General features: G+C 43.3%; 7 protein-coding genes, 2 long non-coding RNA genes and 3 pseudogenes across 20 annotated transcripts; 3 read left to right on the top strand and 9 right to left on the bottom strand.

Annotated features, from left to right (window-relative positions):
- Nucleotides 1-1,660: 1,660 nt before the first annotated feature.
- LOC135550746 (BTB/POZ domain-containing protein KCTD7) lies at nt 1,661-8,348 on the bottom strand. The gene is made up of 4 exons (XM_064981833.1): nt 7,772-8,348; nt 6,814-6,983; nt 6,442-6,620; nt 1,661-6,224 (listed from the first exon to the last, which is right to left on the bottom strand). The coding sequence occupies exons 1-4, from the start codon at nt 8,072-8,074 to the stop codon at nt 5,848-5,850; spliced, it is 1,029 nt and encodes a 342-aa protein (XP_064837905.1). The 5' UTR covers nt 8,075-8,348; the 3' UTR covers nt 1,661-5,847.
- A 9,960-nt stretch (nt 8,349-18,308) lies between these two features.
- Nucleotides 18,309-47,046, bottom strand: LOC135549209 (syntaxin-1A-like; annotated as a pseudogene).
- Nucleotides 47,047-54,746: 7,700 nt separating this feature from the next.
- LOC135550745 (exonuclease V-like) lies at nt 54,747-66,083 on the bottom strand. Its single transcript, XM_064981832.1, has 6 exons — nt 65,510-66,083; nt 58,717-58,819; nt 58,364-58,596; nt 57,960-58,067; nt 57,510-57,682; nt 54,747-57,247 (listed from the first exon to the last, which is right to left on the bottom strand). The coding sequence occupies exons 1-6, from the start codon at nt 65,598-65,600 to the stop codon at nt 56,708-56,710; spliced, it is 1,248 nt and encodes a 415-aa protein (XP_064837904.1). The 5' UTR covers nt 65,601-66,083; the 3' UTR covers nt 54,747-56,707.
- Nucleotides 66,084-72,082: 5,999 nt separating this feature from the next.
- Nucleotides 72,083-83,543, bottom strand: LOC135549208 (SH2B adapter protein 2-like; annotated as a pseudogene).
- Nucleotides 83,544-98,812: 15,269 nt separating this feature from the next.
- Nucleotides 98,813-311,126, bottom strand: LOC135550744 (homeobox protein cut-like 1). Of its 5 annotated transcripts, XM_064981831.1 has the most exons (25): nt 310,940-311,126; nt 257,668-257,778; nt 215,678-215,725; nt 205,177-205,255; nt 198,488-198,625; nt 196,960-197,104; nt 194,866-194,942; nt 192,722-192,768; nt 192,589-192,611; nt 162,581-162,629; nt 158,188-158,481; nt 156,886-156,944; nt 155,462-155,510; nt 155,273-155,363; nt 151,608-152,387; nt 145,876-145,956; nt 144,251-144,352; nt 143,702-143,791; nt 142,843-143,376; nt 137,469-137,854; nt 136,427-136,586; nt 121,433-121,735; nt 118,074-118,262; nt 108,757-109,060; nt 98,813-108,602 (listed from the first exon to the last, which is right to left on the bottom strand). In XM_064981831.1, the coding sequence occupies exons 1-25, from the start codon at nt 311,000-311,002 to the stop codon at nt 108,146-108,148; spliced, it is 4,659 nt and encodes a 1,552-aa protein (XP_064837903.1). In that variant the 5' UTR covers nt 311,003-311,126; the 3' UTR covers nt 98,813-108,145. The 5 variants fall into 5 exon arrangements, with proteins under 5 accessions (XP_064837903.1, XP_064837899.1, XP_064837898.1 ...); XM_064981827.1 differs by lacking the exon at nt 137,469-137,854 and having other exon boundaries at nt 142,853-143,376; nt 192,589-192,615; nt 192,729-192,768; XM_064981826.1 differs by lacking the exons at nt 137,469-137,854; nt 310,940-311,126 and adding an exon at nt 267,449-268,560 and having other exon boundaries at nt 142,853-143,376; nt 192,589-192,615; nt 192,729-192,768.
- LOC135549207 (uncharacterized) lies at nt 113,178-116,086 on the top strand. The gene is made up of 3 exons (XR_010456961.1): nt 113,178-113,263; nt 113,605-113,657; nt 113,786-116,086. It is a non-coding gene; the product is annotated as an uncharacterized LOC135549207 (long non-coding RNA).
- An 11,064-nt stretch (nt 311,127-322,190) lies between the features above and the next one.
- LOC135549206 (myosin regulatory light chain 2, ventricular/cardiac muscle isoform-like) lies at nt 322,191-330,328 on the top strand. Its single transcript, XM_064979241.1, has 6 exons — nt 322,191-322,224; nt 322,962-323,127; nt 325,594-325,698; nt 325,933-326,011; nt 328,243-328,291; nt 330,180-330,328. The coding sequence occupies exons 1-6, from the start codon at nt 322,222-322,224 to the stop codon at nt 330,282-330,284; spliced, it is 507 nt and encodes a 168-aa protein (XP_064835313.1). The 5' UTR covers nt 322,191-322,221; the 3' UTR covers nt 330,285-330,328.
- A 705-nt stretch (nt 330,329-331,033) lies between these two features.
- Nucleotides 331,034-401,731, bottom strand: LOC135549205 (collagen alpha-1(XXVI) chain-like). The gene is made up of 14 exons (XM_064979239.1): nt 401,351-401,731; nt 400,368-400,490; nt 398,923-399,026; nt 345,987-346,048; nt 345,717-345,849; nt 345,416-345,523; nt 344,924-345,046; nt 337,535-337,618; nt 337,300-337,352; nt 333,123-333,185; nt 332,967-333,002; nt 332,816-332,860; nt 332,498-332,582; nt 331,034-332,286 (listed from the first exon to the last, which is right to left on the bottom strand). The coding sequence occupies exons 1-14, from the start codon at nt 401,662-401,664 to the stop codon at nt 332,141-332,143; spliced, it is 1,479 nt and encodes a 492-aa protein (XP_064835311.1). The 5' UTR covers nt 401,665-401,731; the 3' UTR covers nt 331,034-332,140.
- Nucleotides 401,732-406,015: 4,284 nt separating this feature from the next.
- Nucleotides 406,016-424,896, bottom strand: LOC135549390 (matrix metalloproteinase-28-like; annotated as a pseudogene).
- Nucleotides 424,897-431,884: 6,988 nt separating this feature from the next.
- Nucleotides 431,885-448,437, top strand: LOC135550743 (mitochondrial fission factor-like). Of its 3 annotated transcripts, none has more exons than XM_064981823.1 (8): nt 431,885-431,928; nt 432,979-433,206; nt 433,456-433,589; nt 433,827-433,918; nt 435,983-436,165; nt 436,941-437,015; nt 437,156-437,234; nt 446,034-448,437. In XM_064981823.1, exons 2-8 carry the CDS (start codon nt 432,996-432,998, stop codon nt 446,163-446,165), a joined length of 906 nt encoding a protein of 301 aa, XP_064837895.1. In that variant the 5' UTR covers nt 431,885-431,928; nt 432,979-432,995; the 3' UTR covers nt 446,166-448,437. The 3 variants fall into 3 exon arrangements, with proteins under 3 accessions (XP_064837895.1, XP_064837896.1, XP_064837897.1); XM_064981824.1 differs by lacking the exon at nt 446,034-448,437 and adding an exon at nt 437,647-440,307; XM_064981825.1 differs by lacking the exon at nt 435,983-436,165.
- Nucleotides 448,438-450,607: 2,170 nt separating this feature from the next.
- On the bottom strand, nt 450,608-518,731 carry LOC135550742 (angiomotin-like). 5 transcript variants are annotated; one of them, XM_064981820.1, is made up of 14 exons: nt 518,636-518,731; nt 491,432-491,641; nt 490,779-490,847; nt 490,586-490,646; nt 488,335-489,349; nt 477,709-478,294; nt 466,146-466,290; nt 464,310-464,402; nt 462,901-463,046; nt 460,860-461,009; nt 458,167-458,495; nt 457,615-457,850; nt 456,657-456,911; nt 450,608-453,353 (listed from the first exon to the last, which is right to left on the bottom strand). In XM_064981820.1, the coding sequence occupies exons 4-14, from the start codon at nt 490,644-490,646 to the stop codon at nt 453,235-453,237; spliced, it is 3,135 nt and encodes a 1,044-aa protein (XP_064837892.1). In that variant the 5' UTR covers nt 490,779-490,847; nt 491,432-491,641; nt 518,636-518,731; the 3' UTR covers nt 450,608-453,234. The 5 variants fall into 5 exon arrangements, with proteins under 5 accessions (XP_064837892.1, XP_064837889.1, XP_064837890.1 ...); XM_064981817.1 differs by lacking the exon at nt 518,636-518,731 and adding an exon at nt 511,282-511,612; XM_064981818.1 differs by lacking the exon at nt 518,636-518,731 and adding an exon at nt 494,561-494,740.
- LOC135549204 (uncharacterized) lies at nt 515,777-516,803 on the bottom strand. Of its 2 annotated transcripts, XR_010456959.1 has the most exons (4): nt 516,717-516,803; nt 516,337-516,423; nt 516,139-516,201; nt 515,777-516,012 (listed from the first exon to the last, which is right to left on the bottom strand). It is a non-coding gene; the product is annotated as an uncharacterized LOC135549204 (long non-coding RNA). The 2 variants fall into 2 exon arrangements; XR_010456960.1 differs by lacking the exon at nt 516,337-516,423.
- Nucleotides 518,732-538,420: the final 19,689 nt, after the last annotated feature.

Raw genomic sequence — 538,420 nt, 5'->3', positions numbered from 1 at the left:
CATTCGTTCCCATTCACTCCCATTGTAGAAGCCCCAATTTCGCCGTCGATTTTTAGTTACACAGACATAACAAAACATGCCGGAAAATTACTGTTGTTTAATTTACATGTAACCTAATCAAAAATCAGGACATATGCATCGCAAAGCGTCCGAGTGGCGCAGCGGTCTAAGCACTGCATCTCAGTGCTAGATGCGTCACTACAGACACCCTGGTTCGAATCGGTCGTGTTTGGAAGTCCCATAGGGTGGCACACAATTGACCCAGCGTCGTCCGGGTTTCTCTGGTGTAGGCTGTCATTGTAAATAATAATTTGTTCATAACTGACTTACCTTGTTAAATAAGTCTAAAAAATATTAATAAATGTAGTGAAATAGAGCCTGGGACAAGAGCTATGTGGCTTCAGGCTATTATAGTATCCAGTAGGCTACAAGTAGTGTAAAGCATTTAATCAGAATTAGCTAAGACATATAACTTGTTTAGTGTAGTCCATTTGTATCTCCACCAACTACTTGTAGTTGTATATTCCATGTGTTTGTGTTGTTGGTCTCTTGGCTAGATAATTTGTTTGGGTTGGTAGCTAACGCTCACCCACATGGCTGCTAGCACCATCATGAAAAGGGGCATGAAGGAAGCCCTATTACATTTTCCGAAGTAGTATGAATGCTCTGGGGTAGGTAATGTTTAAAAGGAATCTTTAGACATGTTGACTTAAACAAGCAGTCAACAAGAAAATTGCGTTTGAAAGTCAATGGGGGTAACCACATGTTACCCTGACCCTAAATGCCTTCAACCATTATAATTCCTCAGTCAGTATAGGCGTTCTAATACCGACTGGGACGACTGGAATGGTGGAGTGCAGTAACATTCATGTAATTCATTGTTTATTTTTACCCTGACCCTAAATGCCTTCAACCATTATAATTCCTCAGTCAGTATAGGCGTTCTAATACCGACTGGGACGACTGGAATGGTGGAGTGCAGTAACATTCATGTAATTCATTGTTTATTTTTACCCTGACCCTAAATTCCTTCAACCATTATAATTCCTCAGTCAGCATACCAACTATGTGGAATATTTTGTTATATACGAGAGCTGCATATTGAAGCTATATATTATTAGGCTTATGATTAATAAGACACAGATCAATGCCAAGAAGTGGAGGGAGAGATGGAATCCTGGTAAAGAATAAGAAGGCCTGCACACTATTAAAGAGTCACAAAATGTTAAAGCTCCCAATTCACCTCTTTATTGACAACATTTTGATCCAAAACAGATCTTTAACAGTGTGCAGGCCTTCTTGTTCTTTACTACTATTCTTTATTAGCTCAGCACCTATTTTTGTAAGGATGTGCGTAAGACAACAAACTTCTAGAGATTATACCCTGCCCATAATATGGTCAATCAAAAAAAATGTCTAGTTGTGCTGGTGCCAAATTGTTGCACTGATGAATTTGACAAATGAGCCTGGTTTCAATGATAAATCAGCAATTTATCCCAGGTCTCCATTCACATGTTTTCAATTGAGGAAACTGGAGTTATTTGGTAGGTTGCTTGGTTAATTTCATGGAAGTACTGTACTTGGCAACTTGAACCATCGGCACATTGCATGCATAACATTATCCAGCCGGGGAAGAAGAAAACACGACTACAGAGACTGATCATTTTATACAGACTAAGGCAAACTGTATTTGTACCTTGTTATAAAAACAAAAAATATGACTTAGTATTAGCACAATAGCGCATACCCTTACAACAAATAATGCAATATGTAAGTTAAAGCAAGATATTATTCTTGAAAAATTAGGCCACTGGTCAAGCTGTGCATTGTTTTTCCAACTTTCCCATGCCACGAGCAGTCTAGACATGGGCCAGCTATGGAATCTGCAAAAGACATTCACCAGCCAAGGGAGAAACTTCAATAAGGTGCAAGGAATGTTCCTCAAGTCTAAGTTGCCTAAAATACTGAAATAAATAAATACAAATGTATTCTAACCCCCAAACCATCCCTGCAATTATATTTTAAAAGATTAAAGGCTCTATCTGTGACAGGCTTCATAAAAATCAACAAAATCCAATCAATTGACACCCAACAGTAAGAAAGTGGCAACCATTAACACTTGTTGTCAATCACTCAGCCCAGTATCATAGAGTTAAACAGAAGGAAAATAAAGTCACGTTATCCAAGCCAAACTTAGAGACCTGTGTAACATGACATCAATAGCACAAAACAAGTAAAAAATACTATCCACCTTGATCCACCTGACTGACACCCAGTAATAACATACTGTATTGTTTGGTCTGTTATAAAGCATTAATAGGCCTATACCGGAACAACCAAGCTGTCTGGACATACACTAATGTGTTATTTGTTCTCTTATAAAGCATTAATAGGCCTATACCGGAACAACCAAGCTGTCTGGACATACACTAATGTGTTATTTGTTCTCTTATAAAGCATTAATAGGCCTATACCGGAACAACCAAGCTGTCTGGACATACACTAATGTGTAATTTGTAAGTCGCTCTGGATAAGAGCGTCTGCTAAATGACTTAAATGTTATTTGTTCTGTTATCAAACATTAATAGGCCTATACCGGAACAACCAAGCTGTCTGGACATACACTAATGTGTTATTTGTTCTGTTGTAAAGCATTAATAGGCCTATACTGGAACAACCAAGCTGTCTGGACATACACTAATGTGTTATTTGTTCTCTTATAAAACATTAATGGGCCTATAATGGAACAACCAAGCTGCCTGGACATACAGTAATGTGTTGTCTGTTCTGTTATAAAGCATTAATGGGCCTATAATGGAAAAACCAAGCTGCCTGGACATACAGTAATGTTTTGTCTGTTCTGTTATAAAGCATTAATTGGCCTATAATGGAAAAACCAAGCTGGACATACATTTACAACACTACATTACTGTATTTCATTCTGAAAACCAAGTCATGGATTCACAAACATTGCACATAATCATTTAGATCCTGAGCCCTCTAAAACAAGAACTTGTAGCCTACTCTATGAAAAGGTAATTGAATGGACATATCAATATGACATCTGTATAAATCTAATATTAATTAACTAAACAACACGGGGAACAAAAAAGAAAACAGAACTAACCCACGGGGGAGGTGACAATAGTGTCACTGCAGTTGTCCTTGATTAGAAAAAAATATTGTGTGGTTTCCTGGTTTAAGCTCCATGTAAGTGAAACAGTTGCCCTTAGGAAAAGGCACTTAAGCTGAATTTATTTAATCCGTAGAAATACCATGTCATATAAAATGATCATATGAAATTTGAATGACTAATCTATGTCATGCTGCAAAAGAAGATGGAATTGTTGAAGCACATGTCAATATAATGGCAAATATACAGTATGATCAAAAATCTGCTAAATTCTCAACTCGAGACCTTGGGACTATAAGGTTTATCTGCAAAAACACAATTGAGATAATTGGTATTTAAAATACCACAATTCATGTTGTTAATTTCGAAAGAATACAAGATAAAATTGCTGATACCATTTAAACCAATGAGAGTTCGGAACTTTGAGTACTATATAGGTAGAGAACATTGAACAAGGCTATGTCAAAAACTCAATTTAGACAAAAATGCAGATAGAAGCAGTTTGAGCTATAAAGTTCTAACGCCAGAGACCCAAAGATGGATGTCACCACATACATGGCAAAAGTATATGGACACCTGCTCGTCAAACACCTCATTCCAAAATCATGGGCATTAACATGCAGTTGGGAGTTGGTCCCACCTTTGCTGCTATAACAGCCTCCACTCTTCTAGAAAGGCTTTCCACTAGATGTTGGAACATTGCTGCGGGGACTTGCTTCCATTCAGCAACAAAAGCATTAGTGAGGACGGGCACTGATGTTGGGCAATTAGGCCTGGCTCGATGTCGGCGTTCCAATTTATCCCAAAGGTGTTCGATAGGGTTGAGGTCAGGGCTCTGTGCAGGCCAAGGTATTCCACACCAATCTCGACAAACCATTTCTGTATAGACCTTGCTTTGTGCAGGGGGCATTGTCATGCTGAAACAGGAATGGGCCGTCCCCAAACTGTTGCCACAAAGTTGGAAGCACAGAATTTTCTAGAATGTCATTGTATGCTATACATTAACATTTCCCCTTCACTGGAACTAAGGGGCTTAGCCCGAACCATGAAAAACAGCCCCAGACCATTATTCCTCCTCCACCAAACTTTACAGTTGGCACTATGCATTGCGGCAGGTAGCGTTCTACTGGCATCCGCCCAACCCATATTCATCCTTTAGACTGCCTGATGGTGAAGTGTGATTCATCCCTCCAGAGAACACGTTTCCACTGCTCCAGAGTCCAATGGTGGCGAGCTTTACACCACTCCAGCCAACGCTTGGCATTGCGCATGGTGATGATCTTAGGCTTGTGTGTGGCAACTCGGCCATGGAAACCCATTTCATGAAGCTCCTAACGAACAGGTCTTGTGCTAACGTTGAGGAGGAAGTCCAGAGGAAGTTTGGAACTCGGTAGCGAGTGTTGCAACTGAGGACAGACGATTTTTACACGCTTCAGCATTCGGTGGTCCCGTTCTATGAGCTTGTGTGGCCTACCACTTGTTTCCACTTCACAATAACAGCACTTACAGTTGACCGGGGCATCTCTAGCAGGGCAGACATTTGACAAAGTGACTTATTGGAAAGGTGGCATCCTATGATGGTTACGTTGAAAGTCACTGAGCTCTTCAGTACGTGCCATTCTACTGCCAATGTTGGTCTATAGCGATTGCATGTTTGTGTGCTCGATTTTATACACCTGTCAGCAACGGGTGTGGCTGAAATGGCAGAATACACTAATTTGAAAGTGTGTCCAAATACTTTTGTCGTGTTCTTAGTTTTTTAAGTGTAAATTACTTTTAGCAGCACATAAAAAACGTTCCTTCATCTATAGAAACCCCTTCAGAGAGAAATTCTGGGGCAGTAAGATTTTACTTACAGGAAGCACATGCACCATTTTCAACTGCCAGATAAACATGTCCAGTTAAAAGAACATATGGGATCCATCAAGAGGAAACTGAAGTAAAATAACTTTGACCATGCCCCTTTAATCTATTTGATTTTCAACTCTCTAATTTCCTTTGGGTCTCTAAAACTGTAATGGTAAAAAAATAATGACTTTCCAAAGCCATGCTGATCACAGACTGTTTAGCAAAGATCGACACATACTGGTGTCTCTAATCTAGGACTTCTAAATCTTTACGTGGAGAGTAAGTGACAGAAAATATAATGTATAAATCAAAGACCAGTATTAGTAACAAAATATACATTTACATGTAGCTATATACAGTACTTTAACAATATTTCCCCAGCTTGCATAATTGCATCCAGTTTCTCTCGCGACCAACAAAGTGGTTACCACAGAAACGCACAACGTAGAATGCATAACAGCACAAGTAGGAATGAAGACAAAGGGACAGACAACACTGGAATCACAATATGAGATTAACTTGACCCTTTTCTGAAAAACCTTGGCCGATCTACAAGGTTGGATGAGAACAAAAACTCCCAGAGTTTAACAAGTAAAAAATAAGAAGCAGCCAATGAGACCCTAGGTAAATACTGTTAAAAAAATTCAACACAAAGGAAACATTGGTCACAGCTATTGAGTTAGGAAACAGAAGCACAAAAGCCAGACTCCCTCCTTTCTATAAACTCAGCACTTCATATGTTTCAGTTCTTGAAAAGGGAGAATAACACTGACTACCCCTATTCTCGCTCATCCTGAGGGACCAGGAAGGAGATCGGTTGGCATAACACGACAGGAGTCCGCCTCACAACTCAGACAGCAAGATCTTTACCACCATGTGATCTTGAACTCGTAGATGGGCCTCTTGCAATAGTAGTGGTTGATGAGATGTTTGTCACAGACACCGATGCATTGCTGGTCGGCGGTGATGCCACGCTCCGCCAGGTCACTGACGATGCAGTGGAGCAGGTCGTAAACGTCCGCCACCGCCTCCCAGGGTCCGAACGACACGTCCACCTCACAGTGGTGCTCGAACAGCTTGGCCTCACTCTCCGTGCGCTCAAAGCGCAACGAATTGAAGAGCGGCCGCTCGTACGGCGTGATGGGCATCTCCTCCTTGTACACGCAAATCTTCAGCTTGGCGAAGCGAGCCTTCCTCTGCATGGCCCGCAGTTTGGCAATCTCCACGATGCGCTCCAGATTATCTGGAAACAAAACAGGGGATAACTAACTTCACTCCAGTTCTAACTTTTCTAAAGGAGTTAATTGACACATTTCTACTTTATTGAAGTATAAACTTTGAATATAGAAATAACTTCAATAGTCAATGTCACATAAACTTAAGCATGTTGTTGCGGCATTACTATCTGTAATAAGGTTGACCCAGTTAGATTCAGTGTGTGAGATTATTGTGTTGGTTACCCTTGTAGTAGGGCAGGAGGTCGAGGAAGGCCTGGCGGACTTTCTCTCCTGTGAGTGGCTGAGTGTCCTCCAGGCTGTCCAACAGGGGACCAATAGCATAGTACTGGGCCTCCCTGTGTACCGACCTCACACGATCCCTCTGAGGTAGTTCACCCTCGCGCAGGAAGTTCAGGATGTCCCTATACAAGGGACATGCAAACACACAAACTCACATGTTGTTTTTTGTTAAAATTGCATCCACTATCCTCAATCTGTTCATTCAATGGCGGTTTCATGTCAAAAGTGTTGTAGAATAAGGGACAGGCATGCTCATTCACTATTATTAGCATGTAATAAGCATTTTTTGCTGCTGGCTATTTAAAGAGAGCTCACCCGAAATATGCCCCATCCCGGTCAATGAAGAAGCGACCTTCAGCATCACGTGGGATGTGATGGCGTCCACTAAACATGGCGGCGAGCATGGTGTCCTCATAGCGCCGTAAAGTGGACAGGCGGGTGGTGAAGTAGGTCCCACCCACGTTGAGAGAAATAACCTCAGGAAACTACAGGTGATTGGGTAAAAATCAGGAAAAAGTGCATTATCCAATTTGGAAAATCTGTGCATAAAATACAGTACATGTATTTTTGTAAAAAAAGGTGTATATATTTCATTCTTGACACCATAATCATATTATTTTATATTACTTTTGTATAGCATTAGAGCAATATTCCTGTGACATGTACAATAAATAATTATAGTGTCATTGTCTTTTGTTTCCCTCTAATCTTCCTCTGCAGTTGCTCCACAGTAACATAATAACACCAGCAATAACAGGATGGGATTACTGAGGATAATATACTAATCACAGGGCAGATCTTGACAGGACACATTGGGCCCAACAACACAAGTGACGGTCACTGGACATGACACTGTAGGCAAGGGTTTCCCTCCACACGAGTAAAGAAGGTCAATCCCAGCGAGGGACTGTGACAGATAATAACAGCCATGTGATAAGAGCCAATTGGGACAAGGAGCCAGCCTTCTGTGTGGGTGGTGAACCAATCAGGGAAAAGATCACACTGGAAGAAGAACTGCATGGTTTATGCATCTCTTGCCTATGGAGATTGATCCATGGCATATAATTTACAGAGGTGGGACGCGTGGGAAAGAAACGGTCGAAATAATGCTGAAATTCATAGACTAGGTGCAAAGATAAAGAGGAGATTCTCAGCGATAGCGAGGTTTGACAGTTCATATATCCATGGCCACCACTGCACTCACATCCTAAACCCATTTAATCCCCACAACGTTCCTAGAATAAACAACAACAAACGCCCATTTCGTCCTTACCTCTGGAGATGGAGATTCGTTAAAGGTGGTACGAAGAGACTTGCCTAGATTTAGGTTCGGTGCGGGGGTGGCTGGCTTTCGGAAATCATCCTCCGCGGAGTCCGAACTCGACATTGCATCGCCTGGTTTATCAATCTCATTTGCGGCCGAGAATACCACCATCACTCTCGGCTGAGGGAGCGCTCGCCTCTCCTGAGCGAACCTCCTTACCCGTGAAGGAGCCACGGGTAACGGGCTGGAGTTGTTGAAAGAGAGCGGCGGTCGTTCTCCGTTAGAAGCCTCGTCGGATCCATAATGCTGCATGCACACACACCAGGTCTGCGAGTGTGAGTCAGGTGAACTCAAACCAATCCAATCGCCAAGGATAAAGCACAATCCACGTTTTCTTGTGAGGGGACAACACTGTCATCAACCTAGGGTGGGACCTGTCAGTTGATAGGGACGTACACTTACAATATGGTATGAGCTAGTCTACCTTATCTACTTTTCTTGAACTCCTACTAACGCTCTCTGACATATTGCAATACGGTAGCTTGGAGAAGCCCACGTTGCGCACAGCGAGAACCTCAAACTGCTACGCCCACGGAACGTCTGTTCTGTGGGCTACTCTATCCTACAGTGGGTTGCTTAGCCTACGTTAAATTCGTTGCGTATATCCTTTCAAGGATTCATAAAATCCGTAAATTACGGTGTACACAGAGACTAACCAATGGCAAACGTGATTTTATACAGAAAACAACACAAACCGTAAAAAAAAATATTTGATATAGCCTACGAATAATATTAGCCCAACAAGAAATGTGTGTAGTTCAAATGTTCCAGTCTCCAGATAGCTCGACAAATTATAAAATGCTGCTACAATGTAAACCTCATAATATTCACAGTTCATATTGGCCTTGCATCACTAGGTTTCTTAGCTATAGGTCTATTGTTACTTTTTGCTTAGGCCTACATTAGAGGCGCGGTCTTGGCATTAGACTTTACGTCTCAGATGGGTTGGACATTGCACCCGGTCTTTTAAATCGTGTATTTTATTTTTTATTGTGCATTTACGATTAAGCAATACTTTGCTTTATTCAGGCTATAAAACTAGGCTAGATGTTCTTCTGCATTTTGCTAAATGTGTTAGATAGCCCTGTATTTTTTTAAATGTCAATAAGCCTACAGCTCCGCATAAGCCAACTCTCCCTTGATTCTGTAGTGACAAGATGCACATTAGAAATGCAAATTCTGCATTTTTATCTGGCTTGTGTATTATTTAGCGGTCAGCTGTGTAGCCCACTTTCAGTTTCACATTCACTTGGCTTTTGCGCAAGTGTGTGCGCAAAATCATGAAATATGTACGGTCACTGTATGTAGGTCTTTGTGCGGTGCCGAAGGTTGCTGTCAGAAAAGTCTGTTTATTTTCTCAGCTTTAAATATTATAGTTATAGTATACAGGATACACTGATCTGCAATACACCTACGGATAAGGAACAATACAGTTTGCAGCCAGTATAGGCTACACGAGCGTGAAGATAATAAGGAAAGTTACATAATACTTCTGTTCTACCTCTGCTGAGTGATGGCAGGTAAAAATACCGTGAAATAGTGTATCCGTGTCACATTGGATTGTCATAGGCCAGCAGAGCAGATGGTATTGTATCATGAGCAAGTTTGTTATTCTTCCTAACTCATTTCAAGAGAGCCCCTTTACTACAATGTATAAAGGCTATATGCGTTTACAAATATAGTATATATATTTATTTACCGGTTGAAAGGTGTGAGAACTGGGCCATAATAAATCTGCAAAACACCATGTACTCTCATTACCCTCGTTTTATTCAGCCTCTGCACAATTCTGTGTGTGTATTTGTGTTTTAAGTGGCATTTTGATGGCACAGAAATGACCAGGCATTTACAAAATATATGTTAAATGGTAATTATACAAGAGCCTATTAATTAATTTTTTTGTTGAGATAAATTAAAATAAGCATCACTACGCACAGTTGATGTAATTGAAAGTAGGTCTACCCATTGCTATAGTGTCATATATATAGTGCATTCAGAAAGTAGTCAGACCTCTTGACTTTAAAAATAACGTTACAGCCTTATTCTAAAATGGATTAAATAAAACATTTTCCTCATCTACACACAATACCATATACTGACGAAGTGAAAACAGGATTTTAGAAAATGTTGCAAACATATAAATTAAAAACAGAAATAACTTATATACACAAGTATTCAGACCCTTTGCTAGGAGACTCAAAAATGAGCTCAGGTGCATCCTATTTCCATTGATCCTCCTTGAGATGTTTCTACAACTTGATTGGAGTCCACCTGTGGTAAATTCAATTGATTTGACATGATTTGGAAAGGCACATACCCATTTACATAAGGTCCCACAGTTGACAGTGCATATCAGAGTAAAAACCAAGCCATGAGGTTGAAGGAATTGTCCATAGAGCTCCGAGACTGGATTGTGTCGAGGCACAGATCTGGGAAAGGGGACCAAAACATTTCTGCAGCATTGAAGGTTTCCAAGAACACAGTGGCCTCCATCATTCTGAAATGGAAGAAGTTTGGAACCACCAAAACTCTTCCTAGAGCTGGACCGCCTGGCCAAACTGAGCAATCGGGGCTTTGGTCAGGGAGTTGACCAAGACCACTCTGACAGAGCTCCAGAGTACTTCTGTGGAGATTGGAGAACCTTCCAGAAGAACAAACATCTCTGAAACACTCCACCAATCAGGCCTTTATGGTAAAGTGGCCAGACGGAAGCCACTCCTCAGTAAAGGCACATGACAGCCCGCTTGGAGTTTGCCAAAAGGCACCTAATGGACTCTGGCCATGAGAAACAAGATTGGTCTGATGAAACCAGGATTGAGCTCTTTGGCCTGAATGCCAAGTGTCACATCTGGAGGAAACCTGGCACCATCCCTATAGTGAAGCATAGTGGTGGCAGCATCATGCTGTGGGGATATTTTTCAGTGGCAGGGACTGGGAGACTTGACAGGATTGAGGGAAAGATGAACAGAGCAAAGTACAGAGAGCTCCTTGACGAAAACCTGCTCCAGAGTGCTCAGGACCTCAGACTGGGGCGAAGGTTTACCTTTCAACAGAACAACGACCCTAAGCACACAGCCAAGACAATGCAGGAGTAGTTTCGGGACAAGTCTCTGAATGTCATTAAGTGGTTGAACCCTATCTAACATTTCTGTAGAGACCTAAAAATAGCTGCACATCGATGCTCTCCATCCAACCTGACAGAGCTTGAGAGGATCTACAGACAATGGGAAAAACTCCCAAAATACAGGTGTGCCAAGCTTTTAGTGTCATACCCAAGAAGACTCGAAGCTGTAATCGCTGCCAAAGGTGCTTCAACAAAGTACTGAGTAAAGGGTCTGAGTACTTATCTAAATGTGACAAAATCCGCCCCCCCAAAAGTTATTTTGCTTTGTCATTATGCTGTATTGTATGTAGATTGATAAGGATCATTTTTTAAATCCATTTTAGAATAAGGCTGTAAAAAAGTCAAGGGGGCTGAATACTTCCCGAATGCACTGTACATGCTAGCTGGAGCCCCAGACATGTCTGATTACAACGTCAGATCTACTCCTTGGATCTTTAAGGAAACAGAGGAAACATTCTCCAGTCTTACTGATGAATGATGCTCATTAATGCAGAACCATTAGGCTAGAAGTAGACAGTATGAGGGAAGCCACGCGAACAAAGAACTTCCCCTGCTTCCCCTCACTCCTATTCATAATTGACACAAACATGCTTTTTGCAGAGGAAAAACATAATTCAGCCTTAGAACCCAGATTCTCCTGGCTAGTGGAATTGATTGAATAGCATCATCAGCGTGTGCAGTGAAGTTGGTTGAGGCTGATCCCGCCAGAGGACTGCTGGGTGCAGTACAGTGACGATGCACTGGTGGATTCCCCACCAAGGCCTTCTGTTTTTTTGTTGACCTAATTATTCAGTGCATCTCTATTGCAAGGAAATGTTCCCCTGTGTTCCCCTGTGTTCCTAGCCAGATGGAACATCATGTTTTTAAAGAGGTGACAGGAAGTGTATCAAAATATGGAACAGAAATGAAATAATTAACACTTTAGTAAAAATTATATACCAGTGGTGCCCGAAATTGACACTCCTGATAAAGATGAGCAAAAATGTCTGTGTAAAATAAACAATTCAAATACTGAGCTATATTGTACGTGGCCAACGAGCTCTATTTTTCTGTAATCTGACCATAGCACTGGTTCCAATCCAAGTACCAATGCTGTTTAGAGAACTCCAGGCGTTTACATTTGTTGTATGATATGAAAATAGAGCTCTTTGGCAGCCTTTGGGCCCTGCAAACCAGTGGTGGGTTTGACGTAGAAATAAGAACAGATAAACTGAAAAGAATCCCATACATACTGTAAATATGGTGGTGGACCTTTGATGTTATGGGGCTATTTTGCTTTCACTGGTCCCTAGCCCTCACCCTCTGATCCAACAGGTCCCAGACGTGCTCAATGGGATTGAGATCCGGGCTCTTCGCTGGCCATGGCAGGACACTGAACACTGGCATTCCTGTCTTGCAGGAAATCATCTACAGAACGAGTAGTATGGCTGGTGCCATTCTCATGTTAGGATGAGCCTGCAGGAAGGGTACCACATGACGGAGGAGGATGTCTTCCCTGTAACGCACAGTGTTGAGATTGCCAGCGATGACAACAAGTTCAGTTTGATGATGCTGTGACACACCGCCCCAGTACTGGCCTCGGTGTAACTCTCATTCCATCGACGATGAACGAGAATCCGACCATCACCCCTGGTGAGACAAAACCGTGCGAGGACTGTCAGCTGTCCGTCCAATCTCCCTGTAGCTCTGTCTTTGGCATCTCACAGTACGAACATTGCAATTTATTGCCCTGGCCACATCTGCAGCCCTCATGCCTCCTTGCAGCATGCCTAAGGCACACTCACGCAGATAAGCAGGGACCCTGGACATCTTTCTTTTGGTGTTTTTCAGAGTCAGTAGAAAGGACACTAAAGAGGCCTAAGTTTTCATAACTATGACCTTAATTGCCTCCCATCTGTAAGCTGTTAGTGTCTTAATAACAGTTCCATGTTCATTAATTGTTTATGGTTCATTAAACAAGCATGAGAAACAGTGTTCAAAGCCTTTACAATGTAGATTTGTGAAGTTACTTTGATTTTTACAAATTATCTTTGAATGACAGGGTCCTGAAAAAGGGGTGTTTATGTTTTTGCTGCGTTTTTGATATAAGTGCATTGTAACGTAAAATATGACCAACACAAATGACTTTTTAGCTTTATGCATTAACATGTGAATTTAACTGAATTTGTTTTTAAATCATCTTTAATCGCAAATATGATTCCCTTTTGAATTTTAAGGGGAACCCTTTTAATCTTTGAATCAGATAATAAAAGCCCTCATGTTTCACATAACATACTGGTAGCATACATGCACAGTGATTAATGTGAACACCACAGTGTCAGTTCACAGCATGCCCTAATGAAAAATGTTAACTTCAAAGACAGTGTTAACACCCTAGAAAAATAATTCCTCTATGGTTGACAAACAGTGACAAAACAGGTCTGACTCGAATGCTGCTTTCTATTTTCTCATCTAATTGCACCTTGTGAACAGCAACAGACAAATGATTTTCAGGCAAGTCATTACTCTGTCAGCTATTATCTTCACTAGCATATAAACAAATGCAATCTTCTTGTCAAGGCCTACTACTGTTATTAGCCTACTCATGGCCCTAAAGGCCACATTTACTGAGTGATTTTTTTCAGTTAAGGATAACAGACAAAAGACAAAAGCTAAAACATGCCTTCATTTACAATTACAATAATAACCTATTGCTTCAAAACTATTGCTAAAATAAGCTACCTGCTGCCTTTGGGGAGGCAGTTAGCCTAGCGGTTAGAGAGTCCAAATCCTGGGTCAGACGGGAAAAATCTGTCAGGAAGTAAGATCTCATTGCCTGCCGTTGTGCCCCTTGAGCAAGATACTTAACCCTCCACAACTACAGCTCCCCAGGCGCCCAGTGTGGCAGCCCCCCACACCTCTCCAAAACCTGTATGTGTATGTGTGTCTTTCGGAGGGGTTGGATTAAAATGGAAGCTCAATTTCGGTTGGACCTTGTGTGTAATTGATCAATTAAAAGTGATCTTAATTTAAATCACTTAAAAATCTATTATGAATGTTCTACTTTGTGTGTTATTCCTTCTGATGCAAACATTGCACCTACTATATCAGTAGTCAATGACAACTACAGCATCTTTTCACAGTTTCTCTCCCAACCCTGTACCAGGGTACCTTTTCCCTTACAATTGCAGTGGCAGTGCTATATAAAGACTAGCTGAACACAAGGAAGATATCCAGTGTGTTACAGAGGGAGAAAAATAACAAACAGGTCACACTGAGTTATTCCCACTGTTCCCATGGCTGCCGGGAGCGGAACTGAGGAGTGATAGCACAATGACAACCAAGTGGTGTCAGTGACAGTTATAGTGTGTGTGTGTGCCCCCCCCACACACACACACGACCACACGACCAAATCAGAGTGCAGGCTTATGATGATGTAATTATGAAGAGACCATCAGAGATGTCATCGTGAAGGAACCAGTCAGAGAGCAGAGTTAAGACGATTTCACATCCATAAATACTTCCAAGACGAGCAAGCACACACTTTCTTTAGAAAATGTCATTTTTTAGTTATAGATAGATACAGTGCCTTGCGAAAGTATTCGGCCCCCTTGAACTTTGCGACCTTTTGCCACATTTCAGGCTTCAAACATAAAGATATAAAACTGTCTTTTTTTGTGAAGAATCAACAGCAAGTGGGACACAATCATGAAGTGGAATGACATTTATTGGATATTTCAAACTTTTTTAACAAAACAAAAACTGAAAAATTGGGCGTGCAAAATTATTCAGCCCCTTTACTTTCAGTGCAGCAAACTCTCTCCAGAAGTTCAGTGAGGATCTCTGAATGATCCAATGTTGACCTAAATGACTAATGATGATAAATACAATCCACCTGTGTGTAATCAAGTCTCCGTATAAATGCACCTGCACTGTGATAGTCTCAGAGGTCCGTTAAAAGCGCAGAGAGCATCATGAAGAACAAGGAACACACCAGGCAGGTCCGAGATACTGTTATGAAGAAGTTTAAAGCCGGATTTGGATACAAAAAGATTTCCCAAGCTTTAAACATCTCAAGGAGCACTGTGCAAGCGATAATATTGAAATGGAAGGAGTATCAGACCACTGCAAATCTACCAAGACCTGGCCGTTCCTCTAAACTTTCAGCTCATACAAGGAGAAGACTGATCAGAGATGCAGCCAAGAGGCCCATGATCACTCTGGATGAACTGCAGAGATCTACAGCTGAGGTGGGAGACTCTGTCCATAGGACAACAATCAGTCATATATTGCACAAATCTGGCCTTTATGGAAGAGTGGCAAGACGAAAGCCATTTGTTAAAGATATCCATAAAAAGTGACGTTTAAAGTTTGCCACAAGCCACCTGGGAGACACACCAAACATGTGGAAGAAGGTGCTCTGGTCAGATGAAACCAAAATTGAACTTTTTGGCAACAATGCAAAACGTTATGTTTGGCGTAAAAGCAACACAGCTCTTCACCCTGACCACACCATCCCCACTGTCAAACATGGTGGTGGCAGCATCATGGTTTGGGCCTGCTTTTCTTCAGCAGGGACAGGGAAGATGGTTAAAATTGATGGCAAGATGGATGGAGCCAAATACAGGACCATTCTGTAAGAAAACCTGATGGAGTCTGCAAAAGACCTGAGACTGGGACGGAGATTTGTCTTCCAACAAGACAATGATCCAAAACATAAAGCAAAATCTACAATGGAATGGTTCAAAAATAAACATATCCAGGTGTTAGAATGGCCAAGTCAAAGTCCAGACCTGAATCCAATCGAGAATTTGTGGAAAGAACTGAAAACTGCTGTTCACAAATGCTCTCCATCCAACCTCACTGAGCTCGAGCTGTTTTGCAAGGAGGAATGGGAAAAAATTCAGTCTCTCGATGTGCAAAACTGATAGAGACATACCCCAAGCGACTTACAGCTGTAATCGCAGCAAAAAGTGGCGCTACAAAGTATTAACTTAAGGGGGCTGAATAATTTTGAACGCCCAATTTGTATATATATATATGTGTGTCTGAGGGTGTTTGTGTGTGTGTATATATACAGTGGGGCAAAAAAGTATTTAGTCAGCCACCAATTGTGCAAGTTCTCCAACTTAAAAAGATGAGAGAGGCCTGTAATTTTCATCATAGGTACACTTCAACTATGACAGACAAAATGAGAAGAAAATAAAATCCAGAAATCACATTGTAGGATTTTTAATGAATTTATTTGCAAATTATGATGGAAAATAAGTATTTGGTCAACAACAAAAGTTTATCTCAATACTTTGTTATATACCCTTTGTTGGCAATGACAGAGGTCAAACGTTTTCTGTAAGTCTTCAACAAGGTTTTCACACACTGTTGCTGGTATTTTGGCCCATTCCTCCATGCAGGTATCCTCTAGAGCAGTGAAGTTTTGGGGCTGTTGCTGGGCAACACGGACTTTCAACTCCCTCCAAAGATTTTCTATGGGGTTGAGATCTGGAGACTGGCTAGGCCACTCCAGGACCTTGAAATGCTTCTTACGAAGCCACTCCTTCGTTGTCCGGGCGGTGTGTTTGGGATCATTGTCATGCTAAAAGACCCAGCCACGTTTCATCTTCAATGCCCTTGCTGATGGAAGGAGGTTTTCACTCAAAATCTCACGATGCATGGCCCCATTCATTCTTTCCTTTACACGGATCAGTCGTCCTGGTCCCTTTGCAGAAAAACAGCCCCAAAGCGTGATGTTTCCACCCCCATGCTTCACAGTAGGTATAGTGTTCTTTGGATGCAACTCAGCATTCTTTATCCTCCAAACACGACGATTTGAGTTTTTACCAAAAAGTTCTATTTTGGTTTTGTCTGACCATATGACATTCTCCCAATCTTCTTCTGGATCATCCAAATGCTCTCTAGCAAACTTCAGACGGGCCTGGACATGTACTGGCTTAAACAGGGGGACACGTCTGGCACTGCAGGATTTGAGTACCTGGCGGCGTAGTGTGTTGCTGATGGTAGGCTTTGTTACTTTGGTCCCAGCTCTCTGCAGGTCATTCACTAGGTCCCCCCGTGTGGTTCTGGGATTTTTGCTCACCGTTCTTGTGATCATTTTGACCCCACGGGGTGAGATCTTGCGTGGAGCCTCAGATCGAGGGAAATTATCTTGTATGTATTCCATTTCCTAACAATTGCTCCCACAGTTGATTTCTTCAAACCAAGCTGCTTACCTATTGCAGATTCAGTCTTCCCAGCCTGGGGCAGGTCTACAATTTTGTTTCTGGTGTCCTTTGACAGCTCTTTGGTCTTGGCCATAGTGGAGTTTGGAGTGTGACTGTTTGAGGTTGTGGACAGGTGTCTTTTATACTGATAACAAGTTCAAACAGGTGCCATTAATACAGGTAATGAGTGGTGGACAGAGGAGCCTCTTAAAGAAGAAGTTACAGGTCTGTGAGAGCCAGAAATCTTGCTTGTTTGTAGGTGACCAAATACTTATTTTCCACCATAATTTGCAAATAAATTCATTAAAAATCCTACAATGTGATTTTCTGGATTTTTTTTCTTCACATTTTGTCTGTCATAGTTGAAGTGTACGTATGATGAAAATTACAGGCCTCTCATCTTTTTAAGTGGGAGAACTTGCACAATTAGTGGCTGACTAAATACTTTTTTGCCCCACTGTATGTGTCTGAGGGTGTTTGTGTGTGTGTTTATATATATGTGTCTGAGGGTGTTTGTGTGTGTGCGCACATGTGTCTGAGGGTGTTTGTGTGTTGTCTGAGGGTGTTTGTGTGTTGTCTGAGGGTGTTTGTGTGTTGTGTGAGGGTGTTTGTGTGTTGTCTGAGGGTGTTTGTGTGTTGTCTGAGGGTGTTTGTGTGTTGTCTGAGGGTGTTTGTGTGTTGTCTGTGTCTGAGGGTGTTTGTCACGACTCCGACCGAAGGTGGCTCCCCTTCCCTTTCGGGTGGCGCTCGGCGGTCGTCTTCGCCGGCCTACTAGCTGCCACTGATTATTTCCTCCCCCTCCTTATGTGTTTATTGAGTGCACCTGTTTTGAGTTGGGTATAATTAGTGAGGCTTTATTAGTCAGCCGGTCCGCCTGGTTCCTTGTGCGGGATTAATTATTGTGACCTTCTGTTTTGTGTAACTTGTGTGCACGTCTGTGGGTTACGTGTTTTCCCATTTCTTGGGTTTTGCTGGACAGTTTAAGTCCCCCTGTTTGGGGCGTTTGTTTTGTTATACGCCCTGTGTTTTCGTGGGGTTGGCTTATGTTCGCCGTTTTGGTGCATTAAAGTAGCACTCCCTTGAACTCTCTGCTTCCTGCGCCTGACTTCTCACCCACTACACTCAGAACGTTACAGTGTTTGTCTATATGTGTGTAATATGTCATCTATGCTAAACTACCACCTACACTGAAGGCAATAACAATACCAAGCACCACACAACATATAATAATCATTATTTTCTTCTGCATGACCATTATTGTATTACGTCAATAGAAATAAAACAAGGATTTCAGGCAGCATGAAAGGGTAGAGGGGAAATATTTGAAAGTATTGGAATAGGGTTTTATTCCCTATATGTGAGCTCTGTATTGGAGTCATTCTTTAACTGCCTGTTTAAATTGGGACTTCTCTCAATCTTGACTTGTAGTATTTCATCTGACCAAGTGGTGGCAATATTGTACAATGTACAGGCTGTCATTCAGGAAGGGGTCTGATGAAGAGTGTAAGCTGATCCTAGACCTGCACCTATGTAGATGTAGCCCAGCAAAGAGCAGTAGGCTTGATGCATGCTGTTCTGTCACAGCAGCAATGATGAAGGTAGATAGATACATATAGAGGGCCTCAATGAGAGCAGGTCACATAAGGTCATGCATGATTTGCCTGGGTTGAAAATGCAAGTAAACATAGTTTTTGTGACAGTTTAATTTACCCACCTATAACACTACATATGTATTTTTTTTGCTACTGGAGATAAACAAAACAGAAAAGGTGAAATGAATTAGTCACTTTTTCCACAGAGGTCTCTAGAGATTAATTGACGTCAATACATGACATATTCACTTTGACCGTGCGTTTATGAGTCCAATGTTTAGTCTGGTTTGGAGCTGGAAGAGGGCTGACCAGTATGAAGAGACAGGCACGGCTCCCCATCGCACAGACAACTGTAAAAGCATTACTTCTGTGTGAGTTGGGTCTTCCATCCCATCCTGTACTGTGGCTGTTCAGACACAAGGGGGTGTATTATACATCTAAAATGTTATGTATGCTTTGCATACAGACTGATCACTAGAAAAAGACAGCGATTTCGGATGTTTGAAAAGGTCCAGAGAACAACGATTTATGCCTTCCTCTGCTCTCACCAACAACAAAAAATGAAAAGGATTACCCAGTACAGGGAGTGAACTCGTGATGTTCGGTTCCAGAACACACTACCTAGACCACTAGGCTACGAAAGTGCTCTAGTAAGCCTTGAGAATATTGATCCTTCATGGTAATAGGGGTGGCAGGGTAGCCTAGTGGTTAGAGTGTTGGACTAGTAACCGGAAGGTTGCAAGTTCAAACCCTCGAGATGACAAGGTACAAATCTGTCATTCTGCCCCTGAACAGGCAGTTAACCCACGGTTCCTAGGACATCATTGAAAATGAGAATTTGTTCTTAATTAACTGACTTGCCTAGTTAAATAAAGGTTAAAAAAAACATTGTTTTGAATTATTTTGTTTTAACCCTTCCCCAAACCACAGCCTTAACCACGCGGAACGAACCCTGTAACCACGCGGAATTAACGCTTTAAAAAAAAATTGACGTTCATCCAAAATAGGTCGAATTTTGAAGGGAAATTATGACATCTTTTTAATGTGTGACACAATCTTCTCATTGAACCACTGAAGGGAGAAAGGGGGACCCTATGGGCCTGAGTCACATACCTGTCACCCTATCTTTACATTGGGAATGACATTCACATCAGACCATGACACCTCCCATCAACTTACCTCACATCAACATCATGCAACATGAAGCCACGTCATGCAACGTTACATCTAATGACACAATAGTCACATAAGGTCACATTGAGAGTTAGTATTTGACTTACCCTCCTTGCTTTACTCTGGTACTTTACTGCCTTCTTGGTGTCAGACACGGCCCTCTCTACATAGTCCACGTTGTACTCTGTACGATCTATCATCTCCCCGTGGTGGTGAGTGAGTGAGTGAGTGAGTGAGTGAAGAGAGAAGGTTGTTGTAGGTTGTTGGATTCTAGGTTAAACTTGGAACATTGCTATCCTAGAGACATTATACATCAGAAGTAAAACTATAGTATCTGAGACTGGTTTTTACATCAGAAGTTAATGGTTATCTGTAGGAGCCAGATGGCTTTGGAATGTGCTGGGTAGACAGGAGGCAGGGACAGGATTGTTATAGGTGATACAGGTGGAGATCTTTGGATTAGACATCAAGGGGGTTGAGGTCAGGTCAGAACCTCTTGAGACTAGGGGGCAGTATTTTGATGTTTGAATGAAAAACGTACCCAAATATAATTGTCAGATTAGGATAGAAAACACTCTAAAGTTTTCAAAACTGTCAAAATATGGTCTGTGAGTACAACAGAATTGATATTGCAAGGCGAAAACCTGAGGAAAATCCAACCAGTACTGTTTTTCTGAAACCTCTCTGTTCCATTACATGCCTTCCCTCCATTTAAAGGCATATCAACTAGATTCCTTTCCCTATGGTTTACACATGGTGTGAACAGTCTTTAGAAATAGTTTCAGGCTTTTATTCTGAAATATTAGTGAGAAAGATCACATCGCTTCAGTGGATAGCTGGGTGTCCTTAGATTTTTGCATGCGCGAGCAGCTTGGAGCAGACCTTTTCTCTCTCTCTCCTATTGAAAAAGCTACCGTCCGGTTGAAATATTTTCTATTATTTATTGTAAAAACAACCTGAGGATTGATTATAAAAAACGTTTGGCATGTTTCTACGAACTTTACGGATACTATTTGGAATTTTCGTCTGCCATTTGTGACCTGCACGAGCCTGTGGATTACTGAACAAAACACGCCAACCAAATGGAGGTTTTTGGATATAAAAATAATCTTTATCGAACAAAACTAACATTTATTGTGTAACTAGGAGTCTCGTGAGTGCAAACATCCGAAGATCATCAAAGGGATTAATTTTATTGCTTTTCTGACTTTCGTGACCAATCTACTTTGCTGCTAGCTGTTTGTAATGTTTTGTCTGCTGAGAGAGCTGTCCCAACATAAATGCTTGGTTTGCTTTCGCTGTAAAGATTTTTTTTATCTGACATGCCAGGTGGATTAACAACAAGCTAAACTGTGTTTTGGTATATTGCACTTGTGATTTCATGAAAATTAAATATTTTTAGAAATTTGAATTAGAATTTTTTTATTTGAATTTAGCGCTCTGCAATTCAGCGGATGTTGACGAAAATGATCCCGCTAAAGGAATGGATGCGCCAAGAAGTTAAGGGAGAAACAATGGTTTATCACCCTATTACTTCGTCTTCCTGTCGAACCATAAAATATGTAAGGATTGGAGAGAAGGAGGAGTGCCTAAATTGGAGTATATATACACATTTGTGGTGGTGGAAACATGTTTTGTCTCAACGCAGCTGTATTGACCCTCTGGGGAAAACTAAACTTGGTTAAGCTTTCATAATGTCCGTTGAGTTTTCTACTCTCAGAATTAGATCCTAACAGGGTTTTCTAATTGGTATGTGTGTAGTCTTCATTTTCGTGGGTTAGCCAGTCAGTGTACCTGGCTCTCCACCAGCATGGCCATATCCATGAACATGTCATGAAGTTCTCTGATGCTATTCTCCAGCTTGATGATCTCAGTGTGTCTCGTCTCAATCTCATTCAAGGCCTGCTGGGTGATGTTGGAGTCCATGATGATCTAGAAGAGACACAGTTTGTGTGTCATCACACACTCATACCCACTCACAAGTTCTCCCCCTTGTAGGTGTGGCATACTAAGTTGGAATGCCACACCTCGCCAACAGAGTCTTATCTTCTAGATATCTGGTCTTCTATTGTGTATGATTTTTTCAGAAAATTGTATGTAATTGGCTGTTGCATTGGCTCGTTGCGTGTGTGTGTAGTCACTCACCCCTGATGTGAAGATGGCAGGATTGTCACTCTCCAGCATGCTCTCTAGTTCCTCATTAGTTGTGTTCCTACCAGCTACAATAACAAACACAATCCATGGAATTGGTCTCCAACAACAACCAACCTGTAACCAAAAGCAATTGGGTATAAGTAGCACAATAGAAGACTATACATTTTGAAACAGCAACACATCTCAAAGTGATCCAACTGGGAATGGCCAACGATAATTGAGAAAGAAACACCGAATATATTTTAGCTAACTAAGTAAAATGTTAAACATGTTGGCCACCCAACACAGACACACACACCCACACAATTTAACGAACACACACATCCCCCAACACAGTGTTATATCTCATTTTCCTTCTCCCAAGACATGTCGATGGGCTGCCTACAAGGTGGCATGGGCCTGTCATTGTGACAGGCAAAAGGAGCCTTCTCAGGGCTGCTGTGTGCGTGCGCGCGCTCTCTCGCCACTAATCACAATGGCAGAGAGTGGGCGCCCACAACACCATCAAGGCAAATGGGCTGGGGAGGTGAGGTGCAGATAGAAAGAGAGCAAGAGAGAGAAAGAGGAGTCAGTGTAGGATTAATCACAGGCTAGTCTCTCATCTGCCTGTTTCTATCTCTGCCTTTTTCCATCTCTGCCGAACCCAGTCCCTGATGGGAGAGCCACGCAGCCTGTTCCAATGGCAGTATGTCACAGATTTCCTGTTTGAAAAAGCTAAGATGGGACTGAAAAATGATATAATAGTTTATGAACTACCTTGGCGTAATGAGTTTATGGTGCCTCCTATTACCTATAACATTTGCTATAATATAATAAAAAATTGTATATTATATATTCCTAATAGAATAGGACTTTGTCCATTGGTTAGAATGGAAATTTTCCTTTTCCTTTCCCAAAACACACACACGTTGAGAGGCAGAAGGTCAGCAGCAGTGCAGCATCCCTAGATGGAGAGGAATTGTGTGCAAAAAGTGCCTTACTCAAGGGCACAACGGCAGGAAATGATACATGGAATTAGAGACGAGCAGCCTTCCAGCTGCCAATTCAGTTCCATTCCTATATTTGTGTTGCCTGGGTCTTGTGTGCAATTAAGTGGCTTGCTCAAGGTCCACCTCTCTAACCTCTAGGCTACTGCCACCCAAATGCATTACACATACCTTTTGATGAATACGGTATGGGCTTTTTAGTTTCACTCAGTAAATGTGTCTTAGTGATTGAATTCATCCAAACAGGAATCCAGGGGAACCTGTTGTAGAGTTCTAAAATAGTTGTATTACTGACAGATTAAGTTAACAGCATCACTATTTGAAATAAAGTATGCACACGTAACATTGCTTCCCTGTCGTTCCACAGATTTCCTATGCCTGCTAGCAAGAAGCAGAAATGTGTTCGGGATATATTGTGCATTTGTTGGCAATCGGGGGGCCTAATCCACTCTTCCTTCCAGGGGAAAATGTATATTTCAAGTCTCTAACCTTAGTGACCAACCCTATGATTCAATTGCTGTCTGAGTGCTGTGGCAGATAAATGGTGAAGCTTTACAGTGGGGTGATCATCTGCTGGCAGCTAGTGACAACAATTCATCAGAGTGCTGGAAAAAGGCCACACCATGCGATGGCCACACAGATGCGTACAAAGACACACACACTTGTGCTGGCACGCATACACACATACAGACATAAGGCCTGAAATAAGACCCCTGCCTCCCTCCCAGTGTCCTTCTGTCCTCCCACTTTTGAATCCATCAAACCTCAGCCATTGCCATACCCAATAACAGTGGCTCTCTCTTTCCACTGCGTATTCGGACCATGTGCAGCACTTCTTCAAGAAAGCCTGAACAACTCACGTCGCCGGTTTGGCAAATTTGTCAATTTATAAACCTAGATGTTTAGGAGGGTGCGAGTAGTGACATTATTATATTTTTTCCAACATGTTAATCTGCAAGTCCTAACCTCTTGGTCTGGCTAAGTTATGAGTGCACCCTTTCACTAATTGCCATTGGGGGTAGTGAATGTCATGAATGACTCATTCCTGATTGGCAAGGACAAAGTAACACATTCCATGGCAAGCCAGCATCCAATCAAATCAAACTTTACTTTCCACATGCGCCGAATACAACAAGTGTAGACTTTACCGTGAAATGCTTAATTACAAGCCCTTAACGAACAGTGCAGTTCAAGAAGAAATGATTTACCGAGTAGGCTAAAAATAAAAAGTGATAATAAAAAGTAACACAACATTAACGAGGCTACATACATTGTCCGTAGGCAATTTTTATGAATTGTTCAGCAGTCTAATGGCAAAGGGGTAGAAGCTGTTGAGGAGCCATTTGGTCCTAGACTTGCCAATCAGAACACAGCCAGTGTATATACAGTGGGGCAAAAAAGTATTTAGTCAGCCACCAATTGTGCAAGTTCTCCCACTTCACTTTGTGAAGACTTACAGAAAACGTTTGACCTCTGTCATTGCCAACAAAGGGTATATAACAAAGTATTGAGATAAACTTTTGTTATTGACCAAATGCTTATTTTCCACCATAATTTGCAAATAAATTCCTTAAAAATCCTACAATGTGATTTTCTGGATTTTTTTTCTCATTTTGTCTGTCATAGTTGAAGTGTGCCTATGATGAAAATTACAGGCCTCTATCATCTTTTTAAGTGGGAGAACTTGCACAATTAGTGGCTGACTAAATACTTTTTGCCCCACTGTGTGTGTGTGTGTATGTGTGTGTATATGTGTATGTGTGTGTGTGTGTGTGTGTGTGTGTGTGTGTGTATATATATATATATATATGTGTGTGTGTGTGTGTGTGTGTGTGTGTGTGTGTGTGTGTGTGTGTGTGCGCATGCATGCACGCACATATGTGTCCATATGTTTATGAGTGTGCACACACACTTCCACTATGGATCTGTTTACTCCTCTATTCCCAGGTGACCCCCAAGGCTAGCTCTTGTGTATAACAATATATAGCCTATGCTTAAAACACTATGGTTGTACAAACATGTAACTTATTTTACCAGGATGTCTCTCTCAATTTTTGGAAAGAGACCTTTGAGATGTGTACAATGCTTTATGACTTTGTATATCACTCTATAGCTATGTCTGTGTTATGGCTGCGTATGACTGTGCAGTGTGTGTGGATGTTCAGTTGTAGGGTTTCCGTTTACTGCTCTGCCTGGTTCAATATTGACTCAGCGCCGCAAGCACTTCCTGGCTGCAGCACAGCTGCGGCTCACCTGGGAGCCATGAACACACTTGAAACACAGGCTAGCAATTGCATATCTTCTTGAGACAAACAAACACATTTGGTCAGTTTGATTCATATGAAGTTGTAAATATCATAGCGGTCTAAGGTACTGCATCTCAGTGCAAGAAGCGTCACTCCTATCCCTGGTTCAAATCCAGGCTGTATCACATCTGGCCGTGATTGAGAGTCGCATAGGGCGGCGCACAATTGGCCCAGCGTGCCTAGTTAAATAAAGGTTACATCAAAATAAATAATCCATAACAACATGATGTGACTAAGAGTTTAAGGTGAAGGACCAAGGCCCAATATTTTTTTATTTATTTGACCGCAAGAGTTGGAGAACCCAAGAGGAGCTTGTCTCTACATCTCTAATAATTTAATTCAATATCTCCCCATTCTGCTTCACGTCATTTGCTATGGGTGTCATCTCCTCACTACCGTATCTGGAGCTGGAATTACAGGGCGAAACACACACACCTCCAGAGAGTACCGAAAACATTTTTACTCAAAACACTAGATTTGACTATAAATAAACTCAGCAAAAAAAGAAACTTCCTCTCACTGTCAACTGCGTTTATTTTCAGCAAACTTAACATGTGTAAATATTTGTATGAACACAAGATTCAACAGACATAAACTGAACAAGTTCCACAGACATGTGACTAACAGAAATCGAATAATTAGTCCCTGAACAAGGGGGGGGGGTCAAAATCAAAAGAACACTGACATTCCTATCTTGCAGGAAATCACGCACAGAACGAGCAGTATGGCTGTTGGCATTGTCTTGCTGGAGGGTCATTTCAGGATGAGCCTGCAGGAAGGGTACTACATGAGGGAGGAGGATGTCTTCCCTGTAACACACAGCGATGAGATTGCTTGCAATGACAGCAAGCTCAGTCCAATGATGCTGTGACACTCCACCCCAGGCCATGACGGACCCTTCACCTCCAAATCAATCCCGTTCCAGAGTACAGGCCTCGGTGTAACTCTCATTCCTTCGACGATAAACACGAATCCGACCATCACCCCTGGTGAGACAAAACCGTGAAACCGTGTCCCTCCGGTCTCCCTGTAGCGCTGTCTTAGGCGTCTCACAGTACGGACATGGCAATTTATTGCCCTGGTCACATCTGCAGTCCTCATGCCTCCTTGCAGCATGCCTAAGGCACATTCACGCAGATGAGCAAGAACTCTGGGCATCTTTCTTTTGGTATTTTTCAGAGTCAGTAGAAAGGCCTCTTTAGTGTCCTAATTTTTCATAACTGTGATCTTAATTGCCTACCGTCTGTAAACTGTTAGTGTCTTAAAGACTGTTCCACAGGTGCATGTTCATTAATTGTATATGGTTCATTGAACAAGCATGGGAAACAGTGTCTAAACCCTTTACAATGAGGATCTGTGAAGTTATTTGGATTTTCACGAATTATCTTTGAAAGACAGGTTTCTTTTTTTGCAGAGTTTACATTAGTTGGGGGAACAGTAGACAAATAAATAGGCAAACAAAACTGGGCAAATAAAACCAAAACATATCAACCCATTCATGCGGTGTGTAACTATGTAGTCTGTAATGTTATCATGCACAATACCGTATCACAATTTCTGATAAGAGAATATCAGGAACACACAAACACTCACAGAGCACACTCACAGAGCACACTCACAGATCTCCAGTTGTCTCTGGATGCGGCCCTTGCAGCGTTCCCGGTAGTTCGACTGCGTGGTGTTGTATGCCGACATCACCTCCACAAACTTCCAAGACAACGTGGAATGCTGACAGAGAATTATGCAGGATGTTACATTGTCCATCAAGAGTTAATGCTTTCCAATAATAACTAGACTTAAACATACAGTCCAACAGGGATGGCAACTCCGATCCTGAAAACTCCAGGCTCAGTTTTGAAATTCCCTGCTATATACACATCATAACCCACCTGTGTTTTAAGTATGCTCAGTTTAAAGCCTCCTCATGCTCTATGGACTAACCAATGCCTGTAGGGAATGGAGAGAGAGAAGAAAAATCAATCTACCAGTACCACTACCATTTATTCAGATGGTCTAATTAATGAAGAACCAGGTTTAGTTCGGTTTCTCTGTTTTTCTCTCCCCTCTCTATACTAAATAATGCATTTGCCTGAATATTCTACCTTTAAATGTGACATAAGCTTCAGCCAGATTCTATAAGCAGTGGTTGTGCTTTCAACATACTTTTTAACTTGGAGCGCACTTTGTTCGCAAACTTCTTTATGTCTGTCATCAGCTGTTCCAACTCTGCCTTCTTTTCTGTTGAGAGAAACAGTAAAAACATCTGAATAATTGATTTATTCATGAAAATCCTGTTTCACATTTGTCCTATTCAGGTCAACCCGATTGCAACATACGGGTTTCTGTTTTTCCCAACATAGCCATGACGTCCTCTTAAAAGGTCCAATGCAGCAATTTTTATCTCATTATCAAGTCATTTTTAAAAGTGATGTAACAATTCACTGATATGCATTGGCACCGATTCAAATGTTTAAGTTACAAGTGAATCGGTCCCCGGACTCCAAACCATTTCAAACGTAGCATTCATCAGGAAATGGATTCAAATGTTCTCTAAAATGTTTTGCTCATATTACATTCTTCATACTTTCCTGAAAATTTGTCTCATCTTTTGTGACAACTGATACATTCAGTTCGATACTGAAGAAGAGGACGTAACTGTGTTGACAACCCCAGGCAATATCACTACTCAAAGTGAGCACTGTGCCTAGATTCGGGCACTAACCAACCTGCTCATGTGGCTATACCTGCTCATTTGGCTATATTGGGCTTACAATATATAAAACATTTTATTGTTCAGGTTTACAGTCAGCAATAGTTTTGATTTAAACAATCAGTGCATATGGTAATTTTTTTATATACAGGGTAAAGTAGATAATTTCATAAAGAGGACAGAAGTCACTTGTGCGAGGAAAACTGCATGATTGTAACCATTTAAAACAAAGAAACAAAAATAGCTTCTTAGCAAAGAGCAATTTCTCAAGCAATACTTTTGCTAGGACTGTGGGAGTAGTCTGACTGGGGAGGCTAAAACTGAAAACAAGCTGCTATTGGCAGAGAGGTTTGAAAATCTCATTTTTATTGGTCTATTTACTACACTGAACAAAAATATAAAATGCAACAATTTTACTGAGTTACAGTTCATAAGGAAATCAGTAAATTAAAATGTATTCATTATGCCCTAATCTATGGATTTCACATGACTAGGAATACAGATATGCATCTGTTGGTCACAGATTTTAAATGTAACCTTAATTTAACTAGGCAAGTCAGTTAGGAACAAATTGTTATTTACAATGACGGCCTACACTGGCCAAACCCGGACGAAGCTGGGCCAACTGTGAGCCGCCCTATGGTACTCTAAATCACGACCGGTTGTAATACTGCCTGGAATCGAACTAGTGTGTCTGTAGTGACGCCTCAACCACTGAGATGCAGCGGCTTAGACCGCTGCGCCACTTGGGAGCCACAAAAGATACCTCAAAAAAAAGAAAGGCACGTGGATCATAAAACCAGTCAGTATCTGGTGTGACCTCCATTTGCCTCACGCAGCATGACACCTCCTTTTGTATAGAGTTGATCAGGCTGTTGATTGTGGCATGTGGAATGTTGTCCCACTCCTCTTCAATGGCTGTGAGAAGTTGCTGGATATTAGCAAGAACCGGATCACACTGTTATACACTTTGATCCAGAACATCCCAAACATGCTCAATTGGTGACATATCTAGTGCGTATGCAGGCCACGGAGGAACTGGGACATTTTCAGCTTCCAGGAATTGTGTACAGATTCTTGGCTGGATGTGGAGGTCCTGGGCTGGAGTGGTCACACGTGGTCTGCGGTAGTGAGGTCAGTTGGATGTACTACCAAATTCTCATTTCTGCAATCAGCATGCTAATTGGACGTTCCCTAAAAACTTTAGACATCTGTGGCATTTTAGAGTTACCTTTTTTTGTCCCCAGCACAAGGTACACCTGTGTAATGATCATTGTTGAATCATCTTCTTAATTTGCCACACGTGTCAGGTGGATGGGTTATCTTGAAAAATTTGAGAGAAATAAGCTTTTTGTGCGCATGGACAATTTTAAACATGGGACCAACACTTTACATGTTGCGTTTATATTTTTGTTCAGTATAATTTTACGAGTATTACTGTAATGAAAATTCCTGATTGTCTGCATAATTGAATAACATTCAGCTCAGACACTCATATATTACCCACAAGACATGCCACCAGGGGTCTCTTCACAGTCTCCAAGTCCAAAACAAATTCACGGCAACTCACAGTATTATACAGAGCCATTATCGTATGGAACTCCCTTCCATCACCAATTACTCAAGCAAACTGCAAAATTACCTTTAAAAAAAGATTAAACAAAATTTCATGGAACAGTGGGGACCATGAGGGGACATTTTTTTTGTATTTTTTTATATCGTTGTTTGAAATTTGTGTGACTGTCCTTCAGTGTATCATCGTACCAGTGTTTTGTTTGTAATGTTTTGTGCTTTTTTGTGGACCCCAGGAAGAATAGCTGCTGCCTCTGCAAAAGCAAATGGAGATCCAAATAAACAAATAAACTCCAAACACATTTTTGCTGAGAGCAGCTGTTTAGCTTGTTAAACAAAGGTTAGCCATGTCAAGAAACCTTGCCAGCGTTACTTGCCACACTGGTAGCCCATTCGTGGGTGCTTTTTCAAAGCATACAGTTGAAGTCGGAAGTTTACATACACCTTAGCCAAATACATTTAAACTCAGTTTTTCACAATTCCTGACATTTAATCTTAGTAAAAATTCCCTGTCTTAGGTGAGTTAGGATCACCACTTTATTTTAAGAATGTGAAATGTCAGAATAGAGAGAATTATTTCTTTCATCACATTCGCAGTGGGTCAAATCAAATCAAATTTATTTATATAGCCCTTCGTACATCAGCTGATATCTCAAAGTGCTGTACAGAAACCCAGCCTAAAACCCCAAACAGCAAGCAATGCAGGTGTAGAAGCACGGTGGTTAGGAAAAACTCCCTAGAAAGGCCAAAACCTAGGAAGAAACCTAGAGAGGAACCAGGCTATGTGGGGTGGCCAGTCCTCTTCTGGCTGTGCCGAGAAGAGATTATAACAGAACATGGCCAAGATGTTCAAATGTTCATAAATGACCAGCATGGTCGAATAATAATAAGGCAGAACAGTTGAAACTGGAGCAGTAGCACGGCCAGGTGGACTGGGGACAGCAAGGAGTCATCATATCAGGTAGTCCTGGGGCATGGTCCTAGGGCTCAGGTCCTCCGAGAGAGAGAAGGAGAGAATTAGAGAAAGCACACTAAGATTCACACAGGACACCAAATTGGACAGGAGAAGTACTCCAGATATAACAAACTGACCCCACCCCACCCGACACAAACTACTGCAGCATAAATACTGGAGGCTGAGACAGGAAGGGTCAGGAGACACTGTGGCCCCATCCGAGGACACCCCCGGACAGGGCCAAACAGGAAGGATATAACCCCACCCACTTTGCCAAAGCACAGCCCCCACACCACTAGAGGGATATCTTCAACCACCAACTTACCCTCCTGAGACAAAGCTGAGTATAGCCCGCAAAGATCTCCGCCATGGCACAACCCAAGGGGGGGGGTGGCAACCCAGACAGGATGACCACATCAGTGAATCAACCCACTCAGGTGACGCACCCCTTCCAGGGATGGCATGAGAGAGCCCCAGTAAGCCAGTGACTCAGCCCCTGTAATAGGGTTAGAGGCAGAGAATCCCAGTGGAAAGAGGGGAACCGGCCAGGCAGAGACAGCAAGGGTGGTTCGTTGCTCCAGAGCCTTTCCGTTCACCTTCCCACTCCTGGGCCAGACTACACTCAATCATATGACCCACTGAAGAGATGAGTCTTCAATAAAGACTTAAAGGTTGAGACCGAGTTTGCGTCTCTGACATGGGTAGGCAGACCGTTCCATAAAAATTGAGCTCTATAGGAGAAAGCCCTGCCTCCAGCTGTTTGCTTAGAAATTCTAGGGACAATTAGGAGGCCTGCGTCTTGTGACCGTAGCGTACGTGTAGGTATGTACGGCAGGACCAAATCAGAGAGATAGGTAGGAGCAAGCCCATGTAATGCTTTGTAGGTTAGCAGTAAAACCTTGAAATCAGCCCTTGCTTTGACAGGAAGCCAGTGTAGGGAGGCTAGCACTGGAGTAATATGATCAAATTTTTGGGTTCTAGTCAGGATTCTAGCAGCCGTATTTAGCACTAACTGAAGTTTATTTAGTGCTTTATCCGGGTAGCCGGAAAGTAGAGCATTGCAGTAGTCTAACCTAGAAGTGACAAAAGCATGGATTAATTTTTCTGTATCATTTTTGGACAGAAAGTTTCTTATTTTTGCAATGTTACGTAGATGGAAAAAAGCTGTCCTTGAAATGGTCTTGATATGTTCTTCAAAAGAGAGATCAGGGTCCAGAGTAACGCCGAGGTCCTTCACAGTTTTATTTGAGATGACTGTACAACCATTAAGATTAATTGTCAGATTCAGCAGAAGATCTCTTTGTTTCTTGGGACCTAGAACAAGCATCTCTGTTTTGTCCGAGTTTAAAAGTAGAAAGTTTGCAGCCATCCATTTCCTTATGTCTGAAACACATGCTTCTAGCAAGGGCAATTTTAGGGCTTCACCATGTTTCAATGAAATGTACAGCTGTGTGTCATCCACATAGCAGTGAAAGTTAACATTATGTTTTCGAATAACATCCCCAAGAGGTAAAATATATAGTGAAAACAATAGTGGTCCTAAAACTGAACCTTGAGGAACACCGAAATTTACAGTTGATTTGTCAGAGGACAAACCATTCACAGAGACAAACTGATATTTTTCCGACAGATAAGATCTAAACCAGGCCAGAACTTGTCCGTGTAGACCAATTTGGGTTTCCAATCTCTCCAAAAGAATGTGGTTATCGATGGTTTCAAAAGCAGCACTAAGGTCTAGGAGCACGAGGACAGATGCAGAGCCTCGGTCCGATGCCATTAAAATGTCATTTACCACCTTCACAAGTGCCGTCTCAGTGCTATAATGGGGTCTAAAACCAGACTGAAGCATTTCGTATACATTGTTTGTCTTCAGGAAGGCAGTGAGTTGCTGCGCAACAGCCTTTTCTAAGATTTTTGAGAGGAATGGAAGATTCGATATAGGCCGATAGTTTTTTATATTTTCTGGGTCAAGGTTTGGCTTTTTCAAGAGGCTTTATTACTGCCACTTTTAGTGAGTTTGGTACACATCCGGTGGATAGAGAGCCATTTATTATGTTCAACATAGGAGCACAGGAAGCAGCTCTTTCAGTAGTTTAGTTGGAATAGGGTCCAGTATGCAGCTTGAAGGTTTAGAGGCCATGATTATTTTCTTCACTGTGTCAAGAGATATAGTACTAAAACACTTGAGTGTCTCTCTTGATCCTAGGTCCAGGCAGAGTTGTGCAGACTCAGGACAACTGAGCTTTGAAGGAATACGCAGATTTAAAGAGGAGTCTGTAATTTGCTTTCTAATAATCATAATTTTTTCCTCAAAGAAGTTCATGAATTTATCACTGCTAAAGTGAAAGTCATCCTCTCTTGGGGAATGCATCTTTTTAGTTAGCTTTGCGACAGTATCAAAAAGGAATTTCGGATTGTTCTTATTTTCCTCAATTAAGTTAAAAAAATAGGATGATCGAGCAGCAGTAAGGCCTCTTCGGTACCGCACGGTACTGTCTTTCCAAGCTAGACGGAAGACTTCCAGTTTGCTGTGGCGCCATTTCCGTTCCAATTTTCTGGAAGCTTGCTTCAGAGCTCGGGTATTTTCTGTGTACCAGGGAGCTAGTTTCTTATGAGAAATGTTTTTAGTTTTTAGGGGTGCAACTGCATCTAGGGTATTGCGCAAGGTTAAATTGAGTTCCTCAGTTAGGTGGTTAACTGATTTTTGTCCTCTGGTGTCATTGGGTAGACAGAGGGAATCTGGAAGGACATCAAGGAATCTTTGTGTTGTCTGTGAATTTATAGCACGACTTTTGATGTTCCTTGGTTGGGGTCTGAGCAGATTATTTGTTGCAATTGCAAACGTAATAAAATGGTGGTCCGATAGTCCAGGATTATGAGGAAAAACATTAAGATCCACAACATTTATTCCATGGGACAAAACTAGGTCCAGCGTATGACTGTGACAGTGAGTGGGTCCAGAGACATGTTGGACAAAACCCACTGAGTCGATGATGGCTCCGAAAGCCTTTTGGAGTGGGTCTGTGGACTTTTCCATGTGAATATTAAAGTCACCAAAGATTAGAATATTATCTGCTATGACTACAAGGTCCGATAGGAATTCAGAGAACTCAGTGAGGAACGCTGTATATGGCCCAGGAGGCCTGTAAACAGGAGCTATAAAAAGTGATTGAGTAGGCTGCATAGATTTCATGACTAGAAGCTCAAAAGACGAAAACGTCATTAATTTTTTTGTAAATTGAAATTTGCTATTGTAAATGTTAGCAACACCTCCGCCTTTGCAGGATGCATGGGGGATATGGTCACTAGTGTAGCCAGGAGGTGAGGCCTCATTTAACACAGTAAATTCATCAGGCTTAAGCCATGTTTCAGTCAGGCCAATCACATCAAGATTATGATCAGTGATTAGTTCATTGACTATAATTGCCTTTGAAGTAAGGGATCTAACATTAAGTAGCCCTATTTTGAGATGTGAGGTATCATGATCTCTTTCAATAATGACAGGAATGGAGGTGGTCTTTATCCTAGTGAGATTGCTTAGGCGAACACCGTCATGTTTAGTTTTGCCCAAACTAGGTCGAGGCACAGACACGGTCTCAATGGTGATAGCTGAGCTGACTACACTGACTGTGCTAGTGGCAGACTCCACTATGCTGGCAGGCTGGCTAACAGTCTGCTGCCTGGCCTGCACCCTATTTCATTGTGGAGCTAGAGCCCTGTCTATGTTGGTAGATAAGATGAGAGCACCCCTCCAGCTTGGATGGAGTCCGTCACTCCTCAGCAGGTCAGGCTTGGTCCTGTTTGTGGGTGAGTCCCAGAAAGAGGGCCAATTATCTACAAATTCTAACTTTTGGGAGGGGCAGAAAACAGTTTTCAACCAGCGATTGAGTTGTGAGACTGCTGTAGAGCTCATCACTCCCCCTAACTGGGAGGGGTCCAGAGACAATTACTCGATGCCGACACATCTTTCTAGCTGATTTACACGCAGAAGCTATGTTGCGCTTGGTGATCTCTGACTGTTTCATCCTAACATCGTTGGTGCCGACGTGGATAACAATATCTCTATACTCTCTACACTCGCCAGTTTTAGCTTTAGCCAGCACCATCTTCAGATTAGCCTTAACGTCGGTAGCCCTGCCCCCCGGTAAACAGTGTATGATCGCTGGATGATTCGTTTTAAGTCTAATACTGCGGGTAATGGAGTCGCCAATGACTAGAGTTTTGAATTTGTCAGAGCTAATGGTGGGAAGCTTTGGCGTCTCAGACCCCGTAACGGGAGGAGTAGAGACCAGAGAAGGCTCGGCCTCTGACTCCGACTCGCTGCTTAATGGGGAAAACCGGTTGAAAGTTTCTGTCGGCTGAATGAGCGACACCGGTTGAGCGTTCCTACAGCATTTCCTTCCAGAAACCGTGAGAAAGTTGTCCAGCTGCGGGGACTGTGCCAGGGGATTTATACTACTATCTGTACTTACTGGTGGCACAGACGCTGTTTCATCCTTTCCTACACTGAAATTACCCTTGCGTCTGAAGCCGGGCTTGTAGCACAGCTATCCTCGCCGTAAGGCGAATACAGCGACTGCAATTAGAAGGCATCATGTCAATGTTACCACTTAGCTTCGGATGTTGGTCCTGACGTGATGTTACTACTTAGCTTCGGATGTAGGTCCTGACGAATCGTGACCAGATAAAGCGTCCGGAGTGAAAAAGTTGGGGGGGGGGGAATATATATATAACAGTAATTAAAAAGTAAAAATCATAAAGTTGTCAGGTAGCAAAATAGGTTGGCAACAAAACGCACAGCACAGCAAATCGAAAACAAGTCTGCAAGTTGTCACAGTCAGAAGTTTATATACACTAGCATTAGGTAGCATTGCCTCAAATTGATTGATTTGGGTCAAACGAGTCGGGTAGCCTCCCACAAGCTTCCCACAATAAGTTGGGTGAATTTTGGCCCATTCCTCCTGACAGAGCTGGTGTAACTGAGTCAGGTTTGTAAGCCTCCTTGATCGCACACGATTTTTCAGATCTGCCCACACATTTTCTATAGGGTTGAGGTCAGGGCTCTGTGATGGCCACTCCAATACCTTGACTTTGTTGTCCTTAAGCCATTTTGCACAACTTTGGAAGTATGCTTGGGGTCATTGTCCATTTGGAAGACCCATTTGCGACCAAGCTTTAACTTCCTGACTGATGTCTTGAGATGTTGCTTCAATATATCCACATAATTGTCCTGCCTCATGATGCCATCTATTTTGTGAAGTGCACCAGTCCTTCCTGCAGCAAAGCACTCCCACAACATGATGCTGCCACTCCCGTGCTTCACGGTTGGGATGGTGTTTTCAGTTTGCAAGCCTCCCCCTTTTTCCTCCAAACATAACGATGGTCATTATGGCCAAACAGTTCTATTTGTTTCATCAGACCAGAGGACATTTCTCCAAAAAGTACAATCTTTGTCCCCATGTGCAGTTGCAAACCGTAGTCTGGCTTTTTATTTTATGGCGGTTTGGAGCAGTGGCTTCTTCCTTGCTGAGCGGCCTTTCAGGTTATGTCAATATAGGACTCGTTTTACTGTGTATATAGATACTTTTGTACCGGTTTCCTACAGCATCTTCACAAGGTCCTTTGCTGTTGTTCTGGGATTGATTTGCACTTTTCGCACCAAAGCACAAGCATCTCTAGGAGACAGAACGCGACTCCTTCTTGAGTGGTATGATGGCTGCGTGGTCCCATGGTGTTTATACTTGTGTACTATTGTTTGTACAGATGAACATGGTACCTTCAGGCATTTGGAAATTGCTCCCAAGGATGAACAAGACTTGTGGAGGTCTGGTCACATCCTGACCTTAGTTCCTTTTTATGTCTCTATTTTTGGTTTGGTCAGGGCGTGAGTTGGGGTGGGCATTCTATATTTTGTATTTCTGTGTTTGGCCTGGTATGGTTCCCAATCAGAGGCAGCTGTCTATTGTTGTCTCTGATTGAGAACCATACTTAGGTAGCCTGTTCCCACCTGTGTTTGTGGGTAGTTGTTTTCACCTTACAGAACTGTTTTGTTTTCTCTCTTTGTTTTTTTGTTGTTGTTGGTTATTGCAGTGTTCAGTTTATTTATTAAAATTAACATGGACACTTACCACACTGCGTTTTGGTCTGATCCTTCCAATTCCTCATCCGAGGAGGACAACGATCGTTACAGGTCTACAATTTGTTTTCTGAGGTCTTGGCTGATTTCTTTGGATTTCCCCATGATGTCAAGCAAAGAGGCAATGAGTTTGAAGGTAGGCCTTGAAATACATCCACAGGTACACCTCCAATTGATTCAAATGACATCAATTAGCCTATCAGAAGCTTCTAAAGCTATGACATAATTTTCTGGAATTTTCCAAGCTGTTTAAAGGCATAGTCAACTTAGTGTATGTAAACCTCTGACCCACTGGAGTTGTGATACAGTGAATTATAAATGAAATAATCTGTCTGTAAACAATTGTTGGAAAAATTACTTACACAAAGTAGATGTCCGAACTGATTTCCCAAAACTGAGAAATAAAGTTTAAAATCATTGGAAAGATGTTCTCCTATTTTATACTGTACTGTAGGGATGTAATGCATTTTTAAAATGTATTCTGTTGTTGCTAGTGATATTCTGAAAAACATGGGGGAGGAAAAGTAATCTATTGTACAGACCCCCTGCAGTACTGCCGCAGACCCAAGGTTGAATACCCCTGCTTTAACACCCTTTCCCTCCCTCCCAATTGATTGAAAAGGCCCTCCTGTTAACATAAAAAAGCACTTCATTTTTAAAACAACAGCCATATCACCAAAGCTTTTAACTACTTATACATCTTCCTAAGAGGGGTAAAAGATTTCTAAATAAACCATCAAATGGAAGATCAGCATTGCTTAGGTAGTGATGACCCTGTTCCTGTCCCACCCACCCAGCCAGCTCCCAGCATCAGTCATCTTCTCAGTGGGCTGCACAGACCACACCACCCACACAGAGATATGGTAATTTCACCCTACTTCTAAACCCCACATATTGCTTTGGGCTAGATCTCCATAGACAAAGTGAATTCCTGTCCTTTTCTCCTTACTCTAAATTGATCTTGAATGACTGGTTAGGTGAAAGTAATGTGTGGGTTTATGTTCCTACATCTATCCTATGTTTTCAGTTCTGTATGTGTAAAGGAAACAAAGAGAGGAAGCTGGTTTAGACTATTGAGGTGCACCCTTGGCATTTAATTCCTCTCCTTTTCTGTTTTTATCTCATCCTAAAATGGAAGTCTGGTGTCGGTGGATAGCCCACATTACAGCCACTCAAATTATGAATAGTAGAATAATAGCCCCAAAACCACCATTAGATCCCACAATAGCTTGTTAGTGTTCTGTCTATACACTCCTTGTCGTCCTCCTAATTTCCCGAAATCAGACTCAACAGGCATTGGGAGATTTTATTATCTCTTCCAGAGGCTGAGAGAAGAGATATTCACACAAGAGGCTCCATGTGGCTCCAAGACAGCGCTGTCTTCAGTGGGTGTCAGTGCGTGCATATGTGTTTGTATATAATTGCCATTTTTGGGAGTGTGCATATGTGTGTGTGTGTGTGTGTGTAAAATGGATGGTAGGAATACGGAACATCAACCCTAACCCTGGCTCTTCTTGTTAATCACGCATCTGATCAAAATGTGGTTGCCATCTCATTTTAGCCCCGACACAGACAACTAATTTCTGCCTGCCGTGGCCCTGAAAATGAGGGTAGCTTGAGTGTGTGACCCCGCTAAAACACGGAGGTCAAGTTCATCTGTCACCGACTATGATGAAGTTGTGTGTGTCAATGCCCCCATTGAAATGTTACTGACAATGGTCTTCTCTAACCTGCAATAAAGATGCAGGATTCTTCTCCTGCTATGACAGGGACCTCAGAGCACATAGACGTGTTGAGGCTTAGACACAGTACCAGTCAAAAGTTTGGACACACCTCGTCATTCAAGGGTTTTTCTTAATTTTTACAATTTTCGACCTCGTAGAATTAAAGAAGACATAAACTATGAAATAACACCTATGGAAGCATGTTATAACCAAAATAAGTGTTAAACAAAGCATAATATATTTGAGATTCTTCAAAGTAGCCACCCTTTGCCTTGATGACAGCCATGCACGCTCTAGGCATCCTCTCAACCAGCTTCATGAGGAATGCTTTTCCAACAGTCTTGAATGAGTTCTCACATATGCTGAGCACTTGTTGGCTGCTTTTCCTTCACTCTGTAGTCCAACTCATCCCAAACCATTTCAATTGGGTTGAGGTAGGGTGATTGTGGAGGCCAGGTCATATGATACAGCACTCATCACCCTCCTTGGTCAAATAGCCCTTACACAGCCTGGAGGTGGGTTGGGTCATTGTCCTGTTGAAAAACAAATGAAAGTGGGATTAAGCCCAAACCAGATGGGATGGCGTATCACTGCAGAATGGCGTGGTAGCCATGCTGGTTAAGTGTGACTTGAATTCTAAATAAATCAGACAGTGTCACCAGAAAAGCAAACCCACATCCATGCTTCACGGTGAGAACCACATGCGGAGATCATCCATTCACCTACTCTGAGTCTCACAAAGACACGGCCAGATTCACACAGTCTCCTCTGAACAGTTGATGTTGAGATGTGTCTGTTACTTGAACTCTGAAGCATTTATTTGGGCTGCAATTTCTGAGACTGGTAACTAATGAACTTATCCTCTGCAGCAGAGGTAACTCTGGGTCTTCCTTTCCTGTGGTGGTCCTCATGAGAGCCAGTTTCATCATAGCGTTTGATGGTTTTTGCAACTGCACTTGAAGAAACGTTATGTTCTTGACATTTTCAGGATTGACTGACCTTCATGTCGTAAAGTAATGATGGACTGTTGTTTCTCTTTGCTTATTTGAGCGGTCCTTACTATAATATGTACTTGGTATTTTACCAAATAGGGCTATCCTCTGTATACCCCCCATACCTTGTCACAACATAACTGATTGTCTCAAACGCATTAAGGAAAGAATAACTTAACAAGACACACCTGTTAATTGAAATGCATGACTACCTCATGAAGCTGGTTGAGAGAATGCAAAGAGTATGCAAAGTTGTCATCAAGGCAAAGGGTGGCTACTTTGAAGAATCACATAACATTGATTTTGATTTGTTTAACACTTTTTCGTTACTACATGATTACATGTGTTATTTCATAGTTTTCATGTCTTCACTAGTCAAAATAAACTCAAATGAGCAGGCATGTCCAAACTTTTGATTGATACTGTACACCCAGATGACATGTTGAGACAATATGATGATTTAGGCAAGATTTCTTCCAACCTATCATCAAATAACATGTCCCATGCTTCTCTCTCTGTGTAGCGCTAGGCTTGTACAAACTGCCCTTTCGATTAGGGCAGGATGTCAAACTCATTTTGCCCTGCGGACTGCATTCGATCTTCTTGAAAATAGGTTGAACAAAATCCCTGCATCTTAGTGACTGCTGCCCTATGTACATAATCATTGAACACTGGTCAATTTAATAATGTTTGCGTACTGTTTTATACACTTCATATGTATATACTATATTCTAGTCAAGGCTCATCCTATAACTACTGCAGTACACACCTTTTATATTAATATATTGTCCATAATGTCTATACACACCATCATATAAATATATATTTATATTATGGACTATGACATTGCTCGTTCTTATATTTATATTTTTCTTAATTCCTTTCTATTAGATTTTGGGATTTGCATGCATTGTTAGGTATTAATGCACAGTTTGAGCTAGAAACAAAAGCATTTCACTGCACCTGCGATAACATATGTATAAAACCAAAAACATGTATTTGATAGTCATTAAGACTTATCAGCCTTATCAAATGACATCTATTTTCTGCAATGCAATTTAAATTACTTAAATTATATTTAAAGGGTATTTAAACACTACTTCAAATGTAGTTGTGGCACACTGAAAGTAAGTATGGTAAGTAATCCTTCTCACCACCCCCCCTTAATGATTTAGATGCACTATTGTAAAGTGGCTGTTCCACTGGATGTCAGAAGGTGAATTCACCAATTTGTAAGTCGCTCTGGATAAGAGCGTCTGCTAAATTACTTAAATGTAATGTAAATGTAATATGGTGTGAATTCAATCCCACCCTTGGGGTCATAGACTGTATTTTTCAGTGAACAAGGATGAGATGAGGGTCCCACACCACACATCTTTACAGGGAGCGAGTCCATCCATAAATAGCGTGAGCAAGACACCACTCCACACCAGCAAGACACCACTCCACACCAGCAAGACACCACTCCACACCAGCAAGACACCACTCCACACCAGCAAGACACCACTCCACACCAGCAAGACACCACTCCACACCAGCAAGACACCACTCCACACCAGCAAGACACCACTCCACACCAGCAAGACACCACTCCACACCAGCAAGACACCACACCAGCCACACCACACCAGCAAGACACCACTCCACACCAGCAAGACACCACTCCACACCAGCAAGACACCACTCCACACCAGCAAGACACCACTCCACACCAGCAAGACACCACTCCACACCAGCAAGACACCACTCCACACCAGCAAGACACCACTCCACACCAGCAAGACACCACTCCACACCAGCAAGACACCACTCCACACCAGCAAGACACCACTCCACACCAACAACACCCAAGTAATCATGCCACTGCTGGAGTCGATGCATTTCAACTCCATTCACATAATGGGCAACTCTCCACTTCAATTCAACAAGTAAATTATCCAATTCCTGAACAGAGTTTGAGGTTGGAAGAACTATTGTTCCAGAGTCTCATCTCCTTTTCACACACTGCCTGTGCTGCTATCACTGATTTAAAAAAACTGTAGGGGTGTGAATATTTATGATGAGGCTGTAATGAGAAAGGGAGGTTCAGAGGTGGTCTGCACTACCTCTGACTGTTTGTGTGTGTCGGAGGCAGATAGGGGTGATAACCGTTCACAAAAGTTTCTCCCAACTCTATGGTGTCCAATCAAAACCATCTTTGACCAATGGGTAAAATTATATAATAAACATGTTAATTGTGTAGATAATCTGTCAAGAGAACAAATTGTCCAAACCACAAAAAAAATGTAACAACCTTTATTTACCTAGGCAAGTCAGTTAAGAACAAATTCTTATTTACAATGACGGCCTACTCCGGCCTAACCCGGACAACGCTGGGCCTATTGTGAGCCACCCTATGGGACTCCCAATCACAGCTGCACGTGATACAGCCTAGATTTGAACCAGATACTATAGTGACGCCTCTTGCACTGAAATGCAATGCCTTAGACCGCTGTGCCACTCAGGAGCCCAAGTCTCTATCATAATCTGTTCAAAAGTGAGTTTTTACCCTTGTAAGATGGCCATAATTAGCGTTACTAAATCAAGAATCTGGAAAATTGCATTGCGTTATCTAGGCTGGGTCAATGCCTGTATTCTGTGCAGGAATTAAGGCTAATGGCTACCTGACAGGCACATTTTCCTGTTAGTCACCATCTTTCTTCTGGAATCCGCAGGACATAAAACAATATAGAAGTAAGATAGATATTGATTTTGAGACGTGACATAGTATTTTCATATTTTAGTATACACTTTTCACATTAATTCAAAATTCCTGTTATTTTTCGAAGATTTATCACAAAAACAAGCATATCTCTGTGTACAGTCAATGGAGCACTGAGAGTATACCAAGCTTTTTATTTTCAAAGACTTACATTTAATTCAACTCGTGTTTAGCTTTTTGTGACCCGCGGAAACAACTTTAAAGACGACTACAAAATGTAAAATCCTCAACAGTTGTTACGAGAAACCTGGACCGCTATGTCAGAGTCTGGTGCTTATTATCAGATGTATTAGGAAACTAAATCCGACTTTTCGGATATACTGTAATGATATGTTTGAGAGACCCCACTAAACGATTCTGAATATGAATAATCATATGTCTTGGTTAAATGTATTTTATAACATAAGGAAGTGACATTTCATAGTCAAAGTGCATTTTCACCCACTCCGGGCAGAGTGGGTTGACACCCTACCAACTAATTTCATGACCTGCGGAGGTTACCACCCACCCTCTCCCTTGTTCTCCCTCTTATCCTTTCATCCAGGGAGAAAGAGTAGAGGAGAAGAGTAACTTACTTTTGTCAGGATTCGGGGAGGCCAAGATGGCTCGGTGTTGTCTCTTTACCTCCTTCACCTTCGCTGAGAGCTCCTCGATAAAGCTTCGGATCTCCTCCACCTGGTAGAGCAGAGAGGGAGACTATATACAACAAGCCCCCATATGACACCCCTCACCACTTCATAAGCAATGAGAATACAAAATATATGTTCATTCAAAATGAGTTGGTCCGAGTCCTAGAATACACAAACACCTTAAGGAGGCCTTCCACAATCAGACCAGGAAATGATGTAGGACACAGAAAGATTAAAATAAATAAATAAATAAAATCATGAAATCTATACTTCATATGATTTGTTTGAAAATGTATCATGTAGCTGTGGGTACAAATGTGTTATATCTTCACTCGGATTTGGGGAGCCAAACATCTGTTAGCACGTTAGATGCCAATTGCCTAATTTTAAACGGTGAAGCTAAAAATCAAGCTTTTTATCAGACATGGCCTGTGTGTACAGCCACTTCTGTATGCTGCTTAGAAGCCCAATATTAATTGTCATACACCGAGTGTACAAAATACTGCTATTTGACTGACCAGGTGAATCCAGCTGAAAGCTAGGATCCCTTATTGATGTCACCTGTTAAATCCACTTCAATCAGTGTAGATGAAGAGGACACTGGTTAAAGAAGGATTTTTAAGCCTCCAGACATGGATTGTGTATTTGTGCCATTCAGAGGGTGAATGGGCAAGACAAAAGATTAAGTGCCTTTGAACAGGGTATGGTAGTAGGTGCCAGGCATACTGCCCAAACAGATCCACAGACAATGCAATCTCTATTGCACTCCACACTGCCCTTTCTCATCTGGACAAAAGGAACACCTAGTTGAGAATGCTGTTCATTGACTACAGCTCAGTGTTCAACACCATAGTGCCCTCAAAGCTCATTACTAAGCTAAGGACCCTGGGACTAGTTCCGACAATGCAGTAATAACCAACGAGTAATCTAACCTAACAATTCCAAAACTACTACCTTATACACAAGTGTAAAGGGATAAAGAATATGCACATAAATATATATGAATGAGTGATGGTACAGAACGGCATAGGCAAGATGCAGTAGATGGTATCGAGTACAGTATAAACATATGAGATGAGTATGTAAACAAAGTGGCATAGTTAAAGTGGCTAGTGATACATGTATTACATAAAGATGCAGTAGATATAGAGTACAGTATTTACGTATACATATGAGATTAATAATGTAGGGTATGTAAACATTATATTAGGTAGCATTGTTTAAAGTGGCTCGTGATATATTTTACATTTCCGATCAATTCCCATTATTAATGTGGCTGGAGTTGAGTCAGTGTGTTGGCAGCAGCCACTCAATGTTAGTGGTTGCTGTTTAACAGTCTGATGGCCTTGAGATAGAAGCTGTTTTTCAGTCTCTCGGTCCCAGCTTTGATGCACCTGTACTGACCTCGCCTTCTGGATGATAGCGGGGTGAACAGGCAGTGGCTCGGGTGGTTGTTGTCCTTGATGATCTTTATGGCCTTCCTGTGACATCGGGTGGTGTAGATGTCCTGGAGGGCAGGTAGTTTGCCCCCGGTGATGCGTTGTGCAGACCTCACTACCCTCTGGAGAGCCTTACGGTTGTGAGCGAAGCAGTTGCCGTACCAGGCGGTGATACAGCCCGACAGGATGCTCTCGATTGTGAATATGTAGAAGTTTGTGTGTTTTAAGGACAAGCCGAATTTCTTTAGCCTCATGAGGTTGAAGAGGCGCTGATGCGGTGGGTGCTGTGCTAGGGCCCTTCAAAGTCCTGAGGAGAATAAACGATGTGTCGATTACAACTCCCTTCCTATTATCGTATTAACCCCTCGTTTCATGTGTCTCTCTTCAGGCCGGTGGTAGCTGGTCCCCTGCAGGACGGTGAGGTGCCGGAGGTCTCTCCTCCCCCTCTGGACATTGAGGGGTCCCCGGCGTACACGATACGGGCCATTCTGGACTTGAGACGCCGGGTGAGGGGCCTGCAGTACCTCGTGGACTGGGAGGGGTACGGTCCCGAGGAAAGGTGCTGGGTACCGGTGGGGGTACCGTCAATGTTGAGTGATTTCCATCGCCCCCATCCGGATCGCCCTGCGCCTCGTCCTCCGGGTCAACCTTGAGGCCAGTGTCGGCGCGCTGCGGGAGCAGCGCATCAGGGGGGGTACTGTCACGACTCCGACCAAAGGTGGCTCCCATTCGGGTGGCGCTCGGCGGTCATCGTCGCCGGCCTACTAGCTGCCACTGATTCTTTTTCTCCCCCTCCTTATGTGTTTATTGATTACACCTGTTTTGAGTTTGTTGTAATTAGTTGTGCTTTATTAGTCAGCCAGCCCGCCCGTTTCTTTGTGCGGGACTGATTATTGTAACCATGGTGTTTGATACAGAATAACGTGTTGGTTTATGTTCGTGTATAGCGCTGGACTGTTTTCGTTCCCTGTGTCTGGGACATTTTGTTTTGAGCACCCAGTGTTTAGTGGGGTGGCCGTGGTTCACCGTGTGTGCATTAAAAGAGCACTATATTGAACTCTGTTTTCCTGCACTTGGAAAGTCTTCCAACAAGACAATGATCCAAAACATAAAGCAAAATCTACAATGGAATGGTTCAAAAATAAACATATCCAGGTGTTAGAATGGCCAAGTCAAAGTCCAGACCTGAATCCAATCGAGAATCTGTGGAAAGAACTGAAAACTCCTGTTCACAAATGCTCTCCATCCAACCTCACTGAGCTCTGAGCAATGTGCAAAACTGATAGACATACCCCAAGCGACTTACAGCTGTAATCGCAGCAAAAGGTGGCGCTACAAAGTATTAACTTAAGGGGGCTGAATAATTTTGCACGCCCAATTCTTCAGTTTTTGATTTGTTAAAAGTTTGAAATATCCAATAAATGTCATTCCACTTCATGATTGTGTCCCACTTGTTGTTGATTCTTCACAAAAAATACAGTTTTATATCTTTGTTTGAAGCCTGAAATGTGGCAAAAGGTCGCAAAGTTCAAGGGGGCCAAATACTTTCGCAAGGCACTGTAGTTATCTGTTTTAGAAATATATACCCAAAATATTGAACCTTCTTTATACCAAACATATCATGACATTAGGGAGTGTCAAAATCTGTTACATTTGTTAACATCTAAATGAACATTTGGGCCATTTAAACAGTGTGTGTCCCTCATTTAGACAAGGAGAGAAGGGCTACTTTGCCGTTCTGAGCATATGCAATGTGTCTGCCACCAACGTAAAACAAATGTTTGACTTCCACACAAATGTACTTATTTTAGGTTTAATAAGGAAGTGTCTACGTTGCATTATTTATCGTGGAGCTATGAAAGTTATGTATTGAGATCTGCCTGTTCGAGACAAAGTCAGCGATTGCTTTGCCATGTCTGTGCTGTGAAGCAGTCAAGCAGGATAAATGTTTTTCTAAGGAGCGCCCGCCCCTTTGTAATGTTGCGAATAAACAATAAACATTTATTCGACAGAGGACATCGTCCTAGAAAGGTATGGATGGCTATCTTCTGACTTATAAAACATAGGGAAAATAAGTAATGTAAACATTCATTTAAAAAAAAAGCAATTCTAGTGCCGATTTTGGGGACTGTCAGCTTAAGAGTAGCTAGTGGGTCAACTCCATGACAGGATTCTAGATGCCAGATGTTCACCATGAAAAAGCCAGACCTGCCCAGCAAGGTGGATGCATGAGGCTCACATTCCATACCAAAAATGGCCAGGCAACTACGGGAACTTATAATAGGGCCACATACCTCAAGTCAGAGCTTGCCCATATGACACAAGTTGCTGTGCCGACACGGAGCCATACATGTGCCACCAAACAACCAGATCTGGCCCACAGTCGTCAACTGTCTAGGTTAGGATTAAAACTGGGTGAAAGAGTGGGAGGGGAAGGTGGGAGGGGAAGGCAAGCCAAACATTGCTTCAACACTTTGTTATCTAACCTCCAACCTGTTAGTAACTTTACAGATATGAAGTTAATGGGAGCTCTTAGCTAAAAGAAAAGGATTTCCGCAGAGATATGAAAAGGTTGATATGAACAATGTTTTGAATAATTTATTGGACCTCTGAAATTCTGATTTAGTTGTGCAGTGCCTGTGCAGACTTTGCGTTCATCTCAAGGGTGTACATACAGAGAGCACTCGTCGCTCACATAGCATGCACACACACTAAGACAGAAATCTGGGGCTTACCTGTACAAAGAACTCATCCATAAATCAATATTTTTCCATGTCACCTTCCTCTGAAGGTACAGAGACAAGGAAATATTAACATAACAGAAATTAATGCTTTTTCAATATCCACATTTGAAAATGTATCTAGAACGTATCGGCGACCATCAGCAAATTGCCTGAAAAACAAATTAAACATGTTTTATTGGCAACTTCCACATTTGACATGCCTACCAGCTAATCTTGTCAACAACAAAGCAAATAAAATCTTCACAGCCAGTGAAAAAGATGTCTGTGATGATCCAATTGATCCTCAAAAAGAAGGGGGGGGGGGCTCTCTCTGGGAGAATCGTGAAGAAAGGGCTATCATTATCACAGAGGCCTTGGCAGCTGGAGGTGGATGCAATGAGTCCTAAAAAGCATTACTTTTTAATTCCTCTCCTAGAGAGGATCCTTGGGGAGGTTCAGGATGTGGGCACAGGGTCAGGGTTCAAAGTTCACCTCCCCTGTATGCTGTCATATCATTGTTTGAATTCATGGGGCATATGGAAGATTTGACAACGGTTCATTAATGCCACTGGAACAATAAAGGGGAGGGGAAAGGTTGCTGTTTAATTTAACAGCTTTACTGACTAATAATGGGGACCTGGATCCATGGAGAGGGCTGCTGCTGTCAAATTAAGTATGATAAATCATAAAAATACCATAGTACGCGGAAGATAGGCTAATTGCTCCTGATGGGAAGAATAAAATATTACTAAATATTTGGACTTTAAAAGTATGGACAAAAAAACGTGTTCACTTAATGCCGATGGTCGATTACCAAAGTGTTGTTGTATGACAGCTGTCCATAAATATCATAAATCTACATTGTATGAGACAAGATCTAAACCTGATTATAAATCAGGACCTAAATACAATTCACTCAGACAGACCCTTGTGATTGAAGTCACACGGATCAATGACGACGTTTGTATACATAGATGGGAAATGCTAATTATTGAGATAAGCGCCTTTGCTGTCATACAGCTTGAATCAGTCCATACATCATTCCACCCATACAGATGTCCACTCATCTCCAATTCCCACTTACCTAAATAATGCTGTTGAGAAGCATTAGCCAGCTGCAGAATTATATTATCCTTCATGAACATCACCTTAAAACTAGCCTGGCATGCCTTTAATGGCATCAAGACATCAAGGCTAGTGAACGAGCAGGAAAGCAGCATAAGGTAGATCAAATGATATCATTCCAAAGACATCCAGCAAATAGGAGCAAAACACAATTTCCAGAGAAAGGCTATTGATGCCATTGTAAACCCTGCTTATCTAGAACTACCAGCATGTTGGATTTAGAATGTACTAATGTAACAAACAAATAATTATAATTTAACTATTTGCATTAACAGAATAATTTGAGTTTGAGATTTTCTCAAGGTATGTATTTTATAATAAAATCTTAAAAATGTAATCAAGATCTGAGTACTAGTAAGGCACATACGTGATTCTTTGTTCCATGAAAAAAAAATGTACAGGCCACTTGAGAGTTGACCAAAGAGGTATCAATTTTCATAAGGGAGGTGGAGGATGATGAATCTAATAGTCCCCATGGAAATAGTGGGTTAGTGTTCACCATGGCACACTCATCCTGCTCCTACACATGGGCTTTGGGAGGGCAGAGGGAAGGCAGTCAATGCGCCTCCATGCTGCTACACCATAGTCATTACAGCCATCAGCCCACACTGTCACCACATTATCTCCATTCGCCTACACGACCTCGACACACAAATATACACTCCACACACACAGAGAGAGGGAGAGACAGAAAGAGGGGGCGCCAATACAGCACCCTCTAGTGAGGGGGGACATGCCTTCTCACAACCCGCCATTCTGCCGACTCCAATACCTCCCCTCTAGTGAGGGAGGACATGCCTTCTCACAGTCCGCCATTCTGCCGACTCCAATACCTCCCCTCTAGTGAGGGAGGACATGCCTTCTCACAGTCCGCCATTCTGCCGACTCCAATACCTCCCCTCTAGTGAGGGAGGACATGCCTTCTCACAGTCCGCCATTCTGCCGACTCCAATACCTCCCCTCTAGTGAGGGAGGACATGCCTTCTCACAGTCCGCCACTCTGCCGACTCCAATACCTCCCCTCTAGTGAGGGAGGACATGCCTTCTCACAGCCCGCCATTCTTCTGCCGACTCCAATACCTCCCCTCTGGTGAGGGAGGACATGCCTTCTCACAGCCCGCCATTCTGCCGACTCCAATACCTCCGCTCTGGTGAGGGAGGACATGCCTTCTCACAGCCCGCCATTCTGCCGACTCCAATACCTCCCCTCTGGTGAGGGAGGACATGCCTTCTCACAGCCCGCCATTCTGCCGACTCCAATACCTCCCCTCTGGTGAGGGAGGACATGCCTTCTCACAGCCCGCCATTCTGCCGACTCCAATACCTCCCCTCTGGTGAGGGAGGACATGCCTTCTCACAGCCCGCCATTCTACCGACTCCAATACCTCCCCTCTGGTGAGGGAGGACATGCCTTCTCACAGTCCGCCATTCTGCCGACTCACTCTTTAACTCCAGCTCCATCTGCATTAGCAACACACTCATCACACTCAGAGAGAGAGCCATCAATGCTGGCAATGGCAAGTGTTACATAATATGTCAAGTGGTCAAATGGAATCTTCAACAATCACTGAAAATGTAATAGCTGACTGAAAAGTAGGCTTACGGATATTATCCAGACAACATGGAAGCATTATATTCTAACCAAGTACTGGTCATGGCCAGTCTGACCACCATAAAAGTGCACACTACAAACTGGATCATCTCATTACTTTATACTGTGGCTGTTCTACCATCTACGAGAGACCCTCAAGAAGTATCTAGAGGTTTTCAGACTGGGCAGGGCACCAATTGCCTAAGCCAATGGTCATGATACATCTCAAACAACTGATAGGACTTGTGTGGCACTATAATGTACAATCAGTGCAGTGTTTTATGTCCACCCACGCTAGTACGCTTTTTGAGTCAAATGTCTGTGTGATGATTCAACTCCACTAAAAGGGTTTTTCTCAAACCCCGTCACCAGTCAGATGCATGCAGCACATGGCCCAGGTGTTCAATAATGCATAGCCCCCTTGGCGGGCTACAGGATCTGAATAAACAATACCATCTCTGCCCAAGTCCATTGGCTCCCTTTGGTCTCAAAAACAGCTAATTCAATGTGTAATGGTCATTGCCAGAATCCACGCACACAGAGCCACAGCATGTCTTCCTACACTGAACAACTCAGTACCAGCATTGTGTGAAGATAAAATTAGACTGCCTAATTCGGGAAGAAAAAAACTGGGTAGTGCATTCATTTGGGATTAACGTGTAGCTAGATCACACAACAGGTGGCTTGGGGCATGGATTCACCTCACAATAAGACTACTATAGATGTCAGAAAATCATCTATTGGTGACTTTGCCACATGTAGAATGCCTAATATAAATAAAATCAATGTAGTTCATATTTCAGTGCCATGGACAGTGACAGAATCGCACAATTTTGAAGTGCAGCACCACAAGAGTTGACAGCGACTGCAACTATGCTTTGCAATGAATATGAGAGAAAATATCACCATCCAGGCACACCATGCTGCTTGTCGTCCTGTAGTGTTTAACAGCCACAGCAGCATGATGTTCAATTGTGAAATGGTTTTTTTAATAGCAGCAATCTGTAGAGCCTGAAATGGATGTGAACTGAATGCAGATGTTTAAATAATGACTGGGCAGTCACGTTTAGCACAGAACAGGTGTTGAGACTGCAGAGAATGACTGGGGAAGGAAAGAATCGCGATACTGTAGTAGGTCCAGTGGCATTACTTAAAGACAATAACATAACTTTGACATGGAATTTGCTAGGCCTTATATGTAACAAATTGGCCCATCTATAAGAATACACATTTACTGTACATCTATTCTCTGTGAAAGAATTCCTAAATGACATATGGAATGTCACTCATGTGAGGTGATTTCTAATGTGTGAGGTTAGTTCGATAGTAAGATGTGGATGGACTCAAAATGTCTAATAAACAATAGGAATATAGCCTATCTGAAAAGACAGCTACACTATATGAACAAAAGTATGTGGACAGCTACTCGTCAAACATCAGCATTAATATGGAGTTGGTCGCCCCTTTGCTGCAATAACAGCCTCCCTTCTTCTGGGAAGGCTTAACACTAGATGTTAGAACATTGCTACAGGGACTTGATTCTACTCAGCCACAAGAGCATTAGTGAGGTCGGGCACTGATTTTGGGCGATTAGGCGTGGCTCGCAGTCTGCGTTACAATTCAACCCAAAGGTGTTTGATGAGGTTGAGGTCAGGGCACTGTGCAGGCCAGTCAAGTTCTTCCAAACTGATCTTGACAAACCATTTTTGTATGGACCTCACTTTGTGCACAGGGGCATTGTCATGCTGAAACAGGAAAGGGCCTTCCCCAAACTGTTGCCATAAAGTTGGAAACACATAATTGTCTAGAATATCATTGTATTCTGTAGCATTAACATTTCCCCTTCACTGGAACTAACAGTCCCAGACCATTATTCCTCCTCCACCAAACTTTAAAGTTGGCCCTATGCATTGGGGCATCCACCAAACCCAGATTCGCCCGGCAGCCTGCCAGGTGGTGAAGCTTGATTAATCACTCATGAGAACGCATTTCCACTGCTCCAGAGGCAGTTTGGAACTAGGTAGTGAGTGTTGCAACCTAGGACAGACGATTGTTTTATGCACCAGCACTTGGTGGTCCCGTTCTGTGAGCTCGTTTGGCATACCACTTCACAGCTAAACCGATGCTAGATGTTTCCACTTCACAATAAACAGCACTTACAGTTGACCAGGGCAGCTCTAGCAGGGCAGAAATTTGACAAAATGACTTGTTGAAAAGGTGGCATCCTATAACGGTGCCACATTGAAAGTCACTGAGCTCTTCAGTAAGGCCATTCGACTGCCAATGTTTGTCTATGGAGATCGCATGGCTGTGTGCTCGACTTTATACATGGGGCTGAAATATCCAAATCCACTCATTTGAATGGTGTCCACATACATTATATATTCAAATGTATGTGGAATATATAGTGTCATTTAATGTGGAAAATAAAAGCATTACATATAGTGATAGACTTCTGACTTTTTGTATGAATTAACTTGTTTTTCAACCACTTCACAAATTTCTTGTTAACAAACTATTGTTTTGGCAAGTCGGTTAGGACATCTACTTTGTGCATGACACAAGTCATTTTTCCAACAATTGTTTACAGACAGATTATTTCACTTCTAATTCACTGTACCACAATTCCAGTGGGTCAGACGTTCACATAGACTAAGTTGACTGTGCCTTTAAACAGCTTGGAAAATTCCAGAAAATGATGTCATAACTTCTGACAGGCAAATTGACATAATTTCGGTCAATTGGAGGTGTACCTGTGGATGTATTTCAAGGACTAACTTCAAACTCAGTGCCTCTGCTTGACATCATGGGAAAATCAAGAGAAATCAACCAAGAACTCAAGGGAAAATAATTGTGGACCTCCACAAGTCTGGTTCATCCTTGGGAGCAATTTTCAAATCCCTGAATGTTTCAAGTTAATCTGTACAAACAATAGTACACAAGTATAAACACCATGGGACCACGTAGCCATCATACCGCTCAGGAAGGAGAGGTCTTCTGTCTCCTAGAGATGAACGTACTTTGGTGTGAAAAGTGCAAATCAATCCCAAAACAACAGCAAAGGACCTTGTGAAGATGCTGGAGGAAACAGGTACAAAAGTATCTACATCCACAATAAAACGAGTAATATATCGACACAATCTGAAAGGCCGCTCAGCAAGGAAGAAGCCACTGCTCCAAACCACCATAAAAAACAGACTATGGTTTGCAACTGCACACGGGGATAAAGATCATATTTTTGGAGAAATGTCATCTGGTCTGATGAAACAAATAGAACTGTTTGGCCATAATGACCATCGTTATGTTTGGAGGAAAAAGGGGGAGGCTTGCAAGCCGCAGAACACCATCCCAACCGTGAAGCTTAGGGGTGGCAGCATCATGTTGTAGGGATGCTTTGTGCAGGAGGGACTGATGCACTTCACAAAATAGATGGCATCATGAGGAAGGACAATAATGTGGATATATTGAAGCAACATCTCAAGACATCAGTCAGGAAGTTAAAGCTTGGTCGCAAATGGGTCTTCCAAATGGACAATGACCCCAAGCACACTCCCAAAGTTGTGGCAAAATGGCTTAAGGACAACAAAGTCAAGGTATTGGAGTGGCCATCAAAGCCCTGAGCTCAATCCTATAGGAAATGTGTGGGCAGATCTGAAAAAGCTTGTCCGAGCAAGGATTCCTACAAACCTTCCTTGGTTACTCCAGCTCTGTCAGGAGGATTGGGCCAAAATTCACCCAACTTATTGTGGGAAGCGTGTGGAAGGCTACCCAAAACATTTGACCCAAGTTAAACAATTTAAAGGCAATGCTACCAAATACTAATTGAGTGTATGTAAACTTCTGACCCACTGGGAATGTGATGAAAGAAATAAATGCTGATAAATAATTATCTACTATTATTCTGACATTTCACATTCTTAAAATAAAGTGGTGATCCTTACCTGACCTAAAACAGGGAACTTTTACTAGGATTAAATGTCAGGAATTGTGAAAAACTGAGTTTAAATGTGTTTGGCTAAAGTGTATGTAAACTTCCGACTTCAACTGTACATAGTATTTCTATAGGGTTGAAACTAGAAGCAAATTCATTCATCAATCACATTGGAAAAAGTGTTTCACGTGCTTATGAACCATTTAGAGTCAACTATGCTACTAATGGACAACTGGAGAGCGACACTTGTCTGGTGCCAATGATATCACCCTCCTCTCACCCGTTGCGTTTCCATATAGAAGTGTGAAATAAGTTTTACTTTGAGAAACAAAACTGATACACAAATGTACAGCGCATTGTTATAAAAAAAATTACTGTAAATTATAAAACATGAATAATGTAAAACATTGAGTTTGTTCTACTCTAAAAAAGATGCTCGCCACCTCCCAAAAAAGGAAGTGAGGCGCACCTACCGCTCCACCCCAACCCTCAAATGCAGTAGGCTATTGTTAAAAATGTATTTCATTTACCAGCCTAAACTCGTGTGTACGGTCCTTCATCGTGAATTCACGACTTTCCCACCTGTTTCTCAAACACTTTACATACCAATAGGTAGATAGATGCTCCTTACCCGTATCCTAATCTTGACTGAATGATTTTAATTGCATTTTCCGACATGATGAGGTGCGGGCTCGCGCAAGGGGTGTAATATCAGTCGAGAGCGTGCGATAATCTCGAGGTACAAAATCGAATGCATTTCCTTGTCATTTAGAATTGTGTAACTACTTTACTTTTTTAAAACTAATTTGCAGAGATTCATTTCAGGATACTTGCTTTCAGGATTAAAATACACAAATTGCATACTACAGGCTACAATATGGCAGACAAATCTTAAATATGCCTACTTTCCAGATTAGGAAAAATAAAAACTGGCATTCAAAATAAGTGTTTTGGGAACAGTTCATATATTATAAGATTTATGATGGATTTTTAAAGTTATGTTTTACACACTAGCGCTACCAGGTGGAGGCAACAGCAGTTCATGCTTGGTTTTATTCTGTGCTTCCTTGAAAATATCTCAAACTAAATTACACTCATTCATCCTTTAAATTTATTGCATTGCATTTCATGGCATTCAAAATATTTTTCCCAGTATAAAAAAAGTGTACAAAAAGTGAACATATATATTTCGATAGTTATAAAAAGGAATATACACTTATAAGTAGTTACAGTGCCTTCAGAAAGCATTCACACCCCTAGACTTTTTCCACAAGTAACAAAGTGAGATTAAAACAGATTTAATAGTATTTTTTTGCAAACGATCTACACAACATACTCTTGATTTTTCACTCTCTCCACTGACATTTTACTTTTTTATTTAATGGAAACCCAGAGTCAATACATGCTAGAATCGCCTTTGGCAGCAATTACAGAGGTGAGTCTTTCTGGGTAAGTCTCTAAGAGTTTTGTACACCTGGATTGTACAATATTTGCACATTCTTTTTTATTTTTTATTCTTCAAGCTCATAAACTGGTTGTTGATAATTTCTAAACAGCCATTTTCAAGTCTTTCAATAGCTTTTCAAGCCAATTTAAGTCAAAACTGTAACTAGGCCACTCAGGAACATGTAATGTTGTCTTGGTAAGCAACTCCAGTGTATATTTGTCCTTGTGTTTTAGGCAATTGTCCTGCTGAAAGGTGTCTGTTGGAAAGCAGACAACCACATTTTCCTCTAGTATTTTGCCTGTGCTTAGCTCTATTCCATTTAGTTAAAAAAAACTCCTTAGTCCTTGCTAATGACAAGCATACCAATAACATGATGCAGCCACCAACATGCTTGAACATATGAAGAGTGTTACTCAGTGATGTGTTGGATTTGCCCCAAACATAGCACTTTGTATTCTGGACAAAAAGTTCATTTCTTTGCCACATTTCTTGCAGTATTACTTTAGTGCCTTATTGCAAACAGGGTGCATGTTTTGGAATATTTTAAATCTGTACAGGCTTCCTTCTTTTCAGTCTGTCATTTAGGTTTGTATTGTGGTGTAACTACAATGTTGTTGATCCATCCTCAGTTAACTCCTATCACAGTCATTAAACTCTAACTGTTTTAAAGTCACCATTGGCCTTATGGTGAAATCCCTGAGCGGTTTCCTTCCTCTACGGCAACTGCGTTGGGAAGGGCGCCTGCAGCTTTGAGGTGACTGGGTGTATTGATTCACCATCCAAAGTGTAATTAATAACCTCACCATGCTCAAATGGATATTCAATGCATGCTCTTCTTTTTTACCAATCTACCAATAGGCCCACTTCTTTGCGAACTATTAGAAAACCTCCCTGGTTGTTGTGGTTGAATCTGTGCTTGAAATTCACTGCTCGACTGAGGGACCTTACAGGTATTTGTATGCGGGGTGTACAGCAGTGGTTCCAAATCTTTTTCGGGTTACTGTACCACCAACTAAATTTTGCTCTGCCCGGAGTACCCCTGAAGTACCCCCTCATGTGCATTTTTTACCAGTAAGCCTATGGTCTCAGGTGTGTCTTCTCAAGTACGCCCTGTGGATCGGCCAAGTACCCCCAGGGGTCATAGTACCTCTGGTTGGGAATCACTGGTGTACAGAGATGGGATAATAATTTTAAAATCATGTTAAACACTATTGTACACAGAGTGAGTCCATGCAATTTCTGTAACATATTAAGCACATGTTTACTCCTGAATTTATCTAGGCTTGCCATAAAAAGGGTTGAATACTTATTGACTCAAGACATTTCAGCTTTTCATTTTTGGCATTATGGGGTATTGTGTATAGATCAGTGACACAATATCTCAATTTAATCCATTTAAAATTCAGGCTGTAACAACAGAATGTGGAACAAGTCGAGGGTGTGTACTTTCTGAAGGCACTTTAGCTCTAAACAAACATGACTTTAATATTGCTTAATAGGCTTACACCTTCAATTATACATCGATAGAACCTTCCTGAACTTCACACTACACCCAGAAAATCATTACAGGAGACATGCCTGGGGTTTTGTATGTTTAGGGCTATTTAATTCAGGAGAACTACCGGTATTCGACTCCCAATTTCAACCCATTCAAATTCGAACCGTTCGCCTTGGAATCATCTGACTTAGGACACTCCAACTTGGCTCTCTTATTCACCATCATTAGCCTTTGTGATCTATCCCTCCTCCAGTCACAGGTCTCCTCATACGGACACATCCTGCACTTCCAGGCCTCCTCCACTTCCACTCCCTGGGGCACCCTCTCGCCCCTCCAGTAAGCCAGGTAGCCCCTGATATTAGTCCTAAGCTGGGCTTCCTCAAACGCTACCTCCCTGGTGCCAATGAGCTTTCCGGAGCTCTGGTGGCTATACTCCAGGCGTAGCTTGTCGATAGCATGGAGGTTAGAACAAGTAAGGACGACCAGTAGGTGGTCAAGGAGCTCTCTGAATGTGACTGCCTGGAGGCCCAGTGACTGGGTGTGGATCTGGAGGTCTGATCCAAGGACCCGATTAGGATCCAGCTGAAGGTTGTGGAGGAGATGGTCCCTCTTCAAAGAACCCTTTACCATGGAATCAAACAAGAGCTTGTACATACCCACCTGAGAGAGAGAGAGAGTGAGAGACAGAGAGGCAGAGGTACAGCTCATAGAGAGATAGATCATATAGGGGTGAGACTCCACACAGAGAAATAAAGGAGACCAGAGAGAGGGCTCAGAGAGAGGTCAAAGCCAGATAGAGGTCAGAGAACACAGATAGAGGGACCAGAGAGAGAGAGAGAGAGGTTACAGAGAAATGTCAGAGACCAGAAAGTGAGGGGAGGTCAGAGAGAAATATAAGAGTGTTTGACTGTCTGTAGTGTACCTGTAGAGCGTGTCCCTTGGTCTGGGCTGGGCGGGGCAGAGAGTTGTGACTGCGGGTCTTCAGTTCACTCAGGACCAGTTCCCCAGAGTCACTACGATACAGCTCATCAGCCACACCCATGAAGAACATCCCTTCCAACACACCGAACACTGGGAACTCCCGCACAAGCTGGCCTGGGACACACACATGCAACTCTGTGACAGCCGTCTCCTGTGGTAATGTTATTTTACATTTCCCTCTTCAGAGGGCTCAAGATTGGACAGATTGTCAGGATTCAGGCATTCTGAAAAAACATGGATATGCAATGTAACCTAATCATCCCAAGCTTCATTCATCCCCCTCCTTTCCCCTGTAACTATTCCCCAGGTTGTTGCTGTAAATGAGAATGTGTTCCGTCAACTTACTTGGTAAAATAAGGGTTCAATAAATACAAGTAATGTACCACCATACCTGCCTCTAAAGCTGGGACCATCTGTAGCATGTTGATTAGCTTCAGAGCCTCCCTGTCCTCCCTGGTGACAGCAGCCACAGTCACAACATTTGGTTTCACCTCCAGTTCTGGACACAGAGATACAAGGTCAGGACATGGGTTATAACTAGTTTCCTCCATAACATTTATATGGAAAGCAAAGATCAACAATAGCATAAATCCCTGTGGATGCATGTGTAGGTTACAAAATTACTAAGATGAAAGTATTCTATGTGCCAATGCTCTTCTCTAACTCAGCATTGGCTTATGAGGTGGGCCTAGTTTAGAATGGTTATGGTAATATAACCTTATTTTCTAATATAGGGCACAACAGTCGTATGGGAAGAGATATGGAATCACATCATAAGCGCAACGTGCTGCTTACCTCTGACGAGATGAATACTGGCCCCAGTTGTCACTTCTGTCTTTTGCATCTCTAGCATCCTTACTTTAGGCTTAATGAACCCATAGACCATTTTGATCTCACACCAAGACTGCTCACATAGCTGTGTAACGCTGAGGTGACGTTTAAAAAATCTCTCCATTGGGCTCTGGTTAGGAACAGACAAGGCAGCGCTCCGGTTCTTCACCCTCTCAAACAGGGGAGCGAGGTTAGGCCTGATACACACACACACACACACACACACACAATGCTTTGTTGCTGATCAAAAGCATAGACTGACAGGGAAAATGTTGACTGTTTTCTGGGTTGAATTGTGTATGCTTGAATGGGTTTACCATTTTTTAATAAGGTAATCAATCCTCTTCTCTGTTGTTTCTAGGGACTGACCATCATCACCAACATTCCCACCGAGAGTCGGACTGGACCGGTCAGGAGGGGCTAGAGGTGGTCACATGAAAGAGTTGTAGAAACTGCACCCTTGTGAAGTAAGAAGTGCTAAAAGGCCCAGTGCAGTAAAAATTCTGTTTTGTATCATATTGTACAACAGCTGATGAAACGAACACTGTGAAAGTGTGAAAAAATGTGATGTGATAGTTGCTGGTTGAAAATACAAATCTACATAGGAGCTTCTAATCAGCCTTTTTGTGTAGACGGGTGTTTCGACTTGGCTGGTGACATCACCAGGCGGTAAATTGGGTAATAGACCAATAGAGTTCCATGTGACAGGCAAAATGTATGTATTATGTATATTATGGGGGAGGAGTTGTTGCTGTGGGTAGGGCTGTTAATGTGACCGCATTACCACCACACCATCTGTCACGTGACGGTTTAGTCATGGTAATTAGGCTTCTCCAAGCTCTGATGCTGCTGATGGTCATTGGTAGCCTACCAAACTTATAAACTGCCTGGTACTCAGCACTCCATTGACCCTCAAATTTCTCTGACATCAGCGTAAATGTCATCTAAAATCGAATCTAACACTTCATGAGAGCTTGAGTTCACGTTACACAATATTTCTATAGGCAATGCAACTGCGTGAGAAAACAGAGTGATGGCCTCCATTAAAAAGAGGAACCCATCAGCTTTCTAAGACTAGGCCTACTATATTTATTTCTCAACTTTCCTAATATTAAACACACTTCTTCTCTTTACAACATGAGTACAGCATACCTGGCTGGCATGAAAATGAACCACGGGAAAAACCTCCTCCATTCGCTATTTAAGTGCAAAGACATGTATTTTTTCCCACTGCCCCTGTAACGAGACAGGTGCATGATAACGGTCCATTCTAAATCAAAACAAATGTCACACATCCATTACCAGTCAAATGTTTGGACATGCCTACTCATTCCAGGGTATTTAAAAAAACAACTATTTTCAACATTGTAAATAGAGAAGACATCAACATTATGAAATAACACACATGAAATCATGTAGTAAACAAAAAATATATTTATATATTTGAGATTCTTCAAATTAGCCACCCTTGATGACAGCTTTGCACACTCTTGGCATTCTCTCAACCAGCTTCATGAGCACTTCACCTGGAATGCTTTTCCAACAGGCTTGAAGGGGTTCCCACATAGGCTGAGCACTGCTTTTTCTTCACTCTGCCATCAAACTCATCCCAAACCATCTCAATTGGGTTGAGGTAGGGTGATTGTGTAGGCCAGGTCATCCGATGCAGCACTCCATCATTCTTCTTCTTGGTCAAATAGCCCTTACACAGCCTGGAGGTGTGTTGGGTCATTTTCCTGTTGAGAAACAAATTAAAGTGGGACTAAGCGCAAACCAGATGGAATGGCGTATCGCTGCAGAATGCTGTAGCAGCCATGCTGATTAAGTGTGCCTTGAATTCTAAATAAATCACAGACAGTGTCACCAGCAAAGCACCCCCACACCACCTCCTCCATGCTTCACGGTGGAAACCACACATACGGAGATCATCCGTTCACCTACTCTGCATCTCACAAAGACTCAGCATTTGGAACCAAAAATCTCAAATTGTGACAAATCAGACCAAAGGACATATTTCCACCAGTCTAATAATGTACATTGCTTGTTTTTCTTAGCTCAAGCAAGTCTTTTCATCTTATTGGTGTCCTTTAGTAGTGCTTTCTTTGCAGCAATCGACCATGAAGGCCTGATTCACGCAGTCTCCTATGAACAGTTGATGTTGAGATATGTCTGTTACTTGAACTCTGTGAGGTGCAATCTGAGGTGCAGTTAATTGCAGATTTCTGAGGCTGGTAACTCTGAACTTGTCCACTGCAGCAGAGGTAACTCTGGGTCTTCCTTTCATGTGGCGGTCCGTATGAGAGCCAGTTTCATCAAAGCCCTTGATGGTTTTTGCGACTGCACTTGAAGAAACCTTTAAAGTTCTTGAAATTTTCCGGATTGACTGACCTTCATGTCGTAAAGTAATGATGGACTGTTGTTTCTCTTTGCTTATTTGAGCTGTTCTAGCCATAATATGGACTTGGTCTTTAACCAAATAGGGCTACCTTCTGTATACCACCCCTACTTTGTCACAACATAACTGATTGGCTCAAACCCATTGAGGAAATAAATTCCACAAATGACCTTTTAACAAGGCACACCTGTTAATTGAAATGCATTCCAGGTGACTACCTCATGAAGCTGGTTGAGAGAATGCCAAGCGTGTGCAAAGCTGTCATCAAGGCAAAGGGTGGCTACTTTGAAGAATCTCAAATATAAAACATTGATTTGTTTTAACACTTTTGGTTACTACATGAGTCCATGTGTTATTTCAAAGTTGAGTTCTTCACTATTATTATACAATGTAGAAAATAGTAAAAATAAAGAAAAACCTTTGAATGAGTGTGTGTTCAAACATTTGACTGACAATATTTCGATGGCGCCAACTAAACTAACTTTTTGGGATATAAAGAATGATTTGATCAAAACAAAACAAAACACAAAACAAAACGACCATTCATGTTGTAGCTGGGATCCTTGGGATTGCAAGCAGAGGAGGATCTTCAAAAGTAAGTGATTTATATAATTGCTATTTGTGATTTTATGAAGCCTGTGCTGGTTGAAAAATATGTTGATGTGGGGCACCGTCCTCACACAATCGCATGGTATGCTTTCGCCGTAAAGCTTATAGTATCGGACAACGCAGTTAGATTAACAAGAATCCAAGCTTTTAAATGATATAATATACTTGCATGTTCATGGATGTTTAATATTATTTGAATTGCGCGCCCTCCAATTTCACCTGATGTTGTCGGCTGGTGTAATTTGTCCCTGACCAAGGGGGGGGGGGGTCAAAATCAAAAGTAACAGTCAGTATCTGGTGAGGCCACCAGCTGCATTATGTACTGCAGTGCATCTCCTCTTCATGGACTGCACCAGATTTGCTGCACCAGAGATGTTGCCCAACTCTTCCACCAAGGCACCTGCAAGTTCTTGGACATTTCTGGGGGAATGGCCCTAGCCCTCACACTCCGATCCAACAGGTCACAGACGTGCTCAATGGGATTGAGATCCGGGCTCTTCGCTGGCCATGGCAGAATACTGACGTTCCTGTCTTGCAGGAAATCACGCACAGAACGAGCAGTATGGCTGGTGGAATTGTCATGTTGGAGGCTCATGTCAGGATCAGCCTGCAGGAAGGGTACCACATGAGAGAGGAGGATGTCTTCCCTGTAACGCACAGTGTTGAGATTGCCTGCAATGACAACAAGCTCAGTCCGATGATGCTGTGACACACCACCCCAGACCATGACAGACCCTCAATCTCCAAATCGATCCTGCTCCAGAGTACAGGCCTCGGTGTAACTGTCATTCCTTCGATGATGAATGCGAATCCGACCATCACCCCTGGTGAGACAAAACCGCGACTCGTCAGTGAAGAGCACTTTTGGCCAGTCCTGTCTGGTCCAATGACGGTGGGGTTGTGCCCATAGGCAACGTTGTTGCCGGTGATGTAAGGCAGGTCCTCACCAGACAACAGGCCTACAAGCCCTCAGTCCAGCCTCTCTTAGCCTATTGCGGACAGCCCGAGCACTGACCGAGGGATTGTGCATTCCTTGTGTAACTCGGGCAGTTGTTGTTGCCATCCTGTACCTGTCCCGCAGGTGTGATGTTCGAATGTACTGATCCTGTGCAGGTGTTGTTACATACATTGTTTCATAACTGTGACCTTAATTCCCTACCGTCTGTAAGCTGTTAGTGTCTTAACGACCGTTCCACAGGTGAATGTTTATTAATTGTTTAAGGTTCATTGAACAAGCATGGGAAACAGTGTTTAAACCTTTTACAATGAAGATCCGTAAAGGTACTTGGATTTTCACGAATTATCTTTGAATGACAGGGTCCTGAAAAATGGTTGTTTCATTTTTTGCTGAGTTTACATGTGGACAGTTCTTCCATTATGCGCCTCGGAAATGGACAACGACGCACGTCCTTGCGTCCCTGATGTGTCGGTCTTCACTTGTAGCCTGTGAGAAAGACCCGCTCACGTGAGTGAGAGGTGTGTCGGCACACAGCCAGGAGAGGGGAATAATAATAATTATATTTAGCCCAAGGGCACAATGGCCACAAAAGGCATGGATTTTTTTTAGGGGGCATTATGGCCACACAAAGGGGATGCAGCAGGGAAATTTGAGGCAATATCAAGTTCTTGTCAAATTGTGAATGAGAGACTGATGAAATGTGTACAGCGTGCACAAAAAAACTAAGCAAAGCTCATGTCTTTCATGCCTTTAAAAAAAAAAATCATCATTAGTCACATCATGCAGCCTTAGAATGTATGAAAAATCTAAACATATAGCCCAACATTTGTATCACAACTGAAGTTACATAAATCATTCTAAATTAAGCATATAAGATCAAATCAAATACAACAGGCAATATAGGCCAACACATATGCTTCTGTTCTTCACTGCACCAATTCCTACGTTAGACCATTTCCATTTGAACAAAGTAAATATTTTCTAATGAACAATAAGAAACACACATGGTACACTGCGGTCTTGTGATGGTGGAACAGCTCAACCTAATGCACCAGTAATCCCTATCATCAGCACCTATTACAGTATCATTAACCTTTCACCTCTATATTCTTAGGTTAAGCAGCTTTCATTAGCACACCTGGATCCAGCAGGAAAGGAAGTGGAAACTGTGAGAGCCAGAAATCTTGCTTGTTTGTAGGTGACCAAATACTTATTTTCCACCATAATTTGCAAATAAATTCATTAAAAATCCTACAATGTGATTTTCTGGATTTTATTTTCTCATTTTGTCTGTCATAGTTGAAGTGTACCTATGATGAAAATGACAGGCCTCATCTTTTTAAGTGGGAGAACTTGCACAATTGGTGGCTGACTAAATACTCCCCCCCCCACTGTATGGACTTTGAAATGAACAAGGGAGAGGTTAAACGTAGGCCAAGTCTGGCATAAGCTTATTCCCCACACTCCACAATAACTCCGTTGCAGTGGTTTTAGGTAGTCTGCATATAGGCTATTCCCGCCATAGTCATTATACCCTAATGTAGACCTATTTGCCTACTAGCCAAATAAAGTGCAGAACATGCATGCAACTCATCATTCCAACATAGGAAAATTAAATTAATCCATTCAGTTCAGTATGCCATCCATTCTGTAATTCATCTGAGTTGCAATAGGAACTAAATCAAAGAGAATAGAAATCCATGTGTGTATTCAAAATTATCTAAATTCAAGTTCTTTAGCCTATAACATTAATAATTCAATGTTTAATTTAGGCCTGTCCAAATAAAAAAGATAGCCTAAATTGTAATGCCTACAAGTTGAAGGCCTATCATTTTGGGTCCTGGTGTCTTGTGGAATAATTTTAGAACTCTATTTGTGTTTATAGGCCTCCCCTTAAATATAGCCTCTAAATACATTTTTAACAAAATAGTTGAAAAAGCACATGAAGTGGCTGATAGGGAAAACAAACCTGGCAATAAGAATAGGCTATAGATAGTCTTGACCATTTGGGACCCCTTGGCTATTTAGCCCAGGACAGGTTATAACCAAGACTAAATTAAAATAAATGTTTGTCTCATTTATTGATATGGATATAGCCTCTGTGTTATGGGGTTGTGCAACGCAAATGGCAATAACAAGCCTACATACAGAATGGAATTCTCAAATTCAACAGTCAAAATGACTAATATAAGGCCTACAGTCTGTGTCCCCAAATACTGGAACATTTATGATTCATTTAGGCTACATGATTACAAAAGTAGCCCCACGTGGCTTTAAAAATATATTCTAAAATTACATGGACATTAAATAACGGCAAGGCATATTTAGATATTTGAATCAGCCTAAATAATTTACTTTCCATTTTGCAGCTCAGACGGGTCTTTCAAGACAAGGCTCTTCTGTGTCTTTATAGTATTATTCTCACATAAGTCATTTGCTTAAGGCCCAAGCCTACACTACGCCATCTACTGGTAAAATGTTGTTATGAATTGACGTTCTAAAACAAGCTATAGACTTTTATTTTGGAAATGCAACCAGAAGCTGCAAAGCAAATAACATCTGGCCTAGAGTTGTTTGATTGACTAGCTAACTTCAACTTGCTACGTTCGGTTCTTGTCCTTTGTAGATGCCACATTCCTGACAAAGGTTGGTACATATATAAACAATTGTAACAGAGTTAAGGGAGATGTAAAGTAAGAATTTAACATGCTAATGTTCAAGTAGTGGTTAGAGCATTGGACTAGTAACCAAAAGGTTGCAAGATCGAATCCCCAAGCTGACAAGGTAAAAATCTGTCGTTCTGCCCCTGAACAAGGCAGTTAACCCACTGTTCCTAGACCGTCATTGAAAATAATAATTTGTTCTTAACTGACTTGCCTAGTTATAAGTAATTTTTTAAATAATTCATAGTCGTAACATACGTTTACAGATCTAAGTTAATGGTTGTGTTTCACACATTGCTTGTCTTATGATCCTGACAATTAACATATGGATTTTCTTACGATCCTAACGATATGTAAATTCAACCTTATGGCAGCTATCTGGCTCCATAGTCGGGCTCTTTAACAAAACTTCCCCATGCAGAAAACGCCTTGGTCCAATGACTTATGTGTAATAGAACTGAGAACCATGATCAGGGGTTACTCACCGAGATGCCCTGACTGTACATCGAGTAGTTCTGCATCACTTATGTCACCCCAGTCGTCCGATGGTTCCGTTGACGTTATGTTGGAATTCATTGCAAAATTATTCCTGTAAAGGTGACCGCATGCGTCCTCATCCAAATATTCGTCTTCTTCTTCGGTGGGGTTTATCAGCGGTTAGCATCCAACGTAATGGTGCATTACCTCCACTTACTGTACTGGAGAGTGGAGAAACTAAACCCTACCTGCCAACACCACTTCCGTAGCTTTCCAGCACCGTTGCTGGCAGGTAGGGTTTATATATAAAATTCTACTCAATATACTCTTTAAACGGATGTCCTGTATCCCCGTCATACTAGAACGCAGTCTTGCTCTGTCCCTCTCGCACTGTAGCAATACATGCGCAATGGTTTCAGTTTGCTGGTAATAGGAAAGTGTGATTATCACATTTAAGGACTTATTAGCCTAGCCTCCTCTCCTGTCCCTTCATGTCGTCCTCCCTGACTTTCCTCAGTACTTCAAATAAATGCCTCCCCTTTGAATCTCGATTCCACTGTTCCTGCCATCTCTGAACCATCACTGTCCATATCAGGCTTTTTGCCTATGACGACATTTTGTGACGTTTTTGTTCGTTTCGGACTTCGTCGGTGATTGGTCAACAGTAGGGACTCTTCAATAAAGTCTGTTGTCATTCAACGGGAATCGAGTCGTTTTCATGCAATTTCTTTAATTGACAGATACTGCACCAAACATTAGTTAGATGTAAAATTGCGAGACTAAGATCTCCTCTGCAAAAAAACGTCAATTTGTGACAGATTTCCTTAGTTAGATTAATTTTGTCTATTTTGAGTACTTATATACTTATTTTTTAATAGTTTTTCAAGTTTGGCGAGCTGAGTTCAAGTACGCAATCATTAGCCAGAACGGCCTCCTGAGATAGCAGACCCATGTTTTGAAAGTCTTCCTATGGATATTTTGTTTCAAATTCCACCTGAAACACATGTTGCGTATTACCATGACGTAATGCACTGCTGCTCAAACTGTTTGTTATATTTGATTGGCCACTTCCGTAGCTTTCCAAATACCGGCCTGTTACAGAGTAACCAGAAATGTTGTTCTTTGCAAACATGGCGGAGGTCAGTCTGAGAATTGGTAATGGAGCATACAGAATTATTTTTTTTAAATCATATAAACAGTCGCCTCTGGGGATTGAGGGCAACCAAGCTTGCTGACAGAATCTCGGTCTGGCGAAGCTCAAAATGACATAACGCTTCGAACATACTGACAGTGTTTTTGCATTTAATAAATCAGCGTTACATTAATTTCCAATGAAACGCTGAGTTTGCCTTGCAGAGGCAGGTGCTGTGTGTTCGGTGTGGTGCATAATTGGATTTATCGAATGTATGCGTCATCCTGTATGCGTAGAAGACAGTACTGTATACTATTTTGCGAAAAACACTCTCGGTGTATTAAAGCGTCATTGTGCACAGTGGTATGCATCATCTGCATATGTATGCAACAAAAGCTTAACATTTACCTTCTGCTACCATTTCTGTCAAGTCGTCTATGCATAGTTTGAGGCATACTTGAGATAAATCCAACCTATGCACCACACCTAACACGCTGCAAGGCGCTTCATTGGAAATGAATGTAATTCTGGTGTACCAAAATGCAATGATGCTCTAGGTGTGATCGAAGTGTAATGAGCGTTTAGAAACTGAGAACTCGAGGTCCCTCAGCAGACTCACCGACAGTGGATTTGATGTTGTATTTTGCCATAAACTTATCAAAATGCGATGAGGGGGAATTACAGTTTGGATCTGTGTGGATGAATAACTTGTCTGACAGTGAGGATATAAAACCACTCAATAAACATGGCTTCCAGGTGGTTTTTATAGAAGTTCACCTCACTGACCCACAGGTCCATGTTATTGCCTCACGCTGGAGAAGAAACAGTCTTGTGTCTGCCACCACAACCCAAACCAGGCGCAAGCAGAAACGATCTCTGCGCAGTGAGATTTTCAAAAAAAACAGTCAAGCCTTATTTTGCAACTGTTGAGGCATTATGATTGAGGCATTACTTACAAGCTCCTCATCTCAGCCAACGGGGGAGGCACGCCAATCTTCCGCCTTGGGGATTGACAGCAAGAACATCTTCGGCAACTTCATCAAACCCCAGCTCCTGAGAGAGGAGGAGCTGCGCATCAGAAAGGAGGAGATAAGGAAGGAAGAGGCCATCAATTACCTCCACGAACCGGTGCCCCCTGCACATTGACTCTGTACCGGTACCCCTGTATATGGCCTCACTATTGTTATTTTACTGCTGCTGTTCAATTACTTGTTACTTCTATTTTCTATTTTTTTACTTAACTTTTTTTTTCTTAACTTAGAGCATTGATGGAGATAGCCGTTGGTGGCAGTGTCTATTCTGATCAACTTGAAACGGGGAGGAAATGGATTTATCAAAATGACACTAAAGAGGCATAGGAGGGCATTCTATTAACCCAACATATAGGATTCATATGGGAAGACTGAATGCAATGATATGGGATGATTGTGACCTTAACACACCTGTTGATTGGTTTCCACTTCCTTTCTTGCTGGATCCAGGTGTGCTAATGAAAGCTGCTTAACCTAAGAATATAGAGGTGAAAGGTTAATGATACTGTAATAGGTGCTGCTGATAGGGATTACTGGTGCATTAGATTGAGCTGTTCCACCATCACAAGACCGCTGTGTACCATGTGTATTTCTTATTGTTCACTTAGAAAATATTTACTTTGTTCAAATGGAAATGGTCTAATGTAGGAATTGGTGCAGTGAAGAACAGAAGCATATGTGTTGGCCTATATTGCAGTAAAAAAAAAACTCTGGTTGTTTTTGTCGCACTGCTTTGCTTTATCTTGGCCAGGTCGCAGTTGTAAATGAGAACGGCAACATTTACAGGTGAAGTTGGAAGTTTACATAAACTCAGTTTAAATGTATTTGGCTAAGGTGTTTCACAATTCCTGACATTTAACCCTAGTAAAAATTCCCTGTCTTAGGTCAGTTAGGATCACCACTTTATTTTAAGAATGTGAAATGTCAGAATAATAGTTGAGAGAATTATTTTTTTCAGCTTTTATTTCTCTCATCACATTCCCAGTGGGTCCAAAGTTTACATACACTCAATTAGTATTTGGTAGCATTGCCTTTAAATGGTTTAACTTGGGAAAAATGTTTAGGGTAGCCTTCCACAAGCTTCCGACAAGAAATTGGGTGATTTTTGGCCCATTCCTCCTGACAGAGCTGGTGTAACTGAGTCAGGTTTGTAGGCCTCCTTGCTCGCACAAGGTTTTTCAGTTCTGCCCACACATTTTCTACAGGATTGAGGTCAGGGCTTTGTGATGGCCACTCCAATACCTTGACTTTGTTGTCCTTAAGCCATTTTGCCACAATTTTCGAAGTATGCTTCTGGTCATTGTGCATTTGGAAGTCCCGTTTGCGACCAAGCTTTAACTTCCTGACTGATGTCTTGATATTGCTTCAATATATCCATATAATTGTCCTACCTCATGATGCCATCTATTTTGTGAAGTGCACCAGTCCTTCCTACAGCAAAGCACCCCCACAACGTGATGCTGCCACCCCCGTGCTTCACCATTGGGATGGTGTATTTCGGCTTGCAAGCCTCCCCCTTTTTCCTCCAAACATAACGATTGTCATAATGGCCAAACAGTTCTATTTTTGTTTCATCAGACCAGAGGACATTTCTCCAAATAGTACGATCTTTGCCCCCATGTGCAGTTGCAAACCGTAGTCTGGCTTTTTTATGATGGTTTTGGAGTAGTGGCTTCTTCCTTGCTGAGCGACCTTTCAGGTTATGTTGATATAGGACTCATTTCACTGTGGATTTAGATACTTTTGTACCTGTTTCCTCCAGCATCTTCACAAGGTCCTTTACTGTTGTTCTGCGATTGATTTGCACTTTTCGCACCGAAGTACGTTCATCTCTAGGAGACAGAACGCGTCTCTTTTCGGCTGCGTAATCCCATGGTGTTTATACTTGTGTACTATTGTTTGTACAGATGAACAGGCATTTGGAAATTTATCCCAAGGATGAACCAGACTTGTGGAGGTCTACATTTTTTTTCTGAGGTCTTGGCTGATTTCTTTTGATTTTCCCATGATGTCAAGCAGAGGCAAAGTTTGAAGGTAGGCCTTGAAATACATCCACAGGTACACCTCCAATTGACTCAAATGATGTGAAGTAGCCTATCAGAAGCTTCTAAAGCCATGACACCATTTTCTGGAATTTTCCAAGCTGTTTAGAGGCAGTCAACTTAGTGTATGTAAACTTTTGACCCACTGGAATTGTGACAGTTAATTATAAGTGAAATAATCTGTCTGTAAACAATTGTTGGAAAAAGGACTTGTGTCATGCACAAGGTAGCATGACCTAACCGACTTGCCAAACTATAGTTTGTTAACACTACATTTGTGGAGTGGTTGATAAAGGACTTTTAATGACTACAACCTAAGTGTATGTAAACTTCTGACTTCAACTGTAAATATACTGTGTGTTGATTTGATTCTGCAGTGTTCAATGAATTGCAGAATAGTGCCATGGTTGATAGGCTAACGTTCAATATGGCGCTAAAGCGGCAGGTAGCCTAGCGGGTAACGGTTGGGCCAGTAACCGAAAGGTCTCTGGTTTGAAGCCAGCAAGGTGGAAAAGTCTGCCTTTCTTCTGCCCTTGGGCAAGGCAGTTAACCCCAAACAGGTGCCAATGACGTAGATTCAGGCAGCCCCCCATACCTCTCTGTTTCAGAGGGGTTGGGTTAAATGCTGAAGACACATGTAGGTTAAATGCATTTCAGTTGTGCAACTGACTAGGTATTCCCTTTCCCTATGATTCAACTTGGCTTTTAAAGTTGGGGGTTAATTATTTTTTTGGGCAGCCAAATTATAATTTTCACTATTTTGTGGAAAAATGATCAGAATTGGGCTGCCTGTGTAAACGCAGCCATAGGGGTCTAGGCCTTGCTCTTACACAGAAAGAATAAAATGTAACATTGTGTACAGTAAATTAATTGAAATGTGCCTTCATGGTATTGGATGTAAGAAAATGCATGACCAATCCCATGTAATTTGTGCTGCTTCAACAGGTTTAATGTATTTAAGAGAAATCTATTATTTAAAAAGGCACATGAGAATTGAATGTCACTTGAGTTGTTATTAGCATGTATCAGCATTAATACAATACTGAATACAAAGGGAGTTAATCATAAGGCTTACAGCAGCATAGCAGCTTATAGTTGTTTTACTGTAAAAAATTTGGTATACTACACAGTTCAGAATAAGTTACGTTTATTTGCTGTCAGACATTCAGATATTAATGTAGTCCTATTCATGTTTGATAACCTCATCTAGTCCACTTTTGAGGTCTGAAAACATCAGGCTAACTTTAATTCTAGAGTGAACTCACTTTTATATATAATAAGTTTTAAAAAATTGCAAATTTACAGCGGCAGTAGAGTTGTAATTATCCCCATATAATTGCCTTGATGTGCTTGTAAGTATATATTATATTGTACCAAATTTGAAAAGCTGGTGAATATTAAAGTGTTGTCAGTGTAGTACATTTTCACCACCATATGTCTAAGGAATCATGATTGAAATAGAGGGGACAGTGTGACAAATTATTTTTACATTAGGCTATACACTGAATACAATTTGTTAAGTATATGTACACCTTACATGTCATAGTAGCAAGCAGACCTGAGTTCAAATACATGTGTATTTAGTTATTCATTTAAATATTTTAAAGTATTTTCAAATAATGTGTCCAAAATTAACTACTTCTATTGGAAGTATTTTCAAATAAATTCATATAAATAGCCTACTATGTGAAGATATTTTCAAAACATTATTTCAAATACTCCTAGGACATGGGTTGGAATGCATGGGAGTATTTAAATATTTGTACTTAAATACACTTGTCTGTGTATTTGAGTATTTGCAAATACATTTCCAATACTTCAGTGTATTTGCAAATACAATCCAATATTCTTTGAGAATACAAGTAGTTGAATATCTGAATACTTTGAAATGTATGAGAAAAAATATGAAATTACTGAAATTGTATTTGAACCAAGGTCTGGTAGCAAGCACAGTAACATATTAGTGAACATGTTTTTATGTTGACTAATGGTAATATTCCGTGGAGCCAAGAGATTTATGAAACTCAGAGAATCAATGTGGTACAGACATGGGGTCACATTGTCTTTTGATCAAAGGGGATCACAGAGGATCTCCTTCACTACATCTGGGAGGAATAAAGTTTGAACAGTTCCATCCACTGGGGTGTATATAATCCTCCCCTTCTTTGTCATGTCTTAGCACTGACATTTTAAGTCGTTCACTGCATGTACCCATCCATTCCTTCTCCCTTAGTGGGATTCAGTTGTGTTCTAGTCAGGGGATAAATGTGGGGAATTCCACCTTGTAGGTTTGAGGTATGGCATACAATGAGCACCGAAAAGATATTACATTTTATCACAAAAAAACTATGCAGGAGAATGTTCCACCACCTCTATTATGGCAGCAGTTCCAGTTTTGACAAAACCGATATGTGATTCTGATGCAGTCAGTCATAGATTACTTCAAGGTTCCTCAGTAGACAGAGTACTGGTTCTCCACTGCTCGTGTCCTTTGTGTGCCCTCACTCTCCTGCTGTTCATCAGCAAAGCCACCAGAGGGCGGCAGCAGGTGCTCTGTGCTGCCACTGCGACTCCGTAATCCCCCAGCACTACCATCCTCAAGTCTGGGGAAGGGAGGCGGGATGCGGGGAAGGGAGGCGGGATGCGGGGCAGAGCAGGGGAGCTGGGGGGAGAGTCCACAGATGCGCCATCCACCTGCAAAGCTCGGGGAAATAAGTGTGCCGATTGGTGGAGGCAGTTCCGACGGCCAGGCTCTCTGGTATGGGTGAGTTCCGAGACGCTCTGAGCTCTGCAAAGAGAAACACAGCAGACAAGCGACATGTTTGAAACACACACACACACACACACACACACACATTATGCACCATAGATCTAGCTTGAAACCAAATTCTATCTATTAACTTGAAAATGGACAGAGTAGGAATCTTTTGAATTGCATTTATGTGCTGTATTCAATTTTTCAGGGTTTAAAGGAACAAAAGAACATGTTTAGGTAAAAAAAAAGACTGGTTTTAGAAATCCATTAGGAAGGCTTTGAGGATATTTCAGTTGGAATCAAAACAGAGGAGACCAAATAGATTTAGCATGAGAAAGGCTGACACTAAGTGGTTACACACAGTGGAGTGAGACAAGTGGACACAATTGGACCAGCGGAGGGAAGAGGGAGCTTCAGTGTGAAGAACACATTCCACAGAGAATAACTATTTAGACTCCTGTCCCTTGTGGCCAAACTCAAAAAGACAGCCTGGAAGAGTGATCCTCAATTCCGTATGGTTGCCTAGTCCAGTGGATCTCTCCTAAAAGGCTAATTTATTGGCTTGAAACTACTTGGGTTTTTTTTGTTTGTTTTTTTAAACGACTTTCCTGCTGGGTAACATTTTTTAATAATCCGATGTAAAAGCTTGAGTGAACAAATTTAAGATGAGAGGTTATATATTGGTAAGCAGTTGAAGAATGCAGGGATTGTTTTTGGGCACTAGAAATGATGGATAAGACGTCAAACACTCATTATATTTTGTCACTAAAATATAAATCCTATTAATAGCCTATATTTGACACAAAAACATCTCAAGCAGTAGCCATGTGTCACCTGGGTGGCTGCTGTGTCTCTGGACGTAGCACCGCAGCATGATGTCTGCAGCCCCACGGGACTCCAGGGGGATGGGATGGCAGTGGAAGTGCTGCAGCATGTCCCCCACGCTCTGGAACCAAAGGTGGTGCACATGGCTCTGGAACCTGAGAGTCCACAGACAGACGCAGGTGCTGCTTACAGGGAGGTAGAGGCATGGCATGCTGTTAGGTCTTCCTACCATTCCCATTGTTTTGCATTCAATGCTGCTTAGTACGTGGACGGAAATCTTGTGTCGTGACCTGGATACTTTCCATTTGTCCATATAATGAGGTAAATTTGTAAACTGGGTAGCAGGATAGTTCGATAGCGATGGGGACAAAAGGGTAGCAGGGTAGTTTGATAGAGATGGGGAAGGGGGGGGGGGTGTAGAAGGGTAGTTGAGGGAGGGGGGGGGAATCAATACAGTTACATATCACAATATTATTTTGGACGATATTGGCCGGTCAGCCAGCTGAGAGTGTTGGTGGTTCTAAGCTTCTTCCGTTTAAGAATGATGGAGGCCACTGTGTTCTTGGGGAACTTCAATGCTGTAGAAATGTTTTGGTACCCTGAACACAATCCTGTCTCGGAGCTCTACGGACAATTCCTTCAACCTCATGGCTTGGTTTTTGCTCTGAAATGTACTGTCAACTGTGGGACAAGTTGGTGTGTCCCTTTAGAAATCATATCCAATCAATTGAATTTACCACAGGTGGACTCAAATAAAGTTATAGAAACATCTCAGGGATGATCAATGGAAACAGGATGCACCTGAGCTCAATTGAGACCTCATAGCAAAGGGTCTGAATCCTTATGTAAATGTGAGATTTTTTTGGAAATACATTTGCAAAAATGTCTAAAAACCTGTTTTTGCTTTGTCATTATGGGGTATTATGTGTAGATTGATGAGGAAAAAAAACTAAAATCAATTTTAGAATAAGGCTGTAACGTAACAAAATGTGGAACAAGGGAAGGAATCTGAATACTTTCCGAATGCACTGTAGCTTATTCTATGTTTTCTTTTTGGCCTCCCGAGTGGGACAGCGGATGAATCAGGACTACATATCCTGGTCCGATCCCAGGCTGTTTTGCAGCCGGCCGCGACCGGGAGACCCATGAGGCGGCGCACAATTGTCCCAGCGTCGTCCGGGTTAGTGGAGGGTTTGGCCGCCGTGTTGTCCTTGTCTAATCGTGCTCTAGCGACTCCTGTGGCGGGCCGGGCACAGTGCACACTGACATAACACCGTACACCTGGCGACTTTCTCTGACACATTGGTGCGGCTGGCTTCCAGGTAAAGCAAGCATTGTGTCAAGAAGCAGTGCCGCTTGGTGGGGTTGTGTTTTGGGGGACACATGGTTCTAGACCTTCGCCTCTCCCGAGTCTGTACGGGAGTTGCAGAAATGAAACAAGACTGTAACTACCAATTGAATATCATGAAAAAGGGGTAAAAATAGTTTTTTTAAAGTACATAATTTTCTTTAGGAATGTAGTGAAGTAAAAGTAAAAAGTAAAATAAAGTACAGATAGCCCTCAAAATTACCTAAGTAGTACTTTGAAGTGTTTTTACTGAAGTACTTTGGGCTCCCGAGTGGCACAGCGGTCTAATGCACTGCATCTCAGTGCAAGAGGTGCTTTTGGGGGTATCTGTCCCTGGGTCGAATCCAGGCTGTATCACATCCGGCCGTGATTGGGAGTCCCATTGGGCGGCATACAATTGGCCCAGCGTTGTCTGGGTTTGGCCGGGGTAGGTCGTCATTGTAAATAAGAATTTCTTCTTAACTGACTTGACTAATCAAATAAAGGTTCAATAAAAAAAGTAACATTTTGCCCTTGTGACGCAATGGGGAATCTTGTGAATGGGCAGCCAGCCAGATAAAAAGACTCGTCTGGGATCACGGTTTGTGTCCGGGCATACTTTGGCTTTGCCCTGGAAGTTGAATGTAAGGACGTATTCTCCCAGCCGCGTTTCGCTCTGGCGAATCACAAAGAGCCCGTGGCTCCAGGCTCCGCCCACCAACACCAGCTACGCAGCTTGCACTTGAGACAGTGTACCGTGGAACCATTGATAGCAGGTCAGAGAGGTGTCCGTCTCAGAGTGTGGCGATTCACCTACAGGTGAAAAGTACAACTTAAACACCTAGTCACTGTATGGGTTTAGCAAAAAAAGCAAAAAGCCATCCTTCCACATACAGAGAGCTGGCCATTACCTGCTCCAGGCCTGTTGGACTCCAGTGACTGGAGGAAGCGTTCTAGAGGGATGTGGGTGGGGTGCAAAGGAAAGGCCAACAGGGTCTGACAGTGGGGCCCTGAGGGGCCAGCACGGTGCTGAGGGGTCTTGTGTATGTCTGTGTGGACAGAGAGAGCATGGAGTGAAAGTTACTCCACACAGTCAGATGAGGAGATCCCAGCTAGCACATTTGGTTCCTTGGAAGATGTGGGAATGTATGTTTTTGATTTCGTATTGGATCTGGGAATGACCGGTAATGTTTTTTTAACCTTCTGAGAATGGAAGTGAACATTTTGCTGGTTCTGGGAACGTTAATTTTTAGGTTGCAGGGAGGTTCTGAGAACTAGAGGTCTTCACGGAGCCACCTGTACCCGAATACCGAGACCCGATTCGGGACCCGAGCAGGTTGGGATCAAGAACTCTAAATAATGTCACGGGTCTGGGTCGAATATGACTGTCTTGGGTATATGTCATTTTAACTGACTTGTCCGGAAGGGCCCCTACAGATCCAAACGCAACTGCAAGAGTAGAGAGAGACAGAGAGGAGATAAATGTTTTCATTTATGCTGCTGCTCATGCCTTTAACAAAAGTGGAGTGTAGCTTGTTGTTGTTGGCCAATCATAAGTCATCAAATCGGGAATAGGCTACGGTCATAGAGCCTCTGTGTGGCAAAAGTTAGGAGACATGTAATCAATGGAATATGAAATTAAAATGACATAATTAAAAGTTAAAGGAGAAGGATAGGCTACCACGGCCAAGAGCCAACCGGTAGGCTGCTAATTAATATTCTGAATGGACTTTAATTGTAACTGTAGAATGAGGAAGTACATGCACTGTAGCTTCAATTAGTCTAGTTAGCTAACGTTAGCTAGCTTCTCCTGATTTGATGATAAATAACCTATCATAGCCATTAGTCTACTAGAGCGTGAGACCGCTTGGATGTTTGCTATCTCTCCCTCTCTCCCTATGTCACTCACAGTACGGCCCCTCCCCCGTCTGCTAGAGCGGCACCTCTCTCTCTCTCTCCTCTTTTCTGCTGCTTCACTCACTTCGATCAGACCGGGTCTGGATCAAACCAGGTCTATACAGAACGGGTCTAGTTTAGAATAGGTCTCTATATTAAAACATATTTTTATGCATATCGGTCGGGGTGGGAAAGACCCAGGTCCATTTCGGGAAAAGAGTTCAACTTTTTGGACCCGTGAAGAAGACGACTGTGAACGTTTTACTATGGTTCCCTGAATGTTTTCCTGAGAGGTTTTATTAACGCTCTGAGAACATGTTTCAATAAAACCTTTATAAACAATGCTAGCTTTGGTTAACTGTTTTGAATTCCAAGCACAGACAGGACACATGGACATGTATTTGCTTATGCATTATTCATGCCAACACATGTATTTGTTATTGTGTCAGTGAGAACCTATGATCTTCTGTTCTCTATCCAAGGAATTAGTCCACTGCTCCACCAGGATGGAGCTAGCATGCCATGTTTTTATTTTTTTAAGAGGTTCATTTTAGCCTATTCAAACAGACCCAATTTCAAAGGAAAAAAAGCACTCATGAAGATCAGGTATGACAATTAGTGGGCGCGGCCAACACACCTGAACACACTTAACAAGATCGAGGATAGAGAAAGTTTTGTTGATGAGAACGGAATGTATACATTTATAAATAACATTCTTAGAACGTTCTCTGAATGTTAAAGTTCTTGTTTTTTTATGGAACGTTTTCTTAACCTTCTTGGAACATTTGGAGAACATGACTTTAAATAGAACCATGTGGAAACGTTATGCTGAAGTACTGAAATTCCCACAGAAGAACATTGTTTCCGTAACATCCTCTGAACAATTTGAGAACATTCCCAATGTCAAACCAGTTGGACAAGGTTCCTAGAACATTACCAATGAAATAAAACCATGTTTGAACTTTTAGGAAATGTTCTGTTAAAGTAATGAAATACCAAGAAAATGATGTTCCTTAAATGTGCTGAGAATGTTCCAAAGCCAATCAACTATCCTGCACCATTCACAGAAAGTTGTGGGAAGGTTGTATGCAAAATAACCATAGGACAACCACGATCTCACCAAGAAGAAACATATGGTTGTCAGAATGTTATGTGCTAGCTGGGATACCATTACCAATTTAAGTGAATAAGTACTCACTAGATGTGAGCTCACAGCTACAGGTGGACACCGAGGGGGACTGGCCGTGAGGACAAGACGTCAGCTCAATGTCATCTCCACTGTCCCTGTCACACAGAATACAAACAAATTCATTGAGACAGGGGAAGAGAAGGAACTGGTTTGAGTGATGCTGCTTAAAATCATCTATATGGGGGTGCATCTCAATAGTCTGAAGGGAAATCCTTTTCCATCTTCTGTCAATCTGAAAACACAGTGTTGAAAGCAATATGGTGGATGTACACTGGGATTTTGCTTTCACTTCTCCTTCACGTCAGTGCAGGAACAGAGAAAAGGGAAGGAATCTAATTTAACTTTAAACTAAATTGAAATGCACCTCTAGATCACAGAGAAGTGAGTGTGGTGGTCTTTTCTTTACCCCGGGTCTATGCAATCCTGAATGTCAGCCACCCAGGAGTGTTTCTGAAGGGAGTCTAAAGTCTCCAGGATGTATTCTCCTCCATTCTCCACCTGCAATACAAGCATTGGATTAGGCACAATATGTGAACATTCAAAATCAACTAGGCACTGGTGTAGACATGAGAGTATTGGATAGGTGTATGAAGAAACAAAATAAAAAAGTAATTGAAGAACATTAGAGCATATAAATGTATACAGTATATACAGAACAAAAATAAACGCAACATGTAAAGTGTTGGTCCCATGTTTTATGAGCAGAAACAAAAAATCCCGAAATGTTCCATATGCATTAAAAGCTTATTTCTTTAAAATGTTATGCACAAATTTGTTTACATCCCTGTTTGTGAGCATTTCTCCTTTGCCAAGATAATCTATCCACCTGACAGATGTGGCATATCAAGAAGTTGATTAAACAGCATGATCATTAGAGGTGCACCTTGTGCTGGGGACAATAAAAGGCGACTGTAAAATGTGCAGTTGTATCACACAACACAGTGCCACAGACGTCTCAAGTTGAGGGACCGTGCAATTGGCATGTCAAATGCATATATATCAACCAGAGCTGTTGCCAGAGAATGGAATATACATTTTTCTACCATAAGCTGCCTCCAACCTCATTTTAGAGAATTTGGTAATACATCCAACCGGCATCACAACCACAGATGACGTGTAACCACGTCAGCCCAGGACCTCCACATCCGGCTTCTTCACCTGCGGGATCGTCGAGACCAGCTCTCCGGAAAGCAGATGAAACTGTGGGTTTGAACAACCAAAGGTTTTCTGCAAAAACTGCCAGAAACAATCTAAGGGAAGCTCATCTGCATGCTCGTAATCCTCACCAGGGTCTTGACCTGACTACAGTTCGGCGTAGTAAATGACTTCAGTGGGGAAATGCTCACCTTCGATGGCCACAGGCACGCTGGAGAATTCTGCTCTTCATGGATGAATCCCGGTTTCAACTGTACTGGGCAGATGGCAGACCGAAATGCTGCTGTCAACACTGTGAACAGAGTGCCCCATAGTGGTGGTGGGGTAATGGTATGGATAGGTATAAGCTACGGACAACAAACACAATTGCATTTTATTAATGGCTATTTGAATGCACAGAGATACCATGACGAGATCCTGAGGCCCATTGTCATACCATTCATCCACCGCCATCACCTCATGTTTCAGCATGATAATGCACACAAGGATCTGTACACAATTCCTGAAAGCTGAAAATGTCCCAGTTCTTCCATGGCCTGCATCCTCACCAAAAATTACATAATTGAGCATGTTTGGAATGCTCTGGATCGGTGTGTATGACAGCGTGTTCAAGTCCCCGCCAATATTGGCCACTGACGTTGGGTGATTAGGCCTGGCTCGTAGTCAAAGTTCCAACTCATCCCATATGTGTTCGTTGGGGTTGAGGTCAGAGCTCTGTGCAGGCCAGTCAAGTTATTCCACACCGATTTCAACAAACCGTTTCTGTATGGACCTCGCTTTGTGCACTGGGGCATTGTCATGCTGAAACAGGAAAAGGCCGTCCCCAAACTGTTGCCACAAAGTTGAAAGCACAGAATCGTCTAGAGTGTCATTGTAAGATGTAGCGTTAAGATTTCCCCTTCACTGTAACTAAGGGGCCTAGCCGGAACCTCCTCCAAACTTTACAGTTGGTACTATGCATTAGCGTTCTCCTGGCCAAACCCAAATTTGTCCGTAGGACGGCCAGATGGTGAAATGTTTCCCCTGCTCCAGAGTCCAATGGCGGCGAGCTTTAGACCACTCCAGCCGACGCTTGACATTGCGCATGGTGATCTTAGGCTTGTGTGCGGCTGCTTGGCAATGGAAACCCATTTCATGAAGCTCCCGACAAACAGTTCCTGTGCTGACGTTTCTTCCAGAGGCAGTTTGGAACTCGGTAGTGAGTGTTGCAACCGAGGACAGACGATTCTTACATGCTTCAGCACACAGTGGTCCTGTTCTGTGAGCTTGTGTGGCCTACCTCTTTGTGGCTGAGCCATTGTTTCTCCTAGATGTTTCCACTTCACAATAACAGCACTTACAGTTGACCAGGCAGCTCAAGCAGGGCAGAAATTTGACAAACTGACTTGTTGGAAAGGTGGTATCTATGACGGTGCCACATTGAAAGTCACTGAGCTCTTCAGTAAGGGCATTCTACTGCCAATGTTTGTTTATGGAGATTGCATGGCTGTGTGCTCAATTTTATAAACCTGTCAGCAACAGGTGTGGCTGAAATAGCCAAATCCCCTCATTTGAAGGAGTGTCCACATACTTTTGCATATATAGTGTACAGTTGAAGTTGGAAGTTTACATACACCTTCGCCAAAAACATTTAAACTCAGTTTTTCACAATTCCTGACATTTAATCCTGGTAAGAATTCCCTGTCTTAAGTCAATTAGGCTCACCACTTTATTTTAAGAATGTCAGAATAATAGTAGAGAGAATTTATTTCAGCTTTTATTTCTTTCATCACATTCCCAGTGGGTCAGAAGTTTACATACACTCAATTAGTATTTGGTAGCATTGCCTTTAAATTGTTTCACTTGGGTCCAATGTTTTGGGTAGCCTTCCACAAGCTTCCCACAATAAGTTGGGTGAATTTTGGCCCAATCCTCCTGACAGAGGTAGTGTCAGGTTTGTGGGATCCTTGCTCGCACAAGCTTTTTCAGTTCTGCCCACAAAGTTTCTATAGGATTGAGGTCAGGGCTTTTGATGGCCACTCCAATACCTTGACTTTGTTGTCCTTAAGCCATCTTGCTACAACTTTGGAAGTATGCTTGTCCAGTTGGAAGACCCATTTGCGACCAAGCTTTAACTTCCTGACTGATGTCTTGATATTGCTTCAATATATCCATATAATTGTCCTACCTCATGATGCCATCTATTTTGTGAAGTGCACCAGTCCCTCCTGCAGCAAAGCACCCCCACAACAGGATGCTGCCACCCCCGTGCTTCACGGTTGGGATGGTGTTCATCAGCTTGCAAGCCTCCCCCTTTTTCCTCCAAACATGACGATGGTCATAATGGCCAAACAGTTCTATTTTTGTTTCATCAGACCAGAAGACATTTCTCCAAAAAGTAGTCTGGCTTTTTTATGGCGATTTTGGAGCAGTGGCTTCTTCATTGCTGAGCAGCCTTTCAGGTTATGTCGATATAGGACTCGTTTTACTTTGGATATACACTTTTGTACCCGTTTCCTCCAGCATCTTCACAAGGTCCTTTGCAGTTGTTCTGGGAATGATTAGCACTTTTCACACCAAAGTACGTTCATCTCTAGGAGACAGAACGCGTCTCCTTCCTGAGCGGTATGACGGCTGCGTGGTCCCATGGTGTTTATACTTGCATACTATTGTTTATACAGATAAACGTGGTACCTTCAGGCGTTTGGAAATTGCTCCCAAGAATGAACCAGACTTGTGGAGGTCAAATTTTTTTTTCCTGAGGTCTTGGCTGATTTCTTTTGATTTTCCCATGATGTCAAGCAAAGAGGCACTGAGTTTGAAGGTAGGCCTTGAAATACATCCACAGGTACACCACTCCAATTGACTCAAATGATGTCAATTAGCCTATCAGAAGCTTCTAAAGCCATGACATAATTTTCTGGAATTTTCCAAGCTGTTTAAAAGCACAGTCAACTTAGTGCATGTAAACTTCTGGCCCACTGGAATTTTTATACAGTGAATAATCAGTGAAATAATCTGTCTGTAAGCCTCCATCCAACCTCACTGAGCTCGAGCTGTTTTGCAAGGAGGAATGGGAAAAAATTTCAGTCTCTCGATGTGCAAAACTGATAGAGACATACCCCAAGCGACTTACAGCTGTAATCGCAGCAAAAGGTGGCGCTACAAAGTATTAACTTAAGGGGGCTGAATAATTTTGCACGCCCAATTTTTCAGTTTTTGATTTGTTAAAAAAGTTTGAAATATCCAATAAATGTCGTTCCACTTCATGATTGTGTCCCACTTGTTGTTGATTCTTCACAAAAAAATACAGTTTTATATCTTTATGTTTGAAGCCTGAAATGTGGCAAAAGGTCGCAAAGTTCAAGGGGGCCGAATACTTTCGCAAGGCACTGTATATGTGACCAATCAACTGTCTATTCCCAGTCATGTGAAATCCATAGATTAGGGCCTAATGAATTCATTAAATTAACGGTATGTAGTGGAAAATACATTGATGTGTAAGGTATCATATTCGTAGCCTGTTTTAGCCTACTGAGATAAGATATATTGAACAAATATGGTCTGCGGTTTTCACTGTTTGGTTCATTATGCAAATCTGCAGCATACAGAGCATTTGGTACTACTTGAATGTTATGTCATAATGCCTACATACATGTGTGATATAATGTCCTGACATTACAAGTAAAGCTTACCTTGAGGACAAAGGTGTTGTCCGTGTCTGGCATTTCCAGGGGCATGGTGGTCCGCACCTCCACAACAGCTGTCAGAGGAACTCACTTTGGGCTTGGATGACTGGGCCAGAGAGAGGACAGATGAGACACCAGAGATACCGCAAACAACACTAATAAAATATATCTAATTTTCAGTGTCAGATTGTATCAGGTCAGCAATACAGGAGCCCTATGTAATCCTATAGCGTTGACTACATTTTAAAAATACAGGTATGTGATTTTTTTCTACCAAATCCATGTAAAACACAGGAAGTGACCACGAGACCCACCTTGGGCGGCACATAGAACTCCAGGAGGAAGCCCCCCTCCCCCTCAGTAGCGGCCCCTCGTCCTCCTGAGCAGCAAACAACACTTCTGCCACTGAGTGCTGCAGCCCATGCTATGCGAGTCGCCTCCACCATATAGCGCAGGGCCCCTTCCCTCTGCACCTCGGCTGGTGGGGCCCTGAGGGTGGCAGAGCGGGGCCGTCGGGGCAGGCACAGCAGATGGGGGCTCCAGTGGCCCCCTGTGTCCCCTTTGAACCTGCAGTGGGGTTCTGGGGAGGCCCCCGGTTCCTCTGGAGCATTTCCCGGACCCGTCCACCATACACAGGCTGATGTTACGCAGGGAGAAACCCTTCCTTAAGTTGGCTCTGGGGAGGCCCCTCAGACAGGTCCTCTGTGCTGCAGGACTGGCCCAGAGTCAGATTGGAGTGGCCCCTGGGTTTGGGCTGTTGTTGGAGGCTGGGATTCTGCTTCAATGGGCTGCCCTCCATCAGAGACCAGGGAAAGGTTGGAGAGCCTAGTAGATCAGATTAATATGTAGGTAGTAGGCAGATCTAATGGCCCCCTCCCACCAGAACAGCAGTCTTCTTCTGGTTTAGCTTGGCACATTCCAAAAGCACTCCCAATAATCCTGAGTACAGAACTGAGAAACAGAGAGAGTTGCTCCTCACACAATCCTGCTTCAAGTCCTCATTAGTGCATTTGGCTGGTGAAATCTGTGGATAGAGAAGGTCAGAAGAGATGAGGGAGCTGAGTTGTATTTGAGGCTACCCTCCTTATTTCATAGTGGATACTCTGGTGTGCCGTTATGGAAACAACTCCAGTTTACATCCCTTCTTACCTGATTTGATGGCCTATCCTAAAAACATGAGACAGGGAGTTCATGTCACATGTGGGAGACTAACATGATACTCATTAATGCCCTACAAGAGACTAATTGCAATCAATACAAGACGTTATACAGGTCTGATATCACTTTCAATGAATAGGTTTTTGTTCAATTTTAAAGTCTGCCATTTTGGGAGAAGCAAATTGCAAGTACATCTTATCTGGTTCCTCCAATGAGCATGTATCTTTGAACAGAGAAAAAACAAAATGATAGGAAAGGCGATAGGAGGTCCAAGTAGGAGGGAGGCCAAAGCAGGACTACTGCTTAACCCTGCTGTTATACTAGCATTTGAGAACTGACTTTCTCCAGAAAGAAAATGACCTCTTTGCTATTTCGCATTGTATTCGATGGAAGTCCAAGTCTGAGCATGCTGTGTTCCCTTGTCTGCAGCCTTGCAGATAAAGTTCCAAAATGTGACAGGGCTCAGAAGATTATTCCTGAGGTTTCTCTCAGGCACAATGGCAGACGGTTATCACCTTGCACTGAATAGCCCTCCTTTGAAATAGGGGCTTAGAAGGAGAGAAAGACAGATATTAACTTATCTTAAAACGATACATAAATATTAAAGAAGAGGTCCAATTGATGTTATCAGTGCCTAGGCTAGACGATCAGCCTGGGTAGCTGATCGCCTCACAGTGAATCAATGTCACTAATGATTGCCCTTTTACGCCCAGCATAGGGAGATTTCAACCTAATTATCTTATAATGACTGTGCCTGTCATGACAAGTTTGTCATTCTTTTTGTGAAAAGTGACAAATGCAAGTGAAGGGCCCTATAATTCCCCACTGTTACTTCCATCCTTGCACAAAATGACAGCTACCACTGGATGTCTGTTAGCAGTTTTATTGTCATCCTGGCAGAGGTACAGTAATTCACAGGATGTGTGGTGTCACTGCAGTATGATGAGTCTGGAGATTTCCCTGTTTTTCAAGGACAAAGGATGCTTTTGAATAGGAGGTAGAGCTGCAGTCTGACATATTTTATGTAATTTAAATGTATGATTTAAAATCAAATTTACCGTTTTTGATTGGGTTCATTCCCCCAACACATAGCCCAGTGGCTGATTGGACACTGCTTCAGTAGCTACATCTCTTCATTAACTGAAACTTGAAAACATCTGTAGAGACAGCTGGATGTGTGTGCCATATTGTTACAGCAAACATCTGTCATTATGAGCCTGAGGTATGCGTTGGGTTTTATCTGCTTCTATGCAGTGGTGGAAAAGGTACCCAATTGTCATAGAGTAAGATCAAATGAATTAAGGATGACCAGGGATGCTCTCTTGAGAAGTGGGTGAATGGGACCATTTTCTTGTCCTGCTTACATTCAAAGTGTAACGAGTACTTTTGAATGTCCGGGAAAATGCATGGAGTAAAAAGAGCATTATTTTCTTTAGGAATGTAGTGAAGTAAAAGTTTAAAAATAAATAGTAAAGTACAGATTTTTTTTAAAACTACTTAAGAAGCACTTTAAATTATTTTTACTAAAGTACTTTACACCACTGCTTCTATGCTGGTTACTACAGTGCATTTAGAAAGTATTTAGACCCTCCCTTTTCCACATTACAGCCTTATTCTAAAATTGATTAAATAGGTGAGGGGGGAAAACTACACAGAATGACCCACAATGAAAGAGCAAAAACACAGTAAAAAAAAAAAAGTGTATTACAAAAACTGAAATATCACATTTACATAAGTATTCAAAGCCTTTACTCAGTACTTTGTTGAAACACCTATGGCAGCGATTACAGCCTCAAATCTTTTTGGGTATGACGCTACACAAGCTTGGCACACCTGTACTTGGGGAGTTTCTCCCATTTTTCTCTGCAGATCCTCTCAAGCTCTGTTAGGTTGGATGGGGAGTGTCGCTGCACAGCTATTTCCAGGTCTCTCCAGAGACGTTGGATTGTGTTCAAGTCTGTTCTCTGGCTGGGCCACTCAAGGACATTCAGAGACATGTCCCGAAGCCACTCCTGCGTTTTCCTGGCTGTGTACTTATTGTCCTGTTGGAAGGTGAACCATGAACCCAGTCTGAGGTCCTGAGGGCTCTGGAGCAGGTTTTCATCAAGGATATCTGTACTTGGCTCTGTTCATCTTTCTCTCGATCCTGACGAGTCTCCCAGTCCCTGCCACTGAAAAACATCCTCACAGCACGATGTTGCTACCATCATGATTGCTCCGGACCTCTGGCAGTCTCTATGGGAGTGCCACAGGGTTCAATTCTTGGACCGACTCTTCTCTGTATACATCAATGAGGTCGCTCTTGCTGCTGGTGAGTCTCTGATCCAGCTCTACGCAGACGACACCATTCTGTATACTTCTGGCCCTTCTTTGGACACTGTGTTAACAACTCTCCAGGCAAGCTTCAATGCCATACAACTCTCCTTCCGTGGCCTCCAATTGCTCTTAAATACAAGTAAAACTAAATGCATGCTCTTCAACCGATCGCTACCCGCACCTGCCCGCCTGTCCAACATCACTACTCTGGACGGCTCTGACTTAGAATACGTGGACAACTACAAATACCTAGGTGTCTGTAAACTGAAATATCTCCAATCCAAAGTTAAATCTAGAATTGGCTTCCTATTTCACAACAAAGCATCCTTCACTCATGCTGCCAAACATACCCTTGTAAAACTGACCATCCTACCAATCCTCGACTTTGGCGATGTCATTTACAAAATAGCCTCCAATACCCTACTCAACAAATTGGATGCAGTCTCACAGTGCAATCCGTTTTGTCACCAAAGCCCCATATACTACCCACCATTGCGACCTGTACGCTGTCGTTGGCTGGCCCTCGCTTCATACTCGTCGCCAAACCCACTGGCTCCATGTCATCTACAAGACCCTGCTAGGTAAAGTCCCCCCTTATCTCAGCTCGCTGGTCACCATAGCCCACCTTTAGCACACGCTCCAGCAGGTATATCTCTCTAGTCACCCCCAAACAACTACTTTGGCTCTTTCCTCAGCTGCCAATGACTGGAACGAACTACAAAAAGCACTGAAGTGTTTCCAGTTTATCTCCCTCACTAGCTTTAAGCACCAACTGTCAGAGCAGCTCACAGATTACTGCACTTGTACATAGCCCACCTTATTTTAGCCCAAACAACTACCTCTTTCCCTACTGTATTTAATTTATTTATTTATTTTGCTCCTTTATTTTTATTTCTACTTTGCACATTCTTCCATTGCAAATCTACCATTCCAGTTTTTTACTGCTATATTGTATTTACTTTGCCACCATGGCCTTTTTTTTGCCTTTACCTCCCTTATCTCACCTCATTTACTCACATCGTATATAGACTTGTTTATACTGTATTATTGACTGTATGTTTGTCTTACTCCATGTGTAACTCTGTGTCGTTGTATGTGTCGAACTGCTTTGCTTTATCCTGGCCAGGTTGCAATTGTAAATGAGAACTTGTTCTCAACTTGCCTACCTGGTTAAATAAAGGTGAAATAAATAAATAAATGCTTCACCGTAGCAATGCTGCCAGACTTCCTCAAGGTGTAATGCTTGCCATTCAAGCAAAATCTTGGTTTCTTCAGACCAGAGAAACTTTTTTCTCATAGTCTGACAGTCCTTTAGTTGGCTTTTGGCAAACTCCAAGCGGGCTGACATGTGCATGTTACTGAGGAGTGGCTTCTGTCTGGAAATTCTACCATAAAGCTGTAGTGTTGCCGGTCGGGAGTAGGGTGGGTGAAGGGCGAGCGGGCGGGCGGTGTGAGGAAAACGGCATGTGAATGGCAGGAGCATGGCTGCCGCTTGTAATGAGGCCAATGGGCAAAAAATGTGTTACATGGCGCTAGATCACTCTGGAGGGACGCTGGCCTCCTGAGAGCTCATCACAAACTGGGTACATTTACAGCCATCACTTACAGAAGGAGACAGTTTGAACTGCCAGGTCCTAACTACAATATGAGTGAAAATTGGAATTGGGACCTAGGAAAGAGGCAACATGCATAAGGAAATAAATATATACATATATAACGGTTTCTACCTTTTCAAAATTTTAAAAAGCACAAACACTCCAGCGATGAAGTCCAAAGCAGATTCTCTTACCAGGTGTTATTATTTCCGCCCCAAAATTCAAAGATCACAGCAACCATTGGTGCACATTCCAGACACTATCTCTGACCTGAGTTCAGTTGGCATGTTACAAATAAAGATACCACACAGCTTACTGAATATGTACTCATAAGACCTCCGGACAAAAATAGAAGAATTGTTATTCAAACTAATAAGCAAATGACATTTTCACTTCACAGCAGGAGTCTATAGAGTCTAGACTAGAGAGTCGAATCTCTTTTAGATTATAAACTGGGTGCTTAATATCCACCCAGATATGAATAGCTCAGTTAATACAACTTTCCCTTCCTCTGTTTGAGGAACTTCAAAAAAGGAGAGGGAATATTGAGCCATTGTCACACAAATTCATTAGAGCACATCCAACATATCTCAAATTTCAATTTAAGTTGTGCAAGAGAGAGGATATAGGGGCCCTAAGGAACATTGAGTACATGCCTCTAACTTCATTAGTTAGTATGGAGAAATCCAAAAGGGCCCCTCAGCATTACAGACCATGGACATGCTCCAATTTGGCATCAGTGACTTCTGCCCTTAAATTGCCTGCTCATTTCTAGATACATATAGTGCTCTTTCTGATATATTTTCAGTGACATTTCAGGCAGTGAGTCAAAGGATTTTTTTTATTTCTTTAATAGCAATTCATATGACAGTCCTCCATTTCTTATTCATTTCTGGTTGGGAAAAATATAATAAATTGATCATATGGAGCAGATGATTTTCATGCCTGCAGCACTGTTTGTGTGTGTGTGTGTGTGTGTGTGTGTGTGTGTGTGTGTGTGTGTGTGTGTGTGTGTGTGTGTGTGTGTGTCTTTATTGAGAGGAGAAACATGCTCCTGACCAGCATCCCCTTTCTTATACAAGGAAGTAATTGTAAGTAGCTCAGATCTGACACTACACCACCCACACACAGAAATGCAGCTGGCCAAACACACACAAAATGTAAATACCCATACAAATAAGTGACCATAACCAAACACACGCGTGTAATTTCATTATGCAAACTAAAACTCCTTCACACACACATACACAAAACACGTACACACAATCATAAACATCAGGTAACTGCATCACCAAAACACACACAGGGAAATAGAACTAAGAGATTATATCAGGGGAAATATTACATGGCCAATGTGGCTTTGAGGCAGATTCCAAATCCAATTCATGAATGTACCATAGGTAAACATTTGGCCTGAATGAAGAAAAAACATTTGTCTCTGATCAAGGAGACAAGGCTTGGCAAAGCATACCAGATGTGTATTGAATGGTAGAAGAAGTTCTCATGCATAATATAACAGTAGAGATACGGGACGTTATGGCTTAACTGTCTCTCAAATCTAATTATTATGTCTGACATTTGTGTGTTTGGAGTTATGAAAAACAAAGGGAAGGAGGGAAATTTTGCAAATTTGGGGGTTGAACCAGCGATTCTTAATTCAAAACAACCACACTACCTCATGTGGCATAAACATCCAGACACATGTTTGATTTTTCCATACTTTGTATGACTTTTATTTATGAAGCATTTAAACCGTCGTGCTTATGAAGACTTGTCAATAGCCTTTATAAGTAGTGTGACAACAACGACATATGTAAGTAAGCTATGTAGCGTCATGGATGGATGCACTATTTCACATTTAGGTGACTTCACCTTTAAAATAAAAACCTAGGCTATATGATTTTTCTGTCATATGTCCCACAGTTGAACACTCGAGTGATTAATATTAATGCGTCAATAGACGCTTCAGAGCGAGTTCAATTCCGGGACAAATCAAATTTATTTATATAACCCTTCGTACATCAGCTGATATCTCAAAGTGCTGTACAGAAACCCAGCCTAAAACCCCAAACAGCAAGCAATGCAGGTGTAGAAACAAACTCGCAATATGAGCGGGACTTCAAAACCCGTAGGCCTACATACACATCCATTGCATTTTCATCGCGAGCTCTGGGACAAAACGGACACATAATAAAAATGAACTCACTCACGCTTTAATCACTGGCTCACTACTGTAGGCTATAGTCCCACGGTTAATTAACTCAGATGGTAAATTATAAATCGATATCAATGAATCCTAACCTTATTATGTTGTTTGTCTGGTTCCTCTAATTGAACCCATTAAGATGTTGGGAAATAGCTTTTTAGCAGAAAATAGCGTGTCCCCACACTGCACAGAAAGTGAACAGCTCCCACCCAACGCGCGCTGCACAGCATGGGTTGTCTGATCTATTCCGATTAGTTTAAAGGAGACCCGATATGGTTGTGACTAGTCTACATGGTTGGACAAAACCAACGTTTGCAACCTGGACTCAGGGGTAGATGTAACATAGTAAACATAAATTTGTGACACTTCAATTAGTATGATATGTTACCTTTCCTTTGGTAATTTGTGGATGTCCATCATCTATTTCACATGATATGTTACAAAATTACAATACATTATGATATGTTACGAATTGCAATTCGTACAATAAGTGTAATGTTGGCCAGGTGGCTAACATCAGCTAGGCTAGGGGTTAAGGTTAGGAGTTTAGGTTGGGGCGGCAGGTAGCCTAGTGGTTAGAGTGTTGGACTAGTGATTGAAAGGTTGCTAGATCGAATCCCCAAGCTGACAAGGTAAAAATATGTCGTTCTGCCCCTGAACACTGTTCCAAGGCCATCATTGAAAATAAGAATTTGTTCTTAACTGACTTGCCAAGGTAAAATAAAAAAGGGTTAATATTAGGGTTTGGTTATAGGTTAGCTAACATGCTACGCAGGCTAAGTTATAATACCAGGAAGCAAATGGGGCCATTGATATCAATGTTGCTTGCCACCACCTAACTAGGGGATGCATCCATTCCATTCTCACCTGAATCAGTTGAGCTATGTCATTGCAAAGTAGCTAAAAAGTAGTAGTTGCAAAGTTGCTAATTAGCTAAAATTGTGCGTGATGAGATTGTTGCTAGACGTTCATCCACCCCACCCACCCTACAGTTTTATGTAACATACTGTATCATACTAATTTGAGTATCACGGATTTACTTTTACTATGTTACATCTATTCTATGAGCAGCGGCTGGAGTTTTAGCCTCTACACATTAATTTTTCCAGATTGTATGTATGTTTTTGAAACTACTTACATGACATTGAGACAATTCCTTAGGCTAGTTAAGCACATCTGTAGCCTATAAGACAGAGCTAATAGCCTTCTTTACAAGTTTCAGTAAACATAGTGGTAGACTACTCTGGTCTTCCATGAAACACTTAATTCACAAGTCATTAACTCTATTATATTCTCTATTTGTATGTTCAATCAACATAGGATAAAAACAGTATTGGCATGACTAAGTAATATCATGTGAAAGAAAGCACACACACAGGGGATCAGCTGGCTAGGGAAGCATGCCATCTCACCGTTGGATAAACAGCATCTCATCCCGTGAGTAATGTTAAGGGGTGTAGAGGGTAGAGAAGCAGGTCATTTAGCCTCTTAGTGAAGGATGCTCCTCTGTCCCACTCCCAACGGGTCAGCACCGCTTCCTTGTCTAATGTCACAGTGACTTCCGTGAGCTTTGGACTCTTCTACACAGTTGAGCACGGACTTGTGTGCTCTGAGCTCTCCACAGAGTAATATCTTGACCTCAGAGATCTCAGTAACAGGGTGGATATTCATTTGACATCCAACAGCAATGCTCAGTCAGCAGTGACACCGATTACACTAGCTATTTTTATCCACGCAAGGCAGAACAAATCATATCATATATTACTCAAGGAATGGAAACCCACAAAACTGCAGTATACAGGGTAGACTATTGGGATTTAGAGCAATGATCTCTGCTAAGATCATGTGTTATTCAAAACAAATAATTAATTCAAAGACAATCGATTGCAGAGATCAATTTGGTCTATTTGAATGAGAACCAGCAGCCAAATTAATTTCCACTTTATTGGATAATGAACACACCCAATTTTTCAGTTTTTAATTTGTTAAAAAAGTTTGAAATATCCAATAAATGTCGTTCCACTTCATGATTGTGTCCCACTTGTTGTTGATTCTTCACAAAAAAATACAGTTTTATATCTTTATGTTTGAAGCCTGAAATGTGGCAAAAGGGGGCCGAATACTTTCGCAAGGCACTGTACATATGAGATGAGTAATGCAAGATATGTAAACATTATTAAAGTGACATTATTAAAGTGACTCGTGATCCATTTATTAAAGTGGCCAATGATTTCAAATCTGTATGAAGGCAGCAGCCTCTCTGTGTTGGTGATGGCTATTTAACAGTCTGGTGGCCTTGAGATTGAAAAACAGCTTGTCTCTCTGTCCCAGCTTTGATGCACATGTACTGACCTCCCCTTCTGGATGGTGGCGGGGTGAACAGGCAGTGACTCAGGTGGTTGTTGACCTTGATTATCTTTTTGGCCTTGCTGTGACATCGGTTGGTGGAGGGCAGGTAGTTTTCCCCGACTGATGTGTTGTGCAGACCGCACCACCCTCTGGAGAGCCCTGCGGTTGTGGGTGGTGCAGTTGCCGTACCAGGCTGTGATACAGCTCAACAGGATGCTTTCAATTGTGCCCATGTAAAAGTTTGTGAGGGTTTTAGGTGATAAGCCACATTTCTTCAGCCTCCTGAGGTTGAAGAGGCACTGATGCGCCTTCTTCACCACACTCTCTGTGCGGGTGGGCAATTTCAGTTTGTTCGTGATGTGTACAGAGAGGAACTTAAAACTTTCCACCTTCCCCACTGCTGTCCCGTCGATGTGGATAGGGGGTGCTCCCTCTGCTGTTTCCTGAAGTCCACGATCATCTCCTTTGTTTCGTTGACGTTGAGTGAGAGGTTGTTTTCCTGACACCACACTCCGAGAGCCCTCACCTCCTCCCTGTAGGCTGTCTCGTCGTCGTTGGTAATCAAGCCTACTATGGTTGTGTCGTCTGCAAACTTGATGATTGAGTTGGAGGTGTCCATCGCCACGCAGTCATGGCTGAACAGGGAGTACAGGAGGGGGCTGAGCACGCACCATTGTGTGGCCCCAGTGTTGAGGATCAGCGAAGTGGAGATGGTGTTTCGGCGTGGAGATGTTGGGCGGCCCGTCAGGAAGTCCAGAACCCAATTGCACAGGACGGGGTTGAGACCCAGGGCCTCAAACTTAATGATGAGCTTGGAGGGTATTATGGTGTTGAATGCTGAGCTAGTCAATGAACATCATTCTTACATAGGTATTCCTCTTGTCCAGATGGGATAGGGCAGTGAGCAGTATGATGGCGATTGCATCGTCTGTGGACCCTATTGGGAGGGTAAGCAAATTGAAGTGGGTCTATGGTGACCGGTATGGTGGAGGTGATATGATCCTTGACTAGTTTCTCAAAGCACTTCATGATGACAGAAGTGAGTGCTACGGGGCCGATAGTCATTTAGTTCAGTTGCCTTTGCATTCTTGGGTACAGGAACAATGGTGGTCATCTAGAAGAATGTGGGGACAGCAGACTGGGATAGGGAGAGATTGAATATGTCCGTAAACATTCCAGCCAGCTGGTCTGCCCATGCTCTGAGGACGCGGTTAGGGATGCCGTCTGGGCCAGCAGCCTTGCAAGGGTTAATGTTTAAATGTCTACCTGACGTAGTCGGCCACAGAGAAGGAGAGCCGCGTCGGTGGCACTGTATTATCCTCAAAGCTGGCACAGATAGTTTCTGTGGAGAGATGTGCAGTATTACTGTTACATGTATTTGAAATACATATTTAAATTACTTTGGAGTATTTTGCATTTCACTGGCCTGAATTTTGTAATAATATACTTTTGACAGCTGTAATTTGTATTTTCAAAGTACTTTTCTGCATTGGTATCAGAAGAATGATAAGACAGCTGCTAAATGACCACAATGAAATTGTTAATGTAAAAATGAACACTTGCAAAGCCTGCTGGGTATTATTCTAATATTATTATTATTACTATTCTAACAAGGCCAATAATAATACCCAGTGCTTTACAATTGTTCATTTTTACATTTACATGTAGGTCATTTAGCAGACACTTATCTGAAGTGGCTTACAGTCAGTGCATTCAACTGATGTAGATAAAAATAAACAGCAGTCTTAGCAAGTAAAACATTTCTGTAACCATTACAATGTTGTTGTAGTTAATTAGTCAACTTGCAAAGTATTTTGTATTTTTGTTTGATACATTGGTCTTTAGAGTATCTTGTAAGTGTAACAATATACATTATGTTTTGCCTATCTCTGTTTCTGTGTGTATTTGAGGGGAGAGGGCTGCTGTTGGTGAAGTCACAAACAAGTCAACAACATACACTGAGGCCTGACATTGTGCCGCCCCATCTTCACACACCACCCATCATTGTTTGTTCAGACATGGCTACAACACCGTCAAGGGAATGAAGTTGATTGTGTGGCCCTTCTCACACGATATGGCCGTAGCCAACCTGTCTTGATGAGGAATCAGGGTAGTGTGTTCTATAGACGTCATTGGTGAGTTCTCATTTTCACATTGTACTGTTCCCATGGACACTACAAAGTATGCGTCAACAGGGCGTGCTGTGACCAAGTGTGTGTATTCTGGGAAGCAGAGGTGACGCTATGAATCTTGGCAACAGAAAAGAAGAGGATTGTCATGTTATAATTCAATTTGAAGAATTTGAACATCATTACAATATACCGTATATCCACCTCAGAAAAACACTGGTGCAACAAACAGAATAGAAAATGATTGTCATGTTAGAACTGAATTGGAACTCTTTGAACATAAGAAACCAAAATCTGCACCTCAGATAAATAGTGCAACAGACATGGCGAGCATTGGAGAGAAAGACATGACAGGCCACTGAATGAAAGAAGAATGAAGAAGAATGAAAGAAGTTTCAAACATGTGTGACTGTAATGCAGACATGAAATGTTCCACACAGCACAAGCAATCACATCTGAGTGATATCCTCAAATGTATTCAAGAGAGATTAATATCGATGTAATAATTGAATCAATGTCGTGCAGAAGCTCAACAGAAAGTTGACCCTGGATTTCTTTGTCTGTATTTGCCTAGGGACCTAACGTGGCCAAGATGAGGGAAGCTGCTATTTTGACCTCTTATGGGAAAACTGGGGGAGATTCAATTGGTTTGTTAATGCTAATGTAAATATGTTCAGGATTCATTCAAACAAAACAGAGTCCAATTTGGACAAATAACCATGGTAAGATATTACAATATATACAGCCTCAAAAGATTAGTATTAAATAGGAGCACCTTCGAAGAGTTCCATTGTAGTATTTTGGCTCTAGAACCCTAAAACTCAACTCTGGACCTCAAAGCCAGTCCTACTGTTTTTTAATTTTTTTTTAGAACTGGGACACCAGGTGTGTGCAATTAATTATCAAGTAGAACAGGAAACCAGCAGGCTCCGAATCTCATACAGTAGGGTAGGAGTTGAATACCTCTGCTCTAGAAGTTTAAGTGTATGCATCTTAGAACTATGTAAGCATGAGAAGAATCATGAAATGGGACTACAGTGCTCTCTGCTAGCTGCACATTGAAATATCAAGCCAGCTCCACCTCAGCCTTCACTTATATATTGTTTTTAATAGTGGTGGGTGACATTAATGCTTTTACTTCCTGTTGCCTTTCAATTAACCCAATGATTCCCAGTGACAAAATACATGTTATTAGGACAGCTTATATAGCCTACTTTATACAGTTAAATTCAGTACAATGAAACACAACTGTTTCTTTGTAGAGGAATAAATAGACACCACCATACCGTTTTGAACGTGTGTGGTAGGACATAAACCTTTGCCAGCTGATTGGAGGACAGTTTTCTCTCTGATAGCAGTGTAACCCTAGAGTCCGGATGTTGCACAGCCTAGTCCCACGCAGAGGACCATTCACAGCACGGAAATCAGAGGTCTCCTCCATCCATGAGGAGGAAACCAGATCTGTCTGTGGCAGGGCAGGTTGCCTGTTTTGCATGTTATTTTGGCATTAATACTTGTCACATATCAGTTTGGAATCAATGTAATAAAAATAACATTAATAAAGCCTTCATACAAACATGGTCTCTTTTTTGCTTTCTTGAGTAAGGCAGCTCCAAAATGCCGAGCTCAGTGCTTTCTGTGGTGGTGAGGCAGCCAGCGGAAAATACAGAGTGAAGGGGTTGGTAAAGTTCTCTAGTTGTGCCGTGATTAGCTCAGTGTTCTGTCACTCATGGGGACACAACATCACTGCCAACTCTAAGGGTAGAGCTTGAAAATACAAGCCCCTTGGGTGCTACCATAGAGTTACATTAGAAGTGCCCATCGAAGAAGGCTCAAGGTCAATGGCCACAGATAAAATGACATCAAATCACATTATATCTACAGTAGCTTTCATCATCTACTGGCAAATATTGTTAAATCCTTGTCATATGAACAGAAATAATGAAGAGACATTGAAAAAACGTATCCTTGCTCATCGACCACTGGACATAAACATTACACAACAAGTTGGAAATCACAAACTCAGTGGCTAACTGCAAGCATTCCCAAGCAATCACTAGCCTGCTATTCAGTGGAGTGGGTGTGTGGTCCCAATTCCTGGTTTAAGGGTCTCTTTTCCAAGCTTAAAATGACAAACATTCAACATTGGCCATGCTGTCAATCCAGCATGATTTCTGCCCCACTCAAAACAACTTAACTCACAACTGTGAAATCTGACTTCAGTGAGTTCAAAACAACTGGGAACTCAGGAAAAAACTAGCTCCAACTGGGAAAATACGTTTTGAACGGTCATCCAACTTGGAATTGCAAGTCGGGAACTCAGGCCTCTTTCTAGAGCTACGACCTGAAGTTCACTGACCTCATCATGATTCAGCCTTGTTTTTTTTCCCGTGTTCCCAGTTGTTTTGAAAGTACCGTAAATCCAGAGAATGCCAGAATTTGATGACAAAGTTCGACAAAATGTGCCCAAGGACACCTTCCTGTCCAAGTGAGCACAGCACAACAAGGTGAGTCCAAAAATGTATTGTATGCTGCTGCATAAATTATGTAATATGCCAGGGAGATATGTATATTGTAGCTAAGAAAGTAATACTAAATGTATGTGGTGTAGTAAACTGTTGGTAGCCCATGTGCCTCACGCTAATAATTTGGTGTACTTTCCCCTCTTAATTTTGACCACAGTTCTCACTTGGTGGTGCACATATAGCCTATAACCTGTTTTAGATAAATGTAATAATCGAATATTGTAAGAGCTTTCATTGTCTGCTTATATGCCCCCTTTATTTATCTCACTGTTCTGACTTGGTGTACAGGGATGTCGCTGTTGTTGGGGAATAATCAGAATTAGTTGGTAACATAGGTAAGATGTTTTATATTCATCAGATGTTTGTAAGTTACTTCTAATCAGAATACGTTTTTATAATACTGTGGCGGGTTTGCAGTATCTGTTCTCTGTCAAGGCTAAGTTATTTGGGCCGGAGAGAGGGGAGAAGTCAAGCGTGTATCTCTTGGCTCCACAATGTCTGTGTGCCAGTAAATGTGTCTCTGTGATCTTGTCAAGATAGGATGGATTTGATATATGCCTGTTGATATGGAGGATTGGTTTATGAGTTTGAGAAAAGAACATAGTTTAAGAGACAAAGCTGAACGATAAATTATGCCGATGCTGTCTGTCTATGTGTGTCTTTGCTATAAAGGATCTCAGTTACAATGTGCAAGGGACTCTCAGAGAATTTATTGATAGACACTGAATTGATCTGAGAGTCACAGGGTTGTAATGGAGCTCATATAATTAAAGATGGACATTGTGATAACTAACTCTGACTTGTGTGTGGTTTGCTCTCATGATTTGGTAAATACAGGACATTTCCACGACACTGTACATTTCAAAAGAGCTGAACAAAGTTATATTGACTATGTCCATCCTAGCTCGCTTATTAATGTCTTAATCTAAATTACGTATTGCCGCTTGTCTTCCCCTTATGCCATAGTCTGCACATCTCAATTGTCAGTAGAAACTACATTTGTTTAGGCAACGCAGCAATATCAGCTATTACTTTTTTTAAGGAAGTAAATGAGGCTGAATGAATTGTTTCGCTGCCAGACAAGGCTCCGCTGATAGCCAGGTGTAGCAGTGGTAAAGTGTTGGGACTACTATTGGGACACCTTTATGTAGGCCCTAACAGTTTGTGGGCACCGTTTGTCACTGTTATAGTGCAATTAATGTATTGTTTAGTGTTGTGTAGTGGCTTTTCTGGCATGCATCCCCCCAGTAAAGTTTTTGTTAGCTCCACCAAGGATGGGAATCCATACAGCTGCAGCAGTGCTGGAGGTTATTGGACCAAGTTATGCAAACAAACATGTATTAACTAAAAGATTACTACCATATTGATACTGGTTTAATTTGTACCTCCTATGTGACTTAACAATGGAAGTTGTGAGTGGGACACATTTAACTTTTAGTAATTTTGCAGGCACTCTTATCCATGGCGACTTAAAGTAGACCTACTAGGACAAGAGTACTGCTATAATTTTATAGATTGATGGGAAGTGCTAGCTATAGTTGAAGGGTCTTCAAAAGAGGCTCTATAAATAATCCAGCAGGACCACTTCCTGTCTATGGAGCCCGTCATGACCATCTCCTGTCATCTAGAGACCCACAGGACCAGGAGAGTGGGAAGAGGTCAAGGGTCACCAAGGATCATTAAGCACATCACAGATACTACTTCCTAGGAAACCGTATGTTATTAGAAAACAGGTGTTTTAGTTACAATTGAAGGAATATGCACCATTAGTGACCTATGGGCAACATACAGTACTCAGTAACGTGTGCTGTGTAATAGGCTGAGGCAACGGTCAGTTGTATTGAGAGTGTAGTTTCTAGGGTGTAAAGCTGTGGTGTTTTTAGGACTGCGAAGATGCCAAGTAGACTATTCGGAAACACCTTAGGCCACTTCAGTCAAACCCCTCACATGGCATTACATACATTGCAAATGTTTATACCTTTTAATAACATGCAAAAAAAGACACCACCCAACTTTGTGTTTGTATAAAAGATATTTACTTCAATTATCACACCTAGGGTGCTAGTGAATAATAATAATAATAACAATAATAATAACAATAATACATTGTGAGTTTCATACAGTGATATTGCTTCTCCATATTGTATAGGGACTGTCTTACAGTGCTGGGAACAGACTACATGACTTAAATGACCAAATAAAAAAGGAACCAAACGAGAGAACAAACTGAAACTGGAAGAAGATTATTTTTTTTCCCGTGAAGGTGGAGTCCACCTTTCATTGCCAATCATGAGGCCTAGAATTGCTTCATAGAAAAATAAATCAGCCGACAGCAACTAACTACACCTCTCTCTGGACTGAAGATGAAGGGGGAGAACTGTTTTTGCCAGTGACAGTGACACAAGGACTCTGCTAAAAGTAGTTTCCACCTGAGCTTTGAGAGACAAAATTAGACCAGCTGAGATGGTGGGAGGGTTCCTCACTTCAAAAGCAGCCAGTAAAAAAAAGAGAGGACACAAACTAAAAGGAATAAGGAAACTGCTTCACATAACTGCATAGGAGCTGCTCAACACTCCACACACACGCCATGTCATATGAATGCCAAAATGTTTTGCCCCACGTCAAGCTATAATTCATAAGTGAAGTGTTGGAGGAAAAGTGAATTGCGCTGAAACTCTTCAGTTGGAAGTACCAATTCTTCGTTGAGAATTACACTTTTTTGGTTGAAGGGATTTTTTTTATTTTGTAAGATTATGGTAACTAACTTCAATGTGAAGTTTGGTTTAAAAAAACAAATCACATAACCTTCATAAGAAATTAAATTGCACAAATCAATTTCTATGGAAGCGATATCTGTACATCTCCAATAACACTCGCATTTGCCAAAACAAGTGCTAAGCAATAAACCTTTCATTCAAGGTACTAAAAGGTCTCCTTAGCAGTGGAAAAAGAATGAAACAATATTTGGTATAAAATCTTGATCTTCTTTCACCCATTTACAAAGCAAAAAGACTAAAACATGTTAGTCTCACTTATCTCAGAAAATCTACAGTGTCTATTGAAACAGGCATTCTCAAGTTCTGTAATTGAACGACATTTGACCAACAACGTGACCTATGCGTAATCAGAGAGTATATACACGGAATTGAAAGTCTACTGACACAGCAACTTGACATTACAGTAGATAAACTGATAGTGAGATGGCTGCCTGACCAAACATCAGAAAGTTGGAGACCTCTGGCACTTTAAAGGTTGAGAGTTGGCCAAATTGACACCATCCAACACCTAACTCATACACTCAGACTTATTTCCATGCTTGATAAAAGTAGTGTCCTAGTTTCAAAATGATCAGCTGAAAAATAGACCTTTAAGGAAGGTTGCTTATAAACCTGGTAGGGTAGTAGTAAAGGGGAGGAGCAAAAAACCATTGGTGAGTATAGCTAGCTTTGTTCTTAACACAATTAAGCCTTGTTCAGACTGCAGGCCTTAAAACTCAAATCAGTTTTGCTTTTCAAATCCATTTTGGAATACTGACTGTCCAAACAGCAAGTTACAAATGACCAAATTGGAAATGTGTATTCAGACAGCAGTCATTTGCTGACATGGCTACACTAGTAATGACGGGCGTGCACTGTGTTGCAGGCTAATTGGTGGCGGTGCTCCTGCTGCCTATCACTCAGAAGTAATGTAGCAGGCTAAGGTGACAACCTTCAAGTTGCTTTGAATGTTAAAAATAATTTTGTAAGAACACTTATAAAGCCTCAAAGGATAAGATGATCCAACTTTTAGTCACTTAGCTAGGTAGCTGTTTAGCTTTCTAGCACATTCACTAACAATGAACAAGCTATTTTGCAACCACATGTTCTTGTCAAACTGGAACTAGCTAGCAAGCAACAAGATAAAAACCATTTGAGGGCGAATAAATCAGATTTGACTGTTCAGACACAAGTTGCATGGCCAGGAATCATATTTGTATCAGACTTCAAAGGTGGTTTGAAATGTGGATTGAAATATTTGATTCCCATGTACTTTTTGGCTGTTGAGACTGCAGGAAAAAGACCACATTCGAATTGGATATGCAAAATAAATGTGATTTGAGTCAACTTCCAATGTGAACAAGGCTATAGTCAATGAGAATCGGATTATACGACAACATGAAAACAACGATCTTAGACTTAGATATAGCACATGGCCAAACAAAGGTGAACTGGACACAAACAAATTTGATGACTTCAGCAGGGATTTGTCCAGTTACAAATTCATACAGTCAGTTGAGGCCTTGGGAGCATGTCAATGTGAGTATGGAGACATAGAGCTGAACTGAGGGAGGGGACTCCATAGACACTCAGCTTATACGTCCGCCACCACAACATCCTCTCATATGAATAGAAAGCAAACAAGGTAGCAGCAAAGGACTGTGGGTGATGTAGTTCTATCATGCTTCCTTCACTAAAGCTCTAAAAACACAGCTTTCAAAAAACACAATATTGGATGTCACTCTAAAGGGAGCAAAATGAGTTGTCCATTTGGAGTTGCCCCGACAAAGGCCCAAAACTACTGTAACGCAACCAACCGTTAATCGATGTCAACATTTATTATATAGTTTTTCATCGTAACTTGTATGCAAACTACCACTGAGTGTTGGATGCAAAATGTCAATCAGCAGTCAATCAGTAATGCATAAAGTAATGTGTGACCACACTTAGATAATCCAAATTCAGACTGAATATGACATTATTAATGCCGCCATTGTTGACCACTATTTTAGTCTCCATTTCCAATGTCACTGGCATCACAACTCTATTAACATGTCGACTTCTGACTCTTCTCACAATCACAAGACTACTGTCCCTGGCTGACTTCTGAGACTTAACACAAGCAAAAAGATGAGCAAAAAATAAATGCATTAATGTTCAAATCAAATCTCATCTGAAAACGGGAAGGCAAATCAAAAGTAAATCATTCCAGATTTCATCACACTTTTAGCAAACATCGTCAAAAACCTTTTGTCACTACCAGTGTCTGTTGACATTGAATAAGGAGAATCTAACAAAGCCTAAGGAGTGTATATACTTTAAATAAAAGCAAGTATAGATTGGGGCTAGTGATGTGCAATGACATATGGTTCTGTTATGTATATGCTTCAATGAGAATCAAGGCATTGGTCTTCATGTTTACTGGGTTAACGTTTGTCTCACAAATAACATAAGGTTATGAAATAATTGGAGGGTCATAAGAGAAATGTGAATCCATGATACACAAACACCATGAGATTAGCTCTGGCTAATGCTAATACATATGCAATGATCCTTGAAGTCGATCTTACAGTGTGAGGTTTTCGTAGTCCTGATATGGGGGGAAAACACTAAGCTATGGACACATCAACCCTATAGAGAGAACTACCAATACTTTGACAGTAATAACAAAAAACAAACCCATAGTAATTCTTAACAACTTGCTATAAGGATATATATCTGTACAACTTTATATGACAGTGTATATAATATTGATAGCAATCTACTTTAGTTCTATAGAAAAATATTTGCAAAGGGCAAATTCCTGAAATTCATCCAAAATAATCATATGGTTTCTGCAACAATGTAACAACCAATGTTTTTCTTAACAACAGAAAAAGAACATGAAAACACAGAAGGGAACTGTAGCACAAAGAAACTGAACAAACACATGCAAAATGCCCTTTGTAATAAACCAGTGTTGCTTTGGGTGCTTCCTCCAGGGTTCCACTGTCAAATCCAGTCCCCTAATTCTTCATGATACTCAGAATCTTACCCGTTCATTCAGAAAGCTACAGACAACTCTGTGTCTACAAATCTAACCAACACTTTAAGAAAACCTTTCCCTGTCAATAACAGAAGTATACACATGAATAGGAGCAGAGAAAAGAGGACCGACCTCTCGTTCTTGGACACCCAGTGCCTACAACATAAACACTGTATTAACTGAGACTGATAAACATAGCCTGTTCTTTATGATGTCTATATGAACATCTGCTAGACAATAACTCTGAAAGGTAATCAAGCCTGATTTGGTCCTCTTTCAATTGTATTGTTCATGTATTGGTGTGTGATATCTGTCCTTGTCTATGTTCTGTGCCGTTCTAGTCAGCATTATGACTGTGGCCTCAAGGAGAATCATGTCCTTGAATACTAAGGGTGCAATCTCTTGTTCGAGAAGGAGAGTCTGACAAAGCAATGTCATGTGAACGTAACCTATAGCACGAGGAAAAAGAGGTGTGGTACACGTTAACAAGAAGCAATGACGTTCAGACGGTTTGAAAATAGGGAAAAGTTCAAAACTAATTCCACCACAGAATGACTTCCATTAGCTCAGAGTGCACAACCCCCCTTTAAAAGATTACGATTAAAAAATAATCCAAAACACATTGATCTATGAATTAATAGGGATAAAATCAAATACAAGTTAATGATCAATAACCTTTCCCTCTGGGCCAAAGGGCAAAACTACATGCAATGTTCCAAAATGGCTGACAGCAGAACATGATTTGGGGAGAAAAGTGAGAGAACTCGTGTCGAAATCTTGCATTAGCATCAAATGAGAAATAGAAAAATAAAAACAAATCCACAGAAATGTAACTCCAAGTCAAAAAGCACTGCCTGTCAGCTATCGCTATTGTGGCCTGTACTAACAGGGTATAGCTGGGAACAGTTGACATCATGATCGCACAACTTGACATGTTGGTAATAATATCAAACTGAAATCCCTCTGGGAGACTTACATACTGTTGATGAAATCCCTCTTGGAGACTCACATACTGTTGATGAAATCCCTTTCACTAGTGCCTCTACCAGACACTCAAGGCTGCATCATTGTTAATGAGAGCCATACCGACTATCTGCATATGGATCTTTGATTGTGTACCTCCTACAGATCTGTGGCCTACAAGTCTGTGTTGGCATCACCTCTGGAGGAGCCAGCCCAGGTCTGCAGACAGTCACAGAACTGGACCCCTTTTGTTCAACAGCAGTGGAGCATTTCCAGACAAAACAACTTTGCTACAGACGTCAACAGCTGTTTTGAGGACACAGCATGTGGGAGACAAATCAAAATTATTGCTTGTTTCCATGTGGTGCCTGCACAAGACTTGGAGATCAGTGATGAAAAGTCTCATGAGAATGATGATGGGATGGGGGAGCAAGACTTCAGACTAAGAGACTGGGCCAGCTTACTGCATTCATTTATGAGCAATCCTTAAAACAATATCAACACTTCGGTCACTTTAAGGCAAAGGCACTCCTATGAACTTAAGATAGTCTGGAGGAAAAGACTCGCAGAGGGTAAGTGCTAAGCGAAGATGTCTCTTTAATAGTGCTAAAACATCAACTCCTATTTTGAAAGGGAATGTTTTTGGGTATGATCAATTTAAGCTTTACTTGCAGCCATTAAATGGAACGACAATTATTTTAAACTTGTCGCAGTACTTGTGCTTTTATTCGACGTTCAGTTGAACAATATGACCAGCTGATAGGGACTGCTGTAATTGGCCAGACTGCCAGTGTGGCACTTGAGGGAGCGTAGTTTGGAACCAGCCAGGACGCAGGGCTTCTGAACAGTGTGCTAACTTCACTGCCCTCCAAAGGTGATCTAATCACCACCAGCTTTGCTGTAGGAGAGCCAGGGTAGGGCGCAAGGATCAGACAGCCATATTTTAAGTCCAATGTATTGTGCTCCAAATGTGCACAATTTGAAAAGTTGACAATAATCTCTTTCTTTGTTGATAATGTGATGTCTTTAAAGAGTAAGCTTACTGTAAAGTCAGAATAGGATATAACATTTTTAACAGCATGCAATTCAACTTCTAAGGTAAATTGTGACAGTTTAATTGCCTTCCGCCCTTTTTAGAGGTTGTTTGTCAGTAGTGCGTGTGCTTTACACACCTGTTTGTGTTATTGTTACGTATAAAAATGTAATTTGATACGTTTTGTTTTAAGGAACTAAACCTATATTTAGCAAATAATAACTGCGGAAATAAACATCTTCTGAATAGTCTGTGTACGTAGTACTAAGAGCTTCACAAACGTTTTAGATGTCAGCAAGTGCATCACAGTTTATAGTTCACTCCAGTTTTCTGATCCCTAGCCTTGTGCAGGGCCACATGTTGGTTAGGTTGTAGAGACAGGAAACCTCCCGGTCCAATAAACAGGAAATGCCAGTCACACTCTCTTGCTAGATCTAAGCCCATATATAGCGATCCTATCAGTACCTCAGTTTATTAATCTCAAATAAAGCTGGAACATTTCAGAAATAAAATGCCAGATTCAGAGGTAATGCCAAAGGACTGCAGTTCTAGACATTCAGATGCTATTGGTTCTCGAACCCCACCACAACTTCTGTCCTGTGCTGGGTTCAGTGATTCACGGAAAATGTACAAAATAGAATGAGTCAACCTGATTTCAATTATGCTTGCTGAGGTGATCTATCTTCATGGAAAAACATACAAGTTACAAATAAGAAAAGAAAACTGCACAGACACTTCACAAAAGGTGAATGCACCATAATGCTATCGATGACATCATCTCTCAATTGAGTTCAAACCATATAAATGACACTGTCAAAACATATTCAAATTTCACTAATATACATGTATGACAACTACATATCGTACGTATAACCCAATACTGCCGGCAGTCTATCAGTCTAATTATTATTATTTTTTTGTATTTTTTTCTTTACATGACCCCTTATAGTCCCACACGATAATAACAATAATAATAATAATAATAATAATAATGTAAAACAAAAATCAAATAAGACATTAAAATGTAAAGTACAGCCCCTATAAATAAGTAGAACAAAAAAAATTGACAAAAAAAACTTTGTTGAAGTGATCTACTGTGAGTCGTTAATATATGGCAATAAAGGAGACCTACTGTATTTGTGAGTCTGCTATGCAGTAAGCGATAACTTGGAAAACAGCTTAGAAGAAAGAAAGGGTGGCAGTTGTGCACTCTGTGTGCAGGCATGTACAAATTAAAGACGTATAAAACACGCACAGAGCCATACACACTTAGGGGTGTGTATGGCAGAGCAGGGCAGCTAGTCCTCTCTAACACCCTTACACCCCTTTCCTACAGTACGTGCATACAACATCACACAAGCACACGTCTACTTGCGTACACGTACGTGTGCTCTCACACACTCAAACACAGAGGGAGAGGCAGTGGGCGGGCAGGCACTGTGAGCTTGTGGCATAGGAGGAACGGGAGGCGGGAGAAGGTTGTGATCAGTGTGTGCGAAGGGGTTTCTACTGTTCTACCATGTCTGGGAGAGGGAGGATGGGTTGAGGGTTGAGTATAAAATGAATGTCTTTGTTTCTTCCATTGACCCGTGTCAAGTGATCTTAACCTCTGAGATATATTCACGAGGCAAGCCAAGAGTTTCAGCTGAAGATAAGAGGACTTGTTGAGACCAGTGGAGAATGGAGATGCTACATAACAGTCCTGAATTGATCATAAAACTGTTCATATAAGGAAGAGAGCGCATTAAGACTGGTGGAAGAATCAAGCTCGACTTTGAAACAGAGACGACCAAATTGGATGGGGGATGTCACATCAACAGTACTTTGGATAGAACTTTTGGTATTGGTTATTAAATAAGTAAAAATGTACCTTGAAATATCTCTACTAAGTACGGGTACATTTGGCCTCTTGACCTCTGAGCAAACCAACATGACAGCCTGTGGAGCATATTTCTCAGAGGGGTTTAAAGGAGGGACGTATGACAGGTCGACCATGACTAGATCAGTCCTGAAGCTCGTCGGTATGGGAATACACAAGCAGAGGAGAGTCAATCTATTCCACCGACTCAGCGCACCGCATGCAACAGGAACAGGGGTTTCTTGTCTTTCTTTTTCTGTCTTTTGTTTTGACAATGTACATATATACATACAACCATAGGTAAAGAGTTGAGAGCAAAAGAGCCTGAACCTTGGAATATACAGTAAAGTGAGCTGTGCATCTCCTGGCTTTTTCACCCAATGAAACGCAAGCCTCCCCGTCCTAGGGCCAGCCTGTGAAGTACAGCGGCCATCGGCTCCACTGCCCGCCCCGGTTCTGAGGTCTCAATAGTGTGGTTTTTGTGGTTAAAAAGCAGGTTCGTAACTTTTTGTTTTCAAAAATATCTAGACGGAAATATTTTTCTCTCCATTAACTTGTATACATTTCATTATTTTTTGTTTGTTTGTTTTCTTAATTTTCAAACCTGATTTTGGCCTAAAATTGAGTGTATTAAACAAACGCTCCCAGTGCCACCAAAATGGCAACCCCGAAAGTCAGTTAAAGCTATGAAAGAAATGTGCACTACTTATCAAAAAGTTTCTAGATCACTCAAGAGAAAGAACACTAAAAGTCAGCTACCACAAAATGTTTTCAGATTTTTCCTTACATAACTTTTGCATTTTATGTTGTACGTTGAAAAAATGTGAATTAAAGTGAATCTTTTTTCATCATTCCTTTCAACAACTGATAAATCGTATGTTCACTTATCATTTTATCCTTCCCAAGTATTTAGGAATCGAAACTAGCATTGTTTAGAGTCGACCGACTGTGCAATCTCTTAGTGGCAACCAAATTGCTAAATACTTTTTTTCTTTCTCAGAGGAGAAAAATAATTATATAAAAATGTTGATTTCTTTCTCAATGGAGTCCATAGCATATTAAGAGTTCCAAAGCCATTACATGGCAACTTTTGGGGCACAGAGAAGAAGGTTGCTTGGGAAAGGATCACTTCATGGTCCTTCTCTCCTGCAGACAGAAATGTTTTAAATGCTTGGCTTTCCGTTTGACGATCCTTACAGATACCAAACAGCTGCATTGGAGTTACTAGGAGGAACCTCTTAGAAAACAGAGAAAAGATTGTAACATTTAGTCTGTTAGATGTGAGAATTCACTGAGCGAAAAAGGTTAGAAAAACTTTGAGGTGGCGAATAAATCTCTCAAAGGGAAACACACACACACACACGCACGCGCACAAATAAAACACAGAATTGCTTCTCGTGACAGTTTCTTCCTGTGGAGTGAAGCTCCTTTGTGAGTAGCGCAAGTTTTTTGTCTCTTTCGCACCTTTGGCCGGTGGAGTTGGGGCCCTTTGGCCAGCTGGGCTGTTAAGTGCTTTATCTACAAAGAAAATCAGGTTGTTGCTGTCGTTTCGCTTCTCAAAAAAATCTCTAAACCCTCTTTGATATGAAAACTCGTAAAAGACACCAGTTCTTCTCTGGCAGTACTGCTCCAGGCTTTGCCTTGGGACTGTGCAGTTAGGGCTCTAGAAAAATAGGAACTTTCCCTGGTAGCGTGAGCAGGGGGGACCATATTAGAACTCCCACTCATGGGGCTCGTCTTTACTTGCGGCCTTCTCCAGACGGTGGATGATATTATTGAGGTTGGCGGCTTTCTTCTTGCGCAGGCTGTTGTCGCGGGGGTTGCGGGCAGCGGCGGTAGCAGCCACGGACACAGAGGAAACATGGCTGATCTCGGGGAAGCTGAACAGGCTGTCCAAGGCACCGCCCTTGTGGTGGCTGCTGGTACCTGCAGCGGTGCTGCCGGTGGCCAAGGAGGTTCCCTCGTCCCTGTGGTCGGACCCCCACTCACCCTCTGAGGCTGGGTGGTGCTCGTGGCCGGGGCGAGTGCCCTCCACCGTGCCATCCGACTCGGTGCCGTCGCAGCTTTCGCCCTCGCTGGCCTTGCCCGCTCTGGTGGACGGGGAGACACCCTCACCGCCCTCACCTCGCTGGATTTCCTCAATGAACAGCTCCCGTCGGATACGAGACCTGGAGGTTTGAGAGAGAGAACCCCAACAGTCAGACACAGACACACAGCTGGGAGTCTCTCACGTCAACACAGAAAAAAGCAAGAGTGACAAAAAAATATTTGGACCCAGGTCTGCATCCATTTCCAGACTTCTCCCAGTTCCTCTCCACCCACCTATAGTTGTGGAACCAGTTGATGACGGTGCTGGTCTTGAGGTTGAGCTGTGACGCCAGCTCCTCGATGGTCTTGGGCGAGGGGTAGGGCTTCTGCTGATAGGCCCTCTTCAGGGCCTCCTTCTCCTCGGGGGCCAGCACCACACGAGCCTTCTTCAGGTGCTGCTGGGGGGGCTGTTGCTGGTGCAGGTGGTGGCCGAGGCCGTGTTGGGGGCTGCCCCCCTGGCTGAAGTCTCCCCCTGACAAGCCCCCACTGTCCGCAGTCTGGCTCTCGCTCACCGAGCTGTGGCGCCGCTTCATGTAGGCTGGCGGGGAGAGGAGAGACGGGAGGGGAAAGGGTTAAAAGTGTGTGAGTCCTCTATAAAGAGACGGAAGGGTTAACTAAATCATGAGGATGCCATGTAGACTTGCCTGACAGGGCTGCACACAGGCCTGACAAATGAAAATATGTTATCTTTAATTCTGCTTTAAATTCATACAAGCAACATGACAGTGAAATTTTATCTGTCCACAGCAATTGAAATATAACAGCATTCCATTTCAACATACAACACATGTCGATGTGATCTTTTATAAGGCTCACAGGCAGATGCCATAGCTAAATACACCAATACAAGAAACACAAAAATCAAATGCATATATTACCACCAGGGGGCATTGTTACCACATAAATACTCAGGAGACGCTAACTCACTCACAAGACAACATGGGTGGTAAGGTTACCATAGAACCTGCACCTCTAACAACCCATATTTTCTCGTACTTGATATGTTTAAACATGTTTACATGGCATGTGTGACACGGAAGTCACACAAGTCACATTATGGACCAAAAATAGAAACATGTTTTATTATATGGGTCATTCTTGAATTATGTGGCATTTGTATGGAGGACCAAACCTGCTATAATTACAATTAAATTAATACATAAATATACATAAATAAATGAGCAAGGAAATACAAAAATGCTGACCAGAATTCATAAATGTTTCTTTACATACAGTCAGGTCCATAATTATTGGCACCCTTGAAAAATGATGAGGAAAAAATAAATAAATAAATAATACAAATTCTGAACTATATTGTATGCTTCAATGTTTTTTTTAAATGAAATTATTTTATATGTATACAATTTTTCAGAGAAAGAGATTTTGTTTAACAACAAAATAAATATAGGGGTAAAAATGATTGGCATCCCTGTTATCAATACTTTTTTCCTAAACTGTTTTATGAGATTGGAGAACACGTTGGGAAGGATATTGGACCATTTCTCTGTAGAGAATCTTTCCAGATCTAATGGACTGCCCTCTTCAATTCAAACCACAAGTTTTCAATGAGGTTCAAGTCTGGAAACTGAGATGGCCATTGCAAAATGTTGATTTTGTGGTAAACTAACTATTTTTGTGGATTTTGATTAGTGCTTGGGGTTATTGTCTTGAGGAAGATCCACTTGTAGCCAAGTGTCAGCCTCCTTGCAGAGGCAAGCAGGTTTTTGGCTAAAATGTCCTGGTACTTAGTCAAGTTCATGATGACGTTGACCTTAACAAGGGCCCCAGGACCAGTGTAAGCAAATTAGCCCCATAACATCAAAGATCCACCACCATATTTTACTGTAGGTTAGGGCTGGGAGATATATCAAATTCATTTGAAGGTATGTTTGTGCGCAATATTCCAAATACCTGTATCGCAATGTCTTTTTTAACATTTTTTTTTATGACCGTTTATATCTGCTTGTTCTCATGTTGTCTTTTTGGTATTGTGTCCTTCGCTCCTTCTGTGCTATATGCACCTTCCTGTTTACACCAGAGAACTGTATATAATGACAAGATGCATGTCTCCGCCCTAACAATGGGAGATGTTGTTCCAAAGGCAGGCAGGCAGGGGAAAAGCTTAGGTCCAAAATAAGCCCATAGAGACGCATTGGGATTATTTTGGACAGTTTTTAGCGCTTCACATCTTCCTCTATGGTTTACACACACACACACACACACACACACACACACACACACACACACACACACACACACACACACACACACACACACACACACACACACACACACACACACACACGCACACACACACACACACGCACACACATACACGGGTTTGGTCCAGCAGAATGGTCATATGGACACCGAAACACATTGAGACGTTATTTTACTGTAATAGAGGAGATGTTAACCTTCTAATGATACCCTTTTTATGCCTCAACACAACAAATTGTACACAGAGCAGACACTACTAAAACAGGAGTATCAATGACCATTGATTCTGGAAAATGAATGCTAAGTTTGTTGAGCGCGGCATTGCGGTACCAAGTACCGCTAGCAGCATTTTAGCCAAAGACTGTTATACTAGCTGTTTAGTCTGTGTTTTATAAATGTGAAATCATCATAAAACACAATTACATAAGGAATTGGCAACTCGCTCTCGTTCTGAAAAATAAGGTAGGCCACTTGATTTCAACATCTGAACAAAGTGGACAGGCTAACATACTGTTTAAACAGTTGAGATGGATAGAAGGGTGTGTTCATAACAATTCAACTGTTCTACCTTGTTAGCCAGCAAATAGATCCAAGTTGGCTAAACTTGAAATATAAAGATTAGCTGGCTACTCACTAGCATGTGTGCTTGCGTGTGAGAGATTATTTATGAGACCTGTGTTCATTTTCTATAATGCCTTCTACAAGTAGTTAGTCATTATTAGGTTCGGGTTCATGGTTTGGGTTCAATTTCTAACAAAAAAGGGCATTTTCATAGACATACTTGAAAGACAGATCAGTGATTGCAAAAAAAGCAGGTTAAACTATTTTGATAATATATTTACATTTTTAGTGTGTCTGGTGGAAGGCTTATATTTGGCCTACGTATAATTTCACAAGACCTGAATTTATTAAATTATTGCTGACCATTTGAAATGCAGTGTATATGACCTTTAATTCTAAAACAAAGCTTACTTAGAGAAAACGTTTTTATTTTTTATCAACATAGCAATTTGACAAAAAATATTTTCAGACCATACCGCCCAGCCCTACCACATATGCTTCTGTTTTTCCAACGCCAAACCCACCACTGGTGTGCGTGGCCAAAGAGTTATATTTTCATGTCATCTGACATAGCACCACCTGGAGTTTGATAAACGGCATTGGCATCATGAACTTTACTAAGTACCAGGACATTATAACCAAAACCCTGGTTGCATCTGAAGAAATAAAAAAAATGTATAAAATAAATGAAAGTGAGATTAATTACTTAAATAATGATTTATCTATTTATGTGTATTTATTTATATTTTTGTATGCGCATTTATTTATTTATGTGTGCATTTATTAATGAGTGAATGAATGAATGAATTCATTTAATTATGTTTGGTCCTCCATACATTTTAGAAAAAATGTACACGATTTTCTGAGGTAGAGGCCACAAACGCTCAAATCATCATTACTTTAAAAATAATTTACTAAAGTGAATATGATTAATCATTTTTCTCACAACGTTATTTCGCTTAATTTACATTGAGTAACACCAAGTGACACTAGATGTAGACACACCACACTATCAATGGAATCCTCAAATATATGACATACTAAAAGGTTGTGATTAGTTTATCATTTTATTTAATATAGACCCCTCCCCGATAACAGTTTGCCCTTTGAGAGAATGATCAAGGTTCTTGTATATCCTATATCCTGATTTTCAAGGCAGTAACGCTAATTAAATAAAACTGAGGGACACACATTATACTAGTAAAAAAAGTTATTTAAAATGGTCTTTATTTTTATTGTATGAAATATTTCTTTATTTACAATGTATTAAATACTTTTGTTCACTTTCTAGCCTTCAAGATAATAGATATCTTTAAATCCCCAAAACATGTCAGTACACCTCTGGCTTGTACCAGTAGTGATGTGTAACGTGCTTTAAACAACACATAAACAACGTTTTGCAGTATAAAGGACTTGCATTATGTTTTATCATTAAAAAAACAGTTCAATATAAACAAAATTGTGTAACTATTTGTAATTTTCATGTGTTTTTTATGTGTTTTTCATGGTTGCAAAGGCACGGAATGCAAATGCCACCACAATTCAAGAAAGACCCATATGACCCACAATTCACCCACAATTCAAGAAAGACCCATATGTCTTCATATATATATATAGCATAGACAGTCCCCGTTTTTGGTGGCCTGTCCCCGGGTGGATCTGTCCAAGGAAATGTCCCCATTTTTAACTGTGCGTAAAAAACGGACCGCAAAGTGAAATAATATTTTACATTCTAAGAAAGACCGGGGCAGCAGAGCCTAGCAGTTGACGTCTCAATCGTGTTGTGCTTGTTTTGGCCAACAGAGGGGGCTGCTCGCTATAGCAGCTTCATTCACTCTTCTTCTTCTACTAACTACTTGCTCGCGCTAGTTTTAGAGAAAACTGCAGTGCAAAACTCAGCCAGAAGCTAGCAAGTGTCAAGTGAATCCACAGCATCACCACAAACTTATTTTCAAACCAGGTAAGTTACAATCGTTTGAGATACTAGCTAGTGATGTTATAATGTCACAATTTATTGTATAGATAGATTACCTGCTCTATAAGGTTATGCTAGCTAAAGTTAGCTATGTAGACTAAGTTAGCTAGCTACTGTCATGGTAGCTAGGTTAAAAAGAAATCACATGTAAACGTGCAGTGGATGGGCTATTTGGAAAATATGACTTTGTATTAAATGAATGCAAAATTAATTATGATAATATTTATTTGTAGATTACAATTCTAATAGTTTGGCATTATAATAAGTAGTGTGAAAATATAATGACATTTTCATGGATAACATTAGAATAATGTTTTCTGTTATAGAGTGGAGAGGAGGAAGACTGGATAGGAAGAGTGAAAGAGATAGAGGAGGAAAGGTAAAGATATGATTACAGAGCCTGACAATTTATTATTCCAAACAATGTTGAGATAAAATACAAAAATGAGGCAAGCAATAGGAATCTGTCAAGTATTTTATCTAATAGTGTACTATTTATTATTAAAGATTGGAGAGGAAGGAGAAGAATGAGGAAGATGAGTGAAGAAGAGGAGAAAGATTGGAGGAGAAGAAAAAGTTAAGAGACTAAGAAGAGTGACGAAGAGCAGAGTGGAAACGGAAATGCCATTTTAATGACAACATGAGAGAATTTCCATTTATACGCTCAGGTCAAGACGATTGAATGGTTCACGGCACCCTTTGTAATTCCTATTTTTCAATTGGCAGCAGGGGGAAGAACGGCAGTGGTAGAACATCAACAGACAAAAAAGCATAAAGCCTCTGATTGCCCGTGTTGGTATGCCCTCTGTCACCACATTCTTCAAGAAGGTAGAGCCTTTCCAAGAAGAATATGATTTAGCTGTGCAGGAGGGTCTTTGCATACCACACTATGCAACACAATCATAGTTACAGATCTATGGACTGCACAGCACAACTGACACAGAAGCTTTATGAGCCAAAGCTTACATGTCCTAGGACAAAATGTGACACCATAGTGAGTAATGTGTTAGCACCATGGGTAACTACTTTGGTAACACAGGACCTAGACCAGGTTGAATGTGTCCCTGTCCATTGATGCGTCCAATCATGGACATGTAAAGCTGCTGCCAATAGTAGTCAGATATTGTAAGATATAATGGCAGCATCTGTGGAAACAAAACTGCTTGATTTTGTTGAATTGAAAGGAGAAACAGCAGAGGAAATTGCAGCTGAGGTCCTGGGGGTCATCCAAAATTTTTACCTGGAAAACAAAGTCGTGGCATTCTCTACCGACAACACAAATACCAACTTTGGAGGACTGAATAGGCTGGGGAGGGTCAATGTCCATACTAAAGTTAAAAATGCTCTGCAGCGGGAGGTGATTGGCTTAGGTTGTCCTGCCCACATCATTAATAAGATGGCCAGAACAGCCTTGGATATGATTCCCCTTGATGTTGAGTACCTGCTTACAAAGATATTTGGATATTTTCACCGTCAGAGTAGAAAGACTGAAGAGCTTTTGTGAGTTTGTTGGCCAGGAGTATCATAACATTTCAGGACACAGCAATGTTCTCTGGCTGTCCATGCTCCCTGCTCTAGAAAGAGTGCTGAAAATGTGCCATTGAAATCCTTTTTTCTTTCACCTTCAAATGCTCTGTTGTCCTGCGAACAATGTTCGAAGATCCACTGACTGAACTTTGGCTGGCCTTTGTCCATGGAAACCGGACTGTATTCTGTGACACGATCAAGATGCTTGAAGGCCAGGACCGCTGTGCTGTGGAGTCAGCTGCAATTCTGTGAAACGTTGAGGCAAAATTGACTGCAAGACGTGATGACAACTTCATTCCAGTTTTGGTCAGAGGACTTCTGAGAGAGCAATGTTTAAAGAGAGCTTTCTCAAAACATCCCAATCATTCTTTACTACGGCTGTGAACTACTTGCAAGAATGGGGAAAGCACACAGATAATCTAAAAGATTTCCATTGCATTTTTAAAATGAGACAAGCTCAGCGTGAAGAGATCCAGAAGGCAGTAGCCACACTGCAGGAAATATTCCCCAATGTGACCATCAATGAGGATGCATTGTTTGACGAGGTTACTGGCCTGCAAGAAATCCTAAAGGGGGGATCGCTTGAAGAATGGAAAACATCTGAGACACCGCTTTGTCAGAGATTGAGCACGGTGGTTACCCACTTCAAAGAGAATGACATCCCACACACTAACCTGGCTAGATTAGCTTCTGTTGTCATGTGCTTACCTGGAAGTAATGCACCAGTCGAGAGAGTGTTCTCCCAAATGAAGGATAAATGGACATCAAAAAGAAATAGGTTCACTGTTCCTACCATTAATGCTTACTGTGAAGACAAACTTCAACCTCCCCTGCCAGGAGTTCATGGCCAAAGACAGAGCAATCCTGAAGAAAATACATTCTTCTGAAGAAATATACAGATTAGGTTGGTATACAGTGGATTTGAGTCCCTGGCAGCGTAGCGTGTTACTGATGGTAGGCTTTGTTACTTTGGTCCCAGCTCTCTGCAGGTCATTTCAAGGTCCTGGAGTGGCCTAGCCAGTCTCCAGATCTCAACCCCATAGAAGATCTTTGGAGGCAGTTGAAAGTCCGTGTTGCCCAGCAACAGCCCCAAAACATCACTGCTCTAGAGGAGATCTGCATGGAGGAATGGGCCAAAATACCAGCAACAGTCTGTGGATACCTTGTGAAGACTTACAGAAAACGTTTGACCTCTGTCACTGCCAACAAAGGGTATAACCGTATTGAGTATTGAGATAAACTTTTGTTTATTGACCAAATACTTATTTTCCACCATAATTTGCAAATAAATTCATTAAAAATCCTACAATGTGATTTTCTGGATTTTTTTCTCATTTTGTCTGTCATAGTTGAAGTGTACCTATGATGAAAATTACAGGCCTCTCATCTTTTTAAGTGGGAGAACTTGCACAATTGGTGGCTGACTAAATACTTTTTTGCCCCACTGTAAGTATATTATGTAGTTACCCATCTCATCATAATCTTATTTCTTTATTATGTTGTTAAGTATTTCACATATACTATTGTCTATGTTTTTTTACATTTTGCTGCTCTTCTGCTCTTATTCTAGCAGGACCACTGAATGGCTGTTCAGATTGGACAGTTCTGTCTTGTCTGTAATATAGTTGTTTTCTCTATCACAGTGTGCCTGTTAGACTAAATACATGAAACCGGAATTGTCCCTCTTATTTATTTCATAGATAATGACATTAGATATTTTAATGACATATGGACCGCCAAAATCACACGGAGAGACGCCATCAACGGCCTCAAAATTTGCACAAAACTACCTGCACTAAACAGTTATGTCAGCTTACAAACATTAGAGTTGTAGCTAGTACACCCAAGCAGTTTATAAAGAATTTAGCTAGTCCCATTTGACTACATAACAGTATTCTCTCTTGAAATCGGGGTTCCTCGAGTTTCCCAGCCGTAGCCTGCCTAGGCTGTATGCCAATGGTCGAAAATCAACACAGGTAGGCTGCATATTTTAAAACAATTGCAGCCTATCTGACTGATAAACCTTAGCTTACAGCCCAACACATTTTAAACTACATATTTAGTCTACTTAGCATATGGAAGATCAAAACAATTCCTCTTTTCTACAAATGAACCATTCAATTTATCTGCTTATTTTACCAACATTGATCCGCGTAAACTTGAGAAATTTACACACTATGACGCCGTTGATGCTCACAGCCCGTCAGCTTTCTCCTGCTCACTCCTGTGCTTTCTATTTCAAGCGTGTACACGTGCGTAAAAACAACCACACTTTTCATTTGATTTGGTCTTGAGGCAGGGAAAATAACTTCCAGGCCCTAGCATTAGCTGGCTGATGATGAGGCTCCCAGAGGTTAGCCTCCATGCTACGCTAACCCACACATACCCCTGCAGGCTGGGCATTGACTCATAAGTAGCCTAGCGTCAGCCCCAGCCCCAAAGAAGGACCAGTAATGATGATACCCTGGGAGAAGTGTTAAATAGGCCTAATCACTCCAAGAATGTTCACTTAGCTTTCAGAGAGTGGGAAGTCGGTGGAAGGGGAGAAAAGAGGGCTCTGATGAGTGCATTGGACTTTGAATAAGTGTACCCCGGAGAGATTGGGGCCTGTCATGTCTGATGAGAGCGTTGACGTCTCACACCCAGATCGATCTCGACAGCATTGAGAAACACATACCCCCCCCCACCCCCCGCTCTTCCGACACACACACATCTCCCCTTTTTCTTTTTAACCAGAAGCTCTGGGCATGGGCTGTTTGACACGGCAGCCCAGAGACACATCTGGGCTATTAGAGGAAGAAAAAGAGCAATCACTATTCCTCTTCCTTTCTCTTGTTGGCTAGATTGCTCTCTTGCTCCATCTCATTTTACAGTATTCTTTACTTCCGTTTACGAGGGTAGCATGGCGGCCTTGAGGATATGGCACGATCCTGGGGGACGACGACGACGACTGATGTTGGTGGGTAAAAATATGGCCTATGGAGGTAGCTATCCAGGAGCTAGATCAGTGTACAAAGACTGTTCTTTCTATCCTAGTATCTGTCTAAGTTACAAGGACAGGACATAGGACACACTAATGCCCAACTCCAAATCCTATCCAAGGAAAATGAGGCACAAATTCTGCCTAAACTGTCAGAGCACAAGGCGGGGCAAATGGCACACTGTCGTATGGGCGAGGTTAGGGGGTGATGTAGAACTGGTTACAGAGTTGAGGTAGGACGGGAGGTAAAGAACACTAAAAATAGAGAGGGGAGGAAAGAAGGATTACCTTTCTTCTCCATGCGTTTCATGTCCATGAGTTTCTCCACATTGCGTGGATCCTGAAGCCAGAGCTGCATGCGGACGAAGGGCTCACGTCCCTTCAGACTGAGCTTGTGCCAGGGCTTGGGCCTCGCCAGCAGGTCAGACACTGAGCCCTGGGTCAGACCCAAGATGGTCTCCCCAAACAGACGCTGACCTGGGGAGAGAGGAGGGGTTATATCCACACTGAGAGAGGGATAGAGAAGGTAGTCACTAGAAGGCCAGTAGAATCAGGAATACATTGTATGATTGACATGTTGTAGGTTAATATGAATCAAGGTTACACTTTTTTTTTTTACAAAAAACTAAAACTGTAAACCAGCTGAAGCATGGACAGAGCAATACTCAGAAGAAAAACACGTGTTCAACTTAAACAGTACCTGAAAATCTATTTGAAAAGGATTAGAATTAGGACATGTACTACTGTCAACATTTAAAAGCCTTTTTTTCACTTTGCTTGCTATTGGAATAAACTTGAATTCCTTGCATGAACACGCATCAACGCTACACATTCTTTAAGTTTCCGAGGTACGGGGGAGGGCGGCATTGAAAACTTGCCATCAGAAGTTGGCAGCATTTTGTCTGCTGCAACTGTGGCTGACTTCACTCAGAGAAGAAACAGTTTAAATAGTCTTTGACTGGCGTTTGAGCGCCTGAGTTGTTTTAAAGGCATAAAAAAAGGTCTGGATTCACATAAATAAATAAAAAACAAGCACCAAGGTCTCCCTCTCTGTTCGCAGCATAAACATTCACCACAGCAGAATCCCAGGTTCTTGAAAGGCTTCAAAGCTTGCGAGCTCTCACGCAGAGCGCTGCGGAGCTCTATTTCCCCCCACTATATCCCAGGGGACCCCTCAAACATGCCTTTGGCAGCAAGGAGGGGGGTTGTGTTGCTCTACCCTGTGCTTCTCACACTGTTTTTTATGCAGGTGAGCTGAATGTCGGGCGGCTGAACAAACGCAGGCAGGCAGGCAGCGTAGCGGAGAGAAAGAGAGAGAGGCTAAGATGTGAAGCGCTACTGAAAGGCGCTGGGATTTGGGGAGCAGTTCCTCTAAAGAGAAGAGAAGTGGATGAGTAGACAGCATGGGGCTGGGAGACGGAACAGGTGACGCCAGTCCCGCTGAGAGAATCTCTTGGGTGTGAGATGGAAGGGCTGCTTTACAGTTTCCTCCTCTCACTGACTCCTACAGAGCTTTGTTTGTGCGCTGAACACATACATTCTCTCTCACTTATATTACACATGGAAATGTTACAAATACGCACACAGCTCCAACTGCATTCTTATCGCATTCAATTGGATGCCGTGATGCACACAGCAGCCCTGTGGATCTCAGTCTATGTATTAAAGTAAAGTAAAGTACAAGGGTGAACTTGTTCATCTATTCTAAATAACCCATGTGGGTCTAAATCATATCACACAATTCCATTGTCATAAATCACAGCACATTAGAAAAGACATATTGTGGACCACCACATAATAGAATGTACCATTGAAAATTATTAGATGTAGGTGCAATCAGCAGGGGTAAACATGTTCATTGAGAGGCACCCTTTGTGCCCATATTTCCTAAACTGTGTGAAACAAAATAACATTGAGTCATGTAAGAAATCTGATTTGGTTGTGTGCGTCATCTGTGTCAGTGTGAATCTAACATTTTTTGTTGCCTTACCGATATTAAGGATAGTGGCTAGTTGTTTTGGTGAACATGGGAGTATTTGGTCCAATCTCAGTGCAGTTTGCCTAATATTGTCCCAATATGCCTGGGCTATATCAGGTAGAAGACAGACTAGGCTAGTAGGCTAAACATATTACTATTTGTATTACCTTTAGTTATCCAGGGGAGCTAGTGAAAACACATTGTATTTTAGAACAACCTGGCCAAGAGGGTGCAGTGCTACAGTAAGGCTACTGTAGCTGACAGACATGGAAGTGATTTGGCCCGATCTCTGTGAGTTTGGCTGAAGGGAGCTGCTAAACGACACCATCCATCACTGGTCCTGGCCACCTCACAGTAGGGGGGAGTGGGGGGGGGATTGAGCTGCGGCCAGGTCTAGGAAACAGTGATGGGAGGGAGGGAGACAATTCTCTGTGGGGCTAATTGAGCAGTCAGAGCGTGATGCGGAGAGCAGTCCTATGGCAACCAGGCTTTAGCCCAATACTCTAAAATTGCTTGTGTTCCTCATCTCCTTTCCTAAGGAATTAAGGCCAGCCATAGGTGAAAGGACTGGATAAGTCTCCACTATGCTGCTTGAGCCTGTTTCACTGGTAATGTACCAACCAAACTGTAACTATTAAAGCTAGAATCCTTAGTTGAAACAATACCAAAGCCTGCCTCTGTTTTGGTGAAAGCTGAGGGATGGGCCTGGAGAAATGTAACCATTCTCAAATTCCTAGCAGAGGTATAGAAGCAAGGACTGGCCATCCCATAAATCAAAAGTATAGTTTGAACCATGTTTTAAGGCTATACAGGGTTTGTATATATTTACATCGTTTACAAACATTGGAGTAAAAAAATGTGTTTGTAGCAACTAAAGATTATACCTTTAACCATAATAAACAGATAAGTGACTCATTAAATCCAACTGGCTCAGAGGCTAACCAGGAAAAACTCAGGCTTAAAGCTGGGCCACATCCCAATTGTGCCGCTACTCTGGCTGTGATAGTAGCTAGCTCCATCTTTGGGTCTTCCCAGGACAGTGTGTAAACTATGCTCTCTGTTCCTTTGTTGTTGAAGTTGATAGCTGGGCTGGTTAATTTTAGCTGAGGGGATGGCTAATGAGCAAGCTGGCCAGCTTGTGGAACATGGAAACTGGCTAAATCTTTCTGCCTTGGCAGCACTGTGTGACGCTGGTGGGGTAAAGAGCATATCCCCGTTCTGGAGCGGAGCTAATGTGTACAATGATGACACGCTCCGAACCCGGCGCATCATTAATCGTTTGAAGTGTTGCAACTCTCAGCCAGGGCTTTTTAGAAATAATTGGAACAAATTATTATCAGTGAGGAAAGAATGCTTGTTGTGAGATTGTGCTGCTTGGTGGACACTGATTGTAGCTTTGGACCAATGTGCAATCCCTCCTCACCCCTCTACTGCCAGTGTGTGGTCAATGGTGACTGCCCTGGTACAAAATGGCTCATGGCATCACTCAGGTGCTACAGGTCTCATTAGTAGTGGATGAGGTTTGTTGTAGCCGTTGTTGTACACTTCAGGGAGAATAAGGGATACATTGATTTGGGTTTGTCTTCATTGTGCTGGTCAAAGCAAAAATACAGAGTTGTAGAAGTGACTGCTGAAAGAAAGAGTGGCATATTCCACCACTCCAACTCACCGAGGTTGTTATCAGTCAGCACTTCCTTGACCTTCTTGGTGATGACGTAGGTGTCCAGCTCCGGGGACATGGCCACCATCTCCTGGATGCTGAGACCTGAGTGACCGGGGACGGGCAGCGGTGTGCCGGGCTGGGACTCAGAGGGCTCGCTGGGCTCCCTGAGGGGAAACTGGGACAACCCTCCTCCACCCCCACATCCCTCTCCTCCCACCTGCTCCCCCAAGCTCTTCACTGACTCCTCGGCTGAGCTGAGGGGTGACTCCGGTGCTGGGCTGCAGCTGGCTGAGGTCTTTGGGGTGTTCTCTGTGGAAACGGGAGAGAGAGAACCAAGGGTCAGAGACAAAGACATGTGATGGACCAGCCACTGCACAGACATGGTTAAAGGTGAGATGGCAACACGACCACTGTAGGACAGCCACATGATCAAAACATGTCAAGCTGTGCAGTTTCCTTGTAATTGATTGATATTGGACCGAAATGTATTCTCTGATTACAAGTAACCCTTTCACAAGAGCCCTGTTACTGCGTTTCCACCAACTCTAGCCCCCATGCTGCATTAGCCCCCACACTGTCTGTCTATATCAGCTAGTCTCTAGCTAACTATATGGGCTACAGGTACTCCGCTCCAATGCTCCATCGACCAGGCAGTCATTCCAGCATGCACACACAGAGAGAATGATTGGCGCTAACGTGTCACTGTGATTCTGTCATCTCCACCAGCACCCCCTCTACCCAATGGCTGTGTGATGGCCCATTGCACGGCCAAAAAATTATCCTCCTGAGACAGCAGTCTGTCAGAGATGAGCAGAGGGAGAGAAAGCGAGAGAATGCAGAGAGGAGTAGAAAATCACCACACGTGTATTTTCTTCCTCTCTGCGCATCTGTAAGAAAAGTGCACGTTGAGTTGCATTGACGGGAAAGCGCCTGTCAGTAGATCAGATAAGTGTGTGTGTGTGAGTATGCTGGCTGTATATGTTTTATGAGTAAATGAACTTGAACACAAAACCTCTGACTTGAACATTAAAATGGAATTGTTTGTCACATTTCAGAGCACTACCAAGTTGATGATGTCCAACACACTGGTCTTGGCACTCCTAGGCCAGTGACTACCAAAAGTAAGGATGTTGTGTACCTCTGCGTGTAACTATATCTACAGTGCATTCAGAAAGTATTCAAACCCTTTAACTTTTTCCACATTTTGTTACATTACAGCCTTATTCTAAAATGGATTAAATAAAATACATTCCTCAATCTACACACAATAGCCCATAATGACAAAACGAAAAGGTTTTTTCGAAAAAACAACAACATTATTTACATAAGTATTCAGACCCTTTGCTATGAGACTCGAAATTGAGCTCAGGTGCATCCTATGGTAAATTCAATTGATTGGACATGATTTGATTTGGAAAGGCACACACCTGTCTATATAAGGTCCCACAGTTGAAAGCGCATGTGAGAGCAAAAACCAAGCCATGAAGTTGAAGGAATTGTCCGTAGAGCTCCGAGACAGGATTGGTTTGAGGTAGAGATCTGGGTACCAAAAATGTCTGCAGCATTGAAAAGTCCCAAGAACACAGTGGCCTCCATCATTCTTAAATGGAAGAAGTTTGGAACCACCAAGACTCTTCCTAGAGCTGGCCGCCCAGCCATATGGAGCAATCGTGGGAAAAGGGCCTTGGTCAGGGAGGTGACCAAGAACCTGATGGGCCCTCTGACAGAGCTCCAGAGTTCATCTGTGGAGATGGGAGAACCTTCCAGAAGGACAACCATCTCTGCAGCATTCCACCAATCAGGATATTATGGTAGAGTGACCCGAAGGAAGCCACTCCTCAGTAAAAGGCACATGACAGCCTGCTTGGAGCGTGCCAAAATGCACATAAAGGACTCTCAGACCATGAGAAACAAGATTCTCTGGTCTGATGAAAGCAAGATTGAACTCTTTGGCCTGAATGCCAAGTGTCACGTATGGAGGAAACCTGGCACCATCCCTATGGTGAAGCATGGTGGTGGCGGCGTCATGCTGTGGGGATGTTTTTCAGCGGCAGGGACTGGGAGACTAGTCAGGATCGATTAAATGATCAACGGAGCAAAGTACAGAGAGATCCTTGATGAAAACATTCTCCAGAGCGCTCAGGACCCCAGACTGGGGCGAAGGTTCAACTTCCAACAGGACAATGACACTAAGCACACAGCCAAGACAACGCAGGAGTGGCTTCGGTACAAGTCTCTGAATGACCAAGCCAGAACCCGGAATTGAACCTGATCGAATATCTCTGGGGAGAACTGAAAATAGCTGTGCAGCAAATCTCCCCATCCAACCTGACATAGCTTGAGAGGATCTGCAAAGAAGAATGGGAGAAACTCCCCAAATACAGGTGTGCCAAGCTTGTAGCGTCATACCCAAGAAGACTTGAGGCTGTAATTGTGCAAGTTCTCCCACTTAAAAAGATGAGAGGCCTGTAATTTTCATCATAGGTACACTTCAACTATGACAGACAAAATGAGAAACAAAATCCAGAAAATCATATTGTAGGATTTTTTATTAATTTATTTGCAAATTATGGTGGAAAATAAGTATTTGGTCAATAACAAAAGTTTATCTCAATACTTTGTTATATACCCTTTGTTGGCAATGACAGAGGTCAAACGTTTTCTGTAAGTCTTCACGAGGTTTTCACACACTGTTGCTGGTATTTTGGCCCATTCCTCCATGCAGATCTCCTCTAGAGCAGTGATGTTTTGGAGCTATTGATGGGCAACACGGACTTTCAACTCTCTCCAAAGATGTTCTATGGGTTGAGATCTGGAGACTGGCTAGGCCACTCCAGGACCTTGAAATGCTTCTTACGAAGCCACTCCTTCGCTGCCCGGGCGGTGTGTTTGGGATCATTGTCATGCTGAAAGACCCAGCCACGTTTTATCTTCAATGCCCTTGCTGATGGAAGGAGGTTTTCACTCAAAATCTCACGATACATGGCCCCATTCACTCTTTCCTTTACACGGATCAGTCGTCCTGGTCCCTTTGCAGAAAAACAGCCCCAAAGTATGATGTTTTCACCCCCATGCTTCACAGTAGGTTTGGTATTCTTTGGATGCAACTCAGCATTCTTTGTCCTCCAAACACGACGAGTTGAGTTTTTACCAAAAAGTTCTATTTTGGTTTCATCTGACCATCTGACATTCTCCCAATCTTCTTCTGGATCATCCAAATGTTCTCTAGCAAACTTCAGACGGGCCTGGACACGTACTGGCTTAAGCAGGGGGACACGTCTGGCACTGCAGCATTTGAGTCCCTGGCGGCGTAGTGTGTTACTGATGGTAGGTTTTGTTACTTTGGTCCCAGCTCTCTGCAGGTCATTCACCAGGTCCCCCCGTGTGGTTCTGGGATTTTTGCTCACCGTTCTTGTGATCATTTTGACCCCACAGGGTGAGATCTTGCGTGGAGCCCCAGATCGAGGGAGATCATCAGTGGTCTTGTATGTCTTCCATTTCCTAATAATTGCTCCCACAGTTGATTTCTACAAACCAAGCTGCTTACCTATTGCAGATTCAGTCTTCCCAGCCTGGTGCAGGTCTACAATTTTGTTTCTAGTGTCCTTTGACAGCTCTTTGGTCTTGGCCATAGTGGAGTTTGGAGTGTGACTGTTTGAGGTTGTGGACAGGTGTCTTTTATACTGATAACAAGTTCAAACAGGTGCCATTAATACAGGTAACGAGTGGAGGACAGAGGAGCCTCTTAAAGAAGAAGTTACAGGTCTGTGAGAGCCAGAAATCTTGCTTGTTTGTAGGTGACCAAATACTTATTTTCCACCATAATTTGCAAATAAATTCATTAAAAATCCTACAATGTGATTTTCTTTCTCATTTTGTCTGTCATAGTTGAAGTGTACCTATGATGAAAATTACAGGCCTCTCTCATCTTTTTAAGTGGGAGAACTTGCACAATTGGTGGCTGACCAAATACTTGTTTGCCCCACTGTATGTTAATTTCATATTTCAGTTTTTTTTTTTTTTTACACATTTGCAAATGAACAGTTTTTGCTTTGTCGTTATGGGTTATTGTGTGTAGATTGATGAGAAGGGGAAAAAACTATTTATAACATTTTAGAATAAGGTTGTAATGTAACAAAATGTGGAAAGTCAAGGGGTCTGAATATTTTACGAATGCACTGTGTGTGTGCGTGTGCATAGCTACAGTGCCCTCAGAAAGTTTTCACACCCCTTTTCCACATTTTGTTGTGGTAAGCTCAGAATTTAAAATGAGATTTTGTGTCACTGGCCTACACACAATACCCCATAATGTCAAAATGTAATTATGTTTTTAGAAATTAATAGAAAATAAAAATCTGAAATGTCTTGAGTCAATAAGAATTGATTGCTTGGTTTCCAGCATTTTGCTGTATGGGAAAAATTAAGTGAATGTTGCTTGTTATTTATACTGAGTGTTTTCCATGGGCTGAAGTTTACTTGTTACGGCAAGCCTAAATATGTTCAGTAGTAAAATGTTGCTTAAAAAGTCACATAAGTTGCAAGGACTCTCTGTGTGCAATAATAGTGCTGAACATTATTTTTGAATGACTACCTCATATCTGTACCCCACACATACAAATAATTGTAAGGTCCCTCAGTCAAGCAGTGAATTTCAAACACAGATTCAACCACAAAGACCAGGGAGGTTTAACAATGCCTTGCAAAGGGCAACTACTGGTAAATGGGTAAAAAATACAAACGGATTTTTGAATATCCCTTTGAGCATGGTGAAGTTATTAATTACACTTTGGATGGTGTATGAATACACCCAGTCACTACAAAGATACAGTTGTCCTTTCTAACTCAGTTGACGAAAACCGCTCCGGGATTTCACCATGAGGCCAATGGTGACTTATAGACAGTTATAGTTTAATGGCTGTGATAGGAGAAAACTGAGGATGGATCAACAACATTGCAGTTACTCCACAATACAAACCTAATTGATAGAGTGAAACTATGGAATCCTGTACATAATAAAAATATTCCAAAACATGCATCCTTGTTGTAAAGTAATACTGCAAAAAATGTGTTTTGTTTGGGGCAAATCCAATACAACACATTACTGAGTACCACTCTACAAATTTTTAAGCAGCATCATGTTATGGGTATGCTAGTAATCGTTAAGGATTGGAGAGTTTTTCACATAAAAAAAACAATTGACAGAGTGAAAAGAATGAATAAGGCACTAAAGTAAAACTGCAAAAATCTGGCAAAGAAATTAACTTATGTCCTGAATACAAAGTGTCAAGTTTGGGGCAAATTCAACACTAAGTACCACTCTTCATATTTTCTAACATGGTGGTGGCTGCATGATGTTATGGGTATAATTGTCATCAGCAAGGACTAGGACGTTTTTATTAGAATAAAAAGAAACGTAAGCGATAAACACAGGCAAAATCCTAGAGGAAAACCTGGTCCAGGCTGCTTTCCAACAGATACGGGAGATAAATTCACCTTTCAGCAAGACAATAACCTAAAACCCAAGGCCAAATATACACTTATACATGACAAAACTACACATATTAAGAGTGACCTTTGATTGTCCCCAGCATAAGGTGCACCTGTGTAACCAGGCAAGTCAGTTAAGAACAAATTCTTATTTTCAATGACGGCCTAGGAACAGTGGGTTAACTGCCTGTTTAGGGACAGAACGACAGATTTGTACCTTGTCAGCTCGGGGACATGAACTTGCAACCTTTCGGTTACTAGTCCAAATCTCTAACGACTAGGCTACCCTGCCGCCCCGCACCTGTGTAATGATCATGTTGAATCAGCTTCTTGATATGCCGCACCTGTCAGGTGGATGGATTATCTTGGCAAAGGAAAAATGCTCACTAACAGGGATGTAAATACATTTGTGCACAAAATGTAAGAGACATAAGCTTTTGTGCATATGGAACATTTCTGGGATATTTTATTTCAGCAACATTTGATCAACACTTTACATGTTGCGTTTATATTTTTGTTCCATGTGTATCTGTGTATGTGGTGGTTGGACGTTCTCCTGTCCTGCTCTGTGGAGTGGGTAGCGAGTAGAAGTAGAGATGTAGTCCTACATCTGAGAGGGTGTTCCATGGTGCCTGGCTGCCAGCAGAGGAGGGCCAACTCATCAGTCTTCCCCAGCCGAGGCCAGGAGGAAGGCCAGCATGGAAGGAAGGGGGGCTGATGGAGTCCAAGGTCTCTCCATCACTACAGATCTGGCCATGGGAGGGTGTATGTGTTTGAGGGAAGGGAAAAGGAAAGGGGGATACCTAGTCAGTTGTATAACTGAATGCATTCAACTGAAATGAGTCTTCCGTATTTAACCTAATCCCTCTGAATCAGGAGGGGGAGAGAGTGTGTGTGGTGTACAAGGATGGAACAGAGAAGGGGGTTATGTGTGAGGGACAGTTGCGGGACAAGACATGGTGTGTGTGTGTGTGTGTGAAGGACAGATGGGACATTGGAGGTGGAATGGTGTGTGTATGTTTGTAAGTCTGTGTGGGACAGGGGAGTGATGGTGTTTGTGTAACGTGCATTGTTTGAAGGAGACCAAGGCTCAGCGTAATTTGTGGTCATCAAATTTATTTAAATGAGAACCAGCAACAAAATAACAAAGTGAAACCAAAACGACCGTACCGTTCCGTAGGCTACAAGAGCTGTACAAAAACACGACCCCACAACATAGGTGGGAAAAAAGGCTACCTAAGTATGATTCCCAATCAGAGACAACGATAGACAGCTGCCTCTGATTGGGAACCAAACTCGGCCAAACACAAAGAAATACAAAACATAGAATGCCCACCCCACATCACACCTCACGGCTCTCTAAGGTCAGGGCAGACAGTTTGTGTGTTGAACAGTGTTGAAATACTCATACCTTCAACTTTGACAGATATATAATGGCCAAACTGCAACTGACATGCAGCTCTTAAAAACCTAATCTAATATGACCAAAAGAGTAAATACCCAACACAGAACGACCCTGTCCATTCTCAACACTGTATAACTACAGACAGTGTCTTCAGTTTTTTGCTAAAATGATTTCTGGAAAAACAAGTCACTTGTTTTGATGAGTCCCTATGACATTAAGCAGTCAGAGGCTCCAGATGAAGCTCCTGCTCTCTCTCTCCCTCCACTATCCCTCCTTCCCTCTCTCTGCCAACCCTGTGTGTGCATGTGTGTGAGTGTGTTTGAGGCTTTGTGCATGAGTTGTGTATTTTTCTGTGTGTGTGTGTGTGTGTGTGGCTGGCTGCGGCCTTAAAGTGAGCAGCCGAGGGGAGCCGTCACTAGTGATCACCTCCCTGCCGTGCTGGGGGAAACAGCTGAGGGGGAGTGTGTGTGTGTGTGCAGGGGGGAGGCAGTCAGCTTGCATCTCCTGCCCGGCTCGCTCACCCGACTGGTGACATTTTAACTGGCGGCATGGCGCGAGGGGGGCAGGGGAGGGAGGGGTGAGTTGGAGACGAAAAAAGGGTGGGGTTCTCCACATGAGAGGTTGTCCTGTGACATGGTTCCAGCAACCCACAGCCCAGCCATGTCACCGGCCCAGAGGGACATTGCACTGAGGAAAGGAAGGAGAAAATGAGGGATGAAGAGAGGAGATGAAAGAGGAAGGAGGCAAAGTTTCGTGTTTTCCTTGCAGGGCACTCTGTTTTGCTTGACGCCAGAGGACAGAGAGAGACAGAGAGTGCGCTGCATCTGGATGTACAGCTGCTTGCTTTAACTCTGACAGCGGTGACACTAAAAGGGTCTAAAACAGCTTTCACTGGCCTTTAGACAAATACTACTCCAAGACTGGCCCAGTTCAACTGGGTCAGGGTGTGACTTCAAGGCTTTTCAATAAATACTACTCCAAGACTGGCCCAGTTCAACTGGGTCAGGGCTTGACTTCAAGGCTTTTAGATAAATACTACTCCAAGACTGGCCCAGTTCAACTGGGTCAGGGTGTGACTTCAAGGCTTTTAGCTTTTAAATACCAAGACTGATAAATACTACTTTGCCAAGACTGGCCCAGTTCAACTGGGTCAGGGCGTGACTTCAAGGATTTTAGATAAATACTACTCCAAGACTGGCCCAGTTCAACTGGGTCAGGGCTTGACTTCAAGGCTTTTAGATAAATACTACTCCAAGACTGGCCCAGTTCAACTGGGTCAGGGCTTGACTTCAAGGCTTTTAGATAAATACTACTCCAAGACTGGCCCAGTTCAACTGGGTCAGGGTGTGACTTCAAGGATTTTTGTTCCAAAAATACAGCGGCACCAATTTAAATACCAATGTATGTCTACACTAGATATACATATATATACATTTGCAAATGTGGCATTCAATTTCACCCAAAACTAACACTCAACATTCTGATATACAGATGAAGCATTTGGGAAGAAAGCCTTGACGCTGAACATGCAGCATGTTAGTCATATGGCCCTTGGTTAATCTGTGTGTTAAAGCTGGCATCGGTATACTCCATATTTCCCATCCGATTGTATCCGTGTTCCTAACGGAGAGGGCATGTTAGCACTGAGGGGAAAGGATGAGCTGAGACAGAGGGAGCAGGGAACACTCTTCACATGCACACGCACATTCTGAGAGGCACATGGAGGGTGTGTACTCTGTATGTAGCTTCCACAGACATCCCTGGGGAGCGTTACTTATAGCAGGGCTAACTGTTGTGTGTTCTAATGAGGGGCAGTGAGGACGTTATACTGTGCTGGGTGAAGAGCATACAGTGACACATATGAACATGTCTCCTACAATGAGGCACAAATTAACACAATGTGGCCTTGTGTTGGTTTTGAAAGCTTTTGATCACTTTTCACAGCTTTTAGTTGGGGGCTTTTACATTATTTTCAGTCCATTCCATTTGCATTCCTGAGAAGACTTTTGGATTACGAAAACAAACACTGGCTGAAGCGGTCTCTCTTTCCATCACTTTTTCTTCCGTCCATCTGGGCTGTCCTATTTCACAGGGCCGTGTGGTCTCCCCTCAGCCAGGGCACAGAAACACAGATTGGGACAATGTCATGTGAGCTTCTAAAGCCTGGTCCATTACACCGGCTATTCATATAATCCACCAAATGGACCTTTTTAAACACACTTTGGCCCCTGCTGCCGTGACTGCCTAAAAGTGTGCGTGTGTATTTGTGTGTGAGATAGAAAGATAGACCAAATATGCGTGTTCATGTGCGAGTGTGAGTAAGAATGTGATTGATGTGTGTGTATCTGTTGGTGAGAGTGTGTGTGACAGAATCACATCAGTGTATATGTGTGTGTGCATGTTTCAAGAAAGCCCCCTGTCTGTCTGTCTGCCTGCCCTGCTCCATATCTAACAAGTGTCCCATTAAACCCCATCCCAAGAACATCATGTACTTTTAAATTCTGTGGCCAGCCCTGGATTAAGCAGACAGGCAAGCTGACGTTTACATTTCTTTCTAAGCTACGGCCCATTTTAAAAGCCATTCATTTTTGATCCTCTTTCTCTCTCACTCACCCAGTGTTCCCGATCTCCCTCTTTGGTTCGAAAGTCGTGTCTGTAATCTATACATTGCCGTGGCTAATTTACAGTGAAAATGATGGAGAGATGGCTGTCTTAATGTAAGACAGCCAGTAAATGTAATTCATCATGGCTCTGCTCCCCAACCAGGCCCTGCTCCTATTTAGCATACCATCGGCTGATTATTTGCATATTAATTATCCAAAGGAGTGTGTGTGTGTGTGTGTGTGTGTGTATATGTGTAAGAGGTGGGGGGTGATGTGGCCCAGCAAAGCAGAGGGGCTGTGTATGTGTAGGTGTGTGTGTGCACAAGTGTATGAATGTGTATGAGTGTGTCTGCGAGAGGGAGGGGGCTGTCTGGGAGGAGGAGAGTGTAGATGAGGGAGGGGAGGGGGGCTTTCTCATAGTAATTATCATATATCAGTGTTCTGACGCTGTAATTGATTACAACAGCTCCGGGAGGCCCCCGGGAGAGAGAGCGCCACAACCCCACCCCCACCTTATCTCCCACTGCCCCCCCTGGCCTGTGTGTTATCGAGGATCCTCCCCTCTTCTAGAAGGTGTGACAGCTCTGTAAACAGGGCATGGCGCTCCCTCACATTAGATGCTCATTAAGAAGCGAGGCTGACTATCCTCTGGTGCCACTTCATCATCACAGCAAATGAGCTGGCACCAGGTTAGCTAGCACTGCCGAGGACCAGCTCTATAAAAGATCAACCTTTACCAGATTCAGCATGTATACAGTGTGTACATGCTAGTGGTGCATAGTAGATTAACATCCATCCATGCTGTGCATCTATAGATGTATCAGTGTGAGGTATGGTTTCTGTATATTGGTGGTGGTGAGTATTGCATCTTTTTTTAAAGATGGGTGCAAATTAAGTCAGGTTTAGTCCGACGAGCATAAAGACCATTTGCCGTCGATTGTCAATGTGACTATGATGTGTTTTTCCACAGAAAGTGACCAGACACACTCACACAATACAAACACAAGGCGTGCTAAGTTCGTGACATGTCCGTGTTGCCTTTGCTCTCCGTCATGTGGAGTGGGTCACTGTGTGGCTCAGCAGAAAGCTGCCATGACGACTCCAGATCCACTCTGACACAATGGGTACTGCAGCATTCTGGGATAGTAGTCTCACTGTCTCTACTAGTTGTCTGGAAGATTGCCTGAGGTAACCGGCCACACAAAACAGCAACAGTCGAGAAAATGTTCAACAGAGGCTTGGATATTGAATGGGAAGGGTTTTCAAATGCAGACATTTCGAATGAAGGAAAGGGGTTGACACAAATTAGTGATATCTTCAAATACAACATCCTTTATGAGGGGAACTTTGCCCACTACACTGAATCCTGAATGTTTTATCAGCAAAAATATCAGTTTCCCATCTTAACTAGAGGTCGACCAATTAATCGGAATGTTTTTTTTATACCTTCATTTAACTAGGCAAGTCAGTTAAGAAGACATTCAATGACGGCCTAGGAACAGTGGGTTAACTGCCTTGTTCAGGGGCAGAACAACACATTTTTACCTTGTCAGCTCAGGGATTCAATCTTGCAACCTTACGGTTAACTAGTCCACCACTCTAACCACCTGCCTCAAGAGGAGCCTGCCTGTTACGCGAATGCAGTAAGAAGCCAAGGTAAGTTGCTAGCTAGCATTAAACTTATCTTATAAAAAACAATCAATCTATCAATCATAATCACTAGTTAACTACACATGGTTGATGATATTACTAGTTTATCTAGTGTGTCCTGCGTTGCATATAATCGGTGCGGTGCGCATTTGCGAAAAAGGACTGTCGTTGCTCCAACGTGTCCCTAACCATAAACATCCATGCCTTTCTTAAAATCAATACACAGAAGTAAATATTTTTAAACCTGCATATTTAGCTAAAAGAAATCCAGGCTAGCAGGCAATTATTAACCAGGTGAAATTGTGTCACTTCTCTTGCGTTCATTGCACGCAGAGTCAGGTTATATACAACAGTTTGGACCGCCTGGCTCATTGCGAACTAATTTGCCAGAATTTTACGTAATTATGACATAACATTGAAGGTTGTGCAATGTAACAGCAATATTTAGACTTAGGGATGCCACCCATTAGATAAAATACGGAATGGTTCCGTATTTCACTGAAAGAATAAACGTTTAGTTTTCGAAATGATAGTTTCCGGATGCGACCATATTACTTACCTAAGGCTCGTATTTCTGTGTGTTATTATGTTATAATCAAGTCTATGATTTGATAGAGCAGTCTGACTGAGCGATGGTAGGCACCAGCAGGCTCGTAAGCAGTCATTCAAACAGCACTTTCGTGCTGAGCAAGGAACTTAAACGTTAGCTTTCTTACGTGGCACATATTGCACTTTTACTTTCTTCTCCAACACTTTGTTTTTGCATTATTTAAACCAAATTGAACATGTTTCATTATTTATTTGAGGCTAAATTGATTTTATTGATGTATTATATTAAGTTAAAAGAAGTGTTCATTTTGTAATTGTCATTATTACAAATAAAACAATAAAATTGTCCGATTAATCGGCATCGGCTTTTTTGGTCCTCCAATAATCGGTATCGGCGTTGAAAAATCATAATCGGTCAACCTCTAATCTTAACCAACACTTACAACACATTTGCTTAATTGTCTCCTAACCCAGTTCTAAGGCCACTTCGAACCAAAACGTATTTGCATTAAAAAAAAACTCATTATCTTCTTTAAAAACCCTGCCATTTTAATTGATCTTCCTCGGGCCAGGCACAAATGAGGCCCCAAATTTGATTAGCCTGTATCTTAATTCACGACAACATCAACAAGCAGGCAACAACAATGTCCTTGGGTCTTCCTGGATGTCTTTCTGCAGTCATCACCTCCCTAGCGCCTGGTCTTTAATTAGCTATCCATAATTAGCATCCCTGCAGTAGCTTCGGCTCCGACCAGTCTGCACATGCTCAGATAGGGTAGATTGCGGGACGGCGTGGAGGTGTTAACCATAAACCCCCTTACCCTGGCGTGTACCTTATCACGCTTTGGCTAATGAGAAATGAGTGGAGGCCACGGGCCTTTGATTTCAATGGTGTTGCTAAGCACTTGTGCTAAGCATAAATCTGTTGTTCTGCCCCTGAACAAGGCAGTTAACCCACTGTTCCTAGGCCATCATTGAAAATAAGAAGTTGTTCTTAACTGACTTGCCTAGTTAAATAAAGGTAAAATAATAAATAAATAATAAATAAACTAGCCCTTTCAATATTGTATCAAATGAGACGGTTTATTGAATCTACCTGAAATTATTTATTGCGTTTTAAAAATATGCTGTGTTTTCGGCTTGTTTGAGAGAGTGAGTAAGAGGCATCTTTCCTGAAAAATAGCCTTGGGATCAGCTATTACTGACCCAGTCCAAACCTTAAAGGTGCTACACCGAGAACTTCTGATTTCCACTAGATAACAAAGCCACAAAGTGAAAGCTTTCCCATTTTGACTACAGATGCCGCAATAGTTTGATTACCACAGCCAACTACAAAACTGGCAGGTAAGCTACATTGTGAAACACTATCATTCCACTATTACTGCAGATATATTATGGAAATTGAAAATAATAATATGTGTTAGCAGTTTTAACCATTGTGGACTAAATCAGATAACGGCTCCTGGGACAGTTGATCGCGTAGCAATTGAGACTGGGAACAAGGACAGATTAAGAGTTAGAAAGGCAACAGAGTGTTCAGAGAGGATCTGGTATACTATGTGTGTGGTGTGTGTTCACAGTATATGTGTGTGCTTGGGTGTACTTGTTGTCCTACCGTATCAGGACCTCAATGTCCTAAAAAAAAATAATTTTTTTTACTGTAGTTTATTTAGTAAATATTTTCTTAAAATTCATTGGTTAAGGGCTTATAAGTAAGTATTCGGCGCATGTGACAAATAAAATTAGATTTTGATTTGAATTCACCCGAATTTCCTGATAAGGTAGGAAAACAATAACTTTTTTGAAAAGTCAGTACTTTTTTCATGTCCTGAATTTGTTCAAATGCTATTTTAAGCTTAAGGGTTATGTTTAGTGGATTGAGTTAAGGTTAACATTAGGGTAAGGGTTAGAGAAAATAGGATTTTTAATGGTCAAACATTCTTACTCTCCAAAAAGTCCTGAAATTACATGAAAATAAAGCTGTGTGTGTGTGTGTGTGTGTGTGTGTGCAGTATGTGTGTGTGATGGTGGAGTCAGGAGGCAGACGCAGATGGAGGACTGTGGGAGAGACCTGACGGACAGGTTCACACACACCACTGGCCCAACTCTCGAGAAACGGAATAAAAACCTGGAAAATGTTTCATTTCAATACAAGGACTGTAGCCGGGGACAATTTAATCCCTGGGCAAGGACAGAGGCTCTACCTGTTCTCAGTGGCCATCAATCAGATCACACACTGGGACATGGATACACACACACTTGTAGGTGGATGTATGTATGAGCGCATGAATGCAGACACACACATGCATGGAAGCATATACTCACTGTCAATGAAAAGGACAATGCTCAGTCTATGTTCCTTTGTGGTCAAAACATTATTCCTTTCTGAGAAGGATTTGATCAGCGATATTGTGTGTGTGAGGCTATAGTATCCAGTCCTCCATTACTAGATATCTGGTTGGCCCTGTAAGCAGCATGTTCTGTTTGTGTTTGTGGATGTGTGTGTAAGTGCTGAGCGTTTAGTGATTTTTGAGGTCGTTTCGGGTAGATCATTAAAAAATAAACATGGTTTTCGATTTTGATATAAAAATGAAAACATTAATGCACTGCGCGGGTTGAATGCTGTAACACAGAAGAAAACAATTAATAAAAGTCCCATGATGGTAGTGACTGCCCGTTACTGCTTATCAACTATCATTTATTCACATTACTTTAATAAAATATTTCAGTCGTTGTGTATATTACATTTGTTTTATTTTATGACTTTTATTTCATTCCAAGTCATCATCTCATCTCTATAGAGCTGCTGCCAATGCTGTCTGACAAAATCACTATTTTAATAGTTCTTCAAAGTAAATAAGGCATACTTTTATGACTGCTGAATACCAACTATCAATCACTTAGATCATGTATTTTTAGGTAGAGCCAACTCAAAGTAACTGCTCTCTTTCCCTCTTGATCACGCATTCTTCTGTCTCTTCTCTCCTTGTCTGCCCCACACAAACCAAAAAAGTAGGTACACGCTAAACTATGTAGAATATTGGCCTGTTAAACTACAAATCCCTACTACATCACACAGTTAGGGCTTGATCTGATTTATCTCAATAGAAACTGCGCATTGAGGTCACAGATTGTTTTTTAAACGAAATTAAATTAAAATAATTGAACCAACATCGGTCAATTAGTTGTTTAAAAAAACATTTTGGTTATTCGCTCAGCAATAGTGTGCATTTGTTTCTGTGTGTGTGTACTTGTACATTGTGGCTGGTAATGAAGGTGCAGTACTTTCTATCAGTGTGTGTTTACCTTGTGGCTGGCCCTGTAAGGGCAGGACGTTCTGGCCCAGCTCTCCATTGAGCCACAGCTGCATACGGATAAAGGGCTCCCGGCCCTTCTGGGTCAGCTTACTCCAGGGCTTGGGCCTGGACAGCATGTCGCTAACACTACCCTGAGACAGGCCCAGCACCTGTAACACGTACACACGCATTGACAAACAGACATGCACACACACGCACAGAACACAGACACATCAGCCAATAAATAATTAAATATACCTGAGGTCAATCACAGTAAAATAACATTCCAATGTATAATTACACTGCACAGAATGCATGCCAGCATGAAGCCTGATATTAGCTACTGTAAGCAAACAAAAACAATAGTCCATACTGTACAGTATGGACAAGTACAAGACATAGACAAGTACAAACACACATGCAAATACACAGAGATCATGCAGTTTTTCCTTCAAACCCCTGAGATCTGTAGAGTACATCACTACACCGTCTGCTTTAGTTTGTACCAAAGAGGGTGTGTAACAGTTTTTGTTGGTGGAATCCTGGTTGGTGGCCCAATGCTACATCACTGTGTGATACCATTAACTAGCTGACTGCTAAGAGAGAAAGGCTTAGATGTGTCTAAATGGATGTGACAACTGCTGGCCAGTGTAGGATCGGGGGCCCTCTGTACTGTACTGAAGCTTAGAGGATCACATATATTGTGTGATGTTAATAGTGACCGCTTCACACAAATCATTTTACATGTGTATGAATGGATTCATTCAAGAAACACACTCCAACGGAGGGGCTGAGTTAGCATAGTACACACAGTTTTGAACTGTGCTGACCGAGGGTGGAGGGCAGTTGGGTGACTCAGCGTAGATTACTGGAAGGGAGAGAGGGAAGGGGAGCAGTATTACAGGGGGGATGTGAGTTGACACTACACTGGCGCAGGATGGGTATATCAGGCAGTATAAGGACACGGGTATGGGACGGTACGGCGTAGGGTGGTATGGGACGATTGGGCATAGGGTGGTATGGGATGGTAGTGCGTAGGGTGTCTTGCACACCTTCTCTCCAAAGATGCGCTGGCAGATGCCGTTCTTGGCCAGCTTGTCCTTGACCTGCTGGGTGAGCTCGGCCGTGTCCACCTCCTGGTACATGTAGACCTCGTACTGCTCAGGCGTGAGCGGCGCCACCACCGGCTTGACTGGTTTGGCTGCGGGGGTCAACAGGGAACCCAGGGACCCCAGGCTCAAGGACAGGGGAGAGGGGCTGCTCTGGGGGGTGTCAGCGCGGCTGGGCCCCTGGGTGTTGGTGCCTCCACCGGGCTCGGAGCCGGCCTGGGAGTATGGGGACTCGGCCCGGGGCCAGTCCTTCCAGCAGTCCGGGGAGGAGATGGAGACGGAGGAGGAGAAGGGGGCCAGCGCCGAGGACGAGCCGGCTAGCCGGGAGGCTTCTGGCGGAGACACAGAAAGGCACAGTCAGTTGGGGTGGTGGGGGAGTGGGGATGGGGCCTGCCACTAAAGGCTAACGGCTAATTGCAAACGGCACAGTCACTGTGGAGGGAGGGCGCTAACCACTAACGCTAACGTCAAGCTATCGGCCAGCTATGAATACATAGGTGGTTCCTCGTCCCCTATAAAGGATTAGGACACACCCACTGTCATTGGATGGATCCAGAGTGGGTATGTGGAGCAAAGAAACTTAGCTCCCATAAGTTGCTGGGTTCGGCATTGTTCTGCCTTAGAAAGTTGATCGTTTGCCATATCTGATGGAGACACCTAGCAGATTGTCTCCGCCGCGTTGCTAAACCGGTTTGCGGTGTCGACACAAACCTCACACACGGAGCATTTCGTCCCGAGTGGAGCAGCTGCATGTTACAGATGAGCAAAGACAATGGCCCTCTGTTTTGTGTGGTCTATTACAACACGGTCTTCCAATATCACCTTCCAAATACATCCAAATTACAGTTGCACAAGGGCTGTGTACAGAAGCTGACTTGAGTGATGGCCACCAACAAAAACTACAATAGTGAGTAACAAATCTCAGCAGTTTGAGAAGTAGCTAACAACAGACAAACAGCATATACTGTAGATGTTCCATCAGAGGGTATTAGCCATGAGTTTAGAAATGTGTGATATAGTGATATGACCAATGTTCGCTCTAAGCTGCGTGCACGTGCAGAAATATCAGCTCACAGAGAGAAATGCATGAGATTGAACTTCACTCAACTTTCTAGAGTAGTGTTCACCAACCGGTCAATTGCGATCGACAGGTCGATCTCCAAGGCATTCCTAGTCGATCATCAAACATTTATTTAAAAAAAATTATAAGGCATTGTGTTCCTATTTTTTATTTATTTAAATTTGTCTCGGGCTGTTGGCGGTAGGTGCGCACGGTTCAGCTGCCCTGTGCGCCGGGTCGGAGAACTGTTGCCATTTTGAACCATTTCGTGTGTCTGAAGGTACAAGGAGAAGGGGTACAAACTCTTCCTTCCAGGCTGGCCCAGAGAGCAAATCAAGTGCACTATAGGCCTACCGCTGGCCAATCGAATGGCTCAGATGACCGTCTCTACAGTAACATAGCAGGCATAAAAGAAAGCTACAGCAAAGTTGATACTGTGAGATTTCAAAACCATGACTAGAGAGAATGTCAATGAATACAGCAAAGAGCTGCTGTTTTTATGAGTAAGTTCATGTTTAAATTCTTACTCAGCACTGTCAACACTTTGTGTTCAACACTTTTATAAGCCATAAAATGTGCGTTTTTCCTATTTCCACTCAGTGCTACAACAAACACTGCAGCAGTAATGAATGACTAGCAAAGTGTATCTATAGCCTTGCGTTGTTATTATTATTAGCAGCTTAGGTCTTTTTTAATATCGAGGAATATTTAACTTTCTCTGTTCATAGAAGTAACAACACGAATTTGTGCATGAAGCAGAAATAATGTGGCGCGACACGAGTTTCGCCATCATCTGGAAGACTGTGTCCCTTTACGGTCAGTGTCAGTGGAGGAAAGGGAGAGCGGAGGGATGTTGAGAGGCGGACCCTCAGTCTGCTGCTCTCTCCCTATGCTGAGACTGACCATCAGTCCAATTAAATAGAATAAAAATCTAATTATTTAAATGTATGCTCACTCAGCTGTGCTTCACAAGTAATACAATAATGGATCTATTACAGGTGTGATCATTTTGCTTACCTCAATTTTTTTAAATACAATTTAAAAAAAATGGCTGAACAATACATTGGCAGGCCAATTCAAGCAAAGCCAATATGCATTGATAATATATTGGGCCTATAGCTTACTGCACAAACATAACTGCTACAGTACTGTTTTTAATTGGTTAATGTTGCATAGGCTTACGTTTTTCAAGTTATGTAAAAAACAATCTGAGCGGTAGATCTCGGCTTGCATTTTGAATCAATCTGATCTTGACTCAGAAACGGTTGGTGACCACTGTTCTAGAATTTTCTCTGTTAACACCATCAACGTTTCCCTTTACTGTGGAAATTGTGATCGAATCAACGCAATATTAGCCACCTTCAATGCAACATGCCAAAACAAAATTAACTATGCAAGAGATGTTGTTGTAGGCAGAACACATCGGCATAGGATTCTATTGCTTTGACACGCACTACTCAGCCTGTACTCTACACAAACCAGTGCGGGATAAACAATCAGAGCTGCAGTAGACCTATATGCAAATAGACCTTTGCCATTTACTTTGAACTGGACTGTGTTTACAGCATGAGCGGTTGTGAGTAGATACACTTGTTAGGAGGTCAAAGCAAGAGCTACATGTAGCCACATGTGCACATTTTGTTCAAATCCTTTGCTAGTTAGTGAATTATTAGCCCAGTTATAGATCATTTTTAGTCAGCAATAGGGGAATGATTGCTTCCTACAAGAGTACAAGATTTATACATTTCTAGACATCTCTGAAAAGCGAGTCAGGTAAAGAGCTATTTTTGTCTTAAAGGTTGTTGTATTTTGAGATTGTATATTGGCTACATAGGTTTGAATAAACTGAGGGTAGCATAAGTGGTCTGATTCTCTGTAATAATGGTATGGCAATAACAGTGCATTTTGTTTTATAAAGTGGTTTCTTGCATCAAACAACACAACAACATTTTCAGTCACCTTGTCTGAATGACAAGTGGATAAACAGGTTAATGTCAAGCCCTGCATGTTTTTTCCCCAAAAGTATCATGGACTGTAGGCCTACATTGAACACCACACATTGGCAGCAACTGTAGGCTGAATGATAGAACAGCTGTAAAATATTATGGGACGAATATTCTCCATTTTTTTTATGGTAGGCCTACAGTACATTATGATCAAATAGCTACAGTAGCCTACATGGCCACTGTTAAAACTAAGTTAAAGCGGGTACAGCCTCCGTGTTCACAGTAAATGCGTGCTGGAAGTTGCACAGAATTAGAGGGAACATTGGATATGACACATTCTCAGAACATTTTGCACATTGTGGCTGTGGCCAGTAACTGTCATGCAAATAACTGCCGGTCCGTTAATGAACAAAAACACATTTAGCATCTCCGGCCTTCCACGCATAGCCTACAAGCCACTGAAATCAAATCAAATTTTATTGGTCACATACACATGGTTAGCAGATGTTAATGCGAGTGTAGTGAAATGCTTATGCTTCTAGTTCCGACCATGCAGTAATATCTATCAAGTAATCTAACCATTTCACAACAACAAAGGAATGAATAACAATATGTACATATAAATATATGGATGAGCGATGGCCGTTCGCCATCTTGCCCATGCGGACCTTTGGAACGTCTACATTGAAAAAAGTATAATAAATCAATTTAATATAGCCTACACCGTCACAATAAATCCATTATTTATTTTAGACAGGTCTAAAGAAACATTATGATATGAAGAAAATGAAGCCTATTTCAGGAGAACAGAATAGCATATTCTGAGTCATCCTTATGTTAGGCCCTGATCTGGCTATGCCATATGGCTGTGGGCTACACTTGTTCAATTTGCAGACAATATTTGCTTAGAACTCTGTGGCATTATTTTATGCTAAGAAGAATATAATTGAACATACAGTGGCTGAATAAAATAGAAAGGATATGATGAGTGTGCACATGCGGCTATTCTGTGTTGAGTGGTTATTTGAAACAGGTCCTCCTATATGCTTAATTGAGTTATTTATGCAACTTTTTTCGTTAGAATGTATTAGAAATCAAAACATTTAGCCTAAGGCTGCATTTTGCGACAAATGTATGTTTCTTGCACAGGCTGCACACACTTCATCAGTCTCTCACTCGCAATTTGACAAGCACTTGATCGCAATTTGACAAGCACTTGATAATACTCTCACCCATCAGATTATTCTCAATGTAATGTGGTCTTTACATATAGCCTACTAATATATGTGTGGAAATATTTGAGGATTTACTATAGAATGGCCCACAAAAAAATATGTCATCCATAGCCTGCACTCAAATAGCGAACGGGGGAAGCACTTACTGCGGTTATGTTTTTAATATGCCAGGTAAGCTACACCGGTTGTAAAGCGGATTAATGACCTTAATAATTTAAAAAAATGCAATAAATATAGTTGCACCAGAAAGATGGGATCATCTTTTAAATAGTGGCAGGTCAAAACTCTGTTTTCACAAGCCATTGTGCAATGACTGGTCTTATAAGAACATGCGTTTCACTTGGCTCTGTGGGCTATGGGCTCTCCAACCCTGTTCCAGGGGTCCTAAACCTACAGGCTATGGGCTCTCCAACCCTGTTCCAGGGGTCCTAACCCTACAGGCTGGGGGATCTCCAACCCTGTTCCAGGGGTCCTAACCCTACAGGCTGTGGGATCTCCAACCCTGTTCCAGGGGTCCTAGGCCTACAGACTATGGTCTCTTCAACCCTGTTCCAGGAGCCCTAGGCCTACAGGCTATGTGCTCTCCAACCCTGTTCCAGGGGTCCTAGGCCTACGCTTAAGATTTATTTGCCCACTTTAGTTGCGATACAAACCCTATCAAAACATACAGGTCTATAGGCTAGGCTACATGTGCATGCAACTATGATTTTAAAAAGTCGCAAAGAAATGATTGCACTGTTTGCATAGAAATCTCGTGCAACATGGGCTTATAGGAACACATTTCATTTCATGAATTAACCAGAAATGAGGAGCTGGCACTCACTGTGCAACAGGTGATCCTATTCCACTCAAACTCTGAATGCCAGGGCTCTCATTAAGTGTTTGATTATATTTTAGATTGCATTTGGATTGATGTCAGAGTGATTAGAGGGACAATAGAGTACGAGGCCATTAGTGACTGGCTGTTAGCAAATTTGGTAGGCTACTAAGGACCATCAGCAACATCCCTAACTGTGGCCTGACCACCATGGCTCAGAGGTGAGAGGTCATGAAGGCAGAGTGTGTGAGGTATTAACGGTACTGTACCTCCTTACTGTCCTCCTGACTCCGCGCGTCGTCGTTCATGCTAGACGTGACTCCCCGCCCCCCGGGGTGCATACTATTCCACCATTGGTCCCTCCAGGAGCCCCGCCCCTGCTTGGTCCCTCCGTCCATTAGAGACGCTCCTCCTACCCCGCCTTCTCCCACCACCACCTCTCCTGCCTCCTTCACCATGGCAGAGTGGAAGTCCAGGAGGGAGGAGGGCGAGGAGGATGGGGGGATGGAGGGCTTCTTGAGGGAGAGGGCCAGGGGTGAGTAGGAGGCCGGGAGAGTGGAAGCGCCCAGGAGTTTGGGAGAAAGCAGGGCCAGGTCAGAGGGGCCCATGGAGGACGGCTTGAGGATGGGCTCCAGGGCGGCCTGCTGGGCCTCCATCTCCCTCCTTGCCTGCTCTAGGATGGAGCGGATGGTCTCGTCTGAGCTGGAGGATCCACCTGAGCCGATACTACCACCACCACCACCAATGCTGGACGAGGGAGGGGTCTGAGACAAGTCCACTGCAGGGAGAGAGACTGACAGAGAGGATACACAGTCATCAGACAACACTACAAATGTCATCAACACTCAACTTCAGATGATGCTTCATGGCCCACATATACAGTGCTAGGATAAGTGGAGGATAATTCTGGATTTTCTGTTTGATACCTGAAGTTCTACACAAAAGGAAAATAAATGCTACATAGTAGAACCATATCTCTTAGATTTAAGACATGGTCAAGGAAATGTTATCTACATCCCTTACAGAAACAGAAGGCACAACAGTCTTGTAGTCTGTATTTGGTTTGTATATTCTCGGTGTGGGGCCACACATTGTTTAAGGTTAAATCCATTCCTCACCGAGTCTGAGACTTTGTGCATATTTTGCGAAATAGTTGCCCATGCCTCGGGGGTAACCTGTCTGTCGTCGCTGTCTGTTGTCCACCCCATCTGTAGTGGGTGGCATGGCGTCAAAAGGGGGTTAGCACGAGGGACATCTCTTAGACATTCTAATGGCGGTGTATGGGGTAGTCACTAGCACTGCTTGACATTAGTTATGGCATTGGCAATTTAGGGATAAATGTCGGACCCATTAGATACAATTGTGAAATCTTGATCCAACCACATCACATCCTACTGTATGTTCCTCCACTTTACTTCACTTTTGTATGAGGTCAACACACTAGGAAGTTCCTTCATCCCTTCAATACCCACCATCCCTATAATTTACTTATAAAGGGGCATGCAGTGTGGTATGAGGGTTGGGGGTCAGACGAGAAGCTTCAACAGCAGGGTTGAGGTCAATTTATTTTTAGCTCTGTCAATACAGTAAATCAATTGGAAATTCATACCAGACCCTGGTGTAGAGTAGTTTCCATCAGACACAGAGCAAAGAGAGGAGTCACTCACCAGCCTTCTGGACCTGCAGCTCTCTCTTGGCCTGCTCCAGGATGGACTTGATGGCCTCGTCTGACCCACTCTCCGGAGTGCGGATCCGCGTGGTGATGTTACCTAGGAATGGGCAACAAAGGTCAGTGGTCAATGGACTGTACCAAAGCGAGGGACGGCGGGAATCAATGGGGGTGATAGAAAGTTGGGGTAATTAATAAATGTTGCTAGTATTTGACTTCAATATGTCACAGGTGCACAGTCATAGGATACCCGAAATATAGCTGAATGTTTTGAGTTTGAGAAAAGTGCTAATTTTCCTATAAATATCCAGTAAAACAGTAAATTCAGACAAGCTGTGAGACAGTGAAGTTTGAGTCTACCCACTGTCTCCTGTCTAAAAGGAACCCAAGGAGACGTTGCTCCTAGCCTTCTCCTTCATTTGCGTTCTGACAAACTGCCATGGCCCCCCTGGACTGCAGTACTCCCCATGGGTCTCCCTTTACAACACAGCTCATTCCTGTTAACACAAGTGGCCAAGACTACACATGTTCCTCATGAGCGCTGAACAGAACAGAACACTTCCAGCAGCCAGCCAGCTACTCTCTCTCCGCAACAATGGGAACCAGACTTTGGACAAGCTCCATAAGAAACATAAGACCTGGTGTTTTGGACGGGCTTCAGAAGGGAAGGCTAATTGCTGTTTGGAGTTAAACATGGAGGGGCCAGACTAACGTGGCTCCCAACTTTCGGCTTCCTCTCCTCTCTCTCTCTCATTTGTCCTGAGTGAGTGGTCGGAGTAATTGGGCAAGGTCGTGCTCGCTCATGTGTGTGAGTGATGCGGGGAGCAGCTGGCTACATGGGGGGTGAACTGCAAGTAATTCATAACAAAAAAGGGGTCTGACCAAGGGCAGGTGACTGTAAGTGCTCCCCCTGGAGTGGAGACATGGTGGCCTACCAGTGACACCAGTAAGACCCAGCACTCTCACTCATACACAGACACACACACGCACAGTCATGGTGGTGTTTGGGCACAGCTGCCGGGTCATGGGCACGTGATGTAAACTCTGTTTCACAGTTTTGTTGAGGCCACCACCGCCTGTAAAAATAAAAAGGTTTGAAAATGTTTGTGTTTGTGGCCTACCGAAGTGCCAAACAGCATGTAAGCACCACAGATTTTCAGAAGGCATGAAAAACTGCATGGTTTTGGGGAAAGTACATAGTACAGCATATAAAGGAGCTTTTTAAAGGCTAAATTATATGTATGAGGTTTTGCCCTGATTTCAGACTGGGAGAGAGATTGCGTGGGCTGGTTGGGACTGGATGTTTAGACTACGTTTTACGGCGCACCCTATGGGTTGAAAGGGTGCCTTTATAAACCCCTCCCTGCCTTATCCTGCCCCTGGGTTTTCGCCTGAGGTAGAAGTTGCCCTTAGCCACCAATCTAGGACCAGATAAAAAACAACCCTTAACAAGGAAGAAACATATCTGACCCTGTATCAGCCTCATCCCTGTATTTTGAACCAGACTCCAGGCCAGAAGTGGTAGAGTGACTTTGACAATGGCTAACTGACACAACAAATTGGACAACATAAAAGCCGACCAAAACACTAAACCAACCACGATAGGGAAGGCAAAGAACAGACCTGCCCTCGAGGAGCCTTCGGAGCCGGTTCTTCGCTTCGGAACCTCCTGAAACACTCTGTTCAGGTTCTGGCCTGGGTTCTCTGTTGGAAAACAAGCGGCGACAGATAAGATAAGTGTCAGACCACTGGACTGCCACATGGATGAGGGGAGACACTGACCTAGGCACAGGTCTAGGATCAGCTTACCCTCCCCAAATTCGAACCTTAAACATTAGGCGGGAAAACTCAAAACGGACACTAGATCAGTGTCTAGGAGCAGTTTTATTCTACACAAATGGATATAGTGGTGGTAGTCAGGGCATTTGCTATATAGAGCTATAGATCTACAGTTACTAGACTACCTCAACATCTAGACATCTGAGCAAAAACCCTATCATTTGGGCAAAATCAATTCAACTTATTTAACATGGACGAAACCCATAAGTGATTTACTAAAGAAGACAGCTCTGCTACCCGACCCGAGCCCGACAGGCCCCGACATTATACATTGGGTTAGAGCCGGCGAGGGCCTGTTTTTTCATCAATAACTAGGGTACGGGCTGGACATCACCAAATTGATTACTAACATTTTGAAGCTAAGCCATTTGCTTGTGCTGCGCAGTACTGTCATATCTTACTAAGATCATGGCGTCAGAAGTGCTTCAACCTTGTCAAATTGTCTGATTCGACAGAAGAGATTATTTCACCGAAAATAATAATGTTCCTTGAGTTGTCGTAGTTTAGAGTGACGAAAAGTAGGTAGCCAACTGCTCTCTCATGCCTCATCATTGAGCAGAGAAGTCCCAAAGAAGCAGTTGCTATGGTACCTCACATGCAGAGTCATGAACAGAGCGCATGCAGCGCTGTGAGGGAGTGGGGAACAGCAAAATGCATCATACCGGCTTTATTTCAAATCAAATCGCATATGTCACATACACGTGTTAAACAGATGTTATTGTGGGTGTCTCAAAATGCTTGAGTTTCCAGCTCGAACAGCGCAGTAATATCTAACAATACACACAGTCTAAAGTAAAGGAATGGAACTAAGAATATATAAATATTTGGACGAGCAATGTCAGAGCGGCATAGACTAAGACACAATAGAATAGGATAGAATACAGTATATACGTATGAGATGAGTAAAGCAAAATATGTAAACATTATTAAAGTGACTAGTGTTCCATTGGCCAGTGATTTCAAGTCTATGTATATAGAGCAGAAGCTTCTAATGTGCTAGTGATGGCTATTTAAGATGGTCTTGAGATTGAAGCTGTTTTTCAGTCTCTGGGTCCCAGCTTTGATGCACCTGTATTTCTTTATTTTGAAAGTTATATAGCTTAACTTGTTATTCTAACTTCCGTGACGCATGTAAAGCCATCCCCCGTCCTCCTTTCGGAAAATCTGACCACGGCTCCATTTTGTTGCTCCCAGCCTATAGACAGAAACTAGAACAGGAAACGCTTGTGCTCAGGGCTGTTCAACGCTGGTTCGACCAATCTGATTCCACGCTTCAAGATTACGTCGATCACGTGGACTGGGATATGTTCCGCATAGCGTCGGACAATAACATTGATGAATACGCTGATTCGGTGAGCGAGTTTATTAGCAAGTGCATCAGTGATGTTGTACCCACAGCGTCTATTAAAACATTCCCCAACCAGAAACCGTGGATTGATGGCAGCATTCGCGCAAAACTGAAAGCGCGAACCACTGCTTTTAATCAGGGCAAGGCGACCGGAAACATGACCGAATACAAACAGTGCAGATATTCCCGCCGCAAGGCAATCAAACAAGTTAAGCGTCAGTATAGAGACAAAGTAGAGTCGCAATTCAAAGGCTCAGACACGAGAGGTATGTGGCAGGGTCGACAGTCAATCACGGACTAATGAAGGAAAACCAGCACCATCGCAGACCACAATGTTTTGCTCCCTGACAAACTAAACAACTTCTTTGGTCGCTTTGAGGACAATACAGTGCCACTGACACGGCTTGCTACCAAAACCTGTGGGCTCTCCTTCACTGCAGCCAACGTGAGTAAAGCATTTAAACGTGTTAACCCTCGCAAAGCTGCCGGCTCAGACGGTATCCTCAGCCACGTCCTCAGAGCATGCGCAGACCAGCTGGCTGGTGTGTTTACGGACATATTCAATCAATCCTTATCCCAGTCTGCTGTTCCCACATGCTTCAAGAGGGCCACCATTGTTCCTGTTCCCAACAAAGCTAAGGTAACTGAGCTAAATGACTATCGCCCCGTAGCACTCACTTCCATCATCATGAAGTGCTTTGAGAGACTAGTCAAGGACCATATCACCACGACCCTACCTGACACCATAGACCCACTCCAATTTGCTTACCGCCCCAATAGGTCCACAGACAACGCAATCACACTGCACACTGCCCTAACCCATCTGGACAAGAGGAATACCTATGTAATAATTCTGTTCATTACAGCTCAGCATTTACCACCATAGACCCTGGGTCTCGACCCCACCCTGTGTAACTGGGTCCTGGACTTCCTGACGGGCCGTCCCCAGGTGGTGGGGGTAGGTAACAACATCTCCACCCTGCTGATCCTCAACTCTGGGGCCCCACAAGGGTGCGTGCCCAGCCCTCTCCTGTACTCCCTGTTCACCCATGACTGTGTGGCCATGCACACCTCCAACTCAATCATCAAGTTAGCAGACAACACTACAGTGGTAGGATTGATTACCAGCAGCCCCCTATCCATATCGACGGGACAGTAGTGGAGAAGGTGGAAAGTTTTAAGTTCCTCGGCGTACACATCACGGACAAACTGAAATGGTCCACCCACACAGACAGCGTGGTGAAGAAGGCGCAGTAGCGCCTCTTCAACCTCAGGAGGCTGAAGAAATTCGGCTCGTCACCAAACACACTCACAACCTTTTACAGATGCACAATCGAGAGCATCCTGTCGGGCTGTATCACCGCCGGGTACGGCAACTGCTCCGCCCACAACTGTAAGGCTCACCAGATGCACAACGCATCACTGGGGGCAAACTACCTGCCCTCCAGGACACCTACACCACCTGATGTCACAGGAAGGCCAAAAATATCATCAAGGACAACAACCACCCGAGCCACTGCCTGTTCACCCCGCTATCATCCAGAAGGTGAGGTCAGTACAGGTGCATCAAAGTGGGGACCGAGAGACTGAAAAACAGCTTCTATCTCAAGGCCATCAGACTGTTAAACAGCCATCACTAACATTGAGTGGCTGCTGCCAACATACTGACTCATCTCTAGCCACTTTAATAATGGAAAATTTATGTAATAAATGTTTCACTAGCCACTTTAAACAATGCCACTTTATATAATGTTTACATACCCTACATTACTCATCTCATATGTATATACTGTACTCTATACCATCATATATTTTTATGTACATATTCTTATTAATTCCTTTACACTTGTGTGTATAAGGCAGGTGTTGTGAAATTGTTAACTTAGATTACTTGTTTGATATTACTGCATGGTCGAAACTAGAAGCACAAGCATTTCACTACACTCACATTAACATCTGCTAACCATGTGTACGTGACAAATAAATTTCACTTGAAATTATAGTTTTAGGGTGGAGTTTTCCTTTAAATTTGGCAGAAGCAATTGGGCATGGGTAGGGTAGGGCCTGAACATTGCAGGCATGGGTAGGGTAGGGCCTGAACATTGCAGGCATGGATAGGGCTTGGGCTTAAAATTCATGTCTGTGCATGGCTCTAGTATGTTACAATGCTTGTAAAAACACTTTGGCCATAGTAATACGCACAGTAGAAGGCAACAGTCAATTATTGTCAAACAGCCAGAAACAAAGAAAGTGTATGTTAGACCACTCCACACAGTCTTAAACCACCCTCTGAGAACCCTTGAGTCAATCCAAATGTTCTACCATTCAAACCACATATCAAACTCTTCACATATACAAGAAGGGACATTGATGGTGATTTAGTTATTGAAAACATAAATGATTGAAACAGAAGAGAACTAGTAGCTACGGCACATAAGAACCACATTACATTTCTCCCCAACATGATTCTATTAAACTTCTGTTAAACTTCTCCCCTGGGCAGACAGGTTTGGGGCTTGCTGCCAGACCAATTCCTTGAAATCTGTCCAAACAAGCACAATAGACAAGAGTGCAGAGCTACAGTGTGCACATTCATCTATACTCACTACTCTGCTTTAACACAGAGGAGAACTAAAGCTCAAACTTTTACATCATCCCTGCCCTGACTGCCAAGTGTGCCCTTGCTGTGAAATGCGGAGAAACCAGACTGCGGACGCATTTCCTAAACTGCATGTCTCGCCTCGCTCTCGTCCCGGGCTTCTTGCCGACCGCAGCAGCTCTCGTCTTGCCTTGTGACACTACTGACTGAGCACCAAGCTCCAAACTTATCAGTTCCTCACTCAGAGACAGAAAGAGAGAAAGAGCAGAGAGAGACAGACACAGCGAAAGAGTGGGATGGATATGAAGAGGGGGATAGATATATTTAGAGAGGGAGAGAGATCGTGGGGGAGGGGAGAAAGAGAAAGAGAGCAAAGAGGGGAAATAGGAAGTAATTTAATAGGAACACAATGTATGCGTTTTGTAATCTGTCTCAAATTCGACATAATTGCTTGTAAAAGTGTCTGCATTAGTTATCAGCAGTTTGGGGTGAAGAATGAGGACTTTGCAGCAGGGGGGGTGCAGCTTCAGTCTTTAATTGACCTCAACACACACACCTGTCCAGACTTGCATGTTATTGACTGTCGTTTGAGCACTGATGTGCCCATTCAGACAGATCAGGAAAATGTCCCCCTGTAATCTGATGGGATCAGCTTGCCTCCCACTCACTGACTCAACAGTACAGGCTGCGTTCCCCAGCAGCACACAGCAATGTGCCATTTAAGACGGTTACAAAATCAATAGGAAAAGGCAGTGGGCCGACAGCGATAAGTGCTGGAAAACTGAGTGGTGCATGCGAAGATGACATTTTGATAGACCCACTTCTAAATGCTCCATCCCTCTACCGGGTTGATTCGTGGGACGGTTGCTACAATGACAGGCGACAGGCGATAACGACAGGAAAGGGAACATGTCTGCAAGGTTAATCTGGACGTCTTAGCGGGCGACATGACTGGTGACGATGATAAGGATCACTGTCCATTCATCAGGGCCCGGGCTATGGCTACACTGCTGAAGGGTGGGGTTGGACATCTGGTGTTAAAGAGACAGTGCTATCACCAGTTACCAAAATGCAAGGGTTTGTCAAGTCAAAGGTTAAAGGTTAGGGCCATGCTCTGACTGAGGGTCAAATATTGAACATAGACTGCTGAAGTTTGTCTTTTGCTAATCTGAATCGTGTGTCTGCCAAAATTCAATGTACCATTCAGCACCCCTTTTCCTGTTGAGTTGAGTACAGAGTTTTGTGGGAGAGCATAGCAGGACCCCACTGAAGCTACTGTAACACAGAAGCAGAACACCAGCCTGAACCTGAGGCCTTTCTACTATATGCTTCAGAAATACAGCTGTCAAATTTTTCACCTGGAACTTTGTGTGATGCAAAGCATCTGGAGGCAGAGACATCAATAAAATATGTATGTATATGTGACGTGCTCAGCTAAGTGTGCATGTGAGAAAACAGTGATACAAGCTCAGATATGTGTATGTACTGTAAGTTTCTGTATGTCTCGGTGAGAGCAGTTAATGTGTCCTGTGTGAAGTGTGTGTGTGAATACATTTCTGTCAGTCTCACCTCTCTGCCTCCCCTGGATGCTGCGCAGTGCCAAGATGTTCTGCTCGTCAGATAGGAACTGCCTCATCTTGTGGAAAGGCTCCTTGCCCCTGATGGTCAGCTTGCTCCAGGGCTTGGGCCTAGCCAGTATCTCACTGACCGAGCCCTGGGACAACCCCAGCACGTAGTGGCCGAAGATCCTCTGCCCAATGTTGTGCTTGATCAGCTGCTCCTTGACCTGACGCGCTATCTCAGACGTGTCCATGTCTTCACCTTCCGAGACACTCCCTGCACCCTCTGACTGGCTGGGCGAGGGGGCTAGGCCATTAACGTCTGGGCTGCCCGTCGACAGGTGCTGGGATTGCGACTGCAAAGACTGATGGGGTGGCAGAGGGCTGGCTGAGAGTGAGTTAGGGGTTGGGTAGTGGGCGGGGGAGAAGAGCAGGGCCTGGCCAGACACTGAGTCCTGCAGGGCTTTGGAGTAGAAGGTCTGCATGAGCTGGCGCTGCAGCAGGGAATTGAGCGACACTTTGCCCGCAAGGGGGAAAGCGGTGCCTGACGACACCAGCGAGGAGGGGCTGAAGAAGTCCTGCCCACCCAGCCCGCCGCCCGTGGGCGAGAAGTGGTGCGTGCCATTGGCGGTGGTGACAGGGGTGGTGTCGGAGGAACCACCTGAGCCAGTGCGCAAGAGGAGTTGAGAGGAGGGAGGGGGAGGGGAGCCCTGCAAGTTGGTGCCCATGGGCGTGGCAGGAAGACGCTGTTGACCCTCTGATGAGTCTTTGACCTTTCGCTCCCTCACACCTGTGAGACCAGACAAAACATGACACAGATCAATACATCAAGTGACATCAACAAAATGAGTTCAAAATAAACAAAATATCTAGACAAAACACCATCTAACTACAAGTTTCATCACACCCATTAAGTGAGAGATGATGGGGGTACAGTGAACTCCAGTTGAGTAGCATAACCTTAGAGTGGAGATGCACTGATGCATTGTGCGAATTTGCCAGTAGGACTTCTGGCTGTGGAGAGGGACACTGAACAGTAGTGAAGAGAAGCGTCTGGCAGGCATGTCACAGGATATGGACACAGGCAGAGAGCTGCCTAGGTTACCTGCTGTGTGGTGTATGCCCTGCCTAACCTTCTTGCCCCTGCCCCTGCATATCACCATCTCCAGGTCACCACTCACTCAAGGTAGCTTAGGGATGCCCTTATTTCAGGGTGGATTAACATCAGTGGTATGTGTGTGTGACTGTGGTATATGCATCAGAGTGCGGGAACAGTAGCAAAACTTACGCATGTACTATACAGCAAAGATAAACAATGGCAGCCAAGCAATATTTGCTCTTTATACATACTTTCCTTGTGAGATTTGATTAATGTTAGGTATAGCCATAGGCTCAAAAACATTGCAAAAGAGGCCATGGTATACAGATCATCAGGCATACAAAATGTAGTTATCATAAAACTGATAACACTGTATAAATGTACAATCATTAACATTTATTCATCAAAAATCACATTGGGAAGTAACTAAGTAGAACACCCGTCCAACCTGTAGCCAAACAGCGCCTTTGGTTTCGCATCAACATGATCCGGTTGGACAGCGAGGGGTCCCATTAGGAATACAAATGAAAAGCTTAATTTTCGAGGACAGGGGAGGGAGGGGGGAGACCCGAAGCCAAATGGGATGACATTTCCGGAGCGACCAAGTGCACTGAGTGATAAAGGGCATACTGGGAGGAGAGACTAACGGGGCTTCATTAGCATACTGGATCACTCCATGTCCTCCAGCCTCTGACCTCCCTTGGCCCCCCTCTCCTCCTCGCCTAGGGTGGGCTGCACTGTGCCCCTCCACTACCCCCACCCTTCCGACACATAACTGCAAACTGTGTGGGCGCAGATGCGCTACCAAAAAAGCCATGGAAAGTTTTTTTTAAACTGACCTTAACCCGTAAAGATGAAATGTAGCCTCCAAACACTAGCCGTGGTCAGTACCTGTTTGTGTAGTTATAGTCCCCTAGCCTGTGGTGTGGTTAGGTACTTTTTTGGAGAGGTCATATTGTTGAGTTTAGGGTAGAATCTACTTTAAGGAGGCATTTTTAAACTTAGAACAGAAAGCTAAAGCTCTCAAAAGTAGAAGACGCGTATTGTTCTTCAACTGGAAAAAAGGCAGACTGAACACCAGTAGGTGTTAGACCAGGACCAAAAGGTCTCCAATCTTTTCATCCACAGTCTGAGTAGATCTTCAGGTAGCAGATGTAAAGTCTAGGACTTTATATAAAATGGAGATATAACAAGAAACCTCAAGCAGTGATCCTTTGAAATGTAGCACAGAGAATGTTACACTACCTCTCAAATCGCCGTGCTTAAAGGGCTGATTCTCTGAATGAGATAAATCGAGGATCCAGACAAGACGAGTGCCGCTCTGAGAAAGCAGCAGCACTTCAGTCTTAATGGTGTGAGCCGACTGTCAGCTTCGAACCCTTCAATTCAACTCCATTATACATTTACAGAGCCAGAATGTTTTTTATTTGTATCAAACGCTGTATCATGCCAATGGAAACAGTTGACACATTGTTTAGGAGTGTGTCTATATTTGTAGAAAAGAAAAAGCTCCTTGAGATATAACATTATTTCCTTTGAGTCAAACAGTCTCTTCTTCTGCTGGCAGAGATAGCTGGAGCTGCATCCTGTTTGACTACTTTACTTCCTGTCTATAACCCCTCTAGGCGACTGACAGAGTAAAGAAACAAAAGGACTGTGTGTCCTTTTAAGTTGGAAGCACCCTGGCACACACACAGAGCCACAGGCCCATGCTCTGATGAAGGCTAATGATGAGGGACTTATACTCCATATTACATTCTGGTCTGGGGTAACTTCCGCTCAGACAATGTCCACATTTTCAAAAAGCTCTTCATGACAGATATCCTTGAGTCTCAGGATTTTAGATATGGAGACAGACGAAAAGCCATGAATGGGTCTGTGTAAGGCAGCTGAATGTGGGGTATGCAATTGAAAGAGCTGGCATGTTGTGACAAGAGAAGGCGATAAGGCCTCAGAGATCAATGGTGGAATGATAGGGCTCTGTGCATCACTGAATTAGGCTCCATGAGTTCAACCAAACATCAACCCCCTCTTTGGAAACAACCCTATCAGTGCTTATGAAGCCTGTTCAGTTCCAGCCCATGAATTAGACCTTGACGGGGGCAGTTCACACCAGGAGTTGACCTTGTGGTCGTGTCTACATGCATATCACAAAAAAACTCTGCCGATAACACATTGGCTGCTTTGATACTGGTTAAAGTTGAAATCAAACACAGTTTTTCCCCCTCTGACATCAATGCACGCACAATAGAACAGCAGAGTATGTATTATGACTGCTTTTTACCACAGCGCTGGCGCTCCTCTTCTCCGTTTAATAAACAAAACAAAAACGGGAAGCCATATATTTCCCCTAATGCGGAGCTCAGCTTTAAGGAAATTTAAACAAATAAAAATGGTGAAAACTAATGTTCAACTTGGTCAGTTGGCAAGTTCAAGATGGCAAACAAACACTACATAGTCCACAGTAGATGTCTGATTGATAAGTCACCTTAATAAATAATGTGTGCGTGTGTGTGTACGTGTGTCTAGTTATGTATGTGTGTGTATGTGTGAGTGAGAGCGCTTGAAGGACTCACCACTCTGTTCACTGCTGTTTAGGCGCAGGGAGGAGCTCTCAGACTGCAGGCCTCGACTCTTCAACAACAACTCCAGAGGCTTCTTAGAGTCCTGACACAGAGATAGGAAATTGTTAAACCTTGTTTGATAAGATACATTGTCTAAATATTGTTCCAATAAAACTCAAATGCAATATTCAGCCTCCTTACCTGTGCTGAGGAGAAGTTTGAAGAGCCAAACTCCATTGACTTTAGGATACTGTGAAGTAAACAAGGAGAAATGGACCACTTTATTACTGCACCCACTGCAAAAAGGAGATCACAAATACACACAGCACCACAGGACTGACATTTATCTGCTATCAGCCCCCACAGAACATCTACATCAGCGACAGGCAGTCCTTCACTCTGCTCCGACCATCAAAATCTGATAATGCAATGAAATCCTTAGAGCCAATCACAGTAATTAAAATGGATTATTCAATCATGTGCTGGGTGCCAATTGGATTTCAGGCGATATTATCTATAAAGGAAAAAGCGTCTATGAAAAGGTTGGGAGGCAAATAAAGACACTTTAGTCTATTAGGAGAGGAATGCTTCCCTTTGGGACCACAGACGGGCTATCAATACAAATTCCCACAAATAGCTCTTTGGCTGACCATCATAGTGGTGCTGAAAACTCTCACAAACAGAGCCATTCACTGATACTACCTTTAGGACTTCTTCCAATTGGGAATATTATGCCTGAAAATCCAGTTACCAAATTAATGTTCAGACGGCCCTGCCGTCCAGACGAGTGAAGATGGTTAAATCCTGGTAAGAAACCACCCGAGTACCCTAAACATGGGCAGTGCCGTCCAATTATCTTATCTGCAAATCTTAACTTAGTTAGCCTTCTTGTTACTGACTTGGACTGAGATAACATGCAGCACAACACCAAAAAAACTGAAGCCACTGTTCACCGTCATCTTGGGATCCCATACCAGAAATGATAGAGCTTATATAAGCCAATGTCATAGAAAACTGAAAATGGCGCAATTAAGTTCATGACGTGTGTGTTGTTAATGAGTAAAGATTAAAAATGCCATTTATCATAACAGATGTCCTTGGTTGAATGACAGATCTATAGCGCACATTTCTATGTGAATTTGGTCAGGTCGCCCAAGAAGTTATATATTGCAGCTTTAAAAGAAGCGAAAAGATTAGAAGAGCATGACACTAAACCCACATTTGGGGAGAAACATCCAAGTACATACCCCTTTAATGAGTGTACAGCACAGCCATTTTAGCTTCCCATCTCCAGACCCCAAACATTCTGATCAGATAAGAAAGCAGTGGCAAACAGAGGTTGAACGCAAAGTCCTACTGTCCAATCAAACTAACATTTCTGATAGGCACTACCAGTGCCAATAATACTCAGACTCAGCGAGTCCACATTCAAGGGCTAAATCTAAAGGTTAATGATAGTCTTGAGGGTGGTTTGGCAGGGTGTCCGAATCGCACAGACTTGCACTCAGTGGCATCACAAGTATAGGCTTGGAGGCAGGAATTAATTTGACCTGGTTAATGTGTATGGTGTTTTGATGCCTGTGGCTGAGGGGAGGGAAGGCAGACTGAGGGGGAAAGTGAATTACCTGAGCTCTTTCTTGATGGCTTCGTAGTCTGCCTGCTCACGCAGTTTCTCCTCCAGTTGCTGTGTGGAAAGAGAGACACTTAGTTACTCTCTTAAGATGGGGTACTAAAGGAGTGCTTAAGCAAGTGTACACTTGGGGAATGTACTCTTGGGAGAAGCGTAAAAGTAAGTGTATAATCAAGTGGGCTCAGTGCGTGGGGAAAGAGCATACTTTAGCTATTTCAAGGCATGGGAAAATTAAGGAAAGTATACACTTTAGAGACAACTCTGTATAAATAGGGGTGGTTTTACAGTGATCGCAATGAGGACCAATGAATTGGGAAGGAAATATTTGGAGAGTCACAGTATAGAATATGTTTTCTTAAGGAGTCCCAGTGCATTAGCATGTGTACATTTGAGATGGCTCAGTGCACTGAGAAGAGTTCATAATAATTCTGCTCCTTTCTCTTTTGTGCAATCTTTACACATTACCATGTAGTGACACCATATCACGACAACTTCCGATAGAGAAGCACTTCAGTCTCTGTGCATAAAGCTCACTGGATATGACATGTCTGTTCAGTCGTCACAGATACAAAGACTTGTCAGTCAAGTCCTAAATGCAGAGCCGTAGGAGAGGTGCCCAGCAGAGTTCAGTAAAACCACTGTAATGTTTATGGATAGAGGGTTTCGGGCTACGCATTAGTCAACTGAAATGTTTCAGTTGTGAAATACTGTTTTTCTCAGTTAAAGCTGAAAGGTAGTGCTTACAGTAGGAGTCAAGAACTGAAACCACCAATTGTTTATACAATATTTGACCAGAGGCCTTGCTGATGACCAGACTAGCCTACCTACGGAGGAGAAGCTGTGACTATCGAAGATGATGAGGTGCCCAATGAAGAGCTCCGTGGCCTGTCTGTCTATACCCCCCTGCCTGGCTGTACCATCTATGCTCCCTCCTCTCAAGATATTACATTTCTGAACTGCCTATCATCTAAAGCTGTGGGAAGTGCCAGAGCCTTAATTTTATTTTGTTCAAATGTTTTATGTTTATTTTGCTTTTAAAGAGACTGAGATATTACTTGTAATGATAGCGTTATGGCACTGACCAGGGCCCCCATAGCGTTACTGCACTGACCAGGGCCCCCATAGCGTTACGGCACTGACCAGGGCCCCCATAGCGTTACGGCACTGACCAGGGCCCCCATAGTGTTACGGCACTGACCAGGGCCCTCATAGCGTTACGGCACTGACCAGGGCCCTCATAGCATTACGGCACTGACCAGGGCCCTCAGTGTTACTGTGGTGGTGTGACGGGGCTAACCTTGAGTAAGCTCTCCTTGGTGCTGAGCTGCTGCTCCAGCTGGCTTATCTGCGAGGCAGAATTCTCCCGGATGTTGGCCAAACTAGCCTGCAGTCTCTGTACGTCCTCGGCCAGCTGCAGCACCTCCCGCTCCTTGGCGCTCAGCTCCACCTCCAGACTGGAGCGCGACAGAACCTCCAGGGCCTGCTCCATGTCAGGGGCCTTTTGGATCTGTGTGGCAAGCTGGAGGGACTTGTTGGCGGACGACAGCTGTTCCCGAAGAGCCTCTGCTTCTCTCTCCGCTACCTCAGCTCTCTGTGAAGGAGAGAGAGACAAGTCAAGTTTCCCCACTATCCCACCCTTCGCTGTCATGTTGTCTACAGATAACTATAAGATAAATCACTGTAGGTCTCAAGTCTATACACAGCCATTTTTCAAGGCCCAAATCTAAACTTAAGATTTGCTAATATAACCTAAATGTTTGTCTAATAGACATTTATTTTACGTTGAAGTTTGAATTGCACACATGCATCTTTAGTTCCAAAATAGAACAGTGAGTACAGAATTTAGACCCACAGCGATTTCACTCTCATGGATTTGTATATTCATGCATATCCTCCTGCATCAGATCATGACTGAACCACATCAGAAAACAAGTGGGGGAAGAACACAAGGCATCCTAATGACTCATTACATGTTGAAGGTGCTTAAACATTCAACCTTTAGATATATCAGGAGCTAAAGCCTTCATCTTTATGGAATTATGGAAATGCTACATTTTTCAGGCGGTTAAGTTATTCCAAAAGTTTGGGTAATGAGGGCACTATTTCATATAATGCCAAATAATTGTTTTGGGTGATTCTATTATAAATTGTAATCAGTGGGCTCCCTTTAATTATGCCGTAGCCAGAGAAAAACAAGGTAAGCAGATGCACAGGAAAACCTTTAGTGAGATATTACTCCCAAGGGCTAACGTATATTGAAGTGTGATGAAAACAGATACCCACACATTATAAATATTCTTCTAAAGAGTACCATGAACAATGTGCCCTACAGAAGAAAAGAAAATCCTCCTCCCTTGTCTCTCACATTATTATTACACAGCTAAATGTGACCATGATTGGAAGTGAATGTACCATCATTTATAAAGTGATGGAATGACACTGCAACTTGCCCAGTCATTGGGAGTGGGGAAAATTAAGTGTCGTCTAGAGAAGGCTGACACCAATGATTCTCACTCAACGCCCCTATCTAAACCCTCTGTCGCTTTGCTAGCAGATCTGAGGAGTGTGTGTGTAGTGTGCGTCTGCCTGCGCAGTCAGATAAGACAGGTGATTACAGGAACTAAGTGACAGTGTGGCGCACACAACATACACATACACACACACACACACACAGACACACACACTTCACCTGACAACTAATCACCTCACCAACTGAGCTTATTGATCAACTTCAGTGATTGTTTAATTTCAACTACCTGGTCTCTAGGCTTGGGCGGTATACCCTGGTATGGATATTTTAATATTTTAGATACTTACCTGCAGTCAACTTGTGCAATACGTTAGGACAGGGGTACCTAACTCTTACACTATGAGGTCTGTAGCATGCTGGTTTTCTGTCCTACCTGAGAATTAATTGCACACACACCTGGTGTCCCAGGTCTAAATCAGTCCCAAAATAGACGGGAACAATAACAAAAATTCAGTGGAACTGGCTTAGAGGTCCAGAGTTGAGTTTGAGGGCGTTAAGAGATAAAGCAGATTGCGTTCTTCATTTCACTTGTCACACTATTTTACATTGTGAAGTTTACCGTAGTTCCCCAGAACAGTTTAGCCAGTTAATTGTTTGTTTGTAAAAGAGAGAGGAAGTCCAGCTCTGTATTGACAGGGGTCGCATTTTATATGCAAATGTAATGTTTTTTTGCTTCACTAGAATGATCAAGGACGTGCAACTGTAGTTTTACTTAACAGAAAATACATAAGTGCAACACATTCTGCAAGAGAAAATGCTTAATTTTCATCAGAAGTGCAACGCTATTTGGCTGGCAGCCACATCAGTAAATGAGCTTACAATGAAAAATGTACTTTTTTTTGAAAACGATGCATGTTTCAAACTTCTATCATAGAAAGAATACAGCCAGCTACATTTCCGAATGTTTTGCTTAAAGTTAATCTAAGTAGCTACACATCAGTAAGAGCGCTGTTTGTGGAAGATGAGAATTCACAAACTGGCATTCTAAGTGGAGAAGTAAAACTGAAGCACAAAATTTGTCTGATACCGAGTAGAAATTCCAAGAAGCATTTTAGATCTGTGTATAATGTATATTTTTTTCCTGTGTGAAAAACACAGAATTCTGCATTAGCACGACCCCTATGTTTAACTTGCAAGTTATCTAAGCATATCAAACCCCACCCGTAGCATATGCTCCAGCAGCTATATTGCACTGGTCATCCCCAAAGTCAACACTTCCTTTGGCCGCCATTCCTTCCAGTTCTCTGCTGCCAATGACTGGAACGAATTGCAAAAATCTTTGAAGCTGGAGTCTTATATCTCCCTCACTAACTTTAAGCATCAGCTGTCAGAGCAGCTTAACAATCACTGTACCACTACACAGCCAATCTGAAAATAGCACACCCGACTACCTCATCACCATATTATTACTTACCCTCTTGCACCCCCAGTATCTCTACTTGCACATCTATCACTTCAGTATTAATGCTAAATTGTAATTATTTTCACCTCTTGGGCCTATGTATTGCCTACCTCCCTACTCTTCTACATTTGCACAAACTGTAGATAGATTTTTCTATTCTTCTTTTCTTTTGTGCTCGCTGTCCGCAATAGGCTGAGAGAGGCTGACTGAGGGGTTGTAGGCCTGTTGTAAGGCTGGTCCTCACCAGACATCACCGGCAACAACGTTGTCTATGGGCACAAACCCACTGTTGCTGGACCAGACAGGACTGGCAAAAAGTGCTCTTCACTGATGAGTCGCGGTTTTGTCTCACCAGGGGTGATGGTCGGATTCGCGTTTATCATTGAAGGAATGAGAGTTACACCGAGGCCTGTACTCTGGAGCGGGATCGATTTGGAAGTGGAGGGTCCGTCATGGTCTGGGGCGGTGTGTCACAGGATCATCGGACTGAGCTTGTTGTCATTGCAGGCAATCTCAACACTGTGCGTTACAGGGAAGACATCCTCCTCCCTCATGTGGTACCCATCCTGACATGACCCTCCACCATGACAATGCCACCAGCCATATTGCTCGTTCTGTGCATGATTTCCTGCAAGACAGGAATGTCAATGTTCTGCCATGGCCAGCGAAGAGCCCAGATCTCAATCCAATTGAGCACCTCTGGGACCTGTTGGATCAGAGGGTGAAGGCTAGGGCCATTCCCCCCAGAAATGTCCGGGAGCTTGCAGGTGCCTTGGTGGAAGAGTGGGGTAAGAATGGGCAAATCTGGTGCAGTCCATGAGGAGGAGATGCACTGCAGTACTTAATGCAGCTGGTGGCCACACCAGATACTGACTGTTACTTTTGACCCCCCCCCCTTGTTTAGGGACACATTATTCCATTTCTGCAATATTATTATTCCATTTCTGTTAGTCACATGTCTGTGGAACTTTATATCTCAGTTGTTGAATCTAGTTATGTTCATACAAATATTTACACGTTATGTTTGCTGAAAATAAACACAGTTGACAGTGAGAGGACGTTTCTTTTTTGCTGAGTTTACATGCGACTCTGGATGACACCATAATGATGTTTTTTTCAAAATTAGGGCTGTTTTTCGAAATAAGTCAAATCTGCTTCGTGTTTTGTTTCCTTGCCACAATACTGACGTGTATAGAGAAACTGGTATCATCCCGGCCCTAATTCACAGTCTAACAAACTAGATATAAACAAGATCCCATGGTAAAGACGGCATTGATGAACCTCACAAAAAAATATTTTTCAACTCCAGACCCAAAGCCCATAGAGAGTAATTACACTGCTGCTCATTATCTTGGCTTATATTCTCGGCAGATATCAAAGGGTCGTCTCAGTGTAAATAATGCCTAATCACCGCTATGATGTTTCTGGGCAGAAAAAATGGAAAAATACATTAAAGGGGGCCAAAGATGGAGAGGCAACGCCAGATTAGTCACACTCTAATAGGATAGCCTATGTGTCTGTGTTGTTCTTTAAGAGGCTAGTTTCACCTTTTCTTTTTGGAATTTTCCATGTTTCATATTTTCTGGAACACAATTTTGAACATATTTGAAACAGAGCAACTCCTGTATCAAGCTTCTTAAAAATACACACTGACACTAAGGCCAAAGGGTGTATATGAGTAGTATGTATCTTTGCATATTCATAACACACTTTGATAGGATGGTTGTGATGAGGGGTTAAAAACAGCCAGGGACTGACCTGATTGACTCTCTTCAGGTCTGACATCACCACTTCAATCTCATCGCCCCTGTAGAAAGAACAGGGCATGTAATCAACAAGGAGGCAAACAAAAAGCTTGGCACACAAGCAACAGGATGGAACACAGTATAAAATAGCGTACATTTGTAGAGTGATAGATAACTGTGTGTTCACATGAGTGGGACTGAGCGTTAACATGCACTGTAATGTTCTGTGCGTGCATTTGCACACAACTCTGTATACATCTATACAATATATATTTATAACTGTATATACAGACTGGATTCCTACTGTATACAGAAACCTGACAATACGTTCCTTCTGTATGTGTTTGTGTGTTTGACAGTGAGAGCTTCGTCCTCTAGAGTTGGCTTGCTGCATGTCTCGTCCCTGCCCATGCCCATTAAGACCCTCTCAGTTACACCCTAATCCTTCCGTCTCCCTGCCACTCTGTCCCTTCCTGAGTCATGAGGACAAGCCCTGCCGTAAAACAGAAGGATTACACTAATGTCGTTTTTAGGCCTCCCCCTTAATACATACTAATCTCATATCATATTTTTCCATTCTGTTTAGTGGCCGGGCTCAAGCCCACAAATGGCATTCGACTTAGGAGTTTATTCACATCTCTCCATGCTTAACCCCAGGGTTAAAAGGTATGCTTCGCTGGTTAGTATTATCCCACACTTTGTGCTCCTCCGTCAGCTACTGGACAATTGTTCAGTGACTCAATAGGATTTACTACACTGGAGTTGGAACTGAACGTGCGTTTGAAAATGTGATATTTGACATTTAATTTGATATTCACTTATCGTGGTAGAGGAACAGGTGTTAAATCCATTCCAGCAAATAGAAACACTATCGGGTTTTGTGTCATGCAACCAATTGCGAGTGTGTGTGTGTGTGTGTGTGTGTGTGTGTGTGTGTGTGTGTGTGTGTGTGTGTGTGTGTGTGTGTGTGTGTGTGTGTGTGTGCGTGCGTGCGTGCGTGCGTGCGTGCGTGCGTGTGCGTGCATTGGGTTGATGTGGTACTTCTACCCTTGGTTTTTTAATTACCCAGCCAGTCAGAATTGCAGGGCTCAGATAACGGTTTCTTCTCAGTGGGCCCCTTCCATTTATGCAGGCTCAGGCTGTGGCAACGCTCACACACTGAGTGGAGCCAAATGTGGCCATGCTTAATTTAATGGCAACATCTAATTATAGATAATAACTTTGAATGCTTTAAATTATGTTAATTGGGTTTCGTGTCACATTTTAAGTGCACGGCATATTTGTAATGAGCAGGGATTATCATTGAGATGCATTGTTATTCATAATAAACTGTAGATCAACTGCTTCTATTAAAGATTGCAATATGATACCGGTACTGCTGATTGAGACACAGCCACAAACAAATAGTGTTGTGGATGGAAACAACACACATGGGGCCAATACAACCCTCTGGCTGCAGTCCAAATCATATGACATTAAATCTCCTCTACTGTTAAAAGCATTCTGTGTTTGGACAACACAATCCAATTGTAAAAGCTTCTGGAGAGAGAGACGAGGAAAAGCTTTCCCAACCAGTTAGTGTTGTGATTTTAACAAGATACCCAGGCATTAACAATGTGTGCTGCTCTTGATACTAATGCAACCCAAATAGCATTGGAATTTGATAGTTCAATCAAGGTACAGATGCAAAGTATTATTAAATACCTTTGGATTTGCCTGGATTTGGGAATTAGGGAAAGGAAATACTGCTGTAATGCTGAGAGGAGGATCAGCGATTAGGTTTGGGAATAAAATGTATTAACAGTGTGCGATCTGTGGTCATGGCACCGATGCCCAATCCCCCACTCACCCCCATCCCCTCACCCAGCCGTGCTACAGCACAACCCAGTTTCACTGGGACAAGGACAATACACTGTCACATCACAACAATACTGTTCTATTGGAGGGATACAAGGCAAGCTAAGGGAAATGATTTGTTGTGTGATTCTCCAGACATCTGTTATGAAGCATACATATAGAAATAGTCAATGCATGGAAATCACTTCCCCAAAAATGCAATTGAATTCATGCAGAATGTCGGTAAATGTGGAATCTAAGCCGGAGACTCTGGGATTAAGACCAGAGCAGGCAGCACTTTCTGCGGAATATGTCTTGGTTGTCTAGGTCTGGGCACCCACAAAACCCCCACACAGTCAGTCACAGTGGTCGCTAACTGACTGCGTAAAACCAAATTCAGACCAGTGAGAGTGAACAAACATCTCCCTCCGGGTGTACAGTGAACCATATTCACACAGTACAGACCCTGACTCCAGAGGACCGGAGGTGTTTGCCCTGCGCCTCATCGGGATCAGTGTCCCTTCCACGGGACGGCTGAGCTAACGTAGGCTAATGCGATTAGCATGAGGTTGTAAGTAACAAGAAAATTTCGGTGCAGTTATAAACAAGACTCCCAGAGACTTTGGGAACAGTGCAGTTATAAACAGGACTCCCAGAGACTTTGGGAACAGTGCAGTTATAAACAAGACTCCCAGAGACTTTGGGAACAGTGCAGTTATAAACAAGACTCCCAGAGACTTTGGGAACAGTGCAGTTATAAACAAGACTCCCAGAGACTTTGGGAACAGTGCAGTTATAAACAGGACTCCCAGAGACTTTGGGAACAGTGCAGTTATAAACAAGACTCCCAGAGACTTTGGGAACAGTGCAGTTATAAACAAGACTCCCAGAGACTTTGGGAACAGTGCAGTTATAAACAGGACTCCCAGAGACTTTGGGAACAAGTTATAAACAAGACAGGACTCCCAGAGACTTTGGGAACAGTGCAGTTATAAACAAGACTCCCAGAGACTTTGGGAACAGTGCAGTTATAAACAAGACTCCCAGAGAGACTTTGGGAACAGTGCAGTTATAAACAAGACTCCCAGAGACTTTGGGAACAGTGCAGTTATAAACAAGACTCCCAGAGAGAGACTTTGGGAACAGTGCAGTTATAAACAAGACTCCCAGAGACTTTGGGAACAGTGCAGTTATAAACAAGACTCCCAGAGACTTTGGGAACAGTGCAGTTATAAACAAGACTCCCAGAGAGAGACTTTGGGAACAGTGCAGTTATAAACAAGACTCCCAGAGACTTTGGGAACAGTGCAGTAGGTTAAGGTGTTGGGGCTCCACAATTATTCTACCACTCATCCAGAATGCTTAATCATAAATACTGAAAATGTGGTGAATATGATGTAGTCTGTTGAGCTCACCCTGGATGCATTTTGAACCCCGATACCTGACATTAAAACGACACCACCTCAGATGACTTGAACTAGAGTGAACCGAAGGTGTGCAAATGGCCCCTGTAGTGGTGCTGATGGTGTGTGTTGGGGTTTTCTGGTCAAAACCAGGGGCCGGGGCCCTCTTCTCTCGGCCGCCCTGACCTTTCCATCGCCGCCTGTTGGAAATGAGCCGTTAACTCCTCTGGTCGGGCTCTGTGGCCGGGACGAGTCCGGAACGCTACGATACGCCTCTGGTAATCCATTCCTCTTCACCATTCTATCCCTCTCTCTCTTTTCCCTTCATATCCTGTGCCCCCTTACTCCCAGCCCAATCCCCCTGGGCCAGCACGACATTTCACAGATTTAGCCCATTAGATTTTCATTTTCCTCCCGTTCTCTTTCAGCACAGCCAATGTCGCCTTGGAGATTGTTCGCTTTCCTCCTTTGTCTTTTTTTCCCCTCACTTACTCGCTCCCTCTTTCTCTCTTCTGGTGTAGTTGCTTAACCTTTCTGCGGCTGGAGAGGCAAAATGGCCCCCGGGGTTTGGCTCTTCTCGCTGTGTGTGTGTGTGTGTCGGAGGAGGAGAATGGAAGGCCATGTTAACATGGCCATTCTTCACACTGATGTGGCCGGGCTGCTCGTCACAATATTGTTATCCACTTTTATTAGAGTTTCCACCCACAACAACCACACAGACCCAAGAGACAATGATACTGCTGGACCCATAACACTCATCCACCTAGCTAGCACAGCCTATTCAGGAAATACACAAAGTCACATTTAGTAGAGCACCATGAACCAGTATTTTATGTGCCTGGTAACAAAGTCCAGGGAAAATGAAAAGGGTGGGGATATCATTCATACAACACTCCACATATGATACCATTCTTCCCAACATACAAAATATGTCCCCAGAGGGAAGAAATAGCATTGTGCTGATAGTGTTGTTGCCCCGTTGCTGCGCTCGCCCAAAATAGCGCTAAAGCTAACATCTGCAGTGAAATGTTCCAGTTATGTCCTACAACACACACAGTCACACACATATTGTATTATGCTACCAGGCCTGGCATGCCCTGCTGCTAAATCTCTCTATCAATCCAGAGCTGTGTTTATATTGCTCGGGCCATGGAGCTCTGCTTACAGTGTCACTGTGGGGGTTTGCAATAATATTGTGGAGGTCTGCCTGTGATGTCATTTGTAGCACTGGAGAACACTATAAATAGGCTCTTTTGGGATGGCTCACCAGTCATAATATAATAACTTAGAGGAAGACGCCTCTGTGAAAAAAGAAAGTGGGTTTTAAGGGGTTCTGGTGATGAAAATAGGAGGTATGTTCGTGTGTGTGGGATGTGTATCAGCCAGTCCTATATTCTGCAGAAGAATAAATCTCAACTGACAGCAAGGGGTGTGATGGTGATGAGTGAAGGGACATTGGCTGTGGCATATCATAAACAGAGATAGAGAGAGAGAGAGAGAGAGAGAGAGAGAGAGAGAGAGAGAGAGAGAGAGAGAAAGAAAAGGAGAAAGAAAAGGAGAGAGAGAGAAAGAGAGAAGGAGAGAGAAAGAGAGAGAGAGAGAGAGAAGGCTCATTCCAGCCCGATGCCAAATCACAACACATCAGGGCACCGGGGAGGGAAACGGAGCTCCGACCGAGCAGAAACGCCACCGTCAAAAAAGCCCACCGCCAGCGTGCCCGAGACCATGTCATAGCACCGTGCCGGTGTCTGGGACACACACACACAACCCGCGACGGGTTGGGGGGAGAGGCGTGAACAAACTTGACATTTATCTCTTGGTGGAGCGAGTGGCTGAGGAAATCAGACTGCCATCCGGGTTTAAGGCTGCTCATTTGAGCGCCTGTCCACATGCGTCCCGTACGTGCAGGCCAACTCAAATAAATCAACACAGATTGCCCAGATACGGAGAAACAGACACTCGCACAAATTACATGGATGTGTACACACACACACGCACACTTCTCCAAACAGATATACGCTCTAACAAACACACACAAACACACACCCCACATCCATCTCTCTCCCCTCCTATAATTTCCTTTCCCTTCTTCCTCTTCTCATCTATCCTCTTTCTCCTTGTTCTCTCACCTCCCCTCCTCCCAACTCTGCCTGCCTCCCTCCTCACCCCTCCCTCCCTCTCTCACCTCTGCCTCTCACTCTCCCCTCCCTCCCGCTCGCTCTGTGGGCCTGTCATGTGCTAGGCTGATGTTATTAATGTGCACAGCTCTGGCGAGGCTAAGGCCCTGCCTGCACCAGCTCAACTGGCTCTTGGCTCTGTGGGCACACATACCAACGCACACACGCATGCACACACATCCAGTCTATCTGCTCCACTAAAGACAGAGACTGGGAAAGAGTGGGCGTGAGAGAGAGTGAGAGAATGGGCTCTCCATGGAACAGATTGAGAGATTATGTGTGTATCGGTGTGTGTGTGCACTATATGTGAGGGACTCTACGTCACTACTTCACAGGAGAGGCATTTGAACGTAAACATTTATTTTTTATTCGAATACATTTTTGGGCAGAAATGCTTTCTGGAACGTGAACTTTCATATGCTTCAAACTTTTATGCTATCTGAAATTACAAATTTCTATTGTTAAATTACGAGCCTAGTTGGTTTAGACACAATCTTCCTGCTAGCCATGATTGGCTGAGATAATGGATGGGCTGAAGCGAGAGGAGAAAGGATTGGTCTGCCATGTAGCGTGCTTCTGTCTATAACATGAGCTGCTCAGTATGTGCAGGTAATCCTTTCTACCTCAGCTTTTTTGAGAGATATCACAAAAACGACAAAAGTGTTGCTAATGCTCTCCACTTTCTGGAGGACGATTGTGCCATGCTGACTCTGACTCTGAAAACGAATCCCTGATTTGGTAAAAACATACTAATTGAACCAGACATTGTTAGAGTCTTCTGAACCAGCATTCAACAGTGGAAAAAAATCTGTGAAATGCCCAGTGGAAGCAGAGTATGATAGCTAAGGAGATGGAGACAATTCTGCCGTTTGATTGAAAATATGTGTAGGGAGTCGAAAAGAGAACACACAGAAGGCAGCGCCGACAGAGATGGCCACCTCGCTTCGTGTTCCTAGGAAACTATGCAGTATTTTGTTTTTTTTACGTGTTATTTCTTACATTGGTACCCCAGGTAATCTTAGGTTTCATTACATGCAGTCGGGAGGAACTACTGAATATAAGAGCAACGTCAACTCACCATCATTACGACCAGGTATACGACTTTCCCGAAGTTCCTCTGTTTTGCCCAACACCCAGGACAATGAATCGGATCCCAGCCGGCGAACCAAAACAACGTCGCCGTAAAAGGGGCAAACGAAGCTGTCTTCTGGTTAGGTTCTGGAGACGGGCACATCACGCACCACTCCCTAGCATACTACTCGCCAATGTCCAGTCTCTTGACAACAAGGTTGAGACAGAGACTAACGTTCTTTGCTTCACGGAAATAAGGCTCACTCGAGACACGCTATCGGAGTCGTTACAGCCAGCTGGTTTCTTTACGCATCACGCAGACAGAAACAAGCATCTTTCTGGTAAGAAGAGGGGCGGGCCTTATGACTAACGAGACGTGGTGTGATCACAAAAACATACAGGAACTCAGGTCCTTCTATTCACCTGACCTAGAATTCCTCACAATCAAATGTTGAATGCATTATCTACAAAGATAATTATCTTCGATAAGAATCACAGTCGTATATATTTCCCCCCAAGCAGACACATCAACTTTATTTGACTCTATGTAAACTGGAAACCACATATCCTGAGGCTGCATTCATTGTAGCTGAGGATTTTAACAAGGCTAATCTGAAAACAAGACTCCCTAAATTCTATCAGCATATCGATTGTGCAACCAGGGCTGGTAAAACCCTGGATCATTGTTATTCTATCTTCCGCGACGCATATAAGGCCCTCCTTTCGGAAAAGCTGACTGCTTCGATCACGTGGATTGGGATATGTTCCGCATTGTGTCCAACAACAACATTGATGAATACGCTGATTCGGTGAGCGAGTTCATTCGCAAGTGCATCAGCGATGTCGTACCCACAGCAACTTTGAAAACATTCCCAAACCAGAAACCGTGGATTGATGGCAGCATTTGTGACTTCTCATGAAGCTGGTTGAGAGAATGCCAAGAGTGTGCAACGCTGTCATCAAGGCAGAGGATGGCTACTTTGAAGAATCAAGCATATTTTGATTTGTTTAACACTTTTTTGGTTACTACATGATTCCATATGTGTTATTTCATAGTTTTGATGTCTTTACTATTATTCTACAATGTAGAAAAAGGTAAAAATAAACAAAAACCCTTGAATGAGTGTGTACTGGTACTGTACATAGATGAATGCTTCTCCCTCTCACGATGCCATGTTAACGTTGAGTTTGGATTTATCTTGTTTTTTACCCTTATTTAACTAGGCAAGTCAGTTAAGAACAAATTCTTATTTTCGAAAAAGGCCTAGGAACAGTGAGTTAACTGCCTTTTTCAGTGGCAGAACGACAGATTTTTACCTTGTCAGCTCGGGGAGATGATCTTGCTTTGATCTTTATTTGATATAGTGTATGTTTTATATAGTGTATGTTTATCAGAGACGGTAATGTGAAGAACAACATGTCCTGCACCAAAGTCAAATTAGGATATAACGTTAGGCCAAACGAGACCGTATCCAAACTCTAAATTCTCCAGTAGAATGCACTGCTTTTATTTCGTCACACCATTTTCTGTAATTAGCTCACCATTAACTTGTAAATAGTGATCTGGATGTAAGTTTATTTCCCTGTAATAATTAATAAAAACTAGCTAAAGTTAAGACTTTGTCATAGAATAGAATAGAATGCTCATGATATAACTGTGACAACTGTCTACAGACGTAGTATAAACCAGCCTTTAGTCTTGACATCTTTGGTTGTTTAGTGCACTACTGTACTCACTCTGTTTAGCACATGGCCTCACATGTGAATCCTTCAAGAAATGGATGGGGCTAAAGCTTAAGAGGGTGTCAACAATGCTGAATGGGTGTAGACAAAGAAGAGCTCTCCGGCAGGTGTACCAAAACATTCAATGGCCATTTTCTCAAATGTGGGGTTACAAGTTTATTCCAAGCAGAATTACTTTCCCAATATTCCTCAACTGTAGTGTATGATATACCATTTTCTATTTTTATCCAATGTAAAAAACAATTTCAAATTTTGCTACATAAAACTGAATTGAGCTGGTGGGTCACATGTGTTTGTGAATGAGTTAGCGAGCGTGGGGGCCCTCTGTGGAAAGCACCAGAGCTGCTGTTTGCAAAGCCTTCTCGATCAATAGGACATTAATCTTTAAAGGAAACAGAAACACAGGCAGGCGCGCTCAAAGAGCCCAGCTCTTCATGATCTAAGACCTCTCCCATCCAATTTGGGCTGAGGAGAAGCAAGAGACTGCTGTTTTCTTAACCGCACGCCCACCTGCAATGAGGTCACGCAAAGTGTGTTCAGTCAGCCTCTACTCTGCACAGTGGGCCTGACACTAGAGTCACTAGCTATATGGGGTGCAGTCAATCCCTAGGGTGAGAAGATTGGACGTACCTGGCCTAAAGCATTGGAAGACTGATTCATTCTCTGTTCAAACACTGTATTTTACAGGAACCTGGTGTAATATGGGGCGTAGCACCCAGACAGAGGTAAAGTGCCCTGACAGCTGGAGCTACCTGGGCAACCGCGTGTGTGTGTGTGTGTGTGTGTGTGTGTGTGTGTGTGTGTGTGTGTGTGTGTGTGTGTGTGTGGTGTGTGTATATGAGCATGTGAGTGCATAGCATGTGTATGTGCTTGTGTGTTACTGTGTGTGGGTCCCTCACCTTAGGCCTCCTCCAGGCACCTGACCATGGACAAACATCCACTTGCATCTGTGCACACACCTCCCCAGGTGTTCAGTCAGCCTCTACCCTTCACAGTGGGCCTGACACTGTAGTCGCTAGCTATTCTACCCACTGGCCTACTTTCTCGCTCCTTTCTCTCCCTCTCTGCAGTCTCTCTTTCTCTCTACCCCTCTTTCTCTACCTCACTCAATGGGGCTGAGGATGCACAAATAACAAATATATACAGTCACGCAAGCACAGACAATGAATACTAATCTACACACAAACAAGCACGCATGTACAGTACTACACATAGAATGAATAGAACAGACGAATCCTTGTATTTCTATGCATTTAATCCTATCGGCAAAATCCAGATTACTTCAGAAAAACTGGGCCCTGGAGGTACCACAGAGGCAGGAGAGATGGGGAAGACGCACACACAAAATCATCAGTCCACATAGCCCAGAAGCGTGCGATGGCTCTGGTCTGTACATCAAAGTGCAGTTGGGTGTTTGGGAATTTTCTAAAACGGGCTCCACTGGAGCGATACACACGGTGGTGTGCTGAGAGCCAGGTGTACTGGAGCCCTCAGCCCCCTGGCAATGCTAGCTACCTTACATACATGAACAAACACCCACGTGCAAACACACATACCAAAACACCTCACTCCATCTAGATGGCAGTCTTCTAAATGATAGATCGTATTTGCCTCCATGGAGTTCTTAAAAGCACTTTAGTCAGTCCAAAGGTTAAGATGAATTCAAATTGGGCTTTCAGCAGTCCCCCAAAAGACTACAAGCTAACTATAGTTTGAACATACTAAACAACAGAACACTTCAGTCTACCTCAATACCTCTAGATTTCTGCCTAAATAGACATACCCAAAAGTAACTGCTAGTCATGTGTAATTACATGATTCTGACATGCCAAAACGTGGTATATTTGGATAGACGACATCTGGGCGATTATGAGGAAATGATCAGAAGATAGGAGTTACATAGTTCAGAATACACAAGATCAAGCACACACAAAATAAAAACAAATAGTTTTTTTTATTTTGAAAGTAATCTTTTATTGACAAGCTATGAGTGAATTATTAATGCCCAGAGCTGGAAACACATCAGATGGCTTCCACAAAATGTGAACAATATTAGAAAAAATGGGATTAATAGACCTAACAGCTAGAAATGGGCAGATGTTTTAGTAAGTAGCGTCAGGTGTCCCTAAACCTCTCCAAAGTGGCATATGTCTGTAAATGAGATCATTCCAGTGCTATTACATATTTCCAATCCCTAAATGCTATTTGTTCAGTATAAAAACACAATTTGTACCATATCAACCTCACACATTTTGTGGTGGTGTTTATGGGGTATTCAAGGTACATTCACATGTCCTTTCAACCTCTCCAAAGTGTCCAAATGTGGTAATTGTTTTCGCACACTGGATGTGCCTAAAAGTTATTGTTCATTATAAGAATTACATTTGTACCACACCAACCTCTCGCACACATTGTGGTGGTGTCGGGGGACATACAGGGGATATCCACGTGTTTTTTCAACCTCCCCAAAGTGCCTAAACATTTAGCCTAGGCATATCCAAAGTATTGGTCCCACATTCTAATGAATGATTTGCAAAAACAATATAAAAGCAACAGATAAACATTTAAAAAAATATATAAAATGTATTATCAAACACAAACTTGGTTACACAAACTTGGTTACACCCGTGTCCTTCACTAAAATAGAAATAAGATGAACGATTACAATCCAGGTGTCGATTATTAGATTTCACTTTCACCATTGTTTGTGCATGTATTGATAGTCTTTGAAGCAGGAAACAAAAAGCCAACTGACATTGCGGACAGAAGATCTGACATTTCACCCTTTTCCACACCTGTGTTTTGTGCAAACTTACAGTTCTTCCTTTTGGCATGTGTGTTTGATAGTGGCACTCACCTTGAGTGGGGGGTCTTGTGATGGTTGTGAGGTTGCTTTGGGCCTCCAATTCAGCCATTTCGAACACCAGCTGCTCTCGGAAAGCCAACTGGGAGAGAGGGATTTGACCTTTTGCTTTGGCCATCTGCTTGTGGAGAATAAAGCATTTACTGTAGCAATGTCCACAAAGTGGTCCAAAAAAGTCTTATACCACTTCCTGGTCTTGTGGAGGCCCTGGTAGTAGCCTATCAGAGCATCAGATAGGTCGACACCCCCCATGTTGGCATTGTAGTCCTTCACAGAAACTTGGAAATTCTTCCCTTTTCACCCTCCTTGAGACATGGTTGTTATTGAATGCCTTATCCTCTGTGGTAAGCATAGTTACTTCCCTAGTGTCCTTCCGTTTCACAAAAAGCAGCTTGTTAGTCCTGATCCGACATATGGTCCCCCTCTCCACTGTCTTTGTCATGTTGTTTACCTTAGTCTTGGGGAACCCGATTATGTTAGGACGAATGGTGCCACAAACCCTTATTTTCTTTTTCAAGAGATCTGTGAAAAGTGGATATAGAACCATCAGATGGGGTGACAACCTTGTCCGGAAAGGGGTTGCTTGCCGGGGAGGGGTGGCTCCCAAATGTCATCATCCAAATCGACTGCATCCTCCACTCTGTGGTGAATAAAATAAAGGGATGTATTGTTGTAAGACAGAATTACAGTTGACTAAATTTACCAAATGACATTACTGTGAAGTAAAAACACCAAGCCTACACTTTATCTGTACAGAGATTCGCATAGAAGGTGTGAAGCACACACACACACACACACACACTTTGGAGACAAAGGCAGAGGTGAGAACCACAAATAAACAATGGCCATGAGAGATTAGTGGCCTCTCTAAAGGGTGAAATTTAGAACAGAAAACAGTGACCTAATATGACAATAACCACTTTGAAATTATATAACATTGAAATGACTTGTTACATAGGCCTATGTAAACTAAATCCAAAGCACAAAAAGCAGACAACTTAAAAAAAAAATATACATATACTCAATTAGCTATATAGTCATGAAAATAATGTACTTACAGATCTAAAAGTGGATCCAATCCTTCTTGAAAGCAATCTTTGTCGGCCGAGTCAAAATCCTCATCCAAATCGCTCCCCTAATCAGAGTCCGGCTCCAGTATTTTATTCAAAGCTTCTGTGTCGGTATGCTTATTCATAGCTGTCTTTTCTTTTTAGCTTCCTGTTCCATATTCTTTGTTTTTACTTTTTGAGAAGCCATCTTTAATGCTAAAGCGATTAAATTACAGCGGTGAAATCTGTTTACAAAGTAATGTATTGTGCTCGGTGTGTCTCGTCTCTGAGCCAGGTAACAATAGTTCGCATTTAGCCTAAAAGGTTCAAGGCCTTGTCAACTGCATATCCCTGGAAAACTTATCTCATTGGCTACAAGACTGTCAATGTGCCATAGTAGCTATTCCCTGTGTAATGGATGCCGGAAACATATTTTTCATGCGCAAATATATAGTCACTCAGTGGACATTCGATGTTGCCATTAAGTCATACATTATCAGATAATACTGGCAATAGGCTAGAATCGTTCCTATCAACCTAAGGATTCATTTCTTATCCCCCATTTAGCTATAGCTCAAACATAGACCACATTTAAGCTTACTTTGTAAGATGTTTGCTGTTTGGTGACAACCTTGTGTAAAATAAACATTTTCACTCTCGGGGCTGGTGATCAATAACGGTAGGTCACAAGGAGACAAATAAGACATCCTCGTGATCTGTGTTGTCCCGGCTTTTGGTGTGAATCGTATTCTGTGTTTATTTTGTGTATGCTTCACAACACTAACCGGATTGTAGGTAGCAGCCATCTTGAAATTAGGTCATCGGCTCGGCCTGCCCTTATACATTCGTATGCCCACATATGGTAGTAAGTCACACCAAAGATTTTAAGGCACAGATCAATAGCCAAGATACACAGCTTTCCGCAGACACCCTGCTTTTGCAGATAGGAACTATTCTCTCATACCAGACTGAATTGAATTTAAAAAAATAAAAAAATATGGGGACTTTATATTTATGAGGTTAATACCTGTATATATTTAATACACAAGTGATGAAATCTGGCTAAAACGACAGCAAAGGCAAAAAGGTCAAACATGCCAAACGTCTTTGTTACATGCAAAAAACACATTTACAATTCGCACATGCATATTAATACCCACTTGCACATGTGTGAAATAGGACAAATGAGCACCCAGCAAATTATGATTGTCAGCAAAAAGCCAAAGTCAACCGTAAATAGCCAGTACAATGCATTTTGCTGTGTGAGGATAGCATTAATTTATACAGAAAGTGTCACGACTACTGCCGAAGTCGTTGCCTCTCCTTGTTCGGGCGGTGCTCGGCGTTCGACGTCACCGGTCTTCTAGCCATCATTGATCCATTTTTCATTTTCCATTGGTTTTGTCTTGTCTTCCCACACACCTGTTTTCAATCCCATTCATTACCTGTTGTGTATTTAACCCTCTGTTTCCCCTCATGTCTTTGTCAGAGATTGTTTATCGTCAGTGTAGTGTTTTTGTATAGGTGCGCGACGGGTCTTCGTACCCATATTTATTTATTATTCATTTGTCTATTTAGTGTTATGGAGCATGTTACTTGGACTTTATTAAAAGACTCCATTTTACACTCCGTTTGACTCTCCTGCGCCTGACTTCCCTGCCACCTATACACATATGCCTGACAGAAAGTGATACCAGGTAAGCCATTTATATCTGCTGTGTATGTTGCAGGGTAAAGGTGTTTTTATCTATACTGTCCTCTAGCCCACCGCTAGGAGGAGCATCCACTGTACTGTACACACACGGTCATACCTCCAGCTGGACTATTATCAATGCAAAATGAGAGACACACAGAGACGAACACAGACACACCAAACGACCTAATACTCGTGTTTCGCTCTCACAAACACACAGGGCATACATGAAAATAAAAGCAAACCAACTCCTCTAGGTAAGCAGGTGTGAGTGTGCGTGCCTTTGAGTGGAGGAGGAATAAGTCAGTCAGTCCACGCCTGATCCGGGGCCTGTGTCTGTGTTTGCGTGTGTGCCTGGGCGGGCGCGCTGCTCAGCCGAGCAGTAAATGGGGAAGGCTCAGGGGAGACCGAGCTAGCAGCCGCCGCGCTGATAATGTGTGTGTGTAGGGAGGTCTGTGTTGTAAAGCAGTGCATTAAAATTTCAGATCGTGGCACGCTAAACACTGAGGCCCGGGCTTCTGTCTGCATCAATGGAGAGCCCCAGGCATGACGTGGGGGGGATGGGGATGGAGGAAGCGGGGGGACGATAGACACCTTGAGGGCCTGGGCCTAAACAGTGACATTCCTCCACAGAATCATGAAAAAGGGAGGAGGAAAGGGGGAGGGGAAGAGGAAAGGGGGGTAGAAAGATGAATGGTTAGAGGAGATTTAGGAGGGTGGGTCGTACCCAAACGGCGGAGTGAATTGATGCATTCCATTATTGCGCTTCAGCGGTTCTCTCCTTCTCAAACACTCCTACTGTACACACTAACTTCTTTACAACAGAACGGAGGGACAGAGAAAGAGAGAATGTGTGTGTATAAAAGAAACAAGGGAGAGAAATAAATATAGTGAGGGAGTATAAAGAGTATGAGAGAGAAGGAGTATGAAAGGGAAGAATGAGAGAGTGAAATGAGTAAGGAGCAAAAAAGGAAACAGAAAGAACAAGGTGGCTAAAGGAGAGGAGTAGCGAGTGAAGAATGAAGGAAGAGGGGAAAAAAGTGGGGAAAAGCAGTCTTGTGAAGACCAAAGAACTAGAGTACACTACACACATATAACCTCATCAAGGCAGAAACCCAATTGAGAAGTCAGACATGCTCAGGTCTAAATTCAAAATCAATAGCACAGACGGGGCTTTGGCTGCTCTCCCCCAGCAGAGTCCAGTTTAACGGACATGAAGACAGCAAGTCACAGCTGTTCTGAGGACATCAAACAGAGCTGTTTCTGAGAGCGAGTGGTCTTTATCCTTCTAGAACTCCAGAGTTACAATATAGAGACAACACATTTACAGAGCAGTCGTTTGCCACAATTCCACAAGCATTTATCTACCAAAGATTTCAAAGCAAATCGGAATCTATAAATAAAAAACTAGGTAACTTAATGTAATGCATAGACCTTATGCAAAAAAACCATGTTTATTAACACACATCATATGGCCTTGATGTAGATTATCTCTATAACTGCATATGGACAGAGTATAAGGCGTTGGGTAGAGAGAGTGTGGCAGAGGGAGTCGTCTCTGTGGGGTTGTGGGATTGAGGGGGGCCTCAGATCAAAGCACTATGGCTGGGGCCCCCGAGGACTCACGCCCGTCTCCTCCTTTCTTTCCTGCTCATTACCATGTGACACACACACACTTATTTAACATACTAACATACGCGCCGCCTAGCCCCCGTTGAGACAAGTTGGCAAGAACCCGCTGCTCTCTCATATACAGCTCAACGTTCCCTCCATACATGAACACACACACACACACACACACACACACACACACACACACACACACACACACACACACACACACACACACACACACACACACACACCCTGAGAGAGGTGAAAGAGACGGCCACAGGCAGACACACAGAGGGGCCAGGCGGAAGGAGAGTGTGTGTGTATGTGAGTGAGAAAGAAGATTCACTAGCCCTGCATGGATTACATAATCTACTGTAGTGAGATGGACACCAGGAGCAGAGCAATCCACATAAAAACATAGAAACTGTGTGTGAGTGAGAACATGGGTTTGGCTTCCAGCTGTGACCATTACTGCACCTGCACCCAGACCACAGTACCACCAGTCCTACAAGAAACATGGCATAGAGCAGATGGACCCACTGGTTGCCCTTTAGGTTACAGAGAACTGGTCCCATCCACCAAACTATCAGGAGTATAACAGGAAGATGACTTTGGGTATGTTCATTTGGTATAGATCAGACATAACCCACTATTAAATTAATCATAACAGGAGCATTTCACATCTGGTTAGAAATTAATAGGGACATTCTCTCAACAGAGAAAAATTTAATTCTGTGTGCTACCTATATCCTCCCAATACTTTAATGATGACAGCTTCTCCATCATAGTGGGGAAGAAAAAACATTTCCAGGACCAGGGACATGTACGAATCTGTTGTGACCTAAATGCCAGAACTGGACAAGAACCTGACACTCTCAGCACACATGGGGACAACACCTACCTGGAGGTGACAGCTCTCCAATATGCCCCCTACACACAACTATGACAAAACTACAGGTCACAACTCCTGCAGCTCTGTCGCCTGCTGGGTCTGTACATAGTCAATGGTAGGGTTTGAGGGGACTCATACAGTCGGTACACTTATAGCTCATCTCTTGGCAGTAGTACTGTAGACTTCTTTATCACCGACCTCAACCCAGAGTCTCTCTGAGCGTTCACAGTCAGCCAAATGACATCCCTATCAGACCACAGCAAAATTACAATCCACTAGAACAGAACAATACTCAACCATGATGAGACATTGAAGCCGAAGAAATTGAATGCTATAAAGAAATGCTATACAGTTGAAGTTGGAAATTTACATACACTTAGGTTGGAGTCATTATAACTCGTTTTTCAACCACTCCACAAATTTCTCGTTAACAAACTATAGTTTTGGCAAGTCACAAGAAATTTTTCCAACAATTGTTAACACACAGATTATTTCACTTATAATTCAGTGTATCACAATTCCAGTGGGTCAGAAGTTTAAATACACTAAGTTGACTGTGCCTTTAAACAGCTGTGAAAATTCCAGAAAATTATGTCAAGGCTTTAGAAGCTTCTGAATAGGCTAATTGACATAATTTGAGTCAATTGGAGGTGTACCTGTGGATGTATTTCAAGGCCTACCTTCAAACTCAGTGCCTCTTCGCTTGACATCATGGGAAAATCAAAAGAAATCAGCCAAGACCTCAGAAAAAAATTGTAGACCCCCACAAGTTTGGTTCGTCCTTGGGAGCAATTTCCAAACGCCTGAAGGTACCATGCTCATCTGTACAAACAAACACCATGGGACCACACAGCCGTCATACCGCTCAGGAAGGAGACGCGTTCTGTCTCCTAGAGATGAAAGTACTTTGGTGTGAAAAGCGCAAATCAATCCCAGAACAACAGGAAAGGACCTTGGGAAGATGCTGGAGGAAACAGGTACAAAAGTAGCTATATCCACAGTAAATCGAGTCCTATATCGACATAACCTGAAAGGCTGCTCAGCAAGGAAGAAGACACTGCTCCAAAACCGCCATAAAAAAGACAGACTATGGTTTGCAACTACACACGGGGACAAAGATCGTACTTTTTGGAGAAATGTCCTAAATATAGAACTGTTTGGCCATAATGACCATCGTTTTGTTTGGAGGAAAAAGGGGGAGGCTTGCAAGCCGAAGAACACCATCCCAACTGTGAAGCACGGGGGTGGCAGCATCATGTTGTGTGGGTGCATTGCTGCAGGAAAGACTGCTGCACTTCATAAAATAGATGGCATCATGAGGTAGGAAAATGATGTGGATATATTGAAGCAACATCTCAAGACATCAGTCAGGAAGTTAAAGCTTGGTCGCAAATGGGTCTTCCAAATGGACAATGACCCCAAGCATACCTCGAAAGTTGTGGCAAAATAGCTTAAGGACAACAAATTAAAGGTATTGGAGTGGTCTTCACAAAGCCCTGACCTCAATCCTATAGGAAATTTGTGGACAGAACTGAAAAAGCGTGTGCAAGCATGGAGACCTACAAACCTGACTCAGTTACACCAGCTCTGTCAGGAGGAATGGGCCAAAATTCACCCAACTTATTGTGGAAGGCTACCCGAAACGTTTGGCCCAGGTTAAACAATTTAAAGGCAACGCTACCAAATACTAATTGAGTGTATGTAAATCTCTGACCCACTGGAAATGTGATGAAAGAAATAAAAGCTGAAATAAATCACACTACTATTATTCTGACATTTCACATTCCTAAAATGGTGATCCTAACTGACCTAAGGGTAATTTTTAACTCGGATTAAATGTCAGGAATTGTGAAACTGAGTTTAAATGTTTTTGGCTAAGGTGTATGTAAACTTCCGACTTCAACCGTACATAGAATCACTGGTCACTTTAATAATGGTACAATAGTAACTTTAATAAATGTTTACATACTGCTTTACTCATTTAATGTGTATATAGTGTATTATATAATCTACTGTATTTTAGTCAATGCCACTCCGACATTGCTCATCCTAATTTTTTATATATTTCTTAATTCCATTATTTTACATTTAGATTTGTGTGTATTGTTGTGAGTTGTTAGATATTACTGCACTGTTGGAGCTAGGAACACAAGCATTTCATTACACCCGCAATAACATCTGCTAAATATGTGTATGTGACCAATAGAATATGATTTGATTATACAATACATAGCCTACCACATATTAAGTGTGACAGAAAACCTCCCAAAAATATTTGAGATGTCTTTTTCTTCTTCAATAATGGTCTAGCCTATAATCCACAATTAAACACATTCAGAAATGCCCTTCAATTATAGTGAATTTGAATTTGATTATGAAGAGCAAAATAATATGTTTTTAAAATATATGTTCCTTATTAATAGTATGACACATTACCTTTAGTTACAGAATATCTCACCACTGTGCGTTTCCATCTCCTCCACTCTCTCCTTCATTCCTTTCTCCAGCATGCAGAGAGGGGCTGTCAACAGTTGAATTAAATATGTTTTGATGTGAAAACATGTTAGGCTACTATCGATGTTCCTGAACAGATTTCACTTGGTTTCCCAAATGAAGCACTGGATTGCTGTGGGAACAGGGTTGGAGAGCCCATGGCATACAAAGTCGCGAAGCAAGAGACTGCATGCTCCTCAAACAGTGGTTGATGTGTGGAGTGAAATAACCGGAGTAGCCTACCCAGCTTGAGTTAGAATCGAACAGGCGGGAAAATGGCCTCCATTCACTATTCGAGTGCATAGAGATGACATACATTTTCCCCTGACCATTTGATAATGGACCATTCTAAATCAAAACAAATTTGACATATTAGTAAAGACAAGATTAACTTGAGAATAATCTGATGGGTGAAAATATGATCACTTGATGTAATAACAATCTGTGCAGCCTGAGGCAAGAAACAGAGGGTAACCTTTTTTTGCGACTTTCTCAAATCATCAATAGCAGATAGTCACATCTTGCAGCCCATATGTTTTGATTCCTAAAACATTCTAAGGTTTGCATCATTAACAACTAAAGTTACCAAATAACTCTAAATCTAGTGTATAGGACCTGTTTCAAATGATCACTTTTACGTTCAACATAGCCACTTCATACATGCACTCTCTCTGGAATGGTAAAAATATCCTTCTATTATTCAGCTAGTTCAATTATATTATTCTTACTATAAAATCATAATATAAAATAATGGCATGGGACTTATAAGCCTATCTTGTCTGTTAAATTAACAAGCTACAACCTATGGCATGACGCATAGCCAGATAACATACAGTAGGCAAAGTAATATTGTTCTTCTGAAAAAAAATGTCTTCATATCATAATGTTTCTTTAGACCTGCCTAAAAGAAATAAAGGATGTATTGTGGTGTATATTCATTGATTTATTATAGATGTTGCAAGAGCCTGCATCAGCTGCTTGTATGCGGCTTTACTGTATGTGTGGAGGCCTGGAGATGCTAAAAGGGTTTATGTTCATTAACGGTCAATTATGAGTCTTTTGCATGACAAACAAATGTCTGACAAAATTTCATGACTGCCACAGCTCTAACGGTGCCCACACATTCCACCACAAAGCCCTCGCCTACAGAGAAATTAAACTAGAGAAGAGTCCCCTCAGCCAGCTGGTTCTGGGTCTCTGTTCACAAACACAGACCGCACAGAGCCCAAGAACAGCAACACAATTAGACCCAACCAAATGATGAGAAAGCAAAATAACTATGACACACTAGAAAGAAACAACCAAAAATGTAGCACATTTCAATGCTATTTGGCCCTAAAAAGAGAGTACACAGTGGCAGAATACCTGACCACTGTGACTGACCCAAAATTAAGAAAATCCTTGACTATGCACAGACTCAGTAAGCATTGTTATTGTGAAAGGTCACCATAGGCAAACATGGCTCTCAAGAGAAGACAGGATGTGTTCACTGCCGATAAAATGTGGTGGGAACAGTGCTGAACGTTCTAAACTCCTGCCAAATGTATGACCACATTAGTGACACACATTTCCCACAAATCACACAGACCCAAAGAGACCCATTTGAAAACAAATCAAACATTGATAAACACCTATAGCTGTTCGGCAAAATACCACAGCAGCAAGATTTGTGGCCCATTGCCATACAACCACAAACAACATTGGAAATATCACCAATATTTATCTGTTTATTTATCTTCCCCCACTATTCGTACTACAACTATTGGCACATTGCTAAAATACTGTACATAGCTGATAATATAACACTTGAAATGTCTATCTTTTTAAAACATTTTTGAGTGCAATGTTTAGTGTTAATTTCTAATAGTTTTTTGGTCTAACAGTTTCTAATAGTTTTTTGGTCTAACATTTGTTTCTTCTCACTTTTCCTTATTTCACTTGGTTTGGCAATGTAAACATATGTTTCACATGCCAATAAAACTTCTCTGAATGTGTGTGTGAGTGAGATATATACGCTGCTCAAAAAAATAAAGGGAACACTTAAACAACACAATGTAACTCCAAGTCAATCACACTTCTGTGAAATCAAACTGTCCACTTAGGAAGCAACACTGATTGACAATAAATGTCACATGCTGTTGTGCAAATGGAATATACAACAGGTGGAAATTATAGGCAATTAGCAAGACACCCCCAATAAAGGAGTGGTTCTGCAGGTGGTGACCACAGACCACTTCTCAGTTCATTCCTGTTTTGGTCACTTTTGAATGCTGGCGGTGCTTTCACTCTAGTGGTAGCATGAGATGGAGTCTACAACCCACACAAGTGGCTCAGGTAGTGCAGCTCATCCAGGATGGCACATCAATGCGAGCTGTGGCAAGAAGGTTTGCTGTGTCTGTCAGCGTAGTGTCCAGAGCATGGAGGCGCTACCAGGAGACAGGCCAGTACATCAGGAGATGTGGAGGAGGGCAACAACCCCGCAGCAGGACCACTACCTCCGCCTTTGTGCAAGGAGGAGCAGGAGGAGCACTGCCAGAGCCCTGCAAAATGACCCCCAGCAGGCCACAAATGTGCATGTGTTTGCTCAAATGGTCAGAAACAGACTCCATGAGGGTGGTATGAGTGCCCGACGTCCACAGGTGGGGGTTGTGCTTACAGCCAAACACCGTGCAGGACGTTTGGCATTTGCCAGAGAACACCAAGATTGGCAAATTGGCCACTGGCGCCCTGTGCTCTTCACAGATGAAAGCAGGTTCACACTGAGCACATGTGACAGACGTGACAGTCTGGAGACACCGTGGAGAACGTTCTGCTGCCTGCAACATCCTCCAGCATGACCGGTTTGGCGGTGGGTCAGTCATGGTGTGGGGTGGCATTTCTTTAGGGGGCCGCACAGCCCTCCATGTGCTTGCCAGAGGTAGCCTGACTGCCATTAGGTACCGAGATGAGATCCTCAGACCCCTTGTGAGACCATATGCTGGTGCGGTTGGCCCTGGGTTACTCCTAATGCAAGACCTCATGTGGCTGGAGTGTGTCAGCAGTTCCTGATAGAGGAAGGCATTGATGCTATGGACTGGCCCGCCCGTTCCCCAGACCTGAATCCAATTGAGCACATCTGGGACATCATGTCTCGCTCCATCCACCAACGCCACGTTGCACCACAGACTGTCCAGGAGTTGGCGGATGCGTTAGTCCAGGTCTGGGAGGAGATCCCTCAGGAGACCATCCGCCACCTCATCAGGAGCATGCCCAGGCATTGTAGGGAGGTCATACAGGCACGTGGAGGCCACACACACTACTGAGCCTCATTTTGACTTAAGGACATTACATCAAAGTTGGATCAGCCTGTAGTGTGGTTTTCCACTTTAATGTTGAGTGTGACACCAAATCCAGACCTCCATGGGTTGATAAATTTGATTTCCATTGATCATTTTTGTGTGATTTTGTTGTCAGCACATTCAACTATGTAAATAAAAAAGTATTTAATAAGAATATTTCATTCATTCAGATCTAGGATGTGTTATTTTAGTGTTCACTTTATTTTTTTGAGCAGTGTATATTATATATATATATGAATGAATATATACCGTATATAGATGTATATTTAGATAGTTGGTAAGTAAACAGGCTACCCAGAGGAAGTGGGTACCTGCAGTATACAAGAGCTCTGGGCAAGGAAGCTTGCTATCTGGAGCATGCTAACAGGGGTCCCATCACTCCCATTGTTTTCACGCAAATACTTTTATGCTAAACTTTAGATGAGAAAACAAAGCTAAATATTTTATATGTATATTTTATATTATACTTTCTCCAACTTCACCTAGGACCGAGATACTAAGCTTTATGGGTGAATGTGTGCTGTCTCGTAGAATATGAGATGGAGAGAAAAGGCTAAAAAAGCAGGATAGTGCATTTATTGAGAGGAATAAGAGAAAAAATAGATACTGAAGAAGTGACGTGAGGGAAGAGAGGAGGATGGCCCTGCCAGAGAGGAAGAGAGGGAGGAGGGGAGGATGGCCCTGCCATAGAGGAAGATAGGGAGGAGGGGAGGATGGCCCTGCCAGAGAGGAAGATAGGGAGGAGGGAAGGATGGCCCTGCCAGAGAGGAACAGAGGGAGGAGGGGAGGATGGCCCTGCCAGAGAGGAACAGAGGGAGGAGGGGAGGATGGCCCTGCCAGAGAGGAAGTTAGGGAGGAGGGGAGGATGGCCCTGCCAGAGAGGAAGTTAGGGATGATGACCCTGCCAGAGAGGGAGGAGGTGAGGATGGCCCTGCCAGAGAGGAACAGAGGGAGGAGGGGAGGATGGCCCTGCCAGAGAGGAACAGAGGGAGGAGGGGAGGATGGCCCTGCCAGAGAGGAAGTTAGGGAGGAGGGGAGGATGGCCTTGCCAGAGAGGAAGATAGGGATGATGACCCTGCCAGAGAGGGAGGAGGGGAGGATGGCCCTGCCAGAGATGAAGTTAGGGAGGAGGGGAGGATGGCCTTGCCAGAGAGGAAGATAGGGATGATGACCCTGCCAGAGAGGAAGTTGGGGAGGATGGCCCTGCCAGAGAGGAAGTGTGGGAGGGGGATTGGCCTTGCAAGAGAGGAAGGATGAAGAAATGCATGTTGTTGGGAAAAGACCCTGTCGAAAGATTGGGAAAAGACCCAGTCTTTTCAGAGTGCTGTCTGGGACTGTGGCAGTGGGGTACTGTTTTCCAGGGCGCGCTCGAAGTGGGGGAATGTTTTCCAGGGTGCGCTCTCAGCTCCAATGTAATTAGCCCTCAGAGACTGAACAAGGAGCCATTGATAAGGTACAAGGCCTTCTGTCTGAGCACTGAGACAGAGTGTGTGTACACTCAATGTGGGTGATCTGTCTGTGCTGCTGTAGGAAGTGTGATTGTGTGTGTATGTAGGAATTCTGTCAATGTGAAGTTTGTGTGTGTGTGTGTGCGCATCAGCCTCCCAGAGTGTATAATAATGAGGGGGATCTCCACAGAGCTTCAGTAAACCATATCCATCCCTCCCTTTTCCCCTCCCTCTCCTTCTTTCTCTCTACGGGGCCCTCCATCCCACTCGCTCTCTTCTCTGCCTCCATCAATGAATGAAAGACTATTAACAGAAATATTTGTTCCCCCAATGTGATTAGTGCTACATTATAATTAGATGGATACTTAAGCCTTGTACTAAATTGCTAAACCCTTGTTTGGGGCAGGTGGGTGGGGCCTATAATGCTTGTTTGTGTTTAAATCCTACATTTTCAAACATTATGCTGCCAATATTTGTACATTTGTTGACCCTACATCTGTCTTGGAAGTCAATATGTTAGGTCAGATATTATATCCAGGTTAGTTATGCTAATCAACCTGGATAAATACTGGTTAGATAAACAAATAATGATGATGTCAGTTAGAGGTAGCCCAGTCTTGACAGTGTGTGTGTGTGTGTGTTGCCAGATAAATGGTCTCTACCTCAGAGAATGTAATTCCCCCCTTGTCAATCACGACGTCCTGTTTGTGAAATGACTTCATTGCAGTCACTCAGTCAGATTGACACACACAAAATAGAGCTTTGTGTTTCAAAAAACGAACAGGAAGTCCCCTCTGCAACTTTCAAGCGACAGAATTTCATTAAGTAATTTGAGAAGACATATTGAGAGTTACATTCAACTGTTATAAGTTCTACAGTGCCTTCAAAAAGTATTCACACCCTTCAAACTTTTCCACATTTTGTTGTGTAACAAAGTGGGATTAAAATGGATCTACACAAAAAAAGTGGAACATTTTTTATTAATAAATAAATGAAGCACTAATTTATCTTGATTGGATAAGTATTCAATTCCCTGAGTAAATAGTTAGAATCACCTTTACAATCAGTCTTTCTGGGTAAGTCCCTAAGAGCTTTGCTCACCTGGATTGTACAATATTCGCACATTATTTATTTTTTAATTCTTCAAGCTCTTTCAAGTTGGTTGTTGATCATCGCTAGACAACCATTTTCAAGTCTTACCATATATTTTTAAGCCGATTTAAGTCCAAACTGAAACTAAGCCACTCAGGAACATTCAATGTTGTCTTGGTAAGCAACAGTGTATATTTGGCCTTGTGTTTTAGGTTATGTGTCCTGCTGAAAGGTGAATTTGTCTCCCAGTGTCTGTTGCAGATTGAACAGCAGACTAGCAGACTGAACCAAGTCTTCATCTAGGAGTTTGCCTGTGCTTGGCCCTATTCCATTACTTTTATCAGAAAAAAACTCCCTAGTCTTTGCCGATGACGAGCATAACAAGCGTATTATGATGCAGCCACCCCCATGCTTGAACATATGAAGTGGGTCTCAGTGATGTGTTGTGTTGGATTTGCCCCAAACATAATGATTTGTATTCAGGACAAAGTTAATTTCTTTGCCACATTGTTTGCAGTTTTAATGTAATGCCTTGCAAACAGAATGCATGTTGGTATTATGAACAGGCGTCTTTCTTTTCACTCTGTCAATTCAGTTAGTACTGTGGAGTAACTGCAATGTTGATGATCCATCCTCCGTTTTCTATTACAGCCATTAAACACTGTCATTGTTTTAAAGTCACCATTGGCCTCATGGTGAAATTCTTGAGTGGTTTCTTTCCTGTCCGGCAACTAAGTAGGAAGGACAACTGTATCTTCGTAGTGACTGGGTGTATTGATACAATGATCTGTAATAACACTTTGGATGGTGTATGTGTGGAGTACAGAGATGAGGTACTCATTCAAAAATCATGTTAAACACTATTATTACACACAGACACAGAGTCCATGTAACTTATTATGTGACTTGTTAAGCACATTTTTACTCCTGAAATTATTTAGGCTTGCCATAATAAAGTGGTTGAATATTTATTAAATCAAGACATTTCAGATTTTCATTTTTAATTATACTGAACAAAAATAAATGCATGTAAAGTGATGGTTCCATGTTCCATGAGCTGAAATAAAATATGCCAGAAATGTTTCTATACACACAAAACACTTATTTCTCAAAAATGTTGCACACAAATTTGCTTACATCCCTGTTAGTGAGCAGTTTCCTTTGCCAAGATCCATCTACCTAACAGGTGTTGCATATCAAGATCTGATTAAACAGCACGATCATTACACAGGGGCACCTTGTGCTGGGGGACAATAAAAAGCCACACTAAAATGTGCAGTTTTATCACAACAATGCCACAGATGTTGAGGGAGCATGCAATTGGCCAGCAGAGCTGTTGCCAGAGTATTGAATGTTCATTTCTCTACCATAAGCCGCCTCCGTAATTTTAGAGAATTTGGCAGTATGTCCAACCTGCCTCACAACCACAGAGCACGTGTAACCGCGCGAGCCCATATCTGGCTTCTCCACCTGCAGGATCGTCTGGGACCAGCCACCTGGACAGCTGATGAAAATGAGGAATATTTCTGTCTGTAATAAAGTACTTTTGTGGGGAAAAACTCATTCTGATTGGCTGCGCCTGTCTCCCCAGTGGGTGGCCCCTCCCCCCAGGCATGTGAAATCCATAGATTAGGGCCTAATGAATTTATTTCAATTGGCTGATTTCCTAATATGAACTGTAACTCAGTAAAAATATTGAAATTGTTGCATGTTGTGTTGATATTATTGTTTAGTATAATTTGTAAAAATGTTGAATAACATAATTCCACTGACATTATGGGGCATTGTGTGCAAGCTAATGACAAAAAAAATCAAAACATAATCCATTTAAAAATCAGGCTGTAACACAAAATGTGGAAAAAGTTCAGGGGTGCGAAAACTTTCTGAAGGCACATAATGCTCAAGTACACCACAATAACAACGCCAACGGAACTCTACCAGGATTAGGGAGGGACAGAAAAACACTAGACACCAAGGCCCAGTTGCCCCCAAATTGAAGCATTGGTTTTTGAGTGGTCGTCAGGGATGAGGAACCATAGAAGACTAAACGACCATCTTATATACTACAGACCTCATTGTACAGACCATAGTTTACATTACCAGACTACAGACCAACATGAGACTACCCAGAACACTGCCTAGATTCTAGACCACATGAGATGTCACTGTAACAAACAATAGGGAACTCCAGCTTGAGCCCTGTCAGCGTCTAGGTAAAATGCCAACGTCTGCCAGGCATATCTACACAGAGACAATCTGCCCAGACCAGTAGAGCTGTCACAGAGTGCCACTCTAAACACTGACTCCAGACCAGTAGCCAGAGAGGATTTAATGGCGGGTAGGACAACAATACGATTTAATTGCCACTTCAGGACAACAATACGGTGGCCCAGATTAGGCTACATGGTAAAATAAAGAGGGGCCAGCGAGTGAGACAGACAGCGAGAGAAAGACACACAGAGAGAATGAGAAAGAGCTTTCTGCAGCTCAGAGAGAAGACGCAGTCGTGTGTGCGTGTGAGATAGGGAGAGAGAGCAACAGACAAGAGGATAGGGAGAGAGAGCAACAGACAAGAGGATAAAAAGAGAGCAAGAGCACTAGCTGCAGCAATAACCTGTCACTCAAATGTGGAGTGTGAGAGAAGGGAAACTTGTTCTGTTCCTCTGAAACAAAGGAGCGCTGGTGTTTAGTTTTAAGAGGAGACAGGGTTCACTAGTTCTGAGAGACAATCAGGGTGACACACACTTACCCTGACAGCACAGTCTGCCAGACAGAAAGCACTGCACTCTAGGATCACATTCTTGGTATGCAAAGCATGCCAAATACACACAGTCACACACATAGATATACAGACAGAAACAAAGACACAGACAAACCCATTCTGTGACCGAAGGACTCGAGCAAGCACAACCATAAATACCATACACCTCTTTCCCTGAGTGCTGTGTCTCTCTTTACTGACTAAACTCACAAGGCCTCATCCAGTCCCTACACCACAGGGAGGCCTCACAAGGCTATGGGTGTGTGAGATAATGTGGGTGTGTGACTGACACCGCAGCCCTGGCCAATAACATGGGGACTTGGATCATTTCAAACGCGACCCGGGTATGAGTATGTGTGTCTGCGTAGATGGCCTGGCAGTGGCAAAAGCAGCTTTCTTTCTTTTAGTACTGCTTTAATTAAGAAAATCACAGGAGCCTAGCTGGGTGGCATACAAAAGTGGTGTACAGTATGTGTGTGTGTGTGTGGCCGGGAGCAGCAACAGGCAGCATTTCACTGTGATAGGCCGACACACAAATGACCGCCTGCGCACTGCCTGACCCGAGACCACAGGCCGTGCCACAGATATGACACGGTCAGAGAATGAGAATTACCCCTCTGACATGTTTGTTTGTACTGTATACTGTATGGGCATAGGCTAATCGCCATGGAGACACATACAGTAGCTATGAAAATATGCGTGCCGTGAACACACACTCACACCGTGGTATAGAGTACACCTTGTACATACAGTACCAGTTAAAAGTTTGGACATACCTAGTCATTCAAGAGTTTCTTTATTTTTACTATTTTCTACATTGTAGAATAATAGTGAAGACATCAAAACTAAGAAATAACTCATATGGAATCATGTATTAACCAAGTTTTATTTTAGATTCTTCAAAGTACCCACCCTTTGCCTTGATGGCAGCTTTTCCAACAGTCTTGAAGGAGTTCCCACATATGCTGAGCACTTGTTGGCTGCTTTTCCTTCACTCTGCGGTCCAACTCATCCCAAACCTTTTCTATTGGGTTGAGTTCGGGTGATTGTGGAGGCCAGGTCATCTGATGCAGAACTCCATCACTCTTCTTCTTGGTCAAATAGCCCTTACACAGCCTGGAGGTGTGTTGGGTCATTGTCCTGTTGAAAAACAAATTATAGTCCCACTAAGCGCAAACCAGATGGGATGGCGAATTGCTGCAGAATGCTGTGGTAGCCATGCTGGTTAAGTGTGCCTTGATAAATTTGGACTTATCAGACCAAAGTACAGATTTCCACCAGTCTAATATCCATTGCTCGTGTTTCTTGGCCCAAGCAAGTCTCTTATTCTTATTGGTTTCTTTTAGTAGTGGTTTCTTTGCAACAATTTGACCATGAAGGCCTGATTCCCACAGTTGATGTTGAGATGGGTCTGTTACTTGAACTCTGTGAAGCATTTATTTGGGCTGCAATTTCTGAGGCTGGTAACTCTAATGAACTTATCCTCTGAAGCAGAGGTAACTCTGGGTCTTCCTTTCCTCTGGCGGTTCTAATGAGATTCAGCTTCATCATAGCACTTGATGGTTTTTGAAACCACACTTGAAGTAACATTCTTCAAGGGCTATCTTCTGTATACCACCCCTACCTTGTCACAACACAACTGATTGTCTCAAATGCATTAAGGAAATACATTCCAAAAATGAACTTTTAACAAGGCACACCTGTGACTACCTCAAGAAGCGTGCTGAGATAATTCCAAGAGTGTGAAAAGCTGTCATCAAGGCAAAGGTTGGGTACTTTAACACTTTTATGGTTACTACATGATTCCATATGTGTCATTTCATAGTTTTGATCTCTTCACTATTACTCTACAATGTAGAAAATAGGAAAAATAAAGAAAAACCCTTGAATGAGTAAGTGTGTCCAAACTTTTGACTGGTACTGTACATATACCCACAGTGTATGTATTAGACACACACACAAACAACCTTGCAACGAACCATGTTCTACATATCCCAGACTACTCCATCCTCCACCTCACAACAACAATCCTTCTAACACATTCAGGTTGAACAGAGCTGAAAAGCCTCCATGTCACTCATAAATACTTTGATATGAATCATGAAGCCACACAATGATTAATGCTTGGGTACTACTTTGTACTCGGCATCGTTATGGTGAGCAATTATAGACATTGTATTCCATTCATTTCAAGTCAGACAGGTCTGGATGGCTTACAGTACACATCTAGGATCAGATGAGAGAATATGACTGAGTATAAAGGGGTAATGTGATATATGATTATAGAATGAGGTGGGTTATTACAGGGGATCAGATTTTCCATAGATTCAGGTGCAATTACGGCAGATGGCAACCACAGGGGTTTTATCTCCTAATCAAAGCCGCACAGCAACCAAGACGCCTCTGGGGATTTCTTGAGAGAGTGTGTGTGTGTGTGTGTGTGTGTGTGTGTGTGTGTGTGTGTGTGTGTGTGTGTGTGTGTGTGTGTGTGTATGCTCGCGTATGTAGCACACAAGCAAAAGTGTGAAGCAAAGAAACTGGGACCTACTTTGCTGTCGACTCTTCGTCATACTTGTGTTCCAAAGTTGGAAGTGCTGGAAACAACCCAGCGGTATGGAAGAAGTACCATCATACTAAGGCCTTTCTGCATTCAATTATATGAGGTGAGGCTTCTAGAAAACCCCATTGCTCTTCAGTTCCAAAAGCTCTGCCTGAGTTGCTTCAAGTGCTGAAAATACAAATCAAGCATTTTGAATGGAGACCAGCGGTGGTTGGATGGAAGAAGTACATCTGCTAGGCCCTAACATACTGCCCTCTATAGATTCCTGTAAGGACTGACTAAGGCCTTTCTGCATTCAATTATATGAGGTGAGGCTTCTAGAAAAACCCCATCTTAGGTTTCACAACCGAAGACAACTTTGGTAACTTTAATTTACTGTCCTATTACAGCTGCTATTTTCAAATAAATGACATACTAGCAGTTGATACTTTTCTGGTAAACCTACTTCTTCTATAATACCCAATAAAACAATAAAAACTATGTTTCAAAGGGTAGATATTATTAGGCAACAATAACTTAACTAAGCTGGTGCGTAAAAAAACGGACCATCTACTGCCTGGTTGCCCAACCTGGCCACCAATTTCACCAATTGGTGATAAAGTTATATGTTAAGCATAAAGATATTATCTGAAGCAGGTACTAGAGTGAGTGGCTGGGCCTGAATCCTACTAGAGTGAGTGGCTGGGCCTGAATCCTACTAGAGTGAGTGGCTGGGCCTGAATCCTACTAGAGTGAGTGGCTGGGCCTGAGTGAGTGGCCCTGAATCCTACTAGAGTGAGTGGCTGGGCCCTATCCTACTAGAGTGAGTGGCTGGGCCCGAATCCTACTAGAGTGAATCCTACTAGAGTGAGCTGGGCCCGAATCCTACTAGAGTGAGTGGCTGGGCCCGAATCCTACTAGAGTGAGTGGCTGGGCCTGAGTGAGTGGCTCCTAATCCTACTAGAGTGAGTGGCTGGGTGAGTGGCTGGGCCCGAATAATACTAGAGTGAGTGGCTGGGCCCGAATAATACTAGAGTGAGTGGCTGGGCCTGAATCCTACTAGAGTGAGTGGCTGGGCCTGAATCCTACTAGAGTGAGTGGCTGGGCCTGAATCCTACTAGAGTGAGTGGCTGGGCCCGAATCCTACTAGAGTGAGTGGCTGGGCCCGAATCCTACTAGAGTGAGTGGCTGGGCCCGAATCCTACTAGAGTGAGTGGCCTGAATCCTACTAGAGTGAGTGGCTGGGCCCGAATCCTACTAGAGTGAGTGGCTGGGCCCGAATCCTACTAGAGTGAGTGGCTGGGCCTGAATCCTACTAGAGTGAGTGGCTGGGCCCGAATCCTACTAGAGTGAGTGGCTGGGCCCGAATCCTACTAGAGTGAGTGGCTGGGCCCGAATCCTACTAGAGTGAGTGGCTGGGCCCGAATCTAGAGTGAGTGGCTGGGCCCGAATCCTACTAGAGTGACTAGAGTGAGTGGCTGGGCCTGAGTGAGTGGCTGGGCCCGAATACTAGAGTGAGTGGCTGGGCCTGAATCCTACTAGAGTGAGTGGCTGGGCCCGAATCCTACTAGAGTGAGTGGCTGGGCCCGAATCCTACTAGAGTGAGTGGCTGGGCCCGAATCCTACTAGAGTGAGTGGCTGGGCCCGAATCCTACTAGAGTGAGTGGCTGGGCCCGAATCCTACTAGAGTGAGTGGCTGGGCCTGAATCCTACTAGAGTGAGTGGCTGGGCCTGAATCCTACTAGAGTGAGTGGCTGGGCCCGAATCATACTAGAGTGAGTGGCTGGGCCCGAATAATACTAGAGTGAGTGGCTGGGCCCGAATCATACAAAAGTGAGTGGCTGGGCCCGAATCATACAAGAGTGAGTGGCAGGGCCTAAATAATACTAGAGTGAATGGCTGGGCTTAAATAATACTAGAGGTAGTGGCTGGGTCTGGACTCTGGAGCTGATGTGCTGTGACAGCAGACTGTCAGTTCTACAGCAGCAAGCAGGCTGCATGGGGCTGGGACAGTGTTGACAGGCCTAGATTTGTCACTCACTGGGCAGCCGCCAGCCAGCCAGAAAGAGAGAGAGAGACAGAGGAATCCAACATCTGACACTGACTTCTGGGTCAACATAAAGACATACTGCCAGCAGAGGAGTGTGTTGACACCAAGCTAGCCTTAGCTTGCTGTGTGACGTTGGGGGATTTATGCAAAAGTTTGTTAAAGTATACCAATGAAACTCAAGTTAGGGTTGGGCCTGTGGGACTATAACTGGGTGTAGAAGGTGAGCTACTGATTACCTGTCTGTAGGGACTGGGCCTTACGGTTTGCCTCCTCCAGCTTTGACACCACAGACTCCTGGTTCTCCTGTTGTTGACTGTGTGGACAGAGGGACAGATACAAGTTAGCTTAGCATCACCTCAGTAAGAAACAACATTGTATCTAATGAGCATTTCAAGAGGCTAATGTTGCATCACAGGGGTCAAGTTTGCCTGCTAGCATCACCACAAAACAGAGCGAACAGGTTAAAAAGTATCAACTTTAAAGATAAAAAAGACTTATAGCATCAAGAGGATACAGGTAAGCTAAGAGATTTATCATCACTCAACGTGAAGGGACATTTTCAGCCTATTAGCACTTTAGAAAAAATAAGACCGGTTACCATAGCACCCGCTCAAATGAACAAGCACTCGCTCTGATTCCAGTTGAAGTGGTACACTGCAAGTGGAGAGGACATTTAAGTGTTGTATTTTTTGCCAACAGCGGCTAGGCTGTTCTGCTCTGTCATGTCTGCTCATGTAATTGAATGCAGAAAGGCCTTAGTCAGTCCTTACAGGAATCTATAGAGGGCAGTATGTTAGGGCCTAGCAGTATCATCAATACTGAAACACCTGGGCCAACCATCATGCCACCAACCCTCCTGCACTGGCAGACGACTCATCAATTTACCGCAGCGCTAAAGAGGAGGAGAACATGCAAAACGCTTAAGAATTAATGTCAACTCCTGACTGGCTAGCTATTACTGGGGACGAGATGAGAGGGGACGAGATGAGAGGGGTTGAGAGCCCATTTCTCCTTGGGAGTTGGTTCATTATAAGGACAAACTGTCAGTTTCCAAAGGGAAAAGCTATAAAGGTTGGGAGTAGTTAGTTATCAATGATATCACTGTTTATAGTATGTATGGCTAGTCGCCAGATAATGATAATGAAGACAGGTTTTACAATCTGGGCTATCTATTTTCTGTCTGTATTTAGGTTTCATAGAGTCTGAGATATCACCAGATATCACATACTCTGGCAAGGTCTAGGGTGTGTGGCCTAAATGGAGTTTTGGTGAGATACATTGGTCAAAATCTCCACAACACCAAGAATCACCATTCTCACCAGAGAACCTCTCAACCTCAAATGCATTAAAAAAAACGAGGAAGTGCCTCAGTCAAAGCAAGGGAGACAAACCTCACTGACACATTGGTTCTGACTGCCCGGCAGTTCCTGCCTCTGTGGATGACTGCACCCCTGTTGTGCCTCTACTCATCCCCATGTCACTGTACTGTACCTCTGTTCTCTCCCTCTCCTCCCTCCCAGGTGCTATTTTTGGGTGACTAGGAAACATTAATATAATTCAAGGTAGCAGAATGGGGTCTATGGTGGCGTCTTTGTAATAAGGGTGAGAGCGGTGACAATAGGTTACAATGGGGCCTTATTGTTACCCTCTGACATAACAGATAACAGAGCCGAACTGTGTCCCTGTCCGGTGAGTGACAGTCTGGCAGCAGCGATGATCAGGAGGCTCAGTGCGGTATTACCATCCTTACGGGGGGGGGGTTAGGAGTAAACAAACAGCGGCCAATGAAAAGGTATTACAGTGCAATGGGATTACAGTTAGGGTGGGTTGGTCCCAATAAAAGCCTTGTGTAACGGCCGCATATGCCTCCATCAGGACAAACTGATGGGATCATATAATAGTGTGTGACACTATCAGTGTATAGTGTTCGAGTTCAAATTGAGATATCGGCCATGATTAGGAGCAAGTTCAATGGGAATATGGTGGGTTAAAACAATGCAAAAAATGAATGAGTGCCGGTTATCTCCCGTTCCTGATTCAATATTTGCTCAGCTCAAGTGCTGAGTGAAAGTGTAAATGACAACGTGATAGGGAGTCCGTGCCCTTCACAACAACCCTGATGCATCTGATAAACTACCGCCAATCCTCACTGGAAGGTTAACTAAACTTGGTCACCCACTTATCTACAATACAAACATGTATGAAACTAACCATCGTTCATTCTGGGCCTAACCTTCGCTCATACTTAGACACTAGCTGCAGCCAGTAGTTGCTGCCCGTTGGTAAACACTAGCTAGCCTATCCTCCACAGCTAGTCCTTACTAACTTACCTCTCCTCCTCTGCATGGTTGTTGTGAAGCTGCCCTTCCTCCTCCCATCTCTCTCTCCTCTCCTTCTGGCCCAGCTCCTTGGCCTGTTTCTTCAGGGTCTCTTCATACTCCTCTATCTTCTCCTTAAGTGCTTTAATTGTGACCTCTGTGAGAAAGAGAGAGAGCGCAAGAGGGAGATATACACAGCGAGAGAGAGAGGGAGGGCAGGAGAGAGAAAACACAAAAAGTCAGTAAGTGATACGATAACCGGAAAGAAATAAACCAGAGTACCAACACGATATTAGGTACCACATAAGGATCCTGCACATCATCCTTCTAAGTCTGGATTGTAAGTTACACTGAGAGGGATTCTCCAAGTAAGATGGAGTAGGAGGAACAGGGCTCCACTCCACTGTGTGCATTGGCACAGCCCACTTGTATTACTGACTGAGAGCTCTCAGGTTTCCCCCACTTCTTACTTGTCTTGTCTTCTTTTTTTTCTCTCGCTCACTCACTGATGCCCTCGCTCTCTCCTCCTCCTCTGCGGTGATTTAAACTCCAACATTTCAGCCCTGACACATAATCAATGGCGATGAGTCCCCTCTGAGCCCTTTTCCCGCTTAACTATTAAATTGAACTTTAAACATTTAGGTTGCAGGGGATCAATGGCCTTGGCTGGCCGGGATGAGAGAGAGAGAGGAAGGAAGAGCGGGAAGGAGGAGAGAGAATGAGAGAGAGGGGGATTCTCCTCTCCTCCGTCGCTGAGGTAGAAGATCTGCAGCTTAGCCGCGGCACGGTGGGGAGGGGAGAAAGAGAGGAAAAATCAATGGCAAAATAAAATATTGCCGCTATTGAGCTGGGTCAATTAGCTCTTGGTGGGAGGGGAATTCCAAAGACAGAGAGGGAAGGCCCCCCTACCCTCCTCCTCCCTCTATCCCCTCTTCTCCTCCCCTTCTTTTCCCTGCCTTTCTGAGAAGAGAAAAAGCAGTGAGGGCTTTAGAGGCCTATACAATGGGATTCATCTGAAAAGACTGCCCAGGGGATACTTTCTCATAAAGATGGCTATGGAGGAGGAGAGCCTTTATTAAAAAATGATCTATATTTCGGGGTTATGGAATGACTTTGGGCTGACTCCGCTGCTCCCCTAATTTGATGTTAGATGTTAGCTATTTTACAGCGTTTGATGTAACTCCACGGACATCGGCTCTTGAAACGGTATCCACATGACAGATGAAATCTTCTTACAACTGCTAACATTGCACATATACTTTTACTATACTTTCAACCAGACCGTTTCATCCCTTTTAAAGATGGCTAAGCATTGATGAATCTCCCAATGGGAGTCTTAGCCCAGCTCTCTGTGGTGGTGTAGTGGAAGCGTTTCAGTGGATGAGGTTGTCTGGGACCTGAACACTTGTGTTAGCACCCTGAGCTAATACCTAGGGCTTTAGCTCCGCAAGCCAACAATTTCTTGTGGCCTATAGGTTCAAACTGGGTCGATCACACTGGTCCAGGATAGGTTCAGAAAGAGCATGTGTCTCAGCCTCACCGTGGTTCTTGACCTCAGCGATCTCCTGGGTGTAGCCCTCCAGCGTCTCGCGGAGCTTCTGGTTCTCCGTTTCGATGTCGTGCATCCTCTGGACCTTCAGCTGTAACTGCTGGGCAGCCTCCAGGGCCGACACAGGGTCTGATAGGAGGGGACAAGGAAAGGGCACTACTTGTTACTAATCACCAGACATCACTAATTACTATAGACTAATTACTTATCACAGAATTTTTCTCTGCACATATATACAGTGGGGCAAAAAAGTATTTAGTCAGCCACCAATTGTGTAAATTCTCCCACTTAAAAAGATGAGAGAGGCCTGTAATTTTCATCATAGGTAAACTTCAACTATGACAAACATAATGAGGGAAAAAAATCCAGAAAAATCACATTGTAGGATTTTTAATTAATTTATTTGCAAATTATGGTGGAAAATAAGTATTTGGTCAATAACAAAAGTTTATCTCAATACTTTGTTATATACCCTTTGTTGGCAATGACTGTATGTCCTCACAAGGTTTTCACACACTGTTGCTGGTATTTTGGCCCATTCCTCCATGCAGATCTCCTCTAGAGCAGTGATGTTTTGGGGCTGTTGCTGGGCAACACAGACTTTTCAACTCCCTCCAAAAATGTTCTATGGGGTTGAGATCTGGAGACTGGCTAGGCCACTCCAGGACCTTGAAATGCTTCTTACGAAGCCACTCCTTCGTTGCCCGGGCGGTGTGTTTGGGATCATTGTCATGCTGAAAGACCCAGCCACGTTTCATCTTCAATGCCCTTGCTGATGGAAGGAGGTTTTCACTCAAAATCTCACGATACATGGCCTCATTCATTATTTCCTATACACGGATCAGTCGTCCTGGTCCTTTTGCAGAAAAACAGCCCCAAAGCATGATGTTTCCACCCCCATGCTTCACAGTAGGTATGGTGTTCTTTGGATGCAACTCAGCATTCTTTGTCCTCCAAACACGACGAGTTGAGTTTTTACCAAAATGTTATATTTTGTTTTGATCTGACCATATGACATTCTCGCAATCTTCTTCTGGATCATCCAAATGCTCTCTAGCAAACTTCAGACGGGCCTGGACATGTACTGGCTAAAACAGGGGAACACGTCTGGCACTGCAGCATTTGAGTCCCTGGCAGCATAGTGTGTTACTGATGGTAGGCTTTGTTACTTTGGTCCCAGCTCTCTGCAGGTCATTCACTAGGTCCCCCCGTGTGGTTCTGGGATTTTTGCTCACCGTTCTTGTGATCATTTTGACCCCACGGGGTGAGATCTTGCGTGGAGCCCCAGATCGAGGGAGATCATCAGTGGTCTTGTATGTCTTCCATTTCCTAATAATTGCTCCCACAGTTGATTTCTTCAAACCAAGCTGCTTACCTATTGCAGATTCAGTCTTCCCAGATTGGTGCACATCTACAATTTTGTTTCTGGTGTCCTTTGACAGCTCTTTGGTCTTGGCCATAGTGGAGTTTGGAGTGTGACTGGGGTTGTGGACAGGTGTCTTTTATACCTATAACAAGTTCAAACAGGTGCTATTAATACAGGTAATGAGTGGAGGACAGAGGAGCCTCTTAAAGAAGAAGTTACAGGTCTGTGTGAGCCAGAAATCCTGCTTGTTTGTAGGTGACCAAATACTTATTTTCCACCATAATTTGGAAATAAATTCATTAAAAATCCTACAATGTGATTTTCTGGATTTTTTTTCTCATTTTGTCTGTCATAGTTGAAGTGTACCCATGATGAAAATTACAGGCCTCTATCATATTTTTAAGTGGGATAACTTGCACAATTGGTGACTGACTAAATACTTTTTTGCACCACTGTATTACCAAGCATGTCTAACATCAGAACAGATCTTCAAAGTTCAACAGCTTGATGTGTATGTAGCTAGTAGTGTAACATGTTTTGAAGATCGGTTCACTGAGGAGATCACACCCATCCAGTCAGTCTCTAACCTCTACCCCTCACTCCATTCCAACATACTTCCATGCACTGCAACAGTAAGGTCTAGAGTGGGGTTTTGTGTCTCTGTGCCTGGTTGTGACTGAGTGGCCAGGGCGAGTCACGCGAGGCTGACTGATGACTTCTGTGTGTGTGTGTGTGTGTGTGTGTGTGTGTGTGTGTGTGTGTGTGTGTGTGTGTGTGTGTGTGTGTGTGTGTGTGTGTGTGTTGGGTGCCAGAGCAGCAGAGCTATGTATAGCTGCCCCCATTCGCACAGAGCAAAGCTGGAGAGCTGAGACAGCGCTGCTGTTGCCACCACACACACAGCCCAGACAAAGGAGGGGAAGAGAGGAAGAGAGTAAGAGGGAGAGGAAAAGCAAAAGGGCATGAGAGAGAGAGAGAGGCAGGGACAATGAATGAGAGAGGAAAAGAGAGATAGGAAGAGGGGAGCTACCTAGGTTTCTGGACAATGATGATGACTTATCTTATCTTAGGGACAGAAAAACCCATGGGACAACAATACATTCCTGCAAACAGACTGTACAGTATCTATCTAATAGTAGTACAGCATAGACACAACCCACAGTGGTGAAAACTATAGATGTATAGATGTATTGATGTACATATTGAATCATTTAATTAATCAAAAACAGTAAAACACATTACAGATGACAGGAAAAAGTCTATGACTGATTGTGGTCCTCTTGAGTCAAGGTCAGAGATTGTGATGATGGTAATGAGTAAGGGATGGATAGGGAGGGGTTGGGATGTGGAGACTGGCAGGGTGTTCTAACACTGAGTCCTCCCCACCCTCCACATTGGGCGCTGCCAGTCTTGCCAGCCCTGGCCTCATCAGTGCCCGGCATTGACACGGTCACTAATTGGCGTATGACTAATTATGCCCCAATTCCAGTTGATTTTCTTTAATGAGACAGCTGGGTTAATTATATAATCATATGATTACATTAGACCCCCTGGCCCCGAGAGAAAGAGAATAGGAGGAGGAAGCTAGGGGGAAGGGGGAGGAAGAGGAGGGATATGAAAAGTGATAGAGACTAGAGAGGGAAAGAAAGAGGGAGATAAGAAAAGAGACGAAGAGGGCGAGGGTGAGTAGACTAAGTAAACAATACATTTGGAACACCTGCTCTTTCCATGACAGTCTGAACGGGATATGATGGTAGATGAGCACCGGTTTGTGTCAAGAACTGAAACGCTGCTGGTTTCCGTGTGTATCAAGAATGGTCCACCACGCAAAGGACATCGCAAAGGACATAACTTGACACAACTGTGGAACACTTTCGAGTTCATGTCCTGACAAATTGAGGCTGTTCTGAGGGCAAAGGGGGGTGCAACTCAATATTTGGAAGGTGTTCTTAATGTTTTGTTCCGTCAGTGTACAAGCGTATGAGAGCATATTTAAGGCAGTCTGGAAACAGCAGAAGAGAGGGAGGGGGAAGAGGTCTGATCTTAGAGATGAAAGACATCCAGTGCCTCTATTCTCCTCTGAGTACACACACCACACACACACACACACACCACACACACACACACACACACGTCCTTGGAGGGAGAAGCGATACATTCTCCAACACCAGACAAGCCATTGAGGACACAACAGCATTATCAAAGGCCCATTATGTCAACTTTGTTGTCCTGAGTTCTGACACCCTGCGTCATACACAGTGTAATCTAATATTCTGAAAGATCTAGCCTTGGACAGCCTGTTCCCATGTTACGTTTCTCATAAATCACTATTTGATTGTGAAACACATACACTCTCCTGCACTGACTCTAAACACACACACACTGAACTCTACCCAGACTCCACATACTGACACCCCGACACATACACACAACATGAGCACACATGTGTACTGATGCCACACACACACACAACTGTCTATTACCTATCCTATTGCCTAGTCACTTCACACCTACCTATATGTACATACACTATCTACCTCAATTACCTCGTACCCCTGCACATTGACTCGCTGCTGATACTCCCTGTATATACACCCAGGTTATTTCTATTTTTTATTTGCTTGTTTATCTTTAACTCTGTTGGAAAATCTCTTAATTAATTTTTTATTTAAAATGTACTTTAATTTCTTGTCAATAAAAAGTAACACTAGACAAACATCCTTGAAGGGTTATAATGGATCTCATCTTTCAGTCCCATTAAATTTTTTATTATATTAGGATGATACTCACTTGTTATGTGTGCTTTGAATACCCCATATGATTAAACAAACTGACAGGAGAGAAGGTTATACTGTGACATTAGGGTGATGATGACTGCTGTACAGTACTGGACTGTACAACATAGCCTGTCTCTGTGGGCCTAGTCCCAGGTCCTACCACTCTACTGCTGCTCTCTCCAGAACAGATGAACTACAGTGTGTGTCACATGGAATCTTTCTCTCCATGTCCTCCCTGGACTTCTAACCAGGAGGTTGTCCCTTCACTAGACAGGCGGTGGCACCAGCCCTGTCTGGATGGGCATGTGTGTGTGTTCTAAGCAGAAGGAGTGAGACAGTGCCAACTGGTCAGTGCAGTCAGTCCAGCCTGCTGCAGAACACTAGGCTGTCTGTGAGAACAGTGTGAATATTTCCAAAGGTTGCATGAGAAGGCTAGAGGGCAGACGGGTGGAGACACCTGTCAACTTTGACATTCTATTGCATAGTGTCATCAGGATGAGAGTGAGGTAAGGTGCGTGTATTTTCCTTGGTGTGTTCAAAAGAGCTCAAAAGGGTGGACACACTGACGCTAGGTCTGTGTGATCACAAACACATCTGTGAGATAATCAGTGGAGTAGTGATCTCTCATCCTCAGACATGGAGACAAGAATGGACAGGATGCAGATTACAATGATAATACAGACATTCCTAGATTTTCCCACACAGGCAGACAACACACACACCACGTAAGAGAGCCAAGGCAAAGAGGTCTCTAGGTGCTGCTCCTCTGTCTTGGCAGGCTTTGAGCTGTGTGTGTGTGTGTGTGTGTGTGTGTGTGTGTGTGTGTGTGTGTGTCTGGGATCTCCAAAACACAAAAGCAGTAATTTACGCATGTACTACGTGGTTCCCCAGGCCAGCATGCTTGCTCCTACAAGCCTCTGTGTGTGTCTGTTCGCGTGTGTGTGTCCATAAGGTTCACCAAGGAGGAAATGTGTTTCAGACAGACAGCAAGCTGCACACACACAGCTACACACACAAGAAGACACACACACACAGCCACACACACACAGGATCGAGTCAGCTCAAAAAGCTCAGTCGGTCACAGACAAACACACACTCCAGTCCAGTCCAGTCGACCTCCACTGCTGACTGTCTGTTTCCACTATTAGTCAGCCTATCCAAGTCCTCTAGTGCTTCAGTTAGATGGAAAAAACATTGGCCAGGAGATCTCCATGGACAACAACACTGGTGTTAGCAGTGACTGTGTGTCTGTCAGTGTGTTGAAATCATCAATGTACTCTCCATCAGGACCTAAAACGAACAACCGCCACCTGCAGGTAGGTTTTGGCGGGTAAGATGTGTATTTCACCAGCCACATTGGAGGTTGGTCAGGGCTCCATAGTGCACGCATTTCACTCGCATTTGTGTTGATAAAAAATAGTCAAATAGTCATTTATAGTCAAATAAAAGCTGCAGTAGCTGTTTTCAAAGTATTTCCGCCATTTTGCTTCATAGGTGGTAAATGAAACGCAACAAAATCAAAGAACTATGAATCCTATATAGCCTATTCCACCTTGCGCTGCAACAATGCCTGGCTGGGTGCTGTGCACACGTGAAGAGCTAAGTAAAAGATTCATTTTTAGAAGTAATGTGCACAGGCATAAAAGTTTATCTAATTTACTTTAAACGAAAGTCTACTGAAGTGAGACGTTGTCCTTGTGTTTCTTGGCTATTTACATTGTTTTGTTCACAAGATATGTTGTTTGTCTATGTTCGAGTTTCAAATGCTAGGGAAGAGAAGACAACGCTTCTACTAGTCAGACTCAATCTAACAGGCACAGACATGACTGAGTCCTGATACCACGGTAACCTCCTGCCCTTAAAGGGGAAGGTGAAATTTGTCTAATGTGTTATTTTGGTGATAGCAGGTCACAAAAACATAATTATTCAACTGGGTGGTTTGAGCTCTGAATGCTGATTGGCTGACAGCCGTGGTATATCAGACTGTATACCACAGATATGACAAACTTACATTTTTACTTCTCTAATCACTTTGGTAACCTCGGGGGTTTGTGATATATGGCCAATATACCTGTGTCCAGGCACTCCACGTTGCGCTGTGCATAAGAACAGCCCTTAGCAGTGGTAAATTGGTCATTTACCACACCCTATCTGGCCTTATTGCATAAATATACCACATTAGTTACTTCTTACTAGTAACGCACGCTATGTTCTAGAAACATTGCAAAGCATGCTCATCCGTTTTTAAATGTTTTGTTGGTGTAAATTCTATTCCCCCAAAATATTTTTGGCTGGTAAGAAATCTGTGTGGCTCGTAGATGTTTAAATCACAGTTTATGCCCTGCTCCCCATCGATTCCCAATTTCCCTACCGCTCGGCACTCACAGGGCTCCTGGACGCACATTGTCTCAGGAACACCAAGAAAAGTCATCAGGAACGTGTCTGTGTAGGCACATATATGTGGCGCCAGAGACATGTGCCTCATAAACATGACAGATGTGTTTACGGTGCCTCGCATACACAGTTGTGATGAGACTTACCTGGGACATCGATGAATCTCTTGTACACGTTTAGGAAGGCAGCCTCTGACTCCTTACTTCTTTTACTCACTGCGTCGATCTGAAAGGAGAGATGGAGAGAATGGTTAAGAAAAAAGAGAGATAGTCAAGATGATACATTTTTTTCAGACAACACCCCAACAATCATAAATCACATTTTCCGGCTTATAAAGGCTTTTATACTTTGGCATCATCTTCCCTATACTATTCATTCCATCAGGATTAATCTAGTTTTATAGGACAAATAGTCACATATCCAATGTAGTTCAACATGAATCTGGTTTATATAAAAATGTATTCATTTTAAACATTTTCAGATCTATTAGTGCTACAATATCCACACAGATCTATTGACCACAGAATTTCAGTCTTAAAAACACATGAATAGTAATTTCATTAATGTAATTTAGTAACAACCTGCTAAAAGAGATTGAGCTTCCAACCCTCTCAGTTAATCATGGGTACTGAGTGCTTCACTGCTGTGCGCTGGGCAGACAGAGCTCTCCTAAAACTGGAAAGCACCAATGCAGCTAACCAATGAGTCATGAAGAAGGTGACGTGATTTGGGGTTGGGCCAAGAGGCACCACAGACCTTGCTTGAAGTTCCTCAACAATCAAGTACAGGAGTATAGAGCTGTGGAAGAGGTCTTCTTCTATAGTCATGACATTTCTGTAGTACGCAGGTGAGGTTTCAAAAATGGTTATTTTTAGCTCCAAACCAACACTATACATCACAAATACCCGCCCATAAAACTAAACATTATAGATGTTGCAAAAGTACTTCATGAATCAGGATAGAACACAACAGCAACAGTCTGTGTGGCTCAACATCCATTCCAGATTGCCTCTCAAATACCGTCTAAAAGAAAGAAAACACACTTTGGACATACAGTCAAATACTGTACCATATTCATCCTTGGCCCTTGGAGATATAGGGAGAGGAGGAAAAATGCAGGCCACAGATGACTCTTCCCTGAACCCTCTCTCGCCCTCAGTACCACACTGGGCAACAGCTGGCGAGGCTTTTGTCCAAGCCTTTTTAAATTGCGTGGTTGGTTGGTGGATGTTTGGTGGAGGGTTGGTTAAACACCATCTTTGGGTCATGTGACAGACGTAATGCATCGGCCCTCTCACACTATTATAACCCCCCACGCGTTGATGCATTTTGGATCAGCTTTCAGTCACATGGAAGGAACTATATTAATGGTGAGTACTCTATGTCCACCATCACACACACGTTTTATATGATCTAACACACACACATAAGCATGCTAAACCCTTAAAGCCAGAGCTGTGCTCTATACATTACACCACCTCGCAATCATGCACTGTAAATACAATCCTTTCCTAATGTATAGATGGCCAATGTAAGTCATTTGGATATAATACCACTCTTCAGAGAAAAATAATACAGTATAACCTTTATTCAACAAGATAAAGATGTATTGGTCGTCAAAATGACCAACTGTACTGTTCTTCCTTTTCAAGATACTCACCATTTGGCCTAGCTAAACTACCATAGTAAACTACCATAGTAAAGTACTTTTTTAATCCACTTGCAGACTTCTACCTGCAGTGTATAAGAGTAAGAAAGGTGTCTCATTGGCCAAGCTACATGAGCTAATGATAGACAGTGGGCCCGCCCACTGTGGGGTTCAGAGTCTTCATGTGTGTGGCTGTTGTTGAGGTTGCACCGAGCAGCCCAGAGGTAGCGTGTGCGTGTGTGTTGTGTGTGTCTGTGGTGTCTCCTGAGAGCCCAGTACAGGCCTGACTGTGCGTTCCTCCACTGCTCTGGGAGTGTGAGCAGCCAGCCAGCCAGTCCTGGCATCGCCTCTGAACTGGGCCAAAGCCAGCTAACTGGGTCATCCCTGGGTAGAGGAGGGGAGGGAGGGAGAGAGGGAGGGGGAAGCAGGGGAGAGCTACTGTACCACACTGCTAGTGTCAGTCAGCCAGGATCTACTTCAAGTGTTTTTTGGACTAAAAGCACACACACTTAGACCAACCGAAGAGGAAAGGAGTTCTATTTGTCCCATCCACCTCCCCCCAACACACACGCATACATACCACCTCCCCCAACATTTACAATTTCCTTCCCAACCCATAGGGTGGCAGTGTTTGCTCAAATTCACAAAAAGATGTGGCTCAGTAACTGCAACTGCAAGTCAGCAACTTACACACAAAGTTAAAAGTGTCCAGAACTACAGTGTTTACAGACACCAAACAGTGGGTTCCTAAAGGAGAAATCAAATAAAAACAACGTTTTGGACGTCTCCTGCCCAGACTCTGTTAGAGGTTTTGATTTATGGAGCGAGGCAGGCAGTTGCCACTGACAAACGCCAGTGAGCCCCAGTCACTCTTTGCTCCTATGGGAGAGAGAAATGAAACATGTTCAAATGGGCTTTTGCTGGAAAACATCTGGATCCAAACTGGGCAGCGCCAAGTTCCCAAGTTCCCCCACCCTCCCTCTCTCGCTCTCCCCGCTTTCTCTCCTTCTCTCTATCGCAGATGGAGCAATTAATGTTCCCTGCTTACTGGGCAAAGGGATCCACCAGACATCTTGTCAGGAAAAGGCTGCTTCCCTCTCTGGCTTTCCATTGAAAGTGAAGAGAAAGGGGGTGGAGTGGGATAGATAGTGACTGGGGGGGTTGAGGAGGGAGAGAGAGGTAAGGTAATGGGATGGATGGCACCTGGAGTGTGTGTGTGTGTGTGTGTGTGTGTGTGTGTGTGTGTGTGTGTGTGTGTGTGTGTGTGTGTGTGTGTGTGTGTGTGTGTGTGTGTGTGTGTGTGTGTGTGTGCGCCAAGGTCCTGCGTGACTGTGCGGCGATGGCTCAGTGCAGATTATCTGCCTCTCTCTCCAATGCAGTCCCATACACATTCTGACAGGGGAGGGCATCTGGCAACGCCGGCCATGCTGCCTTCTGAATGATCTGACCAGCTCTGACCAGCTCACAGGTATAGCATAACACACATCCAATGAACCATCTGGACTCTTTAGGGGTGCGGGAACAACTTAAAAATAGACGTGGTTGCTAGCCTAATGACACTAGCGGGAGCTAGATGAAACACAAGGAAGGCTTTGGCATCGGCTTAGGGGCCAGGGGAAACCGTTGGCCTGCTTGTCTCTGTCTGTGACCTGGCCTAACCCCTTAATTGCAGAGCAGGTTTTAAGCTGTGGATAACTGATCCGGAGTGGTGTGCGTGTGCGGGGGAGAGAGAGTATATGTGTGTGTGTGTTTGAGTGTGCTTCTTTTTGGGTTGGGTAGGAGGGATTACTGGCTTTGCAGCTTTCTTTTAAGCGGGGAATTATAGTCTGAGAGGACGGTGACTTAGAGCATCCTCTGGGCTTCCTAGGGAAACAGGAAACAGCTAGCTAGCTCCCTCTCTTCATCTCGGTGTCACCTGGGGTTGTCATATGGCGGGCCTAACACACTAGGCCTACTTGAAGGCAGCTACCGTAGTATGGATATATAGTTCTACTAATTTTCCTCATTGCTGTAGCCTTACATTAGAAGTAGGTTGATGTTCCTCTAACCACTGGTCCAGGGTCAGATGTTTTCTAATCCCCCTAATGGTGGTGAGGATTGGAAATTTGGTAATCTGATCCAAGATCTGTGATTACAGCCAACGTTTACCTCGTACAACATTAAAGATCTCATCATAAGAGTGGAGCTGGGATAGGATGGAGGAGCGAAACGGCGTCACACATTGATGGTCTGTGATGGCTGACACATTGCTCCTCTGGGGCAGATCGGGTGTCGCCTGGAATCAGCGTCAGTGCCATAGGGAAATCAGAGAACGAGCACCACCCTGTGCCATCATCACAGTCACCCCCTCTCTTTGTGTGCCATCAGGGCGGGAGGTGCTGGAGAGAGCGTAGCTTAATCATATACAGAAGGAGGAACATCTGACTCAAGGATACGGTAGAGAGGAGTGTGTTTGAGAACAGGGGCAGGTATGTCTTTACACAATCACACACATTTTTTAAATGTAACCTTTATTTAACTAAGCAAGTCAGTTAAGAACAAATTCCTATTTGCGATGACGGCCTACCGAGGAACATTGGGTTAACTGCTTTGTTCAGGGTCAGAACAACGGTCCTGACGGGCCACCCCCAGGTGGTGAGGGTAGGAAACAACATCTCCACCCCGCTGATCCTCAACACTGGTGCCCCACAAGGGTGCGTTCTCAGCCCTCTCCTGTACTCCCTGTTCACCCATGACTGCGTGGCCATGCACGCCTCCAACTCAATCATCAAGTTAGCAGACGACACGGCAACTGCTCCGCCCACAACTGTAAGGCTCTCCAGAGGGTAATGAGGTCTGCACAACGCATCACTGGGGGCAAACTACCTGCCCTCCAGGACACCTACACCACCCGATGCCACAGGAAGGCCAAAAAGATCATCAAGGACAACAAAAACCCGAGCTACTGCCTGTTCGCCCCGCTATCATCCAGAAGGTGAGGTCAGTACAGGTGCATCAAAGTGGGGACCGAGAGACTGAAAAACAGCTATCTCAAGGCCATCAGACTGTTAAACAGCCATCACTAACATTGAGATTATGTACATATTCTTATTAATTCCTTTACAGTTGTGTGTATAAGGTAGCTGTTGTGAAATTGTTAGGTTAGATTACTTGTTGGATATTACTGCATGGTCGGAACTAGAAGCACAAGCATTTCACTTCACTCGCATTAACATCTGCTAACCATGTGTATGTGACAAACAAAATTTGATTTGAACAGATTTTTACCTTGTCAGCTAAGGGATTTGAGCTAGCAACCTTTTCAGTTACTGTCCCAATGCTCTAACCACCAGGCTACCTGCCGCCCAATTCACACAGAATCCTTTTGAAAACATACTTTTAATAACCTGATACAAGTTGAAGCCCATCCCAGTCTCCCCTTTTTACTGTATGCCTATGCTAACACACACACACACACACACACACACACACACACACACATGCACACACACACGCACACACACGCACACACACGCACGCACACACACTGTCTGAGAATTGAGCTAATCACAGCGCTGTGCGAGCTGCCAACTTAACTTTCACAGCCTTCTCCCTGGGCTCCCGGTGCCCTTACGACGAGACAGACATCCAAAATTACACCGCAATTATGCAAAATCAGTAGTGACTTCCTGCATTTGTCCCACTCCTATGCCACTTTGTACGTGTCTCTCTCTGCCACAGCCATCACGTCTCCTGAAGGTCTCTCTGTAGCATTCGGTTGCCCGACTAGGCTTTATGGGGTTTGGAAGTGGCACACTGATTCGGTGTGCCCTCAAATAAAATAAGCCTACACTGCGTACTAACAATTTACTCACATTTAAATCTCATTCCTTATCAGGGTTGGGGAGTAACAGATTACATGTAAGGGATTACAAAAAAACTAACTGTAATCTGTTACTTTACCAACAAAAATATTGTCATCAGATTACAGATACTTTTTTTTTAAAAACTCCCATTTCCGTTTAAGAAACGTTTTCAAACAGAATCAGCCTAACGAATCCGCTCCCAGTGGACAGCCAGTGAAAACGCGCTCTTAGAGCAGATCCCAGTCTATGGAATAAAAGTTTGAGTTCCTCCTTCTAAAGTCCCCTGTGGTATTGTACTCCATACTGTCAAAACAAGTTTCATTTAAGAAGACCACAAGTGATGATAGCATCTAGTTTTCCACATACAAATAGCATTTTTCGCTAGTGCTCAAAGCATGCCATTTCAATAGCACCATTTATTTTTCAGCTTGAACCAATGAGCCCCAATAAGTCCTCCATGACAACAAAATCATAAACAGAGTAGGATAATTAGTTCTTCATTTTTGGGTTATGCTCAGGTAAAACAATTAGGCTAATCTATATTTCCAAGTCCTATTCCTGAAGATCAAGGGGTATTAAATTAATTGGAATGACTGGGACTCTGACAGACAGTTTTTTTAATGTAAAGATACAGACTAATCATATTATTATCTGAAGTAGAAAGCAATGGGTTGGAAGAAGCCTACATAACCAACACAAAGTAAAATGCAACATCCATTTATGGTTGGCTATGTAAACTCTAACATTGATTTATCCTGTAAGAGGTCATTCAATTGGTAATATTCATTTTTTCCCTCTTTTAATGCCTCTTGACGTTTATTGGGATGAGTCTTCTCCTTATGGTAGAACTGATCAATTTCATCTAGATGGACCATTTCATCTAGATGGACCAGAATTGGCTACATTGTAAAAACCTTGAACTTTTTTGGTAACTTTTTGGTCTTAATTTAAGGTTAGGGTTACACATGGTTAGCAGTGTGGTTAGGGTTATGTTTAAATCAGACTTTATGACTTTGTGGCTGTTCCAACTACTAACCTGCACCTCTTAATGGGAAAGTAAATCAGATGACATTACTGAGTTTGGGTAATCCAAAAGTTCTTAATATTTTGGGACAAGTAACTATTAACCGTAATGGAGTACATTTAGAAAGTAACCAACACAACCCTGTTCCTTAGCGACTGATTTCTTTACACGCCACTGACTGACTCGATGCTGGTTCCTCCCTCTTCATTTACAGTGCCAGTTCGTCATCAAGCTACAGTTGCTGTGGCTGTAAAATGCATCTGGGATAGACTCTGAGTGGTGTCTTGGAGAAGCAGAGATGGTCCGGGGAGAGACGGAGAACCCCCCGGTGGCGTCACACACCACATTCACACATCACACTTCATGCAAGGATGGATTCCCTCCGAGGCTTTGGCGACAGTAGGGACAGCATCAAGGGAGATCAGGAAAGAATTTGTTTACATGCATGCATGTATAAGTGTGTGTGAGTAGGTGGGGGAGGCTACAGTTGCAGTGGGGGGTGGTATGGTAGAAAGGTTCCCCCCCCCTCTCCCCTCTCCCCAAGAGGGGGTGCCATTGAGCTCTCCTGCCCTCCTTCTCTCCCGTCAACCCTCCCCCTGCTGTGGCGTGTGTCCACATGGGCCTGTGGGTGCCGAGTGCTGAGCTCTGCTCCCCATTGTGTTCTCATTTCCTGACAGGAAAAGAAGCGCTCGCTCATTTCACAAATAAAATGTAAAAAACTGAAACAGTAAGAAAGAAGGGGAAACAACCCAAACAGATCTAGCTGCCTGGCTCCTCTCCCTAACCCTTGAGGCCTTCCAGGAGTCTTCCAGAGCATCTCATATATTCTAATGCGCCGCACTTCATGCTCTGCCTTGTGTATAAGGAACAGAGGGAGCAGAAAATTTGACTTTTTCCCTCTCCTTCCCCCTATGGGGAGAGCTGAAATGTTTGTGTACTGTGTCTCTGTATCTGACAATCTGTACTTTGAATCTCACCATGTCTCCATTTAGTCATTTGTTTTGCTCCCTAATAAAGCAGTCAACACTACTGCTTTCACATGAGGAGCCATTTCTGAGATCTGGAACACCGTTATCTCTCAGCCAGCTGATGCTCATGGAAAACCAAGTGGAAGCACCAAATTCCTGAGATGATAAGTTGGGCCTTCGAAGGTCAGGGACTTCTCCTGTCCTTGCCAATCGCCCTATTCATCCACAGAGGAGATAAATTAAAATGGCTGCAGGAGTCTCAGGCTGGTGCCTGTGAGCCGGGCCCGTGTGATGTGGGGGGAGTAGTGGGTATTTTTAAACCTGGGGTGATTTAAACAGGGGCGATTAACTCTGTCAATAATAGGCCTGGGGGCCCTCACAAATTGCTCGCTCCAACCACAATGAACGCTAATGGGCCAGACAGGCTGCGGTGCGGTTCCGCCCTGCCTGAGAGAGGTGTACAGGGAGCCGTCTTTCCAGACCCTTTAACTTCATGAAATTTATATGGCACTCCTTGCTGCTGAATTATAAAGAAGTGCTTTTAGTCGCTGAAGCAGCGTCTTTATTGGTAGGCGTCGGCGATAGACATTTTGAGGGTTCGAGGGTGACAGACATTTGAAGCAAGGCAAATCTTTAAAATAGCCAGCATTACTGTACTTTCTTTCCATTCTGTCTTCTTTTCTTAAATCGCACCATCTACACTCTGTTTCATATTAGGGATTTCCTGTCCAAGGGTCTATATATAGGCCTATATAGCAAGGCAGAGCCGGGCTGATAGCAGCCACTGACCAATTACTGAGTCATGGCACGCAGTAGCAGCTAGGAGTTTTATTTAGCAGCCATTTAGAGGGCAGCCAAATTCTTGGGCCTCTCAGTGAGAGAGTGGGCTTTGTTTTAGGAGATCCAGAGCACTTAACAAAATAATACTTTAAGAGCCGACAGGAATAGGAATATAATTAAGTGGTGACTAATTACTGTCAGGGATAAGAAGCTGACTGGGGTGCTGGGTGTAACATGGCAACACAATGGTGCTCATAGAAAGCATTGTGGAGCGTTGGGAGACATGTGATCATCAAAGTGATCAAAACGACAGTTTGATTTCAAGGCGCACGCCTAAGACTACAATGTACAGTTTCCGTTTCCCTGAAGGGACTTCTAAAATAATCAAATATCTCAGTACAGTGGAATTAACTTAATAATACCCATTAGATGAATTGAAAGTAATAGAATATCTTTGAGCATGAGAGAAATTTGTTGTAAACACAAATGAGGGAGAAAAAACAACCAATCAAAATAAAGGTGTACCACATGGCTTCTTTTTCTAACAATGTATTTAATTGTTGCACTAAGTAACGCTGCATAGTACTGGTAAATCCTCCTGGAACAGGAAAACCAGAAACAGGACCATGACTCATGGGTCAGACGACTAGTGATGTTCTAGTATCATTTCTGTCTTAAGTAACCTACTGTCTTTTTCTGGAATTGAAAGGCACTGTATGCAAAATAGTGTACTGCACATGAAAAAATACACTGGTTTGTGTCCATGAGAAGGCAGAGAACTCCAAACATAACATATAAAGGGAGTAGCAGGCCTTTTAATTATGTTCAGACTAAACTCAAAACATTTTATATCATGAATTAGTCAGGTACTCACAAATGCATGCTCCGAATTAAAAATGCAATCTGACAGTGGCAAAATGTTACAGTCCTCCATCATTACCACATTAAATATGCACTAAGCAAGACAGAGGACAAATTTGCAGTCGACAAACACTTATCATGCATCTGTCCCCTAAAATAGTTGACAGATTTATGGATGTCACTTTGTTTGGATGAGACATTGCTGCCTGTCAAGAATGAAAGTGCCTCAAGCAAACATAAACACCAGTGTGACCACATCAGTGCCTATTCTAAAAATGTATTCTAATTGATTCATAGGATTGAATTGAAATCCTTTCCTGATTTGACAAAGATTAAAAGTGAATTGACTGTAGTAATTCAGGCAGTGCCTCCAGCTGAGGCAGGCCCCAGCAGTAGCAGTATAGCAGCGGAGGCCCTCGGAGGAGTCAGAGGAGTCAGGCTGGGCCTGTTCAGATGCTCTCCATAAAGCCCTCACATCGCTAAGCCCTTATTTACTGCAGGAGTGGCACTTGAGGAGGAATTAAGAGCTGGCGCCAGAAACACAGCTCTCACTCCCACACCCCTCCTCCCTGCCTCAAGACTCACAGCTCACATTATTATCATTAAAGTCCCCTAAATCAATTCTGAAGTTACCATACTTTCAGAGCAGTGCAAGGGGCGCTCTCAGGACAAAGTGTTAAATCGTCAGGGCCGCTCTTCCCTGTGGCTGGCCTAGGCTGTCAGGGCGCATTGTCAGGGTCAGGGATTTAAACCCGCCGCGGTCATAGCGCCCCCACCCTGCACACCCTCCAGAATAGAGGGTTAAAGCGCTATTGCCATCAGCCGCCCGCAACCTCACCCCCCCTGTCCACCCGCGAATCAGCCCTTGGTGTAAACTGGCTCATTTACTCTCATCCACACCCCCGTGCTCACATTTCTGAGGCAATGATACTACAATATCTCACACACAGACACACAAAGTCAGAGATTCAGTACAAGAGACAATTGGCAACATGTTTCTCCCATTGGCAAATCATTATTCAGGAGGCCAATTGCATTCATTTTAGCAGATATCAAAAGGAGTTTTACATCAGACGATGTGACACATAGCCATACAGGGGAGGTGGGGGGTTATGAAACAGAGAAAGGCATGTCTGCCTGGAGTTTAAGACTGAAGCTCTGATCAGGAGCAGTTTGGCTGGAATATTTTAAGGGGATGCAATTTAAACATGGCTGGGAGCTAGAGAGCCTCATAAAAGGACACAAATAATGGACTCCCCTGGCGAGGGCTCCACTGGGGAAGGGAAGGCTCCTCCAGCAGGAGAGCAGAGCAGCCAGCCAGCAGAAGTCTAGCCAGGCAGAGACAGCACATGTCAGCCTTTATGGAGTGTGTCAGGGGGCCACTGTCTCCCCGTAAAAACAAAATGTCCACCATCCCTCACAACATACACGATGTACAGTAGGCTACACACAAACACACATCCTTAAATCGATAAAGGAAAGCTAGGTATTAAATGTTCTAGAGTTTTAAATAGCACTCACCTCTGCTTGGAAGCCCTTTAGCAATGGAGCTACCTGCTTTCGCAGATCCTGCAAGACAAAAAAAGAAGGAAAAGTATTAGCATCGCATAACAATGCTACCTTGTGGGAGAGCAAAAGACAATATATTATCATACGGTGAAAATGGCCACATTCTCTGTTTCCACAGTCTTTAACACCTTGGTCATTGACTTTCATCCCTACAGTATTGAGCAGAAACCTCTTACAAACTAACCATATGTTTAGTTTAGCAAAGCCAGGCCCCATTTTCACTACATTCTCTCTGCGAGGCAAAATCCCTACTGTCAACTCTGATGGATGAGGGAGAGTGTTGCCTTTTGTTCCCAGATACGGAGCATAGAAACACATTAAACATATGGAAATGGGGATCCTGATTTGTCCAAACCCTCCCAGAGGGAAGGTTTGTTCTCTGGGAAAAGGAGGAAGAAAAACAAAACAGAGTATCACCTTGTGCTGCCCTTGAATGAGAGCAGAGGACGCTGTGCTTAAAGGAAAAGCGTGTGGCATACATTTACTCTCCCTCTCTCGCCATGACTCAGTTGTTTCTGGTTAAATTACCATTCAAGCAAAAACAGAAAAACGTAGAGTCGCTACATGCAAATGTGGACTCTGTTCATTAATTCACTTCTAAAAGTAATGTTAGGCCTGAAAAATTGTCCAACTTCAACAGCCGACTATTTCTGTAGAGTTATTTGTCTGTTTAACTTGGGAGAAACTGGGTTGAGTCTCGAATCTGTGGCGGATGAAAATAAAAGTCCCAAAAACAAGTGAATTTACAAAGTCTCCAATCAAAACAAACGTTGTTCCGACCTTACTCAAGCAATGATGAATCTTACCTTGGGCAACCTACAGTGGAGCGATGCGACACCTCGACATTAAAGTATATCTGATTATGGCCAAATTCAATGTCTCTTTTCATTTGAACAGAGCAAGCGTGTTTGATCATAAAATGTAATTAAATGCGCCCCTGAATAAATCTCAGCTGGGCACAAAAAGGCCTTACATGAGGCCTCCCTATAGGAATGCACAGCATGCTCCAAAACAGAACTGACCACTGAAACCGAGTTAGCAGCAGCCAGTTAGTGGAATGCAATGCATTTACACACATGCACACACACCAAGTACACTCCTAAAAGACTGGCCCACATTAGCCAAGTGGACATTTTGGTCACCCTCAGGATACAGTATAGGTGTACTCTGACACTTGCAGAACACATGCACAGCACATGGGGGGTCCTGTGACACAGTATAACCTCTGTAACCTATTACTGAAACCGTGTGTCAATTGTGAAATGTACAAAATGCATGAAGGGCCATATATTTTAAGCTGACCAACCATAACTTGCAGGGTAGACATTACAACTGTGTGAAATGTAGAGCTCTTAAATGCCTATGGGTTTCTGTTGTATCCTCTTCCCCATCTCTCCTCTCGTTTTACTTTCTCTCCCTCCACATTGATGTGTGTAAGTGTGCCTCCTATGACTGACTGATGTTTACACCAGTCTCCCCCCGCTCTTCCCTCCCTCCCTCCCTTCCTTCCTTCCTTCCCCTTCAACTAGGGAGCCTCTATGGAAGACTCTGGGGACTGGCTGACCCAGACCATACCATGCTGTGCTATGCTAACATTAGCGCGATGCTAGGAAGGTACCTAGTGTGCTGGACTTTTCCCAGTCCCCTGGAGGGATCAGCTGAGCCCGCTGATCTCCCGTCGCCACCGGCTACCGTACAGATCACCTTTATGAAGGGGCCACGTGACAAAAAGGAAACGTCGCTCAACATCTGGTTTCAACATAACACTCCTGCCCCGGCCAAGAGAACTCCAAAGTCTTTCTGGATCTCGACAGGGAAACACACGCACACACGCACACACACACACACACTGCTCGAGATCTGCAAATGCAATTGCCCCAAATTTGATATACAGAGAGCCCCACTGCATAAAAATGATCTTTACTCTGACGGATAAAAAGGCTTGACCAAGTGACCAATAAAAGCTAGCCCAGTAAACACTGATCTTCAGGACACACATTACATGGTTCACAAGGGGTTCAGATGGAGGGAGCAGGTCCATGAAAACCACATGGAAATGCAATTTGTACCTATACATACATATACTGAACCAAAAATATAACCGAACATGCACCAATTTCAAAGATTTTACTGAGTTACAGTTCATATAAGGAAATCAGTCAATTGATATAAATTCATTAGGCCCTAATCTATGGATTTCACATGACTGGGAATACAGATATGCATCTGACTGGGCAGGGGTGTAGACATGGGTGGGCTGTGCCCAGTCAGATGCATAACTGTATTCCCAGTCATGTGAAATCCATAGATTAGGGCCAATCATAATTCATTTTCCCCCACAAAGGGGCTTTATTACAGACAGAAATACTCCTCAGCACCCCCCCTCCCCATCAGACAATCTCACAGGGGAAGAAGCCGGGTGTGGAGGTCCTATGCTGCCATAGTTACATATGGTCTGGGGTTGTGAGGCCGGTTAGACGTACTGCCAAATTCTTTAAAACAGTGGTTCCCAAACGTTTATAGTCCCGTACCCCTTCAAACAATCAACCTCCAGCTGCGTACCCCCTCTATAACCAGGGTCAGCACACTCTCAAATGTTGTTTTTTGCCATCATTGTAAGCCTGCCACACACACTATACAATATGTTTAATAAACATAAGAATTACTTTTTGTCACAAGCTGGCTCGTGGGAAGTGAAAATGAGCTCTTATAGGACCAGGGCACATATAATAATATACTAATAATAATCAATCATTTTGCTCTTTATTTAACCAGCTTACATATTAAACCTTATTTGTTAATCGAAAATTGTGAATAACTCACCACAGGTTAATGAGAAGGGTGTGCTTGAAAGGATGCACATAACTCTGCAATGGTGGGTTGTATTGGAGAGAGTCTCAGACTTAAATCATTTTCATTTTAGTTTTCATGCTAGTGAGGGCTGAGAATGCACTCTCACACAGGTACGTGGTTGCAAAGGGCATCAGTGTCTTAACAGTGCAATTTGCCAAGGCAGGATACTCTGAGCACAGCCCAATCCAGAAATCTGGCATTGGCTTCTGATGCATTTGTGGCTTGAATGGGAGCAAGTTCCTGCAGCAGTGTTCCAACATCTAGTGGAAAGCCTTCCCAGAAGAGTGGAGGCTGTTGCAGCAGCAAAGGTGGAACCAACTCCATATTAATGCCCATGATTTTGGAATGAGATGTTAAACGAGCAGGTCTCCACATACTTTTGGTCATGTAGTGTACATCACCTCTCAAACTAAAAGGGATTGTTATGGTGATTGCATGTCTTTTTAACTCTCCACCACCAGGGAGCTCCCTGTCTTGGAAACCGGCCCAGATCTCCAGGGAGGCAAGACTGCAGGTTCATAACACCAACACACACGCACTACAATCACAAGGTATACTCAGAGAGCTGGAGGGAGCAGTGGGAGAGAGAATGTGAGAAGGGGGAAAAGGAGGGGAGAGAAAGAGGGTGAGAAGTGTAAGAAGGTAGGAGAAGAGGACAAGAGTCTGATACCACAATGAGTTTACAAGCTTTACTTCAGACATGGCCTTCCTCAGGGATCCCTCCACTGGATGCCTGACACTACTTAACCAATTACCTTCTTAGCACAATGGCTACATTAACACAATTTCTTCTAGGCCAGACTTTCTTTACCCCAGTGACGGTCAGGGACATAGACAATGGCTTCTTTTCATTTTCAGCTTTTAAGTAACCCTCGCTCCCCTTTTAATGGTCGACCCACTGAGTGGCCCTCGCTTTGTGTTTGAGTGCATTGGACCTGTGTGGTCATTGTTCAATGAAATAAGCAGCGTACAGTGGAGACCCGGAGGGTGTACTACTCGGGCCTATGAGCTCTCATCTCTATAGTGGAGAGCAGTGATGCGTGGAGAGAGAAAGGGCTACAGCATTAGTCTATGTCATGAAATTGAGAGAGAAAGTGCCTGGGTTTGGTAATATTGCAGCATTTGTGTAATTTAAGGTTTTTTGTCCTGAGTTGAGTGTTTCAAGCGAGGGCACTTGGTCTTTAGAGGGCAGAACATAGCATGTCTAGTCATTGAGGGTGGAGAGCTGCTCTCCCTCCATTTGTTCCTATGGTTTCTTTCTCTGTCCCTGCCATTGGGTTAGCACAGTAGACGGATTTCTCGCGCTCTTACATTCTCTCCACACCTACCTCTCCCCTCCTTTGCCACTGGGTTACTGTAGCACAATGGCAGTTCTCTCTCTTTTGACCGGTCTCTGCCACTGGGTCTGTGAGCCAAGCGGCTGCTTGCCAAGCCTCACACTGGCTGTGGCCTGGCCTGGCCGAGCACAGGCAGGGGAGCCTAACCCCTGTGTCTGGTCTGAGGCTGGCTACAGGCTGGCTACAGGAAGAGATGAGTCGGCGGTCAGGGGCAAGGGAGCTTGTGACTCAGCCACTGCCCAGTACATCAACACCCGCGAGAGGGAGACCCGCTGGCCCAGACATGACAGAGGGCAAGTAGAGGAAACACAAGAGGATGAGCCAGCGAATCAAAGAGGGAGGTAGGGAGTGAGAGAAACAGAGATTGAGATAGACTGAAGAATAAGATCAATCGTTTCGGGAGAATATGAATGAGTATACACTGATGGAGTTTGACTAAACATCACGTCTCTTATAGAGATATTGGAGAGACAGACGGGAGATATTTTTTACCAGATCATCCAGAAGAACTGGGCCATGCCTTTCCGCGAAAACATTCCCCAGTCCCGGCCAGCCCCCCGACCCAACACACACAAACCGCTCGATGCATCTTTAATCCAGGGCCGTGAATGGAGGAGGGCTGCGTCTGACGCTCTAGGCCTCTGTTCCTACTACCACTGGGGTTCTGTCTCTTTCTTTTCCCTACCCTCACTGTCTCTGTCTTTCACTTTCATTTTCTCCCTCTCTCTTCGATGATTGCCTTGCGCTGGCAAAGGAGCTCTTCATGTAGGCTGTGTTACGGAGAGAAAGGAAACCGGGGTCCTGATGCCGAGCAACTGAGCTGCCCGTGTTGCTGCCTGCCTGCCGCAGTGTGTGTCTGCTGAACCGTGTGAGTGTGAGGGCGGTACATCATCACCAGTGAGCACATACACACATCAAACTGCAGCCTCACTGTTATGTTATGCCTATGCTAATGTCTACCTTTTATAGATAAGTGGATAAATGTTATACACTAAGGTATTGTAACATTTACAATATACTCAATACTTGCAAATCCATGTATGAAGGACTTATCAAAGTCTAAACTGCGCAATTAAATTGATTGTAACTAGCATCTTGGCTAAGAGGGAAGGAAAATGACATGTAAATGTATTTCCTTCCCCAGGTAACTTCTGATGGACTGACATGAATACAGTGATCTCAGACATATTCACCTACCCAACAGGAGAGCATTATATAGTCCCAGGGAGAACAGGAACGTGTAAACAGGAGAAGGTCAGATGTAGGGTTATGAAACTTTCTGTTCCTGCACTAACGTCTCCACTCCCATTGCATCGAAGGCTAAAAACACCACGGGTTCTCTCACTCCATCTCTCTCTCTGAGGGTTAAGTAGTGGGTAAAATCTCCACCTCCATGGTTTGATGGAGACAGGCTGACCCTTGCTTGTCACTCCCTGAAGATTGGTTGCACAGAGCCCATCTGACAAAGACAGAAGACATTACCCTGCTTATTATTCCAAGGGGCCCGGGCAGGCCAGGCTGGGCGCCACACAGCTAGGCTACCCCTCATACACCTCGGCAGCACAAAGAGGGAGCAGAGAGCGGGAAGCAATGATGAATGAGAGAAGACCCCAATGATAAGAGAAACGCTGTCCGCGCTCCACCACTATAGGAAATAGAATCGCGCCACTTCTAGGAGAGCGGCAATTATGGAGCTCACCCCCCCCCCCCCCCGGCGGCCATTCACCCCCCTGATAGCAGACACTTTACAAGTGGTTTTACAAAAGACGTTTTACACACAACCTTGGATGTCAAACATTTTACGGGTTATTTTACTAATGGTGTCTCAAGTAGCAGGCACTTGACGGAGTAAACTAGGCCTATTCTACAAACCCCATCACAATTCCAGGTTGTTGTTCAACTTACAGACACAGTCACTTTATGAGTTGTGGTTAGACAGACAACATTCTACAGAATATCTGAAACCATTATTATTTTACAAACATTGGCCCAACAGCAGACGCTTTACAAACACTATCCTGATACTAGACTCTAGACCCCCAGACACAGACTCAATCAGTTTACAATCAATAGACAGAGACCCCCCCCCCCTCCCCCACTGCTCTGCAAACACCGTCCACCGTTCCCCATCTGGAGGAGGCCAGATCCACTCACAATTAAGGGCCAGGCTTTTTGACCTCCCTTCATTGCCCTCCTGCCAAAGGCCAACAACCATTAGAGCAGACAGGGGGGAAAGAGCCTGGTGTGGGAAACTCCGGACATTATGTATACCGCTCCTATCCTTGTCACAGAAAATGACCAACTGTGGCTAAATCTGTATTTGATAACATGTGAGACCAAAAAGAGAGAAACATGAGGAGTTTAAGGATGAATCCAACTCACTACTGTGGTTGTAAATTGATACGTAACGAACAGGAGGGTTGAGGGTGTGGGGAAGTCTCAGGGTCAAGTGGAATGGGAAGGGGGTACGTGAGAGCCGGCCAAAGACACATACACACCCACCCCCTGTCCCCCTGCTACCCTCTCCTGCCCCTGACGCTTGTCTGGGAATGAGGTCATGACTCTCCCATAGTCCCTCACACAAAAGGCTGCAGTGTCGGTGTTGCCCCGTCGGTACCCAGAGCCAGCCAGCCTCATGGCCAGCCTCTTTTCCACACAGACGTTACACTGGGCTGGGCCACCATCCGCCTCAAAGCTCCACACAATACCATTGATCACCGCCGCTCCCAATAAAGAGACACCCATCCTCATTCCCTGCCCCCACAACACAACACAAACAAAACAAAAGCTGTCCAATTCTCAAGATAGGTTTTTGAATGGCAGGGTTCTTCTGATATAGGAGTATAGGGTTTCATTGTCCTCTGGGATTGGAGTGGAATTCCAACTGAAACCAGACCAGGGAGGGACAACTGTGCTTTTCACACCTTTACCAGGTTCTATTGTGGGCCCTTGGCTTGCCCTTCTTGGATGACTGAGCATGATAGCCACTGAAATAATTTGACTTAACAGGGGTTCTGTTAAGAGTCAACTGAAGTAAAATAACAGAAGTGCTCCAAAGACAAATTATAGTGGATCCACCATTTTTCAGACATCGCCTGACGACTCATACTGAATATAATTTCACTGACATATATAGCAGAACGACAGATTTTCACCTTGTCAGCTCGGGGGATCCAATCTTGCACCCTTAGAGTTAACTAGTCCAACGCTATAACGACCTGCCTCTCTCTAGTTGCACTCCACAAGGAGACTGCCTGTTACGCGAATGCAGTAAGCCAAGGTAAGTTGCTAGCTAGCATGAAACTTATCTTATAAAAAACAATCAATCATAATCACTAGTTAACTACACATGGTTGATGATATTACTAGATATTATCTAGCGTGTCCTGAGTTGCATATAATCTGACTGAGCATACAAGCATACAAGTATCTAAGTATCTGACTGAGCGATGGTAGGCAGAAGCAGGTGCGTAAACATTCATTCAAACAGCACTTTCGTGCGTTTTGCCAGCAGCTCTTCATTGTGCGTCAAGCATTGCGCTGTTTATGACTTCAAGCTTATCAACTCCAGAGATGAGGCCGGTGTAACCGAAGTGAAATGGCTAGCTAGTGAGCGCAGTAATAACATCCAATAGTCAAAGGCTAATAAAATACAAATGGTATAGAGGGAAATAGTCCTATAATTCCTATAATAACTACAACCTAAAACTTCTTACCTGGGAATATTGAAGACTCATGTTAAAAGGAACCACCAGCTTTCATTTGTTCTCAACTTAAACGTTAGCTTTCTTACATAGCACATATTGCACTTTTACTTTCTTCTCCAACCCTTTGTTTTTGCATTATTTAAACCAAATTGAACATGTTTCATTATTTACTTGAGGCTAAATAGATTTTATTGATGCATTATATTAAGTTAAAATAAGTGTTCATTCAGTATTGTTGTAATTGTCATTATTACAAATAAATACATTTTTAAAAATCGTCCGATTAATCGGTAACGGCTTTTTTGGTCCTCCAATAATCGGTATCGGCATTGAAAAATCATATTCGGTCGACCTCTAGTCTGAACCCCGCCCTGTGCAACTGGACTTCCTGATGGCCCACCCCCAGGTGGTGAAGGTAAGAAACAACACCTCCACTTCATTGATCCTCAACATAGGGCCCCACAAGGGTGCGTGCTCAGCCCACTCCTGTACTCCCTGTTCACCCATGACTGCGTGGCCACACACGCCTCCAACTCAATCATCAAGTTTGCAGACAACACAACCATACTACTATGGTTGTGTTGTCTGCAAACTTGATGATTGAGTTGATTACCTGATTACCAATAATAGCCTGATTACCAATAATAGCCTGATTACCAATAATGATGAGACAGCCTACAGTTGAGGAGGTGAGGGCCAGGAATATAACCTCTCCCTCAACAAAACAAAGAAGCTGATCGTGTACTTCAGGAAACAGCAGAGGGAGCAGGCCCCTATCCACATTTACGGGAGAGCAGTGGAGAAGGTGGAAAGCCTCAAGTTCCTCTGTGTACACATAACTGACGATCTGAAATGGTCCACCCACACAGACAGTGTAATGAAGAAGGCGCAACAGCGACTCTTCAACCTCAGGAGGCTGAAGAAATTTGGCTCTGTCCCTAAGACCCTCACAAACTTTTACAGATGCACAATTGAGAGCATCCTGTTGGGCTGTATCACTGCCTCGTACGGCAACTGCACCAACCTCAACCGCAGGCTCTCCAGGCCCTCTAGGGCACCAAACTCAACCGCAGGGCTCTCCAGGCCCTCCAGGACACCTACAGCACCCGATGTCACAGGAAGGCCAAAAAGATCACCAAGGACATTAACCACCAGAGCCACGGCCTGTTCACCCCACTATCATCCAGAAGGCGAGGTCAGTACAGGTGCATCAAAGCAGGGACCGAGAGAATGAAAAACAGCTTCTATCTCAAGGCCATCAGACTGTTAAATAGCCATCAATAGCCGGCTACCACCCGGTTACTCATCCCTGCACTTTTGAGGCTGCTGCCCCATATAACAGACATGGAATCACTGGTCACTTTAATAATGGAACACTAGTCACCTTAATAATGTTTACATATTACTTTACTCATTTCATATGTATATCCTGTGTTCTATTCTACTATATTCTAGTCAATGCCACTCCGACATTGCTTATGCTAATATTTATATATTTCTTAATTCCATTATTCTACTTTTTTGTGTGTATTGTTGTGAGTTGTTAGATATTACTGCACTGTTGGAGCTAGGAACACAAGCATTTCGCTACACCCGCAATAACATGACCAATACAATAAGATTTGATTCGATCATTATCGTATCAATTCAGGCAATTTATTGAGATACGGGTTTTTGTCCATATTGCCTTGCTCTAGTGTTCGCATTCGAGAAGTCGTTAGGGAGGAGATAAAATACAGACTGGTGGAGAAGAAACGTCAGTGGATGTGGCGTTTGGCCGGAACGATGTGGATGGGTAGCCTGGCAATTACAATTACAGACACTAGTGGGGGAAAATATAGGTCTGAACATTTGTGTTTGGTCTGCAGTGAATAAAGAGAGGATATTCTATTCAGAGTAAACAAAAGCTAAGGATGGCAAAAGGGGAAAAGGAGTGGGGGGGGAACTTTTCTGTTGCAATTAGTTCTGATGAGCAGGTCTGCTTGGCAGCCCGCTATTGAGAGGCTATTTTTAGCCATAGCTTCAGGAGAAAAACCTGTGATGCAGCCATGCAAATCAGAATGAGGGGAAGAGTAGGAGAAACCATGCCCCTCTGCTGCTGCATGGTGTGTGTGTGTGTCAGTGCAGTCGGCACCTTGCTACATGGAGGGCACTCACGTAACAAAAGGGGCAGGCACCACCTCTATGCACCATGCAGTAGAGCAAAAATCCATACCACGATGAACTGAACGATACATTTATGAAATGAATAAGCATTTATGAATAAGTACTCCTACTACTGTTATTAGCAGACAGGCCTATTTCATTGCAATCTTCACATTCCTGGAATAAAGGCTACTTAATGTTATTATCGTTATCAGTAAAACGTCCTCGATAAATGGTTGGTTTCGTAGGTGTCGATACATTTTGGTTTATCGTCCCGGCTCTAACCTTTAGCCTATCTCCCTCACGCATACATGTCCCACTCTATTCCTCTGTAAATGTCTGCCTCTTTCCTTCCATCTCTCTCTTTCCCCTGTTCAAGGCAGCAGCTGGTCAGGCTGAGATGCTGTGACTGAAGTGCCTCAACTTCCCAAAGTCATTAACAGATCAGGCCGAAATGTTCAGTCGCTTTCTTCGACACACCCACCCACACACACACACACACGTATTTATTTACCTATCAACAGCTGGGGAGGTCGAAGGACCAAGTGTCAGAAAGGGGAACATGTGGGAACGATCTGTGCGAGGTACCTACTACAACATACTGAGCTAACAGAGAGGGGGGTCTTCACAATTAAGGGGGATGCATAATTGTTAGCAGTCACTTCAAAAAGGTTACCCAGTGGAAACAAGCCCCAGTCCTCTTGAAACCTTCAAACACTATTTAATTTTACAAGATGATCATCGGCTGCCCTGTAATTCAGTCAGGAAGCGGTAGCTCAGGCGGCCATTACACAATGGCAGACACCAACATTACCTCAGCCTAAGCATAAATAATCGCAAATAGTCCTCACACTGAGGATAGCCATTCTACTGTCCTAGTAGAGAAAGACCGGGAGAGAGAGTGGCTACATCGAGGAGGAGGAGGGGTAACTCTCTTTGGGATGCGCTGAGTAAATGCTCCGAGCAGACAGTGAAGAGATGATGGGGGAGTGGACGTAGAAAAGTCAGGGAGAAACATTTACAGAGAAACTAACATGGAACACCTCTGAAATATTTAGGGACAGAGAGCGCTATGACTCCAGAAGGAGAAAAACACACACACACACATACACACACACGGAGAGATCGACAGAGACGGATTAAAAAAAAGAGGGTTACACCTAACAGTGTGGGGCATTCGCCCTGAGGCATGTCTTAACAAGAGGTGCCAGCTTTTTGTGGGCTAATCTAAGAGCACCATCGCGCTCTCCCAAAAGTTTGTTTGTTGCTTGAAACTCGTAAATTCAGAAAACCAACAAAAAAGTGTGATGGGTCTTTTTGTGGGCTGAAATCTTACTCTGGGAGAGGAGGCCGATTATGTCGGAGTCGGCTTTTAGGGTATATACTAGAGGTCGACCGATTATGATTTTTCAACGCCGATAACGATACCGATTATTGGAGGACCAAAAAGCCGACTCCGATCAATCGGCCGTTTTTTCAAATTGATTTGTAATAATGACAATTACAACAATACTGAATGAACACTTATTTTAACTTAATAAATCAATAAAATCAATTTAGCCTCAAATAAATAATGTAACATGTTCAATTTGGTTTAAATAATGCAAAAACAAAGTGTCGGAGAAGAAAGTAAAAGTGCAATATGTGCCATGTAAGAAAGCTGACGTTTAAGTTCCTTGTTCAGAACATGAGAACATATGAAAGCGAGGAGACTGCCTGTTACACGAATGCAGTAAGCCAAGGTAAGTTGCTAGCTAGCATTAAACTTATCTTATAAAAAAAACAATCAATCATAATCACTAGTTAAATACACATGGTTGATATTACTAGACATTATCTAGCGTGTCCTGAGTTGCATATAATCTGACTGAGCATACATGCATACAAGTATCTAAGTATCTGACTGAGCGATGGTAGGCAGAAGCAGGCGCATAAACATTCATTCAAAAAGCACTTTTGTGCGTTTTGCCAGCAGCTCTTCATTGTGCGTCAAGCATTGCGCTGTTTATGACTTCAAGCCTATCAACTCCCGAGATGAGGCTGGTGTAACCGAAGTGAAATGACTAGCTAGTTAGCGCGCTAATAGCGTTTCAAACGTCACTCGCTCTGAGCCTTCTAGTACAGTGCCTTGCGAAAGTATTCGGCCCCCTTGAACTTTGCGACCTTTTGCCACATTTCAGGCTTCAAACATAAAGATATAAAACTGTATTTTTTTGTGAAGAATCAACAACAAGTGGGACACAATCATGAAGTGGAACGACATTTATTGGATATTTCAAACTTTTTTAACAAATCAAAAACTGAAAAATTGGGCGTGCAAAATTATTCAGCCCCTTTACTTTCAGTGCAGCAAACTCTCCAGAAGTCCAGTGAGGATCTCTGAATGATCCAATGTTGACCTAAATGACTAATGATGATAAATACAATCCACCTGTGTGTAATCAAGTCTCCGTATAAATGCACCTGCACTGTGATAGTCTCAGAGGTCCGTTAAAAGCGCAGAGAGCATCATGAAGAACAAGGAACACACCAGGCAGGTCCGAGATACTGTTGTGAAAAAGTTTAAAGCCGGATTTGGATACAAAAAGATTTAAAGGAGCACTGTGCAAGCGATAATATTGAAATGGAAGGAGTATCAGACCACTGCAAATCTACCAAGACCTGGCCGTCCCTCTAAACTTTCAGCTCATACAAGGAGAAGACTGATCAGAGATGCAGCCAAGAGGCCCATGATCACTCTGGATGAACTGCAGATATCTAAAGCTGAGGTGGGAGACTCTTTCCATAGGACAACAATCAGTCGTATATTGCACAAATCTGGCCTTTATGGAAGAGTGGCAAGAAGAAAGCCATTTCTTAAAGATATCCATAAAAAGTGTTGTTTAAAGTTTGCCATACGCCACCTGGGAGACACACCAAACATGTGGAAGAAGGTGCTCTGGTCAGATGAAACCAAAATTGAACTTTTTGGCAACAATGCAAAACGTTATGTTTGGCGTAAAAGCAACACAGCTCATCACGCTGAACACACCATCCCCACTGTCAAACATGGTGGTGGCAGCATCATGGTTTGGGCCTGCTTTTCTTCAGCAGGGACAGGGAAGATGGTTAAAATTAATGGGAAGATGGATGGAGCCAAATACAGGACCTTTCTGGAAGAAAACCTGATGGAGTCTGCAAAAGACCTGAGACTGGGACGGAGATTTGTCTTCCAACAAGACAATGATCCAAAACATAAAGCAAAATCTACAATGGAATGGTTAAAAAATAAACATATCCAGGTGTTAGAATGGCCAAGTCAAAGTCCAGACCTGAATCCAATCGAGAATCTGCGGAAAGAACTGAAAACTGCTGTTCACAAATGCTCTCCATTCAACCTCACTGAGCTCGAGCTGTTTTGCAAGGAGGAATGGGAAAAAATTTCAGTCTCTCAATGTGCAAAACTGATAGAGACATACCCCAAGCGACTTACCCCAAGCGACTTACAGGTGTAATCGCAGCAAAAGGTGGCGCTACAAAGTATTAACTTAAGGGGGCTGAATAATTTTGCACGCCCAATTTTTCAGTTTTTGATTTGTTAAAAAAGTTTGAAATATCCAATAAATGTCGTTCCACTTCATGATTGTGTCCCACTTGTTGTTGATTCTTCACAAAAAAAATACAGTTTTATATCTTTATGTTTGAAGCCTGAAATGTGGCAAAAGGTCGCAAAGTTCAAGGGGGCCGAATACTTTCGCAAGGCACTGTAGTTGTTCCCCTTGCTCTGCATGGGTAACGCTGCTTCGATGGTGGCTGTTGTCGTTGTGTTGCTGGTTCGAGCCCAGGGAGGAGCGAGGAGAGGGACGGAAGCTATACTGTTACACTGGCAATACGAAAGTGTCTATAAGAACATCCAATAGTCAAAGGTTAATGAAATACAAATGGAATAGAGGGAAACAGTCCTATAATTCCTATAATAACTACAACCTAAAACTGCTTACCTGGAAATATTGAAGACGCATGTTAAAAGGAACCACCAATTATGCTGCAAGAATGGCGGGGATCTATGTATTTCAGAACTACACTGTACGTTCCATGTGTGGAAGCTAACCTCTTGGTTTAAACTGAGCTTTTTTGTTTAATTTCTGTTTGTAAGTTTGTTTAAAATGTATGTATTGAGAGACGCAAAGATGGGGATGGGGTGAGAGAAGCACCAAGCCGGAAGAGGAAAATGGTGTACGTATGTGTGTGTGTGTGTGTGTGTGTGTGTGTGTGTATGTATGTATGTATGTATGTATGTATGTATGTATATATACGTAGGTATGTGTAAGTGAGTGCTGTTTTTTTGTTGCTTTGTCTCTGTTGTTTTATCTCTTAATATGGGTGAAAAACGTGAAATTCCAATAAAAAAAATACTGTTACAAAAAAAAAAAGGAACCACCAGCTTTCATATGTTCTCATGTCCTGAGCAAGGAACTGAAACGTTAGCTTTCTTACATAGCACATATTGCACTTTTACTTTCTTCTCCAACACTTTGTTTTTGCATTATTTAAACCAAATTGAATACGCTTCATTATTTATTTGAGGCTAAATTTATTTTATTGATGTATTATATTAAGTTAAAATAAGTGTTCATTCAGTATTGTTGTAATTGTCATTATTACAATTGTTTATTTATTTTTATAAAATCGTCCGATTAATCGGTATCGGCTTTTTTGGTCCTCCAATAATCAGTATCGGTATCGGCGTTGAAAAATCATAGTCGGTCGACCTCTAATATGTGTGTGTATACACATCTTCGTACCGCCATTCTCAGAGGGTGAATTACATGCAGAGCTCAACATAAAACATAAATTTGAGCTATCAGGTATTCATAACTTAAAATCAGTAATGAGCACTGGGGCATTGCCGGCAGGCAGCGCAACAGACGTCCTAGCGACCGGGGGGACAGAAGGGAGGGAAATAAACACACAACCTGCCGTTGTTGGGCGGCGAAAACCACAACCGCCCAAAGTCCTATACAATTATTGTAATAAGCCTTCGATGATGTCAGCAGTGTATAATTGTTTCAATCACGGGGGCAATTACAAAGGGAGAGCGTGTATGAATGTCAAATATTAATCGAGGAAAGACAATTGGCTGTGAAAATTGACTGCTTGGTAAGAAAGTCTCTCGCTTCAGTCGGTAAGTAAATAGTGAAGTAATTGTCAAGCAATTGCTTTTCCCCCCATGGTAACAAGATGTTCACTTCTGGGGTTTTCAAACCATCAAAACCATAAAAAGGGCTATTGCTAGTGGAACACTTTTCAGTCAATCTTTCACCTCCACCTCAGATAGCTCCCGACTCACATCTTTGTGGGGTTTGACTTAGAGGGCTTCCTATGTGTCCCTTGGCAACCAGAAGTTAAACCATTTGTTGCCAAGTTCTTTCAACCAAGGATAAATTTATGCACTCTTGAGGTCAGGAGGGGGGCCAGCAGCAGTTGGGGCTTATTCTTGGCACAGGGGTCTGACCTTGTGTGTATCTTTGGAGAGAAAGAGTATGTCTTTCAACCTCCCCACTCCTCCCTCCCTTCCCAAGTTTACCAGTAACTCTGGAGCGTTGCTGCACCTTGACACCTGCCTAATAGGTGAGCTAGTGAGAGCCGCTGAGCTTCGTTTCTGCACCGGCTGCACTTTCCCCCTGCAAAGTCTTTTCTTTATTTGTCGACAAAGTAAGTGGTCAGGGGTGTGTCTTGAAAACCAAGAGACATCTCAAAAAATGTCAGAGGATTCCTCTAAATTGGGCAAAGTCCAAAGAGAGAGAAGAGAGGAGAGATACCAGGATGGCATAATCATTTTGGCTTTTCATCTCATAGAATTCGCTGCACACTACTGAGGAATAGAATATTATTTTGAGACCTACGTGTGCCTGACAACAGGTGATAATCACCTTAGGGGACGTGCTGTACCAAAATGAACAAATGGCGGGAATCAACGCAATGGCGCATTAGATGACACATTCTCAGTAGGGGGAGCCTAGTGTGTTGATATTTGTTGCTCACTGCATTCATTTTTTACAGTACATTCTAAATAGTATGTAGTATGATTCGTACACAGTGTGCAGTTTAAGTAAGTAGTAGGCAAGCCAGATTTCGGACACGGCCAGAGAGAGGGAGAGAAACTTAATAAGAGGGAAGGGGCCAAGGCCGGGACTGGAGCCCTGGACTCCATTAGAGGGTCACGGCGGCATGCTGTAAAGACACAGAACAAACACAGAGTAAACACATTAACGTCACTCTTCGCCTCCATGGATGGCTGCATTCACAGACACTGACTCATCAGCACAGTAATGAGAAACGGAGGAGGAGGCTGGGCCGGGCTGGCAACCCCGCCACACACACACAGTACAGTGCTCACTCACACACACATTAATACGATCACGTTTGCCTTGTGTTCATGCATGCGCACTAATACTGTACTCAAGAGTATTACACATGTTTGCCTTGCACACAAACACATGTGCGTTAACACAGACGTACACATTGTCACACTTTAATGTCTCAAATACCACCCACATAAACACACACGCACACACATGTAAAGACATTAACACACACCATAATAGCAGAAATAATTTCCCTAACCTACTTAGAATAGGTTTAGAATAGAAACCTAGTTTGTTTTATGACCGACCTTACAGATTATGGAATCATATACAGAATATGACAGAGTGGGTTACATTTGGGTAGCTAATACCACACGCACACACATACTGTACAACTTTGTTCTTTCTGTTGAGCTGTGTCAGTAAAATAAAGCTGAAACAACACTAGGCATATAAAAACAACATGGGGTGATACAACAGCAGAACGAAAGCCACATCAATGATCAGTGGCCATTTTGTTTGCAAAAGTGCTACCTCTCATATTTTGCCTTTATATTAGTGTTTGTGTGAAACGCCTAACACCCGTATGTATCCAAACAAACCCGCAGCAGGTGGATAATCATAGCTGCGGTTCTGTGTAAAATGTAAATGCTCTTTTTCCCATATCGAGAAACAATATCATCACTCATAATAATGGAGTTACTGTATTCGGCAAAGAGCAAAATTCCATTACATCCACAAACAAACAGGGATGGCAATGAGTCATGCGTTTCGGGCTGGAAAGAAAATACTGCGTTGTTCCTTGCTAAAAGCCTGTGGCCATGCCACCTCAGAGGAAGAGGGGATGGCAGATGGCACTATGCTTTTTGGATACAGAGGGTTGTGGGTTGGGGCTAGATGGTGGCTGGAGGAGGGGGGGGGGGCATTGATGGACGGTCCAGTAGGCATGACCAGTCATCAACAATGTGGGATGAATAAAACACACATACACCTAAACCTCCTACTCGCACAAGATGCACGGACACACACACGTACCACAACATCCCTGAAGTCTAAACTGACCCAGTCTTCTGTGAATTGTCGAGTTCAGGCACCTCAAAGCAGCCAACTGCCTTGAAGTTGTTTCCAAATGTGCTTACACACTGGACCTAGACAGCTAGCTAGTGCTATTTTAGCAGAAACACAATCTCTATCCAAACAAAATGGAGAATTATAACTTTAAAAAACTCATGCGAAGCGTTTAATTTGAACTGCTAACCATGTGTCCTTCGAAAAGTCCAACATTCTGAAGTTCACAGTGACTTTGAGAAAGTACCGGCAGGTTTTTACACATTCTCTCCTCCGAGGTAGAGCGCTTGTGACTTTTCGGGCGGCCCACCCGAGGGGCCGTTTAACTGCCTGTGTTTCATGCTAATGGATTCTGAAGAGTCTTCCCAAAAGAGACACTGCATTTAGCACTGTAATAATCACTGCGACCTTGAACTCTGTGACGCACAGATTTCATTCAGAGGAGCCAGAAGGATTTATGCACCTCCTCTGTGTGAGTGTATACAGTGGGGCAAAAAAGTATTTAGTCAGCCACCAATTGTGCAAGTTCTCCCACTTAAAAAGATGAGAGAGGCCTGTAATTTTCATCATAGGTACACTTCAACTATTGACAGACAAAATGAGAAACAAAATCCAGAAAATCACATTGTAGGATTTTTAATTAATTAATTTGCAAATTATGGTGGAAAATAAACTTTTGTTATTGACCAAATACTTATCTCAATACTCAATAGTGTTATATACCCTTTGTTGGCAATGACAGAGGTCAAACGTTTTCTGTAAGTCTTCACAAGGTTTTCACACACTGTTGCTGGTATTTTGGCCCATTCCTCCATGCAGATCTCCTCTAGAGCAGTGATGTTTTGGGGCTGTTGCTGGGCAACACGGACTTTCAACTCCCTCCAAAGATTTTCTATGGGGTTGAGATCTGAAGACTGGCTAGGCCACTCCAGCACCTTGAAATGCTTCTTACAAAGCCACTTCTTCGTTGCCCGGGCGGTGTGTTTGGGATCATTGTCATCCTGAAAGACCCAGCCACGTTTCATCTTCAATGCCCTTGCTGATGGAAGGAGGTTTTCATCAATCTCACGATACATGGCCCCATTCATTCTTTCCTATACACGGATCAGTCGTCCTGGTCCTTTTGCAGAAAAACAGCCCCAAAGCATGATGTTTCCACCCCCATGCTTCACAGTAGGTATGGTGTTCTTTGGATGCAACTCAGCATTCTTTGTCCTCCAAACACGACGAGTTGAGTTTTTACCAAAAAGTTATATTTTGGTTTCATCTGACATTCTCCCAATCTTCTTCTGGATCATCCAAATGCTCTCTAACAAACTTCAGATGGGCCTGGACATGTACTGGCTTAAGCAGGGGGACACGTCTGGCACTGCAGCATTTGAGTCCCTGGCGGCGTAGTGTGTTACTGATGGTAGGCTTTGTTACTTTGGTCCCAGCTCTCTGCAGGTCATTCACTAGGTCCCCCCGTGTGGTTCTGGGATATTTGCTCACAGTTCTTGTGATCATTTTGACCCCACGGGGTGAGATCTTGCGTGGAGCCCCAGATCGAGGGAGATTATCAGTGGTCTTGTATGTCTTCCATTTCCTAATAATTGCTCCCACAGTTGATTTCTTCAAACCAAGCTGCTTACCTATTGCAGATTCAGTCTTCCCAGCCTGGTGCAGGTCTACAATTTTGTTTCTAGTGTCCTTTGACAGCTCTTTGGTCTTGGCCATAGTGGAGTTTGGAGTGTGACTGTTTGAGGTTGTGGACAGGTGTCTTTTATACTGATAACAAGTTCAAACAGGTGCCATTAATACAGGTAACGAGTGGAGGACAGAGGAGCCTCTTAAAGAAGAAGTTACAGGTCTGTGAGAGCCAGAATTCTTGCTTGTTTGTAGGTGACCAAATACTTATTTTCCACCATAATTTGCAAATAAATTCATAAAAAATCCTACAATGTGATTTTCTGGATTTTTTTTTTCATTTTGTCTGTCATAGTTGAAGTGTACCAATGAGGAGAATAACAGGACTCACTCATCTTTTTAAGTGGGAGAACTTGCACAATTGGTGGCTTACTAAATACTTTTTTGCCCCACTGTATGAGTATGAAAATACACACACACACACACACACACACACACACACACACACACACACACACACACACACACACACACACACTGCTCAAAAAAATAAAGGGAACACTTAAACAACACAATGTAACTCCAAGTCAATCACACTTCTGTGAAATCAAACTGTCCACTTAGGAAGCAACACTGATTGACAATAAATTTCACAAATGGAATAGACAACAGGTGGAAATTATAGGCAATTAGCAAGACACCCCCAGTAAAGGAGTGGTTCTGTAGGTGGGGACCACAGACCACTTCTCAGTTCCTATTGTTCCTGGCTGATGTTTTGGTCACTTTTGATTGCTGGCGGTGCTTTCACTCTGGTGGTAGCATGAGACGGAGTCTACAACCCACACAAGTGGCTCAGGTAGTGCAGCTCATCCAGGATGGCACATCAATGCGAGCTGTGGCAAGAAGGTTTGCTGTGTCTGTCAGCGTAGTGTCCAGAGCATGGAGGCGCTACCAAGAGATAGGCCAGTACATCAGGAGACGTGGAGGAGGCCGTAGGAGGGCAACAACTCAGCAGCAAGACCACTACCTCCGCCTTTGTGCAAGGAGGAGCACTGCCAGAGCCTTGCAAAATGACCTCCAGCAGGCCACAAATGTGCATGTGTCTGCTCAAACGGTTAGAAACAGACTCCATGAGGGTGGTATGAGGACCCGACGTCCACAGGTGGGGGTTGTGCTTACAGCCCAACACCGTGCAGGACGTTTGGCATTTGCCAGAGAATACCAAGATTGGCAAATTTGCCACTGGCGCCCTGTTCTCTTCAAAGATGAAAGCAGGTTCACACTGAGCACGTGACAGACGTGACAGAGTCTTGAGACGCCATGGAGAACGTTCTGCTGACTGCAACATCCTCCAGCATGACCGGTTTGGCGGTGGGTCAGTCATGGTGTGGGGTGGCATTTCTTTGGGGGGCCGCACAGCCCTCCATGTGCTCGCCAGAGGTAGCCTGACTGCCATTAGGTACCGAGATGAGATCCTCAGACCCCTTGTGAGACCATATGCTGGTGGTCATTTTGTGGCTGGAGGTGCTTTCTGCAAGAGGAAGGCATTGATGCTCTGGCTCCTGACCTCCATCCTTGGGACACAATCCAGGCGGAGGAGTTGGCGGATGCTTTAGGGTCTCCTGCCATCCGATCATCATGTGCTCGTTAGCCTGACTGCCATTAGGTACCGAGATGAGATCCTCAGACCCCTTGTGAGACCATATGCTGGTGGTCATTTTGCAGGGCTCTGGCAGTGCTCCTCCTGCTCCTCCTGATGTACTGGCCTGTCCTCCTCTCCTGATGTACTGGCCTGTCTCCTCCATGCTCTGGACACTACGCTGACAGACACAGCAAACCATCTTGCCACAGCTCGCATTGATGTGCCATCCTGGATGAGCTGCACTACCTGAGCCACTTGTGTGGGTTGTAGACTCCGTCTCATGCTACCACTAGAGTGAAAGCACCGCCAGCATTCAAAAGTGACCAAAACATCAGCCAGGAAACATAGGAACTGAGAAGTGGTCTGTGGTCACCACCTGCAGAACCACTCCTTTATTGGGGGCGTCTTGCTAATTGCCTATAATTTCCACCTGTTGTCTATTCCATTTGCAAAACAGGTTGTGAAATGTATTGTCAATCAGGGTTGCTTCCTAAGTGGACAGTTTGATTTCACAGAAGTGTCATTGACGTGGAGTTACATTGTGTTGTTTCAGTGTTCCCTTTATTTTTTTGAGCAGTATATATATATTATATATACACACACACACACACACACACACACACACACACACACACACACACACACACACACACATATTCATATACACACAGGATAGGCTTTATTACCTGGAACAGTACACCTCTGGTCAGCCCAAGGATCTGGTACGTAGTTTTCTGCATATGAAAGCCAGAAGAGGCTATGCAGAGGCTAAGAGGTTGTTAAAGGAACACTTTGGCAATGAAATCAAAGTCAACACTGCTTACATGGAAAAAGTTTGGAACTGGACAAACATCAAACCGGATAATGGAAAGGGACTGGGTGGCTATACACTCTATCTAGAGGTTGCTGTAACGCTATGCAAGACCTACAGAACATGGAAGAGCTTAATCTTCCCTCCAACATAAAGTTGATCATGTCAAAACTTCCCTACAAAGTAAAGGAAAAATGGAGGTCTACAGCATGCGATATTTTAGAGAGAAGCCACCTGAGGGCCCAGTTCAGTGACCTTGTGACGTTCATGGAAAAACAGTCCAAAATACTGCAGGTTCCGTTGATTGCCCAACAAAAAGTTTTTAGAAACCAAAACAGAAGCCGACTTTAAACAGCAGTCCAAGAGTAGGGGAAGCAGCTTTACCACTGCAGTAACTGTTGTGGCCGATTGTGACTCTGAAAAACCTCTAAAAAAACAAACATTCAAAGTAAAGAGACCAGGAACCTACAATTCTGATGCTTCCAGTATCTCATGTGTATTTTGTGCTGGTGAGCATTTATTGGTCGACTGCCAACAAGTGAAGACACAGCCACACGAATCCAAGGTTGAGTTTCTGCGACCAAGAGGCCTTTGTTTTGGCTGTTTGATGAGAGGACACTTAAGCAGAGAATGTAAAAGAAGGATGACCTGTCAGAGCTGTCAAAGAAAGCACCCCACTATCCTGCACATTGAAGGAAGAGAAAGATTTAGATATCAAAAGGCAGATACGAGGGGTGTAGCAGTAAAGCGGGAGGAGACTGTCAGCAGTGCTCTTGTTTCACTGGAAGCTGATGAAGATACCGGGGCCGGTACAGATTGTGCACATGCAATTGTGCCAGCTCAAGTAAAGGTGGCAAATGGAAGCAAGTCTGTGTTAACCTATGCGTTTCTCGATTTTGGTAGCTCAGCAACATTTTGTACGGAGAGACTCATGAGGCAGCTGAAAGCTAAAGGCAGTGAGACTGAAATTCTGCTACACACAATGGGGCAGGAGAGTCCTACCAAGAGCTTTGAGATATCTGGATTAGAGATTGGCAACGTGGAAGGCAACACATTTCTTGCATTACCAAAGGTCTACACCCAGAATAAAATCCCAGTGACAAGAGAGAACATTCCCACTCAGAAAGATCTCAGAAGGTGGCCATACCTGAAAAAGGTTCAGTTGAAGGAGATTGATGCCAACGTCGAACTCCTGATTGGCGTAAATACTCCAAAGGCAATGGGACCCTAGCAAATCAAAAATAGCCAAGGCAACGGACCGTATGCAGTGAAAACCCTCTTCGGATGGGTGATGAATGGTCCTCTTAACAATTGTGCCATGGCAGAGGAATCTGGGCGTCCTTCAGTGATGGCCAATCGTATCTCAATGGCCGACCTGGGGGTTCTTCTGGTAAATCAGTACAACCATGACTTCCCTGAGAGAGAGAGTATGAAGAGAAAAGTGAGATGTCAGCTGAGGATCGATATTTTTTGAGGGTTATGGAGCTTGATACTGTCACTACTACTTATCGTTGCCATTTGCAACAAAGATGAAGTCCTGCCAAACAACCGTGACATGGCAAAGCATTGGGCTCTAAATATTATCAAGAAGTTCAAGAAGTGCAAAGGTTACGCTGCAGAGTAAAGGCTTCATTGAAGAGATGATAAAAGGTTACGCCGAGAAGGTATCACAAGAACAGCATCTCAGAGAGAAAGGAAAGGTATGGTACATACCACACCATGGCGTTCACCATAAGCGCAAAGGAACAATACGAGTGGTGTTTGACTGTTCATCATCCTATAAAAGGCACATCTCTCAACAGTGAACTCCTTCAAGGCCCTGACCTGGCAAATTCGATTATAGGAGTCTTGCTAAGATTTCGGCAAGAGCACATTGCCATGATGGCAGACATTGAAGGAATGTTCCATCAAGTACGTGTCCATGAAGATGAGATACCTATGGTGGCCGGACGGTGATACTAACAAAACATTGGAGGAGTACAGAATGACGGTACATCTTTTCAGTGCAATAACCTCTCCAAGTTGTGCAAAAGACTGTGAGAGGTACGATAAAGAGGTGATTCAAACAGTCAAGTCCAACTTCTATGTTGATGACTGCCTCAAGTCAATGGCCACAGAAGAACAAGCCATAGCTCTCACAAAAAGCCTCAGGGATGTGTGCTCTCAGGGTGGGTTCAAATTGACCAAGTGGGTCAGCAACAACCGTGCTGTGCTGGCTTCTATCCCTGATGAACATAAAGCCAAGCAGATAAAAGAACTGGACCTGGACAGAGAAAAGCTGCTTGTTGAAAGAGCACTTGGAATCCGATGGAACATTGAAAGTGATGCGTTTACCTTCCGAGTCACTGTCAAGAACAGACCCTTACAAGAAGAGGTATTCTTTCAACATTCAGCTCTATTGATGATCCATTAGGTTTCCTCGCCCCATTCGTATTAAAGGCAAAGCAAATTCTTCAAGTGCTCTGCAAGCTCAAGTGTGGATGGGATGAAGTCATCCCTGAAGAACACTCTATTTCATGGAAGAGATGGCTCTCAGAGCTGGACCAGCTGTCCAGATTCCAGATTGACAGGTGTATGATGCCTGAGAACTTTGGTCAGGACAAGACCGCACAGCTGCATCACTTCGGTGACGCAAGTGAACAAGGTTACGGCACGGCAAGCTACTTATGGTCCACATCTCATTCATACTGGGGAAATCAAGGGTGACTCCACTCAAGCAGATGACAATCCCCAGACTGGAACTTGCCGCAGCAACATTGGCAGTGCGAGTGGACAGGATGTTAAGGTTGGAGCTCCAGATTGAACTTGAGGAGTCAACTTTCTGGACAGACAGCCAGTCTGTGCTAAAATACATCCGCAACGATACCAAGAGATTCCATACCTTTGTGGCTAATAGGGTTGCTATGATCCTTGACCTATCGAAAGCAAAATAGTGGAGGTATTTGAACTCCAAACACAACCCAGCCGATGATGCCACAAGAGGATTACATGTTGAAACTTTCCTGAACTCAAAAAGATGACGCCAAGGACCAGAATTCCTGGAAAAAAACAGAAACACAATGGCCGAAAGTCGCCAAGGAGCTTGGCTCCCTCCCTCCGGATGATCCAGAGGTGAGAAAAGACGTCATCGTAAACAGTACAAGTGTGGAAGAAAAGAGTCCAATCAGCAAAATTATTTTTGTACTATTCAACATGGAACAGCTTGAAGAAAACAGTTGCCTGGATGCTGAAACTGAAGAGACTTCTTCTACAGTTCAGCAAGAAAAGGAAACTTCTCACACAAACTGATCCAGGATCAGATCAGAGTCTAACAAACTCCCGAAGGAACAAATTGACAAGTTCAAACTAACGTTTGGAAAAGAAAGTGTCTGTGGATGACCTAGATGAAGCAGAAAATGTCAACATTCGATTTGAGTAACGACAGCACTTTAAACAAGAAATTGCACAAGTTGTGAAAGGAAAACAATATGCCAAGAGAAGCGTCTCAATCTGTAAGCTTGATCCAATTGTTGACAATGGCATTCAGAGTGGGAGGAAGGTTAAGCAACGCTGCTATGCCTACCGGAACTAAAGAATCCTATCATCCTGCCCAAAGACTCCTACAACTCCAGACTGATCTTACTCCACATCCATGAGCACGTTGGCCACTCTGGGAGAGGTCACATGCTTTCTAGACTTCGCCAGTGATATTGGATACCCTGTGCCAAATCCTTAGCAAAGAAGATCCTTAAGAGCTGTGTCTTCTGCAGACGGATGCAAGCTAGAGCTGGAGAACAGAAGCTGGCCAACCTTCCACAAGATCGGGTGTCACCTGATTTGCCGCCTTTCACCCATGTGGGCATAGATTTCTTTGGCCCCATAGAGGTTAAGCAAGCCTGCATTCATGTGAAGCAGTATGATGTGATCTTTACTTGCCTTGTGAGTCTAGCTGTCCATCTAGAAGTTGCTTGTTATCTGGATACTGATTCCTGCATCAATGCCCTGTGCAGGTTTATCTGTCGAAGGGGCCCAGTATCAAGTATCAGAACAAACAATGGCACCAACTTTGTTGGAACACACAGAGAGCTAGGAGAAGCTCTGAAAGAGCTGGATCACAACAAGATTCAAAACAAATTACTGAAGGAAGGAGTGACATGGTCATTCAACCATCCCTCTGGAGCCCACCATGGGGGGGGGGGGTATGGGAGAGGTCGATCTATTCAAAATATCCTCTAATCAGTCCTTAAAGAGCAAGTACTGGATGATGAGGCTTTGCAGACAGCCTTGTGTGAAGTTGAGGCGATTATGAACGACAGACCAATCACAACTAACAAATGACCCTAATGATCTAGAACCCCTGACGACAAACCATCTGCTTCATCTGAAATCAAAGCCAGTCCTGCCACCAGGAAAATTCCAGAGAAGCGACATATACTCACAAAGGAGATGGAAGCAAGTACAATATATTTATTTATTTTTTATTTCACCTTTATTTAACCAGGTAGGCAAGTTGAGAACAAGTTCTCATTTACAATTGCGACCTGGCCAAGATAAAGCAAAGCAGTTAGACACATACAACGACACATGGAGTAAAACAAACATACAGTCAATAATACAGTATAAACAAGTCTATATACGATGTGAGCAAATGAGGTGAGATAAGGGAAGTAAAGGCAAAAAAAGGCCATGGTGGCAAAGTAAATACAATATAGCAAGTAAAACACTGGAATGGTAGATTTGCAATGGAAGAATGTGCAAAGTGTAAATAAAAATAATGGGGTGCAAAGGAGCAAAATAAATAAATAAATAAAATACAGTAGGGAAAGAGGTAGTTGTTTGGGCTAAATTATAGGTGGGCTATGTACAGGTGCAGTAATCTGTGAGCTGCTCTGACAGTATCACTGACCTATTCTGGAAGAGATGGATCAGGGAGTATCTTCCACTTATGCAGGAGTGGAACAAGTGGAACAAAACTAAGGGAAACTTCAGTCCTGGTGAACTTGTTGTAATCGTCGATGACACCACCCCAAGGATCTCTTGGCGAATGGGTTGTGTGGTTGAGGCTTTGCAAGGGGCCAATGGTCTTGTCCGGAGCGTCATGGTTAAGACCAAGACCAATATCTTACAGAGACCTATCAATAAACTGTCTGCTCCTGGAGGCGGCAGAGTGAGAAACACACAAACACAGCTCCATCTTTGAATCATGTGCACCTCTGATTCGCTGATGTCGTACTCTTACATTCTTTGATGTCGTAGTCATACATTTTTGGACGAAACCTTTTGACATTTTTTGGAAGTTGAACACCTGAACACTTCAACTCAGACTGAGATCTATGGACTCTTTTCCTATATGGGACCTTGTATATAGCTATGAACTGTAATAGTGTTCTGGTAACATTCTGGAATGTTTTGTGAATTGGCTCTACGTTTGAATATTAAGTCATTGTTGTGCATTCAGAGCAGTTCACATTTCGGGGCCGGTATATTAGAGCCGACTTGGACATATTTGTATAAAAGACAGAACTTACAGAGCTCCATGTACGTTTGTGTAAATATATTAATGTATATGATGAAATATTAGGTACGTACTTTTAGGATATCAGACAGACAGACAGACTGACAGACAGACAGATAGACAGACATCTCAAAAAAATTAGAGGGAACACTAAAATAACACATCCTAGATCTTGAATGAATGAAATATTCTTATGAAATACTTTTTTCTTTACATAGTTGAATGTGCTGACAACAAAATCACACAAAAATTATGAATGGAAATCAAATTTATCAACCCATGGAGGTCTGGATTTGGAGTCACACTCAAAATTAAAGTGGAAAACCACACGACAGGCTGATCCAACTTTGATGTAATGTCCTTAAAACAAGTGAAAATGAGGCTCAGAAGTGTGTGTGGCCTCCACGTGCCTGTATGACCTCCCTACACTGCCTGGGCATGCTCCTGATGAGGTGGCGGATGGTCTCCTGAGGGATCTCCTCCCAGACCTGGACTAAAGCATCCGCCAACTCCTGGACAGTCTGTGGTGCAACGTGACGTTGGTGGATGGATCGAGACATGATGTCCCAGATGTGCTCAAATGGATTCAGGTCTGGGGAACGGGCGGGCCAGTCCATAGCAGCAATGCCTTCCTCTTGCAGGAACTGCTGACACACTCCAGCCACATGAGGTCTAGCATTGTCTTGCATTAGGAGGAACCCAGGGCCAACCGCACCAGCATATGGTCTCACAAGGGGTCTGAGGATCTCATCTCGGTACCTAATGGCAGTCAGGCTACCTCTGGCGAGCACATGGAGGGCTGTGCGGCCCCCCAAAGAAATGCCACCCCACACCATGACTGACCCACTGCCAAACCGGTCATGCTGGAGGATGTTGCAGACAGCAGAACGTTCTCCATGGCGTCTCAAGACTCTGTCACGTCTGTCACATGTGCTCAGTGTGAACCTGCTTTCATCTGTGAAGAGAACAGGGCGCCAGTGGCGAATTTGCCAATCTTGGTGTTCTCTGGCAAATGCCAAACGTCCTGCACGGTGTTGGGCTGTAAGCACAACCCCCACCTGTGGACGTCGGACCCTCATACCACCCTCATGGAGTCTGTTTCTGACCGTTTGAGCAGACACATGCACATTTGTGGCCTGCTGGAGGTCATTTTGCAAGGCTCTGGCAGTGCTCCTCCTTGCACAAAGGCGGAGGTAGTGGTACTGCTGCTGAGTTGTTGCCCTCCTACGGCCTCCTCCACGTCTCCTGATGTACTGGCCTGTCTCCTGGTAGCGCCTCCATGCTCTGGACACTACGCTGACAGACACCGCAAACCTTCTTGCCACAGCTCGCATTGATGTGCCATCCTGGATGAGCTGCACTACCTCAGCCACTTGTGTGGGTTGTAGACTCCGTCTTATGCTACCACCAGAGTGAATGCACCGCCAGCATTCAAAAGTGACCAAAACATCAGCCAGGAAGCATAGGAACTGAGAAGTGGTCTGTGGTCACCACCTGCAGAACCACTCCTTTATTGGGGGTGTCTTTCTAATTGCCTATAATTTCCACCTGTTGTCTATTCCATTTGCACAACAGCATGTGAAATTTATTGTCAATTAGTGTTGCTTCCTAAGTGGACAGTTAGTTTGATTTCACAGAAGTGTGATTGACTTGGAGTTACATTGTGTTGTTTAAGTGTTCTCTTTATTTTTTTGAGCAGTATATACACACACACACACACACACACACACACACACACACACAGTCAAAAGTTTAGACACACCTACCTTTGTAAGGGTTTTTCTTTATTTTCTTTATGAAATAGTTGAGAGAATACCAAAGCGGTCATCATGGCAAACGGTGGTTATTTCGAAGAATCTCAAATATAAAATATATTTTGATTTGTGTAACACTTGTTTGGTTACGACATTATTCCATATGTGTTATTTCATAGCTTTGATGTCTTCACTATTATTCTACAATGTAGAAAATAGTAAAAAAGAAAAACCCTGGAATGAGAAGGTGTCCAAACTTTTGACTGGTACTGTATAGAAAACGCACCAAACAGAGCTCAGCCATACAGTCTGAGAAAAAGGAGTGGATAAATAATTAATGGACATTGAACATCAAACCTCTTCCAAAGGCAATTTCACCGGATGTGCTACCTTGCGCTCTCTCTCTCTCTGAATGCTTGGCTATGTAAAGGCGGCAGGGTAGCCTAGAGATTAGAGTGTTGGACTAGTAACCGAAAGGTTGCAAGTTCAAATCCCCGAGCTGACAAGGTACAAATCTGTCGTTCTGCCCCTGAACAGGCAGTTAACCCACTGTTCCTAGGCCGTCATTGAAAATAAGAATGTGTTCTTATTAACTGTCTAGTAAAATAAAGGTTAAAAAAAACACACAAAAACCTGACATTTACTCCTGAGGTACTGACCTGTTCCACCCTCTACAACCACTGTGAATATTATTTGAAACTGTTGGTCATCTATGAACATTTGAACATCTTGAAGAACAATCTGGCCTTAATGGCCATGTACTCTTATAATCTCCACCCAGCACAGCCAGAGGAGGACTGGTCAACCCTCAGAGCCTGGTTCCTCTCTAGGTTCCTGCCTTTCTAGGGAGTTGTTCCTAGCCACCATGCATCTGCATTGCTTGCTGTTTGGGGTTTTAGGCTGGATTTCTGTATAGCACTTTGTGACATGTGTCTTTATAAATACATTTGATTGAAAATATGATTGATTTCTGTATGCATCTTTAGGTTTGATACAATATAGAGTTTTGTCTTTAGCTAGCCTGAAAAACTTTTCTGGGGCCAACCTTAAAGTGTTTAATGAGAGACATGGGGTTAGTGGGTGCACTGCAGTCGCAGCAGCACCCTGTAACATGAGGCCGGGGAGCATTAGGGCCAGACACCTAATCCTGACCACTGATTGACTGACTGGAGCATGGAAGAAAGGGAGCGAGAAGAGAAAACAAATAACTGAGACATATACTGAACAAAAATATACATGCAACAATTTCAAAGAACAGTCTATTGAAATCAATTCAGTAGGCCCTAATCTATAGATTTCACATTCCTTTAAAAAGAAAAGTTAGGGGCGTGGATGAGAAAATTAGTCAGTATATGGTGTGACCAGTCATGTAATGTGACATCTCCTTCGCATAGAGTTGATCAGGCTGTTGATTGTGGCCTGTGGAATGTTGTCCCAGTCCTCTTCAATGGCTGTGGGAAGTTGCTGGATATTGGCGGGAACTGGAACATGCTGTCATACACGTCGATCCAGAGCATCTGAAACATGTTCAATGGGTGACATGTCTGGTGAATATGCAGGCCATTGCAGAACTGGGACATTTTTAGCTTCCAGGAATTGTGTACAGATCCTTGTGACTTGGGGTCATACATTATCATGCTGAAACATGAGGGGATGGTGGCGGATGAGCGGCACGACAATGGGCCTCAGGATCCCGTCACAGGAACCAAATGGTGTATATGGGCAGTACCAACCATCCTCTCATATAGCCTACTTTTCTGAGGCCAACCTTAAAGTGTTTAATGAGAGACATGGAGTTAGTGGGTGCATTCAAATTGCATAGATAAAATGCAATTGTTTTCATTGTTATAGCTTATGCCTTCCCATACCATAAACCCACCACCACCCCATGGGGCGCGCTGTTCACAACGTTGACATCAGCAAACCACTAGCCCACACAACGCCATACACGTGGTCTGTGGTTGTGAGGCCGGTTGGACAAATTCTCTAAAATGACGTTGAGGCAGCTTATGGTAGAACAAATTAACATTAAATTCTCTGGCAACAGCTCTGGTGGACATTCCTGCAGTCAGCATGCCAATTGCACGCTCCTTCAAAACTTGAGACATCTGTGGCATTGTCGTGTGACAAAACTGCACATTTTAGAATGGCCTTTATCTTCCCCAGCACAACGTGCACCTGTAGTGATCATGCTGTTTAATAAGCTACTTGACATTGCCAAGATAATCCATCCACCTGACAGGCAAAGGAGAGATGCTCACTAACAGGGATGTAAACAAATTTGTGCACAAAATCTGAGAGAAATAAGCTTTTTGTGCGTATGGAACATTTCTGGGATGTTTTATTTAAGCTCATGAAACATGGGACCAACACTTTACATGTTGCATTTCTATTTTAATTCAGCGTAGATATAAGGAAGAGACACAGGGAGAGACAAAAAGAAAGGGGGTTGCAGTTGTGTGTGTGAGAGAGAGAAGGAACAACAAAGACAGAATGAAAGAAAAAGGATAGAGAGACAGACAGAGAGGTCGTCAGTGAGTGGGGACACATGGGGGCCAGAGTGGGTCTGCGGTGGACTGGTGATGAAAAGCACAGGAAAGGCAAGCACACCGTTGACTGGCTGTAAGAGGAGCCTGTGTAAATAGATCCCGGGCCGGGGGAGTGCAGTGGTGACGCGGGGTGTGTGTAGTGCGTGTGCCTGTGTGCGTGTCTGTAGCGTATGAGTGGAGGGAGGGACGGCCCTGACAGAGCTCTGAGCTTCCTCTGAGTGACAGAAGCCAGCCTCCCTCCCACCCGCCTTGAAACTCGATCTCTGGGCAAGCCTGCGCCTCGCGCCCGTCGACCACCCACAGAGGGAAACGCAGCACAACGAAGCAAAGGGGAAGGAGGGGGTGAGGATGTGACCACACACACGCACGCACACACACGCAGGCACGCACGCACGCACGACCCAGACAAAGGAACACACTTCCAAAAGCAGACATACAAAGAAACAGACACTGCCAGACACATATAAAGACATACAAATGCAAAACAAACAAACAATTCATTAAAAAGATAAATGATAGCCTTGGTAACTTGAAATGGCATATTTAAAAAAGACAAGCACAGACTCTAAGACACACTCCCAAGGGGTTTCGAGTAGTGCCTTCTTTTTCACACCCACAAATATGGATAAACGTCTTGGTTGCTATGTATGTGAAGTGTTAAGAATTCAAGGTAAACAAACAAACACCAAGGCACACAAAATCATGTCTCTCCTAGAACGACAAAACAAACAAATCTCACCTCAAATGATGGTCAAATTTGATCACAAATCTTGAGGAAAGTAATTGTGTGTGCGTGTATGGGTACAAACTGCGTGTGCATACGCGCACAATTAATCAAATTCACATCGAAATCATAATAATGACATGTGCGATATTCATCACACAAACAGTTCGGTTCCTCCTCCCCACTGTTAGTTTTACTATAAGTTTGCAGGCTGTTCTGTTAGGTCAAATGAAGCCACCAGATTGTTCCAAACAAAAACTATGCTGCTTTCCACTTTGCTTCTTATTAATATAAATCATTGTATTTCAATGATTCCAACAGTTCACCCAAGTGTTTTGATCTATACCGCAATTAGATTTTTTGCCCAAATTGTGCAGTCCTTATATGCCCATGCAGCATGTGTGCTTGAGTATATTATGAGCTCCTTCATCTAATACTGAACAGCATCCTGCTGAATTAGTGGATATCCAGGGTCTTACCTGTTGGAATGGGGGGGGGGGAGTAGTAGTGACAGATCTGATGTCATAGGAAGACGGATGGCCAGGCTCCCTCTGCATGCTGGGATAGGGGGCCGGGGAGAGTGGCTTAATTCCAGAGGGAGAGGCCTATTCCCAGTTGCTGTCTGTCTAATGGCCTTGTGCTCTGCAATCATTCCCCCCCCCCCCGCACTGGGGGGCTAGCCGGGGCCTAGCGGGACCATATCCAATTTCCCCCTACTCTAATCGCCTGATCTACTCAGGCCCCCTCCTCTTCATTTGGACTCAAAGCTCCCCAGTCGCCCCCCTCTATCTAGTGTGGTGATGGGCTGCTTTAATTTAAAGTGGGTGCCACGTTGTTATTGTCTGTCAGTGGGTGGATTTTTCATTTACGCAAGGGCATGGAGAGGTTACCACAAGGTTCTCATGTAATACCAACCTTCCTTGCATACGAGTGGGGGGGAAATGCCATGTGTCTGGCTTTGGAACACAATAATAACTAACGATCTGTTTTATGTAGAGGGAAAGCAATTAAACCAAGATATGTTGAATGGGAGTTAAATGATCTCATTTGAGATGCCAGTAATGCCACATATGTACATGTAGCTGCTAGCATAAAGAGGCCCCACACCTTAGTTTGTAATGTAAGCACTCGGAGACCACCCTCATGTGGAACAATGATTGCTACCATTGTTGATTTACTGCCATCAGAGTACATGATACAACGGGCAAAACCACCAAGGGAAACTGGAGCCAAAATAGATGCTTTCATAGGAACCAAAATGGAGAGAACCTTCATTTAGCCTCATCCAGTAGTAGGATGGCATGATGACTAGGCTGGCGTCCAGGGTCTTGTACTGAATGCTATCAGAGAGCGAGGATGCAGTGAGGGATGCCCCATGCCCATCTGTCTCCCCACGGTCCTCCAAACCCAACAAGCAATCCTCTTTCTGTCCCAGAGAGCCTGTGGAAAGCAGCTAGCTAATCACAGATCCCCAGAGGTGATGAGATGGCATGTGCTCAACTCCTGTCAGTTCCACTCTTCCATCAACCCCAGCATTAGCTGACCAGATGGACCAAATCCTTGAGGCAGATATGCAATGTACCAGTGCATTAAACAAGTGAGCTTAAAAAAAAGAGGGAGAGACTTCAAATGAGTTTGGGCATTTGATGGCAAACGCATCAGCAGTCCACAAGTTCCTGTGTTTTATTGTAGGCACACTGGGACATGCGCTTGGTGCATTTGGCACAAAATGGCCGCTCCTGATAGAAGATGAAGGGAGTGCTGTGGGAAACACCATAGACTCACCTGCGACTGACTCCCCCAGTTGCATGTGCTCCACACCTTTGGGGGCAAAGGGCTCTAAGCCCATCACTGCTAAGAGCTGCTTCCCATCATCGGACTATGCAAAATAAGGTACAACTCGCCTGCACAGAATCAATAACCGAGATTAGATCATCTTGCATAATCTTTCAATGCATCGTGGCATATTGTGAAATTAATTTAGGTATATAGTTACATTAAGTGGCTTTCAAACAGTACACTGTATTCTGTGAGCACAGTGCTCAGAGTAATTGTAATAATTAATGATGAATTAAAAGTGAATGGGGCTTAATGAGGGTAAGCAGATTCTTTGCGTGGGAAAGTTCCATAGGGATTAGTTATATTGTTGGGACCATTTCCATTCCTTTTGGGGTCTTTGAGAGAAGCTGGAATTCAGATTTACAGCCGGGTGTAGAAGGGGTGGAGGAGGCCCCTCTTTTCACAGAGTCTCCCAGAGACAGGGGCTCATGGAGAGAGAAAGGGTCAGAGAAATGGGTAATTCGCTGGTGTGATGGTGTGCGTCACTGACGCCGTGGCTCTCTGATGAACCCCTCACACATTAACAAACGACCCTCACTCACATTTACGCCCGGGCAACGGATAATGTTCCCTCAATGAATACATCTCTGTAATACTCAGTTAGTGTTCGCTCACCCACTCATTTAGCATGCATCTAAAACACAAATAATTTAGGGGGAGTTGGTTGACCTTTGTAGGGGGAGTGGGTTGATTTAGGCAGACTGCTGCCCTACAGAGCACAGTACATGATACAGGCAGACTGCTGCCCTACAGAGCACAGTACATGATACAGGCAGACTGCTGCCCTACAGAGTACAGTACATGATGCAGGCAGACGGCTGCCCTACAGAGTACAGTCCATGATGCAGGCAGACTGCTGCCCTACAGAGTACAGTATATGATGCAGGCAAACTGCTGCCCTACAGAGTACAGTACATGCCCTACAGATACAGTGCATGATGCAGGCAGACTGCTGCCCTACAGAGTACAGTGCATGATGCAGGCATACTGCTGCCCTACAGAGTACAGTACATGATGCAGGCATACTGCTGCCCTACAGAGTACAGTACATGATGCAGGCAGACTGCTGCCCTACAGAGTACAGTACATGATGCAGGCAGACTGCTGCCCTACAGAGGACAGTACATGATGCAGGCAGACTGCTGCCCTACAGAGTACAGTACATGATGCAGGCAGACTGCTGCCCTACAGAGTACAGTACATGATGCAGGCAGACTGCTGCCCTACAGAGTACAGTACATGATGCAGGCAGACTGCTGCCCTACAGAGTACAGTACATGATGCAGGCAGACTGCTGCCCTACAGAGTACAGTACATGATGCAGGCTGCTGCCCTAGACTGCTGCCCTACAGAGTACAGTACATGATGCAGGCAGACTGCTGCCCTACAGAGTACAGTACATGATGCAGGCAGACTGCTGCCCTACAGAGTACAGTACATGATGCAGGCAGACTGCTGCCCTACAGAGTACAGTACATGATGCAGGCAGACTGCTGCCCTACAGAGTACAGTACATGATGCAGGCAGACTGCTGCCCTACAGAGTACAGTACATGATGCAGGCATACTGCTGCCCTACAGAGTACAGTACATGATGCAGGCAGACTGCTGCCCTACAGAGTACAGTACGTCCGGCTAAAAATCATTAAGGAGAAGTCCCCTTGGCGTACATCATCACCACCCCTGCCGAGCTGTGTGGTAGACTGGGAGAGCCAGTCAGTCAGACCTCCCCCTCCCGTCCTCCTTCCATCCTCCCACCAAATTCCTCAGTCAGGCTGGATTACCAGGCCCGCCTCTGAACTCAATAGGCAGGTTTGAGGGCAAAAAAGGGGAGGCGTCGGTGGCTGAAGCTCTCGCTCTTCTGTCGTTGGTTGGTTCACGGGCTGTCTGGCTGGTAAATATCCCTGCGTCGTGTTAAACAGGAGGGCTATAATTAACTGTGGGAGACGCCAGTCAGTCAGGGTTGGGCGCCATGCCAACGGATCAGCCCTAATTACTATATTCACTTTGTCAGGGAAGCTCACTTTGCTGCTCCCTCTGATAGGCCCTGGCAGCCTCAGAAATCCCCCGGCACTGCACAGCACATTCTCAGGGAGGCAGACGGGGCCGACTGGCAGGCAGGAGGGCCGGGAAGGCTAGCAGTTGCTGGGTGATGGAAGGCTGGGTGGGTGTAGGGCTGAGCGACTGCAGCAGAAGACACCACCCAATGGCCCCGCTAAGCTCAGGGCCCAAACAAACACAGGGGCCACCAGACTGAGCAAAAATAATCCTGTACACAGTAATGCTGCTCCCAGACGCCCTGACTGATTTTCACATTGATTGGATCTTGTACATATGTTCTTTTTACAGGTAGCACAAGACTGTGCCTTAAACCTGATCTGAGGCTCCATGTTTAGTCAACTCTGATTTCAGATTAAGATAAACACCAGTTTAAAAACAGACATTTCTGCCTCCTGCAGTGTCTCCATGAACAGCTTCAGTGCTATTTTGTGATGTCCAACATGCTCAATTTATTGATGTTGTTGAGAAGAGAAGACACATTTTTCACACGGTTTATAAACACCCTTTTAATATGCATGGGGTTTGGCTAAAATGAAATGCTCAGAATTGAGTTGCTATCAAAAGGCTGGTGGAGGTATTTACATTATTTGTATATATATATATATAATTTATATATTTTTAGACGTGGCCTGCTATCAATGCTTCATTACTGAACTGGAAATATGTCAACTCCACAGGCGGGGGATGAATATGGCTTTATTTAAATAGTTTGACTGTGGAAGCAGCTCAGACAACCATTTCAGGGCAGTTTATCACACTAAAGCCTCTTTCACACTGCCGGCCCAAACTGTCCACATACGGGCAAATCCCACTCCAAAGCCTGTTTCAACACAGCCACAGCCAGAGAGGGATAACGATCACTAGCATACGTGGGAGCCTTCATGGGGCACCACGGAGAGAAGCTGATAGTAGAGATATAATTACGTACAGTATGCACAAGCAGAGTCATCGACAGCCCTCTTGCCAAATGCAGGGCATTCATTCTGATGAGCTTTATATCCGAGTACTATGGGCACCGGACAAGTGGTCTGACTGAGAGACTGAAAATAAAACTTAATTTGAGGTAAAGACATACTGAGTGACATTCATTAGAATATGGACTATACAACTCCAATGCAATACAATTTAGATTCAAACATGCGCCCATGTTCGGTTAGACTACTTCAGGATTCAAAACAAACAGAGACGACAATGATTAAATTAATCCCTCTTCTGACACAAGTCAGACAACTCAGCTCAGTCCTCACACTCTCTGGAGGTCACTTCTTACCATGGAAAACAGTAGGTCAACCTGACGAGCACAGTAGGTCTTCTCATGATTCTGGTGATGTCACACAGTTAGACTCCTACTCAGATAATAAAAAAGGCTGTCTTATGTCATAAGGTAAATCTCAAACTCAAATATCATCTGACAAAGTGGGAAATTGCAGAGACAGAATCCCTGAATTCTGTCAGAATCAGATGAACCTCTTCCACGCAGACATGTCTGGAATGATTTAACCTACTGAATGTCCTTGTATCTTATTCACAAAGTGTGTCCCGGAATTCAGTCCTTTTCTCTCGGATGGCAACAAAACCATATTGAACAAGAGAAGAAACAGGCTGTATAATTGAATTATTGGAAAACAAATGCAACTTCCAGCAGAAAGGAAGGATGTCTCTCTTTAAGGGGAAGCGTAAGGTGGACATATCAGGCCTCTATCAGACAGAGGTAAATTGCAACACCGTACAGCTGTGAGGTCAAGCAGTGATAACACAGCTAGAAATCCCCTTGTTCATTAAACTACCTGTTCCATCTTATCATTCCACTTGACATAATAAAGGACCGGGACCGCTCATGCATTACAAAGAACAGTAGTATATAAAGTGGTGTAGAAATCACCCTCTTTTCAATTTAATACCAGACAACTCCTTGAGAAGTTATCGGGTGGAATCTGTAACTAAAAACGAAAGTAATCAATACCCTCTTTTACTGTCTTCAGACATAAATAAGTTTGAGAGAGATGTCACATGCAACACTAGCATGGTCTGCACTCTGAGCCAAAATGGAGGTGAACCGAACAACCCAAAAATATCCTCACCAGGAGTCCAGAGGAAGACACTCAGCACTTTGAAAGGGTGTCCATCACTCCCCTTCTCAGAGAGACGAGACGAAACACTTTGAAAGGGTGTCCATAACTCCCCTTCTCAGAGAGACGAGACGAAACACTTTGAAAGGGTGTCCATAACTCCCCTTCTCAGAGAGACGAGACGAAACACTTTGAAAGGGTGTCCATAACTCCCCTTCTCAGAGAGACGAGATGAAACACTTTGAAAGGGTGTCCATGTCCCCTTCTCAGAGAGACGAGATGAAACACTTTGAAAGGGTGTCCAACTCCCCTTCTCAGAGAGACGAGACGAAACACTATGAAAGGGTGTCCATAACTCCCCTTCTCAGAGAGACGAGATGAAACACTTTGAAAGGGTGTCCATAACTCCCCTTCTCAGAGAGACGAGACGAAACACTTTGAAAGGGTGTCCATAACTCCCCTTCTCAGAGAGACGAGATGAAACACTTTGAAAGGGTTGAAACACTACATTGAAACACTACATTGAGTTAGCAACTCTGAGCCCCTCTGAACAGAGCAGTAATTAAGGTAGCTTTCCAGCTCCAAGCGACAGAGGGATGAAATTTCCACCCCTCTGCCGGAACCCCTTGATGTTTTGTACCTTGGGTTCTGGGCCCATTCTGGCAACTAGAGCAGTTATTTTTTCCCTTTTCCTTTTTTCCCTCTCTTACAGAGTTCACAGAATCCCCGAGAACACAACCTCCCAGCCAAAACCCCAGCACGATTAATTTAGTAACGGGTTATTAAGCTCAAACATAAATTGCAGCCCTGGACGGTTTATATGGAAAAGAAGCCTGATTTATTAGAGACCCAGAGACAAAACAGGTTTTTATTTTCCATTTATTCATCAACACTCGTTGGGAGTGGTAACTCGGAAGGAATTTTCAGACAAAAAAGGAGAGGGGAAAAGGGAAGAAGTGGGGAGGGGGTGGGGCAGCAACAATGGCTGCCGTGATCAAATTGCTGGGGAGAGGAGCACAATGGCCATGACATTCTTATCCAAGCTCTTCCCTGGACAACACTATATTTGTTTGGCGGAGCACTGCATCAGCTGAACATATATATCAATAGTGTTTGCTATCGCACTGTATCCTTGTATCTGTTCTTGACTTTCAGTAGATATTTCATCAAGGCTGGCTAACGGCCTCCTCTGAGCAATCGGAAACACTCCTGGGTTCGTCTAAAGTCCGAAAATAAAGTTCTCAAGCCATATCTGAGGCTGGGAAGACTGACAGAACTGACAACGTCACTCTTAATGAAAGAGACATTTTCATTATGTCATCAGTCATTTCAACTCACATCAGTGTGATCTCCTCATGGAGGCCCAGGTCTACATAATGATCCTTTGAGGTTCAGTGGATTATTATTATTTATCTATTTTTTACAGAATTTCTGACAAACTGAAACTAAGGAGTTCACGGTTACATAAACTTGACCATTATGCTGAAAGTGACTAAGCCTCTTTGTCCCCTCTCTTCCTTAGTAGACTGAGCGGTTTATGACTTTGGGGACGTACTCCTCTGACTAAGAAAGGGGCCTCTGGGGTAGTGAGCCAACGATTGTGCCAAACATTGACAGTGTACCCTCAATATGTCTGCTGTATAAGGACTGCCTCTAGTCACCAGAGAAACCACCTGCCAATGGGCCCACAACTCAGCTGTATACCATCTTATACCATGGATCACAACCTGTCCATTCCAGAGACGTCATACAAACAGACAAAATCAAACACACAACACACCAATAGGTTATTATATCTCATAATGGTGTGCAGACCTCTGCATAGAAGGGATATGAATGAGTGGAATGAAAGCTGGATCTCAGTCCTGTTGAGGTGATGTTCTCCTGTTCTAAAAGCCACCCGATTCCTGACCCCTGTGTCTACTGTGCATTAGGTCTGCCTCTGTGTGCCAGAGCACCATGGGTCATCAGGGCCCTGAATGAAGCATGGCACGGCTGCTGCTGACACAGCACATAGCACTGCTGTGCTGCGTTGCTCTGTGTGTGTGTGTGTGTGTGTGTGGGGGGGGGGGGGGGCAGACAGAGAAGGGCAGCACTGCCCTGAGCAATGACAATGACCTGGCCGGCAGCTTACTTACAGTGGAGGGGCTTACTGTAAATCACCAAACAGACTAATGGGCCCTGAGGATGAGCTGACTCAGGTGGGCCCAGACCTAAAACACCAAGCCGTCGTCTAAGACTGTGTGTGGGTGCAATAGTACATTCAGTACATATTATCTGATGAGTAGTTTTTGTTATCCATTTTACATTCAATATTGTTTGAACGGATGAATATCTGTTTCAGCTACAGTAAGTAAATTAAGCTACTCGTCTGTCCTCCCACCTGCAGTCTGTTTGTTCTTCTCGCTCTTTCGTTCTCTTTATATTTCACATTGCTCTCTCCTGCGCTCTCTTTTGTTTGAGGAGAGGAGAGCCATGGCGACGGAGGAACCTCACAAAAGGGTCACATGACGTGGAGCCGAGGCGGGCGGGTGGACACAATGGCCGCACCACTTCGCACAGCTGGAGTGTCACGCATTCCTGGTGTTTACAAGATTTAGGTGGAAAACAAATCCACCCCCCTGAGGAACTCTGCGGTGCAAAATGGACTCATTTTCTGTCTGAATAGAGGGTTTATGTCATCAGCATCGATGCATTTTAGGATCATGAGAAAATGGCAACCTGTGAAAACGATGGTGGTGGTGCTAGGAGGGTAGAATAACTGACAAGGCAGAGGAGGATAGGCTAGGTAGTGGTCACTCTTCAATGGGAACAGTTGACGGAGCTAAGGGCAGGAGGGACAAGAGTCATGAGTAATTTAAAATAATATTTCAAAAATCTAACATCTGTTCTACAATCTTCAATTCTGGGTCTCTAATTCGGTTGCCATTTTGAGAATCACAGTGTTGTCATCAAAGACCAGAATCAAAAGAGCCACTTTCTTATGCCGAAATATATTGACGTAACGATAATTGAAGCCTCTGTTGGACTTGTTCCTTCATTACCAAGGCATTGCCAGCATACCTAAGCCTTGGCAGCTTAAATCAGATCCACAGCAGAGTTTTCTTTAAATAAAGAACCGCTCACCCCTTAAAACTCTTCACGCGCGTCGCTAGTTTTTACCAACTCAAGACATGACTTCACAGAAAAGCAGCAGGGCCGATCAAAACTGTCCAGAACAAGGAATAAAGGAATATTCCTTAAAAGGTGGTCATAGTAATAGAGTTCAGTTTGAGGGGGTGGCTGTGGACTGGTGGTTTCGGACTACTGACTACTAAGGTCATCCTTTGATTCCCAGAGGGTTTCAGACTGTACTGACAAACCTGGTTTGAGTTGGAGCTTACAAGAGGGAGGAGCATTGAGTAGTCTATGTAATGACATGTAATGAATGGTGTTTTAAAAAACTATGCTAGCATGGGCTAATGTAAGGATGGGCTAACTGGATCGCATGGGAAGTGGAATCCAAATGAGGAGCTCAGCCATTTGAGAGGAAGAGACACTGTCCAAAAGGTAGATAAAAACACACAAAACGCCAGTGGAAGCAGCTGAAAGAAGGGTGGGGGGCGGAGGGCCAGTGAACAATAAGAGGACATTGTCTCCTCCACTTGACTGGGCACCATTTCCCTGACCTCACCCCTGACCCCGCCCCCAACAAAGGGGACGGGTGATGTGTCCCTGTCGGATGACAATAGAGGCATTGATGACGAGGGTCTACACACACGTCTGTTCGGCCATGATGCTGCATGTCCGTTAGACCAACACAGACGCACATCCTGTCTGTCGTGCCTCTACTACTGTGGTGTGTGTGTGTGTGTGTGTATGTGTGTGTGTGTATGTGTGTGTAAGTAGGGACAGGCAGAAGCAGAGCAGACACTCACCTCTGGTGTGTTTTTCTTGAACTCGCGGCTCTGGTCGATGAGCTTTTTCCTGGACTGCTCGCTCTCATCTTGTCTGTTGGCCAGGGCTGTGGCTGTGGCATTCAGTTCTCTCTGTGAGACCAAGAGGGGAGGAGGAGAAAACACTAAATGATTACACAGGGCTCTGTGGGGGGTGACCGTCATTTACATCAGCAGACAAACAAGAAAACCCCTCTTCTTTTAACTCTCTTTTCCCCCCTGTAGTCTGGCACCACTAGCCCTTCACTGGGAGAGGGGGAGCGTGAGAGAGAAGAGAAAGACAGAATCAGCCTCATCTTCTCTCCTCTCCCTCCAGACAGACAGACAGACAGACCTAGATATGACACTAGCACAGGCACCATGACTACTTACATGCTGGCATCACACACACCCCACTGTACAGTACACACACTGTACAGTGTACACACACATAAAATGTACACATACACACACACTCCCTTCTTCCCCCCTTTCTTTCAGCACATCTTCCATCTTTAACTACAGACAGAAGTATAGAAAAAGAAGTACAACTACTTGGATCCAGGCAGCATTTCCACTAAAAAATGTATTCAAGAGAGATAGGAAAATAGCTTTTCTCACAGGCAGAAATTCACCAGCAGCCTTTATGGTCTCCAGGAATGTAAATGTCATAGGGCAGATCCCAGATCATCAATATTGGGAGAGGTACCCAGAGGAGATATAAACACTGACTCTAGATCAGCATGGACAAGTCAGGCTAGGAGGAGACTGTACTGTAGGCTAATAGTACTATTCAGAGGCCTCTGCAGCCAAGCTACTAGCCTAAGCTTTAGAATATCCACACAGAGGATGAAGCCCCCTACACAATGGTATGTCTGACTCTGAACCTGTCATAATGTAATCCACAAGTATCTATAGTTATTCTGATGATATAACTCCCCATTGGACTGGGACGTGTGAAGTGACTTACTGACAAGCAGTGTCAAGATGGGCCTTCGCCGACGCTGTGTATGTGTTTGCGTGTGTCGTCTCTGCTCTGAGAGAGAGAGCAAGAGAGAAAAGAGAAAAAGGGAGAGGCAGAGAGAGGGGGGGGCAGAGAAAGAGGCAGAGAGAGAGAGGGAGGCAGAGAGAGAGGGGGGGGGGGGGCAGAGAGAGAGAGGGAGGCAGAGAGAGAGAGAGAGAGGGGCTGTTGAGGCTGACATCTGGCAGCCAGATGCAGGGAACAAATCACCTTAATTAGGCTGGAACTGAGCAAGCCAGATTGCAGCCTCCACTTTAATCCACACAGCCACCACCACCACAACTACCCACTCGCCACCACCCCACTACCAACCACCACCACTACTACCAACCACCACCACTACTACCACTACTACTAACCACCACCAACAACCACCACCACTACTACCACTACTACTACTAACCACCACCACTACTACTAACCACCACCACCACTACTACCCACCACCACTACTAACCACCACCACTACTACTAACCACCACCACCACCAACCACCACCACCCAAACACTACCAACCACCCCACTACTATCAACCACCAGCCTCCACTTTAATCCACACAACCACCACCACCACCACAACTACCCACCACCCCACTACTACCAACCACCACTACTACCAACCACCACCACCACCACCACTACTACTACCACTACTACTAACCACCACCACTACTATTAACCACCACCACTACTATTAACCACCACCACTACCACCAACCACCACCACTACCACCAACCACCACCACCAACCACCCCACTACTACCAACCACCACCACTACCCACCACCCCACTACTACCAACCACCACCACCCACCACTACCCACCACCACCCACCACTACCACTACTACCAACCACCACCACTGCTACCCACCACTACCACCACCACTACCCACCACTACCCAAAACCCACCACCACCAGTACTACCCACCACCACAACTACTACCAACCACCACCACTACCAACCACCACCACCACTACTACCAACCACCACCACTACCAACCACCACCACCACTACTAACCACCACTACTACCAACCACCGCCACCACTACTACCAACCACCGCCACTACTACTACCAACCACCGCCACTACTACCAACCACCACCACTACTACCCACCACCACCACTACCCACCACTACTACCCACCACCACTACCAACCACCACCACTACCAACCACCACCACCACTACTAACCACCACTACTACCAACCACCACCACCACCAACCACCACCGCCACTACTACCAACCACCGCCACTACTAACAACCACCACCACTACTAACAACCACCGCCACTACTAACAACCACCGCCACTACTACCAACCACCGCCACTACTACCAACCACCGCCACTACTACCCACCACTACCAACCACCACCATCACTACCCACTACCCACCACCACCACTACTACCAACCACCACAACAACCCACCACCACCACCCACCAACACAACTACCACTATCCAACACCACCACTAATACCAACCACCACCACCACCACTACTACTACCTACCACCACTACTACCTACCACCACTACTACCAACGACCACCACCACCACCACCAGCACTGCCAACCACCACCACCACTACCAACCACCACCACCACTACCAACCACCACCACCACCACCACCACCACCAACCACCACCACCACCACTACTACTACTCACCACCAACCAACCACCAGCACTACCAACCACCACCACCACCAACCAACCACCACCACCAACCACCACCACCAACCAACCACCACCACCACCACCACCACTACTACCAACCACCACCACTACGACCAACCACCACCACTACGACCAACCACCACCACTACTACCAACCACCACCACCACCACTACTACCAACCAACACCACCACCACTACTACCAACAACCACCACCACCACTACTACCAACTACCACCACCACTACCAACCACCACCACCACCACTACTACCAACCACCACCACCACCACTACTACCAACCACCACCACCACCACCACTACTACCAACCACCACATCTGGAGGGGCCAGCTAGAGCACACAGTACAACTCTCTCAGTCTCGCTCTCCCAATTTTATCTGCTTCCAGATCCTCTTCAAGTCTGCTATAAGAGCTGTTTCACTGAGGAGGACAATCTAGGAAATAGAGCCTTTTGGGAACGTCAGCAGATGGGTCACCCTAGACGCACCTCCTACTTTGGCCCCAAACCTAAAATAATTTGGGTACAATAAAAAATGTTGGTGTCTTTTTAAGGCCATGTGTGTGCATCATATTTCAAGACGTCAACCTTCGCCCACAATCCCTGTGGTGCCACCTCTGCCGCGGTGGGCATGCTAATTGCAGCTCTGTGGAGTGGGCGCTAGGGGGAACTGTTCCCAGGTCATAGTAGAGGGGTTGGTGGGCCTGGCACTGCCACTCTACCCTGCTGGCAACACTGACCCAGAGTCTGGGAGAGGCCCGCTGCACATTACCTCCACCCTGCTGTCTCTGGCCCGAGGGGCCCATATGACAGAAAAGCTGTAGAAACCAGGGTTTGCCACAGGGACACTGAGCAGAGTGGAAGACAAGCTAATAGAAAGGTTATAGAGTTAGCTAGCCCTGGGAGCTAACGCATTAGCACTGGCTAGCTGTACTGTAGCTCTCAGCAACTGTATTCCCACACTCACTCTCCTGCTGTATCTAGACGAGAGCGTAATGGATAAGTGAGCAAGGGAAGAAGGAGGGAGGTTTGGAGAAGTGGAAAGGAGGAACGCCACATTCCCCCAAAAGCTACACTCTTGAGACTGATTAGCAGATGCTGCTGTTAAGCCCATTATGCAAACGATTTGGCTAATCAACTCAAATTGATTAGCACTAGGCTTCCTAACCCATGTCCTAATGTGCCGGTGCTGAGCCCGTCCGCGGGAAAGGGGGAATGGGGTGGGGTTGGGCCCATGGAGCTGGGGGGGTAATTATGTTTTTATCAACAGGACGAGTCAGCCCAACCCCAGCCCCCTGTCTTCATCCACCCACGTAGCTCACCAGTGGTGATTAGAACATGAAAATACTGGTGGAACAAACTCAATTAAAAAAGCTCATATGAAACCACTAAACACACAAACGCTATAATTCTGATCAGTTGACTTCAAATTCAGCATGAGTCTACAATTTTGCTACATTGTTCGAGTATTGGGATGCAGGCAAAACACCATTCTGAGTGCGTCTGCCTGCCTGTTACCAAGATTGTGCAGTTAAGATTAAAGCAAGTCCCTCTCTTCATCTATTGCCTAGTTACTGTTATACCCACGGAACTGGACCACATCAAACGTTAAAGCTGCGATATGTCACTTTTTGGGCCACCTGACCAAATACTTTGCTAGGAGTCAACATGATTCTATAGAACTTTTCAGCTAGCTAGAAGACGCGGTAAACAATGAAGTAAACACATATCAGTCCAATCAAAGTTACCGGAAAAAAGACTTATCTGTGTCCAATGACCTTGAGCCTTGTTGGACAGGCACTGTCAATGTCACTCTATGGCAGCACGCAGGGGGAAGAAGCTGCCTGGCCCTCAGTGGTCTCTCCCAGAAAAGTGAATGTGTCCAGGCTACATGAGGCCTTGGTGTATAGAAACTGGCATTTTAGTTCAGAATCTGTGTAAGAATAACGTAGGCTATATGATTCATTTAGTGTATGGCATAGCTGTAGGAGCTATGGCATAGACTAGTGAGAATGATAGGGTAACACACAGACCACTACTTATACTACTTCAAAATTAACCGTCACAAATGCTGACTATTCCATCATAGGGTGGCGTGACCAACTTCACCAACACAAGGAGGACAGATGTGGCCAAACCCCTCTCACACGTCCTACCCCTACCCCCCTCAGTGTGTCCCACCCTACCCTATCTCCAAGCTCCATAGCGTCGGCCCTCTCAGCCTTTCTGCCTACATCGGGCCCTGCCGCCTCTCACAGCAGCCATGCTTAAATAAAGGACCAAATTGTGCTCTATAATGGCTTTATAATTTTTGTAATGGAAGAATTTTGCTGGCTCAGGCAGTGGTGCTTGTCTTAGTTAATTTGTTCAGTAGTAAACGCTGATGGAACAGATTACCACGCTCCCTCGAGAGCTTGACTGTGCCAGATGCTATCAGCTGCATGAGCTGAAGGGAATCTCTCTCTCTCTGGGTCTCTCTCCCTGTGTCCCCCTCTCCCTCTGTGTGTCTCCCTCCCTCTGTGTCTCACACTCTCTCTGTGTCTCCCCCTCGGTGTCCCTCACTCTCTCTGTGTGCGTCTCTCTCATGTGTGTGTGTCTCTCTCTCTTTCTGTGTGTGTGTGTGTCTCTCTCTCTCTTTCTGTGTGTGTGTGTCTCACTCTGTTCCTCTGTGTGCCTCCCTGTTCCTCTGTGTGTCTCCCTATTCCTCTGTGTGTCTCCCTCGGTGTCCCTCTCTCGTGTGTGTGTGTGTGTCTCTCTCGCTCTCTCTCTTTCTGTGTGTGTCTCTCCATGTGTGTGTCTCCCTGTTCCCCTCTGTGTCTCCCTGTTCCCCTCTGTGTCTCCCTGTTCCCCTCTGTCTCTCCCTGTTCCCCTCTGTCTCTCCCTGTTCCCCTCTGTCTCTCCCTGTTCCCCTCTGTCTCTCCCTGTTCCCCTCTGTCTCTCCCTGTTCCCCTCTGTCTCTCCCTGTTCCCCTCTGCGTCTCCCTCCCTCTGTGTCTCCCTCCCTCTGTGTCTCCCTCCCTCTGTGTCTCCCTCCCTCTGTGTCTCCCTCCCTCTGTGTCTCTGTGTGTCTCACACTCTCCCTGTGTGTTTCCCTCACTCTCTCTGTGTGTGTGTGTGTCTCTCCCTCTCTGTGTGTGTCTCTCCCTGTGTGTGTGTGTGTCTCTCGCTCTGTTCCTCTGTGTGTCTCCCTGTTCCTCTGTCCGTTTCCCTCCCTCTCTGCGTCTCTGTCCGTCTCCCTCTCGGCGTCCCTGTCTCACTCCCTGCCTACTCCAACCAAGCTCCCCTCAAAACAGACCAGATCACAAATTCAATCTCAAGATCATTAAGGGTAGTTGAGGGAGGGGGGTTGGGTAGGGGCAATGGAACAATTTACTCTGATTGAAACCAATAAAAGGCAGAGGGCATTTTCTGAAGATGGTATTGTTGTGGAGAACTGCTGACCAACTTCAGATTTGTGCAAAAAGCTTTTCAAGATGCAGCTTTGAATCTTTCCAAATAGATTATCATGATAGGCTGACAGTCATAAAAGTTAATTGGGTAACAACAGACAAAACAAAGTTGATCTACGCATCAGCTGACCCCATTTCTTGAGTATAAGCAGGTGCAGGTTTTCAAAAAGTTAACTTCATCAACAGCTGGCGACGGGTTTAAAAACGGCATCAATTTATCCACCCTTAAATAGGCGCAGTGCAGAAAAAGGCATTATCTAGCCCTTCTGTATGTGGAACAAAACGAAGGTGGAACAGATATTGCCGCTACACTGCTGGAGCCGATTTCTTCCCAGAGTCTCTCTGTGTCTTTTATCTACTAGGACATCTGTATAATGGAGGTTGGAACACGCCACACTGCCACGAATGAAACAACTCTTCTGTTCAGGTGCACTTACTGAGTGACAACATCACCAATGACTGCCCTTCTGCAATCTGACCTCACCTCTGTGCCTCACACACTACAGTCTGGCAATGTACAGTACAACTGTAAAGGCCAGAAAAACAGCACGAAGCAAAACCAAGGTTTAATGAGGTGCAACTCATTTCCAGAATTACACTTATGAAAGTGGTCGTCCTGATAATCTCCATTTGATTTGAATATATGTGGACAGGCATTCTATTCTTTTCTCCAGCCATGTTCACAGATATGAGTCAGAGACTGCAACGCTGTATGATTGTGTGTGTACTGTATAGTATTGAGTGTTTCCGTTAGTACGTCAGCATACAAGGCCTTCACAGTACATTGACAGCTTTACTAGAAAGACAGCCCATGCTAACTAGACTAGAGCATTGGGCTATTATCAAAACATTTGGAGAGGGAGGGAGGGGGAGGGAGGGAGGTAGGGAGGGAGGGAGGGAGGGAGGGAGGGAGGGAGAGGGGAGGGAGGGAGGGAGGGAGGGGAGGGAGGGAGGGGAGGGAGGGAGGGGAGGGAGGTGTCTAGCTCTCGGTACCACTTCAAAGGAGCTTTAGGCAAATAGCAAATACAAGTGTCTGCTCTGTCCTGGCTGCTCCAACAGCTGCTGTTAACATTAAGAGCAGGGCTAATCTATTTGCATTGTAGTGAGGCGGCACACTAAAACCTTTATCAAAGCCTCATGTTTTGTTTTCGCTAACACTACCAGTTAAAACAGACCAGGCTTTGTGGCCACGCTAGGCTTTCATACTCGTTGACACAGTCTCAAAAGCTAGGCGGTCGTTTACACAAGATCTCAGAACAGGTCTTGGAACAAGGAGGTCCGATTAGAACCCATCGACAATACGGATTTGGCAATGCAGGTTAAAATGTCACCTTGACGTGTGTATGTATGTGTCTTGGAGATAACTTAACCTTCAGTCCTAATCCGTTGACTTGAAGCGAGGGGTAATGCATACTAAAGCTCCCCTAATGGTCTGGTCAGAGTGAAGTGTGCCTTAAGCCGAATAAACTGGAGCCATAAATTGGAGTGTCAGTTTAACCTACATGGAGAAGGGGAATCACATTAACATTGGTTTCTAATAAACGTCCCAGTGTTCAAACTGCGCCCTGGTAACAGATTTGTGACGGATGTTTTAATAGGCTGTGAATCATATATCTGCAGGAGGAGACTGACAGTGTGATGTGGTGGTCGTGACGTAGTATGGAACATACAGTTGAAATCAGAAGTCATTAAAACATGTTTTTCAACCACTCCACAAATTTCTTGTTAACAAACTATATAGTTTGGCATGACACAAGTAATTATTCCAACAATTGTTTACAGACAGATTATTCCACTGGGTCAGAAGTTTACAAACACTAAATTGGCTGTGTCTTTACTCCTCAAATTCCAGAAAATGATGTCATGGCTTTAGAAGCTTCTGATAGGCAAATTGACATCATTTGAGACAATTGGAGGTGTACATGTGGATGTATTTCAAGGCCTACCTCCAAACTCAGTACCTCTTTGCTTGACATCATGGGAAAATTAAAAGAAATCAGCCAAGACCTCAGAAAAATAATTGCAGACCTCCACAAGTCTGGTTCATCCTTGCAAGCAATTTCCAAACGCCTGAAGATACCACGTTCATCTGTACAAACAATAGTACGCAAGTATAAACACCATGGGACCACGCAGCCGTCATACCGCTCGGGAAGGAGAGTGCAAAAAAGTGCAAAAGTACAAATCAATCCCAGAACAACAGCAACGGACCTTGTGAAGATGCTGGAGGAAACCGGTACAAAAGTATCTATATCCACAGTAAAATGAGTCCTATATCGACATAACCTGAAAGGCCACTCAGCAAGGAAGAAGCCGCTGCTCCAAAACCGCCAGTAAGATCGTACTTTTTGGGTGAAATGTCCTCTGGTCTGATGAAACAGAAATAGAACTGTTTGGCCATACTCACCATCGTTATGTTTGGAGGAAAAAGAGGGAGGCTTGCAAGCTGATGAACACCATCCCAACCATGAAGCATGGAGGTGGCAGCATCATGTGGTGGGGGTGCTTTGCTGCAGGAGGGACTGGTGCACTTCACAAAATGGATGGCATCATGAGGGAGGGAAATTATGTGGATATATTGAGGCAACAAGCATACTTCCAAAGTTGTGGCAAAATGGCTTAAGGACAACAAAGTCAAGGTATTGGAGTGGCCATCACAAAGCCCTGACCTCAATCCTATAGAAAATTTGTGGGCGGAACTGAAAAAGCGTGTGCGAGCAAGGAGGCCTACAAACCTGACTCAGTTACACCAGCTCTGTCAGGAGGAATGGGCCAAAATTCACCCAACTTATTGTGGGAAGCTTGTGGAAGGCTACCCAAAATGTTTGACCCAAGTTAAACAATTTAAAGGCAATGCTACCAAATACTAATTGAGTGTATGTAAACTTCTGACCCACTGGGAATGTGATGAAAAAAATAAAAGCTGAAATAAATCATTCTCTCTACTATTATTCGGACATTTCACATTCTTAAAATAAAGTGGTGATCCTAACAGATCTAAGACAGGGAATTTTTACTAGGATTAAATGTCAGGAATTGTGAAAAACTGAGTTTAAATGTATTTTTATTTTTTAAATTGTACCTTTATTTAACTAGGCAAGTCAGTTAAGAACAGATTCTTATTTTCAATGACGGCCTAGGAACAGTGGGTTAACTGCCTGTTCAGGGGCAGAACGACAGATTTGTACCTTGTCAGCTCGGGGGTTTGAACTTGCAACCTTCCGGTTACTAGTCCAACGCTCTTAACCACTAGGCAACCCTGCCACCGTATTTGGCTAAGGTGTATGTAAACTTCCGACTTCAACTGTATATCAGTGGGAGGAGACTGATAGTGTGCTGTGGTGGGACGTAGTATGGAACAAATGTCCCCACAAGGAAGGAACACACTGTCCTCATAATTCACAGTCCTTCTAGAGACCGTCCTTAACAGCATCTTTAAAGTTATTTTTATTTACTCCATAATAAACTCATATGTATTCTTATCTAGGGGTTTTATATTTTTTATTAGCACAGTGACCTAGGAGCGTGTGTTTTAATTGAATTCCCCCACCATGAGGACCTCACCTACCCGAGCGTGCCCACAATGGAATCATTGTGCTGGTACAGTTCTCACCTTCGCTATGACCTTCCTCCTGCCTGATTGACTGCCAGATCGACCAATCAAAACCAGCCAATTCACTGGGAGGGGGCCTCTGGAGGGCATGGTGCTCATGTAAGAGAAGGGGAGGAGAATATATTATCTGAGAGTTGTAGCAGCCATGCCTCATAACCAAGAGGACTGTTCTTTGAAAAACTGCAGTGGTCATTGAAATGTCATTGGCCTCTTTGGTAACAACAACTCCCACACAGTTTCTCAGAATGGGTGCTGGTTCTCACAGAGTGGACTACCTCTGAGAAGAAAAAAAACTTAACTACTCCATCCAATTAAGCGAAATGCTGGCTATTATCATACATTTGTATGCTAATTCCCAGCATGTAGCTTTATGGTAAGAACAATAAGGTGGTTGTTGACCAATGAAAAACACTCCTTCACTCTGGATAGAGGTACAGGGGTTTATGGTACTACATTCTAACCGATCGCTGCAGCTGTACATAGAATGGGTGGGCTATTTAGACTATCTACCTCATCCCCATACTGTTTTTTTTATTTACTTTTCTGCTCTTTTGCACACCAGTATCTCTACTTGCACATCATCATCTGCTCATTCATCACTCCAGTGTTAATCTGCTAAATTGTAATTATTCGCTCCTATGGCCTATTTATTGCCTACCTCTTCATGCCTTTTAATGGACACAGCCTACACCGCTGTGATTTAGACGAGCAGAAACAGAAAAATGGGTCGTCCCCATTCAACGTGCCCAATTTGCAAACATTGTTTGATCTCACAATCTAACTGCTCTATAAATCAGGCCTATGGTTAGATGTTCTCTCCATTTCAAATTGATAGCCAATCAAAGACCACATGCTTAGGGGCTCGTAAGTAAGCATTTCACTGTAAGGTCTACAACTACACCTGTTGTATTTGGCGCAAGTGACTAATACAATTTGATTTGATTTAATGCTTGACAGCAGACCAACACCCCCCCCCACCACTGTTGCTATGTAAGCGTAAAAACTTTGATTAGTCTGAGGGGGCGGGGTTGCCTTCTGCTGGTGCTACTGATGTTGTAACATCTGCCTTACGAGAGGCTTGTTTACATGCAAGCATTATGTATTCACTATAATCAGTCTATAATCACAAGCATTATGGAGAGCTCTTCAGTTGAAGGATTTGGTGATTATGAGAACGAACCGGGAGAGGTAGAAGGGGGAGGGGGGTTGTTAGGATCAGAACCTTTATTAGTGTGAATTAAATACAGTGCTGCTGCACAGATTGTGGCGCTCTGCTCTGCCAGGGTCTATGGGCGGATCAATCCTGGAGGGTTCTCAGTGATATGAAACGCGCTCCAGCCCCGTAATGATTGGGGACTGATTCGCTCGCTCTGACAATTCTCCCAATCTCTCTTCACCCTCTGATTTATTATGCAACAAGAGGGCTGTGATTCGCTTCAAAAGGCCCCCATTCAGCTTCATAAGGAGGCCCAGAGAGAGAGAGAGAGATGAGCTCCACAGAAAAGTGGTGGATATGGCAGTCATCTAGGTTCAAGATCTGCCAGCTGATGTTTAGGCTGCTTCTAACATGCTAATCACACCGCTCGCGTTGCAAAATAAATGTGCAAATGCATGTTATTCAATCATTTCATCTAAACTGCTCGCGCACATCAACGATCGTCTGCGTAGACAGGTGCTATTTTTTTCTCTCCAAGTTGGTTCTATTTTTGACACTTGATGCGCTGCAAGTACCACCTCTCCCATCTCCTCAGTAGATGAAGTTCCACACTCCTGTCCAGTTGGTGGTGGTAATGCACCTTAAAGTTGGTAGCCAACTGACATATAAAGTCCACAGAAGAAGAGAACTGGAGGAGAGATTACTATATACTAACTAGGATTCCCCTTTAATCTGTGGATTAAATGTCGGTGTAGAAAACACATGATTTTGTGTGACTCAAAATTCCAGAAAAAAAGGACCTTATGCATTTCAGGTAAAATAACAACCCAATGTTAATATCCCACTACAAATTAGCCAGCAACAGCAAGCTAACTAGCTAAATGTCCATGAATTTTTCACGTGTTTCGACCTGTCCCCAAATTAATAGAGTTGGTTCAGAGTTCCTTCTGTTATTTGAACCTGTGTGTCTGGATCGCATTTGGCGTGGACGTACAAAATCAACCTGCATGGCGGATGCACGCGCGTGCCGGTCTAGACCGCATGTAATGGCGCAAATACCAGAGTTCTGGTGACGCAGTGAGAGTGGGCATAATGAAGTCCTCTGACTGGAGAAGCAAGGCCATTTCCTCAAGACCTTTACCTTCCCCACAATGTATCCGCTGACCAGACAATGAACATGGTAAACCAATTAAGATTCCTGGACTTGACACTTGTGGCACGGAGGAGAAGAGAAGGCCAATGACAGACATGCTGTGAGCGGGGAGTGGGTGATTTAGTGTTTGACTGGTTGGTTGGTTGGACACTATAAAGGGTTAACAGTGAGAGAGGAGACTGAGGAGGAAAACAAAACTCCAAGTTTTAACGTCTCCCTCAATTACAATGCAGAGATAAGCCAACACTGCTAAAGGACAGGATGTGGTGGGGGGAGGGGAGGGGAGTGGGGGTCAGACGTTTTTAGCTCATCTATATTTACAATTGGGTGTAATGGTGCGCACACACACGTAGGCCTCGCACGCGCACCCTCCCCTGCGCACACAAACACACACACTGGTATAGGGAGCTGGTGGTAGCCTCCACCCACATCAATCCACATTCCGCAAATACTTTCCAAGCTTTACAGCGACTAATTAGATAAATTATACAGCTTGCTAAGAGGAGAGTTTAACTGGACCTCTTTGAGAAAGGGGGGAGTTCAGTTTTAGTGACTACCAGGCTAACATTGACCAAGTCCTTGAGGTAGTTTAGTGACTACCAGGATAGTGACTACCAGGATAGTTTCTCCAATAAAGTTGGAGAAACAAATAACCACCAAGCCAAGCAGCAAGCACACAGTGTTCTGAGACAAATATTCACTCCAGGTAACTGTTTTGAGTGCATACATCATGTCTAACTCCTAAAAGAAAGAGCGCAGATTTCAGATGGCATAAGACAGCACAATGGAACAAAGAAAGCAGGAAGGAGGATAACAATTGCCTGTCCTTCATTTCCTCTCAGTGGGAATAGGCTGAGCAACAGGAGAACTATAGAAAACTTGTACAGTGGATTGAGTGCAGTCTCTGCCTCCCTCCATCTCTACCATTGTTTACTCACACCTGAGTGCCACATACACAACCCTTGCTCTGCTCCAAGACAAAACAACTCACTGTCACACCGAGCCCCACAGTGCTGTGTACTCCTCACAACGCCTGGTAAGAGCCCGCACGCTCCCGCCATCTTTCCATCTATTACCCTGCAAAGAGAATGAAGCCCTTCACTGTGAGAGACAGACAACACTTCTCTATTGAAAGGGAGAAGAGAAAAAAAACAACTGTGCCGTCGTGTGATGTCATTATTAAGAGACGGTTTCTTTGCATAATGAAGCCTCTTTATCACAGAGGCCTTGCTGTTCTATGACACCCGCAGCCATGGTATGAGAGTCGGACTAGGGCTGATGTGACGGATCTCTCCTAGACCCAGTGTTGCTGAAACACAGTTTAAGATTTGATTCAGTTACAGTTCATATAAGGAAAATCAGTCAATTGAAATAAATTCATTAGGACCTAATATATGGATTTCACATGACTGGGCAGGGGTGCAGCTATGCATGGGCCTGGGAGGGCATATGCCCACCCACTTGGCAGCCAGGCCCAGCCAATCAGAATGAGTTTTTCCCCACAGAAGGGCTTTAACACAGACAGAAATACTCCTCAGCACCAACCCCTCCCAACCCTTCCTCAAGACGTTCCCGCAGGTGAAGACGTACTGCCAAATTCTCTAAAATGACGTTGGAGGCAACTCATGGTAGAAATTAACATTAAATTCTCTGGCAACAGCTCTGGTGGACATTCCTGCAGTCAGCATACCAATTGCACACTCCCTCAAAACTTGAGACATCTGTGGCTTTGTGTGACAAAACTGCACATTTTAAAGTGGCCTTTTGTCCCCAGCACAATGTGCACCTGTGTAATGATTATGTTGTTTAATCAGCTTCTTGATATGCCACACATGTCAGTGGATGGAAAAGCTCACTAATATGGATGTAAACAAATTTGAGCATAACATTTGAGAGAAATAAGCTTTTTGTCCGTATGTAACATTTCTGGGATTTTTTATTTCAGCTCATGAAACATGGGACCAACACTTTACATGTTGCATATATATTTTTCTTCAGTGTATATTTTTATGACTAATGCTCAGGGTTAAAAGTCCCATCCCCTGTCAGTAGTGTTTTCTTGGAGCATGTGATCGCGGCTAGACAGCCTTAAATTCCTGTCAGGAAGCTAACTGAAGCCGATTACAAAATCAATAGCAACACATTGGAAGAGCCGGGTCCTTGTGCAGGGAAGAGGAACCCTTCAGATGGAGCCTGTGAAATACAGCCTAAAAAAATTCTAAATAAATAAAGGGAACATGGTTACACTGAGTTGATGTAGTGTTATAGTTACTTATACTGAGGTGGCTGTGTTTAATGCCACACCCAAAGGCTTATTTAAATTCAGCACTAGACAAGTACATTGATTAGAGATTATACCAATATATTTGAATGCAAGCCTGTAACTCCTGAAAAACTCTGCCTGCAATGATCTGTCAATCTCATCTGTGTGCTGATCTTGCCAATATAGTTTTTGTTTTACGGCAGAATAAATGACTTTGAAGTAATTTTATCTAGTTGTAGTTACTGTATGCAGAAGGGGAAAATACAGTATTTTTTTATACTGGTGATTGACTGTAGACAGTGCTTGCCCCTAATCTTTTGCCTTGGTAGTGTTGCCTGGTGGCCATAAGGCCTTATTTCCCTCCATAACGGTACTTGGCCAACAGAAAGACCAATGTATTCTCATCATGCATGGTGACAAAATTACACAGGACCACTATAAGACCTTCAAATTATAAAATAAAAAGTGACTGAAACAAAACAGTCACCTGCCACTAGTAAACTTCATTAGCAGTTGGGAGCCTACATTCTGGCTACAAGTTTTGCCTCTGCCTAGTGGGGATCAAGGTCTCCACAAAAGTCTGGATTCAAAGCGAGGTACAGTACACAAGGGAACAAGTGCTGCATTATATCAAGGAATATTCCGATGGTATCTCATTCACAGGCTTTGCTGCTCTGCCCCTTCCATGCATTAGCATTTTAACACTGGGTGGGGAGGAATGTGTTTACTCTGATGGCTGGGGCTACGAGCTGCATTAATTATGATGCAGAATTATAATTTAATATTAGCATAGCCACAGCGCACAATGAATGAACAGAGGAGGAGAGAGCTGGGCTGGCTGGGCTGGCTTGTTTACGGCGGAGCAGAGGAGACGACAAGTGGGTGATTGTTGCCAGAGCGGAGGAGACGCAGACGAGAAGCAGACGGGATGCAGTGGGTTGGCTGTGACCTTGATTGTGATGTGTGTGCCGTAGTAGTGGCAGTCGGGGAACTGGGTAGTGAAGGCCCTGCTTTAACCTTGGCACAGCACCCTCAGAGTCACAGCCTCCGCTTTCTCACAGTTGTGTACTGTAAACAGGAAACGCTCTGGCAAACAGAGACATACGAAAAAACTATTGTGCCGGAAACTATCACCGCTACAGTAGTGAAATGTGGAGAAGTAGTAAAAAGTACTACAAGTAGTAGAGGTGGCTCGTCGCTCTCTTTCCTGGAGACGGCGCTTCCTGCTCGGCTGCTCTGAGAGGGGAGACAAGCCTGCCGTGAGCTGTGGTCTGCGGTCGGAGTCAGAGTTAGGTTTCCTTTTCTGCGTTACAACAGGGCCTGTGAAACGCAGCCTTTGTTTGGGTTTGTGTTGGTTCTCACAAGCACAATTCTCAGACACCACTGTCACGCACTCCACTTTAAGGCCTGCTTGGACTTATTAGTTCTCTTATTAGGGTTCCTCACCTGGCACTGGAGAGTAATGAGACATCAGAGGAACAGGAATGTTCAGCATAACTAGCCTATCTACAACATCTGAGGTATAGATTCAGAGGTAGGCTATACATATAATTCCTGAGATCATCTAGCTTCCCTCAACTGAGAATATAGACCCACATTATAGAAATTAACATATAGGATTACACACTAAGCCAACAATCATGACACAAACGCTTCACCTCTGAAGTTTAAGTTTATAAGGAACAAACGTATCGCTCGGTAGGCCGGTTGCTCCTCGAGTTGTTTTATTTATCGACACAGCTCAGGTATTTTCAGTAAACTGCTGGAATCTGCCTGGGATGTTTTGATTTGGGTTCCTTGATCCAACGTTAGCGTCTGACCTTCCTGAATGAACCCTTTCTAGGGCCACTCTTTTCTCTGAAGCGAAACTGAGTGAGGCAGACATCTCCCTAGAACCCAGCATGGGAGAGACACTATAAGGAGAATAGACAAATAAACCAATTGAGTAGAGTGGAGATTGCAGCTACTACAAGAGGTACCAGGCTAGTAAGTGACAGTAGCGGTATTGGCCAAACATTTGATTTGAATTTAATTAGACATTGAGAGGATGAGAGGAGGATAGGGAGGGAGGTTTACACAACAAACAACCCCTATGAGGATTTAACGTTACTTACCGGAGGTGGTGGAGACATTGAGAACGGGAGATAGGATCTGGGACTAGCAAACTGTTTCAGGAATGATAAGAGCTCAACTTTCTACATGAGCAACAACAGAATGAAGACACTACTAAGGAGTATAATACAACAATAAATGGTTCCACTAAGCTCATCTGAATGTTCCGTCATTAAACTCCAGTTAAAAAAGATCAATTAAAAAGCACAGGGAGAGAAAAGAAACATAAGATTCTAGAAAGCACTGAAGCAGTCAAGATTAATTGCATCCAGAAAATGCCTAGGGGGGAAAAAACACCAAGGGGTCAAGTCATTCCGAAGTCAACGAAACTGCTCAACCAGTCATTGTCAAGTTCATCTCACCCTGACTTAGACTAAGAGAATACAAATTAGAGAATTAAAATGGCAAAACAAAATGGAAAATGCATTAGCTTTCGACTGGGGCTTCTCTTCTCACGACATCCATTTTGGAAAAAACATTCATTTGTGGGGCTGGAGACGAGCACTCAGCTGGCTAATTATCATTCGGGGCCTGGACCAGATTAGTGGGCTTAAACCTCTCTCTTTGCTCTGTCCACCAGAAGTTGAAGTGTTATTCCGGCTGACTGGCTGAGATGAGCCCTTATCGCTGTGTGGAGCTCCCTGAGAGGCCGAGGAGCTGGGTCGCTGCACTAAGAGATGAATTAGGGACCAGGACCAGCACCATCAGATAAGACCTGATAATAACCTAGGGCTGCACGATATGGGCAAACAATGTAATTGCAATTTTCTTTGACCAAATATTATCCATGCGATTATACATCAAAACACCTGGGTAAACTGTTAGATTCCTAGAAATAGAATGATAGTTCTGATGTTATGCTTGGAATACAGTGGCCACTTGTTTTTTGTTGAATGCAGTTTGTTTGGCATGACAACGAATGAAAATGTGTTGGTTAGTGTTTCCAATGGGACCCTAATTTGATCTAAGATCAGTACATTCAAAGAGTTTTGAATATTCTTTGCTTTTCCTAGTGTTGCACGGTATACTGACACTTCTGTACGTTTTTCATACCACAACATGAAAAAGGCTTAGGTACTAGAATTTGTTACTTTCGGTACTTCTGTCAAATGTGTCTCACATCATATACGTATTGAGAGGATCAAGTCTGTCTTGTAATTTGTCTGAATCTTCTCAAGGGGGCTATAGTAATTTATCCAGGCAACTTGACACAGCGCAAGCCACTTTTGAGAAGGAAGGGAGAGAAGACAAAATGCAGATAGCATGGCTTCTTCTAACAAAAACGTCATACCTCCATCCCGCCACCTTGTTGACAAAACTGGCTCCAGATGTAAACTATGGGAATACTCTGCTTACGGAGCAGATGAGGTAGCCTATGCAGCCAACAGTGCATGGGTGCTAGATCTGCACAATAGTCTAGGCTTGAGGTGCATTTCAGGTAACACTTGTGTTCACCATGGAACGGCTCATACGTAAAGAATTCTTCATTCAGGCTGCAAAGGGATTATTTTCCTCCTTAACTAGGTTTAATGGTGGGAAGGCGGAAAGAAACAGGAAAATATGTGTGCATTCTTTATGAAACACCATTTTCCACCACCATGCTAGAGTGGCTAATGCCACGTTTTGATGTTGCGCCCCTCGTTCAGCCAGGGGTAAAAAAATAGACTGCTGCAACCTGATTGGCTGAATGCAATACGCAACATCCGGGACTAGAAATCCTAGGCATTAGGATTTTTTGCCATGGTATAATTTCAGTATCGAGTATCGTTTTGGTATTGATTATTGCAATACTAAAGTCAAAATTCTGGTATCGTGACAACACTACCTTTCCCTCTCTGATTAAGAACAAGCTGTTGCACAAACAATTCTGATATACTCCACTACTGGTACCGGCCTGTATTAGAGCAAAAGTTTACTAGCTAGATTTGCCATACCTCAGTGGATTTAGCTAGCTAGCCAGCCACTAGCAATTAGTATTAGGGGCTAACAAATTATTTGGGCACATTTGCAGCTTTCTAATACCAACTAATTAGCGTTTTGCACAGAGAGAAAGTTACACAATCAAATTGTATAATATAGAAAACTTGGATTTTTATTAAGAAACAAAAGTGGAAAGTTGCTTCATTCTTGTTTGGAAAATCTGTTGACTGCATGTTGTTGTTTGGTCAATGCATGCAGAGTGAATCTCAAGCACGAGGAACTGTCTGCTAGAGAGAAAGGGGATGGGGATTGGGAAACTGCCAGAAGAGAACAGACAGAGAGAAAACTAAATTATCACAATAAATAAAACGTTTTTTAAAAATGTGTGTTACAGATGGCTAAGTGTTTAGAAATATTGCAGCCTCCTGCGATATGGATACAATTTTGATTAAACTCGTTCAGCCCGAGGATAGCCACAAATGTCCCCCCTCCCACTACGAACAGCAATAGCTTCCCCCATGCCACCTTCCAACCACCCACCCTCAGCTCCTCTCCAGCCATACATTGTTGCCTGAACACCTTTCAGGCCTTCACTGAACACCTCTCCTCACCGTTCCTTCCTCTCTTCTCTCCACAGTCGCCTGGCGCTGCCTGCTGCTGCGATTCATAACCAAGAGATGAGAAGACGAGGGGGAGAAAGAGAGAGAGGAGGAAAAGGATGAGGGGAGAACATAAGGACGATGCATCCTGGCTGTAGATTTGTTGTGTTGGAAAGGCAGCACTGGGAGTGTTTCACAACAGCCCTGAGCAGCCAATAATAACACGGTACTCCAGTAGTCAATGATGTAAGAAAACTTTTACTGGAGGCTCAGACTGTCACTCAAAGTGCAGACTGTTTTATGAATGGCCATACTTGCTACGGTACGAGCGGTCAAACAGATCGCAATTTGGGATTAGACGCGACAGAGTGAAATTTTCACATATCAGTTCATCTAAGAACGGGCAGCCATTTTAAAAGGCTATACAATCGAGTTCCAACTACTATCAACCCTGCAATTCCAAGCGTGCACTCGACCAAATCTAAACCCAATAGTGCAGGTGTGATTCCTGATTTGTTTGGGTTGTCTGTTTGTTTGCCTGGGATTGTGTTATGGGGCTACTGTGGTGCGTGTAAGGAGTGGAGAGCTGTCGAGCAGTAGCAAATGGATTTGGAAGTGCCCTGGCGGCGGGAGCAGATAGGGTGGATAGGGGAACTGTTAGCTACAGCGCACATCTCCAGTTGCCACGGAAATCGAAACCAACAAGTAATCAATCAGCCAATGTGCTGCCTCCTCTTAGCCCTCTCATAGGCAATGGCGGGGGCGGTAGGACAAACTCTGGAATTCATCTGGGGGATCCAGAGGAGACCAGGCTGTAGCTGTAGGCCTAGCATATAGTATGCAAGCACACACACACAGGCTGTATCTAAATTAGGCCTATACTTGCTATCGACGCTAGTTTTCTATCCTGAACTTATGCTAGCAGCAACTGTATGGCACGCTACAACCCAGAAACTGAGTCTCACAAAGACTTGAATGGACTTTTAAATATTTCTTTAATCTTTCATTCACAGTGTGGAGAAAGAAAATGAATTGTGTGTGGACATGCCTGTGTGTGTGTGTGTGTGTGTGTGTGTGTGTGTGTGTGTGTGTGTGTGTGACGCTACATGTCTGTCTCTCTGCCTACCTCTGACCCCTCACTCTAAACCCCTGGTTAGGGCCTTCTTTCCCAGACCCAAGCTTCCAATCCACTTGTCAGCAAATCTCCAGCCCTCCCTGAAATTACCTCAATCGCTAATCATAATACACTGGGACACCAATTTACCACCACCACATTCTCAACCAAAGGCCAAATTCACACTAAAAAGGGAAAAGTACAGACGAGGGGCAGAAGAAAATAAGGGAAAAAAAGAAAAAGCATGTCAGCAAAATGCATTCCCGATCCCGTGTGGAAAACGTCGGCATGCTGATTCAGGCCTTGCGCACGCTTCTAATTTTAGGTCCACAAACCCCCATCCGTACCCACACTCACTCTGCACACTCATGTGATTTGGCTGTGTTTTGCGTTCGGAATTCTCTCTCCCCCAGTGCAGATTAGTGAAGTCCCTTTAAACATGCTGACGTGAGTTTTCACACGATCAAACGGTTAGAATCCCACAGCCAGACCCGTTTGAGAGAGGAAAAAACGCAAACATAAGGTGCCCCATTGAAATATGAAACGATGTGCGGGTTCTCTCTCAGATGCTTACCAAAGTCTTACACAGAATAAGAGGGAGAGAAACTTGAGCTGGTCCAGGAAATCTATAGGCACTCTGCAGTTTTTGATTAAGTGTGGAGGTGTGTGCCTACAACAGTAAAAAATGGATTCTATAATATTGAATAGAGATACATATTCACAGACACACATATTAATTAATGGCCTTGCGTCAGAGAAGAGCCAGGAGCCTCATTTGAAATATCAAAGCAGAGAGATCTTTTGTCTTCTGCTTTTAGCGGTGGAGATAGAGATAGGAAAAGAAAGAGAGAAGAGCCCAGAAACACAGCTCTCATTGGCTTAATAATGCATGAAATGTGCAAGCGCAGTCTGGAGGCTCCAGCGCAAGTGTTTTAACTATTTATCATTGAACAGGATGCTAGTGCGGCCATTTTAACCAAGCCTATCCCCCCTCGACCCAGCCCTTTTCATTTGGGTTAGTTAATTATTCAAATGACATGCCGATCTTTGGAGCAATAACTGACTGACTAAATAACTATTCCCACCTCACCCCCTCTGTCCTTTCTCCACGTAAGACATTTTCGAGACATCAGCCAAGGGGATATAAGGTCATCCCACTTGGGCAACCTCTGTGAGACACAACCTATAGAAGAGGTTTTAGAACAGTAGGTCTAAATAAGCTGCCTGAATGGCTGTCCGTCGTTTCAAACGGGTGAAAAGTGAGGCCAGATGCCGACGGACACCATGTTGGCAGAGTTGAGCTGTGGGGAAGAAGAACCTATCCAGTCTTTCTCTGGATAGACTCCACTTTACGCTTAGCCTAAGCACAGATCTAGGATCGGCTAACCCAACCTGCACCATAAAGAGGTAGGCTTCACAGCAAAACTGACTTAAGATCTGCGCTTAAGAACAACTTAAAGTTGTAAAACTAAACTAGACTTCTATGGCACCACAGTGCAGAGCAGGCAGTACAGTCAAACCTCTGATGTAGTGGCATTCTGAGGTAGAACCTCTTAGCGGTTCTGACTAAAAAAGAGAGAACAGCTGGGGAACCTGCCGGTCAGCAGACCTCACTCCACTTGGCTGGGGGGAACAAGGGGAGAAACATGGGGTTCATTTTCAAGAATTTGTATTTCCCTTAACATGCAGGTTTGCCGTTTCACCAGCCGTCTGTCTTAATAAAGGCAGACGCGGCCCAGCCAGTAGAATGGGAAGGGAGGGAGAGCGGTGGAGAGGGGGGTTTCCCCTTCGCCTTGGGCAGGCTCCAGTGAAAACTGGTTGGAACATGGGAAACATGTTGTCAGACCAGAGGAGAAGAAAGAGCACGTCTGGCTTGCGGTTTCCCCCGAGCACGTTCCGTCGTGACAGTGCTCTCGCCGCCCGTTCCAGGGGCTCCCCTTTCACTACAATGCCCCCCAGGGCACCGCGCCGCTGCCAAACCCACACACAAATACACACATCCAACAAATACATACACGCACACATTCTCACATGCTGGCTCCAACCGCACTTCCAAAGCCTACTCTGCCACAATGGCAGTCAGATTACTCAGCAAAAATACACACTTGCTCTCATCAAACCTATTTCCTGTAGCTGGTGGTAGCGATTGGCTGAACCTTCAAAGAACCCCATAATAGGCGGAGCTAGCACATCACATGTTTCGAGTGGAATAGGAATGTAAACTAACTTTTTTCTGCGAGAGCACTGTAAATCATCAAGACGGAAATAGAATGCCTAATATACAGCTTGTCTCGATGCCATGTCTCACTCAATAACAGAGTAGCTTGATTTAAAACTGACCCAGATACAGCCAGGATTACAGAGGCCGGTTGGATACAGTAGTAGTCATTGCTAGGTGAATCCCATCGACAGTTGTAGAGTACAGCGTGGCTGTTTTAGCTCTTTATCTGGGGTCTCTATGAGAGAGCTTGATAAATCCTAGTGTGGCGGAGAACAGGCCTTCCTAACAACCAGGGAGAGAAGACTACAGCCTGAGGATGCCTTTGGTACTGCCTTGTATGTATTACAGCCCTTACCTCGTAACCACTGGTTTTTTATTCAATAATCCAGGGCAGGGAGGGGGAGCAATTACAGGCCTCTGGCCAGACTCCTTATCGCTGGGGTGGAGTCTTCATGATGCCAGTGATAAAGGACTACTAGGCAGTTGAATGAGGTTCAAATGGGTTTCTCTAAGGGGATGCAAGGTAGCAGTGACCTGGGCAGAATACACTAGGGCTTTCTCTCATGGCTGGCTCCCCAGGAGGCCAGGCCAGTTTCCACTGGCCTCAGCCATTCTGGTAGGGGATATTGACTATTTTAATCAAGTTACATAGAAAAATCAGTCAGATAAAAACCGAGTTTGTAAGAAAAACCCTAATACATTGGCTTTAAAACTGAGCTAAGCCAATGCTAAAAAGGTACACAGGGGATTCTCTCAAAATGTATTAAAATGTAGCAAATTTTCTGCATCATCAATGAGGTGAACTCCCTGGCCCCGAAAAAGCAGGTGCAATGGGGAGAGATTTAACATTACATTCCAATATAATGCATCAGGGATCTAAACATAATGGATGTTCCTGGATGCATTTACACCATAATAATCTGGGTCCTGAGTCTGACTAGGGGGGCCTAACAGAGTCTGACTAGGGGGGCCTAACAGAGTCTGACTAGGGGGCCTAACAGAGTCTGACTAGGGGGGCCTAACAGAGTCTGACTAGGGGGGCCTAACAGAGTCTGACTAGGGGGCCTAACAGAGTCTGACTAGGGGGCCTAACAGAGTCTGACTAGGGGGCCTAACAGTTTGACCAGGGGGTGGGCTAACAGTCTGACTAGGGGGGCCTAACAGTCTGACTAGGGGGCCTAACAGTCTGACTAGGGGGGGCCTAACAGTCTGACTAGGGGGGGGGGCCTAACTGAGTCTGACTAGGGGGGGCCTAACTGAGTCTGACTAGGGGGGGCCTAACTGAGTCTGACTAGGGTTGGCCTAACTGAGTCTGACTAGGGTTGGCCTAACTGAGTCTGACTAGGGGGCCTAACTGAGTCTGACTAGGGGGCCTAACTGAGTGAACACACAGAGAGAGCACATAGACCTGTGCTGTGTAAGTAACGCTCTGGATTAAAACTTAATCTGAAACGTCTGATTATCCCCCAAAAATGCTTTAATGAAGGATTGCAATGGTTTAGATGAGCTGATTTTAAAATCGCATTATACTCACTTTTGGTTTGCGTTGGCATTATTCTGTGGTTTTTATGTAACGGGGTGAGAGACATGAATTGGTGAGAGAAAAATGGGGGTTTACGCGCTTTAGAATGGGGGTTCATCTACAAGAGAAACTGCATTTACAGTTTTGCATGTTCAAACACAGGTTAGGATTAGCACAAGACCAGTGTTTTGTCTGGCTGGTAGGACTTTATTAATACTATTTTACGTGGATTCTGAACGTGGTCTCAAACAAAGCCATTCAAGTCACCCTGGATAAGGTCAAAGAACAAAATCAAATTTAGATCAATGGATCTCTTTTCCAACCGTCTCCTTTCATGCATCCATATCAGAGGACAACCTATCACAGTTCAAATGGAGAGTGAGCCCTTTGAATAGGCCTACATGGCACCGCTGAAGAAACAGTATACGTCTCTTATCTACAACTCTAATGCTGCAGGTAGAGGCTCTGACTAAGGAGTAGGCTCTTAAAAGGGGTAGTGTTTAAAATATGCATTGGCCGCCAGCCAATTAGCCGCCAGCTCCAGATATAGGCCTGCCAAGAGATCCAGTCAGAAGAGGAGGCAAACGCCTCAAAAGTAACAGTACCAGTCCTACTGTAGTCTACCACAGAGTCAGAGCTCACTTTTACACAGACTGAAAGTGTTAAAGTGGATGTGTCCCAATACTCTGAGAGGGCCTCCTTTCCTTGTCTCTTCTCCTTCATGGCCCCTGATAAATGAAAGGCTAAGAGACAAGGATCCAGTGTAATCTCAGTCATATTGACAGTCAGGAGGATATGGTAAGACCTCTACTGTACGTAAACTCCAACCTGGCTGCCAATGACTAATATTTGTGTGATGATCAGATTTCTGCTTCTGAAAAAGACTAATGAAGGTTACTTACAGCTGTAATTTGTTGAGGGGTAACAAAGATAATGGTCTATTCACAGGAGCATTTGAAATGGAATGTGGTGGAAACAAGGGATAGTGAGAGAACCTGAAAAACCCACTACCATAGGGTCACATTTGCAGTGGCACAACCACCTTCCTTTGCTGACATGGCACTTTAGTTCAAAGGTTTAAATCATGACCAATGCAGCCTTTGTCAAGAGTTGTTCATCACTGTTCTAGACATAAAATAATATCCTATGAAAGGGTGGCTATTTTAAGGGGGTGAGGGGTATATGGTTGTGCACAATTATCCTCCCAGCGCTAGGCTCGGCTAATGCTTTGTGTGGAGAAAGGCCTCCCTGTCTTCTTGTTCCCCAGCCTGCCTGCCTGGTAGGCTAATGAGGACACAAGTGTATAGAGGCATTGCACAGGGCTGGTTACTTCCCAGCAGCCCCCCAGGCTTCCCTGCCTGCACACACACACACAGACCCCCAACCTGCACAGGCAGGGGCTTCTCAAAATAATTGCCCCTTTTTAGAGGTACACTGTTAAAAGAGACCTTGGACATCAACAAAGCGAGGAGGGCAAAAGACACTCAAAACAAAGGGGTCCTCGTTACGAGGGAGAGCCCGGTTTATTAGACTTAACCTGGGAGAAAGTGGTGACAGGGACGACCTATTTTCCCAACGGTTTGGCCTGCTCTCCTCTGCCATTAGGGCGCTGGTGGTGAACACTAAGTGGCAGAGTGACTGTCTGGAGTCCTGGGTTGACTAGCATTAGAAAAAAACTGAAGAAAATACCAGCACAGGCAGAGTGACCACAAATATATCCAAAGAGGTGACTAATACAAAAGAACAATGAGGCTATGCAAGGACAAAGAACTGTGGTTTACCTGCTGAGGACAAGGCAAGGGCAAATATTTCCAGAGATGCTGACTCAGAAGAATAGGTAGAAGGGCTTGAACTCAAAACCTACAGATTCCTCAACACACGCTCTGTCTCTAACAGTAGCGAACTCGTAAAGTTTCAGAAGGAGAATAGAAGTCTTCATCAGTGGAGTACATAAGGCAGTGTAGTACCACAGGAGAGGTGGCCTTCCAGTAGCCGCAAGGCGGCCCCAGGCTGTGGCTGCTGATGTGGAAACCGCAGGGAGAGGAAAACGTGCCCCTGGCCAAGAGACCCTGGTCCCCCTCTAGCCAGGGCTGCGCTTCCATCCCCGAGACGGAAAACACCAGGCCCTCTCTCTCGCTCTTTCTTTCTCCCCATTCAAAAAGGCATAATATCATTTTCTAGTCACTAACGGCATCTGGCTTTCATTTACAGGACTCCTGGAGGTTTTCAGGTCACTAATAATAACTATTTCAGGCAAAGGCAAGAGTTCAGCCAGAGTCTACCTCCATGCCAGAGAGATGTGAGTTACACCATTGACGGGGCCAATGAAGAAGGGGATGAGCCCCCTGTGCCCCCAGAGGCCCCCCTCAGGGAGCTGGTTTTGTTTTGGTATGTAACAGCAGAGCCTGTCTGATGGATGTCTGTCTGGGGACTGGGGGGGAGGGGCAGCAGGGAGTCGAAAGTTCCTCTCCCAGTCTGCCAGCAGCCCTGTGGGAACAGTTACTTCCAGCGCTGGGGGAGGACTGAGGCTCTGGAGGTCCCCTCTGACAACACTTAGTAATGCTGATGAAGCCTACTTCTTTCTTTCTTTCTCTCTCTCTCTCTCTCTCTCTTTCCATCCCTCAATCTTTCTCAGACACACACAGAAGGCTGGAAATGAGGGGAGAGCATGGCCGGGGTCTTAATGCCCTGTGCTGCAGTTAAAATTCAGGTTTAGCAGAGGCTTATGTGGCAGTCTCGACCTTCCCCTCAGACTAATGTGACAGGTTTAGAGGGCCAGGAGTCACTGGGCTAACCCGAATAGAGGTGGTGGTCAACTCAAGTCAATGTCTGTCAATGGTCACTGAGACAAGTCATGTCTCCTATGACTGCCACCTAACCGGGCAATGGAGGGAGTTAAAGTTTGAAGCACTTGGGTTCAAATCCAAATGTGAGAATACACCATACTCTCATCAGTGCATGATTTAGGCTTGCATCGAGTCCAAGTTAGGTGCTCTTATCTCAAGTTAGGATTCGGGCCTATGGGACTGTGTAGCATTTCAACCTAATTGGACTCTACTTTTTCAGTCTGTGTCCATAAATAAACTGGTGTGCTGAATAGTCGCAGCTGCCACTTGTTATTGTAACACCTTGATCCAGTGCATGGGAAAAGCAGTTATGTGCCTCAGAGATACAGGACCCCATTACTCACACAAGTGTATGATTACAAAAGCTCTAAATGTAACACTGTTACAATTTCTCTCCAATTTTAATGTACTAAACATCTGGGCCTGTACTTGGTCAGGTCAAGAATAGAAATATAATTTTCTCCACACACGCACACACGACTTTCCATTTCTCCAGTCCAGTTTTCTCTTGTTAGCCAGACTTCTGAGCAGAAAGACAAAGGAAACCAGGAGGTTCTCAGAAGACACAGGGACATCACCCACAGCTCTTCTAATTTCTCAGCCCAATTTGGATCAGTTTTATCCCAGTTTGTCTTCGTGACAAGCAGAAACCCGGCTAAATCCACTTTATCCTCCACTCTCAGGTTACGGCTAAGGATGAGTTGAACTGTCAGCCATGGGGAAGGTCTACGAGTTGATACGAAACATATATTTTTTTTTAAAACACCATGAGCCAAATCAGCAGACGATAACTCATCAGCGGCATAACAGGGCAGTCTATTAGAATTCAAATCAGCTGTACTTTCAAGCACAAAATCCACTTCCATTTACTGTAGAATGGCCAATTAACTGTAAAACGGGCCATTAATGCGCTTCTAAAGTGAGAGCTTAGACAATCTCTCACTTTGACAGTCTGGGTTGCTGACAGTACATAAACTGCATTACCTCAGAAAGTGCGTCAGACAAGACGTGAGCATCTGTGTGAGAGCGTACAGTTGTGCTGATAAATCAACTCTGAGGGATAAACAACACTGTTTCACTTCACCAACGGAGAAATGTTAAACTAGGCTACGTCATTGGGAACTAGCTTCACTTCCAACACATTTATGACCAAGTCTATAAAATGATCCAATCAGTTAAGGTTGTGCATTTTACTTAACTTATTTGATTGAGTAAAAAAGGAAAAAAACGACATACCGGTAGCCAGACCTTACTGTGAAATACTTACAAGCCCTAAACCAACAGTGCAGTTCAAGGAAGAGTTAAGAAAATATTTAGCAAATAAACTAAAGTAAAAAATAATAAATTAACACAAAATAACAATAACGAGGCTATATACAGGGGGTGCCGGTATTGAGTCAATGTGCGGGGGTACAGGTTAGTCGAGGTAATTTGTACATGTAGGTAAGGGTAAAATGACTATGCATATATAATAAACAGCGAGTAGCAGCAATGTAAAAACAAATGGGGGGGGTGGTCAATGTAAATAATCCAGGTGGCAATTTGATTAATTGTTCAGCAGTCTAATAGCTTGGGGGTAGAAGCTGTTAAGGAGCCTTTTGGTCCTAGGTGCTCCAGGACCGCTTGAAAAGATATTGGGCTTTCCTCTGACACTGCCTATTATATAGGTCCTGAATGGCAGGAAGCTTGGCTCCGGTTATGTAATGGCCCGTACACACTACCCTCTGTAGTGCCTTACGGTCAGATGCCGAGCAGTTACCATACCAGGCGGTGATGCAACTGGTCAGGATGCTCTTGTTGGTGCAGCTGTAGAACTTTTTGAGGATCTGAGGACCTGAGGAGGAAAGGGTGTTGTCGTGCCCTCTTCACGACTGTCTAGGTATGTTTGCACCATGATAGTTTGTTGGTGATGTGGACACCAAGGAACTTGAAACTCTTGGCCCGCTCCACTACAGCCCCGTCAATGTTGTGATGGGGGCCTGTTCGGCCCGCCTTTTCCTGTGGTCCACGATCAGCTCCGTTGTCTTGCTCACATTGAGGGAGAGGTTATTGTCCTGGCACCACACTGCCAGGTCTCTGACCTCCTCTGACATCATCTCATTGTTGTCAGCAAACTTAATGATGGTGTTGGAGTCATGTTTGGCCACGATGTCGTGGGTGAACAAGGAGTACAGGAGGGGACTAAGCACACACGCCTGAGGGCCCCCAGTGTTGAAGAACAGCGTAGGAGACGTGTTGTTGCCTACCCTTACCACCTGGGGGCGGCCCATCAGAAAGATATGTGTTGCTTACTTGTATTGATCAGCATTGGTGTAGGCTACTATAAAAAAAAGTATATAACAAAAGGCCCCTGTATCTGTAGCATAGACAGTAAAGGTGCATGTCAGTGAGCCTGTCATGTAACACATTCAGTATAGACACACCAGCACTCATCAGACGCTCATCAATTCAGGCAGGTTAATAATTCATGAAGCAGGGAGGAAAAAAATGTATAATGTTAGCTGGACACCGGTGGCAGTTCAGGCTGGGGGCAGGGAACGGTGGAGGGAGCGAAGAGAGGAGTGGAGAAAGGAGGAGGTGGCAGTCAGGGACACAGCGCTGAGGCAGTCAACTATACTGAATAGCACACCACAGCACTCTCTGCACTTCCAAATTGAATATCCAATCTGTCAGCCTGACAAAATCGACTGAAGTTAACATGGGTGAATCTTATTGACAGCTAGCCTACAGCTAGTCTGACATATTCAAATGGCAACTGATACTTTCGGGCTGGCAGGTGCTGTGAATGGAACATTGAAGAATTTTGTCCATATTCAGAATGCTGAAAACTACTGAAAATTCACGTACAATTTCAGACTACTAACATATTTTCTGACTACAAAAATCAAGATCAAGGAAGATACTGAACTATACTTATGGATGTGGACAGGGCCATGGGAGAGGCATCCATTCATTTCAATTGTGTGGCATAATAGAGCACTTTTCCAAAGTTTAAGAAATTACTGATGTGGTTGCTCAGGCACTTCCCTTTTCCCCCTCATCTTTTAGTAGTATGTTCATCCCTCTTCAGGTAACTGACTGCATTATTCAAGGGTACAAGTCTGGGAGAAGCAATAATGATATCAGTCTCTGGGCATTAGTCTGAACTTGGAACACTGTATGCGTACAATAGCTAAATCTCTACAAAAAATTAGGCCGAAAATACGTAGGTATCATATCTACTCATTGGTAAACGTAACTGTGATGGCTTATCTTTTCACTGCTTGTGATTAACAGCCTTGTCTCACGGTCATAATACCGAGGTCATGGAGTATAATGTGACAGAAGATTATACAGGTTCGACAGATTATCTATTTCCAATGCAGCCCTAACGTAATGAGAAACTAAACACAGAATCGCTGTGCTGAACAAAACATTCTGTGCTGTATTATATTTAGAAGGCTGACTGATACAGAGAGAGGGGCTGCTCAGGCACTGTCTAACTTGGCAATCAGAGTGAGGTAACCCTGCCAGCCAGAGAAAAAGAGAGCCAGTTGTACTCCCAGGCAGTTGACATTTTGTGTAACCTGACACAACCTTGATTCATGGCTAATGTGGACACCAGTGCTGAGTGGAAGCAAGAACAGAACATGGGTCCTCCTCCCTGGTTGCCTGCCTATCCTCTTAAGTTGAAATCCAGAGACCGGCACACACAGAGAGAGAGGACTCACATGCACCAACAAAACACATTAACAACATCCCATGGGTAAAACAATGAATGGAATAAGGTTGGCTACATCTTGCCTATTTATTCACAAGTCGCCCATCTGAACTTTCCACCGCCTGGCGTTTCCTGACAGTCTCTGCGGTTGGCTGCCGAGAGCGTGCTCTGGTGTTATAATTGCGTGCACATTTGCTATCTGCAGTGGTCTGACGGGATAGTCAGACTTTTCAATCATTCCTCCGTGGGAGCTGAGAGGGCAGTTTCTGAGCCTAAATGGAGTGTGCTTTAACAGCCCCCTGAGCTGTCTCCCTCTGATTAAACATGGCATGTGAGTGAAATACTCACCCCAAAAGAGTCAGCCTGCTCCTAAAACATTTACAGCCCCACGTGGGGGAGGGCCTGGGGTTACTGCAACGCACCACCAAAAAAATCAATATGGTCAACCCTCCAAAAACTCAACCCACATATTGAGAAATATTCTCTCAAGAAACATACCTGGAGGCAGAGGTTTTAGGAGAGCATTAGTCAGTGAAGCATAGTTGTGGATGAAGTTCTTTGAAATTCTAATTCCATTTTATGATGATTGATTTGTACAAGAAATAAAAAAGAAAAAGTGTAACAAGTGTGCAGACATTTGTAGATCAATAAAAAACAGCAGGTTCTTTAAATTGTATCGAAATTCAGGCAGCAGCTATGTGTATATAATCTGACCATTAGCTATGCTGGGGGGAAAACACCAATGACTCCGACTTTAAGCAGCATAATAATATTACTGTGTTAAAGGGCAACTCCGCCACTTTTAACATTTGGGTATTTAGTGACGTCCTACATAGTTTTTGTGTAATTGTAGAATTTAATGTCTATTGACTGTTTAGTAGTCTCTAGGTGCTGAGTGCTTCGAGATAGGGAGGAGCCTATGACCTTTTTTGACTCTTCGAGTACTGGCATGATTTTCTTTAGAGTACTTGAATAAAACATTTTAAAAAGCTATCTTAAGAACAAGGCACTGGAAAAAAATATATGCCTATATGCCAACAGTGAGCAACAATGCCACATTTTTTATAACCATTACAGATCCTAATTGCTACATTGCCATATATTGAGTCAATAAAAAGAACAAGTGCCATTTAAGATTAATTTATTGAACCTGTAATATCAACTGGTTATATTATATCGTGGAACACAGTCTTCAAAAAGGTAGTTACCTCAGTATTTTGGCGCTTGCTTGTAGAAGCCTATGGCTGTGCAATGGCATAGCCTTGTTTTGTTCATTTAGCGGACAAGATGCTCTAATTTCCCGAGCCATTATCACAGTCAAGACACCTATTTTATAGTAAAAACTGGATGTAATACAACAGAATAAAATAACAATAGTGTAAAGTTATTTGCGTCTCCCGTCTGGAACAGTTAAAGAGTGATCATTTGAAGCGGGGCTCAATTTGGAGAGTTGAAAGACGAACCAAAAATCTGTCTTTTTTGATATACAGATGTTTAATTTAGTTTATTCTGCCTGTGCCTTGGAATTTTCTAAATGGATGAACAACTCCACATTAAACACTGCATGGGGATGAATTATGGCCAGGAGATCTGTTTGGTGAGTAGGCTTAATGATTCTAATGAAAATATGCTCTTTGTCTTCATCAAATTAATGTTTTTGCATATTTTCAGTGTGAAACCTGTATGTTAAGGAGGGGTAGTCTAACCAATTCTAAATGCCACTAGCAGTTCGCAAAGTAGGGTTGTCACTAACGTTACTTACAACAAAGTCATAAACCCTGCCTGTTTCTGCCATTCCGCTTCTTTAAATCTGATTTTCAACCTAACCGTTAACCCTAACCACAGCTAGTCCGAACCTTAAATTAAAAACCGAAAATTATTTTGTCACTAGTTATCACAGCCACATAGTAGACTAAACTGAATTTTATGCAATTATTCCAAAACTGATGCTCATTGTTGGAACACATATTTCCCTACTTCAGTCAACCAGTCCATGTAGAATTTGTGATGAAACTTGTCATTTGGCAAGGAATGTGGCTTGTGCATCCCATCAGTTAGATACGTTTTATTGGCATTTAGACCAAAAGGTTTTACAGTATTTGAAAAAAAATTGATCTCTGGTTAAAGATCTAGTTTTGATGTCAGTTCGAGTACTCATGCCCATCCCTAATTAGTGCTTTTTGAGTTCGGTTAGATAATTTTTTTAAATCATGATTTTTTTAAAACATTAAATGCACTATGCATTATGTGAGCTGAATACTGCAACACAGAATACAACTATTAATAAAAGTCCCATGATGGTAGTGACAGCTGATCACTTAATAACCATCAGTTATTCACATTACTCCAATTAAATATTTCAGTTGTTGTGTATATTACATTTGATGAATTTATCATTTCATTCCAAGTCATCATCTCAATAGAGCTGCTGTCAATGCTGTCTGACAAAATCCCTATTTGAATAGTTCTCAAAAGTAAATAAGACAAACTTTTGTTACAGCTGAATACCAACTATCAATCACTTAGATCATGTATTTTCAGGTAGATACCTCACAAAGAAAACCTCTATATATCCCCTCTTGATTGCGCATTATTCTCTCATATGAGATGTAAAAGAAACAGACCTGACAAGTCACGTTTTCTGCGCTAAACTATGTAGAACATTGGCCTATTGAAAACTACAACTCCCTACTACATCGCACAGTTCGGGCATATGATCAGATTTATCTCCAGAGAAACTGTACCACAATGTGCGCATTGAGCTCACAGAAAAAAAACTGAACGAAATGGAATTCAAATACATTTGACCGACATCAGTCAATTTGTTGTTTAAAAAAATAGAAAAAGACCAACATTTCGGTTAAAAATCGCTCAGCACTAGTATTCTTTTGATTGGATGTTACATTTTAAGAACCCTCCCTCTACACTCCCGCAGAAGTTGTGTGTGTCACTGTTTTCAGTCCGGGTTGTTGTTGCCTATGCTACTTTCAAGTGCTAGTTTTCAAGTTATCAAATGTGGCCGACAGTCTGCGATTTATATTTATTGAAATTGAAAGTGGATTACACTGGAAAAGTCAAACGTCACAACATATTCTAAACCACTCTGGTGACAAAGATACTGTTAATCTTGTCTCCATTCATCCACATGGCTGCACTTTGCTGCCACCAATTTATCTTTAAGATTAAGGACCCCAAAAAAACTTAGGCAGTGGGAGAACCTATTCAAGTAAGTAAACACATTTTAACAATGTTAAAAAACAAATGTGCCTACATTTTGCAGCTTATCATATTGCATGCAAAGCCAATGCAGACATAGGCCTACAGTATGAAGGCATTACTGGCATTATGGGCATCTGTCATCTGAAGCAGAGATTAACTAAACTCACAAATTGTTTACATGTTGGGCAATATGTTCTCAATTTAAAATGATACCAGTAGACAATGTATGAGGCAAACCATATACCAGATGTTGTACATGCCTTTTCATTTCTGACATAAAATAGATTAGTGCAAATATGACCCTTGTAATTTAGGTTCAGTATTAATATAAGGATGACAATTAGGCTACAGGAGATAAGCATTACAAGTGACATTTTATGATATTAATTTTACGTAATTTAAATTACATTTAGCAATGTTGCTTGCAAAATGATTGCAGTTGTTCCCATAGATACATAATACTGTCTATCACTAAACCTGGATAAGCTAGGAACTGGGTTAACAATCTTTTAGGTTATAATATTCTGTTTTTGTTAACATTTTGTTGGCTTTATAATTGTGAGAGAAATGTATCTAGCTAGTAGCTAGCTATTAAGTTATACAAGTGTAGCTGACATCTCAAATCGAACCTCAGGACACTGTCAGTAGCCGGCTATCACCCGGTACTCTAGCCTGCTGCCCTATGTACATAGAGTCATTGAACACTGGTCACTTTAATAATGTTTTCATACTGTTTTACCTATTTTATATGTATTTACTGTATTATAGTCATGGATCATCCTATATAACTACACCTGTACACACCTGTTCTATTCATACAGTGCATTCGGAAAGTATTCAGACCCCTTAACTTTTTACACGATTTCTTATGTTACAGCCTTATTCTAAAATGGAGTAACGAAATGTTTATTCCTCATCAATCTACACACAATACCCCATAATTACAAAGTGAAAACAGGTTCAGAAATTTTAGCACATGTATAATATATATAGATTTTTTTTAAGATACCGTATTTACATAAGTATTCCAACCCTTTGCTATGAGACTCGAAATTGAACTCAGGTGCATCCTGTTTCCATTGATCATCCTGTAGTAAATTCAATTGATTGGACACGATTTGGAAAGGTACACACCCGTCTCTATAAAGGTCCCACAGTTGACAGTGCATGTCAGAGCAAAAACCAAGCCAAGAGGTTGAAGGAATTGTTAATAGAGCTCAGAGACAGGATTGTGTCGAGGCACAGCTCTGGGGAAGGGTACCAAACAAAGTATGCAGCATTGAAGTTCCCCAAAAACACAGTGGCCTCCATTATTATTAACTGGAAGAAGTTTGGAACCACCAAGACTCTTGCTAGAGCTGGCCACCAGGCCAAACTGAGCAATCGGGGGACAATGGCCTTGGTCAGGTACGTGACCAAGAACCCAATGGTCACTCTGACAGCGCTCCAGAGTTCCTCTGTGGAGATGGGAGAAACTTCCAGAAGGACAACCATCTCTGCAGCATTCCACCAATTAGGCCTTTATGGTAGAGTGGCCAGACGAAAGACAGAGAATGCCAAGATGAAAAGTTGTCATCAAGGGAAAGGGTGGCTACTTTGAAGACTCAACTATAAAATATATATTGATTTGTTTTTGGTTACTACATAATTCCATGTGTTATTTCATAGTTTTTGTCTTCACTATTATGATACAATGTAGAAAATAGTAAAAAGAAACTGGAATGAGTAGGTGTGTCCAGACTTTTGACTGGTACTGTATATATATACATAAATATATATATATTTATTTATTCTGGACTCTGACATTGCTTGTTCTCAGTGGTTAAAGAGACCCAGCACCTATGACTCAAATGAGAACAAGGCGAAGTTGAGACCCAGTACCTGCTTTGGTTATTTGAATTATCTAAATGGAAAATGGTTGTCCACATTTCAAAACAAAAGAAAGCAAAATCAAAGTGGGAAAACACCGTAGATTAGTAGTAGATTAGTAAACCTGCTCAATTGTTAAACACCGTCACGATCGTCGTAAGAAGCGGACCAAAGCGCAATGTGGTGTGAATGCATGATTTAATGAAAGACGGAATAAAACACGAAATACACTAAAACAAACAAACTAACCAGATGAACGTGACCGCTATAGAAACAGAGTGCTAACATGCAACATCACATAGACAATAATCCACCAACCAAAATACAAAACAGGCTACCTAAGTATGGTTCCCAATCAGAGGCAACGACAAACACCTGCCACTGATTGAGAACCATATCAGGCCAAAACAAATAGAAATAGACAAACTAGACATACAACATAGAATGCCCACTCATATCACACCCTGACCAAACAAAACATAGAAACAAACAACGCAAATCATGGTCAGTGTGACAAACCCGTCGCATTCCATGCGAGAAAATAATTTTAATCTCAAGATGCAATGCCCAGTCATTGTACAACATTCTTAATGCAACTGTGGGAAAACACACCATTGAAAGCAGTTTTGATGGCCACTATTAAGAGGATCAGAGATTTCTAGTGTTACTAGGTTACAATTATTTGTAGCCTAAAATGCACCATTGTAAAACCTGAGTTTTTAGCAGCAGCATGGAATAAGCATGTTAGCAAATGCATAGGGAAGACAGGGATACATGTAACAAGGGTCAGGTGTAACAGGAAGGCCTACATTATATTCTCTCTACATGATCCTTGGTTGGCCAATGACAGACAGTGGAATGTTTCAATATGTTGCTAACTAGTATTTAGACTTGTTTGTAATCTAGCAAATTTTTATTTAACTAGGCAAGTCAGTTAAGAAAAAAAATCTTATTTACAATGAAGGCCTACCCCGGCCAAACTCGGACGACGCTGGTCCAATTTTGCACCGCCCTATGGGACTCCCAATCATGGCCGGATGTGATACAGCCTGGATACAAACCAGGGACTGTAGTGACGCCTCTTGCACTGAGATGCAGTGCCTTAGACCGCTGCGCCACTCGGGAGCTACAATGATTACCCCAATGGGTTAAATGCAGATGGGAAACTCTTAGCCTATTTATTTATAGCCACTATGCTGCATCCGGTGGGCTATATCAGGTGCTAATGATTATTGCTAAATAACACACCTGCCTGATAATATAGTCCAATATGTTATTGGGCTCATTTCCGTAGGGAAAAATTATATTTTACATGTCAGCAAAATTGTATTTTCATTCATTTTGGAGTAGAGTGACATTCTCACCCCAAACATTGTAGGTCCCTCCGCAACCTGTAGTATGCTATGGTGTGTGTTTGTGTCAGTTTAACCACTGCACATTCTGATAGCTCATTTCCGTGTTCAAAAATATTTTGTGGTTATTGTATTGTTTCTAGTTAATACTGCAATGTTGGAGCGAAAAACATAAGCATTTCGCTGCATCTGAGATAACGCCTGCAAATCTGTGTACTTGCATATAAAATAAACGTTGATAATATTTTATTTTTTTTGGGGGGGGGGGTTATAAAGTGGTGGAATTGTCCTTTAAGACTGCATTTTGGCCACTGACAAGATCACTTATCCATGGAGGCACAGGGGTATTGGTCAAGATGAGAAAGCGATATGTGAAATTCAGAAAGTTGCAGCTCATGAGTTTCATGAGCGGGAAAGTTACTGGCTTCGTAGCTGGCTTTGATCTGTGTTTGTGCTTCTTGAAAATATCTGCTATAAATTGCTGTGGTAAAGCTAGGTTTACTGAGCAGGCCGTCTACTGGAGGCTTTGCTATTTGGTACTTTATTGGGATCCCCAAAAGCAGCCGCTACTCTTCCAGGGATCAACACAAAACATGACATAACACAGAACATTAATAGACAAAAACAGCTCAAGGACAGAACTACATAAAAAAAATTAAAGGCACAAGTAGCGTACATATCAATACATAAACACAAACTATCTTGGTCAAATAGGGGAGAGGTGCTGTGAGGAGTTGCTTTATCTGTTTTTTTTCAACCAGATTGCTGTTTATTTGAGCAATATGACATGGAACGGAGTTCCATGCAATAATGTCTCTATATAATATTGTACGCTTAATTGAATTTGTTCTGGATTTGTGGACTGTGAAAAGACCCATGATGGCATGTCTGGTGGGGTAAATGTGTGTGTGTGTCAGAGCTGTGTGTAAGTTGACAATGCAAACAATCATGTTTCTTTTAAAAATAAGAAGTGATGCACACTCAACTCTTAGCCAAGAGAGACTGGCATGCATAGTATTTAGATCAGCCCTCTGATTACAATGAAGAGCAAGATGTGCCGCTCTGTTCTGGGCCAGCTGCAGCTTAACTATGTCTTTCCTTGCAGCCCAGGACCACACGACTGGACAATAATCAAGATTAGACAAAACTAGAGCCTGCAGAATTTGCTTTTTGGAGTGTGGTATTAAAAATGCAGAGCATCTCTTTATTATGGACAGACATCGCCCCATCTTTACGACCATTGAATCTATACGTTTTGACCATGACAGTAATTTAGTGTCAACTTGTTCAACAGCCACACCATTCATTTCCAGATTCAGCTGAGGTCTAGAGCTTAGCCAATGACTTGTACCAAATACAATGCTCTTAGTTTTAGAGATGCTCAGGACCAGTTTATTACTGGCACCCATTCCAAAACAGACTGCAACTATTTGTTAAGTGTTTCAGTGAATTTATTAGCTGTGGTTGCTGATGTGTATATGGTTGAATCATTAGCATACATGGACACACATGCTTTGTTTAACTCCATTGGCAGGTCATTGGTAAAAATAGCAAAGAGTAGAGGGCCTAGACAGCTGGCCTGCGGTACACCACACTTTACATGTTTGACATTAGAGAAGCTTCCATTAAAGAAAACCCATTGAGTTCTATTAGATAGATTGCCATATTGTGGATTCAGAGCTGAGGTTGAAAAGCCATAGCTTTTTAACATATTGACCATAACAGGTTATGGTCAATAATATCAAAGGTTGCACTGAAATCTAACAGTACAGCTCCCACAATCTTCTTATTATCAATTTCTTTCAACCAATCATCAGTAATTTGTGTCAGTGCAGTACATGTTGAGTGCCCTTCTCTATAAGCATGCTGAAAGTCTGTTGCTAATTTGTTTACAGAGAAATAGCATTGTATTTGGTCAAACAATTTTTTCCATCAGTTTGCTAAGAGCTGGCAGCAAGCTTATAGGTCTGCTGTTCGAACCAGTAAAAGGCCGCTTTACCACTCTTGGGTAGCGGAATTACTTTGGCTTCCCTTCAGGCCTGAGAACAAAGACTTTCCTCTAGGCTCAGATAAAAGAAAATATGACAGATAGCCATTCCTATAGTCAGCTACCATTCTCAGCACCTTTCCATCTAAGTTGTCAATGCCAGGTGTGTCATTATTGAACGATAACAAACATTTTTCCACCTCTCCCACACTAACTTCACAAAATATATAAATTGCAATGGTTTTCAATCATTATTGTTTTTTTTATGCATGAATACGATGGCTCACTGTTTGTTGTTGATATTTCCTGCCTAAGTTTGCCCACTTTGCCAATAAAGTATGATTCGATGAAAGATGGAGTTGAACGTGTCTTTCTGCCCATAATTTCATTTAAAGTATTCCAAAGGTTTTACATCCTTCTTTATATCATTGATTTTGGCTTCATACAGTTTCTTCTTCTTTTTGTTGAGTTTAGTCACATCATTTCTCAATTTGCAGTAAGTCAGATGTGCAGCCAGACTTATTAGCCACTCCTTTTGCCCCATCTCTTTCAACCATACAGTTTTTCTATTCCTCAATCAATCCATGGAGCCTGAACAGTTCTAACTGCCATTTTCTTAACAGGTGTATGTTTATCAATAATTGTAAGAAGCAATTTCAGACCAATAAATACTTTAAACATCGTCCACATAAGAATCACAGCAAAATATTTTATGATCTTATACACTATTTTAGGCCAAGCTGTTGGGACTTTGGTTTTCCTGGATATAGCCACTATTTTGTGATCACTGCATCCAATAGGTACGGACGGATACAGGCTTTAGATGTGCCAAGTGAACCTGCAACCACAACACTTTTATAACACTTGACATAAGATCTTCTCTAAGCATTACAGGGATATGGCTCTGAATATAAACAGCTTCCCCATAAGCATTTATGTCTATTCAATAGATGTTATGTCCTTGTATCGCTACTGCTGTATCAAATGAATTATCCAAGTGAGTCTCAGAAATTGTTAACATTAATGTTGTTATCTGATGTTAGCAAGTTATAGATTTCATGAACCTTATTTCTAAGGCTACATATATTAATATGGGCTATTTTCAGCCCTTTCATGGGTAGCTTATCAGAGATAGACATAATACTGAAAAGAGCAAACAAAGCAAGATAAAAAGTATATACATTCAGCAGTCCATTAATGTGTGTGTGTGCTGCAGGGTTGAAGCTATGAACCCATAAGCTTGGCTCTCTTCCCTTCCAGGCTACTGGGAGGGAGGGTGGACAATGAGCCTGTCATAGTGGATGTAAGCAATGACCTCTCTCTGGCAGCTTTCATGGCTGGGATTAGATCTTTCCTCTTCTGGGGCATAGCTTCAGGATAGTCCTCGTTGAGGAAGATATGCGTTCCTCTCAAGTTCTTGGCTCTTCCCAGAACAGATACCTTGTCCTTGAACCTCAGGAACTTGACCATTTTCGGCCTGGGCCTGTCACCTGGGCTGGAGGTGGGTTTTCCAGTCCTGTGGGCGAGCTCCACCTCAATCTTCCTGAGGTCCATCTTCAATTTCTCAGATAATTTCCCTCACTTCGTCCTCAGGGTAGCCTAGTGGTTAGAGCGTTGGACTAGTAACCAGAAGGTTTCAAGTTCAAACCCCCGAGCTGACAAGGTACAAATCTGTCGTTCTGCCACTGAACAGGCAGTTAACCCACTGTTCCTAGGCCGTCATTGAAAATAAGAATTTGTTCTTAACTGACTTGCCTAGTTAAATAAAAGTAAAATAAAATAAATAAAGACTTCGTCCAGGTCTCATGTGGAGATTCTGCAAATCCGTCAACAACCATGTTGTTCCGCCTTGATTGTCCCCTGAGATTTATCCGTCATTGTAATTATAGATTCACATACAGAACTGATGTCCTCTCTCAATGACTTACAGATTGCTGTCATCTTGCCGTTCTCCTGTTTCCACTTATCGAGCTGAACCTGGGAGAACTGCAAACTTTTCTTCAGGTCCTGGACCTCTCTGGTCAGGTCGTCCATTATTTTATTACTTGAATACACCACTATTTGAACAACATTTTTTCTTGTTGTTGTAACAACTGCTTGTGGAACTATTTTTGTTCATTTAAAAATATCCTTCACATGTGATAGAGAGACACCACTGTCCTCAACGGTACTCCCGCCGGCTTTGGTCTTTGTCATGGTGGCTAGCAACGTAGGTTACGCTTTTACTCCTTGCAGTTCCAGACAGGGTAGGTCACAGGGAAGTTTGAAAATAACAAACAGCAGGGATCCGGACAGCCACAAACCCGGGACAATCCGCGGTCCCAGCCACAATGGCTAACTGCGTCACGGGCTACATTCAAGCCTTCAAGAAAACCCTGCTAGCTTGATATGCTAGCAGGTAACAAAACATCTGCCATGCTGATCCTCAACACGGGGGGGGGGGGGTCAGGGGTGCGTGCTCAGTCCCCTCTTGTACTACCTGTTCACCAATGACTGCATGCCTCAGCACAACTCCAACACCATCATTAAGTTTGCCGACGACACAACAGGGGTAGGCCTGAACACAGACAACGATGAGACAGCCTATAGGGAGATGGTCAGAGACCTGGCAGTGTAGTTACAGGATAATAACCTCTCCCTCAATGTGAGCAAGACAAAGGAGATGATTGTGGACTACAGGAAAAGAAGGACCGAGCACGCCCCCATTCTCATCGACAGGGCTGTAACGGAGCAGGTTGAGAGCTTCAAGTTCCTTGGTGTCCACGTCACCAATTAATTATTATGGTCCAAACACACCAAGACAGTCGTGAAGAGGGCACGACAACGCCTATTCCACCTCAGGAGACCCATTTGGCATGTGTCCTGAGACGATCAAAAATGTATACAGCTGCACCATTGAGAGCATCCTCACTGGTTGCATCACTGCCTGGTATGGCAACTGCTCGGCCTCCGACCGCAAGGCACTACAGAGGGTAGTGTGTACGGCCCAGTACATCACTGGGGCCAAGCTTCCTGCCAGAGGAAGGCCCAAAAAATTGCAAGCAGTACCGAAATGCCAAGTCTGGGTCCAAAGGCTTCTTAACAGCTTCTACCCCCAAGCCATAAGACTCCTGAACAGCTAATCAAATGGCTACCCAGAATATTTGCATTGCCCCCCCCCCCACCCCCACCCCCATTTTTACAATGCTGCTAATCTCTGTTTATTAACCATGCATAGTCACGTTACCTCTAACTACATGTACGTACATATTACCATAATTACCTCGACTAACCGGTGCCCCCGCACATTGACTCCGTACCACTACCTCCTGTATATAGCCAGGATTTTTTGTTGCTCCTTAATTATTTGCTATTTTTCCATTGTTGTTATTATTTATTCTTCAGTATATTTTAGTAAATACTTTAGCACGTTTTTTCCTTATTAAAACATCATTGTTGGTTAAGGGCTTGTAAGTAAGCATTTCACTGTAAGGTCTACACCTGTCGTATTCAACGCATGTGACAAATCTAATTTGATTTGATTTGATGCAGCTAGCTAGCAGCTAGGCTAGCTGCAATGCCAAATAGCTCCTCAGACCCATCCTTAGTCGGCAGGATCACTGGACAGAGACAAGCATTCCAGCAACTGACACTAACTGCGTCGCGAGACCCAAACTAAAAAGTTAGCTACTAAGAACTTTCCAATACACGTTCAAAACAACAAAACTGAGCTCTTCCTTGTTCCACGTTCAGCAGGAAGTGACGTGTTACAACATGGCCAAGGAGCAGGTATGGATGCTGTACAGTTGACCATAATGGCAATAAAACCATGTCTGTTCAACCAGCAAGTTTCCTGTGAGCAAATAAATGTTTACATTATAGCAACAGTTACAGTTTGCCTAAGTACAATAAGAATGGTTGTAGAATGACTGCAACAAATCCCTGAGTAAATAAATAGGTCACCATGTTATATAGTGAGAACAGAAATGGAAATGGCACAAATAAGCCTACAGTAATTTACACAGTTGTCTATTTATCTTTAAGTTGCTTATTTCAGAGTAAAAATATGATAGACGTGCAATTGTGTCCGACAAAACGACACAGGTCTGAAAATGACCATGTTTTCAAAGAGGAATAATATCTCACATTGAAGTAGGCTACCCGTTTTATCATCAACGACCTGCAAAGCCAGATTGCAACCTCCTGTCCTATCTCGCTCTGGAAAACAAGGGGGGACGATTTCTTTCCCATAGTTCTTAATTCCCAAGTACTTCAGATTCCCTCATTTTCTCCAAACTGTTTCCAGATGTTTCTGCACAGAAGCAGATAAATTGCTGCTCCACTTTTTTTCCGCTTCCTTTCGCAGCGACGACCCCCCCCCCCCCCTGTTTTCACTGTTTCAAATTTAGGCACTGATGCTTTTCAGACTCTCTTACGAGCCATTTTACATTGCCTTACATTTACAATCTTGACCAGAGTGTGAGCGAGCCAAAGTCTCAGTAGTCCTTTTTACTTTCTCTCTGCGTGTGAATTCAGTGGATCAGATCGTAGCAAAAAATGCTAATATGGGAACAGATCACAAAGGGACTTACATCATATCCTGGTCTTGAAGTGCTGTCGCTTCAAAGCCGTCTAAACTGGAAACAAAAAGACCCGTCAAAAGGTCGATATTAACATCTCCTCAGAAGTTTTACTGTGGAATATGTTTAACCCTGGAGATAGAAACATCTCTTTCATGGTGTAATATAATACAAGAGGTTGTCAAAGCAGTTGCGGACTCACGTCATTCTTGTATAGTCTAGGCCTCAATGTACCTGCGTTAAATGGGGACAACATGGCCTTGGTGATAGAAGTCTGTTCGCTGTAGCATCGCACAGACATCATAGCTCAGCCCCTGGAGTACACACTCACATTCAGGGTGAACACAATGAAACAAACACTATCCACAATCTGAAATTCCGCTGAGTAGACTAGATAAAAATGATCAAATGGGGCAAGTAGTATGAGTTTGTCTTCAAGCCTTTACACACAAGTGTCTCTTCCGTGATGTGCCTGTATGCGAGGCTCATAATGGATACACATGTCAACAAGCAGCTTAAAATGCTTTATTCAAGCTCCACTACATCCCGTGATAATGTTCCTCCACTTACTCTCAGTATTGATCTATTTTTTCTGCCAGAGTTCTCAAACAGTAAAAGAGAGACTGTGGCTGCCAGACAATAGTTTGTGAAGCTGAAAAAAAAGTGTCAAAAAAAGTCCATAGTAAATGAAAAAGTTAGACTGAATAGTGAATGGAGGCAGGATGCAGTCACAGTGCATGGGCATGCTCTGCAGCGTAGCCTTTACGTTAGAGCCAGTGGGCAGAGGGAAGCGAGTGAGGAGGGGCCAATTCCCTGGATCTCTCCATCTAACCCACCCACCCTTCCCGGCTGAAATGGACAGCACATTCCAGGCAAATTATGTATTTGGCGTCAGGGTTTCTATAAAACTGTGTGAGGCAAAGGGGGCCCCCATGAAACCCCAGCTCCCAGAGAGAGAGAGAGATACAGTGGAGCGAGGGATGGGGCAAACATAGTGAGGTAATGTAGAGGATAGTATGAACTGGCTCTGGGCCTGACCCCTCTCCTCATTCCCAGAGCCACAGAGCTCATCTAGCCATTTGCATCTGAGCCCCTTCCACCATTAAAGAACACCGTACTGTAATCAACATATTTTTAAACACTTTGGAATAGAACATTAATTCATTGAGTAGTGTAGCATCCCAATTTAAGAGACACACTCCTAACTGAGAACTGAGATTATTCAGTTAATAAAAGTTAGTCTGAAGAGTTTCTTGATTGCTCACATTGCATCTCTAGTCAGGAAAGAGCCCCTTGTGATTACTCTGTCTGGACCTATTTGTCTGACAGTGGAGATAAACCACTGATTGCCGAGCACAGCTCGCTACAGAACAAAAACTATGGCCAGGCAAGTACATTTCAATTGATTTGTTAATCCAGTTGCAGTGCAAATTTCTTCCAAAAAAATGTTTAATTCTCTGCATCATAAAAATTACCACAGACGATGGATTCCTTCTGAGCTTTTACAGGTCTGTCTGACTCGTCTTATTTCACACAGAGGGATAAAAAAGATAGTGGACAGATGTTACGCTGTGTACATCTTACAGCATTTAACTGTGCAGTGAGACAAGGGGTTCCAGCATTCTGCACAGCTCACACTATCACAGAGTGATAGGGACTGAAGATTGTTGCCTCAAAGAATGTGGTCCACAAAATACTGCGGGTCCCAAATGCTATGTGAAAGCGCATGAATATCAAGCTTTCCATTTCAATTACGAACTCCCAGGGAAAAAGGCAAAGACGCTTGGGCTAAATTTGGAAGGGGGACATGCAAATGTCTCTCTTGTTTTGTGTCTTGTTTACAAGCATGTTGGAGTTTGAAGTGGCGTGGATCTGACTGGGGAATCGATGGGGGAGATCAGAGCACTGAGGCACAGTTCTCCTTTAATTTCTGTATTAAGGAGTTTTCTAAATTTAGTCCTGAGTGCAGGCTCCAGCTTTTTCACTGACATGTGGCAGAACTAGTCAGGAACTTGTCTGTTTTAGCATGGATGATTCATACTCAGGTGCCTGTGTATCTAAAATCCTGCTGTACAAACATTTGATCTGAGAGACTAGAGAACATAGATGCACCTTTTTGTATGTAATAGCACTGCAATGGATAGCTGTCGTTTTACAGGATCCTGATCAATTCTGCTATTTGTGGGGGGTTTTCCGCAGATCTTAACAATTTGTTTTACATAATGTTTCTGCCATTGTTTGCTATGACTGAAAATAACTTCTGGACATCAGAACAGCGATCAATCACTAACCTCAATTTGGATTAAGATTTCTACTTCAACGAGTCTGTGGCACAGGACATACTGCTCACCCCAGACCAGGCCTTAATCCCCAACTCAGAAGAGTGTAAGAGAGGCTGACGTGCTGGCACCCTGACGAAACTACGTCGGCGAGTAAATAAACCGTCTCTACCCTCCGTTCTATTGACGAACGTACAATCACTGGAGAACAAACGTGACGAGTTCTGTTCGAGACTATCCTTTCAACAGGGCCTGAAGAATTGTAATAGCCTATGTTTCTCGGAGTCATGGCTGAACAACGGCATGGACATTTTACACTGAGTGTAGAGAACATTATGAACACATACTCTTTCCATAACAGACTGACCAGGTGAAAGCTATGATCCCTTATCCCTTATTGATGTCACTTGTTAAACTCACCTCAAAATCAGAGTAGATTAAGGGGAGGAGACAGGTTAAAGAAGGATTTTTAAGATTTGAGACAATTGAGACATGGATTGTGTATGTGTGCCATTCAGAGGGTGAATGGGCAAGACAATAGATGTAAGTGCCTTTGAACGTGGTATGGTAGAACTGCAACACTGCCGCTTTTTTTTCACGCTCAACAGTTTTCCGTGTGTATCAACAACTGTCCACCACCCAAAGGACATCCAGCCAACTTCACACATCTGTGGGAAGCATTGCAGTCAACATTGGCCAGCATCCCTGTGGAACACTTTCGACACCTTGTAGAGTCCATACCATGACAAACTCAATATTATTAAGGTGTCCTTAATGTTTTGTACACTCAATGTACATCTACCGTTTTTTTTCTATTGATTGGCAGCCTCGGGTAAGCTCAAGGGTGTAGGTGTGTATCTCTTTCTTAACAACAGCTGGTGCGCAATCTCTAATATGACTTTTCTCCCTCGCCCTCCATTTGGCACATCTGACCAAATGGAGGGCGATTACATGCAAAACTCAGAGGAAGTACCAGTGACACAGTGACACAGTCAATAAAAAAGCGGTCCGATGAAGCGGACACTAGACTACAGGACGGTTTCGCAAACACAGACTGGAATACATCCTGGGATTCATCAGGTGGCATTGAGGACTTTACCACATCAGTAACAAATTAATTAATAAGTGCTTCGATGACATCGTCCCCACAGTGACCATACGTACATATCCCAACCAGAAGCCATGGATTACAGGCAATATTTGCAAGGAGTTAAAGGCTAGAACTGCTGCTTTCAAGGAGCGGCACACTAATACGGACGCTTATAAAAAATCCCGCTACGACCTCCGACCAGCCATCAAACAGGCAATGCGTCAATACAGGACTAAGATCGAATCCCACTACGCCGGCTCTGAAGCTCATCGGATGTAGCAGGGCTTGTAAACTATCACAGATTACAAAGATAAACCCAGCCATGAGCTGTTAGTCTACACCTGTTGTTTACGAAGCATGTGACAAATAAAATTTGATCTTTAAATGAATACGTAGGTCAATAGTCTGGTCTGTTGAAGAGCTCAGTGAAAATAATCCTTCCATCAAATTCTTATCGTGAAGCATAACTCGAAAAGACACACCCATATCTGTGGCAAGTCTGTGACAACAGAGGGTTAAAAATAACACAGGTGAGCCAAAGCCCAGCCTGTGTCTGCCACATCATAAATATCAAACTGATATGCTTACAGCCAACGGCAGGCCAGCACAAGTTAAGGGAGCAGGGGAGCTCAAATCTCCATGGCGCGGTCATGGGCGACGTTGCTTCCTTCACTGATCTCCATATGTTGACGTGTAAAACGCAGGACCACACACAGGCCCGAATGCCTCTGAGAACAGCATTTTACCTGCATTTGGACACCTTACAAGTATGCGGAATCAACACAGGTGGTATGCTGAGGTGCCGCCCTCCGCCAAGGGACCCTTTGAATTGACTGAGAACCTATTTGGTAATGGACGTCTAAGAAAATTAAGCTCAGAGGCTGGTCTAAGTGCAAGAGTACTGTACCAGATAAGCTTATTCTCTCAAGCAAACATCTCTGTACAGAAACAAACACTTTGCTAGCAACTGCAAATGTAAACCAGACACTCCAACCATGCTCTCCATATAATTTAAATGTAGGCCCAATTTACCAATATACTGAGTATACCAAACATTAGGAACACCTAATGCTTTGCTAGCTTTAACAGCTGACCAATCAGTTTGCTGCCAATTGTATTGGTCGCGTACTCACATTTTGCAGATGTTATCACAGGTGCAGCAAAATGCTTATTTTTCTAGCTCCAACAGTGCCGTAATACCAAACAATACACACAAATTTCTCAAAATAAAATTAATGAAATCAAGACATTTCAGAATGAGCAATGTCAGAGTCTGGAATATAAATATACACTGAGTGTGCAAAACATTAGGAACACATTCCTAATATTGAGTTGCACCCCTTTTCCCCACAGAACAGCCTCAATTCATCTGGGCATGGATTCTACAAGGTGTCAAAAGCATTCCACAGGGATGCTGGCCCATATTGACTCCAATGCTTCCCACAGTTGTGTCAAGTTGGCTGGATGTCCTTTGGGTAGTGGACCCTTCTTGATACACATGGGAAACTGTTGAGCGTGAAAAACCCAGCAGCATTGCAGTTCTTGACACAAACCGGTGCCTGGCACCTAATACCCTACTCCATTCAAAGGCACTTCAATATATTGTCTTGCACATTCACCCTCTGAATGGCACACTCTGAATACACAATCCATGTCCCAAGGCTTAAAAATCCTTCTTTAACCTGTGTCCTCCCCTTCATCTACACTGATTGTAGTGAATTTAACAAGTGACATCAATAAGGGATCATAGCTTTCACCTAGTCAGTAAGTCATGGAAATAGCAGGTGTTCTAAATGTTTTTTATAGTCAGTGTACATAATACAGCTCATTCAACATAAAGACCTTACAGTCTGCCTAAATAGTTTGAAAAATGTATTAATTCTGGGAAAATAATAACATAAAATGTTCATATTATAGCAGAAATTTAAGTTGAAAACAACGTTGTGGAAAAATAAACTAACACGCTATATTTACAGATTTTACGCCTCGTGTCTCAGATGGATAATTTTTATAAAGCACTAGATCAAAAACAGATCTGCGACATTTGGCAGATAAAAGCCATGAAAAAAATCATAATATTACCATGTGTCAATACATGGGGAGGGTTATGAACAAAGTGGCTTATGAAGATCAGACTGACAATCAGCCACCGAGGAGAGCAGGCCTTCTGAAGTGGCCCTGTCTGAGGGCTCACATGAGAAATGTGATTGGCACATGGTGGGACAGAGGCAGCTTTTGGGCCACACGGAATGTAAACAGCCAAATCAAACTTAAAATCAGGAGAGCGAGGGCCTGAATATAAAACTGTGGGCGCCCTTTCAACTACAAAGGCAGCCCCGTAATGGTGCCATTTCAAAGTTTCACACTGAGCTGCCTACTGTAAGCAGTGTAGAGAACATGTCTCAAAAAATGCCCTGACAAGAAACCCTTTTATTCCGAGCTTCATCAAAGGGCCGACAGCAGAGATGCAAGCTCCTGTGGGCTGTCTGTCTGAGATGAGCAGGGAAATATTGAAAGTCACCACATTGTAGCAGATAGCGTAGCAGTTGGGCCAGTAACCTAAAGGTCGCTGGTGGTTTGAATAACCAAGCTAACAAGGTGAAAAATCTGTCAATGTGCCCTCGAGCAAGACAATTAAACCCAACTTGCTCCAGGGGCACTGTACTACTATGGCTAACCTGGTTTAAAAAAAAACACATTTCACAGATATCTGGTGTTTGTGGCAATAAAACATTATTTTACATGATATTTTTATCTGAGAGACTTGTGGGGGTAGTTTGTGTGTGTGGTAATTTCATTCAAATCCTTAGCCCCCAACTCTGATCTTTGCACATGCACTATCTGTAGTGAGCATCCTATATCCTAGTTTCCCTGTTTATTTGATTAATGACAAAATATCCAGGACATGAAACAGGGGGTATAATGATAGTGAAGTGGGAGAAGCATTTGTCAATGCATTGGTTCCACCTGTGCTGAGTTAAGCATTGAGCACAAAAAAAAGTGCAGTAGGTAGTCTTTCCGACCGGATTGCATGAAAGTACCTGAACAGCTTGTCAAAAAACATTCATATCCTTGTAACCCATTCAAAGCCTGCAACACTCTGACAAGCTTCAGACATAGGCCTATAGTTTCAGTTGGAAATAAGCCACTTTAGAATGTCTGTTGGTAAAAAAAGAAAATCCCCATTGGGTTTACCACAACATCTTGGATTCACATTATCTGATGCACTTCCCAGGTAATCCCTTAGTGGAAAGCAGTAGTTCCCTTGTTTGGGATAGTGGCCCCAATACAGAAATCCTATTTCTGCCCAGCCATTTAAGGTTTTTCTTGAAGCTTAATGTCTTTCCAATGTGGAATGCAGCAATATGAAAAGGCCAGAAAACAGAAACAATGTACTGGTTTATCACTTGTAATATGTATCACTAGTGACTCTTTATTCTGTGAGTCCAATTAAAAGAGTCTGTGTCGGCTTGTGATGAAAAGGCCATATTGCAGCGCCTGAGCATATCCTGTCAGAAAGACTCACCGGTAGCAGTACCGCAGCAAAGTAAATATGTAGTCATCAATAATGGAGGTGGAATCTTCAGTGTCCTCCCTGCTGTCTGGTCTGATCCTCCAGACAGGACTTTGCCTAGTTCCTCTTCAGCTGTCATGACTAATATCATCAGATGGGTCTTACCATGATTATTGCAGGGCTCTTAACACAACCTTTATTTATGCATACTTTGTGAGAACTATGTATGGCTTTCAAGACTCAATTTACACTCAGTGTGTGTGTGGGGGCGGGGGAAGCAACCAGATGACTAAGCCTTTTGTTTAGAATGATTGATAATAGCAGTTAATGTTTCTGACTAGATTAATGGTTCACTCTTTCTAAACTAATACAAAATACCCCCCCCCCCCAAAACATTCTGTGTGAGAGAGTATAACAAAATAGCCTAAATAATGCAGGGTATCTGTGCCAAAATATGTATTACTTAAGCTATAAACATTAGACACGTCATTATAGCTGAACTTGAGAATATATTTAGTTCCAGAATTAAATTTATCCAGGTTATGATCTTCCAAGAAATTCAAGTAAAGTAGGCCTATTACAAAATTGCATTATATTTAGATAACAGTGGAGGCAAAGTCATATGATTAACAATGACTAAATTAAATGTAATCAATGTTGACTATTGTTAGACAAAATGGAATGCACAACGCTTTAACCGTTTAAATAAAGACATACACAATAACACTGCAGCCTATGGATTAATAAGGCAAAGAGCACAATGTGCTTCTATCAATTATCAGAGGGGTTACTGTGGGTACAATATCAGGCATTATATTCTGGGCGCCAAAAGCGCACCTCGCGTGAGAATCATAAATCAGTCATAAGCGTCAACATGTTCTACATTTCTTTGTTTTAAATCTGACAGAAAAATATTTTTTTGCGAGAAAGGCACAATAGCTTAGGCTACGTGAAAATATTCCTCCCAAAAAGCCATGAATCAGTTGAATCCAAAACAGCGAGAACAAATTCCGATGGGGAAAGAACAGTATAGGAGCATAGCAGTCAAATACACCCTTATTGTCTTTTCAAACAAATACAATTATTTCAAAAGGCGATGGCAAATGTCGCACCGGGCACAATAGCTGAGAAAACACATTCCTGTGATTGATTGTGAGATCAACCTGTTCCCTGGCCGCAGCAGAGCTTGGCTATGGCGGACACTCGGTGGCAAGGAAAACAATGGTCGAGAATAAACGGCATAGGGATGAATAAGAATAACATTTCCGGCACATTTTTTATAATTGAATTAATCTTGGGATGGAAATATTGTCCCTTGAAAAATACAGGCATTGTCCCATTCCCCCTCCTGACATGATATGCAAAACCTGTGAGACTCAGAGTGACGTGTACATTTCAAGCGCATTCCTTTGATAGTAGCCTAGGGGCCACCTATATCGATATTACGACCCCTATTCATTTGAAAAACAATACTTTCGTATGTAAAATCCATGCAAAGACGACAAATCCAAGAACTTTGAGTTGAATTTGCTTTTAGTAAGCTACTTGGTTCATTGACATTTAGAAATCAGAAAAAAAGAAAGAAAAAAAGTAACCCAATAGGCTATTGATTTCAAATGTTTATCTATACTACCTACATAAATACGTATGGTGTGATTGGTAGTAGGGGTTTGTTTAAATGTGACATACACATCGAGTATCCTTCATGAAAACGAATATATTTGCAAACGTTATCGAATCACATTCATTATGATTCGTCCAATAACATCTCAATTCCATGAGACTATTGATTGTCATTCGCACCCACCAAGCAATTTTCATTTGGAATAACATATTTAGAGATTAGGCTATTTCAAACACTAAACCAATTACATTTGCCCAATATGCAAAAACCACTCTCAAGTTGCTACTGTCGATTATTCAAGAATCAATTCAAATTCAGTCTTAGATAACTTGAACCTGTTGAAATAAATTTAAAGAAGCGATGTATAAAGTGTGTGTAGTCTACGTGCTTAATTTAAACTGCAGCCTATGTCGATATTTAACTTTCAACTGTAAAAACAGATAAACATAGCAAATCATGAAAGCAAAAGTGGCTCGTGCACTCGTTTAAAATCTATTGAGCGCACAATTCAAACGAAATAAAGCATACAACTTGGTTATTACCTCAATGGTAGGCTAAACTATTTCAGATTAAAAACACGCACATTTGAATTTGGGTAAGCAAATCCATGTCTACAGGATAGCCTATGGCTACGCATAAAGAGTAGAAATCACAAGTTCACTGGACTTCCTATCTATAACACTTAACTTTCAACAGATGAACACTACCACGACAAACTATGCGGAAACTAGACATTGGCTAACTGTTTTCCTATTATTAAAATAGCTAGTAGTCTACAAAACACTTCCCTAAATAAAGAGGTCACACTGGGCAAGAGACTTCGCAAGAGGCTTTTCGCGAATATAATAACTATAAACAGTTATTATGAAAAGCATATTGTCAAAGCATTTCGTATATTTCTTCTTCAAAAGCAATATTTCCCCGTGTAAAACATTTAAGATAACATAAATAAGTCACCTAACTCTTCTGCACCCAACTCGTTTCAGCACCACAGCGCCACCCGCGAGAGCTCTAGACAACAAACGCACTTATTTTCTTTAACAAAATTGTTCAAACAAATCGCATCAAGAACATCAAATACATCCTCCCAAAAGTGTTAAGTTGCCAGTTTTGCACTAGAATAGTCTTCCATGAGTGTTGAATCGCTTTCGGTCCCCGAATTGCCATAGTGACCGCTTCCCCTCGGCCATGATGTCTGATCGATGGGAATTGAACAAAGAGGATCAATTTCCGATCAACGAGAGAGCCGCTTTAATCAATGGGAGAAGAGAGCTCCAAAAGCGGCCACAAACACCGGCAAAGAGGGGCTCAAGAGCGAAGCCACAACTCGACAACGGGTTTCCACACATAAGGCTTCGGGAAAGCAGAGAAACTTGAAGGAAAAAGGCTGACCTGCAGCTGCTGTAAATCTAAGCGCTTCCAATATTGAAACATCGATCCCGCATTGGCCGCCATCTTGAGACATATTGAGACTGAGTGAGAGGCTGATAGAGAGAGCGCGAGGGGCTGGAGTTCAGTAGAAAGGAGGGGGAGCGCGCGCAAAACACGGAGCGGAGCAATTGAACAGGACCATCGCTTATTGAACATGTGCGCGGAATGGAGTTATTGAACAGGAACCTGTAATATTGAATAGGGCCACGGAATAGAATTATTGAATGGGAGTTGGCAATTTCTTTAACAGCTAAAACACGGGATGGATCGTCCACGTAGATCGTGAACGATGCAGTAAGATTTGTTGTCGAGTGTGCATTTTGGACTGTTTTTATCGTTTTTCGACCTGTTATTGCCAATATTGCTATTTCATATTGCCTACTATACATTAGAAAATACATGCCAAATGTAGTTACTCATGTTTTACATTTAGGCTATTGTTTCTGTAATTTCTTTGTGCAATCTATTCATCAATGCTCAAATGCATTTAATGATTGTGGATTAAGATTATCTTTCTATAATAGTTCGTTTTTACACTAGTCATGTTACTAGTTCTTTGTGGCAGCCATCTTTTAAGTCAAACAATTATTTTGTGAACCGTCAGTTCTCTTTCAAGTGAAAACAAACAAATTAAATCGTATAAACGCCTTTTGTAAATTTAAACGTATAAACAAACGCCTTATTGAAGTGTTCTTACTTGAACAAGTCACCACCAATCAATTGATTTGTAGTTTTATAATGGGGATATTTGTTGATCAAAAAGGAAACAGTGTCTGATCAATTGCATTTTATTTCGGTCTCTATGGTTTGATCTCGTTATATTGAGGTTGTTAACTTTGATATTAGAAAGGAATCAAATTAATCATGATAAAACTCTGTACGTTTTTTTTAATAACACTGTTAGACCTATTTTATTGTAAATTCATTCCTGCACAGAATGTTTTACTTGAAATGTTTTAAATAAATGTAGTAATTGCAATGTATAGTTTGCATTGTAAAAAACATTACTATATGTTCATGGACTAATGTTTATTAATACTTCAGCCGTCTCAGCAATGTGTGCTTGAATTTGAACTTGAATTTGAGACAACAGTGCCCCTCTAGGTCTGAAATAGGAATACGAGCAACCTGCTTGAATCTATAGGTTTCAATGTTGTGCTATATACATTATGCTATTTTTGATTGTAAAGTTTCCTTCTTTTGACTTTAAAAACTATTCACCAACACCTTTTCTCAGATTTTACAGATCTAAAGTAGCCTAAAGTAAACTTGAAGAATTTAATCACAACTTTGGTGTATTTGTTTTTGTTTATAATAGAGAAAATGTATATATTAAGGTCAAATAACTCATGCAAACTTTTAACACATTTAAGAAGTTGAATATTGCTTGATGTCAGTTTTAATTAATTAATTTTAAAGTTCCCAATAAAAAAGGAATCATGTAATCACAGTGATTATAAAGCCAAGTATTGTTCACTTCTGCACACATACTATTGACATCATTATTTATTTGCCTTAATACAGCAGGCCTGAATGTAGTGTTATCTTTTTATATATATATCTATATATCAAAAAAATTTGTTATGCTGATAAAGGTTATTTATATAATATACATATATTTATATAATATGAAGTTCAACTTAAATTTGCACTTTTGTTGAACCCTGCACAGTACAAAATTATACATTTAGCTGTCTTAGAAGCAACCATTTTTCCAGACTATTTGTATATCATTGTACAAGAATGTTTATTTCCATGACAATCTGAAAATGTTCCATTCTATTGCATTTGAAGAAAACAGTATAGCCTTTCTAAGTTACCATAGAATCAGAGGCCGTTTCACCCAGTCACAATTGCTCCCGTTGAAAATTCCTGGCTCTTAAAGTTCTTTGGCTCATTAGTGGCAAAATAACTTGTTGAAAAGTAAAGAGAAACACCAGACACATTTAGCATTTATCAAAATCCCATGGCACCGCATGCAAGCCCACTTGAGGAGAAGGAAATGCATACTTGTTCAACCCTGTCATTTGATACATGTAACCGTACATGTATTTAAGATCCCCCATAAGACCTAGCACACCAAACTAGTCTGTTCTCCTAAACGTACGGATTTTAGAATCACACCCCCAAACAGACATTACATTATCTAATGAATCATTCTAAGAAGCAAAGAGTAAATTAATGCTTTTAGGTGAAACATCTGTGAATTCTATTAAACCACAAAATGGCCTGCTTGAGAACATATAGAGGCTACCAATTTATACAGCCAATAAACTGATGTACTGAAACAAGTTATCTTAGACTACCTCATTTCAAATTCAATACATTTAGAACACTACTAAATACTAAGTCAACCATAGGAACGGGCTGCCATTTATTCATAGTGAGTACAAACCTCCTACAATCCCTCCTAAAACCCCCGTCAACTTATTCATGGATGCACTTTCCGTTTATGAGTGACTTTTCCCTCATTCACCCACATACATTTTCTCTCAGTTAATGCTTGGGCTGGGTGGGGTGCCCAATGATTAAAAATCAAACCTGAAAGACAGGCCAGCATGCCCTTTTCCATTGCAGCCAAGGGTATCATTACCGTGAGAGAGAGAGAGAGAGAGAGAGAGAGAGAGAGAGAGAGAGAGAGAGAGAGAGAGAGAGAGAGAGAGAGAGAGAGAGAGAGAGAGAGAGAGAGAGACACCCTGTCAGTATTATCTCTGTGTCTGTTTAGTCGTGCACTTTCCTCCACTAGAACCCTCCCAGGCACAGGTAGTGGTCTAGAACATTTTCAATTAAATTATTAGAGTATAGGAGAACATACAAAGGCACACAGACACTCATAAAGTGCCTTCGGAAAGTATTTAGACCTCTTGACTTTTTCCACATTTTGTTTCGTTACAGCCTTATTCTAAAATGGAGTAAATCTTTTTTTTCCGCTCATCAATCTACACACAATACCCCATAATGACAAAGCAAAAACAGTTTTTTAGAAATGTTTGGTAATTTATAAATATAAAAACTGAAATATCACATTTACACAAGTATTCAGATCCTTTACTCAGTACTTTGTTGAAGCACCTTTGGCAGTGATAACAACCTCATGTCTTTTGGGGTATGAAGCTACAAGCTTGGCACACTTGTATTTTGTGAGTTTCTTCCATTCTTCTCTGCATATCCTCTCAAGCTTTATCAGGTTGGATGGGGAGCGTTGCTACACTGCTATTTTCAGGTGTCTTCAGAGTTGTTTCGATCGGGTTCAATTTCAGGTCCTGGCTGGGCCACGTAAGGACATTCAGAGACTTGTCCCGAAGCCACTCCTGTGTTGTCTTGGCTGTGTGCTTAAGGTTGTTGTCCTGTTGGAAGGTGAACCTTCGCCCACAGTCTGAGGTCCTGAGCTCTCTGAAGCAGATTTTCATCAAGGATCTCTCTGTACTTTGCTCTGTTCATCTTTCCCTCCATCCTGACTAGTCTCCCAGTCCCTGCCACTGAAAAATATCCCCACAGCGTGATGCTGCCACCACCATGCTTCACCGTAGGGATGGTGCCAGGTTTCCTCCAGACGTGACGCTTGGCATTCAGGCCAAAGAGTTCAATCTTGGTTTCATCAGACCAGAGAATATTGTTTCTCATGATGTGAGAGTACTTTAGGTGCCTTTTGGCAAACTCCAATCGGGCTGACATGTTCCTTTTACTGAGGAGTGGTTTCCGTCTGGCCACTCTACCATAAAGGTCTGTTTGGTGGAGTGCTGCAGAAATGGTTGTCATTATTAAAGGTTCTCCCATCTCCACCGAGGAACTCTGGTGCTCTGTCAGAGTGACCATCGGGTTCTTGGTCACCTCCCTGACCAAGGCACTTCTCCCCCGATTGCTCAGTTTGGCCTGGCGGCCAACTCTAGGAAGAGTCTTGGTGGTTCCAAACTTCTTCCATTTAAGAATGATGGAGGCCACTGTGTTATTGGGGAACTTCAATGCTGCATAAATTGTTTGGTACCCTTCCACAAATCTGTGCCTCGACACAATCCTGTATCGGAGCTCTACGGAATATTCCTTCAAACCTCATGGCTTGGTTCTTTCTCGGACATGCACTGTCATCTGTGAGACCTTATATAGACAGAGGTGTAACTTTCCAAATCATGTCCAATCAATTGAATTTACCACAGGTGGACTCCAAGTTTTAGAAACATAACAAAAATATCAGTGGATACAGGATGCACCTGAGTTCAATTTCAAATCTCATAGTAAAGGGTCTGAATACTTATGTAAAGAAGGTATTCACATGTTCTATTTTTAATAAATTAGCAAACATTTCTAAAAACCCGTTTTCACTTTGTCATTATGGGATATTGTGCGTAGATTGATGGCTATATCTATGCCTATATGTTTATCCGTTTTAGAATAAGACACCATTGTAACAAAATGTGGGAAAGGAAAGGGGTCTGAGTACTTTCCAAATGCACTATACGTACAGTACAGACAGGTTGGTTGACATATAGACAGACACATGACATGAACACACAATGACCTAATCATAATCATGAATAATATATACAGTTGAAGTCGGAAGTTTACATACACCTCAGCCAAATACATTTAAACTCCGTTTTTCACAATTCCTGAAATTTAAACCAAGTGAAAATTCCCTGTCTTAGGGTCAGTTAGGATCACCACTTTATTTTCTGAATGTGAAATGTCAGAATAATAGTAGAGAGTGATTTTATTTATTTCACCACAGCTTTTATTTCTTTCACCACATTCCCAGTGGGTCAGAAGTTTACATACACTCAGTTAGTATTTGGTAGCATTGCCTTTAAATTGTTCAACTTGGGTCAAACGTTTCGGGTAGCCTTCCACAAGCTTCCTCCAATAAGTTGGGTGAATTCTGTCCCATTCCTCCTGAAGGAGCTGGTGTAACTGAGTCAGGTTTGTAGGCCTCCTTGCTTGCACATGCTTTTTCAGTTCTGACCACAGATTTTCTATAGGATTGAGGTCAGGGATTTGTGATGACCACTCCAATACCTTGATTTTGTTGTCCTTAAGCCATTTTGCAATAACTTTGGAAGTATGCTTGGGGTCATTGTCCATTTGGAAGACCCATTTGCAACCAACCTTTAACTTCTTGACTGATGCCTTGAGATGTTGCTTCAATATATCCAGATAATTGTCCTTCCTCATTATGTGTGTGAAGTGCATCAGTCCCTTCTGCAGCAAAGCACCCCCACAACATGATGCTGCCACCCCCGTGCTTCACAGTTGGGATGGTGTTCTTCGGCTTGCAAGCCTCCCCCTTTTCCCTCCAAACATAACAATAGTCATTGTTGCCAAACAGTTCTATTTTTGTTTCATCAGACCAGACATTTCTCCAATTTTTTTCCTGAGGTCTTGGCTGATTCTTTTTGATTTCCCGATGATGTCAAGCAAAGAGCCACTGAGTTTGAATGTAGGTATTAAAATACATCCACAGGTACACCTCCAATTGTCTCAAATTATGTAAATTTGCCTATCAGAAGCTTTTAAATCCATGACATAATTTTCTGGAATTTTCCAAGTTGTTGAAAGGCACTGTCAACTTAGTGTATGTAAACTTGTGACCCACTGGAATTGTGATATAGTGAATTTTAAGTGAAATATTTGTAACGGTTTTCTTTACTTGAAGGAGAGGCGGACCAAAACGCAGCGTGGTTATATTGATTCATGTTTAATAAAAAAAGATAAACACGAACACTACAAAACAATAAACGTGGAAACCCAAAAACAGCCCTATCTGGTGCAAACACAGAGACAGGAACAATCACCCACAAACAGTGAAACCCAGGCTACCTAAGTATGATTCTCAATCAGAGACAACTAATGACACCTGCCTCTGATTGAGAGCCATACTAGGCCGAAACATAGAAATACCCAAATCATAGAAAAACAAACATAGACTGCCCACCCCAACTCACGCCCTGACCATACTAAATAATGACAAAACAAAGGAAATAAAGGTCAGAACGTGACAATATTCTGTCTGTTAACAATTGTTTGAATAATTACTTGTGTCATTCACAAAGTAGATGTCCTAACCGACTTGCCAAAACTATAGTTTGTAAACAAGAAATGTGTGGAGTGGTTGAAGAACTAATTTTAATGACTCCAACCTAAGTGTATGTAAACTTCCGACTTCAACTGTAGCTAGCTTTACACTCGCATCTGTATCTCACATCACCTCCTCTCACTCTCTGTTTAAGAGGACTTATTCCAATGAAATGCTCAACTCGTAATGAGACTAAATTGGACAACTATTAGTAACTAGATAGAGAAAAGATGAGTTTCGGCTATAAGTTACAGTTCTGAATGGAGAAAAGATGAATCTCAATTAAGCTAGACTTTTGTAGAAATGTTGAACAAATGTATATTGTCTTTGAAGAGGAGAAATTACATTAATCAAAGACAAATCCTGGAGAAAATGTGCTGAAAGCAATTGAGCTTGAAATGCATGTATCACTTTTTCTCCCCCCACACATATAGGATTTATTTAAACGATTCTGTCGGCTTCTCTCTCTCTCACTTTCTCTCTCTCTCCATCTCTTCCTTTCTCTGCCCATCTCTCTTTCCCTTTCTCTACATGTCCTCTCCCCCCTCTCTCTCCTTTCCTCAGTCTCCCACTCTCTTGCTAGACATTGAGTGAGTGTCGTAGATACACCGTCAGTCCTGGCCTCATCAGGGCCGTCCATTTAAAGCTAATCATGCATGTGAGTGCGTCAGTATTGCAGGGACCAGCTAGCTCCTCTCTCTCTCTGGGGGCTATCTGTGCCTTAACAAGGCACTTCGGCGTGACGATTGTGTTTGCGCAGGGGAAGATGGGAACTGAACAGACACGGATGGGCAAGTTTGATGAAGGAGCGTTTCCCAACATCACCTTTCAGAAAAGAAAGAAAGAGAGAGAGAAAGAGAGAGACGGAGGAAAGAAGGAGAAAGGTGGGGTAGGGGGCTTTCTGATGATTAATTATGTTTGGGTTTCCCAATTAAAATGGAAAATGACTGTTAATCAACCTGCCAACTTGGTGTGCTGCGGTGAAGAATGGTACCAACGTTTTACATTACATGTACAGGAGGACGTACAGCAGTGAATATCACTTAAAGAAAAATGAATAGTAGCATACACACACATCATAATTCTTAAAAATGGAATTCTTATTCAAAATGACAGTACATTATGCACTGAAACTATAGAGATAAAAATATATAAATTGTGCCGTGGGCTAATTCAAACAAAGCATTGCTATGCAAATGGACTACAACAATAGCAGTGACATGCTGAATGAACATAGGCCATGAGGGAACTGAGAAGGAGACACTTTCCTGTCCCCATCTCCCCTGGCTGGGCTCCCTTGTGTGACTGTCAGAAAGTCACACACACACCTACATGTGCACGCACACACAAACATTCATACAAGTGTGCAGGAAAAGCTGATGAAGACAGAGGGGGAGAGGGGGAACAGAGGAAGCAGTGTAACTCAGGTACAGTAAGAGGGAAGAGCGAGAGAGGAGCCATGTTGAAGTATAGCTCAGAAGGGAGAGGAAGAGAGGGAACATAAGTATAGCTCACACAAGAAGAGAGAGGGCGAGAGAAAAAGGGAAAAGAAGAGAGCTGAAATCACACAGAGGAAGAGAGGAAGAGTGAGACAGGGAGCTGTAGCAGATAGTAGCCCACGCGTGCAGTGTGGTGCTGAGGAGGGGATTGGGATTTGAGGAGGGCCCCAGTAGACCCCTGAGGCTCTGTGCTCCTCCCCTCTCCTCAGCAAGGGGCTCAGGGAGCACTCAGCCCAGCATCTTCCCTCCCACTGGCAATTTGTTTTCCTAACCCACCAGAGCCTGGTGCTACCACTAGCACTACCACTACCGCTGTTGCTATTGCTGCTGCCCCTCTCTCTCCCTTTCTCTCTCTCTGACTTCTTCTCCCTCTCTCGCTCTCTCTCAGTCAGGGCCCTCTGGGGAGCCCAATTAGGGCCGTCTCCCCCACACGAAGATCTACCCATGACTCCCCGCTTCTCCTCCTCGTCTTTTTTTAATCAAATAAGAATCCTCTTGAGGCTAGTGCTTGTTTTAAGGAGACGGCATGCTGAATTAAATTTTAATTAAGGAAATGCTAGCCTTTTAGAAGACATCGGAAATGAATGGAATTGAGAGGGTGAGTTGAAAGCCACCCAGCGAGCATTGTTGGGTGCTTGTCTGTGGGAGTGTTTGTGTGTGTGTGGGGGATGGAATGTAAATCATATTATAGTGCCATTATTGGTTCAAGTAGAGGTTCATCATTGGAATAATTTGATAGATTATTAATGTCATATCATATTGCAATACTATATATCAGACAGAAATAAAAACAAATATTCTGTGGGATAAATATATATTATTTTTCAGGTACTTACTAAATATGTCAACAAAGTTAATGGACTAACATCAAAGATGGAGGTTCATCCACTCTCTCTACCTGGTATTGTTTAGTTTCACTGTAAATTGAAACGGTATCAAGTATGACCAGTGCCCTTCTCTGGGAATACGTCGCCATCTACTGACAATCATGTGAAATTACTATTTAGCTGAGGTATATAATACCCTTCTGTCAGAGATAGCTAAACCACTTAGTATATGTATTAATTCATTGACATATTTTCACCTTCCAAAAAAGCTTTGTTAATGCACGGTACTTTACCTTGGCATTATCTTTCATTATCTCTGCAGAATCTAGGAGTTCCCTCACCCTAATTTTGGGATGGCAGGTAGCCTAGTGGTTAGACCGTTGGGTCAGTAACTGAAAGGTTGGTAGATTGAATCCCTGAGCTGACAAGGTACAAATCTGTCATTCTATCCCTGAACAAGGCAGTTAACCCACTGTTCCTAGTCCGTCATTGTAAATAAGAATTTGTTCTTAACTGACTTACCTAGTTAAATAAAAATGTACCTTCTGTAATAGATCAAGCTTGTTCTTCTAGGCTGAGGTTTTGCCATACGCTTACAATTATTTAATCTCAGATCTCCACAATTGTTTAGGGGGAGGGGGTCAATATCAGATAGGGTCTGTATGATGTCAATTTCACAGTTAGCAACCGCAATTTAATCACCGGGGGGCGCTGAAGGCCTGACTGATAGAGTGGCCTAAAATGAATTGAGCTGGCCAAAGCCCTATGACAACAGTGAGCTTCAGGTGGATCAGGTGGATCAGACGGATCATTTCCCCCTGTCAGGGAATTAGTCAACACAGACAAAACATTCACTTAGAAGGGTCTAATAATAGGGACTACACTCAAAGATGCGCATACTCTCACAGGGCTAAATTCTAATATGAGAGACACATGTGCAAAACTTGGATTTTTGTGCAAATGTGAGACCTTGTCCCTGTCCCTAAGCCCTTATTTCTCCTCTGAAGGGAATCTGAAAGGAATGCCATTTGGCCATTCGGCAAACACTCCCCTGAGTCAGATATAACTAGAGTACATATTGTGCATGTAGCCCTACATGCAGTAGGGGGAGAATTCTAGAAGTGATTGACATGCCTGGTAGTCTATGATGTGAATACAGTGATTGACAGGGCTGGGAGGAAATGGAGGAGGACCTTGAGGGTGCAAGAATAATGCCTGGAAGGAGTCCAAGTCATCTGTGTTAGTGGAGGAATGCAGTCCCCATGGCACTGTTGCCCCTTGAGACCTTGACTCCTCGCCGCTCCCTCTGCTTGGAGAAGCACCCAACATGGACAGAACCCTCCATTGGCACTCCATGAATATCCTCACCCTGGTCCACACAATGTCGTGCCAGGGGCCACAGCAATAGGACATTCTCCACAGTCTTCAAAGTCTCCCCAAACCCATTCGTTATACGAGCAAATGTTATTTTACTGTACACACACGCACATGCACTCACTGTTGGCTTGTTGTTGATACCTCTGTCACGCATCAGATTAAGCTCTTCTCACAAAGAAATGAACAAGGCTGAAGGCACATGACTTGCCTCCTAATCACTCACGCACGCACGCACGCACGCACGCACACACACACACACACACACACACACACACACACACACACACACACACACACACACACACACACACACACACACACACACACACCTATATATCACTCAGCTAAAATAGGCCTCTCTTCTGTGGAGATGAGTTACTGCCGTCTGACACAACAATGGTCACCTGTTTTCCACACAAACATATAAAGCGTCTCCAGCACAACAGCAATCCATATCTGTACAACTGAGGTCAATAGGAGCTATTTTCTCGTTTGACCGTTCAGTTTGAAGGGCTTATGTTTCTATCAAGAATCTGGTGTTTGGCTTATACTACCCAGACACATCTGTGCTGCCAATAGTGACATACTTTGGTCCCAAAATACTATTTCAGAAACAAATGTTGAGCTGTGAGCACAACTGAATTGCTTGACAAAAGTGAGCTATCTTGAGTGTGCAGCTGACTTGAGCTGTGTCAATGTTATTTACTGCAGTCATCGCTGTAGTGGTTGCTCAATGCTCAACTATCTAAAGAAATATCTGTTTAATTGTGAGACAATGCAACAGTTTAGTGTTCAACAATGCCTGCCATGACCTCAGTGCCCTTATCCGATCCAGTCATGGTGTCCAACCCTCCTATTAGTGAAAAGCCCCACCACAGCTGTTCAAAGCCTCTCCTTCCACACAAACTAGACAAGGGCATCAATTCATTACCGTGGTAATCTAGCAGGCTGAGATGCGGTGTTGCACACGTCCTAACTACACTCTTCGAGAGAAAAAACACTATCTAGGAGAACCCTTTAAATAACTATTTTTGGCTCCAAGTAAGACCCTTTTGGGTTCCATGTAGAAGCCTTTCCACAGAGGGTCTACATGGAACCCAAAATAGGTCTATCTGTAACTAAAAAGGGTTCTCCTATGGGGGCTGCCGAAGAACCGTATGGGGACTGCCGAAGAACCCCTCTCGAGGATAGGTGCCAGGTTTGAACTTCTAACCGTGTCCCCTGCTTCTAAGATAGTGTGTCACATAAACTGTTCAGAGCCACAGCACCCCTGCATGAGTCAATTACAATGGGTGGCTGGGGGAGGTGGGTGTTAGTCCTCTATATGGCTGGCATGCCTAGGGTAATGTCCCCTCATTGTCTAAACATAGTGCAGGTGGGCAGAGGAGCCAAGTGTTTTGCTATATAAGTAACCAGGGTCACTTTTTAGTGTTCTCCCAAGAGTAAGTGAACAACTGAGAAACTCCTAACACAATGGTAAGAATGACACCTCCTTCACTCTCTACTCTCAACTTGTCTCCATCTTCACCTTGAGGTTAACTAGGTGTCTCACTTCTATGGTGTCTAGGATGCTGAGAGTTCTTGGAGTAGCTAAATTTACTTCAGAAGTAGACAGCTGTTAATGTTTTTAAATGCATTTATTCAAACTCTATTAATAGCCATGTAGTTTTGTGACTGGATACTGTGTTCTGTAGCTCAATGTATGATGTTTATAGTTTTGGTTGTGCATTTGAAATACAATCCAGTAAATGATGACCTATTATTTTTTATGAAATATAACAGTCATTATATTATTACTGTTATATTACTGTTATATTACATGATACTGTCAAAACTTCATAATGCCACTGTATGCAATCTGTATCAAAATGTATGCAAGCTGTTGCTATTCATCATAACATCAAAGAACTTGTCATTTTCCTGTGTACCGATGTAGGATCTTATTTTGATCAAACTGTTGCAGGAGAACTTTACATTGAAGGACATGTAAAAATGTGTAGTGTATTTTAAGTTTAAAAAGGCTTCTGATGTTCAGAAATGTCTAATTTCAACTTTTAGACTTGATTTTCCCTTACGAAAAATGTATGAACCCCAACAAAAATGTCCATTAATTATAATCCACATACTGTAATAATTCACATTTCCGTTGCTGTAGGATTATTTTCCTGCTGTAGCAAACTGGCTTAAATTAAGATCATACCTCTGTATCTTAGGCACCCAAGAAGGCAAAGAAGAAGGCAGCAGAGGCCAGCTCCAATGTGTTCTCCATGTTTGAGCAAGCCCAGATCCAGGAGTTCAAGGAGGCTTTCACCATCATGGACCAGAACAGAGACGGTTTCATTGACAAGAGTGACCTGAGGGACACCTTCTGTGCTCTGGGTGAGCTAAGGCTAATTTTAGTAACTCCTATGGAGATTTCCCATTGCATTATAAAAGGGGTGGGTGAGGTTATCATCCTTTGAGAAGTAGTTGCGCAAGGGATAATCAACAAGGCTATGCGTTCTATGGAGAATAATGAACGACACGCAAGTGAGTGGAACTAACCTTCCACGGAGATGCATTTTTTTTCCAGAGAACGCGTAGAGCCCCGGGTTGACTATCCCTTGCGTAACTACTTCTCCAAGGAGGTGGCTACAATTTAACACATTTGGCGCTATACATGCGTTAATTTTCTGGATGAAATGTGTTCGACATCCACTGAAGTAGCTAGCAAGCCAATCAGACAGCTACAGTAGTTACCTTTGTAACCAAACAGACTTGCTAGTTTAGTTAACCAAACCACCAGCCCTAGCTTGCTTTTATTAAAACCGAATTCAACAATGACAATGTTTCAATTCGACTTTTGCTTTCAAAAGCAGCGCTAACAGAACATGTAAGAATTAACTATAGCCATTGAATTCTAGCCTGCTGATAGCTACCATGCATAGGTGTGCTAATGAGTATGCACGACGCAACGTGCAGTGCCTGGATACAGAGGTAGCTAGCCAGTTAGCTTGGGTGCTTGACTGCCATTGTGAGGTCAGAACGTTCGGGTCAACCCTACACATCGGCCATGCGCTCTGAACGCTCAGAGAGCGACACGTTTTGATTTTAGGAACAGACAATCTGACAGCACAGTTGGAGTCACCAACGCACTGGATAACCTAACAGCCTAACCAGCTCTGCTAGGGCGAGTAATGTTCAGTGAGCTGTATATCAACTTTCAAAGCAAAATTACTTCCCCATTGTTCCTCAACTGTAGTGTACTATATACCATTTTGTTTCTCTGAGTCTCTACTTTTATCCAATGTAAAAAACACAATTTCAAATGTTGCTACATAAGACCGATTTGAGCCTGTCGGTCACATATTGGCCATATACAGTACCACAAACTCTCGCTGGGTCATGCGTAAGCCCTTAGCCATGGTATATTGGCCATAAACCACATCTCTCGAGCCTTATTGCTTAATCTTGAATGCTGATTGGTTAAAACCGTATTCCAGCTGGTGTCAATTCCACAAGTTACCACTGGCGAAATCTGTGACATTAAAATGCCTGTTTACTCTGTTCAATTTGACTGCACAATCCACTGCCTCATCAGCCCAGCCAAGCAATTTATAAACTTGATCTCCATTATAAAAAGCATCTAGACATTATCTCACATTTATTTTAGACTAACAACTGTCCCATAGTAATGACGGTGTCGGGAGTCGGGATGAGACAGACAGGCAGGCAGCGTTTCTCAGCCAGTTGAAATCATGAATCTGCTGCATCATTTTTATGGATATATACAAAGAAATAAAACAAAACGAAGTGCAGCTAGTTTGCAGTCTTTCCAGCTTCAGTTTGAAGTAAATGTGTTAGCTGTGTTGTTGGCTAGGTCTTCTGAACAACAGTGTCCTGATGAGTGAAAAAAATTTCACACCTCATTAGCTCATTGTTATGGATGTTTATCTTGTGGAAGGATGAAATAGTATGAATAAATTTATAAAAATAACGTTTTTAATCAATAATGTCAATCATTATTTGAATATGTTGGTAACCCGTTGTATAACAGTGATAACAACACCCGTGCCAGTAGGTCCTCCAAACACCGGCTTATCGGGCAGTATCACTTAATTATAAAAGGGTTATCAGCGTAATTATACCAGTAAATACATGGTATATGGTCTGATATACCACGGCTTTCAGCCAATCAGCATTCAGGGCTCAAACCACCCAGTTTTATAAAGGGAAATAATGCACACTATAATGCCCTTTAAGCCAATCAGAAAAAAGTATTCAACAATGCCATGGTTTAGAGTAGTTTAACACAACCTTTCTCCTCCAGCTATCTCCAATGAGACTGTTCTAAAATTTATTTAGAGAATGACTGATCCAAGCAACCATCTCTGACCATAAAACCTGTGCTGCTGTACTTTCCCACTTTCCCCACCTGTCACGCCCTGACCTGAGAGAGCCTTTTTATATCTCTATTTTGGTTTGGTCAAGGTGTGATTTGGGTGGGCATTCTATGTTTTGTTTTCTAGGTTTTTGTGTTTCTATGTTTTGGCCGGGTATGGTTCTCAATCAGGGACAGCTGTCTATCGTTGTCTCTGATTGGAAATCATACTTAGGCAGCTTTCTTTCCCTGCTGTATTTTGTGGGTAATTATCTTTGTTAGTGGCACTATAGCCCTGTTAAGCTTCACGGTTGTTTTGTTAGTTATTGTTTTGTTGGCGACATTTTATATAAATAAAAGAAAATGTACGCACATCACGCTGCACCTTGATCTCCTTCCAACGACGGCCGTGACACCACCTGGTCATGTGAGTGATCCCAATTAACTCTGACCTGTATCTCTTCCTGTCCTGTGTGTCTCTGCAGGCCGTCTCAATGTGGGTAATGATGAGCTGGACGAGATGCTGAAGATGGCCCCTGGACCAATCAACTTCACCATATTCCTCTCCATGTTTGGCGAGAAGTTGAAAGGTCAGGCAACACCCCTGTATGGCCGACTAGGGCTTGCACATGTCATAGTGCATCACATGTAAACACAAGCATTATGGCTAGTTAATGCTTTACAACAATCATATATTCAGACAGATATTAAGAACTAGAATTATAATGAGGCAAATTACTACGGTATTTTCCTTAGTGACCTTTTCCCACGGTGCACTGTTTAGACAGACCAGCTGTATGTCTGAAACATGTATCTTCTCTCAGGTACTGATCCTGAGGAGACCATTATTAACGCCTTCAAGATCTTCGACCCCGAGGGACAGGGAGTCCTCAAGGGAGAAGAGTAAGGATTTTATGAACTCTAATAACATCAAACATTGAAACAGTACCTGTAGCTCTTTTCTCATAAAGTTTTCATTCAATAGGGTTTTCTGTACATTTGTTAAGCCATCCCTTTAAATATGGTGTACCTTTTAATTAGATTTGTCGACAGACTCAAAAGAATACATTGAGAGAACTGGGTCAGAATATAGGGATCAATAAAATAAAGCCATCTATGCATATTCGTCTCCATTTCCGCACCAACTGGTAGATAGTCTGATCATCTAGATTATTTAGCCACATTTTTGGTTTCGGAAAGAATGTATGAGTATTTTATTTTTTATTTTTAACTGTTTGGAGAGCCTTTATGCTCTAAATATATTGATAAATACAGTGGTTTGATTTATACTGAAATTGTCATATTCAAGTTCAATCCATAAAATATTGGAAGGTGGAGAAAAGTTTACAATAGGGGTTGAACAATACTTTTATGCATCTACCCTAATTCTCACTAATCATGGAACTTTATTACAATTGTCCTGTCGTCATGAACAGTGAGCCAGGCTCCAGGTTTAACCTCCTACGTGTGGTCTGAAATCCATAATGATTCAATTAGGTTACATGTCCCAAATTATTGGGCAATGTTCGCTTAATATGATCCACTAATGCTAGTGACCCAAGAAGGACATGACAGAGGAAAGAACTATAAAAGGAATTGAATGTGGTGAAAATAAATATATGTGGGTTTTACTGACAGTGGCCACTGATAGTGCCTAATATTTAACATGATGCAAATTGTTCAAATAAAACAGAGAAAAACCTGGGCATATAATTAAAACATTCAAAAGCGCATACATCAATTTGGCAAGTTCAGCCCTACAGAATCCTATAGCTTGGGTCTCCAAATTACGTCCAGGCAAATTATGAGGGCATACAATAAAAATTCTGAATAACGGCACAGCTATTTATATTCTATTTCACTGTGGAAAAGGGGCCGTAATAGCCTACATGTCATGTTGATATGATTTTTAGTTTGCTTCCATATGGCTAGTTTCACAATCTCATCTCCAGAGATCATAAGGAAAAATAATCTAAAACAATTGCTATGTGTATTTACAATCCCATGTTCCAAACGGATTACACATTTACCTAGCTCTTACCAAGTTGTAAATTACAGTGCATGGAGAATGGTCTTATTTATGTCGGAAAAAAATGACGTAGACACTTTTTCCACTTAGAACCGGTAGGTTCGCTAGATGTTATTCATGGTTTCCTCTTGTGTAAAGTTGGTGGAATTAAGTCAAGGTCAGAATGCCGCTTATCTGTAGACACACCTCTGCCACACCTTAATTTATTTGAGCTCCACCTCAAACAAGTAGTGTGTGAATAGCATGCTATTGTCATGCTTAAATTCAAGGTCAGATTACGCATAGAGAGAAGCGCATGGAGAGGCATTTATGTGCCATTCACACGCTTAACTCAGGTCTGAATCAGGGTCTACAGAGGTAGGATCTTAATTTGATCACTCTTTTGTTGCTTAACATTTTCCTGCACAGCAGGAAATTCACACTTTGTAGTGTACTTTAGGTTTTAAAAAGTCCAAGTTATAATTTCCACTTTAAAATGTCAGACTTGATTTGCCCTAATGAAAAATGTATCAACCCCTACAAAAAAATGTCCATTCATTATAATCCATATAATAATTCCTATTTCTGTTGCTGCAGGATTATTATTAGCCAGTTTGCTACAGCAGGGGAAAATATTTAGATCCTACATCTGTAAGTCATTAGCTATACTCTTAGAAAAAAGGGTAATTTGGCTGTCCCCATAGGAGAACCCTTTTTGGTATCAGGTAGAACCCTTTTGAGTTCCATGTAAAACCCTCTGTGGAAAGAGTTCTACATGGAACCCAAAAGGGTTCTTCAAAGGCTTCTCCTATAGGGACAGCCAAAGCACCCTTTTTTTCTAAAAGTGTACTACAGTAAGGCTGTAGATTTTTTTTTTTTAAATGATTCGATTCTAATCTATTGAATCTCTCTTTTGTGATTGCTGATAATTATCCATCAGTGATAGCGTCGCTAGTTTTATAGTCATGGGTTATTGTAGAGCAGAGACCTTTTCTTGTCGAATATTGCAAGTGTTTTTGGAAATAATTAAGGAAGAAAGTGTAACTCCTTGGGGTCAACTCTGTTAAAATAACTCCCTGTCGTGTTTGATGTGCTGTACCTAACGAATCATCATTTTCCCTTCCAGTATCAAATATTACATAATGTCTCAGGCGGACAAGTTCACCGAAGCTGAGGTAATGTTCTTCTCTCAGGTTTCTGAGGCTCAGTGGTATTTGGGTTTGGAATCAGTTTTCAGCTGTGCTAACATAATTGCAAAAGGGTTTTCTAATGATCAATTAGCCTTTTTAAAATTATAAACTCTGATTAGCTAACACAACGTGCCATTGGAACACAGGAGGGGTGGTTGCTGATAATGGGCCTCTGTACGCTTATGTAGATATTCCATATTGTAGCTGTTTCCAGCTACAATAGTCATTTACAACATTAACAATGTCTACACTGTATTTCTGATCAATTTGATGTTATTTTAATGGACAAGAAATGTGCTTTTCTTTAAAAAACAAGGACATTTCTACAGTCAGTGACTCCAAACCTTTGAACGGTAGTGTACATGTAGGTGGAGTTATTAAAGTGACTATGCATAGATAACAGAGTAGCAGCGGTGTAAAAGGAGGGGGGCAATGCAAATAGTCTGGGTAGCCATTTGATTAGATGTTAAGGAGTTATCTGGCTTGGGGGTAGAAGCTGTTTAGAAACCTCTTGGACCTAGACTTGGCGCTCCGTTACCGCTTGCCATGTGGTAGCAGAGACAACAGTCTATGACTAGGCTGGCTGGAGTCATTGACAGTTTTTAGGGCCTTCTTCTGACACCGCCTGGTATAAAGGTCCTGGATGGTAGGAAGCTTTGCTCCAGTGATGTACTGGGCCGTACGCACTACCCTCTGTAGTGCCTTGTGGTCGGAGGTCGAGCAGTTGCCATACCAGGCAGTGATGCAACCAGTCAGGATGCTCTTGATGGTGTAGCTGTAGAACCTTTTGAGGATCTGAGGACCCATGCCAAATATTTTCAGTCTCCTGAGGGGGAATAGGTTTTGTGGTGCCCTCTTCACGACTGTCTTGGTGTGCTTGAACCATGTTAGTTTGTTGGTGTTGTGGACACCAAGGAACTTGAAGCTCTCAACCTGCTCCACTACAGCCCCGTCGATGAGACTGGGTGCATGCTCGGCCCACTTTTTCCTGTAGTCCACAATCATCTCCTTTGTCTTGATCACATTTAGGGAGAGGTTGTTGTCCTGACACTACACGGCCAGGTCTCTGACCTCCTCCCTATAGGCTGTCTCGTCGGTGATCAGGCCTACCATTGTTGTGTCATCGGCAAACTTAATGATGGTGTTGGAGTTGTGCCTGGCCGTGTAGTCATGAGTGAACAGGAAGTACAGGAGGGGACTGACCACGCACCCCTGAGGGGCCCGTGTTGAGGATCAGCGTGGCAGATGTGTTGTTACCTACCCTTACCACCTGGGGCAGGCCATCAAGAAGTTTATAGGATCCAGTTGCAGAGGGAGGTTTAGTTCCATGGTCCTTAGCTTATTGATGAGCATAGAAGTAGTTTAGCTCGTCTGGTATGCTTGTGTCACTGGGCAGCTCTTGGTTGTGCTTCCCTTTGTAGTCTGTAATGGTTTGCAAGCCCTGCCACATTCGACAAGCGTCAGAGCCAGTGTAGTACGATTCGATCTAGAGCACTGACCCATTCTAACTATATATGTACAGGAATCCTATGTACTTACAGTGACCTAATGCAGTACTACTGAGTCCCTTGGAGACCATGGCATTTATTTCTTAAAAGCACATGGATGTGTTCACAGATGTAACTCACATTAATATTGCATGTGTGTTTACCATGGCTTGTTTTCATAGCATAAAGCAAAACCATGAGTGGAGATTCCTGTCTCATCCAGGCTTACTCAAAGAAGGCCTTATCCTGACTTGACATGCATGTGTGTTCACTTTTATTTCAACTAAATATACACACCAAATTCAGCTCAAAGTGCAAAAGGGCTAAGTTAATGTATTGTTTCAACCCATGACCTAGCGTGACCGGTGTGTGCTTTACTCGTCTAGGTCGAAGACATGTTCACAAACTTCCCCCTGGACGTCGCCGGCAATCTGGACTACAAGAACCTGTGCTACGTTATCACCCACGGAGAGGACAAGGAGGCGGAGTAAAGGAACCAATCACAACCTTCAAATCACCAGACCAATCACCTCTGACAGCCAACAACACATCATCACCCTTTCCACATCTCACCATTCTGACAATAAAAACATAGTAAAAAGGACTATGGTGTTAACAAGGCATTGTCATTTGAACTCCCAAGATGAAGGTGTTGAAAGTGAAGAGTTGATTGGGGTCAGAGGTAATGCTTAACAATATATTCTATATAAGGTGGGAATAGCCTTTTGCATATTTCAGACACCTTCAAGTCGCAGGGGTTCACAGAGGTTAAGGGAAGAAGAGTGCCATAGGGATACACAACACCATGCTCAAGATTGCCCTTACATAATAGGAGTTTGGTGACTGATTCAGATTCATCCTCTGTCCCATTTGTCCATTGTGTTACAGTACATCACTGTTCACAGTATTTATGGAAATTCATAGGAATTCGAGACTCCGATAAGACGAGCAGCAAGCCAAGGTACATTACATTGTGCATGTAAAATACCACAAGTTATACTGAAGATCAAAATAAGACAGGTTCTTACATAAATTATATCTACTCAAATGAGGTACAATATTAAATAAAAAATATTGAGGCAAAAATCGTCTCATTTATGTCTCTTAAAATAGGCTACATTTACAATTCCATATGTTCACTAGAGCCATATCAATGGTGCAGAAAAAAATGAAGACAAATCCTAAACAGTCAAAATTAGTGAATTTTATGAAAAGAACATTCTTCAAAATACTCGGCCAAGTCAAACGAAAACAAACACCTTTAAAAGAAATGTACTGTAAAACTGAACCGTTCTCAAAGATTAAGAAAAACCAACACACAAATATGAAGTAATGAGTCATGAAATTGTCAGAGACATGCTGTAGGGAAAGACATAACAGTTGAGCTACAATAATAAACTGGTTACACACTCTGCAAATGTGTTGGCAAGGACTCCACACCCAATATAAAAATGGTCATATGAGCGCATCCAACACACAACCACATTCCATCTCCAATCCACCAGACGTTTATTCAACCTATTTATAAATGTGGTTTTCAACAGGTGAGTTAATAACTCCAGACTGAAAGAAAAGGTGAAGCTAAAAGTAAGATCAACGGGTCAAACTTCATTTTACAGTTGGTTTCACCTGCTTCACCAGCCTACTTGTTGAAACAGGACTGCAAAGCAAAAGCGCTACCTACTGCTACTACAATTAATGTTACCTCAAACCATGTGAGGCAATGTAATCTGATATCAACATGCATGTCCATCTGCTCCAATGACATGCAACAGTGGCAGATACAGTACAATATCCCCTACTGCATCGGATACAAAATCATTACTATAAATATAAAACCGAAACAAAACCAATTTATTTCCCTGTTGTGTTCAAATCAAATTCAAAACATTCAAAAACCTAAAACAAATCATCTCAAGTCTTGTAAAAAACAAACAGTACAGATATTATCTAAAATCAGTCATGATATTCTTACTGAATACAGATACAACTGTAATATATTTATCCTACTGGCTATAGTATCTCATTTTACCCTTGGTAATCCTACAGTTCCCAACAGGAGTATGTCATTGAGAATATGCACATGTTGAGACCAGTACCAGCACCAAAGTTACACAATTACATTTAAATAACATGACTACAATAATGACACAGTACTAAAAGTCAATGTAAAAAAAACATTATAAACAGGCCAAATTCAAGGATCTGAGTAAGAATTCTGTGATTCATGAGTATTGACTGGTCATCCACTCTGACCCAGAGAACACATGGTACAGCTATCTCAATCTCTTACCCAATCACTGTTCGTATACAAACCATGCTCTACTACACCCCTTGGCAGGACCATCTATTTGCCCCTCCTCCTCACTCTTTCCTCTCCAATCAGCTTTCTGTCTCCTGTGGTGAGAGAGTGGAGCAGGGTTTTGGATCCTGCCCTTTTGTTTTTAAACATGGGCACCAGGTCTGATAGGATGTCCAGGCCAGAACCAGATTCTAGTGGGTTTTGTGAGAAATTACCAGAGAGAGAGAGAGAGAGAGAGAGAGAGAGAGAGAGGGAGGAAAGAATTGGGGATGGAGACAGAGGGAGGTCAATTTAAACTCACAACCAGGACTCTCCAATACAACATAACTTGTCACTGACAGACACAGTGATTGCTTGGAATTGGACGCTGTTGTTTTCTGAGTAAGGGTGTGTGTCTCTCACCGTGAATGCCGATCATGTGCTCCAGAATGAGAACCCTCTCAACCAAGATCTTCAGAGCCTCTCTCAGCTGCTGCAGCCCCTCCCCCTGGACAGAAACACATCACTACATCAAGTTCAGCTATCAAGTTCAAATTCAGCTTCCATCAGGAACTATATGTTAAGGTCTATTACATTTATTACAGAACAATTACGGTATAATGTATAACTACTAAATACTACTACTGTGCTACTATTATGACTGCTTTTTCATAAGAGTGAGGTATTGCAAATGTGTCTCTGTGGACTGTTAAATCATATAGAGGGAATGTGTAGGGTCACCTCAGCCTGGGTATCTTCTGGCTCACCCTTTGGCCCTGGTACACCCTAAAAACAGAAACACAAATGGAAAAAACACAGGTGGTTGGCAAAGATAACAATTTGTATATATGTTTAAAAGCAGTCAACTTTTGTATCCTCACTGTGTACTCACTGGCTGGCCATGTTCTCCCCTGAGTCCTGGGGGTCCCTGTGAGGAGACAGACGCTATATGAGTGACGTCATGTATAGACTGTACATAGTGTGGAATTCCCATCAAATAGAGTCATCTTTATTCAAGATGGTCACTTTAAAGGCAGCCAAACCTCACCCTTTCACCGGAGTCTCCTTTAAGCCCACGATCCCCAGGCTTGCCTGAGGGACCAACACCAGCCTGGAACACAGAGATAGAATTTCTTGCACTATTTTTGATTTACAAAAATAACAAACACATACAGTGGGTTCCGGAATTATTGGATCCTTTGTTAAACATGAGATACTAATGAAATTGCTCAGAGAAAGAGATTGTGTTTAACAAGTAAGAAAAACATCTAAAAAAGATAGTGGTCTAAATGATTAGATCCTCTCTTTTCAATACTACAGCCACTGACGTACCAGACATCCCTGCAGCCCCCGCAAGGCAGGGGGGTCCATGAGCTCTGGGAGCCCATGCACCTGTCATCAATGTCAATTTTTATTTATTTAATAAATCATTTTGACAGTAACCCTCCAAAAAGTAATTCATAAACCTTTCTAATTTCCATATGTACTAGGAAGCTAAGAGTTTGTTTCTTGGGCTTCAGGAATGTGCCTGAAAAAGTGATTCAGGCCTTAAAAAATGTACTGATTTAAAGTAAGGGGATGTCGGTGAACAAATGCCATGGTCAAGGCTACAACGGTGCCCGTGTAATTAGTGGAGCTTATTCAGGTGTTCAAAACTGAGAGACTCATTTTTCATAGGTAGTTATTTAGTTGTTTTAAGTGCAATATTGAGTTGAGTTTTAGTTGCAATATTCCATTATTGCTGGTATATCTTGGCATGCTTCATACAAGACTAAGTTTAAATTGTGTGCAGCGCAATGAACATACACTTAGTCTACAAAACATTATGAACACCTGCTCTTTCCATGACATAGATTGTCTTGGTGAAAGCTATGATCCCTTATTAATGTCACCTGTTAAATAATTTTAGATTAAGGGGAGGAGACAGGTTAAAGAAAGATTTTTAAGCTTTGAGGCTATTGAGACATGGATTGTGTATGTGTATAAAAAAAATATTGAAGTGTCTTTGAACGGGGTATGATAGTAGGTGCCAGGCGCACTGATTTAAGTGTGTCAAGAACTGCAACGCTGCTGGGTTTTTCACGCTCAACAGTTTCCCATGTGTATAAAGAATGGTCTACCACCCAAATGACACCCAGCCAATTTGACACAAATATGTTTTGCAAATTCCGTAACATATTGTACGAATTGAAATTCGTAACATAATGTACAAATTGTAATTCATAACATATATGAATTGTAATTTGTAACATATTAAATTCATTGTAATTCGGATGTTGGCTATCAACAATAAGGCAACTCCCATGACATTGGGAATGGGACGCAAGCGTAGAATTGATCACCCTGTCGCTGGCCGCCTTTGGAGAGGGTGTATAGTGTGAAAGGCCGAAACACCCTAGGAATCAAAAGGTACTCTACTGACGATGCGCTCCCCAAATTTCACCAGGCTCACTGTTCATGAACTCTTGGAAGTGCTTGCATAGATAGTAACATCTCATCCTGTGTTCTTGGAATCGTAATATATCTTATGTAATGGATGATGGACATCCACAAATTAATCCATACCATAAGAAACGTAACATACTAAATGGAGTGTCGTGGCTTTACCTTTACAGAATAATATGAAATGCTTTGACCACGTTGGAGTTGGCAATACTTAGTATAGAAAACAGTCTTCTGAGAGAAAGAAAGAGAAAAAGAGACACAGACAGAGAAAGAAGCAGCAAGGAGGACTTCAGCAGACCAGGGGAGTCCCTCAAATTGGATTTAATTTACCTTGAATATTGCAGCCCATTTGTGTAGGCTATTAGCCAGAAAAAACCTGCTGAGTTCAAATTCTGACTACTTTTCCCCCTCATTATTAGGCTATTTGATGTGTAGTTTTTACTACAAAGTTGATAAATAGCAGCTAAATACGGAAGGCTATACAATGCATTCAGAAAGTATTCAGTCCCCTTGACTATTTTCCAAATCCTTATTCTAAAATGGATTAATTTTAAAACAATTTTCATCAATCTACACACAATAACCCATATTGACAAAGCAAAAACGTGTTTTTAGATTTTTTTGCAAATGTATTGAAAATTTAAAAAAACAAATATCACATTTATATAAGTATTCAGGCCCTTTACTTAGTTGAAGCACCTTTGGCAGGGATTACAGCCTCGAGTCTTCTTGTGTATGATGCTACAAGTTTGGCACACATGTATTTGGGAAGTTTCTCCCAATCTTCTCTGCAGATCCTCTCAGGCTCTGTCAGGTTGGATGGGGAGCGTCACTGCACAGCTATTTTCAGGTCTCTCCAGAGATGTTTGATCGGGTTTAAGCTCTGGCTGGGCCACTCAAGCACATTCAGAGACTTGTCCCGAAGCCACTCCTGCATTGCTCTTTGCTGTGTGTTTAGGGTTGTTGTCCTGTTGGAAGGTGAACCTTCGCTCCAGTCTGAGGTCCTGAGAGCTCTGGAGCAGGTTTTCATCAAGGATCTCTCTGTACTTTTCTCTGTTCATCTTTCCCTCGATCCTGACTAGTCTCACCGTCCCTGCCGCTGAAAAACATCCCCACAGCATGATGCTGCCACCAATATGCTTCACCTTAGGGATGGTGCCAGGTTTCCTCTAGACATGACACTTGGCATTCAGGCCAAGGCCAATGGTTTCATCAGACCAGAGAATCCTGTTTCTCATGGTCTGAGTCCTTTAGGTGTCTTTTGTCAAACTCCAATTGGGCTGTCATGTTCCTTTTACTGAGGAGTGGCTTCCGTCTGGCCACTCTACCATAAAGGCCTGATTGGTGGACTGCTGCAGAGATGGTTGTCCTTCTGGAAGTTTCTCCCATCTCCACAGAGGAACTCTGGAGCTCTGTCAGAGTGACCATCGGGTCCTTGGTCACCTCCCTGACCAAGGCCCTTCTCTCCCGATTGCTCAGTTTGCCCAGGCGGCCAGCTCGAGGAAGAGTCTTGGTGGTTCCAAACTTCTTCCATTTCAGAATGATGGAGGGAACTGTGTTCTTGGGGACCTTCAATGCTGCATAATTTTTTTGGTACCCTACCCCAGATCTGTGCCTCGACACAATCCTGTCTCCAAGCTCTACAGACAATTCCTTTGACCTCATGGCTTGGTTTTGCTCTTGAAATATTAAAGAAGAGCTGCACGCTCTAGGAGCTCAGATGCAATAATTTAATAACCTAATATCCAACATTTCGACAGACAAGCTGTCTTCATCAGGGTATAATGACAAACACTACGGGATGACTAGTTTATATAGTGTCAAAGGACACACACAGGTGTCTGTAATCATGGCTGGGTGTGGCCTGATAACATTGGTTAATTCTCATATATTAGAATAGCATTCAAAAAACATAAATGATTGCATACGATCATAGATACAATTTGGCTACATAAGCCTACAAATATTTACAATAGCAAAATCACAAGAATGGCTTCAGATCAAAGTCTAACATGCACTGTCAACTGTGGGACCTTATATAGACATTTTACCGCAGGTGGAATCCAATCAAGTTGTAGAAACATTTCAGGAAGGATCAATAGAAACAGGATGCACCTGAGCTCAATTTCAAATCTCATAGCAAGGGGTCTGAATACTTATGTAAATAAGGTATCTGTTTTTTAGTTTTAATACATTTGCAAACATTTACAAAAACCTGTTTTTGCTTTGTATTATGGGGTATTATGTGTCGATTGATGAGGATTTTTTTTATTTAATAACTTACAGAATAAAGCTGTAATGTGGCATAATTTGGAAAAAGTCAAGGGGTCTGAATACTTTCCAAATGCATTGTATAGTTAGAGATAGTAGACTACACTGCATATTGAAACAATCCCCAGTAAGCTATTGTTTTGAGGATGGACTGATTGTATTATTTGGCATTAATAGATAGAAAGTTATTGTGCATAATACCTATCTAGGGTGGGAGAGAGCGCGAGGACAGCTCATGTCATGCAGGGGAGGGTGCTGGAGTATTGAAAACAGGGGATCCAATACAAATGTTGTATTACTTGTTAAACAAAATCTCTTTCTCTGAGCAATTGTACTAATATAAAATAATATAATTGTTTAAAAAAATGTATACAATATAGCTCAGTATTTTCTATTTTGTACAGTCTTTTTTGCTAATCTTTATCAGGGGATTTTATAATTTAGGACATCACAGTCTCAAATTAGGATTCTGCTGCAGGATGTACATGAAAGTCCAATGTTATACATACGTTTCTCCCTGGGGTACCTGGGTTTCCAGCAGGCCCTGTGGGTCCCGGACGGCCTCAGGAGTTGGAAAATGGAGATTATAGTTTTCCAAAATATTCTGACAATATCCACTTAAAGGTCCCACTTGGTGATTAGCTGATATGGGGAAGTAGTATTCTATTTTCCCCTAACTAACAATATGACACTATTATCATTATGACTTCATGGTCATGCCAGCTGGGGTGTTAGTGTTTATACCTGGGGGACCAGGGGATCCGGTGGGGCCTGGGGGACCGGTCATAGCTCTTTGGTTGTTCTGTGAATGGAGTGCAGCTTCTTCATCTGTAACCAAAACAAAAACAGCCATGGGTTAGGTGCAACAGGTGCTCACTGTGTTCTAATTACATACTACACGTATGTACTACATGTATGTACTGCATGTATGATCTTCAAGTTTGAGTTAAGAGTACTTCCAATATTTACATACTGTAGCTCTGGTGGTATTTTGGGTTGTGAATTATTGTCAAACATTGGAGATGATAGGTTGTCTTGGTTGGTTGTCACTGTGGGTGTGTTGTGAGATAGTGCCACACCCATCATTGTCATTGGTTGAGGTAAGGATTAGAAACTCTGGTTAGTTCAGTATCCCACTGCAGAGAGGGATCAACAGGATATTCTTGGGAGCAATGCCACTGGAACTAATTTCTGGTGCACTATAAACTTGTCTAAAATAGACTAAATTAGACTACTTCCTGTAGTGACCCCCCCCCCCCCCACACACACACACACACCACTCAACTAAAACAGGCCTCTCTCTCTCTCTCTCTCTCTCTCTCTCTCTCTCTCTCTCTCTCTCTCTCTCTCTCTCTCTCTCTCTCTCTCTCTCTCTCTCTCTCTCTCTCTCTCTCTCTCTCTCTCTCTCTCTCTCTCTCTCTCTCTCTCTCTCTACCTCTCCTCCTAACCTCAAAATACCTGCAACATTGAGGTTTGACTTGACAACCTCGCCTTGCCGTTTATTGAGCAGTTTCTGGCTCCGAGGCGGCCCAGGGTTTCCAGACTCAGGCTGCTGTGCTGACAGGTTACAAATTGGGTCTGATTTACAGCAGGCAGACTGCAGCCAGAGCCCAGGTTTAAACAAAGCCAGCCCACCACAATAATAATATACAGCTTTCCATGACATCCGAGTGGGAGCATTTTGCCCTCTGCTGGTCAAAACTGGGAAATGCCTCAGATGGAGGTCAATGGAACATGTCTATAGACTTCTACAACTTACAATTTTACAGTCCATATATTTTAGCCAAAGTACTCTATTAAATGTTACAGCGTGAATTAATAAGGCCTACATATTCTATATGTTTCGTTTCATATGAGGTCATTGTCTCTCTAACACTCATACATTACTACCACTGACTGCCCTCCTCCCCTAGTGTGCATATTTATTTCCAGATGGAACCATTATTCACTATCAGACTTCACATGTCTCACAGATAATAGTATTACAGGAACAAGGTGATAAGGCCACTCCAGCATTACAGGAACATTCTAGTCATCCATACAGCAGTCAACTGAAATCTGTCTGAACTATCATTATCAACTTTATGGTTTATGGGGACTCACTATTGACTGATAAGATATGTATTTTTGCAATGGAGACATTATCGGGTATTTGGATCCAATAAAACCTACATGATAAAACCTAGATTACTTTTTCCATGGTCTTGTGAGGGCTCAGTATATATTATAGCTCTTGGCAGACCGGTTGCCTGTTGTCCATTGAGGGTTCTTTGTGTAGGAATAGAGCATTTTAACAGGCAGAGTGAGGGCTGTTCCACTGATGGACTTCCCAGATAAGGGATACCTGGTGAGACTACACTTTGCATGTCAATTGGCTTTAACGATGTCATGACATATTTTTCTTTCTTCCATAAAATATTCCCCGTGTGTAAGAGGCTTGTGGAAATACGTGGGAGAGTAATGTCTCCCAATATTATCAATTGATCGTTATCAGTAATTTACTATTGAAACAAGGTCTCCAGATATACAATATGTGTGGCAGATGGCCCTGATGTTACGTGGGGTGGACTCAGATGAGGAGACAGGGATAAGGTAACTACGGTATTTATTGAAAAGTGGGGGGGATGCGGTGCAGGCCAGGGGGAGCTTGGGCGGGTAGCAGGAACTGAGGCTGCGGCAAGGGGAGTAGGGGCAGGGTAAGCAGGTCTGGAGCGGAATCCAAGGAAGCAGTAGAGTGAGGGTCCAGGGCAGGGAAGCAGGACAGACGAGATGAAGGACTGGCGACAGGGACCAGAGTCAGAGCGGACGGAATTGTAGCAGAGAAAAAAGCAGAGTCAGGCTAGGGAAAAAAGGAACAAACAGCTTGACATGTAGACTGACTGAGCAGAGGCTACGATCTGGCAGCATGGAAGTGGCAAGGCTGAGTATTTGTCGAGGTCTTGATTATGGAACAGGTTGCAGCTGGTGGGGATCTGCTCTGACTCCAGCATACCTGTCTCCACTCACACAGTCAGATTCTCTCTCTCTGTGTGGGTGAGTGAGTGAGTGAGTGAGTGAGTGAGTGAGTGAGAGAGAGAGAGACCACTGGGGGAGTGGCGGCAGGTTAGGGAGACATAGGATGAGGTGTAGAGGGCGTGGCAGCACCCCCCCCCCCCCGACCAGGCTTATCTGGGTGTTATGGAAATCCCGTAAGAGTGAATGGTCCAGAATGTGACGGCGGGGCACCCAGCAGCGATCCTCAGGCCCGTATCCCTCACAGTCCACCAGGTACTGCCAGCCGCAACCCCGACGGCGCACGTACAGAAGCTGCCGGACGGTATAGGCAGGATGGACATTGATGAGCCGAAGGGGTGGAGGAGCTGCTGCAGGAGGAGACAGGACTGGAGCAGACAGGTTTTAATCAGGGATACATGGAAGGTAGGATGGATCCTGAGAGTTTCAGGCGCACCGCAGAGGGGTTAATGACATGGTCAATCTTATAGGGACCAATGAATCGGGGCGAAAGTTTATTCGATGACACTTTCAATGGCAGGTCCCAAGAAGAGAACCATACCTTTTGGCCTGGAGTGTAGACTGGAGCTGAGGCACTGTGACAGTTGGCTTGGGACTGGGTCCTGGCAGAGGCACAGAGCAGCCCGAAGAGCAGCCCGGGCCTTCCTCCAGGTATGATGACAACGGCACATCTGGCCATGGACAGAGGGAACCGCAACCTCTTGGGCGGGGAACAAGGGAGGTTGGTAACCCAGAGCACACTCGAAAGGTGACATGCATGATGAGGCGTTGGTGAGGGTGTTGTGGGCATATTCAACCCAGGGTAGCTGGGCACTCCAGGAGGAAGGGTTAGCAGAAGTCACACAGCATAGGGCAGTCTCCATCACCTGGTTGGCCCATCCGGTCTGGCTATTGGTCTGGCCGTTGTTCTGGGGGTGATATCTAGAAGACTGACATTGATACCAAGAGCTGAACAGAAGGATCTCCATACCTGGGATGTAAATTGGGGTCCCTGTCAGAAACGATGTCAGTGGGATTGCCATGTAGACGAAACACATGGGATACCGTCAGGTCCACAGTTTCCCTGGAGGACAGGAGCTCGGAGAGGGGAATGAAGTGAGCCGCTTTGGAAAATCTGTCAATAATGGTGAGGATGAGTGAGTTACCGTTTAATGGGGGAAGGCCAGTGACAAAGTCCAGAGCTATGTGTGACCAGGGGAGACTGGGTATGGGAAGGGGGTGAAGCACACCAGAAGTGGGTCTAGTGGAGGTTTTGTCCCGGGCATAGACCCATCAGGCTAAGACAAACTCCCGAGCATCTCTCTCCATGGTGTGCCACCAAAAGCGCTGACGCAGGAAGGCAAGGTTCCGGTTCATACCAGGGTGACAGGTGAGATGGGTAGAATGGGTCCACTGAAGATCAGAGTGAACAGAATCAGGAACATTTCTAGGACCGTTACCCGGGTCAGACTGGTTTTGCTGAGCCTGGCGGATATGAGACTCGATCTCCCAGGAGACGGAGGCAACGATGCAGGTGGAGGCACAATGGAATCTGGCTCGGAACCAGCGTGGTCGGCGGTAAACTGATGGGAGAGGGCGTCAGGCTTGGTATTCCTAGAACCGGGGAGATAAGTGAGTGTGAAATTGAATCTACCAAAGAACAAGGCACACCTCACTTGCTGGGAGTTCAGACATTTGGCAGTCTGGATGTAGGACAGGTTTTTGTGGTCTGTCCACACGATGAAGGGGAGTACAGAGCCCTCCAGCCAGTAATGCCATAACTAAAGAGCCTGCTTAACTGCCAGGAGTTCACGGTTACCGATGTCAAAATCATTCTCTGCAGGTGAGAGCTTATGGGAAAAGAATGCACATGGGTGGAGCTTCTGATCAGAGGGGAAACGTTGAGACAGAACAGCACCTACCCGGTGTTGGAGGCGTCCACCTCCATGATGAACTGGAGTTCTGGGTCTGGCTGAGTGAGGACCGGAGCGGAAGTGAAGCGGCGTTAGGGAAGCGGCCTCTGTCTCAGGGGTCCAGCGGAATGGAGTAGAGGTGGAGGTGAGAGGGGCTGCCAAACGGCTGTAGTTGCGGATGAAACGTCTGTAAAAATGGTCAAACCCCAGGAAACGCTGTAGCTGCTTCAGGTTTGAGGGCGCAGGCCACACTGTGACTGCCATGAGTTTGGCAGGGTCCATACATAACTCCCCCTGCGCAATAATATAACCCAGGAAAGACAGAGGAAGCATGGAACTCACATTTCTCAGCTTTAACAAAAAGCGTATTCTCCCACAGCCACCGGAGAACGTGTTGCTGGTGAGCCTCTGGGTCCTTAGAAAAAATCTGAATGTCATCCAAATTGACAAAATGAAGCATCCAATCACATCCCTCAGCACATCATTGACTAGGTTCTGGAAAACAGCAGGGGCGTTAGTAAGACTAAAAGGCATGACCAAATATTCAAAGTGGCCAACTGGTGTGTTAAACGCAGATTTCCACTTGTCCCCCTCTCTGATGTGGACAAGATGGTAGTCATTCCAGAGGTTGAGTTTGGTGAACCTCGTGGAACCATGGAGGGGGGCAAAAGCAGAACTGTTGAGTGACAAAGGATACTTGTTCTTCACCGTGATATTATTTAGCCCACGAAAGTCTATGCACAGCTCCAGTAACCCATCCTTTGTATTTATAAAGCAAAAACAGCACCTACCGGAGAGGATGAAGGCCTTATAAGTCCTGCAGCCAGGGAACCAGTCCATAGCCTCGTGCTCGGGGCGAGAGAGGTTATACAACCGGCTACTGGGGAGAGGAGCTCCAGGCAGGAGGTCAATGGGGCAGTTGTATGGCGAATGAGGAGGCAGCGACAGGGTGTGGTGCTTACTGAAAACAGGAGCTAGATCGTGATACTCAGGAGGAACTGTTGACAGGTCCGGAGGTTCTGGAATGGACTGGGGCACAGACAAGGCAGGGGCAAGGGCAGAATGTAAACAATTAGAGTGACAAAATGAATTCCAAGTGGTTGAGGGTTGTGCAGCTTTAACCATGGATGGCCAAGAATCAGGGGAGATGGAGGCAGTCAATTATGTGGAAACTGATCCTTTCCTGGTGGTTTCCAGAGAGATGCAGGATGACAGGATGCAGGATGACAGGGACGATTCTCTCCCAGACATGGACAAGGAGCTGTCCGTTGAGAGTGTTGGTATCGAGGGGTGAATCGAGTGGAACAGTGCGCAGGCCCAACTGGGTAACGACACCACGGTCCAGGAAACTCTCGTCGGCGCCCGAGTCGATGAGAGCACGCAGAGGAAAGGCCTGGCTCTGCCACACGAGGGTGCCATTAAGCAGGGGTCTGGGGGTAGATGGCCATGGTGATTTGGCTCAACAGTATATCGCCCACTACTGCTGAGCCACCTATTTTGCTGGACGCAGGGAACAGGTGGAGACAAAGTGACCAACCTGGCCACAGTATAGGCAGCTCCAAGTGCTGATTCACAGCTGCCTCTCCTCCGGCGAGAGACGGGCCCGGCCGAGCTGCATGGGTTCAGGTTCTGGAAGAGACTTGAGAAGGGAGGCAGTCGGGGAAGTAGAACAAGGCAATGAAGCAGATGTTGTTATGGGTCATGCAACCTTACCTGCCCTCTCCTTCCCGACGCTCACGGAGATGGTTGTCGATGCGGATGGCGAGAGAGATGAGCTCATCGAGTCATCTGGCTCATCCCTGGACACCAACTCGTCCTTGATGGTCTCAGTGAGAGCGTTCTGGAATGCTCCCTGAAGGGCCTACTCATTCCAGCCGCTCTCAGCGGCGAGGGTGCGAAACTCGATCACCATTTCAGCGACACTATGGGAGCCTTGATGGAGGGACAGGAGTCATTTAGCGGCATCCTTACCGCTGACAGGATGGTCGAAGGCTCTTCATCTCCTCCGTGAATCTGGAGTAGGAGGAGCAGATGGGAGACTGTGTCTCCCACACCGCTGTGGCCCAGGGACGTGCTCCTCCCCGGAGGCAGCCAATCAGGAAGGAAATCTTGGCCCGTTCACTAGCACAAGAGTAAGGCTGTTGCTCAAATACTAGTGAACATTGTACCAAAAAAGCTCTGCAAGTTCTGAGGTTGCCATTGTAACCCTCGGAAGCTGGAACAAACGGTTCACGGGGTGGAGAGAAGGACTAGGGGCTGGTTGTGAGCTCTGGGTGAAGGTTCGGTCCTGCAGGTCAGAAAGGCTCCATGAAAACTCCTTGACATGCTCCAGAAGGGTTCTCAAGGCTTGGTCATGTTGCTCGAGCAGGGCGCCTTGGCCAATGAGGGTTTGGTGGAGAGGATCTAAGTCTGCTTGGTTCATATCTTTTGGCCAGAACGTACTGTTACGCGGGGTGGAGCAGGTGAACCCAAGTGCAGACTCAGACGAGGAGACAGGGATAAGGTAACCAATGTATTTATTGAAAAGCGGGGGGAGATGGGGGGGCAGGCCAGGGGAGCTCGGGCGGGTAGAAGGGAACCAGGACCTGAGGCTGCAGCTGGGGCAAGGGGAGTAGGGGCAGGGTAAGCAGGTCCAGAGCGGAATCCAAGGAAGCAGTAGAGCGGGGGCCAGGGTAGGGAAGCAGGACTGACGAGACGAGGGACTGGTGACAGGGACCAGAGTCAGAGAGGACGGAACTGTAGCAGAGAGAAAAGCAGTGTCAGGCTAGGGAAAACAGGCACCACAGGAATAGCAAGATCTATGCAGGAACAAATGGCTTGAAATGTAGACTGACTGAGCAGAGGCTACAATCTGGCAGTGTGGAAGTGGCAGGGCTGAGCATTTGTAGAGGTCTTGATTATGGAACAGGTTTCAGCTGGTGGGGATCTGCTTTGACTCCAGCATACCTGTCTCCACTCACACAATCAGATACACCCACACAGAGAGAGGGAGGGAGAGAACACTGGGGGAGTGGCGGCAGGTTAGGGAGACACAGGAGGAGAACTAGAGGGCGTGGCAGGGGCAGATGTAACACCTTAAATAATGGATATTTCAAAATGTCCTAGATGTCAAACTGTCAGAATGAAACATCAATCATTCTAATGAATGTGGTATCCCTATAGGGCCTATGGCTTACATTTCTTTCTGTAGTTCTTGACTTAAATTCATTGGTGTAGCAGGGATACTCACACTGGCCCAGCTCCCTCAGACCAAACGCATCTGCTCTGTGAGAGAAGGAAGAGGCTGGCCCCAGAGGCCCCGCTGGCCCAGGTACACCTCTCTCCCCTTGGGCTCCTCGCTGGCCCTGGGGCCCTGTGGGAGCCAGAGCACAGTCAGCCTCAACACAACACAACACTGTCCTTACACATCTAATGTGTGAACATGCACATGTGCAAGTGTCAAACTGCTTTGTACCTTTATTTATCTAGGCAAGTCAGTTAAGAACAAATTCTTATTTACAATGACAGCCTACTCTGGCCAAACCTGGACAACGCTGGGCCAATTGTGCGCCGCCCTATGGGACTCCCAATCACGGCCGGATGTGATTCAGCCTGGATGCAAACCAGGGACTGGAGTGACGCCTCTTGCACTGAGATGCAGTGCCTTAGACCTCTGCGCCACTCGGGAGCCCCATGTGATAGTGTATGGGTGAGATACAAGAGGTGGGGGGAAGACATATACCTCTGGGTCCCATGGGTCCAGGTTTCCCTGCTAGGCCTGTCTCTCCAGTGCGTCCAGGGGGTCCCGCCACACCTGGGAGTCCAGCTGGCCCTGGGAGGCCTCTGGCTCCTTGGAAAACAAATGATTTAACAACTCAGTCAGAATTCCACCCGATTCAGACACTTCTTTAAACATTTGGTGCATTTTTCTGAAAATCTATAACACAACAGAGTCAAACAGTTGCCATATAAAACTATGGAGGAAGAAAAGTGAATAGTTAACCATCGGAGGTTCAGTGAGGTCCTGCTGTAAAGCGCCTCACCTGGTAGTCCGATTGCGGGGGGAGTGATGGGGGTGGGTTTGGGTGCTCCCAGTCCCACCTCGTTATCTGATGACCTATCTGGGGAGTATCTGAATAGGACAGGTGGTGGTCCCGCCTCCTCCAGCAAAACAATCTGACACAAAATGAAGGAAGATTAGTGTTCAGTCCTGCTGAGATAGGAGCTAGATCTTTGAGAATATCAGGTCTCATTACATTCATGTACTGTATGTAATACTGTTTTAATGACAGGTTTGGTTGCTGCAAGATTACCTTGGATTCCAGCATACTCAGTCTATCATTCATATCAGCATAGCCAGTGCAGTTCATACACTCTAAGGAGAGAGAAAGAAAGAGATATAGGTAAGTAAGTAATACAGTGTAGCATGTTGCTTCAAGTTAGAGATACTAGATTAACTCTCAAGTTGGCAGAAATAGGTAAGACTCACATCTTTGTCCTTTCAATCCATCCATACCAATTTATGGTGCATCAATGTGCAATAATGCAATTCCAATAGTAGGAAACATCAGAAAAGACAGGCTTGGTTTCGCATAAGAAGACACACATTTCCTAAGCCAGACTACCACAAAAGAGAAAACAAACACGCACTGTGTTGGCCCAGACTGTGTTGTTTGTAGAGAGAGAGGGTTTATGTAGTGGCTGAGACATTATGAAGTGAGCCAGTCAAAGCAGAAGCACATTTCCAAGGTGACACAGGATGGATAGACAGCAACCTCCCATTGCTCAGGTGACATATGGGCTGGAAAGAGGGAGAGAGAAAGTAGGGTGAGAGAGGTGAGAGATGGAGAAAAAGACAGAGAGAAAGAAAGAGAGATAGATGGATAGATAGATAGATAGATAGATAGATAGATAGATAGAGAGGAAGAGAGGAAGAGTGAAAGAGAGAGAGGTGAAGCTTTCCTGACAAACTCCCTGACCATTTATCTTCTCTCTTTGCCTGAGAAAAAACCCTTCCCTTCTCCTTTGCCAATTCTACCAACTCCTGGCCAAAGTGTCCTCTGTCAGTCTGACACTTGGCATCTGCCATGTGTTCAGACTGCACCGCCACTCTGCCCCGCTCCAGTGCCCGACAGAGACACCAGCCACGGATAAAAGCATCTGCTAAAGTCGCTTTGGATAAAAGCCAAATGGAATATATTATATATTTCATTATTATATTATATATTATACATTGATTATGCTTGTGGACGTGCTTATTAATAAGTGGCCTAACAGTTGTGCTTTTCCTCCAGTTCTCTTAGTAATGAATGTGACATCAGTGTGAAGGTGGTCTAATTCATCACCTTGTTCTCAGCTCATTGGGAAGGTGTGGTGTGTGCTGGGATTGGGAATCATGGAACATTGCAAGACCTGAGGTGGGATGCCAAGAGACAGACAAGGGAATGTGACGACTTTATCAACAGATCAGAAAGAGACCCTAAAACACATTATTACACTGTTTGAAAATGTGTTTACACGGTTATTTTAAACTTAAATCCAATTGAACATTTCACAAATCCCAATTGTATTCACAATTTGTTTTTAGGAAGTTTAGTTTCTGTCATGTACACAAAACACTGCAGTTCATGAAGATCGTTCTAAGCATAGGCCTGGCATTGCCTTGATCAACCACAAGGATATTGTCAATTCCCAATCCTCTCTCCATGGCTATGTTTTCAATCTTGTAAGAAATATAATTCCTACATACAATATCAGTAGATTAAGTAGACAAAGGAGCTGATCGTGGACTACAGGAAACAGAGGGGCTAGCATGCCTCCATCCACATCTATGGGGCTGTAGTGGAGAGGGTTGAATGCTTTAAGTTCCTCTGTGTCCACATCACTAAGGAATTAACATTGTCCACACACACCCACACAGTTGTAAAGAGGGCACGACAGCGCCTCTTCCCCCTCAGGAGGCTGAAAAGATTTGGCATGGGCCCTCAGATCCTCAAAAATGTCTACAGCTGCACCATTGAGAGCATCTTGACTGGCTGTATTACCGGTTGTTACGGCAACTGCAAGGCACCCGACCGCAAGGTGCTACAGAGGGTGGTGAGTATGCCCCAGTACATCACTGGGCCAGAGCTACTTGCCTGCCAAGACCTCTATAACAGGCTTTGTCAGAGGAAGGCCCCCCAAAATTGTCAAAAACTACAGCCACCCAAGCCATAGACTCTGCTATCGCATGGCAAGTGGTACCAATGCACCAAGTCTGGAACTAACAGAACCCTGAACAGTTTCGACCCCCAAGTCATAAGACTACTAAACAAGACTGCTAAATAGCTAACCAAATGGCTACAAGGACTACCTAGATTAACCCTTTTTTACTCCAACTCTCTTGCACACACACACACACGCACACAACATGCGCACACATGCATACTGTAACGATTTTCTATATGCGAAGGAGAGTCGGACCAAAATGTGGCGTGGCTATTGTGATTTATGTTGAATGAAACAAAGTAAACACGAATCAAATACAAAACAATAAACGTAATGTGAAAACCGAAAACAGCCTATACTGGTGCAAAGTAACACAGAACAGGAACAAGGACAATCACCCACAAAACACTCAAAGAATATGGCTGCCTAAATATGGTTCCCAATCAGAGACAACGATAAACACCTGCCTCTGATTGAGAACCACTTCAGACAGCCATAGACTAACCACACCACATACAAAAACCCATGTCACACCCTGGCCTGACCAAATAGATAAAGAAAACACAAAATAAAAAAACCCACTAAGCTACAATCCCAATACCTGTAAAAAACAAACAAGACAAAACACACCACATACAAAAACCCATGTCACACCCTGGCCTGACCAAATAGATAAAGAAAACACAAAATACTAAGACCAGGGCGTGACACATACTGACGACACACACACACACACACACACACACACACACACACACACACACACACACACACACACACACACACACACACACACACACACACACACACACACACACACACACACACACACTGCTGTCTATTATCTGTCCTGTTGCCTAGGCACTTTACCCCTGTCTACAGTACAGCGGAGGCTCCTCAGAGGAGGAAGTGGAGGACCATCCTGCTCAGTGAATTTAATAGAAATAAAAATAATCAGATAAAACTATACTAAATATATTCATGTCACCAAATAATTGATTAAAACACACTGTTTTGCAATGAACTAAACCATACGACACCTGCTCCGATGCTCATCGGATGTGGCAAGGCTTGCAAACCAATACAGACTACAAAGGGAAGCACAGCCGAGAGCTGCCCAGTGACACGAGCCTACCAGGCGAGCTAAACTACGTCTATGCTCGCTTCGAGGCAAATAACACTGAAATGGCCATGTTCCGTTATAATCTCCACCCGGCACAGCCAGAAGAGGACTGGCCACCCCTCATAGCCTGGTTCCTCTCTAGGTTTATTCCTAGGTTTTGGCCTTTCTAGGGAGTTTTTCCTAGCCACCATGCTTCTACCCCTACATTGCTTGCTGTTTGGGGTTTTAGGCTGGGTTTCTGGACAGCACTTTGAGATATCAGCTGATGTATGAAGGGCTATATAAATAAATTTGATTTGATTTGAAACATGCATGAGAGCACCAGCTGTTCCGGAAGACTGTATGATCACGCTCTCTGCAGCCGATGTGAGTAAGACCTTTAAACGGGTCAACATTCACAAGGCCGCAGGGCTAGCATGACGTGTACTGCGGACATGCGCTGACGAACTGGCAAGTGTCTTGACTGATATTTTCAACCTCTCCCTGTCTGAGTCTGTAATACCAACATGTTTTAAGCAGACCACCATAGTCCCTGTGCCCAAGAACACTAAGGTAACCTGCCTAAATGACTACCGACCCGTAGCACTCATGTCTGTAGCCATGAAGGCTGGTCATGACTCACATCAACACCATTATCCCAGAAACCCTAGACCCACTCTAATTTGCATACTGCCCCAACAGATGGAACTCTTCCAAGTCAAGGTAAGCTTTTGGTTTATTAATTTATTGCCATCAGGGACTGCCGGTGTAACTGTTACTGACTACACACTAACGTTACTGCATGATTATAGTGGGTTTACTTACACATTAGTTCTATCAGCTATGTTGACTAGGATGGTACTTTAGCTAATATAGGGATAACAATGTAGGTTGTGTGTATGACATGGTTTGGCATGGAAAGGTTATTTTGGCTGGTCACATACAGCTGATGTGTTGTTCACTGAAGATCACAAACGAAGGGAAAAGGTAAGAGGAGGAGAGTGAGGCAAGAAGAGGCAAGAAGGAATACAACGTAGCTGCTAAGAAAATTAACTGTATTTTTTTTAGTTTACCTTTATTTAACCAGGTAGGCCAGTTGAGAACAAGTTCTCATTTACAACTGCGACCTGGCCAAGATAAAGCATGAAACAACAACACAGTGTTACACATGGAATAAACAGACATACAGTCAATAACACAATAGAAAAGTCTATATACAGTGTGTGCAAATGAGGAAAGATTAGGGAGGTAAGGGAAAAAATAGGCCATAGTGGCAAAATAATTACAATTTAGCTATTAAACACTGGAGTGATACAGTAGATGTGCAGAAGATGAATGTGCAAGTAGAGATACTAGGGTGCAAAGGAGCAACAACAACAAAAAATAACAATATGGGGCTGAGATAGTTGGATGGGCTATTTACAGATGGGCTATGTACAGGTGCAATGATCTGTAAGCTGCTCTGACAGCTGATGCTTAAAGTTAGCGAGGGAGATGTGAGTCTCCAGCTTCAGTGATTTTTGCAATTCGTTCCAGTCATTGGGAGCAGAGAGCTGGAAGGAAACACGGCCAAAGGAGGAGTTACTGGTCTAAGCAGTTACTGGTCTAACTGAAAAGTTTGCTGAATCGAATCCCCAAGCTGGACTTAGGGGTAGATGTAACATAGTAAATGTAAATCCGAGACGCTCCAATTGGTATGATATCTTATGTTTCTTATGGTATGTATTAATGGTATGCATTAATTTGTGGATGTGCATCATCCATTTCATATGATATGTTACAAACTACAATTCTTATGATATGTTCTGAACTGCAATGCGTACAAAATGTTACAAATTGCAATTTGCACTGTATGTTGCGAATTTGCAAAACGTATGATATGTTACAAATTCCAATTTGTCGTGGCTGACGTTAGCTAGGTGGCTAGAAGGCTAACGCTAATGTTAGCTAGGTGGCTAATGTTAGCTAGGCTAGGGGTTAGGGATAGGGGTTAAGGTTAGGGCTAAAGTTAAGGTTAAGGTTGGTAATTGCAAAGTAGCTAAAAAATTTGTAAGTCGCTCTGGATAAGAGCGTCTGCTAAATGACTTAAATGTAAATGTAATGTAAAGTAGTAAGCAAAGTTGCTAATTAGCTAAAATTGTCCGTGATGAGATTGGAACTCACAACCTTTGGGTTGCTAGATGTTCATCTTATAAATTGTTATTGAACAGGCCTTTCTAATTGACCTGGCTGGGTATCCTGGAATGACATGGACCTCATCCCGTCAGTAGAGGATGTCTGGTTATTCTTTAAAAGTGCCATCCTCACCATCTTAAATAAGCATGATCCATTCAAAAAATGTAGAACTAGGAATAGATATAGCCCTTGGTTCACTCCAGACCGGTCTGCCCTTGACCAGCACAAAAACATCCTGTGGCGTTCTGCATTAGCATCGAATAGCCACCGTGATATGCAACTTTTTAGGGAAGTTAGGAACCAATATACACAGCTAAAGGCTAGCTTTTTCAAACAGAAATTTGCATCCTGTAGGACAAACTCAAAACAGTTCTGAGAAACTGTAAATTCCATGGAGAATAAGAGCACCTCCTCCCAGTTGCCCACTGCACTGAGGCTAGGAAACACTGTCACTACCGATAAATTCACAATAATTGAGAATTTCAATAAGCATTTTTCTACGGCTGGCCATGCTTTCCACCTGGCTACCGCTATCCCGGTCAACAGCCCTGCGCTCCCCACAGCAACTCGCCCAAAACTCCCCCACTTCTCCTTCACCCAAATCCAGATAGCTGATGTTCTGAAAGAACTGCAAAATCTGGACCCCTACAAATCAGCCGGGCTAGACAATCTGGACCCGGTCTTTCTAAAATTATCTACTGTAACTTCTCCTCTATGCAATCTGGTTTCTGAGCTGGTCATGGGTGCACCTCAGGCACGCTCAAGGTCCTAAACGATATCATAACCGCCATCGATAAGAGACATTACTCCAGCCACTTTAATAATGGAAATTGATGGAAGAAAATGTATTTCTAGCCACTTACATTTTTTTTTTTTTTTTTTAAACATTTTTTTAACCAGGATTGTCAGTTAAGAACAAATTCTTATTTTCAATGATGGCCTAGGAACAGTGGGTTAAGTATCTGTTCAGGGGCAGAACTCCAGATTTGTACCTTGTCAGCTTGAGGGTTTGAGCTTGCAACCTTCTGGTTTCTAGTCCAATGCACTAGCCACTAGGCTACCCTGCTGCCCCACTTTAAACAATGCCACTTAATATAATGTTTACATACCCTACATTACTCATCTCATATGTATATACTGTACTCAATTCGATCTACTGCATCTTGCCTATGCCGTTCTGTACCATCACTCATTCATATATCTTTATGTACATATTCTTTATCCCTTTACACTTACATATAAGTGTATAAGGTAGTAGTTGTGGAATTGTTAGGTTAGATTACTCGTTGGTTATTACTGCATTGTCGGAACTAGAAGCACAAGCATTTCGCTACACTCGCATTAACATCTGCTAACCATGTGTATGTGACAAATAACATTTGATTTTATTTTACATTACTGTGCAGCCGTATTCATCGACCTGGCCAAGGCTTTCGACTCTGCCAATCACAACATTCTTATTGGCAGACTCAACAGCCTTGGTCTCTCAAATGATTGCCTTGCTTGGTTCACCAACTCCTTTTCCGATAGAGTTCAGTGTGTCAAATCGGAGGGCCTGTTGTCCGGACCTCTGACAGTCTCTATGGGGGTGCCACAGGGTTCAATTCTCGGGCCGACTCTCTTGTCTGTATACATCAACGATGTCGCTCTCACTGCTGGTGATTCTTTGATCCACTTCTACGCAGATGACACCATTCTGTATACCTCTGGCCCTTCGTTAACTAACCTCCAGATGAGCTTCAATGCCATACAACTCTCCTTCCGTGGCCTCCAACTGCTCTTAAATGCAAGTAAAACTAAATGCATGCTCTTCAACCGATCACCTGCCTGCCCGTCCAGCATCACTACAATGCACGGTTCTGACTTAGAATATGTGGACAACTACAAATACCTAGGTGTCTGGTGAGACTGTAAACTCTCCTTCCAGACTTACATTAAACATCTCCAATCCAAAATTAAATCTAGAATCAGCTTCCTATTTCGCAACAAAGCATCCTTCACTCATGCTGCCAAACATACCCTTGTAAAACTGACCATCCTACCGATCCTCAACTTCGGCGATGTCATTTACAAAATAGCCTCCAACACTCTACTCAACAAATTGGATTCAGTCTATCACGGTGCCATCCGTTTTGTCACCAAAACCCCATATACTACCCACCACTGCAACATGTATGAACCCGTTGGCTGGCCCTCGCTTCATATTTGTTGCCAAACCCACTGGCTCCAGGTCATCTACAAGTCTCTGCTAAGTAAAGCCCCGCCTTATCTCAGCTCACTGGTCACCATAGCAGCACCCACCCGTAGCACGTGCTCCAGCAGGTATATCTCACTGGTCACCCCCAAAGCCAACTCTTCCTTTGGCCGCCTCTCCTTCCAGTTCTCTGCTGCCAATGACTGGAACAAACTGCAAGAATCTCTGAAGCTGGAGACTCTTATCTCCCTCACTAGCTTTAAGCACCAGCTGTCAGAGCAGCTCACAGATCACTGCACCTGTACATAGCTCATCTGTAAATAGCCAATACAATCTACCTCATTCCCATACTGTATTTATTTATTTATTGATCGTGCTCCTTTGCACACCAGTTTCTCAACTTGCACATCCACCTTGTGCACATCCTACCATTCCAGTGTTTAATTGCTATATTGTAATTACTTTGCCACCATGGCCTATTTATTGCCTTACCTCTCTTATCCTCCCTTATTTGCACATGCTGTATATATATTTTTCTACTGTATTAATGATTGTATGTTTGTTTATTCCATGTGTAACTCTGTGTTGTTGTATGTGTCGAACTGCATTGCTTTATCTTGGCCAGGTTGCAGTTGCAAATGAGAACTTGTTCTCAACTAGCCTACCTGGTTAAATAAAGGTGTAAAAAAAGAAAAAAAAGACTCAAACACGCAACCTTATACTGCCACCCTGACCAACCACCCTCCTTTCCTTTTTGCTTTAAGTAACTGTGAGCGGACCAAGTAATTGGACGTCACTCTAAAGCGGAAAGGTGGAATAAACAAGTCAGGAGTAGGTTTTCTTGATTGAACACAGTTCTCTATTGAGGGCATTTGGTGAACACAAACACTCCAACATAATCAATGAAAATCTCCCAAGGAAAAAGATACATCTTCTTCTCCAGATGAAACAGGAACACAATACGATTATCTTTAAACTATAACAAAAGTCACGAGACTGTCACCGTCTTAGTGGTTCTTCATGGATCGCTCCTCTGTCTCGGTGGCCATCTTACAGAGGTAGTTTTTTTCCCCTCCTCTGCTGGTTCCATACTCTCTCTTATAGGCGAAGAAGAATATGTCATTAGTACCGTCAGCTGTGCTTAATTGCCTCTGGTTACCTTGTCTCCCATGCCTTGTTGGGCTACTATCCGTGAGCCCAGCCTGCCCTCTGGTGGTCCTTCCACATAACCTTCTGTCTTGTGTAATCATATCAAAGGTAACATATCATGCTAATTTGAGTGTCCCGGATTTATGCTTACAATGTTACATTTAGTCTATGAGAGCACGCTGTTATGTGTGTGTTTGGTGGAGCTCTGTGGTGGCCTTGGCAGGTTCCATCAGAAGCCTGTGATCTTGAACAGTAACATGACATTCACACACTCAAGCTGCCTCTTGTGTTGATGCAAAATCAAGCACTGAAGACACATGTGCAACTTCCCCCCTCCCACACACATTCAGATTGCTATATAATGACTGCCAGGAGGCCAGTACAGACAGAATGGTGATATTTCTCCTGGCATAGATACTGCAATAACAGTGTAAGTTTGTTTTACTCACTGCTTTAGCACACTCTGCCAACCCTGATGTCCTTGCTGTGTTTGAATCCTGACTTAGGAAGGCCACCAAAAATTCAGAGATTTCCATACCCAACTATAACATCTTCCGTCAAGATAGAACTGTCAAAGGGGGGGAGTTGCAGTCTACTGCAAAGATAGCCTGCAAAGTAATGTCATACTTTCCAGGTCCATACCCAAACAGTTCAAACTTCTAATTTTAAAAATGAATCTCTCGAGAAATAAGTCTCTCACTGTTGCCGCCTGCTACCGACCCCCCTCAACTCCCAGCTGTGCCCTGGACAACATTTGTGAATTGATCGCCCCCCATCTAGCTTCAGAGTTTGTTCTGTTAGGTGACCTAAACTGGGATATGCTTAACACCCCGGCAGTCCTACAATCTAAGCTAGATGCCCTCAATCTCACACAAATCATCAAGGAACCCACCAGGTACAACCCTCATAGGCGTTATCCTGACCAACTGGCCCTCTAAATACACCTCCACTGTCTTCAATCAGGATCTCAGAGATCACTGCCTCATTGCCTGTATCCGCTACGGGTCCGCAGTCAAACGACCACCCCTAATCACTGTCAAACTCTCCCTAAAAGACTTCTGCGAGCAGGCCTTTCTAATCGACCTGGCCCGGGTATCCTGGAAGGATATTGACCGCATCCCTTCAGTTGAGGATGCCTGGTCATTCTTTAAAAGCAACTTCCTCACCATCTTAGATAAGCATGCTCCGTTCAAAAAATGCAGAAATAAGAACAGATTTAGCCCTGGTTCACTCCAGACCTGACTGCCCTCGACCACCACAAAAACATTCTGTGACGGACTGCAATAGCATCGAAAAGACCCTGCGATATGCACCTGTTCAGGGAAGTCAGCAACCAATACACGCAGTCAGTCAGGAAAGCAAAGGCCAGCTTTTTCAAGCAGAAATTTGCATCCTGTAGCTCTAACTCCAAAAAGTTCTGGGGAACTGTAAAGTCCATGGAGAACAAGAGCACCTCCTCCCAGCTGCCCACTGCACTGAGGCTAGGTAACATGGTCACCACCGATAAATCCATGATAATCGAAAACTTCAACAAGCATTTCTCAACGGCTGGCCATGCCTTCCTCCTGGCTACTCCAACCTCGGCCAACAGCTCCGCCCCCCCGCAGCTACTCGCCCAAGCCTCCCCAGCTTCTCCTTTACCCAAATCCAGATAGCAGATGTTCTGAAAGAGCTGCAAAACCTGGACCCGTACAAATTAGATGGTCTTGACAATCTGGACCCTCTATTTCTGAAACTACCCGCCACCATTGTCGCAACCCCTATTACCAGCCTGTTCAACCTCTCTTTCATATTATCTGAGATCCCAAGGACTGGAAAGCTGGTGTGGTCATCCCCCTCTTCAAAGGGGGAGACACCCTGGACCCAAACTGTTACAGACCTATATCCATCCTGCCCTGCCTATCTAAGGTCTTCGAAAGCCAAGTCAACAAACAGATCACTGACCATCTCGAATCCCACCGAACCTTCTCCGCTGTGCAATCTGGTTTCCGAGCCGGTCATGGGTGCACCGCAGTCACGCTAAAGGTACTAAACGATATCATAACCCCCATCGATAAAAGACAGTACTGTGCAGCCGTCTTCATCGACCTGGCCAAGGCTTTCTACTCTGTCAATCACCATATTCATATCGGCAGACTCAGTAGCCTCGGTTTTTCTAATGACTGCCTTGCCTGGTTCTCCAACTACTTTGCAGACAGAGTTCAGTGTGTCAAATCGGAGGGTATGTTGTCCGGTCCTCTGGCAGTCTCTATGGGGGTGCCACAGGGTTCAATTCTCGGGCCGACTATTTTTTCTGTATATATCAATGATGTTGCTCTTGCTGCGGGTGATTCCCTGATCCACCTCTACGCAGACGACACCATTCTGTATACTTCTGGCCCTTCCTTGGACACTGTGCTATCTAACCTCCAAACGAGCTTCAATGCCATACAACACTCCTTCCGTGGCCTCCAACTGCTCTTAAACCCCAGTAAAACCCAATGCATGCTTTTCAACCGTTCGCTGCCTGCACCCGCACGCCCGACTAGCATCACCACCCTGGATGGTTCCGACCTAGAATATGTGGACATCTATAAGTACCTAGGTATCTGGCTAGACTGTAAACTCTACTTCCAGACTCATATCAAACATCTCCAATCCAAAATCAAATCGAGAATCGGCTTTCTATTCCGCAACAAAGCCTCCTTCACTCACGCCGCCAAACTCGACTTTGGCGATGTCATCTACAAAATGGCTTCCAATACTCTACTCAACAAACTGGATGCAGTTTATCACTGTGCCATCCGCTTTGTTACTAAAGCTCCTTATACCACCCACCACTGCGACCTGTATGCTCTAGTCGGCTGTCCCTCGCTACATATTCGTCGCCAGACCTTCTGGCACCAGGTCATCTACAAGTCCATGCTAGGTAAAGCTCCGCCTTATCTCAGTTCACTGGTCACGATGGCAACACCCACCCGTAGCACGCGCTCCAGCAGGTGTATCTCATTGATCATCCCTAAAGCCAACACCTCATTTGGCCGCCTTTCCTTTCAGTTCTCTGCTGCCTGTGACTGGAATGAATTTTAAAAATCGTTGAAGTTGGAGACTTTTATCTCCCTCACCAACTTTAAACATCTGCTATCTGAGCAGCTAACCGATCGCTGCCGCTGTACATAGTCCATCGGTAAATAGCCCACCCAATTTACCTACCTCATCCCCATACTGTTTTTATTTATTTACGTTTCTGCTCTTTTGCACACCAGTATCTCTACCTGCACATGACCATCTGATAATTTATCACTCCAGTGTTAATCTGCTAAATTGTAATGATTTGCCTACCTCCTCATGCCTTTTGCACACAATGTATATAGACTCCTTTTTTTAATAAAATAATTCTACTATGTTATTGACTTGTTTATTGTTTACTCCATGTGTAACATGTGTTTCTGTCTGTTCACACTGCTGTGCTCTTATCTTGGCCAGGTCGCAGTTGTAAATGATAACTTGTTCTCAACTAGCCTACCTGGTTAAATAAAGGTGAAATAAAAAATGAAAAAATAAAACATCCTTTTACTGTTACAAAAACATGCTGTTGGTTTTGGTATGGTTGTCATGACTGTGGAAGGGCATCAACGACTGCAGCAGTTGGATACAGAATGGAACCCTTTCTAACTTTGAAAGTCTCTCTTGCTGCATGTCTACTTATACAACTCAAGGATTATCTTCAAGTAGCTCAAAATCTGTAAGATTTGAGTTCCTCCTAAAAATGTGATTGTTTTGGCTTTGGCATGGCATTAGACTCTCACATAGGCGAGATACATGACTACCTGAGCATCCTATAGCAGCCATGCTAGAGGAACATCTGTTAAGAAAGTCGTATGCTTCTGTAGCTATACAGTAACCAACACAAGAGTCAAGAGTCAGTAAGAAAGGTGACAACAATGCCCCTAAAAGAGGTGACTCACTTGAGATGAAGGGTTTGATACTGACATGTCCATTACTTTCACTGGTAACAACCCAACAAGAGCTATTTGCTTTAGATTAGCTGGTTGATTCAAGGTCCGACACTCATATGGTTCCTATCACTCATATCTAATGTGTCATGAAAGGCACTCAGTGTGATTCACTGTAGAACATATTTTTTATAGGTTATTTTCCAACCAATAAAGGTCTACTTCTACCTTGAGTGATTGTCTACAGTCCACACACATGGTTACCTGGACAGTCTGCATAGAAAAGTTCAAAGAAAGAGACAGGACAGGAGATGCTGTTTCAGCACTAAAAAAGTAGACATTTTGGGCCTAGAGAGTGAAAGATAGATGAGCAAAAACGACAAAAACTGAAGTAGGGCGATTGGTCGGGGTGGGTGGGCGAGTTCCAATCTCATGAATGACAACTTTTAGCTAATTTGCAACTTTTCAACTACTTAGCATGTTAGCTATCCCTTCCCTTAACCATAACCCTAACCTTAACCCTTTTAGCTAACCCTTCCCCAACCCTAACCCTTTAACTTCTTAAGGTATAGGGGGCAGCATTTTCACTTTTGGATAAATAGCGTGCCCAATTTCAACTTCTTGCTACTCATGCCAAGAATATAAGATATGCATATTATTAGTAGATTTGGATAGAAAACACTCTGAAGTTTCTAAAACTATTTAATCATATCTGTGAGTATAACAGAACTTATGTAGCAGGCAAAACCCTGAGGAGGGGTTTTAGGTCTCTGTCTGTTCACTGTAACACTGTAACACTGTTTAGAGTTGCGCAAGCCTTACCTATCATACGTTTCTGTAAAATCATAACATATTGTACGTTTTGCAAATTCGTAACAAATAATACAAATTGTAATTTGTAACATATCATACAAATGTTTGATTGATATCCACAAATTAATACATAACATACAAAATGCATATTTTTTTTAACTTGATCTAACTCGGCAAGTCAGTTAATAACAAACTTGTATTTACAATGACAGCCTAGGAACAGTGGATTAACTGCCTTGTTCAGGAGCAGAACGACAGTTTTTTAACTTGTCAGCACAGGGATTTGATCTAGCAACTTTTCAATTACTGGCCCAATGCCCTAACCACTAGGCTACCTATCACCCCCTAACATATCATATTAAATGGAGTGTCTCATATTAACGTACAGAATAATACAAAATGCTCTAAAACCAGGTTGTGATGAGAAACCCTCTGCCATATCCTGACCTGAACCACAGAACCTCCTCCTGCTGCTGCCTCACAGGTCGAGGGTGTGGGCGCAGGATGGGCAGAAGTGAAGAAACTTGCTCCACAGAATAGGAACAAACTTCAAGAGTCAAAGGCTGTAATTTGGCATGCCTTTGTTAAGCAGACTACATCCAGTCGGACTATAATTGTCATCAACGCATGATTACACAAAAGTTATGTGTGCACATCTCAAGTTAGGATCTGGCCCAATGCTGCATTTTGACAATGGGGGTGGGGGTGGGGGGGGGGGGTAATTTCAGTGCCAGTACAATATAATTTCAACTATAGGATTTCCCCCAAATTCCTATGTCTATATGAGGAAGAAATCAATCAGAAACAGCCTTGTAGACGGATAACTTATCTTCCACACCTGCTAGTATTTTTCATCTCATGCGGTATAGCTATTAGGGTGGATCCATCTTGTCTTTTAAAGCCGTTATGCTGCATAGTCCTGTGATAGCTTTACCTCTTGATGTATTTTTTTGTTTGTCTTACTTTGTTACAGATACTGTACAGTAACTGTACACATCTGCTCCTTTCTTCCTCTTCCAGAGTAAGAGATTTATGAACTGTTGACCTTGATGGTGCTTGTAGATGCTCCATGGCTCTGAGGGTCAGGTAAGTCTATAAGGGTCGCATTTCAAAAGATGAAGTGCGCCTAGAGTCCAAGATCCTGGCACTGACTGTCTGGTCTAAACCCAGGCGTGCTTTTCCTAAGATATAGTGTATCACTGGGTAAAGGTCGACTTTCAGAACACTGGACAGGGAAAAGGTGGTGGAAAATACAGATGTTCTCTTCAGTCAGCAGTGAGAGAGAGAGACCCCCTGAAGACAATGAAGTATGCAGACCCAGAGAGGTGAATACTTTTTCCAGATGGATATCTGGGGTTGGAGGACCCATTGGAAATCATTGCCAGCAACTTCACTGCTTTGCAAGAGGCAGTAATCAGACAATAAGGACAGTTGACAATTTAAAATGTAGACACCACACACATGCACACATCACACATATGCCCATACGCACACACACGAGTAGAGGAACAGATGAGTACTTATTAAGCATCGTCAGGGTGAAAAGTGCATTTCAATACCCTCAAAACTCACCACACTCATGGAACAAACACACAGACACATAGTTGTGTAAGAAGAGGTTTCTGGAGTTCAGGGCATAAAAACACCAGCATGAACCCTGTCTCCCTCATCCATAAAGCTGGGCTAATTATAATAATAATCTCCCAGACGAAACAAATGGTCTTGTCTACAATATTTACATTTATCTTAAGACATCCCTTTTAATACATCAGGTAGCAGGGACAGCAGGTAGCCTAGTGGTTAGAGCTTTGGACTAGTAACTAAAAGGTTGCAAGATCAAATCCCCCAGCTGACAAGGTAAAAATCTGTTGTTATGCCCCTGAACAAGGCAGTTAACCCACAGTTCCTAGGCCGTCATTGAAAATAAGAAATAGTTTGTTAGTTAAATAAAGGTTTTAAAAAAGATACAGGGTACTTTTAATGATAATTTTGTCAGCAGACTCTCTAGAATAAATAGAGAGAACGGGTCCAGAATATAGGGATCAATAAAGGAAAGCCATCTAAATGCAGTACCTGTCAAAATTTTGGACACCTACTCATTCAAGGGTTTTTCTTTATTTTTACTATTTTCTACATTGTAGAATAATATTGAAGACATCAAAACTATGAAATAACGCATACGGAATCATGTAGTAACCAAAAAAGTGTTAAACAAATCCAAATAATGTTTTATATTTGAGATTCTTCAAAGTAGACACCCTTCTCCTTGATGTCTTCGCTATTATTCTACAAAGTAGTAAATAGTACACATGAAGAAAAACCCTTGAATGAGTAAGTGTGTCCAAACTTTTGACTGGTGCTTTTTTGCCTATTTGTCTCCATTTCAGCACTAACTGGTAGATTAAAAAAATACTCAGATTTTGTTGATTATTTAGGCACATTTAGGGGTTAGTAAAGTAAATGCTGTATGAATCATAAAAAATAGGTTTGGAGATCCTTTATGCACAAAATATATTGATGAATCAAAAATACAGTGCTTTTTTTCATCCTGAAAGTTGCCATATTCAACAATACGTGTATTCTGACCTTGAATTTAAGCATGAGAATAGCATGCTATTCACCCGCTATTAGGTTGGGGTGGAGCTAAAAAAAAAATTAAAAAGGTGGTGGTGTGTTTACAATTAATAATAATGAACCCCCGTTTCGATCTTGTCTCATCGATGCAACTCTCCAACGAGCTCAGGTGGCGATGGTCGAGTCATACGTCCTCCAAAATATGACTCTCCAAACCCCGCTACTTAACCTGGAAGCCAGCCACATCAATATGTCAGAGGAAACACCTGATGACCGAGGTCAGCCTGCAGGCACCCAGCCCGCCACAAGCAGTCACTAGAGCACAATGAGCCAAGTAAAGCCCCCTGGCCAAACCCTTCCTATCCTGGACAACACTGGGCCCATTGTGCGCCACCCTATGGGACTCGCAACACCCTATGGGACTCGCAACACCCTATGGGACTCGCAACACCCTATGGGACTCGCAACACCCTATGGGACTCGCAACACCCTATGGGACTCGCAACACCCTATGGGACTCGCAACACCCTATGGGACTCGCAATCACGGCCGCTGCGCCACTCAGGAGGCCCAGATATGTGGTATTCTGACCTTGACTTAATTCTCTCACAATTCCACCATTTTATGAGCAGTGAAATTTTGAATAAGGATGAGTAACCTGTCAGTTCCAAGTGGAACAACATTTACTTTATTTTTGTCCGATAGAAAAAACACTCTTCTCCATGCACTGTGATTTACAATCAAATCAAATTTATTTGTCACATACACATGGTTAGCAGATGTTAATGTGAGTGTAGCGAAATGCTTGTGCTTCTAGTTCCGACAATGCAGTAATAATCAACGAGTAATCTAACCTAACAATTCCAAAACTACTACCTTATACACACAAGTGTAAAGGGATAAAGAATATGTACATAAAGATATATGAATGAGTGATGGTACAGAACGGCATAGGCAAGATTTTTTTTATTTTTTTTATTTCACCTTTATTTAACCAGGTAGGCTAGTTGAGAACAAGTTCTCATTTACAACTCCGACCTGGCCAAGATAAAGCATAGCAGTGTGAACAGACAACACAGAGTTACACATGGAGTAAACAATTAACAAGTCAATAACACAGTAGAATAAAAAGGGGAGTCTATATACAATGTGTGCAAAAGGCATGAGGAGGTAGGCGAATAATTACAATATTGCAGATTAACACTGGATTGATAAATGATCATGTACAGGTAGAGATATTGGTGTGCAAAAGAGCAGAAAAGTAAATAAATAAAAACTGTGGGGATGAGGTAGGTGAAAATGGATGGGCTATTTACCAATAGATTATGTACAGCTGCAGCGATCGGTTAGCTGCTCAGATAGCTGATGTTTGAAGTTGGTGAGGAGATAAAGGTCTCCAACTTCAGCGATTTTTGCAATTCGTTCCAGTCACAGGCAGCAGAGTACTGGAACGAAAGGCGGCCGAATGAGGTGTTGGCTTTAGGGATGATCAGTGAGATACACCTGCTGGAGCGCGTGCTACGGATGGGTGTTGCCATCGTGACCAGTGAACTGAGATAAGGCGGAGCTTTACCTAGCATGGCCTTGTAGACGACCTGGAGCCAGTGGGTCTTGCGACGAATATGTAGCGAGGGCCAGCCGACTAGAGCATACAAGTCGCAGTGGTGGGTAGTATAAGGTGCTTTAGTGACAAAACGGATGGCACTGTGATAAACTGCATCCAGTTTGCTGAGAAGAGTGTTTTGTAGATGACATCGCCGAAGTCGAGGATCGGTAGGATAGTCAGTTTTACTAGGGTAAGCTTGGCAGCATGAGTGAAGGAGGCTTTGTTACGGAATAGAAAGCCGACTCTTGATTTGATTTTCGATTGGAGATGTTTGATATGGGTCTGGAATGAGAGTTTGCAGTCTAGCCAGACACCTAGGTACTTATAGGTGTCCACATATTCAAGGTCGGAACCATCCAGTGTGGTGATGCTAGTCGGGCATGCGGGTGCAGGCAGCGATCGGTTGAAAAGCATGCATTTGGTTTTACTAGCGTTTAAGAGCAGTTGGAGGTCACGGAAGGAGTGTTGTATGGCATTGAAGCTCGTTTGGAGGTTATATAGCACAGTGTCCAATGACGGGCCGAAAGTTATAGAATGGTGTCGTCTGCGTAGAGGTGGATCAGGGAATCGCCCGCAGCAAGAGCAACATCATTGATATATACAGAGAAAAGAGTCGGCCCGAGAATTGAACCCTGTGGCACCCCCATAGAGACTGCCAGAGGACCGGACAGCATGCCCTCCGATTTGACACACTGAACTCTGTCTGCAAAGTAATTGGTGAACCAGGCAAGGCAGTCATCCGAAAAACCGAGGCTACTGAGTCTGCCGATAAGAATATGGTGATTGACAGAGTCGAAAGCCTTGGCAAGGTCGATGAAGACGGCTGCACAGTACTGTCTTTTATCGATGGCGGTTATGATGTCGTTTAGTACCTTGAGTGTGGCTGAGGTGCACCCGTGACCGGCTCGGAAACCAGATTGCATAGTGGAGAAGGTACGGTGGGATTCGAGATGGTCAGTGACCTGTTTGTTGACTTGGCTTTCGAAGACCTTAGATAGGCAAGGCAGAATGGATATAGGTCTGTAACAGTTTGGGTCCAGGGTGTCTCCCCCTTTGAAGAGGGCGATGACTGCGGCAGCTTTCCAATCCTTGGGGATCTCAGACGATATGAAAGAGAGGTTGAACAGGCTGGTAATAGGGGTTGCGACAATGGCGGCGGATAGTTTCAGAAATAGAGGGTCCAGATTGTCAAGCCCAGCTGATTTATACGGGTCCAGGTTTTGCAGCTCTTTCAGAACATCTGCTATCTGGATTTGGGTAAAGGAGAACCTGGAGAGGCTTGGGCGAGGAGCTGCGGGGGGGCGGATCTGTTGGTTGAGGTTGGAGTAGCCAGGCGGAAGGCATGGCCAGCCGTTGAAAAATGCTTGTTGAAGTTTTCAATAATCATGGATTTGTCGGTGGTGACCGTGTTCCCTAGCCTCAGTGCAGTGGGCAGCTGGGAGGAGGTGCTCTTGTTCTCCATGGACTTCACAGTGTCCCAGAACTTTTTGGAGTTGGAGCTACAGGATGCAAACTTCTGCCTGAAGATGCAGTAGATGGTATCGAGTACAGTATATACATATACATATGAGATGAATAATGTTGGGTATGTAAACAAAGTGGCACAGTTTAAAGTGGCTAGTGATACATGTATTACATAAAGATGCAGTAGATGATAGAGTACAGTATATACATATACATATGAGATGAATAATGTAGGGTATGTAAACATTATATTAAGTAGCATTGTTTAAAGTGGCTAGTGATATATTTTACATCAATTTCCATCATTTCCCATTATTAAAGTGGCTGGAGTTGAGTTAGTGTGTTGGCAGCAGCCACTCAATGTTAGTGGTGGCTGTTTAACAGTCTGATGGCCTTGAGATAGAAGCTGTTTTTCAGCCTCTCGGTCCCAGCTTTGATGCACCTGTACTGACCTCGCCTTCTGGATGATAGCGGGGTCAACAGGCAGTGGCTCGGGTGGTTGTTGTCCTTGATGATCTTTATGGTCTTCCTGTAACATCGGGTGGTGTAGGTGTCCTGGGGGGCAGGTAGTTTGCCCCCGGTGATGCGTTGTGCAGACCTCACTACCCTCTGGAGAGCCTTACGGTTTTGGGCTACTACCCTTACTACCCTCTCCACTACTGTCCCATCGATGTGGATAGGGGGGTGCTCCCTCTGCTGTTTCCTGAAGTCCACAATCATCTCCTAAGTTTTGTTGGCGTTGAGTGTGAGGTTATTTTCCTGACACCACACTCTGAGGGCCCTTACCTCCTCCCTGTAGGCCGTCTCGTCGTTGTTGGTAATCAAGCCTACCACTGTAGTGTCGTCCGCAAACTTGATGATTGAGTTGGAGGCGTGCGTGGCCACGCAGTCGTGGGTGAACAGGGAGTACAGGAGAGGGCTCAGAACGCACCCTTGTGGGGCCCCAGTGTTGAGGATCAGCGGGGTGGAGATGTTGTTACCTACCCTCACCACATGGGGGCGGCCCGTCAGGAAGTCCAGTACCCAGTTGCACAGGGCGGGGTCAAGACCCAGGGTCTCGAGCTTGATGACGAGTTTGGAGGGTACTATGGTGTTAAATGCTGAGCTGTAGTCGATGAACAGCATTCTCACATAGTTATTCCTCTTGTCCAGATGGGTTAGGGCAGTGTGCAGTGTGGTTGAGATTGCATCTTCTGTGGACCTATTTGGGCGGTAAGCAAATTGGAGTGGGTCTAGGGTGTCAGGTAGGGTGGAGGTGATATGGTCCTTGACTAGTCTCTCAAAACACTTCGTGATGACGGAAGTGAGTGCTACGGGGCGGTAGTCGTTTAGCTCAGTTACCTTAACTTTCTTGGGAACAGGAACAATGGTGGCCCTCTTGAAGCATGTGGGAACAGCAGACTGGGATAGGGATTGATTGAATATGTCCGTAAACACACCAGCCAGCTGGTCTGCGCATGCTCTGAGGGCGCGGCTGGGGATGCCGTCTGGGCCTGCAGCCTTGCGAGGGTTAACACGTTTACATGTTTTACTCACGTCGGCTGTAGTGAAGGAGAGTCCGCATGTTTTGTTAGCGGGCCGTGTCAGTGGCACTGTATTGTCTTCAAAGCGGGCAAAAAAGTTATTTAGTCTGCCTGGGAGCAAGACATCCTGGTCTGTGACGGGGCTGGTTTTCTTTTTGTAATCCGTGATTGACTGTAGACCCTGCCATATACCTCGTGTCTGAGCCATTGAATTGCGACTCTACTTTGTCTCTATACCAACGCTTAGCTTGTTTGATTGCCTTGCGGAGGGAATAGTTACACTGTTTGTATTCAGTCATATTTCCGGTCACCTTGCCCTGATTAAAAGCAGTGGTTTGCGCTTTCAGTTTCACGCGAATGCTGCCATCAATCCACGGTTTCTGGTTTGGGAATGTTTTAATCGTTGCTATGGGAATGACATCTTCAATGCACGTTCTAATGAACTCGCACACCGAATCAGCGTATTCGTCAATGTTGTTGTTCGCCGCAATGCGCAACATATCCCAGTCCGCGTGATGGAAGCAGTCTTGGAGCGTGGAATCAGATTGGTCGGACCAGCATTGAACAGACCTCAGCGCGGGAGCTTCTTGTTTTAGCTTCTGTCTGTAGGCAGGGAGCAACAAAATGGAGTCGTGGTCAGCTTTTCCGAAAGGAGGGAGGGGGAGGGCCTTATATGCGTCGCGGAAGTTAGAATATCAATGATCCAAGGTTTTTCCAGCCCTGGTTGCGCAATTGATATGCTGATACAATTTAGGGAGTCTTATTTTCAGATTAGCCTTGTTAAAATCCCCAGCTACAATGAATGCAGCCTCAGGATATGTGGTTTCCAGTTTGCAAAGAGTCAAATAAAGTTAGTTCAGAGCCATCGATGTGTCTGCTTGGGGGAGAATATATACGGCTGTGATTATAATCGAAGAGAATTCCCTTGGTAGATAATGCGGTCGACATTTGATTGTGAGGAATTCTAAATCAGGTGAACAGAAGGACTTGAGTTCCTGTATGTTGTTGTGACCACACCACGTCTCGTTAACCATAAGGCATACGCCCCCACCCCTCTTCTTACCAAAAAGATGTTTGTTTCTGTCGGCGCGATGCGTGGAGAAACCAGCTGGCTGCACCGATTCCGTTAGCGTCTCTCGAGTGAGCCATGTTTCCGTGAAGCAAAGAACGTTACAGTCTCTAATGTCCCTCTGGAAAGCTACCCTTGCTCGGATTTCATCAACCTTGTTGTCAAGAGACTGAAAAGATGAGTAAGCCGTTTGGATAAAGGGATTGTAAATATAAATGGCCTTATGATCGCTGAAGACAAATGAGAAACCAGTCATATGGCTGCAAATTGAAACATATCAGCATATCTCCGTATGAAATGCTGGCCTTATAACTTGGGATGAAATTTGGAGACCCAACCTGTAGCCATGTGCTAATGACAGTATAGTGCGAAACCTACCGAGTTGATTTAGGATTGCTAGAATGTTTGAATTATATGCTCGTACTTTTACAGTATTTTTTACATTTTGTACCGTGTTAAATATTAGCCACTGTCGGTAGCCACCATTAGTTATACCCACATACATGTATAATTGTCACTGGGCCTCACGAGTGGCGCACTCGTCTAAGGCACTGCACTGCAGTGCTAGCTGTTCCACTAGAGATTCTGGGTTCAAGTGCAGGCTCTGTTGCAGCCGGCTGCAACCGGGAGACCCATAGGGCGGTGCATAAGCAATCGTCTAGGTTTGGTGGGCAGGGATGTCCTTGTCCCATTATGCACTAGTGACGGGATGGGTAGACATTTCTAATTTTGACAGAAAGTGGTTTCATTTCAAGTTAAAGTGTACTGTTAGCTAGCTAATGTTAGCTGGCTGGCTCGCTAGCTAACATTACATATTTGATCCAACTCTACGCAGACGACACCATTCTGTATACTTCTGGCCCTTCTTTGGACACTGTGTTAACTAACCTCCAGACGAGCTTCAATGCCATACAACTCTCCTTCCTTGGCCTCCAACTGCTCTTAAATACAAGTAAAACTAAATGCATGCTCTTCATCCGATCGCTGCCTGCACATGCCTGCCCATCCAGCATCACTACTCTGGACGGTTCTGACTTAGAATATGTGGACAACTACAAATACCTAGGTGTCTGGTTAGACTGTAAACTCTCCTTCCAGACTCACATTAAAAATCTCCAATCCAATGTTAAATCTAGAATTGGCTTCCTATTTTGCAACAAAGCATCCTTCACTCATGCTGCAAAACATACCCTCGTTAAACTGACCATCCTACCGATCCTCAACTTCGGCGATGTCATTTACAAGATAGCCTCCAATACCCTACTCAATAAATTGGATGCAGTCTATCACAATGCCATCCGTTTTGTCACCAAAGCCCCATATACTACCCACCATTGCGACCTGTACGCTCTCGTTGGCTGTCCCTCGCTTCATATTAGTCACCAAACCCACTGGCTCCAGGTCATCTACAAGACCCTGCTAGGTAAAGTCCTCCCTTATCTCAGCTCGCTGGTCACCATAGCAGCACCCACCTGTAGCACGCGCTCCAGCAGGTATATCTCTCTGGTCACACCCAAAGCCAATTCCTCCTTTGGCCGCATCTCCTTCCAGTTCTCTGCTGCCAATGACTAGAACAAACTACAAAAATCTCTGAAACTGGAAACACTTATCTCCCTCACTGGCTTTAAGCACCAGCTGTCAGAGCAGCTCACAGATTCCAGCAGGTATATCTCTCTGGTCACCCCCAAAGCCAATTCCTCCTTTGGCCGCCTCTCCTTCCAGTTCTCTGCTGCCAATGACAAGAACAAACTACAAAAATCTCTGAAACTCGAAACACTTATCCCTCACTTGTGTCATGACTGTCTTGATCAGGTCAGGTTACAGTAGACCACAACCCTACAGATTATCTCTCAACCCCAACAGAGGAGGAGAGATCTAGGGTTCTGATGATTCGGGAGGTTTTATGGCCCCTCACGGCTCTGGTAAATCTCAGGCCACAGACAAATTCCTTTGTCCCGTTACTATGGAGAACCAGCCTCAGAACATTTAACATGAAATAAAGGGACTTTGGAACAATGGTTTCCGTCAGCCACAATGGTGGTCATGACGATAGATGGACTATGAAAATGTATGTAATTTTTGTTCTGTTATTAAAGGTTAATAGATGACGTTATTACGAAAACATTGTAATGTGAAGGGTTTTTCTAGTATATGTTTGATGTTTATACATTGTACGTTGTATGGAAAATATCCAAATCAAAGAAAATGTTTTGGGGAAGATGAAATGTTATGTTAGTTGTCTAAAATGGGATTTGAGAAAAACCTAACCCTTGCCTCATTAACTTGGTACGCCCAGAGAATTGCCCTAAAGGCGGCTACGCCCACTTCTGACCCAGGGGTATAAAACCTGTGAGTATAGAATTTACAACAGGACTACGTGACCCCAGCTGCAGCAGGGTCTGAAAAAGTCAACCAACCCAGAACGCAACGCAAGTTTGAGGACAAAGAAATCCTTTTCTACCCAAGCTACGGATGAGTAGCTGTGTCTAAGCGGGTGAATTCAAGTCGAACCACCTAGCCTCCATCTCAAATCAAATTGTGGTATCTAAAAAGGTTTCATTCCTATGCTGTGATTTCTGAGCTACAGAGCTGTCTGTCCTCAGAAGACCCCTTCCAGAGAAAGGGGTGAGGGAACAGACTCCTAAGCCAAAAAGGACACGGACACCGTGTGGACGAGCAGGGAGGTGCGCAGGAGAAGTGCGTCATCGAACAGCGGAACGGTCCACGCAGAGAATCCCCGGAGATCATCACCACGTAATTACATCATTGTATTCGGACCCATAAGAGCGGCAGTTTGAGGCAAGGTTAAGGTTAAAATAGCATAGCTGACTAATTCACCCAAATGTATATTTCTTGTGTACTTCTTTCTGTTCTCTCTCTTTTGAAATTCCCATTGTGGGTAACACGCGCCATAGCGTGTTGGCCCGTTATACTAAGTTCTAATCAATAGCCTATAATGTGTTTTGTCTATGTGTATCTTTTATCATAATTTTAGCTTTTTATTAAATAAATATTAAACTAAGATTGGTGTGGTGCGAATTCATTAGTGGGACCCGGGTCCGTGCAGATTCAAGGGCTATACGACGTTCAGATTATGAGACTGATAGCGGAAACTGGTTAATTAGCGGCTGTTGTAAAATCGATATTCTGTCACGTTCTGACCTTAGTTCTTTTGTTTTGTCTTTGTTTTAGTATGGTCAGGGCGTGAGTTGGGTGGGTTGATTATTCTCTGTTTTCTGTTGTGTGTCTGCACCAGCCAGAACTGTTTTCGGTTGTTTCTCTTTTACTATTTTTGTTATTTCCGTGTTCATTCTAATAAATATGGACACATACCACGTGTACCTTGGTCCTCACCTTCTTCCACCAACAACGGCCGTATTCTGATACTCTTTGAGTTAATTTGGGAAATAGAAACTCAATAAAAACTAGTTTTCCCATGGTGCCCCAGGTTAATGAGTTAATAATTGTTTGATTCAGTTAATCACGTCATTAGAAACTTGTAATCATTCGGTGAGCAACAGTTGTCACATTAACTAATACAACATCACAACACTAGCTTTAAGCACCAGCTGTCAGAGCAGCTCACAGATTACTGCACCTGTACATAGCCCATCTATAAATTAGCCCAAAAAACTACCTCTTCCTCTACTGTATTTATTTATTTATTTAGCTCCTTTGCACCCCATTATTTCTATTTCTACTTTGCACATTCTTCCACTGCAAATCTACCATTCCAGTGTTTTACTTACTATATTGTATTTACTTCGACAACGTGGTCTTTTTTGCCTTTACCTCCCTTATCTCACCTCATTTGCTCACATTGTAAATATACTTATTTTTCTACAATATTATTGACTGTATGTTTGTTTTACTCCATGTGTAACTCTGTGTTGTTGTATGTGTTGAACTGCTTTGCTTTATCTTGGCCAGGTCGCAATTGTAAATGAGAACTTGTTCTCAACTTGCCTACCTGGTTAAATCAAGGTAGCTAGCTAGCTTCACAAAACTCTCCACTATGCGAAGTATCCATTTTAATAGAATGTCACTGCAACAACTGTTGATAGACAGTTAGCTGGTAAATTCACCCTGGCTTTCTATTCCAATTTCAAATAAGGGGTGAGATAGTCGAGCTACCAATATTTTCTGACATTACACGTTTTTAATTTTGTCATAGTCTTTTCATTTCAAGTTAAAGTGTACTGCTAGCTAACATTAGCTGGCTGGCTCACTAGCTAACGTTACATGTATGATCTTATTAGTCACATCTCAGAGACATTTACTTGGCTAGTTATAGCCTAATGTTAGCTAGCTAACATTGAACTTGGTTGTTTAGCTACCTGCAGATTCATGCAGGGTAGTAATGTCATGAGTTGGGATTATGGTTCATTGTTTAGCTAGCTAGCTACATGTCTGACCAAAATACTCCACTATGCAAGTGTCCATTTCAATAGAATGTCACTGCAACAAATGTTGATAGACATAACGTTAGCTGGAGAATTCACTCTGGCTTTCTACTCCGATTTCAGACCACAGATAAGATAGTCTAGCTAGCTACATTCTTAGATATTACACATTTCTAATTTTTACATAAAGTATTTAGGGTAGTAACGTCATGAGTTCGGATTATGGTTCATTGTTTAGCTAGCTAACTACATGTCACTATGCAAGTAACCATTTCGGATGCATTCGTAAATTCAGTCTGGCCATTTACTCTGATGAATTTATGAACACTCAACACCTGTTGAATATGGCCGGCATCAGTAAACGTCAGCAAAAAAGCATAATTCAATTGTTGCCAGCAGCACAATTACAGTCACCAATGCTCTGGATAACATGAAAACAGTCTAACCAGCTCTGCTAGGGTGAGTAAAATGGTCAGAGTTTGGGTGGGGGCTAAAGCTTAAGAGGGTGTGAACAATGCTGAATGGATGTAGACAAAGGAGAGCTCTCCAGTAGGTACAAAATTATTCAAAAGCCATTTTCTCAAAAGTGAGGTTACACGTTTATCAACTTTCAAAGCAGAACTACTTCAACATTGTTCCTCAAATGCAGTGTATGATATACCATTTTGTATCTCTGTGTCTCTGCTTTTATCCAATGTAAAAACACAATTTCAAATTTTGCTACATAAGACCGAATCAAGACGGTTGGTCACAAATGTCAAAAGTCTGAATTGGGCCCCATTGTTCTTGATCTACTTTATTACTGAATTATGCACCACCAGTTAGAAAAGAGTGGTGGTATCATCTGACTGAGTCAAGAGGCAGAGATGGAAACTGAGGTGGGTGGATATGGCAGACTTTATCCTGGTGAGGGGAGACCTACCTGCTCGGAGCGTTTGAAACATTTCTCAGCTCGAACGCTCAAAATTATGTCAAATTTTAAATGCTCAAAGGAATTAATGATTCCATGCCTCATGTAATTCAGACCTCATGGTACTGCGCAGTAACATGGGGCATATGTTCTCACTTACGGTCCTTATAAGGTTCACAACCTACGCACTATACGTACGGTACTCACACAAATCTTTAATAAGAGTGCTTAGTGTTTAAGAATAAGATAGATGGACTGTTGATTAGGCTGCGTGTGCTATCTGATTAAAACAGTCTAGGCGTGAGTCATGTATCTAGACCTTTTTTAAAAGCTCCATAATTAAATGAGCCATAGAAAAGACATAAACATAAACATATAGACACAGAAAGGTCACTGCAAAGTATTCACAGTGTTGAGTTACTCGACAGACGGGTACGCCAGCTGTCTCCCGAAGTATCCCATTCCAAAAAGGTGCTTATAAAGGACATGTGGCAAAATTATGGCAGATTCTGGAATTACAGTATTACTTGAGTTTGAGGAATGTGGCTTGATTAAACTGCTGGCTTAGTTAGAGCTCTGCAATCAGCTGGCATGTGGCTGAATGCTAAATGGAGCTTGCCAGAAGAATAGGAGTGGCCAGCCCCCACTTCGCTTTCACCCCTCAACTCAGCAGTCAAGTAGAGTTGAACCTGGGTCTTCTCAGTCTCCTTAGTTCTGGCAGATTTACAGTGTCACAGTGGGTCAAGTGTAGGCACACAGTGGGTCAAGTGTAGGGACACTTCCTGGTGGACTGTCAATTCTCCAACACACTCATGCAAGGTGGCTCAAGGAGTCAAAGTGATTCCAGGAAAGAGTAGCTGTGGACAGATGTGCTTGGAGTTTTGGGAAAGCATTGCACAAAACATATCTGAACCCAAGTTGAGCATACATATGCTAAAGTAAAAAATGTGTCACAGGATACTTTTAGCAGTCATTCTTCACTCCAAGTCCACTCTCCCCACTTTGATGGAAAATGGAACTTGAAGTCAAACCACAATAAGTAATTGTGTCCTCCTTTCCACATCGGTATACAGTAGTTTCCTACAGTGGGCAGTTGCTTCTTTTATGTCCTCATCATCCACACAACATCCACAATTCTCATGTTTCCCACACTACAAGCCCAAGCAAATAACACCAGGGAGAAGATTTGATCAGACAGCTATCACAATGAGCCTGCAGAAGTTTCTGGAAAAACAGGTGAGCCAAAGACTGTCTGGATGAACACCATCCTCCTCTAAGTGGGACTAACCGTACCCCGAAATACCTGCCAAGACCTCCTGTTACAGCTGGCCATGGTACAGTAGCTCTTGCACAGCTACTGTTGGTCATCCAGGGCCCAGATAACTCCTACAGGGTGTGCTTGTTGTCTCAGGCTCAAAAGACCAGTGGAGCCATAGGGGATAGTGTGAGTGATGAGTGTAAGTCCCACTCCGAACCTGAACATGAACCCTTAACCTCTAGGGAAGTGAGCTGGATCCCTCTCTTATGGCCAGTGTGTCTACCATTCAGCTGTCCTCGACCATTTCCTGTTCTGCATTCCCCTGGGCTCGAAACTGTCTATCCGTCTGTCTGTCTGTTTTGTTTTCACATTCCGTGTCGCAATGTGTCATGCTGATATCTATTGGAAGTTGGATGCAGTTGGATGCACAGCTGACGGAGACATAATGAAACAATTTATCCTCTCCAGTCTAACTAGACCTCTCACACGTATGCGTACGCATGCGCCATCACGTGCATGTTGATTAATCCACTATTATTATACAATGTAGAAAATAGATAAAAATAAAGAAAAACCCTTGAATGAGTAGGTGTGTCCAAAAATGTGACGGGTACTGTATGTATGTATGTATGTATGTATGTATGTATGTATGTATGTATGTATGTATGTATGTATGTATGTATGTATGTATGTATGTATGTATGTATGTATGTATGTATGTGTACAGTACCAGTCAAAAAGTTTGGATACACCTACTCATTCAAGGGTTTTTCTTTATTTTTACTATTTTCTACATTGTACCATAATAGTGAAGACATCAAAACTATTAAATAACACAGAGCAATTCATGTAATAATCCCCTTTTTTTTACAAATCAAAATATCTTTTATATTTTAGATTCTTGCCTTCATGACAGCTTAATATTCAAGAAAAATACAAACATGGTTCTTGCAATCAAACCACTGTTTGTGCGCATGAACAGTATATATACAGTGCATTAATAATAGTATGCTAATGTATGTTTTTCCTTAGGTAGGGCTAATGTTTGTGTATGTTTTCCCTGCTCTTATCCATCAGTAAGTTGCAAGATGCCAGAGATGTGTAATCCATGTGAAGAGAGGAGAATGTTCTCAGATGTTAAAATAGTCATGATGTGTGATATGGAATTAATCAGCATCATAATCAATACACTTGAGGACAAACAGAAACAGAGTTTTCATGCCAGATCTCGCAGGCAAAGGTGAAAGGGTGTGTGAGTTAACCATGTTCCATCTGGAGTGCATTAATGAACTGCAAACAAATCTCCACTGAAACCACTTAATACCAGACAAACACGTCTCTTCATTTTTACTCATACACTCAAATGTATGTAGCTGTACATGTGCCTAAACTACAGAGAAATGTATGGTTCGACATGAACCAAAGCAACCTAACACGATCCAGTCTTTGGAAGTCTGTTCGCCAAAACCATTAAACACATTGACCTGAAAAACAACAATGGGGACTGAACATATGTAGATCTGGGTTTCATGACAGAGTTATCATTCACTTCTAATTACCTTGAGGGGAAAACCCTTGTTCACCTTGAAATGTAATCATACATTTTGACTGTTTGAGCTTCCACGTATACAATCACTCAACATAGGAATAGCAATAGAAAATGTCTCAAAGCCATAAAACACAGGTGAAATACATTGAAAAGACAGAGTTCACAAAGCAACACCAGGGGTGGATAGATACCTGGCAGAGCACATGGGCAATGAGGAGCACTGGGAATGTCCTGGCACAGCCCCAGTTGAGCTCTTTAACTACAGCCCCATTACTGTTTTAGATAAAGACTACAAAATATCCCGCCAGAGATAGGCATCAAAAAGGCTGTGTCGGAAGGTGAGGGAGGGAGGGGGAATCATGGTGGAAGGGGAAATGAGAACCAGGCTCCAGAGTCCCCCAGTGATGGGATTACCCTCCAGTCTCACAACAAGAGGGGATGGAAGAGCTAATCTGGACCTTACATAAACACTGCCTGGTTCTATCTACAACACACCCTAAGATCACTGCTGGAGAACTCCATTAAAACCCCATCAGCAACTAAAACAGCAGACAGCAGTTTTTCAACAAAACACACACATTTAGAGTTGATGATCCGCATATCTCACAAAAACTACTGCTTACGGTCATTGTAGTTTAAAGTGATGATAACCTCTTGATAGGTTTGTCTGTGATCAGAGAGTTAAAAGGAGTTAATTGGTAAAGATGGGATCTGCTGGTGTCAGATGTCCATGTTGGTCTCCTATGGCACTGAGGAGGAAGTGGCCTGCCTGGGGCTGTTTGGGGGCTGGAGCTGACCAACTCTCCATGGGTCATCCTTACAAGCAAGCCCTTTATCCAAATGGTTTTCATAAGACTACCTTTTCCGATAAAGACAAGTGAGGAGAAACCAGTGACCATGACTGCACGGTCCTGTAAGTGCTCAGGGATGCCTCCTTCTTTTGGCAGGAGGAGCCATGCTATAGCAACACAGGAGACTCGCCACAGGCAATCTCTAAACCTACTGACGATGTTCTGCCTCAGATTTATTGCTTTATAATGGGGATACCATCCCCACCGGTTATTACCACAGACAGAGACTCAGGCTCCAGCTTTGTTAGCATACTTTTCCCCAGCTGCCCAAACAATCTCGTGAGAGACTCAGGTGTGCAACAAACTGAGTTAAGTGGCAATTTAAACAAATGTAGTGGGACTTTATCCGCTGTTTGATTTATGGAGCCAGTCAATACAATAGCGGTGAGTGGAGGCTGGGATGGTACGGCAGGGATGCAGGGGCTGTGGGGATGCTGTCACTGACAATCTGTGCCTGTGGATGTGAGGTCTGCAGACAGACCCTGCATTGACAGAATGCGTCATTGGCCATAAAGTCATAATGAGCAGTGAGCTGGCTTACATGGACTGCTGTCTGGGAACTCCCCAGCACACAGACAGATTAACAGTCTGGTTATGACTGAACTGACTCCCATATTCAGCTCTTACTGGTCCACTTAGCCAGAGGGAAGATGAGAAGATGGGATCAGGACAGAGAGAAACAAAGAGGGGGAAGAAGAGAGGAAGGATATTCTACAGACCATGATATAATTCACACAAAGACAAAAACACAGAAACACAGAAAGCACATACTGCACATACTGAACACAGTGAATGCACTTGGAGTCATTTAGTGCCTCTTGCCTGCAATGTAATATGTGCATAGCGAAAGGTCGATCAAATGGAAGTAATTGTCAAATGGTCCTTACCTAGTGTACACAAAGTTTGCTGCTTCAGTGTCTTTAGATATTTTTGTCAGATGTTACTATGGAATACTGAAGTATAATTACAAGCATTTCATAAGTGTCAAAGGCTTTTATTGACAATTACATGAAGTTGATGCAAACAGTCAATATTTGCAGTGTTGACCCTTCTTTTTCAAGACCTCTGCAATCCACCCTGGCATGCTGTCAATTAGCTTCTGGGCCACATCCTGACTGATGGCAGCCCATTCTTGCATAATCAATGCTTGGAGTTTGTCAGAATTTGTGGGGTTTTTTTTGTCCACCCGCCTCTTGAGGATTGACCACAAGTTCTCAATGGGATTAAGGTCTGGGGAGTTTCCTGGCCATGGACCTAAAAGAATGATGTTTTGTTCCCTGAGCCACTTAGTTATCACTTTTGCCTTATGGCAAGGTGCTCCATCATGCTGGAAAAGGCATTATTCATCAGACCCCACACATGAATGGTCTCGGGATGCTTTACTGTTGGCAGGTATGGGCGAGGGGACGGTCTAAAGTTATACTGTTACACAGGTAACCATGGTTGACAGAGGAAGAGCAATGATTCCAAGCACCACCCTCCATTTGAAGCTTCCAGCCTGTTATTCGAACTCAATCAGCATGACAGAGTGATCTCCAGCCTTGTACTCGTCACCACTCACACCTATTTTAATGAGAGAATCACTGACATGATGTCAGCTGGTCCTTTTATGGCAGGACTGAAATGCAGTGGAAATGTTTTGGGGGGTATTCAGTTAATTTTCATGGCAAAGAGGGACTTTGCAATTAATTGCAATTCATCTGACCACTCTTCATAACATTCTGGAGTATATGCAAATTTACATCATACAAACTGAGGCAGCAGACTTTGTGAACATAAATATGTGTGTCATTCTCAAAACTTTTGGCCACGACTGTACACAGACAGAATCAATATAATAACAGCTATGTTTGTCTGGAAAACAAGAAGATGTCACTGACTTGGAAATAATCAGCTGACATTGCGCTGTTAACTCTTCTTGTGTGCTTAAAAGATACTTTGAGCAATTTTTCCCAGTACATAGTTGAAGTGTGTCAGGGGTGATACCCATAACTAAATAAATCCTGTTGAATAAAAAAACATGAACTTTAGCCACCGTCCAAGAGGTACTGGTGACAACCCACTGGGAGGATTAACTTGAGGTCATGGCCACAGTGACCCACTCATCTCAGGTTTGAGAGGAACTCCAGGGTCAAGGTGCCTCCCACCCATCCACCCCAACACTTGCAGACAGACCCTACATATCATGTATGTCTGAACAATCGGATTTGGACCAGGGCCATAACTTGAGGGTCTTTTTACTTTGTTCCATTACACCGTCATCCCTATTCTTTCTTTCTCTCCCTCTCTTAACTCATATTCCTCTCTTCCTATCCCCCTTAGCCACCTTTTGACAGGCCAGTTCCTCAGTGACGAGGGCAGGTCTTGCCATCCTGTTCAGCTCCATATGGATGCAATTATTCCAGGCACTTTGACCACTTCAAAAAATGTTAGCAGACACATTTCCAAAAGTTAAGCAAACATTGGAAAAGACACCTTTGTTTCCCACAACTACATTTGATCATATCTTACGAGACTGGCCGAAATTCATCAACGTAAAGACATTCATTCTGACTCAAATGGGGTCAATAGCAATTTTTTAAATGTAATGCTGCTGACATATTCAACCTTATAACCTTGACTTTTTCAAAATGTTGTTGTGTTATAGCCTGCATTTAAAATGTATTATATTGAGATTTTCTGTCACGGGCCTACACACAATACCCCATAATGTCAAAGTGGAATTGAATAACTGTATAAAAAATGAAAGCTGAAATGTCTTGAGTCAATAAGTATTCAAACACTTTGTTATGGCAAGACTAAATAAGTTTGCTTAACAAGTAACAGTAAACTGCATGGACTTGAATATCCCTTTGAACATGGTGAAGTTATTAATTACATGCGCCGAATACAACAGTGAAATGCCCCTAACCAACAGTGCAGTTTAAAAAGAATACGGCTAAGAATGAAAGATAAAAGTATTTTATTTAAAAATATATATTTCACCTGTATTTAACCAGGTAGGCTAGTTGAGAACAGAGTAGTAGTGAGAGTGAGTAGTGATGATGCTGGAAGGGTGAGTAGGTGTGGGCAGAGGAAGAGCATGCATCGGTTGAAGAGCATGCATTTAGTTTGCTTGCATTTAAGAGCAGTTGGAAGCCATGGAAGGAGTTGTATGGCATTGAAGCTTGTCTGGAGGTTAGTTAACACAGTGTCCGCAGAAGGGCCAGAAGTATACAGAATGGTGTCGTCTGCTTTGAGGTGGATCAGAGAATCACCAGCAGCAAGAGCAACGTCATTGATGGATTCAGAGAAAAGTGTTGGCCCGAGGATTGAACCCTGTGACACCCCCATAGAGAGTGCCAGAGGTCCAGACAACAGGCCCTCCGATTTGACACACTGAACTCTGTCAGAGAAGTAGTTGGTGAACCAGGCGAGGCAGTCATTTGAGAAACCAAGGCTGTTGAGTCTGTCAATAAGGATGTGGTGATTGACAGAGTCGAAAGCCTGGGCCAGGTTGATGAATATGGCTGCACAGTATTGTCTTTTATGAATGGTGGTTTTGATATTGTTTAGGACCTGGAGCGTGGCTAAGGTGCACCTATGACCAGCTCGGAAACCAGATTGCATAACGAAGAAGGTATGGTGGGATTCAAAATGGTCGGTGATCTGTTTGTTGACTTGGCTTTCGAATACCTTAGAAAGGCAGGGTAGGATAGATATAGGTCTGTAGCAGTTTGGGTCTAGAGTGTCTCCCCTTTGAAGAGGGGGATGACCGCGGCAGCTTTCCAGTCTTTAGGGATCTTGGTTAGGGCAGGTTGGTTAGGATGATATCTATGAGGGTGCCCGTGTTTACGGATTTGGGGTTGTACCTGGTGGGTTCATTGATAATTTGTGTGAGATTGAGAGCATCAAGCTTTGATTGTTGGATGGCCGGGGTGTTAAACATGTCCAAGTTAAGGTCACCTAACTGTACAAGCTCTGAAGATAGATGGGGGGCAATAAATTTGCATATGGTGTCCAGGGCACAGCTGGGGGCAGAAGGTGGTCTAACGCAAGTGGCAACGGTAAGAGACTTGTTTCTGGAGAGGCGGATTTTTAAAAATAGAAGCCCAAATTGTTTGGGCACAGACCTGAATAGTGAGATAGAACTCTGCAGGCTGTCCCTGCAGTAGATTGCAACTCTGCCCCCTTTGGCAGTTCTATCTTATCGGAAAATGTTATAGTTAGGAATGGAAATTTCAGGGTTTTTGGTGGTCTTCCTAAGCCAGGATTCAGACACGGCTAGGACATCCAGGTTGGCAGAGTGTGCTAGGGCAGTGAATAAAACAAACTTAGGGAGGAGACTTCTAATGTTAACATGCATGGCTTTCTTTTACGGTTACAGAAGTCAACAAATGAATGCGCCTGGGAGTGGAGCTAGGCACTGCAGGGTCTGGATTAACCTCCACATCACCAGGAATAGAGGATGAGTAGGATAAGGGTACGGCTGAAGGCTAAAAGAACTGGCCGTCTAGTATGTTCAGAAGAGAGAGTAAAAGGAGCAGATTTCTGGGCACGGGAGAATAGATTCAAGGCATAATGTACAGAGAAAGGTATGGTAGGATGTGAATACAGTGGGGGTAAACCTGTGCATAGAGTGACGATGAAAGAGATATTGTCTCTATAAATATCATTTAAACCAGGTGATGTCACCGCATGTGTGGGAGGTGGAACTAAAGTGTATTGAGCAGGGATAGAGGCTCTACAGTGAAATAAGACAATAATTACTAATCAAAACAACAATGGACAAGGCATATTGACGTTAGGGAGAGGCATGCGTAGCCAAGTGATCATAGGAGCCCAGTGAGTGGCTTCAGGCAGCTAGCAAAGTGCCTTTGAGGGACGTCGTGACAGAAGAAAGTCTGTTGTGGCCACCTCGTGCTGTGATGTCGGCAGACGTATCAGCAGGGCTCTGTGTGGTAAACCAGGTCAATTGTTAAAATAGGTATAGTGGCCAAAGAATTTGTCCGATGGGCCTCTTAAGCTAATAGTCCGATGTGCTCTAACGGGCTGTGGCTAGCAGGCTAGCAGATGGGCCTAGCAAGGCTAGCTCCAGGCTAATTTGTTCTTTCTTAGGGACAGAGACATTAGCCAGGAGTGGCCACTCAGATAGCAGCTAGCTCGCTGCGATGATCCAGGTGAGAGAAAAAAAGGTTCAGAGCTTGCGGTAGGAATCCGAGATATGGAGAAAAACAAGTCAGATTTGCTCTGGTTTGAATCGCGCTGTGCAGACTGGTAAGAGAGGTCTGGACTAAAGGTAGCTGGTGACCGCTAGCAGTGGCTAGCTGACTACTAGCTAGTGGCTAGTTAGCTGGCTAGCTTCTGTTGGGGGGGGGGGGGGGGTTCCGGTTCAGAGGACGGATCAGCGGGGCTCCATGTGGTAAACCAGGACAATTGGCAAACTAGGTGTAGTTGCCAAAGAATTTGTCAGATGGGCCTCTTAAGCTAACAGTCTGATGTGCAGCTAGCGGGCAGTTGCTAGCAGGCTAGCGAGTGGGCATACAGGGGACGTCACAACGGAGGAGTCAGTTGAAAAACCCCCTCGGCGGAATCACGTCGGTAGTCCAGTTGTCACAGAGTCGGCCGGGGTCCAGGTATTGTAGCCCAAGGGGTGACTGATGGGCCTTTTTGGCTAGCCGGGAGATGGGCCTAGCAGATGGGCCTAGCAATTGCTAACTGACTTTTATCTAGTAGCCAGTTAGCTGGCTACCTTTTGATGGGGGTTCCGGTTCTTAAGTATAAAAAATAGCAGATCCGTACCACATTGGGTGAGGCGGGTTGCTGGAGAGTATATTCAGTCCGTAGATGGAAAGTGATATTAAAGTATATTCGAAATATATCTGAAAAAACCCCAAGGAAAAACGATATTTACATGGGACACGGGGCACCGGTTAGTTGAGGTAGTATGTACGTGTAGGTAGAGTTATTAAAGTGACTATGCATAGATGACAACAGAGAGTGGCAGTGGTGTGGAGAGGGGGAGGGGGCAATGCAAATAGTCCAGGTGGCCATTTGATTAACTGTTCAGGAGTCTTATGGCTTGGGGGTAGAAGCTGTGAAGAAGCCTTTTAGACCTAGACTTGGCGCTCCGGTACCTCTTGCTGTGCAGGTAGCAGAGAGAACAGTCTATGACTAAGGTGGCTGGAGTCTTTGACAATTTTTAGGGCCTTCCTCTGACACCGCCTGGTATGGAGGTCTTGGATGGCAGGAAGCTTGGCCCCAGTGATGTACTAGGCCCTATGCACTACCCTCTGTAGTGTCTTGTGGTAGGAGGCCAAGCAGTTGCCATACCAGGCAGTGATGCAACCATGCTCTCGATGGTGCAGCTGTAGAACCTTTTGAGGATCTGAGGACCCATGCCAAATCTTTTCAGTCTCCTGAGGGGGAATAGGTTTTGTTGTGCCCACTTCACGACTGTCTTGGTGTGCTTGGACTATGTTAGTTTGTTGGTGATGTAGACGTCAAGGAACTTGAAGCTCTCAACCTGCTCCACTGCAGCCCCATCGATGAGAATGGGGGCATGCTCGGCCCTCTTTTTCATATAGTCCACAATCAACTCTTTTGTCTTGATCACGTTGAGGGAGAGGTTGTTGTCCTGGCACCACATGGCCAGGTTTATGGCCTCCTCCCTATAGGCTGTCTCATTGTTGTTGGTGATCAGGCCTACCACTGTTGTGTCATCGGCAAATTTAATGATGGTGTTGGAGTCGTGCCTGGCCGTGCAGTCATGAGTGAACAGGGAATACAAGAGGGGGCTGAGCACGCACTCCTGATGGGCCCCTGTGTTGAGGATCAGCATGGCAGATGTGTTGTTACCTACCCTTACCACCTGGGGGCGGCCCATCAGGATGTCCAGGATCCAATTGCAGAGGGAGGTGTTTAGTCCCAGGGTCCTTAGCTATTTGATGAGCTTTGAGGGCACTATGGTGTTCAACGCTGAGCTGTAGTCAATGAACAGCATTCTCACATAGGTGTTCCTTTTGTCCAGGTGGGAAAGGGCAGTGTGGAGTGCAATAGAGATTGCATCATCTGTGGATCTGTTGCGGCGATATGCAACTTGAGTGGGTCTAGGGTTTCTGGGATGATGGTGTTGATGTGAACCATGACCAGCCTTTCAAAGCACTTCATGGCTACAGATGTGAGTGCTACGGGTCAGTAGTCATTTAGACATGTTACCTTAGTGTTCTTGAGCACAGGCACTATGGTGGTCTGCTTAAAACATGTTGGTATTATAGACTCGGACAGGGAGAGGTTGAAAATGTCAGTGAAGACACTTGCTAGTTGGTCAGCACATGCTCGCAGTACACGTCCTGGCCTTTCCAAATCATGTCCAATCAATTGAATTTACCACAGGTGGACTCCAATCAAGTTGTAGAAACGTCTTTAGGAGGATCAATGGAAACAAGATCCACCTGAGCTCAATTTCGAGGCTCATAGCAAAGGGTCTGAACAGTTATGTAAATAAGGTATTTCTGTTTTCACAGTTAATAATTGTGCAAACTTTCTACAAATCTGTTTTCACTCTGTCATTATGGGGTATTGTGTGTAGATTGAGGAAAAAAATGTAATTTAATCAATTTTAGAATAAGGCTGTAACATAACAAAATGTGGAAAAAGGTAAAGGGTTTGAATACTTTCCGAATGCAGTGGATGTGAGAATAATATGGACATTGCCTGACTAAATAGATTGGATGCTTGCAGTGCGACTTTTCTGTAGCCTATGTGGCCGATGCAGGCACACATAATACATCCATGAATAGCGGAGCATTAATCTCACCATCACTGTTTTTATCATTAGAAAATGACCAAAAGCCAGGTTCCTTTTTTAATGGAAGGATTTGTATGGAAAGCCAATTTGAAGGCCACATTAGATGTTGTCGTCCTCATAATAAACCTCACATGGTTTTAACAGATGAGCACAACACCCTACAAATTAAGTGGCAGAAAACAAAACAAAAAAGTGACCAAATCCCTCAGAAAACAAATAAAAAATGAAATCACGGATAATTATAAGGGAGCAGGATAACTTATAAATTGCCTACAATAATTTCAAGCACCAAATTAAGTAAATGTCTGATTTTCAAGGTAGGCCTATTTCAGTAGTTTAATTTCTGAGCTCCAAATAAAGGTCAAGTAGGCTACTTCAAGCCCCTTGTGTCATTTAAAATTGCAGGTGTAACATGGAAAACCAAATGTATTTGTCATGGCATTTCATTACCAGATCATATTGTGAATAAGCCCACTAGGCTATGTAATTTGTTGTCATTATTTCCAGCATAATTAATAGAAAGTGTGTTGGGTGTTGCGCAATAGTCTATCCTACACAGTTGCCCACAGTAGACTCGGTGTCCAATACGAAGCACAAAAACATAAAATAATTACCTTTCTTTGTTAAATCAACCAGACAACAACAGATCATCAACCTCAATTCGCAAGGGATATTAGATCCAGGCACAACTCTCTTCACAGGCTTAAAAATTTAGTAATTAAGCAGCCACTCTTATCCAGAGCAACTTATAGTAGTGAGTGTATACATTTACATATTTTTTTTGACTGGTCCCCATTGGGAATCAAATCCACAACCCTGGTGTTGCAAGCGCCAGGCTCTACAAACTGAGCCACATGGCATAGGCTCAGTGGCGGTCGGTGCCTTTAAGATGCGTGAGGACAATTAATTTTTTTCATGAGCATGAACTTACTTCTATTACAGCATATTGGATGTCTGTCATTAATATTCCATTCATCCAGTTCAATGTAACATCGATAGGTTTAGGCTACTACATGATACTCAAAATGTCCCTATACCCATTATGAGGTTGCTACAACCTAACCCAGTGGTTCCCAACCTTTTTGGTTACTGTACCACCAACTGAATTTTGCTTTGCCCTTAGTACCTCTGAAGTACCACCTCATGTACATTTTACCATTAGGCCTATGGTCTCATGAGTCTTCCCAAGTACCCCGTGTGGATAGGTAATGTATGGTTCCTAGTGCCCCTGGTTGAGAACCACTGACCTAGCCTATGAATGAAAGTTTACAACGCAGGTGCACACAGTTGAGAGAAAATGTTGTGGTGACAGACAGTGACACATGGACTGCCAATGACACATTCAATACTGCCTTGCACACTCTTGCCTGCATCTAGCTGATCTAGTGTGCAATCATTCGTCCAACAGTTGCAAACAAGAGTTTCTATTCAACAAATTAAAGTATGATTATCCCCGTTTCGTTCCGTGTAAGAAACCATTTAACAGAATTGGCAGAATGAATACACCCCTGATCACACGTAAGCACAGTTCACTTTCATAGCAGCCACGTTGTATTCCTTCTCGCATCTACACACTCTCCTCATTTCACCTTTTCCCTTCACTTGTGGACTTCAATGCACAACACATCAGCTGTATGTGACCAGGCAACAAAAAAATTCAAGCCAAACCATATCATAACCGCTGCACACAGCACACATAGTTGTCACGATATTAGCTAAAGTAATGTCATAGTCAACATAGCTAATAGAACTAAAGCGTTAGTAAACCCGCAGCAATCATGCAGTAGAGTGTACAGTCAGTAAGCAGTTTAACAGTTACACTGGCGGGCCATTGTGGCAATACATTTGTAAAACCTTACTTTGACTTGGAAGAGTTCCATGTCTCTCTCTCTCTTGCTTCTTCTTATTTTTTGAAGAAAGGAATTTGTTCAAAACTGTTGAACTATTGTCTTTCTCTTTCAGTCAACTACGTACCACATGTTATGCACTGTAGTGTTAGCTGTAGCTTATGCTTTCAGCACTAGATTCATTCTCTGATACTTTGATTTGGTGGACAACATGTCAGTTCATGCTGCAAGAGCTCTGATAGGTTGGAGGACGTCCTCCGGAAGTTATCATAATTTCTGTGTAACTCTATGGAAGGAGGTGACAACCATGAGCCTCCTTGGTTTTGTATTGAAGTCAATGTACCCTGAGGAAGATAGAAGCTAGCTGTCCTCCAGATACACCAGATACACAGATAGACCTTCTTTGCAAAACAGTGTTTTAATCAATTATTTAGTGATATAAGAATATATTTAGTATAGTTTTATCTAAAAATGATCACTTTTAAATGTTTCAATAATTTTATTTTTTATAAATGGATGGTCCCTCACTTCCTCCTCCGAGGAGCCTCCACTAAATAGACTAATTAAACAGCTCAACACCAAATGTGCATCCAACAAGTATTATGCATAATTATGAAGAACCACATGAATTACATTATCATTAAGGTTAAGTATCAAGGTAAGGTGACTCTTTCAGTTAGAAGCATTTGATTTTTAAATTGCATCTTTATTTTGGATTTGTGTGCATATGAAAACTGTTTTCACCACATAACATAGGGATACACAAAATGTTACATAGTCACACTGAATTTATGAGATTTCTATACAAAAAACTGTCTGTCTGACAGCTAGATCCAGGATTCTTACAGGGTTCAAGATAAATGTTTAATTTAACGGATGAATACTTAATATGATATAACAACAATTTACACTTCCATAAATGCAAGGACAGAAAATGTATGTTTTATGTCACACAATTTTGACCAAATCTGTCAAGACACCAACCACGATAAAGGGTTAAACATACAGTTGAAGTCTGAGGTTTACATACACTTAGGTTGGAGTCATTAAAACTCGTTTTTCAACCACTCCACAAATTTCTTGGTAACAAACTATAGTTTTGGCAAGTCAGTTTGGACATCTACCTCGTGCATGACAACAAGTAATTTTTCCAACAATTGTTTACAGACAGATTATTTTACTTATAATTCACTGTATCACAACTCCAGTGTGTCAGAGGTTTACATACACTAAGTTGACTGTGCCTTTAAACAGCTTGGAAAATTCCAGAAAATTATGTCATGGCTTTAGAAGCTTCTGATAGGCTAATTAACATCATTTGAGTCAATTGGAGGTGTACCTGTGGATGTATTTCACATCCAACCTTCAAACTCAGTGCCTCTTTGCTTGACATCATGGGAAAATCAAAAGAAATCAGCCAAGACCTCAGAAAGGAATTGCAGACCTCCACAGGTCTGGTTCATCCTTGGGAGCAATTTACAAACACTTGGAAATTTTAGGTACCACATTCATCTGTACCTAAAATAGTACGCAAGTATAAACACTATGGGACCACGCAGCCATCATACTGCTCAGGAAGGAGAAGCGTTCTGTCTCCTAGAGCTGGACGTACTTTGGTGATTAAGTGGAAATCAATCCCGGAAGAACAGCAAAGGACCTTGTGAAGATGCTGGAGAAAACAGGTACAAAAGTAGCTATATCAACAGTAAAATGAGTCTTATATCAAAATAACCTGAAAGGCCGCACAGCAAGGAATAAGCCACTGCTTCAAAACCGCCATAAAAAAGCCAGACAAAGGTTGGCAACTGCACATGGGGACAAAGATCGTACTTTTTGTAGAAATGTCCTCTGGTCTGATGAAACAAAAATAGGACCTTTTGGCCATAATGACCATCGTTGTGTTTGGAAGAAAAAGGGGGAGGCTTGCAAGCCGAAAAACACCATCCCAACCGTGAAGCACGGAGGTGGCAGCATCATGTTGTGGGGATGCTTTGCTGCAGGAGGGACTGGTGCATTTCACAAAATAGACGGCATCATGAGGCAGCGTGTGCGAGCAAGGAGGCCTACAAATCTGACTCAGTTACACCAGCTTTGTCAGGAGAAATGGGCCAAAATTCACCTAACTTATTGTGGGAAGCTTGTGGAAGGCTACCCAAAACATTTGACCCAAGTTAAGCAATTTAAAGGCAATGCTACCAAATACTAATTGAGTGTATGTAAACTTCTGACCCATTGGGAATGTGATGAAATAAATAAAAGCTGAAATAAATAATTCTCTCTACTATTATTCTGACATTTCACATTCATAAAATAAAGTGGTGATCCTAACTGACCTAAGACAGGGAATTTTTACTAGGATTAAATGTCAGGAATTGTGAAAAACTGAGTTTAAATTTATTTGGCTAAAGTGTATGTAAACTTCTGACTTCAACTGTAGGTTTCAAATCAACTTGTGAATGTTATTGAATACAGCTACAGTATGGGAGAGGGGCTCCCTCTGCATGATCCCCCCTTATATCTTAATGTAATGACATGATAAAAAAATTGCCAGATAAACCGTAGTTTATAGAACAACCCACTTATGTAAATTGATATTTCTGTATGTTATTTTCAATACATTTGCAAAAATGAATAAAACATTTTTTCCCACTTTGTCATTATGGGGTATTGTGTGGATGTGTGGATAAAAAATCTATTTTATCCATTTTGAATTCAGGTTGTAACAATAGAATGTGGAATAAGTTAAAGGGTATGAATACTTACTGAAGGCACTGTATCTGACAGTCACTATATTGCCCGAGCCAGTGATTTGTGTACAATTTCACTTAGTTAGCTACTATACAAATATCATTCTGTTACATACATGACCACGTTTCTACCATGATACATCATTAAATTAGCCAGTAGTTTGTCAGTGTAAGGGGTATTTGGTTGCACCTGGAATTCAAGCTACTGACTCATACCACTGAATGACATTGAGAGAAGTCTATTACGGGTGTTTCCCAGGGATATCGCACTGCCTTACAGTCAGTGGATGGGAGTGGTGGGTGGGGGAGGTTAAGTTAGCTGGACGTGAATCAAAACAAAGCGGTTGGCATATTTCTGTGAGAGCAGCTCCAGCTCCACTGCTGAAATCTGGTCACTGTAACCCAAGCTGAGTCTGGGAGAGGGGCTTCCTCTGAGAAAAGCAACCCGCGTCCCAAGGGGGCTCAGTCTGTCTAAATATTTTACCAAACACACAGATAAGTGCCTGTAGAGTGCAGACAATCACAGAATATTGCTTTCTCTGCTTGCTTCCACTTTCAAGGGACGGTTCACTCAAAATACACGCTTTGACATAAAGTTGCAATAATATAGAATAGAAAAAGTATGAAAAATTACTGCGCTCCCTCTTCAATATCTTTGGTGTCCACATGGGGTGGGAATGAAGACACAGCATCAAAGAAAGTAGAAAACACCTTAAACTAAAAACTTCCGCTTTAGATGATGAATCATTTAATCCAAGAAGTGGCCAGATGTTCTCAAGCCATGCTGTAAAAGTAAGGGGACCCCTCTTTCAAAGACTTATCATCCAAATCCTTCCTTTGGTCACAACAAAGGCTGTGGTGGGTTTTTCTGGGTCTCATTCCTTCTGTTGACAAACAAATTCCAGGCTGGAAAACCAGCCCTCCATAAGTCAGATCTGCTGCCACTCAGAGCAAACCACAGACAGACAGATGCAGTTCAGACAGAGCCATGCCAATGGCTCACCTCATAAGCTCCCATCCTTTAGCTGACGACGTGCTTCAAGTCAGCCAGGGTCAGAGCCTTAGTTGTTTATAAATGAGATACATGTCTGTTTGAAGGGTGTTTTGGGGTGTCTGGAATAGTTTACAGTACATTCTTAGACTCTCCTGACAATAGTTGTGCTCCTGGAATAACAATAAAAATGTTTATGGGTACTTGTAGATTAATCATTTTAGCATGTGAGGTCTCTATTCTTAGTCTCCTCAGATGCACACTTGCTTGGTTTTTCAGACTCTCACTATGGGGATGATTTGCTTCCTTTGCTTGTTGAGTAGGGAAATGTGGATAATTGATGATACACTGGAGGAAAGTAATCACCTTGTTCCCTACTGTGGATTCAAGGAACCTGTCATCATATACAGTGCCTTCAGAAATCCCCCTTGACTTATACTTTCTGAAGGCACTGTAAATGCAAATAACAATTCACCACAAAGCCTTGGTTTTAGAGGAGGAAAGCAAATGATTGTGGCAGCGTTCTCAAGCCCCTGTCATGAAAGCCAGAAAAAAAACAGTCAAGTGAAATATTACAGACCCAATGCTAATTTATTTCACCTACTCATTCAAAAGGTTTTTCTTAATATTTTTTACTATGTTCTACATTGTAGAATAATAGTGAAGAAATCAAACTATGAAATAGCACATATAGTAACCATGTAGTAACCCCAAAAAGTTTTAAACAAATCAAAATATATTTTAGATTCTTCAAAGTAGCCATCCTTTGCATTGATGACTGTCACGGTTTTCTGTAGGAGAAAGAGAGTCAGACCAAAATGCGGCGTGGCTATTGCGATCCATGTTTAATGAAAACTGAAGTAAACACGAATCAATACGAAAAAACAATAAACAATACACGAAAACCAAAACAGCCTAATACTGGTGCAAACTAACACACGACAGACCTAAGGACAAAAGGACAATCACCCACAAAACCCAACACCAAACAGGCTACCTAAATATGGTTCCCAATCAGAGACAATGACTAACACCTGCCTCTGATTGAGAACCATATCAGGCCAAACACAGAAACAGACAAACTAGACACACAACATAGAATGCCCAGTCAGATCACACCCTGACCAAACAAAACAAATAAACATACAAAGTAAACTATGGTCAGGGTGTGACAATGACAGCTCTGCACACTCTTGGCATTCTCTCAACCAGCTTCACCTGGAATGTTTTTCTACAGTCTTGTAGTTCCCACATATGCTGAGCACTTGTTGGCTGATTTTCCTTCACTCAGCGGTCCAACTCATCGCAAACAATCTCAAATGGGTTGAGGTCAGATGATTGTGGAGGCCAGGTCATCTGATGCAGTACTCCATCACTCTCCTTCTTGGTCAAATAGCCTTTACGTAGCCTGGAGGTGTGTTGGGTCATTGTCCTGTTGAAAAACAAATGATAGTCCCACTAAGCGCAAACCAGATGGGATGGTATATGGCTGCAGAATGCTGTGGTAGCCATGCTGGTTAAAAGTGTGCCTTGAATTCTAAATGAATCACAGACAGCGTCACCAGCAAAACACCCCCACACCATCACACCTCCTCCTCCATGCTTTGCGGTGGGAAGCACACATGCGGAGATCATCCGTTCACCTTCTCTGCGTCTCACAAAGAACCAACAAATCTCAAATTTGGACTCAGCAGAACAAAGGACACATTTCCACCAGTCTAATGTCCATTTCTCGTATTTCTTGGCTCAAGCAAGTCTCTTCTTCTTATTGGTGTCCTTTACCAGTGATATTTCCCCAGCAATTTGACCATGAAGACCTGATTCACACAGTCTCCTCTGAACAGTTGATGTTGAGATGTGTCTGTTACTTGAAATCTGTGAAGCATTTATTTGGGATGCAATTTCTTAGGCTGGTAACTCTAATGAACTTATCCTCTGCAGCAGAGGTAACTCTGGATCTTCCTTTCGTGTGGCAGTCCTCATAAGAGCCAGTTTCATCATAGCGCTTAATGGTTTTTGTGACTGCCCTTGAAAAAACTTTCAAAGTTCTTGACATTTTCCAGATTGACTGACCCTCATGTCTTAAAGTAATGATGGACTGTATTTTCTCTTTGCTTATTTGAGCTGTTCTTGCTATAATATGGACTAATATGGTATTTTACCATATAGGGCTATCTTCTGTATACCACCCCTACCTTGTCAAAATACAACTGATTGGCTCAAATCCATTAAGAAGGAAAGAAATTCCACAAATTAACTGTTAACAATGCACACTTTTTAATTGAAATGCGTTCAAGGTCACTACCTCATGAAGTTTGTTGAGAGAATGCCAAGAGTGTGCAAAGCTGTCATCAAGGCAAAGGGAGAATCTCAAATATATTTTTTGGTTACTAAGAGATCCCATATGTGTTATTTCATAGTTTTGAGGTGTTCACTATTATTCTACAATGTAGAATAGTGAAAATAAAGAAAACCCTTGAATGAGTAGGTGTGGTCAAACTTTTGAACTTTTCCCTTACAAACATCAAGTTCTTATTGCAACATAGGCAATACATCTATCGTCTGATTCATCAACAAAGACTGTTTCCTTTCCTACTGGTTAAAGTCTGACACTTTGATACAATTGAGGTGTCTCAACCTAATGACGACCTTATCGTTAAAAATTCGGCACAATATAACTATATTTTTCTTTCTTTCCTATAAAATCTGACAATTGCCATGTTCCTGCAACATGCTCATCTTGACATGGACTGGCAGTCAGGGCCGGTTCCAGGCATAAACGGCCGCTTAGGGTCCCCTGAGTTCCTTTATTTTAGGAACTCAGTTGGGGTCTCAACTTACTATTGAGAGTAAGCATCGTAGAATACACCAGGTGCAATTTCAAAGTCACTGACAGTCACTCAATTAGTCATGTCAGCTAACCATTGTTTTATTGGTAGTTAGTCTAGCCAGCTGTCTAAACTTGTAGCAATCATGGCCGAATACTGACTGGCATGCAGGGCCAGGGGGCCCCCATTGATTTCGTTAGTCATTTTCACTCAGATATAATATTAACAGGGCATAAGTCATGCAGAATTGCAGGACTTTTGTATCAAAACATAAAACATGTCTCTCCACCCCATGGCAAAATTAGTGAATTGCATGAAATGTGTTATGAAATTTTAAAGTTTTCTCAACGCTCCATGGACACATTTGTAGAATCGCAGAAAACTTTCAGTAAAACTGCAACATTTTCTCTACGCCCCAAAATGTGTAGATTTTCAGGAAATTAACTATAAAATATAAATGTTTCTGTCCACCATCAAGACGGGGGGCCACTATAATGTTTTTCTGCGAGGTGGAGGGCCCTCCAATCAAATCTTGTTTAGTACTAAAGCGCCAGCTGTGCCATCAGAGACTCTGGGTTCGCGCCCAGGCTCTGTCGTCCGTGGGGCGACACACAATTGGCCTAGCGTCGTCCGGGTTAGGGAGGGCTTGGCCGGTAGGGATGTCCTTGTCTCATCGCGCACCAGCGACTCCTGTGGCGGGCCGGGCGCAGTGCGCGCTAACAAAGGTTGTCAGGTGCACAGTGTTTCCTCCGACACATTGGTGCGGCTGGCTTCCGGGTTGGATGCGCGCTGTGTTAAGAAGCAGTGCGGCTTGGTTGTGTATCAGAGGACGCATGACTTTCAACCTTCGTCTCTCCCGAGCCCATACGGGAGTTGTAAAAATGAGACAAGATAGTAGCTACTAAAAACAATTGGATACCACAAAATTGGGGAGAAAAAGGGGTAAAAAAAAAAAAAAAAGTCTAGAGCCAGCCCTGCTGGAAGTTCATGAGAACGCTTGCTTATGAAGTCCCATCATATTCTCCCTGTTCAATGTTCCAAAGATGACTCATCGTGATGACTCTTCTCTTGACCAGCTGTTTTCATAGGCCAGTGAAATATGGGGTACAGCAGCTGTGCATGCACTACTACACACACACACACACACACACACACACACACACACACACACACACACACACACACACACACACACACACACACACAGGAGGCAGGCTTCAAGGCCAGATGACACACCAGCCGCCCAGCGCATGACGACAACCTGAGGCATCACAGCCCGGAGCCTGAAACAACAAGGATGCGCTGGTTTCGATTAATATAATGCTCCCTGGGAGCGAACAATCTCTGAAACGACTGTGTCGATAGAGTGGGAGGGAAGAGACCTCCTATTCCCAGATGATGTCATTTCTTTACCTCAGAAGCAAATGCTTTCGGGATGAAGATGGGGAAGTCATGTGGGTATTACCACATCAGTTGGATGACTTCTGCAACTGTGGCTTGCCTATCCAGGGATAGCAATGCCTCCTGAGCACTGACCCTGGGGTGCTTTGCTTCAACAGCTCTTTGCACTTTTTCAAGTCACAATGGAGTTTTGCAACAGGTATGTGTGCAGTGAATGTGTATGGCTTCAACGGCTCATTTTCCAGGAATACACATTCTACTTTTCATACAGGTTACAAATCTCTAGTCTCTGCATTTCCATCTCCTCTCTTTCTCTGTTGCTTTATACCTATACAGTGCCTTTAGAAAGTATTCACACCCCTTGACTTTTTCCACATTTTGTTGTGTTACATGCTGAATTTAAAATGGAATAAATTGAGCTTTTTTTGCCACTGGCCTACACACACAATACCCCATAATGTTAAAGTGGAATTAATCTCTTCAAAATTTTTACAAATTAATAAAAAATGAAAATCTGAAATGTCTTCGAATCAGTAAGTATTCAAACCCTTTGTTATGGCCTAAATAAGTTCAGGAGTAAAAATGTGCTTAACAAGTCACAAAATAAGTTGCATGGACTCCCTCTGTGTGCAATAATAGTGTTTAACATGATTCTTGAATGATTACTTCATCTTTGTACCCCACACATGGACTTTACAGTCCCTCAGCTGAGCAGTGAATTTCAAACACAGATTCAACCAAAGACCAGGGAGGTTATCCAATGCCTCACAAAGAAGGGCACCTATTGGTAGATGGGTAAAAATAAAAACTGCAGACATTGAATATCTCTTTGAGTATGTTGAAGTTACCAAATACACTCTGGATGGTGTGTCAATACACCAGGTCACTACAAAGATACAGGTGTACTTCCAAAGTCAGTTGCCGGAGAGGAAGGACACTGCTCAGGGATTTCACCAATGGTGACTTTAAAACAGTTACAGAGTTTAATGGCTGTGATAGGAGAACATTTAGGATGGATCAATAACATTGTAGTTACTCCACAATACTAACCTAATTGACAGAGTGAAAATAAGGAATCCTCTACAGATAACTTGGCACTAAAGTAATACTGCAAAAAAATGGTTTTGTTTGGGGCAAATCCAATACAACACATTACTGAGTACCACTCTCCATATTTTCAAGCAGCGACCATGGCTGCATCGTGCTATGATATGCTTGTAATCGTTAAGGACTGGGGAGTTTTTCAGGATAAAAAAGGAATGGAGATAAGCACAGGCAAAATCCTAGAGGAAAACCCTGTTCAGCCTGCTTTTCACCAGACACTGGGAGATGAATTCCCCTTTCAGCAGGACAATAACCGAAAACACAAGGCCAATTCTACGCTGGAGTTGCTTAACAAGAAGACAGTGAATGTTCCTGAGTGGTCAAGTTACAGTTTTGACTTAAATCTACCTGAAAATCTATGACAAGACTTGAATATGATTGTCTAGGAATGATCAACAATTCATTTGACAGAGCTTGAAGAATTTTTAAAGGAATAATGGTTACACAATCCAAGTATGGAAAGCTCTTAGAGACTTACCCAGAAAGATTCACAGCTGTAACCACTTTGTCATTATGGGTTATTGTGTGTAGATGGGTGAGAAAAATAAATAAATGTAATCTATTTTGAATTCAGGCTGTAACACAACAAAATGTCAAATGAGTCAAGGGATATGAATACTTTCTGAAGGCACTGTATACAGTATGCAACTTAGCAGACACTTTTCTCCACCGTGACATGTTCGTATGGGTGGCCCCAGCGGGAATTGAATCTACAATCCTGGCAATGCAAGTGCCAATCTCTACCAACTGAGCTTGACAGGACTACTCTCCCATCTCTCCCACAGAACGACAATACACAACTCAAAATTGTGCTGCTGCCAGGGTCCCTCACCTCAAACTACAACACGGCTACACTGGTGCTTTCCAGACCGACATTTTATACCTTTGAACATTTTTGAGTCAGATAACTTAGTTTTTTTCTGACTAGCAGTAATTTTCTTCACCAAAATAAACAGATCAAGTCATGCATGAAACATATGATATAATATCTGATTGCCATGGTTGAGATCCTACAGTATAAGACCTGTGGAGTACACAGCCATGTGAATGATTGCAGAGATGGAGATGTTTGGTGGTCAGGCCAGTAGCAGATGTTCATGACTCAGGGATGAATCCTAATTCATGAGTGCTTGAAGTGCACACAAATCTCCCAATGACAGAGAAGCCATTTGCTTGTGTGAGAGGGTGTGTGTGTGTGCGTGCGTGTGTGCATGTTATAGAGCTGAACTTCCTGCCCTGAGACATCCAAACCCTGGGGTTCCTAGTCTGTGAAGACATCTGCTATAACAGAGAGGTGGAGAGTGGCAAAGTTTGGGTAGAGGGGAAATGGAGGGAATGGGGAAGACAGGGGAGAGTAGGGAGGATTGGTACATTAACAACAGATGAAGCGTATGACCTTGGTTTCCCCTGAAATCCAAAACAAGGCTGGACCCCCAGTAGAACAGACCAGTAGGGCCCGGGGGATCACTATACCGAGGGCCGCCCCACACCGCCACAGTCTGGCTCTGTTAACCCATTCACAGAGAGAGCACATCCAGTCAGTGAGAGGCCCCTCTCCAGATGGTGTGTGTGTGTGTGTGTGTGTGTGTGTGTGTGTGTGTAACCGCACAATGACTTGCAAATACATTATGACAACAACGTATTGTTTTTGTTACAATTGTACACTATCAGAGTGCAGCATACTCAGTGGTAGCCAGTGGAACACCAAGATAGAAACGATAGATAGCGATCTCAGTGGTAGCCAGTGGAACACCAAGATAGAAACGATAGATAGGGATCTCAGTGGTAGCCAGTGGAACACCAAGATAGAAAAGATAGATAGGGATCTCAGTGGTAGCCAGTGGAACACCAAGATAGAAAAGATAGATAGGGATCTCAGTGGTAGCCAGTGGAACACCAAGATAGAAAAGATAGATAGGGATCTCAGTGGTAGCCAGTGGAACACCAAGATAGAAACGATAGATAGGGATCTCAGTGGTAGCCAGTGGAACACCAAGATACAAGATAGAAAAGATAGATAGGGATCTCAGTGGTAGCCAGTGGAACACCAAGATAGAAAAGATAGATAGGGATCCAGTCACCAAGATGAAAAGATAGCCTCAGTGGTAGAACACCAAGATAGAAACGATAGATAGCGATCTCAGTGGTAGCCAGTGGAACACCAAGATAGAAACGATAGATAGGGATCTCAGTGGTAGCCAGTAGAACACCAAGATAGAAACGATAGATAGCGATCTCAGTGGTAGCTAGTGGAACACCAAGATAGAAAAGATGGATAGGGATCTCAGTGGTAGCCAGTGGAACACCAAGATAGAAACGATAGATAGGGATCTCAGTGGTAGCCAGTGGAACACCAAGATAGAAAAGATAGATAGCTTGATAGATCTCAGTGGTAGATGGAACACCAAGATAGAAAAGATAGATAGCGATCTCAGTGGTAGCCAGTGGAACACCAAGATAGAAAAGATAGATAGCGATCTCAGTGGTAGCCAGTGGAACACCAAGATAGAAACGATAGATAGCGATCTCAGTGGTAGCCAGTAGAACACCAAGATAGAAAAGATAGATAGCGATCTCAGTGGTAGCCAGTGGAACACCAAGATAGAAACGATAGATAGGGATCTCAGTGGTAGCCAGTAGAACACCAAGATAGAAAAGATAAATAGCGATGCATACAGACAATCTTTGAGAACAACATAGACACAAAAAGCGGAAACCCCTGTGAGGCCATTCTTCATTTAGACTTTGACCCATTACAACTTTATACTGGTATCTGCAAAAACAATTCTGCCATTAACACTCATTTCACATCTTCATAACATTGCTTTCCTTCTGGAAGTTGACTCCTCAGAGTCAGCACAAAGGAGGGTCATCGCTAGTCCTATGTTGAACAGAGCTCCAGTCTGAAATGGGGAGCAGAGCCATGTTCTCTGTATTAGACACCAGTCATAAATTAGAGACCTTGGTCTCAATTGGACTCCCTTTAAAAATAAAGTTAAAATGAAATCCATTAAATTAACTCTGAACCACCATATCGGTTACAGAAGAAATACTGTGTCTTGGTCCATTAACCCCTTGCCCGATGTGAACTTACGATAAGGAACATTGTCCCAAGAAAAAGCAGAACAGTGAGTCCAAACAAGAGGGAGGACAAGTAAGTAAAATCTGGTTCAGTGACTATTCCTATCTTCATTACACCACAGTCGGGAGATTAAATAAACTAAACAAACCACAAAAACAAAATGCCCAGTCTAGAATACAGTGCATGAGTGGGTGATGATCGGCCATTGTTTTTCACCCTGTGATTTTGATGTCATACAGTACATAGCAGGGAGTTTAGGATCAAAGAATGTATGAGGTACACAAGGGGACCACTGTTTTGACTGCAGTGCCCTTGGGGCATTTCTACCTCCAGCTCACCAGCTCTCTGAGTTTAAAAGGTAGACAGATAGATAGACAGATGAACGGACTGAAGGACGGGCGGACAGACACAGGTACAGATGTAGGATCTTAATTTGACACAGCAAAATAATCCTCAGCAACAGAATTTTAACATTTAGTCCATAATGTTGCTTGATCAGTGGTTAGGCAATTAGTTGGCCAAAAGTAGGCTACATGAAAAGTGCAACTGTTCATATAACCATGTGTTAGTGTGGGCTTTCAGTGAATTTATGTAAATCACGAAGCTCATCTACATTTGCAGGAAAATGGTCAGCATCAAAAAGTGATGAAATTAAGATCTGCACAGTACTCTACTCACCCTCTTTGCAGTCGTCTCCCAGGAAGCCTGGGCAGCACCTCCACTCCAGTGCTGTCACCTGGCGAAACGTCAGCCTGTACATGGGCCGGACCAGGGTCCTGTAACTGAGAGAAGATGATAGTCACTGACGGGCAGCACTGTAGCACTGGGGCACGTGTTCACTTCACAGACATCATTAGAGGGCTTAACACTGACATCAGTAACATTACTGTAGGACAACCTTCACAGACATCATTAGAGGTCTTAACACTGACGTCAGTAACATCACTGTAGGACAAACCTTCACAGACATCATTAGAGGTCTTAACACTGATGTCAGTAACATTACTGTAGGACAAACCTTCACAGACATCATTAGAGGTCTTAACACGGACGTCAGTAACATTACTGTAGGACAAACCTTCACAGACATCATTAGAGGTCTTAACACGGACGTCAGTAACATTACTGTAGGACAAACCTTCACAGACATCATTAGAGGTCTTAACACGGACGTCAGTAACATTACTGTAGGACAAACCTTCACTGACGTCATTCAAATCCTTTACAAGGGAAAGAATACACTGACCTCCTTACACTGGGAATGACTAAATCAAAATATGTTTAAATCGTCTGTAACATAGAGATAAAATAACAATGTCGATCCAAGCTTAACACTATGTCCGAATACCCAGAGTCCATTAAAGTAGTTTTCTGGAAGACATAGAACAATGGAATGCAACCACACAGTTACAAATCACACACATCTACAGTATATGATAAATGGCTATGGTCTTACATCAGTGTCTTTTCTGGGAGCAATGGCACACCTGGGAATACTGGAATGGGAAAATCCTATTCATATGCCTTAATTGTGTATGACTTGCTGCTCTGCGTGGTGTTCTAGGGAGTAAATCTGCCTTCTTCGACCAACAAAAAAATGAATAAAGAGCATTTCCATGGGGGTGAATTATCAGTCATTAGACTGTCTGTAGTCAAAGCTGGATAATATAAACACATTATAATTATGACCCCTTGTGCAACATCCGGCCAGACTCTTGTCCAGCTGAACTGAAACCAGAATCAATGATCTGATCTTTTCCCTCAAGAATGCTTTGTCTTCAGGAGATGTAGAATTATGAATCTGAATGCACCAAAATGTAGTGGCACCAAAATGTAATGGCACTTGACCCATAGCTATCCTGAAGGCGACTAAGGGAAACCTGGAAATGGTAGCCACCAAAGCTTTTGGCTCAGCAAGATGGTTTGTTACCTTATAGGCTACTACAACCCATTAGGATCTATATCTAGCTTGTTGACATGAGTGCATATTCCCTAAACTCAATATGGGTCCCAGCAAAACACTGAAATCATAACACTTCATGTCTGAGGTTGTAATTGCTGCTGCATGACAATCAATCTGCATGAAGGGCCTGTGGCGGTGAGTGAGTGAATGCCATTCATACCTGATGAGGTTAGAACAGGGTCCTGGCCACCGGCAACTCTGAAACACTCGCTGTACTAGCGTCTCCGTCCCGTTGTGCACTTGGCATGACACAGTCTTCGACACTGTGTACTGACACCTGTTCCTACCAAAGGAGACCACAGGGAGGCAGAGTTTTAGTGTGTGTGTGTGTGTGTGTGTGTGTGTGTGTGTGTGTGTGTGTGTGTGTGTGTGTGTGTGTGTGTGTGTGTGTGTGTGTGTGTGTGTGTGTGTGTATAATAAAGCATTTTTTACTGCGATTCTTATTTTATTGAGAAACTCTCTGGCAGGTCCGCTTATGTCAATTGAGAAGTTTGGAATATCAGGACAAATCGAGTAAGATGTTAAATAAATGTGTTCATAAACTAGTGTTGAGAGACAATGGGCAATTTCTAAGTCGTCTGCTCCATTAATTCATTCCAAATCAAAGACACATCTTAATGCTTTGTTTCATTATTGCCAGTACTGCTTTTCATTTCATTATTCATAGAAGGAATTGCAAGTTATATACTTTTGGTTACTTCATTCAGAATAAAGTCAATGCAAAGTGTCATACATCAAGCATACACAACAAGTCCAACTTTCTCAACAGAATGAGAGCTATAATTTTTTTTATCTTGTTTTTTATTTATCGAGGTAAGTCAGTTATTTACAATGAGCGCATACACAGCCAAACCTGGACGACGCTGGGCCAATTGTGCGCCGCCCTATGGTACTCCCAATAATGGCTGGTTGTGATACAGCCTGGAATCGATCCAGGGTGTCTGTGGTGAAGCCTCAAGCACTGAGATGCTGTGCCTTAAACCGCTGCGCCACTCGGAGCTCCTCCCAAAATAGATATTTCTATTTCTATTTCATGTTTATCTTTGAACAACAACTTGGAATCATAATAACTTTTCTGATGAATACATGAATGACTTCATTAGGTTTTCATTTAGGCTACTTATTTGCTTGAGGTCCACTTACCTGCGAGCCGAGTTGGTGTCTGCAAGGGGTCCAGCAGTGTGTTCAGTATGGATGCGTTGCAATGTCACACCTGGAAACTGATAGACAAACCCGGTCCCTTGTGACAGACTGGGTGAACACATCCAAATACAGAGAAAGCTCAAAATTATTGAAGCTGTCATTGTCTGCGAATTTATGGTTCCTTTCCGAGTGATAGTTTGAACACTACCTGTATTGTGAAGTGTATAAAGTTTGGAGACGGACGTCTTGGGAAGGCAAAGCCGCAGGGAAAGAATATAGCGTCCTAATTTATCATTAAAGTAAATTAATTCCATAGAAATCTGCAACGTCGTGGGACATTATGTAGTGTTCTCCTGGTCCCTGCCTTCTTCGTGTTTGGCGTTTGCCTTCCAACTCTGGAGGGAATGTCTACTGTCTGCAGCAGCGTGCGCGCAGAGCCTATTACCGCTCAGTAATGTGGAACGGATAAAGTTCGCCACCATCAACAGAATATATAGTAGTAGTCTAGCTATTCTTTTACATGTATGGAATAGGAAGCCGTATCAAACCTTATCCCTACATAATGTACGAGGCACCAACATTAACTAACAAGTGCGTAAATTCAAATCAAATAGTGATGCAAGTCATATCGGTTTAATTGATCAAAAAGTGTAAAAAGTAGCAATAGTTCTGAAGGAAAGAACTCGTATAGGCAGGTAGGGGCGTAGAGTAAGAGTGCATTTACACATTGTTACATAGTACTCACAACCAGTATAATCTCCCGTGGGCATGTTTTACTTCTGGGTTACATAGATTACAACTAGTATAATTGTCCCCAACAATGAAATCGGGGATGGGACTGTGGATCTGTCTCTATCCATCTATCCATTACTATCTGATGGGACATCTCAGACAGCACTGGACCGATTTTGATGAAACTTTGGTGAATTATGTGTCTTGCCATAGAGATCTGGCATTTACAAAATTACACTGATTGGCCCAAATCGGGAGATAATAATTATCTTAAATGTGTTAGTCACAGGTGATAACTCAACTGGCCCAAGGTGGCGCTGCATCATTCGTGGGGGATGACATGTTTACTGTTGTCTTGTTCTCTTTTGATCTCACATGAGCAGAATTGTATCATCCTTTTAATGCAGAGGAGGTTGATGGCTGGAACAGTCCCTTGGTCACATCATCAGGATATCAACGAATTTCTGGAAATGCAAAAACACTGCCATATTTGTGGTATTTTATAAGACATAATAATACAAAATGTACAGTGCCTTGCGAAAGTATTCGGCCCCCTTGAACTTTGCGACCTTTTGCCACATTTCAGGCTTCAAACATAAAGCTGCACTACCTGAGCCACTTGTGTGGGTTGTAGACTCCGTCTCATGCTACCACTAGAGTGAAAGCACCGCCAGCATTCAAAAGTGACCAAAACATCAGCCAGGAAGCATAGGAACTGAGAAGTGGTCTGTGGTCAACACCTGCAGAACCACTCCTTTATTGAGGGTGTCTTGCTAATTGCCTATAATTTCCACCTGTTGTCTATTCCATTTGCACAACAGCATGTGAAATGTATTGTCAATAAGTGTTGCTTCCTAAGTGGACAGTTTGATTTCACAGAAGTGTGATTGACTTGGAGTTACATTGTGTTGTTTAAGTGTTCCCTTTATTTTTTTGAGCAGTGTATATACACTGCACTCTTTGAGATACACTGTACTCTTTGAGAGAGGTAGTTAGCAAACCAGGCCAAAGACCCCTCAGAGACACCAACACTCCTTAGCCGGGCCACAAGAATGGAATTGTCTACAGTATCAAAAGCTTTGGCCAAGTCAATAAAAATAGCAGCACAATATTGCTTAGAATAAAGGGCAATGGTGACATCATTGAGGACCTTTACTGTTGCAGTGACACATCCAGATTGCATACCCGAGAGAATACTAGAGACATCAAGAAAGCCAGTCAGTTGATTTTTGACTTTTTCCAACACTTTTGATAAACAGGGCAACATAGAAATAGGCCTATAACCGTTAGGATCAGCTTGATCTCCCCATTTAAATAAAGGACAAACTGTGGCTGACTTCCAAGCAATGGAAACCTCCCCAGAAAGGAGAGACAGGATCTAAAGGAGAGAGATAGGCTTGCGATGATAGGGGCAGCAACCTTAAATGAAGAAAGGGTCTAAACATCTGACCAAGATGTTTTTTTGGGGTCAAGTTTAAGGATCTCCTTTAGCACCTCGGACTCAGTGACTGACTGCAGGGAGAAACTTTGTAGCGGGGCAGGGGAAAAAGAGGGAGAAGGGTCGGGGATAGTCGCATTAGAAGGGGTGGGAGATGAGGAAATGTTGGACTTGCAAGGAGGCATGGCTGAGTCAAATAGGAATCCTGGCTTAATGAAGTGGTGATTAAAGAGCTCAGCCATGTGCTTCTTGTCAGTAACAACCACATCATAAACATTAAGGTACATGGGCAGCTGTGAGGAGAAGGGTTTATTCTCCAGGTCTTTAACCGTTTTCCAGAACTTATTGGGGTTAGACCCACATAGAGAGAACTGCTCCTTAAAGTAACTAACTATGCCTTCCGGATAGCCTGAGTACACATATTTCTCATTTGCCAGAACGATAGCCAGTCAGCCTGAGTATGCGTGTGCCGAGCCTTTCGCCAAATTCAATTCTTGAGGTGGAGTAACTCTGCAAGATCACAGTCGAACCAGGGGCTGAACCTGTTTTTAATTCTCATTTTCTTTATGGGGGCGTGTTTGTTAACAATACCAATGAAAATATCAAAAAAGAAGGTCCAAGCGTCTCCGACAGAGGGGATCAAGCTGATTCTATACCATTTTACATATACCTTTTAAGAGGAGGGATGACCTTAATGTATGTCAAATGTTTTACAAAGAAAATATATTTACTGAGCGATAATGTAAACATACATTCTTCCAAACAAGCTATTGTCCAATAGATTGATGATCATATTATGAGCAAAAAACCTGCTCTTTTAGTCTACAAATGGTGTCAGCATGATGAACTGTGTCCTATCCCGAAAGACAGCAAAGAACCCATTACTCCTGCCAATATTCTACCAATTAGTCTACTCCCTTCACTCAGTAAGATATTGGAGGATATTGTGAGTATGCAAATATGGGAGTACATGGAAAATAATTATCTGATTACAGCCAATCAGCATGCATATCGCAAAAACAATTCCACTACCACTGCATTGGTTAACATGACTGACTAGTGGGTCAATGCTATGGATAATGGCAGGTTTGTGGGTGTACAATTTTTTTATTTTAGTGCAGCATTTGATTTAGTGGATCATGAAATCATTTTGACAAAATTATTGCATTATGGTTTTAAGGAGGTATTGAATTGGGTACAGTCATATGTAACTGACAGGAAACAGTCCACCTATAATCAATGGTTCATTTTCTTCCCCTCATGCTTTAAACTGTGGAATACCACAGGGCAGCTGCCTTGGGCCACTTCTTTACTTAATATATACCAACGAACTTCCTTATGCCGTATCTGAAACTCAAACTACTATATTTGCAGATGATACTACAATTTATACAGCAAGGCTAAACAGTTACAGCAAGCTCTACAAGTAGATTTGGAAAATATCAGGGAGTGGGTTTGCTGGAACAAACTTGTTTTAAACACCAAGAAAACCAAAGTTATGTTGGTCTGTTCCACCAGCATGCTGGGGAGTACACATTGAGGAAGTGACAGAAACCAAACAACTAGGAGTGCAGCTGGACAACTGCTTATCATGGTCATCTCAAATAACTAATCTATGTAAAAAAAAATGATTTAAACAGCATGCATGATCAGAAGGATAGCCAAATACTTACTGAGAAAGATTTTTAAGCAAATAACACAAGCATTATTTGGGAGTCAGGTGAACTACTGTTCTGTGTTCTGGGGAAATGCATCAGCAAGTGAAATTAGGAGGCTGCAGATCGAACAGATCTAAGCAGCAAGGATTGTTTTAAGGTGGAGATATGGTTATTCTGTTGTAGTCATGCTCAATGCTCATGGTTGGCCATCAATCAACAAGATAATTGAAAAATACATGCTTATTTTATTTCATAATATACACCATTTAAAACGTCCAAACTCTATTCACAGCAGTATTCAGTTGGTAAGAGACAGACATTCCATAAATACTAGGAATAGATTTTCCACATACTGTATGTGGTATCCAGGCAGAAAAGAGAAATTGGCAAAATAATGATTTCGATTCAGAGCAATAAAGAAATTGAATTATTTATCTGAGCAAACCAGAAACATTCAATATATACATTCAAACAATTCTTTAAAACCATTTTAATATAATACGTAGGAAGGTTGTGCTGGACTATGGTAGATGAAGAATCAATCTATCTTTTTAGACTGTTTAACTGGTCAATATGTCAGTGTATTATGTCGGTTTGTAACAGTGTGTTACATGTGAAAATGTGATCGTATTATAAATTGTATTTTAATGTTTAAGGACTCTTGGAAGATTAGTCCAAATGAGGACTAAAAGAGATCCTAATAAAATGTACAGCCCACAGATGGGCCATGACTCATACAGAATATCTTAATACGGTCTAGAACAAAACAAGCACATTACAAACAAAAACATTGGATCACTGTAGGATGTAGGAATATTAATAGTAATAATACTGTATAAACATAAAAAATATGGGAACATAAACAAATCCTTTGACTTCTGTCATTGCTTAGTTTGAGTATATCCATTGCACATTACCCTGACCAAAAACTTGAATCAGTTAGTTAGTTATCGCCATCTTGTGGTCACAGTATATCATTGCCTCTGTGGTGAGTTCCAAGACAGCCTGTCCACTCCAGCTCAGTGTCCCCCCTCCCCCTCCAGTCACCTGCAGCTTCTCGGGGTCAAAGCTCCAGTACCGCTGCTCCTTGAAGAAGTATACCTGTCCATCAGTGTGGTCGAGGGCCCCGTTGGCACTCTGGGGGACGCCCCTCCAGTTCTCCAGGCTGCGGGGTAGTATGAGTCGGGCATCAGGGTCCCAAAGTTAAGCACAAAGTAACGCTGGCCTTTAAACACCACCAGGTGGCCCAGGTGGTGGTAGGTGAAGGCCTGGTCAGGGTGTCTAGGGAGGCCTAGCTCACTGCTCCTCAGGGGGAAGCCTGGGTCCACATTGCTGCTAGAGTAACGCCACACTCACCTGCCTGTAGGAAGAGATGCAAGGAGAAATGTGCTGGTGGTGTGAGATGTGATATTGCAATGCAGCAACATAAATAAGGACACAAACTGAAAAATCTGTGTAAAACATTTCTGCTATAATCTGACTGTATTCTATCTCGAACTTGAACACTAACTCCAACTGTGACTCAAGACAGTTATTACTGTAACAAGAACAAATCATTTCTTGTACATTTATTGCCGGTAACTTGTGTGTTCATGTGCAGACTACCTTTGAAAAAGTATAACTTATTGTCCATCTTTGAGTAAGCAGCTCCCTCAATGGTGAGGGGTAGTCCTGGCCAGCAGTTCTGCAGAGGTAGAGGGGAGCTGGTCTGGCCTGCAGGAAACACAGTCCAGAACAGGCTCCCACGGAATACTAGGCTGGTACCATCTTGGTCTGCAAGGTAATATAACATGGAAGCTTTACATGTATCAGAGTATATCACTGTCTTCAGAAGTCAATGAGGAATTCTCAACCTACTGTTTACGTAAGCTTATGTCCCAAAATAGTCATATGCCAAAATCCACCAGATGTGGATTAGTCTTGTTTGAAACCACAACTCTTACCCAAACCTTGCTTCTAACCTCAGTATGTTCGGTAAGTACAACTTCCATTTGTTTGACAGAGAGCCATTCATTTCAATTCTTTTTTAGCCATTTTAGCATGGTCAGATAGTGACTACCAGTTCAGTCTTACCCATGGTGATGGCATCAAAGAAGCCCCTGCAGTATGGAAGTGGGGTGGAATCAGGCTCCCCAGTGCACCCTTGGGACAGCTCCCAGTCCTGCAGGGCAGAGCTGAACACCTGACCAGGCAACTGGACTACCTGATCACTCCCTATAGAGGACATTCAATTACAAAAATGACAGTAGCTTTAGTAATGTATAAGCTTTTATGACTATACAGTACATTATATACATGCATATTCTTCCATGTTACTACAATAGACCAAGTGCATCTGCAAAAAGCCTGACTTATTCATGTACATTACGTCTGACTACCCAGCTGTCTGAAATGGACAAGTACAGATATGACCTACATACCTGTTTCAAAGCAAGTTAGAGAGTTACACGAAAGATGCTAATTGGCACGCCATATCATTGCAGCATGGAAAACCCAACACATCACGGATGACTGAGTGCTGAGATACTGACAGCTGAGCTGACATGTGATTTACTGTATTCAGATGCGCCCCAAAAAATCAAAAGAGCCAAATGATTTTCCGATGCCCCTGAATCGCAGACACAACGTCTCCTTTGATTTGTCTCCAGATGTTGCCCACCCGTTCTGTTTGGAAAAAGTTGAGCAAACAATTGTGTAAAAGTCTGATAAAATCGGTATCCCTAAGGAGAGCAAGACAAACATGGGGAGATAGACAGTAAAACAGGGAGAAGCCAGACAAACTAAGTGGAAACGTTGATGTACAGGGATGTTGATTGTTGACTTTGGTGTGACTTTGAGGGGACGAGAGGATGGGAAAAAAGACTGATAAACACTGTCTCCAGCTGCCGGAAGCCTGGCTCTGTGATATAGTGATCTCTGGACATCCCTTTGGGTAAAGCATCAGAGTAGTCAGATGGAAGAATTGAGTCTATAGAGTAACCTATGCTACCGGGTGTGATTCTCTCATTGGTGGAAAAAGTACCCAATTGTCAAACTTGCGTAAAAGTAAAGATACGAAAATAGAAAATGACTCAAGTAAAAGTCACCCAGTAAAATACTAGTTGAGTAAAAGTCTAAAAGTATTTGGTTTTAAATATACTTAAGTATTAAAAGTAAATGTAATTAATAAAATGTACTTAAGTATCAAAAGTAAAAGTATAAATCATTTCAAATTCCTAATATTAAGCAAACCAGACAGCACCATTTTCTTGCTGTTTTTATTTACGGAAAGCCAGGGGCACACTCCAACACTCAGACTTCATTTACAAACGAAGCATTTGTGTTTAGTGAATCAGCCAAATCAGGTAGTAGGGTTGACCAGGGACGTTCTCTTGATACACGCTATACGAGTTTGAGTTACTTGGCACTTTAGTTGTGAATGATGCAAACCTTAGAATGTCTTAGAAATAAAAACATATACAGTTGAAGTCGGAAGTTTACATACACTTAGGATGGAGTCTTTAAAACTCGTTTTTCAACCACTCCAAAAGTTTCTTGTTAACAAACTATAGTTTTGGCAAGTCGGTTAGGACATCTACTTTGTGCATGACACAAGTCATTTTTCCAAAAATGGTTTACAGACTGATAATTCACTGTATCATAATTCCAGTGCGGCAGAAGTTTCATACACTAAGTTGACTGTGCCTTTAAACAGCTTGGAAAATTCAAGAAAAAGATGTCATGGCTTTAGAAGCTTCTGATAGTCTAATTGACATCATTTGAGACAATTGGAGGTGTACCTGTGGATGTATTTCAAGGCCTACCTCCAAACTCAGTGCCTCTTTGCTTGACATCATGGGAAAATCAAAAGAAATCAGCCAAAACCTCAGGAAAAAAATTGTAGACCTCCACAAGTCTGGTTCATCCTTGGGAGCAATTTCCAAATGCCTGAAGGTACCATGTTCATCTGTACAAACAATAGTACGCAAGAATAAACACCATGGGGCCACGCAGCCATCACACCACTCAGGAAGGAGACACGTTCTGTCTCCTAGAGATGAATGTACTTTGGTGCGAAAAGTGCAAATCAATCACAGAATAACTGCAAAGGACCTTGTGAAGATACTGGAGGAAACAGGTACAAAAGTATCTACAGTGCCTTGCGAAAGTATTCGGCCCCCTTGAACTTTGCGACCTTTTGCCACATTTCAGGCTTCAAACATAAAGATATAAAACTGTATTTGTTTGTGAAGAATCAACAACAAGTGGGACACAATCATGAAGTGGAACGACATTTATTGGATATTTCAAACTTTTTTAACAAATCAAAAACTGAAAAATTGGGCGTGCAAAATTATTCAGCCCCTTTACTTTCAGCGCAGCAAACTCTCTCCAGAAGTTCAGTGAGGATCTCTGAATGATCCAATGTTGACCTAAATGACTAATAATGATAAATACAATCCACCTGTGTGTAATCAAGTCTCCGTATAAATGCACCTGCACTGTGATAGTCTCAGAGGTCCGTTAAAAGCACAGAGAGCATCATGAAGAACAAGGAACACACAAGGCAGGTCCGAGATACTGCTGTGAAGAAGTTTAAAGACGGATTTGGATACAAAAAGATTTCCCAAGCTTTAAACATCCCAAGGAGCACTGTGCAAGCGAATTCACCAATTTGTAAGTCGCTCTGGATAAGAGCGTCTGCCAAATGACTTAAATGTAAATGTAAATAATATTGAAATGGAAGGAGTATCAGACCACTGCAAATCTACCAAGACCTGGCCGTCCCTCTAAACTTTCAGCTCATACAAGGAGAAGACTGATCAGAGATGCAGCCAAGAGGCCCATGATCACTCTGGATGAACTGCAGAGATCTACAGCTGAGGTGGGAGACTCTGTCCATAGGACAACAATCAGTCGTATATTGCACAAATCTGGCCTTTATGGAAGAGTGGCAAGAAGAAAGCCATTTCTTAAAGATATCCATAAAAAGTGTTGTTTAAAGTTTGCCACAAGCCACCTGGGAGACACACCAAACATGTGGAAGAAGGTGCTCTGGTCAGATGAAAACAAAATGTAACTTTTTGGCAACAATGCAAAACGTTATGTTTGGCGTAAAAGCAACACAGCTCATCACCCTGAACACACCATACCCACTGTCAAACATGGTGGTGGCAACATCATGGTTTGGGCCTGCTTTTCTTCAGCAGGGACAGGGAAGATGGTTAAAATTGATGGGAAGATGGATGGAGCCAAATACAGGACCATTCTGGAAGAAAACCTGATGGAGTCTGCAAAAGACCTGAGACTGGGACGGAGATTTGTCTTCCAACAAGACAATGATCCAAAACATAACGCAAAATCTACAATGGAATGGTTCAAAAATAAACATATCCAGGTGTTAGAATGGCCAAGTCAAAGTCCAGACCTGAATCCAATCGAGAATCTGTGGAAAGAACTGAAAACTGCTGTTCACAAATGCTCTCCATCCAACCTCACTGAGCTCGAGCTGTTTTGCAAGGAGGAATGGGAAAAAATTTCAGTCTCTCGATGTGCAAAACTGATAGAGACATACCCCAAGCGACTTACAGCTGTAATCGCAGCAAAAGGTGGCGCTACAAAGTATTAACTTAAGGGGTCTGAATAATTTTGCACGCCCAATTTTTCAGTTTTTGATTTGTTAAAAAAGTTTGAAATATCCAATAAATGTCGTTCCACTTCATGATTGTGTCCTACTTGTTGTTGATTCTTCACAAAAAAATACAGTTATATCTTTATGTTTGAAGCCTGAAATGTGGCAAAAGGTCGCAAAATTCAAGGGGGCCGAATACTTTCGCAAGGCACTGTATATCCACAGTAAGACGAGTCCTGTATCGACATAACCTGAAAGTCCGCTCAGCAAAGAAGAAGCCAATGCTCCAAAACCGCCATTAAAAAGCCAGACTACAGTTGGCAACTGCACATGGGGACAAAGATCATACTTTTTGGAGAAATGCCCTTTGGTCTGATGAAACAAAAATAGAACTGTTTGGCCATAATTACCATTGTTATGTTTGGAGGAAAAGGGGGAGGCTTGCAAGCCGAAGAACACCATCCCAAATGTGAAGCATGAGGGTGGCAGCATCATGTTGTGGGGGTGCCTTGCTGCAGGTGGGACTGGTGCACTTCACAAAATAGATGGCATCATGAGGTAGGAAAAGTATGTGGATATATTGAAGCAACATCTCAAGACAGTTAAAGTTAAAGCTTGGTCACAAATTGGTCTTCCAAATGGACAATGACCCCAAGCATACTTCCAAAGTATTGGAGTGCCCATCACAAAGCCCTGACCTCAATCCTATAGAAAATGTGGACAGAACTGAAAAAGCGTGTGCGAGCAAGGAGGATTACAACCTGACTCAGTTACACCAGCTCTGTAGGAAGCTTGTGGAAGGCTTCCCGAAACATTTTTCTTTTTGACCTTTTATTTAACTAGTCAAATCAGTTAAGAACAAATTCTTATTTTCAATGACAGCCTAGGAACTGTGGGTTAACTGCCTTGTTCAGGGGCAGAACAACAGATTCTTACCTTGCCAGCTCAGGGATTCAATCTTGCAACCTTTCAGTTACTAGTCCAATGCTCTAACCACTAGGCGTCCTGCCATTTGACCCAAGTTAAACAATTTAAAGGCAATGCTACCAAATACTATCTGAGTGTATATAAACCTCTGACCCACTGGGAATGTGATGAATGAAATAAAAGCTGAAATAAATCACTCTACTATTATTCTGACATTTCACATTCTTAAAATAAAGTGGTGACCCTAACTGAACTAAGACAGGGGATTTTTTACTAGGATTAAATGTCAGCAATTGTGAAACTGAGTTTAAATGTATATGTACTTCCGGTCTTTTTCCTGTCCTGCTAAGCATTCAAAATGTAACAAGTACTTTTCTGTGACAGGGAAAATGTATGGTGCAAAAAGTAAATTTTCTTCAGGAATGTAGTAAAGTACAGCACTTTTCCCTGTAATAAATGGGATGGCTTTAGCCATCAGACGCTAACCAGCTAATTAGCTACAAGCTATTTAGTCATTGTTAGCCACTGCTAGCGGCCTTTACCTTCTGCACAGGTACCAGACCTTTTTTTAGTTTGGATAATACTCGCCAGCCTTCCAGTAACAGACTGTCTCTCCACTACAATTCCGGATTCCTGCCGTAATCCCTGGACCATTCACCTGATCTTCACAGCTAGCTAGCACCCACCAAGTTACCCAGTACCGAAGCTATCCCTGAGGCCCACCTCCCGGCCTACTCAGTTGTTCACCCGGACTCCACCAAAACACGGCTAGAACACACTACTCCACCGGATCCTTACCGTAAGCTCTGGACCTTGGCACCGGATCCCCGCTGCTACTGAGTGGCTATAGTGGCTAACGCCCCTGCCCCGAAGCTAGCACCAGTTAGCCGTGAGCCAGGCGCAACTCCATCTGGCTTGGATCCTTAGTCGACACGGCGCCCCGCCGCACCACCACAACAGGTCTGCCGACGAATACTCCATCCGCTGTGCCTTCAACCGGCCTCCGTCGGACATTGGAGCAAATGCTTCTACTAGCCCCGGGCTATTAACTTTAAACGCTGTGTCGCCCGTGTGCTAGCGTAGTAACGCCTACTCCGCGGCTTCCCTGTCCCATCTATTGTTTCCCCCTGGACCCTATGATCACTTGGCTACATAGCTGATGCCCACTGGACTGTCCATTAATCACGGTACTCAATTCTGTTTATTTTATTTTTTGTTTATCTGTAGGCCCCAGCCGCAAACTCAGGCTGTGTGTGTAGTTAACCGACCCTCTCTGCCCATTCATCGCCATTTTACCGGTTGTTGTTTTAGCTGATTAGCTGTTATTGTCTCACCCGTTGTTGTCTTAGCTAGCTCTCCAAATCAACACCTGTGATTACTTTATGCCTCGCTGTATGTCTCTCTCATATGTCTATATGCCTTGTACACTGTTGTTCAGGTTAGTTATCATTGTTTTAGTTTACAATGGAGCCCCTAGTTCCACTCCTCACATCTCTGATACCTCCTTTGTCCCACCTACCACACATGCGGTGACCTCACCCATTATAACCAGCTTATCCAGAGATACAACCTCTCTTATCATCACTCAGTGCCTGGGCTTACCTCCGCTGTACCCGCACCACACCATACCCCTGTCTGCACATTATGCCCTGAATCTATTCTACCACGCCCAGAAATCTGCTCATATTATTCTTTGTCCCCAACGCTCGAGGCGACCAGTTTTGATAGCCTTTAGCCGTACCCTCATCCTACTCCTCCTCTGTTCCTCGGGTGATGTGGATGTAAACCCAGGCACTGGGGACCTAAACGGGGATATGCTTAACACCCCAGCAGTCCTACAATCTAAGCTAGATGCCCTCAATCTCACACAAATCATCAAGGAACCCACCAGGTACAACCCTAAAACCATTTCAGCGATCACTGCCTCATTGCCTGTACCCGCAGTCAAACGTACTCGCAGTCAAACGACCCTTCATAACTGTCAAACGCTCCCTAAAGCACTTCTGCAAGCAGGCCTTTGTAATCAACCTGGCCCGGGTATCCTGGAATGATATTGACCTCATCCCGTCAGTCGAGGATGCCTGGTCATTCTTTAAAAGTAATTTCCTCACCATCTTAGATAAGCATGTCCCGTTCAACAAATGCAGAACCAAGAGATATAGCCCTTGGTTCACTCCAGACCTGACTGTCCTTGACCAGCACAAAAAACATCCTGTGGCGGACTGCAATAGCATCGAATAGTACCCACGATATGCAACAGTACAGGGAAGTCAGGAACCAATACACGCAGTCAGTCAGGAAAGCAAAGGCTACCTTTTTCAAGCAGAAATTCGCATTCTGTAGCTCTAACTCAAAAAGGTTCTGGGACAATGTAAAGTCCATGGAGAACAAGAGAACCTCCTCCCAGATGCCCACTGCACCGAGGCTAGGTAACACGGTCACCACTGATAAATCCATGATAATCGAAAATTTCAATAAGCATTTCTCAAAGGCTGGCCATGCCTTCCTCCTGGCTACTCCAACCCCGGCCAACAGCTCAGCCTCCCCCGCAGCTACTCGCCCAAGCCTCCCCAGCTTCTCCTTCACCCAAATCCAGACAGCAGATGTTCTGAAAGAGCTGAAAAACCTGGAACCGTACAAATCAGCTGGGCTAGACAATCTGGACCCTCTCGTTCTAAAACTCTCTGCCGCCATTGTTGCAACCCACATTACCAGCCTGTTCAACCTCTCTTTCGTATCGTCGGAAATCCCTAAAGATGGGAAAGCTGCCGCAGTCATCCCCCTCTTCAAAGGGGGTGACACCCTAGACCCAAACTGTTACAAACCTATATCCATCCTGCCCTGCCTATCTAAAGTCTTTGAAAGCCAAGTTAATAAACAGATCACTGACCATTTCGAATCCCACTGTACCTTCTCCGCTGTGCAATCTGGCTTCCAAGCCGGTCACGGGTGCACCTCAGCCACGCTCAAGGTATTAAACAATATCATAACCGCCATCGATAAAAGACAGTACTGTGCAGCCGTCTTCATTAACCTGGCCAAGGCTTTCGACTCTTGTCAATCACCGTATTCTTATTGGCAGACTCAATATCCTTGGTTTTTCTAATGACTGCCTCGCCTGGTTTAGGCAATGCCATACAACACTCCTTCAGTGGCCTCCAACTGCTCTTAAACGCTAGTAAAACCAAATGCATGCTTTTCAACCGTTCGCTGCCTGCACCCTCCCGCCCGACTAGCATCACCACCCTGGACGGTTCCGACCTAGAATATGTGGACAACTATAAATACCTAGGTGTCTGGCTAGACTGTAAACTCTCCTTCCAGACTCATAATAAACATCTCCAATCCAAAATCAAATCTAGAATTGGCTGTCTATTTCGCAACAAAGCCTCCTTCACTCACGTTGCCAAATTTACCCTAGTAAAACTGACTATCCTACCGATCCCCGACTTCGGCAATGTCATCTACAAAATAGCTTCCAACACTCTACTCAGCAAATCCCTGAAGTTGGAGACTTTTATTTACCTCACCAACTTTAAACATCATCTATATGAGCAGCTAACCAATCGCTGCAGCTGTACATATTCCATCTGTAAATAGCCCACCCAATCTACCTACCTCATCCCCATTCTGTTTTTATTTATTTTATGCTCTTTTGCACACCAGTATCTCTACTTGCACATCATCATCTGCTCATTTATCACTCCAGTGTTAATCTGCTAAATTGTAATTATTTGCTCCTGTGGCCTATTTATTGCCTACCTCCTCATGCCTTTTGCACACACTGTATATAGACTTTCTTTTTTCTACTGTGTCATTGATTTGTTTATTGTGTTATTGGCATGTTTATTGTTTACTCCATGTGTAACTCTGTGTTGTTGTCTGTGTCACACTGCTTTGCTTTATTTTGGCCAGGTCGCAGTTGCAAATGAGAACTTGTTCTCAACTAGCCTACCTGGTTAAATAAAGGTGAATAAATTATTTATTTTTAAATCCACTCCCTCATGTAATCTTGTTTCTACCTCTACCTGACCACTGATTATTACCTCCACATGTTTTCTCTTCTACTCTAATTTTTTGGGCATGTAAAGTGACTGGTTCAAAATCAAATTCCAATCTACTTTTTAATGGCTTGTTCCTCGCTCAGTGTGGAGTATGCCTACACACCATAAAGCTGCTGTACAGCAGTGATGTCATCCCAGCTCAGCACTGTGGCTTTCCCCAACTTCTAGTAGTAGGGGGACATGAGAGCATGATTCACAGGAGAGTAATCCAGGCCCCGCGTGTGGCCCACCTCGTGGGCAATCACCATGAACAGGTTGTGGCCCTTGCAGCCGTTCAGTGTCCAGCGCTCTGCCATGTCAACGTGAGCCTCCCCTCGGGAAGAAGGCATAGCTAGGGCGCCTCCTGGGGGTAAAAACAAAAACATAGAGAGGTTTCAGTGGTGGTAGAGAAGCTTCCCAAAACAACCTCTTGCCCCACCCCCTGAAACTGTGCAGATCTGAAGGAGTCAGGCATGTTTAAGAAATACGGTGGAAGCTTCTCAACTCCCATTTTCAAGCTACGTGGAACCATCACCATGTTTTTTATGACTATCTGGTCCCTTTAGATCTCAAAATAATTAAGCAGTAGAGGCTAGGGGCTGTTCTCAGACCAGGCAAGACGAATCTGTAAGCAAGTGAACATTGTGACAGCTGGGGCTAGTTCCGAAAGAGATCTTTCACAACTGAAACCAATTGGTCTTTGGAAATTGCCCTGTTTGAAAATGCCTTCTCCTTTCCTTCTGGTAAACTATGATCTGTCAGGATTCAATCAAAATGTCAATCCCCTACTAGATCTTATACTGCTACACTCCCCACCTGGACCATCAAAGGCGTTGCCTATGCTGTCGTTGTGCTCCCCCTTGTAGAAGGCCAGCCGAATGTCAGCTGACCCCTGGATGACATATTTTGAAGGTCAGGGCCAACACCTTGCTCCACATCTGAAAAGCCTTTTGTACAGCTAGGGCCACCTGACCCCGAGAGGGGTTGCCAGGCCAGTTCACCACCCGGTAGGTCAGGTGATGCTTCTGCCACCTCCCGCCTGCAGAGAGATGAGATGGATTGATTAAAATAGAGGAGCAATGGGGACTCATGACAAAGAAGAGTAGTTAAATGGGTCACTAGCCCCCGGTGATGGGATCGCTGTTGTGCTGAGTAAGATTCAAATTGTCATTCATGCAGCTGGGAGATAGGATAAGAGGGAACGAGGAGACAGAGAGAGATAGACAGAGATTGCACATTTCAGGAAGTGGGAGAATGGTTCTAGATCCACTATTACAGTAATGGGAATGTGAGTGTTTAATTGGGTGAATCCTTTGGATAAGAGCAGAGGGTCATGTTTATCGCATTACTTGTGGTTTGAGCTTAATTAAATGCAGAACAGCAGTGACACAACTTTAGAAAATGTATACCTCTTTCCCTACTGTATTTAATTTATTTATTTATTTTGCTCCTTTGCACCCCATTTTTATTACTACTTTGCACATTCTTCCATTGCAAATGTACCATTCCAGTGTTTTACTTGCTATATTGTATTTACTTTGCCACCATGGCCTTTTTTTGCCTTTACCTCCCTTATCTCACTTCATTTGCTCACATCTTATATAGACTTGTTTATACTGTATTATTGACTGTATGTTTGTTTTACTCCATGTGTAACTCTGTGTCGTTATATGTGTCGAACTGCTTTGCTTTATCCTGGCCAGGTCACAATTGTAAATGAGAACTTGTTCTCAACTTGCCTACCTGGTTAAATAAAGGTGAAAAAAAACTCAGAAGAGCTCCTGCTGTGTAGGGTTTTTTTGTGTGTCAAAACAACTCCATGTATCTTTTAACATGAGAAAAAGAACCTTGTGAATTGAACGCAGCCGAGGCCGTGTGTCTCAATAAGACACATTCATCGAGCAAGACCAAAAAAAACACAAAGGTAGGAAGAGTTGGTTTTCTTCACCTATACGAGCTTAGAGCCAGAGTGTGATAAACACATTTCAAAGGCTTGTGGAAAACCCAAAAAACATTCACCTTGTTTCTACCTACATGGTTGAACCGGTTTACTAGTCTTGTCCCTCTTTTGAACAAGTATATAACAAACTCCCCAAAATGTGGTCTTGGACACATAATATTTGTGTTATTTCAAGCAAACCAAAAATAATGAAACTCTCAATGTTTAAAGTGTGCTTTTTCAAAGTTGATGGTGCAATTGTCACGCCCTGATCTGTTTCACCTGTCCTTGTGATTTTCTCCACCCCCTCCAGGTGTTTTCCTCAGTGTATTTATCCCTGTGTTTCCTGTGTCAGTTTGTTTTGTATGTTTCTAAGTCAATCAGCGGTTTTCCTGTTCACCTGCGTTTTGCATTCTCCTTTCTTTCTTCCTTACCACACTAACATTTGAAAGAATGCCACAATGTTCTTCCCCTGAAATGTACAGTATCTTGCCCATTGACATTACTGTTAAAATTCCATAGTTTAATCTGGGACAAAGACAGTGCCTAACTTGCATAAATTGTCTTCCAATATCCAGTTCAAATTTAGGCTTCAGGTCAAATAAAACCCCTTTCCAGTAATTGCAGGTGGCAGCTGTCAGGTATCAACTAGAGGCTGGAAAAGTGGACAGTATGACGCATTCTTCTAGTGTTATCCAATCACTCCAGGGGCTGCGTGGAATGACACGTTTCTCCATCCAGCACCCTGTTACCCCAAACCAGCTCCATTTACCACTGAGCATGTAGGCTTATCTCTCACACTGTGAAGATGTGTCGGACAACCTCCATATGGGCCTGGGCAGCTTACAGGAGGCTTATTGGAGAGAGTGAATATCTTAACCATTTAGGCAGTGGTTCTCAGAGTATATCTAATTTAAAATGTGCTCTCCGGCGCAAAAGTGGAGATAGGATAATTCCCTAAAGTTATAAATGGCTGTGTGTAGATAGCCTACATACTACACTGCCTGGGACTTAAGAGTTTAAAAAAATTGGAATGTTTATTTAATCATTTTAACTTGGCAAGTCGGTTAAGAACAAATTATTATTTACAATGACGGCATACCAAAATGCCTCCTTCGTGGACGGGGCCTGGGAGATATATATATATATTTTTATAAATACAATAAATATAGGACAAAACACACATCGCGAGACAACACTACATAAAGAGAGACCTAGGACAACAACATAGCAAGGCAGCAACACATGATAACACAGCATGGTAGCAACACAACATGGTAGCAGCACAAAACATGGCACAAACATTATTGGGCAAAGTAAACAGCACGAAGGTAGAGACAACAACACATCATACAAAGCAGCCACAACAGTCAGTAAGAGTGTCCATGATTGAGTCTTTGAATGAAGAGATAAAACTGTCCAGTTTGAGTGTTTGTTGAAGCTCGTTCCAGTCGCTAGCTGCAGCAAACTGAAAAGAAGAGAGATCCAGGGGTGTGTGTGCTTTGGGGACCTTTAACAGAATGTGACTGGCTGAACTGGTGTTGTATGTGGAAAATGGGGGCTGCAGTAGATATCTCAGATAAGGGGGAGGTGAGGCCTAAGAGGGTTTTATAAATAAGCATCAACCAGTGGGTCTTGCGACGGGTATACAGAGATGACCAATTTACAGAGGAGTATAGAGTGCAGTGATGTGTCCTATAAGGAGCATTGGTGGTGAATCTGATGGCCGAATGGTAAAGAACATCTAGCCGCTCGAGAGCACCCTTACCTGCCAATCTATCAATTATGTCTCCGTAATCTAGCATGGGTAGGATGGTCATCTGAATCAGGGTTAATTTGTCAGTTGGGGTGAAAGAGGAGTGATTACGATACAGAAAACCAAGTCTAGATTTAACTTTAGCCTGCAGCTTTGATATGTGCTGAGAGAAGGACAGTGCACCATCTAGCCATACTCCCAAGTACTTGTATGAAGTGCCTGAGTTATGTTGTTGATGTAAAATGAGAAGTGCGTGGGGCATAGGTTGAGCCTTGGGGTACTCCCTTGGTGACAGGCAGTGGCTGAGAAAGCAGATTTTCTGACTTTATACACTGCATTCTTTGAGAGAGGTAGTTAGCAAACCAGGCCAAAGACCCCTCAGAGACACCAATACTCCTTAGCCGGGCCACAAGAATGGAATGGTCTACCGTATCAAAGGATTTGGCCATGTCAATAAAAATAGCAGCACAGTATTGCTTAGAATCAACGGCAACGGTGACATCATTGAGGACCTTTAATGTTGGAGTGACACATCCATAACCTGAGCGGAAACCAGATTGCATACCCGAGAGAATACTGTAGACATCAAGAAAGCCAGTCAGTTGATTTTTGACAAGTTTTTCCAACACTTTTGATAAACAGGGCAACATAGAAATAGGCCTATAACAGTTAGGATCAGCTTGATCTCCTCCTTTAAATAAAGGACGAACTGTGGCTGACTTCCAAGCAATGGGAACCTCCCCAGAACGGAGAGAGAGGCTGGCGACGATAAGGGCAGCAACCTTAAAGAAGAAAGGGTCTAAACCATCTGACCAATATGTTTTTTTGGGGTCAAGTTTAAGGAGCTCCTTTAGTACCTCGGTCTCAGTGACTGACTGCAGGGAAAAACTTTGTAGCGGGGGAGGGGAAAAAGAGGGAGGGGTATCAGGGATAGTCACATTAGAAGGGGTGGGAGATGAGGAAATATTGGACGGGCAAGGAGGCATGGCTGAGTCAAATAGAAATCCTGACTTAATGAAGTGGTGATTACAGAGCTCAGCCATGTGCTTCTTGTCAATAACAACCACATCATCAACATTAAGGGACATGGGCAGCTGTGAGGAGGAGGGTTTATTCTCCAGGTCTTTAACCATTTTCCAGAACTTCTTGGAGTTAGACCCACAGAGAGAGCTGCTCCTTAAAGTAACTAACTTGGCCTTCCAGATAGCCTGAGTGCACTTATTTCTCATTTGCCTGAACGATAGCCAGTCAGCTTGAGTATGCGTGTGCTAAGCCTTTCGCCAAATTCAATTCTTGAGGTGGAGTAACTCTGCAAGATCACGGTCGAAATAGGGGCTGAACCTGTTTTAAAAGAAGGTCCAAGCGTCTTCGACAGAGGGGATCAAGCTGATTCTATACCATTTTACAGGGGCCAGTTCATGAAGGAAGGCCTGCTCATTAAAGTTTTTCAGCAAGCGTCTATGTCAAATCAGGACAGGTTGTTTCACTGAGCAGCCATTACGAACACAGGCTGTAAAACAGTGATCACTAAGGTCCTTACAGAAAACACCAGACTGATACCTATCAAAAATGGCACCGGAGGAGATGGCCGCCGTTTTACAGTCTCCTAACCAATTGTGCTATTATGTGTTTTTTTGCGATATTTGTAAATGATTTTGTACATAATGTTTCTGCAACCGTATCTTACGGAAGAAAAGAGCTTCTGGATATCACTCACCTCGAATTAGACAAAGATTTCTTCAACAACAACAAGCAGGACTCACACGATATTCTCCAAACACCCCACAGGGAAGACATCCCAATTATTCGCAAAAGGAAGCGACGCAGAGGATGAAGAGCCGGATGCCTCGTCCGGACCCGCAGAAGACAACTAGGAAAGGTGCAGTTACCGTCAATCTTACTCGCCAATGTGCAATCATTGGACAATAAACTAGACGAGGTAAGATCACGAATATCCTGCCAACTGGACATCAAAAACTGTAATATCCTATGCTTCACGGAATCGTGGCTGAATGACGACATGGATATTTAGCCAGAGGGATACCCGCGGCACCGGCAGGATAGAACAGCACACTCCGGTAAGACTAGGGGGGGCGGTCTGTGCATATTTGTAAACAACAGCTGGTGCACAAAATCTAAGGAAGTCTCTAGAGTTTGCTCACCTGAAGTAGAGTATATTGTGATTAACTGCAGGCCACACTACTTGCCTAGAGAGTTCTCAGCTATACTTCTCGTGGCGGTATATTTACCACCACAGACAGATGCTGGCACTAAGACTGCACTCAGTCAGCTGTGTAAGGAAATAACCAAACAAGAAACCACTCACCCAGAGGTGGCGCTCCTAGTGGCCGGAGACTTTAATGCAGGGAAACTTAAATCAGTTCTACCAAATCTCTATCAACATGTTAAATGTGCAACCAGAGGGAAAAAAATTCTAGATCACCTGTACTCCACACACAGACGCGTACAAAGCTCTCCCTCGCCCTCCATTTGGTAAATCCGACCACAACTCTATCCTCCTGATTCCTACTTACAAGCAAAAATTAAAGCAGGAAGCACCAGTGACTCAGTCTATAAAAAATGGTCAGATGAAGCAGATGCTAAACTACAGGGCTGCTTTGCTATCACAGACTGGAACATGTTCCGGGATTCTTCCGATGACATTGAGGAATACACCACATCAGTCACTGGCTTCATCAATAAGTACATTGAGGACGTCGTCCCCACAGTGACTGTACGTACATACCCCAACCAGAAGCCATGGATTACAGGCAACATTCGTACTGAGCTAAAGGGTAGAGCTGCCGCTTTCAAGGTGCGGGACTCTAACCCAGAAACTTACAAGAAATCCCGCTATGCCCTGCAACGAACCATCAAACAGGCAAAGTGTTAATACAGTGCTAAGATTGAATCATACTACACCGCCACATGCTCGTCGGATGTGGCAGGGCTTGCAAACTATTACAGACTACAAAGGGACGCTTAGCCGCGAGCTGCCCAGTGACACGAGCCTACCAGACGAGCTAAATCACTTCTATGCTCGCTTCGAGGCAAGCAACACTGAGGCATGCATGAGAGCATCAGCTGTTCCGGACGACTGTGTGATCACGCTCTCCGTAGCCGATGTGAGTAAGACCTTTAAACATGTCAACATACACAAGGCTGCGGGGCCAGGCGGATTACCAGGACGTGTGCTCCGAGCATGTGCTGACCAACTGGCAGGTGTCTTCACTGACATTTTCAACATGTCTCTGATTGAGTCTGTAATACCCTCATGCTTCAAGCAGACCACCACGGTCCCTGTGCCCATGAACACAAAGGCAACCTGCCTAAATGACTACAGACCTGTAGCACTCACGTCCATAGCCATGAAGTGCTTTGAAAGGCTGGTAATGGCTCACATCAACACCACTATCCCAGAAACCCAAGACCCACTCCAATTTGCATACCACCCAAACAGATCCACAGATGATGCAATCTCTATTGCACTCCACACTGCCCTTTCCGACCTGGACAAAAGGAACACCGATGTGAGAATGCTGTTCATTGACTACAGCTCAGCGTTCAACACCATAGTACCCTCAAAGCTCATCACCAAGCTAAGGATCCTGGGACTAAACACCTCCCTCTGCAACTGGATCCTGGACTTCCTGACAGGCCGCTCCCAGGTGGTGAGGGTAGGTAGCAACACATCTGCCACGCTGATCCTCAACACTGGAGCTCCCCAGGGGTGAGTGCTCAGTCCCCTCCTCTACTCCCTGTTCACCCACAACTGCATGGCCAGGCATGACTCCAACACCATCATTAAGTTTGCTGACGACACAACAGTGGTAGGCCTGATCACCGACAACAACGAGACAGACTATAGGGAGGAGGTCAGAGACCTGGCCGGGTGGTGCCAGAATAACAACCTATCCCTCAATGTAACCACGACTAAGGAGATGATTGTGGACTACAGGAAAAGGAGCACCGAGCACGTCCCCATTCTCATCGACAGGGCTGTAGTGGAGCAGGTTGAGAGCTTCAAATTCCTTGGTGTCCACATCAACAACAAACTAGATTGGTCCAAACACACCAAGACAGTCGTGAAGAGGGCACGACAAAGCCTATTCCCCCTCAGGAAACTAAAAATATTTGGCATGGGTCCTGAGATCCTCAAAAGGTTCTGCAGCATCGAGAGCATCCGATCTGGTACGGCAATTGCTCGGCCTCCTACAGCAAGGCACTTCAGAGGGTAGTGCGTACGGCCCAGTACATCACTGGGGCAAAGCTGCTTGCCATCCAGTACCTCTACACCAGGCGGTGTCAGATGAAGGCGCTAAAAATTGTCAAAGACCCCAGCCAGACGGTTTCTTCTATTAGGGAAATCAAGCTTTTGCTTTGCTGATAGAACATAAACATGCAATACATTTAGATAAATATTTTAAATGAGGCATGCTTTTCTTCTCCAAATATTGGGTAACTCCCAGTGCAACTGTGAAAGCAGAGGCATGCTTTCATGCAACTGCAGAATGGGAATGGCAACTGCAGAATGGGACTCACCTTTGGTAAAGCTATGTCAACACAACACCTCAAAGACATTTTCACTGAGAATGTTTTTCCTAAGATTTGGTAAGTACACAAAGTTTTTGAAAAATGTACATAACATCTCCTTTAATTACAACCAATATATTGTAATCAATCGTTGACGACACTCGATTAAATGTTTCCCTAATTTAAAATTATTACTGTAAAATTATTTTTCTGGTGGTTGAATGATGCCAGGCTGATTCTACCTGAGAGCTTTGTTGACATCAATATCATTGTGTTGGTGATCTCCTCCTCCTTTAGGTATCCATACTTTTCCTGAAAATGCTACTCAGGAAAACACAGAACATACAAACAAATTCAGAATGTGTATCACACTCTCTCCTGGACCATTGACTCTTTTCAAGGTAAGGAAAGGGAACAAAACAATATAAAGTAATTGAGCAATTTGTGTGGACTACAATAGGTGCTTTAGAATACCATGGTCAAGACATCTGGCCTGGAGAGAAGAGATGAAAGCTTCGGGGCTGGTATGAAAGAACCTGAAACATCATTGAGCACTGAGTAAATGCAGCGGAGGACTCAAATGAAGGCTAAGTAGTCTAATCAGCCTAGTTTGTTGGGACCTCGCTAACACAGCATATGCTAATATCAGAGATGCCATTGATAAGTTTCTTACCACTGACATAGATGTTTGTGGTGAAGGAACAACCCACCATACTTTTCCCTGACTGGATTGATTAGGCCCCGAGGGCCGACAGCCAGCGCTGTTCCCATGAGCAGCTGGGAGCGCGCAGAGTGCATTGTGGGATGGGATATGGCGCTCCTGCCCTGTTCGGCAGCTGGGTGATGATGGGCGACACTCCCCTGAGCCTTCTGTGGCCTAGGTCCCAGCAGGTGTATCTCACTGATCATCCCTAAAGCCAAAACCTCATTTGGCCGCCTTTCCTTCCAGTTCTCTGCTGCCTGCGACTGGAACGAATTGCAAAAATCTCTGAAGTTGGAGACTTTCATCTCCCTCACCAACTTTAAACATCTGCTATCTGAGCAGCTAACCGATTGCTGCAGCTGTACATATTCCATCGGTATATAGCCCACCCAATTTACCTACCTCATCCCCATACTGTTTTTATTTGATTTACTTTTCGGCTCTTTTGCACACCACTATCTCTACTTGCACATATTCATCTGATCATTTATCACTCCAGTGTTATTCTGCTTAATTGTAATTATTTACTCCTATGGCCTATTTATTGCCAACCTCCTCATGCCTTTTGGACACAATATAGATTGTGTATATAGATATATAGATGTTTTTTTTCTACTATGTTATTGACTTGTTTATTATTTATTGTTTACTCCATGTGTAACTCTGTGTTGTTGTCTGTTCACACTGCTATGCTTTATCTTGGCCAGGTCGCCGTTGCAAATGAGAACTAGCCTACCTGGTTAAATAAAGGTGAGATAAAAAAATGAAAAAAATGGCTGCCTAATGGAAACCAGCCAGCACAGCTGGATAGAGACGAAATACTAGAGAGAGTAGCCTCTGCATTGGACTGGAAGTCCACAGGAAATTGTCATTGCAAAGAAAACAAGGCTGGATCTACAGCAGGCTAAATGATAAGTTCCAACAGACACATCCAACGATACTTTGCACCATTGTTTGACCAGAGTGCCAGGGCGAAATCCTAATTTGAGATCAAGTGACGGGCATGTTACTCAAATTAAGATTCAGCCCGACAAGTTATGAGTTACAAGTCAGTTCTCCGTTCACTATACTCTTCGGAATTTGTGTGACCAAAAACGATTATTGTTGAAAATGAGCTGTACTGTACTGGGAAGATTTAGAAATGTAACATTTTTAAAAACAAAGCCAGACCACAAAGAACTCACAGAGTAGCCTAGTTGCTGCTCAAAAGCTACAAAAAAGGAGTGAAGTAAAGTGAAGAACCATGAAACTGGGACCGAGATTTTATGACAATGTACATTTTAATTGTTTGTCATTTAGCAGACGCTCTTATCCAGAGCAACTTACAGTAGTGAGTACATACATTTTAGTACTTTTTGTATGCCTGGCAATAGTTTGTTGACGTGAGTGTTCATGTGTGTATGCAACGTGGTCTCAGGGCAATTATTTTATTCTGTACGTAAATCTGTAAATATGATGTTTTGCACTACTTTAGGTTACATTATGAATGGAATACCGGTCGGCAGGGCTTGGAACTGGTTCAGGGAACAGAACCAAAAACCGGAAAAGAATGAAAGGAACAGAATCAGAATCTGGAACGGGAATGAAAGTGATCTATACTGTTCCTTCGTAGAAGTTCCTTCATAGAAGCCGCTCCTCCATAGGTATAATTCTGTGGGCCTAATTCAGATAATGCATGTCTTAACAAGATGCCCAGCACTTCAATAGAATCCTCCTCCTCAACCCTCTGTCACTCTCACGATAAAAACCGTTACTTTTTTTGTCACGCCTGCTCCCTCTCCCCCTCCCTGGCGCCTGTTTTTGCTTTGTCAATGTGGATTATTGTGTGTAGATTGATGAGGGAAAAATATATATTTAATACATTTTAAAATAAGGCTGTGACTTAACAAAATCTGGAAAAAGTAAAGGGGTCTGAATACTTTCTGAAGGCACTGTAACTCAACATATTCTCAAAAAACATACAAAGGCTGTGTGTAATTAACAGTATATGATTATTTTATTCATTGTGATGGTGAAAATTGTGTAAGTGTCAAGCCTGCTCCTGTTCCTCCTCGCTGGCACTCGAAGGCACCAGGCTCCCCAGCATTACGCACTCCTGCCACCATCATTACGCACACCTGCCTTCCCCTGTCACGCGCATCAGCAATTATTGGACTCACCTGGACTCAATCACCTGTGTCATTACCTCACCTATATCTGTCAGTTCCCAAGCTCTGTTCCCCGCTTCAGGATTAATCGTTGTATGTCGTTGTGTTACCCGTGTGCTGACGCTGGTCCTGTCTTGTTCCCTGTCTCTTCCTTATTAAATGTTGACTCCCCGTACCTGCTTCTCTAATCCAGCATCGGCCCTTATAGAATCCTGAAGCCATCAAATGAAGCATCGGGAAGTGCTGGCTTTCTGGTTGGTGGTGACGTTAAGTCTGGGGGCCGCAGTCGATGGAACCAGTGGTGCCTAAGCCAGCTCGTTGGGCTTCCATGCCCTAGTTAGCTCGAGAGGTTTTCTTGTCCCGGTTGGCTCTGCAGGCTTCCATCCCTCGACAGGCCTCAGCCGGCTCGCCAGGCGTCTCCGGCTCATCAGGCTCCCATGTTCCAGTGGAATCATCAGGCTGTCACACTTCAACCGGGTCGTCAGGCTCCCACGCCTCAGCTGGTTCGCCAGGCTCCCACACCTCTGCCGGTTTGTCTAGCTTTTATGCCCCAACCGGCTTGTCCAGCACCCATCAGGAATGCCGTCAGGAATGTCCAGCGCCCGACCCGTCAGGGCCGACCCGTCAGGAATGCCCAGGTGGGACGCAGGGTGATGCCCCTAGAGGGGGGGGGGGGGGGGGTACTGTCACTCCTGTTCCTGCTCCCACTCCATGGCGCCAGGCTCCCCAGCATTACGCACTCCTGCCACCATCATTACGGACACTTGCCTTCCCCTGTCACACGCATTGGCAATTATTGGACTCACCTGGACTCAATCACCTGTGTCATTACCTTCCCTATATCTGTCTGTGCCCAAGCTCTGTTTGCCTGCTTCAGGATTAATTGTCGTATGTCACCAGTGTGTTGACGCTGTTCCTGTCTTGTTCCATGTCTCTTCCTTATGAAATGTTGACTCCCCGTACCTGCTTGCTTTCCAATTGGTGCTGATGTCACGTCCGGTGGCTGCCGCCGATGGAACTGGGGGTGCCTAAGCCAGCTCGTCAGGCTTCCATGCCCTAGCTGACTTGAGAGGTTTTCTTGTCCCGGTTTGCTCGGCAGGTGCCCATCTCATGTCCGGCCTCAGCCGGATCACCAGGGTTTTACACCTCGCCAGGCGTCTACGCTTCAGCCAGCTCATCAGGCTCCCATGTTCCAGCGCTTAGTCTGAACTTTAACATGCATTGCTTGCGGTACGGTTTTGGAAATATAAGGAACGTATCTTTCATATCAGTGAGAAATCATTTTCAAAAAGCAAAAGGTTAAATTACTTCACACCTTTACACAGCCATATTTCCATGTTACAGCACTTATGTAGGGAAAACAGTCGGAAGACAGAGTCGACTACATGTGCTAATTAGCTATCTGCATCTCCAAACACCTGTGTGTAAATAGAAGACAGTCGCAACATATGCATTGTCACAGAAAAATACTGTCAGCTGCAACTGTTAACCGGTTAAGTATGTGTTTATTTACTGTTTGTGAAATTATTTTGAGGTGATTTGAAAGTGGAGGGCTTTATGTTTCTAAAACCGTACCACAATTAAGAATCAATTTTTAACTTAGATTGAGTATTTGGCTGTTTTAGCTGCCAGAGACAATTTGTCTCTAAACAGAACAAGTAAGGTCCTTGGATTATAAGGTGTAATGTTAGGCTCCTTTTCCTTTAGTCCATTGTTGAGCAATGTTTACCCCCAAATGTTGTAAAGATTTTCAGAGAGCTAGCCAAGCAGTGAGGGAAGCAGACTCCATAGTCGTCTGATTAATCAGGCTGTAATACACAATTAATACACAATTAATTGGTACTACCATGCCATGACAATGAAAATGGTATATTCTGAATCAGGGGAGGATGGAGAAAATTCGACACCATTAAAAAAAATGTTTTTTGGAAGATTGAAATCTGAATAAAAAACATGTTGATTGTTCTCCATACTCTTCTGATTTCGAATATTCCATTTTCATTGGCCTGTTTGGTTCATAGCTGTTGACGAGAGAACCAAATGTATAAAACTAATTTTACCTAGGTGCCAAACTGAACCAAATACCTAGCAGCTCTCTAAAAAGTTGTGCAAACAATACTTTCCTTTGCATGTTATGTCTCAAATTTCAAGCAGCTAGAGGATAAACCACGCAGACTAGTAGTAGATTAAGTTTAAATGTAATTTTATTCAACATTTTTGCTTGTAAGGAACATTTACACGATTGTGCAGGCATTAGTTTCCATCTGTATCTACCAATTAATTGTGTATTACAGTCAGATTAATCAGACTAACTCCATAGTAACTGTGCGTGTGATGAAAGGAAAGTGAATGGCAATACAATATCCGTTGCCTTAATCAAACAATTGAGCGTAATTTATTAAACTGAACAGTGAGAGCCAGCCCTTGCCATAATTTATGATTTTACGCCGAATTTGCATAACCTACCTCAGCCCTGGTCTCGGGTGGTGGTGCAAGATTTAGCAACACATGTGAGCCAACCGTAATGGATGCCTTCAAGGTGAGTAGCACACAAGAAAGCATAAACACAAATATCCACAGTTTTCTCAGGTAAAATGTTCATCTTGATGAAAACGCCACCACAAGTCCTCATACTCTGACACTTTCAATGACTCACATATTTGACAATATATATATTGGAAATATATACTGAAAGACGTAACTTGATTTGCTTTGTTGAGATGTCACCGTCTGTATCTGTAGTCACACTACCAGGAGTCTACTCAGAGACACTGCCTCCAAAATGGAAGGATGTGCCTCGTTTCCATTGAGATCATTTCCAAAGGTGTTCCAATCAAACTTCAGTCTTGGAACTAATTATGGAGTTCCTTAGCTGCATTGAATGTAGATCAGTGGAAGTTGGTGCCGTTTAAGATGAGGGAGGACAAATATTTTTTTAGGAGCATGCCCTTCTTTTTATTACAGCCTATTGGATGACTGTCATTCATATTCTATTTACCCAGCTCAATGTAACATCAATAGGTTTGGGTTACTACATGATACTCAATGTCCCTATACACATCATGAGGTTGCTACAACCTAGCCTAAGAATGAATGTTTACAACTTAGGTGTACAGGTTGGGAGAGGTTTGAGTAATCAAGGTGACATATTGACACATTCAATACTGCCTTGCACACCGCCTAGCTGATCTAAGGTGTAGTCATTAGTCCATCAGCTGCAAACGAGAGTTTCTATTGGACAAGTTCAGGTATGTCTATCCCCATTTCGTTCTGTTTGCTTCCATTTAAGAAAAGTTCTTCTTCAATACAGTTCACTTTCATAGCAGCCACATGCAAACAGCATGATCCCTTTGATCATTGTATAATTCCTTATCACATCTACACGCTCTCCTCCTCCCACCTTTTCCCTTCGCTTGTGCGCTTCAGTGTACAACACATCAGCTGTCTGTGACCAGGCGAAAAAAAACTTTCCAAGCCAAACCTTCATATAATAACCGCTAACTGCTACATCATAGTCAACAAAGCTACTAGAACTAACGTGTTAGTAAACCTGCTACAATCATGCCTTACAGTATATAGTCAGCAGCAAGCAGTTTAGTAGTTACACTGATGAGCTCCAGTGGCAAGAAATTAATAACACCAAAAGCTTACCTTGACTAGGAAGAGTTCCAGTGTTGGATAGCCATAGCCAGCTAGCTAACATAGCATCCCTCTCTGTTTGAGCTGGGTGTTTGAATAGGCTAAACTAGCTAGCTGCATTTGCTAGCTAAATAATTGAAAGGGGAAAAAATACAACATTTAGTTATCTCTTTCTCTTCTCCTTCATTTTTGAATGAATGAATTAGTTCAAACTGTTCAACTATTGTCTTTCTCTTTGAGTGAACTACTCACCACATTTTATGCACTGCAGTGCTAGATAGCTGTTGTTTATGCTTTCAGTACTACACTAATTCTCTGATCCTTTGATTGGGTGGACAACATGTCAGTTCATGCTGGAAGAGCTCTGATAGGATGGAGGACCACCTCCGGAAGTTGTCATAATTACTAAGTCTATAGAAGGGCGTGAGAACCATGAGCCTCCTATGTTTTGTATTGTAAATGTACCCAGAGGAGTACAGAAACTAGCTGTCCTCTGGCTACACCATGGTGCTGCCCGACATAGTGTTATTGAGGTTACAGTAGACTTTCTTTGCAAAACAGTGTGTTTTAACCAATTATTTGGTGACATTTGAATAGATTTAGTATAGTTTTCACTAGTTTTCACTATTTAGTAATGTTTCACTATTTTTATTTTTAGGAATTTCTCTGAAGAGGTTGGTCCTCTCCTTCCTCCTCTGAGGATCCTGCACTGATGTAGGTTAATGTTTTACCTGTAACGCCTTGGCAAGAAAGGTTGGTGGGACCTGACCCTCATAGCAGGTTATTAAGAAGTAGTAATATGGTAATAATTCATGTGCTTGCTCAAGGTACTACTGTTATTCCCCATACTAAACTACATACTACAACTGGAGCTAGCACACACACATTTCTTCAAGAAATACCTTTCTACACCTTATTACTTTTTACAACATTTCCTGCTGTAAAACTATAAAGAACTGTGTTATTATTTTTTTAAACGGGTTTCCTGTTGTTGTTTTTGTGTTTTTTATTTTCATTCTTTACCATTCAATACTGATATGGATTTGTCTTTTATTGCAATATAAATAACATTATTTGCCCAGATGATTTGCTGTTGAATACATTTGTACATTTTACATTGGCATAAAGTATTTTTATTCTGAAAATGTAAAGTTATTACACTTGAAAGTTCACTGAAGCAAATGGTCATCTGTCTCGTATTTGCTGTTGAATAAAATGCCCATTTGAAATAGTTGACAGGCCTAGTTTACCATTGAAGACCATTCACCTTTACAGAAAGTAAACGTTATATCAATAAAGAGCATTTTAATATCCATAATGTTTGAGCCTGTCGAATGGATATATGAAGACATGTCAATTTCCCTAACCCACCAATCACAGACGGTTGCGTGCGTCAACACAGCGAAAGGGGGCGGTCTGTTGTCAACATTTTTGCAGCGCTTCGCAGTGAAGGTAAGTAGGGTCGTCTAATGTCAACTTTCTAAAAAAAGTTTAGGGAGCTAGATACATATTTGGTGTGGATAAACTGTGTAGCTACGTTGTCAAAGATAATTTCAACATTGCTGCGGATTTAGTTGACCAATTTGACTATCAGATTTAGCTTGCATGCTAACTGATAAGCTAATGACTAAAGCTACTAGTTAGCTGGCCAAAGAGCGCTGACCTGCAAGTTACTCCTCAGGTCAGTCATCTTTCTATCTAGCTATATTTTGAATTTATTTGGGTTATTTTGATGTAGAAAGTGTGACGAGAACAGGATAATGATCAAAGCATGATGATGGAAAATAGATTAGTATCTAGCGCGTTTGCCCCTTTGTAGCCATAGCCCTTGGTGTCTGAGTGCAACAAGTAGCTAAGAAAGATGACTGACCGGAGGAGTAACTTGCAGGTCAGCGCTTTGGCCAGCTAACTAGTAGCTTTAGTCGCTAGCTTATCAGTTAGCATGTAAGCTAAATATTTTACCTTTATTTAACTAGGCAAGTCAGTTAAGAACAAATTCTTATTTTCAATGCTAACGTTAGTTGATAGCTCTTTCAGGCTAGATGGCTATGCTTGCTAGCTGACTGGCCACAAATATGTCAACACTGGTTTACATGAACCAACTTGTCGATTTAGCTAGCGACTTAGTTTATCATTAGTTTTTCTCACATCTATTTTGACGACCTACAACAATTGTCTTCAGCCATAGTTATCCAGACATAAATACGTTGATGTATGAACAAGAACTCAAATTTAATACCTAGTGGTGTTTAGTACCTAGCTACGTAGTTCTCACATCTAATTGAAATTAATTGAGCTGCCTGCCATCTGCTTTGACTTTACATGCCCCGAGATTAAGTGATAGTCACAGCTAATCCGCACTGCAGGAAAACCAATATACTCAAATTTGACTAATCCTGTTGCCTAATCAGCTAGCTAACTCCATCCAACTATAGTCTTACAAGGGTAGTATAGTCTTTTCAGAGATTTCAAAAGTTGTGACACATTTTTTACTTACCACAGCAGCTGATAGAGCTACCATGGCCTCTTCGGGGTTTCGGGGTGACGTTTCCCAGGTGCGTGGCGGCCGTGATCCCGTCTTCTCTGAGGCCATCAACCAGAAGATGCGTGTCCCGGACCGGCTGAGAGTGGGGCCAGGCATGGGACAGGGAGGGGAAGAGGCGAGGCAGGGGCGTGCTGAGCGTCCCGCTTCCTATAGCATGCACATCCCAGACAGGCTGTCTCTCACAGGTGGGCGCATGTCTGGTCTGTAGGTAGGCCTATTAATAAATACAAAACGGGAGGTATTTTATGTGTCTTAAGTTAGAAGTGGAGTTGGGATAGAATGGAGACCTGTCAGAAGAACAACTCCTTTAGCCACTTTACAATGCTGGATATAAAGCTCTTTAGATGTTCTCAAGATTTGAGTTGGAGCAGTCATGGGATCTTTGTGTGAGTTCCTATCATATCTGTGTTCTGATACCTCTGACTTAATAATAGATGCCCCGGACATGAGCCCCCGTCCACTGTTCACGCCATCCAAGCACAACTCAGCCCTCCCCTTGGGGCTTGCATGGGAGGCACAGCAGCAAGGTGCCTGGGACAGAGACCCCTACATGAGGGAACCAGTGCAGGTATGTGAGACTGCAGACTGGACTTTTTGTTTGGGAACAAGTTGTCTGACAATAATTGGATGAATGTAGTGTGACTGATGCATGCAGTGTTAAGCCATTGCTCAGAATATCATTCATCAAAGCTGTTTAAATGATTCAATATGCAGACACCACCTGGATTGAAACATTACCAGCAGCTTCCATCTGGTCCTACTCTCACCATTTAACTCATGTTACTCTTTCTCTCTCCTGTGACAGAGTCCCCTGCGGAGGTCCTACAGTGACCAGGCTTTTGGCAGGAGTGACCCTGACACCCCCACCTCCAAACAGGCACTGCACACCCCCACCTTGTAAGTACAAGACACATTGGATTAAACACTAATGAACTATTTTTGGGAAGCCTGTGATTGTCACTATAACAATCCAGCTCTTTCCTTGGACCAGCGAGGGGGTTACATGTCCAACGCTTCCTGATAAGCCGAGAAAAAAGCTCCCAAAACACATGGTGCTGAATATTTTCAGAACACTTCACTTTAAAACACAACGTTTGTTAGTTTTTATCACCTTGTGTACGAAACAACTTGGCTGTATGTAAGCATAGTAGCATTATTTTGACCCTTGTTCAGTCTTTCAACATAACGCTTGCCTGCCCTTTCAAACCTGGAACCTTTCAGAAAGGCACAAAGGAAAAGTTGCATTGTCGGCTTGGGACATTCTAAATTCTATTGACTTTGCACTGCCTGAGGCCCATACTGCTATGTCCTCCTCCTTTTGAGTTGTGTTTCCAGCGGAGGGAGACAAAACATTGGTTCTTCTCATCTCTAGCCTCTCCTTATACAGTTGAAGTCTGAAGTTTACATACACTTAGGTTGGAGTCATTTAAAACTCGTTCTTCAACCACTCCACACATTTCTTGTTAACAAACTATAGTTTTGGCAAGTCGGTTAGGACATCTACTTTGCATGACACAAGTCATTTTTCGAACAATTGTTTACAGACAGATTATTTCCCTTATAATTCACTGTATCACAACTCCACTGGGTCAGAGGTTTACATGCACTAAGTTGACTGCCTTTAAACAGCTTGAGAAATTCAAGAAAATTGTCATGGCTTAAGAAGCTTTTTAGGCTAATTGACATAATTTGAGTCAATTGGAGGTGTAGCTGTGGATTTATTTCAAGGCCTACCTTCAAACTCAGTGCCTCTTTGCTTGACATCATGGGAAAATCAAAATAAATCAGCCATGACCTCAGAAGAAAAATTTCCAAACGCCTGAAGGTACCACGTTCATCTGTACAAATAATACTACGCAGGAATATACACCATGGGACCACGCAGCCGTCATACCAGTCAGGGAGGAGACTCGTTCTGTCTCCGAGAGATGAACGTACTTTGGTGCGAAATGTGCAAATCAATCCCAGAACAACAGCAAAGAACCTTGTGAAGATGCTGGAGGAAACGTGTACAAAAGTATCTATATCCACAGTAAAACAAGTCCTATATCGACATAACCTGAAAAGCCGCACAGCAAGGAAGAAGCCACTGCTCCAAAACCGAGCAAGCCGAAGAACACCATCCCAACCGTGAGGCTTAGGGGTGGCAGCATCATGTTGTGGTGCTTTGCTGCAGGAGGGACTAGTGGACTTCACAAAATATATGGCATCATGAGGAGGGACATTTATGTGGATATATTGAAGCAACATCTCAAGACATCAGTCAGGAAGTTAAAGCTTGGTCGCAAATGAGTTTTCTAAATGGACAATGACCCCAAGCATACTTCCAAAGTTGTGGCAAAATGGCCTAAGGACAACAAAGTAAAGGTATTGGAATGGCCATCACAAAGCCCTGACCTAAATCCCATAGAAAATTTGTGGGCAGAACTGAAAAAGTGTGTGTGTGCAAGGAGGCCTACAAACCTGACTCAGTTACACCAGCTCTGTCAGGAGGAATGGGCCAAAATTCACCCAACTTATTGTGGAAGGCTCCCCGAAACGTTTGACCCAGGTTAAACAATTTAAAGGCAATGCTACCAAATACTAATTGAGTGTATGTAAACCTCTGACCCACTGGGAATGTGATGAAATAAATAAAAGCTGAAAGAAATCATTATCTCTACTGTTATTCTGACATTTCACATTCTTAAAATAAAGTGGTGATCCTAACTATCCAAAGACCAGGAATTTCAACGAAAAAACCGAGTTTAAATGTATTTGGTTAATGTGTATGTAAACTTCCGACTTCAACTATATGTTGGTTATATTTGAGGCAGCGTGAAGCCAGGCAGATGGTCAGTCATGTGAGTCAATTGAAGTTATGTGGCCTTGTCACAATGCTTGGTAACAGTTGTACCCCTCTTTGTCTAACCTCTGTCTTTTGTGGTGACCCTATCCACCCCTCCCTTGTGACTGTTATAGTCGTGGCGGTGCAGGACGCCCCCCTAAGCGCTCCGCTGCTGCTGCAAACCCCCTGCCCATGCCCCTGGGGCTCCCTGCCATCCCACCCAGCCACCTGTCCCCAACGACCATGCTTCAGGCCGCCAAGGAACTGGGCCAACAGGCCTCACAGCGCCTCCTGCAGACTGTCACACAGAAATACAGGTTAGGGGCAACTCCTACCTTCTCCTTCCTGAGTGACCCCTGCCTACCCACTCCTAAATTGTAACAAATTGCACCTAACTTCCTTCCATTCCTTCCTTGCTTTGGCATGCATGTCTGTCGTTACACTACTAATTCAAATTTTCTTTGCAAGCCTTTTCCCTCAAGATATGGATTCTGTCTCAAAGCCTTTGCTTCGAGATAAGGATACATTATTGTCTTCATGATAACTTCCATTACTCACAACTTTTGTTGAATCATAGTGTTAATCAATTACTGACTAATCCTTTACCTTGATGAACTGTCCCGAAGCACTCTAAACTCTGCTTGTCACTTCTCCCTGCTTTGCTCTTGCTTAGGGTAGAAGTTTCCAGTAGGCACAGATCTTGGATCAGCTCACCCTCCCATAATCCTAACCGTAGCCTTTACAGACAACGGAGAACTGATCAGCGGCAGGGTAGCCTAGTGGTTAGAGCATCTGACTAGTAACTGGAAGCTGACAAGGTACACATCTGTCGTTCTGCCCCTGAACAGGCAGTTAGCCCACTGTTCCTAGGCCGTAATTGAAAATAAGAATTGGTTCTTAACTGACTTGCCTGGTTAAATAAAGGTAAAATAAAAAAAATAAAATCCATGGGGCGACTTCATCCTACTACTGCTTTATGCTGGCTTTTGTTGTCCTCTGGTTGCTTTTTCTTCTTTCTGGATCCCTCCCTGTTGTTTCTCTGCCTTGTTTTGAAGGCCCCTTTGCAGACTGTGGTCTCTCCCTGGTTTAAAGGTTCAGTTATCCTGAACATCCAACGACTGCTGTGGTCGAGGCACCCCCTGTGTACGTTGAACCAGCCAGGAAAAGGTGACAAGTTCTGGCAAGCCATTTACTATTATTGGGTGTGTTCCGGGGTTCGAAGAAACCCTGTTTTCAGAAGCCTAAAGTATTTAATTGTGGTGTGTGCATGTGCCATTTACATGTATCCCTGTGTGTGTGGTTGGCAGTGCCATGCAGGACTCCTGGATGAGCCCAGATGATGAGGGAAGTGCCGCAGCTGTGGAGTTCATCGTACTTAGGAGACAGGTAAGCAGGCGAATTACCCCCTTACTGTTAGTGTTGCTGTACTCTTTGGTTCAGTCCATGCTGCCAGGTTGAGTAGCCAGTATTTTACCAGTAGATGGAGCCAGAAGCCATATCTTCTATATTTTCTTCTGGCCATTGTTGAGGCACTAAAAATGCTTGTGTTATGGATACTTGTATGTTGTATTTATGTAATTTGTCTTTTCTCAAACAGGCTCAGAAATCGAGGCCATCTTTACACTATGCCAAATGCTTTGTAAAAATAATCGGTTACTTACAGTATAATGAGTAAGATGTCACCGACAGACATGGCAGCTCTGCTTCTAGCTCCTCAGCAACTTTGCAGTATTTTGTTTTTGTGTGTGTTATTTCTTACACTATTAGCCCAGAATGTTTTTTGTGTTATTACATACAGCCGGAAAGAACTCTTGGATATCAGAATGGCGGTAACTCACCAGCATTACGACCAGGAATACGACTTTACCGAATTGGATCCTTTTTTTGCACACCCCAGGGCAATTGAACTTATCCCAGAGGCTGCTCCAAGACGCTGCTGGCGGTGAAGAGGTAATCGGAATAGACTTCTCGTCCGGCTCAGGAGGGAGGCACACCATCCACCGCTTCCGAGTATATTACTCGCTAATGTTCAGTCTCTGGTCAATAAAGTAGACAAGCCCAGGACGAGGATCTTCTTCCAGAGAGACATCGGGGACTGTGGCATACTTTGTTTCACGGTATCATGGCCCTCTCCGGATATACTGTCTCCGTCCCTACAGCCAGCTGGGTTCTCAGTACACCGCGCAGACAGGAATAAAGAACTCTCCGGGAAGATTGGCGGTGGTGTGTTTCATGATTAACCACTCATGGTGTGATTTTTGATAACGTACACAAACTCAAGTCCTTTTGTTTACCCAACCTAGAATACCTTACAATCAAATGCTGACGGTATTACCTCTCAAGAGAATTCTCTTCGGTTATAGTCACAGCTGTGTATATTCCCCCTCAAGCCGATACCACAATGGCCCTCAAGGAACTACAATGGACTTCATGCAAACTGGAAACCACATATCCTGAGGCCGCATTTATTTTAGCTGTGGATTTTAACAAACCAAATGAGGAAAACGCTACCTAAGTTCAATCAATACATTAACTGCAGTACTTGTGCTGGGAAACCTCTTGACCACTGCTATTCTCTCTTCCAGGATGCTTACAAGGCCCTCCCTTCTGCAAATCAGTTCACGACTCCATTTTGCTCCTCCCTTCCTATAGACAGAAACTCAAACAGGAAGTACATGTGCTAAGGACTATTCAACTCTGGTCTGACCAATCGGAATCCATGCTTCAAGATTGTTTTGATCACGCGGACTGGGATATGTTATGGCTAGCCTCGGATAATATCGTTGACCTATACACGGACACGGTAACAGAGTTCATTAGGAAGTGTATAGATGTTGTTCCCACTGTGATGACTAAAACCTACCCAAATCAGAAACCGTGGATAGATGGTAGCATTCACACTAAGCTGAAAGCGCAAACCACCTCATTTCACCATGGCAAGGTGACTGGGAATATGGACGAATACCAACAAGTGTAGTTATTCCCTCCGTAAGGCAATCAAACAGGAAAAACGTCAGTACAGAGACAAAGTGGAGTCGCAGTTCATCGGCTGACACGAGACGTTTGTGGCAGGGTCTACAGACAATCACGGATTACAAAGGGAAAACCAGCCACGTCATAGACACCGACGTCTTGCTCCCAGACAAGCTGAACACCTTCTTCGCCCGCTTTGAGGATAACACAGTGCCATCGACGCAGCCTGCTCCCAGGGACTGTGGTCTCTCATTCTCCGTGGCCGACATGAGTAAGACATTAAGCCTGTTAACATTCGCAAGGCTGCCGGACCAGACGGCATCCCTAGCCGCGTGCTCAGAGCATGCGCAGACCAGCTGGCGGAGTGTTTACGGACATATTTAATCTCTCCCTATCCCAGTCTGCTGTCCCCACTTGCGTCAAGATGTCTACCATTGTTCCTGTACCCAAGAAAGTAAAGGTAACTGAACTGACTATCACCCCATAGCACCCACTTCTGTCATCATGAAGTGCTATGAGAGGCTAGTTAAGGATCATATGACCTCTACCTTACCTGACACCCTAGACCCACTTCAATTTGCTTACCGCCCCAATAGATCTACAGACGATGCAATCGCCATTGAACTGTACACTGCTTTATCCCACCTGGACAAGAGGAATACCTATGTAAGAATGCTCTTCATTGACTAGCTCAGCCTTCAACACTCTAGTACCCTCCAAGATTATCAAGCTCGGAGCCATAGTTTGCCTGATTACCAACAATGACGAGACAGCCTACCGGGAGGAGATGAGGGCCCTGGCGGAGTGGTGCCAGGAAAATAACCTCTCCCTCAACGACAACAAACAAAGGAGCTGATTGTGGACTTCAGGATAAAGCAGAGGGAGCACGCCCCTATCCACATTGACGGTACCGCAGTGAAGGTGGAAAGCTTAAAGTTCCTCGGCGTACACATCACTGACGATCGAAATGGTCCACTCACACAGACAGTGTGGTGAAGAAGGCACAACAGCACCTCTTCAACCTCAGGAGGCTGAAAACATTTGGCTTGGACCCTAAGACCCTCAAACTTTTACAGATGCATAATTGAGAGCATTCTGTCGGGCTGTATCACCACCTGGTACGGCAACTGCACCAATCGCAATCTCAGGGCTCTCCAGAGGGTGGTGTGGTCTGCCCAGCGCATCGCCAGGGGCACACTCCCTGCCTTCCAGGACACCTACTACACCCAATGTCACAGGAAGGCCAAAAATATCATCAAGGACATCAACCACCCGATCCACGGCCTGTTCACCCCGCTATACGGCCTGTTCACCCCGCTATCATGAAGGTGAGGTCAGTACAGGGCATCAAAGCTGTGGCAGAGACAGAAGCTGTTTTTCAATCTCAAGGCCATCAGACTGTTAAATAGACATCACAAGCCGGCTAACACCCGGTTACTCAACCCTGCACCTTAGAGGCTGCTGCCTCAAAAAAAGAAAGGGAACACTACAAGAGCGTCTGCTAAATGACTTAAATGTAAATGTAAATAACACATCCTAGATCTGAATGAATGAAATATTCTTATTAAATACTTTTTTATTTACATAGTTGAATGTACTGAACAAAATCACACAAATTATCAATGGAAATCAAATTTATCAACCGATGGAGGTCTGAATGTGGAGTCCCACTCAAAATTAAAGTGGAAAACCACACTACAGGCTGATCCAACTTTGATGTAATGTCCTTAAAACAAGTCAAAATGAGGCTCAGTAGTGTGTGTGGCCTCCACGTGCCTGTATGACCTCCCTACAATGCCTGGACATGCTCCTGATGAGGTGGCGGATGGTCTCCTGAGTGATCTCCTCCCAGACCTGGACTAAAGCATCCGCCAACTCCTGGACAGTCTGTGGTGCAACGTGGTGTTGGTGGATGGAGCGAGACATGATGTCCCAGATGTGCTCAATTGGATTCAGGTCTGGGGAACGGGCAGGCCAGTCCATAGCGTCAATGCCTTCCTCTTGCAGGAACTGCTGACACACTCCAGCCACATGAGGTCTAGCATTGTCTTGCATTAGGAGGAACCCAGGGCCAACCGCACCAGCATATGGTCTCACAAGGGGTCTGAGGATCTCATCTCGGTACCTAATGGCAGTCAGGCTACCTCTGGCGAGCACATGGAGGGCTGTGCGGCCCCCAAAGAAATGCCACCCCACACCATGACTGACCCACCGCCAAACAAGTCATGCTGGAGGATGTTGCAGACAGCAGAACGTTCTCCACGGCGTCTCCAGACTCTGTCACGTCTGTCCTCTTTGCACAAAGGCGGAGGTAGCGGTCCTGCTGCTGGGTTGTTGCCCTCCTATGGCCTCCTCCACGTCTCCTGATGTACTGGCCTGTCTCCTGGTAACGCCTCCATGCTCTGGACACTATGCTGACAGACACAGCAAACCTTCCTGCCACAGCTCGCATTGATGTGCCATCCTGGATGAGCTGCACTACCTGAGCCACTTGTGTGGGTTGTAGACTCTGTTTCATGCTACCACTAGAGTGAAAGCACCGCCAGCATTCAAAAGTGACCAAAACATCAGCCAGGAAGCATAGGAACTGAGAAGTGGTCTGTGGTCAACACCTGCAGAACCACTCCTTTATTGAGGGTGTCTTACTAATTGCCTATAATTTCCACCTGTTGTCTATTCCATTTGCACAACAGCATGTGAAATTTATTATCAATCAGTGTTGCTTCCTAAGTGGACAGTTTGATTTCACAGAAGTGTGATTGACTTGGAGTTACATTGTGTTGTTTAAGTGTTCCCTTTATTTTTTTAAGCAGTGTACATAGACATGGAATCACAGGTCACTTTAATTATGTTTACATAGTAATTTCATGTGCATATACTGTATTCTATTCTACTGAATTTTAGTCAATGCCACTCCGACAATGCTCATCCTAATATTTATATATTTCTTAATTCCATTTTAATTTTAGATTTTTGTGTATTGTTGTGACTTTTTAGATATTATTTCGTAAGAATCATTGACCTCATCCCATCGGATGAGGATGCCAGGTCATTCTTTAAAAGTAATTTCCTCACCATCTTAAATAAGCATGCCCCTTTCAAAAAATGTAGAACTAAGAACAGATATAGCCCTTGGTTCACTCCAGACCTGACTGCCCTCAACCAGCACAAAAACATCCTGTGGCGGACTGCACTAGCATCGAATAGTCCCCGCGATGTGCAACTTTTTAGGGAAGTCAGGAACCAGTACACATAGTCAGTTAGGAAAGCAAAGGCTAGCTTTTCCAAAAATAAATTTGTATCCTGTAGCTCTAACTCCAGAAAGTTTTGGGACATTGTAAAGTCCATGGAGAATAAGAGCACCTCCTCCCAGCTACCCACTGCACTGAAGCTAGGCAACACTGTCACCACCGATAAATCCACAATAATATGGAATTTCAATAAGCATTTCTCTACGGCTGGCCATACTTTCCTCCTGGCTACCCCAACCCCGGCCAACTGCTCCACAACCCCCGCAGTTACTTGCCCAAGCCTCCCCAGCTTCTCCTTCACCCAAATCCAGATAGCAGATGTTTTGAAAGAGCTGCACAACATGGACCCGTACAAATCAGCTGGGCAAATCTTGACCCTCTATTTCTAAAAATATCCACCACCATTGTTGCAATCCCTAATACCAGTCTGTTCAACTTCTTTCGTATCGTCCGAGATCCCTAAAGATTGGGAAGCTGCCGCGGTCGGCCCCCTCTTCAAAGGGGGTGACACCCTGGACCCAAACTGTTACAGACCTATATCCATCCATTTCTAAAGTCTTCGAAAGCCAAGTTAATAAACAGATCACTGACCATTTCGAATCCCACAATTCTCTGCTGTGCAATCCGGTTTCCGAGCTGGTCACGGGTGCACCTCAGCCACGCTCAAGGTCCTAAAAACGATATCATAACCGCCATTGATAAAAGACAGTACTGTGCAGCCGTCTTCATCGACCTGGCCAAGGCTTTCGTCTCTTTCAATCATCGTATTCTTATTGGCAGACTCAATATCCTTGGTTTTTCTAATGACTGCCTTGCCTGGTTCAACAACTACCTCTCAGACAGAGTTCAGTGTGTCAAATCGGAGGGCCTGTTGTCCGAACCTCTGGCAGTCTTTATGGGGGTGCCACAGGATTCAAGTCTCGGGCCGACTCTTTTCTCTGTATATATCAACGATGTTGCTCTTGCTGCAGGTGATTTTCCCTGATCCAACTCTACTCAGGCGACACCATTCTGTATACATCTGGCCCTTCTTTGGACACTGTTAGCAAACCTCCAAACGAGCTTCAGTGGCATACAACACTCCTTCCGTGGACTCCAACTACTCTTAAATGCAAGTAACACAAAATGCATGCTTTTCAACTGATCGCTGCCCGCACCCGCCCGACTAGCATCACTACTCTGGACGGTTCTGACTTAGAATATGTGGACAACTACAAATACCTAGGTGGCTGGCTTGACTGTAAACTCCTTCCAGACTCATATTAAACATCTCCAATCCAAAATCAAATCTAGAATCGGCTTCCTATTTCGCAACAAAGCCTCCTCTCACGCCGCCAAACGTATCCTCATAAAACGGACTATCATACTGATCCTTGACTTCGGCGATGTCACTTACAATATAGCCTCCAACACTCTACTCAGCAAATTGGATGCAGTCTATCACAGTGCCATCCGTTTTGTCACCAAAGCCCCATATACCACCCACCACTGCGACCTGTATGTTCTCGTCGGCTGGCCCTCGCTACATCAAATCAAATCAAATTTATTTATATAGCCCTTCGTACATCAGCTGATATCTTAAAGTGCTGTACAGAAACCCAGCCTAAAACCCCAAACAGCAAGCAATGCAGGTGTAGAAGCACGGTGGTTAGGAAAAACTCCCTTGAAAGGCCAAAACCTAGGAAGAAACCTAGAGAGGAACCAGGCTATGTGGGGTGGCCAGTCCTCTTCTGGCAGGGCCGGGTGGAGATTATAACAGAACATGGCCAAGATGTTCAAATGTTCATAAATGACCAGCATGGTCGAATAATAATAAGGCAGAACAGTTGAAACTGGAGCAGCAGCACGGCCAGGTTGACAGGGGACAGCAAGGAGTCATCATGTCAGGTCGTCCTGGGGCATGGTCCTAGGGCTCAGGTCCTCCGAGAGAGAGAAAGAGAGAGAGAAGGAGAGAATTAGTGAATGCACACTTAGATTCACACAGGACACCGAATTGGACCGGAGAAGTACTCCAGATATAACAAACTGACCCCAGCCCCCCGACACATAAACTACTGCAGCATAAATACTGGAGGCTGAGACAGGAGGGGTCAGGAGACACTGTGGCCCCATCCGAGGACACCCCCGGACAGGGCCAAACAGGAAGGATATAACCCCACCCACTTTGCCAAAGCACAGCCCCCACACCACTAGAGGGATATCTTCAACCACCAACTTACCATCCTGAGACAAGGCTGAGTATAGCCCTCAAAGGGGGGGCGCCAACCCAGACAGGATGACCACATCAGTGAATCAACCCACTCAGGTGACGCACCCCTTCCAGAGACGGCATTAGAGAGCCCCAGTAAGCCAGTGACTCAGCCCCTGTAATAGGGTTAGAGGCAGAGAATCCTAGTGGAAAGAGGGGAACCGGCCAGGCAGAGACAGCAAGGGCGGTTTGTTGCTCCAGAGCCTTTCTGTTCACCTTCCCACTCCTGGGCCAGACTACACTCAATCATATGGCCCACTGAAGAGATGAGTCTTCAGTAAAGACTTAAAGGTTGAGACCGAGTTTGCGTCTCTGACATGGGTAGGCAGACCGTTCCATAAAAATGGAGCTCTATAGGAGAAAGCACTGCCTCCAGCTGTTTGCTTAGAAATTCTAGGGACAATTAGGAGGCCTGCGTCTTGTGACCGTAGCGTACGTGTAGGTATGTACGGCAGGACCAAATCAGAGAGATAGGTAGGAGCAAGCCCATGTAATGCTTTGTAGGTTAGCAGTAAAACCTTGAAATCAGCCCTTGCTTTGACATATCCGTCACCAGACCCACTGGCTCCAGGTCATCTATAAGTCTTTGCTAGGTAAAGCTCTTCCTTATCTCAGCTCACTGGTCACAATAACAACACTCACCTGTAGCACGCGCTCCAGCAGGTATATCTCACTGGTCATCCCCAAAGCCAACACCTCATTTGGCCACTTTTCTTTCCAGTTCTCTGCTGCCAATGACTGGAACAAATTGCAAAAATCACTGAAGTTGGACACTTATCTCCCTCACTCAACATCAGCTAACCGATCGCTGCAGCTGTACACAGCCCATCCAATCTACCTACCTCATCCCCATATTGTTTTTATTTACTTTTTTGCTGTTTTGCACACCAGTATTTCTACTTGCACATCGATCACTCCAGTGTTAATTTACTAAATTGTAATTACTTCGCTACTATGGCCTATTTATTGCCTTCCCTCCTCACACCATTTGTGCACACTGTATATACACTTTTTTTTCCTATTGTGTTATTGACTGTACGTTTGTTTATTCCATGTGTAACTCTGTTGTTTGTGTCGCACTGTTTTGCTTTATCTTGACCAGGTTGCAGTTAAATGAGAGCTTTCCTACCTGGTTAAATAAAGGTGAATTTTTTTTTACAAATGTATGTGTTGAAAATACCAAATGTTTTACATAGTCAACTTAAACACAGCTCTGACACACACACTTATGCCACCAGGGTTCTTTTCATAGTCCCCAAATCCAGAACAAATTCAAGAAAACGTACAATAAACAAGGCCCTTATTGCGTGGAACGTCCATCTCCTATTGCTCAAATTAACAGCAAACCTGGTTTCCAAAAACAGATGAAGCAACACCTTGCGGCACAACGCCTCTCCTCTATTTGATCTAGATAGGCTACATATCAATGCATACACACAAACTATGTGTGCCTTTTTAAAAATCTGTTGTTCTGTCTTTGAACTGTTCTTGTCTAATGATGTTCTGTATTATGTTTCATGTTTTGTGTGGACTCCAGGAAGAGTAGCTTCGGCAACCGCTCATGGGGATCCTAATAAAATACCAAATATTACTGCACTTTTGGAACTAGGAACACAAGCATTTCGCTACACCCGCAATACAATCTGTAAATATGTGTATGTGACCAATAAGATTTGATTATAACAGATCAGCACCCTTCTCTCTCGTGTCCAGGTGGTAAAGATGAGTCGTCGTCTGGCGGGTCTGGAAAGGCAGAATGCTGAATGCAGACAGACAGAGCTGGTGCTCTTCTCCCTGCTCCTTTCTGCCTGCCTGCTCAACGGATGGCTCTGGATACGCAGATAACAGACACACGTAATTCAAACAGCCCACTCATCTGCACTACAACCCTCCAACCAGCTACTTTGCTCAACTCTGCATTACACATCCACTCAGCTGGGTATTGCAGTGCACTTATTTACATACACATGTTGGTGTTAGGTGCTCAGCATCTATTGTTTAAAATGGCATCTCTTCCCTCATATTTTTTTCAAGGCCAGGGGAGGAAAGGAAGTCGTTTGGACCACTTAAGTAGGGACAGTTCATCCATTTTTACATGTGGCCTTATTTTCACTCTTTCTGTTGTAGTTGATTCCCAAACTTTTAATTGTTTTATTTGTTTCCTTACAGAGAAAATTGGTTGTCATCATTTGCCATTGACTATAATGCAATATCCAAATATGTCGAAAGCATATTGGAAAACTCTAAAACACTCCACATTACATAAGAATCCCATTCTGAATGTCTCTTTACTCAGTTTTTAAAAAGTCCACTGTGCCATAAATCCATGTTTGAATGGTTCTGTTTACAACAAAAATATGGATTTATTGGGACAGTGAAATAAATAAATAAATATTGAGAGCAGAAACAATTTAGAATGGAATTTTGACGTGATATGAAAGACATTTTCTCTAATATAATATATATTTAATAAACAAACTGTTTGGGGATCAACTACAAGCACAGAAAGTGAAAATAAGTCATTTAAATGTAAAAATCAGGGAACTTCCCCTTTAAGTAGGGCCTTAGGACTGAGGATCGAATGAGGGTGTTGAGAGTTAGTGTGCAAAGGTAAAAAACATAAAAATAAATGACAATGCATTGTCAAGGTGGAGGCTGGCCAATTTCAACATAATCAGGGATTGATTCATGCATAAAGGATTGGCCGTCTGACCTGGACAGCTAGTGTTTACCACGGCTGGAGGAGGTGATGGTGTTACTGCTGAAGCTCTGCTACATTCTGGTGGCTAGGTTGGATAATCAGATTCAAGTCATAGGTCTGTCAAAACACAACTTGTAACATTTGAATGTAGTTGGTAGTCTCTTCCCATAGCCCCTGTATCTGGGGGTGGATCGCCATAAGTCAGTTGGTAACTGGTCTGAAGTATCAAGAAAACCATTATGGCATGATTTACTTGGAACTCTTCAGACATAAAGAAGCCTAAATTGTAATCAGTTGCAGACAGTACATAGGTAATAAGGTTCTAAGACCTACACTATATATACAAAGGTATGTGGACACCCCTTCAAACTCTTTCAGCCACACCCGTTGCTGACAGGTGTATAGAATTGAACACACAGCCATGTAATCCCCATAGACAGACGTAAAAACCGTTAGTCCTCGGTTGCAACACTCACTACTGAGTTACAAACTGCCTCTGGAAGCAACGTCAACACAATGAAATGTGTTTCCATGGCCAAGCAGTCACACAAGCCTAAGATCACCATGCACAAGCGCCAGCTGGAGTGGTGTAAAGCTCGCCGCCATTGGACTCTGGAGCAGTGGAAACGCGTTCTATGGAGTGATGAATCACATTTCACCATCTGGCAAACCGACAGACTAATCTGGGTCTGGCGGATGCCAGGAGAACGCTACCTGCCCGACTGCATAGTGCCAACTGTAAAGTTTGGAGTAATAGTCTGGGGCTGTTTTTCATGGTTCCGACTAGGCCCCTTAGTTCCAGTGAAGGGAAATCTTAACGCTAAAGCAAACAATGACATTCTAGACAATTCTGTGCTTCCAACTTTGTGGCAACAGTTTGGGGAAGGCCCTTTCCTGTTTCAGCATGACAATGCCCTGTGCACAAAGCGAGGTCCATACAGAAATGGTTTGTGGAAGAACTTGACTGGCCTGCATTGAGTCCTGACCAACCACATCGAGTACCTTTGGAATTAATTGGAACGCCGACTGCGAGCCAGGCCTAATCTCCTAACATCAGTCCCTGCAGCAATGTTCCAACATCTTGTGGAAAGCTCTCCCAGGAGAGTGGAGACTTATTGCAGCAAAGGGGGGACCAACTCCATATTAATGTCCATGATTTTGAAATGAAATGTTTGACAAGCAGGCGCACACATACTTTTGGTCATGTAGTGTATATTTAATCAAGACTTCAGTGGCTTGGAACTTAAGTTTATCCAATGAAATATGCAGTCATTTTTTCAGAAGTCAAATTATGTTAATCACAATGAATGTACATGTTGCACTAATTTATTGCATGGGCTTTATTTTTCAATTTTTGAAGTTGCACAGGCTTTTCTTGTACATGTATTTAATAAATTAGATTTGATATAATGTTGAGTGAGGTTTGTGTTGTCTGTTGGGTCTTTCAACTGCTTGAACCTTAGTCTAGACCACCCAATTTAAATCAATGTGTAGTAAACATTCCAATAGAGCATAATGCACAGAATGAACATGAGTCGCATTGTATATTTATTTATTTAAAAAAATTAAATTAATTCTAAACCAAGAGAACTCACTTTCTGAAACATTTGGAAAGTCATTATTTGGAACATTGTCAGGAGAACATCATAGTGAAACCACACAGAAATGGCATGAGATGATTTTTGTAAAAAAAAAAACAATCTTGATTAGAATTAATTTAATTCAACATGAATGGCGATTGTACAGCAGCGTCTGTTGTATTGACTTTGTGAACATGCACCAAAATACTAGAAGACCTTGCATCTTTAAAGATAGTTGGTGAGTTTACCAGTACCATCTTCAACTTGATTGATCACAAACATTAATACAAAGTTGGATGAGAATCATTCCCATCACCACACTGATAAGGCAGGTCTGCAGGCACTTACTGCTCACTTTGTGACTTAAACATGTAAATGTTAAACACTTGTAACATGAGAGAACTTGTGAAATTGTCTGTTGTTTAACAGTAATGGATACAGCACATTTTTTGGCTCCTGGCTCAGAACACAGGCCTTATGATTTAGGGTTGGAATTTGAAGCAAGACTCAAGGACTGGCCTTCGGATGGGAAAACAAATAGTTGCCATCAGAACAGATTAAGTGGAATAACTTTGCTTTAAGAGTTTCATTAATTTAAGTATAAATAACATCTTCTGAAGCTTCAGGTACAGGCTGGTACAGTCCCTGATAATGGGGACTTTGAAATGTCCATATGACTGTCAGTCACACCACGAGAGAACATTTAAGGCTCTCCCAATAAGTTGAATATTAAAATCCATTGGCCTTTTTAAAATGTAACCATTGAACATTTTTGATTTACATACGGTAAAACAGCAAGTGCAACTGATAGCCATCCAAATGAGCCTAAGCAGGGATGGATTACCGAACAGGCACGCAGGGCATACCCATTTCCCCAAAAAACAAAAAATGCATTTTGGGGGGGTTGGGTGTGCCACAGGAATCGCTGGTGTGAGATGAGACAAGGATATCCCTACCTCCCTAACCCGGACGACGCTAGGCCAATTGTGCGTCGCCCCACGGACCTCCCAGTCGCGGCCGGTTACGACAGAGCCTGGGCACGAACCCAGAGTCTCTGGTGGCACAGCTGGCGCTGCAATAAAGCGCCCTTAAACACTGCCACCCGGGAGGCAGGAAATTTGCTTTAAAACAGCAAAATCTTCCCAGACTCATGTCAAAATGTGAACAAAAGCATGAGATAAGCTATAAAACAGCAACAAAAAAGATCTCTGCCCCATGGCAAAAAGTGTAGAATTGCAGGAAATTAGCTCTAAAACGGCAACATTTTTCATTAGCCTCATGACAAATGTATAGAATAGCGTTATAAATGCCCGGAGGTCGGTGCCCCAAATGCGGTAGTCTGGCCTGAGCCTCAGCTGAAGTGTAACATAATAGAGCATTCAACCTTAGTCCCCACTCCCAGGGTCCATTGTCTATCCTGGACAGCCAACTTGACACTAGACAGGGAGAAAATGCTCTCCTGTGCTGCAAATGTTACATTTTCAAAAACTGTGTGCTTTTCATTCAGTTACAACACTGACATAGTTCTCTTAAACACTGGCCTACTAGCATCAGCCAGGTTGAAGAAATGTAGATATAAGGGGACAGTTTGTTTGAGCAGGGGAAGTTCAATTTTTTGAGACACATTGTTGACCTTTTTTTCTCCTTGTTTGAAAATGCCCCCCTTGTAAACTTTTGAAACTACAGACAATAGTGGGTTCAAGCCAGGTGACCAGCTGGTGGAGTGTTTATTTGGTCCCATATTTTTGGCTTTGGATTGGAAATGTTCACAACTGCTACGTAGATTGTGATGTGAGTGAATATTTCAAAGTCACTGTTAAAAAGTTGCTGACATGATATATTATATGATTGTTGTCTGTAAAACGAGCTATAGATAAACTCATGCTGTTACCTTTGGTCAAAAGCAAGGGACGTGCAGTTATGAAACTGTCTTGGATTTCAACTGCTAACACTATTTTATCACCACATAGGCTGCACACGGCCAGACCAATTCTGATAAATTCCAATAAATGGGCAAAAGAGCTGATCTGATTGGTCAAAAGACCAATTAATGGAAAAAGATCAGAATTGGTCTGCTTTTAAACACAGCCATATAATGTCATATACAGTGCATTCGGAAAGTAGTCAGATCCCTTCCCCTTTTCAACATTTTGTTAGGTTACTGCCTTATTCTAAAATTGATTAAATAAAACTTTTTCCTCATCAATATACACATACATTATGACCAAGCAAAAACAGGTTATCAATTTTTGCAAATCTAATAAACCTAAAAAACAAATACCTTATTTACATAAGTATTCAGACCCTTTGCTATGAGACTTTAAAAATTGAGCTCAGATGCATCCTGTTTCTGAGCAAAAACCAAGCCATGAGGTCGAAGGAATTGTCGTTAGAGCACCGAGACAGGATTGTGTCGAGAAACAGATCTGGGGAAGGGTACCAAAACATTCATGCAGCATTAAAAGGTCCCCAAGAACACAGTGGCCTCCATCATTCTGAAATGGAAGAAGTTTGGAACCACCAAGACTCTTCCTAGAGCTGGCCGCCAGGCCAAACTGAGCTATCGGGGGACAAGGGACTTGGTCAGGGAGGGGACCAAGAAACCGATGGTCACTCTGACAGAGCTCGAGAGTTCCTCTATGGAGATGGGAGAACCTTCCAAAAGGACAACCATCTCTGCAGCACTACCATTCAGGCCTTTACGGTAGAGTGGCCAGACGGAAGCCACTCTTCAGTAAAAGGCACATGACAGCCTGCTTGAAGTTTGCCAAAAGGCACCTAAACGACTCTCAGACTATGAGAAACAAGATTCTCTGGTCTGATGAAACCAAGATCGAACTCTTTGGCCTGAATGCCAAGCGTCACGTCTGGAGGAAACCTGGCACCATCCCTATGGTGAAGCATGGTGGTGGCAGCATCATGCTGTGGGGAAGTTTTTCAGCGGCAGGGACTGTGAGACTAGTCAGGATCGAGGGAAAGATGAACGGCTCAAAGTACAGAGAGATCCTTAATGAAAACCTGCTCCAGAGCTCTCAGGACCTAAGACTGGGGCGCAGGTTTTTCCTTTCAACAGAACAACGACCCTAAGCACACAGCCAAGACAATGCAGGAGTGGCTTCGGGACAAGTCTCTGAATGTCCTTGAGTGGCCCAGCCAGAGCCCGGACTTGAACCCAATCAGAGAGACCTGAAAATAGCTGTGCAGCGACGCTCCCCATCCAACCTGACAGAGCTTGAGAGGATCTGCAGAGAAGAATGGGAGAAACTCCTCAAATATAGGTGTGACAAGCTTGTAGCGTCATACCCAAGACAACTCGAGGCTGTAATCGCTGCCAAAGGTGCTTCAACAAAGTACTGAGTAAATGGTCTGAATACTTATGTAAATGTAATATAATTTTTTTTTTTTGCGAAAATCTCTAAAAACCTGTTTTTACTTTGTCATTATGCAGTATTGTGTAAATTGGCGAGGGGAAAAAAACAATTTAATCCATTTTAGAATAAGGCTGTAACGTACATTTTCTTTTAAGGTCAAGGGGTCTGAATACTTTCAAATGCACTGTATATAAACAATGCCAATCAAGCTTGTAAATTAGAAGGACAGGTAATTACCAGAATGTCTGTTCGTTGCATAAACTAGAAGTTAAAATCTTAACTGACTATTTTAGGTATAAAATAATTCGAAGCAAGTTTGGGCGGAAGAACCTAACCAAACCCAGCCAGACTGGAATTAATTACACTTAACAGGTATGGTGGAGAACCTTATAACTGAAGCATAGGCACATTGGTGAACACCAAACCTCTTCTACTGTACTTCAAAGAGACTGAACCCATCCAGTGGGGTAACACATGCAGCACATTGGACCACAGTAGAAAGGTGTGATTCTCGCTCCCCTATGTTCTCCACTGTGACATGTGAGGCTGGGGCCCCAATACTTTAAACAGTGCATTGTGGTCCTTGGCTGGCAGTGCCATGTAACCGAATGGCTTCTAAAAACCTATTCCATTCGGTTCAGTTAAATGATACACATGCCATACACACAGTATCTAAATACAGTATTTACAGGTTAAAATAATGTTTTGTAGTTTACAATATATCTTTGATTACTCAAGTGCCACATCTAACATTGGTGAATAATGTACTACCACACATAAATAAGAATACCTAAGTCAGACTAAATGTTAAAAAACAACGTTTTGAAACACACTCAGAAAAATAAGTAGTGCAATAAATGCAATGAATGGCAGCCAAGAAATTTGGTCCAAGGGGGCTAGTTAACCAATAGCCTCCAGCAACACTGTACAAGAGAGTTAATTGATCATTCTGATAACACTAAAACCTCCTGACTCAAACTGTACGTGGTATTAATTAAAACACGGTATTGTTCATTAAAAACACATCTAGAAAAATAGTGCATTTTAACACACCCTAGTTAAAACACCAGACATCTATTTAAACACCAAACATATATTTATTTTTTAATGAAAAAAAAAGTAATCCTTCACCTATTTTGAAAGTGTGAGTATGAAGATGTTTGTGTGTGAGTGTGTCGATAGTGCACAAACACACTTGTCCTCCCGTCCTGTCCTGTCCTGTGACCTATAGAGGCCACGGTTCAGAGGTCAGGGGTTGAGTTTCAGATGAGGACCTCCACCATGTCGTTGTCCAACTCCTGTTGGGAGCCTGATGGGGGCTGGGGGTGGGACTGCACAGGGGCACGCCTTTCCAGGGTACTGCTATGGAACACAGGCACATCTACAGGCAAATAGGGAGAAGGTTAGCCAACTGATCAAAGGGAATGTCTACCCCCAAAACAAAGACATCATAGTCCCCAATCCCCATATAGATCACTGCTCTTGACCAGAGCCACATACAGTGCCCTCAGAAAGTATTCATACCCCTTGACTTATTCAACATTTTGTTGTGTTACAGCCTGAATTCAAAATGGATTAAATAGATTTTTTCACCTCACCCATCCCCTACACACAATACCCCATAATGACAAATGAAAAACATGTTTTTAGAAATTGCAGCAAATGTATTGAAAATTAAATACAGAAATATATAATTTACATACATGTAATACTTTGTAGTAGCACCTCGGGCAGCAATTACAGCTGTGAGTCTTTCTAGGTAAGTCTCTAAGAGCTTTCCACACCTGGGTTTTGCAACATTTGGCCATTCCTCTTTTCAGAATTCTTCAAGCTCTGTCAAATTGGTTGTTGATCATCGCTAGACAACCACTTTCAGGTCTTGCCATAGATTTTCAAGCAGATTTAAGTCAAAACTGTAACTCAGCCATTCAGGAACATTCACTGGCTTCTTGTAAGCAACTCCGTTGTGTAGATTTGGCCTTGTGTTTTAGGTTATTGTCCTGCTGAAAGGTGAATTAATCTTACAGTTTTTTGGTGGAAAGCAGACTACCAGGTTTTCCTTGTGGATTTTGCCTGTGCTTAGCTCCATTCGGTTCATTTTATTTTCCTGAAAAACTTCTCAGTTCTTATCGATTACAAGCATACCATAACATGATGCAACTACCATTATGCTTGAAAATATGGAGAGTTATACTCGGCAATGTGTTGTATTGGATTAGCCCCAAACATAGCACTTTGGATTCAGGACAAAAAGTTAATTGTTTTGCCACATTTGTTGGAGTATTACTTTAGTGCCTTGTTGCAAACAGGATGCACATTTGGAATATTTGTATTCTGTATAGGCTTCCTTCTTTTTACTCTGTCATTTAGCTTAGTATTGTGGAGTAACTACAATGTTGTTGATCCACACTAAGTTTTCTCCTATCATGGCCATTAAACTCTGTCACTGATTTAAAGTCACCATTGGCCTCATGGAGAAATCCCTGAGCGGTTTCCTTCTTCTCAGGCAACTGAGTTAAGAAAGACACCTATATCTTTGTAGTGACTGGATGTATAGATAGACTATTCAAAGTGTAATTAATAACTTCACCGTGTTCAAGGGGATATTCAATGCCTACTTCTACCAATAGGTGCCCTTCTTCACGAGGCATTGGAAAACCTCCCTTGTCTTTGTGGTTGATTCTGTGTTTGAAATTCACTGCTCAACTGAGGGGCCTTACAGATAATTGTATGTGCAGGGTACAGAGATGAGATAATCATAAAAAATCCTGATAAACAGTGTGACTTGTTAATAGTGACTCCCCATCCCGCATGCGGGAGCGTAATCATCGCCTGACACTAATTAGCATAACGCAACGGACATAAATATTCCTATTCATGAAAATCACGAATTAAATATATTGAGACACAGCTTAGCCTTTTGTTAATTACCCTGTCATCTCAGATTTTCAAAATATGCTTTACAGCCAAAGCTAGACAAGCATTTGTGTAAGTTTATCGATAGCCTAGCATAGCATTTTGTCCAGCTAGCAGCAGGTAACTTGGTCACGGAAAGCAGAAAAGCAATCAAATTAAATTGTTTACCTTTGATGAGCTTCGGATGTTTTCACTGACGAGACTCCCAGTTAGATAGCAAATGTTCCTTTTTTCCAAAAATATTATTTTTGTAGGCAAAATAGCTCCGTTTGTTCTTCGCGTTTGGCTGAGAAATTGCCCGGAAATTGCAGTCATGAAAATGGCTTCCAAATTAGCTCCATAATATCGACAGAAACATGGCAAACGTTGTTTGTAATCAATCCTCGAGGTGTTTTTCAAATATCTATTCCATAATATATCCATCGGGACAATTAATTCTTCAGTAGAACTGATTGAAGTAATGGCTACCTCTGTATTTTACGCGAGAATCTCTCTGGGAGCATCAGGTGACCACTTGCGCAATGTAGCCGCTTACGGGTATTCTTCAACATAAATGCGTAAAACTACGTCACGATGCTGTAGACACCTTCGGGAATACAGAGAAAGAGTAATCTGGTTGATAGCCCATTCACTGCTCAATAGGGACGCTTTGGAACGCAGCGATTTCAAAACATGAGGCACTTCCGGATTGGATTTTTCTCAGGCTTTCGCCTGCAACATCAGTTCTGTTATACTCACAGAAAATATTTTTACAGTTTTGGAAACTTTAGAGTGTTTTCTACTCTAAACTGTCAATTATATGCATATTCTAGCATCTTGTCCTGACAAAATATCCCGTTTATTACGGGAACGTTTTTTTTCTCCAAAAATGAAAATACTGCCCCCTAGTCACAACAGGTTTTAAGCATGTTTTTACTCCTGAACTTATTTACTGTTGGGCTTTCATAACAAAGGTGTTGGATACTTTTGTCTCAAGACATTTCAGCTTTTTATTTTTTATTCATTTGTAACTTTTACATTATTGGGTAGTGTGTAGGCCAGTGAAATTGTTTTAAACAAATGTAATATTCAGACTAACACAACAAAATGTGGAAAAAGTCAAGAAGTGTGAATACTTTCTGAAGGCACTGTAAGTAGTGCACTCTCAAGGGAATAGGTGATTTGCCTTAGAGAAAATAATATCCAGCACACTATATTTGATAGGATGTTTGACCTCAAATTACCCATCCAGAGCATCTGACCCACTCTCGCTTATCCACTTCCCCTCCAGCTACTGTATTGGTTTCATAACTCCACTTCTTTATATGGTTGAAACAAATTTGTAGTTCTTGGATTATTTCTTGAATTAGTCTCGCAACACGTCAAAACAGATTTTAAACAAAAGTGTATTTGTTCTTGGTTAGATCATTTTCCTAGAAACGATTCAGGTCAGTCTATTGCCTGAAGTGATGGGCCACACTGACAATCACAAGTGTTGTTTGCCATTCTGCAGTGTTAGCACTGCACATTGCAGCTGCATCCTCGTGGGTCAGGTCTAATTCAACGTTTATATTTCTCAAATTGCAGACAGCAAACACTCAATATTATCTGGGTCTGACTCTGGACCCTAGTTAAAGGCTATAATTAGGACCTGTGGTCAGGAAAAACCCCTGGCCCTACTTGTGTCCACAGCAAACTACACTAACGTGGAGCGTTGACTAAAAACTTATTGAATGTAATATACTAGAACATAGCCCTAAAGCTGGCTGCCTGCCCTGTCCTACTGTACCTGCAATGCGGTCTGGTATGTAAACAGGGCTGGGGCTGGAGAATCGGCTTGGCAGGGTCATGCTCTGCATGGCTGGGGTGCTGGGCTTGCTGCTAGCCTCCTGACCCTGGCTCTGGCCCTTGTCTGTCTGAGTGCAGCTGTCCCTGCTGCCTGTCTTAGAGTGACCCCCTGTCAGGGGCAGGACCGGAGAGGGAGATGACGAGATGGACTCTGTCTTCAGAGAGTCAGTACGGTACTCTGGACCCAACAGAATTCCTGAGGGGAGAGAACAGAGGAAACCTGTTAGATATGTGGTGGTGCTGGGTTACCCATGACAAGCTCTCAATTTTTTTATTCATGCACATGGAAGCAAGTTGAAGTAGATAGTAACACACAGTACATTCAGAATACACACAACAATTAAACAGCATTAATTCAGTCCCTACTGAAAATATAAAATCTGAGTGAGCCAACAGCACTGCACCATTGCATAATATTTAACATCCCACCCTCCTTCAAGACCACCCGATTGTTATTCAGCCTGATGATTACTACTGAACTGTACATTCCATACCCACAGCTGACGACCATTCATGTCCTTGACACCCTCCATACCCCTTTGTCTGTCCATCATCACGTTCTGACTAACACATCTCAGAGGCCTGTGAATCAACTTCCTGTACTCTCCCTGCCCTCTTCCTCTGAAACAGACTTCCAGCTGTTGTCCCTCTACCATGCATCTGAAATGACACCCTATGCCACTTATAGTGCAGTACTTTTCACAAGAGCCCTAGGCTGTCTAGTCAAAAGTAGTGCACTATATTGTATATAAGGAATAATGTGTAATTAGAAATCTCTCCTCAAGTCTGCAGTTCCAGTATCTACCCCACTCAATTCAAATATAAGAAGGGAAAACTTAAAAAGCCTTTGTTACGTGGCACATCACACAACATAACATGAAAACCAATAGCATTTGCACCTAGGCTGCCCTTCCAGCTGCTGTCCTTGCGCTCCTCTGTGATGGGTGAGCTGCTGAGGCCAAGGCTGTGGGAGAGCAGGCCCGAGCCCCCCGTGTTGGCGATGGACATCAGGGACTTGGAGGGACGCATGATGGACTGGGCGTCCCGGTCCTTGTTGGGATCCTTCCTGGAACGCTGATGGAGCACCTTGATCATGGCATCCTTCTCTATGATCTGGGCGTGCAGGTTCTTGATCCTGTGGGATGGGACAAGAGTACAGTTATTCAAATAAAAGGAAGTACAACATCCTGTAATGTGCAGAATGCATTACATGTACCGTAAAGACTTCTATTGTGTTCTGTATGATCAGTAAGAACAATAGGAGTTATAGTCTGGGTTTGACTGGGGTCATGGTTGCTTTGCTTTACTGAGGTTATGGGGGTAGAGTAAGTTAGTGTGTTAGGCTGTTAAGGATAGTATCTGTATAGTGGTCTGTACAGAATATATTTAATATTATATCAAATTGAAACGCTTCCACAGTCATTCCAAAGATCAAACACACAGCTATTTACCTGCTTTCCATGTCTAGACAGCGGCGGTTGGCCATGAGGATTTCCTCCTCCTCTTTCTGGATACGAGCCTCCACTGACAGCTGCTGCTCATAGCTGCTGCTGGGGGAGTGGCTTATCACCGACGACAATGTGTCCCTCTGGGTGGCGACAGAGGCGGCGGCGTCCAGGGCAAACTGCCTCATAACGCTCTCCTCCAGGTATTTCTGCTCCCATTTGGTCATGTCTGCCTCCAGAGCCAGGATTCTCTCCTCTTTCTCCCTCAGGTGCTCCATCAGGGCCGTGGCACTGTACTCCTGACCACTGCTGCTGCTCTGGGAGCCACCTTGTCTCTGGATGGGGGGAGTGGAGACAATGGGGGTGGAAGGTATGGTTGTCAGTAAACCTCAACTTTTCAAGAGCTCAACTGCCATCCAAGTGAGGCATCAACTTGCAGTCACAGGCACTTATGCATTTGTAATACACAATTGCTGTCTAAACCATGGCCCCAGGGGTACGCGGAATGCCGCCGGGGTACGCCAAATAAAAATGTTCACAGGATTCACATTTTCAAACAGTCCATTTAGATTTTCCAACGGGGCTATACATTTGGGTGATGTTTTTTTCTCACATGAGTAGCCTTGTTTCACTGCCAAAAATAAAATTAAACAAACAATCTAGTTCAGCGAAATAACAATGTCAAATACAGGCAGGAGATGTTTTGAAACAATTACTGCTTCGCATACAAGCCAGTGAATTCTATGCGTTACACATGGATGAGTCAACAGACGTGGCGGCCCTGGCACAGCTCCTGGTGTATGTCCGTTACGTTTATGGGGGGGGGTCAATTAAGGAAGACATCCTCTTCTGCAAACCACTGGAAACCAGGACAACAGGAGGGGATATTTTTAATGCACAGGTCAGCTTTGTGACATCAAATGGACTTTGGTGGTCAAGAGGTGTTGGTATCTGTACTGATGGTGCAAAAGCCATGACAGGGAGACATAGTGGAGTGGTAACGTACGTACAAGCAGTTGCTCCTGACATCACTTGTTTACACTGCAGTATCCACTGAGAGGCTCTTGCTGCCAAAGGAATGCCTGACAGCTTGAAAGATGTTTTGGACACTACAGTAAAAATGGTTAACTTTTTTAAAGCAAGGCCCCTGAACCCTCATATTTTCTGCACTATGCAATGATATGGGCAGCAACCATGTAACGCTTTTACAACATACAGAAGTGCGCTAGTTATCAAGAGGCAACGTATTGACACTTTTTTTTTTATTGAGAGACGAGCTTAAAGATTTCTTTACTGACCATCATTTTCACTTGCATGATGACGAGTTTCTCACAGGACTGGCCTATCTGGGTGATGTCGCCTGAATGATCTGAATCTAGGATTACAGGGACTTTCCGCAACTATAATCAATGTGTGGGACAAAACTGAGGCTGTGATTAAGAGGTTGGAGCTCTTCTCTGTTTGCATAAACAAGGACAACACACAGGTCTTTCCATCATTGTAAGATGTTTTGTGTGCAAATGAACTCAAGCTTACGGACAATGTCAAATGTAATATAGTGAAGCACTTGAGTGAGTTGGGTGCGCGATTACGCAGGTACTTTCCCGAAACGGACGACACAAACAACTGGATTCATTATCCCTGTCATGCCCTGCCTCCAGTCCACTTACCGATATCTGAACAAGAGAGCCTCATCAAAATTGCAACAAGTTCTGTGAAAATTGATTAATCAGAAGCCACTGCCAGATTTTTGTGTCTGAGTGTCTGAGTGTTAAGACACTGATGCCCTTTGCAACCACGTACCTATGTGAGTGAGAGTGGATTCTCAGCCCTCACTAGCATGAAAACTAAATACAGGCACAGACGGTGTGAAAAATGATTTAAGACAAACTCTCTCCAATACAACCCAACATTGCAGAGTTATGTCCAGCCTTTAAAGCACACCCTTCTCATTAATCTGTGGTGAGTCATGCACCATTTTTTGATGAACAAATAAGGTTTTATATGTAAGATGGTTAAATAAAGAGCAAAATAATTGATGATTATTATATTATTATTTGTGCCCTGGTCCTATAAGACTTCTTTGTCACTTCCCACCAGCCGGGTTGTGACAAAAACTGACACTCATTCTTATGTTAAATACATGTATCATATAGTGTGTGTGTGGCAGGCTTACAATGATGACAAAAAACAACATTTGAGAGTATGTTGACCCTGGTTCTAGAGGAGGTATGCAGCTGGATGTTGAAGGTTTGAAGGGGTATGGGGCTATAACAAGTTTGGGAACCACTGGCCTATGGCAACACTGACTGGTAGAGAGGCAGGGCTCCAAGTCTGTCTGTAGTCTTTGTTGACCAGGCAGTCTGTCTTCTCCCAAAGGCTTGACTGGAATATACATATGGCTGCTCTTCCTCTTTCTCTCCCTCCGCAGACAGAACCTCTGATGTTCTGTCAGCTGCAACATTTCCCCCACATTCCCAGCATCCCCCTGGCCTGAATGACCTGGCCGCGCTTAACTGATAGGAAAACATTCTGTGGTGCTTCGCTTGGACACACAGGAAGAGACGATGGAATTTATGGAAGAGAACATTTTGGGAGAGAAAGAGCCTGAAATTCTGGGTCAGGGCACCCTGCTAACGCTGACTGCAGCTGAGACACTGCTTTGTTTCCGTGTCTTTAATACACCATGTGTGTCTCACCTGCTGCATGCGCAGTGACTCCAGCTCCCTCTCCAGCCGCGTGCGTAAGCGGTGCTCAAGCTGCTCTCTCTTCTCACAGGCAGCCTGGAGCTGGGCCAGGGCCTGCTGCATGCGCTCCACCTTCTCCACATACACCTGCTTCTTCTTCAGCTTCAGCCAGGGAGACAAAACACACAGACAGGATGTGGTCAGGGCACAGAAAGGAAGTAGACAGGAAGTAGGGAGTTTGCATTTCATTCCAGAAACCTGACTGGGTTGGTGAAAGCAATACTTTCACCTTCTTTGTGCCACAATATAATTGCTGTCAACTATTCAGTCCTATTAGGTATTTGACAATGAGTGAAATACGACCAGGGAGGAGACAGGGAAACAGGTGCCCCCTTTCGTCCAAACAACCCCACCCAGTGACCAACCCCAACAGCCCACTCCAAGATAATGCAGTTATTGTGTACCCAATGCCTATGTCTCAAAGTCCCTCTGCACTGCAGCCCCTTTGAACTGCAACAGGAGATATAACTGTGGCTCCACTCAATAGACTGATTTAGCTCAGGGAGTCTCTCTGTAAAGAAAGAGAGGAAAAGAGAGAAAGAGGGAGAAATAGAGAAGCATATACAATGTTCCCACACAGAGGAGAGAGAGAGCAGGCAAAGAATCTGGCCCTGTTCAGAACTTTCATGGCAGATATAAAGCTCAAACTCGACAGCCTTTGTTCGGGGAAACAAGCAGGCGTTTGTGGTGGTGCCGGGCAGTAGAAGTGGAGCAGCCCTGTGCTTTTTAGGACACTACCGGTTAGTTTCCTGCTCCACTCAGCCCACTGGCTAACTGGCCCTCTGGGCTGTGGCCAGGCTATTTCAGACACATTACCAGCCAACAAACAGAACCTAACAGCCAGGGGCATCAATGCTCAGAGCAGCTCCAGTTTTCCACAGGGGAGTTCTGTCCAGGCCCACACAAGGCCACAGAGGCCTTGCATTTATCTGGCCTCTAGTAGGCCATACCAGGGCCAAGGCTGGGGTGATTTACCCTCTAGTCATCAGGGACAGCTATCTGCTCACTGTAGTGGGATATACTGATCTTATCAGAAACACTGACTTCTGAGGGAAGAAACTTCAAAGAGGAAGGATCTTTATTTGGGGGATTGTTTGTGGTTTTCACTGTTTTGGATGAGGACTAGTAGCAGTTGCTTCGTTAACAAGAAATTGTGTTTTGAGTAAATTTAAACACACTTTGCAGTCTTCCATCTTAACCTTTTAACCAGTGCAAACCAACCCCATGGATCACAACTGAAAGCATACCAGACCCTGTCTTCAGCCAATAATGTAATCAATACCAGGTGATAGGATGGTGACACAACCAGAGGAAGACAGGGGAAGATAGCTAGATTATTTTACGCTCAACAGAAAGTTATGCCTATGCTTGTCCATCAGGGGGCATAAATATATCCTCGAACTTAATCTGTCGTGGACAGATTCTCGTGGACAGATGAAATGGCGAGAATCTGTCAAGGCTCACAGAATTATGTGATTATGAGCAGCAGTATTTCCTGGTTTGGGGTTTTCGTTGTTGATTATCTGGACGAATCAGGATTGGGTGAAAGTGGTACTTAAACTGGTACGGTGTTTTCAAGTCGTGTGAGCATGATAAGTGGTTTCCACTAGTTTCCACAGCCACAAAGTCAAAATGGTCTATAGTAAATTCATGAAAACAGACATTTGCTTTTTGGCCATGATAAACATGGGTGAAATTAACGGAAGGGGTTTGGCCGAGAGTTTCCGTTTGCGAGGGAGGAGACTTCGCTTCCTTCCTTTCCACAAAGGTCGTCATAATTGTTATTGACATCCCCCCCAGAAGAAAAAAATGAATTGACAAACTTTCGTGAGAGAACTTGACTTCTGAATAACCGAGATTACCTCAAGCTCAATCAACTGAACTGATGCCAGGATGAATTCAAGTATCCAACACATTTCTGATATCACCTATTCATGAAGCAAGTGAGAACATTATGATACATAAAGCTTGTTAGGCTAAGTCAGTTACTCACCTCCTCCTCTAGTTTGACTACTTTGGCCTGGGCATTGTTGAGAGCCTGGTCTCTAATCTCAATGTGTCGTCTCTGGTCGTCCGTGGTGGAGCGCATGGCGTTCAGCTCTATCTCCAGCTTCTCCTTCTCACGCACCGTCTCTTTGTCTGGGAGACACATACACAACACACTGAGGACTAGCCCTCTGAAGAAGTAGTGATATTCCTTTCATTTACTAAAGTAGTTATGTCAAGAGCTTACTTTTTGCTCTGATGAAGGTCTGATGACCGAAAGCTCAGCCTAATACATTTAAAATTGTACATTGATACTGAGTGTGCGAAGCGTCCTTTTCATTAACTAAACATCATAAACAAATGTGTTTTATGTGTGTCATTTTTGTTAAATGCCCAGTGCAGTCAAAAACACGATTTTCCTGTGTTGTATATACACTGAGTACACAAAACATTGTATAAAATGTTTAATGACATAGACTATCCAGGTGAAAGCTATGATTCCTTATTGATGGCACCTGTTAAATCCACTTCAATCAGTGTAGATGAAGGGGAGGAGACAGTTGAGACATGGATTGTGTATGTGTGCTATTCAGAGGGTGAACAGGCAAGACAAAAGATTTAAGTGCCTTTAAACAGGGTATGGTAGTAGGTGTCAGGCGCACCGATTTGTGTCAAGAACTGCAACGCTGCTGCGTTTTTCACGCTCAACAGTTTCCTGTGTGTATCAAGAATGGTCCACCACCCAAAGGACATCCAGCCAAATTGACACAACTGTGGGAAGCATTGGAGTCAACACGGGCCAGCATCCCTATTGAACGCTTTCGACACCTTGTAGGGTCCATGCACTGACACATTGAGGCTGTTTTGAATGCAAAGGGGGTGGGGAATACTGTGATATTGTGAAATTTATGATAATGCCCTTAAAGTTTAAGAGCTGTTTGAAAAGACAGTGACATTTCTGCCTGTTTTGGTGGGATGGAGTTTTGGCCTGCCTGGTGGTAAATTAGTTAATAGACCAATATGAAAGTGAGTTCCAAACCTCTCTGCCAATAACAGATAGTTTTAAGGTTTCCCCTCCCCACTCAAACCACTCACAGACAGTCCTAGCAAAATGTATCTTTGCTAAAAAGCTATTTTTGTTTATTTTTGACCATTTTAATTGAACACAATCACAGGAAGGTACTTAATTGTTAACCAGAAATGATTTGATATTGAGATAAGAATGGCCTCATTGGACCTTCAAAAACAGTGACTTTCTAGTGGATACGTAGTGTTCTACAGTACATGAACCCCAGACCCTTTGCCTGGTTTTGTCCTTACTGATGAGGCCACACAGAGGTATGTTCAGACTGGATGTAGAATGTTGGAGAGGCCTGGCCTGGTGTTCCCTGGTAGCTGTGTTAGTGATGTACTCACTCTGGGTGAGTAGCTGAGAGATGGTCTTGCGGTTGTCTTCCGATCCCTCACACTCCTTAGCAGCTAGCTGTTTGTTGGCAGTTTCCATGCGCTCTGCAACAGAGAATGTCATTGCCAAAGTCAGGTCAGAGCCAGCCTGAGGGTCTAGTGGCCAAAGAGACACACTGTGCACACTCAAATGCCCGTGAACACACACATACATGCAAACTTGTGTGTGCGTACACAAAGGCATACCCAAATATGCTCTAATTCTCATAAATCAAATCTTTGCAGGAAATTAGATCATAAAATGGCAAGACAACATGTTAAAACTGGGGAATTAAGCTCCTTAAAGAACACACTGTTAAACTCCTTGCAGAGTTGCACATTCAATGTGGTCAGCCTCTAGTTAATATGCAGGATATGCATGCTATGTATGAGAATTTTGGTGCTATTAAACAGCTCAAACAGAATTTCGACATACAGCTCTGTGATTGTGTAAATGTAGCCATACAGACAGCGGGGCCATGGATTAATGTGAATATGGAGGTGGAGGGAATTCACAATCCCCCGAAGAGAATTTAATAGGCCTGGACTCGGAGTCGATGTGGAACTCAAGTTCTTAAGATCCAAACTTTCGTTCCACGCACATAAAACGCCTTGGGGCCCGGTTGCTCAGCAAAATCGAGCAAACAAAAACAAAACAATAACTTTACATGCACACATTTCCCCGCAGAGGGAGAGGAGGAGGTCCCCATTCTCTAATGGAGTCACGAGAAAATTGGCCTGAAACAAAACAGGCCATTATTTCTGGTCCAAACGTTAAAATAATATTTAGTTGAGTGTTAAGTCAACCAGGCTGGGCCATGAAACATCCAGAGAGCATTCCAGAAACAAATATTCAGTTGTTTCATTTCCATTCCCTGTGTTTCTCAAAACACAACAATGAGTGGGGTATACATTTACGCTAAACCCCCGAAAGTGAAGCAAGATATCAAGGCTGCCAATACGATAGGAGAAAAAAAGAGAGGAAGGAGAGACCTAAAAAAAGGTTTCTATGTGATTTGTTATAAAAGCATGGAATCTCCCAATGGACCCGGTCTGGGCAGGGAGTCATGGACCCGATCTTGGTAGGGAGCCATGAATGGAGTTTTTTTTCTCCCCTCTGTAGGACTGAAGAGCTTAGTGAGGTAGAAACTAGAGACATGAAACTGCCCCCACCCACTGTGCTTCAGCTCAGAGCTTCCTACAGAAACAGAGAGTGAAGACTGGAGCTCGAAGGGTCTTTGGTCTGCTTTATAGTAAGTTATGAAGTTGAGACTTTGGACTGCCTGTAAACACTAACATATCCCATTGATTGATCATATTGATTAATTGACAGATTGAGCAATTGATTGCTCTTTTACGTTGACTTTTTCTCTATGCCACAGTAAATGCACAGTAGTACAATAAATTTAAAAAAAAACAGTTTCAACATCACAGCTCGTAAACCGCACCAGGCAAAATTGGTGAAAGCTGTCCTCAGAAAATCTATTCAAATCAAACATGCCAGTGCAATCAATACAAACCAAACACAGCTTCTGAACATGAATAAATATTACTGAAAAAATATGCAGGCAATGCTGTTGAGGTATCCCAAATCTAATGCAGAAAGGATACACCACACACACTTTTTCCTACTAAAAAGTTGTTTTTCCCCCCAATAAATGTAGTATGGAATAGATTTAATCTACTGCCATAAATCCATGAACAGCCTATTTGAACATTAAGCTATTATTTTGACCAGCAAGGCCTGGTAACCTACATAATGGATATGTATGCATGGCATGGACATTCCAGCTGATTGTGACCTCTTACCTCTGAGGTCCCTGTTGAAGTCGTGCAGCCTGCGCACCTCCAGCTCCAGCTTGTTCCTCATGGTCTTCTCCAGAGCCTCCCTTTTAGTGGATGACTTTGCCAGGTTTTCGTAGGCCTCCGAAACCAACGTGATCTCTGTCTCCAACTGACCAGGGAGAGAGAGAGAGAGAGCGAGAGAGGGGGGGAATTATACCTAATTCCAAATCCGCCCGAGCCACTTCTGTCGTCTAAAAGGATTAAATGAATTTAAGTAATATGGAAGAAGAGGGCAAGGTGGAAAAATAACCACACTGCTTATACCCACCCATCCAAACCATTCAGATCTACATGAAGTGCCCAACATAGTGACTTTCAGGGTTGTAACAGATTGTTTTTTAACAAACTAGAATCCTTTATGTTACCAGCAAAAATAGTGTAATCTTATTACACACTTCTGAAAAAACTAGATGATTACTTTAAAATTCAGAAATTATTTGACACCTTTCTGTTTTCTCAATGACATTCAATTCAACATTGAAAATAATGCATACATTTAAGTTTGTTCCTGCCTGAGTGAGTCTGACCACAAATCACATTATGATGACACACCAAATGCATTTGATGGATCACAGGAAAAGAGCAGTAATAGGCTTTTGTAGGCTAAAGTCCAAGTTATGTCTCCCATTTGTGGTCTAGCCTACGGGCGATATGGATATCACCTATTATTGATATTGATATTGAGGCTACATAGCGCATTGATGTGATTCACACCGCTGCTCTCTCATTTAGCTATTTGCGCCTAAGGCTGTTGTGGGGACCGCATTACCTCCACACCGGCAGTCATGAGTCATGACCGCAGTCAAATTCCACGTGACCATTGAGTTACTGTAATCTCCTTTTATGTACTTGGTAGTACCCAACATGCCTTGGTAGTACCCAACTAGCTAACAACCGTCAGGTCGCAAATGCCCTGGACCCGGTTTCCCAAAAGCATCTTAAGGCTATGTTCATCGTTAGAACCTTCGTATGAGCATCATTAAATCCGAGCGATTTCAAAAAACTATACTTACTTAAGTTGCTATTGAAAACGCTCTTTATTTAACAACTGCGTCAGATCACTCGAAGAACAGTGAAGTACTTTTTGCCCTACCGCGTCACTTTATACACAGAAGATCTCTGCTAAACACAAAATCAAGATGTTTATCCGTCTTTCTGTGACTCTGATAACTTCAGAGATAAATGTGACAGTGACTACAAATACAAAGTTGCCTATTTCTTTGCATAACAAGTGAAGGACATAGAGACGTTTCAAATGAAAAGCGAAATTACTGTATTAAAAGATAAATACAGTATAGGCTACATAGACCTATATATTTGAATAATAGTGAAATAAATGTCATGTTGTCATGTTCATTTAATTGAGCTTTTTTTGTGCTATTTATGCTAATGTCAATTTATTTTTATTATGTGCCAAATCTTGATTTAGTGCCTTATTATAGGGTAAACATTAGAATAAACTGCCTCAATATTTGTAGCCATATGTGATATAGCTCTAGGAGCTGATCCATCATCAGTATTGTCGAATAATTATAATGTTAAGGTAAGATTGGAAAGGTAGAACACCGATCCGAGAGCAGTGCTTTCTTTCTTTCGATCCTATCAGTATCCACACATACCTCAACGACACACTTAGCGAACATTCTCTCTGTGTGGTGTTTGGGAAACACGTTACATCTTCGGTCGTTGTTAAAACACTCGATTTGCCCAAGTTCCATCGCTATAGGGAAACCGGGCCCTGTTACTCTATTGTCCCTCTAACATCAATGCAAATGCAATCGAAAAATCACATCAAACACCCACACCACTGTGCGTTTCCATCTCCTCCTCTCTCTCCTCCATTCCTTTCTTGAGTGAGAGGGGCTGTCAACTGTTTAATGAAATATGTTTTGCTGTGAAAACATGTTACTATCGATGTTCCCGAACAGATTCCACTTGGTTGCCCAAATTAAGCACGGGGTAGCTGCAGGAACAGGGTTGGAGAGCTCATGGCATAAATAGTCTGGGCAGAATATCACACTACCTGTAGCGCATTAAGAGGCTGCATGCTTTAGTGACTGATGGGACGAGTGAAACACGTGTTCTTATAAACCCAGATATGTCTATAGCTCTGCTATAAAACCGGAGTAGCCTACCCGGCATGATTGAAAAATTAACCAAACGGCAGGAAAATGGCCTCCCGTTCGCTATTTGAGTGCATACTGTATGGATGACATTTATTTTCCCCACTGCAACTGTTCCTGACATTCTAAATATAAACTCATTTTACATACAGTATCAGTCAAAAGTTTGGACAGTCCTACTCATTCAATGGTTTTTCTTTATTTGTACTATTTTCTACATTGTAGAATAATAGTGAAGACATCAATACTAACATAAATACTATGAAATAACACATATGAAATCATGTAGTAACCAAGAAAGTGTTAAACAAATGAAAATATATAGTATATTTGAGATTCTTCAAAGTAGCCAACCTTTGTAAAAATAAAGAAAAACACTGGAATGTGTAAAAAGTTCTAAGTTTTGACTGGAACTGTATTAGTAAAGGCAATATTTAATTGATAAAAGTCTGATAGGTGAAAATATGATCACTTGAGAGGCAAGGAACCGACCATAAGCTTTTGTTGTAACTTCTTAAAATCATCAATAGCCTATACTCACATCTTGCAGCCCTACAGTTACAGTTGAAGTCAGAAGTTTACATACACCTTAGTCAAATACATGTAAACTCAGTTTTTCACAATTCCTGACATTTAATCTTAGTAAAAATTCCCTGTTTTAGGTCAGTTAGGATCACCACTTTATTTTAAGAATGTGAATTGTCAGAATAATAATAGAGAATGATTAATTTCAGCTTTTATTTCTTTCATCTTTCATTCCCAGTGGGTCAGAAGTTTACATACATTCAATTAGTATTTGGTAGCATTGTCTTTAAATTGTTTATCTTGGGTCAAACGTTACTGGTAGCCTTCCACAAGCTTCCCACAATAAGTTGGGTGAATTTTGGCCTATTCCTCCTGACAGAGGTGGTGAAACTGAGTCAGGTTTGTAGGCCTCCTTGCTCGCACACGCTTTTTCAGTTCTGCCCACAAATGTTCTATGGGATTGAGGTTAGGGCTTTGTGATGGCCACTCCAATACCTTGACTTTGTTGTCCTTAAGCCATTTTATCACAACTTTGGAGGTATGCTTGGGGTCATTGTCCACTTGGAAGACCCATTTGCGACCAAGCTTTAACTTTCTGGCTGATCTCTTGAGATGTTGCTTCAATATATCTACATAATTGTCCTCCCTCATGATGCCATCTATTTTGTGAAGTGCACCAGTCCCTCCTGTAGCAAAGCACCCCCACAACGTGATGCTGCCACCCCTTGCTTCATGGTTGGTATGGTGTTCATCGGCTTGTAGGCCTCCCCCTTTTTCCTCCAAAACATAACAATGGTAATTATGGCCAAACAGTTCTATTCTTGTTCATCAGACCTGTGGACATTTCTCCAAAAAGTATGACCTTTGTCCCCATGTGGATTTGCAAACCGTAGTCTGTTTTTTTCATGGTGATTTTGGAGCAGTGGCTTCTTCCTTGCTGAGCGGCCTTTCAGGTTCGTCGATATAGGACTCGTTTTACTGTGGATATATATACTTTTGTACTGATTTCCTCCAGCATCTTCACAATGTCGTTTGATGTTGTTCTGAGATTGATTCATTCATTTATAGGAGACAGAACGCGTCTCCTACCTGAGCGGTGACGGCTGCGTGGTCCCATGGTGTTTATACTGGCGTACAATTGTTTGGGAGAGGTCTTGGCTGATTTCTTTAGATTTTCCCATGATGTCAAGCAAAGAGGCACTGAGTTTGAAGGTAGGCCTTGAAATACATCCAAAGCTACACCTCCAATTGACTCAAATTATGTCAATTAGCCTATTAGAAGCTTCTAAAGACATGACATCATTTTCTGGAATTTTCCAAGCAGTTTAAAGGCACAGTCAACTTAGTGTATGTAAACTTCTGAACGACTGGAATTGTGATACAGTGAATTAATCTGTCTGTAAACAATTGTTGGAAAATGACTTGTGTCATGCACAAAGTAGATGTCCTAACCGACTTGCCAAAACTATAGTTTGTTAACAAGAAATTTGTCGGAGTGGTTGAAGAACGAGTTTTAATGACTCCAACCTAAGTGTATGTAAACTTCAGACTTCAACTGTATATGTTTTGATTTCTAAGACATTCTATCTACTAAAGTTATTTGGCAACTAAAGTTGCCAAATAACTCAAACTCGTATAGTGTATTGGACCTGTTTCAAAATATCCCTTTTACACTCATATCTACTTCATATGAGCACTGACTCCGGAATGGGAAAATATATACTTTATTCAACGAAGTGAAATAATATTCTTTGTATAAAATCATATAAAATAATGGCACGGGACTTATAAGCATATCTTGTCTGCGAAATGAACTAGCCTACAGCCTATGGCACGGTGACTTCCGGCGCCGACAGAGATGGCCGCCTCGCTTCGCGTTCCTAGGAAACTATGCAGTTTTTCTTACGTGTTATTTCTGGTACCCCAGGTCATCTTAGGTTTCATTACATACAGTCGAGAAGAACTACTGAATATAAGAGCAGCGTCAACTCACCATCAGTGCGACCAAAAATATGTCTTTCGCGAAGCGGATCCTGTGTTCTGCCTTTCACCCAGGACAACGGAATGGATCCCAGCCGGCGACCCCAAAAAACGACTTCGTAAAAGGGGGAAACGAAGCGGTCTTCTGGTCAGGCTCCGGAGACGGGCACATCGCGCGCCACTCCCTAGCATTCTACTCGCCAATGTCCAGTCTCTTGACAACAAGGTTGATGAAATCCGAGCATGGGTAGCATTCCAGAGGGACATCAGAGACTGTAACGTTCTTTGCTTCACGGAAACATGGCTCACTGGAGAGACGCTATCGGAGTCGGTGCAGCCAGCTGGTTTCTCCACGCATCGCGCCGACAGAAACAAACATCTTTCTGGTAAGAAGAGGGGCGGGGGCGTATGCTTCATGGTTAACAAGACGTGGTGTGGTCACAACAACATACAGGAACTCAATTCCTTCTGTTCACCTGATTTAGAATTCCTCACAATCAAATGTAGACCGCATTATCTACCAAGAGAATTCTCTTCGATTATAATCACAGCCGTATATATTCCCCCCCAAGCAGACACATCGATGGCTCTGAACGAACTTTATTTGACTCTTTGCAAACTGGAAACCATATATCCTGAGGCTGCATTCATTGTAGTTGGGGATTTTAACAAGGCTAATCTGAAAACAAGACTCCCTAAATTGTATCAGCATATCGATTGCGCAACCAGGGCTGGAAAAACCTTGGATCATTGCTATTCTAACTTCCGAGACGCATATAAGGCCCTGCCCCACTCTCCTTTCAGAAAAGCTGACCACGACTCCATTTTGTTGCTCCCTGCATACAGACAGAAACTAAAACAAGTAGCTCCCGCGCAGAGGTCTGTTCAACGCTGGTCTGACCAATCTGATTCCACACTCCAAGACTGCTTCCATCACGTGGACTGGGATATGTTTCGTATTGCGTCAAATAACAACATTGATGAATACGCTGATTCGGTGTGCGAGTTCATTAGAACGTGCGTTGAAGATGTCGTTCCCATAGCAACGATTAAAACATTCCCAAACCAGAAACCGTGGATTGATGGCAGCATTCGCGTGAAACTGAAAGCGCGAACCACTGCTTTTAATCAGGGCAAGGTGATCGGAAACATGACTGAATACAAACAGTGTAGCTATTCCCTCCGCAAGGCAATCAAACAAGCTAAGCGTCAGTATAGAGACAAAGTAGAATCTCAATTCAACGGCTCAGACACAAGAGGTATGTGGCAGGGTCTACAGTCAATCACGGATTACAAAAAGAAAACCAGCCCCGTCACGGACCAGGATGTCTTGCTCCCAGGCAGACTAAATAACTTTTTCGCCCGCTTTGAGGACAATACAGTGCCACTGACACGGCCCGCAACCAAAACATGCGGACTCTCCTTCACTACAGCCGACGTGAGGAAAACATTTAAACGTGTTAACCCTCGCAAGGCTGCAGGCCCAGACGGCATCCCCAGCCGAGCCCTCAGAGCATGCGCAGACCAGCTGGCTGGTGTGTTTACGGACATATTCAATCAATCCCTATCCCAGTCTGCTGTTCCCACATGCTTCAAGAGGGCCACCATTGTTCCTGTTCCCAAGAAAGATAAGGTAACTGAGCTAAACGACTACCGCCCCGTAGCACTCACTTCCGTCATCATGAAGTGCTTTGAGAGATTAATCAAGGACCATATCACCTCCACCCTAGCTGACACCCTAGACCCACTCCAATTTGCTTACCGCCCAAATAGGTCCACAGACGATGCAATCTCAACCACACTGCACACTGCCCTAACCCATCTGGACAAGAGGAATACCTATGTGAGAATGCTGTTCATCGACTACAGCTCGGGATTTAACACCATAGTACCCTCCAAGCTCGTCATCAAGCTCGAGACCCTGGGTCTCGACCCCGCCCTGTGCAACTGGGTCCTGGACTTCCTGACGGGCCACCCCCAGGTGGTGAGGGTAGGCAACAACATCTCCACCCCGCTGATCCTCAACACTGGGGCCCCACAAGGGTGCGTTCTGAGCCCTCTCCTTTACTCCCTGTTCACCTACGACTGCGTGGCCACGCACGCCTCCAACTCAATCATCAAGTTTGCGGACGACACAACAGTGGTAGGCTTGATTACCAACAACGACGAGACGGCCTACAGGGAGAAGGTGAGGGCCCTCGGAGTGTGGTGTCAGGAAAATAACCTCACACTCAACGTCAACAAAACTAAGGAGATGATTGTGGACTTCAGGAAACAGCAGAGGGAACACCCCTCTATCCACATCGATGGAACAGTAGTGGAGAGGGTAGTAAGTTTTAAGTTCCTCGGCGTACACATCACAGACAAACTGAATTGGTCCACCCACACAGACAGCATTGTGAAGAAGGCGCAGCAGCGTCTCTTCAACAGGAGGCTGAAGAAATGCGGCTTGTCACCTAAAGCACTCACAAACTTCTACAGATGCAAAATCGAGAGCATCCTGGCGGGCTGTATCACCGCCTGGTACGGCAACTGCTCCGCCCACAACCGTAAGGCTCTCCAGAGTGTAGTGAGGTCTGCACAACGCATCACCGGGGGCAAACTACCTGCCCTCCAGGACACCTACACCACCCGATGTCACAGGAAGGCCATAAAGATCATCAAGGACAACAACCACCCGAGCCACTGCCTGTTCACCCCGCTATCATCCAGAAGGCGAGGTCAGTACAGGTGCATCAAAGCTGGGACCGAGAGACTGAAAAACAGCTTCTATCTCAAGGCCATCAGACTGTTAAACAGCCACCACTAACATTGAGTGGCTGCTGCCAACACACTGACTCAACTCCAGCCACTTTAATAATGGGAATTGATGGGAAATTATGTAAAATATATCACTAGCCACTTTAAACAATGCTACCTAATATAATGTTTACATACCCTACATCATTCATCTCATCTCATATGTATACGTATATACTGTACTCTACATCATCTACTGCATCTTTATGTAATACATGTATCACTAACCACTTTAACTATGCCACTTTGTTTACATACTCATCTCATATGTATATACTGTACTCGATACCATCTACTGTATCTTGCCTATGCCGCTCTGTACCATCACTCATTCATATTTCTTTATGTACATATTCTTTATCCCCTTACACTTGTGTCTATAAGGTAGTAGTTTTGGAATTGTTAGCTAGATTACTTGTTGGTTATTACTGCATTGTCGGAACTAGAAGCACAAGCATTTCGCTACACTCGCATTAACATCTGCTAACCATGTGTATATGACAAATACATTTGATTTGATTTGCATACCCAGATAACATGCAGTAGGCCAAATCACATTGTGTTCTTCTGAAATACATTTTCTTTATATCATAATGTTTCTCTAGACCTGCCTAAAAGAAATACTGGATTGAATGTGATGGTGTATATTAAATGGATTTATTAGACTTTTTTCAATGTAGATATTCCAAAGGCGTGTTTCAGTGGCTTGAACGCGAAGGCTTGGAGATGCTAAACGTGTTTGTTAATTAACCATCAATCAGTGGTGGAAGAAGTACCCAATTTTCATACTTGAGTAAAAGTAAAGATAACTTAATTGAAAATGATTTAAGTATAAGTGAAAATCACCCTGTAAAAGTCTAAAAGTATTTGGTTTTAAATATACTTAAATATCTAAATTAAATATAATTGCTAAAATATACTTAAGTATCAAAAGTAAAAGTATAAATAATTTCAAACTCCTTATATTAAGCAAAACAAAAGGCACCATTTTCTTGTTTTTTAAATGTATGGATAGCCAGGGGCACACGCCAACACTCATGCATAATATACAAAGGAAGAGTGTGTTCAGTGAGTCCTCCAGATCAGAGGCAGTAGGGATGACCAGTTATGTTCTCTTGAGAAGAGTGTGAATTAGACTTTTTTCCTGTTGTGCTAAGCATTCAAATTGTAACAAGAATGTTTGGGTGACAGGAAAAATGTATGGAGTAAAACGTACATAATTATCCTTAGGAATGTAGTGAAGTAAAAGTAAAAGTTGTCAAAAATATAAATAGTAAAGTAAGGTACAGATACCCCCCAAAATTACTTTAGTAATACTTTCAAGTATTTTTACTTCAACACTTTACACTACTGTGGTCAATTACTGAGGCTGGCATGCATTTACAAGACGATAACCGGCTGACCAAATTTCATGACTGCAGTAGCCCTATTTGCGCCTTATTGTGGTTATTGTGGAAATGTATATGTGTATTTTTACCCAATGTTGAATTGGAGATGAATTATTTTCATCATGGAAAATTTCCATCTATACTGAACAAAAATATAAACACAACATGCATTACAGTTCATATAAGGAAATCAGTCAATTTAAATAAATACATTATGCCCTAACCTATGGATTTCACATGACTGGGCAGGGGCACAGCCATGGGTGGGTCTGGGAGGGCAAAGGCATGCCCACCTGGGGGCCAGGCTCAGCCAATCAGAATTATTTTTCCCCCACAAAAGGGATTTAATTACAGAGAAATAGTAAGTTTCAGACGGTCCCGCAGGTGAAGAACCTGGAAGTGGAGGTTCTGGGCTGGCGTGGTTACACGTGGTCTGCAGTTGTGAGGCCGGTTGGACGTAATGCCAAATTCTCTAAAACAACGTTGGAGGCGGCTTATGGTAGAGAAATTAACATTCAGCTCTGGTGGACATTCCTGCAGTCAGTATGCCAATTGCATGCTCCCTCAAAACTCGAGACTTCTCGAGTTATCTATCTCGAGTTACCTATCTCTCTGATTTGGTCCTGCCGTACATACCTACACGTACACTACGGTCACAAGACGCAGGCCTCCTAATTGTCCCTAGAATTTCTAAACAAACAGCTGGAGGCAGGGCTTTCTCCAAAAGAGCTCCATTTTTATGGAACGGTCTGCCTACCCATGTCAGAGACGCAAACTCGGTCTCAACCTTTAAGTCTTTACTGAAGACTCATCTCTTCAGTGGGTCATATGATTGAGTGTAGTCTGGCCCAGGAGTGGGAAGGTGAACGGAAAGGCTCTGGAGCAACGAACCGGCCTTGCTGTCTCTGCCTGGCCGGTTACCCTCTTTCCACTGGGATTCTCTGCCTCTAACCCTATTACAGGGGCTGAGTCACTGGCTTACTGGGGCTCTTTCATACCGTCCCTGGGAGGGGTGCGTCACCTGAGTGGGTTGAGTCACTGATGTGATCATCCTGTCTGGGTTGGCGCCCCCCCCTTGGGTTGTGCCGTGGCGGAGATCTTTGTGGGCTATACTCGGCCTTGTCTCAGGATGGTAAGTTGGTGGTTGAAGATATCCCTCTAGTGGTGTGGGGGCTGTGCTTTGGCAAAGTGGGTGGGGTTATATCCTTCCTGTTTGGCCCTGTCCGGGGGTGTCCTCGGATGGGGCCACAGTGTCTCCTGACCCCTCCTGTCTCAGCCTCCAGTATTTATGCTGCAGCAGTTTATGTGTCGGGGGGCTAGGGTCAGTTTGTTATATCTGGAGTACTTCTCCTGTCCTATTCGGTGTCCTGTGTGAATCTAAGTGTGCTCTCTCTAATTCTCTCTTTCTTTCTCTCTCTCGGAGGACCTGAGCCCTAGGACCATGCCTCAGGACTACCTGACATGATGACTCCTTGCTGTCCCCAGTCCACCTGGCCGTGCTGCTGCTCCAGTTTCAACTGTTCTGCCTTATTATTATTGGACCATGCTGGTTATTTATGAACATTTGAACATCTTGGCCATGTTCTGTTATAATCTCCACCCTGCACAGCCAGAAGAGGACTGGCCACCCCACATAGCCTGGTTCCTCTCTAGGTTTCTTCCTAGGTTTTGGCCTTTCTAGGGAGTTTTTCCTAGCCACCGTGCTTCTACACCTGCATTGCTTGCTGTTTGGGGTTTTATGCTGGGTTTCTGTACAGCACTTTGAGATATCAGCTGATGTACGAAGGGCTATATAAATAAATTTGATTTGATTTGATGTGATCTGTGGCATTGTGTTGTGTGACAAAACAGCACATTTTAGAGTGGTCTTTTAATGTGCACCTGTGTCATGATCATGCTGTTTAATCAACTGATTGATATTCCACACATGTCAGGTGGATGGATTATCTTGACAAAGGAGAAATGCTCACTAACAGGGATGTAAACATGTGTGCACAAAATTTGACCGAAATAAGCTTTTTGTGCATTTGGAACATTTCTGGGATCTTTTATTTCAGCTCATGAAACATAGGACTAACCCTTTACATGTTGCATTTATATTTTTGTTTAGTATAGTTTTTCACATCCAAATAGCGCTTTTCAGTAGTGCTCAAAACATGACATTCTGAGAGCAGCATTTATGAGCTCCAATCAGTCCTCCATAACAACAAAATCCTAGGCTAATTAGTCCTTAGTTGTGGGGTTATGCTCAGGTATAACAATTTGGCTCATTTATATTTCCAAGTCCTATTCTTGAAGATCAAGGGGTATTAAATTAATTGATATAGTCTAATCGTATTATTATCTGAAGTAGAAAGCAATGGGTTAGAAGAAGCTACATAACCAACACAAAGTAAAATGCAACATCCATTTATGGCCAGCTATGTAAACTCTAACATGGACTTATTCTGCAATAGATGTTGTTCAATCAGATTTTATGACTTTGTGGCTGTGCCAGCTACTAACCTGTGCATCTTAAGAGGAAAATAATCTAAAAGTAACTGAAAGTATTCAGATTACGTTACAGAGTTTGGGTAAACCAAAAGCTATGTTACTGATTACAATTGTGGACAGGTAACAAGTAACTGTAACAGATTATATATAGAAAGTAACCTACACAACCCTGGTGACCCTGCCTAGCATTTTAAAATGTGTAAACAATCAACCTTTTACCTTCTGCAGCTTGTTGACCTTATCAGAGCACACCACCATCTCCTGCTTGAGCAGCCTGTTCTCTTCCGACAGCATGTCCACCATCTGCTGGGCGCGTGCCAACATGGTGAAGGGGTCCCCCTGGGGGTGAGGGTAGTGCTGGGGAGGGTGGCCCTGGGATGACTGGGAGTGGTACTGTTGGTGCTGGAGTTGTTGTTGCTGCTGCTGTTGTTGTTGCTGCTGCTGTTGTTGTTGCTGCTGCTGTTGTTGAAATTGGTGGTGCTGCTGCTGCTGGTGGTGCATCCTGGAGGTGGAGCCGTATGGGTCGTGTGGGAAGCCGTGGCCCCTCTGAAGTGGAGGGTGAATGGCCCCAGGGCAGTACAGGTCTCCCTGGTGTGATCCAGGGCCCTGGGGGCTTCGGGGGCCCATGGAGGCGTAGGGATCCCCTTGGGGGTGGGGGGGTGTGTGGGATGGGTGAGAGGCACTGAGCAGACTATTGAGGGTGGAGGACTGGGCTCGGGACAGAGAGCCCACAGAGGTGACAGAGGAGGTGGGGCTGTGGTGATGGACAGATCTCTGGGAGTGGACCGAGCTCTCCTTATTGGATCTGTGGACACGACAGCCAATCAGAGAGGTTAATACGAAGAAGGGAATGTCAGTTGGTTTACCGTATGACTTTATGTGGGTCTCCAACAGTCCATAGATAGAAATGATGATACTATCTTAGTGTTTGTTTTAGTATACAACAAAACATATCACCAGGCAAAACATATACAATGACACTATCCGTTTACTATGGTGATTCACCTGCCATACACCAACAAGTCTGGGTTTTTTCCAACTGACAAAAAAACAATTGTGAACCACTTTTGAAATAAGCAAACATTCCTGTGTCTATAAGGGACGTCATCAGAGTGCGAACAATCATGTCGCCACAGGTTTTAGCTGATGATAAAAATTCTGCGGTACTCATCTCTGTTTGCCAGTGATTTACTTGAGGTAAACGAATAAGCAAGAAGGAGGGAAAACAGGCAGAACAGGATCTCTATCCCTTCTATCCAGACAACTGGCTCTGGCTATGTTTCTATCTCTGTGTGTGTCTCTGTGTGTCTCTCTCTCTTTCTGTGTGTGTGTGTGTGTGTGTGTGTGTGTGTGTGTGTGTGTGTGTGTGTGTGTGTGTGTGTGTGTGTGTGTGTGTGTGTGTGTGTGTGTGTGTGTGTGTGTGTGTGTGTGTGTGTGTGTGTGTGTGATGTGTGAGAGAGTGAATGCCTTACTCCTCAGCTATCCAGCTAATCAATAAACCTGCTCACCTCAACAGACAGTCAAGTAGGAAGGCAAGAAGGCAGGCAAGCAGGCACGCAGGGAGGTAGGCAGGTAGAGAAGCAGGGAGGTAGGCAGGTAGAGAGGCAGGCAGACCGGCAGGTAGAGAGGCAGGCAGGTGGGTAGACAGGTACAGTGAGGAAAAACATTTTTTGATCCCCTGCTGATTTTGTACGTTTGCACACTGACAAAGACATGATCAGTCTATAATTTTAATAGTAGGTGTTTTGAACAGTGAGAGATGCTTGTCAAAAATGTTCTAAATTGATTTGCATTTTTAATGAGAGAAATAAGTATTTGACCCCCTCTCAATCAGAAAGATTTCTGGCTCACAGGTCTCTTTTATACAGGTAACGAGCTGAGATTAGGAGCACACTCTTAAAGGGAGTTCTCCTAATCTCAGCTTGTTACCTGTATAAAAGACACCTATCCACAAAAGCAATCAATCAATCAGATTCCAAACTCTCCACCATGGCCAAGACCAAAGAGCTCTCCAAGGATGTCAGTGACAAGATTGTAAACCTACACAAGGCTGGAATGGGCAACAAGACCATCGCCAAGCATTTGGAGCGTACAATCATGGCTATCCGAACAGCGAGGACGAGGTCACATATGACCCAAAAAAGATCAATTTAACTTTTCATGATTTTTACTGCAAACTATACACCGCTGAGAGAAAACACACGGAGGCAGAACTCCACTCTTTCCTAGAGGGAATCTCGCTACCTAAACTATCAGAGACCGACCAAGAAGATCTCAACTCCCCCTTCACTCCTGAGGAGATCCTGGAGGCAATTACCTCCATGCCACCTAATAAGTCCCCAGGCCCAGATGGATAAAGGCAAATTATCTTCCACTCCTGGATCGAACCAAGAACAATCTCCAAACCTGGATCTCCCTCCCAATTAGCTTAGTAGGAAGAATTAATGTCATCCGTATGAACATCCTCCCTAGACTGAACTACTTATTTCAGATGCTCCCATGCTATCTCCCAGTTTCCTTTTTCAAAACATCTAACCAAAGCATCACCAAATTTATATGGGGCAACAAAAAACCTAGGATCAAGTTTTCCACTCTATCGAAACCTGAATCTAAGGGTGGTCTTGCCCTTCCCTTGCTTCAATTGTACTACTGGTCTGCCCAAATCCGCAATATGCTAACATGGATCACAAACAGACAAGAGTCAACGTGGATTCAGATAGAAGCCCAATCCTGTGGTTCATTGCCCTTAAGCTCAATTATATTCATTAATAACTTTAGTGAAGTGGGCAACATAGCCAATTTACAGCACCCTACTAGCGTGGAGAGACTGTAAGAAATACCTGGGCATTTCCTTTCCAAATATGTTCTCACTCGCCTATAGTAGGCAACCCAGACTTGCCAAAAGCCCTGAAGGATGCCAACTTTAATCTTTGGCATACTCTAGGAATCAGGACCTTTTCAGACCTATTTAATCAGAAAACCACTACACTGAAATCCTTTCAAGAGCTCTGCAGTGAATTCGATGTGCCAAGATCCCTTTTTTTATATCTTCAAATTAGACATGTAATTTCCTCATTTACCTCCAAGAGGAGGTTTAGAACTCAGTTGAATGAAGTTGAAACCCTTCTTGTCACAGCACCATCCATTAAAGGCTAAATATATTACATCTATAGACTCCTTTCTGAGAAATTGAGTATTTCTTCACTTCGTCAAACTCTCGGCGCTTTCGGCGTATTCCAGCTGACAGGTCCTGGTGTAAAGTGAGTTTGGCGGTTCCCACTGTGATGGTGTTGTTTTTCGCCGCCTGTAGGACTCATTCCTTGTCGGTGAATCTCAGGAAACGTATGGTGATTGGGCGCGGTGGTTGTCTGGCTGCTGGTGGGGGCCTCAGTGCTCGGTGAGCTCTCTCGAGTTCTATGGGCCTGTCGGTGGACAGGTGGAGCCACTCGGGAAGTTTGTCTTGCAGGTAGCGGATCAGTGGCATGTTTCCCTCTTCTTTTTCGCCCAGATTGAATAGAACACAATTATTCCTTCGCCCCCTGTTTTCCAGGTCCTCTGTTTTCTCTTCCAGATGCTCTATTTTCTTTTTAGCATATGCTATTGTTTCCATGGCATCTGTCAATAAGTTTTCCATGGATATGGTTATCTTGTTGTTGATGTCAGGCAAAGCTTTTTCCAGGATTGTCACCTTGCCCCCTATCACACTGAGCTGAGAGTTAATGGCATCTAATTTAGTGTTTAGTTCTGTACGTTGGGATCTCAACTCAGAAAGGATGTCTTCGACAGAGTGCGAGGTTGGCATTCATTGTGCCTCGGGGGGGAGCGGGTCCTCTTGCTCCTGGCTAATGGCGCTGGCTTTTTCTGAAGCTAGCTTCTTCTTGGAGGCTTTTTCCGTCGCTAATTTTCGAGTCCGGGTAAAAATCTCACCTGTAGTGTCGCCTTTTGTAGCCGCCATGACTTTTTTTTTTTACTAAAGCTAAATGAGTTTGAACTTGAGTGGAGGTATTATTAGGAATTGGAAACTACTTGTGCGGAGCTCTTAGTTCATGCGGCCCTATCGTTCAAGGGTCTGCTTTTCTGATGTATCAAATACTTATGTCATGCAATAAAATGCAAATGAATTACTTACAAATCATACAATGTGATTTTATGGATTTTTGTTTTAGATTCCGTCTCTCACAGTTGAAGCTAAGGTAACTGAGCTAAACGACTACCGCCCCGTAGCACTCACTTCCGTCATCATGAAGTGCTTTGAGAGACTAGTCAAGGACCATATCACCTCCACCCTACCTGACACCCTAGACCCACTCCAATTTGCTTACCGCTCAAATAGGTCCACAGACGATGCAATCTCAACCACACTGCACACTGCCCTAACCCATCTGGACAAGAGGAATACCTATGTGAGAATGCTGTTCATCGACTACAGCTCGGGATTTAACACCATAGTACCCTCCAAGCTCGTCATCAAGCTCGAGACCCTGGGTCTCGACCCCGCTCTGTGCAACTGGGTACTGGACTTCCTGACGGGCCGCCCCCAGGTGGTGAGGGTAGGTAACAACATCTCCTCCCCGCTGATCCTCAACACTGGGGCCCCACAAGGGTGCGTTCTGAGCCCTCTCCTGTACTCCCTGTTCACCCACGACTGCGTGGCCACGCACGCCTCCAACTCAATCATCAAGTTTGCGGATGACACAACAGTGGTAGGCTTGATTACCAACAACGACGAGACGGCCTACAGGGAGGAGGTGAGGGCCCTCGGAGTGTGGTGTCAGGAAAATAACCTCACACTCAACGTCAACAAAACTAAGGAGATGATTGTGGACTTCAGGAAACAGCAGAGGGAACACCCCCCTATCCACATCGATGGAACAGTAGTGGAGAGAGTAGCAAGTTTTAAGTTCCTTGGCATACACATCACAGACAAACTGAATTGGTCCACTCACACAGACAGCATCGTGAAGAAGGCGCAGCAGCGCCTCTTCAACCTCAGGAGGCTGAAGAAATTCGGCTTGTCACCAAAAGCACTCACAAACTTCTACAGATGCACAATCGAGAGCATCCTGGCAGGCTGTATCACCGCCTGGTACGGCAACTGCTCCGCCCTCAACCGTAAGGCTCTCCAGAGGGTAGTGAGGTCTGCACAACGCATCACCGGGGGCAAACTACCTGCCCTCCAGGACACCTACACCACCCGATGTTACAGGAAGGCCATAAAGATCATCAAGGACATCAACCACCCGAGCCACTGCCTGTTCACCCCGCTATCATCCAGAAGGCGAGGTCAGTACAGGTGCATCAAAGCTGGGACTGAGAGACTGAAAAACAGCTTCTATCTCAAGGCCATCAGACTGTTAAACAGCCACCACTAACATTGAGTGGCTGCTGCCAACACACTGACACTGATTCAACTCCAGCCACTTTAATAATGGGAATTGATGGGAAATGATGTAAATATATCACTAGCCACTTTAAACAATGCTACCTTATATAATGTTACTTACCCTACATTATTCATCTCATATGCATACGTATATACTGTACTCTATATCATCGACTGCATCCTTATGTAATACATGTATCTCTAGCCACTTTAACTATACCACTTTGTTTACATACTCATCTCAAATGTATATACTGTACTCGATACCATCTACTGTATCTTGCCTATGCTGCTCTGTACCATCACTCATTCATATATCCTTATGTACATATTCTTTATCCCCTTACACTGTGTATAAGACAGTAGTTTAGGAATTGTTAGTTAGATTACTTGTTGGTTATTACTGCATTGTCGGAACTAGAAGCACAAGCATTTCGCTACACTCGCATTAACATCTGCTAACCATGTGTATGTGACAAATAACATTTGATTTGATTTGATTTGAAGTGTACCTATGATAATAATTTCAGACCTCTACATGCTTTGTAAGTAGGAAAACCTCCAAAATCGGCAGTGTATCAAATACTTGTTCTCCCCACTGTACATACCCGTCTGAAGTTTGCCAATGATCATCTGAATGATTCAGAGGACAACTGGGTGAAAGTGTTGTGGTCAGATGAGACCAAAATGGAGCTCTTTGGTATCAACTCAACTCGCCATGTTTGGAGGAGGATTTAAAAAAAATGTTTAACCTTTATTTAACTAGGCAAGTCAGTTAAGAACAAATTCTTATTTTTTTAGTGCTGCTTATGACCCCAAGAACACCATCCCCACCGTCAAACATGGAGGTGGAAACATTATGATTTGGGGGTGTTTTTCTGCCAAGGGTACAGGACAACTTCACCACATCAAAGGGACGATGGACGGGGCCATGTACCGTCAAATCCTGGGTGAGAACCTCCTTCCCTCAGCCAGGGCATTGAAAATGGGTCGTGGATGGGTATTCCAGCATGACAATGACCCAAAACACACGGCCAAGGCAACAAAAGAGTGGCTCAAGAAGAAGCACATTAAGGTCCGGGAGTGGCCTAGCCAGTCTCCAGACCTTAATCCCATAGGAAATCTGTGGAAGGAGCTGAAAGTTCAAGTTGACAAACGTCAGCCGTGAAACCTTAATGACTTGGAGAAGATCTGCAAAGAGGAGTGGGACAAAATCCCTCCTGAGATGTGTGCAAACCTGGTGGCCAACTACAAGAAACGTCTGACCTCTGTGATTGCCAACAAGGGTTTTGCCACCAAGTACTAAGTCATGTTTTGCAGAGGGGTCAAATACTTATTTCCCTCATTAAAATGCAAATCAATTTATAACATTTTTGACATGCGTTTTTCTGGATTTTTTGGTTGTATTCTGTTTCTCACTGTTCAAATAAACCTACCATTAAAATTATAGACCGATTATTTCTTTGTCAGTGGGCAAACGTACAGTGCCTTGCGAAAGTATTCGGCCCCCTTGAACTTTGCGACCTTTTGCCACATTTCAGGCTTCAAACATAAAGATATAAAACTGTATTTTTTTGTGAAGAATCAACAACAAGTGGAACACAATCATGAAGTGGAACGACATTTATTGGATATTTCAAACTTTTTTAACAAATCAAAAACTGAAAAATTGGGCGTGCAAAATTATTCAGCCCCTTTACTTTCAGTGCAGCAAACTCTCTCCAGAAGTTCAGTGAGGATCTCTGAACGATCCAATGTTGACCTAAATGACTAATGATGATAAATATAATCCACCTGTGTGTAATCAAGTCTCCGTATAAATGCACCTGCACTGTGATAGTCTCAGAGGTCCGTTAAAAGCGCAGAGAGCATCATGAAGAACAAGGAACACACCAGGCAGGTCCGAGATACTGTAGTGAAGAAGTTTAAAGCCGGATTTGGATACAAAAAGATTTCCCAAGCTTTAAACATCCCAAGGAGCACTGTGCAAGCAATAATATTGAAATGGAAGGAGTATCAGACCACTGCAAATCTACCAAGACCTGGCCGTTCCTCTAAACTTTCAGCTCATACAAGGAGAAGACTGATCAGAGATGCAGCCAAGAGGCCCATGATCACTCTGGATGAACTGCAGAGATCTACAGCTGAGGTGGGAGACTCTGTCCATAGGACAACAATCAGTCGTATATTGCACAAATCTGGCCTTTATGGAAGAGTGGCAGATATCCATAAAAAGTGTTGTTTAAAGTTTGCCTCAAGCCACCTGGGAGACACACCAAACGTGGAAGAAGGTGCTCTGGTCAGATGAAACCAAAATTGAACTTTTTGGCAACAATGCAAAACGTTATGTTTGGCGTAAAAGCAACACAGCTCATCACCCTGTACACTATCCCCACTGTCAAACATGGTGGTGGCAGCATCATGGTTTGGGCCTGCTTTTCTTCAGCAGGGAAAGGGAAGATGGTTAAAATTGATGGGAAGATGGATGGAGCCAAATACAGGACCATTCTGGAAGAACTGACAACTGCTGTTCACAAATGCTCTCCATCCAACCTCACTGAGCTCGAGCTGTTTTGCAAGGAGGAATGTGAAAAAATTTCAGTCTCTCGATGTGCAAAACTGATAGACATACCCCAAGCGACTTACAGCTGTAATCGCAGCAAAAGGTGGCGCTACAAAGTATTAACTTAAGGGGGCTGAATAATTTTGCACGCCCAATTTTTCAGTTTTTGATTTGTTAAAAAAGTTTGATATATCCAATAAATGTCGTTCCACTTCATGATTGTGTCCCACTTGTTGTTGATTCTTCACAAAAAAATACAGTTTTATCTTTATGTTTGAAGCCTGAAATGTGGCAAAAGGTCGCAAAGTTCAAGGGGGCCGAATACTTTCGCAAGGCACTGTACAAAATCACCAGGGGTTCAAATACTTTTTTCCCTCACTGTAGGTAGATAGACAGGTAGTTATGCAGACAGTAGGTAGGCAGACAGTAGGTAGGCAGACAGGTAGGTAGGCAGACAGGTAGGTAGTTAGGTAGGTAGGGGGAAAGGCATGTAGGTAGGTAGTCAGACAGGGAGGGAGGGAGGTAGGTAGACAGGTAGGTAGTTAGGTAGGTAGGGGGAAAGGCATGTAGGTAGGCAGACAGGTAGGTAGTTAGGTAGGTAGGGGGAAAAGCATGCAGGTAGGTCGTCAGACAGGTAGTCAGACAGGTAGGGAGGGAGGGAGGGAGGCATGTAGGTAGGTAGACAGGTAGGTAGAAAGGCATGTAGGTAGGTATGCAGACAGGTAGGTAGGCAGGTAGGTACAAAGGCATGTAGGTAGGTATGCAGACAGGTAGGTATGTATGCAGACAGGTAGGTATGTATGCAGACAGGTAGGTATGTATGCAAACAGGTAGGTATGTATGCAGACAGGTAGGTATGTATGCAGACAGGTAGATAGGTAGGTAGGTAGGTAGGTAGGTAGGCTGGCTGGCTGGATGATATATGAAGGACAGGTAGGTAGCCCTCCAGCACTGTGTGTGTAGGCAATGACCCCGATTATGACTGAAAGTCACAGAGTTCAAGGGTAAAAGCCTAAATCACCCCTAGGAATGTTAAATGTATCAAAAAATACTCAAGACTATAGTTGGACGGTATACTGTATATACCGTATCCCGGGGTGTTTCGAAATACCCTCGGTGTGATTTTCCAATAACGTCAATAAAGTTTTTGTTTTATAAATGTGATTATTTGTACTTTTTAAGTAAATACCTGCAGTCAACTTGTGCAATAAGTAATAGATGAAGCAGATTGCGTAATTTTTCATTATGATGCATACTGGTACTATTTTCTCATACAGCTGTTTTACTAAGTCACGGTTTTATTTACAAAAAAGCACAACGAGCAAAACAGATGCTTTGTGAGGTGAGTCACTCCTGCAGCGCAATTTACAGTGTCTTCAGAAAGTATTCATACCCCTTGACTTATTCCACATTTTGTTGTGTTAGTCTAATTTCAAAATGGATTCAATAGAAAAAAATGCCTTACCAATCTACACACAATAACGACAAAGTGAAAACATGTTTCAATTCTCATCACAATTCTCTCTATATGGTATAGTTTCTGCTCTGACATGCACTGTCAACTGTGCGACCTTATATAGACAAGTGTGTTTCTTTTTAAATCATGTCCAAACAATTGACTTGGCCACAGGTGGGCTCCAATTAAGTTATTGTGACATCTCAAGGATGATCAAAGGAAATTGGATGCACTTGAACACAATTTGGAGTGTAATAACAAACAGGTGTAAATTGGATATTTCTGTATTTCATTTTAAATAAATTAGCAAACATTTCTAAAAACATGTTTCCACTTTGTCATTATGGGGTATTGTGATGTCATTGTGGGGTATTGTGATGTCATTATGGGGTATTGTGATGTCATTATGGGGTAATGTGTGTAGATGGACGATTATATACATTTTTCTACCATTTTGAATTCAGGCTGTAACACAGCAAAATGTGGAATAAGGGGTATGAATACTTTCTGAAGACACTAAGTAAGGCGACGAAGTTACAAGAAAATCACTGCAAATTTTTGCCAGCTATATATCTTATTCAATTAACTATGTAAGATTTGCCAAATAAATTCTCTCCAGCTGTGTTTTGCTAACTTGATAATGTTCACTAAGATGTTTGGTGCAGTATATCAAGTGAATATGTGCATGAAAACTAGTTGTCTATCGTTGAATAACAAAAAACACTTAATTGAAGAATCTCTACTGTTGACCGAACATAGACGAAGGGCCGAAGACCTCGGCAACCGAACTTCGGCTTGCCTCAAGATTTTTTTTGTTCGTACAGACGGAAAAAAAACAGAACACCAAAACAAAAACGTCACAATTTTGTAATAAGCTTTAGTAGTTAATGTTTGCATTTGATCGTTAGCAATTCCTTAGTACTTGTTAGCATTTATTTAGCATTCTGGTAACTGACGTTTTATACAAACTTTTTTGACGTTAGAAAAAAATGTTTGCCCCTTGTGTGCACTGCCAGTAATACTGTATATCCCAGAATTGCACAGGCACGGTATGAAGGTATGTAAATCTGGATACCATCCAATCCTACTCAAGACGCAGCAGGTATATGAATTGTTGAAGCTTTGGACAGCACACCAGCAGAGACTTTAAATAAATGCAGTAAATAGACATTCCTTAGCCAGCAGACAAGGGGCAGTCTGTCTCTCTAGGGCCATGTTGGGGGAGTGTGTGTGTTTCTCAACTGAGTCAGGTGTGCGTGATTCAACTGAACAAGACAATGGGATCAGATTTCTTTAACTATATTCTGGTAGCCACATCAACAACATGAAATTCAAGTTTGATACGATAGTAACAGTGATACAGCTCAGACAGACAGGATGTTCACTCGGACAGTTAGACACACAGTGAGTCAGTACGGAGTGAAGTGTGTCCATCTTACTCACCTGAAGGAGCCGTACTCTGGTGGAGGCTGGTAGCGGACGTGTGGCACCTCGTTCCTGCCCAGGTCCCTGGGCCGATGCTCCTGGTAATAGTGCCCTCCTTGCTCCTGATGCTGCGGCTGCTGTTTGGAAGGGGAGCCCATGTTCTTGAAGGGGTAGTCAGGTGGGGGGCCCCGATGCTGGCCTGAGGGCTTGTAGTAATCCCCCGGGGGACCTGGAGGGGGAAGCTGGGGGGAAAGGGGGGCACTGGTGATGGGGGCGTGGGCCTTCACCCCGCTGGTGGCCAACGAGAGCTGCATGAGGCGCTCGGAGAGGGAACGTACGTGACCCTGCTTCAGGTCCTTGAGTCCGTCGTCCTGATGCACTTTGCCCCCGGTGCTCAGCCGCTGCACCGTTGGACGCCCCTCCGTACGCACCTTGCCGTTGTTGGTTGCAGCTGTCACGTAAAACGCAGCGCCCACTGACGGAGGCAACTGTTGTTGTTGTTGATGTTGGTGTTGTTGTTGTTGTTGGTGGTGCGGGTGGCCCCGGAAATACTGCGACTGCACCTTGGCCTCCTCGTAGGTGGGTAAGTCCTCGGGGTTGGGACCCTGGCTGCTCCCTCCCCCACCACCACTCATTCCTCCTCCTCCACTACTACCCCCGCCGCGGGAGCCCAGCTTCTCCACGCCACTGTCTGCCTGCAGCTCCTGTCCCTGAGGCTCCTGCCGGGCGATGTGGGGCACCATAGAGTCGTGCCGTTCATCGTTGGGCCCTCCATGGCCTGGGTAGCCCCCGCTCACCCCACCCTCCTGCTGCTGCCTCTGCTGCTGCTGTTGTTGTTGATGTTGCTGCTGTTGCTGCATGGCCAGCTGGTAGTTGCGTCCCTCACCATAGCGCATCTGCTCCTGTAGGAGTCGCTGCAGGACGGTGTTGTTGCTGCCGCTGCTGGACGTTTCGTCGGCCACCGGCCTCATTTCAGTTTCCCGAAGACCACGCACCTCATGGAAAGATGAGCTGCGCCCGCGATCGATGTTCCCTGAGAGAGGGTAGGGTGGGACGAAGGAGGGTGGGTGAGGTGAGGAGGGGGATGAGTCGAGAAAGGATTGAAGAGAGGGGTTGAGATGGAGAGAGGGTGAAAACAGGGTGGGGAGAGATGGAGAGGGGGAAAAGAAGGGAGAAATGTGGGGGGGAATAGAGGAGACAAAGTCAGAGAACACACAAGCCCTTTACCAACGACCCCTAACACTCATAATGAGAGTCATAGCTGAGCATACTGAACACTAGACATGAGTGATGTTAAGGTGAAACACATAATGGAGATGAAAACAATGACAAAGGGACTGAACCACCACTATGCTCTGAGAAACGTAAAGAAGACGTGAACCCCCCCTGCAACTACTCAAGAGGTAGTTCAGACCAAACCAGAAAAAAGCATATCAAACCAAAACTCTTAACACTCTGACAGCTGGGTAGCATTGGAGGGGGTATTATCAGTTTTAAAGGCAAAATCTGGTGCTTACAAGTGCCGGTTTCTAATGCTTTCTGGAGCCAAACTACAAATATGACACCATCGTCAGCAGAAATACTGACTTATAGTCAGGCCAAATTGGTCACCCAAACCAACCGATTACATGGTACTTAATCCCAGAGTCAGAGCGTTTAGGACCACCCAGGTGTGTATACTGTAACCCCACTCCCCTTGTGCAGGACAGGAGAGAACATCTGATTATTACTGTCAACATGCAGTGTGCACTACTATCGTCGAAATGAATCATGACCATTTTTACACACCCAACTATTTTTATCATTACCCTGGCAGATAATTTGCAAAATGATTGATTCAAAAATCAAAACTCTTTTATCCCAAGCTAGGCATGTGATTGGTAGACATATGACAATCATACAGTAGGGGAAGGCACATGTGTTTTAGTAAAAACATACAAAGTCAAAGTAGAAACCACCCAGGGCATGTTAGCCGTGAATTAGCTAACATGCCTGCAGGTCTAAATCAAACACACTCATTTCCGGAGAGTGTAAATTTACACTTTAACTCCATCCAATAAAAAGCCACAAGCAAGTGTTACGCTTAAAGGGCTTCACTAGGTTTAGGAGTTCTTTTGAAACTGACTTCCTCAATGTTTTGGGGGTGGGATTTCAAACTGGGTTCTATGGAGTGGTTTCCACTGACAACCTTGAATGCCAATAAAGAGAAATGGTGGTTAAAGATAAAGAGGCACCATCTACAAAGTAATGAAGAAGGTGAAATTATTACATCTATTGCTTTCTGATATTCTTCTCATTCTCAAGGAGGATGAAGCTTTTTTCCGAAACATCTGTGGTAAATAAATATATATAAAAAAGTCAGCTTTGGGGTCATCCGCACGCAGGGTTCTCTTCCAAGTCGAAGAAGGAAAAGAGAGAGAAAAAATGAATGTCACAATGGTAGTATACTCTCCCCGACATACTTCGACTGCTATTTCCTGCCGCTCTTCCCCCAAATCTTCTCCTTTCTGACTCCCCCTCTTCAGAACCAACTCGTACCAACAAGGACAATGGACAAATGGAGAATGGAGCAGAAACAAAACAAAAACACACAACTGAAAATAAATGTGGAGACAAATGGAGGATCCACTGGTATGACAGAGGGAATTGTTTTGACATGGCGAGACACAGTGACTTATGGGTTGTTTAAAAAGGCTGCTGCCTGCCACACAGAGAAAGCAGGGAATCTGACAGGCAGGCAGGCAGCACACTGGACCCCGAGCAGGCGTTTCACATTGTAGTCTCTACTCTGTACTAATGCTACATTATGAAATGACATTGGCATTCAGAATCGTCTACTTCTATTCAATCAAATTCAATAAGTGGTAAAACTAATACTGTGCAAGCAGAATTGTTAGGTTGCTTGAAATCAAAACTCAGTCATACTGTACTGGCTTGTTTAAAATCTGCTCATTAACTTTTCCTCTACCCCCCACCTCTGTGATTTCATAACCCCTGCAATCTAAATGCGGAAGACAGTTGAATGCATTCAGTTGCACAACTGACTAGGTATCCCCTTTACCATCCCTTCTATATCTCCCTAGACGTATCCGACTCCCTCCCCCTGGTCACCTACCTGTGTGGCTGCTCTCACCGCGCTCCTCCGGCACCGCTCTGACTAGGCTCTGCTGCTCATGGTGCTGCCGCTGTTGGGGGGGGGACAGATATCGAGATGGGTGTCTCCAGGGGGTCCGGTGGGGGTCTCCTCCCGGTCCTGTAGCGTCACCAGTTCCTCCAGCTGCTCCAACACAGAGGCGCTGGTCCACGTCGCTTAGCCCCAGCCACTCTGCAACAGGAAGAGCCACTCTCAACCAACCAACCTTAACAATGGGGGTGGGGTCCGGTATGCACGGCCGCAGGAGCCGCACAGGGGAAGAGGAGGGGCGGGGATTTTGGGAATGTAAAATAGGGGACACTTTCAGTGAAGTCTTTTCCTCTTCTGGTTCGGCCGTGAGCAGAGACCGAGGGCCAGAGTGAGCCTTGCAACATACAGCTGTGTGAATGTCTGGGCAGGTTATGGGAAGTAGGTGTGTGTGTGTTCAGTGTTGTGTTTGTTTTCAGTGTGTGTGTGCACACGCACCTGTGTGAGTGTGTGTGGGTCTGCCTTTCGCTGGAATCAAACACAGGATGTGAGGATGTGCAGGGTTCAATCAGAACAGAGAGAGAATGGAGAGCTGAGCTGCTCTTGACAAAACAAGACAACTCCCATCTCTGTGTGAACCAGAGGTGATTTTCTGGACACAATCTTTCCTGGCGACGTTACCGAACATTGGTGTTATTGTGAAACCCAGTTTGGAGTCGGCAGACTCAGCCACAGAGAAGCAGTTACAGCTAAAACAAGAGTTCAAGTGCTTGGAACAACAACATTGAAAAAGAATGTCAGATTAAATGCTCTTCACTCTGTCAAAAGACGTCTGGACGTGGGTGAAATCCCGGGGATAGCAGAATCCATTTCTGTTGATGTTTGACTGACTCGGTAGCCATACAGCGCACACACATGCACATACACGCGCACACACACACACAGACACGCACACTGCCCTTCCTCTAACACAGCGAGAGCAATCAGAACTAATAAAGCCAGATTTGGTTTCTCAAACCCCCCCCCACAAAGACACATACAGTACATACATTTGCAAAAACACATACAGTACCAGTCAAAAGTTTGGACACACCAACTCATTCAAGTTTGTTTCTGTTGAATAATAGTGAAAACATCATAACTGAAAAAACACATATGGAATGATGTAGTAACCAAAAAAGTGTTAAACAAATCAAAATATATTTTAGATTCTTCATAGTAGCCACCCTTTGTCTTGATAGCTTTGCATTCTCTCAACCAGCTACACCTGGAATGCTTTTCCCACAGTCTTGAAGGAGGTCACTCTCCTTCTTGGTTAAATAGCCCTTACATAGCCTGGAGGTGTGTTGGGTCATTGTCCCATTGAAAAACAAATGATAGTCCCACTAAGCGCAAACCAGATGGGATTGCGTATCACTGCAGAATGCTGTGGTAGCCATGATGGTTAAGTGTGCCTTAAACTCTAAATAAATCACAGACAATGTTACCAGCAAAGCACCCCCACACCATCACACCTCCTCCTCCATGCTTCTCGGTGGGAACCACACATACAGTGATCATCCATTCACCTACTCACAAAAATACAACGGTTGGAACCAAAAATCTCAATTTTGGATTCATTAGGCCAAAGGACAAATTTCCACCCGTCTAATGTCCATTGCTCGTGTTTCTTGGCCCAAGAAAGTCTCTTCTTCTTATTGGTGTCCTTTACTAGTGGTTTCTTGGCAGCAATTCAACCATGAAGGTCTCTGAACAGTTAATGTTGAGATGTGTCTGTTACTTGAAATCTGTGAAGCATTTCTTTTGGCTGCAATTTCTGAGGCTGGTAACTCTAATGAACTTATCCTCTGCAGCAGAGGTAACTCTGGGCCTTCCTTTCCTGTGGCGGTCCTCATGAGAGCCAGTTTCATCATAGCACTTGATGGTTTTTGCAACTGCACTTGAAGAAACTTTCAAAGTTCCATGAAATTTTCAGGATTGACTGACCTTCATGTCTTAAAGTAATGATGGACTGTCATTTCTCTTTGCTTATTTAAGATGTTCTTGCCATAATATGGACTTGGTCTTTTACCAAAAAGGGCTATCTTCTGTATACCACACCTACCTTGTCACAACACAACTGATTGGCTCAAACGCATTAAGAAGGAAAGAAATTCCACAAATGAACTTTTAACAAGGCACACCTGTTAATTGAAAAGCAATCCAAATGACTACCTCATGAAGCTGGTTGAGAGAATGCCAAGAGTGTGAAAGTTATCATCAAGACAAAGGGTGGCTATTTTGAAGAATCTCAAATATATTTTGATTTGTTTAACACTTTTTTGGTTACTACATGATTTAATGTGTTATTTCATAGTTTTGATGTCTTCACTATTATTCTACTTTGTAGAAGTAAAGAAAAAACATTGAATGAGTAGGAAAGTCCAAACTTTTTGACTGGTACTGTACATTCACGTGAAAGCAAATGTAGACACACAATCACACTCTTGATAGGACAGTATGAGTAAGACAATCAGTATCACAACAAGGACTAATCACCCTCCACTTTGAAAAATGACTTCCAGATGGTCCCGTCATACTCCCTCCCCTCCTCACCCGTCTCCCCCCATTTGCTGATGCTCAAATTGTAAGTTCCTTGACTGTTTGAAATAAACAGTTTATTCTGTAGCCAGAGCTGGCCACAGTGCATTCCGGTCGCTCCTCAGATAGGTCTCCCTGTAAGTCGTCCCAGTGGCTTTGACCTCTGTGTGTGTGTGTGTGTGTGTGTGTGTGTGTGTGTGTGTGTGTGTGTGTGTGTGTGTGTGTGTGTGTGTGTGTGTGTGTGTGTGTGTGTGTGTGTGTGTGTGTGTGTGTGTGTGTGTGTGTGTATGTGTGTGTGCATGCTTGTGTGGGTATGTGGGTTGTGTCAGCCAGCATACCTGAGCTAGCCTGGGTCTCAGCAGTACCTACAGAGCACAGCTATGACATTCACCTCAACACTCACACGGTTTGAAATTCCACTATCAGGATGTGAGCAATAACATTCAATTTCATTGCTCACATCCATCCACCTAGTTTGAAATACCACTGCCATGATGTATCTCAACTGCAACTTCACACAAGGTATTAAAAAGGATCACATACCAAGGGAGCAGTAGGCTACAATGAAATATCATGAGATATTCCACAGAACCAAAACAATGCCAAGAGATCCAGCCTGCTTTGTTCAATCCAATTTTCCCACAGAGCAGCTCAGTAAAGCAGTTAACACTGCTCTCAGCTTGTATCTTCGTTCTGCAAGAGCTACCACGGCACACCTCTCTCTCTCTCTCTCTCTCTCCTCCTCCTTCCCTCCCTCCCTCCCTCCCTCCCTCCCTCCCTCCCCCTCGTTCCAGCAGGTGGGGCTGCGATCGGGAGGACAGGTGAATCTGTAGGCCCTCCAGGATCTCGTCACACCCTCATACCTGAGCGCTGGCGTAACTGCTCCTTTACACCGTTTACCATTAGCCCGCCCAGCCACCTGCTGCTTCACCACACACTTCCTCTTTAGAGAGGCCCTGCGCACACAGGTTCAGGTTCCCACTGGTCCTAGATCAGTGAGTCAGGGGCAGACAGGCCCACAAAGTTGGAAGGGATGGAAAAGCTGTGCTGGAGTTAGTCTCTCTACAAAAACCATAAAGGGAGAGGGAAGAGAGGGAGGGAGGGAGACAGACAGAAAAATAGAGTTTGAGTGTGAAAGAGAGAGAAAAAGAGAGTGAGTATGTTTCAGTGTAAGAGAGAAAGAGAAAGTAATATAGCAAGACAACAGAACTCCCTCCCTCTCTCTGAGAGATCCATTTAATTAAAATGGCATCATTCATTGGTAGCCAGCCATGATCTCAGTCGTAAAGGTCTATGACCAGTGTCACCTCAGTGAAACATACAGGTAACTGCCAAAATAAAAGGAACACCAACATAAAGTGTCTTAATAGGGCGTTGGGCCACCACGAGCCAGAACAGCTTCAATGCACCTTGGCACAGATTCTACAAGCGTCTGGATCTCTATTGGAGCGACACGACACCATTCTTCCACGAGAAATTCCAGAATTTGGTGTTTTGCTGATGGTGGTGGAAAAAGATGTCTCTGGTGCCGATCCAGAATCTCGCATAAGTGTTAAATTGTGTTAAGATCTGGTGACTGAGACGGCCATGTCATATGGTTACATCGTTTTCATGCTCATCAAACCATTACGTGACCACTGATGACATTTGAATGGGGGCGTTGTCATCCTATAGGGGCATAGTCATGGCAGCCTAAATAAAGGCCAAAATAATGGCCTGCCCAGCATTTTTATACATGACCCTAAGCATGATGGGACATTAATTGCTTAATTAACTCAGGAACCACACCTGTGTAGAAGCACCTGCCTTCAATATATACTGAACAGAATTATAAACGCAACATGCAACAATTTCAAATGTTCTACTGAGTTACAGTTCATATAAATCAGTCAATTGAAATACATTCATTAGAACCTAATCTATGGATTTCACATGAATACAGATATGCATTTGTTGGTCACAGATACCTTAAAAAAAAGGTAGGGGCGTGGATCAGAAAACCAGTCAGTATCTGGTGTGACCACCATTTGCTTCATGCAGCGCGAAACATCTCCTTCACATAGAGATGATCAGGCTGTAGGTTGTTGATTGTGGCCTGTGGAATGTTGTCCCACTCCTCTTCAATGGCTGTGCAAAGTTGCTAGATATTGGCGGGAACTGGAACGCACTGTCGTACACATCGATCCAGAGCATCCCAAACATGCTCAATGGGTGACATGTCTGATGAGTATGCAGGCCATGGAAGAACTGTGATATTTTCAGCTTACAGGAACTGTATACAGATCCTTGCGACATGGGGCCGTGCATTATCATGCTGAAACATGAAGTAATAGTGGCGGATAAATGGCACGACAATGGGCCTCAGGATCTCATCTCCGTGCATTCAAATTGTCATCGATAAAATGCAATTGTGTTCATTGTCCATAGCTTATGCCTGTCCATGCCATAACCCCACTGCCACTATGGGGTAAACTGTTGACATCAGCAAACAGCAATACACATGGTCTGTGGCTGTGAGGCCCGGTTGGATGTAATACCAAATTCTCTAAAATGACGTTGGAGTCGGCTTTTGGTAGAGAAATGAACATTTAATTCTCTGGTAACAGCTCTGGTGGACATTCCTGAAGTCAGCATGCCAAATGCACGCTCCCTCAAAACTTGAGACATCTGTGGCATTGTGTTGTGTGACAAAACTGCACATTTTAGAGTGGCCTTTTATTGTCCCCAGCACAAGGTGCACCTGCGTAATGATTAGGCTGTTTAATCAGCTTCTTGATTTGCCACACCTTTCAGATGGATAGATTCTCTTGGCAAAGGAGAAAGACTAACAGCGGTGGAAACTCATTTTTACACAAAATTTGAGCGTATGGAACATTTCTGGGATCTTTAATTTCAGCTCATGAAACATGGGACCAACACTTTACATGTTGCGTTTGTATTTTTGTTCAGTGTATCCCTCGTTTACTCAGTTTTCCACTATTTTGGCAGTTACCTTTCTCTCATCTGAGTGAGTGAGGCTTTCAGCCTTTAGCCTGATGCCAGATTTGTGTAGAGAGACTGTTTCAAACTCTGCTCCCAGCTTCAGCCAGCAATTAACCGGGAGCTTTGAGATACGATGATATACAGTAGTAGCTAGCTATATCTATTATGAGCTGCTCTTTCATATTTTTAATGGCGCCAGAGGTTGCACTGTCTTATTTAAATATTTGCCTTCCATGTGCAAGTTTCCCAGCGCCCCTGCACACGGCCTGTTTATTCTTCTAAAACACCAGAGCGGGGTTAACAGCAGAGGGGGGGGGGGCTTCCACAGGAAAGCAAGGTAGAACAAGACATTAAGAGTTGGATAGATGGGTAGAGAAAGAGAGTGAGAGAGAGCGAGAGAGACAAACAGACAGACAGACAGGAGACGGCCCCTGACTAACATCCCCGGACATTAAGGTTGACGTTCAGACCTTTTCCCCTCAAGAGACATACTGCAGGATATACACACTGGGTCCTGAGAGCACCACACACACGCATACATTTTTCCTTATACACACACAGGGGTCCTGGGAGCACATAATACACTCCACCCCGGACACACATACCCCACCACGGACACACACACACATTTTCCCTGGAGGGTGATACTACAGGTTACTTACGGGGTCCTGAGAACCCATCACCCACCACTAAATACACCATACACACACTATGTTTTCCCCAGGGGAACCATGAATAAGGGCAGTAGGTTAGATTAAGATGATTTACTGTCTATTCATACCAGGAATAGAGCCAGAGGCAGACATGGGTTCAAATACTATTTCAACTCTTTCAAATACTTCTAGCATTTGATTTAGCCTGCCTGGACTGCCATGCAAGCAGAGTCTTCCATTGGTTTCACTGCAACAAAAGCTCAATCAAGCAGCCAAAGTATTTGAAAATAATTTCAAAAGTTTTTAAACCCAGCTCTGCCCAGAGTTGGGGGCTGGGAGACCAGGATGGTACGCAAATGCTTAACCTGCGTCACTCCCCTGAGCCTCATAAGAGTCCCAGTCACTTTTTCTCAGAGGGAACTCCCACACGGCTCCATATACACATGTACAGTTGAAGTCGGAAGTTTACATACACTTAGGTTGGAGTCATTAAAACTAGTTTTTCAACCACTCCACAAATTTCTTGTTAACAAACGATAGTTTTGGCTAGTCGGTTAGGACATCTACTTTGTGCATGACACAAGTCATTTTTCCAACAATTGTTTACAGACTATTGTTTCCAACAATTGTTTTCAGATTATTTCACTTATAATTCACTGTATCACAATTCCAGTGGGTCAGAAGTTTACATACACTAAGATGACTGTGCATTTAAACAGCTTGGAAAATTCCAGAAAAGTATGTCATAGTTTAGAAGCTTCTGATATGCTAATTGACATCATTTGAGACAATTGGAGGTGTACCTGTAGATGTATTTCAAGGTCTTATCTTCAAATGCAGTGCCTCTTTGCTTTACATCATGGGAAAATCTAAAGAAACCAGCCAAGACCTCAAGTCTGGTCCTTGGAAGCAATTTCCAAATGCCTGAAGGTACCACGTTCACCTGAACAAACAATAGTACGCAAGTATAAACACCATGGGACCACAGTAAAACGAGTCCTATATCAACATAACCTGAAAGGCCGATCAGCAAGGAAGAAGCCACTGCTCCAAAACCGCCATAAAAAAGAGACTAGGGTTTGCAACTGCACATGGGGGAAAACATTGTACGTTTTGGAGAAATGTCCTAAATGTCCTATTAACAGAACTGTTTGGCCATAATGACCATCGTTATGTTTGGAGGAAAAAGGGGGAGGCTTGCAAGCCAAAGAACACCATCCCAACTGTGAAGCACGGAGGTGGCAGCATCATGTTGTGGGGGTGCCTTGCTGCAGGAGAGACTAGTGCACTTCACAAAATAGATGGCACATGAGGGAGGGCAATTATGTGGATATATTGAAGCAACATCTCAAGACATCAGTCAGGAAGTTAAAGCTTGGTTGCAAATGGGTCTTCCAAATGAACAATGACCCCAAGTATACTTCCAAAGTTGTGGCAAAATGGCTTAAGGACAACAAAATCAAGGTATTGGAGTGGCCATCACAAAGCCCTGACCTCAATCCTATAGAAAATTTGTGGGCAGAACTGAAAAAGCGTGTGTGAGCAAGGAGGCCTGCTCAGTTACACCAGCTCTGTCAGGATGAATGGGCCAAAATTTACCTAACTTATTTTGGGAAGCTACCTGAAACGTTTGACCCAAGTTAAACAATTTAAAGGCAATGGTACCAAATACTAATTGAGTGTATGTAAACTTCTGACCCACTGGGAATGTGATGAAAGAAATAAAAGCTGAAATAAATAATTCTCTCTACTATTATTCTGACATTTCACATTCTTAAAATAAAGTGGTGATCCTAACTGACCTAAAACAGGGAATTTTTACTCGGATTAAAAGTCAGGAATTGTGAAAAACTGAGTTTAAATGTATTTGGCTGACACCTAACCCAAACCGTCTGCGCACGTGCGCCATCGTGCATACATTTATTTTGTCTCCCCACACCAAGCGAGATCACGACACGCAGGTTAAAATATCAAAACAAACTCTGAACCAATTACATTAATTTGGGGACAGGTCGAAAAACATTAAACATGTATGGCAATTTAGCTAGCTAGCTTGCACTTGCTAGCTGATTTGTCCTATTTAGCTAGTTTGCTGTTGCTAGCTAATTTGTCCTGGGATATAAACATTGAGTTGAAATTTTACATGAAATGCACAAGGTCGTCTACTCCCGACAATTAATCCACACATAAAACGGTCAACCGGTGTGGTCAGCCTATAAGGTGTATGTAAACTTCCGACTTCAACTGTAACTGTAGACAGCAGATAACAGTGTCTAAGTTCCCATCTGGTTCAGGTCCAACCAGTTGACTCTACCTTCGTAGAGAGATGGGCCTGAAGGTGTTGACTGTCATTGTCCTGTATCTGTTTTCTGTCAACTGTACACTAACAAACACAGCATAGTAGCATACTTAGCCCGAGGCAACAACAGTCACATTCCGGAGAACAGAGAGGGTAAGAGAGGAGAGGTGAGAAAAGGAGCTGGTGAACAACATTCCAGGGAATGTGTGGGTTTTAATCCCAATATGGCAACCAACTCCTGACACACACACACACACACACACACACACACACATACACACAGAGGGGGAGAAAGAGATCAGGCAACTGACCCCAAACAACCCTGTAGCTAAAGTGTTCTGGCCCACTTCACACACATGCACACAGCGCACAAAACACACTCACGGTCATCTTTCTCGGGGAGTGCTTACATAACAGCGGAACATTAGTGGAAAGTATCCAGTGGTTTAATGAACTCCAGAGAGCTCTTCCACGTCAACTTATTGTAGGACAAGATAACACTGACAATATTGTTATGGGAAAGAGAAGAGGGAAGGGTGAGGAACAGGGAGGGAGTGAGAGGGGCGAGGGAGAAGATGGCTAGAATAGAGGAGAGAAATATGTAGGGAAGGTCACAAGAAAGGCATGAGGGGATGAAAAAGAGGAAGGGGAAGAGAAGGGGGGAATGTGGTGCAGATCAAGAGAGATAGAGCAAGAGCGCGAGAAGAAGGGAGAGAGAGAAAGAGAGGAAGACCGAGAGCAAGAGATAGATCAGGGGAACAGGGGAAAACTGAGAAACACATGGCAGGAACCAAGCAGGAAATGCAACATTCCAATCTAGAAAGGCCGCCCATCTCCCTCCCTCCCTCCCTCTGTGGCGGGAGAGAGCATGAAGCCCACACTCTCCCTTGGTGTCCATTACTCTGGGGTCTGGCCTGGGAGATTCTCCCACAGCAGCACAACTGGGGAAGACAGAACCAGGTCAAGAAACTCTGACACACACACATACAACCTGTACGATCTTTCTCGCTCTCTCCCTTTTCCTCTTTCCATATCCCCTTCTCCTTCGATTTTCTCCACATCCCTCACTCCATGGCTGGCCGTTGCCATGTTTAATATGAGGAGCTGGAACATGTTCCATTAAACATGGGAAGGGCTGGTTGAAAAGGCAGCAAAAATAAAGAGAACGAGGTAGAGGTGGGTGGAAAGGGAAAGAGAGAGAGAGCAGTCTCCACAGGGTCACATTACTTCACTCCAGTGAGGATACTCTTGGAATAATAAGGTGGCCATTGTTTGGATAGAGATGGGCGTCCGACCAGCTCTCTGTCACAGTACCTCAATCTGTCAATCAGCGCCCTTCACTTTGCCTTTCAAAAACAGCAGCCCTGTGCCAGAGTATTCCCCTAATTCAGTTTGACCTACATATCAGAGGCATATCAGTTTACTGTTTTTCTGAAAGTCCTTTGTTGGGGAGAGAAGGAATTCAATAACTCTTCATTTTAATGACTCAAATCTCCAGTTCTGGTTGGTCAGGGAGGGTTTGTGGAGCTAACAGAGGGAAAGTGATTGTATCTGACTGTTTGAAGACCTTTGACCCTCTCCCTAAATGAGAAAAGGTCGTCATAATCGGACCAAACCCGGCAGCAGCCATTTTGACAAAGCTGACATGCTTCCTCTCTCTGGAGCCCTTTCATTCCTTCTATTGCTCTCTTTTCCCAACTCAATCACAATCTCTGTAATGTGGTTTCATTCTCTCCGCAACACACACAAATGTTCCTGATACAGGCCCAACTTTCGGAAACACAGCAAACTCCCTCATCTGCGCATATACAACTTCCTAAACCCCTTACCACATGTGCGCCACACACACACACACACACACACACACACACACACACACACACACACACACACACACACACACACACACACACACACACACACACACACACACACACACACACACACACACACACACACACACACACACACACTCCTAATGGGAAGCATGTGCTGTAGAGATGAGAACCCTCTTCATCTCCGTCACTCTGGCTGTGGATTGATTTGGCCTTCCTCTACTGAGTAATGGCAGGGACAATCCCCCCTCACATCTCTTCCTTCACCCCCTTTTCCCCTCACTTCACCCCTGTCTCCGTCACCTTGCCCCCTACTCCCTCTCACCCCTCCCCTTTATTTACCCCCTCACCTCAGCCCTTTCTCTGGCATGTTTCTGAAGCAGCAGTGGTAAGAATATCACCCCCCCCATCTCTCTGGTCCTATAATGCCAGATTTACAATACAACAATCAATCACAAGACTGACAGCAGAAGGAATGACTCAGACTCAATGCTCCATCCTACTCTGTCCCAGTAGACAATGAAACTACCACTGACATACATCACACATTATATGACTATATTGCTGGAAAACATGCTTTTGATTAGAACTTCATCTGGATTCAGGAGTGAGTGAGATCATCCCATGACAGCAATGGGAATGTGATCGGGTCCTTGACAGGAAATGTTCATGTGTCCAAAACAAACTCCATCTGGAAGTGGAGCAGGACCAGGGAAGTGCTGGGATGGTTTCGTCCCACAACACTGATACTAACACTGATACTCCGCTTGGAGACCTAGTGAATGAATGGTCTGGGGTGTATGTGTGTAAATGAGTGAGTGTGCATGTGTCTATTTGTGTGTGTGTGTGTGGCCATGCCTTTTGCATTATCCCCCTCACCCCTACCTCCCATGAGTTCCAGGAGTCTGTCTCCCACACCGTGACACATTCCAGAGTGGTAGTGGCAGTCTGTTCTCTCCCTGGGGTTAGCAGGTACATTGCCCTGGCTCCAGTCACAGGCATTGGGTTACCCAGCCTCCCACTCTCCCAGCACCAAGGTATGCAATGGCTCTTTTAATAGGGCCACAGTTCATGTCCCTCCTAAACGGTTACAGTATCACACCACCCATCGGGAAAAAGGAGTAGGAATGAAGAGCACTTCTTCTCATTCCTGCTGGGGGCTGGTGGGTCATCGAGTTGATTTCAACAGGTTGTGTGTGTGTACATGTGTCTGTGTGTGTGTCTTTCTCTCTCTGTGTGTGTGTGTGTGTGTGTGTGTGTGTGTGTGTGTGTGTGTGTGTGTGTGTGTGTGTGTGTGTGTGTGTGTGTGTGTGTGTGTGTGTGTGTGTGTGTGTGTGAGAGAGAGAGAGAGAGAGGGAGCACTGTGGCTCAGAGGGTGTTAGTAGTTCACTGACGTTGCATTTTCATTAATTAATGATATTATTAAACAGATTTTGGATAATCTGCATCCATTGTGTACGTCGTGTGAGCTCAGAGGAAAACAATAGACATTTGGGTTATTCCTAGGCTGAGTAAGCTGACGTGACTTTGGGCCTCCTCTACAGAAGTAAGCGGGGGGGGGGGGTAATATGAGGGACTCAGATTGATAGGAAGTGACTAAGGAGTATGGAGATAGAAGGGGAGGCTGAGGGGGCAAGCAATTACATAGAGAGACAGCACTACAGAGAGAACGAGAGAGGAGGCGGAAAGAGTAAGACAGAGAGAAAGGGAGTGAGTGGAACAGTCAGACATTCCAGTGCTGTGAGTCAATGGTGCTAGGCACTGCTTTGGCAGACACTTACCACCACCTATACGACTCAACAAAGGCCCCAGGCTCCCTATTGGCCCGGGCAGGACCACCATACAGAGAAAGGAAGGGGACAGGACACGGGAGGGATAATCAACACTGGTTCAGATCCAAACACACACTGAGACCAGACAAGAGACCAGAGCAGGTCATTGTTCTTTGTCATTTGAGCATTTCTTGGAATCCTGTCAAACTGCAAGAAACAAATCCCTGTACTGGCCCTCTGGTTAAAGAGAATAACCATGGCATTCCCTCTGGAATGTATCTTAACAAACAAACACTTTCAACGGATATGGACTCTGGTTGGCTGGCATGTCTTTGATGTAATATGACTATATTTCAATGGGTTAGGTATGAATTGGGTAGGTGTAGGCCTAGTATCATTGAATTTGATATAATATTTTTTTTAAATGAATGAAATAAATCCACTTCCCTCAACATCCCGTAAGGATTAGATCATTCCATAAGGCTTTGTGGCAAGTGGGTCAATTAAGAAAATAAGGGTACATATGTTAGACTGTCACTAGTTTGTAATCAAGAGTGGACTAAACAGAACAATCCACAACTTCCCTTTAATGGGGAAACAACAACTACATCTCATATTTAGCTTAGAATGACAATTCATGTTCTTAACCCTGGGCAACATGGGCTTGGGAGGCTCACAGGGATATTGGTATCCACAGTACTCCACATATCAGTTTTTTTAAACTCCAAACTATTACATAAATGCACTGTAATTTAAGCTTTAAAACTGCAGACTTGGTTCATCCAGCCATGCTCTGCAGATGTCATAGTAAAACTCCTTGTAGACTATATGTACCACACTAGAGTTGTGTTCTGATTTTGAGCGGGTCCCTGATGAATCTGTTATCACAAAAAAGGTCCCTGGCCCAAAATGTTTACAGACGTACAGTTATGAATATATCTACTGTTCCCTGGAGGAGGGAACGAGTTATAACATACTATGGGGGAGTCAGCGACAAATCATACTAATCACCTGAAGAAAACTGAAATCACGCCCAATTGATGCCAAGCCCACTCTCGGAAGCCCTGCCTTCTTGGCTATAATACCGGGGCTCGCATTAATTTCCTCAACTCAGTACAGCTCTTCAGAGAGCCCAAACCTCCTGCTCCAAAAAGGGGTTACAGAAAGATAAATGCGCAACCTGCGCACTGCCTAACACCCACTCCAGAACCCAGCCAAAATAACACTATGAGCCAAACTGGTAGCGGTAACATCCAAGCGATAATACCTCACAAACGTATGTGGGGAACCCCAAATCCCTGCAGCACAGATAACACCAATCGTCATACCCCTGAACAGTGCCCAAGAAGCCACCACACCCTTAGTGGAGTGAGCATGCACACCGCTAGGCAACCCTTGTCCGTTGCGGTCATATGCCAGACACTGCTTAAAAAAGCTCCCTACCCCAAGCTGGATTAGCTAACAGACAAAAAGCTGTACACAAACGCACATATCCATGGTCTAATCCATATACGTGCATAAAGTGCACAGCAGAGGCTCAAATGGAGGCTCACAAAGAGCGTCCAGGATCAACGTCAGGTCCCAGATCGGTGCCATAGGCTTAGACACTGGTCTGAGCCAATGCACGTCATTCATAAATCGCATCACCAGAGGATGAGACCCCAGGGTAGAGCTGTCAATCTCTACATGACACGCCGAGATGGCTGCCATATAAACCTTCAATGTGGAAAAAGGCCCTGCTCAAAAAGCTCTTGCAAGAACATCAAAATGTCCACCAAAGAGCTCTGAAAAGGAGAAACTCCTTGAACCTGACACCAACCCTCAAATGCGCGCCCCTTCTGTGTATACAACCCACCGACTATGGTCGTAATCATGTTCGAGGGTAAAATCCTGGCCGTCAAATGCAACCTTTCAGGGGCCAAACCCACAGATCCCATATCTGCAGTTGTGGGTGAAAAACTCTCCTGTGTGCCTGGGACAATAGATCCCAACGACACGGAACCCTCCACGGGTCCCCACCCAACAGGTGGATAATTTCTGGGAACCAGGGTTCAGATCAACAGATCCTTCGGACAAACCCTCTCCACGGTGGCCTGAATCAGGTCCACTGAAGGAAACTCATAGAGCAGGATGTCCCTGATACACCAAAGAATCCATTCCCAACAGAGAGCCCAGATCCCTCATTGAGAAGAACAGACAACAATTCACATTTCATGCTATGTGCAAAAAGCTACATCAGCCCTGCCGAACCGGTCCCATATTTGAGCAACCACCGAGGGGTGCAGTCTCCACTCAGTAGAGATAGGACCCCTCTAGAAAGTAGATCCGCATCCACGTTGTGAGATCTGGGAAGATACGTCAACCTGGCGAAGTTAAATGCATACGAGCAGATAACGGGACAGGTTTAGGAGAGAGAGAGAACCCGTCCCCCCCTACCTGCTGATGTACACTACCGCTGTCCTGTTGTCAGACCTTACCAACACATGCTGGTCCTCCAACATCGGCGCTGTTGACCTAATCCCTCTTTCCAAATAACCCACACATAGCACTCCCAATCCCAGTAAGGTTATGTCTGCCATGATCACCCTGCGGCCCATGTGAATACCCAGCAACATCAGTCTCGGGTCCCTCCAAGGAGTCAACGCCCTTAGACATGACGCGGATACCTCGAGCAACCAATGGCAGTGGTGAGATGCGTCCAGACGCGTAGCAATCACAAAGCACTGAAACAAGCACATCAAGTCCCAAAAGCACCACAGCTATCATAAGAGGTCATCAGACCCAATAACCGCAGGTACAAGCGAAAAGGCACAGAGTGCCCCAGCCCCAGCCCAAGACCATAGACCCCACTATCCCAAGAACAATACTTACCTTGCAAGCCTTGAATGTCAGAAGTCTTAAAAGGAACCACAAGTCCAAAACAACAGCACACGTGCTACATAGAATCGACCAAAAACCACAGAAAACCTGCAGTAACCAGGAAACTGTGTACTTGTGCGCTGCCATGGCAGCCCAGGGCTGAAGGCGACTGTTTGGGAAAAACACATGATTCGGAACCGAGTCCAGAACGAGACCCAGAAACTGAATGCGCTAAGCCGGAGTCAAACAACTTTTCTTGTGATTTACTTTGAACACCAGAGTGGCAGTTCCCTCGACTCCACTACAACCAGCCAATCATCCAGATAGGCCAATACTCTGATCCCCTGGCACCTGTGCCAAAGCCGCCTCCATCACCATAGAAAAGGTGCAGGGCAATAGGGAGAACCTCAAAGGCAGAACCAAAAAGGTGTAGGCCACACCCTCGAAATTAAACCGCTGTGGGGAGGATATATAGCCACATGAAAATATGCATTCTTCAGATCTATGGATGCAAACCAATCGTTGGGACTGCTCTGTACTCCTGAAACAGGGACTACCCGAATAGCCTGTTTTTGAAAGAGAGAGGCAATGTCCTCTCTCAAGACAAGAGCTAGGACCTCAGGGACCCTTGACATAATGCTGCCACGAAATGGAGGAGAACGCACAGCGAACTGCAGACCGTACACCTTTCATCACTATCCTCATCCCCCATGGCAAAATTGTCTGCCACTGACAGAGCACGCTGCCAGGCACTACGGCAACCAGTAACTTTCCCACATTAACCGAAGCACTTTGGAGTACGGTTGCCACAGTAAATACGTGGGGAGGAGGGCCCAGGGAACACGTCCACTCCCCTGGCCTCCAGCTAAGGTTGAGATGACTGCTTCTTTCCCCGCGCTGCGGACGAATCCGCTTTCCACTCCGCTCTCCTTCGAAGACGTCCAAGACGTCCAGAAGCACCAACATGGTCAAAAACAGAACTTGATGCCGTGAGCAACCCACCTTTGGCCTGGACCCTTTCCTTCACACCTTGGGAACTGCCAAGCCACCTCCATTTTTTAAAAACATTTTTTTACCTTTATTTAACTAGGCAAGTCAGTTAAGAACAAATTCTTATTTTCAATGACGGCCTAGGAACAGTGGGTTAACTGCCTGTTCAGGGGCAGAACGACAGATTTGTACCTCGTCAGCTCGGTGATATGAACTTGCAACCTTTCGGTTACTAGTCCAACACTCTAACCAAAGAGCTGCATCCTGTTTTATTTTTTCCTCGAAACGGGCCTGTAAGTACTCCATAGCCGAGCCAAACAACCTTGTTGGAGAAACTGGCTCATCAAAATACAACTGCCTGTCCCTCTCAGGAATACAGGACAATGCCAGTCAGAGGTGGCGCTGAGTCACCAGCTTCACCCCCATACTTTTCTCCACAGCCATGATAGTACAGCGGGATCAGACACAGCACATATTTTGTCGAGAAGCTCTGAAACTGGCTTCCCCGTCTCCATGGTGTTATTCCACTCCTGCAGCATATTGATATGATACATCTGCAGCATCCACCCCTAGGTGATCTGCCGCTCTACGACACAGCTCCATCAAAGGTACATTAACCACCAATGGTTCACTCTCCCCTGTCGAATCCAAAGCTGGGGTTTTAGGCTGCTCCGGACTGATGTCATCCGATTCACACTCTGGAAATCCTCCAGAGCAAACCAGGGATAGTATACCATCCCCACACTCTGAACATTGCCAGAGAAACCGGGATAACACATGTATCAACTAACCACCACTGCTGCCCTCTCCCGACCACACGGGAAGAGCCTTTGCCAGCAGCCCCAATCTTTCTCAATATCAGCACAACGCCCAATGGAAGTTTAACCAAGCCGGGTACAATGGTCACAAGAACAAGTCCGAGCCAAAGCCTCCTGAGCATGTTTCCAACCCTGGTAAAGAGAACAGCACTCATGATTATCTTTAATTTTTTCATTGTGAAACCACATGCCCCGGGGCGTACTTGAAACTTTGTAAATTGCATGACACGTTCTTCGTTCAGGCGAGTGAAGAGCGGAAAATTGAGGAAATGAATGCGAACCCTGGTATTATAGCCAGGAAGGCGGTGCTTCCAATGGCCCAGCTCGGCATCCATTAACCCATTCGTTTTCAGGTGAATATGATTAGTCAGTGACTCCCCCATAGTACAGTGCCTTGCGAAAGTATTCGGCCCCCTTGAACTTTGCGACCTTTTGCCACATTTCAGGCTTCAAACATAAAGATATAAAACTGTATTTTTTGTGAAGAATCAACAACAAGTGGGACACAATCATGAAGTGGAACGACATTTATTGGATATTTCAAACTTTTTTAACAAATCAAAAACTGAAAAATTGGGCGTGCAAAATTATTCAGCCCCCTTAAGTTAATACTTTGTAGCGCCAACTTTTGCTGCGATTACAGCTGTAAGTCGCTTGGGGTATGTCTCTATCAGTTTTGCACATCGAGAGACTGAAATTTTTTCCCATTCCTCCTTGCAAAACAGCTCGAGCTCAGTGAGGTTGGATGGAGAGCATTTGTGAACAGCAGTTTTCAGTTCTTTCCACAGATTCTCGATTGGATTCAGGTCTGGACTTTGACTTGGCCATTCTAACACCTGGATATGTTTATTTTTGAACCATTCCATTGTAGATTTTGCTTTATGTTTTGGATCATTGTCTTGTTGGAAGACAAATCTCCATCCCAGTCTCAGGTCTTTTGCAGACTCCTTCAGGTTTTCTTCCAGAATGGTCCTGTATTTGGCTCCATCCATCTACCCATCAATTTTAACCATCTTCCCTGTCCCTGCTGAAGAAAAGCAGGCCCAAACCATGATGCTGCCACCACCATGTTTGAAAGTGGAGATGGTGTGTTCAGGGTGATGCGCTGTGTTGCTTTTACGCCAAACATAACGTTTTGCATTGACGCCAAAAAGTTCAATTTTGGTTTCATCTGACCAGAGCACCTTCTTCCACATGTTTGGTGTGTCTCCCAGGTGGCTTGTGGCAAACTTTAAACAACACTTTTTATCTTTAAGAAATGGCTTTCTTCTTGCCACTCTTCCATAAAGGCCAGATTTGTGCAATATACGACTGATTGTTGTCCTATGGACAGTGTCTCCCACCTCAGCTGTAGATCTCTGCAGTTCATCCAGAGTGATCATGGGCCTCTTGGCTGCATCTCTGATCAGTCTTCTCCATGTATGAGCTGAAAGTTTAGAGGGACGGCCAGGTCTTGGTAGATTTGCAGTGGTCTGATACTCCTTCCATTTCAATATTATCGCTTGCACAGTGCTCCTTTGGATGTTTAAAGCTTGGGAAATCTTTTTGTATCCAAATCCGGCTTTAAACTTCTTCACAACAGTATCTCGGACCTGTCTGGCGTGTTCCTTGTTCTGCATGATGCTCTCTGCGCTTTTAACGGACCTCTGAGACAATCACAGTGCAGGTGCATTTATACGGAGACTTGATTACACACAGGTGGATTGTATTTATCATCATTAGTCATTTAGGTCAACATTGGATCATTCAGAGATCCTCACTGAACTTCTGGAGAGAGTTTGCTGCACTGAAAGTAAAGGGGCTGAATAATTTTGCACGCCCAATTTTTCAGTTTTTGATTTGTTAAAAAAGTTTGAAATATCCAATAAATGTCGTTCCACTTCATGATTGTGTCCCACTTGTTGTTGATTCTTCACAAAAAAATACAGTTTTATATCTTTATGTTTGAAGCCTGAAATGTGGCAAAAGGTCGCAAAGTTCAAGGGGGCCGAATACTTTCGCAAGGCACTGTATGTTCTACCAAATGACCAGCTAAAAGGAAACCCCTGATGTAAAGCATACTTATAGTCTATAATGATACAAGTTATTTAACACGTTTAGTCTACATGTCCTTTCTCTGACTATACTAACCCTTCTCCTAGCTGAGACATTGTGTGCCAGCCCAGCTATCCCCCTGACTACTACTAGCCTACCACATTCATGAGGAGCAGAGGGACATCTGTGAACCTACAGGGGATAATGTAATTTAACAGGAGTCTCCACACAGGCAAACAGAGCTACCCCATGGTATTATCACACAACAAAGGCTAGAGGTTGAATGGGAGTGAAGATACACGTAGACTGATAATATGCTCACACTGATAAGGTTAATTAATCTTGTTATGATAAAGTAGGAAAGCTTTTTGAGGACCTCCACAAGCAAAATTAAATGGTCCCATGTCTATGTCTTTACTACTGTATAATATATGCATAATAAAAGCATGTAGTGTATTTATAGAAGGCAATGCTCAGAACTGAGCACAGGACACAAAAATGCATGAAAGGTACAGTAGTCAATTACAGGATATATGGCTGGCTCATATGGAATTAATAAAGGGGGTGGGGTATTTAATTGGTAACTACTGAATAAACGTGGGGCAGGGCAACATATAACATTGTATGCTGTAACATAGTGTCAATGTACTGCTACAGTACATCACATTTGTCGAGAGAGAAAGAGAGAGCGAGAAAGAGTAAACATGGTCAATCCTTCCATTGCCAATACAATCCCAATAAAAAGGTAACAACACACACACATCTGCAGACTGTCAAAGTCACGGTGTCAGGGTAGGCTGACACAGGTGTGTCCAAACATGAGCATCGTCTGATCACTGTTATTTCCACGGAAATGTCTACAAATGCATCTTGGACTACTGTTTAGCTCTCTACACAAACATACCTCTGGTAGCGTGACCAACAAATGGCCTATCCAATCACACACTTTCACAAGTCATGGCAAACAATATAAGCAAATGTTTACAGTAGCCTAGACTATTCCGTTATGTAGTCGTGTCTACCTTTCAATGAAACTTCACAGAGAAACTACTACACCACTGCTCCGTTGTTGACGTCCCTGCTCGGGTATTTCCAAAGATTCGATGAAGAGCGGATATTATGCAAAATTTCCCAAACTATTCTAAAAAATGATGATACGACTAATCCATGTTACTTCACGGGTTTCCTTCGAATAGCATGCTACGTTTGCTCTTATCCAGAGAATAACGCGTATGCGTCCCTTCCCATTTCAACTTCTTAAAACGTTGAGGAATATTTTTTCCACTTGACTGCGCTACGAAGGGAATGCATAAAATAATGGCCCCCTTCTACAAACCGCGGCAGCAGTGTATGCATCTGAGACCGGGCAAGTGCAACCCCCAACCCCCTCATTGGAAATAAGTTTTCAGGAGGGAAATCCCTCCTTCTCCAGTCTGCTATAGGAAGTAAGACAATTTTGCCGGCTTTTCTGTTGGCTTTTGGAATCGTCGCTCATGCAATAACCAGAAAAATGACAAAAGCCTTTTTTGTAAGTTAAGGTATCAACTCTGCGGGCCTGTCCCAAAGCCACTCCAGGACCGAACGGGTAGATGGTTGCTCCAGTCACTATTTTTACGCATCGTGTAGTTAGTTACCTACCCAATCAGTGTCTCTCCTATTTCACTTTATACGAACTGTGAAAATGGTTGCAAGAGTAAAATATATGTCCGTAAATGTACTGTATCTATATGAGAAGTTTCCATCTTTACAAACGCACATAGACTTGTGGTATTGTTCACCGGCTTTTATTAATTAAGTCATCCTGTGTAGTACAGATGTGCCTTTATACCACAGGATAGAGACCGCTTTGGAAGTTGAAAGAGAAGGGCAATAAGCACGTGAAGATAAACGAGTCTCCAAGCTTCGGTTTGAAATCGATAATGCATGGTCTGATGATTCAGACAAAGTCAAATATATACGGAGTTAAATTCCATGTATCTAAATATATCATTTGGAAACGTTATGTCTCCAAGACAGGCATGCCAACTTGTATGATGAGAGGCATCTCCCTCATCTGTCAATGATTGTGGTCCAAAGGTGCAATAGCAGCACATCTCAAATTCCTCTCCCAACTGTACAAATGCTACAGGCCAAGTCCATGTTTTGTAATCCAAACCAGCTCTACAGATACCTGGGAAATCGAAGTATTAGGCCTACACATGCCATTATTATTTGAGAAGATTTTTTCCCTCAAAACACGAGGAGCATTATGGGGGAATAGCAACTGAGGAAATAAAACAATTCAGAGCCAAAACATATAATGTATTTGAATCAAGACAAAGTCAGAATATTCTACTGGGAGAGGAAAGTGAATTGCACCATGGAATGCCAAAATGATTCAAATGTATTGATACAGTCCCCTCCTGATTTCAGATAAGTGCACTTTAGATAACGGGCAATTCCACAATAATGGAATTATGCTTTGACTCAGATTTTTCACATTAAATTGTTTGCCAAACAAACCATACATCTCTATGCACAATGACTTATTTGAAGAATTTACACACAAAAAAATCACAAAAGCACATTTACTGGAAATGTGCAGATGCAAAGTTTGTTAACAGAATTACAGTATAACCTCCTTCAGGTTTTTTATGCAACTACAAAACTCTTAAATATCTGCTCCGAATTAATTTTCAAAGATGTCTTACTGAGCTCCAGTAGGTAAAGTGGATTTACATCCGGTAATGGAATTACGGTAACAGAATTACATCATTGGTCCCTGATCTGTAGTATATAGAAATGCATAACTATGGAAATTAATATAATTATCTTCATGGTGATGAATCCTGAATAGGTACACAAAGGTAGAAATGTGCAATATCTTTATTTTGCATACTTGGGTATTATTCTACACACGGGCTATTATTGTAATGAGCTCCTCCCCCAAACAAGACCACATGTGGTTGGTTCGGACCAGACCAAATCTGAAACAATCAGACATCTTCACAAGTTTGGACATCACAGTAAAGCACAGTAGAGTTCAGTACACTAAGTAGATATGTTGAGTACAGTATGATATACTCTACTGTACTGAACTCTACAATACTGCACTGTCCTAGCATGACTATCATTAAATGTGAAGACTGTTATATTATCAAATCAATTATCTATGTGTAATTATTCCTTATGTGATTAAACTAATCATGTAACTTTAATTAACTAGGAAGTTGGGGCACCACGGGAAAATGTTTATAGAGTCTCTATTTCCCGAATGAACTCTTCTGATATTTTCATATCTTATCAATTACAGTCTTCTATTAAGTATTATTACCTCATCAATCTCATACCTGAATGTTGCAAACACCTTGGATATCTGCACGAACCCTAACATAAATCATGAATCAGCGATATACAAGTTGGCTTAATTATTGATTTACTAACTAACTAATCAATCACAGAATTACATAAACACACAGTAGGTCATACATTGGTTACTAACATGACACAAAGAAAAATCCCTCGTGGACGAAACCGATATGATGCCTTGGTAGAGAAAGGAAAGGGGTGGGGACAGCTCAAAAGTGGGAAATTCAGAGTTGATAACTACACTCATGGAAATGCTAATACTTTGAACATTAACAACCGCTAATTCTAAAATAAATAGCAATTTACATATTTACGAGTGTATGCCTTTGTTGTCCCTCTCTGTGATCTCCAGTCTGTCTGCTGGATAGATTGTCGACAGAAAGTCTCTGGTTTGTCCACCAGAGATCAAAGTCTTTCATAGATGTATCTTGTTATAATGGATACATCAGAGTACAATTTGGTAATTCGACCGGATGCGTTTACCAGACTAAAGTACTTAAACAACTACAGCCTGAATTATTGGGTTTTATACTTAGTGGGTTTTATACTTAGTAGAAAAGGGGGCGTTCCATGCCGCCGTGTAATATCTGTGCTCACCGGGGCGTGGCCACTGACTGATCCTAAATTACTATGAAAAACTATTTTCATTTAGAAAACTCAGATCACATTGTTATCTTTCCAAAAGTATTCCTATACTCAATCATTTATTTTTTCAACATTCAGATGCAAATCCCATAATTGAGATATTATGGGACTGTATACAGTGGGGATGGTGGGATGAAATATCCAATAAATGTCGTTCCACTTCATGATTGTGTCCCACTTGTTGTTGATTCTTCACAAAAAAAAACAGTTTTATATCTTTATGTTTGAAGCCTGAAATGTGGCAAAAGGTTGCAAAGTTCAAGGGGGCCGAATACTTTCGCAAGGCACTGTACAAACAAAGAAACAGTCATGTTTGTCTCCTGTCCTTCATGAGGTCACCAATTGAAACAAGCTCGACATGACTGTACCTTAAGTGTCCATGGACCACTCCAACTGCTTGTAATACAGAAATACTGTTCAATTATTCAACCTTTTGATGTCCAAGTGTCTCTGTGTTCAACAGTCACATTCCAATCTCGATACTACAGAGCCCGGAAGCAGAGTAGGATTGATCACCTTGTCGGCTCAGGTATTCGAATCAGCGACCTTTTGGTTACTGGCCCAACGCTCTAACTGCTAGGCTACCTACCGCCCCTCTACTCTACTGTAATGTAGTGTCCAAACTGGTTGGTGGAGAGAATTTTGCAGTTTTATAGCTTATGTCCTGGAATTCTTCAGATTTTGTCATGGGTTTCAAAGAAAATGTCATTTTCATGAAATTCTATACATTTTGCCATGTCTAATGTGTATTAATGTGATATTTGAGTGACTAAAAAATTACAACAATATAAATTGGATAAAAAATCTAAATAAAAATACATCAGCTAGACATGGGTTAGTTGATCTGGACATTTCTAGCTCTCTAAGGTCTGCAATGACCAACATGACAAGAGGAACTCATTATGCACTACCCAATTTCAAAATTGCACCTTGTGCATTCTACTATTACAACTTCCAAGAGTATGTTTAAAGCCAGACTGAGTGAGTGGGGGGGGGATGTACAGTTACAAGAGGACAAGGCATCATACCCTGGGCGGTTCTGAACAAAATGAGCTGGTTTGTTTATTGTGAAGAAAAGTCGCTGCGGCACACACACCTGGATGCACTCGAGACTCATTTCTATGTGCACGAAAATTGCCATCTGTTTCCCTGAATTGCCTCCAGCGTGCCATCCACCGCCAGAAGGAGCAGGTGAATGCCACCGCAGTAAGGCTCCCATGTTCCATCCTGGTGATCACGTCTGGCTCTCCACCAGGAACCTACTACTCCTGGTACTGTCACGCCTACTCCTGCTCGACGTTGCCGGTCTACAAACCACCGCCCCTGGCAATCATCATTACTCACACTTGCTCCCCATTATTACTCACACCTGGACCTCATCATCACCTTGATTACCTTCACTTATTTAGCCCTCAGTAGCCTCAGTCATCAGGCAGTATTGGTTTGTTTTCATTCACGATCTGTACGCTTCTCATGTTTTATTTATCTGCATTCTTCATTATCAAACTCACCTTCTGTACCTGCTTCCTGACTCCCAGCGTATAGGTGACATATGGTTACTACTAATATATAGTAATATTTTTAGCTAAGAATATAATATAATAAACAATTAAATAAAGGCCAGATTTTATTGTCATTATATGCTCAAATATTTTGGAAATATGCACAGGTGGCATCTCATTGTTTGAATGATGGCCCAGGTCAATCTTGATACCAACTAAGGCTGACTTCTTTATGGAACAATACAGCCTGCCTGGTTCCTGAGGATAAGAAAAAAGGAGCAAAAACACGAGTTAATCTTCAGAAATAAGCATGAGTTCATCTGCCAAAACAAAGACAAAATGCTATGCATAATTATTATGATGTAAATTATAAGAACAACTTACATCCAGTTGACACTAGCAGGGAAAGAGAGATTCTCTGCCTCTGATAGTTAGGTTACTGCCAGACTGAACAAAACATAGAGACCATGTTAAAAGTAATGTAATGATTAACTAGGCTATTGAATCACCAAGACTAGTTACACAAATTATTATAAATAATTTAGATACAAACTTCCTCTCAGTCAGCTCTCTGCCTATCACCTGCATTCAAAAGAGGTCAGCAACAGTCTTCTAATGGCTTCATGAAACATAGTCCCCTCACCTCAACATAGACTCCACACTGAAATACTCAAATAAAAAGTAACAATCATCTCATTGGTAATGTCAGGCTGGGTCTGTAGCTCTATTCCATAATAGAAAAATGACTTATGTTTGTAAGAGTTAGCTAACTATCTGGTAAAGTGGTTAATTAAAGTAATCTAGCTTTTTCCTATCAAGCTAGCTTGCTAGCAAAGTTAGCTAGCTAGCTAGCTTACAAACAGTGCTCAAATTCTAATAAAACTTTATCTATCTAGTCTAGCTATAGTTTATCATATGATTTTGGCTTCATATATTTGAATTTATTAATCAACTTTGCTTACCTTAATAAAATGAAAAATAATGTGCTTATTGGTTCAACCATTGTCCTCTTGCATCATCATGCTGGAATGAGTCCCAGTCGGAATTAGATAGATCGTCACAGCCAGCCCGCCTTTGGGGAAAACAACCTGTGGTTGCCTCGCTAGGTTACCCTTTTGTCTCACACAAAAACTTCACCTTTTTTAAACTCAATCTTCTGGTTTTCTGCTTGTTTTCGTCAATTACAAAACTACATTTAAGTACAACATGTCAAAATGTTTCTACATTTCCTGCTCCTGAGCATTCTCACTACTTAGAAAAATGTAATATTGTAGGCTTTCCCTCATTCCCCTTTTCATGAAGGTGCAAAAAGCCACGTGAGTGAGTGCTAGCTAGCTACCGACCAGAACAATAGACTAGCCAAGACCACCACCTGCCCTCCAGGACACCTACAGCCCCCGATGTCACAGGAAGGTCAGAGATCATCAAGGACAACATCCACCCGAGCCACTGCCTGTTCACCCTGCTATCATACAGAAGGCGCGGCCAGTACAGGTGCATCAAAGCTGGGACCGAGAGACTGAAAAACAGCTTCTATCTCAAGGCCATCACACTGTTAAATAGCCATCACTAGCACATTAGAGGCTGCTGCTTATATACATAGACTTTAAATCACTGGCCATTTTAATAAATGGAAAACTAGTCACTTTAATAATGTTTACATATTTTGCATTACTCATCTCATATACTGTAGTCGATTCTATTCTACTGTATCTTTGTCTATGCCACTGACTTTGCTCGTCCATATATTTATATATTCTTAATTCCATTCCTTTACTTAGATGTGTGTGTATTGGGAATATGTTGTGAAATTGTTAGATATTACTTGTTAGATATTACTACACTGTCAGAGCTAGAAACACAAGTATTTCTCTACACCTGCAATAACATCTGCTAAACACGTGTATGTGACGAATAACATTTTCTTTAATGATTTGATTTGACCAGCAAAACCAACAGATGAACTATACAGCTAAAATTAGTGAGTGGAGTTACAAACGGGTCTCCATTTTCCATGCCAAATGACCTGAAGCCATGAGGCTCTTCCCGCAGGCTCTATTTCTCTACGTTAAGAGTTTTGAGAAATGTTGGTCTGGATTTTTGACCTGGTTACACGTACAATTAACAACACAGCAGCTTTTTTGGCATGTTTTGTTATTTCTGTATGACAAAAAAATCTACAAGGAAGTTGGCTCTTTTACAATGGGGGTCAATGAGGGGTGGGATAGGTGTGGGATGTGGGTTGTCCATGGGTGGCTTTTGACCATTTTATTGGATTCCCCATTACTCAAAGGTAGGAAGAGGTTTGGTCCAAATCAGATGTTGGGTACAGATGTACTTTATTTGTTGAATATTATGTGAATCCTATAAAACAAAAAGGGCCAATTTAGGTGCAATCAATTAGCGGAATTTCTCAGAAATCAAAATAAAATTTCAACAAAATAATGTTTCAGAAACTACAGAAATGATTTCAGAACAATCTGTGATGGTGGGTGTCATGGCTTGTTGAAATGACATGGAATGACTCGAGGAAGCTAGAATGCATGATTAGACAGTAGCATAGAGGAATGTCACCCATCGCAGACAAATTGACTGCAAAAGCATCACTGACAAGAGTCAAGATTCATTAGATCATTCAACAAAGGACATAACACACCTCACTCATTATGTGATATGGAAGTAGGCCAAGGTAGACTGTTTCATTCCCCACTAAACAATGTTATCCTACCCCCAGTAGTAGACTATATGATTGTTTGGTTTCCCATTCAAGCCCACCAAAGGCTTGCAGAACTTTACAACAACTATTCCTTATGTGCGTTCAATAGAAATCGAATAACATTAAAGCTTTTTGAAGGGATATTTCTGAAAAGTTATAGCCTACCTCATATCCGAACTCACTTAACATTGAATCGCTGACTTCCAAGAGATCCAGGCCGGTGATTTTATGTGAGAGAAAAGAGAAATGTGTTTGAGGACAATGCTGAACACCATACTGTGATCTCTTGTAGGCTACATTACAGCCAAAATGTAGCCTACGGATGCTGTTTGGCGTATGCTGTGCACCACTGTGTGGTGGAAATATGAAGTGCAATAGGGACTGGGAAGAAATCTGTGCCCTCTTCTAAATTGTTCCAAAGTTTGGAAAGAGCTGTAAATCCGGCGGCCTTTAACATGTACAATAATATATTCGTATTTTCTTCAAATCTCACCGCCATTCCCTACTTCAAAGGGTGGTCCAAAGTAGGGGAGGGTTGTGTTGTTTTTTGGGGCAGCACAGGGGAGGGTAGTGTGTTTTTACCCTGGTTTACATTTGCTCTTCTGCTTTTGTTATGACCCTAACAAAGTTCATAAACGTTTGTGAAGGTTTGGTATGGTGTGATATTATTAAGCTTTAGCTACTGCAGGCCTATGATATGAAGTCAGTGCACCCCGGCGCTCCAACCAACTCCGACAGTTGAACTTGAGGTTACTTATATAATCTAACAATATGATGCTTATCTTTCTAAAAAATATTACATCTATATCTGTATTGGAGAAGCAGTTGCCATCTGACATAAAGAAATGGATGTTGGTGTCATAGCAGTCCACCAGCATATCTCGATCTCTCTGGGGTTAGGCCATAACTTCACTTCCTTTATATAGGCTATATACAGTACCAGTCAAAGGTTTGGACACACCTACTCATTCAAGGGTTTGTCTTTATTTTTACTATTTTCTTTATTGTAGAATAATTGTGAAGACATCAAAACTTTGAAATAATGCATATAGAATAATCTCCTAACCAAAAAAAGTGTGTGTCTTGTTATGTGACAAGGTAGGGTTGGTATACAGAAGATAGCTTGGTAAAAGACTCAAGTCCATATTATAGTAAGAACAGCTCAAATAAGCAAAGAGAAATGACAGTCCATCATTACTTTAAGACATGAAGGTCAGTCAATCCGGAAAATGTCAAGAACTTTGAACGTTTCTTCAAGTGCAATCGCAAAAAAACATCAAGCGCTATGATGAAACTGACGAGGATCGCCACAGGAAAGGAAGACCCAGAGTTACCTCTTCTGCAGAGAATAAGTTCATTAGAGTTACCAGCCTCAGAATCTGCAGCCCAAATAAATGCTTCACGGAGTTCAAGTAACAGACACAACTCAACATCAACTGCTCAGAGGAGACTGCATGAGTTAGGCCTTCATGGTCAAGTTGCTGCAAAGAAACCACTGCAAAAGGACACCAATAAGAAGAAGACTTGCTTGGGCCAAGAAACACGAGCAATGGACCTTAGACCGTGGAAATCTGTCCTTTGGTCTGATGAGTCCAAATGTGCGATTTTTATTTCCAACTACCATGTCTTTGTGAGACGCAGAATAGGTGAACGGATTATCTCCACATGTGTGGTTCCCCCCGTGACGCATAGAGGAGGAGGTGTGATGGTGTGGGGGAAATTTGCTGGTGACACTGTCAAGGAACACTGAACCAGCATGGCTACCACAGCTTTCTGCAGCGATACGCCATCCCATCTGGATTGCGCTTAGTGGGACTATCATTTGTTTTTCAACAGGACAATGACCCAACACACCTCCAGGCTGTGTAAGGGCTATTTGACCAAGAAGGAGAGTGATGGAGTGCTGCATCAAATGATCTTGTCACGACTTCCGTCGATGTTGGCTCCCCTGCCTGTTCGGGCGGGGCTCGGCGGTCGTCGTCACCGTCCTACTAGCCGCCACCGATCCCTTTTTCATTTGTTTGTTTGTTTTGTCTTATTAGTTTCAGCCTTGTGCAGATCTACAATTTTATCCCTGATGTCCTTACACAGCTCTCTGATCTTGGCCATTCTGGAGAGGTTGGAATCTGATTGAGTGTGTGGACAGGTGTCTTTTATACAGGTAACGAGTTCAAACAGGTGCAGTTAATACAGGTAATGAGTGGAGAACAGGAGGGCTTCTTAAAGAAAAACTAACAGGTCTGTGAGAGCCGGAATTCTTACTGGTTGGTAGGTGATCAAATACTTATGTCATGCAATAAAATGCTAATTAATTACTTAAAAATCATACAATGTGATTTTCTGGATTTTTGTTTTAGATTACTTGTAGATTACTTGTTCTCCCCACTGTGTGTGTGTGTATATACAGTGCCTTGCGAAAGTATTCGGCCCCCTTGAACTTTGCGACCTTTTGCCACATTTCAGGCTTCAAACATAAAGATATAAAACTGTATTTTTTTGTGAAGAATCAACAACAAGTGGGACACAATCATGAAGTGGAACGACATTTATTAGATATTTCAAACTTTTTTAACAAATCAAAAACTGAAAAATTGGGCGTGCAAAATTATTCAGCCCCTTTACTTTCAGTGCAGCAAACTCTCTCCAGAAGTTCAGTGAGGATCTCTGAATGATCCAATGTTGACCTAAATGACTAATGATGATAAATACAATCCACCTGTGTGTAATCAAGTCTCTGTATAAATGCACCTGTACTGTGATAGTCTCAGAGGTCCGTTAAAAGCGCAGAGAGCATCATGAAGAACAAGGAACACACCAGGCAGCTCCGAGATACTGTTTTGAAGAAGTTTAAAGCCGGATTTGGATACAAAAAGATTTCCCAAGCTTTAAACATCCCAAGGAGCACTGTGCAAGCGATAATATTGAAATGGAAGGAGTATCAGACCACTGCAAATCTACCAAGACCTGGCCGTCCCTCTAAACTTTCAGCTCATACAAGGAGAAGACTGATCAGAGATGCAGCCAAGAGGCCCATGATCACTCTGGATGAACTGCAGAGATCTACAGCTGAGGTGGGAGACTCTGTCCATAGGACAACAATCAGTCGTATATTGCACAAATCTATGCAAAACAGTGCATACGGAAAGTATTCAGACCCCTTGACTTTACCACATTTTGTTTTGTTACAGCCTTATTCTGAAATCTATTAAATAGTTTTTCCCCTCATCAATCTACACACAATGCCCCATAATGACAAAGCAAAACCAGTTTATTTTTTATTTTTAGCAAATGTATATAAAAAAACAGAAATGTCACATTTACATAACTATTCAGACCCTTTACTCAGTACTTTGTTGAAGCACCTTTGGCAGCAATTACAGCCTCGAGTCTTCTTGGGTTTGATGCTACAAAATTGGCACACCTATATTTAGGGAGCTCCCCCATTCTTCTCTGCAGATGCTCTCAAACTCTGTCATGTTGGATGGGGTGCGTCGCTGCACAGCTATTTTCAGGACTCTGCAGAGATGTTTGATCGGGTTCAAGTCCGGGCACTGGCTGGGCCACTCAAGGACATTCAGAGACTTGTCCCGAAACCCCTCCTGTGTTGCTGTGTGCTTAGGGTCATTGTCCTGTTGGAAGGTGAACCTTCATCCCAGTCTGAGGCCCTGAGCTCTCTGGATCAGGTTTTCATCGAGGAGCTCTCTGTACTGTCCTATGGTCATCTTTCCCTTACTCTTGACTAGTCTCCCAGTCCCTGAAAAACATCCCCACAGCGTGATGCTGCCACTACCATGCTTCACAGTAGGGATGGTGCCAGGTTTCCTCCAGACGTGATGCCTGGCATTCAGACCAAAGAGTTTAATCTTGGTTTCATCAGACCAAATAATCTTGTTTTTCATGGTCTGAGAGTCTTTCGGTGCCTTTTTGGCAAACTCCAAGCGGGCCGTCATGTGCCTTTAACTGAGAAGTGGCTTCCTTTTGGCCACTCTACCGTAAAGGCCTGATTGGTGGAATGCTGTAGAGATGGTTGTCCTTCTGGAAGGTTCTCAAATCAAATCAAATTTTATTTGTCACATACATGTGTTTAGCAGATGTTATTGGGGATGTAGCGAAAAACTTGTTTTTCTAGATCTAACAGTGTAGTAATATCTAACAAGTAATATCTAACAATTTCACAATAATACACACAAATGTAAAGTAATGGATGGAATGGAATTAAGAATATGGAAATATTTGGGCGCGCAATGTCAGAGCAGCATAGACTAAGATACATTATAAAGTGACTAGTGTTCCATTATTGAAGTGGCCCGTAATTTCAAGTTTATGTATATAGTGCAGCAGCCTCTAATATGCGAGTGATGGCTATTTAACAGTCCTCGCCTTCTGGATGATAGCGGGGTGAACAGGCAGTGGCTCGGGTGCTTGTTGTCCTTGTCCTTTTTAGCCTTCCTGTGACATCAGGTGCTGTAGGAATCCTGGAAGGCAGGTAGTTGGACCCCGGTGATGCGTTTAGCAGACCGCACCCCCCTCTGGAGAGCTCTGCGGTTGCGGACAGTGCAGTTGCCGTACCAGGCGGCAATACAGCCCGTCAGGATGCTCTCAATTGTGCATCTGTAAAGGTTTGTGAGGATTTTAGGTGCCAAGCCAAATTTCTTCAGCCTCCCGAGGTTGAAGAGACATTGTTGTGCCTTCTTCACAACACTGTCTGTGGTGGACCATTTCAGTTTCTCAGTGATGCGTACGCCGAGGAACTTGAAACTTTCCACCTTCTCCACTGCGGTCCCGTCGATGTGGATAAGGGGGTGCACCCTCTGCTGTTTCCTGAAGTCCACGATCAGCTCCTTTGTTTTGATGACATGGGGTAAGAGGTTATTTTCCTGGCATCATACTCTGAGAACCCTCACCTCCTCCCTGTAGGCTGTCTCGTTGGTAATCAGGCCTACTACTGTTGTGTCCTCTGCAAACTTGATGATTGAGTTGAAAGTGTGTGTGGCCATGCAGTCATGGGAGAACAGGGAGTACAGGAGGGGGCTGAGCATGCATCCTTGCGGGGATCCAGTGTTGAGGATCAGCAAAGTGGAGGTGTTTTTTCATACCTTCACCACCTGGGGACGGCCGTTAGGAAGTCCAGGACCCAGTTACACAGGGCGGGGTTTAGACCCATGGACTCATGCTTAATAATGAGCTTGGAGGGTACTATGGTGTTGAATGCTGAGCTAGTCAATGAACAGCATTCTTACATAGATATTCCTCTTGTCTAAATGGGATAGGGCCATGTGCAGTGCGATGGCGATTGCATCGTCTGTGGATCTGTTGGGGTGGTAAGAAAATTGTAGTGGGTCTAGGGTGTCAAGTAAGGTAGAGGTGATTATGATCCTTGACTAGTCTCTGAAAGCACTTAATGATGACAGAAGTGAGTGCTACGGGGAAATAGTCATTTAGTTCAGTTACCTTTGCTTTCTTGGGTACAGGAACAATGATGGACATCTTGAAGCATGTGGGGACAGCATACTGGGTTAAGGAAAGATTGAATATGTTCGTAAACACTGGTCTGCGCATGCTCGGATGCCATCTGGGCCGGCAGCCTTGAGAGGGTTAACACGCTTAAATGTCTTACTCATGTCGGCCACAGAAAAGGAGAGCCCACAGTCCTTGGTAGTGGGCTGCATCGCTGGCACTGTGATATCCTCAAAGCGGGGGAAGAAGGTGTTTAGCTTGTCCGAAAGCAAGACGTTGGTGTCCATGACGTGGCTAGTTTTCCTTTTGTAGTCCGTGATTGTCTGTAAACACTGCTACATACAGTTGAAGTCGGAAGTTTACATACACTTAGGTTGGAGTCATGAAAACTCGTTTTTCAACCACTCCACAAATGTCATGTTAACAAACTACAGGTCGGTTATGACATCTACTTTGTGCATGACACAAGTCATTTTTCCAAAAATTGTTTACAGACAGATTATTTCCCTTATAATTCACTGTATCACAATTCCAGTGGGTCAGAAGTTTACATACACTAAGTTGACTGTGCCTTTAAACAGCTTGGAATATTCCAGAAAATTTTGTCATTGCTTTAGAAGCTTCTAATAGGCTACTTGACATCATTTGAGTCAATTGGAGGTGTACCTGTGGATGTATTTCAAGGTCTACCTTCAAACTCAATGCCTCTTTGCTTGTCATCATGAGAAAATCTAAAGAAATCAGTCAAGATCTCCACAAGTCCGGTTCATCCTTGGGAGCAATTTCCAAACGCCTGAAGGTACCACGTTCATCTGTACAAACAATAGTATGCAAGTATAAACAACATCGGACCATGCAGCCGTCATACCGTTAGGAAGGAGACGAGTTCTGTCTCCTAGAGATGAACGTACTTTGGAGCGAAAAGTGCAAATCAATCCCAGAACAGCAGCGAAGGACCATGTGAAAATACTGGATGAAACAGGTACAAAAGTATCTATATCCACAGTAAAACGAGTCCTATATCAACATAACCTGAAAGGCCGCTTAGCAAGGAAGAAGCCACTGCTCCAAATCCGCCACAAATAAACCAAACTACGGTTTGCAACTGCACATAGGGACAAAGATCGTACTCTTGGAGTCGTCCTCTGGTCTGATGAAACAAAAATAGAACTGTTTGGCCATAATGACCATTGTATGTTTGGAGGAAAAAGGGGAGGCTTGCTAGCCGAAGAACACCATCCCAACCGTGAAGCATGGGGGTGGCAGCATCATGTTATGGGGGTGCCTTGCTGCAGGAGGGTGACTGGTGCACTTCACAAAATAGGTGGCATCATGAGGGAGGACAAATATGTGAATATATTGAAGCAACATCTCAAGACATCAGTCAGGAAGTTAAACCTTGGTTGCAAATTGTTCTTCCAAATGGACAATGACCCCAAGTATACTTCCAAAGTTGTGGCGAAATGGCTTAAGGACAACAAAGTCAAGGTATTGGAGTGGCCATCACAAAGCCCTGACCTCAATGCCATAGAAAATTTGTGGGAAAACCTGAAAAAGTGTGTGCGAGCAAGGAGACCAAACCTGACTCAGTTACACCAGCTCTGTCAGGAGGAATGGGCCAAACTTATTTTGGGAAGCTACCTGAAACGTTTGACCCAAGTTAAACAATTTAAAGGCAATGCTACCAAATACTAATTGAGTGTATGTAAACTTCTGACCCACTGGGAATGTGATGAAAGAAATAAAAGCTGAAATAAATAATTCTCTCTACTATTATTCTGACATTTCACATTCTTAAAATAAAGTGGTCATCCTAACTGACCTTAGACAGGGAATTTTTAATAAGATTAAATGTCAGGAATTGTGAAAAACTGAGATTAAATGTATTTGGCAACTGTACGTCTCGTGTCTGAGCCATTTTTTTGCAACTCCACTTTTAGTTTTCTATCCATGGTTTCTGGTTAGGGTAGGTTTTAAAAGTCAGAGTGGGTAGAACATCCCCTGTACACTTCCTGTGGTTTTCAGTTTCATAAAGTCCAGTGAATTTATTTGAGTGCCATCGTGGTATCGACTTGAGGGGGAATATTCACGGCTGTGACTATAACCAAAGAGAATTATCTTGGGAGGTAATACAGTCGGCATTTGATTGTGAGGTATTCTAGATCAGATGAATAAAAGTACTTGAGTTCCTGTATGTTATCACCATCACACCATGAATAGTTCATCATGAAACATACACCCCCACCCTTCTTCTTCCCGAAATTATATTTATTCCTGTCTGCGCCATTAACTGAGAACCCAACTGGCTGTACGGACTCAGAAATGTATATCCCGAGAGAGCCATGTTTCTGTGAAACTGTCACGTTCTGACCTTAGTTCTTTTATTATGTCTTTGTTTTCGTATGGTCAGGGCGTGAGTTGGGTGGGTTGTCTATGTTAATTTTTCTATGATTTGCTATTTCTGTGTTTGGCCTGGTATGGTTCTCAATCAGAGGCAGCTGTCAATCGTTGTCCCTGATTGAGAACCATATTTAGGGAGCCTGTTTTCTATTGGGTTTCGTGGGTGATTTTCTGTTTTCTGTTGTGTGTCTGCACCAGCCAGAACTGTTTTAGTTCGTTTCTCTTTGTTATTTTGTTATTTCCGTGTTCATTTAATAAATATGAACACATACCACGCTGCGCATTTGTCCGACATTTCATACTCCTCGTCAGAGGAAGACGACGAACGCTACAGAAACAGAGTATGTTACAATTCCTGATGTCTCTCTGGAAGGAAATCCTTACCCTGAGCTCGTCAATTGTATTATCCAGAGACTGAACATTAGCGAGTAATATACTCGGAAGTGGTAGGTGGATTGCGCACCTCATAAGTCAGACTAGAAGACCACTCCGAGTACATCTCGTCCGCCGGCGGTGTTTTGGATCGGCCTCTAATCAGTTCAATTGCCCTTGGGGGTACGAACAAAGGATCTGATTCGGGAAAGTTGCATTCCTGGTCGTAATGCTGGTATTGCTGGTGAGTTACTGCTGCTCTGATATCCAATAGTTCTTCCCGGCTGTATGTAATAACACCCCCAAAAATTCTGGGCTAACAATCTAAGAAATAACCGATTAAAAAACAAAACACTGCAAAGTTTCCTAAGCGCTAGAAAAATGTGTCCAAGATGGCGTAGCAGTAAGACGTGTCGTGTCCCTTGTCCCGTGTATATTTAGTCTTTTTTCGTTTTTACATATTTTTCTTCGCATATCTTTTAAAACATTTTGCTAAACCTCAGCTTCCAAATACTCTCCTTCAACCCGCCTCACCCAATGTAGCTGTTTTTTTTCCTAAAGTATTTATATTTACTTCAGAACCGGAACCCCTCAACTGAAGCTAGCCAGCTAACTACCAGCTATGCTAGCGGTCTTCAGCTAACCGGTCATCAGCTAACCTTTAGCTCGGAAAGCTCTCGCCAGTTCGAACAACGCGACTCTAACCAGAGCATAACGGACCTATTTATTTTTTATCCCCGGATTCCCGCCGCAAACGGAACATCTTTCAGCTGGATCTTCACAACTAGTTATTTAGCTAAACCGCAACCCCGGACGATTACTGCTGGCTAGCGCTTCCACCCACTAAGCCTGAAGCTAGCCCCGCCAGAGCACCTGTGCTACCACCGTAGCATACTCCTGGGCTACAATACCTACCACCGTAGCATACTCCTGGGCTACAATTACCCGGACCCACGACCGGTCTATCGATGTCACCGCATGAAGAGGAATAAACAGACTCACCCCATCACAACGTCCCCCAAAGGCTAACTCTCTAGCCCTTGCTATCTCCTTGCTTGCTATTTCGGCCTGCTAACTGCCAGCTTGTTTAGCCCCGGTCCGCTAACTGCTACCTTGTTTAGCCCCGGCCTACTAGCTGTTAGCTTGTTAGCACAGGCCTGCTAACCGTCTGAATCGCCTCGTCCCAAACACTCACTGGACCCATATTTACTCTCTTTCTCTTTTCGATTTTTAATTTGTTTATACCTTCCGGTAACCTGCCTCACCCAATGTGATATGGAATCACTATTATTTTTAATTAGTAGAACACCCTCAAGAACCTCCAGAAGCTAACTAGCTAACTAGCTACAAGCTATTTAGTCATTGTTAGTTTTTCTTAACCTGAATAACACTCACTAATCCAGCTTCCCTGCCCCCTGGACACTGATCACTTGGCTACATAGCTGATGCACGCTGGACTGTCCATTAATCACGGTACCTCATTCTGCTTGTTTATGTTTTATCTGTCGGCCCCGTTGCCTAGTCAACGCCATTTTACCTGCTGTTGTTGTGCTAGCTGATTAGCTGTTGTTGTCTCACCTACTGTTTTAGCTAGCTTTACCAATTCAACACCTGTGATTACTGTATGCCTCGCTGTATGTCTCTCTCAAATGTCAATATGCCTTGTATACTGTTGTTCAGGTTAGTTATCATTGTTTTAGTTCACAATGGAGCGCCTAGTTCCACTCTTCATACCCCTGATACCTCCTTTGTCCCACCTCCCACACATGCGGTGACCTCACCCATTACAACTAGCATGTCCAGAGATACAACCTCTCTCATCATCACCCGGTGCCTGGGCTTACCTCCGCTGTACCCGCACCCCACCATACCCCTGTCTGCGCATTATGCCCTGAATATATTCTACCATGCCCAGAAACCTGCTCCTCTTATTCTCTGTCCTCAATACTCTAGGCGACCAGTTTTGATAGCCTTTAGCCGCACCCTCATACTACTCCTTCTCTGTTCCGCGGGTGATGTGGAGGTAAACCCAGGCCCTGCATGTCCCCAGGCACCCTCATTTGTTGACTTCTGTGATCGAAAAAGCCTTGGTTTCATGCATGTCAACATCAGAAGCCTCCTCCCTAAGTTTGTTTTACTCACTGCTTTAGCACACTCTGCTAACCCTGATGTCCTTGCCGTGTCTGAATCCTGGCTCAGGAAGGCCACCAAAAATTCTGAGATTTCCATACCCAACTATAACATCTTCCGTCAAGATAGAACTGCCAAAGGGGGAGGAGTTGCAGTCTACTGCAGAGATAGCCTGCAAAGTAATGTCATACTTTCCAGGTCCATACCCAAACAGTTCGAACTACTAATTTTGAAAATTACTCTCCAGAAATAAGTCTCTCACTGTTGCCGCCTGCTACCGACCCCCCTCAGCTCCCAGCTGTGCCCTGGACACCATTTGTGAATTGATTGCCCCCCATCTAGCTTCAGAGTTTGTTCTTTTAGGTGACCTAAACTGGGATATGCTTAACACCCCGGCAGTCCTACAATCTAAGCTAGATGCCCTCAATCTCACACAAATCATCAAGGAACCCACCAGTCACAACCCTAACTCTGTAAACAAGGGCACCCTCATAGACGTCATCCTGACCAACTGGCCCTCCAGATACACCTCCGCTGTCTTCAACCAGGATCTCAGCGATCACTGCCTCATTGCCTGTATCCGCTACGGAGCCGCAGTCAAACGACCACCCCTCATCACTGTCAAACGCTCCCTAAAACACTTCTGTGAGCAGGCCTTCCTAATCGACCTGGCCCGGGTATCCTGGAAGGACATTGACCTCATCCCGTCAGTTGAGGATGCCTGGTCATTCTTTAAAAGTAACTTCCTCACCATTTTAGATAAGCATGCTCCGTTCAAAAAATGCAGAACCAAGAACAGATACAGCCCTTGGTTCACTCCAGACCTGACTGCCCTCGACCGGCACAAAAACATCCTGTGGCGGACTGCAATAGCATCGAATAGTCCCCGCGATATGCAACTGTTCAGGGAAGTCAGTAACCAATACACGCAGTCAGTCAGGAAAGCTAAGGCCAGCTTCTTCAGGCAGAAGTTTGCATCCTGTAGCTCCAACTCCAAAAGTTCTGGGACACTGTGAAGTCCATGGAGAACAAGAGCACCTCCTCCCAGCTGCCCACTGCACTGATGCTAGGTAACACGGTCACCACCGATAAATCCATGATTATCGAAAAACTTCAACAAGCATTTCTCAACGGCTGGCCATGCCTTCCGCCTGGCTACTCCAACCTCAGCCAACAGCTCCGCCCCACCGCAGCTCCTTGCCCAAGCCCTTCCAGGTTCTCCTTTACCCAAATCCAGATAGCAGATGTTCAGAAAGAGCTGCAAAACCTGGACCCGTACAAATCAGCTGGGCTTGACAATCTGGACCCTCTATTTCTGAAACTATCCGCCGCCATTGTCGCAACCCCTATTACCAGCCTGTTCAACCTCTCTTTCATATCGTCTGAGATCCCCAAGGATTGGAAAGCTGCCGCAGTCATCCCCCTCTTCAAAGGGGGAGACACCCTGGACCCAAACTGTTACAGACCTATATCCATCCTGCCCTGCCTATCTAAGGTCTTCGAAAGCCAAGTCAACAAACAGGTCACTGACCATCTCGAATCCCACCGTACCTTCTCCGCTGTGCAATCTGGTTTCCGAGCCGGTCACGGGTGCACCTCAGCCACACTCAAGGTACTAAACGATATCATAACCGCCATCGATAAAAGACAGTACTGTGCAGCCGTCTTCATCGACCTTGCCAAGGCTTTCGACTCTGTCAATCACCATATTCTTATCGGCAGACTCAGTAGCCTCGGTTTTTCGGATGACTGCCTTGCCTGGTTCACCAATTACTTTGCAGACAGAGTTCAGTGTGTCAAATCGGAGGGCATGCTGTCCGGTCCTCTGGCAGTCTCTATGGGGGTGCCACAGGGTTCAATTCTCGGGCCGACTCTTTTCTCTGTATATATCAATGATGTTGCTCTTGCTGCGGGCGATTCCCTGATCCACCTCTACGCAGACGACACCATTCTATATACTTCCGGCCCTTCCTTGGACACTGTGCTATCTAACCTCCAAACGAGCTTCAATGCCATACAACACTCCTTCCGTGGCCTCCAACTGCTCTTAAACGCTAGTAAAACCAAATGCATGCTTTTCAACCAATCGCTGCCTGCACCCGCATGCCCGACGAGCATCACCACCCTGGATGGTTCCGACCTTGAATATGAGGACACCTATAAGTACCTAGGTGTCTGGCTAGACTGTAAACTCTCCTTCCAGACTCATATCAAACATCTCCAATCGAAAATCAAATCAAGAGTCGGCTTTCTATTCCGCAACAAAGCCTCCTTCACTCACGCCGCCAAACTTACCCTAGTAAAACTGACTATCCTACCGATCCTCGACATCATCTACAAAATTGCCTCCAACACTCTACTCAGCAAACCGGATGCAGTTTATCACAGTGACATCCGTTTTGTCACTAAAGCACCTTATACCACCCACCACTGCGACTTGTATGCTCTAGTCGGCTGGCCCTCGCTACATATTCGTCGCCAGACCCACTGGCTCAGGTAATCTACAAGTCCATACTAGGTAAAGCTCCGCCTTATCTCAGTTCACTGGTCACGATGGCAACACCCATCCGTAGCACGCGCTCCAGCAGGTGTATCTCACTGATCATCCCTAAAGCCACCTCATTTGGCCGCCTTTCGTTCCAGTACTCTGCTGCCTATGACTGGAACGAATTGCAAAATCCCTGAAGTTGGAGACTTTTATCTCCCTCACCAACTTCAAACATGTGCTATCTGAGCAGCTAACCGATCGCTGCAGCTGTACATAGTCTATTGGTAAATAGCCCACCCATTTTCACCTACCTCATCCCCACACTGTTTTTATTTATTTACTTTTCTGCTCTTTTGCACACCAGTATCTCTACCTGTACATGACCATCTGATCATTTATCACTCCAGTGCTAATCTGCAAAATTGTAATTATTCGCCTACCTCCTCATGCCTTTTGCACACAATGTATATAGACTCCCCTTTTTTGTACTGTGTTATTGACTTGTTAATTGTTTACTCCATGTGTAACTCTGTGTTGTCTGTTCACACTGCTAAGCTTTATCTTGGCCAGGTCGCAGTTGCAAATGAGAACTTGTTCTCAACTAGCCTACCTGGTTAAATAAAGGTGAAATAAAAAATAAAAAAAGCATTGCAGCCCTCTTTAGCTCCAACCCTTTATCTCCACAGAGGAACTCTATCAGAGTGACCATCGGGTTCTTGGTCACCTCCCTGACCAAGGCCCTTCACCCTCAATTGCTCAATTTGGCCGGGAGTACAACACTAGGATGAGTCTTGGTGGTTCCAAACTTTTAAGAATGATGGACCCCACTGTGTTCTTGGGGACCTTCAATGCTGCAGAAACGTTTTGGAACACTTCCCCAGATCTGTGCCTCCACACAATAATATTTTGGCGCTCTACAGTCAATTCATTCGACCTCTTGGCTTGGTTTTTGCTCTGACATGCACTGTCAACTGTGGGACCTTCTACAGATAGGTGTGTGCCTTTCCAAATCATGTCCAATCAATTGAATTTACCGCAGGTAATGCTTACAGGATGCACCTGAACTCAATTTGAAGTCTCAGAACAATGGGTCTGAATACTTCGGTAAATAAGGTATTTCTGTTTTTAATACATATGCAAACATAAAAAAAGAGTTATCTTTGTCATTATGGGGTATTGTGTAGATTAATGAGGATTTGTATTTATTTAATCAATTATAGAATAATGCTGTAACGTAACAAAATGTGGAAAAAGTCAAGGGGTCTGAATACTTTCCCGAAGGCACTGTGTGTGTATATATATATTCAAATATGAATATCATACATTGGACACCTAAGCCTATAGGCCTTTGCATGCAAATATCATGTTTCAGGAGAAAACCCACACGCAGACGGTGTAGAAGTAACAAAAGTGTATTACTAGAACAGGGGACAGGCAAAACGACAGGTCAAGGCAAGGTTAGGCAGAGGTCAGTAATCCAGATCAGAGTCCATAAGGTACAGAACGGCAGGTAGTCTTGGGGTCAGGGCAGGCAGAATGGTGATAACCGGGAAAACTAGAAAAGGTGGACAATTATTGTTGGCTATAAAGTTTTGCATATGCTACACATCTAAACACAAGAAAATGTTTTTGCCATTTTTTTGATGGAGCTGGCTGCGCCAGGTTCTATCTGAATTCATATGAATGTCCCTAAAATTTCTCAAATGTCCAGTAAATTAAAATCTTCCCTGAAAACTCTGAATTGGCATTTTGTTTTTATGAAAATTTTACAATATTCACATGAAAATCTGTGGCCAATTTGATGGAAACTTAGCTACAGCTACCCTAAAGCAGGGCTGTCCAACCCTCTTACTTGAGATCTACTGTCTTGTGGGTTTCCAGTCCAACCCTAACTTAACACACAGGGTATTCCGTGTATTTTACAGTTCAAGGGAAAGGTCATGTGAAAATATGTTTTACTTTGGGGAGGGGTGTGCTAGTAAAACTTGTTTTACTAGCCCCTCCCCTCCAGTAAATTTCCATCTGTCCCTTACAATGGTGAATGGGCATGTGAGGACAGCCGAAGATTATGGATATACTGATGACAGAAGCCCTCCCTAGGCCAGTGGTTCCCAAACTGTGGGGATGTTGGCAGGGGTTCCTTTATTATTTTTAAAAGGAACTCAATCCATCTTTCAATTTACTCTTGAAAATTGTAATAGTACAATGCACAAGGTGCAATTTGAAAATTGGGTAATGCATCATCAGTTTTCCTCTTGTCATGTCAGTCTTTGCATACCTTAGAGAGCTATTTATAACTTTATAACTTATACATTTCCAGATCAACTAGCCCATGTAAGCTAACGTTTTTTAGCCCATAGATTTTGTTGTAATGTTTAAGACTCTAATATCATATAAATACAGACATTGCAGAATGTATAGAATTGCAAAAATAATTGCTTTAAAACTGCCACTGTTTCTGTGCACCCCATGACAAAATGTGTAGAATTGCAGGAAATAAGCTTTAAACCTGCAAAATATTCTCTCCGCCAACAAGAGGGATGTGAACAGTTTGTATCATGAACATTGCTTGTGCCCATAGAAATAGACGGGGGCGCAGGATGTTCCCCAATGCTGAAAGGGGGCCTGAGTGAAAAAGTTGTGTTTCCGAAAGACTGCCCAAGAGTAAAACAATTTACAAGAATTGTATTTCGTGACCACTTACAGCCCTAGCGCATTGGTGCAAAACTTTCCCTCGTTTCTCAAAAGAAAAGCCAACAAATCCACATTTCGCCTAGCATTGTTGAAAGAGCAGTGATTGTTGCAGAGACGCAAGAGGAAGCGAGACATCCCACTCCCTTATTTTTTTGTGGTTCATGTAGTCAATGAACTAAGCAGACCAGACCCAGCTGCTATCACATTGGACTCCATGGGAAAGCCATAGAGATGGATAAAGGACTCAACTAGGATGTAACCCGTTTTAGCATGGACATTTCTATTGAGGGCTCCCACAATTTTAAAGTAGCCAACTGAGTGGGGATTTCTATGGGTTGGGAGCATCAGCCAATGGTCATAGTGTCGTCTTCTTCAAATTGCGGGCTATGGTTTGTAAAATGGCTTTAACACTGCCATCTAGTGGCCATAATAAATAAATGACAAGATTTGGTACAGGACTCCAGCACCAACAAAAGCTTTACACTTTTTTCAAATACAAGAGAATAATAAATTAACTACTTTAAAATGGAGATGTTAAGTGGGCATTGTGTCAAGAAGCAGTGTGGCGTGGCTGGGTTGTGTTTCGGGGGATGCACGGCTCTCGACCTTAGCCTCTCCCGAGTCCGAATGGGAATTGCAGCAATGGGGCAAGACTGTAACTACCAATTGGATACCACGAAATTGGGGAATGCTTCCCTGTTCTGAGTCAATTGTAATTTTCCTAAGTCCCTCTTTGGCACCTGACCACACTACTGAACAGTAGTCTAGGTACGACAAAACTAGGGCCTATAAGACCTGCCTTGTTGATAGTGTTGTTAGGGAAGAGCGGCGCTTTATTATGGAAAGTCTTCTCTCCATCTTTGCTACTGTTGTATCAATATGTTTAGACCATTTTTTATTTTATTTCTATTTCACCTTTATTTAACCAGGTAGGCTAGTTGAGAACAAGTTCTCATTTACAACTGCGACCAGGCCAGGACAAAGCAAAGCAGTGCGACAAAAACAACAACACAGAGTTACACATGGAATAAACAAACATACAGTCAATAACACACAAGAAAAAAAGTCGATATACAGTGTGTGCAAATGAGGTAAGATAAGAGGTAAGGCAATACAAAGGCCATACTGGCAAAATAATTACAATTGAGCAATTAAACACTAGATGTGCAGAAGATGAATATGCAAGTAGAGATGGGGTGCAAAGGAGAAAAAAACAGTATGGTGATGAGGTAGTTGGATGGGCTGTTTACAGATGGGCTATGTACAGGTGCAGTGATCTGTGAGCTGCTCTGACAGCTGGTGCTTAAAGTTAGTGAGGGAGATATGAGTCTCCAGCTTCAGTGATTTTTTTAATTTTTTTTTTGTAATTCATTCCAGTCATTGGGAGCAGAGAACTGGAAGGAAAGGCAGCCAAAGGAGGAATTGGCTTTGGGAGTGACCAGTAAAATATACCTGCTGGAGCGCGTGCTACGGGTGGGTGCTGCTATGGTGACCAGTGAGCTGAGATAAGGTGGGGCTTCACCTAGCAAATACTTATAGATGACCTGGAGCCAGTGGGTTTGGCAACGAATATGAAGCGAGGGCCATTCAACGAGAGCATACAGGACGCAGTGGTGGGTGGTATATGGGGCTTTGGTGACAAAACGGATGGCACTGTGATAGACTGCATCCAGTTTGCTGAGTAGAGTGTTGGAGGCTATTTTGTAAAGGACATTGCCAAAGTCAAGGATTGGTAGGATAGTCAGTTTTACGAGGATTTGTTTGGCAGCATATATGAAGGATGCTTTGTTGCGAAAGAGGAAGCCGATTCTAGATTTAATTTTGGATTGAAGATGCTTAATGTGAGTCTGGAAGGAGAGGTTACAGTCTAACCAGACACCAAGGTATTTGTAGTTGTCCACATATTCTAAGTCAGAACCATCCAGAGTAGTGATGCTGGACAGGCGGGCAGGTGCGGGCAGCGATCGGTTGAAGAGCATGCATTTAGTTTTACTTGTAAAGAAGAGCAGTTGGAGGCCATGGAAGGAGAGTTGTATGGCGTTGAAGCTCGTCTGTAGGTTAGTTAACAGTGTCCAGTGAAGGGCCAGAGGTAGACAGAATGGTGTCGTCTGCGTAGAGGTGGATCAGAGAATCACCAGCAGCAAGAGCTGTATACAGAGAAGGGAGTCGGCCCGAGAATTGAACCCTGTGGCACACCCATAGAGACTGCCAGAGGTCCGGACAACAGGCCCTCCGATTTGACACACTGAACTCTATCAGAGAAGTAGTTGGTGAACCAGGCGAGGCAATCATTTGAGAAACCAAGGCTATTGAGTCTGCCGATAAGAATGTGGTGATTCCCGGGTGGCGCAGTAGTATGTGGCTTGTCTGTCCGAGTCACTTGGTCACTTGGTAGCTCACCATGTTGAGTTGCAATCTACTGCAGAGATAGCTTGCAAAGTTCTGTCATACTTTCCAGGTCTATGACCAAACAGTTTGAGCTTCTAAATTTGAAAAATTTAAAAAATCTCTCCAGAAATAAGTCTCTCAACTGTTGTCACCTGTTATAGACCCCCTCAGCTCCCAGCTGTGCCCTGGGCACTATATGTCAATAGATTGCCCCTCATGTATCTTCAGAGTTCGTTCTGTTAGGTGACCTAAACTGGGATATGCTTAATACTCCGGCAGTCCTACAATCTAAGCTAGATGCCCACCATCTCACACAAATGATCAAGGAACCCGCTAGGTACAACCCTAAATCCATGGGCACCATCATATATATTATCCTGACCAACTTGCCCTCCAAATACACCTCTGCTGTTTTCAATCAGGATCTCAGCGAATACTTCCTCATTGCCTGCATCCGCTATGGGTCCATGGTCAAACGCTCCCGAAAACACTTCTGCTAGCATGCCTTTCTAATCAACCTGGCCCGGGTATCCTGGAAGGATATTGACCTCATCCCGTCAGTCGAGGAAGCCTGGTCATTCTTTAAAAGTAATTTCCACACCATCCTAAATAAGCATGCCCCTTTCAAAATTTTTTAGAACTGAGAACAGACATGGCCCTTGGTTTACTCCAGACCTGACTGTCCTCGACCAGCACAAAAACATCTAGATAGCAGATGTTCTGCAAGAGTTGCAAAACCTGGACCCGTACAAATCAGCTGTGCTAGACAATCTGGACCCTCTTTCTGAAATTATCCACCCCCATTGTTGCAACCCCTATCACCAGTCTGTTCAACTGAGATCCCGAAAGATTGGAAAGCTGTCGCGGTCATCCCCCTCTTCAAAGGGGGTGACACTAGACCCAAACTGCTACAGACCTATATCTATCCTGCCCTGCCTCTAAAGTCTTGGTAAGTCAAGTTAAGGAACAGATCACTGACCATTTCAAATCCCAGCGTACTTTCTCCGCTGTGGAATCCAGTTTCCGAGCTGGTCACGGGTGCACCTCAGCCTGTAAACAATATCATAACTGCCATCGATAAAAGATTGTACTGTGCAGCCGACTTCAGCGACCTGGCAAAAGCTTTCGACTCTGGCAATCACCGTATTCCTATCGGCAGACTCAACAGCCTTGTTTCTCAAATGACGGCCTCGCCTGGTTCACCAACTATTTCTTCAACGATGTCGCTCTTACTGCGGGTGATTTCCCTGATCCACCGCTACGCAGACGACACCATTCTGTATACATCTGGCCCTTCTTTGGACACTGTGTTAACAAACCTCCAAACGAGCTTCAATGCCATACAACACTCCTTCCATGGCCTCCAACTGCTCTTAAAACACTAGTAAATGCATGCTCTTCCACCGTTCGTTGCCCGCACCCAACTAACATCACTACTCTGGACGGTACTGACTTAGAGTATGTGGACAACTACAAATACCTAGGTGTCTGGCTAGACTGTAAACTCTCCTTCCAGATTCACATTAAGCATCTCCATTCCCAAAATAAATCTAGAATCGGCTTCCTATTTCGCAACAAAGCCTCCTTCACTCACGCCGCCAAACATACCCTAGTAAAACTGACTATCCTACCGATCCTCAATTTCGGCGATGTTCTTTATAAAATAGCCGCCAACACTCTACTCAGCAAACTGGTTGAAGTCTATCACCTCAGTTGGCTGTCTTTCCTTCCAGTTCTCTGCTGCAAAAAATCGCTGAAGCTGGAGACACATTTCTCCTCACTAACTTTAAACATCAGCTATCCGAGCAGCTAACTGATCGCTGCAGCTGTACATAGCCCATCTGTAAACAGCCCATCCAAACTACTTCCCTCCTCACGCCCTTTGCACACGCTCTATATAGACTTTCTTTTTTTCTATTGTGTTATTGACTGTATGCTTGTTTATTCCATGTGTAACTCTGTGTTGTTTGTGTCGCACTGCTTTGCTTTATCTTGGCCATGTCGGAGTTGTAAATGAGAAC

This window comes from Oncorhynchus masou, chromosome 12, assembly GCF_036934945.1.
Source record: "Oncorhynchus masou masou isolate Uvic2021 chromosome 12, UVic_Omas_1.1, whole genome shotgun sequence".
Classification (NCBI taxonomy): domain Eukaryota; kingdom Metazoa; phylum Chordata; class Actinopteri; order Salmoniformes; family Salmonidae; genus Oncorhynchus; species Oncorhynchus masou.
The sequence above is the reverse complement of the archived record's forward strand: the minus strand, read 5'-3'. Positions and strand labels throughout refer to the sequence as shown.

Bases quoted from the DNA above. Each gene is read 5' to 3' on its own strand.
- LOC135550743 (XM_064981823.1), top strand. From the start codon at position 432,996: ATGGCCTCTTCGGGGTTTCGGGGTGACGTTTCCCAGGTGCGTGGCGGC. The intron at 433,207-433,455 runs GTGGGCGCATGT...ACTTAATAATAG, and splicing joins AGACAGGCTGTCTCTCACAG to ATGCCCCGGACATGAGCCCC. The intron at 436,166-436,940 runs GTTAGGGGCAAC...CCTGGTTTAAAG, and splicing joins ACTGTCACACAGAAATACAG to GTTCAGTTATCCTGAACATC.
- LOC135550746 (XM_064981833.1), bottom strand. From the start codon at position 8,074: ATGCAGCATTATGGATCCGACGAGGCTTCTAACGGAGAACGACCGCCG. The intron at 6,984-7,771 runs GTAAGGACGAAA...AATCACCTGTAG, and splicing joins ACGAATCTCCATCTCCAGAG to TTTCCTGAGGTTATTTCTCT. The intron at 6,621-6,813 runs GTGAGCTCTCTT...TCCCTTGTATAG, and splicing joins CGGGATGGGGCATATTTCGG to GGACATCCTGAACTTCCTGC.
- LOC135549206 (XM_064979241.1), top strand. The intron at 323,128-325,593 runs GTGAGCTAAGGC...GTGTCTCTGCAG, and splicing joins GGACACCTTCTGTGCTCTGG to GCCGTCTCAATGTGGGTAAT. The intron at 325,699-325,932 runs GTCAGGCAACAC...ATCTTCTCTCAG, and splicing joins GTTTGGCGAGAAGTTGAAAG to GTACTGATCCTGAGGAGACC.
- LOC135550744 (XM_064981831.1), bottom strand. From the start codon at position 311,002: ATGGCGGCCAATGCGGGATCGATGTTTCAATATTGGAAGCGCTTAGAT. The intron at 257,779-310,939 runs GTCAGCCTTTTT...TTGGTCTCACAG, and splicing joins TAGATTTACAGCAGCTGCAG to AGAGAACTGAATGCCACAGC. The intron at 137,855-142,842 runs GTTAATACCTCA...CTCCGCCAGAAG, and splicing joins CAGTAAGGAGGTACAGTACC to CCTCCCGGCTAGCCGGCTCG.
- LOC135550745 (XM_064981832.1), bottom strand. From the start codon at position 65,600: ATGAATTCCAACATAACGTCAACGGAACCATCGGACGACTGGGGTGAC. The intron at 58,820-65,509 runs GTGAGTAACCCC...GACCACCTCTAG, and splicing joins TGTACAGTCAGGGCATCTCG to CCCCTCCTGACCGGTCCAGT. The intron at 58,597-58,716 runs GTAAACCCATTC...TGTGTGTATCAG, and splicing joins GATTACCTTATTAAAAAATG to GCCTAACCTCGCTCCCCTGT.
- LOC135549205 (XM_064979239.1), bottom strand. From the start codon at position 401,664: ATGGAATTAATTTACTTTAATGATAAATTAGGACGCTATATTCTTTCC. The intron at 333,003-333,122 runs GTGAGGTTTGGC...GTCTCCTCACAG, and splicing joins AAGGAGACTCCGGTGAAAGG to GGACCCCCAGGACTCAGGGG. The intron at 332,287-332,497 runs GTGAGAGACACA...AAAACCCACTAG, and splicing joins GCACATGATCGGCATTCACG to AATCTGGTTCTGGCCTGGAC.
- LOC135550742 (XM_064981820.1), bottom strand. From the start codon at position 490,646: ATGTTTCGGAAAAAAGCTTCATCCTCCTTGAGAATGAGAAGAATATCA. The intron at 464,403-466,145 runs GTAAGAGGTCAC...TCTCTGTTGCAG, and splicing joins CTTCAACAGGGACCTCAGAG to AGCGCATGGAAACTGCCAAC. The intron at 453,354-456,656 runs GTACAGTAGGAC...ATTTGCCTGTAG, and splicing joins CATACCAGACCGCATTGCAG to ATGTGCCTGTGTTCCATAGC.